Source organism: Dendrobates tinctorius, unplaced genomic scaffold, assembly GCF_039654945.1.
Source record: "Dendrobates tinctorius isolate UK_male_01 unplaced genomic scaffold, ASM3965494v1 ptg000250l, whole genome shotgun sequence".
Taxonomy (NCBI): domain Eukaryota; kingdom Metazoa; phylum Chordata; class Amphibia; order Anura; family Dendrobatidae; genus Dendrobates; species Dendrobates tinctorius.
In genome coordinates, this window is record NW_027361917.1 from 43,155,243 (window position 1) to 43,731,958 (window position 576,716).

At 43.8% G+C, this 576,716-nt stretch overlaps 2 protein-coding genes across 7 annotated transcripts in view; both read right to left on the reverse strand.

Annotated features, from left to right (window-relative positions):
• Positions 1-26,573: 26,573 nt before the first annotated feature.
• MTHFD1L (methylenetetrahydrofolate dehydrogenase (NADP+ dependent) 1 like) lies at positions 26,574-372,980 on the reverse strand. Of its 2 annotated transcripts, XM_073557652.1 has the most exons (28): positions 372,776-372,977; positions 367,343-367,427; positions 366,813-366,863; positions 362,313-362,366; positions 340,452-340,570; positions 339,760-339,860; positions 337,203-337,342; positions 324,121-324,214; positions 321,315-321,388; positions 321,135-321,232; positions 312,235-312,408; positions 304,561-304,697; positions 303,352-303,398; positions 301,761-301,868; positions 301,554-301,628; positions 288,675-288,777; positions 287,185-287,261; positions 275,078-275,218; positions 260,239-260,307; positions 220,564-220,675; positions 183,776-183,915; positions 177,435-177,476; positions 173,092-173,192; positions 163,134-163,311; positions 136,885-136,992; positions 130,138-130,290; positions 70,050-70,145; positions 26,574-28,801 (listed from the first exon to the last, which is right to left on the reverse strand). In XM_073557652.1, the coding sequence occupies exons 1-27, from the start codon at positions 372,934-372,936 to the stop codon at positions 70,056-70,058; spliced, it is 2,832 nt and encodes a 943-aa protein (XP_073413753.1). In that variant the 5' UTR covers positions 372,937-372,977; the 3' UTR covers positions 26,574-28,801; positions 70,050-70,055. The 2 variants fall into 2 exon arrangements, with proteins under 2 accessions (XP_073413753.1, XP_073413754.1); XM_073557653.1 differs by lacking the exons at positions 26,574-28,801; positions 70,050-70,145; positions 130,138-130,290; positions 136,885-136,992; positions 163,134-163,311 and adding an exon at positions 170,413-170,563 and having other exon boundaries at positions 372,776-372,980.
• A 19,970-nt stretch (positions 372,981-392,950) lies between these two features.
• Positions 392,951-576,716, reverse strand: part of PLEKHG1 (pleckstrin homology and RhoGEF domain containing G1) — a 335,313-nt gene continuing 151,547 nt past the window's right edge. For 2 of the 5 annotated variants that reach the window (XM_073557656.1, XM_073557654.1), the window contains 17 exons: positions 477,431-477,975; positions 445,820-445,920; positions 444,993-445,062; positions 439,258-439,304; positions 434,081-434,231; positions 432,269-432,400; positions 423,593-423,775; positions 421,516-421,611; positions 418,457-418,543; positions 415,914-415,947; positions 409,329-409,421; positions 406,332-406,370; positions 406,214-406,236; positions 404,471-404,683; positions 404,231-404,338; positions 398,212-399,856; positions 392,951-397,361 (listed from right to left, as the gene is read on the reverse strand). In XM_073557656.1, coding sequence (XP_073413757.1) covers positions 396,268-397,361; positions 398,212-399,856; positions 404,231-404,338; positions 404,471-404,683; positions 406,214-406,236; positions 406,332-406,370; positions 409,329-409,421; positions 415,914-415,947; positions 418,457-418,543; positions 421,516-421,611; positions 423,593-423,775; positions 432,269-432,400; positions 434,081-434,231; positions 439,258-439,304; positions 444,993-445,062; positions 445,820-445,920; positions 477,431-477,856 — 4,542 coding nt within the window. In that variant the 5' untranslated portion in view covers positions 477,857-477,975 and the 3' untranslated portion in view covers positions 392,951-396,267. Of the gene's footprint in view, positions 397,362-398,211; positions 399,857-404,230; positions 404,339-404,470; positions 404,684-406,213; positions 406,237-406,331; positions 406,371-409,328; positions 409,422-415,913; positions 415,948-418,456; positions 418,544-421,515; positions 421,612-423,592; positions 423,776-432,268; positions 432,401-434,080; positions 434,232-439,257; positions 439,305-444,992; positions 445,063-445,819; positions 445,921-477,430; positions 477,976-504,034; positions 504,547-526,865; positions 527,543-576,716 lie in introns of those variants that run through there. The other 3 variants (XM_073557658.1, XM_073557657.1, XM_073557655.1) reach the window with 3 other exon arrangements.

The following is a 576,716-nucleotide window of genomic DNA, read 5'->3' on the forward strand; positions in this document are numbered from 1 at the left end:
CATTGAGGTCTGATGAACTCCCTCTTCTGGTGAAGGAAGGTAGTGAGGCTGATTACCAAGCACCTGAGCTGGATGATGATTACTGGGTGACAGGAATTTCTGACTGGATATAAGGCAGCCAACGCCCTTCTGCCTTGCTGGTGAGCTCTCTGAGGGATTCTAGGAGACCAGTCTGATTCCTGCTCCTCAAAAGCTAAGTTCTCTGCTCTGTTTTTTGCATTTGTGTTTTGGTTTTGTTTTTCCAGATTTCTGCCATTCCCTGCTGGGGTGTGCTGAATTCTTTTTTTGCTGTGTCTTCAGAAAATACCTGAGTACTGATATAGTCTTTTTGAAGCCTAGCGTCTTCAGGGCTTTTTTCCCTATCAGCTGTTGGCTCTTTTGATAGGGTTTTGGCGGATTACAGACAGCAGCTTTTCTATCCTGTCCTTTGTAGTCAGCTTGGGCCCCATCGTTTGCTCAGCCTATCTTTCAATCTGTGTGAGTGTTTTTTCATCTTGCTTCACCGTCATTATATGTTGGGGGCTGCCTATTGCTTTGGGGTCTGCTCTGGGGCAGTTTAGATTTCCCTTTCTGTCTTTAGGCTATGTAGTTCTCCGGCTGTGATCGAGGGGTCTAGGGCACCGTAGGAACCCCCCACGGCTACTGCTAGTTGTTGTTGATAGGTTCAGGGGTCTGTAATCCGATAGCTGCCAACTTCTCTGGTTTTCTGGACTTAGCTAGTATTTCTGTTTTTGCCTCCTACGGTGACGCATTCCTAACAGGGAACCCGGCTAGGGAGCGAAGGGCGAATCCTGCCTGCTACTATCATAAATCGCTTGACCCAGCGGTGTTTGGCCAGGTCATGGTCAAAAAAGGCACTTAGGGCAGATACCTGTACCTTTAACGTACTCGGAGTAAGCCCTAGATCTAACCCCTTCTGTAGGAAGTCTAGTATTTGGGCAATATTTGGATGGGCGGGGTCAGGGACCTTCGGGAGGCACCAAGAGGAAAATCTTTTCCATATTTTCCCGTAGATTGCATTCGTTATCGGCTTTCTACTCTTTTGGAGGGTCCGGATTACCTCATCCGACAACCTTCCTTTGGCCTTCAGAATGTTGGCCTCAATAACCAGGCTGCTAGGGATAGCTTGGCTGGGTCCGGGTGTAGCAATGGACCCTGGAACAGGAGGTCGGTATTCTGGGGTAATATCAAGGGACCTTCCTGGGCCATGTCCAACAGAGCGCTGTACCAGTGTCACGCTCGCGCCTTGGCTGAATGGCGCGAGCCGGGGGTTGTGGCCCCACTGTGCCACAGACCAGACTGCCCTGGAAGGGGCGTGACTGCGACAGCTACCTTGGTCTTCACTGGAGCCTCTGATGGTGAAGTCAGGCTTGTGCGGCAGATAGCTGTCGGGTGCCACTCCAGGGTGGTGTCTGGCTGTGGCTGCTGATCCCACTTGGAGACAAGTCACTTGGACAGATGTGACTGACAGGCAGACTGAGACACAGGGCAAGAAGGTACGACAGATACAGGGCAAGCAGGCGTGGCTTGGAGACACTGGGCTAACAGGCACGGCTTGAGACACAGGACAGGCAGGCACGGCTTGAGATGCAGGACAGGCGGGCACGGGTTGAGACACAGGACAGGCGGGCACGGGTTGAGACACAGGACAGGTGGGCACGGCTTGAGACACAGGACAGGCGGGCACGGCTTGAGACACAGGACAGGCGGGCACGGCTTGAGACACAGGACAGGCGGGCACGGCTTGAGACACAGGACAGGCGGGCACGGCTTGAGAAGGAACAGGTAGGGACCTGTTCACACAGCAGGTGCAGGTATGGATGCAGGCAGGGGTGGTATATGAGAGAACAGGTTTGGACCTGTTCACACAGGAGGTGCAGGTATGGATATAGGCAGGAAGGAGTGGTATATGAGAGGACAGGTTTGGACCTGTTCACATAGGAGATGCAGGTATGGATATAGGCAGGAAGGAGTGGTATATGAGAGATCAGGTTTGGACCTGTTCACACAGGAGGTGCAGGTATGGATATAGGCAGGAAGGAGTGGTATATGAGAGGACAGGTTTGGACCTGTTCACATAGGAGATGCAGGTATGGATATAGGCAGGAAGGAGTGGTATATGAGAGAACAGGTTTGGACCTGTTCACACAGGAGGTGCAGGCAGGCAGAGCCGCAGGAGTGCGGAGCAGGCAGAGCCGCAGGAGTGCGGAGCAGGCAGAGCCGCAGGAGTGCGGAGCAGGCAGAGCGGCTAAGAAGCCGTGCAGACAGAGCTGCGAAGGTGCAGATGCACAGATAAAGCTGCGAGGGTGCAGATGCACAGATAAAGCTGCGAGGGTGCAGATGCACAGATAAAGCTGCGAAGGTGCAGATGCACAGATAAAGCTGCGAGGGTGCAGATGCACAGATAAAGCTGCGAGGGTGCAGATGCACAGATAAAGCTGCAAGGGTGCAGATGCACAGATAAAGCTGCGAGGGTGCAGATGCACAGATAAAGCTGCGAAGGTGCAGATGCACAGATAAAGCTGCGAGGGTGCAGATGCACAGACAGGAGGGACACAAGGAAAGACACGGCAGAGAAGGAACCACAAACAAGGAGACTGACAGACAGAGGTAAGACTGAGTTCAGACAGAGACACCGGGACAAAGACACAAGGACCAGGATATTCTGCCTCCTGGCAGGCGGACAGAGTACAGACAAGGTATAGGGAACAAGACTCAAGGGCCAGGATATTCTGCCTCCTGGCAGGCGGACAAGGTACAAAGCAAGACTAGAGTAATCCTCCAGAGAAGGAGACACACAGAACAGGGCCTGGCTTGCTCAGCAGCAAAATACTGAGTATAGACATTGCACAGGCCATGTTTCAGTGGGAGTGGTGAAACTAAATAGTCAAGGGCTCCAGGTGATAGGTCAGGGACCCATTAGCCAGGTGCACCCAGACTGCATAAGAACCAGAGAGTTCAGGCGCCGCCCCCCTATACACACAGTCTGGAAACATGGAGAGCAGAGGCACAGAGCTGGCAACAGACAGAAATCACAGCATGGCTTGAAGCAGAAAGTAAGTTGGTGTGCGGGGGATGGGAGGCCATGCAGTGATGCCAGCAAGGTTGTTACAGTACCCCCCCTTTACGGCCCCTCTTCCTCAAGCCTGCCAGAATGACCTGAAGAAGGAGTATGGGGCCACACACAGTCCAGGTTGACACAACATCCTTCAGGTAGGGTGGAGTATGTGTGCCATCAGGAATCCCAGATTGCCCGGTTTCTTGGTGCCTAAGGGAGTCAGTTTCCAACACAGATGGTATAAGGACTTGGATTTCTTCCTCCTGGGTAGCAGAAAGCAGGGACCTGGAAGCCTCAGACTTGACCCCTACATCAGCCGGCCAGCTGGAAACAGAAGAGACCTTCACTGAGTCCGACTTCAGCCTGATATCCCAAGTAAATTGGACCGCCTCCTTAGTATCTTCATTAGCCGGCCAACTAGAAGTTGAGGGTACCCACACTGGATCCATCCTTCGCCCGTTATCAGAAGAGAACTGGACCTGTTCCTCTGGGTTGGTAAAAAGCAGACGTACTAGAGCTTCTGCTCCAACTTCTTCATCCACCTGCCACATGGAATCTGAAGGCATCCGTACAGGATCCATCTTCTGCCCATGGCCTAAAGAAAAATTTTCAAGCGACAGGGATGCTTCTGGGAACTGGTCACAGGAGGTGTGTGGAGAGGGCGCCACTGCTTCCTTTTCTTCAGTGACATCAGCACACCATGACCCAATAGCCAGCAGAACAGATGGGGAAGGTAACACTGTAGCCTGACCTTGTAACATTGGAACTAGATACCCTTGGTGACTAGGTAGCTCCAAGTGCGGCACCACGCTGGGTCTTCGGACCAGAACGGGCAGTAGAGTATCCGGCTCAGAAGGACCGATGGGCAAACTGGTCAGCAGGTGTAAAATAAACTTTTCCAAATATAATGCTCCGATTTGGAGCTGTAGTTGTCCCTTCGACACTCGACTGTTCATAAGTAGGGCACGACCATCACCAAACACCGTCACCGGATTCAGGAGCTGTGGAACAGGATCCCTACACAGACTCCGCCTGGCTTGCAGCTTTAGCACATCTGCAGGGCCGAAGCTCCCACAAGGCACACGAACAGTCACCGGTCTTAGTGAGGAGGAGGGACTCTTACCAAGGGCAGCCTCTCCCACTGACCCAAGGTTTTGGAGCTTGCGCTCCTTCGGACAGAAGCCGTCCGGGTGTTCCACACAACCACAGCAATACTGTATGCCCATCTTACGACTGGTTTCAGGCTGCTGCTTTGCCAGCCCACTCTTAACAGTCTTCTTGGGTTCAAATCGAGTAGCTGCTTTAACAGGTGGAGGAACTAGAGGGTTTCGGACGGCGGTTGCGGTCTGACGAGGCGGTTTCTTCACTGGTTTCGCCCGTCTGGCGCGCCTCTCAGATCTGGAAAGGGAAGACTTGGCAGACGTAGCTGGACTGGCTACTTTAAAGGCTTTACGGAAGGCCACTAGGAAGGCCTCTAGGTCCGTGATGATAGGATCCCCTGCTTCCCAGAGGGGACAGATCCACATCAAAGCTTCTCCTGCTAAGTAGGACATTATATATCCCACTTTGACCCAATCAGAGGGGAAACAGGCTGAATTCCACTCAATGTACCGCAGGCACTGCTCCAGGAACCCTTGGCACTCCTTGGGATCTCCATAGAACCTTGGAGGATCTTCAGGGTCAAGCCTCTCATAAGCCAGGAGCTGGTTGTAGATGGCATTGGAGACAATGATGGGTTCAGAAGTCTCAACAATCGGAACCACACAGGGCTGAACAAATTCTTCCAGATGTTCATACTGGCAGAGAGAAAGTCCCTCATGCTCTGCAAGCAGAAGGACATGGGACTCAGCGGGGACCATGGCCTGTGCAAACTGTCACGCTCGCGCCTTGGCTGAATGGTGCGAGCCGGGGGTTGTGGCCCCACTGTGCCACAGACCAGACTACCCTGGAAGGGGCGTGACTGCGACAGCTACCTTGGTCTTCACTGGAGCCTCTGATGGTGAGGTCAGGCTTGTGCGGCAGATAGCTGTCGGGTGCCACTCCAGGGTGGTGTCTGGCTGTGGCTGCTGATCCCACTTGGAGACAAGTCACTTGGACAGATGTGACTGACAGGCAGACTGAGACACAGGGCAAGAAGGTACGACAGATACAGGGCAAGCAGGCGTGGCTTGGAGACACTGGGCTAACAGGCACGGCTTGAGACGCAGGACAGGCAGGCACGGCTTGAGACGCAGGACAGGCGGGCACGGCTTGAGACGCAGGACAGGCGGGCACGGCTTGAGACGCAGGACAGGCGGGCACGGCTTGAGACACAGGACAGGCGGGCACGGCTTGAGACACAGGACAGGCGGGCACGGCTTGAGACACAGGACAGGCGGGCACGGCTTGAGACACAGGACAGGCGGGCACGGCTTGAGAAGGAACAGGTAGGGACCTGTTCACACAGCAGGTGCAGGTATGGATGCAGGCAGGCAGGGGTGGTATATGAGAGAACAGGTTTGGACCTGTTCACACAGGAGGTGCAGGTATGGATATAGGCAGGAAGGAGTGGTATATGAGAGGACAGGTTTGGACCTGTTCACATAGGAGATGCAGGTATGGATATAGGCAGGAAGGAGTGGTATATGAGAGAACAGGTTTGGACCTGTTCACACAGGAGGTGCAGGTATGGATATAGGCAGGAAGGAGTGGTATATGAGAGAACAGGTTTGGACCTGTTCACACAGGAGGTGCAGGCAGAGCCGCAGGAGTGCGGAGCAGGCAAAGCCGCAGGAGTACGGAGCAGGCAGAGCCGCAGGAGTGCGGAGCAGGCAGAGCGGCTAAGAAGCCGTGCAGACAGAGCTGCGAAGGTGCAGATGCACAGATAAAGCTGCGAGGGTGCAGATGCACAGATAAAGCTGCGAGGGTGCAGATGCACAGATAAAGCTGTGAGGGTGCAGATGCACAGATAAAGCTGCGAGGGTGCAGATGCACAGATAAAGCTGCGAGGGTGCAGATGCACAGATAAAGCTGCGAGGGTGCAGATGCACAGATAAAGCTGCGAAGGTGCAGATGCACAGATAAAGCTGCGAGGGTGCAGATGCACAGACAGGAGGGACACAAGGAAAGACACGGCAGAGAAGGAACCACAAACAAGGAGACTGACAGACAGAGGTAAGACTGAGTTCAGACAGAGACACCGGGACAAAGACACAAGGACCAGGATATTCTGCCTCCTGGCAGGCGGACAGAGTACAGACAAGGTATAGGGAACAAGACTCAAGGGCCAGGATATTCTGCCTCCTGGCAGGCGGACAAGGTACAAAGCAAGACTAGAGTAATCCTCCAGAGAAGGAGACACACAGAACAGGGCCTGGCTTGCTCAGCAGCAAAATACTGAGTATAGACATTGCACAGGCCATGTTTCAGTGGGAGTGGTGAAACTAAATAGTCAAGGGCTCCAGGTGATAGGTCAGGGACCCATTAGCCAGGTGCACCCAGACTGCATAAGAACCAGAGAGTTCAGGCGCCGCCCCCCTATACACACAGTCTGGAAACATGGAGAGCAGAGGCACAGAGCTGGCAACAGACAGAAATCACAGCATAGTATTTTTTGGTATCATGACTGGAGGCGGACGTGGAGCCCTCATCCTCCCAAATCTCCTCCGACCCCGAGGAACGGATCTCTCCTGAGTCTGAGTCGGCTTCTATAGGTGCCCTTTTCCTCTTTTTTGGGGCAGGGTCCTGGGCCGGGGTTTGCGCTGCTATGGAGGTCTGAACCTCCTGTCTAATGAGAGTCTTAATGCTGTCAAACAGGGAGGGTTGCTCGGTACGCAGTATATTTTGCGTACATGGCTGGCATAACTTCTTTCTGTAATCAGAAGGGAACCTGGCACCACATATACCACACTTGCAGGGGTTTTTTAGGGGCCGAGGCTTTGTCTTCCTGCAAGAGAAGAGAAAGCTTACTCAGACCTGTGCCACCAGATCATCTGACAGGCAAGGGACCGGCCCTGCTACTCACTGTAGGAGGGGGAACGCTGGGCTCCGCAGATGCTGCAGTTGAGGGCTTTTCACCGTCCATTCTGCACACACACTCTGCGCTAACCTGGAGCTGCTGCACCCTTTTAAGGGTGATTGGGCGTTCATTCCTGGTGCTCCTCCCTGGGGAGGATATGCTCGACCCCCGCCGCCATTGTGGTCGTTTCCCAGGTCTCCCCGGGAGCGGGCGCGCGTTTCCCCTCTCTCAGGACGTCGGAGGCCGCAAACCGGAAGTGCGCGTCACTGCCACTTCCGGTCGACTGCCCGCCCCCTCTGACGTGCGTGCCCTACTGCAATGTGGAGCTGGGAGGAAGGAGCAAGCCAGGGAGCTGTGCAGGACCCCGGCAGGCACCTTACCGCCCCGCTTTACCCCGGAGGGCGCGGGAGGGGCGGCCATGTCCAGAGACACACCGCAGTGGAGACGGGAGCAACGCATGGATAAGAGGCGAACCCCCCGACGTCGGCTGCCAGCTCTGTGAGTATGTAGGGCTCCAATCGCTGGCCACGGCAGCCCCTTGTGACCTCTTCATGCCCCGATAGGGGACAGGAAAAACACTGAGGTAGCAGGAAGGGGAGGGTTATTTAACCTCTGTGTGTTCCTGTCCCCTATTAGGGCGGGGAGACAACCTCCAAGGTGGCTGTTGTGGAAGGTGACTAGAGAAAACAACTTTTCCAGCTTTGCGTCAATCTGGAGCTCAGGAGACTGTTTGGGATGAATTTTAAAAAGAGCTAGCAGCAGTAAGTTTTTAGCACAGATATACACTCACTGGCCACTTTATTAGGTACACCATGCTAGTAACGGGTTGGACCCCCTTTTGCCTTCAGAACTGCCTCAATTCTTCGTGGCAGAGATTCAACAAGGTGCTGGAAGCATTCCTCAGAGATTTTGGACCATATTGACATGATGGCATCACACAGTTGGCGCAGATTTGTCGGCTGCACATCCCTGATGCGAATCTCCCGTTCCACCACATCCCAAAGATGCTCTATTGGATTGAGATCTGGTGACTGAGGAGGCCATTTGAGTACAGTGAACTCATTGTCATGTTCAAGAAACCAATCTGAGATGATTCGAGCTTTATGACATGGCGCATTATCCTGCTGAAAGTAGCCATCAGATGTTGGGTACATTGTGGTCATAAAGGGATGGACATGGTCAGCAACAATACTCAGGTAGGCTGTGGCGTTGCAACGATGCTCAATTGGTACCAAGGGGCCCAAAGAGTGCCAAGAAAAAATTCCCCACACCATGACACCACCACCACCAGCCTGAACCGTTGATACAAGGCAGGATGGATCCATGCTTTCAGGTTGTTTACGCCAAATTCTGACCCTACCATCTGAATGTCGCAGCAGAATTCGAGACTCATCAGACCAGGCAAAGTTTTTCCAATCTTCTACTGTCCAATTTCGATGAGCTTGTGCAAATTGTAGCCTCAGTTTCCTGTTCTTAGCTGAGAGGAGTGGTACCCAGTGTGGTCTTCTGCTGCTGTAGCCCATCTGCCTCAAAGTTCGACGCACTGTGCGTTCAGAGATGCTCTTCTGCCTACCTTGGTTGTAACGGGTGGCAATTTGAGTCACTGTTGCCTTTCTATCAGCTCGAACCAGTCTGCCCATTCTCCTCTGACCTCTGGCATCAACAAGGCATTTCCGGCCACAGAACTGCCGCTCACTGGATTTTTTTTCTTTTTCGGACCATTCTCTGTAAACCCTAGAGATGGTTGTGCGTGAAAATCCCAGTAGATCAGCAGTTTCTGAAATACTCAGACCAGCCCTTCTGGCACCAACAATCATGCCACGTTCAAAGGCACTCAAATCACCTTTCTTCCCCATACTGATGCTCGGTTTGAACTGCAGGAGATTGTCTTGACCATGTCTACATGCCTAAATGCACTGAGTTGCCGCCATGTGATTGGCTGATTAGAAATTAAGTCTTAACACACAGTTGGACAGGTGTACCTAATAAAGTGGCCAGTGAGTGTATACAGTTGTGATCAAAAGTTTACATATCCGGCAGAATTTTTGCTTTCTTGGCCTTTATTCAGAAAATATGAATGATAACACCAAAACTTTTTCTCTGGGAAGAAGGGGAGGAAAAAACGGAAATGAAAAAAAAAGGAAATCGGCTGCGAGGTGAAGGGGTTAAGGAGTCATAAATAGCTTATTTTTTAAGAATCCTCTATTGAATTGCACATAGTTGATGTATATGGATAAATTAAGATTTTCAATTACTATTGCCTTTCAATTGGGATTATCAACGCAAGCAATGACTAGCCAGGTCTTTCCCCGGGAAGGAACAACCACGGGAAGGGCAGTCTCCAATGAAGGAAACCACCTATGCCAAAACATGGTATCTATCCACAGACAGCTGTTTCGGGGTATTGCCCCTCATCAGTGTGGAGTAGGAAACTAGCTAGTAGGAGCAATGCCTAGTAAAAGACGGTGAAAAATGAGGCTGAATGTAGATGGCATTGGAGACAATGATGGGTTCAGAAGTCTCAACAATCGGAACCACACAGGGCGGAACAAATTCTTCCAGATGCTCATACTGGCAGAGAGAAAGTCCCTCATGCTCTGCAAGCAGAAGGACATGGGACTCAGCGGGGACCATGGCCTGTGCAAACTGTCACGCTCGCGCCTTGGCTGAATGGCGCGAGCCGGGGGTTGTGGCCCCACTGTGCCACAGACCAGACTACCCTGGAAGGGGCATGACTGCGACAGCTACCTTGGTCTTCACTGGAGCCTCTGATGGTGAGGTCAGGCTTGTGCGGCAGATAGCTGTCGGGTGCCACTCCAGGGTGGTGTCTGGCTGTGGCTGCTGATCCCACTTGGAGACAAGTCACTTGGACAGATGTGACTGACAGGCAGACTGAGACACAGGGCAAGAAGGTACGACAGATACAGGGCAAGCAGGCGTGGCTTGGAGACACTGGGCTAACAGGCACGGCTTGAGACACAGGACAGGCAGGCACGGCTTGAGATGCAGGACAGGCGGGCACGGGTTGAGACACAGGACAGGCGGGCACGGGTTGAGACACAGGACAGGTGGGCACGGCTTGAGACACAGGACAGGCGGGCACGGCTTGAGACACGACAGGCGGGCACGGCTTGAGACACAGGACAGGCGGGCACGACTTGAGAAGGAACAGGTAGGGACCTGTTCACACAGCAGGTGCAGGTATGGATGCAGGCAGGCAGGGGTGGTATATGAGAGAACAGGTTTGGACCTGTTCACACAGGAGGTGCAGGTATGGATATAGGCAGGAAGGAGTGGTATATGAGAGGACAGGTTTGGACCTGTTCACATAGGAGATGCAGGTATGGATATAGGCAGGAAGGAGTGGTATATGAGAGATCAGGTTTGGACCTGTTCACACAGGAGGTGCAGGTATGGATATAGGCAGGAAGGAGTGGTATATGAGAGAACAGGTTTGGACCTGTTCACACAGGAGGTGCAGGCAGGCAGAGCCGCAGGAGTGCGGAGCAGGCAGAGCCGCAGGAGTGCGGAGCAGGCAGAGCCGCAGGAGTGCGGAGCAGGCAGAGCGGCTAAGAAGCCGTGCAGACAGAGCTGCGAAGGTGCAGATGCACAGATAAAGCTGCGAGGGTGCAGATGCACAGATAAAGCTGCGAGGGTGCAGATGCACGGATAAAGCTGCGAAGGTGCAGATGCACAGATAAAGCTGCGAGGGTGCAGATGCACAGATAAAGCTGCGAGGGTGCAGATGCACAGATAAAGCTGCGAGGGTGCAGATGCACAGATAAAGCTGCGAGGGTGCAGATGCACAGATAAAGCTGCGAAGGTGCAGATACACAGATAAAGCTGCGAGGGTGCAGATGCACAGACAGGAGGGACACAAGGAAAGACACGGCAGAGAAGGAACCACAAACAAGGAGACTGACAGACAGAGGTAAGACTGAGTTCAGACAGAGACACCGGGACAAAGACACAAGGACCAGGATATTCTGCCTCCTGGCAGGCGGACAGAGTACAGACAAGGTATAGGGAACAAGACTCAAGGGCCAGGATATTCTGCCTCCTGGCAGGCGGACAAGGTACAAAGCAAGACTAGAGTAATCCTCCAGAGAAGGAGACACACAGAACAGGGCCTGGCTTGCTCAGCAGCAAAATACTGAGTATAGACATTGCACAGGCCATGTTTCAGTGGGAGTGGTGAAACTAAATAGTCAAGGGCTCCAGGTGATAGGTCAGGGACCCATTAGCCAGGTGCACCCAGACTGCATAAGAACCAGAGAGTTCAGGCGCCGCCCCCCTATACACACAGTCTGGAAACATGGAGAGCAGAGGCACAGAGCTGGCAACAGACAGAAATCACAGCATGGCTTGAAGCAGAAAGTAAGTTGGTGTGCGGGGGATGGGAGGCCATGCAGTGATGCCAGCAAGGTTGTTGCAACCAGCTTCGCCCTGGCCACATCGGAGTCACCAGGATTGTCTTGACTCCGTCTGCTCTGATCTTTTGTAGGGCCTTTGCCAGAATCGGGATTGGTGGAAAGGCGTAGGCTAGTCCGAAGACCCATGGATGGGCAAATGCATCCATCCCCTTGGCTCCATACATGGGACTGAGGGAAAAATAAGTCGCAGCCTTTGTATTTTGTGCATTCGCGAACAGGTCGACTTCTGCATCCCCCCATCTTGAGGCTAGAGCCTGGAATACTTCTTGGTTCAGACACCATTCTCCTGGATGGACGTCCTTCCTGCTCAGGAAGTCTGCCTGGATGTTTTCCGACCCCTTCAGGTGCACCGCGGAGATGGATAACAGGTGCTTCTCTGCCCAGAGGAAGATCCTTGCTGCTACTCTCTTTAGGCTGGCGTACCTTGTGCCCCCCTGATGCCTGAGATATGCCACCGTGGTCATGTTGTCGGAGTATATCCGGACATGATGGTTCTTGACAAGGGCTTCTGCGGCCTTCAGTGACTCTTCCACTGCCGTCAGCTCCCTTAGGTTTGAAGATCCCGCTTTTATGTTCTGGGGCCATTGTCCCTGGAAGTACGGATCTTTGACCACGGCTCCCCAGCCCCTCAGGCTGGCATCGGTGCATAGTATTTTTAGAGGAAGCTGATCCCAGCTTACTCCTCGCCTCAGGTTTTGGTAGCTCAGGTACCAGTAGAGGGCCGATTTTACATATCCTGGAAGTAGAACCCTTTTTGACAGGTTGTTTGGATATTTCTTCATATTTGTCAGGACATATGACTGGAAGACTCGCATGTGAGCTTGTGCCCAGGACACCGCCTGAATGCACGCTGTCAGAGAGCCCAGGATGGACATGGCGTCCCTCAGCGTCGGCGCCCTTTGGTCTCTGAACCGGATTATTTTCTGCCGAAGGTCTTTTTGATGATCTTCGGGAAGAAAGGACGTCCTGTTCTCTGAATCCAAGAGGATCCCCAGGAATTTTTTCCTCGGGGAAGAACAGAGGGCTGACTTTTGGAGATTTGGTATCCACCCTAGAGTCTCGAGAATCTGTAGGGTCCTTGATACAATCTGGTTCAGCCGGTTTATTGATGGGGCGATGATAAGCAGGTCGTCCAGATACGGTATGATGCATATCCCCTGAAGCCGAATCAAGATGACTGCTTCTTTCATAATTTTCGTGAACACCCTTGGCGCTGGGGATACCCCAAACGGCAGGGCATTGAACTGAAGGTGGCTGGTTCCCCGGTCGTGGGTGACCACAAACCTCAGGAACTTTCGGTAGTCCGGATGAATGGGTACATGGTAATACGCATCCCTTAAGTCTATTGTCGCCATCTGCCAGCCTCGTCCGATAAGAGGAATCGCTGATCTTACTGACTCCATCTTGAATCGACGTTACCTGATGAAGTAGTTCAGGGGTTTTAGATTTATAATGAGCCTGTGCTTTCCTGAAGGTTTCTTTATCAGGAACAGGCGAGAATAATGTCCCCTGTCCTCCTCCTGAGGAGGTACATACGAGACCACTTGTTCCCGTAGCAGCTCTTCCAAATGAAGCTACAGAACCTTTTGCAGACTTGGGGAATGCGCTGGGGTAATCCTTAGGGCATGCGGGGGGGTGCTCGAACTCCAGTTTTAGCCCGAATTGTATAGTGTGCAGGACCCACTGGTTCGAGGTCGTGGCCTGCCATTGGGCGAAAAACTGAGTCGACCCCCTACCTGGTTGTCACTGCTTTTCTGGGGGCTGCTGCTGTTGGGGCACAAGGATGTTTCTTCCTTTACCCCCTTTCGGGTAGCTCCATCGACCCGTTTTGCCCTTCCCTCTAAACGCTCTCTGAGAAGTCTGTTCCCTTGAGGGACAAAAAAACCGCCTTTTTGTGGGTTTCTGTTCCGGCAGTGACCTCTTCTTGTCACCAGCCTTCTCAAGGATGTCATCGAGGACTGGCCCGAACACGTGGTGTCCCTGGAAGGAGATGGCACAAAGTTTTGTTTTGGAAGTGATGTCGCCTCCCCATGACTTCAGCCACAAGGCTCTCCTGGCCGAGTTTGAGAGAACTAGGGACCTTGCTGCCACCCGTACCGTTTCTCCCAAAGCGTCAGCTAAATAGCCTGTTGCCTTTTGGAGAATTGACAGGGAGTCTAAGATTTCCTCCCTTGAAGTGCCCCCCGACAGGTGGTCTTCCAACATTCGTAGCCAGAAAAACAACGATCTGGCTACGCAGGTGGATGCAATATTTGCTTTGGGCAAGTTTGTAGAGGCTTCCCAGGATTTTTTAAGATGGCTCTCTATTTTGCGATCAATCGGATCCTTCAATTGGGAGGCATCCTCAAAGGGCAAGGACATCTTCTTAGTGACTTTAGACACTTCGATGTCTATCTTAGGGATCTCCCAAATGGAACTATCTCCCTTTAGGGGGAACCGATTTTTTAGTTCAGAGGGCACCGTAAGTGCTTTCTCGGGGGAGGCCCACTCCTGAGTTATTAAATCCTGTATAACCTCATGAACTGGGAAACCCTTTCTACCTCTGGGTTTCAACCCTCCAAACATCTCATCCTGGACTGAGAGTCTAACCTCCTCCTCCTCCAATCCCATAGTATTTCTTATCATGGAAACTAACTCTTCCATATCCTCCGAGGAGAAATAGTATTTTTTGGTATCATGACTGGAGGCGGACGTGGAGCCCTCATCCTCCCAAATCTCCTCCGACCCCGAGGAACGGATCTCTCCTGAGTCTGAGTCGGCTTCTATAGGTGCCCTTTTCCTCTTTTTTGGGGCAGGGTCCTGGGCCGGGGTTTGCGCTGCTATGGAGGTCTGAACCTCCTGTATAATGAGAGTCTTAATGCTGTCAAACAGGGAGGGTTGCTCGGTACGCAGTATATTTTGCGTACATGGCTGGCATAACTTCTTTCTGTAATCAGAAGGGAACCTGGCACCACATATACCACACTTGCGGGGGGTTTTTAGGGGCCGAGGCTTTGTCTTCCTGCAAGAGAAGAGAAAGTTTACTCAGACCTGTGCCACCAGATCGTCTGACAGGCAAGGGACCGGCCCTGCTACTCACTGTAGGAGGGGGAACGCTGGGCTCCGCAGATGCTGCAGTTGAGGGCTTTTCACAGTCCATTCTGCACACACACTCTGCGCTAACCTGGAGCTGCTGCACCCTTTTAAGGGTGATTGGGCATTCATTCCTGGTGCTCCTCCCTGGGGAGGATATGCTCGACCCCCGCCGCCATTGTGGTCGTTTCCCAGGTCTCCCCGGGAGCGGGCGCGCGTTTCCCCTCTCTCAGGACGTCGGAGGCCGCAAACCGGAAGTGCGCATCACTGCCACTTCCGGTCGACTGCCCGCCCCCTCTGACGTGCGTGCCCTGCTGCAATGTGGCGCTGGGAGGAAGGAGGAAGCCGGGGAGCTATGCAGGACCCCGGCAGGCACCGTACCGCCCCACTTTACCCCGGAGGGCGCGGGAGGGGCGGCCATGTCCAGAGTCACACCGCAGTGGAGACGGGAGCAACGCATGGATAAGAGGCGAACCCCCCGACGTTGGCTGCCAGCTCTGTGAGTATGTAGGGCTCCAATCGCTGGCCACGGCAGCCCCTTGTGACCTCTTCATGCCCCGATAGGGGACAGGAAAAACACTGAGGTAGCAGGAAGGGGAGGGTTATTTAACCTCTGTGTGTTCCTGTCCCCTATTAGGGCGGGGAGACAACCTCCAAGGTGGCTGTTGTGGAAGGTGACTAGAGAAAACAACTTTTCCAGCTTTGCGTCAATCTGGAGCTCAGGAGACTGTTTGGGATGAATTTTAAAAAGAGCTAGCAGCAGTAAGTTTTTAGCACAGATATATACAGTTGTGATCAAAAGTTTACATATCCGGCAGAATTTTTGCTTTCTTGGCCTTTATTCAGAAAATATGAATGATAACACCAAAACTTTTTCTCTGGGAAGAAGGGGAGGAAAAAACGGAAATGAAAAAAAAAGGAAATCGGCTGCGAGGTGAAGGGGTTAAGGAGTCATAAATAGCTTATTTTTTAAGAATCCTCTATTGAATTGCACATAGTTGATGTATATGGATAAATTAAGATTTTCAATTACTATTGCATTTCAATTGGGATTATCAACGCAAGCAATGACTAGCCAGGTCTTTCCCCGGGAAGGAACAACCACGGGAAGGGCAGTCTCCAATGAAGGAAACCACCTATGCCAAAACATGGTATCTATCCACAGACAGCTGTTTCGGGGTATTGCCCCTCATCAGTGTGGAGTAGGAAACTGGCTAGTAGGAGCAATGCCTAGTAAAAGACGGTGAAAAATGAGGCTGAATGAACTCATGGAGATCAACATCCAACACCGCGGAGACAGTGTTGGAGTTTCCTACTCCACACTGATGAGGGGCAATACCCCGAAACAGTTGTCTGTGGATGGATACCATGTTTTGGCATAGGTGGTTTCCTTCATTAGAGACTGCCCTTCCCGTGGTTGTTCCTTCCCGGGGAAAGATCTGGCTAGTCCTTGCTTGCGTTGAGAAACATGTGATGGTGTCTCCGCGGCTTGTGTTTTGCATGTTTTTGCATATTTCCCATAAGTGATGGGAGCATTGCTCTAGAATCACTGCGTTGAGAAACATGTGATGGTGTCTCCGCAGTGTTGAATGTTGATCTCCATGAGTTCATTCATCCTCATTTTTCAATTGGGATTCGGCGTGGTGGGTCCAGGTTAACCTAATACAAATCTCAAACCTTTTATTTTTGTATATATGAAGAATACAATTGCATAAAAAATAATTTAGGATCACCTAGATAGAAGGTAAATTTGTATCATATCCAGGTTTTTCTTTATTCACCAAAAATTACAACATTTTAGCAAGCAAGAAACAAGTCAAATTACATTTACAAACCACAGAAAGAAAAAAAAATGATTAAAGGCAATGGGTCCCTTAGAACAGAGAATTTTTTGCTATGACAAGTTAGACCTATTATTGAAATTTACATCACATCTAATGTGACTCTTTATAAACCCTCACACGTGGTCACCTCAATGACTTGTAAAAACTGAATCCATAATGCTTTTCACTGGTCTCATTCTGACTAAAATCAGATTTTTTTTTCCACATCATTTTCAGTTATAAAAACATTGTATTTTTTTTTACCCTCAATACAGCACCACTCATTGAAATAGTGCAATTCTGCCCTAACAAACATACTTTACAAGTTTGCCCTAAAGAGATATTTAATTGGAATTTCACTTTATTAGGCTCTGTTCATATGTGTCGTCTCACACAAATTTTAGTCCATTTTTCTCCTCCCACCCACACACAATAGCCAACTGCTTTCCACCCTCACATACAGGGCCGCCATCAGGGAATTACTGCTCTTACTGGCATATGGGGTCCGATGAGCACCAGGCCCCCTCTGTTCTGCTCACCAGGCCTGCTCCTGTGTATAATGTCACTGGTGATCACTGTATTAGGGGGCCCTGAAATTCCTAGTGGCAGCCCTGCTAACATATGACCATTAATAACACGGCATGGCATGCAGCACTTCATTGACAGACTCTGCTTGTGGCTCATTGCTGCCATCTCCCCTGATGAACCCCATTTGGACTGGCAATATAGGGGGAAAGGTGTCAGGATGCGGCATCCGCCCTTTTGAGATAAGTGTGAATCTATTATTGTCTGTCATATTGGTGCCTTTTTAAGGATCCATTTTGCCTTTTGGGGTGATATGTTATTGTGTTTATGGGACCTGCATGTTCTATGAGTGTCTGACATTTGAGAAATTTTCTGCCTTTGTGTTCATTTGAAAGACAGGGCAATATCTATTAAAATCTCCCTGTTACTTGGTCATTAGACTCGGATTACCCCCTCTTCTTAGAATCATAGAATCGTAGAGTTGGAAGGGACCTCCTGGGCCATCTGGTCCAACCCCCTGCTCAAAGCAGGATTCGCTAAATCATCCCAGTCAGATGTCTGTCCAGCCTCTGTTTGAAGACTTCCATTGAAGGAGAACTCACCACTTCTCGTGGCAGCCTGTTACACTCATTGATCACTGTCAAAAAGTTTTTTCTAATATCCAATCTGTGTCTCCTCCCATTCAGTTTCATCCCATTGCTTCTAGTCTTTCCTTGTGCAAATAAGAATAAAGATGATCCTTCTACAATGTGACAGCCCTTTAGATATTTGTAGACAGCTATTAAGTCTCCTCTCAGTCTTCTCTTTTGCAAACTAAACATTCCCAAATCCTGCAACCTTTCCTCATAAGTCAGGGTTTGCAGACCGGTCACCATTCTGGTCGCTCTTTTCTGAACTTGCTCCAGTTTGTTGATGTCTTTTTTAAAATGTGGTGCCCAAAACTGGACACAATATTCCAGATGAGGTCTGACCAAAGAGGAGTAGAGGGCAATAATGACTTCACGTGATCTAGACTGTATGCTTCTGTTAATACATCCTAGAGTTGCATTTGCCTTTTTTGCTGCTGCATCACACTGTTGACTCATATTCAGTCTGTGATCTATTAGTATACCCAAGTCTTTTTCACATGTGCTGTTGCTTAGCCCCATTCCTTCCATTCTGTATATGCTTTTTTCATTTTTATTGCCCAGATTGTTATGAATGAGTCACCGTAGGAGGCAAAAACAGAAATGCTAACTAAGTCCAGAAAACCAGAGATGTTGGCAGCTATCGGATTGCAGACCCCTGAACCTATCAAGAACAACTAGCAGTAGCCGTGGGAGGTTCCTACGATGCCCTAGACCCCTCGATCACAGCCGGAGAACTGCCTAGCCTAAAGACAGAAAGGGAAATCTAAACTGCCCCAGAGCAGACCCCAAAGCAATAGGCAGCCCCCAACATATAATGACGGTGAAGCAAGAAGAAAAAACACTAACACAGCTAGAAAGATAGACTGAGCAAATGATGGGGCCCAAGCTAACTAGATAGGTCAGGATAGGAAAGCTGCGGTCTGCAATCCGCGAAAAACCCTATCAAAATAAGAGCCAACAGACTGACAGGGAAAAAGGCCCTGAAGACGCTAGGCTTCAAAAAGACTATGTCAGTACTCAGGTATTTTCTGAAGACAGAAAAAAAGACACAAAGGAATTCAGCTCACCCCAGCAGGGAATGGCAGAATCCAGAAAGGCAAGGCAAAATTAAACCAAAACACAAATGCAAAAAGCAAGGCAGAAAACCTAGCTTTTGAGGAGCAGGAATCAGACTGGTCTCCTAGAATTCCACAGAGAAATCACCAGCGAGGCAGAAGGGCGTCAGCTGCCTTATATCCAGTCAGAGATCCCCGTCGCCCAGTCATCCTCTCCCAGCTCAGGTGCTTGGTAATCAACCTCACTACCTTCCTTCACCAGAAGAGGGAGTTCATCAGACCTCAATGGTGAAGGGGAAAATGAACTCATAACACCAGATGTACTTTGCATTTTTCCCTGTTAAAAACCATTGTTAGTTGCTGCCCACTGCTCCAGTTTATTTATATCCTCTCTCTCTCTTCTCTAGTATAAGCTATCCCTCCTTTGTGTCATCAGCAAATTTAATCAGTTTACCCTCAATTCCTTCATCTAAATCGTTGATAAAGATGTTGAACAATACAGGGCCCAGGACAGAGCCCTGTGGTACCCCACTTGAGACATTCTTCCAACTGGATGTGCAGCCATTTACGAGCACTCTTTGGGTCCGATCACTAAGCCAGTTATGAATCCACCTAACAGTTGCCTTGTCCATTCCATACTTAGTCATTTTTTCAATAAGGATTGTAGAAGATACTTTGTCAAATGCTTTGCTGAAGTCAAGATATACTATATCTACAGCAATTCCTTGATCCACCCAATCAGTGATTCCGTCATAGAAGGAAATTAAGTTAGTCTGACTTGACTTATTAGTTACAAACCCATGCTGACTCTGTTTAATCACTTCATTCTTATCCAGGTACTGACATACATGTGGTTTAATAATTTGTTCAAAGATCTTTCCTGGTATAGAAGTCAGACTCACCGGCCTATAGTTGCCTGGGTCCACCTTCTTCCTCTTTTTGAAGATAGGAACAACATTTGCTCTTCTCCAGTCTTCTTGGACATCTCCTGTTCTCCAAAAATTTTCAAAGATTATGGAGGGGGGTTCACAAATTTCTTCTGCTATCTCCTTCAGTACTCTGGGGTGTAATTCATCTGGACCTGGAGACTTGAATTCATTTAGGTTAGCTAAGTGTTTCCTCATTATCTTTCTGTTTATAGATATCCTGGATTCTTCTATTCCCTTAATAGGACAGTGAAGAACAGTTGATGTTACATTTCCTTTCTGAGAGAAAACAGATGCAAAATAGGAATTTAAAAGTTCAGCCTTCTCAACATCCTGTCTTACCATTTCATCATTTTCATCCTGTAAAAATCCTATAGCATCTTTGACTTTTCTTTTACTTCTTATTACACTTATTAATGTCAATATAAAAGGAGACATCTAAATGAGCACCATTATTGCTCTCCTATACAGGCCTATGGTAGATATACGTATATGATCACTAATATTGCTCTAAAATACTGAGCCTCATTGTTTTCATGGCTCAGTATTGATTAGGCACCAAGGATCAGACAAAAAAGTTTTTTTTACACTCTAGCACTTTAACTAGGTGTTTGGTGGTGGCTTTGTTAAGGAGTCCTGGTAAAGGACAGGGAGGGTCAGTCAATGTGGAGCTGGGGCACCAATTTCTTTACCCATGGTGACAACCTCCACTGCTAGGAAGGGGTATTTATAGGGCAATGCACAATCTATCCTCCCTAGACTCTTCCTATTGTATTGTTTTTTATCTATTAGCTTAAAAACAAATTGTATTAATTTCGTTTTTTTGTCCCAGTGGATAGTTTCCATGGAACTAATGTTATAAGACCCTTTACCAACTCCTTTTTTAAGAAATAATTATGGTATTTGACTTCTAAATAATTGATTAAAGGTTATTTTTGAAAGGGTTTTTGTTTTCCTTCTCGGTTCTAAAAATTACCAAGACCCTACTCTATCTTTTTGTTTTTTTACTACTATAACGTTACAATAACAGCGTCAAACTGTATGGATGACACATTCAAGTCAGAAAATTTTTGAACATCAATATTTTAAAAGTGTAACTGATGTACTCCTAAACTCTTTGCACAAAGTGGAAAGCCAGGAAAAAATTATAAAGTAGGGTAATACAGTAATCCTCTTCAGGTGTGCGCTTCTTCTTCGCCTTCCTTGGGAGGCTGGTAAAACTGCCTCCTGGATCCCAATTCCTAGGTCCCTGGGCTGTAAGTACCCCAGCTTCAAGGAGTGCCGAAGCGCTTGCATCTAGAAATGGGCGACATCGCCCTGTCCCCTGCTCCGGCAAAGGATGTGGGGAACCTCAAGGATAGTGCGATATCTTGGGGGTGGTAGCCCTGTCTCAAGCCAGGCCCGTTCATTTCGCAAGAAGAGTTCATCCTGCTCCCCTCCTTCTCGAATCACACCCACCGCATACCATGATACAGGCTGTCTTTTTTACTTCAGTTTTTAAATAAAATTGCATTTTAAGTGTTCAAATAGTTTTCCCTTATTTTTTCATACTGTATTTTTAATTTTTTTTTATTTTGATCTTCTCAGATGCCTAAGGAAGGATCCTTGTGGGGCCGAACGCAGCCCGCATGTTTGAGACCCGTTTTAGATAAAGAAAATCTAGACAAAGAGTGCTGGAGTCCTGAGTTATTACGGTATGTAACATGTCAAAGCCACAGCTTTTACCACTAAAATGTTGCACGTTAAACACAAAACTAACAATTATACATAGAATAAAATTTAACTGAATCAAAAACCACATGCAAAAGTCCTGTAAGTCTGGTTTTCGTAAAGAAGAAATGTGATCTCGCGAGCATACAGAAGTCTGGTGTTTGTTCACCCAGCTTTGTGATTATTTCACTTCTGCCTGCCAACTCAGGAAGCCCACTAATCTACTTCACCACTCTCACTCAGAATATCTGGCAACTGTCCACACCTGGCCACAAAAACACCTGCTTATTCAGAAACCAGCAGCCCCTTAGTTTGGTTATAAATTGTAACAATCAGTCCTATTGTGATCATTAGTTTTTTTTGTACAAATCGCATGAAATAAAAATTCTAAATACTCATTACTAGTGACGAGTGAGCATGCTCGGGTGATCGCCAAGTATTTTGGCGTGCTTTGAGATTTAGTTTGTGTCACCGCAGCTGCATGAGTTGCAGTTGCTAGATAGGCTGAATAAATGTGGGGGTTACCGGTTTGTTAGGAATTCCCACATGTATTCAGCCTGTTTAGCAACTGCAACTCATGCAGCTGCGGTGACGCAAACTAAATCTCAGAGCACGCCAAAATACTCGGAGATCACCTGAGCATGCTCAGGGAAACCCGAGCCACGAGTATACTCGCTCATCACTATTCATTACTAATAGGCTCCATAAAATATGCAAAAACAAAAGTACTTAAAACCTAAAAATATTCTCATCATTAGGTTACGTTACCATTATGGCGCGATCATTTACCTCTGCTGAGGGACTAGTACCCTACATACTTTTTTTTTCTCCTAATGTCTCATATTACAAGATGAAAATGTATCAAGGCAAGATGTACAGATGAGGAAAATTAGAGGGCATGTGTCAATGGGCTCTAAATTAGAGGCACACTGCATTTTCCCATTTTTACGTATGTCAAGCTAGTGAGTATGAATCTATTGAAGCACTTTCTCCATTTGGTTATTATAAAATTTCAACCAATTAAGTGCATTTATTATAGGATGGAGGTCGTTTTTCTTCTATATCTCTATAGGGGTTTCATGGTGTACCCATTTAGCCTTTTGTCATTATTGTATTCAGTTATTTTATATATAATTGTGATTCAAGAAAGGAATCGTTGGAAGGGTGTCAATATCATATCCTGGGTAAAATATCGAAAAAAATAAGGCAGCACATCCAAATAAGTGAACAAAGTATGGCGATCCTTTATTTAATGATAATCCAAGATAAATTAAGACACCCTACCAACGATTCTTTTTGTCAATCACAATTATTGGAAATAATTCAGACATACAATCCAATGATAAAGATATATAAGCAAAATCATTTCATATAGGTGCAAACGGCTACCTCAGATCGACGTTTCTGAATAGGAATAAATGGTTAGACACTGCGGTGACGGAGTAAGATCCCCGCCTATCTATGGAACATTCAGGAGAATCCACATCAGTTAAGTTTCAGCTCCCTCCTTAACCCTTTCACCCCCGAGCAATTTTCCATTTTTGCTTTCTTATCCTCTTCTACCAAGGGTCATAACATAGTACATTGAAATTGCAAAAAAAAAGTGTGATTTCGCTTTTTTTTTTTTGGGGGGGGGGGGGGGGGGCGGCAGGGAAAATATAGGTTTTTAATATTTAAGTGGTGAAAAAAATTCTCAAATTTGTAAAGAAAAAAAAAAAAGCCACTTTGCTTTTCCAGAGACCCGTAACGTTTTCAATTTTCGTGATACAGTGCTGTTTCATTGTTTATTTTTGCACCCTGTATTGACACTTTATTTGATAAACATTTTGGGGTAGATACATTGTTTTGAATGCCCCACATTGCATTTTATTGCTACATTGGGTTTGCCATAGAATGCAAATTTTTTTTTAAATTGACTTATTGTTTTAAACTTTTTACGGGACTTGAAGCTACATAGTCTGATAGATAGGGGAGGTATAGCTAAAAATCACGATCTCCTATGAGCTGGCTTTCACGGGAAAGTAGTCACGACAATCTTCAGAAGACATTCGGCTGTCATGGCAACCCATCAGCGCCCCGTGGATGTCGTGTCCCCCTGAAAACATGTTAAATGCCATTGTCAGACATTAAATCATCCACCATTAGCCGGGAAAGATACAAAGTCAGGGACAAGATATATAACGTAAATGTACGCCAAATTTTGTGAAGAGGTTAAAGCCTTGGCTTGAGAAAGGTTTCAAAGAGAACAGTGAGAAATAGATATATATCAGATATACTGTGTGTATATAATATATCCCACATACAAGAGGAGCAGAAAGCTAAGTAAGTACACTACGCGTGCGATCTTGTAGCAATTGTTTATTCTGTGACATATTGCAAAACTAGCATTAAACACAACATTGACATTGCAACACCAAGAGTGAGTTCGTGGAATTGTGGAAATCACAGGATTGCTAGACCTGTTATTGATGTGCAGATAATGAAAAATTTGAACCATTTCCAAAACATTGATTTGTTCGGTAATCAAGAATGAGAACCACATGCATTCATACATGCACTTACACACCTTGGCATGATGTCAATGAGGTTATTAATGGTCATCTGAAGAATGTTCTGCCCCCACTGAATGCACTTGGGCACACAAATCACCATGATTCACTGATACAAACAGTAATTTCCAATTGCCGACCAATGAAGTCCCAGATGTGCTTGATGGGAGTCAAGTCCGGAAACATTCCTGGCCATATTAGCACAATGAGGTCACTCAGGTTGCTTACAACAACACAGCACCTGCGGCTTGGCATTGCTATTTTGAAAACCAGCTCCAGAGACACTTTGGAGAAATGGCCATACCACAACCAAATAATGTAATGTCGAGCTGTTAGTGTACCTTGAATGAAGACTATGAGGGTCCGGCTACCGTACATTATGCCACCCCACACCATAGATTCAGGATAAAGAGCATCAAAAACACATGTAGCAAATAAATGATAACCAATCAATGGATATATTTAGAGGTGAAAAGAGTTAATAAACCACCACATGTGTAAGTAGGATATATCAAGACCCATCATTGAGACTATAGATGCAGAAGAAAGAAAAACTAATACAAGAGTCCTTGATACACTAACAATATATCTTTATTAATTACAAAGAGATAAAAATGGATAGAAGTGGAAATAACCAGGTGAAAAGTGGATGCAGGCCACAGGAACAGTCAAAATATTGCAAAAAATATACGGTGTGTATATATATATATATATATATATATATATATATATATATATATATACACACACACACACACATACACGTATAATTGTAAGAAGAGTGTAAACACAAAAACACAGGTATAAAATCAAAGTGAAAAACAAAACAAATGATAAATAGCCTTATGTGATGATGTAGAAGCAGTCCACAGTATATAGTTAAATATTAAATAAAGTGCCAAAGTGTATGAAAATGACTAATGCCTGGATTGAAAGTATTGTATTTATGTCAAGATGTGTAATACACTCAGGTGTGTGGAGTGATACAGCTGGAATGACATGATATTCTAGGTAAAGTGCATGTGCATACAAATCTATGAGCTAATACATCTACACAAGAAGCCAAGTGGCATGTCAAAGCCCCATATGCAGATGTACAAAAATCCAAAAGGAAAAATATGTAGGAATTTCCATCATCTCTGTAATGATTGGCGCTGACTGTCCATGGATCCGTCCAACCCGACACACATTTCGGCATCTGCCTTCATCAGGAGTAGAACTGGTATGCTGTTCTTTCGTGAAACATCATGGCACTGCTCACATTGTCTCCAGACCTATCTCTGGCTACTGAATACAAGACAAAAGCACGACTCACTGAAGAGGACAGGCCTCCATTTCAGCCTGAATTGCAGTCTTGCTTACCACCATGACAGACTTTGAAAGTGGTGGCATGAGGTCAATGTAACACCTGCATGAGGGAACATCACAACGGTCCTACTCCTGGCATTATGGTGTGGGATGCCATAATAATGGCCACCAGTCTTTATTTGTGGTATATTAAAAGCTTGCCATTACATTGCTATGGTTAGGAAACTAGTACAATTACCATTTCTCCAAAGGACAAGTTTTTTCAACACAACAATGCCATCCTACATGTTACTCAGGCAACTGTGAGCAACCTGCATGGCCTAAATGTACCACCATGTCCTGTAGCATTTTTGGACTTTTCTTCCATCGAGCACATCTGGGGAATCAATGCTCAGCTATTTTCAAAAAACTATTTGTTTTTTTTTCATCATTTGCATATAAATTTGTCTATCCAGCTTGGCTTGTGATTTTGATAATTCCACTTTTCCTTTTTGGTATTGCAATTATGTTGATGAATAGGTCTCTCTATACACACATGGAAGAGACTTGTCAATCAACTAAAGCTATAAAATACCGGAGTGTGATCATTCTGACACTCCAAAGAAGACTAGAACGGTCCTGGATACCAGAGAAAATGGCGGCAAGTATATTAAAACACCAACTACAAAAATACACACACACATTCGGGAAAAAAGTTAATGGGAGGGCTTCTTAAAATAATTTGTCAGATGTATGACCGCCAGTCACGAGTTTACCATGACAGAGAGGAGCCATAAGACCCCAGCATCTGATATCGCCCTCAGGAGGTGTTCCTGTGTTTAGGCTCTCAGCTGTTCACGGTTAGTCACTCCCATCTCCTATGTAATCTGGGCCCTGGCTAGCACTCATTGTCAGAGTTAGCTTTTGCTGTATGGCTGGAGGTTGTTAGTGGTTATTACTGGAGAAGGCGGTTGGTGGACTGTTGCTAGGTTTTGAGTGTGTGATAATTCCCTTACTTCTACTACTTTGATTTAACCCCATCCTCCACTCACCGATGCATTCTTCTGTTATATGTGAGTATATTTGTATGTTTGGCATTTTTTTTACCCATTTATATTACCTTGTTAGTCTGGCTTTGAGTATTACGGTACACTACTACTTTTCGACTCTTCCCTGGGTGAAGCAAGGGTGCAAACTGAGGGCGGATTCAGAAGCTAAGGCAAGGAACATGAACCTGGCGCCTTCACCCTCAGAAGTAATCAGAGGAGCAGGGTGAGTTAGGGTGCTCCTAGCGTTGGGGACAGGGAAGGAGACCCTGGTCCCGGGACACCTAAGTGGTTCATAAATTTGGCACAAAAAAATGGCACAATTGTAAGAATGAATGAGGCACCAGTTTTTTGTTTCAACAGCAGTCCCAGATGACCATTCTTCCAAGACTAGCTTTGTTCTGGATTTGATTTTGTTTATTTTCCTATAAATTTAAATGCTCACAGAAACACTCAGAAAATATTTTATGTTGGAATCAATTTATTGTCCTGAGTATATTTAATACATTTCTTTTCACCAAACTAAATCCCAACAGAATTATGTAGCAAAATTGATACTTTTCTTTGGTAAATACAAAAATAAGGGAAATAAGGTTGCATAATCTGATGTACATCATTGCCTTTAATATCAAAACTCTTCATAAATTAAGATACCTGCAAACAGAATGTCTGTAAAGTAGGAACAAAAAAAACAGAACTTTCATATAAAAATGTTTAAAGAACTTGTACATATTTGTGAAAATACCATTTTGTTAAATATCAAGGAACAGAAATCTATATGGGCATGGTTATCCAAATATCTGATTATGACGAAAATGACAATTACGCAATAGCTTATAAATTACAAGACATTTTAGTATATACTGTACTTGGACAAGACATTTCCATATAGCCATATGCTGTAAATAAGGATCTGTTTGATTTTCTTCCAGAGATAGTCATCTTCTCGTCTACTGTGGAAGACATTTTTGCAGAAGTAACAAGACCTACAGCTGAGTGTTTACCGTACTTTAAATTTTAGATTTTAAGAAAAGCCATTAATATTATAACAATTATAACATTATAAGTATTGGCACTTAAAGTATGTCAGCAGAGAATTACTTTTCAAACCAAGTGCAGGCGCTTGATGAAGCCTTGACATGGCCAAAAATTTAACTGCACCTTCAAACCTACTTCTTTTTCTATCTAAATCCACTCTTTTCTGGCGCTACAATGCCAAAGCCATGAAAGAAGACAGAAGGAAATCAAGCAGGTGGGAAGCTGCACTTTAATGTTTGCCCACATCATGAAGCACTGCGCACCTGTGCTTGGTTTGAACATTCATTATGGCTAACAGAGTCCCAGGTTTAGAATCCTCATAGATTATACATTAGTAGCCTACTGAAAACGCATGTTGAAACAGTTTTGAAATTGTTAAAAGCTCTACTGTTAACTGCTAAAGGCTCACAAAAACCGCACAGCCCTTAAGACTAGTGTATTAATATTTAATTTTTGACACTGTCTTGGTATGGGTTTTAGGCCACTATGTTAGCCCATCTTTAGCATACAGTCTATAAATATGATATCCATGGAAAACCTATCTAAGGTTATATGCACATGGCATGTTTTCGACATCAGCTTACCAATTGAGGTTCTGAAACAAAAGACGTTTTAGGAAAACGCCTGAAATAAGATGGAATGAGCACATACCTTAAAAAAGTAAGTTATACTCAATCCACAGGACAAAGCAGAACTTGCTGATCACTTTCTGTACGATACCTGTTGCTACCTATGCACTGCCCTGACTAGGAAATATCAGAAATGGCCAAGTGCTATATTTTTTTTTCCCGGCTGCTCCACACACATTGAATGGAATGGAGGCTGAGCATCTGCCCCTCTGCTCCACTTAAGATGGGGCTCTGAGTTCCACAGCCCAGTTCTAAGCATCTATGGCGATCCCTGCGGTCAGGAACCCGGCAATCGAGAAATTATCCTCTATCCAAGGATAGGAACCAACTTGGTATTTTGGGAATAAAACTTTTAGTAAAGAAAAATGAACAGATTGCTAAGCCAAGAAAGTAATACTTTTCTGAAGTTTGACTTAATACTGTATATTTCATTGGCATAAATAGTGATGACTTTATATTCCTAATTGTATAGGCCAGGTGACAAATTCGGTGATATGTTCCAATACTACTAATTTACTACCTTTATTTACACAAACTTCCAGAATTCATAAGTGGATTTTTTTCTCTCTCGTGAATGTGGGGCAGTTTATAAGATCTGCGAAATATTCATATAAAATGTAAACAACATTTAGCAAAGATTTAAGAGGCTGCTTAACAAATCCCCCTAGTTTAATGTCAGATTATTTACCTTCAGACGCAAATAACAATATAGGTCATGTCCGGAGGGTGTGACCCCCTACATGTTAAAAGTCATCATCTCCACATAAAGATAAACCTGGTATGGTTCTACAAAGCAGTAAGCATGTAACTTGTATGGAAAGAGCCTTATACTCCAGTGGTAAGCAGGATAAGTAGCACTGTGCAGTCAGACCGGCTGTCCTTTGTCCCAGATATTTCAGATTTAACATTGCATTATTTAGAAAAGAGAAAGTCGACTCTTGGAGGGTCCAGTTGGCTGCTTGGAAATCAAGTAGTAAGCATTCTTGGGATTCAGAGAGATTCCAAACACAGGCATAGAGGAATTCTGTAGAGGGAAATAAAGTAGATACCCATTTTAATGTTTTTCCTCACAGTAGGCCTCTGAAATACAAAATCAATTCACTAGGAAAAGACAAAAGACCAACTGTTCAGCTAACATTAATGGCAGACAGACCAACATCAAATGAAAACAAAACAAAAACAGCCCACTTAGCTTGTAAAGGCCCCATCACACATAGCGATATCGCTAGCAATATCGCTGTAACGTCACTGGTTTTGTGACGCAGCAGCGATATTGCTAGCGATATCGCTATGTGTGATACTTACCTCCGACCGACTCCCTTGCTGATTATTGCCGATCGCGCGAGAACGGCCTGGGCCGCTTCTCGTCGTCAGCTTCCTGTGGCGCCGACGAGCGACGCGTGGACGCGGGCAGGGGGATGTCAGGATCGCCTCGTCTGACAGGTAAGCAGCGACACCCGACCGCAGCTCAATTATTAATCCTCAAATTAAAAAGCAATAGATCAAAAGTTTAACCATCAGAGGCTGATCTTTTCGAGCTTGGGTGCCAATTCTCATAAATCTTTGGGTGCCAACCTACGCAGTATTTCAGCCAGATAAATATTATACTGGCAATATTGTAAGCCTAGAGGGATAAATTGTTATACACATGATCTTTTACCCCCCTAGGTCTTCCTTAGGCCCTTTGTACATTTTTTTATGTTTTTCATGCACTGTGGCACTTTCACTCATGGGATATCTAAACTTTTTGTTTTAAAAACTTAGAAAAAAGTTATATTTTAGAAAGGGTTTATTCTGTAGTAAGCTGTTGTTGTTTTCACCCTTCGGTACATCAAATTATGTTAGAAGATGGGAATACTCCTTTAAGTTTTATTCCGCCTGCCACAAATGGCTTCCAGTCATAGACTGGGTGCAGGACGAGATTACAGTCATCACTCACTATGTAGTACACATGGCTATAACAACTCTCCAACACTTGACAGCTTGCACTTCACAGGTACGTAGGCTGCAGAGCAGGCGTTTGGTAAAGTGTTGAGCTTCCCCCCCCCGCCTATGACTGGGAGCCCATGGCTGCAGTGAAAATAAAACTTAATTATCCAATTAAATGGCTAATCAGGTTTTTTGAAAAAGTGTAATTTACCCACAGAATAACCCTATATCTGTAGGTAAATAAGATTCAAAAGGTGACCGATTCACCAAGAACTTCTCCTGCCCTATTTGGGGTTCAGGATGTTCATGGAAATAGATCTGTTGATGTATTTTATTCACATAATAGCTGAAAACTATTTTTTCCCCATATGGTAACATTTTTTCCTTGCGAAAGGCACTTGCTAAATTGCAGACACAATAGTCAAAATCCCATTCTGTATAATATGCTTTAGTTCAGTTCGTTCATGCACAAGGTTCTTACATTTCATGAATCCTTAGGGGAAATATATAGTGTCAGGACAGAATGAAGTAGCTGGCCCATGAGCATAGCAAGAGATTTTTGAGAGAACTCTACAATAAATATGCATTGTATCAAGCAGTTAAAAGGAAATCTGGTTCCACTTGAGCAGTCACAGAAGCCATGCATTATATGTTTAGCAGTTTGAACTTCTTTTATCTGCAAATGTAAAAAATTAGTTGAAGCTTGTTCTTGGCATCACCATAAAATGTATGCACAATTCAGGTCCTTATGAATTCTAAAGCCAAAACAGACAGTTTGGCTCCAGTAGAAGAATGTAAGAAATTTACTTTATACTTTAGGAATATATCCAATATATTATATGGGGTCAAATGTATAAATGTAGGCATTTTGTGGTACCTACTCTTTCTCTACCACTTATCCTTTACCTATGAGTTGATTTTAAAAAGTGCCTTTTTCATACACATGAAGATAAAACACGCCCAGTTCAGGGTGTTGCAGATCAAGTGTTCAAGTTTATTCTGCCATCATAATACAACGTTTTGACCCATCGTAGATCTTTATCAAGTATGACGCTTGATAAAGACCTAAAACAGGTTGAAAAGTTGCAATATGATGGCAGAATAGACTTGAACTCTTGACATGCAACACCCTGGACGGGACGCGGTGTATCTTCATGCTGCTAATTAGTGGGTTCCTTGGAACTTAGCATTCACTAAGTTGGACGCTCGTTCAGTCAGCCTTTTTCTTTAACTTAGAATTAAGTGATGGGCGAGCGCGCTTGGCAATGCTCTATACTTGATCGTCCATCAAGGTTCTTGATTGAGTACTGAGCAGTGACGAGTATAACATGGTGCTTAAGTGCCCGTTAGAAGGGGAGGGAGGGAGAGAGAGAAGTTGCCAAACACTTCCATTATGCTCGCTACTTGAGTCGAGCTTGTCCGAGCATCCGACGTGCTCTATACAAGTACAGAGTGCTCGATCAACAATACTAGAATCTCATCATTCTAGGCATTCCTAATACATTAGTGAAAGAATATGGCGGAGCACATCTAAACCTTGTTCTTCGTGCAGAAGAAAATGAGACGATGCAGGTAATCCTCCCCTAATAACTCATTTCACCATTAAAAAGGCAGAAACCAATGAGTACTCGATTTATATTTTTTAGTAACCCCAATGACAAGGATTTGTTTTATCCAATACTAGAGAAGCAATGGATCAATCGCTACCCACCAGGAGCAAAAGAAAAAAAAATGAACCAATTTTCTTGTGCGGTTTCTAAGAATGCTCTGTGGATATTACTGGACAATTTTGAATAAGGAAATGAATAAAGCATTAAAAGATCAATTATATTGTGCTCTTGTACATGGATGTAGTTACAAAAAGAGGCAAAACAAACAAAATACATGAGTGCAAGTAATATAATCAGCGCTATAACACCAGCCATACCTGATGTCTTAGTTCTTACAGATTTTCACTGGAAAAGAAAGCTATGCTATTCCCAACTCATCATCCCATATTTAATCCAGGAAAAACTTCTATTGTAAAAGAGAATTCCACTTTTACTCCTTACTCTCTAGGTAGAGGGTCTTGAGGACTGTATCAAAATTCCAAATCTTTCTATTCTCAACTGCTTGATTGGGTCCAAGACACAATCAATTATAAGGCTGACAAGGCTTTTTATACTGCCATTCAATAATAACTGAGGATTTTGATACTCCATACAGCACCTACACACAGGTCTGTGCTTGAATCCAGTTTTGCGGGAAGCTGGTGGAGAGCGGAGCTGCGAGGGAAAGAGCGAGCACAGATGGAGAGCGGGGCTGCAGAGGGAGAGAGCGGGGTTGTGGAGGGAGAGAATGGGGCTGTGGAAGGAGAGATCAGGATGGCATGTGGAGAGCGGGGCTGCGGAGGGAGAGAACGGGGCTGTGGAGGGAGAGATCAGGACGGCATGTAGAGAGCGGGGCTGCAGAGGGAGAGAGTGGGACGACAGGTGGAGAGCGGGGATGCAGAGGGAGAGAGCGGGACGGCAGGTGGAGAGCGGGGATGCAGAGGGAGAGAGCGGGACGGCAGGTGGAGAGCGGGGATGCAGAGGGAGAGAGCGGGACGGCAGGTAGAGAGCGGGGCTGCAGAAGGACACAGGGTGATGAAGGGTGGAGAGCGGGATGCAGGTGAAGAGCTGGGCTGCTGAGGGAGAGAGCGAGATGGCCAGTGGAGACAAGTGTTGTGGGGGAGAGAGCGGGGCTGCGGAGAGAGCGGGCCTGCGGAGGGAGAGAGCGGGCCTGCGGAGGGAGAGAGCGGGCCTGCGGAGGGAGAGAGCGGGCCTGCGGAGGGAGAGAGCGGGCCTGCAGAGGGAGAGAGCGGGCCTGCAGAGGGAGAGAGCGGGCCTGCAGAGGGAGAGAGCGGGCCTGCAGAGGGAGAGAGCGGGCCTGCAGAGGGAGAGGGGCTGTGGAGGGAGAGAGCAGGACGGCATGAGGAGAGCGGGGCTGCAGAGGGAGAGAGCGGGACGGCATGAGGAGAGCGGGGCTGCAGAGGGAGAGAGCGGGACGGCAGGTGGAGAGCAGGACTGCAGAGGGAGAGAGCGGGATGACAGGTGGAGAGCGGGGCTGCAGAAGAACAGAGGGTGATGAAGGGTGGAGAGCGGGGCCTGTTAAGGGAGAGAGCGAGAAGTGGGTGGAGAGCTGGGCTGCTGAGGGAGAGAGTGAAATTGCCAGTGGAGACAATTGTTGTGGAGGAAGAGAGCGAGGCTGCGGAGGGCGAGAGCGAGGCTGCGGAGGGCGAGGGCGAGGCTGCGGAGGGCGAGGGCGAGGCTGCGGAGGGCGAGGGCGAGGCTGCGGAGGGAGAGGGCGAGGCTGCGGAGGGAGAGGGCGAGGCTGCGGAGGGAGAGGGCGAGGCTGCGGAGGGAGAGGGCGAGGTGTTGTGAGCTCATTTTCTCGTTCACCTTTGATGTCCTATGAACTCCCTTGCTGGTGAAAGGAGGTGGTGAAACTGATTTGGATGGGAGAAACCTGTCATCTGAACAGGTGGATTGCGATTGGACATCCGGAATCTGAGTGGATATAAGGCTGCCGACACCCTTGTAAGGTTGCTGGTGATTTCTCTGCTCTGAGCTCTGGCCTCCAGTTCAGTTCCTGTCTTCTAAAAGCTAAGTTTTGCTCTGTTATTGTTCCATGAGATTTTGTCTGATTTGCTTAGTTTTGTGTTCAGCTAGTCCCGGCTGGGGCTTTGCTGAATTTCCATTTTGTCCCTGATCGGTTAAATCTCTTTTGCTCTGTCTTCAGAATATATCGGAGTGCTGATCTAGGGATTTTGAAGTCTAGTGCCTTCAGGGCCATTTTTCTTATCAGACTCATTGGGACTTTGTTGGTAGGGTTTTTGCGGATTGCAGCTAGCATCTTTTCTGTCCTTTCCTATCTAGTTCGTTGGGCCCTATCGTTTGCTCTGCCTGTCTTTCTGTCTGTGTTTGTGTTTTCATCTGTTTTTACCGACAATACATGTTGGGGGCTGTCTATCGCTTTGGGGTCTGCTCTGGGGCAGTTTAGATTTCCCCTTTCTTTCTTTAGGCTTATGTAGTTCTCCGGCTGTGACAAGGTGTCTAGGATCACCGTAGGAATACTCCACGGCTACTGTTAGTTGTGTGAATAGGATCAGGGGTCTGCAATCCGTTAGCTACCAACCTCTCCGGTTTTCTTGACTTAGCTTGCATTTTTGTTTTTTCCTTCTCCGGTGACTCATTCATAACAGCGAGGGGCTGCAGAGGGAGAGGGGCTGCAGAGGGAGAGGGAGAGGGGCTGCAGAGGGAGAGGGCGAGGGGCTGCGGAGGGAGAGGGCGAGGGGCTGTGGAGGGAGAGGGCGAGGGGCTGCGGTGGGAGAGGGCGAGGGGCTGCGGAGGGAGAGGGCGAGGGGCTGCGGAGGGAGAGGGGCTGCGGAGGGAGAGGGCAGGGCTGCGGAGGGAGACCGCGGGACGGCCAGTGAAGACAGGGGCTGCGGAGGGAGACAGCGGGATGGTGAGTGGAGAGCGGGGCTGCGGAGGGAGAGTGCGGGAAGGCCAGTGGAGAGCGGGGCTGCGGAGGGAGAGTGCGGGAAGGCCAGTGGAGAGTGGGGCTGTGGAGGGAGGAAGCGGGATGGCTAGTGGAGACAGGGGCTGTGGAGGGAGAGAGCGGGATGGCCAGTGGAGACAGGGGCTGCGGAGGGAGACTATGGGACAGTGATTAGAGAGTGGGGCTGCAGAAGGACAGAGCGTGACGGTGGATAAGAGCTGGGCTGCAGAGGGAGACAGCGGGGCTGCAGAGCTGCTGCTGAGGGAGATAGTGGGCCGGCCAGTGGAGACAGAAGCTGCAGAGGGAGAGTGCGGGACAGTGGATGGAGAGCGGAGCTGCTGAGGGAGAATGATGGACAGTGGGTGGAGAGCTGGGCTTCAGAGGGAGAGAGCGGGACGGCGAGTGGAGAGTGGGGTTGCGGAGGCAGAGATCGGACCGGGAGGGCAGTTAGTTACTACGACCAGGCAACACAATATATTATAACATATATATTATACACACACAGGGGAGGACATACTGCATGTGCAACTGATGCGGCTGCACAGGGGCCCGGAGGTGAAGGGGGACCCCTGCAGGGCAGCTAATAATGAGGGCAATCTGGCCAGTTTAGGAGGGGCCCTGGACAGATTGCCCTCATGAGCTCTGCTGCCTGCAAGAGAAAATGGCAGCAGAGCTTCAGTGATCCGTCCTACTTCTTGCCCGCGATTCCTGTCTCACACAGCAGTCAGTGGTGTGGCTTGATGATATCATCATTCAGCACCGCGGCTGTGCCAGTGAGAGGAAGGTGCCGGCGGTGATGCTGCGTCTGTAGGACAGCATGCGGAGAGGTGCTGTATGCGTGAGCAATTGTGTGTACAGGCGAGTGTGGTGTGTGTGTAGTGCTGCGTGGGAACGTGCATAGATGAATGGTGATGTGTGTGTCTGTATAGGTGGAGAGGGCAATGACGGGGAGAAGGCAATGATGGGGGTGGTAGAAAGGGCAATAATGGGGGTGGTGGGGAGGAAATGAAGGAGGTGGTGGAATGGGCAATGATGATGGTGGTGAAGGCAATGATGGAGGTGGTGGAAAGGACAACAATGATCGTGGTCGAAAGGTCAATAAAGGGGTGGTGGGGAGGAGGAAATGATGGAGGCGGTGGAATGGGCAATGATGGGGTGGTGGGGGAAACGACAATGATGGTGGTGGTGGAAAGGGCAATGATGGGGATGGTGGGGGAGGAGGAAATGGAGGTCGTGGAATGGGCAATGATGGAGGTGGTGGAAAGGACAATGATGGGGTGGTGGGGAAAAGGCAATGGTGGTGGTATAAAGGACAATAATGGTCGTGGTATAAAGACAGTAATGGGGGTGGTGGGGGAGGAAGAAATGATGGAGGTGGTGGGTTGGGCCATGATGGGGGTGGTGGGGGGAACAGGCAATGATGGTGGAAAGGGCAATGAGAGGGGTGGTAGGGGAGAAGGCAATGATGGAAGTGGTGGAATGGGCAATAATGGAGTGGTGGGGGAGAATTCAATGATGGAGGTGGTAAAGAGGGCAATGACGGGGTGGGGAAGAGGACAATGAGGGGTGTGGGGGATCTGGATGGAACTAGGAACAGGGGGAGTTGGATGAAGACGTTATTATCGCTTATTATGTCTAACACAGTCCCTTAGTATAAAGTGTACTCACTTATTATACATAGCACAGCCCCTTAGTATACAGAGTACTCAATTATGTATAGCACAGTCTATATATAGTGTACTCACTTATGTCTAACACAGTCCCTTAGTATATAGTGTACTTATATAGTGTACTTACTTATTCTGTATAACAGTTCCTTAGTATGTAGTGTACTCACTTATGTATAACATCATCCTTAGTTACTTAGTTTCCTCTTTTGCAATGTATAACACCGTCCCTTATTACGCATCATTCTCTCTAGTTATATATGATGCTGTCCCTTACTATATAGCTTCTGTTATGTACAGTGCAGTCTCTTACATGGTGTATTCGTTATTTTTGTTATTCACAGTGCCCTCTTGTATTATATAGTGCCCTCTTTTGTTGGATATAAAATGACTGCTGATGGAGGAGCCGGCAACCAGACTACCAGTCCATCAACTCCTCCATTAGAAAATAAGCTTTCCCATGCTCCATCAGGCAACATTGCATTATAAAGCTAACAAGACAGGACGGTATGTAATAAAAATCAGGACTCTATATAATCCAATATGTAAGGGACGGTGCTGTATATAACGAGAGGGCACTGAATAATAAGGGATGGCAATATACATAATAAAGGAGACTATGTAATTACATATATATATACACACACACACGTATATATCTTTGCGGCCATAAAAGGAGGGGGGCCCAGACGTTTCTTGCACAGGGGGCCTCAAGCTGTCAGTGTCCACGTGTGTGTGTGTGTGTGTGTGTGTGTGTGTGTGTGTGTGTGTGTGTGTGTGTGTGTGTATATATATATATATATATATATATATATATATATATATATATATATATATATATATATATATATATATATATATATATATATATATATAGACCGCAAAAAATCGATGTCGGAATTTTGTCCGTCTGGACCCCACAAAACGATTCCCCTTTCCAGATATTGAGAGAGCCAAAATTTGAGCTTGATCAAACGACGTTAACCCGTGCCGCTCGTCGCTCAAAGTTTGAAAAAATCCAAATTGAGGTATTTTAAGATTTAGGTATTTTGCATAGTCTGTTAGACTATAAAGAATGTGACAACAACATTGCAGAAATAGCCCTGACCAAATTTTCGAACCATTTGTGGTATTTGAATGCAGAGTTGGTGGGATTATCGTTTTTTGATCCCACCATTACAGACAATGAAAAGTTGTTAATGGCTAATAAATTGCTCAGTAGCACAGATGAACCATCAGAGCACGCTAGGGTTGTAAATCCAAAAGTTAGGAAAGAAAAATTAAAAGAGGTAGGAAGTAACCGACTTTAACGACCTTCTGACAAAAGATGAAGAACAAAAGCAATATGTCCTGCAAGTTGTAAGCAAATGCCGAGCATTATATTCTGACGTTTCAAAAACTACTTTAACAAAAGCTCTAGAATAGATTAGATAACTATGTAAAATTATCAACTCATGTAGGTTAGCGTGCTCTGATGGTACATCTGTGCTACTGAGCAATTTATTAGCCATTAACAACTTTTCATTGTCTGTAATGGTGGGATCAAAAAACGATAATCCCACCAACTCTGCATTCAAATACCACAAATGGTTCGAAAATTTGGTCAGGGCTATTTCTGCAATGTTGTTGTCACATTCTTTATAGTCTAACAGACTATGCAAAATACCTAAATCTTAAAATACCTCAATTTGGATTTTTTCAAACTTTGAGCGACGAGCGGCACAGGTTAGCGTCGTTTGATCGAGCTCAAATTTTGGCTCTCTCAATATCTGGAAAGGGGAATCGTTTTGTGGGGTCCAGACGAACAAGATTCTGACATTTTTTCCCCCCATATGAGATCCGGTCACCCTAATATATATATATATATATATATATATATATATATTAAATTGTCTGTCATCCACTTCCGTCTGCATGTCCCCGAATCCCACAATCCACCGCGCCGACCGGAAGTACGCCGACTGCCATATTGAAATACCCCAGTGATGGGTGTTCCAATATGGTGCCCGCTGGTGGTACCAGGACCACCAGCGGGACACCGACAGGACCCCCCCGCCGCCAGACCCGCTGCCGATGGACCCCCCCGCCGCTGCTTGCTAACCCACCTCCATCACAGCCGCCAGGAAAGACCGCGGCTTGCGGCCTGTGCACAGGCCACAAGCCGCGGTCTTTCCTGCCGGCTGGCTGCCGCCGCTGAACCCCCCCCACCGCCGCCTGTACACACACACACGTATTCACATACACACACATGTATTCACGTACACACACACACGTATTCACATACACCAACCTCGCCACATAAAAGTAGAAACACAAAAGTCGCCACTCAAGACTCGCCACGCTGTCCCAGAGCTGTTTAAAAGATGAAAAATGAGCTGTGATTGGTTGCTATCAGCAACAGTTTTCTTTGTAGTCAGTTGTGGTAACTGAGGCCTATTATTCTTAGCATTTCTATGGTGTTATCGTCCTTCTGTAAAGTTGGAAATAACACAATTTATTACCGTGCCAACACAGACCACCCTCTGACACAGACTGCAGGGGGAGCCCAGTATCACACAGGATAGGATTAGATACACAGCTCAGCAGTCAGTATCACACAGGAGAAGATTAGACACATGGCTCAGCAGGCAGTATCACACAGGATAGGATTAGATACACAGCTCAGAAGACAGCATCACACAGGATAGGATTAGATACGCAGCTCAGTATCACACAGATATATATATATATATATATTTTCGTCTTATGTCTGTGTCTGTAACCGAAATCCCGTGGCGCTGAATGGTGGCCACGACCAATCAGCGGCAGGCGCAGCGTATCTGTAAAAAATAGAATTAAAATAAAAAAAAGGTTATACTCGCCTTCCGACAGCCCGCGATCTCCTTTCCAAGCGCCCGGCCTCACGGTCCCAGTAATGCCTTGCGCCTTACACCGGAGATGACGTCACTCTCGCGAGAGCGCGACGTCATCAGTGGTGTTTCGCGCAAAGCATTATTGGGGGGTGAGGGGACCATGCATATCAGGATTGGGGGGAAGGGTACCATGCATATCAGGATTGGGGGGTGCATTATTGCATTATTATTAAAAGTTCATAAACTACATACATATTCTAGAATACCCGATGCGATAGAATCGGGCCACCATCTAGTATATATATATCTTGCGTATAAACAAAAAAGAAAAGCTAATTTTTTTAAAAAGATACATGTCAGGTGCCAAGTAAAAGTTTGGGAAAACTTATACATGCCACAGTAACATAACCAGATTTAAACAATGGTCATCTTCTGATGACAATCCTTTTTTTCTTAACTGCCATATTAACTACAATAAGCAAATGTTAATTGGTACTTTGTATATGGTTTTGTATATTTTGTATATATCTACCAGTCAATAAAAAAAGAAAGAACTGAAACTTAGCAAACCTAGGAAGGAAATTGTATGAATGCAATAAGCACATGATGCAATTAAATAAAGTTTAAGTTAATTACATTCCTTGTGACGGAGTCATGAGAACCCAGCAATGTTGTATAACAAAAAAAAAACATGAAATGTGGGATTTACAATTGCTGTTCATTGTTTCAGCTGTAAAAATAAGACTCAGGCTAGTTTCACACTTGCTTTTTTTTGCAGCGCGTTTTTCCCGCAAAAAAACGCATTAAAAAAACGCATACAAATGCTGCGTTTTTTTCCAGCATTTTAATGCGCATGCAGGAAAAAAACGCAGCGTTTTTGCGCGTTTGTATGCGTTTTTTGTGCGTATGCATTTTTTTACAGATTTTGGAAAAAACCCACAAAAAAGAAAAAACAACCATTCAACAACACACAAGACCAATGGGACTTCATTGTGGGTGTGGTATGTTAATATATATAGACCCTGTCTACAGTATTCTTCACATTTGCTTGATTCTTCTCGTGACCATGGATCTGCGCTGGAAGAGTTTTCACTTCAACTTGGATTTGGACATCGCGATGGCTCAGGCGTATGCAGTTGCTTGCCATGAACAAAGGAAGAGAGAGAGGCAGCGAAGACGGCGGCGTATGTGGATACATCCGATTGTTGAACTCCGGGAGAGCCGTGGGGCATACCACACCCTCTACAGCGAGCTACGTGCAAACCCGGAGAAATTTACTGATTATATCCGGATGTCCCACGAAAGTTTCATGGATTTGCTTGCTCGTGTCCAACAATCCATCCGGAGACAGGACACACAGCTCCGTCGTGCGATTCCTCCTGAGGAACGGCTACTGGTGACATTACGGTATGTTTTAAAAACAAAGGGGTGTGGTCTGATGTTTTTTTTGTAAATTTAGTATTCAAAACCTTGGGTAATTAGTTTTCGTGAATGTACTAATATTTTTTTTTATAGTTTTTAAAAATAATATACATAAATATTAATTTTACTTCTTTGTCTGTTCACAGATTCCTGGCGCCTGGAGAAACCCTATCCTCACTACACTTCCAGTACCGTATTGGAATCTCTACCTTGTCTGGAATTGTTGCTGACACCTGCCGGGCTCTCTGGAATGTTCTTTGCCCAGAATTTATGCCCCTGCCCACCGCTGAAAAGTGGATGGAAATTGCTGACAAATTCTGGACAGTATGCAATTTTCCCAACTGTTTGGGAGCTGTTGATGGGAAACACATACGGATCATCAAACCCCAAAGAACGGGATCTGAGTACTATAATTACAAAAAGTACTTTTCAATAGTACTCATTGCAATTGCGGATGCCGGATGTATGTTTGTAGCAGTGGACATTGGAGCATTTGGCCGTGGTAATGACTCGCAGGCTTTTAAAAACTCAGACATGGGCCGGAGGTTGTATGGCAACCAATTTAATTTCCCTATGCCACGGCCTCTTCCTCACACCGAAGCTCCGCCACTGCCCTTTGTAATGGTTGGCGATGAGGCTTTTCAAATGTGCGGAAACTTACTGAAACCCTACTCCAGCCGGGACTTGGACCACACCAAAAAAATTTTTAATTACAGGCTGACCAGGGCCAGAAGAACTGTCGAGTGTGCTTTTGGGATTCTTGTTTCCAGATGGCGAATTCTGGGCACGGCCATTAATCTTAAACTTGAAACAGTCGATGAGGTGGTGAAGGCCTGTGTGGTTCTACATAACTTTGTGATGGCTAAAGAGCACCCGACCTTTGAACTGGACGATGATGCTCCTAACCCATTGCCTGAATTCACTCAGCACACTCTCAGGTCATCCGTTGAAGTTGGCCAAATGAGGGACAAATTTGCGGCCTACTTTATTTCTGATGTAGGACGGGTGCACTGGCAAGATGAAATGGTGTAATGTTGTTGTTTATGGTAATAAAAATCCTTATTTGATACCATTACTGAGTGCACTATATTTTTTAAACTCCAATTAATTAAAAAACTTCCCATGTATAACTGAATTTTGTTATGTTCAGACACCTGGGCAGGTAAATACACATACGAGTTAAAATGCAGCATTGCTAGTCTGCGTGAAATATATTGGAATGAGCAAAGCTGCAGGCCATGAATCAGGAAACCATTTTTTTTCAAGAGAAAATTGTGCAACTAGTTTAAAACAAAGTATGTGATTTTCTCAAAACACAACCCTCAAAACCCAACCCCAATGAAAGTCCATGGGGAATACAAGTCAGCATTGAGTGGATGAATGTAATCTGCTCATGTAATCTGCTCCATTACAAGTTATTACACTAGGCCTTGGAATGACTATACTAGGCCGTGGTATTTCAAATATGAGTATAGTAGGCCTTGGGGCTAGTAGTATAGTAATATGTGAAATACCACGGCCTAGTATAGTCATAACAAGGCCTACTCGATTTTGGCCAACTAGTATCTTGTTTCACAAAAAACAAACGGGTGAAACTTGACAAGTTTCAACAGTTTGAAAATAGATTCTAGTTGGTAAAACTAGAGTTATTACACTAGGCCTTGGAATGACTATACTAGGCCGTGGTATTTCAAATATGAGTACAGTAGGCCTTGGGGCTAGTAGTATAGTAATATGTGAAATACCACGGCCTAGTATAGTCATACCAAGGCCTACTGTAATAACTCGATTTTTAACAACTAGCATCTTGTTTCACAAAAAACAAAGTGGTGAAACTAGAAAGAAACTTATTTTTTAGACAAGTTTCAACAGTTTGTTTTTCATGAAACCAGATTCTATTTGGTAAAACTAGAGTTATTACACTAGGCCTTGGAATGACTATACTAGGCCGTGGTATTTCAAATATGAGTACAGTAGGCCTTGGGGCTAGTAGTATAGTAATATGTGAAATACCACGGCCTAGTATAGTCATACCAAGGCCTACTGTAATAACTCGATTTTTAACAACTAGCATCTTGTTTCACAAAAAACAAAGTGGTGAAACTAGAAAGAAACTTATTTTTTAGACAAGTTTCAACAGTTTGTTTTTCATGAAACCAGATTCTATTTGGTAAAACTAGAGTTATTACACTAGGCCTTGGAATGACTATACTAGGCCGTGGTATTTCAAATATGAGTATAGTAGGCCTTGGGGCTAGTAGTATAGTAATATGTGAAATACCACGGCCTAGTATAGTCATACCAAGGCCTACTGTAATAACTCAATTTTTAACAACTAGCATCTTGTTTCACAAAAAACAAACTGGTGAAACTAGAAAGAAACTTATTTTTTAGACAAGTTTCAACAGTTTGTTTTTCATGAAACCAGATTCTATTTGGTAAAACTCGAGTTATTACACTAGGCCTTGGAATGACTATACTAGTCCATGTTATTTCACATATGACTATACTAGCCCTTGGGTTGGTTTTTAACATGTATTTACCCATCAGTGTGTGTGAGCGGCGCAAACAACATTAATGAAACTTATTAATGGTGAACCACAAATGTAAATTTATTTTTTATCACAAAAAAAAAACTAAAAATTATTTTTTACGGCGTTTGGGGGCAGATGGTTTCAATTTGGGGGTGTGCAGGGAATATGCAACACTTGCAGTTGAAGACGGTGTTTGAGGGGAAGGGGCAACAAAACTTGTGGGGGAAGGTAGTCCAGTTAAGGGAATTAAACTTGGAACACTTGTAGGAGAGGAAATCTGTTCAGGTACATTAGTTGTAATGGCATGTCGCCGTAGGCTTGTGTGCCTGGACCGACTTTGGCCCAATGCCCGCCTTGATTGATTTCGCCTTGAAGTAGGGGCAAATATGGAATGTAGGTCCCCCGTCTGCTGGTATGGCTGCTGCTGCAGGGGTGGCGGCTGCTGCTGCAGAGGTGGCGGCTGCTGCTGCAGAGGTGGCGGCTGCTGCTGCAGAGGTGGCGGCTGCTGCTGCAGAGGTGGCGGCTGCTGCTGCAGAGGTGGCGGCTGCTGCTGAGGTGGTTGCTGCTGCTGCTGAGGTGGTTGCTGCTGCTGCTGAGGTGGTTGCTGCTGCTGCTGAGGTGGTTGCTGCTGCTGCTGCTGAGGTGGCGGCTGCTGCTGAGGTGGCTGCTGCTGCTGAGGTGGCTGCTGCTGCTGAGGTGGCTGCTGCTGCTCTTTGTTGTCAGTGCTCGTCCTTGCAGGAGGACTGGTGGCGGCAGTGATGGCCCAGGTTTGCAGAGTGGTGGTGGCAGGGCTACTACATGTTGTTGTAGCGGCAGGGCTGTTCCATGTTTGCCTAGTGGTGGCTGAGCTCCACGCATGCATGGGATTGGCGGTGGTGCTCCAGACAGGAGCAGCGCTTGCCATGGTGGTGTCGGTGAAGTGACCAGCTGCACTCAGACTTGTGGTGGTGTAACGGTGGGTGTCCTGGCTTTGAATAGAGGTGTCCGTGCAGTGGTATGCAGCACAAGTCGGTAGTGAGGTGAAGCGAGTCAATGGTGGCACAGGTGGAAAGGACACCACTGACTGCTGACCGTACCGATTATGCTGCATAGCCTGCAAGAAAGCATTGTTGCAGGCCTGCAGCACATTCAGCTGTTGATCAGGACTAAGGTGTTCCGCCATGCCCTTTTCAATCTTACTAAAAAAATGGTGTGCTGGTCTGTTGAGGTCGGCCTCCAGACGGTCAAGGCGCTGTTCTACAGAATTGAAGCGGTGTTCAAAGTGGTTAAAACCACGTTCCATGAGTGCAAAACCGCTTTCAACTCTGTCGGACAGTGACTTGAGGCTGGAATTAAATGTCTCGCTCAAATGCATAAACTCGGGCAAGACATTCCTGTCCAAGGCCCTCTGCCGCTGGCGGGTAGTGCCCGCATAACCAGTGGCAGAGACCTGGGACAGGGGAACACCTGATGGCCCAGCTTCCTGGTCACCAGCTGTGTGTGTGGTTGACCTGCAAGGTGCTTCCTGGCTGTCGGATGGCTGGGACGGGTCAGAGGACGTCCGAGGAAGGACCGCTCCAGGGCCAGGTTGCAGGGTGCTGCTCCAGGTGCTGTGGAAGAAAGGAAAATCATTACTACCATGCCTTTACAAGAAGCATCAGCTGTGGATTAGAAAAACACAGATTAATAAAAATAAAAACCCAAAATGTATAATACTTACGATCTTGTGGCAAGGACCGGTCTTAGGAACTGCAACGCGTGATAGTGACGGTATCTAGTTCTGGTCCTTGACGCAGATCCACTGCGAACCTGGCCCTCAGCACGAACATCACTGTTGAAGCGGTCCTTGATCGAACGCCAACGTGTTCGGACTTTGTCCACTGTTGATAAAAAAAAACAGTGCCGTCAAGGACAACAGTCACTGCGGCACAATGTAGCAATACAATACTCAAAGCAGTCACTGTAGACCCCGATGACACTGTTGGGTTTCCTGCTAGAATACGCCTAGCACGAAACCCAACAGTGCCGTCAAGGACAACAGTCACTGCGGCACAATGTAGCAATACAATACTCAAAGCAGTCACTGTAGACCCCGATGACACTGTTGGGTTTCCTGCTAGAATACGCCTAGCACGAAACCCAACAGTGCCGTCAAGGACAACAGTCACTGCGGCACAATGTAGCAATACAATACTCAAAGCAGTCACTGTAGACCCCGATGACACTGTTGGGTTTCCTGCTAGAATACGCCTAGCACGAAACCCAACAGTGCCGTCAAGGACAACAGTCACTGCGGCACAATGTAGCAATACAATACTCAAAGCAGTCACTGTAGACCCCGATGACACTGTTGGGTTTCCTGCTAGAATACGCCTAGCACGAAACCCAACAGTGCCGTCAAGGACAACAGTCACTGCGGCACAATGTAGCAATACAATACTCAAAGCAGTCACTGTAGACCCCGATGACACTGTTGGGTTTCCTGCTAGAATACGCCTAGCACGAAACCCAACAGTGCCGTCAAGGACAACAGTCACTGCGGCACAATGTAGCAATACAATACTCAAAGCAGTCACTGTAGACCCCGATGACACTGTTGGGTTTCCTGCTAGAATACGCCTAGCACGAAACCCAACAGTGCCGTCAAGGACAACAGTCACTGCGGCACAATACAGAGCAGGGAAATACTCACTAAACGCCTTTTTGGAGGATGCTGTGGCGCTGTCCCAGCCATCCATCAACGCTGCGGCCACCTCATTCCATAGCCGCCGGGTCACCACATTGTCCTTGTACAGCCGGTCACGGCTGTCCCACAACGGCAAACGCTCCTGGACCAGGCTGATGAGCTGCTCATTATCCAGGTAGACGTCTTCATCCCGTTGTGGAACCTAGACAAAACACATTCATTAGAATAATCAAATTTAAATTGAATAAAAAGTTACAAAAAAAGAAACAAAAAAAGAGTAAAAATAGAAGATAAAAAATAAAGAACATTACAAATCATTTGATACTTACATTCCGTATCACCACCGGGACTTGGCTTCGCTGCTCCTGCTCTTCGCCCTCACTAGTGCCGTCCGCAGATGATGATGACGATGTCTTAAGAAAGTTGAAAAAAACGTAAGAGATTTGGAGAAGCAGCAGATATACTTACCAGATGCACGAAAATAATCACCTCACGGTCTGCTTGCGCCAATTCCTGCCGCGATGGGGAATACTCGGATTCTGAAGACATACTGCATGTAAAAATAATAAAAATCATTAGTACATACATAATTTAAAAGGACAGGCATATAATGTAATATACTCACATTCTTCGCTGATATAATGGGTTCTTGGTTGACTGTCTGCTCTTCAATCTGTCAGTGTAGTAGTGGCAGAGTTTTGGCAGGCACCTCCTTTATATAGACTTTTTTTTTTTGACTTTAGAAGATTCTAACTAGGATAAAAAGTGGACACCACCCAAAAAACGCAGCGCTAAAAAATCGCATACCTGCGCATGCCAGTGCGCACGTATGCGCATCCATAGGCTATAATGGCCATTTTTAGCGCAAAACGTGCGCATACGTGCGCATGCGCTTTTTTCCAGGGCCAAAAAATGCAACATGCAGCGTCTGGAAAATACCAACGCACACCCCAAAAAAACGCAGTGCATGAAAATCGCATACATGCGCTTACAAGCTCGCATGTATGCGCACCCATGTTAAATATAGGGGAAAAATCGCATGCGCACGTATGCGTTTTTTTCCAGCGCTAAAAAACGCAAATGTGAAACCAGCCTCACACTGGCAGCCATAGGTATAGGTCTCAATATGACATGAAATACTAAGTTACTTAATACTTTCTATATTGCTTTTGGATATGCTCTAGTGTTATAGCTGATCAGTGAATATTACTAATTTAAATTGAGATAAACAATAAAACAATTATCTTGTGGTGTGGTGCCATAGGAAACAAAATGTCACCACGACATGTTAGCCAGTTTAAGGATAGGCTTTTCATCATCTTGTGCTATTAAACCTCTATTATACTTCCACTACATTGATGATCTGTTAATAATTTGTAAAAGCTCAAAAGCCTTTTCTTGCCGAATAGTTTAGAAAGAGATGACAATTGATGCCGTATTAACGGATCTGTTACTCATTAACTCCAATGTTAAAAAAAAAAATGGATTCGGCAGAGATCAGTTAGTGTATAATGCAATACAAAGTTTTGTCAGCACAACTTTTTTCCTAATGGATTTCTGCTGGATCCCGTCTAACAGATTATTACTGGACATATGAACATAACCTAAAAGGTTTGCTCTTGTCTCAGTAATTCATTTGTGATCTCACCTGATGAAGGAGCCTATGTGCTCTGACTGCAAATATTTTTCTGGCTCGTCAAAAAAAGTATCACTTCTACAATAATTGTCTTTTTTGGGTATAAACGTACTTACATAGATAATATAAATTGTGTAAATCAACGATCAATCAAAAATAAAATTAACCAACTGAAGGCAGGATTCTAAAACTCCCCTAACATCATAGTAAAAAAAATGTAAACCCGAGATGGATCCAGTTTGTGTGACCTTCATCGCAGCAGCACAAAATGTGACTCTTATTAGTATTGTGCATGCACTTTTACACCACCCCCACTATCCCCATGTGCCTGTCAATGGAAGCAATGTCAAGACACTGCCTAGACACCTACAGTTGGCCATGATGTGGAGGTTAGAGTGACCCTCCAAGGATATGCATCCCTATAACAGACTAACATATCCTCGGTGTAAACCTGTTCTCATCTGTGACAAGAACAGGGCACAAATGGTGAAACTGACAATGCTGGTGTTTCTATTGAATGATAATCAAGATGCAATGTTGGGTTGAGTACTAGTGTCACAACAAGATTTTGGGCCCCTATGCCATCCTTAAGAAGTCCATTTTCAAAAATTTGGTCAGAGGCATGCAAACCAGTAGCTGGAGGTAATTTTGCAGGTCTCTGGAATTTTTTCTCCTGTTCCTTCCAACACAAGGTGCAAGTATAGGGCCCCCAGAGGCAGTCCATGCAAAATGGGCATTGTGGCTGCGTGGTCGGATGGTTCACAGGAATTTACATGAGTAAGGATCATTTCTGCAGCACCATGCTTATTAATATACACATTTGAGGTGCCCCCCTAATATATTTGGGTGGTTTATTGATACTTTTTACTATATACAATTTTATATGCTGCTATACATAATATCATTCGGGATTCTTATATCTCTAACCCCTGGGATGTAAACCTCTTAGGTATGAGATTTCATGATCCTCACACAGTCTGTGTTAACCTCGGATCTACTATTTACGAGTCCTTCATTTTTCAATTGTTTTGTCCTTATACTATAATTATTATAGATTTTTGTGACATTGTTATACTAATAAAATGTTTCTATACATCTTTTTAACAGATTCTTTGTACTCCTTGTCCTCCTGATTAATGTATTGGAGTATTAACAACCCCTTACTTGGCCGTGAGGCCTATAGTCACCTGTATGTGATAACTTTTGTTCTTATATATTGTGTGATTCACCGCGCTATACTGAGCAGATGTATAAATACAGTGTTCCCTTTATGGTGGATCAAAGATAAAATACTGAATATTTTATCATTGATCCACCATAAAGGGAACACTCTACTACTTCGAAGAGAATAGAAATGTTAAGATACAACCAGTGAGTATGGTGGACATACAAGGAGTAGTGTGACCTTTTGTATGTTTTATTGGTACTTTAATCTTATTATTGTTCCAATAGCATCATCAGCTATCAAAAACGAGATCACTACCATCAGATAACCTGCAAACTACTTGCCACGTAGACATCTCAACTTACACAGAATATTCTACATCAACTTCATTTTTAAGTACGTACGTATAACTGCTGTTAACTATTTTCCTCCTTCAGCTGCATCTGAGCCTTTATTTGGATAGGTAGCGCCCGTTTTTACTTTACTGTAATTGTTCTTATATATTCATTTAAATTATCATGCTGAGTGTATGGTTTAGGAGACTTTTGTCAGTGCAGCACTGACTGGTATAATGCATTGCAGTGCTAGTGGAATGCGTTATACCAGCAATCAGACAAGTAAAAATCCCATAAAGAAAAAAAAAACAAAAAACAAAAAAAACAAACAAATATTTTTACAAAGAATCCAAAAATAAAAATGAAAAAAGTATTAAACAAATTAATAGGTATATTTATGTAAGCAAACCAAAAATAAAAAAAAATTTGATATTGACGAGTCCAGAACGACCTGACCTATAAAACTGTCACACTATTTAATCTCTTCAAAAGCCTGGCAAAAAAACAATGCTTTATCATCATATCGTCAAAAAAGTGGAATAAAACGCGATGAAAAAGTAAAATGTAAATAAAAATAGTATCCCTAGAAAGGCATCTTGTTCCACAAAAAAGTGGCAACCCCACAGTTCCATCAAGGGAGATATGAAAAAGTTATAGCTCTCAGAATTTATCGATGCAAATTTTTTTTTTTTTACCCTATAAAATAGTTTTTATTATGTAAAAGCGCCAAAACATAAAAAAGCATAAAAAAACAAAAATAATACACGAATTCCTGTTTTTTGTTGATTTTGCCTCCAAAAATTGGAATGGAAAGCAATCAACAATGGTGCCAATAAAAAAAATCAACTCATCCAGCAAAAAACAAGCCATCACATGACAGGTTACAGAAATAGAAAAATTATAGCTCTCAAAATATGGCAATGCAAAAATGTTATTTTGCAAAAATAAAAAATATATAAATCTGGTATCTTTAATCGCACCGACCCGAAGAATAAAGTAGTCTAATCACTTAGAGGCCACAAGAAACTGTTAACGTTGTAAAAAATAAATAAAACCAAGTCTTCACCTGCTGTTGATTTGTTCATCATGCCTCCCAAAGATTACAGTAAGGTTTGGTGCACATTTATCCTGCTCTCTATGCGGAGCGCTTACACGGGTGTTTAGTGTACATATCGGAAATACATGATTCTGATAGAAACCCTGGCGGAAGATTCCCTATAATGAGCCAGATGGAGACACTGTGGATTCTGTCCAGCCTTTGATCAGGCGATGTCAAGTCTTTTTAAGTGCGCATTAAAGGGGAGCCAGCCACAGTTTTGTGCATTTCTGAAAAGGACAACGCTGAACAGAGGCCAGATGGAGTCCAGATTAACACTGCTGCCTCATTATAGTGAATGGACCCATCTGGTGTTTCATCTGAATCACGTCATTTGGAGATTTAGATGGAAACCCCGATGTAAATGCTCAGCGTATAGCGCAAGATAAATGTGATCCAAAATGTTATGTAAAATGTTCTCAATAAAACCTTCAACTCAATCCACCCTCTCTTCTGAGACCCACAGTGTGCATAAACCAAATTTAGCATCCACATGTTTGGCATTTCTATAGCAATGAGAGCCCACTTAATTTACGAGAGCATGAGCTGGGAATAATGTAATGGGTACTACAACGTACTGGGCACTATAACATACTGGGCAGTGAAATGTACGGCCACTACACTGGCAGATTTGCATTTTCACTCAGCTGCTTGTTTCTGGAAAACACCCATGGAATCAAAATTGTCAATACATCTGTAGATAATTTCCTGTGTAATGTAATATCCATAATGGGGTCACTACAAAGGGTCTTCAGGCACTAAGGGGCTCTGTATATGGAGTCCGCAAACCATTCTATGATAATTTGTTCTCAGAGTCAAATCTCGCTCCGGCCCTCCAGAGTCTCACCATGTGGCTAAGCAGTACTGAACTGATACATATGGCGTATTTCCACATTCAGCAGAAATTGTGTAACAAGTCTTGGTGCCACTTTTGCCCATTTCTCCTTGTGAAAATGTAAAAGTTAGGGGCTAAAACAACATTTTTATGGTAATTTTTTTTTTCTTCATTAGCAAAATGGTATAAAAGTCTGAGACACATCTGTGGTACCAATATATCTCAGAATCACTAGAATATGTTGAAGCATTCCAGAGTTATTACCACAAAGTGACACTAATCAGAATTGTAAAATTTGGCCTGGTCAGGAAGGTGAAAACAGGCTTGTGGTTGAAGGGGTTAAACGGCTTTTCTCAGTTACAATTGCTTTCAACGGATAGACTTACTCATGTTAAAAATATTAAACTGTTTTTATTTAGGTTCAGCACAGTTTCCATCACTGCTATCGTCTTTGTTGAGCGCACAGGTCCAGTCTTCTGTGCACAAGACCACTGCAGCCAATCACTTATTGACTGATGTGCGCTGTAATTGTGTCAACACTGCTGCAGCCTGACAAAGCGTTAAGGGGGTTTTACACATAGCGATATCGCTAGCAATATCGCTAAAACATCACAGATTTTGTGACATTATAACGATATTGCTAGCGATATCGCTATGTGTGATACTTACCTCCGACCGGCTCCCCCGCTGTCTGTCGCTCATCGCGCGAGATCGGGCGGCTCCATTTCTCGTCGGGCGCTTCCTGCTGTGTGAGACGAGCGACGCTGGACGCGGGCGGGCGGACGTCTGGATCGCTGTGTGTGAAAGGTAAGTATCGTCCGCTGCGTCACTGCTGCATCGCTGTGAGATCTTCCTGTGTGGAAGCTCACTAGCGATCATTTGGCGATGCACCAGCGATCCTGACCGGGTCATATCGCTGGTTGGATCGCTGGTGCATCGGTAAATGTAAAAGGGCCTTTAATCTTTACTTGGGTGACTAAAAGCAGAATATTGTTTAACACAGACAAAAGAAAACAATTATGGCTGAAATGTTTTGAGGTGTCTATATGCATTATGGGTATTAACAAACTTTATAATTTCTTTGATAAATTACATTGAGCATAAAATATGAAAAGGTATGTATAATTATTTATTATGCTCATAATATAAGATCCCAATCGGTATGTTTTGGGAATGTGGAAGGAAACCCACACAAACACGAGGAGAACATACAAACTCCTTGCAGATGTTGTCCTTGGTGGGATTGGAACTCAGGACCCCAGCGCTGCAAGGCTGCAGTACTAACCCATACTGATCCAAAACATGCAATGACTTGGTTTCCAAGCGTATACAAATAGATAATGTAACAGAATGCAATAAATTACCCACCGCCAGTGGTGTTATTCCATTAAAAAAAAAGTATAATTCTGCTTGTGTCAGTTCCAGCCTCCATTATTATTATTATAGCTTATTATTGATTCTGGACTTCCCATACATTAAGCACACAAACTGTCGTCACACATTTGTCGGTAGGGTTATAGGTTATATTTCTTTTTAGCTTAATGGAGTAAAGAGAAAAAAAATCTGTTTTTATAACTATTCTAGACAGGAAAGATTAGTGGAATTCAATATGCACTTTGCCAGTCCTTAAGATGGGAAAATGTTTTTACCTTTTGGAAACTTTCTCAGACTAGAAACAGTTATAAATGGCAAATAGCGACAAATCAGAATGGCGTGTGGGATGCAGAAGTCATTAGGTTTTATATCTCAAGTATCTCAGGCATGCAAGGCTATTAAATACTGTATAATAAGAGAGCATTATTAAAATACCTGCAACTATTCTGGATGAATGGGAAACAATTTCCAGAGACACAATCCAAAATCTTAGAAAATCCTTCCCAGAAGAGTGATCGCTTTCTGCTGCCCATGGGACGTTGACCTATGTATTTATACCTATTGATTTAGAATGGGATGTTATAAAATCCCTTATAGGTATAATTGTGCCAATTCCTTTGTAGATATAGTGTGCTTGGAAATTGTAACAAACTGCTAATTTTATTTATTGTACCAATTGGCTGACTATTTGCCTTTTTCTGGGAAATATAAGAATCCCATTGTGGTGACATCTTTATGCACAAGGGACAAGGCCAGTTGTCAATATTGGATGCTCTTGATTTACGGGCTCTCAGTTGGCACGGTATTGATGACCGGCATGGTTCAGTTGTGTAGATCACTGCATGGGCTCAGGATTACTTCCAGAAAATCAGAGTCTATGAACACAATTTACTGTGCAATTCACAAATGCAAGTCAAAATTCTATCAAGTCAAGAAAAAGCCATATATCAACACAATCCAGAAACGCTGCAGTTCTTGAGGCCAAAGCTCATTTAGAAAAAAAATAGCAAAAACAGAAAACTATTCTGTTGTCAGATAATCAAAAATTTAAATTCTTTATGAAAATCACAGACCATCCAGCTTGTTATCAGCACGCAGTTCCAGCATCGGTGATGGTATGGCGTTGCATTAGTGCCTATGACATGGGAGCTTACACATATTGAAATGCATTATCAATGCTAAGTGTTAAATAGGGGTATTATAATAACTTATGCTCCTATCCAGACAATATTTATTGAAGGCAAAACCTTAAATTTCAGTAACGCAATGCTAATCTACATACTACATTCGTGATTTTCAGTAACGAACTGGCCACCTGTAGACCAGACCTTTCACCAACACAAAATATTTGGCACAGTTTCTATGAAGAGGCAAGTTCTGGACTGGACCAAGAAAACGCAGTGGACGTGGTGTATATGGACTTTTCAAAAGCTTTTGATACGGTGCCACACAAAAGTTTTATACATTAAATGAGAACAATGAGGATAGGGGAAAATATGTGTAAGTGGGTTAAGAGCTGGCTCAGAGATAAGAAACAAAGGGTGGTTATTAATGGAGCACACTCGGACTGGGTCACGGTTAGCAGTGGGGTACCACAGGGGTCAGTATTGGGCCCGCTTCTTTTTAACATATTTATTAATGACCTTGTAGGGGGCATAGAGAGTAGAATTTCAATATTTGCAGATGACACTAAACTCTGCAGGGTAATCGATACAGATGAGGACAATTTTATATTACAGGAGGATTTATGCAAACTAGAAGCTTGGGCTGATAAATGGCAAATGAGCTTTAATGGGGATAAATGTAAGGTCATGCACTTGGGTAGAACAAATAAGTTGTATAATTATGTGCTTAATTGTAAAACACTGGGCAAAACTGTCACTGAAAAAGACCTGGGTGTATGCATGGATGACAAACTCACATTTAGTGGCCAGTGTCAGGTGGAGCACCCCGCGGGGCCTGGGGGTACTCGGTACCGGGCCCGACGACTTCCATGGGGGACGGTGTCACGGCGGCGGCGACCCGGTCCGTGGCGACCCGGTCCGTGGCCCAGAGGCGTCCAGTAATTAAATAGGGGAAAGTTGTGTGGTATTTATGTGGTAAAAATGAAAATAAAGTTATTAGATGGTGAAATACGTGACGCCACCTGTGGTATTCTAGTCAGAGGTGACCAGCGCTGCGGTGTTGCTTCTCTGGGATGTTGGGCGCAGCTATGATGTTGTAGCCCTCCACAGGTAGAGCTGTAGTCCCAGGGCAAAGATGTTAAATAGTAAAAAATGGCTGTGAACGTTGGGGTGCAGATAAGTGAGAGAAAGACACAGAGGTGCACTTTCTTTACCTTTTACTGGTAATAGGTTGCAGTCCGGAGTACCATATACAGGTGATGGAATGAGTCCGGCTCGCCTGGAGGCATTCATGGGATCCACCTTGCTAGGTGGGGATTTAGGACCTTCCTTTCTGCGCTATGTGTGTGGGTCTCCGCTGTATATAACTATGCTGCGACCCTCTATTCGTGATGGTTTCACTAACCTGTACGGCAGTCAGCGTGAGCCTATTCCACGGGTACCGTCCTTTTCACCATCAGCCCCAGGCTCCTTATCCCACGTGCCCTCAGGTGTTCAACGTGCACAGGAATTTACAATCCCTTGTACTTTCAGATTCAGCTATCAGGGCATACAGTTCCTGTCAGCCTAGAACTCTGATGTCCCTTTTCTCTTTATTAGCGCTTCACTCAGGGGTCTGCTTTATGCAGTATTTTAGCTTCCCTAGAGTCTCTCAGTCTCTGCTCTTGTCCTTTCCCTCTTCACAGATCAGCTCTGCCTATCGAGCTCCTCTCAGATTAGCTCCCTGTCTTCACCTGACAGGATCTTCTAGAAAGATCTCTTTACCTCACCTCCTCATGTTGTAACTGTCATCATTTCTCCTCACAGCTGCTTCGTTTCCATGACAACCCCCTCAGCTGATTTCTAGCTGACTCACCAACCCCCTCTGCTGGCCAGAATTTATAAGGCAGCTCCCTTTTCTGACCTGCAGCAGGAAATTGTGATTTTTAATCTATGCTGCCTGGCATGGGGGTCCCTTTCTGCCTCCAAGCATGACTTCACCTCTTAGAGGGAGGTAATGTCACTGTGAAAACCGGACTCTGCGGTGTCACATTCCCCCCCAGTTAAGTTCAGTACTCCTGGATTGAGAAAACATAACAAGAATTGTTAACAATTAATGCAAATTTACAAAGACTTACAAATGTAAAAATTATCAAAAACCAGACAAGAAAAAAGAAAACAATAGCACAGTTACTGCAGCGACCAGTCCTTACGCTGCTGTCCAGGAATTGTCTTTGTGCTTGTACCTGGAGTTTGGTTGGTAGGAACCGCCTTAACCCACTTTGTGTGTCGTCCCTGGGCGTGGCTACAGGGCACTCTGTAGATGGGCCTGTTTTTCGGCCACGCCGGCGGCTTATTTCCAAGGCCTTTTTGGAGTAACTATTTACAAATACAGTTCTGACCACACATAGCCCTGTGGCCCAATTGTCCTTTAACTGGTTATTGCGAATACTTAAAAAGGTTCTCACAGTAAGTCTCTGTAGGCTCTCATGCTTAACGGTTACTACTATACATTCTTATTTTTTTATTTACATTACGTAATCTCTGTAACGGGCAGGGATTTGACCTCTAGTACTACGAGTGGATCTACGCAGTATAGGTGTTTCTGATGACCTGACCTGTTCTCTGATGTCTACTGTTGGTGCATTAGTCACTACGCTATAAGTAGACTTGTGTAAGATAGGTATTCTAGACTGCCTTCTTTCTACTCCTAGACTCACCATGTGATTGTCAGATTCGCTGTTAGCAGGGGACAGATTTCCGCATTCCTCTGCAGATGTGGTATCTGTTACTAGAGCCATTTCATTTAGAGTCTCTACTTCATCTGGTGCAGTAGGCTGATGAAAGGTTAGGACTGGTACTACTATTGCCTGATTTACTTGTGTCCACATCCAAGGAAATTCTCCAAGTATAGTTTGAATATTTTCTTCCACCTCTACTATGGGCCGTGGAGTGTTTTAGACTTCTTTCTTGTCTTTCAATTGATCAGGGCACATCTTTAGATGATCTCTTGAGACTGCTTTGAAGGTTTCTCCTCCATCTTTGCTGATGATACATACTTTGGTGTTATTAAAGTCTGAAGGTATCACGGTGTATGGCTCTGCTTCCCACTGGTCATCTAGTTTGTGAACACGTCTTTCTTTTTAGTACTTGTTCCCCTGGTGTCAAGGGAAGTGCAGGGGTGTGTTGGTTGTAATTTCTTTCCTGTCTCTGTCTTGCTTGGGACAAACTTTTCTCCACACATTCTTGTACTTTGCAGTATTGTTGCTGCCGCTCTGTATTCCAGTCTGCATCTGGTGATGTTGCCTCAGGTGTTAAGACTCCCATGTCTAAATCAATAGGTAACTTGCCAGGTCTTGCTCTCATCAAGTAGGCCGGAGTGCAATTGGTGGAGTTTACCGGTATATGATTATATAGATCTACCAGATCTGGCAACTTCTCTGGCCACTGGTTTCGTTCTTCCAGAGGTAAGGTCTTCAATAAGTCAATGACCACCTTTTTCATCTTCTCACACATGCCATTTGTCTGTGGATGGTAAGGCGTCGTTCTGATTTTCTTGCAACCGTACATGTTACAGAACTCCTGGAACACTTCTGCCTCAAAGGCTGGACCTTGGTCAGTGAGCACTTGTTCAGGATATCCGTGCGATCGACAAAAGTGCTGCTGAAATGCCTTGGCTGCTGTCTTCGCTGTTTGGTCTTTAACAGGTACGACTACCAAGAACCTTGAGTAATGGTCCGCAATGGTCAAAGCATAGGTGTAGCCATTCCTACTCTGAGTTAACTTCACGTAATCCAAGGCTACCAGTTCAAGCGGCTGTTTTGTGATGATTGGCTGTAATGGGGCTCGCTGGCTGTTAGTCTTTTCTGCGCAGGTTGCATGGGTCACATTCTCGGCGCCACTTCTCAATGGAACTCCTCATGCCAACCCAGTAGAATCTTTCACGAAGTAGGATCTCCAACTTCTTCCAACCGAAGTGTCCTGCTCCATTGTGGTACGCCTCCAAGACCATTGGCGCATCCCTCTTCGGGACTACCACCTGCCAGACCAGTTTGTGTGTGCGCGAGTTGATGTTCCTCCGACACAGTTTACCCTCGTAGATGAACAGCTTGCCTCTCTACTTCCATAGTTGCTGTGCTTCCTGTGGGTCATCTGGACCAGGGTGTGCATCAGCTTCTGCCAGCCATTCCTTTACTAGGCGAACAGCTGGGTCACTGTCTTGTGTCTCTGACCACTCATGATGGGGTAATGGGTTCAACGTTACCTCTCGTACGATAAAGCGCTTATTCTTTACTCCTTGAGAACGCTGGGCTGCAATTGGACGGTGGAAGGCTGGTAACTTGATTTCTTCGAGTTCTTTTGGATCTTCTCCCCCGTCTGGTGAATTGGGCATCCTGGACAGCGCATCCACATTAGCGTTCTTATGTCCTGCTCTGTACTTGATGGTGAACTCGTAGTTGGACAGCCGGGCCATCCATCGCTGCTCAAGTGCCCCGAGCTTTGTCGTTTCAAGGTGGGTTAGCGGATTATTGTCCGTGTAGATGGTGAACTTTGCAGAAGCCAAGTAGTGCTTGAAGCGCTCTGTTACTGCCCAGACTATGGCGAGGAACTCCAGTTTAAAGGAACTGTAGTTGTCAGGGTTCCTCTCAGTGGGACGAAGCTTCCTGCTGGCGTAGGCAATCACTCTCTCTCTGCCTTTCTGCACTTGTGAAAGCACTGCTCCCAATCCCACGTTGCTGGCGTCAGTGTAAAGTACAAATGGTTGGTCATAGTCAGGGTAGGCCAGGATCTCATCTCCCATGAGGGCCAGTTTCAACTTTGTGAAGGACTCTTCTATCATTTTGTTCCACTTGAACGGAAGATTCTTGTTCTTGGCCTTCTTGGATTGGCCCACTAGAAGATCTTGCAGCGGTGCCGCTATCTTGGTGAAGTCCTTGATAAATCTTCGGTAGTAGCCTACTAACCCAAGAAATTGCCTCACTTCATGGATAGTGCTGGGTCTTTTCCAGTCCCGGATAATGGCGACTTTGTCAGGATCGGGTGCCACACCTTCCACGCTCACCAAATGGCCTAGGTACTGCACCTTGGGTTTCAAAAGGGGACATTTGGACGGTTTTATTTTCAGGCCAAAGTTTGACAGGGCTTCGAATACATCGGCTAGGTGCTTCAAATGGTCTTCGTAGGTTTTGGAGAAGACGATGATGTCATCCAGGTACAGCAGATCGGTTTCAAAGTTTTTATGTCCAAGGCAGCATTCCATTAACCGCTGAAATGTTCCTGGTGCATTGCTGAGCCTGAATAATAATAATAATTTTTATTTATATAGTGCCAACATATTCCGCAGCACTTTACAATTAAGCGGGGACATGTACAGACAATAAATTCAATACAAGTTAAGACAATTCAAACAGTGACATTAGGAGTGAGGTCCCTGCTCGCAAGCTTACAATCTACAAGGAAATGGGGGGACACAGTAGGTGAGAAGTGCTTGTTAATTCAGGTCTGGCAATTATAATAAATAGGGATTTTCATATAAAGCTGCATGATCCGTTCATCAGCCCGTGTGTTTAAGTGCAATAGACAAGTATCAAGTGCAGTTATCGTGTGCATGGAGGGTGTGGAGACAGATGAATAGTAGGGTGCAGATTCAGAATAATATTTGGAAGGAGGGAACAGGGCAAAGTTAGTTTGCTGAGTAGTTGATGTGGTAGGCTTGTTTGAAGAGATGGGTTTTCAAAGCGCGCTTGAATAGGTCAGGGCTAGGTATCAGTCTGATCGTCTGGGGAAGTGCATTCCAGAGAGCTGGAGCAGCACGAGAGAAGTCTTGGAGACGGAGGTGCGAGGTTCGGATTACGGGGGGTCATTTGTAGAACGGAGGGCACGTGTAGGGCGATAGACAGATGAGAGAGGAGATATAAGGCGGTGCAGAACAGTGGAGAGCTTTGTGGGTGAGAGATGAGTTTATACTGGACCCTGTAGCGAATAGGTAGCCAGTGTAATGACTGGCACAAGATGGAGGCATCGGTGAAGCGACTGGACAGAAATATGACCCTGGCTGCCGCGTTCAAGATGGATTGGAGAGGAGAAAGTTTGGTAAGAGGGAGACCGATCAGAAGAGAGTTGCAGTAGTCCAGACGAGAATGAATAAGAGCGACAGTAAGAGTCTTAGCAGTTTCAAAGGTGAGAAAAGGTCGGATTCTGGAGATGTTTTTAAGATGCAGGTGACAAGAGCGACTGAGTGATCAGATGTAGGGAGTAAAGGAAAGTTCAGTGTCGAATATGACCCCAAGACAGCGGGCATGCTGCTTGGGAGTTATGGTTGAACCCTCCAGGGTTATTTCGATGTTAGGTAGAGTGAGGTTAGTAGAGGGGAGAAACACAAGAAGTTCAGTTTTGGAGAGATTTAGTTTCAGATAGAGGGAGGACATGATGTTAGAGACAGCAGACAGACAATCCTTGGTATTTTGAATTAGGGTAGGGGTGATGTCAGGGGAAGAAGTGTATAATTGGGTGTCATCGGCATAGAGAGGATACTGGAACCCAAATCTGCTGATTGTTTGTCCAATAGGGGCAGTGTATAAAGAGAAGAGGAGGGGACCTAGGACTGAGCCCTGCGGGACCCCGATAGTAAGGGGACGAGGAGAGGAAGAGGAACTGGAAAAAGATACAGTGAAGGAGCGGTCAGAGAGGTAGGAGGAGAACCAGGAGAGGGCTGTGTCCTTGAGGCCTATAGAGCGGAGCATAGTGAGGAGGAGCTGGTGATCCACAGTGTCAAATGCAGCAGAGAGATCCAGGAGAATCAGCAGGGAGCAATGACCTTTCGATTTAGCTGTTATTAGATCATTAGAGACTTTAGTGAGGGCAGTTTCAGTAGAGTGTAAAGAGCGGAAACCAGATTGTAAGGGGTCGAGAAGAGAGTTATCCGAGAGGTAGCGGTTTAGACGGGAGTGGACTAAGCGTTCCAGGAGTTTAGAGATGAAGGAAAGGTTAGAGACAGGTCTGTAGTTAGCAGTGCAGTTCTGGTCCAGGGATGGCTTTTTAAGTAAAGGGGTTATGATGGCATGTTTAAATGAGGAGGGAAATATACCTGAAAAAAGAGAGAGGTTAAATATTTTAGTCAGGTGAGTGGTGACCACTGGTGAGAGAGACTACAGGAGCTGTGAAGGAATGGGGTCACTGTTGCAGGTTGTAGGCCGAGCAGAAGCGAGGAGCTTGGAAACTTCTTCTGAAAGAAGAATGGCACGTAGTTAACCTCGCAGAGGCCCAATGGTGTTGTAAACGCAGTCTTCTCTTTGTCTGCCTCTGCCACAGGAACCTGCCAATACCCACTGGTGAGATCTAAGGTAGAGAAATAATTAGCAGTTCTCAGTGCAGCTAGTGATTCCTCAATTCTAGGTAATGGGTACACGTCTTTATGTGTAATGCTGTTAATCCGCCTGTAGTCTACACACATTCTCATGGTACCGTCTTTCTTCTTAACGAGGACTAATGGAGCTGCCCAGGGGCTACAACTATCTGATTACCCCAGCCTCCATCTCTCGTAACATACTCTTGGCACATTGGTAGTGTGCTGGGGGTACAGGCCGGTGTCTCTCTTTAATGGGTGGATGATCACCAGTGGGGATATGATGTTGAACACCTTTTGCCTGCCCAAAATCTAGAGGATGCTTGCTGAAGACACGTTCAAATTTTCGAGCCACCCGTAAACCCCATGCTTTTGGTGTGAAGGGGTGGAGTCAGTGTCTACGTGTAGCTGCTGACACCAATCCTCCCGTTGCCCTTCGGAGCCATTCCCTTCCACCTTGTCAGACGGAAGCAAGGGTTCTAGTGTCTCGATTGCATTGTTACTGACAGTGAACAATTTAGCAAGGGTTGCATACCGGGGTCACTGGACCTCTCTCTCCCCACAATTTAAGATGCGTATTGGTACTCTCCCCTTGCGGACATCAACTACCCCTCTGACTGTCAGGATAGTGGGCCTACTACTTTTTGGCTTTCTGACAGGGGGTACACTTTGAACAAACTACATAGTCTTTCTTTAAAATCGCTCAGGGTGTGCGACTCCCCTGAGTACTGAGGTAACCAGGCTGCTCCTGGTATATATGGTATTGATAGCGGCATTATGGGGGCTGCAGCTGCGACCGCTGCTGAATCTTCACCCGCGTTGAGCATTTTCTTCATGTTTTTTTCACTCGCTCACTAACGTCAGAGAACGGGCAGGGGCTTCGCATCGTGCTTTATTTCTGGCTCTGTCCACAATTGCACGTCCCTCTCTGCTTGCACGCGCTGTATGACATAGTTATGGCGATTATTTGAAAGCTCAGTAAAGTCTTTAGCACACAATTTTATTAAGTCTATGGCACACAGTACCCAGCTTTGCTAGGCTTGCTAAATCCTGTTCGTGACGCCAGTTGCAGTACCCCCAGGCCCCGCAGGGTGCTCCACAGGCAGCTGCTGCAAAGGCAAATAAAATAATGGGATGCATTAAAAGAGGCATAGATGCTCATGAGGAGAACATTTTACCTCTATATAAGTCACTAGTGCGATCACACTTAGAATACTGCGTACAGTTCTGATCTCCGGTGTATAAGAAAGACATAGATGAACTAGAGCCGGTGCAGAGAAGAGCGACCAAGGTTATTAGGGAACTGGGGGGGTCTGCAATACCAAGATAGGTAATTACACTAGGGGGTTATTTAGTTTGGAAAAACGAAGGCTTAGGAGTGATCTTATTACAATGTATAAATATATGCGGGGACAGTGCAAAGATTTTCTAATGATCTTTTTACTCTTAGACCTGTGACTGGGACAAGGGGGCCTCCTCTACGTCTGGAGGAAAGAAGGTTTCAGCATAATCACAGACATGGATTCTTTACTGTAAGAGCAGTGAGACTATGGAACTCTCTGCCGTATCATGTTGTAATGAGTGATTCCCTACTAAAATTTAAGAAAGGACTGGATGCCTTTCTTGAAAAGTATAATGTTACAGGTTATATATACTAGTTTCCTTGATATTGCGTTGATCCAGGGAACTAGTCTGATTACCGTATGTGGAGTCGGGAAGTAATTTTTTTCCCCAATGTGAACCTTACTGTTTGCACATGGTTTTTTTTTTGCCTTCCTCTGGATCAACATGTTAAGGCAGGTTAGGTTAAGGCAGTAGTTCTCTGCGGCTCTCATGCCCAAGATTCCCAGCCCCGCAGTGTGAATAAATCATAAGCGACTGCGGGCGGGATCTCTGGCCGTGCGATATGAAGGCCGGGATGCGATATGAGAGCATGGGCACGTCGGGTAGCGCTAACTGCGCATGCCCACGAAACTATAGTACAGCGCAAGCGCCAGCATTTCAGAAGAACACTGAGGAGGCTGTGCCAAATACTGAAGACAGAAATGACTGATGGATGCGAGATGTCTGTCAGAGGGGGAAAGACCTGCGCCCCTGTCAAAATTCAGGTATTTTTGAATAATTTTAAAAACGATTATTTCTGCGGTGGAAGGGACGCTAAGTAAAAGAGCCACCTTGACAGAATGTAGCATTAGTGATGCACAAGGTGGCTCTTTTACTTAAAAACGCCTGGGGGGGGTCACAGGTTCCCTTTAATAACTATGTTACTATGTTGTTATGTACCCCACCAAAAAACAGCAGTGATGGTCCCGGACTGTTTAGTTTCAAGAATCCTACATAGACAAGAACGGGTCAATATTCCTCTTCCAAACCTCCAGCAATAGGTCTCCTCACTTCAAGATGCTTACAGACTGATTAACAGAAGAGGGGGTGCTACACAATTGTAGACATGGTCCTATCCAAACTTTAAGATATGTTGATGCCACCAATTTCTACAATCGTTAATTTAAAAAAATAAAATGGAAAAATGTCCAATCTTCAATTTCTGATCTGAGGTTTGTTGTGAATAAAATATGCATATAAGATTTTCAAATCATCGTAGTTTTGTTTTCTTTACATATTACACAGCTTCCCAACTTTTTTTGGAATTGCACATACCGTAAAAAAAACTAAAAACAAAGAAAGAAGTCTTCACACGTGACATGTGTGTCCTGTATAGCTACACGCATCTGTGGGTTTTATTAGATGGCATTACTTTGTTAAGTTGATTTGGCCAAAGCAGTGGACCCCTTTATGACATGCATATGCTCTAATAACAGAAAAGAAATTGGTTGTCCAAATGGCAGTCAACTTAACAGAATATCACGTGAGACTTTGCTTGCCTAGGGGATTGCAAACACAGCGACTGAGGCAACTCTATGATGTCCAATGAATACGCTAAGGGTTTAATCTACCAGGTAGTAAAGGAGTTTTACACCATATGAAAATCCATGTCCATCCAATTTCTCACACAGGAAGTGTTAAGCTGTAACAGTTAAGCTTTAAATTTAAGGACAAAATAATAAATTTTATGGAACTTTGTTCATTATTTATAATATACTAGAGGCCTTTCCAAAGCAAAGCTCATTTTTGCTGATTATGCCATGGACTTACGCTCTTACCATGTACAATAACCTTGAATTATTACAATGGTACAAACACTTTATCCTACTTCTGCAACTGTTAGACATTGCTGCAACATTCATCGAAGTGGCGCTGACAGCTGGAGGAGGTGGTGTCTCCCTCCAGGGTGGGTGCCATGCAATGCACGTAACTAAATTCTGCTAGTGCTTACAGGATGGAAAAGTGCAGACCGCACCCACTGGACATTGTGTGCACCGGCTCGCCAATAACAAACATTACTAGTTTCTCATTATCCTGGCTCCAGCAAATCTTCTGCAGATCAATAAGCAAGCCAGCGTGGCAGTGGTGCAAAGTGTCATATTTAAATCTCCAAAGCAAAGTTAGCTGCCAGTTCTTGTATTCATATTCCTACACTGGTTTGCGAACGTGGATTGACGTTGTTTGCGTTACATGGTTCTTGTTCCTGGATTTCACCTTTGGACCACCTGACCTCATGGAAATGAATTTGGCCATCCCCTTGACTATGCACTTGTCTCTAGTTAAGACATGCTCAGGTCTCTTCCCTAAACTTGCTTCACCATCCAGCAGTTACTCTCTGGTACCATTCTTTATTCATGGCTGTGTTTTTAGGCAAGACTGAGAAGAGCCCATTCCCTTGGCTGAGAAGCAACCCCACACATGAATGGTTTCAGGATGCTTGACAGTTGGCATGAGACAAGACTGATGGTAGCGCTCACCTCGTCTTCTCCGAATAAGCCGTTTTCCAGATGTCCCAAACAATCGAAAAGGGGATTCATCAGAGAAAATGACTTTACCCCAGTCCTCAGCAGTCCACTCCCTGTACCTCTTGCAGAATATCAGTCTGTCCATGATGTTTTTTCTGGAGAGAAGTGGCTTCTTTGCTGCCCTCCTTGAGACCAGGCCTTGCTCCAAGAGTCTCCGCCTCACAGTGCGTGCAGATGCACTCACACCTGCCTGCTGCCATTCCTGAGCAAGCTCTGCACTGCTGGTAGCCCGATCCCGCAGCTGAAACACTTTTAAGAGACGGTCCTGGCGCTTGCTGGTCTTTCTTGGGCGCCCTAGAGCCTTTTTGGCAACAAGGGAACCTCTCTCCTTGAAGTTCTTGATGATGCGATAGATTGTTGACTGAGGTGCAATCTTTCTAGCTGCGATACTCTTCCCTGTTAGGCCATTTTTATGCAGTGCAATGATGACTGCACGTGTTTCTTTAGAGATAACCATGGTTAACAGAAGAGAAACAATGATGCCAAGCACCAGCCTCCTTTTAAAGTGTCCAGTGGTGTCATTCTTACTTAATCATGATAGATTGCTCCATTAACACAGGTGTGGGTGTTGATGAGGGCAGGGCTGGAGATCAATCACTGAAACGATGTTAGGCTAGTTTCACACTAGCGCTTTTGAGCGCAGCGACGGCCTGCGCACGGCCGCCGCTAAGCCCTGCCCCCTGCCGCGCCTCCGCCAGTAGCTCCGTCCTTTTGACGGTGCGCCAACCTGCGCCAAACGCAACCCGCTGCAGTTTGGTTGCGCTCGGCGCACCGTCAAAAAGGCGCATGCGCCGCCAAACGCATACTGCGCACGGCCTGCGCCCCCAGTGATAAAGATAGGGGACGCAGGACGCATGCAGCGTCATGCGCCGGTAGGCGAAGCTACCGGTGGAGGCGCGGCAGGGGGCGGGGCTTAGCGGCAGCCGTGCGCAGGCCGTCGCTGCGATCAAAAGCGCTAGTGTGAAACTAGCCTTAGCTGGTCCTTTTAAGGCAGGGCTGCAATGATGTTGAAATGTGTTTTGGGGGGATAAAGTTCATTTTCTAGGCAAATATTGACTTTGCAAGTAATTGCTGTTAAGCTGATCACTCTTTATAACATTCTGGAGTATATGCAAATTGCCATTAGAAAAAATGAAGCAGTAGACTTTGTAAAAATTAATATTTGTCATTCTCAAAACTTTTGGCCATGACTGTAGTCCCTCACACCCTTAACCACTTTTGGGCAAGACGTTCCAGAAGACATTGCAAATGATATCTCCAGATTTATAATTTGCATGCGATGGCTTCTCTGTCTGGCCCTACTCTCCCATATACAGGAGCGCTCACTCGGCTGATTGCTATGAAATTCATGAAAAATATCTCTGGTGGTAGCCAATGTCGCCAAGAAGAAAAGTATGAACCAAGGGTGAGGTGGGGGGTGGGATCACCATACATATTTAAATGCCAGCCAAACTCATCGATATCAGCAGATTTGGTCTCTGTTACTCTAATGTATATGGGGGCTTAAGGTTGAATTCACACATTCGCATTATACATCCTGTGTTCAGACCACAATGAACAGGCCCAACCACAGGAAAAACAGGTGGTAGTGAGGTGGAAGTGAGGGCTTTTAACCTCTCTTGTGTTTCCTGTCCCTAGAGGATGAGTAAGACTACCTCCTATTGTACTATCATGAGAGACGTCCTGGGAAAATTGTTTTTTTTCCCCAAAAATGTAGTTTTCATTTTCACAAAGGTAACAGGAAAAAAGGGACCATATAATTTGTTGTGCAATTTCTCCTAAATAGAGGGATACCTCATACGTGGTCAGAAACTCTTGTCTGGGCACATGGCAGGGCTTGGAAGGGAAGGAGCGCTATTTGATTTTTGGAGTGCAAAATTGTCTGGAATAGATTGTGGAAGCCGTGACGCATTTGGAGAGTGGCCAAGGCTCCAAAACAGCAGATACCCCCATCAGTGACCCCATTTTGGAAACCAAACCTGCCCGAAGAATTCCTCTAGAGGTGTAGTGAGCATTTTAAACCCACAGATATTTCACAGAATTGTCATTGTATAACACTGGGCTGGGAAAATGATAAGCAACATTTTTTCCCACCGAAATGTTTGTTTTGTTTAGTTTGTTTTAATTTTCAAAAGGATTAATAGGAGACATTGCCTAACAAATTTTGTGATCTATTTTCTCCTGAGCATGACAATGCCCTAAATGTGATCAGAAACTACTTTTTAGGAACAGTGCAATGTTCAGAAGGAAGGAGCACCATATCGGAGTGCAGATTTGCCTGTAACGGTTTGTGGGTGCCATGTCACATTAGCAGAGCCTCTGAGGTGCCAGAAGAGCAGGACTCCCCCCATAAGTGACCAAATATTAGAAACACCTTTAATAAAATCATCTAGGGGTGCATTGAGCATATCGACACCATAAGCGTTTCACAAAATGTTATTCAATTATGTGGTGAAGCAAAAAAACTACATTTTTATCACTATAATGTGGTTTTGGCCCCAGATTTTACATTTTCACAGGGGAAAATGTTTAAAAATTACCATATAATTTGCTACACAATTTCTCGTAAACGTGGCAATACCCCATATGTGGCTGTTATTGTTTGACCACACAGGAAAATTTGTTCTCAAAGAGTAGAGTAGCGTTCACAGAATAGTTTGCAGACTCCAAGTACAGAGCCTTAAAGTGCCAGAAGAGCAGAATCCCCCCTCAATTAACCCAAATTTGGAAATTACACCTGTCTGGGAATTAATCTATGGGTGTAGTTATGATTTTGACTCTATGGGTGTTTTCCAGAAACAAGCTGCAATGGACATTGCAGAGTGAAAATGCAATCCTCTCACTGTAGTGCCTATACCGTGCAGTACCCAGTACATTATACATAGCTTGTGCTTCTGGAGACTTGTACCACGTAATTAAGCAGGCTCTCATCGTTACCGTAATGCCAAATATGTGGACGCACACTGCAATTTAGGCAAACAGGCTCAGGAGGAGGGGGCATTTGGATTTGTGAGAGCAGATTTCACTGGTTTTCTTTTTGCGGGAGCGAAGTCACTTTTCCAGTGCTTTTGTGCTACCAGCAAATTGAACAGCCCTTATATTTCTGTTAACAGATGACGGACATGAGCAAGTAATTGTTATTTGATTGTTTTGGATGCAGTACAGGGCTGTGGGTTTGGAGTCGTGAAGCCTGTGTCCAATTTTGATGGCGTCTGAGTTGGTATAAAATGGTCCAACTCCAAAAATATTTAATAAATTGGGTACAGCAGTACTGTACAATGCAGTATGTGCTGTAAATTTTTTCATAAGAATTTGGGAAAGTTATGAAATGTCCTATAAATGTCTGTTCTATTCCCGATGTAAGGAACTCGGCTTTTAGTTGATATGAATCTGTGCTGCACTTTACGTACATGCTCAGTAAAGAGGCTGTGCTGTGGAGTCGGAGACGGGAGTCAGGGAAATTGAGAAGTCAGAGGTTCGGCTTACTGACTCCGCAGGCCTGGTTGAGTAGAAGATTTTGTTGGTGGCTTTTTGGGGTACAGAACATTTTGGATCAACTGACATTTATCGTGTGCTCTATGTCAAGAACTCACATCAAAGTTTCCACATAAATCTTCAAAATACGTGAATCGGAGGAAACCCTCAAGGCATTCATTACTGGGGCAGCAGAGTTACTATTGGCTCAGTCTGGCGGTATCCGGCTTTTAAGAGGTTCACAAAAGTGAGGCAGACTGCACCTTTATGTACGCTTAAAAAAACACCACACCAGACGGCGTCCACAGTGGTCATCTACTTTATTATAGGGAATCTTCCGCTGGGGGTTCCATCTATCCTCAGGCATTGTCTGAGACTAAAGGTACTGTCACACTAAGCGATATCGCTAGCAATATCGCTATAACTTGTGACGTTATAGCGATATCGCTGTGTCTGATACTTACCAACGGCCCGCTCCCCCGCTGGTTATCGCTGATCGTGTGAGAACGTCCAGGACTGTTTTTCGTCGTCAGCTTCCTGCGGCGCTTCCTGTGGAGAGATGAGCGACGAGCGTGGAGCCTGGCGGGAGGACGCAGGATCGCCTAGTGTGACAGGTAAGTAGTGACCCCCGTCCCCACCGATGTCGCTGGTGAGATCTGCCTGTGTGGCAGCTCACTAGCGACCACTTAGCGATGTACCAGCGATCCTGACCGCGTCATATCGCTGGTCGGGATCGCTGGTACATCGCTAAGTGTGACAGAACCTTTAGAGAAACATATTAATATCTTTATATTCCGGTGACTTTGCAGCTATCAGACACTTAGGGTCACAATATGGGAATTTCTGAAAAGCAAAATACCTCTCATCCTTGCAGTACTAAAAGGTGTCGGAGCCATTCTAACTCCTACTTAAAAAATTCTGGGAATCATTTTATGCCACTGATGAGGACTAAAATATACAGGCATGTAAGTTCCAAGAATCTTCAAAGAAAATCTGAAGTGTATGTTTATTTATACTCTTCATGAATATATGTGTACTGTGCATAAACTTACAGGATAGCAAATAGCAGAATACTTAGGAGCAGGGCTGGATTGGCCATCTGGCAATTCTGGCAAATGCCAGAAGGGTGTGTTTGGTCATGGGCTGCCAAGTCGTTAGCGGAATTGGTGTTCTCAAGACACCCATTCTGTTAACAGTTGTGACGGAGCACAAAGTCGCCGACTCCGTCACTTATCCCTGCAGGCCACAGGTATCAGTAAAAATATTGGACTTGTAGCAAATCTTGCTTTCCTCCATCCAGGGTAATATTAGTAATATATCAACATCTGTTGCTTGGAGACAGGGACAACATAGGTTTGTGTGACTGCAAATGCCAGGGCTGAATTTCAGTCCCAGTCCTACCTGCTTAGGAGCACAAGTAAAAACACTCTCTGTATCCACCAGCTAAGTCACACCACTTGTCAAGTCTTTTTCAATGTGATCTTGTGAGAATTGCCATACCCCATAAGATTTGGCAGACCTAAAGACTAATATTAAACTTTCCTTTAACAAAAAGGTAAAGATTTGGATTTCCTAGACTATCGTGATCAAGCCTGCTCCAATATGATGAGAGTCTCGATCTTTCACCCTTAATTCTTAAAAAACAGGAGAAAAAAATGTACTTTTTTTTTTCAAAACTAAAAATACAGCATATGGAAAAAATTGTAAAGGTTATAGCAGCTGGCACTTAAGCGACATCTTATAAGCTAAGGATATAGTCAAAGGATAATTTCAGCCACATATGATGCCATTCCAGCCTGCTACTCACATTAAGATTTAGATCACGGTAAACACGTTAGCCCGTAAAAAGCAAGAAATCTCATTTAGTGTCCCATGAAACTGGTACTTAATGACAGAGTTTCACTACTGCGCCAATTTCCATTTCTAAGTACTTAGAAGTAATGAAGGCAGGATGCTATTTTGTGAAATAGTGCTTTGAATAATATGAATGGGATACAGAGGCGGTTACTCCATTCAGTTAAAGGAACAATATTCTTTAGAAAAGATTAGTGAAAAAATTAAGAATCCTCAAATCTACTTTTAACAGAAATATATTGAGCTATAAGGAGAATGACTGAATAATTTCCTACAGTTTACCAGAACACCAACATAAAGGATGTTTTACAATGTCTTACATATACGAGCCTATGGCTTGCATGGAGTCATGGGGAATTCAGGTGCCAATATACAGACCTTACCATGGTAACGAACCTTAGGCCTTTTGACGACTCTTCATCTTTGTTGGAATAAATGCTAAACCTGATGGCGTTACAATACTTAAGAAAGTAGAATGGGATTGAAAAAAATTCTGGCATTAAATTCATCCCTTAACACTTCTGAAATTAAAATGGATAACAAAAAAATAAATACTTTACCTCTGGCTAAAACAATCCTTTTACTTCTTCAGTGTCAGGATCAAGATCAATGTCGTAGAAACAAGGTCTTGTTGGTAGCCCTGGCATGGTACTCATCTGTGGGAAAAAGTAAAAAAAAAAAAAAAAAAAAGATTTTTTATTTCTACTGATCAGTAACATTGCCCGTACAATTCTATAGGTTCATATAGTATTCCTGTTTGCCTAATTTTATACAGAGGCAAATAAAGGTTTTTTTTGTTCTCTTATAACTCGGCAGAAGTGTGGTATGTCCTGCTGCATACAACAGCAGAGCATGGTTAATCATGAAGCAAAGGATAAGTGGAAAGGCTAAGGATGGGCGTGGAGTATGCAGTCAACCGGTCAAGTACGTGGGGGGAAAGGGCCTCGACTTAAAACAAGAACAGTGCTAACAATGGCAGAGATTGTGTTGTAGGTTTGTGGGTGAGAGGGTGCAAACATTTTGTATCAAAACCACAAGTTTCTCGGTTATATTTTTAATGGGCTATTTCACATATTGTCAAGTGATTACATTTCATACAGCAGCATCTACTAATATGTCATCACTGTATAAAATGGGAATACTGCTTTAAGGGTCCATAAGCAACCACAATAAGGGAACTTTCCCCACCACATCTTGAGACATGACTTTCGATTGTGCTTGAACCTGGACACACAACAGGTAACAGAAATGTAGATGGAGTTTGTTCAGTATTAATTGAATGATTTGTGAGAACACAATCAATTCAAAGTTCAGCTCACTTTTTTGACCTTAAAAAGGTTGGCTGCTACCTTAATAGGTTATCAATATCTGATAGGTGGGGGTGCGACATTTTGTAACCCCGCTGACCAGCTGTTGTAGTCGGCAGCCAGCTGCTCTTGGATGCTGCTGGAATAAACTATCAAAACTATAGCGCCCGCGGCCGAGCAGTACAGATCCACCCCAAATTCAATGGCTCACGGGGTGGATCTGTGGTACTCAGCCGCAGCCACTATAGAAATGACGGAGCTGCAGTATACTGGCAGCATCCGAGAATATCCAGCAGCTGCCAGCAACAGTGATCGTGTGTGTTGCACCTCATGATCTGATATTGATGGCCAATCCCTTTAAAATTAGAATTTGCCAAATAAACGTGCACACACACACACAACTCAAAAGGAAATTATATATGCACTGTAGAAAAAGAAAAATGCAATTTGTGTACAGTGTCTTACTTATAATCAATTTTCTTTTTCATGCAAAAAAAAAAAAAAAAAATAGACATTTCATACTTCACTTTTGATGAAAGGTGAGCAGGAGAAGCTGCGACAATTCATTATTCCTTGTGCTTCCTAATGGATTTGGTGCATCTTTTAGCGGCCTTGTGCAACTGCCGGAATTTGACTAGTCAGAGGTTGAGTACATTTGTATTGGAAATTTTAGATTTTTAGGTGGCACTTGGCCACACTCTTTTGACCAAGCTGGCGTAAAACTGACAAATAGAAAAATTTGTCTCAGTTATGAGTTGTCCAAAAATTTTGTGACGTATCAAGCACTTTTACATTAGAAAACATTTTGATGAATGGGGGGGGGGGGTCTAGGGGTCAAATCCACTAAGAAACAAAAAAAAAACCCCATAGTTTCTAAAAGTTTGTGAGGATGGTGTTTTTTTTGTTTATATATTGCAGGTTCCACCCTAAAAACAAAAAAACAGCAGCATGTGTTTTACATGGTGTACAGAAAATTGCTGTGTTTCCCTGAATGAGAATTCCCGTTTAACAAGTTTATTATAGCCCGCCAATGAAAAGAATAGATTGCAGATTTGACTATATAAAACAGAGATCGCAAAATAAAAATTGGGTCTGCAGCCACTTAGTGCACATGTTGCAGATTGTGCTGCGGATTTTTCAGCGTGGATTTTGCAAAATCCGCAGGTAAATCTGCAGGTCAAAAGACCTGCGGTTTATCTGCAGATTAGCCTGCGGCTTTGCCCTGATCATGGAGCAGGCGTAAAACTGCTGCAGAATCCGCACAAAGAATTGACATGCTGCGGATTAGAAACCACAGCAAATCCGCACGGAAAAATCAGCAGCATGTGCATGAATTTTTTTTGTTTTTCATAGATTTTAATGGTACTGTACACCGCAGCAGAAACTGCTGTGGATCCGCAGGGCCAAAACCGCAGCGTGTGCACATACCCTTAGAAAAATCCTGTTAGGGCTCGGGTTGTATTCTTAAATTGAGACTGGGGCTACACTGACATTGTCCTCGACAGATACAAAGTCTGCACACCGCACCCCTAAATACAGATCTGAACCACACCAAAAATACATATTTGGTTACTGAGCAAACCTACCAGTCATAATCTAAATTAATAAGTCAACACTGTGCCCCCCATTAACTATTAGCCACTTTTATCCCAGTTAATAAAAAAAAAAAGGGTTACCCACTGTGTTTCAGTATGCCCACTTGTTGGAGGATCCACCACACATGGTGAGCCCATAACACATGTGGTCTTTCCTACCTACCTACAATTCATTGTGACGGCGATGTGCTGCCAACCTCATGAGAGCAATCTGGTCATGGGCACCTTGAAGCCTTGGCCGACCATAAAGATGGCCCTCATTTCCTATGACCCACATCCAGGGATGGCTTATAATCCCATGCAGGCCACATGTTTTAGATCCCTGACATTGATTATGTTGTATATCCAAGTGACCCACAAGAACTTCAATCAAGCTTAATGGAACTCAATTTCACGGCAACACAATTATCTCAGATAATTTGATTAGACAAATCATGAGTGTCTGGCTGGATTTTGTGTTTGTTTGTAACCAACAATAAAATCTTTGTATTTTATACAAAACATACAACATACGGTATCCAGTTAGTACAATCCTTGAAAATGGCACAAACTAAGCCTATTCCTTCAGATTACTTTCTGCACTGACGGAAATGTCCCATCAGCACAAACGCTGTTCAACTGCTCCATTTGGGGATATAAAAGGACAGATGGGGTCTCAGTCCATTGATATAACATGGACGCCATTCATCTTAAGTACAGTCATGTAATTCTACATTTCCTCCGTAGCGAATCATTGCAGGAACATTGTGTGGTCAGGCTTGCCGTCTTGGAGAAATCTACAGTTTTCTGGAAACTCATGAGCTTGAATTTAGGTATGGCACATGATTTATATGAAAACCTCTTGGTTTGGCTATGGTGACAACGTCGGTAGAACAGACAGTGATATGTCAAAGTAGATAGGTCTCCTTTACCATGATGAGATTGGATCACACACACACTCAAATTCATGGTTTACATTAAAACCCCTTACAACAGAAGTCCAGTTTTGACATTCCCAACCAAAATCCATTTTTCGATTCTGATATGTGTAACTTTATGTGGAAATAATTTTACATAACTTCTTCCGACCCCAATGGTTCTGAAAATAGGTATTAGACCTACCGGTAATGATGTTTCCAGGAGTCCATCCTGACAGCACTATGGAGGACGTCCTCCTCCTCCTTACAGGGACAGGAAAGCACACGAGAGGTTAAAAGGCCATGTCCCACCCCCTTTCCCTCAGTGATTTGACAAGTACCACAAGGTGGATGATGCTAGTAACGGTTTAATGAAACAATCATATTACAGCATATGACATAACATAATACAACATAGTATAACATAACAGGGAGGGAACTACCCGTGCTGTCAGGATGGACTCCTGGAAACATTACCGGTAGGTCTAATACCTATTTTCCAGGACGTCCACCTGACAGCACTATGGAGAGTACCAAAGCACCTCCTCAGGGTGGGATTACTGCTTGGAGAACTTTTCTCCCGAATGCGGTTTGTTGGCCAGCTAACACATCTAGTTTGTAGTGTTTGCAGAATGTATTAAGACTAGCCCAGGTTGCCGCTCGACAAATTTGATCAACTGACGCCCCGCCCGCTCGGCCCATGAGGCCGATACCGCCCTTGTAGAGTGGGCTTTTAAGGAATCAGGCGGGCTGGCGCCTTCAGCCTGGTAAGCGTTCGAGATTACTGAGGTAATCCAACGCGCTATGGACGCCTTAGAGGCCTTCTTCCCTTTATTCCTACCACCAAAGAGAACGAACAGGTTCGGGTCGATACGCCAACTATTGGTGGCCTCTAGGTATTCTATAACTGCGCGCCTCACGTCTAGCGAGTGGAGCCGCCGCTCCTTCTCATTTCGGGGATTATCGCAGAAAGAGGGTAACACTACCTCCTGGTTCAGATTTCTTGTAGAGGCTACCTTCGGGGTAAATGCCGGGTCTAACCTTAGGATTATACTATCCTCTCTTATCTGGAGGTATGGATCCTTAGTGGAAAGGGCCTGGATCTCCCCTATTCTTTTGGCCGTGGTAATGGCTACTAGAAAGGCCGTTTTACGAGTGAGAGCAGGGATGGCTATCTTCTCACTAAGGGCGAAAGTGTCCGAGCAGAGGAACCGAAGTACCAGGCCCAGGTCCCATGGCGGGGTGAGCTGCCTAATCGTGGGGCGCAGGCGCTGTGTGGCTTTTATAAACCTTATCACCCAGGGATGTGCAGCTAACTGATAATCATAGAAGGCGCTCAAAGCTGAAACCTGGACCTTTAGAGTACTGGGCTTGAGGCCTTTATTAAAACCTGCCTGCAGGAACCCTAGTATGTTAGGGAGATCCGGGGTACCTGCCACGAGCCCGGATCTGCCACCCTCCAAACAGAATCTCTTCCATATCTTCCGATAAATTGCCGACGTCACCGGCTTCCTGCTGGCCTGTAGGGTGGATATGACCTGCTCCGACAATCCCTTTGCCTTCAGGATGTTCCTCTCAGGATCCAAGCCGATAGATGGAGTCTTGCTGGGTCCGGGTGGTGGATCGGGCCCTGGTGGATGATGTTCTCCCACAAGGGCAGCTCGACTGGATCTTCTACTGCCATGGCTCCCAGAAGGGAAAACCAGCTTCTCCTCGGCCAGTATGGCACTATCAATATCACTCTTGCGTGGTCCTCGCGTATCTTTCTGAGCACTGCCGGTATGAGGGCCAGTGGTGGGAACGCATAAGAGAGGGATTCTCCCCAAGTCTGACTCAGGGCGTCTACGCCCTCTGGATGGTCCATCGGATTTAGGGAGTAGAATCTGGGAACCTTCGAGTTCTTGCGGCTTGCGAAGAGATCTATACTGGGGTTCCCCCAGCGCTGACAAAGCTGGTTGAAGATCTCTATGTTCAATTCCCACTCTGTCGGGTGGATCTGTTGTCTGCTCAGGTAGTCCGCCACTTCGTTTTGGGAACCCTCTAGATGTACCGCGGTCACGGATCGAACTGTCCGTTCTGCCCACGTGAATATCTTTTCCGCCAGTGCCTGTAGTGGTTGATGCCTGGTTCCTCCTTGGTGTTTCAGGAATGCCACTGTCGTTGTATTGTCGGATAAAATGCGAACATGACGACTCTTTAGTACCGACCGGTTTCTCCGCAACGCTTCCCAGACCGCGAAGAGTTCCTTGAAATTGGAGGATCTGGCCTTGATGCTTGCTGGCCACTTCCCCTGGAAGATCTTCCCTTCTATGTGGGCTCCCAATCCCCACGCACTTGCGTCTGTGGTGACTACCACGTATGGAGAGGTTGTCCAATGCACGCCCACCTGAAGGTTCCTGGCCTGTAACCACCAGCGAAGGGACTCCTTTACTCGTCCTGAGAGTCTTAGGGGTTTGTCTAGCGACGCCTGACTCCTGTCCCACCTCGCGAGAATTTCTCTTTGTAACAACCGCGAGTGGAATTGGGCCCAACGGACACACTGGATGCAAGCCGTCATGAGGCCCAGGACCTCCATTGCTTCCCTTATGGAGCATTGACGCTTCAACAGACCTCTGGTTCTGGCCTGAATGGACTTCTGCTTCTGCTCGGGTAGCCAGGATATTCTGTCGGCTGAGTCTAGGAGGACTCCCAGGAATACCTTTCTGGTGTTTGGTGTGAGGTCCGACTTCTCCCAGTTGATCACCCAGCCCAGGAACTCCATCACAGTAGTTGTTCGGATCCTGTCTCGGATGAGCGCTTCTTTGGATCTTGCCACCAGTAAGAAGTCGTCCAGGTACGGCACAATCACAATACCCTGATCTCTCAGGTAGGCCACCACCTCTACCACCAGCTTTGTAAAGATCCTGGGAGCTGAGGCCAGCCCGAATGGAAGACCCTGGAACTGGAAATGGCAGGTCCGGGCTAGTGAACTGATCGCGAACCTTAGTAGGCTTTGGGATGAGGGATGAATAGGAACCTGATAATATGCCTTTTTTAGGTCTAGGGTGCACATAACTGCGTCCCTGTCTATCAGAGGAATTGCGGATCGGATTGATTCCATCCGGAACCTCCTGTATCTGACCCAAGCATTTAGTGGCTTCAGGTTTATGATGGTGCGGGCCTCGCCGGATTTCTTTGTAATTGCAAACAGGGAAGAGTAGTGACCTTTTCCTCTTTCTGATGGTGAAACTGGTATTATGACCCCTGAGTCTAACATGTCCTGAAGATCCGACCACATTGCGGAGTCCTCCTGGACGACAGTGGGGGCAATATATCTGTCGGGGGGAGGAGAATAGAGCTCTATCCTGTAACCTTCGCTGATGGTTCTGAGGACCCACTGATTGTTGGTGACTCGCGACCAGTTTGCTGCAAAGTGGCGAAGTCTCCCCCCAATGCCTATGGCGTCATTGTCTCCTCGACCTAGATGTCGATGCAAATGGGGGACCTCTGTTCTTCCCACTTTGGCTGAAGGAGCCTCTGTAGGAGCTTCTATTAGACCTCGCCCGGCCCCCAAACTCTGACTGTCCTCTGAAGAAGGAGCCTCTCCGAAAGGACTGGGACCGCCTGGGCTTTTCTTCCGGAAATCCCTTATTCTTATCAGACACCAGCTCAAGGATATTATCCAGGGCTGGACCAAACACCCTCAGACCCGAGAAAGGGATGGCACATAACTTGGCCTTAGAAGGGTTATCCCCCGACCAGGATCTAAGCCAGACTGCTCTCCGGGCCGCATTAGAGAGGGAGCTGTTTCTGGCCGCAAACCTAACTGATTCCGCAGACGTATCCGACAGGAACGCCGTGGCTGATTTCAAAAGAGGAAGAGATGCTAGTATCTCTGACCTCGGGGTCTTGTTGGTTAGGTTTTCCTCCAACTGCCCCAACCACAGGAACATAGACCTGGCCACCGAGGTGGCTGCTATGTTGGCTCTAATCAGGGCCGCCGACGTCTCCCATGTTCTTTTTAACAAGACGTCCGCCTTTCTATCCATTGGGTCTCGAAGACCGGATGAGTCCTCGGCTGGGATAGCCGATTTCTTCGTAACCTTGGCAACCGGGACGTCGATCTTAGGGACTTCTTCCCACGCCCGAGTTTCCTCGGGATCGAAGGGCAGTCTATTTTTAAAGCTTCGGGAGAGTGTCAACCGACGCTCTGCTTCCTTCCACTCCTCCTGGATCATTGCTTTGATGTGCTCGCTCACAGGGAACACCACCTGTTTGCGGGACACCAGTCCTCCAAACATTAAGTCCTGTCTGGACTGTGGCTTAGGGACTTCTTCCATCTGCATGGTATTTCTGACCGCGTGTACCAGCTCGTCCGTATCCTCCAGACTGAATAGGTACTTTCTGTTCTGTTCCTGACTATCCCCCAGGATCTCGCCTTCTTCCTCCTGATCTGAGTTCCGGAAATCGGATTCCTCGCTAGGGCTCGCCTCTGATACTGGGACTGGTTCCCACCTCGGACGCTTGCGACCTGGCCCAGGGCTGGGGGATCGACGCCGGGACGTAGAGGCCTGAATCTCTTCCCTTATCAGTGACCTCATTTCGGAAAGCAGAGATGGCTGTTCCTCGCCTATGACTCTGGAGGTACAGGGACCGCATAGGGTCTTGCTATAGGTGTCTGGCAGCTTTACTCTGCACACCGGACATCTGACTGATTTGGCGGTGGCTTTCGCCGGGTCCTTCCCCGAGGGGGACTCAGCCGGGGTTCCCTTTTCCTGATAATATAAGGGGCACCTCATCAGATCTGGGCTGTGGGGACGGGTGGGGAGGGTGGTCTGCGCTATGCGCACTTACCCCTCCACCAGATGCAGTGTTGCCTTCCATTCCCTGGCGTCCGATGCAGTCACACAGCCTGGAACCACCTGTGACGACTCTAGAGAACGCTTTGGTCCAGGAGCGCGCGCGCCCTGGATTTGAAACCGGCGTCTGACGTCACCGGATGTGACGCTGGTAAGCCGCGCCTCCACTTCCTGCCGGGCATCTGCGCGCGACCGCGCTCGGCGCGTGCAGGGAGCCGTTCCTGCTATGGTGCTCCGGCCTCCACTGCCCAGCGTCGGCGACGTCCTGCGGGTACTCGGCCCGCCGCCCCACTTCTGTCGGTGCCCGCATGGCCAGCCGCCTGCGGGGAGCCGACCCGTCCTGGAGCCGAGAGCCCCCCCACCGGGAGGAACGGCTCCCTCCAGGAGCGCCGTCCTGCTCCTGGCCTTTGGAGCCGAGGGACTCCCCACCGGGAAGTTTCGGCCCCGGGACCTCTTGACAGGGGAAGGATTGGACCGGCCGCACGATCCCCTGGGTCCCTCCGGTAAGCTCTCGCGTGTCCCTCCGTGCAGGGACAGGAAAAACACTGAGGGAAAGGGGGTGGGACATGGCCTTTTAACCTCTCGTGTGCTTTCCTGTCCCTGTAAGGAGGAGGAGGACGTCCTCCATAGTGCTGTCAGGTGGACGTCCTGGAAAATGATTATTTGTGACACATAATACTTTATATAGGTGGTAAGTGCTTAAAAGGTATTTTCATTTTTAAGGTAACTTAGAAGGCAATCAGCCAGTAGGATCTAACCTCTTAAGCCATCTATATGAGCATGTACGTCATAGAAAGTTGAACAAAATGATACCTGTGATCCTATGTATTTGTGAGATATCCACGATTTTCTTAAAATGTAAATGAGCTGTTAAGAACTATTTATACAGGCACAGAGCTCCCTGAGATTCTGTCTCCAGAGTGTATTTTACACAAAATGGGAAGTCACCAGCATAAAACATGTATTGACTGACAGTCTACTCTCCTCATCTACGTGACTCACACGTAACACCCTCTTCCATTTAAAATGAGCTCTGGAAACAGACTCGGGAAGATCTGCGTCCGGCCCATAGATCTTAACGGCTCATTTACATATTAAGAAAACCGTGAATTCCTCTAGAATAAGACTGGATAGCAGATATTGAGGTATAATTTTATTTATGTTTCTATGACCTACATGCCCTTATACAGCGGGTACGGAAAGTATTCAGACCCCTTTAAATTATAAATATTTAGGACGAATTTTTAATTTTTTTTTGACAATTTGCTACATTTTTTTCTAACCCAGGGACTACTTCACTTCTCTAGTTACTTTGAGGAGAACATATATTTTCTCCCAAACACAGCAATATTTCATATGTAATCGAAAACTGTTGTTTGGACACAAGGTAGGGCTTGGAATAGAAGCAGCACAAATTTGGCTGGAAGAAATTGTGGACCCCATACTGCAGGGCTCCAAAGAGGGCATTTGGCATTGGGAGTGAGGATTTTATTGGACTGGTTTTCGGAGGCCAAATCACCAGTCAGGGGGAAACACCTTCATTTTCATTATCAGATGACGGGGAGTAAGTTTTTATAGGCAACATTTTGGGGTACAACACACTTTTGGGATAATGAATTTTAAAAGGAAAAAAAAACAGCAATTCAGGAGATGTTTCTAGTGCTTTCTTATGCTGTTAATTAGTGAAAAGACAACTTTATTCTTCTGGTCAGTAAAATGACAAAGATTTATGGCCAGATTTAAGTTTATTTGATCTTATGCACATAAAACAAATTCTATAGTGTGAAAAACAGATGTTTTATCGCGCCATATTCTATGAGCTACAGTCATAGGTTGCTTTTCCGAAGAATGATGTGACATTTTCGATTATACCATTTTTCTTTGTGTAAGACTTTTGATCACTTTGCGCTTTACTTTTTTGCATGTCAAATAAATTATATACATTTCATTTCTTTGTTTATATTTTTATGCATAAAAATATATTTAGCTTTTTTACGGGCAAAACTTTTCCATGAGCTTTAATTTTTAATTACATTTTTACAAATTTTGTCACTTGAGCTTTCAATGGTCTGATCACTGCTCTAATACACTAAATTCTTGTTTATAGTAGGACCTAATAGGCCACCGTAGCGAATAAATGCTGAGACCATTGGTTGGTCTAGGATTGCCATTGCAACCATCAACATTGCACAATGAAATCATGGGGGTTTGGATCTAGAGGATGCCCCTGTGCCCTTCACCCATCTAGATGCTGCAATTGCTATTAACTGTAGCATCTACATCGTGGCCAATGGAGCAGAGTGTCAACTGTATTATACAGCCGACATCTGCCACTGACTGAGCAGACTCCGCTCTAGAGCACGCTTCACTCTTGTGCCACACATGTAAGGCTCATCAGAACTTCTTGCGTACAGTGGATATCACGAAAGGCAAAAATTCATTAAAAAAATATTGGCCTTATTCCCTCATTTTTAGGAAACGACTAGGCACTTACTACACAGATATATAGAGAACATAAGATTGCATGGAGGAAGCACCCAAACTCCCTCTGGTGGTGGCTACAGGCAGTGTGCATGCAAATTTTTTTATGCCTTGGCTGTATGTATGTATATATTACCTGAAGAGCCCGGCGCTGCCCGGGCATATTAACTAACTGTGGTTGGTTATAGCATATTATAATTATCCTCCATCCCATAGTCCCGTGCCCATATACCCATCACACATCCTCCATCCCATAGTCCCATGCCCATATACCCATCTCCCATCCTCCATCCCATAGTCCCATGCCCATATACCCATCATACATATTCGCCATCCCATAGTCGAGTGCCCATATACCCATCACACATCCTTCATCTCATAGTCCCATGCCCATATACCTATCATACATATCCTCCATCCCATAGTCCCGTGCCCATATACCCATCATACATATCCGCCATCCCATAGACCCGTGCCCATATACCCGTCATACATATCCTCCATCCCATAGTCCAGTGCCCATATACCCATCACACATCCTCCATCCCATAGTCAACCGTTATGACATCATAATGTGTGGCGGGGCTTGCAACCTATGATGACATCAGCGTCGCCATGGCAACCATTATGACATCATGAGGGGCGGGGCTTGATACACACTTTTTCCCCATTATGTAGATAGGGGCAAAATTGTTTGGTGAATTGGAACGCGCGGGGTTAAAATTTCATCTCACAACATAGCCTAGGACACTCTAGGGGTCCAGACGTGTGACTGTGCCAAATTTTGTGGCTGTAGCTGCGACGGTGCGGATGCCAATCCCAGACATACACACACTTGAGCATTATATATATATATATATATATATATATATATATATATATATATATATATATATATATACATACACATATATACACACACATACTAGATTATGGATTAGGATGCGATAGCATCACACCTCTTGCCATGTTAACCCTCAACACACACACACTCCTCTCACCTTTCACCATCTCCACTCACTCTTTCACTCCACATACGACCCCTTCTCTCACTCTGACTGCGTGAGTATGAGACGGAGTGAGAGAAAGGGTCGTATGTGGAGTGAAAGAGTGAGTGGAGATGGTGAAAGGTGAGAGGACTGTGTGTGTTGAGGGTTAACATGGAAAGAGGTGTGCGGTGACGTCACCGGTTACAACTGGACGGAAGTTGTTACAACCGGAAGTTGCTTAGGGCATTTATTATTATAGATACATACATATACACACATACTATATATATATATATACATATATACATATATACATACACACACAGTATATAAAATCGGTTGTGGCCAAAAGTATTGACACCCCTGCAATTCCGTCAGATAATGCTCAGTTTTTTCCTGAAAGTGATTGCAAACACAAATTCTTTGGTATTATTATCTTCATTTAATTTGTATTAAATGAAAAAACACAAAAAGAATTGTCTAAAGCCAAATTGGATATAATTCCACACGTAACATAAAAAAAAAAGGGTGGGCAAAAGTATTGGCACTGTTCGAAAAATCATGTGATGCTTCTCTAATTTGTGTAGTTAACAGCACCTGTAACTTACCTGTGGCACCTAACAGGTGTTGGCAATAACTAAATCACACTTGCAGCCAGCTGACATGGATTAAAGTTGACTCAACCTCTGTCCTGTGTCCTTGTGTGTACCACATTGAGCATGGAGAAAAGAAAGAAGACCAAAGAACTGTCTGAGGACTTGAGAAACCAAACTGTGAGGAAGCATGAGCAATCTCAAGGCTACAAGTCCATCTCCAAAGACCTGAATGTTTCTGTGTCTACCGTGCGCAGTGTCATCAAGAAGTTTAAAGCCCATGGCACTGTAGCTAACCTCCCTAGATGTGGACGGAAAAGAAAAATTGGCAAGAGATTTCAACGCAAGATTGTGCGGATGTTGGATAAAAAAACCTCGACTAACATCCAAACAAGTTCAAGCTGCCCTGCAGTCCGAGGGTACAACAGTGTCAACCCGTACTATCCGTCTGGCGTCTGAATGAAAAGGGACTGTATGGTAGGAGACCCAGGAAGACCCCACTTCTTACCCCGAGACATAAAAAAGCCAGGCTGGAGTTTGCCAAAACTTACCTGAAAAAGCCTAAACCGTTTTGGAAGAATGTTCTCTGGTCAGATGAGACAAAAGTAGAGCTTTATGGGCAAAGGCATCAACATAGAGTTTACAGGAGAAAAAAAAAGAAAAAGGTATTCAAAGAAAAGAACACGGTCCCTACAGTCAAACATGGCGGAGGTTCCCTGATGTTTTGGGGTTGCTTTGCTGCCTCTGGCACTGGACTGCTTGACCGTGTGCATGGCTTTATGAAGTCTGAAGACTACCAACAAATTTTGCAGCATAATGTTGGGCCCAGTGTGAGAAAGCTAGGTCTCCCTCAGAGGTAATGGGTCTTCCAGCAGGACAATGACCCAAAACACACTTCAAAAAGCACTAGAAAATGGTTTGAGAGAAAGCACTGGAGACTTCTAAGGTGGCCAGCAATGAGTCCAGACCTGAATCCCATAGAACACCTGTGGAGAGATCTAAAAATGGTAGTTTGGAGAAGGCACCCTTCAAATATCAGGGACCTGGAACAGTTTGCCAAAGAAGAATGGTCTAAAATTCCAGCAGAGCATTGTAAGAAACTCATTGATGGTTACCAGAAGCGGTTGGTCGCAGTTATTTTGGCTAAAGGTTGTGCAACCAAGTATTAAGCTTGAGTTTTGTGTGAAATGATCAATGTTTTGCTTTTTGCTTCACTCTCTTGTGTTTTTTCATTTAAGACAAATTAAATGAAGATAATAATACCAAAGAATTTGTGTTTGCAATCATTTTCAGGAAGAAACTGAGTATTATCTGACAGAATTGCAGGGGTGTCAATACTTTTGGCCACAACTGTGCGTGTGTGTATATACACTCACTGGCCACTTTATTAGGTACACCTGTCCAACTGTGTGTTAAGACTTAATTTCTAATCAGCCAATCACATGGCGGCAACTCAGTGCATTTAGGCATGTAGACATGGTCAAGACAATCTCCTGCAGTTCAAACCGAGCATCAGTATGGGGAAGAAAGGTGATTTGAGTGCCTTTGAACGTGGCATGATTGTTGGTGCCAGAAGGGCTGGTCTGAGTATTTCAGAAACTGCTGATCTACTGGGATTTTCACGCACAACCATCTCTAGGGTTTACAGAGAATGGTCCGAAAAAGAAAAAAAATCCAGTGAGCGGCAGTTCTGTGGCCGGAAATGCCTTGTTGATGCCAGAGGTCAGAGGAGAATGGGCAGACTGGTTCGAGCTGATAGAAAGGCAACAGTGACTCAAATTGCCACCCGTTACAACCAAGGTAGGCAGAAGAGCATCTCTGAACGCACAGTGCGTCGAACTTTGAGGCAGATGGGCTACAGCAGCAGAAGACCACACCGGGTACCACTCCTCTCAGCTAAGAACAGGAAACTGAGGCTACAATTTGCACAAGCTCATCGAAATTGGACAGTAGAAGATTGGAAAAACGTTGCCTGGTCTGATGAGTCTCGATTTCTGCTGCGACATTCGGATGGTAGGGTCAGAATTTGGCGTAAACAACATGAAAGCATGGATCCATCCTGCCTTGTATCAACGGTTCAGGCTGGTGGTGGTGGTGTCATGGTGTGGGGAATTTTTTCTTGGCACTCTTTGGGCCCCTTGGTACCAATTGAGCATCGTTGCAACGCCACAGCCTACCTGAGTATTGTTGCTGACCATGTCCATCCCTTTATGACCACAATGTACCCAACATCTGATGGCTACTTTCAGCAGGATAATGCGCCATGTCATAAAGCTCGAATCATCTCAGATTGGTTTCTTGAACATGACAATGAGTTCACTGTACTCAAATGGCCTCCTCAGTCACCAGATCTCAATCCAATAGAGCATCTTTGGGATGTGGTGGAACGGGAGATTCGCATCAGGGATGTGCAGCCGACAAATCTGCGCCAACTGTGTGATGCCATCATGTCAATATGGTCCAAAATCTCTGAGGAATGCTTCCAGCACCTTGTTGAATCTCTGCCACGAAGAATTGAGGCAGTTCTGAAGGCAAAAGGGGGTCCAACCCGTTACTAGCATGGTGTACCTAATAAAGTGGCCAGTGAGTGTATATATACACATACATATATATACATACACACACACACACATATACACACACACATATACACACGTACACACATATATTTCCCCTACAGTGCATATAAAAAGTCTTCACACCAGTTAAAATTTCAGCTTCTCATCTTGTACAAAAAAAAAAAAAAATACCACAAGGTGATTTCGGAATCAACCATTTTAAATTTTAAATCAACCATGCTCTGTATAATTCAATTAAAACTGAAATGTTTTTAGAAGGAGAAAGAAAAATATAGAACTAAAATAATGTGGCTGCATAAAAAGGCACACCCTTAAGCCAATACTTTGTTGAAGTAACATTTGAATTTATGACAGCTTTCAGTCTTTATGGGTAGGAGTCTATCAGCATGGAACAAATAAAATTATCAATCGTTGTCCACTCTCCCCTGCAGTGTAAATCTGGCAGGTTGTGAGGGAATCTCCTTTCTACAGCGCCCTCTTCAGGTTTACCAACAGATATTCTATTGGATTCCGGTCTGGGCTCAGGCTTGGCAATTCCAAAACTTGGATCATGTTCTGGTAAAGCTTTTATTTTGTTGACTTGGGAGTAACAGATTAGTTTTTGTTGTGCTGAAAAGGTGAATGTTATCTTCAGCTTTGTAGGAGAGGCCTGAAGATTATGTTGCAAAATTGACTGATATGTGGGAATGTTCATAATTCCCTCTGCCTTAAACTAAAGTACCAGTTCCTTCTGATGATAAAACAGCCCCAAATCATAATGCTGCCTCCACCACGATTCACTATGGGTATGGTGTTCTTTTGGCGATATGGCTTGTTGGCTTTGTGCTAAAACATACCTTTTTGAATAATTGACAACCCTGTCTCATCAGACTACAACACATTTTACTATATGCTTTTGGCAAACTTTACGTAGGTTTTGGCAAAACACAGCCATGCCTGGATATTTTTGTTTGCAAGAAAAGTGTTTAATCTATCCACCATACCCCACAAGGCAGAAAGATGAATACAGGCAATTGTCACTTTCACTAGACAACCAGTACTTGCCAGAAATTCCTTCAGCTGCTTTAATGTTGATGTAGGCCTCTTGACAGCCTCCAAGACTAATTTTCTTCTGGTCTTCATCAATTTTTGGAGGATGTCCATTTCTAGCTATTGACATTTGTGCCCAATCTAAACCACTTCTTGATGAAAGTCTTCAGAGCTCGTTGGTATATCTAATGCCTTGGAAATTTGTTTTTGCACCCTTCTCCTGACTGATAACTTTCAATGAGATCCCTTTGCTATGTTGTAAGCAATTTACAGATCATGGCTTTGCTGTTAAATGCAACTACAAAAATGTCAAGAAAAGCGTACCAGAACAGCTAAACTTTAAATATAGAGATAAAGCCGAATCACTTCCAATAATGATAGTTATGAACTAACTAATGTTTAACATGAGCTTAAATGTGATTTGCTAATTTTGAACACAACCACATCCCCAGGCCAGGCTCCACTAACCTGACACTGTAGTGCCTCTTGACATACCCAGCTCTACTACAACTGCTAGGCTCTGCTATCTCATACCCAAGTTATCAAGGTGTCTCCTGACATGTACAACTCTGCTACAACCACTGGGTTCTGCTTTTCTGTTATTGGATTTTGCTGTATGGTGTCAGAACTCTGCTTTGTCATTTCTGCTACATCACTTGAGGCTCCGTTGCCTTTCTGGACAGAAATGTCTATTTCGGACTCATCCACATTCTCACTGCATCCACTTCACCTACTGCCATCCCAGTCTGTCCCAGTTGTCTTTGCTCCTTTGGTTGAATTAGCTGCACTATCACCTACCATCTGTGCCGTGCATCCAAATCTATGGCTTCAAGAATCCACCTCACTAGGGGAGCCATCAGAGATATAGTAGAAGTAAAATCTAGCAGCACAGAATTTTATATTAAATGTTAAAAAATGAAAATTGTATCAAGCAACGATTTCAAAAAATAAAAAAAGTTTTTTTACCTGTTTAAAAATCCTTAAGAACAAAAGGGCAATCATTGCAGACTTCATTTCTACATGGTTCTGCAGTTTCTCAGCTATTCAAATGCATATAACCTCCCGAAAACTACATTTTTTGCTAACATCCCTAAACATCCAGACCAGATGTTACAGAAAGAAACATGCAGATGACTATCGTTCTTTTAGACAAGAATTTACAGAGGTAACTTAGGGAGCATCAATAGTCTCCATCTAAATATTTGCAATGTCTCTCCACTCGGCTGACACAGAATTCCAGATGCTGTAACAGTTGACAGATAAATCAAGGCACAGTTTGCTTCGTGCTGTAACAATGTGGAAGACTTTAGATTTATTTTACAAAAAGGTGTGACCTGAATTGAGTCAGATGGTGTGCCAAGTAAAACTAGGAAAAAAAAACCATGAAAAGTATCATTGTGTCCAAAAATATTTCATTTGTATCAAGTGTTTTACAGTAAAGAAATGTGAATGAGATCAGTGCGGAACATATATTCAATATCCAGTACAGACCTATGTCTTCCAAAGTTTGCTAGCAGTTTTTAGTAGGTATAGAGCAAACCATGCTAGGAGATACCCAGTCTATATTGAAATATACTGGAGTTTCAGCCTCACATGTCTAAGATTGAGTAAATAAACGGTAACTTCAGATATACAAATGACAGAATTAAGAAGCTGGGCGACACGTGCGTCGGGGCAGAGGGACGCTAATTTCCAGATTGTGATTGTTATGGTCAGGTAAACGCTTTTATTTTACTTAACGATTATTGTGGCAAATTAATCATTTGACCATTGTATATCTAGCTTGTATATTAATTGTGTTTCCGCATAGGAGATTTATTAAGGTTAACTGTGCTAGCAGCCATAGGCTTTAATAGCATCATGCTGAAGTTACCATTTACTTTCTCTCTCCCTCATTATATAATATACACTGCTCAAAAAAATAAAAGGAACACTTAAACAACAGAATATAACTCCAAGTACATAAAACATCTGTGAAATCAAACTGTCCACTTAGGAAACACTGATTGACAATCAATTTCACATACTGTTCTGCAAATGGAATAGACAACAGATGGAAATTATTGGCAATTATCAAGACACCCTCAATAAAGGAGTGGTTCTGCAGGTGGGGACCACAGACCATATCTCAGATCCCAATGCTTTCTGGCTGATGTTTTGGTCACTTTTGAATGTTGGTTGTGCTTTCACACTCGTGGTAGCATGAGACGGACTCTACAACCCACACAATTGGCTCAGGTAGTGCAGCTCATCCAGGATGGCACATCAATGCGAGCTGTGGAAAAAAGGTTTGCTGTGACTGTCAGCGTAGTGTTCAGAGGCTGGAGGCACTACCAGGAGACAGGCCAGTACACCAGGAGGGGCCGTAGGGCAACAACCCAGCAGCAGGACTGCTACCTCTGCCTTTATGCAAGGAGGAACAGGATGAGCAACTGCCAGAGCCCTGTAAAATGACCTCCAGCAGGCCACAAACAAACATGTGTCTGCACAAACGGTTAGAAACCGACTCCACGAGGATGGTTTGAGGGCCCAACGTCCACAGATGGGAGTTGTGCTCAAAGCCCAACACCGTTCAGGACGCTTGGCATTTGCCACAGAACACCAGGATTGGCAAATTCGCCACTGGCGCCCTGTGCTCTTCACAGATGAAAGCAGGTTCACACTGAGCACATGTGACAGACGTGAGAGTCTGGAGACGCCGTGGAGATCGATCCGCTGCCTGCAACATCCTTCAGCATGACCGGTTTGGCAGCAGATCAGTAATGGTGTGGGGTGGCCTTTCTTTGGAGGGCCGCACAGCCCTCCATATGCTTGCCAGAGGTAGCCTGACTGCCATTAGGTACCGAGATGAGATCCTCAGACCCCTTGTGAGACCATATGCTGGTGCGGTAGGCCTTGGGTTCCTCCTAATGCAGAACAATACCAGACCTCATGTGGCTGGAGTGTGTCAGCAGTTCCTGAAAGATGAAGGCATTGAAGCTATGGACTGGCCCGCCCATTCCCAAGACCTGAATCCGATTGAGCACATTTGGGACATCATGTCTCATTCCATCCACCAACGTCACGTTGCACCACAGACTGTCCAGGAGTTGGCGGATGCTTTAGTCCAGGTGTGGGAGGAGATCCTTCAGGAGACCATCCTCAACCTCATCAGGAGCATGCCCAGGCGTTGTAGGGAGGTCATACAGGCACGTGGAGGCCACACACAATACTGAGCCTCATTTTGACTTGTTTTAAGGACATTACATTCCACTTTAATTTTGTGCGCGACTCCAAATCCAGGCCTCCATTGGTTAATGAATTTGATTTCAATTGATGATTTTTGTGTGATTTTGTTGTTAGCACATTCAACTTTGAACAGAACAAGGTATTCAATGAGAATATTTCAGTCATTCAGATCTAGGATGTGTTATTTTAAGTGTTCCTTTTATTTTTTCAATATCCAGTACAGACCTAAGTCTTCCAAAGTTTCCTAGCAGTTTTTAGTAGGTGTATAGCAAACCATGCTAGGAGATACCAAGTCTTTATTGAAATATACTGGAGTTTCAGCCTCACATGTCTAGGATGGAGTAAGTAAGTGGTAACTTCAGATACACAAATTATTATTATTATGCATTTATATAGCGCCATTTATTCCATGGCGCTTTACATGTGAAAAGGGGAAATATAGACAAGCATAATAAACATGTGTAAGACAAGGGACACACAAGTACATAAGGAGAAGGGACCCTGCCCGCGAGGGCTCACAGTCTACAGGGATGGGTGAGGATACACTAGGAGAGGGTGAATGAAGAAGCTGGGCGAAACATACGTCGGGGCAGAGGGACGCTACCACCTGTAATTTCCCGATAGTGATTGTTACGGTCAGGTAAAGGCTTCTATTTTACTTATAACGATTTTGGTGGCAAATTAGTAATTTGACTGTTGTATATCTACCTTCAATATTAATTGTGTTTCCGCATAGGAGATTTATTAAGGTTAACTGTGCTAGCAGCCATAGGCTTCAATAGCATCAAGCTGCAGTTACCATTTATGTACGCTTTCCCTCATTATATATATATATATATATATATTATATTGCATAATTTGGAGATGTGCTTTGGGTCAGTGTCCTGTTGTAGGATGAAATTTGCTCCAATCAAGCACTGTCCACAGGGTATGGCATGGCGTTGCACAATGGAGTGATAGCCTTCCTTATTCACTATCCCTTTTACCTTGTACAAATCTCCCACTTTACCAGAACCAAAGCAAACTCAGACCATCACATTACCTCCACCATGCTTGACAGATGGTGTCAGGTACTCTTCAAGCATTTTTTCAGTTGTTCTGCATCTCACAAATGTTCTTCTGTGTGATCCAAACACCTCAAACTTGGATTCATCTCTCCATAACACTTTTTTACAATCTTCCTCTGTACAATGTCTGTGTTCTTTTGCCCATATTAATCTTTTCCTTTTATTAGCCAGTCTTAGATATGCCACTTTGCCCTGTAGGCCAGCATCCCGCAGTCACCTCTTCACTGTAGACGTTGACACTGGCGCTTTGCGTGTACTATTTAATGAAGCTGCCAGTTGAGGACTTGTGAGGCGTCGATTTCTCAAACTACAGACTCAAATGTACTTGTCTTGTTGCTCAGTTGTGCAGCTGGGCCTCCCACTTCTCTTTCTACTCTGGTTAGAGCCTGTTTGTGATCTCCTCTGAAGGGAGTAGTAAACACCGTTGTAGGAAATCTTCAGTTTCTTGGCATTTTCTCACTTGGAAGAGCCTTCATTTCTAAGAACAAGAACAGACTGTCGAGTTTCACATGAAACTTCTTTTTTCTGGACATTTTGAGAGTTTAATGGAACCAATAAATGTAATGCTGCAGATTCTCAACTAGCTCAAAGGAAGGTCAGGTTTATAGCTCCTTTAACCCTGCTGTTCTGTTTGGTCAAAAATGACCGTTTTAGAACTTTGATATTTTTTAAAAAAATTCATTATGCGGTTCTGAAACTTGTGGTTACTTCTATTTTCCTAATTTGAGGGGTTCTTTCTAAGGGTACTTTTTTTTGGTTTAGTTTTTGCGCCACCTTTGTTTTACACTTGTACTGTCCCGGTCAAAAATGACCGAATAGCATTTTATGCTAATTTCAGCCATTTTTTGAGTAAAACAAATGAGTTATAATTTCTTTTGAGACTACTTATTGCATCTACTATTGTTTATTAAGTAAACCGTTGCTTTAGGTGCAGATTTACACATGCTTTCAGTACAAACCATACGCATTGGCTTTCAGTACAGTTCTGTGCAATTTTTTTTTCTCTGTATGTTATTTACCCTGCTTTTCCTCTAAAAATAAATAAAAACTTTTTTTATTATTTTTACTATTTTTTTCAAAATGTTTGCACGCATTTTATACCATAGTTAATTTTAGTTATAGCTGTTATAGTAGTAGTTCTTTTAGTTAGATAGTTAAGCTCAAATTTGTAATTTCTGTGCAGAATTTAATAAGCCCTTGTAACACAAAATAAATAAAAAAAATTGAGTTTTTTACGTATTTTTTTTTTTTTTTTTTTTATAATGACCAACCATGTTCACATACAGTATAATAATGCAACAGGTATTCAAAAATTATTTTTTCAGTAGCTAAAACAGCATTTTAATAGGTCCGGTCAAAAATGACCAGAGCAGTACAAGTGTATAGTGGAAACGAACAGAATAGCAGGGTTAATCAGCCAAACTGTTTTCAGCTGTGCTAACATACTTGCACAAGGGTTTTCAAGGGTATTCTAACCATCCATTAGCCTTCTTACACAGTTAGCAAACACAAAGTACCATAAGAACACTGGAGTGATGGTTTATGGAAATGGGCCTCTATACACCTATGAAGATATTGCATTACAAACCAGACGTTTGCAGCTAGAATAGTCATTTACCACATTAACAATGTGTAGAGTGTATTTCTGAATCATTTAATGCTAGCTTCATTGGAAAAAACTCTGCTTTTCTTCCATAAATTAGGACATTTCTAAGTGACCGTAAACTTTTGAACGGTAGTGTATGTATATATATTATATACACACACACATATATACATCACTTCTTTATTGCCATCAGTGAATTTTCAAAGAGTGGCAAACTTTTTGAAGTGTGATCCTTACTTAGGGTAGTTACATACTATTAACCCCTTCACCCCCAAGGGTGGTTTGCACGTTCATGACCGGGCCAATTTTTACAATTGTGACCACTGTACCTTTATGAGGTCATAACTCTGGAACGCTTCCATGGATCCCGGTGATTCTGACGTGATTCTGACATTGTTTTCTCGTGACATATTGTACTTCATGTTAGTGGTAAAATTTCATTCAAATAACTTGCGTTTATTTGTGAGAAAAATGGAAATTTGGCGAAAATTTTGAAAATTTCGCAATTTTCCAACTTTGAATTTTTATGCCCTTAAATCACAGAGATACAGCACACAAAAAACTTGATAACATTTCCCACATGTTTACTTTACATCAGCACAATTTTGGAACCAAAATTTTTTTTTCTTAGGAAGTTATTAGGGTTAAAAGTTGACCAGCGATTTCTCATTTTTACAACACCATTTTATTTTTAGGACCACATCATATTTGAGGTCACTTTGAGGGGTCTATATGATAGAAAATACCCAAAAGTGACACCATTCTAAAAACTGCACCCCTTAAGGTGCTCAAAACCACATTCAAGAAGTTTATTAACCCTTTAGGTGCGTCACAGGAATTTTTTTGAATATTTAGAAAAAAAAAATGAACATCTAACTTTTTTTCACAAGAAAAATACTTCAGGTTCAATTTTTTTTATTTTACCAAGGGTAACAGGAGAAATTGGACTGCAAAAGTTATTGTGCAATTTGTCCTGAGTACGCTGATACCTGATATGTGGGGGGGGAACGACTGATTCGGCGCATGGCAGAGCTCAGAATGGAAGGAGCGCCGTTTGACTATTTCAATGCAAAATTGGCTGGAATTCAGATTGGACGCCATGTCACGTTTGGAGAGTCCCTGATGTACCTAAACAGTGGAAACCCCCTACAAGTGACCCCATTTTGGAAACTAGACCCCCCGAGGAACTTATCTAGATATGTGGTGAGAACTTTGAACCCACAAGGGCTTTACAGAAGTTTATAACGTACAGCGGTACAATTAAAAAAATCATATTTTTTCCACAAAAATGATCTTTTCACCCCAATTTTTATTTTCCCAAGGGTAAAAGGACCCTAAAAGTTATTGTGCAATTTGTCCTGAGTATGCTGATACCCCACATGTGGGGGTAAACCACTATTTGGGCGCATGGCAGAGCTCGGAAGGGAAGCAGCGCCATTTAATGTTTTTGGCTGGAATTGAGATCAGACATCATGTCGCGATTGGAAAACCCCTGATGTATCAAAACAGTGGAAACCCCCCACAAATAACACCATTTTGGAAACTAGACCCCCTAAGGAACTTATCTAGATGTGTGGTGAGAACTTTGAACCCCCCAGTGCTTCACAGAAGTTTATAACGCCCGGGCGTGAAAATAAAAAATTCGTATTTTTCCCACAAACATGATCTTTTAGTCACCATTTTTTTATTTTCCCCAAGGGTACCAGGAGAAATTGGACCCCAAAAGTTGTTGTCCAATTTGTCCTGAGTATGCTGATACCCCATATGTGGGAGAAAACTATTATATGGGCACACGTCGGGGCTCGGAAGGGAAGTAGTGACGTTTTGGAATGCAGACTTTGATGGAATGGTCTGCGGGTGTGATGTTGCCTTTGGAGAGCCCCTAATGTACCTAAACAGTGGAAACCCCCCACAAATGACCCCATTTTGGAAACGAGACCCCCTAAGGAACTTATCTAGATGTGTGGTGAGCACTTTGAACCCCCAAGGGCTTCACAGAAGTTTATAATGCCCGGGCATGAAAATAAAAAAAATCGTATTTTTTCCACAAACATGATCAATTAGTCCCCAATTATTTCATTTTCCCCAAGGGTAACAGGAGAAATTGGACCCCAAAAGTTATTGTCCAATTTGTCATGAGTACGCTGACACCCCATATGTGGGAGAAAACTACTGTATGGACATAAGTCGGGGCTCGGAAGGGAAGCAGTGACATTTTGGAATGCAGACTTTGAAGGAATGGTCTGCGGGTGTCATGTGCGTTTGGAGAGCCCCTGATGTACCTAAACTATTGAAACTCCCCACAAGTGACCCCGTTTTCGACACTAGGCCCCCCACGGAACTTATCTAGATGTGTGGTGAGCACTTTGAACCCCCAAGTGCTTCACAGAAGTTTATAACGCTCGGGCGTGAAAATAAAAAAATCATTTTTTTCCACAAAAATGATATTTTTGCCCCCAATTTTTTATTTTCCTAAGGGTAACAGGAGAAATTGGACCCCAAAAATTGTTTTGCAATTTGACCTGAGTAGGCTGATACCCTACATGTGGGAGTAAAACACTGTTTGGGCGCATGGCAGAGCTTGGAAGGGAAGGAGCACCATTTGACTTTTTCAACTCAGAATTGGCTGGAATGGAGATCAGACGCCATGTTGCATTTGGAGAGCCCCTGATGTGCCCAAACAGTGAAAACCCCCAATTCTAACTCCAACCCGAACCCCAACACACCCCTAACCCTAATCTCAGCCCTAACCCTAGCCCTAATGGAAAAATGGAAATAAATACTTTTTTTTATTTTATTATTTTTCCCTAACTAAGGGGGTGATAACGGGGGGGGGTTTGATTTACTATTTATGGCGGTTTTTATGTTTGGCGGCTGTCACACGCTAAGAGACGCTTTTTATTGTAAAAATAGTTTTTGCATCACCACATATTGAGAGCTCTAATTTTTCCGTATTTTGACCCACCGAGTCATGTGAGGTCTTATTTTTTGCGGGATGAGTTGACGTTTTTATTGGTACCATTTTCGGGCATGTGACATTTTTTGATCGCTTTTTATTCCGATTTTTGGGACGCAGAATGAACAAAAACCAGCGTTTCATGAATTTCTTTTGGGGGGGTGCGTTTACACCGTTCCGCGTGCGATCAAATTGATAAAGCGGTTTTATTCTTCGGGTCAGTACGGTTACAGCGATACCTCACTTAGGTCATTTTTTTATGTTTTGGCGCTTTTATGCAATGAAAACTATTTTATATAAAAAAAACGGATTACTTACCGGTAATACTCTTTTGTAGAGTCCACGACAGCACCCACTGAGAGAGGGGATCCGCCCCCGGAACAGGAAACCTACAGAGAGATAAATGGGGCGGTCCCCCTCGCTCCCTCAGTTTGTGTTACCGAGAACAACGGAGGAACCGCCATACATGTTTTAGGCAACTGTTTGGGCGATTCATCTATCTTACCCCTATGCAGTTTTAAGCTTACTAAGTTTAATCACATATCTAACTTAAATTATAATCTCCACCACCAAGGAGACCCATGTGTGAAAAAATTCTTACGGGAGGGAAGTGAGCGGGTGCTGTCGTGGACTCTACAAAAGAGTATTACCTGTAAGTAATCCGGTTTTTCCTCTTCGCCATGACAGCACCCACTGAGAGATTTTCAGAGATAATCACTTGGGCGGGCACACCGTGTTAAGGACTGATCTACCAAAAGTTAGATCCTCGGTAGAGGACAAATCTAGTCTATAGTGACTATAAAAGGTAGATGGAGAAGACCAGGTTGCAGCCTTACATATTTGTTCAATTGGGACGTTCGCCCTCTCGGCCCAGGAGGATGATATGGCTCTAGTAGAGTGCGCCTTAATCCCCAGTGGAGGGTCTTCTCCTTTTGTCAGATACGCCATTGTGATCGCATCTCTAATCCATCTGGATATCGTGCCTGATGCAACTGCAGACCCCTTCCTGCTGCCCTGGAATGAGACAAAAAGAGACCTACTCTGCCTCCAGGGACTGGTCCTATCAAGGTAGGCTAGCACGGCTCTTTTCACATCTAAGGTGTGATATTTCTCCTCGTCCTGTGTTGACGGGTTCTCATAGAATGAAGGTAGGCATATCTCTTGAGACCTATGAAATTTAGTTGCCCGTTTGGGCAGGTAGGACGGGTCCGTCTTTAAAATGAGACTGTCTCGTGTTGTTAACAGGAACGGTGGGTCTACTGACAGAGCATGAAGATCACTCACTCTCCTGGCCGATACTAAGGCCACCAGCATAGCCGTTTTCAATGAGAGGCACTTTACTGATGCTGAGCTTATGGGCTCAAATGGTGCCTGAGTGAAGGCATCCAAAACCAGAGTAAGGTTCCACGCTGGAAGTCGAGGCACATGCACCGGTTCTGCTCGTTGACAGGCCGAGATAAACCGAGTCACCCATCTATTTGCTGCCACGTTATAGTTAAACAGGGCTCCTAGGGCTGACACGTGGACCTTAAGAGTGCTTACTGAGAGTCTAAGTTCTCGGCCTCTTTGTAGAAACTCTAGAATGGCCGTAATGGGTACTTCACCAGCTAGTTTTGTTGGGTGAAAGGCCAGGAACTTCCTCCACACCTTAGCATATATTTTTGTCGTGGACTCCTTCCTGCTTTGTAGCAGGGTATTGATTAGGTTCTTTGAGAAACCCTTCTGCCTCAGTAGCTCCCTTTCAAATTCCAGGCCGCTAGGTGCAGGGCTTTGGCCTGTGGATGGTAGCAGGGTCCCTGCGAGAGAAGATTCTGGTGCAGCGGCAGGATCCACGGGTCGGTTACCGACATGGCTCTCAGCCATGAAAACCACGGTCTTTTTGGCCAAAACGGGGCTATCAAGATGACCCTCGCCCTCTCCTGTCTTATTTTCCTGACTACTGTTGGTAGTAGCACCATCGGAGGAAAGGCATAGGCTAGTTGGAATGCCCAGGGTGCTTGGAGGGCATCTAGAATATCTGGGTTGTCCGACCTGTAGAGAGAAGCAAACCTTTTTACGCGCCTGTTGGCTCTGGTTGCGAATAGGTCTATCTCCGGTCTGCCCCATTCTGACGCTATCATTTCGAAGACGTCTCTGCTGAGGACCCACTCTCCCTGGTATAGGGCCTGGCGACTGAGATAGTCTGCTCGGGAGTTGTCCACTCCTCTTATATGGAGCGCTGACAAGGAGAGAAGATGGACCTCGGCCATCTCCAGAATCTTTCCCGCGATAGACATCAGTGGCATTGACCGCGTGCCTCCTTGCCGGTTTATATAGGCCACTGCGGTGGTATTGTCTGTCTGGATCTTTACGTGGGCGCCTCTTAACTGCGGGAGGAAGTGAGATATCGCATAAAAAATCGCTGTTAGCTCCTTTACATTAGAGGAGGCCTCTATTTCATTCTCCCGCCACCAGCCTTGTACCATGTGCTCCTCTAGGTGGGCTCCCCAACCTAAGGGGCTGGCATCCGTGGTGAGTATCTTGGAGGGAGTCACCCACCACTGTACTCCCTTCGATAGATTGGAAGGAATTAACCACCATTTTAGGGATTCAACCACCTCGGGCGATAGGGATATCTTCCCTTCCAGCCGCCCCTGCAGTCTATCTCCTGCAGAATAGCCCACTGTAGTCCTCTAGAGTGGAACTGAGCCCATTGCACCGCTGGAATGCATGATATTAGTGACCCCAGCAGGGACATGCCCTGTCTCAATGATATTACGGGTCTTCCTGTAGCATTCTGTACTTTGTCGATTATGGCCATTACTTTGGCGTTTGGCAGAAAGCACTCCTCAGTTACGGAGTCTACTTGCAGGCCCAAAAACCTTTGACAGGTCACTGGCTCTAGTCTGGATTTCTCCCAGTTAATTAGCCAACCCAGTGTTTGTAGGGATGAGATAATCCTAGCTATTCTTGCTTCACACTGTGAAACAGAATTCCCCACTATGAGTAGGTCGTCTAAGTAAGGGACAACTAGGGTGTCATTCAGCCTTACATATGACATTACTTCCAGCATTAATTTGGTAAATACCCGAGGAGCCATGGATAGCCCGAATGGCATTGCCGCAAACTGGAAATGCTGAATCCGACCTCTGAACCAGACTGCTACCCGCAGGAACCTCTGGTGCCCTCGATATATGGGAAGATGGTAGTAGGCGTCCTTTAGGTCCAAGACCGCCATATAACACCTGGGAAACAAAAGCTTTATTGCAGACTTAATCGACTCCATTTTAAACGACCTTAGTCTTAGGTATTAAGTTTCTTTAAATTTATTATAGTCCTGTAAGAGCCATCTGGTTTTGGGACTAAGAATAGAGGAGAATAAAAGCCCATCCCTGTTTCGTCGTCTGGGACCTCCACTAGAACCTGTTTAGTTAGCAGTACCGCAATCTCCATCTCCAGAGCTTCCTGCTGAGATCGGGACTTCATAGAAGTCAATAAGAAGGAGTTCGGTGGATACCGAACAAATTCTAATTTTAGGCCTGATGATACAATACTTAGGGCCCACGGGTTTGATGTCACCTTCATCCATTGGCGGCTGAATCTTAATAGCCTGCCACCTACCGGTGTAACGGTTTTATCGGGATCTGTCTCCTCTGAAGGGACGTTTCCCGAATAGGTTGCCTCTTTGCTTGGGGTCCTTATTTCCCCAGCGGTCCTGGGGTCTAAAGTCTTTCTTTTTACCGAACGGCGGCTTCCTGTAGGCCCTCCTGTTGAACGGAACATACGGGTTAGGGAACCCCTTTTTCCTCTCCCCCGCTTTTGTCAAAATCTCATCCAGTTCTGTACCAAACAGGTACTTACCCTGGCAGGGTATAGCACATTCTAGTTTTTGTTTGTGTGTCTCCTTTCCACCCCTTCAACCATAAGGCCCGCCTGCCTGCATTGGTCAGTCCTGCCGCTCTAGCCGACAACCGGAGAGAATCCGCGGAGGAGTCGGAGAGGAAGGCCGCTGCTCCCTTAATGAGGGGCATAGAGGAAAGAAGCCTACTCCTAGCTACTCCATTCTTAATATTGTCCTCCAAGTCGTTCAGCCACACCAACATAGATCTTGCCGTACATGTGGCTGCTATTGCGGGCTTAAAGGCTGCCGTACAAGCTTCCCAAGATCTTTTGAGGAATGTATCGATCTTACGATCCGAAGAATCAGCCAAAGTTCCCGAATCCTCCACCGGCAAGGAGGATCTACGGGAGGTAGAGGCCACTGCCGCATCCACCTTGGGGGCTCTCGACCAGGCCGTTAACTCCTCATCGTCAAAGGGATACTTACGCTTTGACGTTAAGGGGAGGAAGGTCCTCTGACCTTGTTTCTCCCATTCCCTCTTAACTAGGTCTTTTACAGCTGGGACCACTGGGAATGCTCGGACCTTTTTACGGGAAATACCCGCAAACATTATGTCCTGAGGGGTTTTGGGGTCCTTACTCTCCGGCAACCCCATGGTATTTCGGACAGACTTCACGAGATTACTGACACTGTCCGTGGGGAAACACGTCTGATCTTCGTCCTCTGAGGAAAGGTATTCCTGGGACTTATCGGAATCTAGTTCTCCGGTATCTGACGGTGACCTAGACGCCAGCGAGACTCCTCCTTTAGATGAACGTATTTCTCTCACGGAGGAGTGACCCCATAGACTACTGGAACCGCCTAAGGCCCGTAGTTCCTCTCTTATCAGTGCCCGGATATCCTCCTTCTTCCGTGAGGATTCCTCCTGCAAGGCCTCCTCAACACATGATTGGCATAATCTCTTTGGGTGGCCATCCGGGAGGGGCTGAGAACATAAGGCACAATCTCTATGTTTCGCCTTCTCTGTTCTTTTATCCTAAAGGGGGTATGGACCAGAAAGAGAAGGCTATCAACTATCTAACCTGACCAAAAAACACTCACCCGTGAATTTCGTCAGCAACTACCGGCTGCGGTGTCCGGGACCCAGGCTGAGGCGAGGCATGGGACGACTTCTTTTCCTTACGTTTCTTCTCTAACGGCTCATCTTGCCTGGAAGGCCCAATGGATTCCTTCCTAGAGCTGCCACTTCTTCTGGTGCTATTGGTTCTCCTCGTAGCACTGCTCTGTCTACTGCCAAGTGGGGATACCACTAGCTGACCTAATGGGAGCGAAGCTGAGTCATCTAAGGACGACATGACTGCGCACTAGCGCTGTGTCTGTGGCTTCCTTTTAAAGCCTTTGCCATAGCTGCTCCTCCTTCTCTTTTTTTTTTTTTTTTTCTGTCCACCATTTTTTTTTTTTTTCTTTCTTTCTCCCCCTACTGCGCATGCGCAGGCGTTGTCCCGCGGTCTCTGCCTTCAGCCTGATCCCGGAAGTCCTCCTCCACTTCCGGGTTGCCTCTTCTGGAGCGCTGGGTCACCGCAAATAGTGATGCGGCCGGCGACACCGCGCGTCTGCGCGTCTGTGCCCCCTCTCCACGCACGGGGTCCTTCTCCTGTCAGGTATGACTCCCAGCAGCGCCGCTCAGCACACACCGCACAAGCCCTTCTGCCACACTGGGAGGGGGGGGGGCGCCGGTCTCAGTACGCCTGATGGCGTTTGTAATGCGTCCACCCCCTCGGGGGGGGGGGAATATAGCCATAACCCCAGTGAGCTTTGGCACCACTTTCGCCTCCAGCCTCACCTGCATTACGCCAGCTCTGGGGGGGGAATACACCTCTCCGCCCGACGCTGCCTCCGGTCCTGGGGCCCCTGCTGCTCATATTCTGCACGCAGGCGGCTACCAGACCAGGCATCCTCTTCTGCGGGTTCCCTTCCAGGAACAGGAAACCAAACTGAGGGAGCGAGGGGGACCGCCCCATTTATCTCTCTGTAGGTTTCCTGTTCCGGGGGCGGATCCCCTCTCTCAGTGGGTGCTGTCGTGGCGAAGAGGAAAATAATTATTTTTGCATCGCTTTATTCTGCGAGCTATAACTTTTTTATTTTTTCGCTGATGATGCTGTGTGGCGGCTCGTTTTTTTGCGGGATAAGATGACGTTTTCAGCGGTACCATGGATATTTATATGCGCCTTTTTGATCGCGCGTTATTACACTTTTTGTTTGGCGGTATGATAATAAATCATAATTTTTTGCTTCGTTTTTTATTTTTAATTTTTTAAGGGGTTCGCTAAAGGGGTTAACTAATGGGACAGTTTTATAGGGCTGGTCGTTACGGACGCAGCGATACCTAATATGTGTACTTTTATTGTTATTTTTTTTTATTTCTAAAAAATGGATTTATTTGGGGGAATATTTTTTATTTTTTTTTCTAATTTTTTGGCGATTTTTTTAAATTTATTTTAACACTTTTCTTTATTTTTTTTTTACTTTATTAAATAGTCCCAGGTGGGACATCACTGTCCTGTGACAGATCGCTGATCTGTCACATCACAGATCACTGTGACAGATCAGCGATCTGTCACAGGCACTGCAGAAGGCTTCCTCATGCCTGCGTTTTGCAGGCACTGAGGAAGCCAGCTTCCTGCAGGCCCCCGAAGGCCCCCGTCGCCATCTTGGATTCGGGGGCCTGCAGGAAAGGAGCTCCCGGCAGCAGCGCTGCACATTGCGCTGCCGTGGGGGGCTCAGGGAAGCACGGAGGGAGCCCCCTCCCTGCCGATGCTTCCCTATAACCCCCGGTACACCGCGATCGTGTTTGATCGCGGTGTGCAAGGGGTTAACGTGTCGGGGGGCGGTCCGTGACCGCCCCTGACACATTGTGCCGGGTGTCAGCTGTGATAATCAGCTGACACCCGGCCGCGATCAGCGGCGCTCACCACGTGGGCGCCGCTGATCGCGGTAGACGTACTATCCTGTCCATGGGCATAGGGGCCCGGGTCCCATGGACGGGATAGTACGTCTCATGTCAGGAAGGGGTTAAACAGCAGAAAAGAGCTGTCTGCAGACTGCAATGGTACAAATGATAAATTTAGAAGGATTTGGAGTGGATGGATTTTGTTTCAGGACTCACCTGATTTCCATAATTTGTTCCGCTGAATGTTTCAGTTACATAGGAATTTGCACATTAATATATACATGATTTTAAGGACTGCTTTATCCATAACCTTTATTTTTTTTTCCTTTTTCCCCCTCTTCCCTTGTCTTTCTTTCCCCTATGTCTGTCCTCTGCATAATATAGAGGATACTTCCTCTCTTGAATACGTTGTTGACGTTCGCCATATGGCTACGGTTATTGTCTACCATGGTATGTTTGATTTACTGATAGATGGTTGTGTTCTCATTTTTGAATACTAGATATTTTCTGTGATTCTATATATTATCTGTTTGCATATAATATATTCTTTGTTTGTAAAATGCTCAATAAAATAGATTGAACATAAACAGCAGAAAAGAAGGCAGCACCGCTTACCTGCCCAGACCTTGGAACAAATGCACTACAGGGTGCAGCCAACCCATATAGCAAGATGATGGCAACATAGGTGCAAAACACTAGATCAACAGCCACTCTCCACCTACCCATTCCTGGAGGGGGTGACTGCCCAGTATACACTTGCACAATAAAGATGTTCACACAAGGGTACTGCACAGTGTCTAGTTCACAGCCTATCGGTCATGCCCCTACTTTTCGATTAGGTGGTACACTCTGAATGCATCCCAGTGTGAACACCCCTCATATGAGACCAGATGTGTTTGAGCTTGGCTGCACCCCGAAAAATATAGTGCACAAAATATACAAAAATATCGACCAATATCTCACTATTTTTGTATATTTTGTGCACTATATTTCCACTATTCACTATTGATGACTAAAATATTTTTGTTTCTTAATTTTTTTTTTTGTTTGTTTTTAAAACCAATATTACAGTTCTCACATTGATCTGAAAGAAAAAAATCCTCATCTCTTGCCTACAGCAACTATTTACCACCGGACAATGCAATCCATTGTATCACATTCTATAAATTATAACTACAGGGGAATAGATTTTGACTGTTGAATTCTCATGTTTTTTTTCTTCCAGACAACATATTAAGAACTTGGTTACTCCATTAACAATCACTCGGGGACTGGGAAAAGACAGCCAAAAAACTGAGAAGTCACATAAATAAGACTTCCACATTATCCTGATTGATAAACCTTAGTAGCAAACTCGCGTTGTAAGATGAAGCCTCAGACAATCTGTTTGTAAGGCACACCATATGGGCTGCCCGGCTTAGAAAACACACTTTCATGTGTCCTAGTGGGGGATTCTTCATTAATAGTAGGAGGCTGCTCGGGACCAGAAGTGGAAAGATGGCACAGGGAGCTGTGTATTGGCAGTAAATGAGATGGGTTGCACCTTAATAGCTGATTGTAGGGAATCCAATATATATTATATATATATATATATATATATATACATACACACACACACACACACACACACACACACACTTTTATAATTTAAAAAAAATCTTTCATCACGAAACAGATGGGTTCAAGGAACTGTCTGGTTAAACCCTCGCTTCACAATGCTGTGCTGCGGTGTTTTATAAAACGCCCTGATGTTGGTTACGGTGCATCACATCTGCCCCAAAATCCTTCTCGGCTCCATCCTACCTCCTTCACCCGTCTCTGTATCTAGACTTACATGGACAATGATGTCACTTGGTGGGAGACCATGCACGTGGCTGGTGGTCACTGTTGCTTCGTTGCCCAATGTGTTAATGTCTCTGGGCGTCTTCGATGTTTTGTACACCAGCCCCCCATGCTGTGCTCACATACTGCGGCATCTTTTTTTTGCTACCATCATGGTAAAATTGAAGAATTTTTGCAACAATTTTAATGAATTTGCACCAAATGGTGTATCTTTTTGTCTTGATTCATGTGTGCACTTATTGGCAGGGGCTAGAATTAATTTATTTAGGGTGTGGTCTCAAGTCTGAATTAGATTTGACTTTTGGGCGTTCCCAATGCTACGAGGTTGAAAAACCTTGGCCTACAGCACTCTTGCCCTAAAGTAGTTAACAGAACCAGGGAAATACATACCACATTCTATATATGAATTAGAATAAAACTAAAGTTACTTGAAATCTGTCAGCAGGTTATTGCTACATTATCTGAGAGCAGCGTGACGCAGCGAATGAGAGCCTGAATCCAGCAGTGTATCACTTACTGAGCTGTGTGTTGATGTTTTAATAAAATCAGTGTTTTATCAGCAAAAGATCACTACAAGACTAGACGTCTCGTGCCTCCTAGTCAACTGCTCTATATAACTCACCACTGATTAGCAGCTTTCTGTCAATCTACACAGTGGTGTAAATGGGGTTTAAAGAGATCAGAATTCTAGATCTGCTAAAGAGAAAACAGCGACTGTATCAAACAGACAGCATGCAGATCAGCAAGTGACAAATTGCTGGAATCAGGGTCTCAGCCCCTACATGATGCTGTTATAAAATTGCAATAAAATCCTGGTGACCGATTCCCTTTAAAGAAATAGACCAATCAGTTGAGATTAAACAGAAATAAACGTTCACGACTGATGCTGAAGCACTGACGGAAATGGATCAGTTGTAAACCAGAATTTCAACACACACAAACCATTAGTGCATCTGATTGTATGGCTGCATTAATAATGCATATTGGTTATACATTAATCATGCTCCATAGCCTAGTGAGTACAAGCTAAGAATGGCAAAGGTGGCCAGATTGCTCATAGATTACTAATTATTACGATTGCATTCTCCCAAGAATGCGCTCATCTTTCCTAGCCTAAAAAAGCTGACAATCACCCAATACCATGCAGAACTTTTTAGGATGTTTCCTCCTTCAAGGACACATGTAATCAGAGGACACAAAGGCCAACATTGTAGCTGACTGCTAATTCTTCCAGCAGGATGAAACATTCTGCAATACTTCTGACACATTCCGCAAGAAATCTCTAAAAACATTGCACACATCGTTAACCCCTTAGCGACCGAGCCAACTTTCACCTTGAAGACCAGGCCAAATTTTACAATTCTGACCACTGTCACTTTATGTGATAATAACTCTGGAACGCTTCAACAGATCCCTGGGATTCTGAGATTGCTTCTTTGTGACATATTGTACTTCATGATAGTGGTAAAATTTGTTAAGAATGATGTGTATTTGTGAAAACATCAAAATTTTGAAAAAAAAAACAAAGCAATTTTCAAACTTTCAAGCTTTATTTTTAAACCAGTTCGTCATGCTGTACAAAATAAGTAATAAACAACGTTTCCCATAGGTCTACTTTACATCTGCGCTGTTTTTCAAATGTCATTCTATTTTGTTAGGATGTTAAAAGTTTAGTAGCATTTTTTCCTTTAGGGACCTATTAAGATTTAAATGGACTTTGATTGGCCTATATATTGGAAACTCCCCAAAAGTGATACCATTTTCAAAGCCGCACCTCTCAAATACTTCAAAACCGTTGTCAGGAAAAATTGTTTAAGGCCGGGATAACGCATGTGAGAAACCCGGACGAGTCTCGGATCTTAATACCCGGCACTCGGGAGCAGAGCGTGCGGCTGCATAGAAATACATGGGGCCGCACGCTCCGCTCCCAAGTGCCGGCGGCAGTGCCGAGTTTTAAGATGCGAGACTCGTCCGAGTTTCCTGCACGTGTGATCCCGGCCTAACCTTTCACGTGCGAAACATGAATTAATGCAAAGTGGAATGAATAAAAAATAATCTAATTTTACCTCTAAAATGTTGCTTTAACCCCAATTTTTCCCTTTTGCAAGAGGTAACACCATAAAGTGGACCCCACAGTTTGTTACCCACTTTCTTTCAAACGAAGTGATACCCCCCACATACAGTCAAAAAGTTCTGTTTGGACAAATGGCAGGACTCAGAGTGGAAGGAGCAATATTTGAATTTTGGAACACAAATTTAGCTAAAAGAGGTGCATGGCACTATGTCAATTATAGGGCACCTAAGATGCCTACACAGCAGAAACCCCCCCAAAAGTCATCCTATTTTGGTAACTACACACCTCGAGGATTTAATCCAGGAGTAGTCAGGCTTTTGAGCACACAGGTACAACAGAATTTGATAACATTAGCTCATCGTATTGAAAATATAGTTAAAATCGGCAAAAAAAAATTTTTTTTTAAACTTTTGAAAACACCCTAACTGCAAAGAAAAAACGAAAAAAAATTCTATCTAAAAAAAATTTAAACTAGCTAAAAGGATGACACGGATGATCAAGGGGGTGCAAAGTGATGTCCTAATTACTAATTATAGACTATCACAGTGATCAAAAGTCAGCAATAGGAAAAATCCTTACGGCTGCCAGCAGGTGGACCTCGGCGGTCGCACTGCGCATGCGCCCAACATTTTGCTACAGAAGATGGAGTAGTAGGGTCGGGCGATCACGGATCTGGTACTAAGCTACTGTTATGAATGAGTCACCGTAGGAGGCAAAAACAGAAATACTAGCTAAGTCCAGAAAACCAGAGAAGTTGGCAGCTATCGGATTGCAGACCCCTGAACCCATCAACAACAACTAGCAGTAGCCGTGGGGGGTTCCTACGGTGCCCTAGACCCCTCGATCACAGCCGGAGAACTAAATAGCCTAAAGACAGAAATGGAAATAAAAACTGCCCCAGAGCAGACCCAAAAGCAATAGGTAGCCCCCAACATATAATGACAGTGAAGCAAGATGAAAAACACTCACACAGATAGAAAGATAGGCTGAGCAAATGATGGGGCCCAAGCTAACTAAATAGGACAGGATAAAAAAGCTGCTGTCTGCAATCCGCCAAAACCCTATCAAAACAAGAGCCAACAGACTGATAGGGAAAAAAAGCCCTGAAGACGCTAGGCTTCAAAAAGACTATATCAATACTCAGGTATTTTCTGAAGACAGAGCAAAAGGAATTCAGCTCACCCCAGCCGGGAATGGCAGTAATCCAGAAAAACAAGGCAAAACAAAACCAAAACACAAATGCAAAAAGCAGAGCAGAAAACTTAGCTTTTGAGGAGCAGGAATCAGACTGGTCTCCTGGAATCCCTCAAAGAAATCACCAGCCAGGCAGAAGGGCGTCGGCTGCCTTATATCCAGTCAGCAATTCCAGTCACCCAGTCATCATCATCCTGCTCAGGTGCTTGGTAATCAGCCTCACTACCTTCCTTCACCAGAAGAGGGAGTTCATCAGACCTCAATGGTGAAGAGGAAAATGAACTCACAACAAGCTACTATGGAGGGGCCTGGGGACATTTTAAACATGATCAAACTTTAATTTAGGTGAATTTCAAAGAATAATGAAAAATGGCCCTGATTGCTTTCTCCAGGGTCAGGTAGCTGAAACTCCAGAGATGTTCTGACTCTGAGGGGGCACTATTACCTTATTCCCGATCGCAGTTTTAAAAATGCCAATGAGAGAATAAGGCCCCTTAGTGGCCGGTGTTATTGTGTATCGGCAGTTGTTAAGGGGTTAAATAGGCACAGTTTACAGGATTTCTTGCACAGTACAAGGAATGCCAATAATAGTCTTAAATAGAGTTGAGCGAAACAGGTCGGTCAGATTCAAAAGTCGCCGACTTTCGCCAATCTCGGGTTTCATGAAACGAAACCCGACCACAGTATGAAGTCGGCCATGCGGTCGGTGACCCATGCGCCAAAGTCGGGTTTCGCCGAATTCTTGCACGTGACTTTTTTCAGCCAATGAGAGAAGCGTAGCGAGAGAGAGAGAAGAGAGATTTTGCCGCCTCTAGGGTTAAAATTCATGCCAGGTGTGTTTACAGTCCTCCACTCACAGCCGACTTTTCTCCCTATTGGCTTGCATTGGGTTTCATGTTTCACGACTTTTCCCTATAGTCGGCCGATTTCGTTCGACTTGACTTTTGAGAAAGTCAGGTTTCATGAAACCCGACTCGACCCTAAAAAAGGCAGTTGCTCATCTCTAATCTTAAAGAGAACCTGTCTGCACAATTTTGTAACGTACAGACATGGCTGTCATAGAATACAGATTACAATATGATTGGGCCACGTGCACACGTATTTGGCGAGTTTTTACCTTAGTCCTTGTAAGCCAAAACCAATTTGTAAGGAATCCGTTAGAACTGATGCACAGTATACCTTAGTCTGCTTTTTGCATACATATAAGCTTTTATAATCGGAGCCATTGATTGTAACAATAAACTGCTTTCATTATCCAAAAATCTTCTATTTATTCTGTGCCTGTTGACCCATGAAATATTCTCACGTTTCAAAGATTGTTTTGCCAAGTCTACACGGCCTTAGCAGGTCTAACCACGTAAAGATGGCTTTTGATGTAGCACACACAGGACCCATAACTGTGGATCAGGCCACAGCTTCTGTTGCCCAACTCAAGGAAACAAAGCTTATACCCTTCAAGAAGAAATAAACCATTTTCCAGTGTCTTACTTCTGTGCAATGATGAGATGGCCAACATAAGGCGCGTAATCTGCAGCACCTGTAGCAAGTGCTGCAAGTTATACACACGGTAATCCATTTCCTCCACTTCATCCTCCCAGAACAGCCAGAAAAAAAATGAGGAATTAATAAAAAAAAGCAAACAGCACCTTTTGAGGAGGTGATGTTCCTAACCCAGCAGAAATAACCTAATCTTACACAAACACACCGGTTTCCAACCGGTGACCAATACGTCACCAATATCTTCATAAAATATGACCTCAGAACTTCTTTACAATTACATTTACAGAAACATTCAGTTTTGGGGCAAATTTACTGATGGTTTAGAGCAGTGTATATTAGGCAATTGCTATAATTGTAACTAAAGGGAATCTACGGTCATTCTACCTGCCCCAAAAATACACATCTTGGGGGGTGTAGGTTATTAAACACAAGTACATCTATGCCATTATTAAGTCCTTAAAGGCCCAGTGTTGGTAGTTACTTAGTAATCAGCGTTTGTACAGTATTACTATGCAAATGAGGCTGAAGAGCTAATGTAGATTTGAAGCTTCTGTCACTCCAGCTCTATTCCCTGTCCAGCTTCCTGCTTCTATGCTCTGACATTTTAATTATAGGAGCTGTCAGTCATGCATGAGGCAGCGGCGCTCCACAGGGAATGGAACTAGAGTGACAGGCTTCATATCGTCATTTATATCAATTCAAATGCAGATTTCTCAGTAACGGAGGAACAAAACGTCCATGTAAAGGTATTGTTGGACTTGTCTTAGAAATAGTTTCAGTGGATATACGTAGTTTGGGGGGAATTAAACCCTGCAGATAGATTCCCTTTAAAGGGAATCTGTCACCTATTTTTTCGTATATAAGATGTGGCCACCGCCATCAGGGGCTTATCTACAGCATTCTTTTCTTTGCTTCCCGTCGCGGCTCCGGCGCACTGCTCTGCCCTGTTGAGAGCAGAGCACAGTACTGCAGTGCGCAAGCGCCGGGAAAGTTCTGAGAGGTCCGGCGCCTGTGCACTGCAGTACTCTGCTCTGCCCTCAACAGGGCAGAGCAGTGCGCCGGAGCCGCGACGGGAAGCAAAGAAGAGGACGTCATCGTTAGAAGATGTGAGGCGCCGGACCGCGACACCCTCCGGCCCCGGACCACCCCTGGGTGAGTATAATATAACTTGTTTTTCTTTTCTTTCAGGTTACATCGGGGGCTTATCTACAGCATTACAGAATACTGTAAATAAGCCCCTGATGGCGGTGGCCGCATCTTATATACAAAAAAATAGGTGACAGATTCCCTTTAAAATGTAAAAAAAGTGGGCGATTTTAATATTTTGAAGTTAAAACTTAATATATTTTTTATTCCCCTTAGGTACATGAAACCTGCACTCCGTGTGATATTTTATTATAGTTAAGATTGTGGTCTTCAGATGAGCTTAACAGGAGTACAAAGATAGCAGCGACAGGGGATTCCAGAGGGCCCCCAACTGCTATGGTAACCCATCAGTGCAGTGATCACATTGCATGGGTGGGGCGATGGGAGTGAGCGTGCACGAGCATAGGCAGCGGTTAACAGATTGACCGCAGTATTTATCGGAACTCCGCTCTGGGCACTGCTGTTAGCCAATATCCGCCTGAGCCATCTCCATGCACGGCCATCACAGCAATGACTTTTTAATGTCATTTTGCATTAAATGGTTAAAATAAAACCTTTGTTCTGTTGTCAGGAAATCCACTTTAGACCTAGGCAAATGAGGCTAGAAGTGCTCTGGGGAGGTGGGGGGTGAAAGCACTTCCACTGCCCGTTTCACATAGCGACGCACCAGCGATCCCGACGATATGACCTGGTAGGGATCGCTGGTGCGTCGCTACATGGTCGCTAGTAAGCTGCCAAACAGGCAGATCTCTTCAATGATGTACCAGTGATCCTGACAACGATACGACCTGGTAAGGATCGCTGGTGCGTTGTCACACAGCAGCTATTCTGAACGATTCCTGCCTGCGTCCCTGACTTCTGCGTCGCCAACGAGGTCGCTCGTCAGCGTCAAACACAGCGATGCGCACTGGCCAGCGGAACACAGACGATGAAAAAAATGGCCCAGGACATTCAAGCATGATCAGCGATATCCAGCGGGGGGGGGGGGGGGGGGGGGTCGGTCGCCGCTGTGTGTCACATGTAGCGAGATCGTTGTTGCGTCACAAAATTGGTGACGCATCAGTGATCTCGCTGGCGATTTCGCTATGTGAGACGGGGCCTTAAAGCTTCTAGGTGCATTCAAAGTCTAACTCCGTCCTCCACTACATGATTGACATGCTGCGGCTGTGCTTACTAAAATGCCGAAGCCTTGGATGGCCTCTGTCCTGACAGGAGCACTTGAGACCAATTTGCATCACTTCTAAAACGGAATTAGTATGTAGTCCATACTTATGGACTTATGTAGTCCATGCTTATGGAAACCCATAAGCGTGCGCTTCTGCCCCCCCAAGAATGCACGTCTATAAAGGTGTTTTGAGGGATTACTTGGGTTCACAGTACATAGCCCCCCCAAGATCTGCAAGCAATTAAAGGGCAAAACTCTTTCAATCCCACATGGATCTCATACACATTCTGTCCTCAGGAGACATCCAGGACCTATTGCTTAACATAAGTTCTGCAAATGGCTTTGAGGATTTCATTCCTAGTACCCAACAGCGGTCAGCGTACTGTTGGCTATCACGTGAAGATTTGTGTGACTCAATATGGATTTATCCCCTCGGACCATGACTGATTCACTGTGTAATTGGCCACAATAGATCATGTTGGAGGCCACATAACATTCACCAAGATGTCTCCAGACTCTGTCATGTCTGTCACATGTTCTCAAGTATGAGAAATCAGAAACTGTACACGATTAAGCAAACACGCTGCACCTTTAAGAGAGATGCAGGGCGAAGAAAAAGTGAAAGTTGAGATGAAAATGAGAATGGCTTCACCCAAGCAAAACTTTCATCCCTTTGTAAAGTAACCACGGTGGTCTCTCGTTTTTGATTTCCAAGAAAAATGCAGATCTATCCTCATGTCAGACCCTCTGCAAATTGGAATAACTAGCTCCAGCTGTCAAATGGAACACGCTTCCTGATGAAAAATACCGAGCTGCACATATCATCCTTGGGCTGGAAATTAATCTACTGAAGTACATGTAATTAGATCTAATCAGTGAAACATGCACAATGGTTTAATGAATTCTGTTAGAGGAAAGAAAATAAAGTGTAAAGTCACTAGGAGTCTAAGATTAGGAAAGGAAACATTCCTGTGAGCATTTCACCAGCTGGGTGGAAGCAGGAAAGAGGAGAGAAGTCCGTGGCTATTTAAACAGTAGAAGCTGCCAATTCCCTTTAAATATAAAGTTTCTACCCTCAATGGAAAAGGTCCACGAATGGATCACAGTCCACAAGGGTATGAAGAAGCTAGCTTAGGCCATGATCACACGTTGCAGGTTTATGTGGCTTTTCATGCAAATCATAAAAAAGCCAGTGGGCCCCCCCTATTGTCCCACAAGTTCCCTGCTTATACAATACTGCTCGTTTTTTGGGACTGATGGACCTGTCAGAGCACGGCGCTCACCTTCTCCTTCTTGTTTCAAAGTCTGTAAGATTGACAAAATGTGCATTCTCAACCATTGCTCCATGGAGTCAGGGTCGTCTCTTTGGCAAAAGCCCACCACCTACTGATGAATAAGCAAAACGTGAACATACCCTAAATTGAAAAGTTGCTTGTTCCGCCAAGTAATTAGGAATTTTCACCATTACCGAAGAGGAGAATAACCCTTTAAGTTTTTTGAAGCTGCAATGAAGGATATACCGTAGTCCAGCTAACGGTAGCAACCCAAGTAGTGAACCGTCCAGACAAATATGGCCATTGATGGTGATTAGTTGTGCATGGCAAAGCGAGGACACCAAAGGTCCTTATATAATGGACCCGGTCAGAGCTAAGAATCTGTAAGAATCTGTAATAGGCAACATCATCTCATCTGTTTTACAGAATTAGATAAAACAGTGTACTCTTGAAGGAAAATTTTTCAGACGTTTTCTATAATTTGCCTGATAGAAATCAGAAAAAAAAATTCTATGGCTTCAATATCACGTCATAAGAGTGCTCAGTACCAGTTTTCATCAGGGATTGCAGGGAATCATTGGGGGTCCAAAAAGGCTTCACCACTTTACTTGTTAGAAAGATTACTTAACAATAAGAGCCTGTTCACACCAGGGCAGCCATACAATCTGTGCAGGCTTTTAGCCACCAAGGGGCCCGGTGTCAAAAGGCACACTGTCACAACCATGATGGCATACGTTCCTTACCCACAGTCTCCATTGCTCCCTAATAGATGACACTGAAATTTACAAGCATACTGGTAGAAGGGCACCCACAGGTTGTATTTTTGGACAGGGGTCCTCAATTCTTGTTCACCATTGGTTCACAGTTAGTTTTATTCATGTGAATTTTGGAGTAAATTCTGCTACTCAAGAACACTTCAAAATACTCAAAGCTTCCTATTGACTTAAATGGGAAAACATGCTGACATAATGGCCCTTTTGCAGCAGGATAACTCTTTAGGAGTTTCTGCAATAAGAAAAAAAAAATTACCATTAAAAAGGAAAAAAAAAAATACCCTTCCTCAATACTAATAGCACATTGTGAACCATCCTCACCAAGTTTTTTTTTTTTTTTTTTTTTTTTTACCCTTTTGCAACGAAGCCTCTAAAAATTTTTGGTGCAAACAACTACTTTCATAAAACACATGCTTAGTGAAAGGAAGTCCAACCTGTGAGCAATATAAGTGTTACATGGTCTGTCCGTATACACACACCTTTTTTCCATGGCCACAGAGACCTCAACACCATTAAGCAAGAGGCACCACTAACCAAATAACACCAAGGAGATCGCCAAATATGTCAGTGACAAATTTGTTGAGAAGTACAAATCAGGTTTGGGTTATAAAGAAATAACCAGGTGAAGATTGAAGTTTCTACGGAGGAAGGTGCTGTGGTCAGATGACACCAAAATTGAACTTTCAGTCCGCCAAGTTAAAAGCCATGTCTGGCACCAAACCAACAAAGCTCATCACCCCGAGAACACCATACCCACAATGAAACATGGTGGTGGCAGCAGCATCAAGCTGTGGTGATGTTTTCTGGTAGCAGGGACAAGAAAATGGTTGTAGTCAAGGAAAAGATGGATGGTGTGAAATACAGGGATATTCTGCTGCAAAACCTTTTTCAGTTTGTCAGCAATTTGATACTGGGACAAATATTCACCTTCCAACAAGACAACGACCCAATGCATACTGCTAAAGCAACACTTGAGTGATTTGAAGGGAAATGTGGAAATGTTTTGGAGATGCCTAGTCAAAGACAAGACCTTAATCCAATTGAGAATCTGTGGTCAGAGTTGAAGATTGCTGTTCAGCAGAGGAAACCATCCAACTTGAAGGAGCTGGAGCAGTTTTGCCTTGAGGAATGAGCAAAAATCCCAGTGGCAAGATGGGAAAGCTCATAGAGACTTATCCAAAGCGCCTTGCAACTGTAATTGCCACAAAAGGAGGCTCTACAAAGTACTGACTTTAAGGGGGGCTGAATAGTTATGCTCACTGAAGTTTTCAGTTATTTTGACCCATTTATTGTTTGCTTCACAATAAAAAGAAAGCCACATGTTCACAGTTGTAGGCATGTTCATTACATGAACTGCTGCAAATAGGAATCTGACAAATCTTCTCAGTAGCCTGTGCCTACAAGCACCTAGCTAGAAAGGAGGTTACTCCAGTTAGGAACACCAAATAGAATTTGACAGGCAGGCGTAGACATGATCCATCCTTGTTTCTACCCAGCTCTGCGAACTTTGGCAGAGGTGCCCAAAACTAGAAAATGTCAAAAGTTTCAACATTTTCAGCAAATTTGCATTGCACAAAAATGTAGCAACTTTTCAAAGTGTTTTATGTCAGTTTTTTGGCGTAAACACTGATGAATCAGGGCCATACTGCCTAAATCAACCACTTGAAGACACTGGGTACAGGGTAGGCCAGTGTGTGTGAAATAGACTGGCTATAAAGTTGGTACTTTTGAATACAGCCAATCTGGGGTATTAATATCACACAAATGAAAAGAACAGACTCTAGCCAGGTCATTTTACAAAATATCGGCCCCACTTGATCAAGAGTGGCCTAAACAACACCGGTCTTTATGATTTAGTATACTGGAGTCAGACACTCCCGATACATTAACTGGCAGACCCCTTAATGAATCAGGACCATCAGTCAAGTTTTTTGCACCTCACAACAAATCCTACTTCAGTCAGGGACTGGAGTAAGATTTGTGGAGTAAGGAATTCAGCCATTCATCATGAACTCACCAAGCAGGGGTTAACATGCCCTTATTCTGCTCCAGCTTTGACTACTTTGTTGGAGCTGGATGAAAATGTGAGAAGGCCATAAGTTGCAAAATGTTAGTGCAGCCTTGCAATGTACTAAAATTTTGTGACTGTTCAAAAATTTTTGCACACCAGAATTCTGGCATAAAATCTTAGATGAATCGGACCCTTAGACATTTTATTTTCATCTTCTATACTATGTGTACATTAGGGTGCACAGTAAAATATATTTTTTAACCTAGTGCTAAAGGAAGAGGCGTCCGCTCCCCTGTCATTTCTGCAGCAGTATATTCTTCTTAAGCCGACATTGAGCACCTTTCCCTCTTATTCATTCAGGGAATATGTGTATATGAGAACCTAGGTGCTCCCAAATGGGGTGTGTTTCGACACAGTTCAACACTGTTCAATCAGTACTGTGTCAGACAGAACAGGGACGCTCCTCTTTGAGGAAGGAATGGCAAATAGTACGGTAATTATTTCATTTCAAGCAGGTACACCTGAGGAACCGGTACAACAGAGTTAAGAAAAGATATGGTATTTCATGGAAAACACAACTATTTACTAAAACCGACATGTCCGGAATGCCGATAAGTCCTCGAAGTGTAATGTTATTCAATGCCAGGTAATAATCTGACTTTGAGTTTTGAATATTTGCGGATTTCTTTAGTTTATCAAACAATGTTGCAAAATCAAACTAAACTGTAACCAAAAACTCTTTGCTTGATGCTCGTTGAGTGGACGACTTCTTGGATGAGCGCCATAGCCTTCTGGCCATCAGAACCAGCAGTAGAGGTCATTCCTCCACCTTCATACGATCTGACTCTAGGTCAGGGTCACAGGGAGAGGAGATAAAAGCCACACAAGTGCTAATTAAATTCAACTCTTGTGTTATTGCCAATATGTTCAGATAAAGGTTGGTTTATTTTCCCTCGAAAACCATCCATGCTGTGTGCGAACCCAGGCCAAGCAAAACATGAAGAAAAACAAGCTTCAAGCAGACTGTAACAACACGTATAGGGGTGGCACCACTAGGTAAAACAAGGAAGGGAGACTTAAATCTCTGCAAGTTCCGCGTTGTTACACTTCTACCCGTGAACCATGTTACCGGCATACTGTTCTAAACAGTAAATAAGCAGATACTTTAGAATGGGCGCCATGTACTATATTCCAGTTACTACATCACATAGTAGAAATACAAATTACATTAACCCTTCCCGGTAAAGAGCAGGTCACCAATGTGCTGCAGGGAAGAACTTAGAGAATATCAGATAAGTCCTTTCTACTAAAAGCTTTGGCCATGGCCAACAAATGGGTTCAACTATCTGCAAGCAGTTTGTATGATCTCCCTGTGCTTTTGTGGGTTTCCATCTGGTTCTTCAGTTTCCTTCCACACTCCAAAGACATACTAAAGGGGATTTAGATTGTGAGCTCCAATGGGGACAGTGATGATGATGTCTGTAAAACGCTGAGGAATTAATGGCGCAATAAAAGCAATGCATAATAACCATAACCAGGGTTCTTGCGGGAGTTGAAATCAATCCAGAGTAGGGTAAAGGGTTAAATGTATCACTCACTTTAGCATGAGTGGTGATGGAAAAGGACCCCGAGAGTACTTGCATCTGTAATCATACCCCTTAGATTAGCCAGAGGAGAAAGAAAACAGAACATTCTCTATGGCATCATAATAATAATAATAATAAATTTTATTTTTATAGCGCCGACATATTCCGCAGCACTTTACATTTCAGAGGGGATTTGTACAGACAATAGACATTACAGCATAACAATAATCACATACAGTAGATTATAACAAATACCAAGAGGAGTGAGGGCCCTGCTCGCAAGCTTACAGTCTATGAGGAAAGAGGTAGACACGAAAGGTGGGTGGTAACAGTTGCCCTGATTGTATGGACCAGCCATAATGTTAAGTGTGTAACAGTACAGACACAGAGGGCTAATGGATGCATAAAGTATGTGGGAACATGATGCTGGGAACCTGGTTATGGTAAAATTTTTGGCTCTGCCACACAGGGATAGGTTAGGTTAATGTGTTGAGGCGATAGGCCAGTCTGAATAAATGCGTTTTCAGGACACGCTTAAAATTGTGGGGATTGGGGACTAATCGTATTGACCTGGGAAGTGCATTCCAAAGAATTGGCGCGGCACGTGTAAAGTCTTGGAGACGGGAGTGGGAGGTTCTGACTATTGAGGATACTAACCTCAGGTCATCAGCAGAACGGAGGGCGCGGGTAGGGTGGTATACTGAAACAAGGGAGGAGATGTAGGGTGGTGCTGAGCCATGGAGGGCTTTGTGGGTGAGGGTAATAAGTTTATACTGAATTCTGGAGTGGATGGGTAGCCAGTGTAATGACTGGCACAAGGTAGAGGCATCGGTGTAACGATTGGTGAGGAATATGATCCTGGCTGCAGCATTCAAGACAGATTGGAGAGGGGAGAGTTTTGTAAGAGGGAGACCGATTAGAAGAGAGTTACAATAGTCGAGACGAGAATGAATAAGAGAAACAGTAAGAGTTTTTGCAGAGTCAAAAGTAAGAAAAGGTCGAATTCTAGAAATGTTTTTGAGGTGCAGATGACAAGAGCGAGCCAGTGATCGAATGTGGGGGGCAAAGGAAAGCTCGGAATCAAGTATGACCCCAAGACAGCGGGCATGTTGCTGGGGAGTAATAGTGGAACCACAGACGGAAATGGCAATGTCGGGTGTAGGTACATTAGTAGCGGGAGGAAACACAAGGAGTTCAGTCTTTGACAGGTTCAGTTTCAGATATAGTGAGGACATGATATTAGACACAGCGTTTAGACAATCGCCAGTGTTTTCTAGAAAGGCTGGCGTGATGTCAGGAGAAGAAGCGTATAATTGGGTGTCATCAGCATAGAGATGGTACTGGAAACCAAATCTACTGATTGTTTGACCAATAGGGGCAGTGTACAAGGAGAAGAGGAGGGGGCCTAGAACCGATCCTTGAGGAACCCCAACAGTAAGGGGAAGGTGAGAGGAGGAGGAACCGGCAAAAGAAACAGTAAAGGAGCGGTCGGAGAGATAGGAGGAGAACCAGGAGAGAACGGTGTCCTTGAGGCCAATGGAATGGAGCATAGTGAGGAGGAGCTGATGATCCACAGTGTCGAATGCTGCAGAGAGATCCAAGAGAATTAGCATGGAGTAATGACCATTTGATTTAGCTGTTAGCAGATCATTAGAGACTTTAGTGAGGGCAGTTTCAGTGGAGTGTAAAGAGCGGAAACCGGATTGGAGAGGGTCGAGAACAGAGTTTTCTGAGAGATAGCGGATAAGACGGGAGTGGACCAGGCGTTCCAGGAGTTTAGAGATGAAGGGAAGATTAGAGACAGGTCTATAGTTAGCGGCACAGTTTTGGTCGAGGGATGGTTTTTTAAGTAGTGGATGTATGATGGCATGCTTAAATGAGGAGGGAAAAATACCAGAAGAGAGAGAGAGGTTAAATATTTTAGTTAGGTGAGGGGTGACAGCAGGGGAAAGGGACTGGAGGAGATGTGACGGAAATGGGTCACTGGTGCAGGTAGTTGGGCGAGAAGATGCAAGGAGCCTGCTTACTTCTTCTTCTGTGACTGGTTCAAAATCAGAGAGTGAGTTAGATGCAGTGGGGGAGGGAGGACAGTGCATGGTATGAGGGGATTTGGAGATAATTTCCTGTCGGATCTGGTCAATTTTTTCTTTGAAGTAATTGGCCAGATCGTCAGCTCGGAGCTCAGTGGTTGGGGCCTGTACTCTTGGATTGAGTAGAGAATGAAAAGTGTCAAAGAGACGTTTCGGGTTATTGGACAGTGAGATGATGAGGGTGTTGAAATAGGTTTGTTTGGAGAGGTGAAGGGCAGTGTTGTATGTTCTAAGCATAAACTTAAAATGGATGAAATCTTCGTGTAGATTGGATTTTCTCCACAGACGTTCGGCGCACCTGGAGCACCGCTGCAGGAAACGTGTTTGCACCGTGTGCCAGGGTTGTCGCCGTCTGCGTTGTGGTGTTCTATTTATAGGGGGTGCAAATTCATCCAGGGCACTTTGAAGTGTTTCATTGTAATGCTTCAATGCAGAATCAGGACATGAGAGGGAGGAGATAGGGGCCAATGAAGACTGCAAGTTCTTCAGAAGTTTCTGGGTGTTAATGGCCTGTGTGTTTCTATAAGTCTGGACAGTGGGGGTGACCTGAGCAGCCTGGCAGTTCTTGATAGAGAATGAAAGAAGATTGTGGTCAGAGAGCGGGAGAGGGGAGTTTGCAAAATCATCCACTGCACAAAGCCGAGAGAAGACCAAGTCGAGGGAGTTTCCGTCTTCATGCGTTGGAGAATTAGTAAGCTGCGAAAGGCCAAATGAGGAGGTTAGAGATAAAAGGTGAGTAGCAGATGGGGAGAGGGGAAGAGCAATGGGGATGTTGAAATCTCCCATGAGGAGGGTAGGGATGTCACAGGAGAGAAAATGTGGAAGCCAAGTGGCAAAATGATCCAGGAACTGATGGGAGGGGCCGGGAGGACGATATACCACCGCCACTCGCATGGAGAAGGGGGTGTAGAGTCTGACGGCATGGACCTCAAAAGAAGGGAAGACAAGTGAGGGTACTTGAGGGATAACCTGAAAGGTACATTTTGGTGATAGGAGCAGACCAACGCCTCCACCAGCTCTATTGTCTGATCTTGGGGTATGAGAGAAGTGTAGCCCCCCGTATGAAAGAGCAGCAGCAGCGGTAGTATCTGACTGCTGGATCCAGGTTTCAGTAAGAGCCAGAAGGTTAAGAGAATTAGAAAGGAAGAAGTCATGAATGAAGGAGAGTTTGTTACACACTGAGCGAGAATTCCAAAGTGCACAATTAAGAGAGACAGATGGCATGCAGGGAATATTAATAAGATTAGAGGGGTTTCTGAGTGTAGCAGTGGGGGGGTTTGACTTTCTATAACATGGGGGACCAGGGTTGGGAGCAATGTCTCCTGCAACTAGGAGAAGGAGGATAGAAAGAGTGAGCAGATGGTTAAGTGATTTGTGAGAGCGTCTCTGGTGTTGAATGGTGGGACTGGCTGGATCTGTGCAATTTAACAATGTGAAAAGAGCATGAGTGCTATACATAGGAGAGGAAAGGAGCGAGGGGCCAATATGGATGGAGTTTGGAGAGTTAATGCCAGGGCGGTGGATGTGTGTGAATGCAGCGGCCAGGATAAAAATTACACAAATGCATATGGTATATATTTGTTGTACTCCAAATGTACAGGGAGTAGATGTATATAAATGTCTTACCTGTCTCCTGCCTTGTCTAACTGCCATGTTATAACTGCCAGAAGTACTTTGATACATGTACTTCAATTACATGTGCATAAATGCCACCCCTGCATAAATGCTCCCCCTAGCTAGGTCTGAATATATAGGAGGTTACGGCTAAGTTTTTTTTTTTTTTTTTTTTTTGGGCTCTCTCTTCTCGTTAATCAATCACACTAAATTGAGACACCAGGACCCAATAAAATGTTGTGGTCAAATAAACACATGTCCAGCACTACATGGATCATAAAGCACTTTGAAAAGTTTCTTGACCTCACAACATAAGGGGACAAGCAGAGTAAGTTGAAATAACTATATACCAGATATAAGCTTGCAGAGTTGAAAACACATAGATAGCATTCAGGATTAACTGCTTGCTGACATTGAATGGAGACACCGCATCACCCCATTCTTGAGTATGTGCTCTCTGACACATAGTGGAGGGGGCAGTGTGAATAATGGGGTAAGGGGTGTTTTAAAATAAAATAATATAAGGGGATAAGCATCTGCTCCTGTACACTAATGTATGCCATTTACAGCATGTATAACTGAGGGAAAAAGTACAACTTACTTTGCTCCAATGCTATTTTTGTTTAAATTCACAGAAAAGTATATGGCGCTGGGAATAGCCTTGTATAACATAGGGCACATGGTTGTGTAGGAATCGAGAAATGGTGAACCGAAATCATAAGAGTGCACCCCAATATTAGTGGGTTCCCTTTAGAGTACAGTATAATATAACAATTGGCTCCGCCGCTCATTCTTGGCATTGCCTGTAACACATTATTCTCCGGGTATGCAGCTCCCAGCACTAAAATGCCATACAATCCATAGCAATCCTGAGCCATCAATTTATACATTCCTAAATCTGGAATATGTGTGCGCCTTACTTATCCTAACAATGTGTAAAACAATGTTCAAGGCAGCATAGGGAAGAAAAAAAAAAAAAAAAAAAGAACTGGTTTTTGCCCCCTTCCCCCCAGAAAGAATCTTGTCTGTCCAACTGCAAGCACCCATACAATGAAGTTAAAGTATCATTGTGTAATGATGTACCCTTGAAAAAAATGCTAAAAAGGGCTTGTCCTGGGCTGAAAAATGTAGAATTATCTATCCATAGGACGCCATTAATATGAGATCAGTGGAGATTGGACGCACACCACCACAATCAGCTGAAATCTGCGCCAGGGAGGAACACAGCAGCGCCCTACATTCATTTGTGGCCGCTGCCAGTACTGCACTTTATCTACCATTCACTTGAATGGGAAATAAATGCTGTGATCTGCTTCATAAATTGCCTACATTCAGCTGCTGCAGATCAGAGGATCAGGAGGTGGGGGTGTTAAAATGATGTTTTTACTGTCACCAGATGAGGGTACATACGACTGATTGCTTTTTATTTTATTTATTCAGGGAAGATAGCTATCCTAACAACTCCATTTTTTATGCTATTTTTTTTCCCGTTATGGTACGAGTTAAATAACTTTATACTTGGAGAGATCAGACATTTCCTGATGCCGCGATATCAACGTTTTTTTTTTTTTGATTGAAGTATTTAACTTTTCCATACTTTTGAGTCCCTTTAACCTCTGATTGCGTGATTATTTGCACAATTGAAGGCAGAACTTTAGTTTCGCAGTATACTCTCAATTTGACAATCTCAGGCTGGGCTTCATAAGAGCAACATGAAAGTGAAGGGGTCCCTAACTGCCACGGCAACACCATGGTTATGAGGTGGCTTGATGGACGTGTCAATATACATGCACTTGTAAAGAAAGCTTTTAATAAACCCCTCTTTATTGGGCTGTATTCAACTTTCTGTTTTTCGAATATTCTACAGACTTGTACATGTGGCTGTTGACATGTCCATGTTTTTGTAGATCGTGTGTGCGCAAAATAATCACCGAGATATGTTTTTGATTGGAGACATGGATAAAAATTGCCTGTTTAAGTCTCAGGTAAAATCACAGGCAGTACATGGATGTCATCCGTCCACAATCAATGTGTCTTCTGCTTTCAACATTGGAATGGGTAGGAAAAGCTGTGAAATTTCTAGAGATTTTTTTTCATATGGAAAAAAAACACTAATGAAATACTGATGGTAAAACTGAAACACTGCTGAAAATCGGATTTTTCTTTTTTGCACAAAAGATTAAAAAAAAAAAAATCATTGGTCCAATCCGACTAAGGCCCCATTCTGACTTCAGAGAACAATTTTACATTAATGCTCTTTATCCTGTAAATAAGGGATAATTATCATTTGCTGAAAATCACTCTTTAAAAGTGTGATAAAGCAGCAAATCTTGAAACATTGCATGGTAGCGTAGGCGCAAGTGAATCTGTCTCATTGGTGTCTCCATTCCCATGTGCGTTGATGAGATTAGTGCTCCCAAGTGCCGGTCTGCAGAAAGAGCCAGTCAGTAGGACCCATTACTGGCCTTCCACGTCTGAGTAGATAGATTGTGGATGTTATAGTGCTAGAGGTGTTTTGTGCCGAAGCAGTAAGAGACAGTGAGACATGCTGTGACAGAGCAGAGGTCTCTGTCTATAGTCCCCGAGGAGTACACAGATGGGTTGTGAGAGCCCAGGAAGAAACTGCAGCTTGAAGACAAGTGGGTCCCGAACAGCTGCCTAGCAAGACAGCAAGCCTTTGAGAGACTTGTCCTGGAGTGAGAAACCATCAGTCGCGTCACTTGGGCCTGACGAGTCAGACAGTTTCCAAGAGAGCAGCAGGTGGCTACATACATTAAAGACCCTCAAAAAAGCTTTAGCAAAAAGGACTGGTTGCCCATGGCCAAAGGCAGTAGACTCCAACTGTGACAGCATGTGCTGTGAAAGAAGGAGCAATTATGTCTAGAGGTGGCAGCAACAGGGAATCTCTAATAAGGCATTTTCCTCCTGCAAGTAGGAACGATAGGGAAGTAGTGAACAAGAGGCGCCACAGTCAAAGAGTGTAAAGACAACTAAACTGGACAGTGTTTAAACAAGGTAAGATGGCACTCTTAAATTAGAAAATTAGGTCTGGGGTCTTTAAAAATAAAGAGACAGTATCCTGATGGCCCTCAAGCGCTGCTGGTACTCAGGGTGTCTGAAACTACTATACCACTATGCGACTGCAGAATTCATCTAAGAGGCACTAAAGTATCTCTAGACAAGTAGCTGGTGCCACCCTGTGAATCAATACCTAGGTGGGGTATGCTATAGTAGGAAGAAGTCTCACTTAACTTGTCTGATCTTTTATCCGATAGCACCGGACCAATGTGATTCAATGGGGCAGTGCTGATGACCGATTTATTTTCCACTTACAAAAGCGGTCTGTGGAAAAAAAAAAAAAAAAATCACAGCATTCTGCAATTTCACTCCAGAATCAAAGACACTCACCAATTAAAGTCTATGTGTCGGATGACATCAGAGTGGAGTCCGATACCCACGGACTCACATAATGGAGAAGATGAAAATTTTGTTCTCCATCTTCTCCTCACAGTGTGTTATGGTTCTCTCATTCGACAGCGTCAGATCACACCACGCTCAAACTGAGTAAATTCAATTCCCAGTTTGGTTGGAGTGTCATTAGCATAATCAAACCAATTCCCTCGAATGAGTGTGACCCTGGCCTTGGACCTACAGTATAGAAGAACATGGGTTTTAGGAATGAGCAGTCAACCATCTTGGGACACAACCTGACCATTAGACCTCAACCAAAAACTATACAGATTTGCTACAACTGGTAACTGTTTTTTTTGCTCCAGATCTTTTGCCCACTACTTTGTAGACTAAAGCCGATGTGCTTGTTTATCAGTAACAGCTCTGTGCCCACATTGCAGAAATGCTGCGGAAATGTTCGCAGCATTTCCGCAACTCCCTGCCGCTGGTAAAACGCATGCGGAATTCGCATGCGTTCTCCTGCAAAAGACAAGCGTTTTTAGCTTGCAGAATGCTTGCGCTTTCCAAGCGATTTGAAGCATCGCTTGGAAAGGTGATTGACAGGTTGGTCACACTTGTCCAGCATAGTACTTAACAAGTATGACCAACTTTTTACTAGTGTTACTGCCTATGCGTCATCAGTAGTAAAAGATAGAATGTTAAAAATAATAAATAAAAAATATTGTTATTCTCACCTTCCGACAGCCCCCCGATGTCCTTAGCGGCGCTCCCGGTACGTTCCGGTCCCAGGGATGCATTGCGAGAATGACACCAGAAGACAACACGCTCGCGAGATCGCGACGTCATCTCAGGTGATTTGCACAATGCATTCCTGTGAACGGAAGATGTTGGCAGCATGGCTGAGGGCAGGAAGGACTCCGGGGGCCATCAGATGGCGAGCATATCCCTATTTTTTATTTTTATTCTATTTTTTACAGGAATATGGTACCCAGGGCATAGAGGACAGTCTCCTCTCCTCCAGACTCCGGGTACCATCCGCACATGAAGCGCTCACTTTACGCATGGTGGGCATAGCCACATGCGTAAAGTGAGCGTTTCAATGCAATCCTATGGTGGCGGAATCGCCGCGATTCTGCAGAAATAATGAACATGCTGCGGATTTTACCACTATGCGATTCCGCAGCAGGAGAATCCGCAGCATGGGCATAGCACTGCGGAATCCCATAGGATTGCATGGGATGCATTTTAATAGCGTTTTTAAGTGTTTCTGCTGCGGAAAAAAAGCTGCAAAAACGCAACGTGGGCACACAGCCTTTGATATTTATATTTGTACTAAAAAGTGTGATATTCCAAAAGGGGCATTGTGCCCCCTTCATGAGTCTGCACTGCTATATTAGGTACAGCCCATGACCAACAATGGTCTAATTTCAACTTTGAGGGTGTGTGCACACGTTGTGGATTCTGATTCGGATCCGCAGCTGATTTGGCCCTGCGGATCAGCAGCAGTTTCTGCTGTGTTGTACAGTACCTTTATTTTCTATGGAAAATGAAAACCGCAGTGCACATGCTGTGGATTTGCTGTGGTTTTAAATCCGCAGCATGTCACTTCTTTGTGCGGAATCCGCAGCAGAATCCGCAACGTGTGCACACACCCTTATACAAGGAAGTTCATTGCAGCTTTACCATTTTGATTCTTTTTACAGAAAGTGCTTGAAATGTAACACTGTTCCTATATGATGCAAAGCTCTTAAAGCGCTCAGTCATTTCCTAGAATGGGTGACGGATCTGGAGTCCTAAGCTTAGATACCCACCTCTAAGTTATGTTACAAGCTCTCACATGACTGACTTTTTGAAGATAAAATGGCAATATACAAGATTGTCATTTTCCTGAAACGTCACTACAATCCTACAGCCGATGTAATCTGATAGACCGGAACGTGTTCTGTACGTGACTAATGGCCAATGAATGTTCCATTACTGGTGACCAATCTGAAAAAGCTGCAGAGCAAACTCCTACACGGTCAGGAAAGTTTCACAACAGTGACAAGGTAGGAGACTTCACGCAATCTGCACGTCACCGTACTCATGAATGAAATCTTCCGGAACAAGCACAGGGAAAGCAATTTCCAAGGCCAAGAAGCACATGTGACAAGTCTTCCTGAATTCCAGGAACCTTTTTGTTCAGAAACTACTTCCCTTTTCAAATGCATCATTGTTCTTAAGGATGATCTAACAGAAACCCAGTCAGCCATCCCTCCTTGGTGTACGTGAGCCAGAAAGACCACAGAGTGATCTGGATGGGTGAGATAGCAGCAGAAGAGCTCGGGCGGAAATAAAGAGAATTCCCAGCTGGACACAAGCGCAGCTATGGGACCTTTCTATGTATAGACAATAGGAAATTAGGTCAGCGGGCCTTACAGATAGAATTAAGAGGAGATAATGGATGGGAAAAATGCTTCAACACAAAGTCATTTCTGTATTTTACTCCATCCATATATTTGGGTCACTTGTGACAGCAGACTAAAAACTGGCACAGGCCTAAGTGGGTTGTCCACTACTTAGACAACCCCTTCTCATTCCTCTTGTTTGCCCACATTAAAGACTTAAAAAAAAAAAAAAAAAATAAGCTTATACTCACCTCTCATGCTGACGTCGTTCCAGCAATGTCAGCACTTACGTTCCCGGACCCAACATGAGGTCGGTATGTCACACGAGTCCTGCACCCAATCAACGCTGCCGTCACCGTGCCAGTCAAACCTGACATCAAGAGGAAGTTAGAGAGCAAACAGAGCCTATTACTGTTGATTTTCAATACATCCAAAGGTGGGCACAGTGACACCCGTGGCTATAAATCTGTTAAATCAGCTGTCAATCTCTGACAGGAGAATTTAAAGGGAATCTGTCACCCCATTTTTCCCCTATCAGCTGCTGGCACCGCCATCAGGGGCTTATCTATAGCATTCTGTAATGCTGTAGATAAGCCCCCTGATGAAACCTGAAAAATAAGAAAAACACGTTAGATTATACTCACCCCGGCGTTCGGTCCGGTCCGATGGGTGTCGCTGTCCCGTCCGGCGCCTCCCATCTTCATACGATGATGACGTCCTCTTTGCTTCTCCCTCAGCTCCTGCGCAGGCGTAATTCTCTGCCCTGTTGAGGGCAGAGTAAAGTACTGCACTATGCAGGCGCCAGGAAAAGTCAGAGAGGTCTGGCGCCTGCGCACTGCAGTACTCTGCTCTGCCCTCAACAAGGCAGAGAAAGTACGCTTGCGCAGGAGCCGAGGGAGAAGAAAGAAGGAGGACATCATGGCTAGAAGATGGGAGGCGCCGAATGGGACGGCGACACCCATCGGACCAGACGCCGGGGTGAGTATAATCTAACGTGTTTTTCTTATCTTTTAGGTTACATCGGGGGCTTATCTACAGCATTACAGAATGCTGTAGATAAGCCACTGATGGCGGTGCCAGCAGCTGAAAGGGAAAAAATGGGGTGACAGATTCCCTTTAATACGCACTAACAGCAGGACGCGTTGTTGCACGCCGATATCCCGTGACATGTTTGCGGTGTGCCGATGGGATGTCAGGACATCCAGGGGGTCTGCTGATGACCCTCGTGCCTGTCATTCCGATCCTCCTGTGAAAGTCAGCCCATGCTGATGCACTGCTGTACCTAGCACAAGCGATCAGACGATCACATCTTCCCTAAGGGGATTATTAAATGAAGTAATGTTTTAGACATATGTAAAAATAATTTAAAAAAAATAAAAAAATAAAAACACAAAAGTTCAAATCCCCTCTTTTTGCCCCATTAAAAATAAAAAATACATATTTAGTATCACTGCATTCGTAAAAGTCCGATGTATCAAAATATAAAATAAATTAATCCAATCAGTAAACAGCGTAACGAGAAAAAAAAAGCCAAAAACAGTCAGAACTGCGTGGGGGTTTTTTTCGGCTGCCTCGAAAAATGACAAAAGTAGCGTTTTTTTCTGAACATAAGATGCACTTTTTTCCCAAAAATTTTTTGGGGAAAGTGGGGGGTGCGTCTTATGGTCGCAATATACTCACTCCTGTGCTGGGGGCGTCTGCAGTGGGGCTCTGTAGTGTGGTGGTGGTGGCGGGCTGTGCTCCGTTGCAGGGGCAGAGGCTCTGTGCCCCGTGGGGGGCTCCACCGGCATTTCCTCAAAGCCCGGAGGCCCCCGCACATCCGTTGCTGTCATGTTGCGGTGGCCTCCGGGAACATGAACGCCGGGAAGATGGCCGCCAGTCCAGGGACGCACATGCTTAGGTGCAGATCTCGTGAAAAATGAGGATGAATGAACTCATGGAGATCAACATCCAACACTGCGGAGACACCATCACATGTTTCTCAACGCAGTGATTCTAGAACAAAGCCCCCATCCCTTAGGGGAAATATGTAAAAATATGCAAAACACAAGCCGCGGAGACACCATCACATGTTTCTCAATGCAAGCAATGACTAGCCAGGTCTTTCCCCGGGAAGGAACAACCACGGGAAGGGCAGTCTCCAATGAAGGAAACAACCTATGCCAAAACATGGTATCCATCCACAGACAGCTGTTTCGGGGTATTGCCCCTCATCAGTGTGGAGTAGGAAACTGGCTAGTAGGAGCAATGTCTAGTAGAAGACTGTGAAAAATGAGGATGAATGAACTCATGGAGATCAACATCCAACACTGCGGAGACACCATCACATGTTTCTCAACGCAGTGATTCTAGAACAAAGCTCCCATCCCTTATGGGAAATATGTAAAAATATGCAAAACACAAGCCGTGGAGTAGGAAACTGGCCAGTAGGAGCAATGTCTAGTAGAAGACTGTGAAAAATGAGGATGAATGAACTCATGGAGATCAACATCCAACACTGCGGAGACACCATCACATGTTTCTCAACGCAGTGATTCTAGAACAAAGCTCCCATCCCTTATGGGAAATATGTAAAAATATGCAAAACACAAGCCGTGGAGTAGGAAACTGGCCAGTAGGAGCAATGTCTAGTAGAAGACTGTGAAAAATGAGGATGAATGAACTCGGTCTGTGGATGGATACCATGTTTTGGCATAGGTGGCTAGTCATTGCTTGCGTTGAGAAACATGTGATGGTGTCTCCGCGGCTTGTGTTTTGCATATTTCCCATAAGGGATGGGGGCTTTGTTCTAGAATCACTGCATTGAGAAACATGTGATGGTATCTCCGCAGTGTTGGATGTTATCTCCATGAGTTCATTCATCCTCATTTTTCACAGTCTTCTACTAGGCATTGCTCCTGCTGGCCAGTTTCCTACTCCACACTGATGAGGGGCAATACCCCGAAACAGCTGTCTGTGGATGGATACCATGTTTTGGCATAGGTGGTTTCCTTCATTGGAGACTGCCTTTCCCGTGGTTGTTCCTTCCCGGGGAAAGACCTGGCTAGTCATTGCTTGCGTTGAGAAACATGTGATGGTGTCTCCGCGGCTTGTGTTTTACATACAGGTGCAGATCTCGTCCCGAGATCTCGGGAGACGAGATTCAAATCTCGGCAACGAGATCTCAGGACGAGATCTGAACCTGAGCATGCGCCGACCCGGACCGGCGGCCATCTTCCCGGCATCCATGTTCCCGGAGTCCATGTTCCCGGAGGCCACCGCAACATGGCAGCAACAGATGTGCGGGGACCTCCGGGTTTTGAGGAAATGCTGGCGGTGCCACTGCTCCTGCACTGGAGACGCCGCCCCTGCACCGGAGCACAGTGCCCCAGCACAGCCCACCCCACCTGCCCCAGCACAACCCACCTGCCCAAGCACAGCCCAGCCCACCCCACCTGTCCCAACAGCACAGCACAACCCACCTGTCCCCAACAGCACAGCCCACCCCACCCCACCTGCCCCAGCACAGCCCACCCCACCTGCCCCAGCACAGCCCACCCCACCTGCGCCAGCACAGACCACCTGTCCCAGCAGACCACCTGCCCCAGCACAGGACAGCCCACCCCACCTGCCCCAGCACAGCCCACCTGCCCCAGCACAGCCCACCAGCCCCAGCACAGAGCCACCGCCACCGCACCAGCATGGACGACTGAACGACCCCTGTGCCCGATCCCTTCCCTGGTAAGCTGAATTCGGACTGTAAGACGGACCCCCATTTGACACATTATTATTTTTTTCCCCTATTTTCCTTCTGAAAATTTGGGGTGCGTCTTATGGTCCGGTGCGTCTTATAGTCCAAAAAATACGGATAAATTAAATTTTTTTTTTTCTTTTAACAAATTTCCAAATTTGTTTTCCCATCACTTAAATAAAAGCAAAACTAAAAAACCATATACGTTTGGTGTCTGTGAACTTGTACTAACTTGGTGAATCATACTGTCAGGTCAGTTTTACCATATAGTGAACATGGTAAATAAAAAGTTCCAAAACAACTGTGAAATTGCCCTTTTTTTTTCCCAATTTTGACGCACTTTAATTTTTTTCCCCTGTTTTCTAGTACACTATGTGGTTGAATGAATGGTGTCATCCAAGAGTACAACTCATCCAGGAAAAAAAAAAAAACAAGCCTTCATACGGCTATATTGACGGAAAAATACAAAATTTATGGTTGTTGGTAGAAAAAAAAAAATGGAAAAACTGAAAAGCGCCATGTCACATTTCTGTGACTGTAAATCAGGCATACAGAAGTTTAATTCATAAATGCCAACATAACATCATTGCTATGAAATCCTTCTGAGGTCTGTATAGTTATTCTTTCTCAGATGTCGCCATACACAGCTCAACATCTAAGCTCTGATAGATCTACAGAAGAGAAAACGCATTCTAGAATAGTTTACTGGGTGTAGCAGTTAAGTGATACATCACTGGAATCAGGGTCTCTGCCCCTACATCATTCCACTCCAATATTACATAGAAAAGACCTGCTGACAGATTCTTTTTAATACTCCCAATACACATCTTTGATGAAGCCAAAAATTTCATGTCTGCAGAATCTTGTACTCATAATGCAGTACACAGTTTTGGAAGCTTATAGTACACGCTACTTACAGTTCCCACTAATGGATATATGAATCCGGCACCGATACTAGCACGGACATCACTGATGGGTAGAATGAAGCCAGTGGGTACTCCTTTCTTATCAGGCTGGTGTGATAAAGACAGGTGTGTCTTGGCCATGCAAATTGGAAGTTTATCAAAACCCTGAGTAAACAGTGAAGATTAAATTAACATTTAAAGGTCCATAAAAATGTGCCCAATAAGTTGAGAACAAGAAACAACCCCAAAACTGCATTTTTATTCCAAGCATGAAACCCCTTTAACCCCTCTACCCCCAAGGGTGGTTTGCATGTTAATGACCAGGCCAATTTTCACAATTCTGACCCCTGTCCCTTTATGAGGTAATAACTCTGGAACGCTTCCATGCATCCCAGTGATTCTGACATTGTTTTCTCGTGATATATTGTACTTCATATTAGTGGTAAACTTTCTTTGATATGACTTGCATTTATTTGTGAAAAAAACAAAAATTTGGCAAAAATGTCGCTATTTTCCAAATTTGAATTTTCAAGCCCTTAAAATACAGAGATATGTCAAACAAAATACTTAATAAATAACATTTCCCACATGTTTACCCTACATCAGCATAATCTTGGAACCAATTATTTTTTTTTTGTTAGGAAGTTATAAGGGTTAAAAGTTGACAAGCGATTTCTCATTTTTACAAAACCATTTTTTTTTTTTTTTTAGGGACCACATTACATTTGAAGTCACTTTGAGGGGTCTATATGATAGAAAATACCCAAAAGTGACACCATTCTAAAAACTGCACCCCTCAAGGTGCTCAAAACCACATTCAAGAAGTTTATTAACTTTAGGTCCTTTACAGGAATTTTTGGAATGTTTAAAAAAAAAAAAAAAAAAAAAAAAAATAAAAAAATGAATATTTAACTTTTTTTCATAAAAAATTTACTTTAGCTCCAATTTGTTTTATTTTACCAAGGGTAACAGGAGAAATTGGACCCCAAAATTTGTAGTACAATTTGTCCTGAGTACACTGATACCCTATATATGAGGTAAACCACTGTTTGGGTGCATGGCAGAGCTCGGAAGGGAAGAAGCGGTTTAACGTTTCAATGCAAAATTGACTGGAATTGAGATCAGACACCATGTCGCGTTTGGAGAGCCTCTGATGTGCCTAAACAGTGGAAACACCTCAATTCTAACTTCAACCCTAATCTCAGCCCTAATCATAACCCTAACCACAAACCTAACCCTAACACACCCCTAACCCTAATCCCAACTTTAGCCCCAACCCTAACCATAGCCCCAACCCTAAATGGAAATAAATACATTTTTTTTATTTTATTAATTTTTCCTTAACTAAGGGGGTGATAAAGGGGGGTTTGATTTACTATTTATAATGGGTCTTTATAGCGAGTTTAAAAATAGTTTTTGCATCACCACTAGAGTTGAGCGATACCGTCCGATACTTCAAAGTATCGGATCGGAATGGATCGGCCGATCTTAAAAAAAAGTATCGGTATCGCCGATTCCGATACCGGAAGTCCCATTCAAGTCTATGGGAGTTCCGGTATCGGAATAAGAAAAACCCTGTTTTTGCCTTGTACAGCCTCTCTGGGGTCTGTACGGGCCTTTCGGGGGGCTGTGCCGGCCTGCCAGGGGGTCTGTGCCGGCCTGCCGGTGGTCTGTACAGGCTCCGGTGGGCTGTGCCGGCCTGCCGGGGGGCTGTGCCGGCCTGCCGGTGGTCTGTGCAGGCTTCGGGGGTCTGTGCAGGCATCGTCCGATGGGACTACAAGTCCCATCGGGCGATGCCTGCTACCATGACAGTGATTGACACATTAGCCAATGATGGGACAGTAGTAGTCCCATCATCCGGCTAATGTGTTGAATGTAAAAAAAAAAAAAAAAATATTACATGCTACATACATGCTACATACATACAACATGCATACTACATACATGCTACATTCATACTACATATATACTACATGCAACATACATACTACATATATACTACATGCAACATGCATACTACATATATACTACATATATACTACATGCAACATACATACTACATATATACTACATGCATGCAACATGCATACTACATATATACTACATGCTACATACATACTACATATATACTACATGCATGCTACATACATACTGCATGCTACATACATACTGCATGCTACATACATACTGCATGCTACATACATACTGCATGCTACATACATACTGCATGCTACATACATACTGCATGCTACATACATACTGCATGCTACATACATACTACATATATGCTACATACATACTACATATATACTACATGCATGCTACATACATACTGCATGCATGCTACATACATACTGCATGCTACATACATACTACATGCTACATACATACCACATATATACTACATACATACTACATGCATGCTACATACATACCACATACATACTACATACATACTACATGCATGCTACATACATAACACATATATACTACATGCATGCTACATACTACATGCTACATACATACTACATACATACTACATGCTACATGCATGCTACATACATACTACATGCTACATACATACTACATATATACTACATGCATGCTACATACATACTACATGCTACATACATACTACATATATACTACATGCATGCTACATACATACTACATACCACATACATACTACATACCACATACATACTACATATATACCACATACATACTACATATATACCACATACATACTACATATATACCACATACATACTACATATATACCACATACATACTACATATATACCACATACATACTACATATATACCACATACATACTACATATATACTACATGCATGCTACATACATACTGCATGCTACATGCATGCTACATACATACTACATACAATACATTCATACAATACATACATAGACATACAGTCCATATAACAGAGTAACATACTTACCAATACTTGTCACATTGTTCCCCGAAGCCATTGTCTTTTACGGAATAAATATTAACATAACAAACCACAAAAATACTCACCCACGATCCGAAGCAGTCCACGAGTGTGTCCCACGACGATCTTGGGTAGAGAACTGCAGCATCAGCTGATGCTGCCGTTCTCTACAGGCTGCAGGAATCCAATGACGGAAGGTAGGTATCCTTCCGCACTGTATTCCTCCACCACTTAAAAAAAAAAAGTCCCTAGTCTCACTTTATGCCATTGCTGTGTGGGAATTTCCCACGCAGCAATGGCATAAAGTGAGACTAGGGACTTTTTTTTTTTTAAGTGGCGGAGGAATACAGTGCGGAAGGATACCTACCTTCCGTCATTGGATTCCTGCAGCCCGTAGAGAACGGCAGCATCAGCTGATGCTGCAGTTCTCTACCCAAGATCGTCGTGGGACACACTCGTGGACTGCTTCGGATCGTGGGTGAGTATTTTTGTGGTTTGTTATGTTAATATTTATTCCGTAAAAGACAATGGCTTCGGGGAACAATGTGACAAGTATTGGTAAGTATGTTACTCTATGTTATATGTACTGTATGTCTATGTATGTATTGTATGTAGTATGTATGTAGTATATATGTGGTATGTATGTAGCATGTAGTATGTATGTAGTATGTATGTAGCATGCATGTAGCATGCAGTATGTATGTAGCATGCATGTAGTATATATGTAGTATGTATGTGGTATGTATGTGGTATGTAGTATGTATGTAGCATGCATGTAGTATGTATGTAGTATATATGTAGTATATATGTAGTATATATGTAGTATATATGTAGTATATATGTAGTATGTAGTATGTATGTAGCATGCATGTAGTATATATGTAGTATGTATGTAGCATGTAGTATGTATGTAGCATGCATGTAGTATGTATGTAGTATGTATGTAGTATGTATGTGGTATGTAGTATGTATGTAGCATGCATGTAGTATATATGTGTTATGTATGTAGCATGCATGTAGTATGTATGTAGTATGTATGTAGCATGCATGTAGTATGTATGTAGTATGTATGTAGTATGTATGTAGTATGTATGTAGCATGCATGTAGTATGTATGTAGTATATATGTGGTATGTATGTAGTATGTATGTAGCATGCAGTATGTATGTAGCATGCATGTAGTATATATGTAGTATGATTGTAGCATGTAGTATGTATGTAGCATGCATGTAGTATATATGTAGTATGTATGTAGCATGTAGTATGTATGTATGTAGCATGCATGTAGTATGTATGTAGTATTTTTTTTTTTTTTTTTTTTACATTTAACACATTAGCCGGATGATGGGACTACTACTGTCCCATCATTGGCTAATGTGTCAATCACTGTCATGGTAGCAGGCATCGCCAGATGGGACTTATAGTCCCATCGGACGATGCTTGCACAGACCCCCAGACATCAGCACAGCCCCCCAGCAGGCCGGCACAGCCCCCCGGCAGGCCGGTACAGACCCCCACAGGGTGCACAGACCACCGGCAGGCCGGCACAGCCCCCCGGCAGGCCGGTACAGACCCCGGGCAGTCCACACAGCCCCCCAGCAGGCCGGCAGAGACCCCCGGAAGGCCCGAAATGACGGCGCATCATGATGCGCACACACCGCGCATCATGATGACGTCATTTCGGCTGTCAATCAACTTTGAACTTCCGATTCCGACTTCCGATATTGAAAAAATATCGGAAGTCGGTATCGGAATTCCGATACAGCAAGTATCGGCCGATACCCGATACTTGCGGTATCGGAATGCTCAACACTAATCACCACATTTTGAGAGCTATAATTTTTCCATATTTTGGCCCACAGAGTCATGTGAGGTTTTTTTTTTTTTTTTTTGTGGGACGAGTTGACGTTTTTATTGGTACCATTTTCGGGCACATGACATTTTTTGATCGCTTTTTATTCTGATTTTTGGGAGGCAGAATGAACAAAAACAGTAATTCATTAGGGGGGAGGGGGCGTTTATACTGTTCCGCATGTGGTAAAGTTGATAAAGCGGTTTTATTCTTTGGGCCGGTACGATGACAGTGATACCTCATTTATATCTTTCTTTATGTTTTGGCACTTTTATACAATAAATACTATTTTACATAAAAAATAATTATTTTTGCATCCCTTTATTCTAAGAGCTATAACTTTATTTTTCCGATGGAGCTATACGGCAGCTCGTCTTTTGCGGGACAAGATGACTTTTTCAGTGGTACCAAGTTTATTTATATCCATCTTTTTGATCGCGTGTTATTCCACTTCTTGTTTGGCGGTATGATGATAAAGCATTGTTTCTTGCCTTTTTTTTTTTTAAATGGTGTTCACTAAAGGGGTTAACTACTGGGCCAGTATTGTAGGTTGGGTCGTTACGGACGCGGTGATACTAAATGTGTGTATTTTTATTGTCTAGATTTTTTTATTTAAATATTTATTTATTGATGGAATAAATATTGATTTTTAGAATTTTTTTTTATTATTTTATAAAATATTTTCACAATTATTTAAAAAAAAATTTTTTTAATTTAATTCTTACTTTTACACCTTTGTCCCACTATGGGACACTCATTTTGTGCAGGCTAATCGCTTCTATAGCATGCAGATCTGCATGCTATAGAAGCTGTCAGCACTGCAGCTTCTGTACACTGACCTGTGAGACTTCTTGACATGCACTGCGCATGACAGGAAGTTTCACAGCTCTGGAGACTCGGATGTCGTCATGACAACATTGGGCCTCCATGGCAGCGATCGGGACCCCGCGTCATGACGTGGCGTCTCCGATCCAAAGGCAGAGGGGCTGCCTGCTCCTGGAACGCTGCAATCATGTTTGATCGCAGTGTACCAGAGATTAAAGTGCCGGGTGTCAGCTGTGAGAATCAGTTGATAAGTGGCTGATAACATAAGACGTACTATTTTGTCCATGGTCATGGTCCATAGCCATAGGGACCCAGGGCACATGGACGGAATAGTATGTCAAAGGTCAGAAAGGGGTTAAAACAGTTTGTTGCTGCCAAAATATTAGTGTCATGGAAAGAAAAAGACACTTATGATTCCACTGCTCAGGGCGTCTTGGACACAGTTAGTGACTGCTCAGTCGTCTAATCTTGTGCAAGGGCGTGCTGAGCGGTCGATATTTTGATTGACAGCTCAGCTGTCCAATCTGAGACTAGTCGGTCGGTGCTCAGTCGTCTAATCTTGTGCAGGGGCGTGCTGAGCTGTTGGTATTTTGATTGACAGCTCAGCCGTCCAATCTGAGACTAGTCGGTGCTGTGGTTACTTCAGGTGTTCCTTGTCCTTAGTGACTATCCTGCTATTTAACGGAGATGTCAGTCATAGCTTTCAGCTCAGTGTGGTGTTTTCACTGTGCTTTGTGATCTGAACTCACACATCCTGATCTTTGTTGCCCGACCCTGGATTTGCCTATTGACTACCCGTTTGTATTACCCCTTTTGCCTTGACATACACTGACATTGGAATTCTGACTCTGGACTGTGATCTGACTACGCCTTTGTCTCTTCCCTCTGTTTATGACGTACCCTTTTAGCTCTTGACCTCGGACTCCTTGACTACCCTGGCTCACGGCTAGTCTGGGAGAATTGAGTCAGCATCACAGACATATTCACTTTAGCTGTTATTTACGGTTTATTCTTTGTTTTTCACTTATGCATCTCACTACACTAATATGCAAAAGTATTATGTATAGTAACAACAGACTTCTATGCTCCAGTGTGGGTTAACCACAATGGATAATTTCTTTTACCTGTTGTGTGTAGAGCTCAATCTTTGACTGCGCCTTTGGAGACAGTTCTATATCTGCAGCACCATACACCTTCTGGGCTATGGTTCTCATCTTTTCTACAATGGGGAGCTGAAAAACAGAAGCATATAAGAAGTGGTCAAGTTTGGCCAGGTGTCCTAGCTAAAATGACCTTAGTAGCAAGGCTAGCATTACCAAACAATTATATGTAACAAAACCTTGCAAAAGTTCACAGGTTTATTAGAAGCTGAGGAATCTGAAATACAGGGCTTGCTATGAGTGTCCAGAAATGGTGCTAAAAAATTGAAGTTGATAAACTAGGCAAGAGAGCAAAAGACCAAACAGAAGTTTCAATTCTTATTTAACAGTAAGCAACGTCGATATTGGAAAGTTAATTTAGTTACTGTGCATCAATAAGGCAAAAATCACCGAGATCTGGTCCATTTTTACAAATCAACCTTGAAGACCATACCAAAATGCTTGACATCAGCCAAGTGTAGATGGGGGCAAACACGGAGTATACTCTATTACAGCCTGCATTTCTACAAGAATTGGCCTGTGTCTGTTTTCAGAGTATGCAGAGGATGCCGCAGCAGAATTGCCCTTTGGTTAGCATTGTAAAACGGATCTAAGGTGTTGTAAAGGAAAATAAAATAATGAGTTGGTCTGTTCTGTGGAAGAGCCCATAAGGACTGATCTGCAGCACCATGAGAAAATGTTAAAACATGCCTTTTTCTGTACAATTTAAAACATGGCTGTTCAACAATTATGAGTAAGGGTTGCTAAACTGAAACTAGTAGTCTTATGGTTCCTTTATTTTTTTTTTATTGTACAGTATTAGTTATGTTTTAACATGTTTTCATTGGTTCCAGAGCCCAGTGCTCCTAGACCCTTGTAACATTTCTGACCTGGACACAAGCCTGGTGTGTTCCTACACTCCCTGCACCACACCCTAAGGCTGCGGATTTTGCTGCGGTTCCGCAGCGGTTTTGGCCGCTGCGGACCCGCAGCACTGCTGCGGTGTACAGTACCATGATTCCCTATGGGAATCAAAAACCGCAATGCAGACGGTGTGGAATTTTCCGCGCGGATTATCTGCGGTTTTCAATCTGCAGAAAGAATTGACATGTCAATTCTTTCTGCGGATTCTGCGGCGGTTTGCCATCTCCTCCATTGAGGAGATGAAAAACCGCAGAGCAATCCGCAGGTAAAACCGCAGAGCAATCCGCAGGTAAAACCGCAGGTCTTTTGACCTGCGGTTTCACCTGCGGATTTTACAAAATCCGCGCGGATGAATCCACACCTAATCCGCAGCGTGTGCACACAGCCTAAGCAAGGTCTACCAGGGGTTCCTATGTTTTCCCACTGAATTGTCCTCTGTGGAAGATGAGCGGATTCCTTTTTTGTTTCCCTTGGTATGTTCTATGCCTGGTATCTCATATCGGGTCACCATATTGGAGGAAAGAAGACCATGCAGCTAAGGCTTATTCCCCATTATTATTGTCAAAGCACTTCTGGAACACGATTAGGATTTTTTTTACCAACACTTTTTCACTTGTAGTAAAACTGCAACGTTCACGTGTAGTAAAATCTATGTAGTTTAAAATTACAATTGGAGTGGTAATAGTTTGTTATTAACAAAATAAAGAATGAACAAAAGACATATTTAAATCAAATTCAAGAACTACAGATATTCTGTGGATATAAGTCTTCACAAATCGCTGTGTCAGGCTTGATGTTGAGATCAGACCTCTGCGGGGGACCATAACATTGCTTCCATGATGCCTTATTCTTATTTACATTGAAGATTGTAGAACTCTCATGTCATTGGATGCATGTCCGGGGTTGTTTGGCTGCAAATTTATTCTGCAGCAGATCAGATGGATAAGAATGATGGATAAGTGTCTGCTTGTACTCCCTTGCAGTGGTCAGCCATGGAAACATTTGAAAGAAAAGTAAGCATGATCTGTCTTTAATCTGCTGCACTAAGCTTTCTTTGGCCAACTGCTGCATCTGTGGTCTTCAATGTTGCCCATTTCATGGTGTCGTCAATGCTGAGCGCTACAAGCAGATACTTATCCATCATGCAATAACATCAGAGGCATCAGATTGGATCCAAATTTATTCTGCACCAGGACAAGGGCTCCAAACATACAGCCAATGTCATTAAGAAATATCTTTAGCGTAAAGGAGAACAGGGAGTCCTGGAAGTGATATGGCTACCTCATCTTAACATCGAGTCTGTTTGGGACTACATGAAGAACTAAAACAATTTTTACAAGTTAGGAACAACCATCCTGAAAGGTTACAGCAACAATTTTTCTGTGTGCAAAAAGGGTGATTGATTCCATTTACATTTCTCTTCTGTCAATTAAAGATGACCTTTGACCACATTTTTCATGCTGAACTGGACACATGGTGTATCACTGGCTGCAGAGCAGAATACTTTTTTTTCTTAAAGGGAACCTGTCACCAGGTTTAGCCGATATGAGTTATAGCCACTGCCTTTCAGGGCTTATCTACAGCATTCTATAATGCTGTAGATAATATACATATAATGTGTAATATACATGAGGTTCTTAGTTTAACATTCTGACCAGACTGTATGAAGCCCACTCCATGTCACAGATGTTGCAGTGCTTGATGCATGGCGCCTCTTTCCAGGCTATAAAAAGATAGGGGCCACAGAGGCTCGCCGTGAAGTGGCAGTGGGCTTCATACAGTCTGATCAGAATGTTATACTAAGACCCTCATGTTCAGTGTTGTAAGCGGCATTAGATTAACGTATGATTTTTGGATGTGGGGTCCATATCTTTTTCTACAGTTCAGCATATTGCATGGTCTGTCCCCTCTATTCACTAGAATCAGCACTCCTTCCATTTCACACAGGCATTTTTTTTAATTAGCAGGAGACTGCTAGAGGGGTTCCACCTATTTTGGCTCTCAGTCTGAGGCCTCTTTCACACATCAGTATTATTGATCAGTATTTCATCAATATTTGTATGCCAAAACCAGGAATGTCTCCAAAATAAAGAACAGGAATCAGTCTTTCAATTATATTGTTTTCTCGGTAAGTTCCATTCCTGGCTTTGGCATACAAACACTGATGCAAAATACTGACCAAATACTGATGTGTGAATGAGCCTTGAGAGAGTGTGGAAGAAGGGTTTCTTGGCTCCTATCACTAGGTGTTAGTGCTGTGTGGCGGCCATTGTTGCTGTGATTTTGTAACTGTGAGGCAGTGTGGCTTGGAGTCATTGGGACTCTGTATAACGTATAATTTTTGGATGTGCGGTCCAAATCCTTTTCTACACAGTTTAGCATACATACACACACAGGTCTGTCTTTGGAGATCAGTGCTGGTAAAATGCATATATAAACCTACAAGCAATTTAAAAGTAAATTTATTGTGTCATTGTCCCTTAATGGGGCTGCATCTGCTGGAAAGCAGCGTAACTTTAGATATCTATAATGAAAACACACCTTTCTTGTACAAGGTCACGAAAAGTATTAACTGTACCAAATGCAGAGACAACATCTCACATGATTCCCCACATCTGCTGTGTGGGAAAGCAGCAGAGATTAGTAAGAGCCCCTTGTATTAGAAGCAAGGGAAGTTCATCCTGACATAACCGTCATGTGTGAGCTTCTCAAGCAATACTAAAATTAAATATTTAACCTTCAAACTGCCTCTGATATCGCCACGAGGAACATCTGCTCACTTTAGGTGGGCATTCATTAATGGGTACAACCGTGCAGCCATATATGGGGACTGGAAGCTAATAGGTCCTTTTAGAGCACATTTTTTGCCAGTAGGAGTAACAATAGTGAACCAGTTGTGAGATGATATCTCCCCAGTGTCTGCTGGCAGCTTTCACCATGTGCATCTTCCCATAACCAGACTTTTAAAATAGATGGCCTATCCTTAGGATGGGCGAACAATATTTAAGGATCCCATACTTGGCAACCACAGAGTTTTACACTGGTTTGTTCTTGACAAGCTCTACTATTTGTAGCAATTGTGCTTGGTATAGCAGTAGAACAAAAAGATTTGCAAAACTGCGATCCAGCAGCAGTGTTTTTTAGTCAATGGCTGCTGTTACAGAGCCCTGCGATCATCCTTCCTTATGCCGGCATCCCCTGTGCCATTCCTAAGTAGTAGATTCAGTGCTGTGCGCGCGTGACTTAATGCTGGATCCCTAAATCTTTCTATGCAACTCTATGTGGCAGCTTTTTCCTATTAAAGGAAAGTGGACACGTTGGAAAACGCCATTAACCTGCAGATATGGGTTATTCTTCGGATTAATATAGGTTCAAAGCTGCCCGATGCTGCACTGACAGCCCAGCTACCAAGAGAAAATTAACGATTCCTCCCAGCAGCCTCCGGCTTTCAGTGATAGAGACGCGGCTTCAGTCAACACTCCGCCCATAGTGAGCTGCATCTAGAACCACTTCCCCGGCACTGCCTGACAGCCGGCTCGGCAGTGAATCTGTGCAGACCCAGCTGCCAGCTGGCAGTCAGCACTGGTGTGCGCTCACAGTATAATGAGTGGTGACTGAAGCCGCGCCTCTGACTGAAAGCCCGAGTCTGCTGAGAGGAATAAAGTTAATTTTCTCATGGTAGCCAGGTTTTCAGTGCAGCTTTGGAACATTATTAACATCCAAACTAACCCCATTTCTGCAGGTTAATGGTATTTACGTTCCCTTTAATGTTTACATTGGAATTTACTTTACAGAGTATTCAAGAGCCCTTTCAAACGGCTGATTTGTGGTTGTGCAGAGTATGATCCCCACTTATCTAATAATCGCCTGTTTGAAGGACAAGCCTAGTTTAAAAGTCTGAATATGCATTTACCTACAATGCACCCAATGTGCTGTACCACACAAAGGCCACTCCATGGCAGTACTCAAGACAACAGTAATATTGTCATTAGGACCAGACTGAAACTATGCAAATGGTGATAAATTTGACTCAATTTATGTTCATAACAGTGTGTCGTAAAAATTAAAAAAAAAATCATTAAAAAAAAAAAAAAGTTTAGCTTAAAATCTTCATTTCTACAAGTTGTAGTAGGGGAAAAAAACAACGCAAAAAAACCCCCCCACTCCACAACTGTTACACAATTTTCCCCAATAAGAGGGTATATGTAATATTTGGGTGTAACATTTGTTTGAGCAAACAGCAGGACTCCAAAAATACCAAATGTTGAGCCTTTAATGTTTCAGAATAGTGGAAATCCCCAAGACGTGACGTAATTTTGCAAATGACAACCTAGAGAAACTCGGAGGTCAAGTGAATACCCAGACTCCACAGTTTTGCAGAAATTAGTTTGCATAAAGTAACCCCTTCCCAACATTGGATTTATTTGGGAAAGAATTCCCGCAAATACACACACCTGTATGTCCTGGTGATAGTGTGGGCACAGCAGCGGTGCTTGGCATGATCACAAGAGGGGCTCAGCTTAACCATTAGCCAAGCTCCACCAGCAAAACAGATTGTCCATGCCATCACCAAATCTGGCAGTTTTACCCGCTACATGCTGTGGTGAACAGATGCTGCATCTAGCTGGGTGTCACACAATGACATTCAGATCCATTAGGCTCAGTGGCCTGATAGACCAGTGATCAGACTATTTAGTGTTCAAATTCCATAGTGTGACTAAGTTTATAAAAAAAAAAAAAAGTTAAAATGTGATTTTTGCTCTTGAAGGCCTTTTTGAAGGTCATTAAGCTCATGTCGCTGTTCTCAAATCCTATCAACATGCACAACAAGACAGCAATTGAGGCTGGAATGGAGGTTTATCCTCTAACGATGAGTCCTATTTTGGCCTTTGATGCATTGATAGCCAGTGATTGGTCTAGAGACCACACCATGAAAAACACGGGTATTACATACCTGGTAATGTGTTTTTTCATGAGACATGACGGCACCACGAGAGAGGGGATCCGCCCAATGAGGACAGGAAACCTTCAAGATAAAAGGGGCAGCTCCTCTCTCCGCATCAGTTGTTTTACAGAGCATGAGAGGAACTCCGCAGGTTAGTGTACATATAAATAATACATCCTTTACACTACTAAATTTCTGACACCCAAGGGAGTGTATAATGCACCCAACTAATGATGTGATCAATAAGGAGAGAATATAAGGGTGCCGTAATGTCTCATGAAAAAACACATTACCAGGTATGTAATACCTGTGTTTTTCCATTCTACATGACAGCACCACGACAGAGTTACAGAGATTTGTATTTTCTTAGGGAGGGATCACTGCTTGTAACAATCTTCTCCCAAATATGAGATCAGAGGTAGCAAATAGGTCTAACCTATAATGTCTGACAAAGGTAGACGGAGCGGACCAAGTGGCCGCTTTACTGAATTGGTAAATGGGAGCGTCTGCTCTCTCCGTCCAGGAAGTCGTCACGGCCCTCGTGGAGTGGGCTTTTAGGCCTTCTGGAATAGCCCTGCCTGCACTGTTATCTGCTGGCATAATGACCTTTCTTACTCATCTAGCTATAGTTTGTCTAGAGGCTTTTAAGGCCCCCTGCTTTCTCCAAGGTCTCGTTACCTCCAAATACTGCAGGAGATATCTCCTCATATCTAGGCCATGAAGCCTCTCCTCCTTTTGGTCGTTAGGGTCAGGACAAAAGAGATGGTAAGGTTATCTCCTGAGCCCTATGGAATTTTGATATCACCTTGAGAAGGTATGCCGGATCTAATTTTTAACACAACAATATCATCTATGGCCCGAGTGTAGGGAGGGTCCTGTTGATAATGCGAGTAACTCCTCAACCTACTGGCCGACACGAGCGCCTTTAATAAGGCTGTTTAATGTTAGAATCCCCATCTAATGTTGTGTTTTTAAATGGCTCCAACGGACTCTGTCAAAGATGACAGGACTAAATTTAGATCCCAAGGAGGAGGAGTAGAGGACGGACAAAGTCAGCTCTAGTACACACCTGGATAAACCTGGCCACCCACCTATTGTTTGTCAGGTCGCAGCTGAATAAGGCTGACAGGGCTGAGACATGTACTTTGAGGGTACTGACAGCTAACCCCAATCCTAAACCTTTCTGCTGAAAATTCCAGTATTGCCAGTATCGGGACTTTCCCTTCCCGTATTAGGTCTGAGGTAGATAAGAATTTTCACATATCCTACAAAAAATTTTTTGTAGTCACTGGTTTTCAGCCACTGAGTAAGGTGGATATTAACGCTACTGAGAATCCCTTTTCCGCTAGTAGTGACCTTATAAATTTTAGGCTGTCAACTGCAGCCCAGATCTCTGAGGGACGCTGTGTTAGAGGGTCCTAGACCTCTGACACTGACATTACTCTCAGCCAATAGAACCATGGCCTCATCGGCCAAAAAAAGGGCTATCAAAATCACTCTAGCTCTGTCCTCCCTGATCTTCCTCAGAACCGCTGGTATGAGGCATATTGGAGGGAAGGCATACAGGAGACCTGATGTCCACTCTATCCTGAAGGTGTCTACTGACGATGGTCTGTCCGCTGGACTTAGGGAGCAGAATTTCTGAACCTTCCTGTTGGCTTTTTTGAGGCAGAGAGATCTATACTGGGTTTTTCCCACATGTGTCCTATCTGTTGAAAAACGGATTCTTTTTGGTACTATTTTCCTTGCCTGAAGTGGCTCCTGCTCAGACAGTCTGCCTTCAGGTTGTCTGTACCTCGGATATGCAGGGCCGATAATGAGAGGGACTGGTGTTCTGCCAGAGTCATGATCCGGCCTCAATGCTGTTTAGCGGAGGCCCTTTGACAAGAGCAGTCACCTTCAGCCTGAAAGGGCCGGTGATTATCTGCCTCAAGGACAGAGAACGGGTGTCTCCCTGGTGGTTTACCTATGCAATCACTGCTTAGTTGTCCTGATAGGACTCTCACATGGTGTCCACTTTAAGTGTGGCAACAATTCCTCTGGCGTTTTTTCGATTGTTAGGCGTTCTCAATGGTTCGTGGATAGATTCTTTTCCTCCTGGGCCCAGGAATCCTGGAGCCATAATGTGTCTAGGTGGGCTCCCCACCGCCAAGTACTAGTGTCCGCTGTGACCACCTTGGAGGCAGTGTGTGTGTGTGTGCCGGGTACTCCCCTCGGAGAGGACTATCTGTAACCACCACCTGAGTGACTGGAGTACAGAGTCCGGAAGGGTGAGCTTTTGTTCTAATCTTCCCTGCAGTTCACATATCTTTACAGTTCCTTTTTATGGAACTGGGCCCATTTCACTGTTGGTATGCCGGAGGGGAGGGACCCCAACACCAACATGGTCCTCCACAGAGCTAACTCTGGCTTTTTTTTATCTCCCCTGTCTTCCTCTGGGAGGTGATGCTCCTGCTCCACGGAGTTCACTGTTAACCTCAAAAATTTGTAGATCATTGCTGGTTCCAGTTTGGATTATTATTTATTTATTTTTTTTTTTGAGGTCCAGCTGCCATCCTAACATCTATAGCGTTTTCATCACTAATCTGACTTGATCTTGACAGTAAGGGCGATTTCTTCCTCATTATCGAGTAGTTGTCCCGATAGGGTATCATCAGACCATCTTTCCTTCTGAGGTGCGCTGTAATTTCTGCGATTTGCCTTTTTAAAACTTGAGGGCTATCACTACTGCACAGGGCAGGGCCCTGTATTGGAAGTGACACTACTGAGACCCATCCGGACTGTCACTGAGACGTATATGGCCTTATTGCCGGATCTGGTGATAACTGTTCATGAGATCTCGGAACTGTTATATAACATTCGAGGAAGGAGGAATTTTACTGCTCCTTATCGTCTCCACTGGGATTATCAGATACCTATTGAGGTCTTTTCAGAATTATAATTGACCTCCAGGAACTTATCTGGGCTTCTATAGAAATCTTTTCCAGGACATGTTTGTCTAGGAGTGAGGTTGTTTCCCCTTCCAGACTGTCTTTTTTGGAGAGGATTGCATATGTCCTCTTGGAAGCCACTGGTGGAACCTTAACTCTAGACCTGATCCCACAATTTGCCGCATCCAGGTGTTAGACTAGAACCTCTCCCAAGCTGGGAGGAAGTGCACCTGAGAATGCCTGTCACTGGAAGTGTTTTTTGGTGTCTTTGGAGGGTTTGCTAAAATAGATCCCTCTCCCACCTATGGACCTTTTGTCAGAGCTGTTTCTGTCTCGATCCTTATATTGCCATCTCCTGGATTTCCGGCCCTTCCGAAAGGAGTGCCGAAAGAGGCCTGAAGATGGCTGTCTTTTGGGAAAACTTTCTTTTTTGTTGTTGGTTTTCCCTCATACGTCATCCAATGTCTGACCAAAATAGGAAATTTCCTTCACACGGTAAAGGGCAGAGTTACATCTTTGCCTGGGTGTCCCCCAGCCAGCATTTAAGCCATCCTGCACAGCGTCCTACATTAGCTAAAGTTCTTTGTGCTTGCGGGCTGGTCTCCCCTTCCGGTCCCAGCCTCAAGCTGCATTGTGGACGCCACCTGACGTATGCAGTCACGCTCAGCCTAGAATGGCCGGTGACCTAATTTGCTGTATAGCCTTGCTGAATCCTGCTGAAGTTTCAGATAGGAACACTGCCGCTGCTCTTATGGCTGGGATTGCCTCTAGGATAGTCTCCCTGGGGATTCTTTGCTCTAGCTTATCTTCTATGTTATTGATCCATATCTTAAGGGATCTAACTACACCAGTGGCCGCGATGGCCGGTCTAAGTGTTTCAGCTGAGGTCTCCCAGGCTTGGTTTAAGACAATTATTTGTCTTTCTATCACAGGTTCTTTCAGGGAACCTAAATCCTTTAAGGAGCAGGGAGGACTTTCTGGCGACCTTTGATATTGCTACATCAGTTTCGAAGCCTCCTCCCAGGATGAGAATGCCTCTTCATCAAAAGGGTACCTCCTTCACAGGGAACTGATTATGGGACTTCTTCTCTGGTTTTTCCCATTCCCCTTTTAATGAGTCATTGCCAAAAATAGGGAAGACTTACATTTTTCCTCATACCAAGCTTGTCGAACAGAAGTTCTATGGCTTTTGCATCTACCAGCCCCACGGTAGGTCAGACTGCTTTAATAGGCTTGTCCGTACTGTATCCTCTACTAGGAACGTATCTTTCTCATCTGAGCTACCTTCTCAGTAGCGAGATTTAACAGAGGTCTCCTATGGTCTTCCTGAGACCAATGAGGGGTTGGTCTATCCCTTGCTTTGCTATCCATGTTTGTGGACTGCAAAGCCCTTCCTGATTGTAGACTTCTGACAATCAGGGATCTCCAGCTCTCAGCAGAGCGAGTGTCTCTTCCTCTACTGTTCTAACAGTACAGGTCTGACAGAACCCCTTATTCCTAAGGGACTTTTTTTTTTCCCATAAAGAATATTCCTTATTCCTAGTATTTAAATTACCCCTTTTTTAGGGACCTCCAATACTCTACCCCACCAGTGTATGTGAGAAGAGGGGAGAGAGGAGACGAGAGAGAGAGAGAGAGAGAGAGAGAGAGAGAGAGAGATAGAGAAAGAACAGACATTATCGTACTGGACTTTCTCGAAGCTCACTCACCACTCGGACGCTTCACAAGATGGGTACCGGATCTGGAGGCTGACCGGTCTGTACACATGACTCCCATCGGGACTGTGGACCCCTCCTTGTTAACACCATGACGATCCTCCTGTACGCTGTTGTGAACTCATTTTCTGGTCTACCAGTTGTGAGTTCTCCTTCCGGGCTCCCTCTGGTGGTAACAGGAGGTAGTGAGGTTGATTTATTTAGTAGAGATCTGCCACATGATGGTGAGGATAACGATTGGATCTCTGGAATCTCAGACTGGATTTAAGACAGCCGACGCCCTATTCTGGTGCTTCCTTCTGGCTTTTCAGGTCTTGGTTTTCAGCTCTTTTCCACTCATCTCAAGCTAAGTGTTTCTGCTAATGTTCACACTTGATTTTGTTGGTCTATTCAGTTTTTTGTGTGGTCAGCCAGCCCCGGCTGGGGCTATGCTGAATTTCCACTCATATTTATCTGTATTTGCCAATTTGCTTTTTGTCCCTTATTAGATTGGCCTCTTTTTTTGCTCTGTCTCAGAATATTTCAGAGTGCTGATATAGTGGGAGAAGTCTAGTGACTTCAGGGTTAATTTTGTTATCACAAGTGTTGGACATTATTTTTGTAGGGTTTTTTGGGCAGATTGCAGACAGTGTCTTTCCTTTCCTTTCTAGTTAGTTTGGGTCCCATCGTTTGCTCGCCTATTTTCCTGCAAGTGTTTGTGTTTTCATCTTGTTTCACCGTCAATACATGTGTGGGGGCTGTCTATTCCTTTGGGGTCTGCTCTGGGGCAGTTCGTTTTCCCCTTTTCTTGCTTTAGGCTTATTTAGTCCTTCGGCTGTGACGAGACGTCTAGATTCATCATAGGAACGCTCCACGGCTGCTGCTAGTTGTGTGATTAGGATCAGGGGTCTGCAATCTGCATAGTTACCAACCTCTCTGGTTTTCTGTAACTTAGCTGGTTTAGTTTTCCTCCTCGGTGACCCATTCATAACAGTACGCTGTCCGAGCGGCTTCCACTGTAGTTATGGCGCGTCTGGCTCCTCTCATCTGAGCGAGACCGCCACTAATGCATCTTCTGGCGCGGATGTAAGTGCTCTGGCAAAAAAGGCTCTCAATCTTAACAAGTTAGCTGCTGCCGCTTTCAGATGAGAACAGTCACATTCAACCTAGAATGGTTGGTGACCCCTGCCAGCACTTCTGGCAGCAATACCCCTTTTTTTTTTTAATCAACTGATCACATGGTTGATCCTGCACCTGCCGGTCACCTGCGCTTCCTGGGTGTTATCCACATGAGCACTACATCCGACTTGTTTGCACCCCCAGTACCACTACTGGTGTGTGCTGATCTCCTCCCCGTGCCTACCCCAGAGCGCGCCAGCCTTTCCCCCGGGTGCGCGCTCCCTTTCTACGCTCGGGGAGCCTTTCTGGCCAGTTCCTGGTGCGCGTCTCTGTCCTGCCACTATCGGGCGCGTCACTTCCGGTGCGCGCCCGGCTCCCGGCGTTCTTCTGATGCCCAGCTGCCATGACACCTGGCACCGCTGCCCCCTCCCTACCTGGACCTGCCCGGAGGGGGCGATAACGCTGCACCACCCCTGGCTACCAAGACGCCCGGTCACCTCCACCTCCTCCATACCTGTACTGGATTTTACCGGGAGGGAGAGATCACGCCGCTGGCCACCACTGATTCCTGCAGGTACTGCTTCTTCTTTATGGCCCAAATGGTGACCGGCGTCCTGGGCTCAACAGGGAGGGATTCCGAGAGGGTCCTCCGAGGAGTCTTACCTCTGCCAGGGCACCGATGTACCTCACAGGCTGCATGGTCACCACACGTCAACAGGGAGGGAGCACAAAAGTGGCCTCCATGAACTCCTATGGGGTATGTCGGCATCTGGGAAGGTACACCCAATGTGGTCTCCAAGGCATCAAACTTCACCCGGGCAATTGCCTCATGGGCTGTGGCCATGCACTCGCTCAGGGGGGGCATAGGAATATATGGCCCCCGAGGCGACTACCGGTACCTGGTGACGGGTGTAGCAGACCGGTGCCTGCCAGTAATCACCCGACCCAGGCATCCTCTTCTTCCTTCAAGAATCTTCAAGAGGTTTTCAGCTTGAGGGTTCTCCATCGAGGACAGGAAACCAACTGATGCGGAGAGAGGAGCCGCCCCTTTTATCTTGAAGGTTTCCTGTCCTCATTCGGCGGATCCCCTCTCTATGGTGCCGTCATGTAGAATGGAAAAAGTCTTCACAGCGGATTGTCACTTTATACCTACTGGCAGGATCATGATGTGGCATAATGTACAGCAAATGGACCTCGCCAGTCTTCATTTCAAGTGCACTAACAGGTAGGCATTAACGATTTGGTCGTGGAACCAGTAATACAGACATTTTTCCAAATTGTCCCCGGAAACAATTTTCAACACAATGCCAGTCTACATGTTGCTTGTACTATTGTGAACATCCTGCATGGCAGAAACATTACACCATGGCCTGCAGCATCTCCGGACTAGTCTCCCATTGAGCAAATCTGGGAAATCATTGCTTAGCAACTGCAAAGTGAGCTGCCACCAGTGGATTTTGATGATTTGCAAGTCCAAATGCATTCAGCGTAGCAGAACATTCCCCAGACAACCAGTATTAATCCAATTGATAGCAACCAAGGTAAGCATGCATACAGTATATTCATGCATGTGGCACTTATACTCTTTACTGAATAAAAAAAATTTTTTAAATTTCTCTGTCTTTTCATGATTTGCTTATCATTAACAGGTCTAGCCATCCTGTGATTTTAATAATTCCACAACTTTTGTTTCTGTGTATTGATGTTCATGTGTCATGTGCCCAATTCCTTTGGTATATCCCACCCCTTGTCATGTGCTATTGCAATTGGGTAAGCAATATTCACTCCCACCCACCACCAAAAAAGCAGCACAAAGTCCGGCAGGAACATGAGCAGTGCAGAGACACAGCAGTGGTCCGGTACAATAGGGGATGGTGGGGTTTAATTGATTAAGGCCACCACAGGTATGGTCAGTTTGTACAATATTGTGATGAAAGCCCCTTTTCTGTTGTTGCTGATCAGAGTATATTGTGCCGAACACACAGAAACACGCCTTGAGAATAAAGAAGTTCTAGCGGTTAAAATCATGCACAGAAAAGGAAAAGAAGGACACTAACATTTATCTATTTGGTGGTAAATGGCTTCTTCATTTTCAGATCTCATCTTTTTGCATGTAAAGATAAACCAGCTTATTCTCCAAGCAAAATTTATTGGAACAGATTTTGGAAGAAAAGTATAAACAACAAGAAGAGGTCTGCAGAATGTCCGCCACTTATCTGTTTTCTAACAAGTTCCCGTTATTCCATAGTAATACCATAAAAAGGAGTTTGCCATTCTTGAAATAAAGTGCACTAAACTGCTGAAACCATTTAAGGTCAGGAAGAGACCAAGCTTATTTTCACTATAGTCACAAGAAGAATAGCCTTCTGACCAGTCTAATTTAAACAATCGCCAAGCGGCTAATGCCCCCGAGACTCTGCATCCCCCTCTCAGCTTCTCAATGACAGTAATAATATTTACATCACCTGAACAGGAGTTTATACAGCTTACACAGTCCATACGGACCCTGCAGACACAACATGGAACCCATCAGCTGCTAATGTAATAAATCCACAGCGTTCTCAAAATTCTTCACAATCAAGAAATGGAACGTACTCTACCCCTAATGCTATAATGCTGCTAAGCAATCTAAATTAAAGGGTTCTACTACACTTCAAACTACACAAGCAAGGCAGAAAAAAATAATAATAGTAAGTCACTGAGATACATGCAAAATTAATCCTGAACTTTTTAAGTCATAACGAAACTGCCCAGTCCTCAGGTTCATCTGGGGTAAGAGGACAGAAGAGAAATGGAGGAACATAATTAGATGCAAGTTTATTCTCTTAGTTTTATTTTTTGATCCCAAAAGAATAGGCTGGCACATACTAGTAAGGGGCGTCACTGGCTGAGCCTGATCACTATTCTTACTGTGTGCTGCACAATGTAGAGAGCATCCATCGCTTCCTTTACTGCCAATGTAGGTAAGCAAATTTTTAAAGGAGCGTCAGCCCAAACCATTAACTAAACTACTTGTACAAGGCTGTATGGGACTGAGCTTCAATACAAAACATTATGTTGTACATATTTTTGTGGTTTAGTTGCCAAGAATTTTTTTTAATTTATTTTGTATGCATGTGAGTGGGCTTTGGTACACCCTTGGCATGTCCAAGGGCTCAATGTACAGATAAGTCCCCTCAATTTGCATAATAATCTGGATTGAGTTCAGGTAGCTCTCGATTCAACTGCTGTCAATCAGTGGCTCTGCACAGACACTGCAACCCTACTCTGTCATTGCCGGCTGCTGTCAGCAGATACTACTCGGTACTATACTGCAAACAGGAGCCATCGTTTGACTCCGAACCAAGTTGGAAACTATGGAGTCTCAGCTCTTAGATCAGGGATATCAAACTCAAATACACAGACGGCCAAAGTTAAAAAGCTTGAGGCTATGTGCCCACGTAGCGTTTTTGATGCAGAATATTCCGAGCGGAAACGCATACCCTCTTCCCGGGAAAACACATGCGTTTTATGACGCGCTTTTGTAAGCGTTTTTGACGCTTTTGTTAAGCGTTTTCTTATGCGTTTTTTGCAATACAATTGAATGTATGCAGAAACGCGTGCGTTTCCGCAAAATTAATGAACATGCTGCATTTTTTTCCACTAAGCGTTTCCGCAGCGGAAAAAAACGCACCATTAGCACAACATGTGCGTTTTCCATTATATTACATTGGATGCTTTTCTTAAGCGTTTCCGCAGCAGAAACGCATGTCTAAAAGCGCTGCAGAAACTCTTAAAAAACGCAACGTGGGCACACAGCCTGAAGAAAGTTGCATGCCAACATTGATATTTGTTAAAAAAAGTCTACAATTGAGGAAGTTTTTCCTTATCAAATAAAAAGATTAACATATTATATTATTCCACTATAATTCCAAAACTTATGTAACAGCAGTAATAAGCATATGGCCCAATTTAAATATGTAATAACAAAGGATAAAAAGCCTTGAATAAAACAAAGTATGATGCAAACAAAAGTGCTTCCAAACAGTATGATACCCCACAATGAACTCCTCCACACGCACAGCATGATGACCCTACTGTACCCCCCTCCCTCAGTTCCCTCCACAAAAAAGGGTGACCCCATCACAGTATGATTCTCCAACTGTAATCCCCACACAGCCCTCCATACAGTATAACGGGCACATGAAGTTCTCCATACAGGACAATGGCTCCACATAGTTCTCCATACAGTGTAATGGCCCCCACATAGTCCTACATAAAGTGTGGCCCCACACAGTGCTCCATGCAGTTTAAGGACCCCACACGATGCTCCACACTATAAAATGGCCCCACATAGTGCTCCATACTGTATAATGGCCTCACATAGTGCTCTATACTGTATAATGGCCCCACACAATGCTCCATACTGTATAATGGTTCCACACGATGCTCCATACTGTATAATGTGCCCACATAGTGCTCTATACAGTATAATGGCCTCACATTAAAAATAATAAATACCGTATATACTAGTGTATAAGCCGACCCGAGCATAAGCCGAGGCACCTAATTTTGCCACAAAAAACTTGGAAAACTTATTGACTCGAGTATAAGCCGGGTATGTCATCCCCATCCTTGTCTGTATGGCTCCTCATCCTTGCCTGCATGGCTCCTCAACCCCACCCTTGCCTGCATGGCTCCTTATCCCTGTCCTGGTATGCATGGTACATCATCCCTATCCTTTTATGTATGGCCCCCATGAGAAAAGCATAAAAAAAAACAAAACAACATCCTATTTAATTTCCCTGCGCACTCTCGCATCTTGTTTGTGCCAGCAGCATCTGCGGCTGAGCGATCACATGTCCACGCTCATTAAGGTAATGAATATTCACCTCTCTCCATGCCTATGGGAGTGGAGAGAGGTGGATATTCATTACCTTAATGAGCGGGCACACGTGACTGCCCGGCAGCTGCTGGAAGCAGGCAACTGCTGTTGACACTCTGCGCTATAAAAGAAATTAAAATTCACTGCAAGTGCAGTGAATATTCATTTCTCTTTAACAAAGGGGACAGGCTTTAGCTGCCGGTTCCTGCCTCCTGTTGCCCGCTGCTCCGCCGCTCCCCCTCCTCCAACGTGATCTGGGACAATGACTCATGTATAAGCAGAGGGGGGTGTTTTCAGCACAAAAAACTTGTCTTATACACGAATATATACGGTAACTACTCACTTCTGCCCGTTCCAACGCTGATCTGGTTTCTTCATATATCACAATCCTACCTGTGGGAACTAGCACCGCCAATCAAATGGCAGGTTGCGTGACCTGATGGGAAGGAGCGCATGCAGGGGAGAGGGGCCACAGTGCTAGTGATGAGGGAAATGGCAAGGGAACTAACGAGTGGTGGCGCCACTAGTCATGAGGAGATGACGTGCATGACCACCCGGAGGGCTCTGCGTGCCCCCTCTGGCACACATGCCATAGGTTTGCCGCCACTGTCTTAAATTAACCTCTCTCACTGGAGGAGATTGAGGATGCTTTAGGCTCCATGTCAAATAGTAAGTCACCTGGAGAGGATGTTATTCCAGTAGAAGTTTACAAAAAGTACAGTACATGTATTCATCCACAACTATTAGAGGTTTTTAATGATGCATTGCAGAGGTGTAGACTACCAACGTCAATGAACGAGGCTGTAATTGTGATTCCAAAAGAGGGATCCACTGCTTCCAGAATCTTATCATCCCATTTCAATACTCACAGTAGACATTAAGATAATGGCAAAATTGTTCCCCAACAAGCTTAATACAGTGATAATGTTCATAAATCTCCAGGATCAGGCCAGCTTTATGACAAATTTTTCAAAGAAGGTTAATATATGGAGAATATATCTAAATCTTCAACTTCTCATTAAGAGCCATACATATAAAGCAATAGCGTCCCTCGTCACAGTTAAGGCCTTCGATAGCATGGAGTGGGCTTTTCTGTGGAGTACGCTATCCCATATGGGATTTGGGGAGAAATTTCCTGGATTAAACTTCTTTATTCTGCACCTCAGGCCAAGATCCAAGTTAATAACCTTAAGCCTGCATCTTTTCCCTTACAGAGAGGCACGAGGCAGGGCTGTCCCCTTTCTCCATTGTTTGCCATTTCTAAAGAACTGCTCGCCACAGCTATCCGCCTCTCCTTAAATATTCAAAGCTTCTCATATGGGGAAAGTCAAGAAAAAATTGCTTTATATATGAGGATGATATTCTTTTTTTTCTAGACAATTGACCGACATCACTAACGGAAACTATGGTCATTATCAATAGTTATGGGTAGTTGTCAGGTCTTTCTATTAATTGGGGTAAATCAGCACTTATGATGGTAGGAACTAAGCTTTCAAATGAAATGGTAGAAGTGGGACAACTTAATGTGCTTCATTCATTTAAATATTTGGGTATAATAGTAAGTGAAGATACTACAGACCATGAATCCTTAAATATTGATCCCCTCTTGATTACATTTCAGACTAAAATAACGACCAGGTATAAACTACCTTTGTCGGTGATAGAAAGGGCCAACCTAATCAAAATGGTTCTCATGCCACAGTTACTTTACTTATTTCACAATGCAACAACATGTCTTCCCCTACATATTTTCTAGGAAGTAAAAAGAATTTTCAGGGACTTTATTTGGGAAAAAAAACACCCCAAGAATAAAACTAGAGACCCTGCAGAGTCCCAAGGAGGACAGGGGTCTGGCTATTCCAGACCCCCCTGATGTATTTTTTTCTCCTCATAATTGCAGTACCTGAGGGAATGAGACAGCCCGGAGCTTCCATGCTCTTCCGCTAGAATGATTGGACACGTACTGGGCATAAGGAACTTGGTGGAGACTTTGGAGGGAGGAGTTTTCAGAAGTTATGATCACTTGGGTATAACAATTAGAGGGATACACAAAATATGGTCTAAAGCTAAATAGACGAAGGACATAACAGGATACCCCAAACATTCACCTATATGGAACAATTCTAATTATCCAGAATTTGATAAATTGGATGGTTTTGGGAAGTGGCAGGAAAAGGGGCTCACCAGGATCACACAACTCATTAAACACAATACATTTAAGACCATTCAGGAACCTTAGAAAGAGCAGGGAATTCCAAGTAAAGGATTTTACTAATATTTGCAGTTAAGATATGCTTAGACACTGCAATCTAGAAAATTCCATCTCATTCAAAGTAGAAGAGCGCCTTTCTTGGACACAATGGTGGTGAAGGGATCGACGAGAGGTGCAAGTTCACTTCACTACAAGTGACTTATGGCACAGATCCTTAAGAAAAGAAGTTGCAATCTCAAAACTAAATGGGAAAAGGATGTGGGTTATATTAGTGAGGATATATGGAAAGTGATTTTACAGTCAGTACCTTTAGTATCCATGAGTGAAGCCCACAGACTTTCACAATATTACCTGATTCATGTGTATAACATCCCCTCACGTCTACATACCTATGGTTATAAAACAGACTAAAACTGTTATACTGTAGATGTGGGAAGAATCCTGACGCAGATCTATGTCATGTAATGTGGAACTGTTCTATAGTCTCATCCCAGAATTCTCCAAGTTTAGATCTCATATCTATTTGATATTTGGTATTTGAGATCCCTTCACATCCTATTGTCTGTTTACAGCTATGTAAATGGCCTACCAATTGAAGAGGCCCAACAGATATCCATTATTATTTGCTTGTTGAATCAAGCTAGAATACTTATTGCCCTTCATTGGAAAGATACAGAACCTCCCAGTGTGCGAGAATACATCCCCAGTATAAATTGTAAGCTTCGTCTAGAGAAATTCTTTGTCTCAGGTGATTGGTGATCTATCAAATTTGAAAAATTGTGGGCTCCGTGGCTGAATTTCCCAGGGTTGGCCCCTATAACATTAACATGGCTGAGAATGCTGGCGAATGCCCGCACTAGATAAAGAAGTCTTAGACTTCGTTAGTAAAGCATGAACGGACCCCCTGGATAATACTACCCATGACTGACTATAAGAGTGGTTCTTAATGGATAGGTAAGCTTAATTATGGTATAATATCCATTGTGTAGTGGAGTGATGAGTAGCGGTATCTAGGATAGTGTATGTTCATAAGGAAACTTTGGTACAGCACAATTATTTGCAGTAAAAGGAGAGAGAAAGAAGGTAAGAAACAATAACAATTATGTACTAACTAGATGTAGGCCCGATGCTATCGCATCGGGAGGGTGGTAATATGATGGGGCAGGCTTTGCAGCGTTGAGAATCTCCCCCCCCCCCATGTGCTCACCCACCTAGCCACTCTCTCTTTCCCCATGTGCTGACTTCTCCAGTCTGTGCGATCTTCTGTGACCTGTCTACCCCATGTTCTATCCCCCTTGTCTGCTGTCTCTCTCCTTCGTGTGATGTGTTCTCCCCTCATGTGCTGTCCCGTTCGAGCCATCTTCCCCCTGTACTCCATCTCTCTCACCCCTGTGTCTGACCGTGTACAGAACATACCACAGCTCCTGGGCAGGGGAGGAAGCAAAAGACAATACTGACATTACAGCAGGAGATACAGTTGTGGCCAAAAGTATTGACACCCCTGCAATTCTGTCAGATAATACTCCGTTTCTTCCTGAAAATGATTGCAAACACAAATTCTTTGGTATTGTTATCTTCATTTAATTTGTCTTAAATGAAAAAACACAAAAAGAATTGTCCTAAAGCCAAATTGGATATAATTCTACACCAAACATAAAAAAGAGGGTGGAAAAAATTCTTGGCACTGTTCGAAAAATCATGTGATGCTTCTCTAATTTGTGTAATTAACAGCACCTGTAACTTACCTGTGGCACCTAACAGGTGTTGGCAATAACCAAATCACACTTGCAGCCAGTTGACATGGATTAAAGTTGACTCAACCTCTGTCCTGTGTCCTTGTGTGTACCACATTGAGCATGGAGAAAAGAAAGAAGACCAAAGAACTGTCTGAGGACTTGAGAAACCAAATTGTGAGGAAGCATGAGCAATCTCAAGGCTACAAGTCCATCTCCAAAGACCTGAATGTTCCTGTGTCTACCGTGCGCAGTGTCGTCAAGAAGTTTAAAGCCCATGGCACTGTGGCTAACCTCCCTAGATGTGGACGGAAAAGAAAAATTGACAAGAGATTTCAACGCAAGATTGTGCGGATGTTGGATAAAGAACCTCGAATAACATCCAAAAAGTTCAAGCTGCCCTGCAGTCCGAGGGTACAACAGTGTCAACCTGTACTATCCATCGGCGTCTGAATGAAAAGGGACTGTAGGTAGGAGACCCAGGAAGACCCCACTTCTTACCCGGAGATTTAAAAAAGCCAGGCTGGAGTTTGCCAAAACTTACCTGAAAAAGCCTAAAACGTTTTGGAAGAATGTTCTCTGGTCAAATGAGACAAAAGTAGAGCTTTTTGGGCAAAGGCATCAACATAGAGTTTACAGGAGAAAAAAGAGGCATTCAAAGAAAAGAACACGGTCCCTACAGTCAAACATGGCAGAGGTTCCCTGATGTTTTGGGGTTGCTTTGCTGCCTCTGGCACTGGACTGCTTGACCGTGTGCATGGCATTATGAAGTCTGAAGACTACCAACAAATTTTGCAGCATAATGTAGGGCTTAGTGTGAGAAAGCTGGGTCTCCCTCAGAGGTCATGGGTCTGCCAGCAGGACAATGACCCAAAACACACTTCAAAAAGCACTAGAAAATGGTTTGAGAGAAAGCACTGGAGACTTCTAAGGTGGCCAGCAATGAGTCCAGACCTGAATCCCATAGGACACCTGTGGAGAGATCTAAAAATGGCAGTTTGGAGACGGCACCCTTCAAATATCAGGGACCTGGAGCAGTTTGCCAAAGAAGAATGCTCTAAAATTCCAAGAGAAGCATTGTAAGAAACTCATTGATGGTTACCGGAAGCGGTTGGTCGCAGTTATTTTGGCTAAAGGTTGTGCAACCAAGTATTAGGCTGAGGGTGCCAATACTTTTGTCTGGCCCATTTTTGGAGTTTTGTGTGAAATGATCAATGTTTTGCTTTTTGCTTCATTTTCTTTTGTGTTTTTTCATTTAAGACAAATTAAATGAAGATAATAATACCAAAGAATTTGTGATTGCAATCATTTTCAGGAAGAAACTGAGTAGTATCTGACAGAATTGCAGGGGTGTCAATACTTTTGGCCACAACAGTAGCAGAGGATACATTTTGTTAGGTAAAATATTGTTTAAAAACAGTTAGTGAAATATTTTAAATCACAAAATGAATCCTCTGTAATCCCCTGCTGTAATGTCAGTATTGCCTTTTGCTTCCTCCCCTGCCCAGGAGATGTGGTATGCTCCGTACATGGTCAGACGCAGACAATTTTTAAAATGAACTTTCGTTCGTGGGAAAACCTCTTTAATGTGACCAGCTTCCTCTGCCTATTTACAAGTCGTGCATCTGCCACCGGGATCAGCCAAATGATTCACTGTGCCTGTGCAGAATTCGCGCAGGCGCAGTGCGACAGTGTTCCGCTAGCGGTACCACGCAAGAGGCTGCATGAGTGTGAGTATGTGTGAGTGTTGCGTACGGCGTATAGAGTGTGTGTGTGTTGCGACGGTGTTCCGTTGATGGTACTGCGCAATAGGTTGGTACCAGCAGCAGTTTCCATACTGAGACACCCATCACTTGGGTGTCCCAATATGGCGGTCGGTGAACTTCCTCCACTTGGAATTCTGGGATACGGTAACATCTGGACAGAACAGGAAATGAAAACATTACAAGGCAATTATATAAATAGATATAACTTATTTTATATCTTATATTGTTAATATTGAATGTCTTAGAGAGGGTCGTGGGGAGGGGAGGAAACCGGATAGAAGTATTGCTCAAGACAAAGGGCATATGGACATTTCCTTGAAAGAACCTTGAGCATTTTAATGGACACTTCATTTTCTGAATCTGAGAGTTGGGAAGGATAGGGTGGACTGGGGTGGAATGGGGGCTGAAATTTTTGTTTATTGAACATTTTCTAAACAAAACTATCTGATTTAAAAAAAAAAAAAAAGAAGCAAGGCAAGCAATGTAGCAGAAACAATAATAGGCTTGCATTGGTCAGAGAGTGTGGGCGAAAGTCTATTGGAAATGTCAGGAACCAGGAAAAGTTGGATCGTGTCATGCTATGTGGATCTGTTATAAAGGTCCATTAAAAGGAGTCTTGCCATAAACAAAGAACACGTTTATTATTATTCCAAGATCTATTATTTCCACAATTGCATGCGATAAAAAAATGTTCCTGTGCTGAGATAATCTTATAAATGTGACCCTGCTGTGTGCTGTGTAATGGCCGTGTCTGACCGTACAGGGACTGGTCTGATCATACCACAGCTCCTGGGCAGGGGAGGAAGCACAACAGTTTACAGACAGGACAGTATTGCAGCTGCTGGTAAGGAAAAACAACATTTCCCTGCTTGTTTAAAACATATTTACCTCACAGAAACAATGATTAGTGAACCCATGTTGTCCTGTCTGGATAATCTTTTCTTTCCACTCCTGGCCAAGAGCTGTGGTATAATCAAACCATGTTCCTGCACGGTCAGAGACGACCATTACACAGTACATAATAGGGACACATTTATAAGATTATCTCAGCACAGGAACATTTATTTTAACACATCCAATTGTGGAACATATTTTTATTCTAAAATCTATTATTTAAAAACTTTGTTTGTGAGTCAACTCCTTTAAGTGAATGGAGTAGGCCTCACTAGGTATTGGTTTTTGGCGACTGCAACAAAAGGGGAGTACAGGCAGTGGTGCAAGTTGGTGCACCGCAAGTCCTTAGGGGAAAAGCTGAACTCAACTGTAAATCTGACAGCTCCATTTGTGACATTACCAATATTACACCTCCATATTTGAAGCGGTTGTATATAAATTCAAATTAATTTTACCAAAACTTGAGTCATGGAAGTGACTTGTCGGGGAGCAGAAAACCCTCCTGCCACAAGGGGGTGCTTTCCCCTGGTTCCTCCCTGTACCTTTACTGCAAAATCACACCCTTGAATAACTAATTACGTTTTTTTTTTTTGTAATTTCGAAGACCTCGAAAGTAAAGTTGCACAAGTATGTAACAGAGCACCAGCGTACATTCAAGGAGACATAGACGAGAAACATCCAGCGTGGGTTGTGCCATCCCAGGTGAGTACAATGAAACACCAGAACAGATAGCTGGCAAAAATTCCACAGTAAACCAAGGATAAAAAAGGTGTATCTGTTCTGGAGTTTTTCTTCCCGAATTATCAAAGGTCAACTTTCATTTGTACTCACCTCGGGTGGCACAACCCACACTTGATCTTTTTCATCTGTCTCTCCTTGATACTGCTGCAAGTCCAGCCTGATCCAAGCAAAGCTTCCCTCTTCTCCGGAGCCTGGACTTCCAGTTTGGTTAGCTGACACTTGCGTATGTTTCTATTCGACTTTACATTTAGGTTGCTAAATGCAATTGTCTGTTCAAGAAGGTCAAGAAAGTTTACGTAGGACCTTGTCACTAACCGTTTTGGCAAATTTCCCATGAATAACTATAGTTGGAGAACCTTTTTTAATCAATCTGCACTATACTTGATTAACCTTCCTGAATATTTACGAATAACCAGTCCACTTGTTACAAGGGATTGTGCAATATCAAAGTATAAAAGTAGGTGCAAGGGAGAACATTTCTCCTTATGAAAATTGGCAATTTGGTGTAATGTGATTTCTAGTAGTGATGAGCGAGTATACTCGTTGCCTGGGTTTTCCCGAGCACGCTCAGGTGTTCTCCGAGTATTTTGACGTGCTCGGAGATTTAGTTTTCCTCGTCTTATCTGCATGATTTGCGGCTGCTAGACAGGCTGAATACATGTGAGGAATGCCTGTTTGTAAGGCCGGTGTCACACTGCGTTATAGGCAGTCCGTTGACGGACTGCGTTACACCGTGGTATAACGCAGTCAGTTAACGCCGCCATTGTGCCCCATTGTCGGGCGCATGGCGAAGCATGCCGTAAAGCGGCACGCGTTCGCGATGTGCTATCATTAGCTGATGGAGCCTCGGACGCGGCCTGCAGCGTCTGAGGCTCCGTCACCGCTAGCGCAGATGAATCATCTGTGCTAGCACAGATGATTCATCTGTGATAGCGGGTATAGCATAACATGATCACGTTATGGTATACCGTTAGCAGCCTGTCAACGCTATGCGTTTAACGGGCTGCTAAAACATGATGTGAACCTGGCCTTAGGGAATTCCCACATGTATTCAGGTTGCCTAGCAGCTGTAAATCATGCAGCTACTTCGACAAAAACGAAATTTCCGAGCACCCCAAAATACTCGGAGGACACCCGAGCATGCTCAGGAAAAGCTGAGCAATGAGTATACTCCCTCATCACTAATTTCTAGGTCATGCAATGCCCCTATGGGAATTTAAATATGCAAATAGCCTATTCAGTGAGAAAGAGGGCAGGAACTCTAATATGTAGATATAGCAATCCTAAAAGTCAATATCAACCCTATACCCATGAGTTAGGATAAGAATCTATGGAGATACTTAAGCTGCAAACATGTGGCGAAACATTCACCTTTAAGACACCTGTCATCTACCCAATTCCGATAAACTGTTTTGCACTGATGAGGGGGAAAACACCAAGAAACATGTGTCTGCAAATGGAGTGTCTGGTTTGGCCTCCTATCTGAAGTCATGTATTTAAAGGGTCAATATTGACTTTTAGGATTGCCATTTCAAATAGACAGACCAAGAGTTTAAAGGCCCTGTCTCACATAGCGAAATCGTTAGCGAAATCGCTGAAACGTCACCGATTTTGTGACGCAACAGCGATCTCGCCAGCGATCTCATTACGTGTGAAACATAGCAGCGACCGGGCCCCCCGCTGTGATGTTGCTGATCGTGCTCGAATATCCTGGGCCATTTTCTGATCGCTGGTGTCCCGCTGGCCAGCATGCATTTTGTGTTTGACGTAGACGAGCGACCTCGTTGGCGACTCAGAACTCAGGGACGCAGGCGTGAGTCGTCAGAATAGCTGCTGTGTGACAAGGTCCCAACGACCACAGAGGTCGTTATACGGAGCGCTTCTGCGTCGTTGAGTAGATCTGCCTGTTTGACAGCTTACTAGCGACCATTTAGCGACGTACCAGCGATCCTTACCAGGTCATATCGTTGTTGGGATCCCTGGTGCATTGCGTAGTGTAACGGTACCTTAAGTCCTAACTACAGAGGCAATTTGATAAAAGTTGGAGGGGTGTCCTTTTACACTTTATCCACCAAACTAACATTTAACCAAAAGTGTAAGTAAAATGTTAAAGTCTATCTGCTATGTTTCTGTGTTAAAAATCTGAGAGGTTGTTTGCATGACAGTTGAGCCATAAAAGAGGAAGGTGAAAAGACAAATGCAAAAAACTCAATTTAAAATCTGGCGAAGAACTATCAGGGAAAAAAAGATTTTATGACTGTTGCATCCTATGATGTGGTATGTAGAAGATTGCTTTACACTGAAAAAAAGAAAATATTTCCATCTTAAACATTTTATCTTTAACATTATAAATCAGAACCTACCGACATCTGTTTCTTGAGATTCAGCATCTGAATGTGTAATTTCTCTTACCTCTAAGTCATACAGATATCTGAAATCATAATCTTGGTCTGCAGCCCCCTTCACGGCTTCAGCTAGTTCCACAGCTCCTTTGCCACCAAATGACCAGTGGTTACATGCAACCGCATCAAAAGCCCCAGAATCCTTGGCTATTTTGCAAACTAGGTCAATTTCAGCTTGAGTATCAGTTCTGCATGTTTAGGAGAAAAATAAAGCTCATTAGAAGAAATGCAAAAACAAGATAAGTTTTGAAAACAAAAAAGTCACACCTACATAAAATAACTTTGCAACTTCGTTATTTTTTGTCAATTCATTATTTCCAGAACCTTAACCCCAACCCTAGTCCAACACTAACCCTAGCTCTAACCCTAGCCCCAACTCTAACCATAACCCTAACTAGCTATAACCCCAACCATAACCCTAATGGAAAAAAAACACTTTTATTTTATTATTTTTACCTAACTAAGAGGGTGATAAAGGGGGGTTTGATTTACTATTTTTTTTATTTTGATCACCATGATAGAGTTCATTACAGTGATCAAAATTAACCAATAGGAGAAATCTCCTATTGTTGCCGGGTGCCGACCAGCAGATCTCAGCCTGCCATTTTCTTCCCAGAAGACGCCGACGGCCAACACAGGGGGATGCAGGAGGTTCCAGGGGACCCCATTTCTCTTTCCTCTGATGTGCTAGATCACATCAGAGGAAAGAGAAATTAAAATGGGAAAATTTGACTTTTTTATGACGCTGTGGGGCGCTATACACTTATTTCTCAGCGCCGTTAAATAAGTACCCTTAGCTGCCGCCGTTAAAAGGCGTATCAGTGGTTGCGAAGGGGTTAAAATATCCTTTTATTTTGTTAGGCTGTTAGAAGGTTTAAAATTGTAGCAGAAATTTTTCATTTTTTTTCAAGGAAACACGGGTATTACATACCTGGTAATGTGTTTTTTCATGAGACATGACGGCACCACGAGAGAGGGGATCCGCCCTACGAGGACAGGAAACCTTCAAGATAAAAGGGGCGGCTCCTCTCTCCGCATCAGTTGTTTTACAGAGCACGAGAGGAACTCCGCAGGTTAGTGCACACATAAATAATATCTATTTTACACTGCTAAATTTCCAACACCAAGGGAGTGTATAATACCAACCAAACACCCAACTAATGATGTGATCAAATAGGGCGGGAATATAAGGGTGCCGTCATGTCTCATGAAAAAACACATTACCAGGTATGTAATACCCGTGTTTTTCCATGGTACATGACGGCACCACGAGAGAGTTACAGAGATTTGTATTCTCTTTAGGGGGGGGATCACTGCCTGTAACACTCTTCTCCCAAATGTGAGATCAGAGGCAGCAGATAGGTCTAATCTGTAATGTCTGAAAAAGGTAGATGGAGAGGACCAAGTGGCCGCCTTACAGATTTGGTCGATGGAGGCGTCCGCTCTCTCCGCCCAGGACGTTGCCATGGCCCTCGTGGAGTGGGCTTTTAGGCCCTCTGGAACATCCCTGCCTGCACTACTATATGCTAGTATGATGGCCTCTCTCACCCATCTAGCTATAGTTTGCTTAGAGGCTTTAAGGCCCTTCCTTACCCCCTGATATGAGACAAATAAGGCCCTCTGTTTCCTCCATGGTTTTGTCACCTCTAAATACTGTAGGATACATCTCCTAACGTCTAAGCAATGTAATCTCTCTTCCTTTTTATTACCGGGGTTAGGACAAAAGGATGGCAAGATTATTTCCTGAGCTCTGTGGAATTTCGATACTACCTTAGGGAGGTATGCTGGATCTAATCTTAACACGACTCTATCGTCCATAACCTGGGTGTATGGTGGGTCTGCTGATAGTGCGTGTAAGTCCCCAACCCTACGTGCCGATGTGAGTGCCACTAACAAGGCTGTTTTTAAAGTTAACACTTTATCTGATGTTGTGTTTATTGGTTCAAATGGACTTTCCGTTAGGGTTGATAGGACTAAATTTAGATCCCAGGGAGGAGGTTTAGGAGATGGGACAGAGTCAGCTCTAGTACAGGCCCGGATAAATCTGGCGACCCATCTATCGCTTGCCAAGTCATAGTTGAATAATGCTGCCAGGGCTGAAACGTGTACTTTCAGGGTGCTGACCGCTAAGCCCAAGTCTAAACCTCTTTGTAGAAACTCTAGCACTGCCCTCACAGGTACTTCCCCGTCCTGTATTGGGCCTGAGGTGGACAAAAATTTTCTCCATATTCTCCCGTATATTTTTGTAGTCACTGGCTTTCTGCTACTGATTAGGGTGGTAATCAACCTTGCTGAAAAACCTTTCTTCTTTAACAGTGACCTTTCAAATTCCAGGCTGTCAAATGCAGCCTGGAATTCGGAGGATGATTGAAGGGACCCTGTGTTAGGAGATCGTGGTCCTCTGGGAGCACCCATGGATCTGTCACTGACATCACTCTCAACCAATAGAACCACGTCCTTTTTGGCCAAAAGGGAGCTATCATGATTACCCTGGCTTGGTCCTCCCTGATCTTTTTCAGGACTAATGGAATAAGGCATATCGGAGGGAAGGCGTACAGGAGACCTGATGTCCATTCTATTCTGAAGGCGTCTACCGCCAGTGGCATGTCTGCTGGCCTTAGGGAGCAGAATTTTTGAACTTTTCTGTTGGCTTTTGAGGCGAAGAGATCTATTATGGGTTTTCCCCACCTCTGCACAATTTGTTGAAAAATGGACTCTTTTAGGCACCATTCGCCTTGCTTTAAGTGGTTCCTGCTCAGAAAGTCCGCCTTCAGGTTGTCCGCGCCTCGGATATGCAGGGCCGATAATGAGAGAAACTGATGTTCCGCCAGAGTTAGGATTCTCCCTGCTATTTCCATTAACGACCGAGAACGGGTGCCCCCCTGATGGTTCACGTACGCGACTGCTGTACAATTGTCCGATAGGACTTTCACATGATGTCCTCTCAGGCGTGTAAGTAATCCTTCCAGCGCTCTTTCGATGGCTAGTAGCTCCCACTCGTTTGAGGATAGATCTTTTTCCCCCCGAGCCCAAGTATCTTGGAGCCATAGGGTGTCTAGATGGGCTCCCCAGCCCCAGGGACTGGCATCTGTCGTGACTACTCTGGAGGCTGCATATGTCCAGGGCACTCCCCTCGGAGAGGACTCTATCTGTAACCACCATTTTAGTGACTGGAGTACAGGATCCGGGATGGTGAGCTTCTGTTCTAACTGCCCTTGAAGCGTCAGATCGCTTTGTAACACGTACCACTGAAGCTCCCTTGTGTGAAATTGAGCACATTTTACTGCTGGTATGCAGGAGGTTAGGGACCCTAACACTGACATGGCTTTCCTCAGAGTCATTGTTGGCTTTCCTAATGTTGTTCTGATTAGGTTTTTGATTTTTTCTTCTTTCTCCTCTGGGAGGCGACACTCCTGTATTACCGAGTCTATTGTTAGGCCTAAAAAATTCTGGACCATCGTTGGCTCCAACCTGGATTTTTTGAAGTTCAGTTGCCAACCCAGAGTCTGAAGAGTCTCTATCACTACCTTGACTTGTTCCTGACAGTGAGCGAAATCCTTCCCCACTATCAAGAAGTCGTCCAGATATGGTATTACTAGAGCATCTTTTTCTCTGAGGTGTGCCGTGACCTCCGCAATTAATTTTGTGAAGACCCGGGGGGCTGTTGCTACCCCAAAGGGTAGCGCTTTGTACTGAAAGTGATGCCACTGAGATTTTATGTGGACTGCCACCCTGAGATATTTGCGGTCTTGTTGCCGGATCGGGACATGGTAGTAAGCATCCTTGAGATCCAGGACTGACATGTAACACCGAGGGAAGAGGAGCTTCACTGTAGACCTTATCGTCTCCATCTTGAATAATGGGACTACTAGATGCTTGTTGAGGCCTTTTAGATTTACAATTGTCCTCCAGGAATCGTCCGGTTTCTTTATGAGAAATAGGGGGGAGTAAAAGCCTTCCTTCTTTTCTTTTTCTGGAACTTCTTCCAGTACGAGTTTTTGTACAAGCGATAATACCTCCTCTTCCAAACTCTTTTGCCTTTCTTGAGATGATTGTACCGGAGTTTGAATGAATTTTTGTGGTGGCCAGTGGTGGAATTTTAACTCCAGACCTGACCCTACTATCTGTCGGATCCAGGTGCTGGATGAGATCCTTTCCCAGGCTGGGAGGAAGTGAGAGAGCCTTCCCCCCACCTGAGAAGGACCGTCACTGGGCGGGTTTTTTGGCTTCTCTAGGGGGCTTACTGAAATAGAAGCCTCTCCCTCCTCTGTATCGCTTGTCAGAATTGTTTCTGTCACGATCTTTAAATTGTTGCCTTCTGAATTTTCGGCCCCTCTGAAAGGAGCGCCGAAAGGCTTGGTTATTTTGGAAAATTCTTTTTTGTATCACTCGCTTTTTCCAATACTTCATCCAACGCCGGACCGAATAAGAAATTTCCTTCACATGGTAGAGAACAAAGTCTCATTTTTGCCTGGGTGTCCCCCGGCCAGCATTTAAGCCATACCGCACGCCGTCCTACATTGGTTAAGGCTGCTGACTTTGACGCTAGTCTGGCCGAATCTGCTGACGCCTCTGCGAGAAAGTCCGCCGCTGCTCTAATAGCCGGCAATGATTCCAGAATCGTTTCTCTGGGAACTCCTTGTTCTAATTGATCTTCCAAGTTGTCTGTCCATATCTTTAGGGACCTAGCTATGCAAGTGGCTGCGATGGCGGGCCTTAGTGCGCCCGCCGAGGTCTCCCAGGCTGCCTTAAGGCAATTATCTGCCTTTCGGTCCAGCGGCTCTTTTAGAAACCCCAGGTCCTCAAAGGGTAGGGAAGATTTTCTGGCGACCTTTGATATTGCTACATCAATTTTGGGGGCTCTATCCCAGGATGAGGATGCCTCTTCCTCAAAGGGGTACCTCCTCTTTAGGGAATTCGTTATCTGGGACTTCCTTTCTGGCTTTTCCCATTCGCGTTTTATGAGTGCTTTTAGTTGGTCATTCACAGGGAAGGTCTTACGCTTTTTCTTTTGCAGTCCACTGAACATGAGATCTTGGGCTGTCTTTTTTGTCCGCTCTTCTACTAGCCCCATGGTAGATCTAACTGCTTTAATGAGTTCATCCGTAGAGTCTACTGGAAACGTATCTTCCCCATCCGAGCTACTTCCTGAATACTGTGACTTATTTGAGTCGTCCTCTGACCCTGTAGAGTCTTGTTGAGAGACCCCTGAGGGGCTTGATCTCCTAGTTTTCCTCTCTGTATCTACAGCTTGTAATGCTCTTACTGATTTGGAAACTTCTGTCTGAATTATGGTCCTCAGACTATCCGAAAATGAGGGCGTTTCCTCTGCTATGGTCTGGTTAATGCACTCCTGGCATAACTTTTTGTTCCAGGCTGCTTCTACGGGACTTTTACATAAGGCACATTCTTTATTTTTTGATTTTCCTCTACATTTCTTAGGGACCTCCTATACTCCACCCCGCCAATGTATGTAAGAGGAGGAGGAGAGGGAAAGAGAGGAGAAAAGAGAAAGAGAACAGACATTAGATTACTGGACTTTCTCGAAGTTCACTCACCACTCGGACGCTTCATAGAACGGGTACCGGATCTGGAGGTTGGCTGGTCCTTTCACTGTCTCCCAACGAGACTATGGACCCCTCTTTCCTGCGGTGACGACCCGCCCGTGCACTGCCCGAGTGGCTCACACTACTGCTGTGGCTTGTCTTTGCTTTCTCCTCTGAGCACGACCGCCTCTCTTTTGCCTCCTGGCGTGGTTGCACATGCTCTGGCGAAGGGCTCTCCATTATGCTGCTTATGGCTGCAAGCAGTCACTTCCACTCAAAATTGGTGCTGTGACGCCTGCTTGCCTTTTCTGGCGATCTTAAATAGCACCCTTCTTTTTTTTAATTTTTTTTTTAGACCAACTGGTCTCGCACCTGCTGCGCTTGCTGTGTGGACGCGCGCGCGCGTGCCTCATGCCTCTGCACCCCCCCCGGGACCGTGCACACCTTCTCTTCTCCCAGGCCCCGCGGTGCTGTGTGCGCCGCTCTACTTCCGGGTCGCCGCAACCACTTCCGGGTCATCGGCCATTATGCGCGCTCCCAGGCACGCGCGCCTCCCGGTGCGGCCATACGAACCCAGGCCGGGTGAGCGCTTGTATTTCGGGACCCACCGACACCCTTTACCTGCACGGTGGACCCCTTCCTGACTTGCAGGTATACCTCATGCCTCGCTATTCTCTGCTTGTAGAATTACAGATCTCGGGCTGCGGGGTCCGGTGTCTGGTGTTCAACAGGGAGGGTACACAGTCTGTGGCCTCCGAGGAGCTCTCTGCCCGGGCACCGATGTGTCTCCTGGGCTGCATGGCCACTGTATGTCAACAGGGAGGGAACACTACCAGTGGCCTCCCTGGACCTCTGACATCTTGGAGGGTCCATCCGCCAAGGTACCCGCTTCACCTGGGCATCTGCCCTATCGGCTGTGGCCATGCCTTCGCTCAGGGGGGACATAGGCATATATGGCCCCCGAGGCGACTACCGGTACCCGGCGTCGGGTGTAGCAGACCCATGCCTGCCATTAATCACCCGACCCAGGCCCAGGCATCCTCTTCTTCGGAATCTTCAAAGAGGCTTTCATCTTGAGGGTTCCCCGTCGAGGACAGGAAACCAAATGATGCGGAGAGAGGAGCCGCCCCTTTTATCTTGAAGGTTTCCTGTCCTCGTAGGGCGGATCCCCTCTCTCGTGGTGCCGTCATGTACCATGAAAAAATATACAAAACGTGCGCTACTTTTTTATCGACCTATTCAGTTTTGAAGTGACTTTAGCGGACCTATATGTTGTAAAGTCTCCAAAAGTGAGACCGCTTTAACAGAGCCCCTCAACGTATTCAAAACTGCTGTAAGGTAGTCTATCATTTGGGAGCTTTTCAGGAATTAATACAAAGTGACATGACTGGAAGGAACAAATGTTATTTTCACCACCTAAATGTTGTTAACTTCTGAACAGGCTGCTATAGCCGGCAGACTAAGGCCGTTATTTGGCCATTGATTGCCATGGCAAACATCAGGCCCACACGATCAAGATCTGTGTGCTGATGGCGTTAAAGATGGAGGCCCCACACTCTTACCAATTTAAATGCCTTAATCACTATTGACAGCAGCACCTAAGGGGTTAAATAGCCATGGTTGGTGACAAAAACCAATTAAGACTGATACAGCAAGGTGTCAGCTATAGTGTACACCTGATGCATTTTCACCAGTGGGGGGATGCTATTGTCTGATATCAGTAAGGTGAGGTCAGCAAAAAAACGGTGGTCACAAAAGGGTTATTGTACAGCTTGTATAAAGTTACCAGGTTTTTACTACAGGTTACAAAAAAAAAAAAATAATAAGCCAACGTATCCATGTAGAATCAAGGTAAAGGATTTGAGACCTTGCAAAGCCATCTGTACCTTTCATTCTGTGAAAAGATAATGTAACAATATAGCACCATTCAAATAAGCACATTTTCATTAAATGCAGCATTCAGAATCTACAGACGGGCCTGCCTGGTGTTATTCCATCCTCAATACATTACTCGAAGGCTCATTAGCAATAGCTGTCACACTTCCATTAAGCCCCGGACTAGCCTGTGTAGGTAATATGAGCGATGTTGTCAGTGTCTTGGTTCTTCTGACATGTTCTTGGCGGCCATGAAAAGTTACACCCATCAACAGCTAAGCACCACTACAGTGTAATGATGGAAAGGGGTTAAATCCTCACCTACTGTATCCTCACCCATTCCTTGTAGACGGAGCCCTCGTGGGCAGGGTCCCCTTTGTTCTTATAGCAGGCGTTGACTCGTTTTATTCAAGCTTATTGTACTTGTTTTTTTTTATACCCCTTTTCATATTAAGTGCCATGCAATAAATGGCGCTATAATAATAATAAATAATAATAAAACTGTCCAAAGACGTAACGCAAGATAAAAAATAAACAAAAAAAAAAAAAAAATGTGTTTCACACCCATCTGGCTATACAACCTCAATTCCAAAAAGGTTGGTTAAAGGGAATCTGTCACCCATTTTTTGTGATGTGATGTAAAGATATCATTCAATTTAGTGTCACATAAGCAATATAGCAGTACTTTTGATACCCCCTGACTCCCCACCTTTGATGCATAAATACCGTTTTTATTCATCCCGCAGTGTATGTAAATCTCCGCGGTCCGGTCTGATGGGCGGTGCTTATTCTCCTTCTCTCCCCCCCTTCCTAGGCTTGCTGTATGTTTTGTGATCTGTGAATATCACAGATCCTGTAGAGTTGCCACGCGTGCGCATTGAAATGGCCTCTCGTGCGTGTGCAGTATGCTTTGCCCATCTGTGGGGAAAGCATAAAATCAGTATTGCGCATGCGCCGGCATTAAGCCTTTACATTCTATGGCCCAGAAGTATCGCAATACTTTCGGCCCATAGAACATAATGGCGTATGCCTGCGCATGCGCAATAATGATTTTATGCTTTGCCCACAGTTGGGCAAAGTATACTGTGCACGCGGGGGAGGACATTTGAATGCACACGCGTGCTAAATCTACGTGAACGCAGGAATAACCAGAAAGAAATGCGTAGCGCAAGATAGGAGGGGGGGGGGGGAATAAGCCCCGCCCATCGGACCGGACCTTGGAGATTTACATACACCGCAGGAGAGCTAAAAACGGTATTTATACATCAAAGGTGGGGAGTCAGTGGCTATCAAAAGTACTGCTATAATGCTTATGTGATGCTAAACTGAATGATATCTTTACATCACATAAAATGGGTGACAGTTTCCCTTTAATGTAAAGAGAACAGGAATGCAAGGATTTGGAATTTTTTTACTAACATTTATTTTTCAAAACAGAATACAGAACAGATATCAAAAGTTGACAATTTTCCCATTTTATTCGAAATAAATAAACTCCTTTAGAAACTGAAGGGAGGAACAAATCTGAAAAAAGTTGGGACAGGATTAACAAAAGGCTGAAAAATTACGTGGTACTAATGATAAACAGCCAGAGGGTCAATTTTCAACTAAGTCACATGACTAGCTATAAAAAGAGCATGATACAGAGGCAGAGTCTCTCAAATGCAAAGATGGTCAGCAGTTCACCAATCCGAACTGCTTTTAAAAATTGTGGAACAATTTCAGAAACCTGTTTCTCAAAGTAAAAGTGCAAAAACTTTGAATATCCCACCATCTACAGTGCATAATATCAAGAGGCAGATTCTGGAGAAATGCATGTATGCAGAGCTTAAGGGAGGACGTGCGCAGCCATACGCAGACCAGCCATACGCCAGTGTTAACTTAGCCTTACTTTGAAAGGACTGTACCCAAGTTTGATCTTTCTTGGAGACAACACAGTTTTAAATTCACTAACCTAGCGACAGGTTCCCTCTGGTACACATGAGCTGCACAGATTTATGCATACTTCGATTGTCACAATAACGTCTTGTAAATCCCAAACTTGCACTTGAGATTTGCAAGATGAAGATTTATTGTTTAGTTCTCAGTACTTAGTAGTAGGGGGGAGTTCCACGCGCCGAAACATTGGCCTACTTTCTAGAATTAATCTATATTCATCACCTACAGGGAGTCATTGAACAGGCCGATGTGTGGTACACTGCTTTAGCCTTGGGTGCAACTTCTTTTAACCAATATTTAATAATAATTAGTGATGAGCGGGTGCTAACCGAGTGTCTTCTGCATGTTCGAATAATATGATTGAGTGCCTGCATCTGCAGCTCTCACTGCTGTTCGACAGCAGCAACACTTGCATGGATTCCCTGTTTGTTAGGCCATCCCTGCATGTGTTGCAGCTGTCGAATAGCAACAAGACATGTAGGCGATGGGACTCGAACATGTTGATCGAGCACACTGAAGATGCTGTTAGCACCAGAGCATGCTCAGAAAACACCTTTTCCGAGCACGTTCGCTTATCACTAATGCAACATTTCAGACTGTACAACTTACTTGAAAGTATTTAATGCGACCACAACTGGAACACCAAAGTGCTGAGCGATTTGGATCTGCTTCTGTAAATTGCAGCAGCCATCCTGAACCAGCTGGAGATTCTGTAGGTAGACAAGAAAGATGAATTTCCTCTATATACACAGATCATGTGCCTGTTCTGGACAGCAAAAAAAGTCATTGTTTCTATGCCAAATGTGAATTATTAATTACTTGTGTTAAGCGTAGCTAATGCCTGAACATATGGCTAGGCTGAGGCTCTCAAGCATGCTGCATGAGACCTGCTACCAATCTGTTGCCAAATATCACATTGATATCATTACGCCAGTGCAATATTATACCACGCAAGTAATGGTGGATGACTTGTTCTAAGTCACAGCTCTGACTACAGTGGATTTCGAGGAAGGCAAAATAAGGACATTGGCAGAGTACACATTGTATAGAATTATACTTCACTGTATTCAACAAATTATGAGCAATAGTTTAATATCTTCGTACTTAGGGTTCAGGATGTGTTCGAAAAAAATCTCATGTCCAACTAAATTCTTAATACATATCTTAGATTGATATTATATGCTAAAAAGGGATGTCCACATCTGGAAAACCAAAACTTAATCACTTCAGTGCCTCATAAAATAATAATAAATATCTATACAGCGCCAAGAAATTCTGCAGCACTTTAGAATTAAGGGGGATATGTACAAACAATAAAGACGCTAGAGTGGGAAAGCAGGAGGCGAGGTCCTGGATGGTAGATGTGTGTCGGTAAAGCAGGAGGCGAGGTCCTGGATGGTAGATGTGTGTCGGTAAAGCAGGAGGCCAGGTCATGAATGGTAGATGTGTGACGGTAAAGCAGGAGGCAAGGTCCTGGATGGTAGATGTGTGTCGGTAAAGCAGGAGGCCAGGTCATGAATGGTAGATGTGTGTCGGTAAAGCAGGAGGCCAGGTCCTGGATGGTAGATGTGTGTCGGTAAAGCAGGAGGCGAGGTCCTGGATGGTAGAAGTGTGTCGGTAAAGCAGGAGGCGAGGTCCTGGATGGTAGATGTGTGTCGGTAAAGCAGGAGGCGAGGTCCTGGATGGTAGATGTGTGTCGGTAAAGCAGGAGGCGAGGTCCTGGATGGTAGATGTGTGTCGGTAAAGCAGGAGGCGAGGTCCTGGATGGTAGATGTGTGTCGGTAAAGCAGGAGGCGAGGTCCTGGATGGTAGATGTGTGTCGGTAAAGCAGGAGGCGAGGTCCTGGATGGTAGATGTGTGTCGGTAAAGCAGGAGGCGAGGTCCTGGATGGCAGATGTGTCGGTAACGTAAGCTGCACCAGTGACACTAGGTTAGGGAGAGGGCTTAATAGGATTGGATTTGGGGTTTCGTTTTTTTTAGAAACCAAAAGAATGTGGCTGGGAAGAGTGGAATTTATGATCAATCAGTGGTCTACAGGCCTAGTAACAGCAGCTGGGTTAACTGAGCAGTATGGAGGAAGGCAGAGTTGTTGGATAGTCTGCTTTGCGGAGAGGTGTGCTGGGGTCAAACAGAGGTGTTTGTTGGATGAACACGTTTAAAGGGAACCTGTCACCAGAAGTAACGCTATAAACCAGCAGTTAGTACCATTATTATACTGTCCACCGTCTGAACGTAGAATGCAGCGGGGAGAAAATGAAATTTATTCTCCCAACCAGCTCTACGTTTCAGTCATGGAGGCGGGGGGCGCCGCTGGTTCAGTGACCAGCCGCCTGACAGCTGAGCCCCAATGCAGAGCCAGAGACAGTAAGGTCCGAGGCGTGGTTACAGCAGCCGCTCTCTAAAATCAGAACTGTGATTGAACCAGCGGCACCGCCTCCATGACTTCAATCGAATGCTGCAGGGGAGTATAAATGTCATTTTCTTCCCACTGCATTCGGTTAAGTGCAGGGTCCGGGAAGGTTAATAATGCTATTAACCTGCAAATTAAGCCCATATCTGCAGGTTAATAGCATTATTTCTGGTGACAGGTTCCCTATAATACAAGTGTGAGCTGCTGTTTGGAATACCGAGGTTGGAGATACTGCTATATTTACAGTGGCTTGCGAAAGTATTCACCCCACTTGGCATTTTTTGTGTATTTTTCTACCTTGCAACCTGGAATTTCACAATTTTTTCTTTTATAGAGAGTTTGCTTCAGTTAGTGTAAAGAACAACCCTACAACTGTAAACATTTGGTTTTCTTTTTATTCTGAAGCAAACAATAAATAGGACAACATAAATTAAAACTTCAGTGTGCATATTCACCCCCTAAAGTCAGTACTTCGTAGAGCCTCCTTTAGCAGCAATTGCAGCTGCAAGTGGCTTTGGATAAGTCTCTGATCTTTCCACATCTTGCCCATTCCTTAAGGCAAAACTGCTCCAGCTCCTTCAAGTTAAATGGTTTCGTCTGGTGATCAGCAATCTTCAAGTCTCACCACAGATTCTCAATTGGTTTAAGGTCTTGGCTTTGACTAGGCCACTCCAGAACATTTACACGTTTCCTCTTAAACCACTTGAGTGTTGCTTTAGCAGTATGCTTTGGGTCACTGCATTTTTGGAAGTTGAACCTCCGTCCCAGTCTCAAATCACTGACAGACTGAAATAGGTTTTGCTACAGAATACCCTGTATTTTGTAACACATCCATCTTCCCCCTCCCCTCGACTTGGACCATTTTCCCTGTCCCTGCTGCCTAAAATCATCCCCACAGCAGGATGCTGCCACCACCATATTTCACTGTAGGCAGGGACGGACTGGACTGAAATTCAGCCCTGGCTTTTTAAATCAGAGAGGCCCATGCTGTCCTCGCCCCCAAACACCAGATGGGGAAATATTACAAATATTACCCTGCCTGGAGAAAATCAAGATTTATTACAAAACCAATGTTTCTAATAATGCCAATAATATTGCTATATAAGATTAAATAATATCAAAATAATACTGCAGTATTACAGATATATACCATCAAACCATAACCAAATATTACAAGCATATACATTTATAATACCACTATACTGATCATTAAAGGGGTTGAGATTAAAGTCGATTGTAACTTCAAAGTGCTGCCCATTGTGTTGGATTGTCAATGCAACCCTCTTCTCTCTCTCTTGACTGATAGCAACACCGCAGAAGAAATACTAGTCTAAAGGGGGTCAGATTCTTTGTAGGAATGCTCGGACCTGACACCTATAATGTGGTGGTGCACCATCTTGCTGGAAAAACTCAGGGAACGCGCCATCTTACGTGCATAAAGAGGGCAACACATAATCATGTAGCAATTTCAGATTTCCAGTGGCATTGAGGTTTCCACTGATGAAGAATGGCCCCACTATCTTTGTACCCCATATACCACACCATCAATTGTGGGTGTCAGGTCCGAGCATTCCTACATGAACAGTTTAGTGAAAAGTGGATTGGTTGTCGTGGGCCACTTGAATGGCCACCAAGGTCTCCCGATCAGACTCCCTTATACTTTTATCTTTGGGGTCAACTGAAGGCAATTGCTGTTGTGAAGATACTAGATGTGCAGCATCTGAAGCAACGGATATACTGGAAGCCGGTGCTAGTATTTCTTCTTCGGTGTTGCTATCAGTGTGTCAAGAGTGGGAGAAGAGGGTTGCATTGACAATCCAACACAATGGGCAGCACTTTGAAAACATTTTATAAGTGGTCATACACTTGTAAATAACTCATGAAAGAATAAAGTTACATTAAAACCAAGCACACCATTGTTTTTCTTGTGAAATTCTCAATAAGTTTGATGTGTCACATGACCCTCTTCCCATTGGAAAAAATAAAGTTGGATCCAAAATGGCCGACTTCAAAATGGCCACCATGGTCACAACCCATCTTGAAACGTTTCCACCCTCCCATATACTAGTGTGCCACAAGCAGGAAGTTGATATCACCAACCATTCCCATTTTATTTAGGTGTATCCATGAGAATGGCCCACCCTATAAATTGGCCATAGTGTTATTTGTGCACCTGCATAGTAATTGACTACTATAGATGTGCAGACCCATTTTGTGGCAATATGCACAACTGCCTGATTAAAAGAACTCTGACACACTAACACTGCGCAAAATCAACCATTCCTCGAGACTACAGATAGGCTACTCGTTTCCAAGAAAACTGGCTTGCACAATAATTCCTGAGAACGTGGCCACGTGACAATGGCAAATGATACTTTTCCATATACTTCACAGTAAGGCAAATTAAATTGCAATCCCTCAATATAATCCTATTAAAATAAATACTTTAATAGTGTCTTGGATTGTCTTTTAAGACCTGTCAGATGGCACAGGCCCCGAAAGGATAATAGATCCTTCACAACGTAACAAAAATATACATCACCTCCTCTGTGTATTCCTTTGCTAGAGGAGCCCCGGCAGTGACCTAAAACAAAATGACACCACATTGTAAGCTCACATTTAGAGATACCTATACAATAAAAAAAGCCAACGTACCATTTTTAAATATAAAGCCCATATGAATACGTTAACAAGGACTTTTTTCTTTTGGACCTCTAATACAATAGTAAGTCTGACAATATATCGTCTCACATTTTTTATTTCATTGGGGGCACATTTTTTGCTGTACACAGGTAACCATTATCACCACTTTATAGTTCACTTCTCAGCAAAAATTTCTTCAAGAGAAATGTGCTGTCTTCCAGGTGCAAAAATTAAAGATGTGTCTGACAGGATATCAGGACTCTTCAGACCTACAGATGACTACCCATTCCTGCTACTACATGTGGGGACAAATGACACCGCAAGAAACGACCTGGAAACCATCTGCAGAGACTTTGAAGACTTAGGCAAGAAAGTGAAAGAACTGGGAGCGCAGGTGGTCTTCTCTTCCATCCTCCCAGTGGATGGCCATGGAACAAGGAGGTGGAATAAGATTCTGCAGGTGAACAACTGGCTACGTCGATGGTGCCGTCAGCAACGATTTGGATTTCTGGATCACGGAGTGAACTACTTATACGATGGACTACTTGCTAGAGATGGGGTGCACCTTACGAAGACTGGAAAGCATGTATTTGGAAGTTGCCTTGCTACACTTGTAAGGAGAGCTTTAAACTAGAACAACATGGGAAGGGAAGCAAAAGACCAGAAAAAGCCATACACCTGACAAATGCTATTGAGAACTCTGCTATTAGAAGTGGAAAGGAAGAACAAAGACGAAAGAATCTAATTAATAAAAATATTGGAGAAAGAGAAACCAATCACAAACTAAAATGTTTCTATACTAATGCACAAAGCATGGGCAACAAACAAGGAGAACTGGAACTACTAACACAGGAAAAGAAATATGATGTCATTGGAATCACTGAAACTTGGTGGGACGATACACATGATTGGAATACAAGACTAGAAGGATACAACTTATTTGCAAGAAACAGACTTGATAAACGAGGAGGGGGTGTTGCATTGTATGTTAGAAACGCGTATATCTGCACAGAGATTGAAGCTTCAGAGACTGGGAGTTCTGTGGAAACTGTTTGGGTAAGAATACAAGGACAGAACAATGGAAAGGACACCATTGTAGGCATTTACTACAGGCCGCCTGTGCAAGCTGAAGATATGGATGAACTCTTTATGCATCAAATGGCCAAGTTCTCCAAAAAATATGACATAGTTGTCATGGGAGATTTCAACTATCCAGACATTTGTTGGGAATCTCTCTCAGGCAAAACTAACAGGTCAAGGAAATTCTTATCCTCTCTTGCTGACAACTTTATCTTCCAAAAGGTAGGGGAGAAAACAAGGGGAACTGCTACCTTGGATCTAATCCTTATAAACAGGGAGGAAATGGTTGAGGAGGTAAAAGTGGCTGGGACCCTAGGAGGTAGCGACCATGCTATTTTAGAATTTTGGATAACTAGAGGTGGAAGACCTGTGAAGACTCAGACGTCAAGGTTAGATTTCAGAAAGGCAGATTTTAAGGGATTCAGAAAGATAATTGGAGGGATCCAATGGCTGGATATCCTTAAAGACAAAAATGTCCAGGAAGGATGGGAAATCTTGAAAAATGAAATTCTCAAAGCACAGTTGTTAACAATTCCGAAAAGAGGGAAGAATAGGAAGCATTTAAGGAAACCAGGATGGGTGAACACAGAACTTAAGCACATGCTAAAAAGGAAGAAAAAAATGTTTATAAAATGGAAAGAGGGAGGCATATCTAAAGAAGAATATAATGCTGTCTGCAGAACCTGCAGGGCACAAATCAGATTAGCTAAAGCTGAAAATGAATTGAGGCTTGCAAGAGATGTCAAAAGCAATAATAAAGGATTTTGGGGATATGTCAAAAGTAAAAGAAAAGTCAAAGATGCTATAGGATTTTTACAGGATGAAAATGATGAAATGGTAAGACAGGATGTTGAGAAGGCTGAACTTTTAAATTCCTATTTTGCATCTGTTTTCTCTCAGAAAGGAAATGTAACACCAACTGTTATTCACTGTCCTATTAAGGGAATAGAAGAATCCAGGATATCTATAAACAGAAAGATAGTGAGGAAACACTTAGCTAACCTAAATGAATTCAAGTCTCCAGGTCCAGATGAATTACACCCCAGAGTACTGAAGGAGATAGCAGAAGAAATTTCTGAACCACTCTCCATAATCTTTGAAAATTCTTGGAGAACAGGAGAAGTGCCAGAAGACTGGAGAAGAGCAAATGTTGTTCCTATCTTCAAAAAGGGGAAGAAGGTGGACCCAGGCAACTATAGGCCGGTGAGTCTGACTTCTATACCAGGAAAGATCTTTGAACAAATTATTAAACAACATTTAAGTCAATACCTGGATAAGAATGAAGTGATCAAACAGAGTCAGCATGGGTTTGTAACTAATAAGTCATGTCAGACTAACTTAATTTCCTTCTATGACGGTATCACTGATTGGGTGGATCAAGGAAATGCTGTAGATATAGTATATCTTGACTTCAGCAAAGCATTTGACAAAGTCTCTCATACAATCCTTATTGAAAAAAATGACTAAGTATGGAATGGACAAGGCAACTGTTAGGTGGATTCATAACTGGCTTAGTGATCGGACCCAAAGAGTGGTCGTAAATGGCTGCACATCCAGTTGGAAGAATGTCTCAAGTGGGGTACCACAGGGCTCTGTCCTGGGCCCTGTATTGTTCAACATCTTTATCAACGATTTAGATGAAGGAATTGAGGGTAAACTGATTAAATTTGCTGATGACACAAAGCTAGGAGGGATAGCTAATACTAGAGAAGAGAGAGAGAGGATTCAAAAAGATTTAAATAAACTGGAGAAGTGGGCAGTAACTAACAGAATGGTTTTTAACAGGGAGAAATGCAAAGTACTACATCTGGGCAATAAAAAATGAAAAAAGCATATATAGAATGGGAGGAATAGGGCTAAGTGACAGCACATGTGAAAAAGACTTGGGTATACTAATAGATCACAGACTGAATATGAGTCAACAGTGTGATGCAGCAGCAAAAAAGGCAAATGCAGTTCTAGGATGTATTAACAGAAGCATACAGTCTAGATCACGTGAAGTCATTATTTCCCTCTACTCCTCTTTGGTCAGACCTCATCTGGAATATTGTGTCCAGTTTTGGGCACCACATTTTAAAAAAGACATCAACAAACTGGAGCAAGTTCAGAAAAGAGCGACCAGAATGGTGACCGGTCTGCAAACCCTGTCTTATGAGGAAAGGTTGCAGGATTTGGGAATGTTTAGTTTGCAAAAGAGAAGACTGAGAGGAGACTTAATTGCTGTCTACAAATATCTAAAGGGCTGTCACATTGTAGAAGGATCAACTTTATTCTCATTTGCACAAGGAAAGACTAGAAGCAATGGGATGAAACTGAATGGGAGGAGACACAGATTGGATATTAGAAAAAACTTTTTGACAGTGATCAATGAGTGTAACAGGCTGCCACGAGAAGTGGCGAGTTCTCCTTCAATGGAAGTCTTCAAACAGAGGCTGGACAGACATCTGACTGGGATGATTTAGCGAATCCTGCTTTGAGCAGGGGGTTGGACCAGATGGCCCAGGAGGTCCCTTCCAACTCTACGATTCTATGATTCTAAAATTACTGTAAATGACATTCAAGCAATACCAGTCAACTGGACAATCCAAACTATGGTAGTTAGAAAGGTTCTTTGACAGAAAGAAAAAAGTGTCACCCTGCTGGGATCCCCAGTGATCAGCTATAATGTGGAGAAGCCTGGCATAAATGTTTAACAGCGCCACCACAGGGGAAACTAAGTATTACACTATTCAAATCAATGGGCTTTTGTGTAATACAGAAGAGTAAAAGACAACCTTTATAATTGCTCCCCAGTATAGCCCCAAAAATATGCAGAATCAAGGACCTCAAGTCTATTAAATCAGCCTGCCCTAAGGCCTTATTCAGACATTAGTGAGCCTCGCACATGTTCTGTGATTCTCATTCTAGAACATGTACCCTCTATAGTGCCATTCACGTCAGGTCTTCTTTGCAGACCGTGTGTCTTCAAAAATATCACGGAGACATGTTCATTTTTTATTGGAGTCACGGAACAAAAATTACCCATAAAAGTCTACCAATGCGTGAAAATCACAGACAGAACACGGATGTCAATGTGCTGGCCATAAGTAACATTGTAATAAATAGAAACTTTGGAATTTGTTTATCTTATTATTTGTAATTTTCACTAACAAACATGATTGTAAAAATGGATACATGGACCAGACACTGATGTAACTCGGATCCAAGATACGGATGAAACGTGGACTTTTTTGCAGATGTGAAATACCACATACATCTGAATGAACCCTAAAAGGTATATAAAAATCAGTTATCTATACTAGACAACCCCTTCAAATATGGTCAAATTCTGGTCTCTTGCAGCTAATAGGGGTTGCTCACTGCAAATATATATACAGTATATTCCCTTCAGAATTTTATCACCTGCAACGTGGACTTTGCATGCAACTAGGGATGAGCGAATAGCTTTGGATAACTCCTTTTCCGAATAGCTATAGCGTATACCAAATAGCTGGACATCAACCTGGATACCTGGAGCGCTCCCGATGATCAGCTGTTTGGCACCGCAGCTGCATGTGTCACGGTTGTGTGACCGTCAAAACACATGCATGGAGAGTGTTTGTTGGGGACCCAGTAACTTCAAAATCAAAGCTCAGCAGGGAATATTAACCTCTTTACCCCCCCCCCCCCCCAGGGTGTTTTGGACGTTAATGACCTGTGCTGAGACAATCTTATAAATGTGCCCCTGCTGTGTACTGTGTAACGGCTGTGTCTGACCGTACAGGAGCATGGTCTGATCATACCACAGCTCCTGAACAGGGGAGAAACCAAAAGAGAGGATACAGACATTACAGCACAGAATTTTACGTAAAAAATTGTTTAAAAACGATCAGGGAAAAGTTTTACTCAATAAAAAAACAAAAAAAAAAAACCCAAACAAACAATCAGCTGTGATTCCATGCTATCCTGTCTCTACACACTCTTGTTTCCACCCCTGCCCAGGAGCTGTAGTATTATTATTATTTATTTATAAAGCACCATTGGTTTCATGGTGCTGTACATGAGAAGGTGTTACATACAAATTACATTTATCACTTACAATAAACAAACTAACAATCACAGACTGATATAGAGGGGGGAGAGAGGACCCTGCCCTTTCGGGCTTACATGCTACAGGATGGTGGGGAAGGAGACAGTAGGTTGGGGAGTCGCTACAGCTCCAGTGATGGTGAGGCGGTAGCTCCACTAGTGGTGAGGAGGCAGCAGGGATCATTGCAGGCTGTAGGCTTTCCTGAAGAGATGAGTATTCAGGTTCCATATGAAGGATCCGAGTGTGGTTGATAGCCGGACGTGTTGGGGCAGGGAATTCCATAGGATGGGGACTATTTGGGAGAAGTCTTGGAGGCGGTTGGGTGAGGAGCGAATAAGTGTGGAGGAGAGAAGGAGGTCTTGGGAGGACCGGAGATTACGTGAGGGAAGGTATCAGGAGATTAGTTCAGAGATGTATGGAGGAGACAGGTTGTAGATGGCCTTGTAGGTCAGTATTAGTAATTTGAATTGGATACGCTGAGGGAATGGGAGCCAGTGAAGAGATTTGCAGAGGGGAAAAGCAGAGGAGTAGCGAGGAGAGAGATGAGTTAGTCGCGTGGCAGAGTTGAGGATGGACTGGAGAGTTGTAAGGGTGTTAGCAGGGAGGCCACAGAAAAGGATGTTGCAATAGTCGAGGCGGGAGATGATGAGGGCATGCACAAGCATTTTAGTAGATTGAGGGTTGAGGAAGGGACGGATTCTAGAAATATTTTTGAGCTGTAGGCGACAGGAGGTGGAGAGAGCTTGGATGTGCGATTTTATGGACAGGGCAGAGTCAAGGGTTACTCCGAGGCAGGTAGCATGATCAGACCATGTCCCTGTACAGTCAGACATGGCCATTACCCAGCAGGGGCACATTTATAAGATTATCTCAGCACAGGAACATTATTTTTAAATACGATTCAATTGTGGAACTTATTAATATTCCAAGATCTATTGATTAAAATGTACTTTTGTTGGTGGGAAACCCACTTTAAGAAATGAACAGCAAGTTCATTATACCACTAACTATTTACTGACACTTTGTGAAATATTTTAATAAACCTCTTACAATCATACAGGGCAGGAAAAATTTTTTTGGAAACTACTTACATTGGGTCCTCCTCCATGCATCTTCAAAGCCCTAATGGTAGCCACAAGCACAACTGCATTGGGAACCAAGCCGGAGGCTCTGCATTTAATGTTAAAGAACTTCTCCATTCCAATGTCTGCACCAAAACCAGCTTCAGTCACTATAAGTGAAAAAAAGAGAAAAAACAAAAAAAAAAATTTTCATTACTCAGCCATTTGACAAACCATATTTTTAATTAATGTATTTATTTTTAACAAATCCCAGCTTTGTAGTCCTTCATTTCAGCATCGAAAAAAAGCTTATTTAAAAAGGGGCAGTCCCATCATGACGAGTTTTGCAAATGTGTTCACTTAGGCCTCTTTCACACTTCAGTTTTTTGCATCAGTTGAAATCCGCCAAAAAGTCAGACAAGCGGATCCGTTCTTAACTGATGTGAACGGATGGCACAGGATCCATTTTGAGACGGATCCTGAAAATGAGGAAATTTAAAGGAAATGCTGGCTGGGATGAGGAAATTTAAAGGAGAGAGAGAGAGAGAGAGAGAGAGAGAGAGAGAGAGAGAGAGAGAGAGACAGAGAGACATTTTTGTCCGGCACCCAGAAAGAATTTCGGGTTAAATGAGTGTCTGGAGGATCCGCCAGAGAAAAAAACGTTACAAGCTCCGTTTTGAAATCTTTGAGGATGGTGACGGACAGCAACCTTTGGCGGATCCTCAAAAAAAAACGGATGCAACGGACAGCAATCCGTCACAATCCGCCATTAATGCAAGTCAATGGGGAAAAAAACGGATCCTCAAAAAAACACATGCAATTCCACTACTTGTTAGTCAATCCTTGCACTTGTTGCCTGACAGCCGCGAGACATGCAGCCGCAAAGACACAAACATTTTTTGAGCACGCCAAAGACACACAGGCTAAAAATTATTCATAGTGAGAGGTAGGGACTAGTGATGAGTGAGTATACTCGTTGCATGATTTCGACTGCTAGACAGCTCGAATACATGTGTGGAATGCCTGTTAGGGAATTCCCACATGTATTCAGCCTGTCTACAAGTCGCAAATCATGCAGCTGAGACAACGAAAAGTAAACCTCCGAGCACCCCAAAATACTCGGGAGGACACCCGAGCATGCTCTGAAAAACACAAGCAATGAGTACACTCGCTCATCACTAGTAGGAACAGCAAATACCAAATTCAACTTATGAGTCATAGCAATACAGGAAAGGTTTTCACAAATGAAATTGTTAAAATTATGACGGCGTTTTTTAGTAACAGACAACCTGACAAGTACCGCTCCAAGAACGTCAACCGTTGGATGAAGGAAGGAAACAGGATACAGTTCTAAAGCTGCAAGGATGAAGGCAAGCACACTGCATAGGAAACGAAGCGGAGGAAAAATGAGAAGAAAACAATGCAGGGAGCCAAACTATTCTACTTGGAAACCTGCCTATAATCATATACACACCACACTCACTGCTATATTATTTCCTCTTTCCCAATTCAAGTGCCAAGGAAAATATCAACAAATGTGGCCCCGGGGGACATCTGAGGGTTCACTACAGTGTTGCAGAGTACTAGATCAAGGAAACCATTAAAAAAGGGCCATCATAAAAAACTATTAAATGAAAAGGCTTAAACAATCACCACGCTGACGGGTGTTAACACAGGACACAACGTAAACCAGCTATACAAAATTGGTTGCGATCAATTTTGACTATTACGGACTGTTGTGTCCTCCCCTCAATGACGGAGTGCAAATAGCAAAATTTGTAATGAAATCTCTCAAGAAGTACTAAGGCTACGCCATTACGGTGCCATATACAGCTCTGGCAAAAATTACGAGACCACTTCCAAATGTTCAGTCTGATTTTTCTCTTTATATGTATATTTTTGAGTAAAATGTAAATTGTTCTTTTAGTCTACAAACTTCTGACAACATGCCTCCGAATTTCCAAGCAATACATTTTGTATTTTTTTTTTTTTCCTGAAAAGGAGAAATGGTAAAAATTATAAAAAAAAAAAAAAAACCCAAGTGCTTTCAGACCTCAAATAATGCTAATAAAACAAGTTCATAATCATTTAGAAACAACAATACTAATGTTTTAACTCAGGAAGAGTTCAGAAATCAATATTTTGTGGAATAACCATGATTTTTAAAAACAGCTTTCATGCGTCTTGGCATGCTTTACACCAGCCTTTCACATTGCTTCTGGCGCAAAAATTTAAGCAGTTCTTCTTTGTTTCATAGCTTGTGACTATCCATCATCCTCTTGATTACATTCCAGAGGTTTTCAATGGGGTTCAGGTTTTGAGATTGGGCTGCTCATGACAGGGTTTGGATGTGGTGGTCTCTTAATTTTTTGCCAGAGCTGTATTTGCAAGAAGGGTTGATACAAATCGATGGCCATTTGCCCTACTAGGAGCAAAGAGACTATAAATTGAGATCACCCTCTCTGAACACCAGCTGGACCACCACTAAACAGCAGTTCCCACTCTGGAAGGCAGGATGTAGCTCGCTACAAGATGTCCACTCATTCAGATGGGTGCTGTGATCATATGTTCAACTACAGCTGGTTGGCAGTCAGTCTGATTTGCTCCCTGTAGTAAAGTTATTAATGCCAATTTCCCAGAGACTCCTTTAAAACAAGTAGCGCCAACCTGTTGACAGGTGGGCAGGAAAGCCCTGCATGTTAATACAGACACCGGAAAAAAGCGTTAAAAATCACAAGAACAGCTGTAAAATTATTGCAAAAATGTTTATTTTTACATGCATTATCCATCTATGAATCTATGAAGAGGTGAATAAACCTTTATTATAATGTTTTGAGTTACAGGCCATGCACCCCAACATTTACTTTCCATGAATATTTCCAAATATGACATCTAAAAAGTCTATCAAAATTCTGTACACGGCTGGGATTTCACGGGCATTAGGTCAGCTGCAGAGCAAAAGGCGAGGTGAAATTCATGATCACAAATCATTGTGGGCCATATTTGCTTGCCTTGCTCCAATAATTAGCACCAGGACACAGGGCTCAAGTGTGTGAACAATGCAAGGGGAAAAGGAAAGTGCGCACAGCTCGCTCCACTTCTCTGCCTCTAAACAAAAGTGTCTCCGTCCAGCTGGATATTTGCAAAGTCAGGAAAGAAAGCGCTTAAAACCTGCGAAAGATGGTGAACTCTGAAGCAATTCATTTCCAGAGAGGCGATAATGTGACGGTCATCATACAAGCACCAAGTTGTTTGCTGGAACATCAATTTAGAATGTAGACATGGGTCAGACAAATCTTTTCTGGGGCTTAAAGGGTTGACACCCACCATAGAGATAAGCAGATTGCTGCTTTGCTAGAGTATCTAGCTGTTGCAGTGCCCACTACAGATCAAATGTAGTATTACACTGGAGACAAGACCAAGCCCCCCAGAGTGAGAACAGCTGCTTGGTAGTGTAGCCCTCAGCCCAACCTTGTTCTCTTCTGTTGAGGTGTTAGGGTACCGTTACACGTAGCGACGCACCAACGATTCCAACAACGATACGATCTGGCTAAGATCGTTTGTGCATTGCTAGTAAGCAGTCATACAGGCCGATCTTCATAACGACGAATCAGCGATATCACTAACGACCACGGCGATCGTTGGTACCGTGTCACACACTGTCTATAATAGCGATTCAGACTTTAAATAGGCGTCCTTCAACGCTATCTATATGGGTTCGGAGTCGCCAACGAGGTCGCTCGTCGTTGATAAGGGGCGTCAAACAGCGATGCATGCTGGTCAGCGTGACGCCAGCGATCAAAAAATGATCCTGAACGTTCGTGCACGATCAGCGACATCGCAGCAGGGAGCCGGTCGTTTCCGCGTGTCACACTTAGCGAGATCGCTAGCGATGTCACTGTTGCGTCACAAAATCGTTGTCGCTTCAGCGATATTGCTAGCGATCTCACCGTGTGTAACGGGGGCTTTAGGATGGGGTTTTCATTAGACTTATCTACGTGCAAACTAATTTCAACCAATCTTCTTTCAATTCGACAAAAAAAAAAAACAACTCCCATTTCCTCAACTTTGATTTTCATTTATTTTAGTGTGCATTTAATTTTTAAGACATTTTTGCTTTTAGTTTTTGTTTTTTTTATCTGGCGCTTTGAGGTCTTTCTGGGACTAATCACGTTTCCCTTTTGTCACCTTCCTTTTTTGTTACCAAATTTTACGATTGATCGAGAACAAAACATTTTTTGCCCCATGTTGGTGTTGCAGCTGCATCTAGAGACCGTTACAGTGCCATCTCAAAAAAAAAAAAAAAACTCTGAAGAAATTATTTCAATCAGGTTTTCTTGCGCAGTTATTGAAGTCAAACCTTAATGTGCCAGTACATGTATAGCCAGCCTCAACTGTTTACATTCAACGCTGCACCCATAACTTCAAAGTAAAACAATGACAACTTGTATGTTCGGCCGAGCAACTAGCGGCAAACGACAAGTGATATCGGCTAACATGTACAATAAGCTCAGGTAGGGGGCAGATTCTCATGCACATCTGTACCCGGCCCATAGTCCTGAACAGCTCATTTACCGTATTTTTTGGATTGGAAGACTCCCGGACAATAAGACGCACCCCAAGTTTAGAGGGCAAAGATAGGAAAAGAAGAATTTTTAACCCATCCTCAGGATCATTTATGTCAGGGGTCCGTGGAGCGGGGTCATAGGAGGCAGGAGCAGGGTCGCAGCGATGCTGCGGATCATGGGCTAGCAGGAGGACGTTTACCGGCAGTGCGAAGCGAGAGTTAAGTCCCCACTGCGCACACTGATCTCGCGGCGGTCTTCAGTAATATTGCACCGGAGGAGGCACATGCACAGCTTGATATCTTGGCTCAATGATGAGAACTAAATCTGTACAAGCGCTAACAAGCACCATTTTCCTGAAGCCTACTCTGAGGTCAATGTGTGCCTCGTTCACCAGGACGCCCCCTCCTCCTAGCCCAGAGTCCACAGCATCGCCCCACTCCAGCCACCACCGGCTTCCTGCAACGGTGACCCTGCTCAACCAACGCCACCTCCCCGGTAAGCTACATTCAGACTATAAAACACCCCTCCATTTTCCTCCCAAATTTGGGAGAAAAAAAGTGAGTCTTATAGTCTGAAAAATACAGTATATAAGAAAAATGTGGATTTCTCTTGTATAAGGGAGCTTTCACACTGCTTTGTGTGTCTCAGTCGGGGTATACGTCTGGAATCCCCCCGCAAAACAGGACCCGGATGTATGCACCGACTGGGCCATAGACTAATGACAGAAGTGCTCTGCCGTGCACTTGCAATTTTGAGACTAGCCTCTGGCGAGATCTTAGACTGTGACTTCCTATTTTCAGGGACAGTTTTCAGCAAGGTTCCATCCATATTCTCAATAGAAGTAGGATGGGTAATACCTCTGTATACAGCTGATGACACAGGATCCACTAATCACAATAGGCGATGTGGCAGTGGACCCTGCTCCGCCTCCCTTTACAGTGACCCTTGCACACACTTATTAGATGCTTCAAAAGAAAAGATTGGGTTGAGGTCTGTTTATTACGGCTAATGTATATGTGAATTGCCTCAAAAACGGAAGTTATAGTCTAAAAAAGACCCATTGGTCAGTATGAAAATTGCAAGATATCTAATTATTCATTAAGAATGTAACATACAAAACATTTTTTTTTTTTATACACAAAAATCTGATAGGATGACACATTCCGATTCTCACACATACGTCAACTCCTTAAAAAGTCTTCAAAACAGGCAGTAAAAATTCCCTGTGAAGTGAATACCTAGCATACTTACAAGAAGCAACAACGACATGGTGGGGTAACGTTTTAAAGTCAGTTGATGAGACTTTGCGTGTTGAACCTGCTTTCTTACACATACTACATTGACCGTGATAAGAACCAGAAACATGGCCACAAAGGTTGATGTCAAAGCTTGACTTTTGTTTTCAGTAGACTTAAGGGGCGGTCATCTGGTGTCTGTCATACTAAAACATAGCAAAGCAGATGGGCAGACGCCCAATGTAAAGTCTGGATATATGAAATACAGTTTACGCCGCCTGTACATACCAGACATGCCACTTACTGGATTTAAAACTACAATATTTAACAAAGGAAAAAAAATGGAAGGGTTTATTAAGGAATTTATTTATTCACACATTCTTCTTTCGGCTGAGGAGCCATTTGCATACTTTCTATGGTATCACTTACATGTGAACCTGGCAGATTGTCAAAGTATAAAAAGGGTGGCCACTTAAAATCCTTGTCGGAAGCACCTCTGAAAAAAGCCTGTGGACGAATCCTTTATAGAAAGTTTGCCAAATTGCAACAGATCAAGTTATTCCTTTCAACAACATGGGTCAATGATAGAGATAATCGAGATTCCCCCCCACACACACACACAATAATTAGCCAGTGAAAGTCACAGGTTTGGCTGACATATGTTAAGACTTCAGGAGTAAAGCTGAACATATACAGTGGGGCAAAAAATATTTAGTCAGTCAGCAATAGTGCAAGTTCCACCACTTAAAAAGATGAGAGGCGTCTGTAATTTACATCATAGGTAGACCTCAACTATGGGAGACAAACCGAGAAAAAAAAAAATCCAGAAAATCACATTGTCTGTTTTTTTTTTTCATTTTATTTGCATATTATGGTGGAAAATAAGTATTTGGTCAGAAACAAGCAATCAAGATTTCTGGCTCTCACAGACCTGTAACTTCTTCTTTAAGAGTCTCCTCTTTCCTCCACTCATTACCTGTAGTAATGGCACCTGTTTAAACTTGTTATCAGTATAAAAAGACACCTGTGCACACCCTCAAACAGTCTGACTCCAAACTCCACTATGGTGAAGACCAAAGAGCTGTCAAAGGACACCAGAAACAAAATTGTAGCCCTGCACCAGGCTGGGAAGACTGAATCTGCAATAGCCAACCAGCTTGGAGTGAAGAAATCAACTGTGGGAGCAATAATTAGAAAATGGAAGACATACAAGACCACTGATAATCTCCCTCGATCTGGTGCTCCACGCAAAATCCCACCCCGTGGGGTCAGAATGATCACAAGAACGGTGAGCAAAAATCCCAGAACCACGCGGGGGGACCTAGTGAATGAACTGCAGAGAGCTGGGACCAATGTAACAAGGCCTACCATAAGTAACACACTACGCCACCATGGACTCAGATCCTGCAGTGCCAGACGTGTCCCACTGCTTAAGCCTGTACATGTCCGGGCCCGTCTGAAGTTTTTTTTAATCAGATAGTTTTTATTAAAAGTTTTAGAAATGACAGGCATGTACAACTTACAACATGTTGTCAAACATTCCCTTCCCCCATAACACCCCCCTCCCTTTGTCCGATGGCATATGGACTGGTACATAGCGAATAAACCCAATTCCATCACACAACCATATCATATGAGAAATGGTGAGCAACAACCGACAGGAGACCACCTCCAGGGCCCACCCATTAATCTAGGAGATTCGAGGCAGCCAGGCTGGGAACCTTCAACCATCCCTCCCATATTTTCCCGAAAATATGCGGCACACCCCTCCTAAGGTACACAAACTTTTCCCTATATAATATTTGGTTCAACCTATTAATGTATTCTTTTCTTGAGGGGATTTTGGCAGAAATCCAGTGATAAGCTATCAGCTTTCGGGCCACAAATAGCATTCTGGCCACAGCAATTTTAAGGTATTGATCCCCTCCCACCTCATCAACATAACCCAAAACACAAATCGTGGGGTCCCTGGGAATATCCTGTCCCGTGACCAAGTGTATAAGGCCAAGGACCACGATCCAGAATATTTGCAGGCAAGAGCATGTCCACATCATATGTAAAATGTCCGCATTGTCCATCGTGCACCTGGGGCATCTCGAATCCAATCGCAACCCTCTACTGAATAACCATTCGGGAGACCTGTATGTCCTATAGAGGATATATAGCTGAGACAGGCGGCCAGGCTCACTAAGAGATAATCTGGGAATCATCTGTAGAATCGAGTCCCACTGTTCCGCTGATATCGTACCCAGCTGTTGTTCCCACTTTGTCAGTGCGCCAATAGGATGCCTTGACAGGACCTGTCCAAGTAAGCCACCATACACCATTGAAATCAGTCACCTGGTGGACCCCTGCATACCAAGCCTATGGATAAGGACGTCGTGGTGTATGGTTAGGTCAACTTTTTTGCTCTGCACCATATATGCGTGACGCAGCTGCAAATATTGATAAAACAGAGCGTTGGAGGGGAAATTCCCGTCCCAATTGCTCGAAAGTTTTAAAAACCCCTCCCTCCACCAGATACGACACCCACCAAATGCCAATCCGCCTCCAGTGAGCAAAGCCTCTGAGCGTTTTCATACATGGCAAATGCGGATTGTCCCATATGGGGGAGTACTTTGTAAGACCGCGTATTCCTCTCAGCTGCCTCAGCTTATCCCATACCCTAACCATTAGAAGCACCGTAGGGAACCTGAATGCAAGGGATCGAAATCTACCCGACTCCAGGCTCGACACCAGTGATCCCCGTCCCACTAAGAATTGAAGGATCTTCTGACCTCCCACCAAATCCACCAACTCGCCCTCCATTCCTCCTGCTACATGCTGGCATTGGGAAGACAGAAAATAAAGCCATGGGTTGGGCAACGCAAGTCCCCCCTCATCTTTAGGTTTTTGCAAGTGTTCAAGTTTAATTCTCGTGCCTTGTTTCAGCCAGATGAGCTCTCTAAAAATCATATTAATTTTATGAAACCTGTTCTGGGGAAGCCAGACAGGGGAGTTATGAAGGACATACAAGAGTTGCGGCATAACTACCATCTTCAACAGATTCACTCTTCCCACAACAGAGAGGTGTAACTTTGCCCAGGCCTTAACCTTCTGTTTGATCCTGTCCAACAGCGGAACAAGATTTAGGCTCTCTTAGTCTGTCAGCTTATTGGATATTCTTATGCCCAAATATTGAAGGGACGTTGCAACAGGCACACCTACCACACTGCAGGAGCTTGAGTCCAGTGGGAGGAGCGCAGACTTCTCCCAGTTAATAACCAGACCCGAGACCTCCCCAAATGCCCCAAGAAGTGTCATCGTGTTTTGTAATGATCTGTCCGCGTCCGCTAAAAATAACAGGTCATCCGCATAGAGTGCTACCTTCTCCTCATGCTCCCCATACCGGAATCCCTCTATGCCAGCATCCAATCTTACCCTGGAGGCCAATGGCTCCACCGCGAGAGCAAACAGCAGCGGGGATAAAGGGCATCCCTGCCTTGTTCCTCTATGAAGTGAAAAAGGATTAGACAACTGACCATTAGCCCTCAGCCGAGCACTCGGCTCCGAGTACAAGAGCTTGACCCAGCCAATAAAGCCCGGGCCAAAGCCCATACATTGAAGCGTCGCCCATAAATAGTCCCACTCCACACTATCAAATGCCTTAGCGGCGTCTAGGGACAGAACCACCCTCTTCCCGGCATTATCAGCCCTCACCTGCATATTCAGATATAATCTCCTAATATTCATAGCAGTCGATTTGTTGGGCATAAACCCTGTCTGATCGGGGTGTATTAACACAGCTACTACCTTTGAGAGTCGAATGGCCAGGACCTTCGCTAAAAGTTTAATGTCTAGCGTCAACAGGGAGATGGGCCTATACGACGCGGGCAGAGTTGGGTCCTTATCCTTTTTCAACAGCACGGCAATGACAGCTTCTCGCATAGACGGTGGGAGAACACCCCGTTCCAAACTATCATTAAACACTGTCAATAGAGCAGGGAGCAACACCGTTCTATACCGTTTGTATACCTCAGCTGGCAACCCATCTACCCCAGGTGCCTTACCATTGGACATGGTTCCCAGAGCCTCCTCCAACTCGTCCAGACTTAGAGGTCTATCTAGAAAGTGTCTGTCCTCAGGAGTCAACCTTGGGAGATTGGCAGCCTCCAAAAAGGCAACAACATCCTCTGTCGGGGCCCTAGCATGTGAGGAATATAAGTCAGCATAAAAAGTCTCTAGAATTTTTAAAATCCCCGGTGCGTCAGTGAGTAGTCTCCCATTCACATCCTGAAGACCCGCTATAGTCGCAGACCCTCTCTGTGCCGATGTCACGACAGAAAGCAAATGCCCCACACTTTCCGCACTCTCAAAATATTGAGTAGATTGAAACAGCCGTTTTTGCGCCGCCGCCTCTAATGTCTGTTTGGTCACCTTTGACTGCGCCTCCCCCAATCGCTTCCGAGTGTCAGGTGTGCTCTGTGTTGCAAGGGCCCTTTCCGCATCCTCCAGTTCCCTGAATACAAGTTGTGATTTTGCCCTGGAGGCGGTCTTTATTTTAGAAATCTCTCGTATGTACATTCCCCTTAAGTACGCCTTTAAGGCCTCCCAGACGATCCCACTAGAAGCCGACTGTCATGATCCAGTGTTGGATCTGGCGGTATTAAAAGCACAAAGTGAACTTTTTTTACTTTGGTTGAGTTCAAAGGTGTTTTGACTGTCCCCGGTGGTGGTTAGCGGTATCGCACCATAGGTTTAGGTTAATGTTCACTTAATTAGGGATCAGGTGTGACTCCCTATAAAGGTGTGCTTAGGGGGTTCACTCACCGCTGGTGATATTTCTTTCTGAGTTGTTGGAGAGCCTGGTGGAAGGATGGAGTGGGATAGGAGTCCTGCGCAGTCAGCCAGAGAGGATGAGTGCCAGCTAATGGTGTCTGCAGGAAGGACTGGCATGGCTTGGTGGAGTCGCAGTTTGTGGTGTCGGCGGGAAGTGCGGGCATGGCTTGGAGGAGTGGCGACTTGGAAGAGAGTTGCACTCAGCATGCTCTACTTGGTTGCTGAGAACTGGACTCGAGCATGCTTGGATTCTTGGCAGAGGCTGGACTCATCTTGGGACTCTGTGTACTGGACTGCTGCAAGTGGTGATGGACTCTGCTCCCAGGCTGCACGATGGTGACGGATCCAGTTATGTGATGGATCAGGGTGGAGGAGAAGATGCACACAGGTGGTGGGCTCTGTTGCTAGGAGCGCACGCAACAGAGCAAAGATAAGTGGTGGTTTCCCTGTATTGTCTCTTTCCTCATGTGTGTTGTTAGTGCAGTGGTGGGATTAGTCTCCGCACCGACCTATTCCCTAGTGAGGGTTTAGGCTCAGGGCGAGCAAGGGCGTTAAGGTACGCATGCGGCGACAGGTGCGGAGCCTGTTTAGGGAATGTGAGGAGTGTAGGGACACTGGCTCAGGGGAGTGCAGGAGGTCTCCATTTCTCCATTCCCTATCGCAGGGCCCACCATTGTTAAAGTTACCCAGGTTCCCCCTTTATTATTTAAATGCGCCTTACTGGAGGCGGTGTTTCCAGATATATGTATGCATGGCGTGTAATACCTAAATCCGCCAAGTGGAGGCGGCGTATCCACCTGCACGCTTTATTATTTAAATTCGCCCCACTGGAGGCGGTGTATCCAGGGTCACGTGTGTTATGGGTTCGCCTTGCGACATCATCTGCGTCCTGACATACGTGACCATGACACCGAGCCTCTATTAAAACTAAGATATTCCTGCAACTCAGGGATAAAGCCGTTATTCTTATCGATTAGCTGCAGCCAAAACGGGTTGAGGCGCCAGAGAGGTCTATCATTCCTCCTGTCCCCCAAGCATGACTGAAACAGGCGAATGATCAGATAACGTTCGCGCCAAATATTTAACCTCTAAAGTTTTTCCCAGCATAAGATCATCACCCAGGGCCAGATCGATGAGAGAAGAGACAGGGAGGAGTGAGTAGAGGAGAAGCACGAGAATTGACGGACACCAGGGTTACGGCATCTCCACAAGTCGGTCAAAGCTATCTCCCACACGAGCACCACAAATGGCGTAAGATTACCTCCCAGCCTCAGAGGTTCATGGCTACCCCTGTCCCAATGTGAATCCAGAATATTATTAAAATCTCCCACCACCATATGCGGAACCCCCGGAAAATCTCTCAGAATGGCAAGAACTTTATAGATAACTCTACTGCTATAAGGCGGAGGTATATATATAGATATCAACACCAGTGGGGTGGAAAAGATTGTACAAGATAAAAGGACAAATTGCCCCTCTGTGTCCACCACCACCCGGTGGCACTTAAATTGAGTCCTGGAGTGAATCAATATACTAACCCCCCTAGAGTATTGGGAATGAGTAGAGTGAAAGCCCGCCTGTACCCATCTCTTATCCAGGATTCCCAGCGTCTGTGTGAGATGCGTCTCCTGCAAACAAACAACCGCCGGCTTCTGGTCCGTTATGAAGGAGAATATGGCCTGTCGTTTTACCGGCGACTTCAACCCCCTGATATTCCAACTAAGTATCTTAAAATCAGCCATTATCGTACCATAGCATATTGCCTACCATCTCCCCCCCGGCCGTACCATAGCCAATATTGAAATGTACAAGTATGCCAAAGGACATTTTGAACCCAATCCCTCCCCCCTCCCCCCAAAGAACACCCTCCAACAGTTCCTTGGGCTGAACCAAGGGTGCAACAAGTAAGGGTACTGTCGAACCCTTCCACCCCATTCAGCAGGCGCTTCAGTTCCTTTTCACTACCCGCATTTGACAGGATATAACCCCACAGCACTTTGCATTTTCCCTTATCCGTACTCAGACTAAGGCCCCATAAGGACCACAAATTCTTAAAAAAACAGCATATAACAGAGTAATATAAGACTAAATAAAAATATAACTTCTTAGGCAGTCCATTGCATCAGGACCGCAGACTTCAACCGCAAGACTCCATAACAACTGAGCAGGGCAAGAAACCATCAGCCACATTCCTGCTCCTTCCTCTCCTTCCTCAACTGTCGCTCGTTAAGGTCCAACCAGTCCACGGCTTCCCTGGGGTCCAGAAAAAAGTGGATTTTATTCCAGGCCTCAACACGCAATTTAGCCGGGAAAAACATGGAATACTTGACGCCACAGGCTCTCAGACGCTTCTTGATGTCTGTGAACTTCGCTCTCATCTTCTGCACCTCCGGCGAAAAGTCCGGGTAAAAGGAGACTGGATCCTTCTATTGTAAGGTCAGGGTGTTCTCTCGAGTATCTAAGGATAACGTCTCTATCCCTGTAATGGAGGATTTTAGCCAGCACAGGTCTTGGTGGATGACCAGGGAGGGGGGGCCGAGTCGGGACTCTGTGTGCTCTTTCCACTGCATATAGGTGTGTTAGATTGTCCACACCTACTGTTTCTTTAAGCCATGTTTCAATAAAGGCAGTAGGATTCTTTCCCTCACAGCGCTCTGGCATGCCCACAATACGAACATTATTCCGTCTGGATCTATTTTCAAGGTCGTCAGTTTTAGCCCAGACAGCTGCCATATCCTTCTTGAGCTCTGTACAATGCTGTCCTGAGTCAGAGGCCGAATTCTCCACAGCACCCATACGTTTTTCCAGCTGGCTTGTTCTGTCTCTAACACTGTGCAGTTCATGTCGCACAGTCTGCATGGACTCCTGCAGAAAGCCCAGTTGCGTCAGGACATGTGAGATCGCAGTCCCACAGTGCACTACTGCCAGCATTACATCTTTGTTGGTGGGCTCGTCTGGAACTTGTAATTGCAAGGCTGTGAGGTGCTGTTTATTTCTTTCCACCAGATCACTCCAGCTAGGCTCAGCTCCCTTCCCCCCTGCACTCTGGCATGGGCAGCCTCCTCCTCCTCCCCCATTCCCGGGCTCATGTCCTCTGCCACAGTCTCCTGGTCCATTTCAGAGTCCTGGAGAGACTCCTGTTCTGCCTCGGCCGTGCGGGCAAAGCGCTGCAGCCTGGCCGCCACTGCCCTGTTCCTAGCCGCGCTGTCTTCTGCGGCCTCCTCTAAGGCGCGCGCTGTGGCGGCGGCGCCATCTTGGCTCCCCGCTCCGTCCTCTCCTGCCACCCTTCTCTGACCTCTTTTCCCCATATCCTGGGGTGAAGCAGCGATCTCCGGTGCCCCGCGGTGTCTACCGACTCCGATGCAGCCTCCAGGGGTTATACTAGCCGTGCTGTGGGGACGGAACGGCTGAATTAATCAGGTATATGCGGGAGCTCAGCGGGCACACGTCTTCCTCACATGCCGCTCAGGCCACGCCCCCCGGGCCCGTCTGAAGTTTGCTAGAGAGCATTTGGATGATCCAGAGGAGTTTTGGGAGAATGTCCTATGGTCTGATGAAACCAAACTGGAACTGTTTGGTAGAAACACGACTTGTCGTGTTTGGAGGAAAAAGAATACTGAGTTGCATCCATCAAACACCATACCTACTGTAAAGCATGGTGGTGGAAACATCATGCTTTGGGGCTGTTTCTCTGCAAAGGGGCCAGGATGACTGATCCGGGTACATGAAAGAATGAATGGGGCCATGTATCGTGAGATTTTGAGTGCAAACCTCCTTCCATCAGCAAGGGCATTGAAGATGAAACGTGGCTGGGTCTTTCAACATGACAATGATCCAAAGCACACCGCCAGGGCAACGAAGGAGTGGCTTCGTAAGAAGCATTTCAAGGTCCTGGAGTGGCCTAGCCAGTCTCCAGATCTCAACCCTATAGAAAACCTTTGGAGGGAGTTGAAAGTCCGTGTTGCCAAGCGAAAAGCCAAAAACATCACTGCTCTAGAGGAGATCTGCATGGAGGAATGGGCCAACATACCAACAACAGTGTGTGGCAACCTTGTGAAGACTTACAGAAAACGTTTGACCTCTGTCATTGCCAACAAAGGATATATCACAAAGTATTGAGATGAAATTTTGTTTCTGACCAAATACTTATTTTCCACCATAATATGCAAATAAAATGAAAAAAAAAACAGACAATGTGATTTTCTGGATTTTTTTTTCTCAGTTTGTCTCCCATAGTTGAGGTCTACCTATGATGTAAATTACAGACGCCTCTCATCTTTTTAAGTGGTGGAACTTGCACTATTGCTGACTGACTAAATACTTTTTTGCCCCACTGTACATTACAAATAACTTGAGTATTCACCAACTACTGACTTCTCTCGCAAGAAGATCCCATTTTATCCTTGATCTTAGCAGACAAGGTCTTGGTTAGCCATGTGAGAAGAGCTCAATAGATCACGTTTAAGATTACAGTGAACGTAAAGGTTTATACACAGACAAATGTTGGGCGAACCAGGTATTGGCAGACTTGGTCCACAGTAATGTGTATGGGGGCCTCCTGATTGTCCACTCCCCACCCACCCCAACAGATGCTGGGGAAGCGGAGAATTCAGCATCTCCCATTTCGGGCTACAGCCTTATGGTCTCCGCGAAATAAGTTGCCACCAGCGGAGCCTGGCAGCAGCTCTCCTGTAGAAGAGACATGAGAGCTATATAAAGCAAGCACTCCTGTAGCTTCAAGAACACAGCGTCCAGGAGGACCAGGCTTGCGCTTTCCCTGCCAGACAGATAAGACTTAACTGCGCTCCAGCAGCACACTGACATTTGGCTTTACTGGGACATACAAAAAGCGCCCTCCAATCTAAGTACAGACAATCTTTGAGCACGTAACTGATGAAGGTCTGCACTGACCGAAACGTTTTGTTTGGTACTACAAATAAACTGTTCCATTTAAGCATTTGAGTGCCAGGTTGTCATTATACTATATATGGTTTGGGAACCTACCTCGGCACCACCACAGTTGTGCACACGGTGTTTTTTCCTGCAACCAAGTAGTGGACATCTGCCCCTTATTGATTAGAATAGGATGCAGACATGCAACAACCGGTCACGCCCACTATATAGTTGATGGAGCTGTGAAGCTTTGCCACTGAACATTTCTGCCGGCAAGAGCCGATTGGCAGGAGTGCTGGGTGTCACACCGCTACTGATCAGATATTGCTGACCTATTCCTTGGATAGGCCATCAATGTAAGAGTCTCGGACAACTCTGTTAAAATTAACTGTCTACACTACCTGGATGTAGCAGAAAGAGCGAGACTGCCACGAGATACCTGAAAAGACAGATGGTCAAATCCCACATGTGACTGCAAAATATCTCCAAGACCTTAACTGACCCCACAGGTCAAGGAAAGTCTGCACAGATATGATCAAAACCATAAAAAATACGGCACAGAACTTTTGTGTAGCGGTGATAGAAAAATGGAACTGGCGAGGCCTATTGATCAGAGATATGTCTAGAAGGGACAGAAGGAAGCATATCCTAAAAATGAACAATATAAGAAGCATGCTCTCGATCTCTGGGTGATTGATGGGAAAGGGGCAGCTGCTTTCTAGTCAAGAATTCTGCTCTCACTCCAAAAAAAGAAGATAAAATCAATGATTTGTAGAGCTCGCTTTGAATTTTATTTTTGAAAATTCAACAGATCATATTCCCAACACTTCGATCCTCGGGTCTTTGCCGGGTCACCTAAACAAGCAGCATAGTACCATATATTCCCATGAGCCTCTACAGGTGCCTACAAGGTTTCCTTATTTTTGGAATCGCAGTACCAAGACTCACTTAAGGCCCCATCTCACTAAGCGATCTCGGTAGCGAGATCGCTGCTGAGTCACAACTTTTGTGACGTAACAGCGATCTCACCAGCGAGATCGCTGTGTGTGACAGCGATCAGCGAGCGGCCCCCCTGCCGGTATCGCTGATCGCTGGAAGAAACCTCTGGACATTTCTTTTGTCGCTGATCTCCCGCTGGCCAGCACACATCGCTGTGTGTGACAGGCGGGAGACCAGCGATCAGGTGTAAAAAATAATAAAAAAAATAAATATAGTTATTCTCACCTTCCGACGTCCTGTTCAGCCATCCTGCTCTCTCCACGCTCCGGTCCCAGTGATCCTTTGCACGAATGACCGCGAGATGTCACGGTCTCGCGGGATAACAAAGTCTCGCGGTCATTCGTGCAAAGGATCACTGGGACCGGAGCGTGGAGAGAGGCAGGATGGCTGCGTGGGACGTCGGAAGGTGAGAATAACTATATTTTTTATTTTGATTCTATTTTTTACAGCGATGGCAAGCGATGTCGGGCGCTCGGCATCGCTGTGCTGATCGCTGGTGAAACGGTCTGTGTGACAGCTCACCAGCGATCACATAGCGACTTACCAGCGATCCTGACACCTTGATATCGGTGTCGGGATCGCTGGTAAGTCGCTTAGTGTGACGGGGCCATTGCACTTTTTGATATAAAACAACGTCAAAGTTAGAGAAAAGAGAAAACATTAAGCTTAGCGGACAATGTAGAAACCAAAGGTTGGTAACCATATCCAGATGGTCACAGCGTGGGGAGAAAGCAAATCTCATGACACGTCTAAAGCTTCATGCTACTAGTAGAATTAGCTGGAGTATGATGACCACAGATAACAGTTAGATGTATGACTAATGAAACCGGACGTCCATTATTTAAGTCCGCTGGCACATTCTCACATGAATTCCTGATAACTGCATGAGCCTAGGGAAACCGTGAAAAATAAACCTCATCCATATTTCTATTTTAAAAAATAAAATCAATATTTCGTCTGAAGTTTGAATATGAAGTACAGCACTCCAAATTCCGGAGGGTGCTCGGATGGAGTCCAACCCCGCAATATATACAGAAAAGAATCTGGCACTCCAAAATCAAAGAACAAAATCTTGTATTTATGTACAATCCAGACAGTCCAGTCGCTGTAAGACTATGTTCACACGTTGCTTTTTTGCTGCGTTTTTTTCTGCAGGCAAAACCTGCTCTCTTGGCAGTAAAGAAGCTGCTTACAAAAAGCTGGTTTTGCTGCGTTTTTATTGTCTCGTCCTTAGGTTTCTTGCACCAAAAACGCAGCAAAACGTGATACCTGCATTTTTTGCTGCGTTTTTTTGCACTTATTCATTTCTTTCTACGAGTGAAAAAATGCTGCAAAAACACTGAAAGAAGTGACGCGCTGCAGTTTGCAAAAACACAGCAGTTTTTCAATTCAGTCAGGAAAAAAAAAAAAAAAAATCAATGTATGTGCATAAAACTTCTGATATATCATTGCTTTTGCTTGTCCTGTAAAACAGGGTTCCCCAACTCCAGTCCTCAAGGCCCACCAACAGTTCATGTTTTCAGGATTTCCTTTGTATTGCTAAGGTGATAATTGCTTCACCTGTGCAATACAATGGAAATCCCAAAAACATGACCTGTTGGTGGGCCTTGAGGACTGGAGTTGGGGAACCCTGCTGTAAAAGGAGCTTAAAATTTGCATTAAAAAACGCAGCAAAAGCACAAAGTGTGAACATAGCCTAAGTAAAGCGCTCTATTTACAGCAACGCTGTCGCATTTCTGCTGCGTTTTCATTACCGTTAACTCCTGTGATAAAACACTCCAGGATCGCCTTTGCTGGGGTCAAAGGTCACGTGCGTTCAGCATGAAACTCAGGCGCACAGCCGGGGTCCGGGTATAACTGACACTGGGTCAGGTTTATTAAAGGTGAAAGCAATGCATAAAGAAAAAAAACAAAACAAATCCTTGCCTGTCCGTTTCTAACTAAACAAAGTACAACCTAACTACCAACTGGCGGGCTTCTCCCGTCCAGCCAAACTACACTTGCAGTGGGCACTGCTTTCACTCACGTGTGTCTCTCACACAGACAGGCTCTCTGTGTTCCCAGGCTGAGACACTCACAACCACCTGGCATCCTTTTATATACGCCTCCCATTATTCACTAGTAACCAGGTGCGATACTGACCAGACTAGGCCACATAGGAAAGGTATCTGGGCGAGATATACCTGCCCTCATCCACTATTCCCACATGATTCTCACATATACCCCCCCTCTGCTCAGACCACTCTGGTCGAGCAATGACACCCGCCAAACAGTGTACTCGGGACAGGGCATCTGCATTCCCCATCTGTACCCCTGGGTGGTGCTCCACCGTAAAAGTGTAGGCCTGCAGGGCAAGGAACCACCAGGTCACCCGGCTATTCCGTTCCTTGTTCAAGTGCATCCACTTGAGAGGGGCATGGTCAGTGATCAGCCTGAACTTTCGGCCCACCAGGTAATATTTGAGGGCCTCTAGAGCCCACTTAATGGCTAGGCACTCTATGACTGCATACTTTTGCTCATGTTTGTTCAGCTTCCTGGGTGTTCCACTCCGTCCCTCACTTGTGACAGTACAGCCCCGAGACCGGTATCAGAGGCATCCGTTTGTACCACAAACTCGCTGCAGAAGTCCAGAGTCACCAGCAGGGCTGTGGAGTCGGAGTCGGAATCGGAGTTAGTTTTGGTTGGAGTCGGAGTCGGTAGAAATGTACCGACTCAGACTCCAGCTTTAAAAAAAAATGTATTAATATTTCATAATTGAACTTTCATATGAATTTTATAAATGTTACTCAAATATATATGTTCTATCAAACTATGAACAACAGTGATAAGCAGTTCTGCTGGAGATAGAGACATTTCTTACTTCTTGTGTGTCACTGTTCTCCACTGCCCTTATCTAATCTTATACTTGGTTAACCGCATGCTGCCCCAACCCCCCTACTTACAATGTATGAAACTGAAAGTGAAAATGTGTTGCAAATTCTTAGTAGTAAAGCTCCTCCTCTAGACTAGATCATACTAGGTGTGCGTCTTCCAAGCATCTCACAGCTGCCTGCTACTCAGAAGAGGAAGACTGTAAGAAGTATTATCCTTTCAACAAACTTTGCATCAATTAACTGTGAGTACATGAGGAATAATAACAGTATTACTGACCACTATATCAGTTGTACGACCTGGCAATAATTTTGTACAATAGTTTTTAGGAAAAACAATTGTCATTTGGATTGTGAATGCAGAATTAAAAACCTGAGAATGTCAAAGAAGCATCACATTAAATCAGCTGTATTTGAACATTTCACCATCACTCAAGATAGAAAACATTATGTCTGTCAGTGTATGACAAATGATCCAGATGAAAACAAATGCTGTGAAGCCAAGATGAGTGCATATTCAGGCAAAGATAAAAATGCTCCTACCAGAGCTTCTAATCTAAAGAGACATTTACAGCGCTTTCATCCAGAAGTACTGAAAGCAGTGGATGAGAAAGACTGCATCCAAACCAATGAACCAGTGCCCAGCTCTTCCAGCCAAACAAAGGAGCAGAGAACTTTGCAGCCATCAGTTGCAAGATATTTTGTCAGTGACAAAGTTACTGTGACAATGACAGTAGATACATTTAAAAAACAGATCATAGAGCTTGTTGTAAAGGATAGTGTGCCTATTTCATTATTTTCACGACCAGCTTTTATGTGTCTGAATGGGGAAATGGCCCGCAAGCTTGGTGTTTCTCTGGAGAGAGAGTATTAGAAAATTAGTAATCGAAGAAGCTTTTAAACAAAAGGAAGAACTTAAAAAAACTCTCAAGGGACGCTTTCTGTTTCTTAAAATGGATGCCTGCACACGTCACAGAGTGAACTATTTTGCCATCAATGTCCGATTTGTTTGTGACAAAAATGAAATAGTTACCAAGACATTGGCAGTAAAAGACACCAAAGCTCATCACACCAGTGAGTTTCTCCAGGTCTTGGTGGAAAAGGTTCTGCAAGACTATGAACTTAAAAAAGAGCAAGTTCTTTCTGTCGTAACTGACAATGCTTCAAATATGATAAGTACTATTAAGCTAATGAATGAGAGTAATGATGGTGACCAGCAGCTAGAAGAACATTCTGGGTCCACAGACACAGAAATGTTTGAAATAGAGGAACACAGTATTGTAACTGAGGAGCAAACTGAAGTTGCTTCAGATGAACAGCAACATGATAGTTTAGATGATCTTGTTGAAACCGTGTCAATATGTTCTTTCATTCATCACATGCGCTGTGTTGTGCATACGCTACAGCTGGCTATAAGAGACAGTCTGCAAGAAGGACATGCTGCTGCACTGATTGGCAAGGTGAGAAAATTGGCTACTGTTGCCAGAATCCCTAAAGTTGACTCAATTTTGAAGAGACGTGCTGGAAAAGGGGCAATTATTGATCAAGCCACACGATGGGGCAGTACTTACTTAATGATTCAGCGCTTGGTTGAACTGAAAACCTTTCTTGTAGACATGGCTAACCCTCAACTGACGCTAAATGAAAGTCAGTGGAATCAGGTGACTGAGCTGGAAAAATTGCTAGAGCACCCATTTACAGTGACTAAAAAATTACAAGCAGAGGACTTAACTCCAGGTATTTTCTTAAAGGAGTGGAAGAACCTGATGTTTCGCCTGTCCCAAAGAGGAGGGTTAATTGCAAGTGGCATTGCTACATCAATGAAACGGAGAGAGGAGCTACTATTACAAAATAACATTCTTTTGGCAGCTGTTTATGTAGACCCAATGCATCGGATTCTTCTAGATGATCAACAGCTAAGTAAAGGAAAAGAAGCTCTGTTTGAAATAGCAGTAAGGATGAAAGGGTTGCAGAACAGTCAGGAGGAACAAGAAGAATTTGGTCGTCCTGCCACATCTTCACCCTCATCATCAACTGATGAAGAATTTAATTTCGAAAAATGTTTGGATAACCAGGACCGTGCAAAGCGTTCCCGGATAGAAGAAGAGCCATCCCCATCAAGGAACACAGCCAGTACATTTCAGCAGAATTTTTCATGTGCACTAAAAGAAATTGAGAAATTTGACCGTTCATCAAAAATAACAGTGCAACAAGCGATTCCTCTGTATCCTGACATTGTCAGAGATGTTGCCCGAGTGGTTACTGCTTTGCCACCAACACAAGTTAGTGTAGAGAGGTTGCTCTCTGCTCTCAAAATAATTAGATCAGATTTGAGGGCATCCATGAAGGAGGATCTGACAGAGGCAATACTTTTTCTGAGGACAAATTTATAGATTTCTTCTTATTAACTGCATAAAAGTGTTTATTGCATATTTACTTACAGTTTATAAAAGTTTATAAAAGTTATTTACTATCTTCTAATTGTATTCTAATAAATGTAGTTTTTGCTCTAAGTGGTCTGATTACTTATATGATGGTGAGAAACTGAATAAGCACGATGTTTAATATTTTACAACAGTAAATTTGTTGTTATGAATTGGCCATTTATGAAGGAGTCGGAGTCGGAGCCTGATAAAATCCAGGAGTCGGAGTCGCAACTGTGGCTTACCGACTCCACAGCCCTGGTCACCGGTACTGGTTGAGAGCAAAATGCCCGTTTTAGGCTATGGAAGGCTTCTTCAGCCGCTAAACTCCATTTAATCATGACGGAGTCTTTCCCTTTTGTAAGATCCGTCATGGGGGTAGCGATGGCTGCAAAATTGGGTATGAACCGGCGATAATAGCCGGCGATCCCCAGAAAGGCTTGCACCTGCTTCTTGTTGACACGTTGCGGCCAGTCCTGAACCGCCTGAATCTTATCGAGCTGGGGTTTAATAATACCCCTCCCAATTACATACCCCAAATACCGGGCTTCTTCTAGCCCGATGTGACATTTCTTGGGGTTCGCTGTTAGACCTGCCTCCCACAGGTCATCAATCACAGCTTGTACTTTCTGAAGAGGAGTCTCCCAGTCCAAGCTGTAAATGACAATGTCATCCAAATAGGCCAAAGCGTACTGCCTATGTGGCCTCAGGACTCGATCCATCAGTCTCTGGAAGGTCGCTGGTGCCCCGTGCAGTCCAAACGGCATATACACATACTGAAATAAACCTTCCGGCGTAGCAAATGCCGTCTTTTCTCTGGCAGCCTCCGCCAGAGGGATCTGCCAATACCCCTTTGTTAGGTCTAGGGTCGTAATATACCGGGCTTTTCCTAACCGATCTATTAACTCGTCGACCCTGGGCATAGGGTAGGCATCAAATTTTGAGACTGCATTCAGTTTCCTGAAGTCATTGCAGAACCGGATGGTGCCGTCCGGTTTAGGAATTAGCACAATCGGGCTGGACCAAGCACTGTGCGATTCCTCAATGACTCCTAACTCTAACATTGCCTTCACTTCTCAGGAAATGGCTTCACGGCGCGCTTCCGGGATTCGGTAGGGTTTTACGTGAACTGTGACACCAGGTTCCGTTACAATGTCATGTTTCATTAGCGTAGTCTGCCCGGGTTTTTCTGAGAAAAACTTTTGGTTGTGAAGTAGAAACGGCCTGACCTCAGTCTTTTGCCGCTCCGAGAGAGTCTCTGCAACCCGTACCTCCGGTACGGTATGCGAGCAGACGGGACGGGCCAGCTTCGCTGACAAGGCAGACCAATCTTTCCAGGGTTTTTATCAGATTTACATGATAAATCTGTTCAGGTTTCCATTTACCTGCCTGGTATACTTTGTAGTTTACTTCACCAACTCTTTCCTTAATCTCAAAAGGGGCCCTGCCACTTTGCCAGGAACTTACGGTCCACCGTGGGGACCAGGATTAACACCCTATCTCCGGGTGCAAACGTACGGGTCTTGGCGCCCCTATCAAATTCTATTTTGGGCTCCTTGAGCCTGCATCATGTGTTCTTTGACGATAGGCATAACAGCCGCAATACGGTCCTGCATTTGTGTGACGTGATCTATCACCGTTTTAAACGGAGTGACCTGACCCTCCCAGGTTTCTTTTGCAACGTCTAACAGTCCGTGAGGACGTACAATAACTCGAAAGGCGAGAATCCCGTGGAAGACTGGGGTACTTCCCTGATGGCAAAAAGCAAATACGGAAGTAAATAGTCCCAGTTCTTCCCATCCTTGTCCATCACCTTTCTCAGCATCTGCTTCAGAGTTTTATTGAACCGTTCGACCAACCCGTCTGTTTGAGGGTGATACACGGATGTGCGGAACGGTTCGATTTGTAACAATCGGCAGAGCTCCTTCATTACCCTGGACATAAAGAGGGTCCCCTGGTCGGTGAGTATCTGTTTTGGTATACCAACCCGACTAAACACATGCACCAGTTCCTTGGCAATCGGCTTGGTGCCCGTGTTACGCAAAGGGATGGCCTCCGGGTAACGAGTGGCATAATCCAAGATGACCAGGATATGTTGGTGTCCACGTGCAGACCGTAGAATGGGCCCAACTAAATCCATTCCAATCCTCTCAAATGGGACTTCAATAATAGGTAGGGGTACCAAAGGGCTACAGAAGGGGCTTAGGTGCAGAGGCTTGGCAGTCAGGACAAGACTCACAATATACACGAATATTGTGATGCATGCCTGGCCAAACAAAACAGTGTAATATCCTTTCGGTGGTTTTCTGGACTCCCAGGTGACCTCCCATCACATGTCCGTGGGCCAGGTCCAGCACCTGCCGCCGGTAGGGTTTTGGCACGACCAATAGTTCCACCGTGTCTTCCCCCTTTTTCTCTATCTGATAGAGTAAATCATTCTCCAGAACCATGTAAGGATATGCCAGCCTAGAGCCAGGTTCTACGGGTACCCCATTTATCACTTTTACATTTGTCCTAGCCTGAGAAAGGGTAGGATCCTTTATTTGCTCGCTTTGGAGGTCATCTTTCTGAACTTCTAAATCCGGCAAAACGGGGAGGTGGACGGCTGTCGGCCTCCTCCTCTTCCCCGGTCCCCTCAGTATCACCCGCCATGACTGAAAACGGGAACTGCAAGTCATTTCCAGCAGACTCTTCCCCCGAGTCTTCCGGGGAGACCTCTTCCAGGGGTTCGGGACCCACACGCGCCCTGGGAGAAGAATCATGTACACTATTACCCTGGGGTATCAACTGATTCTCCCACAATTGCCAGAAGTGGGGAAAATCCCGGCCCAGGATAACATCATGCAACAACGCCGGGACGAGTCCCACTTTATGTTGCACAGACCCATAGGAAGTAGTAATGCATATGACCGTGGTGAGGTACGAACAGGTGTCTCCATGCACACACGTTACAGAAAATTTGTCTGATGGTCCAGTCAGGACTGACACCAGACTGGCCTTCACCAGAGTCACCACACTTCCCAAGTCTAACAATGCCACCACATTTTTTCCATCAACAGTTAAATCACACAAGTGTTTCTCCACATCCTTTTGACCAGCATTCACACTCACTACCAGTGCAACCATAGACATTCGGTTTTTAGAGTCTGTGACGTCGCACTGCATGAGTTCAGTCGTGAGCGGACAGTTCGCAACCATGTGTCCCATCTCTTGGCAGTGGAAACACCTAACGGGCCCCTTGCTTAGACCATAGTTCGTTACTCTCGGCCTCGCAGTGCGGGCAGTCCCGTTTTCCTCCCCCACTGTCTTAGGGATTTTTCCTTCTCCCCTACTCCCTGGAACAGTCTTACTGGTTCCACGTGGAGATGATGAAGAACAAGGTGGGGTAGCGTCGTCTCGGAGTCCTTCCACCACGGAGTAACGTTCAACCAGATCCATCCTGTTGATCTGCCATCATAGGATTTCCATGGCTTACCCATTTCCTCAGGGCTGGCGGTAGGGCTCTCAGGTATTTGTCCATGACGACTCTCTAGATTATCTCTGGTGCTGTCAACACCTCGGGTTGTAGCCATTTCTTCGTCACGTGGATCAGGTAGAACATCTGTGACCACGCTGGTTTATCCGGCTGATAAGTCCATTGATGCACTCTCTGTGCACGGACAGCGGTCGTCACTCCCAGCCAGGCCAAGATCTCGGCTTTCAGTTTGTCAAAGTCCTGCGCGGCTTCAGGTTCTAAGTCATAATAAGCCTTTTGGGCTTCACCGGAAAGAAACGGGGCAATCAGGCCAGCCCATCGTGCCTTCGGCCATTTTTCTCGCACCGCCGTCCGTTCAAACGTGGTCAGGTATGCCTCGACGTCATCTTCGGTCGTCATCTTCTGCCAGTACCGACTCACGTGAATCACTCTCGACTCGTCTTCCAGGTTAACCTCAGGTAAGCTTGCCAAGCGCTGCGCCACCTGCTGGAGAAGCGAACGATCGGTAACTGTCATGTCCACCAACTCCATCAGCTGGGCCATCATCACCCGATTAGCTTCTTGCTGGACGGCGGTGGACTGTACCAGCGCTTTCACCACGTCCTCCATGCTCATGCTTCCCACGTGATGCCCGCGTTCTCCACCACAATGTGATAAAACACTCCGGGATCGCCTTTGCTGAGGTCAAAGGTCACGTGCGTTCAGCATGAAACTCAGGCGCACCCGGGGTCCGGGTATAACTGACACTGGGTCAGGTTTATTAACGGTGAAAGCAATGCATACAGAAAAAAAAAAAAAAAAAAAACATAAAACAAATCCTTGCCTGTCCGGCACTAACTAAACAAAGTACAACCTAACTACCAACTGGCGGGCTTCTCCTGTCCAGCCACACTACACTTGCAGTGGGCACTGCTTTCACTCACGTGTGTCTCTCACACAGACAGGCTCTCTGTATTCCCAGACTGAGACACTCACACAACCACCTGGCATCCTTTTATATCCACTTCCCATTATTCATTAGCAATCAGGTGCGATACTGACCAGACTAGGCCACAAAGGAAAGGTATCTGGGCGAGATATACCTGCCCTCATCCACTATTCCCACATGATTCTCACACCCCTGTTACTCCAGTCACCGTGTGCATGTTTGGGAAAGGTCTGATTGACCGAAACATCACATCTACTGTATATGCACAGTACTGGACTGTCTGGATTGTACATAAAAAATTCAAGATTTTTTGGGGGGATTTTAGGGTGCCAGATTCTTTTCTGTATCAAATATTACATATAAGAACAACAACTTGAGCTATTGCGACATGTATTCTGTATAAAAAAACACCCCCGTAAAGAAATTAAAGGTTGCGTTTACATAGTGAAAAATTGTAGCATTTCCAACAGCCATGGCTATTTTCTATTACTTCAAATTACTATACATTGGAGAACGCTACAAAACCAGAAAGTCTGTCCAATAATCCGGATGCCATTCGAAAGGATTAATGGAGGTGTCAACTATATGAAGTCTAAATGAACGGTCATTTACCTACAAAGATTATCGTATAAAGTCTGCACCAAAATACTTTTAAACTTAAGCACGTTGGATTTTACAAATCCAGTTCAAGAAGGGGGGGAATAAATAAAGAGCACGCTTTTCCTGCAGCTTTTTTTTTTTATTAGTTTGTCCTTAATTTGGCTTTAGTGAAAAGAAGAATCTCACATGCAAAAAGCAAAGGTTCTGTTTTCTTCTGATTTGTGTTGGGATTTCTACCATGGGGATCCTATGGGTTTTTTTCTTTTAAGGCGAGAAGCCATAGTAAGGCTGGAATCATACTGAACTATGCATGGGCACTTTTTCTTCAGAATTGTATTTTATATCTAGGGACTTAGTCATCAGTGATAAGTGCAGATTTTGTGCTAAAGGTAAACACACGGGTCGTCTACATTACACAACATATCCTGTGAATGTGTTCACACCTCGAAAAATGAGTGAGTATCAAGGAATTGGTGGAGCAGGGAGCTGGTATACCTTCACCACCATTCGGTTTTTACTTTGGTCCCATGTCTTTCCCAATGATTGCCATTTTCACTTTTCCCAGTGTTGCCTTATATTCGAGTGGTAAAGGATACTAGCAAACAGGCAATCCCCACATGTATTCAGGCTGTCCAGCAGCCACAAATCATGCAGATACAGCGACAAACTAAATCTCCGGGCACACCAAAATACTCGGAGATCACCCGAGCAACGAGTATACTCGCTCATCACTTTTCAGAGTATCCTTTACCACTCGAATATAAGGCGACACTGGGAAAAGTGAAAATGGCAATCATTGGGAAAGACATGGGACCAAAGTAAAAACTGAGTCACGAGAGGAGTGGTGGTGAAGGTAAACCAGCTCCCTGCTCCACCAATTCCATGATACTCATTTCTCAAGGTGTGAACACATTCATAGGATATGTTGTGTAATCGGGAAATCTCGAGTAACAAGTATACAGAATCATTTATGCTCGAAATGCTAAAAAACTGCTATAGATAATCAGCACATTGGGGTTGTTAAGAGCCCCTTCACACTTTGAATCTGACGCCAAAATTTTGCCACCCAATCTGAGAGCATCATAATGTACAGCCAAAGACCTTGATTCCAGTGATGTATCACTTACTAGGATGCTTAATGTAGTTTTGATAAAAATCACTTTTATCAGCAGTAGATTATCACTAGCAGAATAGTAAGCCTGCTGCCAAGTAGTCCTCTGTATTCATGAGATGTATATAACCGCAGCACTGATTGGCAGCTTTCCATGTATGCAGTGTACACAGAAAGCTGCCAATCAGTGGTGTGAACCGGGTTACACAGGGCTCAGCATTCAGAGAACATCTCCAGCAGATAGTGATTTTATTAAAACTGCAGAACGCAGCCAAGTGACCTGAGCACTGGAGTTAGGATCTCTGCCCCTACATCATGCTGCTCTCAGTAGCAAAAACCTGCTGACAGATTCCCTTTAAAGCCACAATGATCTGTTCATTCAGCTGTACTTAAGCAGCTCAGCCCCATTTTAGACCCCTGAAGAATGGACATCTACAAAATCTGGTACCAAATAGTGACTTCTGCTCTGTACTGTGAACTTTGTCTGACTCTCTTTGTATATGTAATAATATCCAAGCAAGACCATACTTGCTTTAGATAAAATCACATTTATATCTCGCAAATAAATTCCACATGTTTGGTAAAATAACCATCATTTGAGAACGGCAATGCTGATAAAATAACACGGAAATAATAGAACCATTTTAGCAAAGTGAATAAATAAAAAGGCTAATTTCCTGTCAAAAAAAGTAAAAATAAAATGTATGCCAACCCATGTATCCGATGCATGACGGACGGATACATGAAGTTCAACCCACTCACTTAAAAAACCCACAACAAGCAAGAACATGTAAGTAATCATACATAATCATACCATTACAAGCAATCCCAAATATAAGCTTATAGGTAAGCAAATGGATTATGTGGTTCTGTGCTTTGCAAGTGTCTCAAGTGGAGACACTAAATCAGGGGTGGGAGAATCTTTTTTTCTGCCAAGTGCCATTTGGATATTTATATATAAATTCTTCGGGGGCCGTACAAATTGTGTACTTACTCCGCCCACAAAGTACGGCCCGTCGTTGGCACTGGTGTTAGGACTGGAGATGGGCAAAACCGAACAGTAAAGTTCGTAGTCTGTACTGAACACCTACTGTTTGGGCACGATCCCCAAACACGGGCTTCACCAGGAGGTCTGTGTTACTGTTCGGGTTCAGCACCCTGAACATTGGGTGTTTCTCGAGCTGTCATGTGCATGAAAGCACAGCAAAAAATGCCTATGATCCGTGGTAAAATCAATACCGCCAGTCAAACAGTCGTGATGACAGCGCAAGCGAGCAGCTGTGATCGGAGGTAAAAAGTTTGTCAGCTTTGGCAAGGCTGGTTATCAAAAATAGAGATGCTCTCACGCCGTTTTTAATTATTTAAATAGTTTTAAAAAATGGCGTAGGTTCCCCCCCATTTTTTACCACCAGCCAAGTTTAAGCACAAAGCTGGGCGTTGTTATTCTCAGGCTGGTAAGGAACCATGGATATTGGCCCCCAAGCCTAAAAATTGCCTCAAGCAGCCGTCCCAGAAGAGACGCATCTAATAGATGCACCACTTTGCCCGACTGTTTATGTGTTGGCCTTATAGACGCCTCTCTATTACCAAGCCGTGGACTTGATGTCACCGGACAACACAATTATGAACCCCATTTGCCACCATCACAAGGCCAACACATAAAAAATGAACAAAATTAAAAGTAGACGCAAATTAATAACATAGAAAAAACACAAAAATTGAGCTTGGTTTGAGTTGATACATATGCAGCATATAAATGCATGTTGACATTGGCCATAAAACATAAAACCTGCAAAAGACAAAGTGAGCAAAAACCCTGCTGTAACTAAATAAGTAAAAGCAAAAGTGTATCTAAATACAGAATTTTTAGTAATACTGTTTTTGATCAAAAGTAGCATGAAAGCTATCCCACCACGACACGGTAACTCTGTTCGGGATAGTCCTACACTGTCTAATATTAAAAACCTTGCCTTATGTCAAAGTTGACCTCAATGTGTGAACAAGGGCAGACAAAAGGACTGGGTCCCAAACAGTAGACACCAGTCTGGGGAAGCCTTAAGGTACCGTCACATTTAGCGATGCACCAGAGATCCCGACAACGATACGACCCGGTCAGGATCGCTGGTGCATTGCTAAATGGTTGCTAGTGAGCTGCCAAACAGGCAGATCTCACCAGCGACATAGCAGCGGTCGGCGGTCGTTACTTACCTGTCAGACGCGGCAATGAAGACGTCCTCCCACCCGCGTCCATGCGTCGCTCGTTGGCGCCAGCAGGAAGCGGCCGACGAGAAACGGCCCAGGACGTTCTCATGCGATCAGCGATAACCAGCGGGGGAGCCAGTCGGAGGTAAGTGTCACACATAGCGATATCGCTAGCAATATCGCTGCTGCGTCAGAAAATCGGTGACGCTTTAGCGATATCGCTAGCGATCTCGCTTAGTGTGACAGGCCCTTAATATACAATTTCCAGCTCAGGAGAGGGAGGCCACACCCCAGCTTGCACAGAATGCAAAAAATACAGAGTTTTTATTATTTAGATGCACTTTTGCTTTTACTTATTTACTTACAGCAGGGTTTTTGCACACTTTGTCTTTTGCAGGTTTTATGTTGCAAATTTAATAACGTGAAAAACACCAAAAAGTTGACAAAACAAGGAAAAATGCAATAAGGAATCAGTTCATGGTCTGCAGAGTTAGAAAATTTTGGAAATTAAAGCATCATGTATAAAGACCACCACCGGACAACTAGAATACCCAAATGGTCATATAATTCAGATCCCTCACACCATGTTCCCACAAATAATGGAAACCTCAGGAAAAGTGAACTTAAGTTTAGAGATATTTTCAAGACATTTTTAAAGTAGTAACAAAAATTTTGGATACAGAATTACATTATATAGAATTGTGTGTTGCGATAGTGATAGACACAGCAGAATAGAAACAGGAAAAAATAAATTTAAAATGTAGGAAATCCCTACGTGTGGGAGATATCCTCCACTGATGTTTGGAGAAGTGGATGCCTACGTAAAGAACTAAGTAGTTTGGAGCCTAGCCAGACGTAAATGGTCCAGGGTATTTGTGGACATTGGCTAGACTGGACTCGGGGTGAGTTGATGTCCATATTGAAAATGGTGACTTATTATGGCATGTTCACACGGTGTGTTGGCAGTTTTTTGGGGGATGGAATTGTGTTTTACAGTACCAACAGAAGCATTGAGATTTCAGACGCGTCGTGCACAAGCAGCCTTTTTTTTCTGAATGAACTTGAGCAAAGCAGCGTTTCTGAACATCTGTAGCACGTCAATACTTTAAGCATTTTTTTTTTACTCATTGAAAGTAATGAGAAACTATAAAAACACTGTAAAAACATAGTATTATATTTGTCTGGCGTTTTTGTAGCTTGTGAACAAGACAAAATTTGTTGACATCTACAGTAGACATGAAAAGAAGCAAAGAAAGAAAAAAAAAATGCAACCATTTGCTTTGTTTTTACTGCCAAGTGTGAAGGTTTAGAATCCAGAAAAAAAAAATGCTGCAAAAACGCAACGTGTGAACAAACTGTTAAAAGGGGGTTGTCAGGGACTTTATTTTTCTTTACTATGTACCTAGGAACTAACAGACAGGTAGTTGCCAAACTACCTGCCAGTTCTGCCCGGGGCAGATCTCTGGCGGCACAGTGCGTGGTCACAGACAACTCTTACCAGAGACTCTGTGGCTTCTCCTTACAAGCATGTCGACAGTGCAGCAGCTTCTCTTCCGCTCTGCTTTGTTGATCAGAGTAACTGCTGGGTCATGCCGACAGGCAGCGAAGAGACAGCTGTCAACCAGCTTGATGGAGTAAGTCATGTCATATCGACAGAGTAGCCCGGAAGAAGGAGCTGCTCTGCTGACGTAAGCAGCAGAATCGCTAGCTGGAGTAGTCAATGACCGCTTTGAGCCAGTGCTGGGTAGAACACACAGGTAGTATTTCTGGTGGTCCCATCAAGAGAATCAAACCAAGAAGCTCAGGTCCTCAACTGCAGGCAAATTGTTAATTGTAAAGGCCCCGTTACACTAAACGATGTACCAGCGATCCCGACAATGATACGACCTTGTCAGGATCGCTGGTGCATCGCTACATGATCGATGGTGAGCTGCCAAACAGGCAGCTTCACCAGCGAACAGCACAAGCGAGGACGCTGGTCTCTTAGGTAAATACCAGGTTACTAAGCAGAGCACGTCACTTAGCTACCCGATGTGTACCTTAGAAACCTCCCGGCGCGAGCACGTAGGTTTCTAAGGTACACATCGGGTAACTAAGTGACGTGCGCCGCTTAGTAACCCGATATTTACCTTGGTTACCAGCTCCTGCTTAGAGTGCTGGGAGCGTTGCTGATCGTTGGCTCCCACTGCCACACGCAGCAATGCGCGCTGCCCAGCGGGAGAGCAACGATCAAAAAACGGCCGTGCACGATCAGCGATACCCGGCAAGGGGGGGGGCGGTCACTGATCCCCGTCACACACAGCGATCTCGCTATGTGTGACGGGGCCTTAAGACCCATAGTGGATGGTAGTGAAAGAATCAATGATGTATACTTATGGTCCAGTGGATATTCACCTCCTTAGGTTCTAGAGTTATTCTGGCAGTGACAGGAGGCTGAACACTGAATGAGATGTAAAATACTGAGAAGTATAGAGTTGGGAATGGGATAGAGACCACTGAGCAGATCCAACTGGATGGCCAAACCATTCTATTATTGGGCAGAGCGGTTCACGAGTGTTCATCCTCATCACTATATGAAAATCTGTGGGAGTCTGCCCTGGACCAGACCTTCCCAAAGACGACATTTATGCTGCCACACATTTTCAGCAGATGCAGTGCAAATTGAAGTCGGAAAGGGGCGTTTAGGGGAAGAAAAAAAAAAATAGTTTCGGGCACTTGGAAACCCCCTTTAAGAACACATCTGAGAATCTTATGCTTTAACGTGAAGCTAAATGAAGCAGAATATCCAGCTCAACGGCGTAGTGAAGAGCAAACTTTTATTCACCACGGACACATTACAGAGAGGATAAAACATCAGCATGACAGGTTACAAGTAGTCAGATCCACGCGTTTCTAGAGACCAAGCTCCCTTAATTCATGATTAAGGAAGCTTGGTCTCCAGAAACGCGTCGATTGCTTTTCACTACGCTGTTGAGCTGGACATTCTACTTCATTTGGATTCCTCGTGCCCTGACACAGAACGTCCGTGCCCCAGGCACTAACAAGATGCAGAAGCAGTGAGCTGGAAAATTTTTCCCCTGTTAACGTAAAGCTACATAGTGACAATCATGCTACTGAGGAGGGGTCATTTGGCAAGATGGGATTGGTCAGAGCACACAGCACGGTTCCATCTCCACATCAGGGGGTCCACCCAAATCAGAAAAAATTACCATTTACAACAATGAAAATGGAAGGAAAAGCCCTGAAAATGCAGCTTAGACATTTTGTGGATGATTCATGCTCGAAATCTTGAGAAATTGTACCCACCAAGTAATTTAGATTGTAGGGGAGGGAAGAAGAAAGTATCACCATTATTAATGCTTAGGCTCAATCATGTGTGAAGGAGGCCTTCGACAACCAAGGAAGCTGAAAGAGTTACTGAATGGCATGCCACAACCCCACCGGTGGTAAGCCTTCACCACAGTGTGTAAAGCGGTCTTTTGGTGCTGAAAGGCCATCACACAGTGTCAGCAATTTACATTCATAAGTATGATAGTACATTATAAACAAGGGGCCTACAGTTCAAAGCTACTCATAGAAGGAAAACAGAAATGTTCGGTATGAGTGGAATGTCTTCATTGACCGCTGTACTATATCTAAAATACAGATTTACACTTCTTTAAATTCCTCGATACACTCTGGGCATAGAGGGGAGTAGGCCCCAGCGATGAGGAGGGGAGTAGGGAAATCTTGCACATTCTGATTTTTAAAGAGAAAAAAATGAAGTCAATCTGCCATAATCCAAGAGATGAAAGAAAGGCAGAAATCTATTATGTCTCTAATGTACAGACACGTCATCTTTCTACAATCCTCAGTAGTAGCAAGGCTAGACTACTGACACCAGACCAGATAGCGCCCTGGGAATAGACCCACAGAGGGAAGCCTGTTGTCCTACGTCTGGGATCTACCTGCTAAACAGCGGGAAGCCATCTGGACAACTTGACAAATTGAAAGGTCACTTTCCTGCTTCGCCCCAACACCAAGGCGGTAGGCAATGAGGACGGCATTGTTTTGAAGACAGGATGTTTATATTATTGGACATAGCAGGAACAGAGGCAATAAGACGTAGAGCAATTTCTAGAAATGAAAGACCCCTGCTCTTATAGGATGGGAGGGGACATATTGAAGCATATGTTCTCTTGTCTCTCAGATGTTTCAAAACAAAAAGTCCTTTTCATCCTCCAAAATTGCAATATCATCAGGCCACCTTGGCTAAAAAGATCAAAGAGACAATTCCTCACATTGACCTAACCCCATTTAGCCTCCTGTTATGTCTGAGATGAACGTGTTAAAGCCCCAGACTAGATATACGTTCATTTCTAAGGGTGGCTTTACATGTAGCCATTTTTCGTATGATACACATTGCATGTAAACAAAAATATTTTTATTGCATTTTAAAGATCAATCATCTCTACACAGGTCTGTATCAGAATTTTGCAATGTGCACTTCCTCAGTTATTTCTCATAGATATGCATGAAAAAACAAAAACTGACAACTGGGTGTCACCATTACAAATGTCTAAAGGGTGTGTCCCTATGCATTCCAGCATTGTCAACAATGATTGGACAGTCTGGATGTGTAGGGACATACCCCATCTGGTAACACCTAGTTGAGTAATACAGTGGGGTAAATAAATATTTGATACACTGACAATTTTGCAAGTTTCAGTTCTGGGCCGATTCCTGACCTTCCTCAGAATCATCCTTACCCCATGAGGCGAGATCTTGCATGGAGCCACAAACAGAGGAACATTGACAGTCTTCTTGTGTTTCTTCCATTTTCTAATAAATTGCGCCAACAGTTGTTGCCTTCTCACCAAGCTGCTGGCCTACTCTCCATCCCAGCCTAGTGCAGGTCTACAATTTTGTGCCTGGTGTCCTTAGACAGTTCTTTGGTGTTAGCCATGGTGGAGAGGTTAGCGTGCAATTGTGTGTGGACAGGTGTCTTTTATAAAGGTAACGAGTTAGTGCAGAGTAGGGGGCTTCTTAAAGAAAAACTAAACAGGTCTGTGAGAGACAGACTTCTTGCTGATTGGTAGGTGATCAAATACTTTTAAAAATGATACAATATGATTTTCTGTTTTTTATTTTTAGATTCTGTCTCTCACAGTTGAAGTATACCTACAACACAAATTACAGACATCTCCATTCTTTGTAGGTGAGAACACTTGCACAATCGGCTGTGTATCAAATACTTATTTTCCCCACTATATATATAAATCTTTAGGAGGAATAATGGGTTCAGTCTTAAACTTTAGGTTAATTCTTCCATATTTTCACAATCTTTAATGAAAAAAAAAAAAGCCAAACATTCTGTTAGGTAGTAAAATTAATCTAGGAAATATTGGGCTTTGGCATGGCTTCTTTGATACAGAACACTAGCCATCAGTTTTCTCTTACAATCTTGGCACGGACACCACCGTCATAGACATACGTAAGATCTATGTATTCGTTAGACCAAAATTGGCCCAACCCTCCTATAATGACCAACAATATGTATGGAGACCTCCTGATTCTGACTTTCAGCAGCTGATTTGTTTTTGTTCTCACTGGAGATAAGTCACTCACAGTTATATCCCAGTTTAATAATAATGGTAGCAATACAGTCACCAGTCTCAGTCTTTTCCGGGCTTCAGATGTGCTCCTTTCTGACTTCATATCACTACATCTGTAACCTGCCAGATCACTGTGTAGAGCAGACATTACTTTTTCTGTAGCCCCATTCTGAGTCTCAGAGACTTTAACAGAGAACATTCGATAGTGACCTTGGCTGCACAGTAACCACCGTCACAAATGAAGTCAAGTGTTGCCGGAGCGCCGATGACGTTGGCAGAAGACAGTGACCGGTGAGTATGCTGATACCATCGTTACATGTATACACAATCTCCCTACCAAAAGGGAGCAAACAAAAAAAAAAAAAAGCACTGGAGTGGGGCTTGAAGTCACATCAACGATCACTTCCAAAAAAGTAGAGACAAGTTGTGAGTTAAGTAGTCACATTGAAAGCTTAAGGTTTTTTTTTTTATTAAAAGGGGTATTCACACTGTCTCTTGAACAGTTCAGAGCAACACAGTCTCCTTGCCTCCTGGTTGGCAGGGACTCCTCTGACTGACAGCTTTGGTGAACAGCAGAGCGGTAGCATTAGTAGAACTATAGCCTCAGAATAAGTTGTGCTAGAACACATTCAGTTCTCAGTGGTTTGTGCTGAGTCTACGATGTGATCACTACACTTACACAGAGATTAAACGGTGTTTGAATAAGCACTCAACTCTGGGCAGCGTGATTAGGAGACCTGCTTTGAAAGCCACGGGGCTAATGATTTTGAAAGATTTATAAAAGCAGCTCATAACAAGCTAAGAGGGAGGGAGGTCGACAGGTAAACATTGTATAGAAATCAATAGACCGAAGAGAGGTGGCAGGATTATTAAAAGTAAATCTCTTTAGTCAGTGGCTAAGCTTCATGGAAATGAGCTGTACACTATGAAAGATAAAAGTTGTTCTTTGAGGAGAATTACAGCAGATAGAAAAAGCTAGTCAATAGAGAACTTGCTTATTTTCTTGTTGTCTAAATCAATTCGCTTGAAAACACCTTTAATTCTCTCAAATAAATCATTGCCAATATTACGTATCCATTGTACACTAAACATAATTACTTACCCACAAAACCATCTTCACCTACAAGTTTCAATGCAATCTTGTCCGCCAGCACAGAAGAACTGCCATGGGCAATGTTAGCAAATGGTCCAGCATGGACAAAAACAGGAGATCCCTATAAGAAGCCAGAAAAATATTTATAACCTGAATACACAAATGTAACATGACTCAGTTTTATTGAATCACCATACTAATGCAGCTGCAAGTAAATCTCTAAAGAAAAACAAACTTTACATTATTCTTGGTATAGCGTTATTTTATTTTTCATTTATTATCATTCTAGATTTCAAACTTGGAATTTTCACACTGAAGTCAATAACCTGACAGATTTCACATATACAGGGTGGTCCAAAAGTAGGTGGACAGAAAAAAACATTTATATATATAATTATATTTACTAACACAAGCATAACATTGACAATTAAATTTTATTCTGAACAATAATACAAAAGCCCTTAAATTTTATTATCGCAGGTGCTCAAATTGTTTTCCATCACAATTTGCACAGCTTTGAAGTCTGCCTCTTACGCTTCGACAAGCATTTTTGCACAAGTCTCTTTGGGTAATAATTTCTTGAAATGCATCGCTTATGTAATTTTTCAAATCACTGAACTTTTTGGTTTTCGACTATAAACTTTGTCCTTGAGTACTCCCAAAAAGAAAAAATCCATTGGGGTCAATTCTGGTGAACGTGCCGGCCAATCAAGTGGGCATCTTCGGCCAATCCATTTATTAGAAAATGTTTCATTACCCGATTACACATACTGTCCACCTACTTTTGGACCACCCTGTATATGATGACACAACTTAGATGTTGGTCACTTTTTTTTTTTTTTTTAAACTGATTTGAGTGGTTGCGATACCCAGCACCTCTGCCAATCAGTTATTACCAGTACTGGACAGAGGTTCTTGAATAATGCGAGAATTCAGCAGCTCCATAAAAACTATAGCGGCAGCAGCAGCCAGGTACTAAAGATCCACCTCTTAATTATTTGAATGGGGGTGAATACAGTACAGTACCTGGCCTCAGTCAAAAAAAATGATTATTCTTCATTAATCCAGAGAAGGTTATTCACTTACATAACTCTTAATTTCCTAGAACAAAATGTTATACTAGTTACTTGAAGCCATCAAATGTTCCTGCTAAATCCAGCAACTATGATATTTATTTCACACATTTACAGCTCATATTAAAAAAAGGCTTGAGATTTCTGGAAGCTGATTTTTTTATTTTCTTAAGGAAAATGGAGAAATGTTCCTTCTCTTTTCATGGTATTTTACACGGAATTTTAATTCTTTCCCAGGTCGGCATCGCTCAGTCACCGCTCAGTGGCTACAGCCTTCATACTTGCGTTAGAACTGTTCCATCCATTTGACAGTACTATGAACGCTGCAACAGATTAGCAGCCGTTGATTGGTTTGGGAAATAAAGGTTGTTACTTTTGTTGTATGGGGCACTTAAAGGGGTATTCCCATCTCCAAGATCATATCCCAATATGTAGTAGGTACAATAATGATAATAATAGGAAATGCCTCCAATTATAAATGTAGTATAGTTTTTCTGATTCATCATGTTTCTTTTCTCATGTACAGGTATTGAAGGACCTTAAGTATCCATGGTTATGACCACCTATAGTGACAGTTAGTTGCTAGTGGTCGTAACCATGGATAACTAAAGTCCTGCAATGCCTGCACATGAGGAAAGAGACAGAGCGAACCAGAAAAACTACACATTTCTAATTTGAGGTATTTGCTAATATTATACCTACTACACATTGGGATAAGATCTTGGAGATGAGAATACCCCTTAAAGTAAAAAGTAATCAATGTTAGAGTGTTAGCGACTCCTGGAGTGGACCCTCTGGGTCGTGGCACCAACCCTCCCAGGGCGAGCTAGCCTAGTGAGGACCACCCCCTATACAGGGAGTGTCAGGAGCAAGCCCCAGGGGATACGATACCACGACTGCTGGCACCAGGCGTCCGGCTCACAGGAGATACGAGACTGTGTGACTGGAGGGTGCAGGATACTAGGGAACACAGGAGAATACACGGGAGTGCGCTGAATACGGGATAGTGCAAGGCGGGTACACGTGGGCACTTAAGGCGTGTAGCGAGTAACACATCCGGAGGTAGACAAAGCAGGACGCGTGCAAGGAGCACGACAGTACAGAATGAGGCAGCAGTCGTGCCAGGAGGTGTAACAGAACACAGGAATAGAGTGAAGGCCAGGAGGCACGACTGAGCGAGAAACAAGGGACAGGATACGAGAGGATGTGCCAGGAGGCACAACTGAGCATGAAGCAACAAGGGTTCAGAGCAAGTGCTAGGAGCACCACAGAAAAGCAGACAGAGCAGAGGACCTGAGAACAGCGCACAGCCAGGCTGGGACACAGCTGACCCAGCCAGGAAGCACAACAATAATCAGGCACCTCCCCTAGGGGGGAGGTCGTCTGATATAGCACATGACTACTACTGGTTCTGGGTCAGGACCTAGCCAGAAAGCACATGACCACTACAGGTTCCGGGTCAGGTCCTCCATTACCATAGAGAGGACCGAGCCCTATACAGCACTTACAGGAGCGCGCAAGCGCAAACGTGACATGGAGGAGGAGACCCGGGGACGAGAGCTGCGCGTGCGCACCCGACGGGGACCCCCGAGGGACCGCCGTACCGGAGGGAGTGACGTCGGGGCCGAAGCCCCGCCTCCTGGTGAGCGCGGCATAACCATCAATAGTCGACAACCCCCTTTAACCAATTTTAACTATGTGGCAGTCCAATACACAGGTCTGGGCTAAGAGAAGGACTGAAGAATGTGACCTACCTGATTGCATAGATATCACTGAATGAAATATCGCAGCTGCAAATCTTTATTCATTGCATAGTGGCATGCATTGAGAACAAGAAAACATAAAAATGTTCAATGTAAGTCAAAATTAATATCCCATGGAGGTCAGGATTGGGAAGCACTCTCAAAATCAAAGTGGAAAATCAAATTACAGGCTGATCCAACTACAATGCCTGGGCATGCTCCTGATGAGGCGTCGGATGGTCTCCTGAGGGATCTCTTCCAAGACCTAGACTAAAGCATCCGCCAACTCCTGGACAGTCTGTGGTGCGACGTGACGTTGGTGGATGGAGCGAGACATGATGTCCCAGATGGGCTCAATCGGATTCAGGTCTGGGGAACGGGCGGGCAAGTCCATAGCGTCAATGCCTTCGTCTTGCAGGAACTGCTGACACACTCCAGCCACATGAGGTCTGGCATTGTCCTGAATTAGGAGGAACCCAGGGCCAACCGCACCAGCATATGGTCTCACAAGGGGTCTGAGGATCTCATCTCAGTACCTAATGGCAGTCAGGCTACCTCTGGCGAGCACATGGAGGGCTGTGCGGCCCTCCAAAGAAATGCCACCCCATACCATTACTGACCCACTGCCAAAACGGTCATGCTGAAGAATGTTGCAGGCACGAGATCGCTCTCCACGGCGTCTCCAGACTCTGTCACATGTGCTCAGTGTGAACCTGCTTTCATCTGTGAAGAGCACAGTGCGCCATTGGCGAATTTGCCAATCCTGGTGTTCTGTGGCAAAAGCCAAGCGTTCTGCACGGTGTTGGGCTGTGAGCACAACCCCCATCTGTGGACGTCAGGCCCTCAGACCATACTCATGGAGTCGGTTTATAACCATTTGTGCAGACACATGCACATTTGTGGCCAGCTGGAGGTCATTTTGCAGGGCTCTGGCAGTGCTCCTTCTGTTCCTCCTTGAACAAAGGCAGAGGTAGCAGTCCTGCTGCTGGGTTGTTGTCCTCCTACGGCCCCCTCCACGTCTCCTGGTGTACTGGCCTGTCTCCTGGTAGCACCTCCAGCCTCTGGACACTACGCTAGGTCAGATGAGCATGATAAGTCAAGCCTATAGTGGTTATAAAAAGTAGAAGGCGTCGACCAAGTTGCGGCCTTACATATAGACTCGATTGCGACGTCTCCCCTCTGCGCCCACGAGGATGCCATAGCTCTGGCGGAATGTGCCCTGATACCCTCCGGAGGATCTTTATTTCTCGCGGAGTTTGCCAGACAGATCGCGTCCCTAATCCACAGAGACAGAGTACCCCTTGTGACTTCATATCCCTTCTTTGGCTCTGGAAAGAAATAAACAGAGCCCTACTCTTCCTCCAGCTGTTAGACTTCTTGATGTATTGTAACACTGCTCTTCTAACGTCTAGTGTATGGAATTTTTCTTCTGGAGTAGAATGGTTACTGTAAAATGAAGGGAGGTGGATCCCTTGCGACCTATAAAATATTCCCCGCTACTTTTGGCAGAAACGAGGGGTCTGGTTTTAATATCAACTGATCCTGGAATGTTTAACAGGAACGGAGGTTCTATTGAAAGTGTCTGTATGTCGATGACCCTTCCGGCTGAAGTTAGTGCCACTAGCAGTACCGTCTTAAGAGATAAGTGTTTAAGGGATATTGAGTCTAATGGATCAAAGGGGGAGCGCGTTAGGGCATCTAGTACCAGATTCAAGTCCCAGGGAGGCACTCTGGGTATGTGTACTGGTTCGCTCTGTTCACAGCCAGAGATGAGTCTGGCTATCCATCTATTGCCTGCCATGCTATAATTATAGAGGGCCCCTAGAGCAGACACTTGAACTTTTAGTGTGTTGACGGATAGCCCTAGATCTTTCCCCTTTTTGTAGAAATTCTAGAATGGGTGTTATCGGGATTTCTCTAGAGTCGGAAGCTGTGTGGAACTCTAGGAACTTCCTCCATACCCTGTTATAACTCTTTGTACTAGCCAATTTTCGACTCTGTAGGAGGGTATTGACTAGTTCCCCCGTGAACACTCTTGCTCTCAACATCTCCCTTCCAAGTTCCAGCCGTCAAGCGGAGATTGTCCACTTGAGGATGGAAGAATGGCTCCTGAGAGAGGAGCTTGTGGGCTGAGGGAGCACCCAAGGGTTTGTCACTGACATTGCTTGTAGGCACAAAAACCCCTGGCCTCCTGGGCCAAAATGGCGCTATTAAGATTATTCTCGCCTTTTCTGCCTTGATCTTCCTGATAACCTGCGGCAGTAGTATGATTGGGTGAAAGGCATATGCCAATCTGAACTGCCATGGGGCTTGGAGGGCATCCAGAATTTCCAGACAGTCTGCCACGTTCAGGGAGGCGAACCTTCGCCCCTGTCTGTTTTGTTTGGTGGCAAAGAGATCTATCTGGGAAAGACCCCACAGTGACACGACGTGTTTGAATATTTGCCGGCTCAGGCACCATTCTCCTTGCCATAACGTGTGGCGACTTAGGAAGTCTGCTTCTGAATTGTCTCTTCCTCTTATGTGGACAGCCGAGAGAGACAAATTGTTTTTCGGCTAAGAATAAAAATTTTCTTGCGGAAGACATTAAGCTGTTCGATCGAGTTCCGCCTTGCCTGTTCAGATATGCTACCACTGTGGTGTTGTCTGAAAGGATTCTCATGTGTTCTCCTTGTAGCTGTGGAAAGAAGTGATATAACGCATGACTAACCGCATTCAGATCTTTTAAGTTTGAGGAATCTGGTCTCTCGCTTATATCCCATTGGCCTTGGGAGAAGATCCCCCCATATGAGCCCCCCATCCTGTAGGGCTGGCATCAGTAGTAGTAGTAACTATACCGGAAGGTGTTATCACCCATGACACTCCTCTCGATAGATTATTGTCATCTAACCACCATACTAGGGAAGTTAGGACTGTTTGGGATAAGGTGATTTCCTTTGCCAAATTCCCTCGGATACAAGCCTCCTCTAGGACTATCTGTTGTTGCAGTTCCATGGTGTGGAACTGGGCCCACTGAACCGCTGGGATGCAGGAGGTAAGAGACCCCAAGAGGGACATTGCTTCCCTCAAGGACAGGCCTGGTTTGTCCATTGCTAATGTGATCTTTGTTTTGATCATTGCAATCTTTACCTGTGGTAGCAGACATTTTTGTAACGCATGACCTCGGACCTGTGAGCGCGGGTGGTCTCCCATTCGGGCCCAGGCCGCTTAGCGGCCGCCACCCGACGAACGCAATCACGCTCGGTCTAGAATGGCCGGCGGCCTAGTTGGAGACCTAGGAAGGACTGGACGGATTGTGGCTCGACTCTGGACTTCTTGAAGTTTATTATCCAACCTAGAGCCTGTAGGGATTAAGATTGCGTCAGCAACTCGTCTATTACATTGTCGAGTTGAGTTCCCTATTATTAAGAAGTCGTCCAGATAGGGTATTATCAAGCTGTGTTTCTGGCATAGGAAGGCCTTTACTTCCAGCATCACCTTTGTAAAGGCCCGTGGTGCAATGGAGAGGCCGAATGGAATAGCTGTGAACTGGAGATGGTGTATGGTGCCATCGAGGGACACCGCCACTCAGGTATTTCTGATACCTGTAGTGGATGGGAAGAGTATTATAAGCATCCTTTAGGTCTAGGTCCACCATCATACAATTGGGGAAGAGAAGTTTAATTGTAGACTTAATATACTCCATCTTAAATCGTTGATTTTTGACAAATGTATTTAGCTTTTTCAGGTTGATGATTGTCCTGAAAGAGCCATCTGGCTTAGGTACCAGAAAAAGAGGGGAGTAAAACCCCTCTCTCTTCCTGCCCTTTGGGCACATGGTCCAATACTTCTTTGTCCAACAAGCTTAGAATCTCAACTTCCAGGGCCTGCAGTTGGATTGGTGAGTTGAGAGATGCTATAATAACCGAGTTATGTGGGGTATGATGGAACTCTATCTTTAGCCCATTTCTAACAATGTCCAGGACCCAAGAACTGGCTGTGATTTTTCCCCATTCTCAGAGGAAAAAAATTTTAGTCTTCCTCCTACTGTAGGGACTAGCCCTTTAGTTTCTGTCTCTACGGGAGGATCTTGTCCTCCTTTATGGCCCAACGATTCTGGTTTTCCGTTGGCCTTCCTCTGCCAAATGGCCATCTCCTAAACGCCCTCCCTCACAAGGAATGGCACAGAGCTTTGCCTTGGATTGGGTATCGCCTCTCCGGCTTTTAAGCCATAGACTATGCCTGGCGTTATTAAGTAAGCCTGCTGTCCTGGATGCCAAACGTAATCAGAGTCAGCAGAAGCGTCCGCTATAAACGCAGCCGCGCCACGGATCATGGGAACAGCGGCTCGTAATCTGTTCCTTTTTGGTCTGTTTGCTGGTCTAGTTGATCAATCCAGATCAGCATAGAACGGCCCATGCAAATGCTGGCTATTGACGGCTTAAACGTGCCGGTAGCTGCCTCCCATGCCCTTTTCAGTGCGGCATTGGCCTTACGGTCGAGTGGATCTTTTAGTACACCCTGATTGTTTTGAGGTAGAGGCGACAACAGCGTCCACTTTCGGGACCTTAGACCCCGTTACCAACTCCTTGTCACTGAAGGGGTACCTTCTCCTTGAAGCCGAGGGGAGGTAACCTCTCCTGGTCCTGTTTCTCCCATTCTTTCTTAACCAGGCTTTTATGACTGGTATAACAGGGAAGGCTCTCCTCTTCCTATCAGTTAGTCCTGCAAACATTATTTGTTTGCAGCTCCCTTGTGTCTGTGCATCCCATGGTGTTTCTCACGGACTTAACTAAGTTGTCCATGTTCTCTAAGGGGAAACGCAAACACCCCTCCATACCTGAGGAGGATGACGATGTGGATATGTTAGAGCTATCAGAGATCACAGACTCGTCAGAGTCTGAGCTGGCCACAGTCGGTTTCTTAGTCTTAGTATGTGTAGGTGTACTACTAGACTGGGTTAAGGCCCGTAACTTCTGTGGCTGACGCTGAAGCCCGTTTCGCAGTCTCATTAATGCATTTTTTACATAGCCTTTTTTTTTTTTTTTTTCCCTGAGGGAGGAGATGTAGCGAAGAGGAGAAGAGGGAGAGAGGAAGGGAGAGGTATTTGTCAGCTTGATAGGCAGAGAGTCGTCCACTCACCCAGAGAAGCTGTAGGTACCGGCTCAGGAGGATGAGATGGGGGCTTGTTGGCGTGGCTTCTGTCCGAGGAACCTCTGCCAGAGTGGTCCTTGGATGCCACCGTGTCACCTGCAAAACATGCTTGCCTGCTAAACCCTTCGCAGCAGGGTTTTTTTTTTTGCTCCACCATTATTTTGCCGGTACTCCCTCCCCCCCGGGAGCACCTCCTCAGGGTAGGCGCAGCTAATTTGCGCATGCTCGGCCTGGTATACAGCCGCGCTGCTGAATATTGTCCCTTTTTCTTTTTTCCTTTTCTCCTTTTGCAGCTTCTGCGGGGAGGGGGCGGGGAGCGCTTCGCATGCTTATGCGCGGTCTCGCGATGCTTCCGAGACCGCGCGTGCACCTTGCCGCTGGGGATTCTCCGGTGACCCGGAAGTTCACCCTTACCACTTCCGGTATCGGCGCTGCATGTGCGTCCTCCCTCTGGGGACTGAAGCCATGGGAAAACGGAGGCTGCATCTGTTCCCTCCGGTTCCGCGCTCCCACACGGACCGGGACGGCCATCTCCGGACTCCGGTGGCATGTATATGCAGGAGAACCCCGGGCGGCCTCACCCGGACCCGTTGTTTCTGCCATCGCTGCTGCGGCTGTTCAGTCGAGGAGGGAGCCGGATTACAGCACTCCCCCGTCGCTGCTTCTGGACCGGAACCCCTGCCGTTCCCACAGAGACTGCACAGGCGGTTCCTTGGCCCAGGTATGTCTGTAGAGGAATCCTGCTGTCTTCCACCGGAACAGGAAACCAACTGAGGAGGAGAGGCGGACCGCCCTCTTTTATCTCTGTAGGTTTCCTGTTCCTATGGGCGGATCCCTCTCTCCAAGTGGGTGCTGTCGTGGCGAAGAGTAAAATAGGAATTTAAAAGTTTAGCCTTCTCAACACCATTTGATAATTTTCATCCTGTAAAAATCCTATAGCATCTTTGACTTTTTTTTTTACTTTTGACATATCACCCAAATCCTTTTTTTATTGCTTTTGACGTGTCTTTCAAGCCATAATTCATTGTCAGCTTTACTAATCTTATTCGTGCCCTGCAGGTTTTGCAGACAGCATTATATTCTTCTTTAGATATTCCTCCCTCTATTTATAAACATTTATTTCTTCTTTTTTAGCATGTGTTTAAGTTCTGTGTTCATCCATCCTGATTTCCTATTCTTCCCTCTTTTCAGAATTATTAACGATTGTGCTTTGAGAATCTCATTTTTCAAGATTTCCCATCCTTCCTGGACATTTTTGTCCTTAACCTCTTTACCCCCAAGGGTGGTTTGTAACTCTTGACTCTGCCCTGTCCTTCAAACCGCACATCCAAACTGTTGACACCTCCTGTCGCCTCCGACTCAAAAAATACATTTTTTGCCCTAGTTGGACCAGTTTCATCTGAAACAAATTTTGTTTCATGAAACCTGATCCGACCAAAGTCGCTCAACTCTAGTAATAACTCTGGAATGCTTCCATGGATCCTGGTGATTCTGACATTGCTTTCTCGTGACATATTGTACTTCATGATAGTGGTAAAAATTTCTTTGATTTGACGTGCGTTTGTGAAAAAAAAACAAATTTGGGAAAATTGTGAACATTTTGCAATTTTTCAACTTTGAATTTTCATGCCCTTAAATCAGAGAGATATGTCAAACAAAATACTTAAGTAATATTTCCCACATGTTTACTTTACATTAGCACAATTTTGGAACCAAAATTTTTTGTTGTTAGGAAGTTATAAGGGTTAAAAGTTGACCAGCGATTTCTCATTTTTCACCACCGTTTTTTGGGGGGACCTCATCACATTTGAAGTCCCTTTGAGGGGTCTATATGATTGAAAATACCCAAAAGTGACACCATTCTAAAAACTGCACCCCTCAAGGTGTTCAAAACTACATTCAAGAAGTTTATTAACCCTTCAGATGCTTCACAACATTTTTTGGAATGTTAAAAAAAAAAAAAAACGAACATTTTACTTTTTTCACAAAAAAAAAATTACTTCAGGTCCAATTTTTTCATTTTACCAAGGGTAGCAGGAGAAATTGGACCCCAAAAGTTGTACAATTTTTCTGAGTACGCCGATACCCTATATGTGGGGGTCAATCACTGTTTGGGCTCACAGCAGAGCTCAGAAGAGAAGGAGCATAGTTTGAATTTTCAATGCAGAATTGGCTGGAATTGAGATCGGACGCCATGTCGCGTTTGGAGAGTCCCTGATGTGCCTAAACAATGGAAAACCCCAATTCAAACTCCATCCCTAACCCCAACACACCCCTAACCCTAATACCAGCCCTAACCATAACCCTAGCCACAAACCTAACCCTAACACCCCCCTACCCCCTAATTCCAACCCTAATTCAAACCCTAACCCTATCTTTAGCCCCAACCCTAAATTTAACCCCAGCTCTAACCCTAACTTTAGCCGTCACCCTAACCCTAATGGGAAAATGGAAATAAACACTTTTTTTCTTTTATTATTTTTCCCTAAGGGGGTGATAAAGGGGGGTTTGACTGACTATAGCGGGTTTTTATGTTTAGCAGCTGTCACACGCTAAAAGATGCTTTTTATTGCAAAAAATTGTTTTTGCATCACTACATTTTGAGAGCTATACTTTTTCCATATTTTGACCCACAGAATCACGTGAGGTCTTGTTTTTTGCGGGACAAGCTGACATTTTTATTGGTACCATTGTTGGGCAAATAACATTTTTTGATCGCTTTTTATTATGATTTTTGGGAGGCAAAATTAACAAAAACCAGCAATTCATGAATTTTTTTTTTTTTTGGGGGGGGGGGGGGTGCGTTTATACAGTTCTGCGTGTGGCAAAATTGATAAAGCAGTTTTATTCTTTGGGTTAGTACGCTTACATAGACACCTCATTTATCTCTTTTTTTGTGTTTTGGCGCTTTTATACAATAAAAACTTATATAGAAAATAATTGCTTTTGCATCGCTTTATTCTGAGAGCTATAACTTAATTTTTTCGCTGATGATGCTGTATGGTGGCTCATTTCTTTGCGGCACAAGATGACGTTTTCAGTAGTACCATGTTTATTTATATACGTCTTTTTGATTGCGTGTTATTGCATTTTTTTTCGACGGTATGATAAAGCATTGTTTTTTGTCTTGTTTTTTATTTTTTTACGGTGTTCACTGAAGGGGTTAACTAGTGGGACAGTTTTATAGGGCGGGTCGTTACAGACGTGGCGATACTAAATATGTGTACTTTTATTGTTTTTTTATTTACATAAATAAATGTATTTATTGGGGAAATATATATATTTAGGAATTTAAAATTTTTTACACTGTATAATATTTTTTGCACAGCACTGTGTCAGATCAGCGATCTGACAGGCAGTGTAGGAGGCTTGGCCATCTTGGATCCGGGGGACTGCAGGGAGGAGGCCCTCGGAACAATGAGATCACATCGCGTTGTTCTGAGGGTCTCAGGGAAACACGCAGGGAGTCCCCTCCCGGCACGATGCTTCTGTATGCCACCGGAGCACTGCGATCATGTTTAATCACAGTGTTTCGGTGGGGGGGTTAAAGTGCCGGGAACAGTCCGTGACCGCTCCTGGCACTTACTGCCGGGTGTCAGCTGTGAGAATCAGCTGACACCCGGCCGCGATCTGCCGCGCACCCCCCGTGTGTGCGGCCAATCGCGATGGCATACTATCCTGTCCATGGTCAGAATATCATGGGTTTCATGGACGGGATAGTATGTCTAATGTCAGAAAGGGGTTAAGGATATCCAGCCATTTGATCCCTCCAATTCTCTTTCTGAGTCCCTTAAAATCTGCTTTTCTGAAATCTAACCTTGAAGTCTGAGTCTGCACAGGACTTCCTCCTTGTCACGCGGCGGCTGCCGCGCACTCCTCCCTTTGCCTCCTCCCGGCCGCAGCTTACCCGCTCGCCGGTGGCCTCCTCGCCTCGGCGCCGGCTGCCGCGGGCTTCTCCGCGGTCTCTCCCGGCATCTCTCCTCCGTCCGGCGATCGCCTCCGTCTGGTCTTCTGGACCGCGCCGGGTGCGCGCTCCCGCCCCTCCTCCTCGGCGGGCGCGCGCACACACTATGCCCGGGCACACGCGCGCCTCCTCCTCCCCCTCCTCCTGAGGACACGCATCTTCCTCTCCTCCACTAGGAGGTCACGACCCGGAAGGCCTCCTACTTCCCCTATATCAGGCCGCCTCTTCCTGCTGGCGGTGCCTGATTATCACTGCGCTTCCTTAGTGATTCTGGCCGCTCTCTATGTACGCCCCTGCGTCCTGTCCGTCCGTTGCTCATTCGCCTCTTCCATTATCCTCTCTCCTAGGCTCGGGAGGTCCGTGGTCGTGTCCCGTCCAGCCCTGTTCCCGCCTGTCCGGTGTCTCCAAGCCGGGCCCGCCTGTCCGGTGTCCCCAACTCGGATCTAACTGTCTGTCTGTCGATACATCCCCTGGGTACCAGCTGCCATGGTAATAGTTACCCGCGGGCTTGCCCCAAACACTCCCTGTATAGGGGGTGGTCCACCTGGTCAGCTCGCCCCCGGGAGGTTCGTTGCCATGGTCTAGCGGGTCCACCCCAGGAGTACCTCACACTCCTCTAGTTATCCAAAATTCTGAAATAGCATGGTCTCTGCCTCCTAAGGTCCCTGCCACTCTTACCTCCTCAACCATTTCTGCCCTGTTTATAAGGATTAGATCCTTATAAACAGATTAGATCTTTATAGTAATGATGGTGAGGATTTTATTCTTCCCATTGAGTTGACTTTTGTCCAACCCTTTGATGTTATTTGGATGTTGCTACTTCCTTGCCTCATCATGGTTACCGTATCCTTGTGGGATGCCGAGGTACTTGTAGCATGTCTGTACATCTGCTATGTGCCCTGCTAGTAATTCCACTCCATCAGTCTTGACTACCTTGCCTCTTTTTATTACAACCAGCTGCACTTCTCCAGTCCAAAGGACATCCCAATGTCTTCACTGTAGATCCTTGTCAGGTGGATCAGTGAATTCAATTGATGTCTCATTCGTTTTTCACATACAGCTTGAGGTCATCCATGTAGAGGAGGTGGCTGATGGTGCTTCCACTCTTGAACTTTTATCCATAGCCAGACTCTAATTATCGGACTGAGGGGGTACAAGCCTATACAGAACAGCAATGGGGACAGTCCATCACCTTGGTATATGCCGCATTTGATGGTAACTTAGAATCATAGAATCGTAGAGTTGGAAGGGACCTTCTGGGCTATCTGGTCCAACCCCCTGCTCAAAGCAGGATTCGCTAAATCATCCCAGTAAGATGTCTGTCCAGCCTCTGTTTGAAGACTTACATTGAAGGAGAACTCACCACTTCTCGTGGCAGCTTGTTCCACTCATTGATTACTCTGTCAAAAAGTTTTTTCTAATATCTAATCTGTGTCTCCTCCCAGTTGCCTTGAGTTGACTTTCAATGTTGTTCTCCATAGCCCCATTGAGTTTCTGAGAAAGGTTCTTAATTTCCTGTTGACACTGTAGAGAGCCAAGCATTCACAGATTCATGTGTGGCATTGAGTCATAGGCTTTCCTGTATTCAATCCAGGCTGTGCTGAGATTGGTCTGTCTCGATATTGAGTCTTGAGAAACTGCTCTATCTACTAGGAGCTGATGATTAGAGCCTCTGGTGTCGGTCCCAATGCCTTTCTGAGCTGGATTCATGTACTGGTTCATATGGTTCTGTAGCTGGGTGGCTATGATGCCTGACAGGAGTTTCCATGTTGTTGTAAGGCAGGTTATTGGGTGGTAGGTGGATGGAACTGTTCCTTTGTGAGGATCCTTCATGATCACCACTGTTCTTCCTTGTGTTAGCCAAGCTGGGTGGTGGCCAGCTTTTAGCAGTTGGTTCATCTGCTTTGCCATGCGGTCATGTACCATTGTTAATTTCTATAGCCAGTAGGTGTGGATCATGTCTGGGCCAGGTGCTGTCCATCTCTTCATGTTCTTAACCCACTGTTGGATGTCTGCTTCTGTAATGGTGACTGGTTCTTGCTCTAGGTGGTTGCTGTGTTTCATTCTTAGATCTTGCAGCCACATTACACTGGTGTTGTGGGTTTTTTTTTTTTTCCCTTCTCCCATATGTTCCTCCAGTATTGTTCAGTCTCTGCTATTGGTGCAGTTGCTGCCTTTGTGCTGTTACTCTATAGTTGGGAGTATGTCTTGGATGGTTCTTGGGAGAACAGGGCATTTATCTTCTTGGCCTCAGCTTCTCTAGTGCATCTCCGTAATCTTGCAGCGAGTGCTGGGAGCCTTTGTTTAGCAGGCTTTAGGGCTTCAGCTGGGGTCAGGCCTGTGTAGTTGTCCAGCTTGGTTGTAAAGAAATACAATACAATACAATACATATATTATAGTGGAGTTTGATTGAACAAACAAATGCACACCAACAGTGAATTTGTTGCTACAGCCAAGCGGTGATCAGTGATGCACATCATGGATAATGTGTGTTCAATTTGTGGTCAGGATTTTTATTATTTTTTTTTTTTCAATCCTGCAGTCGCTGCCACACATCACTGGTCACCTGAAGAGTTAGGCTGAGTTTTTTTCGCGTTTCCGTGGCGATTTTAACCGCGCGATTTTGCCGCAAAAAATAAGCATCCCATGCATTCCTATGGGATTCCGCAATGCTGTGGTTTTTACCGCGGCGGAATCGCTTCGCGGTAAAAACCGCAGCATGCTCATTAATTTTGCGGAATCGCGGCGATCCTGCACCCATAGGAATGCATTGTTCCGCTTACGTCCCGCACGTGGCTGTGCACACCATGCGGAAAGTAAGCAGAACATTTGCGGATGGTACCCACGGTCCGGAGGAGAGGAGACTGTCCTCCGGGCTTTGGGTACCATATCCCTGTAAAAAAATAGAATTTAAAATAAAAAACACCAAGGTTACTTACCGGTAGCCGGTTTTTCCGGAGTCCATGACGGCACACATGAGAGAGGGGATCCGCCCAGCCAGGACAGGAACCCTACTGAAGATAAAAGGGCGGTACCTCTCCCTCGCTTCAGTTGGTTTACAGAGCATGAGAGGCCCCCCGGGTTAGTACACATGGTAAAACTATCACCACATTATATCTAACTAAAAAAAACACCCAAACTATAGTGCACACCAAAGGAGTGAAAAGGGGGGGGAATATACAGGTGCCGTCATGGGCTCCGGAAAAAACGGCTACCGGTAAGTAACCTTGGTGTTTTCCCGTCTCCCATGACGGCACACATGAGAGACTTTTGTAGAATAAGACACCTTAGGGAGGGACCACCGCTTGCAGCACCCTTCTACCAAAGGTTAGGTCAGTAGAGGAAGACAGATCAAGTCGGTAGTGCTTAAAAAAGGTCGAAGGTGAGGACCAAGTAGCGGCTTTACAAATTTGTTCAATTGATACCTCAGCCTTCTCTGCCCAGGAGGTAGCCACGGCTCTGGTGGAGTGAGCCTTGATGCCTTCTGGAACCGGAGCGCCACTTGCGGAGTAGGATAACATAATGGCCTCCCTGATCCATCTGGCAATGGTACTCTTAGCTACCCCGTGCCCTTTTCTACTACCCTGAAAGGCTACAAAAAGGGACTGATCTTTCCTCCACTGACTAGTTACTGACATATATTGTAATAAGGCTCTTCTTACATCTAATGTATGGAACTTTTGCTCCCCAGGGTTTCTAGGATTGTTACAGAACGATGGCAAGGAGATCTCCTGAGTCCTGTGAAACTTTTGGACTACCTTGGGGAGATAGGCCGGGTCTGGTCTTAGAACCACTCGGTCCTCCAATATCTGTGTATATGGAGAACATATAGACAGAGCTTGAAGGTCGCTGACTCTTCGGGCTGATGTTAAGGCTACCAGTAAGACAGTTTTAAGTGTAAGTAGCTTTGGTGACAGCTCTAGTAGTGGTTCAAAGGGGTCTTTGGTTAAAGCCTCTAAGACTAGGTTGAGGTCCCAGGGTGGTATCTTTGGGATAATGACCGGCCTTGACCTGCCACAGGACTTTATGAATCGGGACACCCACCTATTGGCTGCCAAGTTGCAGTTATATAGGGCCCCCAAAGCTGAGACTTGAACTTTGAGTGTATTAGTGGCTAACCACAGTTGTAGCCCCGACTGTAAGAACTCTAGGATAGGTCCCACTGGCGCTACATCCCCCAAGGGTTCCCCCAGGAAGTCTAGGAACTTTTTCCACGTTCTACCGTAGATTTGGGATGTTATAGGTTTCCTACTTTTCAACAGGGTGGAGACTAACCCTGGAGAGAATCCCTGGCGACTCAGTAGTGCCCTCTCAAATTCCATGCTGCTAGATGGAAGCCCTTCACCTGAGAGTGGACCACTGGTCCCTGGGAAAGCAGGTCTGGAATCTCCGGTAGTATCCATGGATCTGTCACTGACATGAGCCTTCAGAAGGGAGAACCAAGGCCTTCTCGGCCAGAATGGAGCTATAAGAATTATTCTCGATCGATCCTCCCTGATTTTCCTGACCACTACTGGGATCATTGTTATCGGGGGAAATGCATAGGCCAGGATGAACTTCCAGGGTATTTGTAGGGCATCTACTGCGAAGGGGTTTTCCCTTGGGTTTAGTGAGCAGAACTTCCTGACCTTCCGGTTCTGTGCGGTAGCGAACAGGTCTATTTCTGGTTTGCCCCAGGCCTGAACTATTTGTTGGTAGACTTGGGGGTTTAGGGACCATTTCCCTTGTCTTAGATGCCTGCGACTCAGGAAGTCTGCTTGTATATTTTCTGCCCCCTTTATGTGCAGTGCTGTGATGGATAACAGATGTTGTTCTGCTAGCTGGAAGAGTAGATCTGATATTTGCATGAGGCCCCGAGATCTTGTTCCCCCTGATGATTGATGTAGGCTACTACTGCCTGATTGTCCTTCATGACCCGGGTGTGGCGGCCCCGAAGTAAGGGAAGGAAATGTTTCACGGCTTTTTCCACTGCCCATAGTTCTTTTACATTTGAACCGTGATCCCTTTCAAGCGAGGACCAGGTCCCCTGTATTGTGTGGGATCTCAGGTGTGCTCCCCATCCTGTGGCACTCGCGTCTGTCGTAATGTCCTCGACTGGTTTTTGCCAAGGGACACCGGCTGTTAGATTCTTCTCTACAGTGCACCAGAGCAGGGAATCTCTTACAGCCACTGAGAGACATAGTTTGCCTTCTAAATGCCCTTTTAATTGTTTCTGTGCTGACAGAACCTCCCACTGTAGTTGCCTTAAGTGGTACTGTGCCCATGCTACTGCGGGTATGCATGATGTCAGTGAGCCTAAAAGGGACATTGCGTTCCTCAGTGTCATATTTGGCCTTTGTATTGCCGTGCGAGCTAGGCCTCTTATCTTGGTCACTTTGCCCTCTGGTAGGAGGCAGCGTTGTTGCTCGGAGTCCAATATCAACCCTAGGAAGGATTGCTCTTTTACTGGGGTTATTCTTGACTTGGGGATGTTTACTATCCATCCTAGTCCTACTAGAATTCCTATCACTTCCTTCACTTGATGTGTGCAGTGGGCCTCCGACCTCCCTATTACCAGAAAGTCGTCTAAGTATGGGACGATCACTATGTCCCTGGATCGCAGAAAAGACATTACTTCGGCCATCACTTTGGGGAATACTCTGGGGGCTGTAGACAGGCCAAACGGAAGGGCTGCGTATTGGTAGTGTCTCACCTGCCCCTGGACATAGAGCGCTACTCTCAAATATCTCTGATACTCCCGATGGATTGGGATGTGATAGTAGGCATCTTTTAAGTCTATCACTGCCATGAGGCAATGCTGGAACAGAATCTTTGTGGCCGTGTTGATTGACTCCATTTTGAAGGAGCGATTGTCTATCCACTGATTGAGTCTCCTCAGGTTGACAATGGTTCTCCAAGAGCCGTCTGGTTTTTGTATTAAGAAGAGGGGGGAGTAGAACCCCCTTCCTTCTTCTTGCACTGGGACTTCCAGTAGGACTTGTTTTTTCACTAGTCCCAAGACTTCCGTCTCCAGGGCCAGCTGTTGCTCTTGGGCTTTCCTTCTGGGTGTTATTATGAAGGTATGCCTGGGCAGACAGATGAATTTTATTTTTAAACCGTCCCTGATTATATTTAGGACCCATGTACTGGGGGAGATATTTGCCCAGGCGGAAAGGAAGAGAGAAAGCCTTCCCCCTACTTCCGGTCCAATGTCATTCGGGAGATTTTTTGGAGGAAGTGGAGGGCCCTTTAAACATATAGCCCGATCCTCTTTTTTCTTTAAAGTCCCAGCTTTTTCTATCTCCCGGGGGACGACCCCTGTTAAATCTCCTTCTCCGAAAGGGCTGCTTCTTAGGTTCTCCCGGAAATCGGGGAAAGCTTTTCTTCCTATCCCCCGCATGTTCCAAAATCTCTTCTAGTTTTTTCCGAAGAGGAATTGGCCATCACATGGAATGGAACACAACTTATGCTTAGAGGGTAAATCTCCGGGACACCCTTTAAGCCACAGGGCTCGTCTTGCCACATTTGACAGGCTTGCTGCTCTAGCTGTCAATCTTGCGGAGTCTGCAGAGGAGTCTGCCAGGAAAGCCGCTGCTCCGTGCACCAGTGACAGATTAGCTAGAATTTCGTCTCTAGGAACTCTATCCTTGATCTGGTCCTCTATTTGTTGCAGCCAGACCATGAGGGCACGAGCGGTACAGGTACCGGCTATTGCTGGCTTCAATCCCCCTGCTGAAGCTTCCCAGATGTGCTTCAGAAACCCATCTGTTTTCTTATCAAGCGGGTCTTTCAACACGCCAGAATCTTCTAATTGTAGGGATACCTTTTTTGAGGATCTGGCTACAGCCCCATCAATTTTTGGGACTTTTTCCCAGGTTTCTGAGTCCTTCTGGTCAAAAGGGTACCTCCTCTTTGATGTGGAAGGTAAGCCCCCTGACCGCTCCATCTTTTTCCATTCCCTGTCAATTAGTGCTTTTATTTTATCATTTACAGGGAAGGTACGTTTCCGCTTTTCCTCCAGTCCTCCAAACATTACATCCTCTAATGACTTGGGAGTTTTTTCCTCTTTAAGGCCCATTGTAGCTCTGATGGCTTTCACCAGCTTTTCCACGTCCTCCGTTGGGAAACATGGACGGCCGCCTATATCGCTGTCCGAAGAGGATTCTGAGTACTGAATAGAGGTGGAGGGGGACAAAGATCTATCCCGCCCCTTCTGCCTTGGCGAGGCTTCTGAACCGGAGCTCCTTCTACGGTTTCTTTTCTTTTTAAGGGCTGCCTTTAGGGAACCTTTCACCTCCTGATGTATTAACTCCTTCAGACTAGTCACCAAATCAGGGGTCTCCTCCTGTATAGTCCTGTTTATACAGTCAGCGCAGAGATCTTTCTGCCACTGATCTGCCAGCAGGTTTTTACATAGGGCGCATTCTCTATTTTTGGTTTTGCTGCTGGCCTTTCTCGCCCCCTAGTGATCAAACAGAGAAAATGGAACCCCGTTACCATAAGGGTGATATTCATGTAGATCACTCACAACCGCTGTCAACCAGGGGTACCGATCTCGGAGGCTCCTCAGATGCACTCGTGACGTTTCTCCTGGACGTCCCAGAGTCATGCCGGTTGCGCTTATGACTGCCGCTCCCACCACTTGAGCGACTGCTCCTGGTATGCTGGCGGCTCGGCCTGGCATCTGGCGAGAGGTCTTGCTGCTGACACTGCTGCTGTCGCTGCTGCTGACGATGCTCGTCTTGCCCCACTTCCATCCTGAAGCCTTGGGCATGAGTGCGTCTTCTGTGGTCATCCCCCTTTTGTAAGGGGGATCCACTGCACTCTCCGCCTCCTCCGGTTACCCCCACAGCCCCTCCCCCCCCCTGCCATGCTGCCGGGATCTCTCTCCAACGGTCGGCGTTGCTTACCATGGGCGCCGCCATCTTGGATTGCCGGCGCCGCCTCCCGACGTCACGCGGGCACGCCCCTTTCCCAGCGTGCCCTGCGCGTGACGTCAGAGGAGCGCGACCCGGAAGCGGCCGCTCCCTCAACGCTCCTGCGCTGTTCCAGAATAGGGAACTCCTATGGACCGGCAGAGGGGGAGAGCGCGGCAGTCACGGCAGAGCCCCAGGACCCCAGCCGTGCTGCTCCTGCTCCCGCTCGGACGCTGAGCCCCGGAAGACCCGCGGACGGCGCTTCCTCAATCCCGATGCCCAGCGCTCAGGAGCCCAGCCTGATCTTCTACGCCAGCACGGGAGAGGGGCAGGTAAGTGTGACCTGCTGTCTTCAGTTCACACGGGTCCCTGTCAGGACAGGAAACCCAACTGAAGCGAGGGAGAGGTACCGCCCTTTTATCTTCAGTAGGGTTCCTGTCCTGGCTGGGCGGATCCCCTCTCTCATGTGTGCCGTCATGGGAGACGGGAAAATATTGTTATTCTTACCTTCCGGCGCCCCGCGCAGTCTTCCCGCCTCTCTCCACGCTCTCGTTCCCAGTAATCCTTTGCGAAAATGCCCGTGATGACGTCCGTTCTCGCGGGATCGCGAAGTCTCGCGGTCATTCGGGCGATGTCATCGCGAATTACCGCGAGACATCGCGATCCCGCGAGAACAGACGTCATCGCGGGCATTTTCGCAATTGATTACTGGGAACGGCTGTGCGGGACGTCGGAAGGTAATAACACCATTTTTTATTTTTTTTTTACATTTTATCTTTTACTACTGATGCTGCATAGGCGGCCTCAGTAGTAAAAAGTTGGTCACACTCGTCAAACACTGTTTGACGAGTGTGACCAACCTGTCAATCAGTTCTCCAAGCGATGCTCCAGATCGCTTGGAGAATGCTAGCATTTTGCAAGCTAAATACGCTTGCAAAATGCTATTTTTTCCGTGGGAAAATCGCGGGAATTTAAAATGAGATTTTCCCGCGGAATGGAATTCCGGAATTCTCGCGGTAATTTCCGGGAGAGTCCCGCTACGTGTGCACATAGCCTCAAACTCATGGAGTGTGGATCTGAATACTTTGCAGAATTCACTTATTTGTAAGGGGTCATGTTTTCACATATAGGCCCCTGAAAAGAATGGATTCCTAAATAAAAAGGTTTCGTGAATATCCTTGAAAAATTGTTGCTAAACTTTTAATCATCATTTAAACATCTGTAGAGATTCGCTCTGGTAGGTAATGGCAGGGCTGCAGTAACGAGGCAACACACAGGCTTAAAGTCTAATTTCAGTGGTTTAATGTCACTTGGCAGACAGCAGTTTAACAGAAAATAAGGGAAAACAAATGTACTGTACTCCAGCTTGGAGAACCACTGGTCCCAGACTCACCCCTGGCACGGGACGGGCTTAACTAAGCAGCTGCCAGGTTCTGCGGCATCCGCCAGGTGCCATTCCCAGGGTTGTTGAGAGTCTTGCTGCTATAGTCCTGCAGCACGGGGATCCTGTATACAAGTTCAGGCTAAGTCCAGCCAAGTTCCTGTAACTTCCAGACACACACTCTCCATGTGCCAAACACCAACCTCCATTACATAGCCCCTAGCCCCTCCCACAAGTGAGGTAGACATCACATGGGCTGATCACGTGACCATGACCTCATCGCAAGTCCTTTCTTTAGAGAAAAACCCGGCCAAACATTAATCTGCTGGGAGAAATGTATCTCCCATCCAGTAAAACACCCTTTACTGTACCACACATCCTAAAGTAAAGTAAAATTCAAAAGTTTCAAAATTACAACCATTTAAAAAAAAAAATTGACAAATTTCAGAAATATATAAAAAAAATAATATTGCAAAAAACAAAGACGTAAGTATACCACTATCAAAGTACAATGCGTCACAAATAAAAAAAAAAAAAAATCCACAAGTTGTTACTTTTGGAAAATGGAGCTTGGTGAGTAATACCAAAACTGGCTGCTATAGGAATTTTTTTTTTTTTTTTTTTTAAACCAAGTCTAAATTCCTACTGACACATTTTCTTCATATTTCCACTAAATCAATATATGAAGTGAACGCTAAATATCCTAGATTTTCCATTTGATGGCACATTCACTGTAATGTCATGTCCATCTGTCACCGCTACTTATTCATTCACAGTTATCTAAAAGAACGTATAAATGTGGTTAATCGTCACAACACTCAGCCGTCAACATCTGTGAAAACATGACCTATCCTTTCTTTACTGCAGTATAAAATGATACAGAACATTCTAGGAAAATTCCCATGTACGATCCCTTTTTCTGGCTATAGGGGCTGGAAAGAAAAGTAAAAGAAAAAACAGACCATGAGATAGGAAGCTGCTGGGATACAGACACTCTCTTCCTATCAGCACAAGTACAAAATGCCAGTGGAACAGACGTGATAACATTAAATCCTACAAAGATGAAAAGTCATAAGTAGCACTTAAAGGCTACAAACCCAAGAAACAAAAGCTGGACTGTTTCTAAAGTCCTTCAATATCACATCACACATAATAAAACACCACATATCCAACAGACTGTAACCTCAATAGAAAATGATTACTACCGTACTTTCCGGTAAATTGATGTTCCTGAAATCCATGACAGCACCTGAGAGAGAGTAGGATCCGCCCCTATCACTGGACAGGAAGCCAAGAGCACCAAATATAAAGGCAGCTCCCACTTCCTCCTTTCTTTCCAAGAAGTCAAGTAGGAGTCACCCAAATTGTAATCATTATTCTTGTTATAAATTATACATTCACTCAATTCATTGTGGGAAGAGAAGATTGAGAGCCACCAATCTTCTCTAGTTACCAGCAAGTAATTACTCATTTTTCCTTCACCCATGAGATGATGACCAAGGAATCCTCTGATTGGGAGAGAGCACAACTGTAACATCTTACACCTGAAGTTCCAAAGAATATCCTAGTTCAATGGATAGTGCTCCAGTAAGGAAGACTGAACGTTCTAGAGATCTTTGGTGCTCAAAAAAAAGAAAATTAAAAATTAAACACACACACACACACACACACACACACACACACACACACACACACACCCCGTCAAGAGTAAAAAAGGAACACAATAACCCCCCCCCCCCCCCCCCCCCGAGAGGATCTATATTTATAGACTTAACTTATATGGATGGTTGGTTATGTTGCTAGATATTCTGCACTTATTAAATCGCCTAGCCAACAAATAAAAGCATGTAGGAACCGGTAAGTTTTGCATGTTTTGGCTCAGCAACTGCACCTGCTTAAGATATTAGGTAACATCAAACCCAATAATGTTGACATTTTCCATTGAAGTAAGGCTCTCCCTAAGGCGGGGATCACACATGCGAGAAACTCGGACGAGCCTCGCATCTTAATAGCTGGCACTGCCACTGGCACTCGGGAGCGGAGCGTGCGGTTGCATAGAAATACATGCAGCCACACGCTCCGCTCCCGAGTGCCGACGGCAGCGCTGGGTATTAAGATGCGATGCTCGTCCGAGTTTCTCGCATGTGTGATCCCGGCCTAAGGCCAAGATCTGGAACATAAACTCTTCTGATGTCAATGATCACCTATTGGTTCAAAATATCTACCCAACTCTATGCTACCAAGTGGAGATTGAGCATCCCAAATTGCAAAAAGGGTTCCAGAAACCAGAAGAAATATTTAGTTCTTTATTATCAGACTAACCATTTCTTTTTTTTTTGTGTGTCCCTTAGTATGTAATATTAAGTCCTGCTAAAAAAATATTTAATACAAAACGGACAACTGTACAGTAGTTCGAAATTTCCATCTTGGAGAATTTCTGTTTACTCCATCCTAGACAAGTACCAAGGGCTGATACAACTAGAACAGGCAAAAAAAAATAAAAAATTCTGAGAGATCAGAGATATTCAATATAAAGAAGAACCACGAACAAACATTAAACATTAATTTGGGGATGATATAATTTATCCTATTCTCTATAATGGCATCAATTCTGCAGCTTAAATGGATTCTAATACTACAATCCAAACAAACATCGTTAGTTGAAAACAATTAAATGCAAAATAGATTATTTTTCAAGTGAAGTCAATAATAAAACAAAATGATAACCATCACCTCGGATATACCACTTTTTTTTTTCCCCCATAAGGAAGAGACTCCGTCAGAAAGATCTAAACCTCACATGGAATTGGTCAAAGCTCAAATGGTCTTAAACCAAGGTATTAGAACACAGTCCCCTCAACCATGTACCTTATGGACATACCATCCTTTTCTTGAGTAATAATCAGAACAATCTTACCTCATGTGAAGGCATTTGTCTAAACTAGCGAAAATGTTTCTCCGTCACAGGAGTCTGACTGGTAATGGAACATTTTAAGTCATCAATCGATTCCTCTCCTTATATGTTTACAGTATATCAGAGTTGCCGTTTTACACGCTAAAAGCGCAATGACTTAATATTTAACTAACTTATCACTTAGTTCAATCTACGAGTTTTAGGTCTTGGGTATAATGGGACACCAACTTAATTTCCAAGGAGTCAATAATCCGACTTCAACAAGGAGGATACACTGGTCTTGGAATACTGTCACCAGATGCGAAGTACCCATATCTATCATGTAATTCCAATTAGGAGGATAGTCACCAGCCCCATACTGGCGAGTCTAGCTCACACCGCCATTAGGAGGGTAGGCGTTATAGTGCCACTCAACTTGGCACAATCAAGTTAATCTTTCCACTCCATGCAGTGAGGGGAGATTGAGCGATCACTTAGCATTCACAAGGCCATTTGCGACTTCAACTAGTAGCCTTAACTGGACATACAGTGGTTTTATTCAGCTTAGATCAGCCATGTCCATCTTTCATCTCCATCGAAGAGAGTAAACTAAAGAGGATAATGTAGAGATTTATCGACTTAAACGCTTAGCAGTAGAGATGGGCGAACACCTGGATGTTCGGGTCCGGCCGAACAGTTACAAAAAGTTTGGGTACCAGAACTGTACCCGGACCCCTTCACTTGAATTGGGGCCCGAACATCCAGTGTTTGCCACGCTGTCATGTGCATGACAGCACGGCAGACACCGCTTCTGATCGGCAGTGAAATCATCCCCACCAGTCAGTCAGAGTCGTGGTTCCCACGCTGTCAAAAGACAGCGTGAGTGCTCAGCTGTGATCGGAGGTATAAAGTTTACCTCCGGTCACTGGTGTCAGCTGATAGGACTACTGATCCCATCATCCGCTACCTGCTGCAGCTAATAACAGTGAGAGCAGGAGCGGATGATGGGAGTATTCATCGGCAGCTACTGCACTGGAAATAATTAAAAAAAAAAAAAAAAAAAAAAAAAAAAAAGGCGTGGGTTCCCTCAGTTGTCAGCTTCAGCAAGGCTAGTTATCCTCACAGTTTTTTTATTTAAATAAATAATTTAAAAAACGCCGTGGATCCTCCCCATCTATTAGATGCACCAATTCTGGCGCTTTGCCCAGCTCTTCCCACTTGCCCTGTAGCGGTGGCAAGTGGGGTTAATATTTGTGGGGTTGATGTCACCTTTGTATTGTCAGGTGACATCAAGCCCACGGCTTAGTAATCCTATAGTCACTTTGTAAGAAAACACAGACACCAAGAAAAAGTTTTTCTCACGGTGCTAGCATGAGAAATTATTTCCAGCGCAGGATCAGCTGATGAATACTCCCATCCGCCGCTCCTGCTCTCACTGTTATTAGTGGCAGCAGGTGTCGGATGTTGGGATCAGTAGTCCCATCAGCTGACACCAGTGACCGGAGGTAAACTTTATACTTCCTATCACAGCTAAGCGCTCACGCTGTCTTGATAGCGTGGGAACCGTGGCCCTGACTGGTGAGGAGGATTTCACCGCTGATCAGAAGCGGCGTTTGCCACGCAGCCATGCACATGACAGCGCGACAAACACCCGGTGTTCAGGCAGCCGAACCCAAACAGTAAAACGGACTTCCTGATGATTAATCAGTAGGTGTTCGGTACGGATGCCGAACTTTACTGTTCAGATTCACTCATTTCTACTTAGCAGTCCATCTTATGACACTAGACCGGGAAGATCAACTGGACATACACTGGTTTTGTGTTCAGCTTAGCCATGCCTAAGCTTCAAATCCCACTAGAAGGATAACCTGTAACCTAAATGACTTTCCAACTTGAAATGCCAGCCAGTCCAAATTATTGCCCGAACATTAACTGGACTTGCAATGATTTTATTTGGCTTATCACAACCATGACCAACTCCAAATAAAAGGATAACTGGGGTGTAGATATTTTGCTAATCTAAAAGTCAACCAGTCCATTTTAAGAATCCCCACACTGGATTTACAATGGTTTCATTCTTATTAGCGCAACCATTTACACCTCCGACAAACTGTGACAGGGGACATAGATGTTAAATTAGATGTTAATTGTGGATCAGTTCAATATGCTATTCAAGTATGAGGGAATGACTCGAAGTCTGTTGGACTCACCAGTTGCCCTCAAGACTATTTTATTAAGGACCCTCCTTGTAGTTTAATAGAGTCATCACATACCGAAGGTATCATCTGGAAGCCAACCGGACCAATATCAGCAGTATTGCTAGTAAAGGGTAGTGAAGCTTTGAGAGTAGTGAAAACCGACCTACAAGCCCCAAGTTGGCAGGCTAACCAGGCAAAAGCCACAGCCCCCAAAGCTGTACAAAGCATACTCCACAGAAGGCCCCATTAAGTTACGCCATGATGCAGAGGCAGCCAAAGACCCCCTAGACCTGAGGTTGCAAGCTATTGAACAACTATGAAATGGCCGGAAAACCTTCAGGCAGACCAAACACAAGACATGAGATGACATGGAAAATATGAGACATGATGCCAGATAGGAGGTGGCAGGCCCTACACAAAAGACACAAAGCCAGACACTACTGAAATTCGACCACAGGATCTATTGACAAGACAGGCACTTTACCCAACTAGGCCACAGCACCTAAACGAGAAATGCAAGGATACAAAGCCACAAGCCAAGCTGCAGACCACATGCTAGGCTGCAGGAAGAGGAAGTAGGAGTGGTCTTATTATTTTGTGCTCTTGTCTTCTTGAACAGTGAAAGGGGCGGATCCCACTCTATCTCAGGTGCTTATAAAAAATAAGCTCTGGAGGCAGATACTCATGGAGATTTATGTTCAGCCCATAGATCTTAACTCATTTACACTACCGTTCAAAAGTTTGGTGTCACCCAGACAATTTTGTGTTTTCCATGAAAACTCATACTTTTATTGATCAAATGAGTTGCCAAATGAAATTAAAATCTAGTCCAGACATTGACAAGGTTCGAAAAAAAGATTTTTACTTGAAATAATAATTTTCTACTTCAAACTTTGCTTTCGTCAAAGAATGCTCCCTTTGCAGCAATTACAGCATTGCAGACCTTTGGCATTCTAGCAGTTAATTTGCTGAGGTAATCTGAAGAAATTTCACCCCATACTTCCAGAAGCCCCTCCCACAAGTTGGTTTCGCTTGATAGGCACTTTTTGCATACCATACGGTCAAGCTACTCCCACAACAGCTCAATGGGGTCGAGATCTGGTGACTGCGCTGGCCACTGTATTACAAATAGAATACCAGCTGCCTGCTTCTTCCCTAAATAGTTCTTGCATAAATTGGAGGTGTGCTTTGGGTCATTGTCCTGTTGTAGGATGAAACTGGCTCCAATCAAGCGCTGTCCACAGGGTATGGCATGGCGTTGCTAAATGGAGTGATAGCCTTCCTTATTCACTATCCCTTTTACCTTGTACAAATCTCCCACTTTACCAGCACCAAAGCAACCCCAGACCATCACATTACCTCCACCATGCTTGACTGATGGCATCAGGCACTCTTCCAGCATCTTTTCAGTTGTTCTGCATCTCGCAAAAGTTCTTCTGTGTGATCCAAACACCTCAAACTTGGATTCGTCTGTCCATAACACTTTTTTTTCCAATCTTCCTCTGTCCAATATCTGTGTTCTTTTGCCCATATTAATCTTTTTCTTTTATTAGCCAGTCTCAGATATGGCTTTATCTTTGCCACTCTGCCCTGAAGGCCAGCATCCCGGAGGTGTCTCTTCACTGTAGACGTTGACACTGGCATTTTACATGTTCTATTTAATGAAGCTGCCAGTTGAGGACCTGTGAGGCGTCGATTTCTCAAACTACAGACACTAATATACTTGTCTTGTTGCTCAGTTGTGCAGCGGGGCCTCCCACTTCTCTTTCTACTCTGATTAGAACCTGAGTGAAGTTGGCACCCCATGTTCTCAAAAGATGAATACAAATACACCATTTGTTTGTGCTGCGTTTGTGCTGGTTTGTGCCGCAAAAATGAACGTTTGCGCCGCTTTGGTTCCAGAGATATTGCGCGTTATATTTTTATGAAGCTCCGCCCACTTTCCACCCCATGTTCTTAAATTTTAAAAATGAATACACCATTTGTTTGTGCTGCGTTTGTGCTGGTTTGTGCCACAAAAATGAACGTTTGCGCCGCTTTGGTTCCAGAGATATTGCGCGTTATATTTTTATGAAGCTCCGCCCACTTTCCACCCCATGTTCTTAAATTTTAAAAATGAATACACCATTTGTTTGTGCTGCGTTTGTGCTGGTTTGTGCCGCAAAAATGAACGTTTGCGCCGCTTTGGTTCCAGAGATATTGCGCGTTATATTTTTATGAAGCTCCGCCCACTTTCCACCCCATGTTCTTAAATTTTAAAAATGAATACACCATTTGTTTGTGCTGCGTTTGTGCCACAAAAATGAACGTTTGCGCCGCTTTGGTTCCAGAGATATTGCGCGTTATATTTTTATGAAGCTCCGCCCACTTTCCACCCCATGTTCTTAAATTTTAAAAATGAATACACCATTTGTTTGTGCTGCGTTTGTGCTGGTTTGTGCCGCAAAAATGAACGTTTGCGCCGCTTTGGTTCCAGAGATATTGCGCGTTATATTTTTATGAAGCTCCACCCACTTTCCACCCCATGTTCTTAAATTTTAAAAATGAATACACCATTCGTTTGTGCTGCGTTTGTGCTGGTTTGCTCTGCAAAAAAAAAACGTTTGTGCCGCTTTGGTTTATTAACGTTTGTGCCGCTTTGGTTTACGAGATATTGTGCGCTCAATTTGCTGTAACTCCACCCACTTTCCACCCCATGTTCTCAAATTTTAAAAATAAATAAATACATCATTCGTTTGTGCTGTATCTCGCACTGAGTTTGTGCCTCAAATCACTGTAACTGATATATGGATAAAGGGAGATAAAAAGAAATGAAAAACACCGGCTAGCCATAGCAATTTGATAATAAAAAAATGTATAAATTGTTCCTTACTAGACCCCATACTTCATTTCGATTTCCTGCTTGTGATGCCCCTTCCCCACACACTGTAACTTGGGGAAAGGCCTAACAATTTGACTACTAGCTGAGAGACTCCCAGGGTAAATCAAGTGTACTTACTTATTTGAACTGAAAATGTGCTAAACTGTCTTGGTAGATTTCTGCAAAGCTATTACCTGAGCAAAGAAACTTTAGTTCAATCATGGAGTTGTACTTTTATCTGTCTACAACAGTGTTTCCCAAGCAGGGTGCCTGCAGGTGTTGCAAAACTACAACTCCCAGCATGACCGGACAGTCAAAGGCTGTCCGGGTATGCTGGGGGTTGTAGTTCTCCAACACATCAAGTTGTCTGTAATTACAGTAATGCTTTAACCCATTAAAAGAGTACTCTGCTGCAAAACTTATCCCCTATCCCACCCCCCGGGGGGGGGGGGTTTGGTACTGACCACTGGGACCCCCTGCAATCTCCTGCAGTGGCCCTCAGTGCTCCCCTGCATGGAGCAATCACCGCCCTGTGCAGAGTGACTGCCAACCACAGGGCTTTGCTGTGGCAGGCACGCCCCCACCATTTATTACTATGGGAGAGGCAGAGATACACAATACACTTTTCATCTGTAAAAGTAGAGAGAAGTGAGCATGCTAAGAATAGGATTATTTAATCTCGGTACAGTGATCCCTCAACACATACAATGGCCCCAACATACGATCGTTTCAACATATGAAGGACTCTGTTGAATGCAGCATCACCTGCTGCTCCAGTATGGTTTTAACATACGATGATTCACCTGGAACTAATTACCATTGTATGTTGAGGGACCACTGTATCTTAACTATTAAAAATTATGTAATCAATTATTTTCCATATAATACACTGCATGTAAAACTAATAAAAACATTTTTTGTTTTGATCAGATGCCCAGGAAGCCAGCCTGTGACTATGATGACATTATAAATGTCATCTGTTCTTCACATGAAAAAATTATTACAGGACAGGCAATAGCATTCCCCTCAGAAAAAGTATGGGTAGACTTGTGTCAAAAATTAAAATAACAAAATGTCACCAAAAAACCTTTACACGTTTGTAAAGACAAATCGGCACAATGTATGGGAAGCCCTTGGTCTGTACAAAGATGTTACAAATATCCCAAAACAACCTTCCAACAGTGAGAGCTCAGAAGGAACAGAGAGTCATTCATCAGTTCAGTGCTATGACATTCAGTTTGAGTTCAGTCTTTCATTTCAGAGCTGGATCAAAATTTGGCCTGAAAAAGTAATTTACAATGACAAATCTATGTATGCTGATAAAAGAGAATACACAATCTTAAAACCTGGTACATGGACTCACATATTGAATGAGGAGATCTGGAAAAATATCAAGTCATCGTGCACACTTAAATTCAGGAGGGCAAAGGTTTATCCAAATGTTGTATCTAACTACATAGATATAACAGGGTGCTGCACAGAGTGTGATGCACAACTATCCATAAAAGTTGAAGAAATACCAGAGATTGCTAAGCCAGTAGTGCTTAAGTGTATGATCTGCAATATTGATGACAGTCTCCACACAGGAAAATCAAAACGTAAATTATCAGGAGATTTAAGAAAAAGGTTGTCAAAAGAACTCTGGGAAGGACGAAAACAAGCACATGTATGGCGAGCAGCTGAGGCTTATAAAGTTATGGATGTTGGTGACCCTGAGCCTAGCCATCTACCAAATCTAGCAACGTTAAGAAAAGCCAAGCAAGAGATTGGCGAAAGAGAGTTAATGCACAAGGACCCAATTCTTTCATTACATCTCCTGAAATACAGTGTTCCTCAGACTGGAAGCATACACAACATTGGTCTAGATAAATTTTTTTGCCATTACTGGACCCAGTCTCAGATGCAAGTCTACCAAATAAAGTCAAAGAACTTGGGTTCCTATGTAAGTTTTGATGCAACAGGTTCAGTAGTGAGAAAACTAAAAAGACCTGTTGGCATTTCTGCACACATCTTTTTGTACCAAGGGGTTTTGTGTTCGAGTGGAGATCATATCCCAGTAGTGCAGATGCTTTCTGAGAGCCATACTGTTAATTCTATAGCACAATGGCTGACTGAATGGAAACAAGCAGGTGCTACTGTTCCAAAGGAAGCAGTTTGTGATTTCTCCCTCGCTTTGCTTGGAGCTCTAGTTAAGGCTTTCACTCCTTACCCCGACTTGAAGACATATATAAATCAGTGTTTTGGAGTGTTGACCAGGAATGTTGCATCAAAACTACCACCATGCTTTATTAGAATTGATGTTGCGCACTGTATCAAGCTTATTAGCCGATGGGAATGTCTGAGGCAAGCTGGAAACAGAGTAAGGGAATTCTATCTCAGAGCAATGGCACAACTTCTACAGTCTACATCACTTGATGATGCGAGAGAACTCATTCATTCAATTTCAGTTGTTGCTTTTAGTGAATCAGAAGGGAATGATGACAGAGGCACACCAGTTTTATCAGAGACTAGCAAAGTTCAACTGAAGAGACGGATTGCAGAGGGACGTGTTTTACCCACTGTCACTGAAGATGACTATGGAGTAGAGATGAAAGAACAAGAGGATGAGCCAATTCAACCATGCCAAACAGACCTGAAAATATGGGCAACAGAAATTTGTGAAAGGAGTAAGATGCTTGCAGCAAATCATGGTGACCGAGACAATTTACATTTCCTTCCAGAACTTGTTCCAAATCTTTTAAGAATGGCATGTTACCTTCCACTTTGGACAGCCATAATGGTTCCACACTTTAAAAGTGTGAACATGACAGCAAGTTCTGCAAATGTTGAGGCTGAATTTAAGAACATAAAAAATGGACTCTTTAAACATGAATGTCTCCCTATTAGAACCGACCGATTTGTAATTCGTCACCTTGAATTTATGGAAGGCAAAATGAGACTTTCCTCAGCTCCCATAAAGAAAACCGAAAGCAGTGAAAATATGAGCCAAGAGAATGGGCAAAAAAACAGCAACTGTGAGGAGGATTCACAAGTTCACATAAAATTAGGTGATGAAAGTAGCTTGCAGGAGCAGCCTGTTGAAAATTGGAAAGGTCTCAGTATTCCTCCAAAAAAGAGATTGTCCTACCTAACCCCATGTTCCGAGTTGCTGCACATGGACACAAAATTTAACCGAAAAAAAAAGGTGAGCATTTTGAAAAATGGTAACCATCTAGCTAAAAAACCAATACAAGTAAACAAAAAGCTTATAAGTATCATTAATACCTGTGCATTTGATTCATTTTGCCAGTGTCTTTGTTGTGCATTCTGGGACAGTGGATTATTTTGCAATTATGTCATCAAAGAAAACACCGTTGAAATTTTTGAATTGGTGCAGACAATTGTGACAAAGGGAGTTGGAAAGGAAGTTTATGCAATGAGGGCTAAAATACTGTCTGGAATATTTGAATATGTTCAGCTGAAGTCAGGTGTGAGGCAGGTCAATGCTGAATGTAATGTTGCACACATAATCTCAATGACAATGAGACAGGTACCAAGTGTAATAATTAAAACACAGTGTTCTTCTGTGTACTGCAATAGAAATATAGCTAATTCAAGAGCAATCCCTCTTCTGCCAATCAATATACATATTTTAGAAACTAATGGACTTAGAATCATAGAATCGTAGAGTTGGAAGGGACCTCCTGGGCCATCTGGTCCAACCCCCTGCTCAAAGCAGGATTCGCTAAATCATCCCAGTTAGATGTCTGTCCAGCCTCTGTTTGAAGACTTCCATTGAAGGAGAACTCACCACTTCTCGTGGCAGCCTGTTCCACTCATTGATCACTCTGTCAAAAAGTTTTTTCTAATATCTAATCTGTGTCTCCTCCCATTCAGCTTCATCCCATTGCTTCTAGTCTTTCCTTGTGCAAATGAGAATAAAGTTGATCCTTCTACAATGTGACAGCCCTTTAGATATTTGTAGACAGCTATTAAGTCTCCTCTCAGTCTTCTCTTTTGCAAACTAAACATTCCCAAATCCTGCAACCTTTCCTCATAAGACAGGGTTTGCAGACCGGTCACCATTCTGGTCGCTCTTTTCTGAACTTGCTCCAGTTTGTTGATGTCTTTTTTAAAATGTGGTGCCCAAAATTGGACACAATATTCCAGATGAGGTCTGACCAAAGAGGAGTAGAGGGAAATAATTACTTCACGTGATCTAGACTGTATGCTTCTGTTAATACATCCTAGAATTGCATTTGCCTTTTTTGCTGCTGCATCACACTGTTGACTCATATTCAGTCTGTGATCTATTAGTATACCCAAGTCTTTTTCACATGTGCTGTCACTTAGCCCTATTCCTCCCATTCTATATATGCTTTTTTCATTTTTATTGCCCAGATGTAGTACTTTGCATTTCTCCCTGTTAAAAACCATTCTGTTAGTTGCTGCCCACTTCTCCAGTTTATTTAAATCTTTTTGAATCCTCTCTCTCTCTTCTCTAGTATTAGCTATCCCTCCTAGCTTTGTGTCATCAGCAAATTTAATCAGTTTACCCTCAATTCCTTCATCTAAATCGTTGATAAAGATGTTGAACAATACAGGGCCCAGGACAGAGCCCTGTGGTACCCCACTTGAGACATTCTTCCAACTGGATGTGCAGCCATTTACGACCACTCTTTGGGTCCGATCACTAAGCCAGTTATGAATCCACCTAACAGTTGCCTTGTCCATTCCATACTTAGTCATTTTTTCAATAAGGATTGTATGAGAGACTTTGTCAAATGCTTTGCTGAAGTCAAGATATACTATATCTACAGCATTTCCTTGATCCACCCAATCAGTAATACCATCATAGAAGGAAATTAAATTAGTCTGACATGACTTATTAGTTACAAACCCATGCTGACTCTGTTTAATCACTTCATTCTTATCCAGGTATTGACATACATGTTGTTTAATAATTTGTTCAAAGATCTTTCCTGGTATAGAAGTCAGACTCACCGGCCTATAGTTGCCTGGGTCCACCTTCTTCCCCTTTTTGAAGATAGGAACAACATTTGCTCTTCTCCAGTCTTCTGGCACTTCTCCTGTTCTCCAAGAATTTTCAAAGATTATGGAGAGGGGTTCAAAAATTTCTTCTGCTATCTCCTTCAGTACTCTGGGGTGTAATTCATCTGGACCTGGAGACTTGAATACATTTAGGTTAGCTAAGTGTTTCCTCACTATCTTTCTGTTTATAGATATCCTGGATTCTTCTATTCCCTTAATAGGACAGTGAATAACAGTTGATGTTACATTTCCTTTCTGAGAGAAAACAGATGCAAAATAGGAATTTAAAAGTTCAGCCTTCTCAACATCCTGTCTTACCATTTCATCATTTTCATCCTGTAAAAATCCTATAGCATCTTTGACTTTTCTTTTACTTTTGACATATCCCCAAAATCCTTTATTATTGCTTTTGACATCTCTTGCAAGCCTCAATTCATTTTCAGCTTTAGATAATCTGATTTGTGCCTTGCAGGTTCTGCAGACAGCATTATATTCTTCTTTAGATATGCCTCCTTCTTTCCATTTTATAAACATTTTTTGCTTCCTTTTTAGCATGTGCTTAAGTTCTGTGTTCATCCATCCTGGTTTCCTTAAATGCTTCCTATTCTTCCCTCTTTTCGGAATTGTTAACAACTGTGCTTTGAGAATTTCATTTTTCAAGATTTCCCATCCTTCCTGGACATTTTTGTCTTTAAGGATATCCAGCCATTGGATCCCTCCAATTCTCTTTCTGAATCCCTTAAAATCTGCCTTTCTGAAATCTAACCTTGACGTCTGAGTCTTCACAGGTCTTCCGCCTCTAGTTATCCAAAATTCTAAAATAGCATGGTCGCTACCTCCTAGGGTCCCAGCCACTTTTACCTCCTCAACCATTTCCTCCCTGTTTATAAGGATTAGATCCAAGGTAGCAGTTCCCCTTGTTTTCTCCTTTACCTTTTGGAAGATAAAGTTGTCAGCAAGAGAGGATAAGAATTTCCTTGACCTGTTAGTTTTGCCTGAGAGAGATTCCCAACAAATGTCTGGATAGTTGAAATCTCCCATGACAACTATGTCATATTTTTTGGAGAACTTGGCCATTTGATGCATAAAGAGTTCATCCATATCTTCAGCTTGCACAGGCGGCCTGTAGTAAATCCCTACAATGGTGTCCTTTCCATTGTTCTGTCCTTGTATTCTTACCCAAACAGTTTCCACAGAACTCCCAGTCTCTGAAGCTTCAATCTCTGTGCAGATATACGCATTTCTAACATACAATGCGACACCCCCTCCTCGTTTATCAAGTCTGTTTCTTGCAAATAAGTTGTATCCTTCTAGTCTTGTATTCCAATCATGTGTATTGTCCCACCAAGTTTCAGTGATTCCAATGACATCATATTTCTTTTCCTGTGTTAGTAGTTCCAATTCTCCTTGTTTGTTGCCCATGCTTTGTGCATTAGTATAGAAACATTTTAGTTTGTGATTGGTTTCTCTTTCTCCAATATTTTTTTTAATTAGATTCTTTCGTCTTTGTTCTTCCTTTCCACTTCTAATAGCAGAGTTCTCAGTAGCATTTGTCAGGTGTATGGCTTTTTCTGGTCTTTTGCTTCCCTTCCCATGTTGTTCTAGTTTAAAGCTCTCCTTACAAGTGTAGCAAGGCGACTTCCAAATACCTGCTTTCCAGTCTTCGTAAGGTGCACCCCATCTCTAGCAAGTAGTCCATCGTATAAGTAGTTCACTCCGTGATCCAGAAATCCAAATCGTTGCTGACGGCACCATCGACGTAGCCAGTTGTTCACCTGCAGAATCTTATTCCACCTCCTTGTTCCATGGCCATCCACTGGGAGGATGGAAGAGAAGACCACCTGCGCTCCCAGTTCTTTCACTTTCTTGCCTAAGTCTTTCTTGCCTAAGACTTAGTAAACTTCAGCTAGCATTGGAAGATGGGCTACACCTAAATGTTTCAAAATGTCTAAAGCCATTAAAGTCACCTCAAGAGTGTCCAGATGGCTTGAAAATTCAGGATGCATCTTCATTGAAATTCCTTTGCAGTGGTTCGGTCACGCACAGCTGCACCACTGGACAAGTACTTTGTATTGAAATAAGTGCAGAAACACAGTATACACTGTCCGAAATACCTGTGAACATACATCTGGACAGTCATTCATTTGTGCTACGAGGGGTTGTTGCCTTCATTCCAGGAACTGGCAATATGTCTCTTGGTCATTATGTTGCCTATTGTAGAAGAAAATTTAATGGCTGGGAGAAATATGATGACCTGTGTGACTTTATTACAACAGCCTCTGCAAAGACCAAGATACAACCCCATGTTGTAATATTTACAAAGGAGGAGTGAATATGTGGAGAATCTGTCTCATCATGAGTCCCGTGGCAAGTCACAGGCTCCAAGATTGTTGTGGAAAGTTTAAAAGTATCCTGGCACCAAACAAAGTGTTAGTAATGCTTTCCTCTAAGGTTGTTTTGGTGCTTAAAGTGTATGTTTAAAATAACCTAAAATATGCCTTACCAATATTTTTTTATTCTGTTAACATTTTGTTAATGTGGATTTCCCATTATGATTAAACCGTTTCATGGTTCTTTAAACAGTTCTGCTGTCTACAAAGTTTCATCTGTTATTGGTAATTCCATTTTTATCTGTGTTTGAGTTGCAAAGATTTATTAAGCTCTGAAGGTCCTGTTTAGTTGGACAGCTATATTAAAATAACAATACTTTTGTTTTGAGCCAGACACAAAATCATGGTCTACCACGGTTTTGAGTCCAGCAAGAAAACCACATATGGAGCAAAAATGAGCCAACTAGGGTCACTTGCGGACACCAGCCAGATCATAGAAATGAATGGAGCGTATGCCCAGTATGCCCAAATGTAATGTTAACCCAGCCATATTCACACTGCAATCCAAAGCCATCACACACAAAGTGGTGATGTCTACGGTCATTGCATATTTATGCAAAGATTTTCATAGAAGATGACAGTCACTTTACATAAACTGGCCAACGTCAAAAGTAATCACAATCTTTTTTTTCCCTGGAATTCTTTTTATAGTGCAACGTAATTTGGCTAAACAATGTGTTAGGCCTGCTGGGTAATATAAAAAAAAGAAACAAAACCCCTCAGCAGGCCCAGATGGAACTATGGGAGCCACTGGGTCCTAAAACCCTCCCTGCAAGGTGACGTCAGCAGGGAGAGGACAGCCAACACTCACGTGACAAAAATAACCAATAAGACTGCAGCTGAAAAGTCAGACACACCTCTGGCTGAGAAACCACAACAGAAAATATATACAATAATTTAATAACGTTGAGACCAGGTGCGGACCACTGGTGCCCCCGCCGATCTAGATTCCCTACGCTGCAACCCTAACTAGACCGTCAGACTTCACACCCGCAAGGGCGATCCACCCGACCACCATCTCCCTAGTCTCACTCCTGTCTCCAACCTGACTAGGGTGGGGGCCCTAGGGTTACAGCTGGTAGTGGCAGAATGTAAATAGGGCACCAGCAGTCCACAGATGTTCTTACCTGGTCCGTAGAAGAAACTGCAGAAGCAAACAATATCTCGGAAACCAAAGCGGCGCAAACGTTCATTTTTGCGGCACAAACCAGCACAAACGCAGCACAAACAAATGGTGTATTCATTTTTAAAATTTAAGAACATGGGGTGGAAAGTGGGCGGAGCTTCATAAAAATATAACGCGCAATATCTCTGGAACCAAAGCGGCGCAAACGTTCATTTTTGCGGCACAAACCAGCACAAACGCAGCACAAACAAATGGTGTATTTTTATTCATCTTTTGAGAACATGGGGTGCCAACTTCACACAGGTCTGATTAGAGCCTGTTGGTGCTCTCCTCTGAAGGGAGTAGTACACACTGTTGTAGGAAATCTTCAGTTTCTCAGCAATTTCTCGCATGGAATAGCCTTTATTTCTAAGAACAAGAATAGACTGTCGAGTTTCACATGAAAGTTTTTTTTTCTGGCCATTTTGAGAGTTTAATGGAACCAACAAATGTAATGCTCCAGATTCTCAACCAGCTCAAAGGAAGGTCAGGTTCATAGATTTTCAAGTCAGCCAAACTGTTTTCAGCTGTGCTAATGTACTTGCACAAGGGTTTTCAACGGTATTCTAACCATTAGCCTTCTTACACAGTTAGCAAACACAAAGTACCAAAAGAACACTGGAGTGATGGTGGTTGGAAATGGGCCTATATACACCTATGAAGATATTGCATTACAAACCAGACGTTTGCAGCTAGAAAAGTCATTTACCACATTAACAATGTATAGAGGGTATTTCTGAATCATTTAATGTTAGCTTCATTTGAAAAAAACTGCTTTTCTTTCAAAAATAAGGAAATTTCTAAGTGACCCTAAACTTTGGAACGGTAGTGTATATATCAAGAAAAATGTGGAAACTCTTGTGATAAAGTCATTTGCAGAGTACTAGAGGGGAGATGTGTGTCACTGAAGTTATTCACTTCAGTGACATGAACCTAGGAAAATGCTCCAGCACACTAAGTGCTGAGAGTGGTTAACCAGTCATGTTAAGGGCTAGCATTAATGAACAGTGAAGAGTGGGTGAGAGGCTGTTCACCATATCTCCAACTCTGGGGTTGGAGCGGTGATTTTGTGATAAGGAAAGCTGAACTTTTTTAATGTTTGTTTCCTGAGAGGACGGATCCCTCCAGCAACACGAACTGTGCTATATTTTATGTTTTGTTTTCCAGTTAGGCCAGAAAGGCAAAGTTAATTTTTCTAAGGCTGCACTGGTTTATGCAGTACGTTTAATAAACCAGTGGAAAATTTAAATGCAGCGTTCCTGAGTCTACGTCTATGTGCAACCAAGTGAGCCGATCTACCACATTGGAATAAAAAAATAAGATTGCAGGTATCAAAGTATCATTTTAATCAACTTTATATGACCTGTGTTCCCATATAGACAGCATAGGAGGAATGATCCAACTGACAGATTACTTTTAAAGAGTAATATTTTTATGTGCATAATTGAAATAAAAATGAACACAAATTTGTACTATACCTTAAGCATAGAAATTTGCGTCTTTCAACTCCTGGATTGATCTTTCATTCTCACTTCATGTATAAAGTGTGTTCAGTGAAGACATTTTCTTATCACCGAGATAGGAGATGACAGTTGGGGCTTGTAAAATTTTATGGATGGGGAGGAGCTAGAGGCAGATATTGACATTTTAGAGAAGGCGCTCCTGAAATTACAGTTCTACATAGAACTATGAGCATCAACAGTCGCCACCATCTCCGTAATGTGAAAAGCTGTATTCACTGAAGACATATTTACCTGAGATTTTGCTAACAAAATATAATATTTAACAGTTTATTTTCATGTGTACTATAGATTAATGAAAAAAATAATATAGTTAACGTTTAGTACAGATCTTAGTAATGACAATCACCTCCTTTCTCCATTACGCTGACACTTTAGATAAAGCAACAAAACTGCTGAAAAAACACAAAAACTTGCTTGTATGCAAGGAATCAGTTACCTCCAATGTTTGCATCAGAGTTGGCTTTATGGCATCTTTCATCAGAACGGTCAAAGCACCTGTAATGCCCTAAGAACAAAGGAAAAAAAATATTGAAATCAACAGAGCATTGGATCCCAAGTTAATTTTCAAGGTGATGGCAAATTAATAGCTTGATTTTGGGGCAACCTGGTTGTTCATCAGTAAATAAAGCAGCATATATAGACTATATTGCTATATACATCTATAAATGGGCACATCCGCTTTTAATTGTATTGTACATCATGATGCTATCACTACAAACAAGCCATAGCAGCTTGATAACTAACAGGCACATTGAACACGATTGAGGGGAAGTCGATACCCCCCTCCTCGCTATTGATAATAATGCTGATCTGTTAGAACCTACATTTGAATTCCACTTTATTGATGAAATCCTTTCTGAAATTACTGACCTAATTGTACGATACTATAAAATGCATGGAGGTCAGTGCCGGTGAATGTTTAGCAGTCAACTTTATAGATTTTCAAATTGCAGAATGCCATTTTGGCTATCCCTGTAAATGTAGAGGAAATAGTAGAGCAAAGGTAGAGTTAGAAACCTTGCAATTTCATGGTCAGGGCTGGTAAATAACCAAGGCGTTGTCCACCGTTTGGACAACCCCTTCATGAAGGGAACCCATCACCATGAAAATGCAGTCCAATCTGTAGGCACCATGTTACAGAGCAGGGGGGGGGTAGAGTAGCTTATCCCCTTTCTGCCAGCTGACGGGATAGTACGTCAGCTGGCAGTACCCCCGCTTTAATGAGGGCTCCGTTGTATCAAAGCCGGGACATGTCAGCTGTTTTGAACAGCTGACATGTGCCTGCAATAGGTGCGAGCGGAATCGCGACCCGCCCGCCCCTATTAACTAGTTAAATGCCGCTGTCAAACGCTGACAGCGGGATTTAACAAGCGCTTCCGGCTGCGTGGCCAGAAATACGCGCATCACTGACCCCCGTCACGTGATCGGGGGTCATTGGTATGTTGTCATAACCAGAGGTCTCCTCGAGACCTCTATGGTTGTTGATGACTGATTGTTATGAGCGCCACCCTGTGGTCGGTGCTCACAGCAATGCTGTAATTCTGCTACATAGAGATGATCTGTCCATCACCTCTATGTAGCAGAGGCGATCGAGTAGTGGCAGCTTCTAGCCTCCCATGGAGACTATTGAAGCAGGACAAAAGTAAAAAAAAAAAAGATTTTATAAATATGGAAAAGAAAAAAAGAAAAAAAAAACAGAAAAAAACAAAGGTCAAATCACCCCCCCTTTAGCACCATTAAAAAAAAAAAAACAACAAAAAAAAACAAATCAAACCTACACATTTGGTATCGCCGCATTCAGAATAATCCGATCAATTAAAGGAAAAGATTAACCCGATCACTAAACGGCGTAGCCACAAAAAAAAAAAAAAAAAAAAAAATAGAAATGCCAGAATTACGTTTTATTGGTCACTGCGACATTGCATTAAAATGCAATAATGGGTAATCAAATGTTCATATCTGCACAAAAATGGTATCATTAAAAATGTCAGCTCGGCAAGCAAAAAATACCGTATTTTTCGCTTTATAAGACGCACCCCCAAATGTGGTGAAGGAATAGAGAATTTTTTAATAAATGGGGTCCGTCTTATAATGCCAGTGTCCGTCTAACAAATCATATAGGGTATATGTCCCTCATAGCCCCCCATCCTAAAATTAGCCCCCTTAATCTGGATATGGCCATCTTATATTGAATATAGCCCCCTTGTGCTGGCACACGGGCCCCCTGTGGCTGGCACACGGTCCCCCTGTGGCTGAAACACGGCCCCCTGTGGCTGAAACACTGGCCCCCTGTGGCTGGCACACTGGCCCCCTGTGGCTGGCACACTGGCCCCCTGTGGCTGGCACACTGGCCCCCTGTGGCTGGCACACTGGCCCCCTGTGGCTGGCACACTGGCCCCCTGTGGCTGGCACACTGGCCCCCTGTGGCTGGCACACTGGCCCCCTGTGGCTGGCACACTGGCCCCCTGTGGCTGACACACTGGCCCCCTGTGGCTGACACACTGGCCCCCTGTGGCTGACACACTGGCCCCCTGTGGCTGACACACTGGCCCCCTGTGGCTGACACACTGGCCCCCTGTGTTAGATATCGCCTCCATGCTGCTGCTTTTAGTAAAATAAACTCTTTCCTTACCTTCTCAGCGCTGTCCCTCCTCGTGTCTCCCTCAGTGTGGTTGAGCTCCTCATCCACTTCCTGGTTCTCAGTGCCGGTCATGTGATCAGCACAGCAGAGTGATATCATCTCTGCGTGCCTGATGACAGCGGCAGCCGAGACACTGGGAGATCAGCGCTGGAGGAGGTAAGGAAAGAGTTTTTTATTTTACTATGGGCAGCAGCATGGGGGCGATATCTAACACAGGGGATCATGTGCAATCAAAGGAGGGCGCAGCCAGCTATAATATGCGCCTCTCCCCCAGCCAGTCACCGTGGTGCGGTTTCAGCACCATGGTGATGGACAGCGGCAGTATATACACCCCCCTCCCCCGTATATTCGGATTATAAGACGCACCCCCTACTTTCCCCCAAAATTTGGGGGAACAAAAGTGCGTCTTATAAAGCGAAAAATACGGTAAGCCCTCATCCAACCCGAGATCACAAAAAAAATGGAGATGCTACGGGTCTCTTAAAATTGTGCTTTTTTTTCTTCTTTTTTTTTTTTTTTTTTTTAAGCAAACTTTGGATTTTTTTTTCACCACTTAGATTAGAGAGAACCTGAACATGTTTGGTGTCTCTGAACTCGTAATGACGTGGAGAATCATAATGGCAGGTCAGTTTTAGCATATAGTGAACCTAGCAAAAAAGTCAATCAAAAAACAAGTGTGGAATTGCACTTTTTTTGCAATTTCATCGCACTTGGAATTTGTTTCCCATTTTCAAGTACACGACATGGTAAAACCAACGGTGTCGTTGAAAAGTACAACTCGTCCTGCAAAAAATAAGCCCTCACACTGCCATATTGACAGAAAAATAAAGTAAAACAGTTATGGCTCTGGAAAGAAAAAGGAGCGAAAAACGAAAACACAAAACCGAAAAAAGCTCCGGTCATTAAGGGGTTAACATAGTTTTGCAAGTGATAATTTGATATAACCTGCCTTTTATTCATTAGTCCTCTGCTCTGGCTGGGATTTTCTGTCCATTGGCCAGCCCCATCAGTGAGTATATGCAAAAACCCACCCTTCTGCACCGGCACAGCGTCGTACCAGTGATGTCAGCGCCAGGTCTCCCGGTGCTCGCATGTAAGTAGTTATACATGTTACGAGAGAACTCCAGCCTATTACCAGAAGTGGCTATTGAGAGTGCTCATACTTGTCCAAGGGAAGTGTAAGCTGAAGCTCATTAGCAGCCGCTGATTGTTCTGCCATGGGAGCGCTGCAGACTGTCACCCATGCTTTATGGGCCGACCTTGCTGGAACGGTGCAGAATTGTAGTATAAGTAACATGGGAGTGCTTCAGCATTTAGGAAGTCAATATCCAAGCAGTGGACAACCCCCTTTAAACCAGATGTGCCATGATTTTTAAACTAGAAATGACAATGTCTCTTTTGCTCCCAGTTTACACTAATGAATTACACAGCTTTACCTGAGAACAAGTAAAAGTAGAAAACGCAAAATAAAAAATTCCTGTGACTCTAATGACAAATACATCAGGAATTCTTGTGTGGTATGAATAATCCTCATTTAAATATTCCTTTTCACCTGCTTGTTTTCCCTCCATCTCTTCTCTTTTCAGGCCCTATGAAGCAAGAGCTGTCAAACAGGTGTGAAAGTGTACCAAAAGATTGTTTGGCGCTTTACGGCAGAACCAGTGGAACTTAGTTTGAACAGTCATTCTCTGCTGACAGAGTTCCCTTAAAGCTCTTAAATACAATGGAATAACGTCAACTGAAACAGCCAAGATTGGCTGACAGACTAATAATTTGGGGGCCTCTGGACTCTCCCACAGGATGGAGACTGATACGGCAGGTCCGATTTTTGATTGACAATCCTTATGTTCTCCCTGAGAGAAGTCACCGCCAGATGAGTGTCGCAGCGGCTTTTACTGAACACAGGGGCTCTCGCTGAGCCAAGGGTTCCCGTGTGGTAGGTAGTTGGCACAAATCATCGTTGGCTGAGCAATTATTCGGCTGAAGGACATTACTGATTTTAGCAGCTTCAGAAGAGTTTTGCTCAATTCAGAAGCTTGCCATTTGAAAACAGGAAGTGATGAGGGAAAAATTAATTTTTCATATAGGGTTTTCAATGTCAAAGGCAAGCATAAAGTACTGTACATTGTGTGGAGATTAGGCAAGTGGCAGGAAAAATGGGCCGAATGTTGTCAGAGACCAATGCAGAAGTTCAGCTTATCCTGTTCTTTATTGCAGGTGTACAGAATACATTGGTCTTGATTCATCAAAGTGTTTCTGCCAGAAATCTGATGTAAAACACTTTGAAAAATGGGCAGGACAGTCCATGGCAATATCAGTTTGCCAATTCACGATAAGCTATGGTGTATCTTACATCACAAGTCTTCCTCCAATCCCTCACTGGAGTATGGTTTGTGGCAAGGCGTACACACAGAGGCGCATGCCACTTTTAAGACGCAACCGATTCAGTAAGAATAGTGATGAGCGAGTATACTCGCCCGGATTTTCCCGAGCATGCTCGGGTGTCCTCCAAGTACTTTGTCGTGCTCGGAGATTTAGTTTTCTTCGTCTCAGCTGCATTATCTGCGACTGCTAGACAGCTTGAATACATCTGTCTAGCAGCCGCAAATCATGCAGATGACGACGAAAACTAAATCTCCGAGCATGCCAAAATCCTCGGAGACCACCCGAGCATGCTCGGGAAAACCTGAGCAATGAGTATACTCGCTCATCACTAATTAAGAAGTATTTGCCTTTTATGAATCAGGCACTTCCGACTCAAACACCCTGCCTTATAAAGACTGGTGTAAACAACGATGGTCTTGACGATTCAGGGCCCAAAGTTATTACAAAAGGCATAAAACACAAAATTAACCCCTTCTCAGCGCCAACTAGACTTCAGCTTTTTTTGACTATACAGATGTCCTAAAACCAACCAAAAATCACTAAAAGCAAACATGCATTACATCCCATCAATAGTACAACCTTAAGACCAGCAGTCCTCAGTCACAGTCTCTTGAACCTTCTGCGTCTTCAGAAAGTTTCTCTCCAACTGATGTGTGAACACTGCCCTAGCCTGTAAACCCAGTCATTAGCAGGTCTATCCTCTGGACTGACTGCTAGAGGCTATAGAGAAAAAGAAGCCATGAAGGTAGGACAGGTCCTGCTACCCAAAAAGTCCATCATCCCTTAAAAACACAGGACTGAAAACAGTAATTACCAGAGCTCTTTGCTGGAGCCATCCAGCTTTTTTGGATCTTTTATCCATCACCCAGTCTTTGTCTATGAGACATACACTTCCTGGAACCTAGTATACAAGGCAGAGGTGTCTTGGCCTCCCGACCATTTGTTCCATCGCCCTATACATGTGTTATGTACAAGTTTTTTTAAAAACATGCCTCACTACATGCATTATGTGCAAAGTTTTTCCTTAAACTAGTGGAAACTCCTAAATTTACGAAACAGAGAATAGAGTCCCTCCAGTTAGTAGCAAACTATTTATATTGGGCAATAAAAACCACAAAACTCCATTGTTATACTGGAAACACGTCGCAGTAAAATTAGGGGATCTGCGGTGAATAACACGCCAATAAAGCCCACAAAGCTAAGGAATTGTAACAAGTATAGTGTGGTTTATTTGCGCTGATTATTCACAGTGGTTAGCTAATACTTCTCCCATTCTGCCAATAAAAAAGACCACATAAAGCGAGAATTAAGAAGGTATTAAAATATATTGAAGCGTTATGAGTTGCACATGGCACAGCCGCCATTACACCGAAAGGAAATCCTCTGCATTCAAGCAAAGATCGTGCTTCATTAAACAGACTTGGTCATACTTAGTTCATATATCAAATGTCCGCTCAACGGCTAATCTATGTCAGATCCACTTAGTGTAATTGATACAACAAGGTGGCAGCCGTCAATCACATTCAGGGTTAACAAACAGAACTCCCAGCAGATCTATACATTCACTGTTTATTAGGAGGAAAAGAATTTGGCAAGAAATAAATTCGCTGGAACCAGATATTTCCTGCCGTGCATTTCATGCTTTTCAGAAAACGAGAGTTCGGTACATTTTTGTATCCAATACTTTTGGAAAATACAAAGATCTATACATTAATGCTCCAAAATGTGTACCATTATTCACCCGACTGTCATGTGTAAATCTAAATATAACAAATGGAAACAAGAGAAGCCTAAACAACAAGAAACAAGTATTACAAAATGGTTATCTGCCGAGCTTTAATGATGTAACAAGGTTTCGGTATTCTTTGTGACAGGAGCTTCACATCGCCAGGCAGACAGGTTTTGATAACATTCGAATTCTTTTGCACCGGTGAATTCATTTGCACCATTGGGGTAAACTGAATTACTTTTGCAAAGCAAGACTAAAATGCAAAAAAAATATACAGTGCCTTGCGAAAGTATTCGCCCCTGGAACTTTTCAACCTTTTCCCACATATCATGCTTCAAAACATAAAGATTTCAAATGTAAATTTTTGGTGAAGAATCAACAACAAGTTGTGTATCCTGCGTGTGCGCACTGAAGCTGTGTGTAGCTTGTCACGGCGCATGCGCAGGGTGCTGTTCGCCATGGCGCAAGCGCGGCTCCCAGACTGACATTGTGCAAGCGCAGAATTTTCCAAAGCAGATTTGAGTGACGTCTGTGAAACCCCGGGATCAAATTGCGTGGGCTGCGACAACCGTGACTTCATGAACTGAGGACCCCATACATATTAGACCAACGCTAGCCAAACCTGCTCATATAGTCCCAAATGACAGTATAATGTCAAAGCAGTGGACCCTTGTCCGATGGTTACATGGCAACATGGACCTGTTTTTATTTGGGTTGGGTAGTTTAAGGGTTAATGCTGTCTCTAAGTTTCTTCTTTCAGGTTCTGAGGAATTGTTTTATTAATTGGCTGGTTATTAACCAATAAGAAATCGAGTTGTGTGAATTGACCTGGTAACGGGCTTTGATTGGTCTGCCTTTTCAGCGGGAGTAAAGGACTATATATACTGGAACCTGAGGTGATTTCATCACTTTTCAACTTTGAAGTTAAGAAGATGGACGCTCTGCTAGCACAGCTGTTATCTCGTGTGAGGGAAGAAGGAGGGGAGTCATGGTTACGTGACTGCTTATCTCAGCCTGTGTTATCACATACCTCAGCAGCTGCGGGGGTTTCTGTGGAGAATGCCCCCGATGTGATTGTTCCTGCAGCTGAAGCCATGGAGAGTGGTGAAAGCAGGAGTGGATCCAGGAGGCGGAGGCCAAGAGAAGCTTATTCCCCACCGCCCCCTACCCCTCGCAGACACCGCGCTGCAGTGAGGAAGTCCCCTGTGGAGGCTCAGCGGGCCAGGGCCCCATCTGGAAGCAGAATTGACAGGAGGAGAGGATCTCTTTCTCCATCACGGGCCTCTGGCGCCATCTTGTGTTCGGCCAGGGAATTGCAACCTCAGGAGAGGTTTATTGAGAGGAGAAGAGATGATTGTGTTCTGCCACAGGCTGAAGCACAAGCCCAGGTTCTGCAAGTACCCGCGGGAAGAGGAGATGTTGGAGTTGATTGTCGCTACGCCCGAGCTCATTCTAGCCAGAGGATCAGAAGCCCCGGATCTGGCTGCGGTGTGGATGCCTCATGATCTTCAGGCCGAGGTTCAGCCTCCACCTAGGTGCCGGACCTCTTTGACTTCACAGGATCCGAACATGGAACGACCTGCTGCTGGTGGTGAGATTGACGCTTTTTCTTCTCTTAATGCAGATAGGGATTCTCCTGCTTTTGTTCAGGACTTAGTTAATAGGGTTGTGGCGGAAGTTAGAAGTTCAATGGGGGTTAATTCTCAGATGTTACCCTCAGCTGTCGGAGCTGTGGGAGTGGATGAATCCCTTTACCGCGAGGCTATGACCTGCGATGTCTCCCCTTTGACTGTCTCAGTCAGACAGTCAAAGATAAAATATGGAATAAGGAATATGTTGACATTTTCTCATTGCTGCCTGGTGGGAAGGATTATAGCTCTCGGCTTGAGAGGAAAGAAGCAGACGGCGATGAGAAGAAGAAAACTTTTAAATCTTTTCATATGTGGCTTCAGGCCTTCAATATTTTTGCCGCTGTTTTAGGGGAAAAACATCCCTCGCTATGCAGTGGGCTGTTTCAGCACTCAGACTCTATCTTGGAGGCTTACAAAAGCTTTGGAGGGGTCGCATGGCTTCATTATGACGAAGCGTTTCGTCAGAAAATGGCCGTGCACCCCTCGCTGGCGTGGGGTACTAAGGATGTGGGCCTTTGGCTCAACCTTATGCTGCCTCAGAGGTCCGCAGGACCTAAACAGCAAAGCAGCTTGCCTTTGAAAAAGGGTTTCTGCTTTGCTTTTAATGACTCTATGTGTAAGTGGCAGGCAAACTGTCGATTTCGCCACGAGTGCTCCTTTTGCGGCGGCAGTCATCCCGCCGCAAAATGTTTTAAGAAGGCAAATCAGCTGTCTCAGCAGCCACAAGGTGGTGGGAGGGACTCAATTTTCAAGAGCTCGGACGCCTGTGAAGGTACTAAATATGGTCCCTTGGTTGGACCGTTACCCCGACCGCAAGAAGGCCGAGTTAATCAGTAATGGTTTTTTGTACCTGGTTTTTCTGGTATTGGTTGTACGGTCTCAGGTAATTTGTCTTCAGTGCGTTCATTTTCCTCTGAGGTTCGGGCTCATATTGAAAAGGAGTTGTCTTTGGATCGGATCGCGGGGCCGTTTTTAGAGCCTCCATTTTCGGGTTTTCGGGTATCCCCTTTGGGTGCCGTACCCAAGAGGGATTCGCATGCGGTAAGAGTTATTCATCATCTTTCTTATCCAAAAGGATCGTCATTAAATGATCAAGTCGATCCGTCGGAGTTTCCGGTTTCATACACGCCGTTTGATGTAGCAGTGGACGCTCTGCGTCGGTTTGGCCGTTTCACTCTTTTGGCTAAGGCGGACATCAAGTCGGCTTTTCGTCTTCTCCCGGTCAGTCCAGAGGGTTTTAATTCACTGGGTTTTTCGTTCGACAATTTGTTTTATTTTGATAAATGCCTCCCGATGGGATTCTCGCTCTCTTGTTTTTACTTCGAATCTTTTTCGACGTTTTTGGAATGGGCGACTTTTGAAGAAGCGAATTGCGGGTTTATTTTACATTATTTGGATGATTTTTTGTTTTTCGGTACGGAGTTTTCGGGAGATTGCTTTAAACTGCTGGATACTTTTCAGCGTTTAATGGAGTTTTTTGGTGTTCCTCTGGCGCCTGAGAAAACCGTTGGTCCTTGTACGTGTCTGGAATTCTTAGGTGTGATTTTAGATACTTCCGCGATGGAATTGAGGCTTCCTCAGGTCAAAGTTCAAAAACTGGTTTCCCTGATTGATTCCTTGCTGCTTAGGAAAAAAGCTACTTTGAGAGAATTCCAATCTCTTTTGGGATCTTTGAATTTTGCCCTGAGGATCTTGCCAATGGCTAGAGCATTTTCCCGTCGGCTGTATGACAGTATTAAGGGAGTCCATGGTGCAGGCGATCAAATTCGGTTAACAGCGGAGCTTCGTTCGGATCTTGGTGTTTGGAGGAAATTCCTTGTGTCCTTTAATGGGATTAGTGTAATGCAGGAGGATTTTGTGGACTCCGACGCATTGTCGGTTTTTATTCGTTCTTTTCCTTCCTCTGGTTTTGTGATCTGTTTTTGTTCCACGTGGGACTCATGGTCGTGGCCGTCGGAATGGGTGTCTTCTGGGATTGTTTCTGGCTCTGCTCTTCTGGAAGTGTTCGCAGTATTGGTATTGTTGACGCGGTGGGGTGAATGTTTAGCTAATAAACGTGTCCGGGTGAGGCTGGAGTTGGTTGGTTCGGTCTTTGCGATTAACACTTTGGCTACTAAATGCAGTTTCATGGCTAGGGTTTTGAGGGAGTTGGTTTTGACCTGTCTTTTGCATAACATTTGGTTAAAGGCTTCTTTGCATCAGGAGCAAGGTCAATTTTTGGTGGTTTTGTCTCACGACAGCGTTTGGAAGACTTTCTGTGTCAACATCCAAGGATGGAGCGAGAAAGTGTCCCTTGCCCGCAATCCTTGTGGGGTGTGATGGGGATATCATCCAGTCACTGATACGTAATTCTCTGGCTCCTTCGACTTGGTGTTCTTATTCAGCATCTTGGTCTGATTGGAAGATGTTCTGTTCAGTAAATAATTGTCATTGTTTGTCCTACGACGCTAGTTTAACCCTAGCCTTCTTGCAAGAAAAGGTAAAGTTTGGTGTCAGTTCTTCCGGTCTCCATCGGATTTTGGCTGGGATCTCCTTTTTCATGCAACTTTACGGTCGGACGTCTTTACATGGGCTTTTTCCGGTGCGCCAATTTCTAAAGGGTTTAAGGAAAGCGAATTTTCGTCCGGACTGTAGACGGCCTATATCAGTGGACCTGCTGATGCGGTTATGGGACACTTTGCCCAAGGTCTGTTTCGATTCATTCGAAACTTGCTTATTCCGGACGTGCTTCGTTTTTGCATTTTTTGGCGCGTTTCGGGTTTGCGAGCTGGTCGCCTTGAACAAGGTTTCGCCGTCAGGTTTACAGGTCTCTGACGTTACCGTTTATTTTTCGTCGGTCATTATTCGGCTCCGTCGTTCCAAAACAGATCAACTGGGTAAAGGCGTGTCGATTCGGCTTGGGGCCGTTCCAGATTCTCCGCTTTGCCCTATGGCAAACTTGTTACGTTGGTTTTCTTTCCGCCCTAAAGTCAATGGCCCATTATTTTTGCACGGCTCTTTGGAGCCGGTCACGAAATTCCAATTTGGTGTTTTACTTAAGAAATGTTTGCTATTTTTGGGTCTGGGACACCTAAGTATTACCCCACATTCTTTTAGGATCGGGGCCGCAACTGAAGCGGCCCGTCTTGGGCTGTCAGAAGACAGGATTAAACGTCTGGGAAGGTGGGAATCTAATAGAGCAGAATTGTATATTCGTCCTTACCTGGCATTCACGGTTTAATTTTTGTTCTTTTGTTATAGGTCCAAGGACTATATGGATAGTAGGACATTCTTACGTTCATTGGGCTCATCGTAGAGAAAGTTTTCGGCCTTATACAAACAATTTGTGTTTCGATCCGGCTACCGTCCGTATTTTTTGGCATGGCGTTCGTGGCTTGCGCTGGGGGGATCTGTGCCAGCTTATTAGAGAGCTCTCATCCTCCTGTCCTCTTCCCGATCTGTTGATTGTTCATCTCTCGGTGAACGACTTGGGTAAGATCCGGACTTGGGATTTGTTTTGGTTAATGCAGAGGGATATGAATTTACTCCGTTCTATGTTTCCCGGGACTTTTCTAGTTTTTTCCGAAGTCGTTCCCAGTTTGATCTGGAATGGTGGCCCGTTAGGTTTTGTGAACGGTATCAGGAAGAGGAGTAACAGGAGGATGGAAAGATTCATGTCTAGTCTAGGTTTTTTCTCTTTTCGCCATTTGGATTTGGAAGGCTTTTTGCCGGGCCTATATCGTCCGGATGGTGTTCATCTGGGGGACATAGGCCTCGATATCTTTAATTTGGGCCTCCAGACGGTTGTGGAGCAGTGGCTGGTTGTTTTGGGAGTGGTCAGCCATTCGTGATGTCTGCCCGTTTGGGTACGATTGCTCCTTTCAAGGAGCGAATTTTGGTTATCGGATTAATAAAGGAATTATTTATTAAAGAATTAATTATTTGGTGGATTTTGGTTTTTCCCATGGATTTCAGTAACCCTCAATAAAGTTTACATGGCCACTTTTCTCCACATATGTCTGGATGTCTCAATTATTTATTATAGAGTATTTAAGTTTGTTGGGTCCTATGTTGCCATGTCAAAGCAGTGGACCCTTGTCCGATGGTTACATGGCAACATGGACCTGTTTTTATTTGGGTTGGGTAGTTTAAGGGTTAATGCTGTCTCTAAGTTTCTTCTTTCAGGTTCTGAGGAATTTTTTTATTAATTGGCTGGTTATTAACCAATAAGAAATCGAGTTGTGTGAATTGACCTGGTAACGGGCTTTGATTGGTCTGCCTTTTCGGCGGGAGTAAAGGACTATATATACTGGAACCTGAGGTGATTTCATCACTTTTCAACTTTGAAGTTAAGAAGATGCCCGCCCGCCCTCCCCAATTTTATGTAATTCTCTCTTTTTCCGTCATGAAAACTTTATTAGAGTTGGGTACGATTGCTCTTTTCAAGGAGCGAATTTTGGTTATCGGATTAATAAAGGAATTATTTATGGAATTATTTATTAAAGAATTAATTATTTGGTGGATTTTGGTTTTTCCCATGGATTTCAGTAACCCTTAATAAAGTTTACATGGCCACTTTTCTCCACATATGTCTGGATGTCTCAATTATTTATTATAGAGTATTTAAGTTTGTTGGGTCCTATGTTGCCATGTGTACTGAGGGGGATGGGGCGAATATCCCAAGGCACATCATATTGGACCCATGTTTATTGAGTTCTTGGTGTGATAAGCCACCACCAGAAGAGTATGGTAGTGGCATGCTGAGGCCATGTGCACACGTTGAGTATTTGGTGAGTTTTTTACCTCAGTATCTGCAAGCCAAAATCAGGAGAGGAGCAATCAGAGGAAAGGTATAATAAAAACACGTCACCACTTCTGCGTTTATGACCCACTCCTGGATTTGACGTACAAATACTGAGGTAAAAAAATTAAACAGTGAAGGCAATTATATTTCTTGTTAAATTTTTCAACATTTATTTCTAGGTTTCGGATAATGCTAAGAGAATAGGAGACAGTAAACCAAAATGTTTTCTCCCATTATATTCAGTTCAGTGACGTAATCTATATGTGGACAAGTGGAACAATACTTCTATTTTCACACACGCTTTCAATAAACAAGTAGATAAAGAAACAAGGTGCTTTTATCAAGTACCCCAGGGTGCGTTTACAATAGCGGACTTGCAACCATATAATAGTCCGAAAACATCTGTAATAGATGTACAGTGTGAAGAAGCTGCCGTTCTCGGCTTTTACACAGGAGGACGCGGTGCCCAGAATTAGGTTTTTTCGTGCAGTCCAAAAAAAAAATCATTTCACCTGACATATGAGCATTTTGGTCTTCGGTCGGCAGCCTGGTTAGGCCTCTTTCACACTTCAGTTTTTTGCATCAGTCAAAATCCGCCAAAAGGACGGATGGCGGAACCGTTTTAGTACTGATGACAACGGATGCCACCTGTCCTTTTTTTTTTTTGACGGATCCGACAAATTAAGAATTTTAAAGGAATCGCAGCCTGAAAAAAGACAGAGCGAGAGAAAAGGAGAGAGAGAGAGCGCGAGAGAAAAGGTGAGAGAGAGAGAGAGAGCGAGAGCGAGAGCAAGAGAAAAGGAGAGAGCGAGAGCAAGAGAAAAGGAGAGAGCGAGAGCAAGAGAAAAGGAGAGAGCGAGAGCAAGAGAAAAGGAGAGAGCGAGAGCAAGAGAAAAGGAGAGAGCGAGAGAAAGAAAGGGAAAGAGCGAGAGAAAGAAAGGGAAAGAGCGAGAGAGCGAGAGAAAAGGAGAGAGCGAGAGAGAAAAGGAGAGAGCGAGAGAGAGAAAAGGAGAGAGCGAGAGCATTTTTTCTTTTTTGTCCGGCACCCAGAAAGAATTTCGGGTTAAATTAGTGTCTGGAGGATCCGCCAGAGAAAAAAACGTTGCAAGCTCCGTTTTGAAATCTTTGAGGATGGTGACGGACAGCAACTTTTGGCGGATCCGGAAAAAAAACGGATGCAACGGACGGCAATCCGTCACAATCCGCCAATAATGGAAGTCAATGGGGAAAAAAAAAAAAGGATCCTCAAAAGAAAATTGAGGATCCGTTTTTTTCAGAACCTGGTGGATTGTGACGGATTGTAAAAAACTGAAGTGTGAAAGAGGCCTTAGACTGCACAATTATCAGTAATCGAGCATTCCTAGGAACACTCGTTCACCAGAATCGTGCTGTGCAACTGGACCTTTGGTAATTGATAAACCCTAACTAAAAGAGAGGTAAAAAGAATGAAAAGGAAAACCAGAGATCAATCGAGGAGGACTGCATGAGACACAAGAAAATCCATGATGAAGGCTTCACATATGTGTGCATTAAGAGACTATGCACCTAGATCAGTCTCTTACGCGCTCCTATCTAATAGGGAGCCTGTGTTGTAGAATCGCATTACGTTTTCCAGCTGCAAGGGCTGCAGCCAGGCCGCTGGCCATCTACAAGCGTGTTCTGCTAAGCAATGTAATTACAAGGGGAGGCGCACATCATTGGACAATAGCATTCCTAAACTGCATAGATTTCTTAGCACCAGTCTTCATTACAAGGCTTTCTCAGAAGCTGGAAAATGATCATACCCAAGGGCAAATTAAATTTCCCAAATGAGCTTTGCACGACAAATAAGCCTCCTTACCTTGTCATGCCAGAGCCGGCATGTCACTCTACACAAGGAGAAACGTTACCCCTTAGATCTCATACCCAAGGGTTAATAATGCATGAATAAGTGAATATGGCACATTAACAGAGCTTATGACAGCAAATCTTCCACGGTCTTACTTCCCCTTCCTAGTCCCAAAATTTTCCCCCAGTCATCTCAACATAAACTTAATTAGCAAAGTACAATGCAATATTATAATGTATAACTACAGCATGAAGCATTTAGCAGCGAATAACCCTTACCAGGTCTTCGGCTGTCACCGGCTGCCCTTTTTTGTCACTGGCTACCACCATCTTGCCAAATCTTTCCTTCATATCATGCAAGTTGTTTGTTAAGGCAAGTATAGCCATGATTTCACTTGCCACAGCAATGTCAAACTGGGTCTGGAAACAAATATTTCAAATAATATCAGATAATCCATGTCACTCATAAAACCACCCATAAAATGAAGCCGTGACGACTGCGCCATCAATAGTGATCATTTACATGTAACTTCATACATAAAATGCCTTTCTAATAAAGCTAAATTTACGTTTAAATCATGATTTAAAGCAACAATTTTAAGAAATGATACCCGGCAAAGAATTATAATCTGCAGCATTGCCACAATAACCACTATACAGAATGCGTTGCTGGGAAAGCGTAGACCACAGAAACTTTGGCTACACAGTCAATAACACATCATAGCCATTTGGTATTACTTAAGCAATTAAAAGGATTATTCCTAAAAAAAAAAAAAAAAAAAAAAAAAAAAAAACACACACACCATGATAGCACACCTTAGAGGGATCCGCCCCGCCAGGACAGGAACCTACTGAAATATAAGGGGCGGCACCTCTCCCCCGCTTCAGTTGGTTACAGAGCATGAGAGGACTTCCCGCTTAGTTACATGTTTATCCAACACCACATCACACAAGTACACCCTACTAACGTGCACACCCATACGGTGAAAGGGGGGGGGGGGGGGATATACGGGTGCTGTCAAGGGTTTCGGAAAAACCGGCTACCGATAAGTAACCATGGTGGTTTTCCCTTCACCCATGACAGCACACCTGAGAGATTTTTGGAGACTTCGTAACACCTTAGGGAGGGATCACGGCTTGCAGCACCCTTCTACCAAAGGTTAAGTCAGCAGAGGAGGATAGATTTAATCTATAGTGTCTAAACAAGGTTGATGGTGAGACCCAGGTAGCGGCCTTACAAGTTTGGTCTATTGATACCTCTGCCTTTTCGGCCCAGGAGGTCGCCACGGCTCAAGTGGAATGAGCCTTGATGCCTTCAGGAATTGGAATGCCACTAGCTGAGTAGGCTACACTAATGGGCCTCCCTAATCCAACTGGCAATGGTCCCCTTTGACACTCCGTAACCTTTTCTGGCACCCTGGAAGGCTACAAATAGGGACTGGGTCCTCCTCCACTGGCTAGTCACTGACATATATTCTAGCAGGGCCCTTTTAACATCCAGTTTGTGGAATTTCTCCTCCCCTGGGTTTTTTGGATTCTCACAGAAGGAGGGGGGACAATTTCCTGGCTCCGATGGAAATCTGATACTACTTTAGGTAGATATGCGGGGTCTGTTTTTAACACAACCCTGTCCTGGTACACCTGGGTATAAGTTGAATTCACCGAGAGGGCCTGCAAGTCACTTACTCTACGGGCCACTAATATAATTTTATTTTTTTATTATTTATTTATATAGCACCATTGGTTCCATGGTCCGGTACATGAGAAGGGGTTACATACAGATTACAGATATCACTTACAGCAAACAAACTAACAATCACAGACTGATATAGAGGGGAGAGAGGACCCTGCCCTTTCGGGCTTACATGCTACAGGATGGTGGGGAAGGAGACAGTAGGTTGGGGGGTTACAGCAGTTCCAGTGATGGTGAGGCGGTAGCTCCAGTAGTGGTGAGGAGGCAGCGGGGATCACTGCAGGCTTTCCTGAAGAGGTGGGTTTTCAGGTTCCGTCTGAAGGATCCGAGTGTGGTTGATAGCCGGACGTGTTGGGGCAGGGAATTCCAAAGAATGGGGGCTATTCGGGAGAAGTCTTGGAGGCGGTTGGGTGAGGAGCGAATAAGTGTAGAGGAGAGAAGGAGGTCTTGGGAGGACCGGAGATTCCTTGAGGGAAGGTATCTGGAGATTAGTTCAGAGATGTATGGAGGAGACAGGTTGTAGATGGCCTTGTAGGTCAGTATTAGTAATTTGAACTGGATACGCTGAGGGAATGGGAGCCAGTGAAGAGATTTACCGAGGGGAGAAGTGGAGGAGTAGCGAGGAGAGAGATGAATTGCTCTTGAGGCCCCCCAGGGTCCCTGGACCGCCTGACCCCTTAGGTGCGCTCCCCCGCCTGCGGAACTCGCATCTGTCAGAATTATGTTGGTCACTGGTCTGTCCCATAGTATCCCTGACTGTCAGGTTTGTCCTGTCTAACCACCATATGAGAGAGTTTTTGACCTCGAAGGAAAGCTCCAACCTTCCTTCTAAACGCCCTCTCAGCGATTTTTGGGCTGACAGAATTTCTCCCTGAAGCTGTCGGGTGTGGAATTGTGCCCACCTGACCGCTGGGATACACGCTGTCAAGGTGCCTAGCAAGGACATCGCGCTTCTCAGGGTCATGTGAGGTTGGTCTAGGGCAACCAATTTCATATTTCTCACCTTTTCCATCTTGGCCACTGGCAACAGACAACTTTGTTGTTCTGAGTCCAGGATGAACCCTAGAAAAATCTCTTTAGGGGTTGTAGCTTTGATTTTTTGATGTTTACCATCCACCCCAGAATTTGTAGGGTGTCTGTTACTCTTTCCACATGCGCCGTGAGCTGCCCACTATTAGGAAGTCGTCCAAATAGGGTATTATGACTGTGTTGTGGATTCAGAGGAAGGCTGTCATCTCCGCTATGATTTTGGTAAACACTCTCGGGGCTATGGATATGCCGAACGGAAGGGCTCTGAATTGAAAAGGTCTGAGCTTGCCCTGGATGTAGAGCGCCACTCTTAAGTATCTTTGATAACCTGGGTGAATCGGCATGTGATAGTATGCATCCTTTAGATCTACTACGGCCATAAAACAATTGTGGTGTAGCAGTTTTATGACTGTAGTTACCGACTCCATTTTGAAGGTCTGATTTTTTTATCCACTGATTGAGACCTCTGAGGTTTATGATTGTCCTGAATGACTGGTCCGGTTTTTTTTATTGGGAAGAGGGGTGAGTAGAATCCCGTTCTCTCCTGTCCGCTCGGGACCTTGGACAGAACGTGCTTGTCTAGCAGACTTAAGATTTCTGACTCCAGGGCCAATTGTTCTTCTATCCCCTTCCTGATGGGGGTCACAACAAATGATGCTCTCGGCCGCTGAAAAAACAGGATTTTGAGGCCTTCTCTTATGATCTTTAAGATCCAGGCATTGGAAAAGATACTTTCCCAGGCCTGGGAAAAAAGCATCAGTCTTCCCCCTACCGGAATGCTGGAGTCATTGTGGGGATTTTTTGGAGGATGAGGTGGCTCCTCCGAACATGAATCCGGACCCCTTCCTTTTGTCCTCCCATTTTCTCCTTTCCCCCGGAGGACGGCCCCTGTTGAATTTTGACGGCCTTCTCTGCTCTGCTGGAAACCTGGGGAAGCCCTTCTTTCTTTTTTTTTTTTAAATTCGTTTATTAAACCATAAACAGTTTTACAGTACACACATTTAGTACAAGATGTTAAGCTTGATACAAAATATATATGTTCAAATAGCATGTAGACGTGAGACATAATGCGTGCATCAATTGTGTGTAAATAAAGCAAACATAATATCAATTCAATCACAGTAGTATTGTGTTAATGCACCAGTAGTAAAACCTGCCTGGCTTCTAAACCCTACCTACATCTACCAAAACAAACAAACTATTCCGCAGCCTACTTGTATATAATGAGCGGTTTACTGTGCGATATCTCCGCTCTGCAAAGTAAGGTGAGAGGAGTTCCACCTCTCCCAAATCTTTTTGCATTTACCCGGGTACCCTCTATTTTGGTACAGTGTACGTTCATATGGGATAATCGAATTTACTAGAGTGATCCAGGACCCAAGAGAGGGAGGTGAATTCCCCATCCACCGTAGTGCTAGTATCTTCCGTGCCATGAACAGTGTCTCCCGTAGAAAAATCCCAACATAATGACCCCATGTCTCCTCATCCCACACTCCAAACAGACAGATCAGTGGCTCAAGAGGAACTGGGGTTTGTACCAAGGATGTTAATAATGATGTCACCCCTCTCCAATATTGCACAACAACAGGACAACACCAGATCATATGAATAAAGTCTGCATCCATTGAATGACACCTCAAAGATTCCGATGACGGGTATCGGCCCATCTTAAAGAGTCGAATTGGGGTCAAATATTATTGATTAATAATATACAGTTGTATCATCTTGTTGTTGGCAGACAGACACCCAAATTGGTGACTCCAGGATTTCTTCCCATTCCTCACTTTGTGTATCAGGGATGAGCCCCTCCCATTTCTTCTTAACGGAATCTAAGGCACATTCTGTCCTCACTGACAACATATATGTATATAGAGAGGAGATGAGACCTTGAGGGCCTTGTGACTTGAGGATCCCTATCAAGGGTAGAGATGAAATGGCATCACTTATATTTAGACTTCTCACATGCGATTGAAAAGCTGACAGTTGTAAATAACGGAAGAACTGGGATCTCAGAACACCTCGATCAGCCTGTAATTGCTCAAAGGACACCAAAGTACCATGATCGTATTGATCACCTATCGTAGAGACACTGTATTGAACCCAGAACTCGGTGGATGAATGTTCACGTAGCACCGGGAGGTAGTTATTATTCCACAGAGGCATTTTAGCTATAGTATCCCCAAATCTAACCACCCCCTTAATCTGTCTCCATATCGATCGAGCCAGATGGAGCAGAGGCAACAGTCTCAGGACATTTATTTTCCTCATTTCCAAAAAAACCCAGTGGGCAACCAGTTCCTGCAGCATGAAGTAGATGACTCTCAGAATTCAGGAGGTGACCTCCAGGCATCCATGTACTTATAGCCTTGGCCTGTCCAGCTAGATAATATAAAAAGAAATCTGGTAACGCCGCCCCTCCTCCCTTCTTGGGCCTCTTCAGAGTGGTTAGCTTGAGTTTAGGCCTGGCTTTCCCCCAAATAAAGGATGAGGTTTGGGAATTTAGATTAGCAAAAAAGGATTTGGGCACCACTACCGCACTATATTGAAGAAAGTAGCTAAGCTTGGAGAGTAATATCATTTTAATTAAATTAATACGTCCGGCTACAGACAGTGGAAGTTTACCCCAAATCACAAATTTACATTTAACCATCTGCAGCAATGGTTGTATATTGAGTTGTAAATCAAATTTATTACCCTTAGAGATATAAACACCCAAATATTTCAAACTGGTTACAATGGGCAGTAAGGAGAGAGTTTCAAGTCGTGGCATTGGAGCATGGGAAAGAGGCATCAAAGCAGATTTCTCTCAATTTATGTATGGGCCAGAATATTTACTAAATTTATTTATGGTAGTGATCACTCTTGTTAGGGTCTCCTCTGCTTTGTCCATAAATATCACAATATCATCAGCATATAGGCCTATGGTGTCCGTCCGACCTGCTATTTCTATACCAGCAATATCAGGGGAGGATCTTATACGAATTGCCAGCGCCTCAATAGCAAGAGCAAAAATGGCGGGGGAAAGAGGACACCCCTGACGAGTTCCCCCATGCAGTGAGAACGATTCAGATATGGAGTTATTTACGATGACCCGGGCCTTGGGCTTCATGTATAAGACATTGACCCCACTTTTGGAATCTATCTCCATACCCGTACCTCTGCAAACACGCACGGAGAAAAGGCCATTCAAGCGAGTCAAAGGCCTTGGCCGCATCCAGTGATGCCAACGCCCATTCATTATCCGGTACCAGAGAGCTATATAGGACCACTGACTGGACACGTCTGATATTCATGGAAGTGCTCTTACGCGGCATAAAACCTGTCTGATCAGGGTGTACAAGATCTAATATAACTGAATTTACTCTTTTGGCCAAAATTTTTGTAAAAATTTTATAATCCCCATTTACTAGTGATATAGGCCTGTAAGATCCACAATCTAAAGGGTCTTTCCCCTCCTTTTTAAGAACTATTATATTGGCCTCATAAATGGACTCTGGCATGCATCCCCCCTCCCAAATCCTACGAAACACTGTCAACAAAAGGGGCGCCAGTATATCTTGATATTTCCTATATAACTCCACAAGAAACCCATCCGGCCCAGGGGCCTTCCCGAAGGCCATGTCTTTTATGGCATCCTCAACCTCCTCCAGAGTAAACTCAGCATCCATAAAGGCCTGTTGGGTAGGATTCAGCGTGGGAAACTATGTCTATGTCTAACAGATAATTTAAACACTCCAGACCATCCACATCCGTCTTAGAATTGTACAATGAACCATAATAATCAGAAAAGCATTTTAGTATCTCCTCTGTTGAGGAAACCAACGTACCACCTGAATCACGGATTTGTAGAATTGTGTTAGTTGCATTATGCTGTCGTACTAAGTAAGCCAGAAACTTACTCATCTGATTCCCCATTTCAAAATTAGACTGCCAGGCAAAAAATAATTTACGCTTCGTCTTGGTGTCAGTGTATTGAGCATATAACCTTTGAGCGGTCAGCCATTCTACCCTATTACTGTTAGTTTGATCCGATATATAGGCTGCCTCCGAGTCCTTCAGACGTCGCTCCATCTCGCCATCCTCCTCCGATGTCACCCGCTTAATGTGAGAAATCGTAGAGGATAGACAGTCCCGTAGATAGGCTTTGAGAGCATCCCAAAATACATTATTTCAGGGTGGGACGAGACAAAGCAACGTAACTGATCTATCGTTCTATAAGGGGGTGTTATCAACTTCAGCCAAAAAGGATTCAGCTTCCATGCTATCCTATTAGTCAATGGCCCATATTTAAGCTTGAGAATAATTGAACTATGATCCGAAATCCCCCTGCCTCCATGTTTAATATCATCCATACACGCCGCCAGACTGCTGGACCCAAAAACGTAAGTATACTCCCTTGTCTCTGGATGGCGTATTCTCCATAGATCTAGCCACCCACTACCCGCCATGAATTGTGACAGTTGGGATGTGCCCGGGGGGGACCCCACCCTGTATTCCATCGCCCAGTCTCAATTTATCAAGATGGTTGTTCATGACCAAATTAAAATCTCCCATACAAATGACATGTGCGTCTGGGTAATTTAAAGCAAAGCTCAATGCCTTTTGAACAATTGATATATTGGTCGGAGGGGGATTGTAAATACAAAGAATGACATTTCTGAGAGTTAATTAGCGCGTGTACGAACACAAATCGTCCCTCGGGGTCTCTCCGGGCCTCCCCGACCTCCCACTGAACATCCTTATGAATTAACAGAGAAACTCCCCTTGAGTAGCTGGTGTAAAAAGCATGTATAAACCATTGCACCCACGGTTTCTGTACCCACCGAACTGTATCTCTAGTCAGGTGCGCCTCCACCAGAGCCACAATGGGAGGACGGTAATGTCTGATTTGTGAGAACACCTTAATTTTCTTTCGAGGCGTTTTTATGCCTCTTACATTCCAGGTCATACAAATCAGCTCAGACCCCATTCCCATCTACCTGAATATGGTGCATAATGGTGCCCGAACCAGGTGCAGAGAGCCCACACAGATAACAGAATTTGGCGTCGGCTGCGGCCTTCATCTAAACAACTATAAAAACTAAAGCTTTTGAAAAAGAAAAAGCAAAACAGGAACATAGTAACATAGGCGTACAGTCTTACGCCCCCATCAAAAGATAAACAAGGGGATACCATCACTGAGTACAGTGTCCGGTATAGGTGGCATCTGGGAACTCGCCGGGAGAGCTCCAATTAGACCGTTAATTGAGAAAATCCGATGTAACAGCCGCCACACTAGGACTCCCTCGCAGGGGATCCGGCAAGGGACCGCAGCCACTCAATTGCCTCCGCCGGATCTGTAAAAAATACGGAGGAACCCTCATGAACAACTCGGAGCCGGGCCGGATATATCAGCGAGCATACAATGTTCCTGTGAATTCCTGAGAATTCGTCCCCCAGGGAGGTCTTAAGCCAATCCTCCAGAAACTACTCAGGATGCTGACCTTCCGAGCACTCAGGTAGTCCAACAATACGGATATTATTCTGGCGCATTCTGTTCTCCAAATCATCCACTTTCTGCTTCCAAGCATTCATAGAGCCCGCTACCTTCGTTAATTTAGTCTCCATAGGTGCAATGGTATCTTCCACCTTAGACACCCTCGTCTCCACCTCCGTAATGCGCCCCTTCATGGCCTGCATATCCTGACGGAGTCTCCCCACCTCCGTGTAAACATCCTCAATTTTCTCCGTCAGGGATGTCCTGGTCAGTGAGATAGCCTGCATCAACTGCTCAGATGCCTGTTTAAGGGTCAGTTCTTCCTGTTCCATCTCCTCCTCGCCCCCAGACTGGCGATTTTTGCGCTGAACTTGAGAGGATGTGCTCCTATTATGCCGCACACTTTCAGCGGGGTCAGGTCTAGCAAACTCCTTCAATTTTTCCGCCACTCCCAACCCTGTAAGTCGGCTCATGATTGTCTGCGGTGTGTTCTGTTGAAACTTGTAATCCAGGTATTACCCACTACAGATGGGAATCACAGAGGGCTGGCAACAGTTAAATATGGCTTAGGCTACAGAGAAATGCCTGAGGAATTATATGGACGGCAGCCAGGCACAATTCAAATGATCTTTATGTCCCGGGCGGGGGGGGGTCGCGCAGAGGCAGCTGCAGTAGGGGAGGGTGCACAGGGCCTCCCTTAATGATGGCACCAGTGAGCGGGTAAGCAGAGAGGGATACCACGCGGGGCCCATTTTTCCAGGGCACTCACCGCGCGCTCCCTCAGGTTGTCAGCCGGTTTTCTTCACTGCCCGGCGGCGCTGCAGCTCTCAGCAGCTGAGCCGCGCGCCCAAGATGGCCGCCGCCTCGTGGGGGAACCAGCCGCCCGCCTCTTTCTCCCCCGCCGTCCGCTCCCAAAAGCAGTCTCCCGACCTGCCACGGAGTGCCCAGGGGGTCCCGGCGTCCAAGGGGGTCCAGCCAGCCGCAAGTAAGTCGCCAGGAGAGGGTCTAGGGATCAGGATTCGTCAGGATTAAGAGGAGTTCCCTTCACCAGCGTCCTCTCCTATTCACGGCATAGCCACGACCCCCGGAAGCCCTTCTTTCTGTCACTGGCTTTTTCCAAGATGTCATCCAGATTTTTCCCAAATAAAAAATGACCATCACATGGGAGAGAGCACAACTTGGCTTTAGACTGTAGATCCCCTGGACAGCCTTTAAGCCATAATGCGCGCCTTGCGGCGTTTGATATCCCTGCTGCTCTAGCTGTCAGTCTCATGGAATCAGCGGAGGTGTCGGCTAAAAAAGCTGCCGCTCCGTGCAGAAGGTACATGTCCGCCAGAATTTTTTCCCTCGAGACCTTTGAAGCAAGTTTCTCTTCCAGCTGCTGTAGCTAAATCATTAAGGAATGTGCTGTGCAGGTGCCGGCTATTTCTGGTTTTAGTCCTCCTGCTGCTGCTTCCCACATATGCCTTAAGTAGGCTTTTTTATCTAGCGGGTCTCTAAGTGCAGTACTCCTGAATCTTCCAGGGGCAGGGCCGATTTTTTGGATGACCTGGACACCGCTGCATCAATCTTTGGGACCTTATCCCATATCTCCGTGTCCTTACGTTCAAAGTGGTACCTCCTTTTAGAGGAGGAGGGAAGTGCTCCTGATCTCTCAGGCTTCTTCCATTCTCTTTCAATGAGTGCTTGGACTTTCTCATTGACTGGAAAGGTATGTTTCTTCCTTTCCTGTAGACCCCCGAACATGACATCTTCCAGGGACTTGGCTGTTTTTTCCTCCTGTAGGCCCATTGTTACTCTGATGGCCTTGAGGAGAGCATCCGTATCCTCTACTGGAAAACACGACTTGCCACCAGTGTCGCTATCCGAGGAGGAGGATGGGTGTTTGGCCTGAGATAGGGCCGAGGAAGAGTCTGAGAAAGAGCTAGGGGAGTCTTTTCTACTCTTTTTATTTAACAGTACTTTAAGTGAGCCTTCCACCTCTGACCTGATGACCGATCTGAGGTTGATTGCAAAGCTCGGCGCCTCCTCAGCCATGGTTTGCCAGATGCAGTTGGCACAAAGGTCCTTCTGCCAATCTCTCGCTAGGGGGCTTCTACATATGGCACAATCTCTATTGTTCCTCTTGTTCCCTGCTTTTTTGGGCTTTTCCTAAGGAATTTAACACACAAGAAGGACCCTATTAACACCATACTAACATTCACGGAGATCACTCACCACCTGAAAAGTAAGGTACCGGACTCTGAGGCTGTGGTGGAGCACGTGACCTGTGCTCTCTGGACATCGGAGTCTCCCGACCTGTGGCTCGGGCAACTGCTGCTTTTGCCGCTTAAACGGCTGCCATGTTTGCGAGCCAAGGTTTGTGATGGAGGCGGAGACGGCGACCGTTCCTGCTCTGACCCCATGGTTTACCTGGCCGCACTGACGTTCTCCTCCTTTTAAGTAGGTCCGGCCCGGAGAGCGTTTTTTTCCCCCTCTCCCTGCAACCGCACCAGGCGCCATATTGCCGTCGCACTTCTGACGTCAGTTGGCGCGCTCCCAGGATGCCCTGCGCCGCTGACGTCAGTGGCCGGAAAACGCCCCCGGCTCTCCCACGCTATGCGCGGTGGCACGGTGGAGCGCCCCGAAGCATAGAGGCCGCCAACCGCACCCGCACGAACCCGGAGCCCCAAGGAGACCCCGGGGACTGCGCTCCCATGAAACAGACGGCCGGCACTACAGGTAAGATGACCTGTTCTTCCCGCGCCGGGATGGCCCTGGGTCTCTTCATCCATAACAGGCACTGCCGCTGTCAGTCTGAGATTCCTTTCCTAGGACAGGAACCCAACTGAAGCGGGGGGAGAGGTGCCGCACCTTATATTTCTGTAGGTTCCTGTCCTGGTGGGGGGGATCCCTCTCAGGTGTGCTGTCATGGGTGAAGGGAAAACACAAGTTATTCACTACTCGTTGGATAGGGGATAACTTGTTGATGGCTGGTACCACTAGGTTGTGGCATCCCTGGTTTGACCCCCAATAACCAGGGATACGGAATAACTTGTTTGCTTAGGAATGACCATTAAACAATTGCAGGTGTCACAACCTGTCCAGTAGGGGTAAAGCAATCTTTCATCATGGCATCAAACGATTTGACACATACTGGACTGTCCCTGATTGATAAGTCATAAAAGGAGTTTTCCTGTATTAGAAAAGTTTGCTATATAGGAAATAAAACCCCAAACTGTGCTTTACTCATTGTCCTCGGGTCCAGTGCATTAGTCTTGGTCACGCTCTGTCTGCAGTTTTGATGTCACCAACAGTGCTGCGGTCAATCACTGAGCTCAGCGGTGTGACATCCACTTCGGCAGAGCCACCGAGATAAATAATTGGCTGCAGTGCTGTCGACAAGACGTCTGTGCTGCAAACAACCAAGAGAAACCAGGGCAGCGACTCCAGGCAGGACCGTGGGAGGGAGAGTAAAGCACAATTTGTTTTTGTTTTGTTTTTTTTAAATTGCGCCTGGGAACTGGCGACTTTAAATGTAGGACAGCACAGGATGGTACATGGTTCAGTGGTTAGAACTGGCAACCAATGAGGGCTCAAATCCCAAAAAAGAACAACATAAACATGGGGTTTGCATGCTCTCCCTATACATCGGTGGGTTTCCACCCCCAATCAAACATCCTGGAAGATTGTGAGCCCAAATACGGCAGAAACTATGTACATTCCGAACTGACTACTGCTGTACAGCGCTGCGTAATATGTGGGCACTGTATAAGAAATATATTAAGTTGTAAGGCAACATCTTTGGCCCAGCTAGTTCATACTTCGCAGGTAGCAGTATGCTTTTAGATGTTTTCAGATAACATTAAAAGTCTTAAAGCAGCAGAAATAAGTGGGCAAAGTAAATACTCCAGGATTAAAGGAAAGGTTTAATACCCCCGAGTAATTAAGAATCCAATCCCAGGAAATTCTGGTTGAAATAATTTTACCACATTTTATATCCTTCCAAATTATAAGTAGATTCTGGTTTACTCTGCTGCCCTAATTATAGTGCGATCTTTACACATCATTCTTGAGGTTTTGCGTAGAAGAGAACAGAAACCCCACACACAAATGGACAGCTAAAATTAAATGTACCAGCACCACAGAAATGTCTCTACAAACATGACATTCACAACTCATTCAGAAAAACACTTGGGACTGTCTTACCTGGCGGGAACATCCTTTCTCGGTGCTCGCTTCTCCCACGGTGATCCTTCGTAGGAATCGATCATTCGTGTCCACCACTAAGGAGTGGAGAACAAAACATTTGGAGGGGAAATAAAATGACCGTGCACAAGGCATAGGCTTAGATATGACCACAGTTAGGGTGATCAATGAGTCGAACAGACTGCCACGAGAGGTGGCGAGTTCTCCTTCAATGGAAGTCTTCAAACAGAAGCTGGACAGACATCTGTCTGGAATGATTTAGTGAATCCTTCTTTGAGCAGGGGGTTGGACCAGATGCCCCAGGAGGTCCCTTCCAACTCTACCATTCTATGATTCTGTGACATCTCATTAAGGAGGACATGTACGTTTTTCGGACTAGCACATTTTGATATAACCTTGTCATTACAATGGTGGAGGAGCTTTTCTTAGAATGGGGTGCCATGCCTCTCTTTTTCCCGGTATTTACAAGTTGATAACTGGGCATGGCAATTCCTCTTTTCAATGGAGTGTTGGGTGGAGGAGTGACAGATCTCATTTACAATTATGATAATTTTAATGCTGTGCATCTATTCCTGTCAGAAAGGCTGGTGGCACAAATTGCTCGAGGCATGTTCCAGTGATTAGAGCCTGACCATTGAACATGGAAAATTTGCTATAGCAGAAGTTACAAGCATGCCTGGCTCACTGTTCTTGGCTTCTTTGGAATATAGATGCTATTAATGCTTTATTTCTTTGACCGTTTCCGGTAGCTTTTCCTAAATTTTATTCTATCCATCACAAAATCCTAATTTATTCATCAAGAGAGGTGAGGGCTTATACGTGAACATGGCAGACCACTCAAACTAATCAGATTCAACATTCATTACGAATCCAAGAGAGCAGAAGCCATGATGAAAAAAAAGAAAATAATCTAATCTTAATACCGAAGGGGTATCAATATAAATGCAGTGGAAAAGCATAGCAAGGGGGTAGGATATCAATATTAGATCAATGGGGTTTCACCTCTACCAATCAGTGCTTTCAGTACCAGCCAGGTGTTTGCAGTTGCAGAGAACAGCACAGCTCCATCAAGCTGTGGGGTACTGCAGATTAGCTAATCATTAAGTCTACAGCACCCGGCAGGCAGAGCCATGCCGCACTAGACTGAGCTGCTTATCTCTGCAACTGCTAGCATCTGACCACTGCCTGCACTGAACAGCTGACCAGTGAAGGTGCTGAGTGTCACAGCCCCACCGATCTGATACCCTATCAAGATAAAAGTTGTGAAACAACTTTATAAACATCACAACATACAAAATTTAAAAAATATATTTTTATTATATTGCATGTTCTTATCTTGAACCAATAGTTCGAGTCAGACCCCCAGAATCTCTCAAAACACTATACCGAAGTGCTCATTTCAGCAAACCAAACAGCAAAGCTCTTGCATTACTTTACAAGTTCATCGACTTTTGAAACTACATTTTTAAATTATCCATCCAATGCTTTACCTCTCTGCCAGGTTATAGTAGAAGGGTCAATGTCCAGGCGCACAAATCTGCTGATCTCATCAAGAGTCAACAGTCCAGGGTCCGTGTTCTTGATTCCTATTCTCTAAATAGAAAGCAAAATATATGATGCAATATGGATACTAAAACGCTATGCTTTCTCGTATTGTGCAGCGTAGATCACTTATTTGCAAGTGGTCGAGCATTGACATTATGATAAATAGACTATGGTTAAAACAGATGTGTATATTCAATCTCCACCTACGCAGCCTAATAGAAAACAAGGGCGGGGGCGCAGACATAGGGCTTCACCTGGTATAAATCAATTAAAATATAAAAGTACTCTGGAGTACTCACCCTTTATGGGTTGTGTTCAGACACAACCACTCAACGTTTGTTGCAGTCATATAGCTGCTGCAGAGCTCGTGCAGGTGGACAGCGTCCACTAGGTATCATAAGTTGAGGATCCAAGAAAAGCACTTCTGAGCATCCGCGCTGCTTTAGCTGTTTCTGTAGTACATATAATAAAGAACTTGAAAGATTTATATGGATTTCTGAAGAATTCTTATCACTAAAGCAGCGCGGATGCTCAGAAGTGCTTTTCTTGGATCCTCAACTTATGACACCTACGCAGCCTGACAGAGCAGCTTGTCCTGAGCAGTGTGAGATCTTAGCAATGGCAGAGAGGAGGGACACTGAAGAACTGTCAATAAAGTTAAGTGGGTGGAGATTAAATATAAATTTACATAAAAGATTACACAGCTATTGTAACATGGCTTTTAAAAGTACATCAGTTCTCAATGATCAATTTAATAATGTATGCAAATTACATTTAGAAATCTGATGATTGATCCATTTTAAATCAGGAAGTCAGCTTATGGCTAGAGATGAGCGAACGTGAACTGTTAAATTCAGGGTTCATACCGGATACCTAGTGTACTCTGAATATGGACTTCTCCTGAAAGTCAGTTATACAGTTTTGGAGAGAGGGAGAGAAATTTTCCCCATTGATTTCTATGGGGGTAGTGTTCAGTTTGAAGTTCGAGTATAGTTCTGGTACCCGAACTGAACTTTGGACTAAAGATCAGTCGAACCAGACGATCCCAAACTTCCATATGTCAGTTCATCCACACTTATGATGCATTAAGAATGGATACGTTCAAAAAATAGGGCATACAAACAAGATATTGGGTGAAGGACATACATTACAGTAGATCATAAGGGCATACTAAAGCCAACTAATTTTGAAACTCAAAACAGTGTGCACGCAAGTCTGTGGATTCACACTGTGCCTCATATAATGCCACAGATGTTACAAACATTAAAGATTCGGAAAAAATAAAAATAGCATGCCAACATTTGCATGTTGGACTGCATTTTTTGTTTGACTATCTTATTCATTCCCCTTATTGCATGTTCAGGATTTCTGGGCAAATCCGTACATGTCAGATGTGGCTTTTTTTACATCTAAGAGTAAATTTTCAAAGAGTTAATGTAGTCAGTGTGTCTCTTCTACATTATTTGGGGGAAGTGGATGGCGTCTTAAACAAGAAAAAGACGGACTGTTTTTCAGCAGTGTGGCATCTGCTTTTTGCAAGAACCTATTCTTTCATTCACTCCCTACTTTCGATCACTGGCTCGCTCTTGTCATCTACACCTCAAAAACATTTCTAGAATGTGACATTTTATTACTTTCGATTGCAAAAACTCTTACTGTAGCTCTTATTCTCATCCGTTCTATTGTAACCCTCTACTAACTTGTCTCCCTCTTGCTTATCTTTCCCCTCTCCAATCCTTCTTGAATGCAGCAGCCAGGATCATATTCCTGACCAACCGTTACACTGATGCCTCTACCATGAGCCAGTCATTAAACTGGTTACCCATCCACTCCAGAATTCAATATAAACTTATAACGCTCACCCATAAAGCGCTCCACAGTTTGGCACCAGCCTATAACTCCTCCCTTGTCTCATTCCCATGCCCTCCATTCTGCTACTGACCTAAGATTAACATCCTCAATAATTCGATCCTCCCACTAGAATCTCCAAGACGTCTTGCGTGCTGCGGCAATTCTTTGAAATGCAATACCCAGGACAATTCAATTAATCCCCAATACCCACTATTTTAAGCGTGCCCTAAAAACGTATTTCTTCAAACTGGCCTACAGCCTCAACATATTTAACTATCCCTGTGTCGTCCATTCAATTTTTTTTTTCAGAACCAGGTTCCGCGTATCATCTGTTCTCACACCCTTTATATATTTAATAGCCCTCTGTGTCTGTACTTTATACACATACTGGTTGGTTACCGGTTCATGCCGCATTACATGAACACCCCATCTATTACACTGATGGCTGGAATGTACAATGAAAGCTATTGTTACCAACCGCCTTTCGTGTCCCTCCTATTTCCTCATAGATTGTAAGCTTGTAAGCAGGGCCCTCATTCCTCTTGGTATCTGTTGATTTATGTGATTGTTATTCTCTAATGTCTTTATTCTCTGTACAAGTCCCCTCTAAAAAGTAAAGTGCTGCGGAATATGTTGGCGCTATAGAAATAAAATTATTATTATTAGTATGTCATTGCATGTGAGGGTGATCAGACTGCCACGAGAGGTGTTGAGTTCTGCTTCAATGGAAGTCTTCAAACAGAGGCTGGACAGACATCTGTCTTAGATGGTTTAGTGAATCCTGCATTGAGCAGGGGGTTGGACCAGATGACCCTGGAGGTCTCTTCAGACTCTACCATTCTATGCATGGGAAAGTTTGATCTCTGATCAAAGATGGAGTTTTTTGTATTTATTTCTCACAGATACACCACTTTAAAACAGATTTACAAAACTCCAAAAAGGGAAAAAAAAAAACAATTCTTAAAAAAAAATTTGATTATGCTTGAAAAACAATGTTTTTGACTGAAAGGAAAAGACGCAGTGTGAACATCCCCTTAAATGATTCATTGGAAAAAACAGCAAACTAATCCATATTTCTTTTGCAACATAATTTTTAGGGTTGAATGCAGAACTAAAGGTTAAACACAAAATATGTAGCGTGAATTAATCCCACAAAGAAGTTGATTAAGGTACAGGAAAAGTAAAAGTCTTGTGTATTTCTAGTATTCCCAAATCTCCAAGTTCACAGGGTAAGATCAACAAATCAGCGCACAGTTCATTGAGAGAGGCAGAAGGACTTTCCGACATACCGCACACATGGAGCGAGTTTTGGACTGCGCCCGCTAAGGATTAGAAAGCGTGGTACTTCAGAAAGAAAGCATCAACTTCCAGCCTGGCGATGATTAATATTTTTCTCACTAGAAAATTCTTCCTAACGCATTATGTCCCTCCTTATTTGATGCATTCCATATGTAAAAACACTTACTCTTAAAATATTAGACATCCAGAAATCAAAGACCTGAATTTCCATTATTTAAAGGACATATGGTTCAGATAAAGGAAAAAAAATAAACCAAGGTGAAATGGAAGACAACTTCCTGGATGATTTGGAGGAACAATATCTTGAAATGCCCAAGTACTGTAAATATATTTTCATGTTCCTGACCCTTTCGCCAATAATCCCATATACAACCCACACACCAGAGCAACAGTTTTCTCTTTATATTGAATGTTATAGAGTCTTCCACAGACGCCATCTCAATAGGTACAAAGTGGCACCAGTCGCCCATGTACACACACTAACTCGACGGAGGTCAAGTGAATGGGAGCATCTAAGCATGTTTGATGTATGTGCCAGGACACTGGGGAGCGGACCTAAAAAAAAAAAAAAAATCCACTGACTGAGTGGGAAAAGGGAACACAAGTATCTCTTTAAAGGGAGTCTGTTACCAGGTTTTTGCCACTTAATCTGACAACCGAATGACATAAGGGCAGAGACCCTGATTCCAGAAATGTGTCACTTACTGGACTGCTTGCTGTAGTTTTGATAAATTCCTGCTGATAAAACCGTGATTTTTCACTAGAGGACTTGTAAACCTGCTACCATGTAGCCCTTCATATTCATGAGCTCTATGTAACCTTGCTCACACCACTGATTGACCACTTTCTGCTTATGCACAGTGTACACAGAAAGCTGCCAATCAGAGGAGTGGGCGGGGTTATTCAGAGCTGCGTATTTAAAGAACTAGCAGAGCTGTAGCAGATAAAAGAAGGATATAATCAAAACAGCAGCAAGCAGCCCAGTAAGTGATACATCAATGAAATCAGCTGTCTGTACATCATGCTGCTATCAGTTTAGGTGGTAAACACCAAGATTACTTACCGGTAGCCGTTTTTTCCGGAACCCGGGATCCGCCTGGTCAGGACAGGAACCCTACTGAAAATAAAATGGCGGTACCTCTCCCTCGCTTCAGTTGGTTTACAGAGCATCAGAGGCCTCCCTGGTTAGTACACTTGTTAAAACTATCACCACATTATATTAAGTAAAAAACACCCAACTATAGTGCACACCAAAGGAGTGATAAGGGTGGGGAATATACGGGTGCCGTCATGCATTCCGGAAAAAAACGCTACTGGTAAGTAACCTTGGTGTTTTCCCTTCCCCCATGACGGCACACCTGAGAGCCTTCTGTAGAATGAAATATCTTAGGGAGGGACCACCGCCTGTAGTACCATTCTACCAAAGGTTAAGTCAGCAGAGGAGAATAGATCTAGCCGGTAGTGTTTGAAAAAGATCGAAGGTGAGGACCACGCAGCAGCTTTACAAATCTAATCAATCGATACCTCAGCCTTCTCTGCCCAGGAAGTAGTCACGGCTCTGGTGGAGTGAGCCTTGAAGCCTTCAGGAACCAGAGCGCCACTTGCAGAGTAGGATAAACTAATAGCCTCCCTGATCCATCTGGCAATAGTACTTTTGGCTACCCAGTACCCTTTTCTACTACCCTGGAAGGCTACAAATAGGGACCATCTTTCCTCTACTGACTAGTCATGGACATGTATTGTAGCATGGACCTCCTCACGTCTAACGTATGGAACTTTTGTTCCCCAAGCTTCTTAGGATTATTACAGAACGATGGTAAGGCGATCTCCTGAGTCCTATGGAACTTAAAGGGGTTGTCTGGGCTTTTCACATAATCTCAGTACATATCTGGGCTGCAGAATTATGACAATAAGTAATTTACTTTCTGTCACTAGTTTGCATGGGGTTTTCTAGATATTCTGAAAAGAAAGTCCAAGGGGGGGGGGGTGTGTTATGGCACTGAAATGAGAACTAGTCGTAACCTCCTACTTTACTCCAATCATGCCCTCTATAGCAACAACCCCACCCTCCATAGCAACAGGCCCTCCCCGTCCACATGAAGCAGCCCTCATCACACAGTAACGAATTCTTCCCCTCCAGCACCCTCAGTGCAGAGAGCTGCTCCTCCCCCAGACACAAGCTGAACAGTGATCTATGGAAAGTGAAACCAGTGAGGAGTGAAAATCGTCCTGTATTCTGGGACACTCCATGATTACAATACATAACTCGTTATCAGTAATTCCTTCCCTCATTGTCCCAGGCTGCTGGCAGCAGTGAGAACAGACTGTGTGATGGCCAGTGATGGGGGTCTGCAGCTTCTAATCTGCACAAGGGATGGCAGTCACTGATGTAATCTGTTGTGTGACAAAGCCTCTGCTGTGTGAATGAGACAGCTCTGTGTCACTGATGTCTTCACACAGCAGCAGATTTGGTGCAGTGTATGTGTGAGCACTGTGTCTCTAATGACACAAATACTGATGGGAGCAGCCTGTCCAATTAGCAGCTGTAACAGTGTGAAGTGTTGGGGGGGGTGTATGTATGTATGTGTGTATTGTGCTGCTTTCACAAATACAGGATCACTGCTGTGTTCTTTCCAATGCTGGAATGATGATAAAGATGAGTGCTGGTGCAGTTTACTGCCAGCCAATGAGTGGGCAGTGGGTGGTGCTGGTCACTGGAGCTTGCTGGGAGTTTGGTGGAGCTTCGCACATACACTGCACCAAATCTGCTGCTGTGTGAAGACATCAGTGACACAGAGCTGTCTCATTCACACAGCAGAGGCTTTGTCACAGAACAGATTACATCAGTGACTGCCATCCCCTGTGCAGATTAGAAGCTGCAGACCCCCATCACACAGTCTGTTCTTACTGCTGCCAGCAGCCTGGGACAGTGAGGGAAGGAATTACTGATAATGAGTTATGTATTGTAATCATGGAGTGGCCCAGAATACGGGACGATTTTCCCTCCTCCTCACTACTTTCACTTTCCATAGATAACTGTTCAGTGTGTGTCTGGGGGAGGAGCAGCTCTCTGCACTGAGGCTGCTGGAGGGGAAGAATTCTGTGTGATGAGGGCTGCTTCATGTGGACGGGGAGGGCCTGTAGCTATGGACGGTGGGGTTGTTGCTACAGAGGGCATGTTTGGGGTAGAGTAGGAGGTTACGAACAGTTCTCATTTCAATGCCATAACACCCCCCCCTTGGACGTTCTGCTCAGAATATCTAAAAAACCGTGCAAACTAGTGACAGAAAGTAAATTACTTATTGTCATAATTCTGCAGCCCAGATATGTACTGAGATTATGTGAAAAGCCTGGACAACCCCTTTAAGGACTACCTTGGGGAGATAGGCCGGATCTGGCCATAGAACCACTGTCATCAAAAATCTGATTATATGGAGGGCATATACACAGGGCCTGTAGGTCGCTCACTCTACGGGCCGATGTTAAGGCTACCAGCAACACTGTTTTAAGGGTGAGTAACTTTGGTGATAACTCCTGCAATGGCTCAAAGGGGTCTCTGGTTAAAGCCTCCAAGACTAGATTCAGGTCCCAGGGAGGGATCTTCGGGATAATGACCGGCCTAGATCTACTTCAAGACAATGAACCGGGACACCCACCTATTGGATGCTAGGTTGCAGTTATATAGGGCCACCAGGGCTGAAACTTGAACCTGGAGGGTGCTAGTTGCTAATCCGAGTTGCAGCCCCACCTGTAGAAGTTTTAAGATAAGTTACACCGGAGCTACATCCCCTAAGGGTACCCCCAGGAATTTTAGGAACTTTTTCCATGTTCTAAAGTAGATTCTGGATGTGATAGTCTCCATCCTGTTGAAGAGTAGGAAACCTAACCCTGTTGAGAATCCCTGTCGACTCAGTAGTGCCCTCTCAAATTTCAGGCTTCCATATGGAAGCCCTTCACCTGAGAGTGGCACACTGGTCCCTGGGTAAGCAGGTCCAGAACCTATGACAAGATCCATGGATCTGTAACTGACATCTACCTTAGAAGGGAGAACCATGGCCTCCTCGGCCAAAACGGAGCTATGAGAATTACTCTCGCTTCATCCTCTCTGATTTTCCGGACTACTGTTGGAATCATGGTTATCGCAGGGAGAACTTCCAGGGTATTTGTAGGGCATCTACTGCAAATGGATGTTCCCTTGGATTTAGGGAGCAGAACTTCCTGACTTTTCTTATTGTGTGAGGTGGCAAACAGTTCTCTCTCTGGTTTGTCCCAAGCTTGCACTATTTGTTGGAAAACCTGAGGGTTTAAGGATCATTCCCCCAGTCTCAAGTGTCTGCAACTCAGGAAGTCTGTTTGTATATTTTCGACGCCCCTTATATGTAGTGCCGTGAGAGATAACAGGTGTTGTTCTGCCAACTGGAATAGTAGATTTGACACCTCCATGAGGCCACAGGACCTCGTCCCCCCTGGTGGTTAATGTAAGCCACCACTGCTCGATTGTCCATCATGACCCGAGTATGACGGCCCCGAAGCAAGGGGAGAAAATGTCTCAAGGCCTTTTCCACTGCTCACAGTTCTTTCATATTTGAGCCGTGATTCCTTTCTAGCGCGGACCAGGTTCCTTGTACTGAGTGGGATCTCAGGTGTGCCCCCCAACCTGTACCACTTGCGTCGGTTGTGATAATGTCCTCTACTGTTTTTTGTCATAGGACCCCCGCTGTCAGATGCTCCTCTACAGTCAACCAGATTAGGGAATCTTACGACCAAGGAAAGATATATTTCTCCTTCTAAATGTCCTTTCAATGATTTCTGTGCTGACAGATCTTCCCACTGCAGCTGTCTTAAGTGAAATTGTGCCCACCCTACAGCTGGTATACATGATGTTAACGAGCCTAGTAGGGACATTATGTTCCTCAGTGTCATTGCTGACTGTTGTATTGCTGTATGAGCCGAGCCCCTTATCTTGATCACTTTGCTCTCTGGTAGGAGGCAGAGTTGTCGCTCGGAGTCCAGTATTAACCCTAGGAGGGATTGCAAATTTATTGGCGCCAATTTTGACTTGGGGATATTTACTATCCATCCTAACTCTACTAGAGTTGATGTCACTTCTCTGACTTGATGTGTGCAGTGGGCCTCCGACCTCCCTACCACCAGGTAGTCGTCCAGGTATGGGACGATCTATGTCCCGGGATCAATGGTATGACATTACTTCAGCCATCACTTTGGTGAAGTCCCTGGGAGCTGTAGACAGGCCGAATGGAAGGGCTGTATACTGATAATGTTTTACCTGACCTTGGACATAAAGTGCTACCCTCAGGTACTTCAGTCTATGTTTGGACGGTAAATCCCCCGGACACCCTTTAAGCCATAGGGCTCGTCTTGCCGCATTGGTCAAGCCTGCGCTCTGGCTGTTAATCTTGCAGAGTCTGCTGAGGCATCTGTTAAAAAGCTGCTGCTCCATGCACTAATGTCATATTTGCTAGGATATTGTCTCTTGGAACTTTATCCCTTAGCTGATCTATCTGCTGTAGCCAGACTGTGAGGGCACAGGCAGTACATGTCCCAGCTATTGCTGATTTTAATCCCCCTGCGGACGCTTTCCAGATGTGTCTTAAGAAGCCATCTGCCTTTTTATCAAGCGGGTCCTTCAGCATGCCCGAGTCTTCTAATGGTAGGGATAATTTTTTTTGAAGACCTAGCCACGGCACCATCGATTTTAGGGATTTTTTCCCAAGTTTCGGAATCTTTTTCCTCAAATAGGTACCTCCTCTTTGATGCAGAAGGTAAAGTACCCGACCTCTCTGGCTTTTTCCATTCCTTGTCAATTAATGCCTTTAATTTTCTCATTGACAGGGAACATGCGTTTACTTTTTTCCTCCGAACATAACATCCTCTAATGACCTAGGTGTTCTTTCCTCCTTAAGGCCCATTGTCGACCTGACTGCTTTGACCAGTCTCTTTACATCTTCAGTTGGCAAACATGGTCGGCCCCCTATATCGCTGTCCGAGGAGGATTCTGAGGACTGAGGAGAGAAGGCGGAGGGAGACAGGGATCTTTCCTGACCTTCCTGCCCTAGAGAGGTCTCTGAATCAGTAGTCACCTTGCAGCTTCTTTTTCCCCACTTTAAGGGCTGCCTTTAACGAGCCTTTTACTTCCTCCTGTATTATAGCCCTAAGGGTAGTGGCGAAGTCAGGGGTCTCATCCTGTATGGTCTTATTGATACAGTCAGGACAGATATCTTTCTGCCACTGAACTGCCAGCGGGTTTTTGCATAGGGTACATTCTCTGTTCTTTGTTTTGCTGCCAGACTTCCTCGACCCCTAGTGATCAAGTAGAAATATGGACCCTGTCACCATAAGGGTGACATTCACGTAGCTCACTCACCACCGCTGTCAGTCAAGGGTACCGGTTTCGGAGGCTGATCAGATGCGCGCACAACGTCCCTTCTGGATGTCGAGAGGTCTTGCCGGTCAGGACGACTGCTGCTCCTACCACTCGAGCGGCTACTCCTCCTGGTATGCTGGTGGCTCGGCAAGGCATCTGGTGAGAGCTCCTGCTGCTGTAATGGCGGCTGCTGCGGCTTTGCTGCCCCACTTCCATGGTGAAGCTCTGGGCAGGAGTGTGTCTTCTGTGATCATCCCTCTTTATAAGGGATCCACTGCACTCCCCGCCTCCTCCGATGCCCATCGATTCCCCCCCCCCCCCCGCGATAGTTTTCTCCGGCCGGCGTTTTCTCCATGGGCGCCATCTTGGATCTGATGCCCGCCCCAACGTCACGCGGGCACACCCATTCCCAGCGTGCCTTGCGTGTGACGTCAGACGCGCGGGACTCGGAAGCGGCCGCCCCTCCTGGACGCCGGCAGAGGGAGCCACGGAAGTGCCCCGGACTCCTGACCGTGCTGCACCCACGCCCACTCGGATGCTGAGGCCCCCCCCATGACCAGCGGACGGCGATCCATCCCCCCCCCCCCCGAGGCCCAGCGCACAGGCCCTGCCTGTTCTTCCACACCGGGACGGGAGTGGGCAGGTAAAAAGCTTCTTCACCACCGTCTTCAGCACAAGGGTCCCTGTCAGGACAGGAAACCTAACTGAAGCAAGGGAGAGGTACCACCCTTTTAATTTCAGTAGGGTTCCTGTTCTGACCGGGCGGATCCCCCTCTCTCAGGTGTGCCGTCAGGGGTTCCGGAAGGGAAAAAACCTGGTGACAGATGATAGATTCCCTCTATAAATGTTATCACTTTGCCAACTGCTTTAGGGTGTCATTGCTTCCCCAAATTTATTTATGCCTAAGCATTACATGCACTGTGAAAGCACATATGACAGAAGGGGAGAAAGCAGAGACATTTTCATGTATAATTTTACTCAAGCTGCCACCATTTTGCTAATTGCAGAATATGAATGAAGATTGCCCAAACTTACAGTAGGAAATGCAACTCTGAAACACAAATTCCTGTTCTATTAGATTTCATCTGTACAGATTAGGCAGAGAAGAACATTCAATTCTTAGTTAGGTCCCTTCCCAAGGAAAACAGACATGAAATCTAGGAAGGCTGGCATCTTACATTCATGAGATCACTCAGGTCTGGGTATACGCCCTTAAGTTGTCGCTAGTGCGCAAAGTGACCTTGATACAAACCATTGGTAAGATTATTATTATAGAAAATGTAGATATATAAACACGATAATGGGATAAGCAGTGACATCCAAAATACACACAAGAAGAGTATTAACAACTACAATATACATTTCTTACAAACATTTGTCACAAATCATGTCAGTGAGGTCATTGTTCAGGGATAATTGAAACCAGATCACAAAATTTGCTTTCCCGAGTCCCTGGTTCAATCCTCCTGCCATTTCGGCATGTAACACACCCATGTCTCATTGTAAAATCTAGAATCCCATATGAACTCATACATTAGTAACTGAGCTATTGCCGCCTAGTGGCCTTATATAGGTTGGTTTTGGGTTTTTTTTTGCATTTTAGCAAGCTGTATATTAATTTCCCTAAAATGATCTAGTCGCTTTGAGGAACCATTAAATATTCAAAATAAAAAAAGTCAAAATGATCTCAATTATTTTAGCGCATCATTTTAGTACAGAAACGTGTGTCCAAAAGGATCTGGAAAGGAAAAAAGGTCAAGTTCTACTTCTGCCATGCTATACGGAATAAAAGCAAAGTCTGCTCTAAAAATGTTTAATTAAAGCCAAGTATCAAGAACTTTCTATTACACCATTACATTTCAAAATGTGAAGGATGGACAGATTTCACCAACTGCAGCTTGGCCCAAATGGGAACATCCCACCCTCACGTGGACATTATCTGTGTCACCACTGAAAATTCAGTGTCCAGTGTACATTTGCAATACAGGGTGTACAAGTGTTGATCTTTAAAAGCCAAAAAAGAACAATTATTGGGACATCTTGGAATGTGTTCACCAGTATGGTTTTCAAAATGTCATTGATGGCCAGATTATCGACAGTAGCATGGTCCCAGAGATTCACAGGTTCTTCTGTATGGCATTATGCCTCAGAACAACCCTAGATGAAAGGGTTCACACTCCACTTTCTGGTGCATCATAGAGGGGTATGAAGGGGGCTTAGCTAATATTAGACCCACACAGCCCCTTCAACACCCTCAATGATGCACCAGAAAGGACATTGAGCCTGAATCTCTCCCTAGAACAGAGACCTAAAGACACCGTTAGAAATAGTAGAGTATGCATAATTTCTATGGGAAATGCAAAACTTTCTGCTGTGTAATTTAAATTTTTGGAGGCTTTAGTCTTCTTTAGTGGCTTAGCTATTAGTTTAGTGTAGGGATCCTTGACGCGGATTGCGAGCTTGCGTATTTTGGCCAAATTATCAACCAATATCTCACTATTTTCGTGTATTTTGTGCACTGTATTTTTTTGGGGTGCAGCCAAGCCCAAACACATCTGGTCTCGTATGAGGGGTGTTCACACCTAGGATGCATCGAGGGTGTGCTGGCCAGCCCGCCTAATCGAATAGTAGGGGCGTGACTAATAGGCTGTGAACCAGGCACTGTGCAGTACCCTTATGTGAACAGCGCCCTATGCGGGCCGTCATTGTGCAAATGTATACTAAGCAGTCACCCCCTCCAGGAATGGGTAGGCGGAGAGTGGCTAATTTAGTATTTTGCACCAGTGTTGTTAACATCTTGCTACATGGGCTGGCTGCACCCTGAAGTGCATTTGTTCTAAGATCTGGGCAGGTAAGCGGTGCTGCCTTTTTTTCTGCCGTGTAATTTGAATTTTTGGAGGCTTTAGTCTTCTTTTGAGGCTTTGCTATTAGTTTTTTGAAATCCAAAACTTGCCAAGTGTTTTATAGGGTTGGTGTGACTCTCTGAAAAAGGGTTTTAGAGAGGAAATGCTGGGCCTCTGGTGAGGTCTATGGAAAATTTAATAACTTGCGTACAATTGTAGCAGACGTAAAAAACTGCAAACCTCAGCTCGGCAGTCGAAAAAAAAAAAAAGTCAAAACACTTTTCTTTTAGACATAAAAGATGGCTGCTTGTGCCCCCACTTCGGAGACGAGCAATTATACAGCTTAGATGATAAAAAAAAAAAAGAAGTCAGAGAAACACATTTATTTAAAAATCTATAGTGATTGGTATTGCCATTTAACAGTTACATCCTTTAATAATGCTTACCCTTAACCTAGCAATCTGGACTGGCGAAAACTTCCTTACTCCATTAATGAAAGGAACAAGGCGGTTATATAAAGCCTGAAAAACAAGATTTCACTGATGGATGAATTGTTAATGTCACACAAAAATCAAGTTGGATAAAAAAACACTTGAATCTTGGCTGTGCCCCAGTGAATATGGGTCCCATCTCCCACAGTAAATAACACTCACCTTGTCTGACTGGGTGTTCTCATGCAGGATCCTTGCATCTATGGCAGCTGCCAGCAAATTATTGGCTGCTGTGATCGCATGGATGTCACCGGTTAAGTGCAAGTTAAACTGCAATTAAGAAAGACAGGCATTGCACATACACTCCATTCTATTCATACCTTTTTTATTTCTTTATGGGCAGCTGCGACATGTGTACTCTAGGCTGACCACCAGTCAAAAATATGTCCCACTGTATGAACAGGTTAGGCTATGACATCACACCTAGACACGTCCCCTCGTCATCAAACTCAGCCATACCCGTTGCTCTGAATGTTCTCCCATGTAGATAAAGCTATATTTACCACTTTAAATAAAAAGACCAGTGATACAGTCAATTCTAAAACTCCCCTGAATTACACTGACTATATGTAAAGTGTGCAGATTCTCCTATGGATTCTAAGAAATTTATACTGATCTCATTAGCTCCTGTTTTTAAGAGCTGATGGGGAGAAACCTATCACAAGCAGGAGGCAAGGGAGACCGCCTGAAGTTGTATCATACAGAATACATAAACTGAAATTCAAGTTAGAGAACCACAGATTTATGTAGCTGCTTTATCACTTACTGCACTTAGATTTGACTCAGACCTGAGCAAGTGCAGCGTGTCCAGACCCAGCCCACTCTCAGCCAGAGGTGTTAAGGCAAGCCTGCGGCATCCAGAGGGGGAGAGGGGAAGGATTATTTTGAGCTGTATTCCCACTATTACTTGATCCCAGCAATGCAGATTGGCTAGCAAGCAGCTGCCCTGATATCATGTCTCACAATGATCCTTCCAAACTTCTTTCTGTAGGATGAAGGCTCTTTGCTCACAAAGAAACGGATGTATTGAGTAGTTTATACAGATGCTCCTTGTTTAAGGTGTTCTGTCTCACAGCATTTGTAAAAAAAAAGTTGGCTTAGACTTCCTTACTTCCTTTATCGTTACGTTATATTTGATATGACTAGTAATTGGTCAAGTATAAAAATGTATATATATCACCAAAAAGCATATTTAAAAAATGATATATTTATAGTTACTACCATATGCAATGTGGGCAATATATATGAATATTGCATAAGTATTCAGACTCATTCTCATGCTAGGAGTAAATTGCCATTTCAGAGATTAGATTTAAAATTAAAAAAAAAAATCCAAAATGAGGTGTTTTTTTTTTTTTAATTAACTTAAATTCTTAAAATTGACAAGCAAGTTCTGCACAATTTTGAATAATTCATAATTGGGTGTTCAAATCAGTGAGTAAAAACTTAAATCAGGAATTATTCCAAAACTCTTCAGCCAGATGAAGCCATTCTGTTCTTGAATTGCATCCATATTGCTGTGCTCCTATGAACAGGTACCCTCATTCAGGTAATTAAAAAAAGAAACTAAACTAAAGCATTAAATACACTTATAATTGTAGATACCGTATGTGGACCTCCCAGTGCAAAAAATATTCTTAACATGACGCCTTTGTTCAAAAGAAATACATATAAAAGAAAAAAAAGTTCCCAACCCATGTATGCAAAGATGAACTTATGGATGCAATAACATTAATATTGTTTTAGTCCATACCTCTTCCATAGGAATAACTTGTGCGTATCCACCCCCTGCTGCTCCACCTAAAACATGGACAGGGTCACTTATAGTGTGTGAAGGGTTCTCATGCTTGAACATTTCTGAGAAAGAATACTTGGAAAATGTATGGTTTATTTCACAGCAAACGGTATAAACGAGCCTAGCAAGGGATTCCATGGAAAAGTGGAGGAACTAGATTAGCTCAAAGACAACAATATCGTTGACCTGTGCAAGTAATACAATCATTCCTATACACAAACCGGAACGTAACCAGTTGGTAAGCCTTACGTTCCTTACACTAAGGAGGAATAAAGAAATTCCAATCTGTCTTTTGGGATTTTGTAGTCACCGTAAATTTCCCGTATGATCGTAAATCTACATGTTAATGCTGGTCAGTAAAGTTGCTCAAAGCCCTTTATGACATGGATGGCTTTCGGGCAGGATGTGGAGGACATACACTATTTGTAGACACAGACATCAGTTTCTCATGGTACTAGAATACACGAGAACTTGTACAGCTGCACAGAAATCCTCTAAACAGTGACCAATCCCAGGTCTTACAGAAGCACATATATATAAAAAATGAGTCAAGTGGTTACCATATACCCAAAGGGCTCATCAAAAACTTTTTTCTGAAGTAAAAAAGAGTTTACTACCATGGGTGGCTCTAAAACAGTACATATATTTTCTAAATAAGAGGCAACGTAAAGACTAAGTGCTGAAGGCTACACATGGGGAACTCTTCCTGACATATTTTTCCTATACAGAGGATCATTCCAAAAAAATAAAATATGGAATTTGTCTTTTTTATAATGGATCCTATGGAGGACAGATGCCTATGCGTTCATCTACACTGTAATCACTGTAGGGGGTACAGATTCTGAGCGCCTCATGAGGTCTCAAAAAAATGACAATACTCACAAAATTTGCCCAAAACCAATAGTCTGAATTTAACTTTTTTTGAGCAACTAAACAATTGGAAACTGGTGATAATGAGGTAGTCCTGCCATGTTCTCATCTAATGAAACTGATGGGAACCAAATGTCTGTTCTTTTACATACATTAAAAACATTCAATGAGGAGTGGACCCAAACCATGGCACCTTCAAATCTCAATGTTGTAGGAACTCAAGTGGGAACAGATTTTTTGTGTTCTTATTATACTAGTTGCAAGTGGACACAAGAGGATAATAAAGTTGAAGCTCACCTTTGACTCCAAAAGTGGGTCCTTGTGAGGGCTGTCTCAGACATGCAAAGGAATTGATATTTTTATGAGCAGTCAGGGCCTGCACTAGCCCAATGGTAACGGTACTTTTTCCTTCCCCAAGAGGCGTCGGTGTTATTCTGTTGGTTAAAATCAAAGGAAGACCGGAAGAAATTATTTTCTATATTGAAAACATGTCAACACCGCTACTGATGTCAATGAGGCGGCTGTAAAGAGGACCTGCTCAGGTCACACATCTTGCATTTAAGCACAAAGCCATTATGGCAAGAGATCCATAAGCTACTGTACATTGAATTTGGAGAGGGATTTTCCTGTGACCATATAAAAAAAAAAAAAAAACATGCCTTTTGAAATAAACTGTCAGACTTTGGCAGTTCTGTCTTCAGCTATACTTCAGATACCCTGGAATATCTTGCTTTATCGCAAGACCTGAATATTCCTTTACAAGGCATGACAATCCTACGTACTTCAAAAGCTTCATAAATAGGACTAGAGAAAAAAAAAATCCAGCAAGATACCATACCTGGTGAAGGTAACAGACAATTTAGAAAGCTATACAATTATGCATAAAGATGTGATTTGTAATAGCTAAATGTCATGATCCAGACCGGGATTGAGTCCTGTCTTTCCATGCTCCTGATCTGGTCATTTCAGGGGTTAACTTTTCTCAGTCTCAGTCTGGTTTCAGGTTTGCCATTTAGCTCCGCTGCATCCTGCAGACGGTGTCAGCTATAGTTCTGTCTTTGGTGTGTGTATCTGACTCTGGTATACCCTGGTTAATCCTGCTGTGATCCCTGACTTGCCCCGTGTCTGTTTATTCCGTCGGCCTGTCCTCACTCAGTGTTTCCCTGTAAGTTTGTTGACTCCCTGGTTTTGACTCGGCTTGCATTTGGACCTGCTTCTATCTTTTGTCTTATCAGCTTCCGACCGTTGCTGACCCCCTGGCTTGTTTCTGACCACGTGTTCTGCTGTGACCTCTGGTACTTCTGCTCCTGACTGTTGTTGACTCGGTTTGTCTGACCACTCTTGCCACCTGGTGGGGCTTGTGCTGCTTCTCAATGTTGCTACGCTGTGTGTGCAACCTCTCTTCCCTCACCAGTACCCCCTGGTGGAGGTTGCACACTGTCCATACACTAAGGGTCTAGGCAGTCCTCATGTTCTATCACATCACTGCATCAAAAAGCAGCTACAGAAGATCATGCAGCTGCAGGAACTGGAAAGCCAGCTGTCAGACACAGCCAGACTCCACTAGATAGTCATTGTGTACAATCATGAACTTATAGTTGTAAAAACCTTAATATTGTTTTAGCTCATACTTCTACCAAAGGAATAATTTTCATAGATCCATAGAGAAGGCAGGGGGGGTTTCATACCATCGAAAAACAAACATTGTTTACACAGTATAGGAAGCAAAGATATCTCTTCCATCTCTGGACCAAAAAGTAATGTGATTGCTGGGTGCAGAGGGAACAGGAGCTGCTGGGTCGTGGGAGACCCAATTACCTGTCCTTCTGCCAGGAAGCTGAAATTGTCCTGTAACTGGGTCGAATACACCAGCCTCAGTTACAAGGAAAATCAGATTAAATAAGGGAAAAAAAAAAAAAAAAAGTAATTAAGAGTTTAAATGCCCCCAATGGCTTATTATGACATCATGAGGGGCACAGTATGTGAAATAAATAAAAATCATTAAATGAAGTGCTGAAGCCAATTCAAATCACTGTTACTGGCTCCATCCATGTAAAAAAATATAGAAATCCAATATATAAAAATAATTGTTACGGAAATGGGAACTGTTGTGAACACTTGTCACCTGACTTCTGAGTTTGGGCTCCCTCTGGTGGTTGCTGCGGGTAATGGAGCTGGTCAGGTTGACAGAAGTCAATCACCTGAAGAGGATGACTGGAGGTCAGGGGTTACAGACTGGGAAGATTTAAGTGTGGAAGCTTCCCTCAGTTGCTGCTGGCGATTTGGTTTTCTTCCTGTGCATTTTGAAGTCCACTTGCCCCCTGCTTGGTCCTGCATCGTTCAGATAAGTTATTTGTTTGCTGGAATCTTTTAGCATTTGATCCAGTTTGATGTGACTGCTTTCAAAAGCGATCAGGATCGTGGTGGCACATTATGGATTATCTTCTCTGCGGACAGGTGAGGAATATTTGTGGATTATTATTTTATTTTTGTTGCAGGAGACATTGGCTTTGGTGAATTAGGCATTCGGAAAGTATGGCTTAATTAAGAATATTAAAGGAGTCTGTGTCATTATTTCAAAAAAGAAACAAAAAACAGGGCGCATCCACTGTGTGAAACCTTTAAAACAAAATTGTAATGGTGAGGCAAGGAGAGACTCACCTGATAGGGTTGTGAAACGTCGGTCACAACACCTACAAACACATGAAACAGCTGCTGCAGTCTGCACAGGGTCCAAGGACTTGTAAGTGAAGATGGCTTTAAGGTGCAATGATACACTGCGCTGCTGTAGGTATAATTCAAGGAAACTTATTGGTGCCTACGCATTTCCTGAGCTGTCCCAGCTCACTTCATCAGGGCATGATCATCATGCCCTGATGAAGTGAGCTGGGACAGCTCAGGAAACGCGTAGGCACCAATAAGTTTCCTTGAATTATACCTACAGCAGCGCAGTGTATCATTGCACCTTAAAGCCATCTTCATTATTTCAAATAAAGGACTTTATTCTGGGTTTCTGAATTTTTATAGAATTTCACTATGGAGTTACTAATGCATAGGTGTCTTATAGATGCCTCTCCATTACTAACCTGTGGGCTTGATGTCACCTGACAATACAAAGGTGACTTCAACCCCACAAATATGAACCCCACTTGCCAACACTACAGGGCAAGTGGGAAGAACGAGGCCAAGCGCCAGATCTGGCGCATCTTATAGATGTGCTTTTTCTGGGGCAGCTGAAAGCTGATGTCTTTAGTCTAGGAGGGGCCAAAATCCATGGTCCCTTCCTAGGCTATTAATATCAGCTCACAGCTGTCTGCATAGCCTTTGCTGCTTATTAATTATAGGTGTCCCCCATTTTAATAGCCAGTAAAGGCTATGTATACAGCTGTGAGCTGATATTACTAGCCTGGGAAGCTCCATCGGTATTACCCCCTTCATAGGCTATAAACATCTGCCCCAGCCTGCTGGTTATTAAAATTACGCAAGAGGTCTCAATTTTTTTCCCCCATTTTTTTTCCTTTAAAATTAACAGTTGCTGTCTGGTTACAGCCTATGTACATTGGTTCTGTTAACGCTCCTACATAAGCTGGTGACAATGTGTGTAGGTTTGTGTGTGTTTATGTTTACTTATCGGCTTAGTAATGAGGGTGTGGGGCTGACACCTTTCCTTTCTAAGCCAAGAGTACATGTCAATGATAGCTGCTGCCCTAATCCCATTACCCTGATGCCACCTTGCATCAGCATGAAAAAGGTGGTGTTGAGCCAAGAAATTACATCAGAAAACATTTTTTAAAAATATCTTTACTTAGCTCAAAAAGCCTTCATTGATGAAAAAAAAAATGCACTAAATCGCGGCAAAAACACCCATTTTTGCTGCAGTGTTTTTGCTGCCAAGAGATTCAGAAACCTTGCAGAAATTTCTACAAGAAAATACTCAACGTGCGCACACAGCCTTAGAGTGGACCCACTTGAAGACTCAAAAACATCTTTGGGCTTGGCAGTGTGTCCTGAATTTTTATAACAAAAACTGGAGTTGAAAGGCTATGTGCACACGTTGAGTATTTGACTGTAGAACTATACACAACGTTTCTGCATCTAAGAGTTTGTTGGCAGCAAAAATGCAATGGAAACTACGCTCATTTTTGGTGCGTTTTTGTACAGCATAGAATGCTTTTTGAAGCTAAATAACGATATTTAAAAAAGAAGAAAAAAAAAAGTTGTGATGCAATTTCCAGGGTAATAAGATAAGGGATTGGTGTCAGCATATGTGGCAAGTCCTAGGTTTAGTAATGAAGAAGTGTCAGCCAGACACCATCATAACTAAATTTGTAAATAAAGAGTCAAATAAAGCACATACACCAATAAAACACTATTTGAACTAAAACCAGCACATTCTTTAACCATGTAAATTAACCAAATATTCTCACCCCAGGGGTAATGGTAATCCAAGGGTTAAAAGCGATTTTATCAGCCTATGTAGGAATGTTCACAGAATGAATTTAAGGATGTAACCAAAAAAAAAATTTTTGACTTCGGCTCCCCCTATAAATTCTTACCAGCAAAGCAGCTGCGAGCTGATATTAATAGCATTGGAAAGGGTCATGGGTATTGGCCCCCTCCCAGACTAAGAACATAAGCTTTCAGCTGTCCCAGAAACAGCACACCAATAAGATCCACCAAATTTGGTGCTTAGCCTTGCTCTTCCCACTTGCTCTTATGTGGTGCCAAGTGGGATGATAGATGGTCAGCCTAGTATTGGCAGTTGATATGAAGCCCAGTAGTTCATAATGGAGAGACACTCCCATTACTAACCCCATATTCAAATTGTAAATAACACCCAGAATAAAGTCCATTAATTGAAATAAATGACCAAGCTGTTTTACATATTTAAAAATAAAAAAATTATACTCACCTTAACACTTAGTCCCCAGTGCCCTTGCCCCCTAAAAAAAACCAAAAAACTCACCTGTAAAGGGGGTTTTACACTAAGCGATATCGCTAGCAATATCGCTAAAACGTCACTGGTTTTGTGACGTTATAGCGATATTGCTAGCGATATCGCTATGTGTGATACTTACCAGCGACCGGCTCCCCCGCTGTCCATCGCTGATCGCGCGAGAATGTCCGGGTCCATTTCTCGTCGGGCGCTTCCTGCTGAGACTTCCTGCTGTGACGACGAGCGACGCGTGGAGGCGGGCGGGAGGACGCAGGATCGCTGTGTGTGAATGGTAAGTATCGTGCGCTGCGTCGCTGCTGCATCGCTGTGAGATCTTTCTGTATGAAAGCTCACTAGCGATCATTTAGCGATGCACCAGCGATCCTGACCGGGTCGGATCGCTGGTCGGATCGCTGGTGCATCGCTAAATGTAAAAGGGCCTTAAGAAGTGAATCATAGAATCATAGAATCGTAGAGTTGGAAGGGACCTCCTGGGCCATCTGGTCCAACCCCCTGCTCAAAGCAGGATTCGCTAAATCATCCCAGTTAGATGTCTGTCCAGCCTTTGTTTGAAGACTTCCATTGAATGAGAACTCACCACTTCTCGTGGCAGCCTGTTCCACTCATTGATCACTCTAACTGTCAAAAAGTTTTTTCTAATATCTAATCTGTGTCTCCTCCCATTCAGCTTCATCCCATTGCTTCTAGTCTTTCCTTGTGCAAATGAGAATAAAGTTGATCCTTCTACAATGTGACAGCCCTTTAGATATTTGTAGACAGCTATTAAGTCTCCTCTCAGTCTTCTCTTTTGCAAACTAAACATTCCCAAATCCTGCAACCTTTCCTCATAAGACAGGGTTTGCAGACCGGTCACCATTCTGGTCGCTCTTTTCTGAACTTGCTCCAGTTTGTTGATGTCTTTTTTAAAATGTGGTGCCCAAAATTGGACACAATATTCCAGATGAGGTCTGACCAAAGAGGAGTAGAGGGAAATAATTACTTCACGTGATCTAGACTGTATGCTTCTGTTAATACATCCTAGAATTGCATTTGCCTTTTTTGCTGCTGCATCACACTGTTGACTCATATTCAGTCTGTGATCTATTAGTATACCCAAGTCTTTTTCACATGTGCTGTCACTTAGCCCTATTCCTCCCATTCTATATATGCTTTTTTCATTTTTATTGCCCAGATGTAGTACTTTGCATTTCTCCCTGTTAAAAACCATTCTGTTAGTTGCTGCCCACTTCTCCAGTTTATTTAAATCTTTTTGAATCCTCTCTCTCTCTTCTCTAGTATTAGCTATCCCTCCTAGCTTTGTGTCATCAGCAAATTTAATCAGTTTACCCTCAATTCCTTCATCTAAATCGTTGATAAAGATGTTGAACAATACAGGGCCCAGGACAGAGCCCTGTGGTACCCCACTTGAGACATTCTTCCAACTGGATGTGCAGCCATTTACGACCACTCTTTGGGTCCGATCACTAAGCCAGTTATGAATCCACCTAACAGTTGCCTTGTCCATTCCATACTTAGTCATTTTTTCAATAAGGATTGTATGAGAGACTTTGTCAAATGCTTTGCTGAAGTCAAGATATACTATATCTACAGCATTTCCTTGATCCATAATGTCCTACGATCATCCTGATGACTTTGAGAGGATTCACTGATGTGACTCATCTCAAGACCAGCAGGCTCTCAATGATATAGGAGGTAATCACTACGGTGGCTGTGCATAGTGCTGAGCTGCAGTGAGAAAGTTCCCCGGAGTTCATCACCTGATCAACCCCGATGGACTAACCCACACAACCGCTGCTGCGTGAGAACGTTCTCACAAAGCAGTGGTGCTGTAAATGAGATCACCGGGGCTCATCTGCTGATGAACTCCGTTGAACTTTCAGTGTGCTGCTGGCTGCCGTGTAGAGCAGTCGAATCAGCAGTCTACAAGTGATCCAAATGTTCGTGGGACAGTATGAATTATGGTGGATAGGTGAGGGATATGGTGGTGTATTATTTTTTTTCCAGGTGACATAGGCATCACGGATTAGGCGTTAAGGTGAGTATACGGTATTTTTTTATTTTTTAAAAGGAGACAAGGGCTTCAGTAATGGTTGTATTTTAAGTGAGCTGGTGACTACGCCCATCAGCGGCGCCTGCTCTCACATTAAGCTGCTGAAAACGATGACCTCAGTGTCCACAAATTATCTACTCAAAAGGTGAACGAGCTTTTTATCTCATTCGGATGTGGAATGTTGGTATCACACCAATGATTGAGAACACGCATTCTTATGAACTTAAATATTGTCCAGTGACTGTTCCAAAATATATACATACATTATATACATATATACACACACACACACACACACACACACACACACATATACCTCTCTCATCTCCACAAATCTTCCTATATTAAAATGTGCCCTTTAAATATTTAAAATAGTAGTTACAAATACTATTTACAAATTTAAAAAAAAAAAAAAAAAAAGAAGTTTGTATCCTTGTGGATATTGCCAGCAGAGACTTTAGTGCAACCTGTAGTATCAGTCCGTAAGTCAATATCGACACTGTAACGAGCCTCACCACATGACTCAGGATATGCTTGTAATGCAATGTAGTATACCCATTTGTTTCACGCCAATATTCAACGGATTAGATTGTGCCCTTGGGGGGGGCCTGATATGCTTACATAGATGTCAGACCGGAGGCCATTGTTCGGCCAATTACATGCATGGGGACAGTGAAAGCACAGAGGTCAATCACCTAGATGTGGAAACTATTGGGGATGTAAGGAGAGGTGTTTGAACAATCAGGATCAGTGCTAGTACAGACTACAGCCATCACAGCAGTATATCAGCTGCATCTGACAGTTCTGACCATCATATAGGATTACGCGGATAAAGAAGGAGAAAAAAAAATAAACCAGTAAATGCATATATTACAATGGGAAATCGTATGTCACCCAGTTGCTACAGGTTTACTAAGGAACCATCTATATAATGCATTGATACATTGTGAAAAAAAATTCTTACCCAGCAACCAAGACATATTTTCCATTTGGCTGCTCTTTTAACCTCTCCAGAAGAGACAGACGTACTTTGGCTTTCGTACGGCCATACATTTCAATTTCATCTGTAAGCAATCCAATCTCCTTGGCAAGCACATCAACAGATTTTGGATGCTGTCCACGGGAAATCTCAATATCACTGGAAACATTAACAGATAAGCCATCTTCAGCCATTACAAGACACATATGATGTTATATTAATACACTTACACTTGATAAGACATGCACATTACAAATAGTGTCTGCAGTATTTATGAGTACTGTGGTATCCATCCCTCCTCCCGCCATACTCACTAATGTCCCATGCCTGTCACAATACAAGCTTGCCATTACATATGAGGAAAAAAGAAGACAGTGAGGATATGAGAGGCACACCACGTTTCTTAATATCCTATTACTCTACAGACCCCCATACCTAGAATTTTAATGCACTATCCCTTAAAAGAGTTCAAGAAAAAAAAAAAAAAAAAAAAAGATTTTTGTGTACTCACCGTAAAATCTCTTTCTCTTAGCCTTTAATTGGGGGACACAGCTCCCACCCTGTTGCCCTTGCGGGCCGTTGTTACGGTTGGGTTCTCATTGTTTGAGCTGGGTTCTCATATTGTTTGAGCTCATTTATAGTAGCCTTCTTACAGGCATGGTTATGTTTCTGGTATATTCCTCCTAATGCTTTTGCACAAAACTGGAGAAGACTGACGCCGTCCAGGGGTGTATACTGCAGAGGAGGAGCCAAAGTTAATCTTTTTCAGATTATGCATAGTGTCGCCTCCTAGTGGACAGCAGCATAACACCCACGGTTCTGTGTCCCCCAATTAAAGGCTAAGAGAAAGAGATTTTACGGTGAGTACACGAAAATCTCCTTTTTTTTTTTTTTTTGTACTCACCGTAAAATCTCTCTTAGCCTTTAATTGGGGGACACAGAACCGTGGGTGTTATGCTGCTGTCCACTAGGAGGCGACACTATGCATAATCTGAAAAAAATTAACTTTGGCTCCTCCTCTGCAGTATACACCCCTGGACGGCGTCAGTCTTCTCCAGTTTTGTGCAAAAGCATTAGGAGGAATATACCAGAAACATAACCATGCCTGTAAGAAGGCTACTATAAATGAGCTCAAACAATATGAGAACCCAGCTCAAACAATGAGAACTCAACCGTAACAACGGCCCGCAAGGGCAACAGGGTGGGAGCTGTGTCCCCCAATTAAAGGCTAAGAGAAAGAGATTTTACGGTGAGTACACAAAAATCTCCTTTACTCTGTCGCCTAATTGGGGGACACAGAACCGTGGGACGTCCCATAGCAGTCCCTGGGTGGGAAGCAGTGGACAAATATTGTACTGACAGTTCCCTAAATTTGGGGTACTGCCGCCTGCAGGACCCGTCTACCCAGGCTCGCATCTGCTGAGGACTGGGTATGCACCCTGTAGTGTTTTGTAAATGTGTGCAGGCTAATCCAAGTGGCTGCCTTACACACTTGATGCGCCGAGGCTTGATGCCGAATGGCCCAAGAGGCCCCTACCGCCAGCGTAGAGTGTGCCGTGATACCGGCCGGAAGAGGAGAATTGTTAAGGCGGTAAGCCTCTTGAATGGTGGACTTGATCCACCTAGCAAGGGTGGCTTTGGAAGCCGGTAGGCCCTTGCGAACGCCTTCTGGAAAAAGGAAAAGTGAACTAGACTTCCGGAAGGGAGCAGTCACGTAAATACACAATGCCCTGACAAGGTCAAGCGTATGCCGAGCCTTCTCCACTCTATGAACAGGAACCGGGCAAATATATGGTAGTGAGATTTCCTCATTGAGGTGGAAGGTGGACACAACCTTCGGAAGGAAGGATGGAACTGTACGGAGAACCACCTTGTCCTGATGAAAAACCAGGAAGGGTTGTCTGCAGGAAAGAGCTGAAAGTTCGGACACCCTGCGTAGCGAGGTGATTGCCACCAGGAAAACCACTTTCTGTGATAGAAAGCGGAGTGAGACCTCCTTAAGGGGTTCAAAAGGAGGTGTCTGTAGTGCTGTCAAGACCAGGTTGAGGTCCCACGTCTCCAACGGATGTTTGTAGGGGGGAACCAATCGGGAAACCCCTTGGAGAAAAGTCTTCACTTGTGGCTTGTTAGCAATACGCCTCTGAAAGAGCACTGAAAGCGCTGACACCTGGCTCTTAAGCGAGCCCAGGGATAGCCCGGCATCCAGGCCTGACTGAAGGAAACCGAGGACCTTTGGAAGAGAGTAGGGGAGTGGGATGTGCCCACGAGATTCGCACCATGTGAAGAAAGCCTTCCAGGTACAATAGTAAATCTTGGCTGAAGTTGGCTTTCGAGCCCTGATCATTGTTTTAACAACGTCCGGTGAAAAACCTGCTTGGGTCAAAACCCAGGTCTCAATGGCCACGCCGTCAAATTGAGAGCCCCTGAGTTCTGGTGGAAGAACGGGCCTTGTGACAGAAGGTCGGGACGTGTGGGGAGACGCCAGGGAGCGTCTGCTGTGAGTTGCACGACGTCGGCGTACCATGTACGCCTGGGCCAGTCTGGAGCGATCAGGATGGTGGGAACACCCTCTTGTTTGATCTTCCTCAGGAAACTGGAAATCAGGGGGAGGGGTGGAAAAATGTACAGAAGCTGGAACTGGGTCCAGTCCTGAACCAGGGCATCTGCTCTGAGCGACCGTGGATCGCGCGTCCTGGCTATGAAATTGGGAACCTTGGCATTGAGATGGGATGCCATCAGATCCACGTCCGGGGTCCCCCAACGATGGCAGATCTGACGGAAAACTTCGGGATGGAGAGACCACTCCTCCGAGTCCATTCCTTGACGGCTGAGATAGTCGGCTTCCCAGTTGTCCACACCCGGAATGTGGACCGCAGAGAGTACCGTCCTCGCATGCTCCGCCCAGTGTAGGATACGTGTTACTTCGTTCATCGCCTGGATGCTGCGGGTGCCGCCTTGATGGTTCACGTATGCCACCGCCGTGGCATTGTCCGACTGCACTCTGATATGAGAGTCTGCTAGCAAGTGATGGAAGGCTTTCAATGCCAGGAAGTTGGCCCGAATTTCCAGGATGTTGATGGGCATGGTCGCTTCCATTGGTGACCACTTGCCTTGCGCTCTGTGATGTAGGTGTACCGTGCCCCAACCCGTAAGGCTTGCGTCGGTGGTCAAAACCTTCCAGTGACCGGAGAGAAAGGATTTTCCCCTTGCAATCGAGGTTGGCTGGAGCCACCAGTGCAGGGACCTCATGGTTTTTGCTGATAACCGGAACTCCCTGTCGAGGGAGAACGGATTCCTGTCCCAGGACTTGAGGATGGCCAGTTGAAGGGGTCTGAGGTAAAACTGGGCAAATGGTACCGCCTCCATTGCCGCTGCCATCCTGCCCAGTACCCTCATGGCATACCGGAGAGATCAAGGAAACCTGCGGAGGGGAGTGTGAACACCCAAACGGAGGGCCAGTGCCTTGTCCCTGGGGAGGATCACCAGACCCCTGGAGGTGTCGAATAGCATCCCCAGGAAGGTCAGAGACTGACTCGGGGTAGTCGAGGACTTCTGTAAATTGACTAACCATCCCAGGCGACTCAGAGTGTCGATCGTGATTGAGACGTTGACCTCGCAGTCCTTAAAGGTGGGGGCCCTGATGAGAAGGTCGTCCAAGTATGGAACGACTACTATGCCTCTGGAGTGCAGAATGTCCATGGTAGCTGCCATGTAAATGTTCTGGGAGCCGTGGCGAGACCGAACGGGAGGGCCACAAACTGGAAATGGTCTTGGTTGATTGCGAATCTGAGAAATCTCTGATGGGCGGGAGCAATCGGTATATGCAGGCATGCGTCCTGTATGTCTATGGAGGCGAGATATTCTCCTTTCTCCATGGACGCAACGATTGACCGGAGGGATTCCATGCGAAAGTGACAAACTCGAACATACTTGTTGAGTTACTTGAGGTCTAGCATGGGTCGGACGATGCCTCCCTTCTTGGGCACCACGAACAGGTTGGAGTAGAACCCTCAGAAGCGCTCGTCTGCTGGAACCGGTATTATGACTCCTGCTTGCAGGAGGGATGAAACCGCTTGATGGAAGGCTCAAGCTTTGAGTGGAGGTTTTGGAGGGACAGAGAGAAAAAACCTGTGCGGTGGGCTGGTAGTAAACTCGATCTTGTATCCTGAAGACACTATTTCCTTGATCCACCTGTCTTCTGTAATAGGCAGCCAGACCTGCTGAAAGAGTAGCAGTCGTCCGCCTACAAGTGGGGTGTTTTCCGGAGGGCATGAGTCATGATGAAGGAAAAGTCTGAGCTTTTCCACCTTTGGATTTTGCCTGGCTTGCCTTTGACTGCCAGTTTCTGTCCGGCCTCTGTGCCGCCCGTGTGTTGTCCCTGCGAGGGGAACGGTTACGATTTTGTGCCGGGCGCGAGACGGACCAGCCTGAAGAATTCCGAAAGGATCGGAAACGAGATTGATTACGTCTTTAAACGTGCGTTTTGGTTTTAGCTGAGGGAGGGAAGTACTTTTACCCATGGTAGCATTGGATATCATTGTATCCAGCTTTTCACCGAAAAGACGGCCACTGAAGTACGGGAGATTTGTTAGGGACTTTTTTGAGGCCGCATCCGCCTTCCATTCTCTTAGCCAGAGAATACGCCGGATTGTGATGGCGCTTGATGCTATTCCCGCTACCCCTCTTGCAGAATCCAACGCTGCATGGACATGTAATCTGCCACTACTGCACTTTGCACCGCCTGGTCCGCCAGCTGAGGATTTGAAGCTTGGAGGCCCTGTTGTAATAGATTAGCCCAGGCCATAATGGCCTTGGCTGCCCAAACTGAAGCAAATGCGGGAGCCAGAGAGGCACCTGCCGCCTCGAAGACTGAACGAGCCATGCGTTCTACCTGTCTGTCTGCTGCGTCCTTGAGGGTTGAGCTGTCCGGCAGCGAGAGAAGCGTTTGTGCTGCCAGCATAGAGACTGGAGGATCCACTTCAGGCGGATCTGTCCAATCCTTAGTGTCCTTCTGTGGGAAGGGGTACTTTGCCTCCAAGTATTTGCGATTGGCAAATTTTTTCTCAAGCTGCGAAAAATGCTTAGAAAGTATTTTTTGAAATTCCGGGTGATTAGGAAAGACCTTAGATGGTTGCTGAACACTTTCAAAGGAAATCTTGTGTTCTGGTACTTCAGGGGTTGGATCAGAAATGTCCAGCACCCGAAGGATGGAAGAGATTATAAACTCAACTAGCGCAGTATTGCTAGGGGGACAAGGGAGCAGAGCATTCTCTGTTTCGCTATCTGAGTTGGAGTCACATCTGCCCTCTGAGTCTTGTGCATCGCTAAGGAGCTCCCTAGCGGGCGAACTAGGGCGGAGGTGTTCTGTGGTCTGGGATCGTTGTGGAGATCCACATTGTCTTTCTCTATCAGGGGACGGTCTCGGTGACCTGTAGAAACTGTGCCTCTCCCTGGAGGGGGACGACCTAGTGCTATGTGAGGACGCAGATGAACGCAACCTGTGGGTCCGCTTACGTCTCGAACTGTTGGAAGCAGCCTGTTCCTGAGACCGGACGTCCCTTTGCTGGGTAACGTTCATAGCCGAGACATGACCCTGCAGAGCCTGCAGTAGTGTGGAGGTCAGGTTATCTATAGACTTTGTCATAGACTGCGACATCTGAGTCGCCCATTCCGGAAGCGTTCGTAGGGACTTCTTGGGGTTCTGATCCTGTTTTTTGAGTACAGTCCCGGCAGTGCGGGTACGTGCTGCCGCTGGGGAGAGTGGCTTTGCAGGTTGTGCAGACTGCGTAAAAGCAGTCTTGCCTGGTCCTTTTCCTTGAGCCCGACATAGTACCTATTCGCAGAGGCCCTACAGGTGTATCTACGCAGAGGAAAGGAGGAGTAGGGGAGCGTTATAGATTACAGGAACTCACAGCTGAGTACAAAGAACCCAGCTGTGATCTTACCCCACCGATGCTCCCCCTAGGTCCAGCGCTGATAAATCCCACGTCTTGTGCCCCCCAGAGACCGCTGTGCTGCCTTCAGTTTCTTCAGGTGCAGCAAGATGGCCACCGGATTCTGAGGTGGAGGGGGAAGGGGGCGGAGAGCTGAAAAGGGTGCGCGGAGCTATGTAAAAGTGCGCCCTTCCTGTCTCGATCCGCCCCTTCTATGACACTGCAGTGTCATTTTTCGTCATCTGGGGGGCGGGGAATAAGGCGGCGACTTCGGCTAGGCCGAAGCCACGGCCTAAATTTGATAGCTCATGCCCAGAAGGGCTCCAGGATGGCGCGGTTGTCCGGGGGAGGGTCGGATTCCAACCAGACCCCCCCGGATTGAACGGTAGGCTAGCGGTGGGGACATGAGCGCCACCTAGGCCCTGTGGGGGGTCCCTTTGAGGCGCTATGCAGCTGGTGCTGCCGCAGAGACAGGGGCGCAGGGAGCCCTCCCTCTGACAAGTACCATGCCTGCCTGCACCTCCCCCGGTCCAAACAGGAGCCCGGTTACTGATTTAACCAAACATGGATTTGATTTTTCTACACATAATTTAATGGTCATAAATGTGGAACATTACCATTAAGGTTTTTATCACCAGGACAGATGAAGGCAGGGATGTCTGTCTAACTTACAGCCTAGGATGGCTAAGGATGCTGCCAAACACAGATTCCAATGACAATACGCTCCGAACAGGCCGCTGCATAATTAGGGTTATTCATGGGACTGTTTTACTTATCCGTAGTGGTGGCGAACACAAATAGATCTGAAAGCAAAAAATTTAAACTGCCCAACTATCAGCTTTTGCATCTCTGCCATCAGGGTCAGGAGGCCCCCCATTCACTTTAGATGGTTTTTCCACCAGTTTTGAAAACTGCAATCATAACTTATGAGCTGAAATGTCTTTTTATAAAGACGACACCATTACAAAGCTCATTTGGATCACAAACACAAGTGGATGTATCCTCATTTGAAAAGAAAAACTAAAAATATAGCTCTTGATTAAGCAGCTTTCGCACACAATTCTGGTATAAAGCTGCTTGAAATGTTGAATAAAAAAGGTTAGAAAAGGACAAAAAGAGCAATAATTATAGGGCTTTTGGTATTTAACACAAGTCTCGACCACCACCACCCACTATTCAATAAGAGGGTGGAGATCAGGCATCACTGGGCGTGACCAAGCGCACCTTACAAATTCATCAAGTGGCGTAAAATACCACAAATGTATACAAGCCCCTACCTGATGCACAATCTGGAAATGAGGAATGGCAGATGAAAGATGCCACACATTTATATAAGAGGTGCACGCATTTTAGCGAATTTGATGCATCTTGCTCCAGCACTCCCTTCAGTAAGAAGGTCAGTCTAAACTTCAGTCTTAAAGAATTGGGTCCCTGAAGTGCCCAAGAACTAAAATATCTCAGTTTTGTTCACCTTTCAACTCCTTACTATTCTTTTATGTTAAGAAATATAAAAAGAAATCTCTGTATCCGAAGAGATCAGGTCCCCGCTCTTCCTCCTCACTGCACCCTTGTTTGGCTGGAAGACAACTGGCTACAGCAGACCCTCACAGTTTTTGTTAATCTGTATTAGGAGGACAGGATTGTCAAAAAGTTCTGTAGACAGTACAAAAAGTATGGTCAAGATCATCTTAAACAATCCAAATCTCCAAATGAAAACTATGCATTGGAGAATTAAGATCACGCATAAGTTAGGATTGCAGAAAGGGACCTCAAACTTTGCTTAAAGCAAATGTGGCTCGGAATAAAACCCATGGGGGCAAATATCAAGAAGGGAGTTAGTGTAACATGCAGCAGTCATCTTGTTACTGATATATTCATTAATGTGAACCTGTCAGCTGATACATGCCCAATCCATGGGGAACATGCATCAGGCACTGACTGTAGGATCTCAGCCAGGTATATTTGACTCTGGAGCGCTGTAGGAAAAAACTCCTTTAAGGCTGTGTGCCCACGTTGCGTTTTTTTAAGCATTTTTGAAGCGTTTGAGCCGGATCAGACGCTTCAGAAACGTTTAAAAGAAGCTTCCCATTAAATTGCATGCATTTTTGTTTTTTTTGTGCCAATGCATGCATTTTTAAACGCTCAGAAAACACTTAGCGGCTAAAAACGCAGCATGCTCATTTTCCGCATAGCTGCGTGTTTTTAGCTATTTCCAATGTTCCCAGAAACCGCGCGGAAAAAACCCCATCAAAAACGTGCAATTTTTGTGCAAAAATCGTGCAAAAATAACACACGAAAGTAAAACGCGCGGTTTCTGGGAAGAAGTCCGGTTTTCTGAGCATTTAAAAACGCTAACGTGGGCACATAGCCTAAAAGCTGCAGATTACTGAGCAGCGACGGCGTCTAGTTAGGCGGATCCCCAGTGGCTTCTACCTGGATCGATAGGTCTCTGCTTACATACATGTATTGCCCGGTTCCGCTAGTCTCCAGCACGACTCATTTACAATAGGTTTTCTCTGAAATACTGCAGCTTTTCAGAGTCAATTATACCTGGCTGAGATCATAAGGTCAATGCCCGATACATACTGCATGTGGTTCAAGCACCACGTATGAAATGTCAGGTTGTCTTTAAGAACATTTAAAAAGGGAAATTCTCACAACTTCTGCCATGTTGAACATTAACAATATCAGATGGGTCTGAAACAAGCAGTTCCTGAAAAAAATAGCTTTTGATTAATTTTAATTAGTAGGGGGCTCCATTTGTCCAGCCTAATGTAACTGGTCAGAAGATCCAAATATGGAAATACCCACTTCACATGTTCATGACACAGACACATTGATTACAGTCCTGATCAGGAAATGCAAAAAATGTCTGCAGCTCTATGGAACCAGACTTTGATCCTACGGACTAGAATTAGGCTACATAGGATAATGCACAGAATATTTGCACACCTGGGCACAGGTGACAGCGGCTGCAGCCTTAAACAATGCAGATTCCATTTCTTGTACTTCTGAGCTTCAGACCATCTTTTACTGCTTTCTGCTAGATTCTGCGGAGAGAGGAAAAACTAGATTACATCTTTAAACATGAGAAGCCATACGGTACAAGAATTCATGTCTGGGCATGCAGACCTTCAGCCTCAGTGCTGCCGCCAGCGGTCCCACAGCTTGTCCAGGTAATCCATCATTAGACTGTTCAGAACCACCTGAAAAAAAATTGACAAGAAAAGACCCTAAATACAATATAATTAAAAATATATAAGGACAGAGATACCGATAGATTTATGTAGCCTTTCTATCTATCGACATATATACATACACACACACACTGTGCCGACCCAATAAGATCTTAAAAGACCTGTGCAGTGCATTTTAAAATATCAATATATTCATTTTTTGCTGATTTTCCCCTGTAGTTGCTATATTATCCCCAGCTGAAAGACTTGGGTCCTGAGGAGGAAGTAGGGTAAGTGCTTCCTAATCTATATATACACACAGGGCAAGTTCAGCGCTGTGCATACATAAATAGAGAAGATAAACATGGTAACAAGTCATGTTAATCTTCTCTGAGACATTTGGCTGTGTGTGACAGCAACTTGCCACCCCCACAGTAACTAGATCTAGTGCTCCTAGCTTAGACTGGATTGACGCTTTAGAACGCCATTGCAGGGATAAGAATGGACTGCCCAGACGTTTAAAGTCTATGGCAGTCCAGAAACTTGGTATTGATAACGTATCCTTACACAGGTAATATCAGATTGGTGGTGGTGGGAAGTGACACATAGCACCCCATGAATCAGATGTTGCAGATGTTAGCTGGTCTAAAAGCTCCTAGAAATAGTGTACATTGCTGGAAACGCTAAACAGCACTTCGATAACTTTTGGGAAAAGAAGATTGATCATAACACAGGACTGGTCATGGCTTCCAAAGTAGCAATCACTCATATTTCCTAGAGTTTGAAACGGCCAATGGATCTGGTCTAGTCTACCATGATCCAGCCCCTTGCCCCAAAGTTTTACATAAAGAACGTAGTAAAGGTGTTGCAGACAATGACCCTGTGTTAGAAGCTTGTTTAATCACTCAAAGTCCAAACTACTAAAACCAATAAAGTTTACAGGAAATGGGCTGATTTTGCAAAATTAAATCCAGTCACCACCTACGTTACCTTGCCTTCATTTATGAAAGCTACTTTAGCAGACCAGATGCTCTTTATTTTAGGAGGGGTAATGTGTTAAAATTCCAGCACCAACAACTTACTCTGATTAGTAGTCCGCACGCTGAACGTTTAGTCCCAGTGCGCCCCACTAATCATAGCAATGCTGGAATTTGAAACAACATCATTTAGGTATTCCTAGAAATTGCAGGGAGCAGTCATACCCGTGAGAGGAAGGGGGCACTGCCATACAGCTAGATTACACGGCAGCATTTCCCTCGCTCACTATTTCACCTATAGGTCTAATACAAATATATCAAGTTGTGTTTAGTTTGGAGGAAAAGATTGTTGTAATAGAAGTAATAGAAGTAAAAGGCCCTAATAAAAACAAATGGCTATACAGTATAAAGAGGTGCACTTGTAAATGGATATTTGACCATGGAACACTGCGCTCCCAATAACCTCAATAAATTGGCTGGATATAGAATTTCGGCGTCTCATCAGATACATAACATTTTTGTATAGAGGGCGCATAAATGCACAGCTTTTATTTACTTTCTACAGTGCAGAAAACATATGCACTCAATTTTGTTCCAGTTATGCGTCTCCGGTACTCTGCTGGTTTTTGGTTTACCTGACATCCCATATACGCCATGTTAGCTGCAGCCAATCAAGTAAAAACAAATAGGCTGGTTTATTTCAGAAGTATTGTCCAAGGGAACCAGTCTTTAGGTTCAAGCCGCCCAAACCACATGCAGCATAAATAAGAGCATGAATCAGAGCCGGACTGCACAATGACAGCCAGGTCTGTTTTCCTCCCTTTCAGAGAAAAAATAACCGGCAAAGCCAGCCAGGGACTATAGGGTTAGAGGCCCAGGGGCGTAACAACTGGTTGGAGGGCCAGTCAACACCAGCAGAAACTTCAGCTGAATGTGCGCCTGAGGATGTGCATCCAGTTGAAATGTACTGCAGAGCAGATTAATCGGGTCCGTTCATGGCAATACAAGCTGCCGGCCAGAAGATGGCAGCTGACATTGGCACGCACATGGCAATGACGTCATGTGCTCCCTGCGTTCGCACACTGAAGTCAGCTTCAGAAGAGGACGCTGCGCGGCGAGGGGATCGAAAAGCATGGGAGTATAACGGCTTATTTTTATTCTATGCATTAAAGGACAGTGGCAGAGCGGGGGACATAAAGCAGGATAGGGGAGATATGTGTATATTAGGATGGGGCCCAGGATAAGGTGCATATAAAAGAATGGGGGATATATACAGTATATACCAGCATGGGGCCCAGGCAGGATAAAGGGACATTTATACCAGGATGCAGGAGATATATATCCAAGGATGAGAGTGGTGGCCCCGGTCCAAATCTTGCACTGGGACCCATCTGACTCTAGTTAAGCCACATGCGAGACCCGACTAGTCTAATAACGTCCCCAGGCTGGCTTCTCCTTGCCATCTTTTGCCTGCAGACTGCTCTTTGAAGGGAAACCAATGCTGGAAATCAACAGTAAGAAAGGCAGGACATGCAAAGCTATAGAGCGGAGCAGTACACCGAGCCTCTTGGCCATGCCTGGGGAGCACCAAGCACCCCTCTTAGTCTGTTTGAACATTACTGTTTTAATTGCTGCTGCCATTCTGCAGAAACTGAAGGTGTAATTTTTATAGAGGTTAGACCCCCTACAATCCTATATTCTCAGTTTATACCGTCAGTTTGGGCTGACAGGCTCTCTACAAATGGCCGGGAGGACAGTAAAAATAAGATCCATAGTGCCACCCACCTGAGAAGATAACAATGGCTCCTGGCTTTATCCAGCTGACTGGAACCTGCTGAGGTTTAGCACTTCCAATAACAACGATTTCAGCAGCACTCAGCTAAAAGGGAAAAATAAATAATTATATAATATATTAGAATTCAGACATGTGAACTAGCACAAACTCTCATAGGTAGGAGAGCCATCAGTGGAAAAACACAGATAGCACTTATAGGAGAAGAAACGACGGTTGTTAACTCCTTTTTTGGGTGGGTTTATAGAAAGAAACTTGCTGGGAAGCAGGCCTGCCCTCACCTTCCTGCCGTAGCCTTCACTGCAGCCCTCACTTGAGGTTTTGGGAAGGTTCATTACTTTGTTCAGTGCAAGGAAAACTGAGGAAGAAGGCCTTAGAGAAAGTTATTAAGGATTGCTAGAATCCAGGTGGTGCCATTAGAGGGGTCACACAGCCTTCACGTGGTTTGTCGTAGACCACCAGTATAGTCAGGGTAACCAATGCCTAGATAGTGTTCAGAGTAGCGGGGATGTGAGAGGTTTTACATTTATTTTGTACATCATCCATACAGAACAGGAGAAGCTCTGTGTGTCCCGGACTGCACTGACCCCATATTGCTGACTACTATGCAGTCAATCTTCCACAAAAATGTATGGGGAGCTACTACCTACAGCCATCTACAAAGATGCAGCCACATTTTAGATCTCACCATCAAATCAAAAGCCGGCCACACTGAACTAGTGGGTAAGAGTTACCACCATCATTAATCCATTACTAAAAAGTATTATACAAGGAGGAGGACCATCAACAAATCGTGAGGAAAAAAAATGGATGAATTTTCCTCATCTTTTTATACAATATACTTCTACTATGTAATTTGTATTAAAAGATAAGACTTAATGAATAGAAAAGAAGTTCCGATCACAAAGCACGGATTTCCTTTCTCTTGTTTTGATTCTATGTTGTGACCACTATCCAAAATGGAGGCAGCTAAATAAAGTTATGTTGAGCAGCAGAAGGAGATGGACATGACTGGTTGGCCACACTGCTGCTACAGCTGGAAAAGTATTTAATAGGAGCTGTAAGGGTGTGTGCACACGCTGCGGATTTTTGCTAAATCCGCAGGTCAAAGGACATGCGGTTTATCTGCGGATTAGCCTGCTGTTTTCCCCTGTGGTTTGACACCTCCACAGCCCTGTCCCGGCTCAGTCAGCGCTCCCCGTCACCAACCGCGCTATCCCCCCTCTCCCCTGCAGCTTCCCGGCCTAAATTTAGCTCCCGGCTTCTACTGCGGCCTACTACAGCGCTAGGCCACGGCCCCTGCAGGCCGACCAATCACACGTGCTGCAGCTCCGCTCTAGCTCCACCAACTCTGGCCGAACAATCTGCGCAGCTCTCTCTCCTGGTCCCGGCGTCACCGTGCGTGGTGCAAGGAGAGCGGGAGAGCGGAGCCGTGGAGGAAGAGAGCGGGAGAGCGGAGCCGTGGAGGAAGAGAGCGGGGCTGTGGAGGAAGAGAGCGGGGCTGTGGAGGAAGAGAGCGGGGCTGTGGAGGAAGAGAGCGGGGCTGTGAAGGAAGAGAGCGGGGCTGTGAAGGAAGAGAGCGTGATGGCGGGTGGAGAGCGGGGCTGAGGAAGGACAGAGCGTGACGGCGGGTGGAGAACAGGGCTGAGGAAGGACAGAGCGTGATGGCGGGTGGAGAACGGGGCTCTTAAGGAAGAGAGCGGGACCCACAGTTAGGTACTATGCCAAAGCAGCGCCGGGCTCTTCAGCTACTGTACTGTACACCGCAGCAAAAACTGCTGCGGACCTGCAGGGCCAAAACCACTGTGGATCCACAGCAGAATCCGCAGCGTGTGCACACACCCTTATATGTGTTTCAGATTTGTACTGCACCCACTCATTTTGGGAAAATAGACTACACATGGTAGAATAATCTATTTACCTGGTAGTATATTTCAACTTTTTTTCTTAGAGATAGAGAGATATATATATATATATATATGTTCAGTACGCAATTGAAACATGTAATACGGCTACTATTGCGTACTACCACAGCAGGGAACGACTACTTTTCCAGCAGCAGCAGTTTGGTCAACCAGAACCGTCCATCTCCTACTCCACAATACATTTGCAGATGAAGATTTCCTTCTAACTGTAGCAGCTATATACTATGGGCATACAATGGGGTTGTGACATTCACAACCTGATCCGGTGAGCGCCCCATCACCTCTCCCCCATACTGTCTCATCCTATCATACTGTGTGCCTGTCTCAGTTTTTTTTCTCAAACATAGCTAGGTTTCACTTTTGCCTCAATGAAAATGGTAAATTTGTGTACAAATCTGTAGTCTGTGCATAGGCGCACTGGCTCATTGAGACCAGCCAAGTCAGTGCTGAAAAAACAGCAGGGGCAGGACAGGAAAAAAAGAACAAAGTTAGTTCCAAGGGATTCTGCTGCCTCCATGTGGCGCTATGAAGAAACTACACCTCTGCAAGATGACATCCAATGCATGAAAAAAAAAAGTAGTCTTCTAGGTCAGGGTTCCCCAACTCCAGTCCTCAAGGCCCACCAACAGGTCATGTTTTCAGGATTTCCTTAGTGTTGCTCAGGTGATAATTGCATCACCTGTACAATACAAGGGAAAACCTGAAAACATGACCTGTTGGTGGGCCTTGAGGACTGGAGTTGGGGAACCCTGGGTTCTAGTTGATGGACTTCAACAGGCTGGTCAGTATGCTTAATTTAAGGGGATGGTTTTCCTAAAGAGGTTTTTTTAAGTGGTGAGGTTTCACTATAAACACTTTTTAGACAAGGGTTGAACAAGTAAACAAGTAAAGTCTACCCTAAGGCCCACGGGATCCCTCTCCATATATTACAGAGCAGTATACATTACTTACAGCTTTGGACCCCAAAATCCCAAACTGCAAAATGCAGCTGATCAATCCATAAAGCGGTTTATCCAGCCTTTTAAAGCCTTTTTTATCCCTTTGGGCTCATTCACACTACTGTATATTTGGTCCATTTGCTGTCTGTGGAAAAACGGACAACACCTGGAGCAATGTTATTTAATGGGGCAGCGCAGATGAGAATGTTTTTCCCTGATCAAATCTGCATGTCAAAAAAAGGAAACAAATGATAGCAAGAACTAGTTTCTTCAGCCAATCAGGTGAGACTCGCCCTTTCAAGTCTATGGGTGCATGAGGTAAAAAAAAAAAAAAAAAAAAAAAAACACACACACACACAAGAAAGGCCACCATACAGAGACACCGTATTTGATTTTTACGGATACATCGCAATTCTGTAACATATAAATGGTCTTGTAAATGGATAATACCTGCTGCTGTAAAAATGAAAAAATCATCCTATTTTTCAGGATGAAACTCTGGATGTTTTTTAGAAGCTTGTGTGAAGCTACCCTCAGGAGAAGCCATCAATATCAGACCAGTAGTCACACAACCCTCAGGAGAAGCCATCAATATCAGACCAGTAGACTGTAGTCACACAACCCTCAGGAGAAGCCATCAATATCAGACAGGTAGTCACACTACCCTCAGGAGAAGCCATCAATATCAGACCAGTAGTCACACAACCCTCAGGAGAAGCCATCAATATCAGACCAGTAGTCACACAACCCTCAGGAGAAGCCATCAATATCAGACCAGTAATCAATATCAGACCAGTAGTCACACTACCCTCAGGAGAAGCCATCAATATCAGACAGGTAGTCACACTACCCTCAGGAGAAGCCATCAATATCAGACAGGTAGTCACACAACCCTCAGGAGAAGCCATCAATATCAGACAGGTAGTCACACTACCCTCAGGAGAAGCCATCAATATCAGACCAGTAGTCACACAACCCTCAGGAGAAGCCATCAATATCAGACCAGTAGTCACACAACCCTCAGGAGAAGCCATCAATATCAGACCAGTAATCAATATCAGACCAGTAGTCACACTACCCTCAGGAGAAGCCATCAATATCAGACAGGTAGTCACACTACCCTCAGGAGAAGCCATCAATATCAGACAGGTAGTCACACTACCCTCAGGAGAAGCCATCAATATCAGACCAGTAGTCACACAACCCTCAGGAGAAGCCATCAATATCAGACCAGTAATCAATATCAGACCAGTAGTCACACTACCCTCAGGAGAAGCCATCAATATCAGACCAGTAATCAATATCAGACCAGTAGTCACACTACCCTCAGGAGAAGCCATCAATTTCAGACCACTAGACTGTAGTCACACTACCCTCAGGAGAAGCCATCAATATCAGACAGGTAGTCACACAACCCTCAGGAAAAACCATCAATATCAGACAGGTAGTCACACTACCCTCAGGAGAAGCCATCAATATCAGACCAGTAGTCACACTACCCTCAGGAGAAGCCATCAATATCAGACCAGTAGTCGCACTACTCTCAGGAGAAGCCATCAATATCAGACAGGTAGTCACAACACTCAGGAGAAGCCATCAATATCAGACCAGTAGTCACACTACCCTCAGGAGAAGCCATCAATATCAGACCAGTAGACTGTAGTCACACTACCCTCAGGAGAAGCCATCAATATCAGACCAGTAGACTGTAGTCACACTACCCTCAGGAGAAGCCATCAATATCAGACAGGTAGTCACACTATCCTCAGGAGAAGCCATCAATATCAGACCAGTAGTCACACTACCCTCAGGAGAAGTCATCAATATCAGACCAGTAATCAATATCAGACCAGTAGTCACACAACCCTCAGGAGAAGCCATCAATATCAGACCAGTAATCAATATCAGACCAGTAGTCACACTACCCTCAGGAGAAGCCATCAATATCAGACAGGTAGTCACACAACCCTCAGGAGAAGCCATCAATATCAGACAGGTAGTCACACTACCCTCAGGAGAAGCCATCAATATCAGACAGGTAGTCACACTACCCTCAGGAGAAGCCATCAATATCAGACAGGTAGTCACACAACCCTCAGGAGAAGCCATCAATATCAGACAGGTAGTCACACTACCCTCAGGAGAAGCCATCAATATCAGACCAGTAGTCACACAACCCTCAGGAGAAACCATCAATATCAGACCAGTAATCAATATCAGACCAGTAGTCACACTACCCTCAGGAGAAGCCATCAATATCAGACAGGTAGTCACACAACCCTCAGGAGAAGCCATCAATATCAGACCAGTAATCAATATCAGACCAGTAGTCACACTACCCTCAGGAGAAGCCATCAATATCAGACAGGTAGTCACACTACCCTCAGGAGAAGCCATCAATATCAGACCAGTAGTCACACAACCCTCAGGAGAAGCCATCAATATCAGACAGGTAGTCACACTACCCTCAGGAGAAGCCATCAATATCAGACCAGTAGTCACACAACCCTCAGGAGAAGCCATCAATATCAGACCAGTAATCAATATCAGACCAGTAGTCACACTACCCTCAGGAGAAGCCATCAATATCAGACCAGTAATCAATATCAGACCAGTAGTCACACTACCCTCAGGAGAAGCCATCAATATCGGACAGGTAGTCACACTACCCTCAGGAGAAGCCATCAATTTCAGACCACTAGACTGTAGTCACACTACCCTCAGGAGAAGCCGTCAATATCAGACAGGTAGTCACACTACCCTCAGGAGAAGCCATCAATATCAGACCAGTAGTCACACTACCCTCAGGAGAAGCCATCAATATCAGACAGGTAGTCACACTACTCTCAGGAGAAGCCATCAATATCAGACAGGTAGTCACACTACTCTCAGGAGAAGCCATCAATATCAGACCAGTCGACTGTAGTCACACTACCCTCAGGAGAAGCCATCAATATCAGACCAGTAGTCACACTACCCTCAGGAGAAGCCATCAATATCAGACAGGTAGTCACAACACTCAGGAGAAGCCATCAATATCAGACCAGTAGTCACACAACCCTCAGGAGAAGCCATCAATATCAGACCAGTCGACTGTAGTCACACTACCCTCAGGAGAAGCCATCAATATCAGACCAGTAGACTGTAGTCACACTACCCTCAGGAGAAGCCATCAATATCAGACAGGTAGTCACACTATCCTCAGGAGAAGCCATCAATATCAGACCAGTAGTCACACTACCCTCAGGAGAAGCCATCAATATCAGACCAGTAATCAATATCAGACCAGTAGTCACACTACCCTCAGGAGAAGTCATCAATATCAGACCAGTAATCAATATCAGACCAGTAGTCACACAACCCTCAGGAGAAGCCATCAATATCAGACCAGTAATCAATATCAGACCAGTAGTCACACTACCCTCAGGAGAAGCCATCAATATCAGACAGGTAGTCACACAACCCTCAGGAGAAGCCATCAATATCAGACCATTAATCAATATCAGACCAGTAGTCACACTACCCTCAGGAGAAGCCATCAATATCAGACAGGTAGTCACACTACCCTCAGGAGAAGCCATCAATATCAGACAGGTAGTCACACTACCCTCAGGAGAAGCCATCAATATCAGACCAGTAGTCACACAACCCTCAGGAGAAGCCATCAATATCAGACAGGTAGTCACACTACCCTCAGGAGAAGCCATCAATATCAGACCAGTAGTCACACAACCCTCAGGAGAAGCCATCAATATCAGACCAGTAATCAATATCAGACCAGTAGTCACACTACCCTCAGGAGAAGCCATCAATATCGGACAGGTAGTCACACTACCCTCAGGAGAAGCCATCAGTTTCAGACCAGTAGTCACACAACCCTCAGGAGAAGCCATCAATATCAGACCAGTAATCAATATCAGACCAGTAGTCACACTACCCTCAGGAGAAGCCATCAATATCAGACCAGTAGTCACACAACCCTCAGGAGAAGCCATCAATATCAGACCAGTAATCAATATCAGACCAGTAGTCACACTACCCTCAGGAGAAGCCATCAATATCAGACAGGTAGTCACACTACCCTCAGGAGAAGCCATCAATATCAGACAGGTAGTCATACTACCCTCAGGAGAAGCCATCAATATCAGACCAGTAGTCACACAACCCTCAGGAGAAGCCATCAATATCAGACCAGTAATCAATATCAGACCAGTAGTCACACTACCCTCAGGAGAAGCCATCAATATCAGACAGGTAGTCACACTATCCTCAGGAGAAGCCATCAATATCAGACCAGTAGTCACACAACCCTCAGGAGAAGCCATCAATATCAGACCAGTAGACTGTAGTCACACAACCCTCAGGAGAAGCCATCAATATCAGACCAGTAGACTGTAGTCACACTACCCTCAGGAGAAGCCATCAATATCAGACCAGTAGTCACACTACCCTCAGGAGAAGCCATCAATATCAGACCAGTAGTCACACTATCCTCAGGAGAAGCCATCAATATCAGACCAGTAGTCACACTATCCTCAGGAGAAGCCATCAATATCAGACCAGTAGTCACACTATCCTCAGGAGAAGCCATCAATATCAGACCAGTAGTCACACTGCCCTCAGGAGAAGCCATCAATATCAGACCAGTAGACTGTAGTCACACTACCCTCAGGAGAAGCCATCAATATCAGACCAGTAGTCACACTACCCTCAGGAGAAGCCATCAATATCAGACCAGTAGTCACACTACCCTCAGGAGAAGCCATCAATATCAGACAGGTAGTCACACAACCCTCAGGAAAAACCATCAATATCAGACAGGTAGTCACACTACCCTCAGGAGAAGCCATCAATATCAGACAGGTAGTCACACTATCCTCAGGAGAAGCCATCAATATCAGACCAGTAGTCACACTACCCTCAGGAGAAGCCATCAATATCAGACCAGTAATCAATATCAGACCAGTAGTCACACTACCCTCAGGAGAAGTCATCAATATCAGACCAGTAATCAATATCAGACCAGTAGTCACACAACCCTCAGGAGAAGCCATCAATATCAGACCAGTAATCAATATCAGACCAGTAGTCACACTACCCTCAGGAGAAGCCATCAATATCAGACAGGTAGTCACACTACCCTCAGGAGAAGCCATCACTATCAGACAGGTAGTCACACAACCCTCAGGAGAAGCCATCAATATCAGACCATTAATCAATATCAGACCAGTAGTCACACTACCCTCAGGAGAAGCCATCAATATCAGACAGGTAGTCACACTACCCTCAGGAGAAGCCATCAATATCAGACAGGTAGTCACACTACCCTCAGGAGAAGCCATCAATATCAGACAGGTAGTCCACACTACCCTCAGGAGAAGCCATCAATATCAGACCAGTAGTCACACAACCCTCAGGAGAAGCCATCAATATCAGACAGGTAGTCACACTACCCTCAGGAGAAGCCATCAATATCAGACCAGTAGTCACACAACCCTCAGGAGAAGCCATCAATATCAGACCAGTAGTCACACTACCCTCAGGAGAAGCCATCAATATCGGACAGGTAGTCACACTACCCTCAGGAGAAGCCATCAGTTTCAGACCAGTAGTCACACAACCCTCAGGAGAAGCCATCAATATCAGACCAGTAATCAATATCAGACCAGTAGTCACACTACCCTCAGGAGAAGCCATCAATATCAGACCAGTAGTCACACAACCCTCAGGAGAAGCCATCAATATCAGACCAGTAGTCACACTATCCTCAGGAGAAGCCATCAATATCAGACCAGTAGTCACACTACCCTCAGGAGAAGCCATCAATATCAGACCAGTAGTCACACAACCCTCAGGAGAAGCCATCAATATCAGACCAGTAGTCACACTATCCTCAGGAGAAGCCATCAATATCAGACCAGTAGTCACACTACCCTCAGGAGAAGCCATCAATATCAGACCAGTAGTCACACTACCCTCAGGAGAAGCCATCAATATCAGACCAGTAGTCACACTACCCTCAGGAGAAGCCATCAATATCAGACCAGTAGTCACACAACCCTCAGGAGAAGCCATCAATATCAGACCAGTAGTCACACTATCCTCAGGAGAAGCCATCAATATCAGACCAGTAGTCACACAACCCTCAGGAGAAGCCATCAATATCAGACCAGTCGACTGTAGTCACACTACCCTCAGGAGAAGCCATCAATATCAGACCAGTAGACTGTAGTCACACTACCCTCAGGAGAAGCCATCAATATCAGACAGGTAGTCACACTATCCTCAGGAGAAGCCATCAATATCAGACCAGTAGTCACACTACCCTCAGGAGAAGCCATCAATATCAGACCAGTAATCAATATCAGACCAGTAGTCACACTACCCTCAGGAGAAGTCATCAATATCAGACCAGTAATCAATATCAGACCAGTAGTCACACAACCCTCAGGAGAAGCCATCAATATCAGACCAGTAATCAATATCAGACCAGTAGTCACACTACCCTCAGGAGAAGCCATCAATATCAGACAGGTAGTCACACTACCCTCAGGAGAAGCCATCAATATCAGACAGGTAGTCACACAACCCTCAGGAGAAGCCATCAATATCAGACCATTAATCAATATCAGACCAGTAGTCACACTACCCTCAGGAGAAGCCATCAATATCAGACAGGTAGTCACACTACCCTCAGGAGAAGCCATCAATATCAGACAGGTAGTCACACTACCCTCAGGAGAAGCCATCAATATCAGACAGGTAGTCCACACTACCCTCAGGAGAAGCCATCAATATCAGACCAGTAGTCACACAACCCTCAGGAGAAGCCATCAATATCAGACAGGTAGTCACACTACCCTCAGGAGAAGCCATCAATATCAGACCAGTAGTCACACAACCCTCAGGAGAAGCCATCAATATCAGACCAGTAATCAATATCAGACCAGTAGTCACACTACCCTCAGGAGAAGCCATCAATATCGGACAGGTAGTCACACTACCCTCAGGAGAAGCCATCAGTTTCAGACCAGTAGTCACACAACCCTCAGGAGAAGCCATCAATATCAGACCAGTAATCAATATCAGACCAGTAGTCACACTACCCTCAGGAGAAGCCATCAATATCAGACCAGTAGTCACACAACCCTCAGGAGAAGCCATCAATATCAGACCAGTAATCAATATCAGACCAGTAGTCACACTACCCTCAGGAGAAGCCATCAATATCAGACAGGTAGTCACACTACCCTCAGGAGAAGCCATCAATATCAGACAGGTAGTCACACTACCCTCAGGAGAAGCCATCAATATCAGACCAGTAGTCACACAACCCTCAGGAGAAGCCATCAATATCAGACCAGTAATCAATATCAGACCAGTAGTCACACAACCCTCAGGAGAAGCCATCAATATCAGACCAGTAATCAATATCAGACCAGTAGTCACACTACCCTCAGGAGAAGCCATCAATATCAGACAGGTAGTCACACTATCCTCAGGAGAAGCCATCAATATCAGACCAGTAGTCACACTACCCTCAGGAGAAGCCATCAATATCAGACCAGTAATCAATATCAGACCAGTAGTCACACTACCCTCAGGAGAAGTCATCAATATCAGACCAGTAATCAATATCAGACCAGTAGTCACACAACCCTCAGGAGAAGCCATCAATATCAGACCAGTAATCAATATCAGACCAGTAGTCACACTACCCTCAGGAGAAGCCATCAATATCAGACAGGTAGTCACACTACCCTCAGGAGAAGCCATCAATATCAGACAGGTAGTCACACAACCCTCAGGAGAAGCCATCAATATCAGACCATTAATCAATATCAGACCAGTAGTCACACTACCCTCAGGAGAAGCCATCAATATCAGACAGGTAGTCACACTACCCTCAGGAGAAGCCATCAATATCAGACAGGTAGTCACACTACCCGCAGGAGAAGCCATCAATATCAGACAGGTAGTCCACACTACCCTCAGGAGAAGCCATCAATATCAGACCAGTAGTCACACAACCCTCAGGAGAAGCCATCAATATCAGACAGGTAGTCACACTACCCTCAGGAGAAGCCATCAATATCAGACCAGTAGTCACACAACCCTCAGGAGAAGCCATCAATATCAGACCAGTAATCAATATCAGACCAGTAGTCACACTACCCTCAGGAGAAGCCATCAATATCGGACAGGTAGTCACACTACCCTCAGGAGAAGCCATCAGTTTCAGACCAGTAGTCACACAACCCTCAGGAGAAGCCATCAATATCAGACCAGTAATCAATATCAGACCAGTAGTCACACTACCCTCAGGAGAAGCCATCAATATCAGACCAGTAGTCACACAACCCTCAGGAGAAGCCATCAATATCAGACCAGTAATCAATATCAGACCAGTAGTCACACTACCCTCAGGAGAAGCCATCAATATCAGACAGGTAGTCACACTACCCTCAGGAGAAGCCATCAATATCAGACAGGTAGTCACACTACCCTCAGGAGAAGCCATCAATATCAGACCAGTAGTCACACAACCCTCAGGAGAAGCCATCAATATCAGACAGGTAGTCACACTACCCTCAGGAGAAGCCATCAATATCAGACAGGTAGTCACACTACCCTCAGGAGAAGCCATCAATATCAGACCAGTAGACTGTAGTCACACAACCCTCAGGAGAAGCCATCAATATCAGACCAGTAGGCTGTAGTCACACTACCCTCAGGAGAAGCCATCAATATCAGACCAGTAGTCACACTATCCTCAGGAGAAGCCATCAATATCAGACCAGTAGTCACACTATCCTCAGGAGAAGCCATCAATATCAGACCAGTAGTCACACTACCCTCAGGAGAAGCCATCAATATCAGACCAGTAGTCACACTATCCTCAGGAGAAGCCATCAATATCAGACCAGTAGTCACACTATCCTCAGGAGAAGCCATCAATATCAGACAGGTAGTCACACTACCCTCAGGAGAAGCCATCAATATCAGACCAGTAGTCACACAACCCTCAGGAGAAGCCATCAATATCAGACCAGTAATCAATATCAGACCAGTAGTCACACTACCCTCAGGAGAAGCCATCAATATCAGACAGGTAGTCACACTATCCTCAGGAGAAGCCATCAATATCAGACCAGTAGTCACACAACCCTCAGGAGAAGCCATCAATATCAGACAGGTAGTCACACTACCCTCAGGAGAAGCCATCAATATCAGACCAGTAGTCACACAACCCTCAGGAGAAGCCATCAATATCAGACCAGTAATCAATATCAGACCAGTAGTCACACTACCCTCAGGAGAAGCCATCAATATCAGACCAGTAGTCACACAACCCTCAGGAGAAGCCATCAATATCAGACCAGTAATCAATATCAGACCAGTAGTCACACTACCCTCAGGAGAAGCCATCAATATCAGACAGGTAGTCACACTACCCTCAGGAGAAGCCATCAATATCAGACAGGTAGTCACACTACCCTCAGGAGAAGCCATCAATATCAGACCAGTAGACTGTAGTCACACTATCCTCAGGAGAAGCCATCAATATCAGACCAGTAGTCACACTACCCTCAGGAGAAGCCATCAATATCAGACCAGTAGTCACACTACCCTCAGGAGAAGCCATCAATATCAGACCAGTAGTCACACTATCCTCAGGAGAAGCCATCAATATCAGACCAGTAGTCACACTATCCTCAGGAGAAGCCATCAATATCAGACCAGTAGTCACACTATCCTCAGGAGAAGCCATCAATATCAGACCAGTAGTCACACTGCCCTCAGGAGAAGCCATCAATATCAGACCAGTAGATCCGATTATTGGCAATCTCCCTATTTAAACAGCTGATAGGAGTAGGGTCAGATAGTTGACCACTCACCAAATACTTCCAGCCATAAATTTTCATAGGCCAGATAGCCGGTTTCACACTATACATAAATATGGCACATAATTAGTTTGTGCCATAAACGTGATTAATGGAAATACTGTAGACCTGTAGCAACTTCCGACAATCCCAAGAGCAATGCTTGTAATATGAAGTGGATATACGTGAACAGCTGACCCCGCTAATATTTTCTGGGGTGTTTCAGTGAACCGTGTTGCACCTATGTGAAACCCCTCCATAGAGTGTTGGCTTTTGTATCAGGAATGGTGAATGAAGGAAACTGTGTGCTGCCGTTCTCCATCTCTACCTTGTTCTGCAGCTGCCGGGACTGCCAGGAGCTGACCAAGGACACGGCACCTTTCTTCTGGAGCAGACACTGCAGGGGGGCCTCCAGGGAACCATCTGCTCCAACAATTAGCACATTTTTCCCCTCTAATGAATTCTGAGCTACAACATAAAAACAGAACAGTCACAGGCGAGTACAATGTTACACAGACCGCAAAGCCATGGCCGCATGGGAATGAGAGCATCACAGCTACATCATAATGAACAGATATGGGGGTTACAGCGTTAAGAATATAAAAAGGATCTAGAAAGGTGATACATGTTCTTTGTGCATTTTAAAACATTAACTCTTAACTCATTATCTCTTATCTCATTTATAACATTGACTCTAAACCCTACTTTGTCCGGGCTTGGGGAACTAGACTGCAGTCACATAGCTGCATGTCCGCAGTGTCGGACTGGGGTGCCAAGGGCCCACCCGTAGCCAACTCCAGGACCCCACTTTTCAGCTACATGTAAATATGACATTGTCCTTAATCACAAATATATGCAACAATGAACCGGATAGACTGATAAATGAATAAGATGCCGCCTTTGGCTGACCATAGTCACTCAAGTATATTGTGCAAACTGCTCATATAAGAGGGTGGTGGCCCACTCCTGCTCAGGGACCCGCCGGAGGATTCTACAGTTCTCCTGTGGGCTAGTCCAAGCCTGCATGTTCACACATAGCGCTAGATACCAAGTGGGCGGGGGAAATGCATCGAAACATATCAAACGAAACAGATAAATGTTTGATATCAATATAGTATTGGTATCCAGTAATAAGTACAGATATGCAGCAGATTCAGCCCTAATCAAAGTTATAAGAGTTACAATAACTAAATATAGGACTGTAATTGAGTCATTCTACATGTTGGCCGTATCCTGCGATTCATGAATGAACGCTGCAATAATTTAGGAATATTGCAACAAATTAGAAACACTGCGGTGGTTCTGCTCCTGTTGGGAACACTGCTGTTCAATACATTGCTGAATAAACTTGCATAAAGCTCTGAAATTGTAACATTTTAATATATGTCCAATAAAGATGTATTTTAGCCATTTAGTCCACTTAAAGCAACACATCAGCATTTTTGTTTTTTATTTTTCAGCGCTGAAGTGGAGATATAAATGCAAGTGACCTGCCCAAGTCAAACTCTGTCTCTGACGTCTTCCCCGTTTTTCGGCACCATCTTGTGACAGTAACTTCTGACTGGCCGAAAGTCAGAATCTACGTCACACGGTCTCAGTGCAGGTCTATGAGAGCCTGAATGAGGCTGGAATGAGGCTCTCAGACCATGGGCGTACCCACCGTGGGGCTGGCAGATGCCCCCTCTTAGAAGCAGAGGCGCACACCTATCATGATGAGGCAACCTGTTTTTCCTGCCACCGACCCTTGAAATCTTCAGACATGGTGGCTTTACAGGTGCACGCGCTCGCACAAGCATCAGTGAGTCAGTGGCCGGGTGACCTGCACATAGAGGTTAAGGACGTTCTTTGTGGGCGGAGAGAGAGCGCTCTGCTCTCCCAGTCTCCTGCCCCTGGCTGCAGTGCGCCACTGAACTTATCAGGTCATGCATCCGGAGGACTTCCTAGTACCCGCGCGTTCCTGAGGCAATCGCTGTTATTCTATTCAGTCAGTAACATCACGCCGGGTCTGGGTGAGTGAGTGCTGGCTGGGCTGATGTATATACAGGGGCTGGCTGTGGATGATGTATACACAGGGGCTGGTGGCTGGCTGTGGCTTGGCTAATGTATATACAGGGGCTGGCTGTGGCTGGGCTGATTTATATACAGGGGCTGGGGCTGGCTGTGCTGATGTATATACAGGTGGTGCTGGGCTCAGTGGGCTGTGCTGATGTATATGCAGGTGGTGCTGGGCTCAGTGGGCTGGTGATTTATATACAGGTGCTGCTGGGCTCAGTGGGCTGGTGATTTATATACAGGTGCTGCTGGGCTCAATGGGCTGGTGATTTATATACAGGTGCTGCTGGGCTCAGTGGGCTGGTGATTTATATACAGGTGCTGCTGGGCTCAGTGGGCTGGTGATGTATATACAGCTGACGGGCTCAGTGGGCTGGTGATGATGTATATACAGCTGACGAGCTCAGTGGGCTGGTGATTTATATACAGGTGCTGGGCTCAGTGGGCTGGTGATGATGTGTATACAGGTATGGGGCTCATTATACTGTATGGAGCAGTTTCATTCACCTTTTTTGTTCTAAAATTTTACAACCTGAACGACCATGGCTTGCCCCCGCCCCCTAGTTTTGATCCTGGAACTTTTATTGAGAAGCGACCCCTGCGCCGCTCCATGAAACACTGGAGCTGGTGACAGGTCACTTTTTCACAGATACAGATGGGAGCCACACTGGAAAATGATGAAGAGACCAGGTTCAATGGAAATTACAGTTAAAGCACGACTCCAGCAGTGCAAGAAAAAGACAAAACGCTGGAGTGGCGCTTTAAGTCAGTGATCTCTGCTTATAATTAGTAGACTTCTAAGTATACATAGTCCTTCTATAGTCATCGCTTACCCATTTGTTCTATTAGCTCAATAATACCAGCGGCAGTGGGCGAGATGAAGCCATCCTGGGCATTGCTACGAATCATCTTTCCCAAATTGACATCAGTGACGCTTAAAATATAAAAAAATACATATAGAAATATTAAATTAATACTATTCACATGCTCTGATCACACAAACTGGTGAGACGTTCTGAACGCATAAGCATTTACTTTCAATGTGTCACCCGAATCCTTTTACTACTTTTTGCACTTATGCAATTACAGCTACATGAATACAGGCATGGTTACATCACGTTTTATCCACGCGTCAGTGGATCTGTCGGGGTGGACATCTGAAGCCCTGAAACTGGATTTGGAGGTTTGATCTCACAAGGGCACTGCCGGTAATGACGCAGACAAGGTCACTTTGTACTCTGTCGGACATAATTTTTGCAGTATTCATCCAATTGAGGCGAGTGCCAAATCACACTTTACCACAATTTGGTGCTTGCCTTAAATAGGTGAATACTCGCTGCTGAAAACAATGTCCGACAGAGCACAGAGTGACTCCATCTGCATCATTAAAGTCAAAGGCCCTGTCAAAGAATCTGAATCAAGTTTTTTTCCCCAGGGCTTCAGACCCAAGCGGCGACGGAGCCACTGATAAAAGGTGTTGTGAACATAGCCGCACGCACACATTCAGAAGTACAAGACATGTTACCCATCCACGTCTTTGTCCGGCTGCACTGCATTAAGCACTTTGATGCTGGGTTCTGCCAAATGTAGAACCAGTCCATGAACTTTTGGATCTTCATTAAGTTTCCGGATTTCATCAATAATCTAGAAATTAAATAAAATCTGAATTAAGTTTAACCTTGTTGTTAGCGGGTGAAATCAACAAAGCGTAATACAGAGCTTATGCTCACACACAGTTTTCACATCAGATTTTTGCTTGTTTGTTTTACTAAACTACATAAAAAAAAAAAAACAAAACAACACAAACACACACACACACACACTGCGTGTGCATTGTATGTTTGGAAAGCTCCCAGCAAAGAAAAAAAAAAAATAAAAAATCAAGACAGACGCTTCATGCTGTCAGACATAGATTACATCTGAGTGTCCACCTGCAGTAGGTGCCCGAAAATGATGCATGGCAGAGCACGTGTTAACTATTGACACCATTATAGTCAATGGCCCCGTCCGCGCATGCGTCCGAATCTCGTCTTGTAGGGGCTTGGATGTAAGCCCCAACAACGCCTTCTAACTAGCGCACAATGGCAACAAAATCAAAATAAGCACACCCCTGCAAAAGGAACAAGGCCATACAGAAAGAAAAATTGAATTACAAGTTCCAACAAAAAAAATTAAATCTCACTATGAAACCAAGTTCACATGAGTGTATAATATACGGTATATACACACACACACACACACACACACACACACACACACACACACACACACACACACACTATAATATCTTACATGCACTGCTATTATGAGGTCTAGCCACAGATTCTCAAATGATGTTCAGATCAGGGGACAGTGAGGGCCATTATAAAACCTTAAAGGGAACCTGTCAGGGCGTTTTTCACTAAAAGCCACCTTCAGCAGCACTAAGGCGCTGCATTCTGTGAAGGTGGCTCTTGTGTTTCTGACCCCCTTTAATGCCAAAATATAGACTTTTATAAATCGTTCCTCATACCTGCATCCTGTCACAGAGTTATGGAGTGTTGCCGCCTCCCAGCTGTCCATCAACCCCCCTCAACAGTGTCCCTGCACCACCGCCTCCTTTTGTACTTGCCGCTGTTACATGTTGTCGGGCACCTGCGCTGTGACAACAGTACTTGGGCATGTGCAGTGCGCGCTGCCCGGGAACTGCCATCAAGCTATCACGCCTGCGTGTTTCTGCGTCCCAAGATTCCCAGCCCCGCAGTGCGACTACTTCATAACACACTGCGGGGCGGGATCTGGGTACTCAGGAACACGCAGGCGCGATAGCCTGATTTCAGTTCCCGGGCAGCGCGCACTGCGCATGCTCGAGAACTGTTGTCACAGCGCAGGCGCCCGACAACATGTAAAGGCGGCAATTACAAAAGAAGGAGGCAGTGCAGGGACGCTGTGGAGGGGGGGGGGGGGGTTGATGGACAGCTGGGAGGCGGCGACACTCCATACCTCTGTGACAGGATGCAGGTATGAGGAACGTTTTAGAAAAGTCTATATTTTGGCGTTAATGGGGTTCAGAAACACAAGAGCCACCTTCACAGAATGCAGCCTTAGTGCTGTTGAAGGTGGTGACAGGTTCCCTGTAAGCTTGCACCTTTTGAGCTTGTCTATTGTGAATTTTGATGTGTGTTTAGGATCATTATCCAACTGTAGAAGCCATCCTCTTTTCAACTACAGGTTTGTTTGTTTTACAGATGGTGTTCTGTTTGCATCAAGAATTTATTGAAATTTAATTGAACCCATTCTTCACTCTACCCGTGAATGTTCTCCAACCCCAAAGCATGATTGATCCACCCCTAGGTTTAATGGTTGGTACGATGCTCTTTTCTATTTTTTCTCCACACATACCTTTGATCATTGTGGCCAAAGAGTACTATTTTAACCCCTTTACCCTCAAGAGTGGTTTGCACATTCATGACCGGGCCATTTTTTACAATTCTGACCCCTGTCCCTTTATGAGGTAATAACTCTGGAACGCTTCCATGGATCCCGGTGATTCTGTTTTCTCGTGACATATTGTACTTCATGTTAGTGGTAAAATTTCATTCATATAACTTGCGTTTGTGAAAAAAACAGAAATTTGGCGAAAATTTCGCAATTTTCCAACTTTTAATTTTTATGCCCTTAAATCACAGAGATATGCCACTCAAAAAACTTAATAACTAACATTTCCAACATGTTTATTTTACATCAGCACAATTTTGGAACCCAAATTTTTTTGTTAGGAAGTTATAAGGGTTAAAAGTTGACCAGCGATTTCTCATTTTTGCAACACCATTTTATTTTTACGGACCACATCACATTTGAAGTCACTTTGAGGGGTCTATATGATAGAAAATACCCAAAAGTGACACCATTCTAAAAACTGCACCCCTCAAGGTGCTCAAAACCACATTTAAGAAGTTTATTAACCCTTCAGGCGCTTCACAGGAATTTTTTGATTGTAAAAAAAAATGTAAAAAAAAAAAAAAAAAAAAATAATAATGAACATTTACAGTAACTTTTTTTCACAAAAAATTACTTCAGGTCCAATTTTTTTTTATTTTACCAAGGGTAACAGGAGAAATTGGACTGCAAAAGTTATTGTGCAATTTGTCCTGAGTACGCCGATACCTGATATGTGGGGGGGAAACCACTGTTTCGGCACATGGCAGAGCTCAGAATGGAAGGAGCGCCGTTTGACATTTTCAATGCAAAATTGGCTGGAATTCAGATCGGACGCCATGTCAGTTTGGAGAGCCCCTGATGTGCCTGAACAGTGGAAACCCCCCACAAGTGACCCCATTTTAGAAACTAGACCCTCAAAGGAACTTATCTAGATATGTGGTGAGAACTTTGAACCCCCAAGGGCTTCACAGAAGTTTATAACATACAGCCGTACAATTAAAAAATCATTTTTTTTTCCACAAAAATGATCTTTTCACTCCCAATTTTTATTTTCCCCAAGGGTAACAGGACCCCAAAAGTTATTGTCCAATTTGTCCTAAGTACGCCGATACCTCATATGTGGGAGAAAACTACTGTATGGGGAAAAAGTCAGGGCTCGGAAGCAGCGTCGGACTGGAACACCTTGGGCCCACCAGAGAAAATCATTCTTGGGGCCCACTATGTAGCTGAATAGATAAAAAATACCAGACCACCAATTGTGCGGTAAAACACACTAATATCCGGGTATAATATAAGGTTGTACATGTCTTAATTATGTAGCAGGAGTTGGGGTAGCCCCCTCATAGAATATAAAGCAGCCCCCTCATAGAATATAATGTAGACCCCTCATAGAATATAATGCAGCCATCTCATAGAATATAATGCAGCCATCTCATAGAATATAATACTGCCCCCCTCATAGGGTATAATGATAGGGTATAATGCACCCCCTCATAGGGTATAATACTGCCCCCCTCATAGGATATAATACTGCCCCCCTCATAGGGTATAATGATAGGGTATAATGCACCCCCTCATAGGGTATAATGCACCCCCTCATAGGGTATAATACTGCCCCCCTCATAGGGTATAATGATAGGGTATAATACTGCCCCCCTCATAGGGTATAATACTGCCCCCCTCATAGGGTATAATAATGCCCCCCTCATAGGGTATAATAATGCCCCCCTCATAGGGTATAATAATGCCCCCCTCATAGGGTATAATAATGCCCCCCTCATAGGGTATAATAATGCCCCCCTCATAGGGTATAATAATGCCCCCCTCATAGGGTATAATACTGCCCCCCTCATAGGGTATAATACTGCCCCCCTCATAGGGTATAATACTGCCCCCCTCATAGGGTATAATACACCCCCTCATAGGGTATAATACTGCCCCCCTCATAGGGTATAATACTGCCCCCCTCATAGGGTATAATGATAGGGTATAATGCACCCCCTCATAGGGTATAATACTGCCCCCCTCATAGGGTATAATACTGCCCCCCTCATAGGGTATAATGATAGGGTATAATGCACCCCCTCATAGGGTATAATACTGCCCCCCTCATAGGGTATAATACTGCCCCCCTCATAGGGTATAATACTGCCCCCCTCATAGGGAATAATGCACCCCCTCATAGGGTATAATGCTGCCCCCTCATAGGGTATAATACTGCCACCTCATAGGGTATAATACTGCCCCCCTCATAGGGTATAATACTGCCCCCCTCATAGGGTATAATACTGCCCCCCTCATAGGGTATAATACTGCCCCCCTCATAGGGTATAATACTGCCCTCCTCATAGGGTATAATGCTGCCTCCTCATAGGGTATAATGCTGCCTCCTCATAGGGTATAATGCTGCCTCCTCATAGGGTATAATGTTGCCCCCTCATAGGGTATAATGTTGCCCCCTCATAGGGTATAATGTTGCCCCCTCATAGGGTATAATACTGCCCCCCTCATAGGGAATAATGCTGCCTCCTCATAGGGTATAATGCTATATAGATATATAGAGTTAGATAGATATAGATAGAAAGACAGATGTAGAAATAGATAGATATAGAGATAGATAGTAGATAATGGATAGAAAGTAGATAATGGATAGATATAGATAGAAAGATTCATAGAGATAGATAGAGATAGATAGAAAGAAATATAGATAGATAGATCGATAGGTAGATAGATATAGAGATAGATAGAAAATAGATAATGGATAGATAGATAGATAGATAGCTATAGATAGAAAGATATAGAGATATATAGATAGAGATAGATAATAGATAGAGATAGATAATAGACAGATATACAGAAATAATAATAATAATAATAATAATAATAATAATAATAATAATATTATAGACATATATAGATAGATATAGAGATAAATATATATATAGATAGATGGCTATAAATAAAAATAGATATAGAGATATATATAGAGATAGATAGATATAGAGATAATAGATATAGAGATAGATAGATATAGAGACAGATAGATAGAGATATATATAGAGATAATAGCTAGATATAGAGATATGTATAGAGATAGATAGATATAGAGTTAGAAAGATAGATATAGATAGATAGATAGATGGATAGATAGATATAGATAATAGAGATAATAGACATAATAGATAGATAAGGAGATAGATATAGAGATAGATGGATAGATCAATAGATAAATAGATAAAGAGAGAGATATAGAGATAGATATAGAGATATGGTGTTAGATAGATATGGATATAGAGATAGATATGGATATAGAGATAACAGATAGATATAGAGATAGATATAGAGATAATATATAGATAGATATAGAGATAATATATAGATAGCTATAGAGAGAGAGAGAGATGTAGAGATAGATATAGAGAGAAACAGATATAGAGATAGATATAGAGATAGATAGGTAGATAGATATAGAGATAATAGATATAGAGATAGATAGATATAGATATAAAGATAGATAGAGATAGAGAGAGCGGTAGATATAGAGAGATAGATACAGAGATCGATAAATAGATAGAGAGATAGATATAGATAATAGATAGAGATAGATAGATAAAGATAGATAAATATAGAGATAACAGATAGATATAGAGATAGAGTAAGACAGAAAGATATAGAGATAGGTAGATATAGATAATAGAGATAGCTAGATAGATAGACATAATAGATAGATATAGATATAGAGATAGATGTAGAGATAGAAAGATAGATATAGAGATAGAGCGATAGATAGAGATAGATAGAGATAAATAGATAGATATAGAAAGATAGATATACAGAGAGATAGATATAGAGATAGAGATAAATAGATAGATATAGAGAGATATAGAGAGAAATAGATATAGAGATAATAGATATATATATAGAGATAGATATAGATATAGAGAGAGATAGATACAGAGAAAAGATATAGAGATAAATAGATAAAGATAGATATATAGATAGAAAGATAGATATAGAGATAGAGCGATAGATAGATATACAGAGAGATAGATATATATATATAGATAGATAGCTATAGAGAGAGATATAGAGATAGATATAGAGAGAAATAGATATAGAGATAGATAGAGCTAGATATAGATATAAAGATAGATATAGAGATAGAGCGATAGATAGCGAGAGATATAGATATAGAGATAGATAGATACAGAGAAAAGATATAGAGATAGATAACGGATAGATAAATAGATAGGTATAGAGATAGATAGATATAGATATTAGATAGATATATATATATATATATAGATAAAGATAGCTATAGATGGTAGCTAGATAGATAATATAGAGATAATAGATATAGAGATAGATAGAGTAAGATAGATATAGAGATAGACAGATAGACATAATAGATAGATATAGAGATATATATAGAAAGATATAGAGATAGATAGATATAGATAGATGTAGAGATAGAAAGATAGATATAAAGATAGAGCGATAGAGATAGATATAGAAATAGATAGATATAGATAATAGATAGAGATAGAAAGATAGATAGATATAAGAGAGATAGAGAGAGAGATATATAGAGATATAGAGATAGATAGAGAGAGAGAGAGAGACAGACAGATAGAGAGAGATATAAAAAAAAAAAAAAAAAAAAAAAAACACAATACTCACCTCCAGCGTCGGACTGGAACACCTTGGGCCCACCAGAGAAAATCATTCTTGGGGCCCACTATGTAGCTGAATAGATAAAAAATACCAGACCACCAATTGTGCGGTAAAACACACTAATATCCGGGTATAATATAAGGTTGTACATGTCTTAATTATGTAGCAGGAGTTGGGGTAGCCCCCTCATAGAATATAAAGCAGCCCCCTCATAGAATATAATGTAGACCCCTCATAGAATATAATGCAGCCATCTCATAGAATATAATGCAGCCATCTCATAGAATATAATACTGCCCCCCTCATAGGGTATAATGATAGGGTATAATGCACCCCCTCATAGGGTATAATACTGCCCCCCTCATAGGGTATAATACTGCCCCCCTCATAGGGTATAATACTGCCCCCCTCATAGGGTATAATACTGCCCCCCTCATAGGGTATAATGCTGCCCCCCTCATAGGGTATAATACTGCCCCCCTCATAGGGTATAATGATAGGGTATAATGCACCCCCTCATAGGGTATAATACTGCCCCCCTCATAGGGTATAATACTGCCCCCCTCATAGGGTATAATACTGCCCCCCTCATAGGGTATAATACTGCCCCCCTCATAGGGTATAATGCTGCCTCCTCATAGGGTATAATGCTGCCCCCTCATAGGGTATAATACTGCCCCCTCATAGGGTATAATGCTGCCCCCTCATAGGGTATAATGCTGCCCCCCTCATAGGGAATAATGCTATATAGATATATAGAGTTAGATATAGATAGAAAGACAGATGTAGAAATAGATAGATATAGAGATAGATAGTAGATAATGGATAGAAAGTAGATAATGGATAGATATAGATAGAAAGATTCATAGAGATAGATAGAGATAGATATAAAGATAGATATAGAAAGAAATATAGATAGATAGATAGAAAATAGATAATGGATAGATAGATAGCTATAGATAGAAAGATATAGAGATATATAGATAGAGATAGATAATAGATAGAGATAGATAGACAGAGATATACAGATATAATAATAATAATATTATTATTATAGACATATATAGATAGATATAGAGACAGATAGATATAGAGACAGATAGATATAGAGACAGATAGATATAGAGACAGATAGATATAGAGACAGATAGATATCGAGTTAGAAAGATAGCTAGATAGATAGATGGATAGATAGATATAGATAATAGAGATAATAGATATAATAGATAGATAAGGAGATAGATATAGAGATAGATGGATAGATCAATAGATAGATAAAGAGAGAGATAGAGATAGATAATGAGATATAGAGATAGATATAGAGATATGGTGTTAGATAGATATAGAGATAGATATGGATATAGAGATAACAGATAGATATAGAGATAGATAGATAGATATAGAGATAATATATAGATAGATAGATATAGAGATAATATATAGATAGCTATAGAGAGAGAGATGTAGAGATAGATATAGAGATAATAGATATAGAGATAGATATAGATATAAAGATAGATAGAGATAGAGAGAGCGGTAGATATAGAGAGAGATAGATATAGAGAGAGATAGATACAGAGATCGATAAATAGATAGAGAGATAGATATAGATAATAGATAGAGATAGATAGATAAAGATAGATAATAAATATAGAGATAACAGATAGATATAGAGATAGAGTAAGACAGAAAGATATAGAGATAGGTAGATATAGATAATAGAGATAGCTAGATATAGATATAGAGATAGATAGAAAGACAGATATAGAGATAGATGTAGAAATAGAAAGATATAGAGATAGAGCGATAGATAGAGATAAATAGATAGATAGAGAAAGATAGATATAGAGATAGAAAGATAGATATACAGAGAGATAGATATAGAGATAGAGATAAATAGATAGATATAGAGAGAGATATAGAGAGAAATAGATATAGAGATAATAGATATATATATATATATATATATATATATATATAGATAGATAGATATAGAGAGAGATAGATACAGAGAAAAGATATAGAGATAAATAGATAGAGAAAGATAGATAGATATACAGAGATATATATATATATATATATATATATATATAGATTGCTAGCTATAGAGAGAGATATAGAGATAGATATAGAGAGAAATAGATATAGATATAGAGATAGATAGAGATAGAGATAGATATATAGATATAGATATAGAGATAGATATAGAGATAGATAGCGAGAGAAATAGATATAGAGATAGATAGATACAGAGAAAAGATATAGAGATAGATAACGGATAGATAAATAGATAGATAGGTACAGAGATAGATATAGATATTAGATAGAGATATATATAGATAAAGATAGATAGATATAGATGGTAGCTAGATAGATAATATAGAGATAATAGATATAGAGATGGAGTAAGATAGATAGATATAGAGATAGACAGATAGACATAATAGATAGATATAGAGATATATATAGAAAGATATAGAGATAGATAGATATAGAGATAGAAAGATAGATATAAAGATAGAGCGATAGAGATAGATATAGAAATAGATAGATATAGATAATAGATAGAGATAGATAATAGATAGAGATAGAAAGAGAGATAAATAGAGATAGATAGATAGAGAGAGAGAGACACAGATAGAGAGAGCGAGAGAGATATAAAAAAAAAAAAAAAAAAAAAAAAAAAAACCACACACAATACTCACCTCTCCTCCTCGCTCCCACGCTGATTCCGGCAGCCGGCTTCAGTGTCAGGAGCTGCCCCCTCTGCCAGACACACAGCGGGTGCGCGATGTAGTGACGTCATCGCGCACTGGCTGTGAGTCAGTAGCAGAGAGGACTGAGGGCGGCGCCGGCCCTGATTTACAGCTGTAGTCTGCAGAGCAGCTTACTGGGCTGGGGGCGGGGCCTCTGGGGGGTGGAGACCTGAAATGATATTCACTGCTTGGCAGTGAATATTCATTTCTCTTTAGCAGCGGGGACAGGAGCTCCTGCCTCCTGACACCCGCTGCTGCTCCGCTGGCACGGGCCCCCATAGCAGCTGCATGGTGTGCGACACACCACTGGCTGGGGGCCCCTGGAGCAGCGGGGGCCCTAGGCAACTGCTGGCCCTGTATGCCAGCAGGTGCCAGGGCCCACCAGATGCCAGGGCCCACCGGAGAATCCACCGGTTCTCCGGTGGGCCAGTCCGACGCTGCTCGGAAGGGAAGTAGTGACATTTTGGAATGCAGACTTTGATGGAATGGTCTGCGGGTGTCATGTTGCCTTTGGAGAGCCCCTAATGTACCTAAACAGTGGAAACCCCCCATAAGTGACCCTATTTTGGAAACTAGACCCCCTAAGGAACTTATCTAGATGTGTGGTGAGCACTTTGAACCCCCAAGGGCTTCACAGAAGTTTATAATGCCCGGGCATGAAAATAAAAAAAATTCTTATTTTTTCCACAAACATGATCATTTAGTCCCCATTTTTTTTTTTTTTTTATTTTCCCAAGGGTAACAGGAGAAATTGGACCCCAAAAGTTTTTGTCCAATTTGTCCTCAGTACGCTGATACCTCATATGTGGGAGAAAACTACTGTATGGGCACACGTCAGGGCTTGGAAGGGAAGTAGTGACTTTTGGAATGCAGATTTTGATGGAATGGTCTGCGGGTGTCATGTCGCGTTTGGAGAGCCCCTGATGTGCCTAAACAGTGGAAACCCCACACAAGTGACCCCATTTTGGAAACTAGACCCCCAAAGGAACTTATCTAGATGTGTGGTGAGCACTTTGAACCCCCCCCCCAAGTGCTTCACAGAAGCTTATAATGCCCGGGCATTAAAATAAAATCATTTTTTTTCTACAAAAATGATATATTTTGGCCCCCAATTTTTTATTTTCCCAAGGGTAACAGGAGAAATTGGACCCCAGAAATTGTTTTGCAATTTGTCCTGAGTAGGCTGATACCCCATATGTGGGGGTAAAATACTGTTTGGGCGCACGGCAGAGCCTGGAAGGGAAGGAGCACCAATTGAATTTTTCAAAGCAGAATTGGCTGGAATTGAGATCAGACGCCATGTTTCGTTTGGAGAACCCCTGATGTGCCCAAACAGTGGAAACCCCCCATTCTAACTTCAACCCTAACCCCAACACACCCCTAACCCTAATCTCAGCCCTAACCCTACCCCTAACAGAAAAATGGAAATAAATACATTTTTTTAAATGTTATCATTTTTCCCCTAACTAAGGGGGTGATAACAGGGGGGGGGGTGTTTGATTTACTATTTTTAGCGGGTTTTTATGTTTGGCAGCGGTCACACGCTTTTTATTATAAAAATACTTTTTGCATCACCACATTTTGAGAGCTATAATTTTTCCATATTTTGACCCACCGAGTCATGCAAGGTCTTATTTTTTGCGGGACAAGTTGACGTTTTTATTGGTACCATTTTCGGGCACATGACATTTTTTGATCGCTTTTTATTCCGATTTTTGGGACGCAAAATGAACAAAAACCAGCATATTTCATGAATTTCTTTTGGGGGGGGGGTGAGTTTACACCGTTCCGCGTTTGGTAAGATTGATAAATCGGTTTTATTCTTCGGGTCAGTACAATTACAGCGATACCTCATTTATGTTTTTTTTTTTATGTTTTGGCACTTTTATGCAATAAAAACAGTTTTATATAAAAAATTATTTTTGCATTGCTTTATTCTGCGAGCTATAACGTTTTCATTTTTTCACTGATGACGCTGTATGGCGGCTCGTTTTTTGCGGGACAAGACGTTTTCAGCGGTACCATGGCTATTTATATCTGTCTTTTTGATCGCGCGTTATTGCACTTTTTGTTAGGCGGTACGATGATAAAGCATTGCTCTTTGCTTTGTTTTTTATTTTTATTTTTTAAGGCGTTCGCTAAAGGGGTTAACTAATGGGACAGTTTTATAGGGCGGATCGTTACGGACGTGGCGATACTAAATGTGTACTTTTATTGTTTTTTTATTTCCAAAAAATGAATTAGGGAATTTTTTCTCTTTAGCGATTTTTTTTTATAAATTTTTTAACTTTTTTTTTTTTTTTTTTTTTTTTTTTACTTTATTACATTGTCCCAGGGGGGTACATCACTGTAATATGTCAGATCGCTGATCTGACACTTCACACAGTGCTGTGTCAGATCAGCGATTTGACAGGCGCTGCAGAGGCTTCCTCGTGCCTGCTCTCTGCAGGCACTAAGGAAGCCGCCTCCCTGCAGGCTCCCACAGCCATATTGGATCCGGGGACCTGCAGGGAAGTAGGCCCCCAGAGCAGCGCAGAATATCGCGCTGCACTGGGGGTCTCAGGGAGGCATGGAGGGAGCCCCCTCCCTGCCAATGCTTCTGTAAACCCCTGGTACACTGCGATCATGTTTGATCGCAGTGTGCCAGGGGTTAACGTGACCCGACAGTGCTGGGTGTCAGCTGTGATAATGAACTGACACCCGGCCGCGATCAGCGGTGCCCCCCCCGGAGCGCCGCTGATAGCAATGACGTACTATCCTGTCCCCGGTCATAGGGGCCCAGGTACCGTGGACAGGATAGTGCATCAGATGTCGGAAAGGGGTTAACTTCATCGGTCCACAGGACTTGTTTTCAAAATGCATCAGGCTTGTTTAGATGTTCTTCTGCATACTTCTGATGCTTAATTTTATGTTGAGGATGCAGGAGAGGTTTTCTTCTGATGACTCTTCCATGAAGGCCATATTTGTGCAGGTGTCTCTGAACAGTAGAACAACGTACCACATCTCCAAAGTTTGCTACATTTTTCTGAATGTCTTTTGCAGTGAAGCGCAGATTCTGCATTGCCTTTCTAGCAATCCTACAAGCAGCTCTCACTAAAATTTTGCTTGGTCTTCCAGACCTTATCTTGACTTCCAATGTTCCTGTTAGCCATCTTTATAGTCTTCTCCTACTTTGTGGGCTTCCACCATTTTCAGAGTGCTAGGCAGCTACTCAGAAGAACCCATGGCTGCTGTATTTTGTCACAAGGTTAGAGGAGGCTGGGTTTTTATAAAGCTGGGAAATTTGCATCACCTGGCCTTTCCTAATGATGATAGAGAACAAGCCATAACCCTGACAGGCTACTAACGACTGCAACCTTGGTCAAAAGTTATCTAAGCACACAAATCTTCAAGGATGTCCAAACTTTTGGATAGATTCATTTTCCTCTTTGTCATTTTTAAAATGTAAAAGATGAAAAGATTATATATTTTATATTAACTTGCCTAAAATACAAAGGAAATGTGTCAAAATTAACTTTAGGCCTTTTATAGGATCTTTAAATCTTCAACTGACCAGGGGTGCCTAAACTCTTACATGTCACTGTAGTTGTTATAATGGACACCTTCTATCCATAGATACTATGTACAGTCGTGGCTGAAAGAGTTGGCACCCTTGAAATTGTTCCAGAAAATGAAGTATTTTTCCCAAACAATTATTGCCACCATACATGTTTTGTTATGCACGTTTATTTCCTTTGTGTGTATTGGAACAACACACAAAAAAAAAAAAAAAAGGCAAATTAGAAATAATTTCACACAAACCCCCAAAAATGGTCAAGACAAGCTTGTTGGCACCCTCAACCTAATATTTGGTCGCACACCCTTTGGAATAAATAACTGCAATCACTTTCTATAATCATCAACAAGCTTCTTACCGGAATTTTGAACCACTCTTTTGCAAACAGCCCCAGGTCTCTCATATTTGAAGGTGCCTTCTCACAATAGCAATTTTAAGATCTCTCCCACAGGTGTTAAATGGGATTTAGATCCAGACTCATTGTTTGTCACTTCAGAACTCTCCAGTGCTTTGTTTCCATCCATTTATGAGTGCATCTTGAAGTATGTTTAGGCTCAGTGTCCTGCTGGAAGACCCATGACTCAGGATACAAATCCAGCTTTCTGACACTAGGCACTACACTGCGACCCAAAATTCTTTGGTCATCTTCAGATTTCATGATGCCTTACACACAGTCAAGGTACCAAGACCCAGAGGCAGGAAAACAACCCTAAAACATCTTTGAATCTCCACCAAATTTGACTGTAGGTACTGTGTTATTTTCTGTGTAGGCCTCATTCCATTTTCAGTAAGCAGTAGAAAGATGCACTTTACCAAAAAGCTCTATCTTGGTCTCCTCTATCCACAAGATGCTTTCCCAGAAGGATTTTGGCACACTGCCGTCTAGCTGTTTTATGTCTCTGTGTCAACAGTGGTGTCCTGCTGGGTCTCCTGCCATAGTGTTTAATTTCATTCAAATATTGACGGATAGATTGCACTTACACTAATGCACGCTAAACCTGCAGGACAGTTTGAATTTCTTTGGAACTTGATTGGAGCTGCTTATTCACCATCAGGACTATCCAGAGTTAACTTATCCATTTTTCTGTGCCGTCCACATCCAGGTAACTTAGCTACAGTGCCGTGGGTTGTAAACTTTTCCATAATGTTGCGCACCGTGGACAGACTTATAAACTTGAGAATGTTGATATTTGTTACAATTTTGATTCTCAGGTCCTCAGTCAGCTCTCTTCTTCTCTTTCTGTTCTCCATTCTTAGTGTGGCACACACAGACACACAAAGCAAAGATTGAGTCAACTTCTCCCCTTTTTATCTGGTGTCAGGTATGATCTTCATATTGCCCAAACCTGTTAGTTGCCACAGGCGAGTTTGAATGAGCAACACATGCTTGAAAAAGTTTTTTACCCACAATTTTGGAAAGGTGTCACCAATTTTGTCAGGCACATTTTTGGGGTTTTGTGTGAACTGATGCCTAATTTGCCTTTTTTTCTTTTTTATTGACTTGTTCCAATACATACAAAAGGAAATAAAATGTGTATAACAAAACATGTGTAATTGCAATAATTTTCTGAGAGAAATACTTAATTTTCTGGAATAATTTCAAGGGTGTCAACACTTCCGGCCAAGACTGTTATACTGTATAACTGGGTCTTTATGTATTCGGTCTAACTAGAGGAAATGTGTGTTTCCACAGCAACCAGCGTTCAGCTTTCATTTTTTAAGCAGCTTGGGTAAAATGAAAACTGTAATATGATTGGTTCCCACAGGAAATAAGCCACATTTTCGAGCCAGGATATGACATAGGTAGAAAATATATATAAAAACACATAGAATCAGAGAATGGAGAACTAGAGATTGTAAGGGTAAAAAATGACATTCATTGCTATTACAAACTATACACAGCAACCTGCCTCCTCTTGTCAACTCGGACCCCATGGCCACTAGCAGATCACAAGGCTTTTAAAGAAGAAATTAATGTTATCTGTGCATGGGGAAAGTATGAAGCCTTAATGGGAACCTGTCAGCAGTTTTGGCTATATAAGACGCGGCCACTGCCTTTCAGGGTTTATCTACAGCATTCTATAATGCTGTAGATAGGCCCGCAATCCACTCTGAAAGAGAATAGTAAATTTTATTATACTCACCCAGGGGGCGGTCCGGTCCGATGGGTGTCGCAGGTCCGGTGCCTCCCATCTTATTGCGATGCCGCCTTCCTGTTGCTTCATGGCTCCCCGGCATTGCGCTCCTGCGCAGATGTACTTATCTGACCTGTTGAGGGCAGAGCAAAGTACTGCAGTGCGCAGGCACCGGACCTCTCTGACCGTTCCCGTTGCCTGCACACTGCGGTACTTTACTCTGTCCTCAACAAGGCAGATAAGTACGCCTGCACAGGAGCACAATGCCAGGGAGCCATGACGCAAGTAGGAGGGCACGGGACCTGTGTGGCAGGTTCATGTTAAGAAAAGGCAGGTGGTTATGGGTACTTTACAGTTGTAACTGAAGAACTGCCCACTTAACACTGTACAAACAAAGTCACAATTGTGGGGGAGCTGGAGCCAGAAAGTTATGTAAGGAATTAGCCATTGATGCTCTGAAGGCATGGTTGGGTTACTTTAGAGAGGATATCCGACCGCACGGAGTTTGAAAAAAAAAAAAAAAAAAAAATTCTAAAAGCTAATCGTTTTAAACAAATAAGACAGCTATTTAATACCCAACACATCATTTTACAATATGAGCCAAAGAAAATCCCCTTTATATATCCACTAGTGCTACCCGCAATCATCCCACCTATAACTTTCCTAAGGGATCACAGCCGCCACCCACTGTAACCCCAGGAAACCAGAACTTGGAAGGCCACAGGGTTTTTAATTTGGAGTAACAAATTAATCAAATAATTACTCAACCATGAAATAAAATCCTGAAATTTACAAATGAACAGCTAAAACTAATGTTCACCGAGCATTTAACTAGGCAAGCACCCAGCAATAAACACCGCAAGAGAAAAGCAAGCAAATCGTTATTAGGAAGAGGGGGAACTGCTTTCCTGGGATTTCCAGATAACTAGTGTTACAATACAGCAAAAATGTAAATAGAATGTGTATGGATGGCCACTGAAAGTCTACCTCCGTGAATCAACCGCCTCTTGCCTTAAAAAAGGAGTGGTGAATGAGACTGCAGAGGAACCCAAACAAAATAACTTAATGAAAAATGGGGAGAAGGGAGCAATAAAATATACCAAACAAAGTGTTTGGCAACGTAATCCCATAAGCCCTTTTCCATGTTAGGTAAAAAATGAGCTTATCATGGGATCACAACCACCACCCACCAAAACCCAGAAGATCACACATTAGAATTTGTAGGTAAACGGCCACTGTTTATTTTGGGATAACTATATAAATCAAATAATTAAACCATGTCTTAAAGTCCAGACATAAATACGGTAAAATCATTACTCAAAGGATTAAAACCATATCTACACAGAATTTAGCTGGGTAACCACCCGCAAGCCTAACCGTCCTAAGGTTGGGGAGGCCCCCCCTACAAACATCACCTTTTCAACTAAATTCGGATATCAATATTAAAATTATTGCTTTACATCTGATAGTTGAACCAAATCGGATCTATATAGAACACTCACAACTCCTTTTATATCCACATGCCTGAAAGATACCACCAATAGTATTCAAAAAGGTAACTATACCCCTGTTTAAAAGCTTCCCAATTTTATCCAAGAAGTTGAAAGGACATGAGGCCCATGATAACCATGGAGCACTCTCTGAAAAGCATTACACACTAATAAGGAAACAGCTATCGAGATTCAAATAGGTCACCTTGAAATTGGACAGAAATAAAGGAATCTATGACCCACATCATGGCCTCTCGCATGGACAATCAAGATATCTGGAATCTGCCATTTACCAATTAGTCTAACTTCACCTAACCGATTCCACTACAACCCTCCAAGTCCCAATCAATAAAGCACAAGGTGGTCCACTGCAATGTTTATTGCCCACATCGATTTAAACCTTTCAAAGAAATCATTTTGCAAATACTATATGTTGACATATTTGCCTCTGTGTGTCACTATCGCTGCTCGCTCATTCTCAATCACGTGATCCCCACCTGCAGCCGACGCTGACATACGGTGAAGTCATGTCAACTTTTTGACTCTGGAAGTTGACCTTGCATCACCGTGGCGTGAGCCAATCTCACCATTCACCCTGATGACTGGGCTCCAGCTTGCGCTACAGAAGCTTTCCCTCTCTCCTCTGCTTTCATTGGCATATCACCACAAGCACGCCCTGATACTGTGCTGTGAAACACCGACCAAAGCCCCGATCGGGGGTCACGCAATGGTGACTGAGCAAGTAGTTATAGCGACACTCAGAGGCAGATATGTCAACCTAAAGGTATTTGCAAAAAGACTTACTTTAAAGGTTTAAATTGATGTACATACTATACATTGTTGTGGACCACCTCTTTAATAGTTGTAAACTCACCAACCCGAAAGGAACCAAAAAGACTGAGGCAAGAGCTGCTCCAAACAAGTAAAATTCATAAGAGGAGCAAGCTAGCTTTATAACAAATACCAGTGGATTCATAACAAAAGAACTAATAGGCCTGTGGTCATCCCTTTTATAAACATTTAAAAAGGACCCATTTAACATCAGGAAAAAAAAAAAAAAAAACAACAACAACTATAAATTGATCCAAAATGAAAGCCATTTCTGGAAACCGGAAGCACAAGTCAACAGCTTTGAAACATAGCTGACAAGTTTTTACCAACAAACCACATACAAAATACAGTAACTTCTGCATTAATATTATGACTATTCTAATTTAAAATCACAAAAGTTATAGATGTTGTCCACTATTTTATCACTGATGATCTATCCTTAGGATAGATCATCAATGTCTGATCGGTCAGGGTTTGATAACCGGCACCACCACTGATCAGCTGTTCTTTTGGAAGACAGATAATTTTATAGCATAAACCGCACCTGTTGTCAGCAGTTCAACATTTTTTTTCTTTTTTAAAATTGATCAAACCAAAGACAGACAATAATCTAAGATTTCTAGTAACCCCACCAAACACCCAAGACTTGCACCAACAGCTGCCTCTGTATAAGAGCCTAAGGCATTGGCATCACTACTTTCTGACTGCCACAAAGAATTTGTAACACTGCATCAAAAATTCAAGATCCTCCGAGGGGTTAGTAATATATATCCGAGAATACGGAACCTTTTTAGCCTCACAGTTTTCCAGCTAATATCCTACCTACGGGAATCACATGTGCTGCAAAAACAAACATAACTGATGGTGTGAGCATGTCCTTTAACACCACCAACATCCTGTTTAACACACAAATCATTGTCAACTTTCCTCCCAGCAGTCTAAATCTCTCATTTTAACTGTATCAAGGAAAAACCTGTCTTGTTAGCTCTTACAGGCACACCCAAAAACTACAGTCAAGTGCGTCTCCAATAAAGGCCATGTTACCACAATCAGTATATGGTGAGCTTTTGAGGCATCAGATTTTCTGCACCACTTTTGAACCTTGAGTAAATTAAGTAATTTGCATTTTTTCAGTGTTTTTTTACATGCATTTTTATCGCAGTTTGTCGCTTGTTGCTAGGTCATGTTTTAACCCCTTAGTGACAGAGCCATTTTGCAGCTTAATGACCAGGCCATTTTTTACAATTCTGACTACTGTCCCTTTATGAGGTTATAACTCTGGAACGCTTTAACGGATCCCGCTGATTCTGACAGTTTTTTCGTGACATATTGCACTTCATGTTAGTGGTAAAAAATTTTCAATATGACTTGGGTTTATTTACGAAAAAAACAGAAATATGGCAAAACTTTGTAAAATTTTGCAATTTTCCAACTTTAAGTTTTTATGCTCTTAAATCAGAGAGAGGTCACACAAATTTCTTAATAAATAACATTTCCCATATGTCTATTTTACATCAGCACAATTTTAGAAACAAATTTTTTTTTGTTAGGAAGTTATAAGAGTTAAAAGTTGACCAGCAATTTCTCATTTTTAGAACAAAATTTACAAAGTTTTTTTTTTTTTTTTTATATATAGGGACCACATCATATTTAAAGCCATTCTGAGGGGTGTACATGACAGAAAATACCCAAAAGTGACACCATTCTAAAAACTAGACCCCTTATGGTGCCCAAAAGCACATTCAAGAAGTTTATTAACCCTTTACATGCTTCACAGGAACTGAAGCAATGTGGAAGGAAAAAATTAACATTTAACTTTTATTTGCAAAAAATTTACTTCAGAACCAATTTTTTTTTATTTTCACAAGTGTTAAGAGAAAATGAACCACAAAATTCGTTGTGCAATTTCTCCTGAATACGCCGATACCCCATATGTGGGGGTAAAGAGCTCGCAAGGGAAGGAGTGCCATTTGACTTTTTCATGCAGAATTGCCTGGAATTGAGATTGGACGCCATGTTGCATTCGGAGAGCACCTGATGTGCCTAAACAGTGGAAACCCCCAACAATTGACCCCATTTTGGAAACTACACCCCTTAAAGAACTTATCTAGATGTGTGGTGAGCACTTTGAACCTCCAAGTGCTTCACAGAAGTTTATAATGTAGAGCCATGAAAATAAAAAATCATTTTTTTTCCTCAAAAATGAATTTTTAGCCCCCCATTTTTTTTATTTTCCCCAAGGGTAACAGAAGAAATTGGACCACAAAAGTTGTTGTGCAATTTATGATTACACTGATACCCCATATGTGTGGGGGGGGGGGGGGAAACCACTGTTTGGGCGCATGGGAGAGCTGGGAAGGGAAGGAGTGCCATTTTGGAATGCAGACTTTCATAGAATGTTCTGCGGGCGTCATGTTGCGTTTGCAGAGCCCCTGATGTGCCTAAACAGTAGAAACCCCCCCAAGTGACCCCATTTTGGAAACTAGACCCCCAAAGGAGATTATCTAGATGTGTGGAGAGCATTTTGGACCCCCAAGTACTTTACAGAAGTTTATAACGCAGAGCACTGAAAATAAAAAAATCTTTTTTTTCCACAAAAGTGATTTTTTTAGCCCCCAATTTTTTTTTATTTTCATTTTCCCAAGGGTAACAGGAGAAATTAGACCCCCAAAGTTGGTAAATAGTGGAAACCCCTTAATTCTTGCTCCAACCCTAACCCCAACACACCCCTAACCCCAATTCTAACCCTAATTCCAACCTTAAACCGAACGGTAAATTAAAATAAATATATTTTTCTTATTTAATTATATCTCCATAACTAAGGGGGGGGGTTTATTTACCTTTTTTTATTTTGATCACTGTGATAGTTTATCACGATGATCAAAATGAATGAACGGAATTTGCCGACTGGCAGATTCAGCGGGCGCACTGCGCATGCGCCCGCCATTTTCTTCCGAAACAAGACAGCAGCGCCCACCGGAGGAGGCAGGAGGGCCCAAGGACAACTTTGGAATTTTTTTCACTAGTTACATAAAAAAGATTAAAAACACATGTGACATGCACAAATGTGAACAAGTCTGTGGGACAATGTTCACACCACCCACTGACCGAAACACAAACAAAAAGCACAGAATAACAAATGTGCAGAAATACCTTGCAGTAAGACATATGACAATAGTCAGCAAGTGCTGATAAAAGGTAACAACAAATACAGGGTATTTAGTCCATACTTTTTTTGCAAAAAAATGTATGCCAAGCTGCTCCACCTCGTCAAGGTAACACGTATTGAAGCAGTCCCTATCTAATGTATTTGAAACCTGAACATATGAACAGTGTCTAAATGAGCAGGTCTTAATCCTGCTCATTTAGACACTGTTCATATGTTCAGGTGTGAACATATGTGAAGACAGACATCACACGTTCCGGAAACACGGAAGTATGAAGGGGCCCTTAGGGTTTTTTATTTTTTTTGCATCTATTTTGTAAGCCAAAAGCAGAAGCTGAATGTATAAACAAAAGAAAAAAAAATACAGATCTTTCAATTATTCTTTATGGAGTTTAATGCACAGCTCTGGTTTGGTCTCAAAACACTGATGCAAAAAAAAAAAAAAAAAAAGAAAAAAAACCACCACACGGCCGGGGTTTAGGAGCGGCCCTGCGCCTCAGTACACTAGTCTGAAAGTAGCCCAAGAATTACCTTCATTAAAAATAATTAAAAAAAAAAAAAAACCCACAGGAGACAAAATCTTGACAAATGTAAAAGGTTTTATTTTCCTTTTCAGATAATATACAGTACTAAGGCTGGTTTCACACTTGCGTTTTTTTGCGCTGTTTATTTCCCTATACTTTAACATGGGTGCGCATACACATGCGTTTGTACGCGCATGCGTTTTTTTGTAGTGTACGCTCGGGAGTACAAAATGCATCCTGTTGCATTTTTTGTGCGTCCGACTTGCCCCAAAAAAACGCATGCGCACGCAATGCGTTTTTTTTTTTTTTTATAGCAAAACACCCATTATAGTCTATGCGCACGTATGCGCAAAAAAAAGCATGCGTTTTAAAAAAAACGCACCAAAACCCGCAAAAAAACCGCACAAACGCATGATGCGTTTTTTTCATGCGTTTGTGTGCGCAAAAAACACGCAGCAAAAAAAACCCAAGTGTGAAAGTAGCCCAACACTACTGTTAACAATAAGAAGTGCACAGTGAATGCACAGTTTTACAATGCAATATACAGACTCTCACACATTAGGTGGTATTGCCCTTTTAAGACAAAATTTAGTCACACCTCCACGTGTGATGAACGAACATGTTGCACCATCACTAGCATAGTGGAAGAGCAAAAACAAGCACATGCTAAAACACTGACGTAGCAAGAAGAGGAAGCGAGCAAGACCAAGCATTTAACAAAGCAAAAGCTGATCGATCTCCATACATACAAGATTACCATGCTGCATGCCATTCTTTGGCTTCATATTTACTAAGACTAAAAAAAATAATTATAATATAAATTTTAATGCTGACCTCCTCATCATTGCACTCCTTTGGTAAACGTATGTGAAGGACATCCACGCCAAGCTGTAAACAATGAGAAGAAATGTGCCAGGTATTGGTGGTTTTAGCGTTTCAATTAAACATTTTAAAATCGGATGGTCTCAAAATAACTACAACCTTAAAATAAGTTTTCAAAGTTATTCTTTAAAATGAGGGCCACAAGTCACAACTGAAACTGGCTGCAAACTTATTTAAACTTCTTGAAAAAAAAAAATAATTTTTTAAGAAGGTACAAATTAAAAGAAGAATTTGACACAAATCAAAAACTGGTTAAAGACACTGAAAATCCACCCCACAAAACAAAACACCAACATACACTGCACTGTTATAATAATGAATTAGGCTTCCAGTGCCTTTCACACTTGGAGATGGGTGGGTCCAGTTACCTACTGAACACCCAGGATGGAGCCTGTGTGTTTGTGCACGGGCGGCAGTGCTGGCTAGTCTGAGCCAGATTGTGGAGGTTGTTTGGCACATAGTCTGTGTGCTGGGAGGGGGAAGGCCTCCTGTGATTGTGGCCCCAGACCAAGCCTGAGCGCTGGACATTACCTCTGCCTGTGTGCTCACAGGCTGAGGGAGCAGAGTCCTGCCAGGACCTGCGTGAGGTCAATGTCATGTGACCTAGCCATGTGAGCTAGAGGACTGTGCTATGGACACTGATGCTGTGTTTTGCCTGCTCTAATGGCAGTTTTCCTTTTAGTTGGTGCTTCCAGATTTTATGAAGCAAATAAACCCATGGACTTTGAAAGGAACGTGCCTCCTGTCTTTCTCCTATTGCACCTGAATGAGTACAATCCCTACAGCCCCCATAAAATAAAGCCTATACTCACCTCCCATGCTGTTGCTTTCCTGCAGTGTCAGTACTCGTAGTTTCAGGGTGTGTGCACACGCTGCGGAATGCTCTGCGGATTTGTCCGCACGGATTTAGTAAAATCCGCAGGTAAATCAACAGGTCAGAAGACCTGCGGTTTATCATCTCTACTATGGAGCAGATGGCAAACTGCAGTGGTATCCGCAGAAAGAATTGACATGTTATTGCTTTCTGTGGATATTTTCCATAGGTTATCATGCTACTGCAGGGCCAAAACCACTGCGGATCTGCAGCGTGTGCACACACCCTCAGTGCTCCAGTCCGTTTTTGTGACATGTGACGCCCAATCAGCGCTAGCGTCGCTGTCTCCGCCTTCGGACAAAATTGAACATGAGAAGGTAGTCCCGCTGCAGCTGATCTTGGACTTACTCTTCCTGCTCTATTCGACAGGAGGCAGGGACAGTTGTCAGCGATGATTGGGGGCCGGCGTCACAAGAAGATCACGGGAGCCCTAGGATAGCGAATTCCGACTCCGCGGGAACTGCGCCAGCATGGGTCGTGAGTATTAGAGTTATTTTATGAAGGCCAAGCGAGGGGTATGAGAAGAAGTTGTCCAAGTAGTTGTCAACTTATTTAACATGATTTGCAACTCTGCACTTTCATTAATTCATATTGTTATGTTACTTTCAAGAATTATTTGTGTTATTTTTTTCTGTTCTTTTTTGACACACAAGTTGCTACTCCACAACACAATGTTCCTGGGTGTGCGCCTTTGTATCCAAGTCATTACTTTTTTATCATGACTTTTTTTGTAATTTGGTTTATAGTCATTTAACAAAATTGCATTTTTTTTTTTTTTTTTTTTTAATACTTTTCCCAAGTACAATGATGTGACAGTCTCTTTGTAGGAATTGTGTTCTGTATTGCGTTTTTTCCTTATCTATGTGGTTACTTAATTGTATGAGGCCCATGACGCTCTGTTTTTGACGTTACAGTTTTTGTTAGGATGATTGTATCGGTAGTGGTTGTGCCTGGTACAGGTCACTTGAATGTGACTGAGCTGTTGTGAGCCCAATGTAGCTGGACCTGGAATTGAAGCTGTATCTAACCAAAGTGAAATGGCACTTGATTAAGGGTGCATTCATACATCTGTGTGAAGGTCTGTGTGCCGCCCAAATATTTAGTTATATTTCTTTAATGAGACAATACAATGGCCAAGTACATCATGGGTGGGGAACCTCTGTCCTTTTCTCTGGACCCTAGTCAGATTCCTAGGATCCACAGTGCTCGGATTGGGGATCAGTTCTTTAATTGCTCAAGACACTGTGCTGCACACTATGGTCCATGAAATTAAGTATTACGTGCTGCGTCAGGAAGTACTTTCTGGGTGGAGTCTGTGCCCTCTGCCCTCCAGTCCCAACGAAAACAGCCCCGGCTACTCCTGTGATGTATATACTGCAGCACTGTCTCCAATGTGATGCATATAGAGCAGTCTCTGGGTCTCCTATGTGATGTACATATACAGACTCACCCTCCACTTCTTGAGTTCTATAAATGCATCGTGAATAGCGATTTCCTACTGTTAGGAGACATCTAGTTTAATACACATCTGTGTACAGAACTTACTGCTGCAAGTTCTTTTCAAGATTCATATCGCAAAGAGTAGAGTGTTCTAGAACGATGCAAACCAGGAAAAACAGTTGAGAGTATTATTTATTCCATGGCGCTTTACGTAATCGCTACCACCTAACATCACAGCCTCACCAAATAGAGGGAGTTCTAGCCATCACATTAGGAGTGGGTTAATCAATGGTCTGACCAAATATAGCAGGATAAATTTCAAGTTGACAATTTTCTATGAATGTCGAAGGATAGTCTAAATATCCACATGGCCGTTGGCAGAAAGTAGTTCCCCCACTGCTGAACTACATCGTATTCTAATCCTCAACTTGGATCAGAGTAGGACAGGCTCTTAGTTTCACCAATCTCATTTTCAGATCCGTCAATTTCACAGATGGGTGAATGCATCTGTGAGACTAAGGCCCTGATTCATCAAGACTGACGTTGTTCACAATGATCTTGAGCATGTGTGCTGGAGTCAGACACATCCGATTCATTAAAAGGCGCACGCCTCCCAAAGAATCAGGAAAGTCTGACAAGCGGTGAATACCTCAGTGTGCCTCACCGCAAATCCTATTAGTTTTGCAACTTTTTAAAGCATCTTACTGGAGGTAAAAGCTTTGATGAATCAGGCTCCAAGGGTTTAAGTTGCTGTCTAATAAAATATAGGACAGCACTCGAACATTTCATGCAGATGTGTGAATGCACCATTAGTGTCATTGCCCCTTCATTCAGTCAAATCCCCAAGTTTGGAAATGTATTACCTAGCCTAAGGGCCCCGTCACACATAGCGATCTCGCTAGCGAGATTGCTGCTGAGTCACAAGTTTTGTGTGACAGCGATCAGCGACCGGCCCCCCTGCCGGTATCGCTGATCGCTCTTGGAAAGCCCTGGACATTTCTTTGATCGCTGGTCTCCTGCTGGCCAGCACGCATCGCTGCGCGTGACAGGCGGGAGACCAGCGATCTTGCTGGTAACTAAGGTAAACGCAGGGATTCTAAGCACCGTGCGGTGCCTAGAAACCCTCTGTGTACCTTAGTTACCAGCGCGCTGATGCAGGGAGCTGGTAACTAAGGTACCCATCGGGTTTCTAAGTGACACACACCCCTTAGAAACCCGATGTGTACCTTAGTTTCCAGCTCCCTGCATCAGCGCGCTGGTAACTAAAGTACACAGCGACACTGCGCGCTCGGCGTTGCTGTGCTGATCTCTGGTGAAGCTGTCTGTTTGACAGCTCACCAGCGATCACATAGCGACTCACCAGCCATCCTGACACGTTGATATCGTTGTCGGGATCGCTGGTGAGTCGCTATGTGTCACGGGGCCCTTAGAAAGCAAACTAAAAAAACCTACAAGAAGCAAAATAAACAAAAACCCTGCTATAACTAAACAAGTAAAAAGCAGGTGCGTTTAAATTACACAGGGTTCTTAGTAATCCGATTTTTGATAAAAAAAAAAAAAAAACAAACACATGAAAGTCATCTCACCAACGCCATGGTGACCCTGATCGAGACGGTCGTACACTGTCTAATCTTAAAACCTTACCGGGTGTCAAAGTTCACCTCAGTGTGTGAATAAGAAAAAAGGACCAGGTCCCGAACCAAGGACACCAGCCTGGGGAAGCTTTTGAATGTAATTTACAGCTCAACAGGTTTTAATATTAGACAGTGTAGGACCGTCTCGATCAAGTGAACATGCGTTTATATGCTGCATGTATACCAACTTTAACTAAGCTCAATTTTTGTGTGTTTTTTTTTTTTTTAAGAAAGCAAACTGTAAAATCCACGATCGTAGCATCTAGTGATCAGTACATTTCTAATTGGTCATGTAGTAGGAATTTTAGGATGTATTCATACTACAGCAGAGCAGAACGATTTGCAAGGTCCTGGTCCAGCGGCCACGTTGGCAGTCCAGGACTACTGGATCAGAGCAGACATGTCAGGCTACGACTACTAATCCGAAGAGCCCCCAGCAGAGAAGAACACAGACCAAAGCTTTGCTGCCATATATGTGTAACCCCAAAATGCAAACCATCTCACCTCTTGTGCAAAGTGTCTGGTTGTCTGCAATGTCACATCATCTTTGTTTGCCTGCACATGACAAGTAAATTCAAAATGTGAATATCTTATATTAGCAAAGGGTACGACATTGGCAGCATTGGAGGATTATAATATTTATTTGAAACTAATAAAAGTTATATTTCATTCATACAATCGTTTTCCCCCTTCCCCACTTGTCTGGAAAAATAGGATTATCTGTCAGCAGCTGGGATTAAAAAGAAGAATAAAATACATACAGTATATATTATTTTGTGCTATAGTAACACAAAAGGTCTTTGTGGCAGAAATAGATTAGATGCATCCTTTTTATTTCCCCTAATTTCAAGAATCCCTATAGAACAGCCTGGTAGTTTAGTTCTGCACTCCTGAATGATCCCTACTGATGTCAAGGCAGATCCATGGTGTCCGCACGCGGGGTGCGGGCCGAGCTTTATTAGCAAAATCACATCTCCATGCGAGTTATTAAAAGAAAACCATCTGTAGAGCTGCACATCACATGCTCTACTTACTTGAATGATGGCCAGAACTGGCTTGAAGGCGGCATTTTCATTCTGCAAGGTCCTGAATGTGTCTTTTGATACTTGTATTATGTTCCTGCAGAGACAGAAGCAGAACATCACCCATCTGACCAGCAGAGAATTTACACAGATCAGTTTGCACTCACATGTAGCAGCAATGCTGGAAACCTGCGGCGACCCTCACCTTCCTACCTGCAGGTAAACAGCGGTGTTACCCACAGAGCCACACTGCCATGACAGTCAGCTGTGCAGCTCCTGCAAAACTAAGCGATTGACTAAAATGCCCTGATGGAAACACGCTAGCACCATCTCATACTCCCATGTGGGTCTGCACCTGAGAACAGGCCATGTAGAAATGACATTTGCATCTTAAAGAATCATAGAATGGTAGAGTTGGAAGGGACCTCCTGGGCCATCTGGTCCAACCCCCTGTTCAAAGCAGGATTCACTAAACTATCCGACAGATATCTGTCCAGCCTCTGTATGAAGACTTCTATTGAAGGAGAACTCACCACTTCTCGTGGCAGCTTGTTCCACTCATTGATCACTAACTGTCAAAAAGTTTTTTCTAATATCTAATCTGTGTCTCCTCCCATTCAGTTTCATCCCATTGCTTCTAGTCTTTCCTTGTGCAAATGAGAATAAAGATGATTCTTCTACAATGTGACAGCCCTTGAGATATTTGTAGACAGCTATTAAGTCTCCTCTCAGTCTTCTCTTTTGCAAGCTAAACATTCCCAAATCCTGTAACCGTCCCTTGTAGGACATATGTTACAGTCTGCAAAAGAGGCGGCGCTGGGTGAGGATTAGACCATGAACAGAGGATTCAGACCCACCACAGCTCTTAAGCCTCTTCTGCATATCAATTAAACATGGATTACTCAGTAACAAAGGAACGGACTGGCTGTGTAAAGGTGTTGCTGGACTTGTCTTTGAAAGAAATACATGCACATTTAGTTTGTGTTAGGGTGTGTTTCCACGGTCAGGAAACGCTGCGTGTTTGACGCTGTGTACAGCTGCAGCGTCAAACCCGCAGCGTCCAGATGTTACAGCATAGTGGAGGGGATTTCATGAAATCCCATCTCCACTATGTGTTAAAAGACGCAGGCGGCAGACCCACGTAAACGGACATGTGGTGCGTCTTTCCAGACAGCAACATTTTCCCATAGACTATCATTAGATGCGATAAAACCGCATTTAATGATTAGTCACTTGCGTAATAACTGCGGGAACGCAGCTTACTACGCAATGTCTACTAATTTACATAGTGTCTTAACTGCACCCAGCCAGAAGTCCGCATCCACTGCAGTTCTCGCGATAACTTAGCTTATCACGAGAACTGCCGTGCACGTGACCGGTGTTTTCTCCGGTCACACTAGGCTTAGTTCTCACGGTCAGCTGACCGCGAGAGCTAGAGTGTAGATGATCGTCGGAGATCTCCAGTGAGCATCTACAAGGTCTATGTCTGAATGTCAGGCATTCAGATGTAGTAGAGCTGGACTCGTCGTGGGACACTCGCATAATGGACTACATCGGACAAGTACTATTTATGTTTTGTTTTTTTTTTCCAGGAGATCTTGGGATTCGGGGAATTAGGCGTGTTACAGAACACCCCCAGCACCCCAAATAGGAGATGCATGTATGATAGGTGTAATGTGAGATGTATGCCCTTAATGCAGCAACCGACCGGCTGCGACCCCCTGGGCAGAGGTAAACGAGATATCCCACTTCTGACCTCCCCTCACCTTTGTAAATCCCACGGCTATTGTAATGTACGTCTGGCATCTTAAATGGAGCCTGTTATCTACTGGCCCAACACATATTGATTGTCCTGCCCTCTGTATGTATATAGATTCTGAGCATACATCTCACATTACACCTATCATACATGCATCTCCTATTCGGGGTGCTGGAGGGTTCTGTAACAAGACGTATAATAAAATGGCAAAACTGTGTTGCGTATTATTTCATTAATATACTTTTTTCTGGCTTTTTTTAACCCTTTCATACTATAAGATTAATAATGGATAGGCGTTTTATTTGCGCCTCTCTGTTATTAACTGGGCTTAATATCACCTTACAATCAAAGGTGACATTAACTTCTTATTACCCCAAATGCCACCACTACACGGCAGTGGGAAGAGAGAGGCCAAGTGCCGGAATTGGCGCATCTCACAGATGCGCCATTTCTGGGGTGGCTGAGGGCTGGTGTTTGTAGCCGAGGGAGTGGCCAATATCCATGGCCCCTTCCTAGGCTATGAATATCAGCCCGCAGCTGTCTGCGTAGCCTTTCTGGCTATATAGTATTATAGGGGGACCCCACGTCATTTTTTTTTTTTTTTTTTTTTTTTTTGGGGGGGGGGGGGGCACGGGAGCCCACGCCATTAAAAAAAAAAAAAAGAAAAGGACATTACATATTAGGCTGGGGTCAGACATGTGAGGAACTCGCATGAGTCTCTCACGTCAATACTCGGCACTGCCACCGGTACTCGGACAGGAGCGTGCAGCTGCAGTACCGGGTATTGAGGTGCGAGACTCATACGAGTTTCTCGTAAAGTGTGACCCCGACTTAACAGATTTTTTTTTCTATCTATACATAGATAGTTCTATACATAGATAGCTAGATCTATACGTCTATCTGTGTGTGTAATGGAGTGTGGGTTGGACAAATGTTAAAGAGGAGGTTGGACCAGAAATGACATCACAAATCTTTTTTTGTTAAATAGCATATCTTTATTTAGCACACATAAAAAATGCAGGTGACCTGCCAGTGACCTTAGGTGCAGATTTCACCTGCATGAAATCCTGACCGTGGAAACACACCCTAAGGCTATGTGCCCACGTAGCGTTTTATTCCGGACACTAAAAACCGGACTCCTTCCCAGAAATCGCACGTTTTTTTCCGCGATTTTGCCGCAATTTTCGTGTGCGATATTCAAGCACTTTCCAAGCGATTTGAAGCATCGCTTGGAAAGTGATTGACAGGTTGGTCACACTCGTCAAACATAGTGTTTGACGAGTTTGACCAGATTTTTACTATTGAGGCTGCCTATGCGGCATCAATAGTAAAACATAGAATGTTAAAATGCTACAAAAAAAATCGGGGTATATTTACCTTCCGACGTCCCGCGCTGCATTCCCAGGCCTCAGCGTTCCCAGTAATGCCTTGCGAGACCTGTGATGATGTTGGTCTCGCGTTGCTATAGCGATCTCACGAGACCACGTCATCACAGGACCTTGCCGCAAGGCATTACTGGGAACGCTGAGGCCTGGGAATGCAGCGCGAGACGTCGGAAGGTAAATGTACCCCGATTTTTTTATTTTTTATTCTTTTTTTTACAGGGGTATGGTGCCCAGGGTCTGGAGGACAGTCTCCTCTCCTCCACACCGTGGGTACCAACCGCACGAGACGCTTAACTTCGCGCATGGTGGGCATAGCCACATGCGGGAAGTAAGCGATTCTCATGCATTCCTATGGGTGCGGAATCGCGGCAATTCTTTGCGATTCTGCACAAAAGAATGAGCATGCTGCGATTTCTTCCGCGATGCGATTCCGCCGCGGAAAAAAGCACAGCATTAGCACAGCATGTGCGGAATGCCATAGGAATGCATGGGGGGGGCGTTCTGTATGCGATTTTTAAACGTTTTCGCGCCAAAAATCACGGCAAAAACGCTTAAAAATTGCTACGTGGGCACACAGCCTTAGGGCTCATACTCACTTGCGAGAGACTCGCATGATTCTCGTGCAAGTCTCTTGCATGAAAACCTGGCACTGCCGTCGGCACTCGGACCGGAGCATGCGGCTACATGTATTTCTATGTAGCCGCACGCTACGGTCTGAGTGCCGGGTTTTCATGCAAGAGACTCGCAAGAGAATCGTGCGAGTCTCTCGCAAGTGAGTATGAGCCCTTAAACTGGCTGCCTGGAGATGATCTAATTACCGTGGGAAAGTTTCTGACTTTTTTCCCATGGTAATTAGATCATCTACAGGCAGCCATTGAGGCTGCGCAGAGCTGAATCAATTCATTTTGTAGTAGATTACAGTGAGGCTGGTCGCATTAGCACCGGTCCTCATTGTAAACTATTTAACCCCTTCTGATGGATTGCAGCGTGGGAAATCACTAAACGGCGGAGAGGTAAGGATATTGGTGATTTTTTTATGTTATTTTTGTTGCAGGTCATGGTTTTTGGGGGATTACTACACTAAAAAAAATTGGTCAAAAACTTGGTGTTTTTTTTTTCATTAAAAGACTTTGTAATTAATGTCTGTGTGTGTTTTTTAGCCCTTTCTTAGTATAGGGTTAACAATGTCTTATTGACACCTCTCCATTATTAATCGGCTTAATGTCACCTTACAATTGAATGGTGACATTAACCCTTTGTTATATTAACCCATTCGCCACTGCTACAGGGCAATGGGAATAGAGAGGATAAGTGCCAGAATTGGCACATCTTATAGATGCGCCATTTCTGGGGTGTCTGGGGGCAGATTTTTGTAGCCGGGGGGGGGGGGGCAAAAACAATGGTCCCTCTCATGGCTATTAAAATCTGCCCTCACTCACCTGCTTTACCTCTCTGGTTGACAAATTACAGCGGGAGCCCAAGCATTTTTTTTTTTTTTTACAAAAAATTAACCCCTTAAATTAACACTTACACCTCCCAAATTTTGCACACGAACCCTCATCTACTTATTAGTCAGGGACATATAAAAAAAACCATGAAATGGAATGGTTTACTGTATGTGAACCATGTCGGGTTGGGGAATGATTTGACAGAAGCCGGCAATTGAATTAGCGGCTATTCTGCTATGTAGAACGCTATGAAATATAAATATATATATATGTGTCTCAATGACACACACACATTATATAAATATATTCTATGTGTATTCTTTCGTTTGGATTTGAAAACCTGTCGTAGGGCTCCATTATATGTCCATTCTGCAAGTCTGTGAGAAAAAAAACGGTATACAGATCACATACGGATGCTGACATGAGAAAAATACACACCCTGACAACGGATGACATACGGAGCACTATAGGGACCATTTATGCGTATTACGGACGTACAATACGGTCCGCATCTTTCTACCTTGTGTGTGACTCCAGCCTTAACATTCTGTGAGCAAGAAACTGCTGAACCAACATCAGCATCGTGCGGACACGGAGCATCGCCAGCTGATAAAGCATGCTGGGAGTTGTAGTGGTCAGCCGCTCACAGCTAGTTACTGCCTTCACATTATAAACTACAACTCCCATAAGTCTCTGCGAGCTGCAGCTAAAAGGGCATTGCTACTTCCTAAAAAGTGACATCTCCCCCCTCCAGTCCATTCATCAGATGGTAACTCCCGCAGCATGACACAGGACTGCTCTGCAGGAGCCCACCCACACACTGCACGGCCGCTCACACACGCACTGTCCATACCCGGCCACGGTCCCGTGTAGCTCCTGTGCGCTCCTCCACGCCGTGGCTGAGGATGGACGGACGCCAGTGACTGCCCAACCCGGGTATATGTTGCTTAGGATCCCAGGCAGGCGGCTGTACACACTGCGGAGAAGCGGCCAACGCATGGTGACAGGCGGCATGTGACGGAGAGCACCGACCGGCACTTATTACTAAGGGAGCGCACGAGGGGAGGACCCTCCCACAGTGGGCGTGGCTTCAGGGTCTCTTAAAAGGGCAATGCTGCCCGCCCAGTGTGTGTGTACTGTGTAGTGACACTGTCACAGAGGGATCCCGGCTGGCTGGGAGGAGGGCTATATACACTTTGTTGGGAATGGCCATGTCGTGTTTGGAGAGCCCCTGATGTGCCTAATGAGTAGAGCCCGCACCTTAGCTTTCCTCATGGCTCTGTAGAAATCAGCTCCTATCCCACCAAATTCCCCCGCCTTTGTGCTCGGTGTACCCAATGACACAGTCAGGTCTGTGGACCTGTGTAGCGGTACCTCCAGGGGTGGGATTCAGCGGTTCTCCCCGGTTCGGTGGAACTGGTTGTTAAAAAAGCAGCCGATTCCCCGAACCGGGGAGATCCAGAGCCGCGATCCCATCCTCTGATGTTGCTGCCGGCGCTGCCTGCAGACAAGGAGCAGAGGAGCACTCTTGCTCTGCTTCCTGCCGGATACCGCGCACGCATTGATACTTGACGTGCTGCTCTGTCTGCTGACTACTGGACAGAGCAGCACACCCCGGCGGCCCCCGCTGCCCGTGCACTGATTCCTGCGGCGCAGTGCGGCTATAATTGGCGGGTATCTAGACGCTGGAGCTCGCTGGACTGGACTCAGGAGTTACCCACCGCTGCGGCTGCCCAGTGAGCTGAGCGCCTGAGCCTGGACAGGAGGACACGTCTGTGTGCCCGCCGCCCGCCTGCCTCACAGCGGGATTATTTACTTCAATCTTCAGTTCAACTTCAGCCTGTGGTACACACAGGTCAACACCAGATCAGTTGTATATGTGCAGTGCTGCTGCTTATTGGGGACCTGTGCTGTGCAGTGCTGCCTATTAGGGACCTGTGTGCCTGCCTATTGGGGGCCTGTGCTGTGCTGCCTACTAGGGACCTGTCCCTGCATATTGGGGACCTGTGCTGCCTATTGGGGACCTGTGCAGCACTGTGCTGCCTATTGGGGAACAATGCTGCCTATTGGGGACCTGTGTTGCCTATTGGGGACGTGTGCTGCCTATAGGGAACAATACTGCCTATTGGGGACCTGTGCTGCCTATTGGGGACGTGTGCTGTCTATAGGGAACAATGCTGCCTTTTGGGGACCTGTGCCTGCCTATTAGGGAACAATGCTGCCTATTGGGGACCTGTGCTGCCTATTAGGGAACGATGCTGCATATTGGGGACCTGTGCCTGCCTATTGGGGACCTGTGCCTGCCTATTGGGGACCTGTGCTGCCTATTGGGGACGTGTGGTGCCTATAAGGAACAACGCTGCCTTTTGGGGACCTGTGCTGCCTATTGGGGACGTGTGCTGCCTATAGGGAACAATACTGCGTATTGGGGACCTGTGCCTGCCTATTAGGGAACAATGCTGCCTATTGGGGACCTGTGCTGCCTATTAGGGAACAATGCTGCCTATTGGGAACCTGTGCTGCCTATTAGGGAACAATGCTGCCTGTTGGGGACCTGTGCTGCCTATTAGGGAACAGTGCTGCCTGTTGGGGACCTGTGCTGCCTATTGGGGACCTGTGCTGCCTATTAGGGAACAATGCTGCCTATTGGGGACCTGTGCCTGCCTATTGGGGATTTGGCACTTTGTAGTTCTGATGTGATTTTATAAGTACTATACATTAATAAATTATTATTACTCTGTCGATTATACTTGTGGTTGTGATATTTTCATGAACCATTCTTTTTGTGGTGTTCTAGTTGTGGAAATATGCCAATTTAACCCTGCAATTAAAATCATCATTGTTTGACATAGATGGGACTTGAGTAACACCAGTTTGCAGGAAGGGTATGGTGAATTTTACTTTTAATTTCCATTAGGACGCAGACATGTAGTGCACAGCCTGGCCAGCCGGACAGTCAAGTGAGACAGCTGCATAGAAATATATGCAGCTGTCACACTCGGGTCAGGAGAGCCGCTGGCCAGAATGTGCACTGTTCTGATCTCATTCCAATTTATTTTTTTTCAACTGTTTGACTGCGCCCCTACTTGTATATGTTTGAGGAAAAGGTGTGTGTAAATGGGCGTGGCTTAAAATGGGGGTGGTTTTCCTACACACAAACACAAAACCTGTTGTTAAAAATTTGAATCCCACCACTGGGTACCTCATAGTCATGGGGGTGATATGAAAGTTATCTACGCTGAGGTGGTAACCTTGATCCTTCAGTGGGTGCTCCTAAGCCCACACAATTTTTTCCTCTCACTCCCAGGACCGGGGGAGTCAGGGGTTGGACTGTAGTCCGGTGGGTGCACCCTGAATAACTCTCGCACAGTTTGTAGAGTTTACTTCCACACCTGGGCAGATGTCAGAATGTAAGCCTCCCCTTCACACTTATCAGGAGCTCATCCGCAGATGTTCCTTTGGGGAACGTGCACCTCAGCAAACTTACATGAAAAAGAACCTCCAAAAGAGCATTTTTAGCTCATAATTCTAACTACAGAAATTATGCCTCATTAAATCTCAATCGATAGAGACAACTCTCACTAAACCTAAGAAAAACAAGAGAATGCTGGAGTCCAAGTCTATCTTAAACAGTGCAAAATTTTATTATCAATCGATCGGCATATGTAGAGAAACAAGGCAATCATGGCAATACAATAGACAATAAGTAAATAACCCGGAGCCAAAAAAGAACTTAGGCTATGTGCACACGCTGCGGATTCTGCTGCAATTCTGCAGCGTTTTTGGCCCTGAGGATCCACAGCAGTTCTGCAGACATGGTACAGTACCATGTTATCCTATGGGTTTTCAAAACCGCTGTGCCCACGCTGCGTTTTTTTCCGTGCGGTTTTGCTGCGGTTTACAAACCGCAGCATGTCAATTCTTTCTGTGGATTCTGCAGCGGTTTGGCACCTGTTCCATTGTCCAGGTGTCAAACCACAGGGGAAAACCGCAGGTCACTTTCCCTGCGGATCAGCGCGGAAAAACCCGCAGGTGAATCCGCAGCGTGTGCACATAGCCGAACAAGCCAGCAACCAATAAATTGGTGTAAAAACACACAGGCCCATAACAAGGGAAATAAATTAGTGCAGGTGGAAACTACTTGGGAATATGCTGAGGATGATCAGTCCTATAAAATATTGCACTTAACCCTGACAGTGCAGATCAATGGTACCGTGGAGGTGAATATAGCCCTCACTGATTCAAAGTCCAGTGTAATGCGCTGTAATCTATAAGTATAGTTATATTAGCTAGGGCAATAGACATCACCACAGGACCGATGCTTACACAGTAATGTGCAGAGTAATCAAAGCAAAAAACCACTAGTTCCATGTATTATATATATATTGCACAGAGCCCATTGAAAAAGGGAAGGAAAATATCATCATGTAAACATACTCATCATGTCCTGGTGTGAATGATGCGCTGATTTGTGTACCCCAACGCGCGTTTCGCTGTATAAATACCGCTTCCTCGGGGGGCGTGGCCAGGAATGTAAAGTAACCCAGTTAAATATCCGGCTAGAAGCGGTCACCTGGTAAAAAGGGGCCAATCAGGAGGCGAGTGCCAAGCATGCGTCCTGCCGGTGAATGGGAGCTCTCATGTGAGGCTGTTACAGCATGCGCTGACGTCACCTGAGCGTGATCTCCCCACATGATGTCAGCTTACTGCAGTTTCAACCTCGTGTACTTTCGCCGCCCACATGTGAAGTCAGTTCACTACGTTTTCCTCCTCTGTGTACTAGTTATTACCCGGGTGACGGTCTGGCGCCTTCCCTTTTTCAATGGGCTCTGTGCAATATATATATAATACATGGAACTAGTGGGTTTTTTTGCTTTGATTACTCTGCACGTTACTGTGTAAGCATCGGTCCTGTGGTGATGTCTATTGCCCTAGCTAATATAACTATACTTATAGATTACAGCGTATTACACTGGACTTTGAGTCAGTGAGGGCTATATTCACCGCCACGGTACCATTGATCTGCACTGTTTAAGATAGACTTGGACTCCAGCATTCTCTTGTTTTTCTTACCTCAGCAAACTTGTTGCTGAAGTGATCAATGACCGGCCGAACTTTGAAAAGCTGGTGAAAGCTGGGGTCGTTTCGGGGAGGACACCGTACAGTATCATTGTAATGCAATAATTTGTGGTTGGCCTTGAAACATTTACGGGTCATAGCCATGTGGAACAGGGGAGTGTTGTATAAAACATGAACCCTCCAATATTGACAAACTTCTGGCTTCTTCACTATTCCCATGTTCCTCTCCTGGGTGACCATATGACAAATTCTTCCTCTTCATAACCAACAGCTGCAGGAGGAAATATCTCAGATACACTTTGCTTCTCTTCTACTTAGTCAGGATCCCTTGGGCTGGTGGGTAGTGAACTATCCACTCTAGGGAACAAAATGAGTGGTTCTTCCTCCCCACAATCTGGAACCGTGGGAGCGGGCGTTTCAGTAACACTTGTCACTTTCTCCCATCCGTCGGGAACTTGTGGCAGGTAAGGTCGGTGAACTACTCGGGTAGGCGTCCCTTCTTCCCCTTCGGGTTGATCCTTGTAGACAGGATATTTGGATCCAATTTGGAGTTCCACCAGATTCATCACCGCACTACTGAGCAGCGCAGTCATCTCACCGAAGACAGTCGACTTTCTCCCTTCTCGGCGTCTGGCCCTGTCTGGGGCTCCTCTCTTATCGCCGTACCATTTCTCCCAGGGGCGGCGTTCTCTCCAATTAGCAGATCCTTCAGAGGGATGAGCAGATCTTTGCCATCGGCCGTCTTGGGTAGGGCAACTTCTGGACAGATGTCCCAGTCTTCCACATGTCCAACACCCTCTTCTGCGCCTGTCTGGTGGGCGCTTTGGTTGGGATCACTGTCCTCTACGGGAAGCATACCTCCTCTGCTTTTGCTCTCTACCCCACGATATGGGGTTCAATTCTGGAGCTGCTGCTGAAGCTTTCTGCATGCTCCGCGCCTCTCCTCTAATTTCATCCATCTTTTGCAGAGCGTTACCTAGGGGTATGGCGTTGAACTTCAAGGTGACAGCAAGGACTTCCTTCAGGCTCCCAATTTCTTTCCATATTTTCTGTATTCCCTGCCGTAATTTGCGGGACCACTTCAGCTCTTCCTGATTCGGGGTGGATACCTCGCAGCTCCAGACCATTCCTGTCAAGGCTGCAACCCTCTGCTCCTGCTCCCTTTTGCGCGCTTTTGCCCCCATCTCTGAAAAAGTCATGTACGGGTTAGCTCGCAGGCGCTCATGCAAAGCTTGCTTAAGCAGAGCATCTCTACAGCCTGTTACTAGCTGGTCTCGCAGCACTATGTCTGCCACCTCTGTGCCCGTAAACTGCATCCTGCCGACTACGCCATGTTGTAAGCAGATACGCGGGATGCAGTGATGGACAGGAGGCAGAGCAATGGTTAACAGTTTTATTTAAGAGGGGAATACGCCACGCAGCGAGGTGAAGGGTTACACAGTGGATAAAAGTATAAATGGCAAAGGATATGGTAAGGTGAAGAATAACGGTTCTAGTAATGGCAGCTTTGATGAGTCAATGATTCCTAAGTCCATGAAATGGATAGTGCCGACAGCAGTTGGCGCGGTATCTTTTCTAGGAAGGTCCTGTGGGCATCAATGCCCCATCTTCTGGTGGCAGTGGTCGGTCTCCGGTACCTTCCACTGTGCCTAGTCCATAAACTGCGGTGGCTGACAGGGGTACGGGCCACAGTTCTGTAAGAGCCCAATGTGGCTCCATAACTATATTCACTGGTGAAGTCAGGTCACAAGTGTCTGGGTAAATAGTCGCTGGCAACGTCAGGGCCCAAGTGTCAGGCCCGTATGTGGTCACTCTTATGTGGCACGTGTATGGTACTCACGGACAAGGAGCGTACGGCACCTTGTTCTCTGGTCCCTACTGGGGGAGCTGCACTTTCCTTCTCATTGGCGCGCAGCTTCTCTCTGGTGGTCACCGGCACACTGCACCTTCTCTCTGTAGTCACCGGGCACACCCTGCCCGTTTCTCTCCCTCTCTGGTTCCCGCTGCTGGCGGCAGGAGATGGCGGACGCTGGCCTGCACGACGCTGGCACTCCCCGGAAGGAGCACTCTTCTCCCTGGCTGCTACTGGACACACAGCTCCCCTCAGCGCAGCGGTCCATCCTTCTCGTCTGCTCGGCTCCAGTCTCTTCTATGTGGCCTGTCGCAGTACCAATACTCTAGGGTAAGGGAAGGGGAATCAGAGCGTGCCTCTCACCACTCTGCACTCCATTGGCGCCAAACTGCCTCGCTGTGCACGCTTTCTCTTTTCTCCGACCCCCTCGGTCAGCAGGAAGGTCCACCTCCCCCAGGCAACAGGGGAAGGTCCGTCTCACTAAAGCTTCCCCCAGGAAACAGGAGATGCAGCCTTTTCAGTTCTGGACCCGGCCTGCAGGTATCCGCTGTCTCATTGTCCCCCTTACAGTTGCACTAAAGGACAGGGGGAGTCAAGTGCCAGGATTGACTCCCTAGGTGTTTGAAGGTTATTATAAAGTGGAAGTGGGTCTCTACTGGGCTAGGTCCCAGCGGGACAACTTGGCTTAGGCAGCATACAGCTGGGTGCCACTGAGCCGGTGCGGTGCGGCTTGGGGTGGTGTGGAGGAACTGTTGTTGCAGCACCTTGGAATGGTGTTGAACATTCAATTACCTCCCTTTGTTTTGATGGTTAGTTTAAGACTGTTATTGCATTTTATTGAATAAGCAAGGCTTCTGTGGTCTTTACAGTACAACGTAACGCGCAGTGTGTTATGTTTTTATTTATTTGTTAAGGGGATGGGTTGCAAATGGATAAATGGGCATATAGTCACACATTTCGAAGTCATGTGTACATTGGTGCTAGTACTGTAAGCACAGGCTTGTCGACTCTTTTTTTTGTATGTGCAGAGAGTGTTGCTTCATTGCTGCAGCCTAGGTGACTCACTGTTGTAAATAGAAGGCAGAAGAGGGATGGGGTAGGTACTGGATGTAAAACAAGGCAGATAGGGCTCCATGCTGCAGGAAAAGCAAAGAGTGCCTATATAAGCAGCCTGTCAACCCTGCAGAATATAGGCGTTGGTGGACGTAGTCTCATTCCTTCTCAGATAGTAGCTATGATGTCAACAGTCCAGATTTTCCTGGACAGTCCATAAAATAGGACACTTTTTTCCCCCCACCCATAAAAAATGTAATGCGTCTGATTTTTTGAAGCCTGAAAAACATATTCAAATTATTGAGCATAATTTTCATTTTGTAATTCATAGTGAATTCAGATAATGTTTTCATATCAAAATAATGGATGTTAGACATATATAGTCTCACTGTACTTTATATGGCTTACCAATGTGGCCATAAGAAATACTGGCTCTTAGAGATGAGCGACTTTGCCTTTTTTCGGGTCGAGTCAGGTTTCATGAAACCCGACTTTCTCAAAAGTCAGGTCGAACGAAATCAGCCGATTATCGTGAAAAGTCGACTGAAACAAGAAACCCAATGCAAGTGAATGGGGAACCAAGGTCGGCAGGGAGTGGAGGACAGGAAACACACCTACAGTGCCTATTTTAATGCCAAAAACATCAATTCTTATTACTTAAGCTTGTCAACCTTAATTTACTTTATAATAATAGTTAGGCATTGAAAACTGAGGGTTATTTGGCTAAAGTTGTGGGGGGGGGTAGGGCTGGCTCCAGATTTTCGTGGGCCCTGGGCCAAAGTGTCACTGGGCTCCTTTAACACATGCCACAATTCATGATCCTCTGATACGGCAGAGAAATAGCGGTATAGTACAATGAAAAATACTTCACTTCTTACATCTCATGACTGATATCCATTTTAAATTCTCCAATAGCTCCAAAAATGGACAGTATATTACTCCATACAGTATTATGGCCACTGCATAGTGCGCTATACAGAGTAATGAGGCCCATATATTTTTCCATACAGAATCATTGGTCCCATATAATGTTTGAAACAGTATATGAAGAGCTCCACATAATGTTACAGTATATGTTGGTCCCCATGGAAGAAGCTCCACTGTGTTACGGGCCCAAATAATGCTTCATATATAATGGGCCCCATTTCTAATGCTCCAGTGCATAATGGGCTCTGTAAATGCTGCTCCAGTGTCTGATGTCCACCTTTGGAATGCTCCAGTGTATGGTGGGTCACATATATCATTCTCCAGAGTATAGTGCGCCCCAAAAATAGCTGTCCCAACACTGAAAACAATTAAATAAGTCTCCTCACTAGGGAATCCCTGTACTAGTCTGGACTCCTCATCGTCCCCATCTTCCATCTCACTGCACTTGGACTGTTTAGGCAGAGGGCGTACAGATGAGATGTCATCGTGCTCTCTGACCAGAATGTCACTGTCAGGAAACGCGGAAGACGTCACGGCGGTGGAGCAGGAAGAGGTAAGTATTTCAACTTTGCAAGTGCTGTGATCCTGAACAAGCAGGGGGGCCCACTCGTTGGCAACGGCACTGGCACAGGGCCCCTCGTAGTACGGCGGTGTGTCTGACGGCGGGGTGACGGCGGGTGGGCCCTCCCACCGGCAGAGACACTTTTGCATACTATGAGGGTGCCAGTGCCATCGCCCATAAGTATGCCCCCCCACCTGCTCAAGGAACCTGCACTTTCATCTGCACCTTCCTCTTTGTCACCGTGTAAGGTGGTATAGTATGCAGGAAGGGGAACCTGAGTTTCATCAGGGTCAGATTCTGGCTGTGTAGAGTGCGAGGGGAATGGAGTGGTCTGGGTCACTGTACCAGCAGAATCATCTAGCAGTGGCTGGGCATCAGTGCACTTGTGGTGCCCCCAGGAGTACGGTCACCACAGTGGCATTACCTTCCTCCTAGGGAGTGTGATGTCATGCTTGGGAGCAACGAAGGATCTCTCTAGCAGTTAAACGAACACACAACACAGTTCCCACTCCAGGCCAGCACGGAGACCTCTGAACCTGACTGCTGAGGAGCTGCTCTCTGTGGTCGGGAGGAGGTAAGTAAGGGCAGTCTGTGAAGGGAAGGGGAAGTGTGTGGACGTGAGAAGGGGAGCTGGAGGTTGAGCAGAGTTAAGGCTCACTCCTAGCTGGAGCGCATGGTCGGGATTCCGGTCTCCGAGTCTGTAGGGACACTGACAGTCCTGCAGCAGAAACCGGAGAAAGTAGCATCTGTAAATGCTCTGTTCCCAACTAAGGCTCAGAGGCCCCAGCAGCGACGTGTGTGAGCCAGAAGGAAAAGGCTATGGCTGCCTGCCATACGAGAAAGTTCCAAAAGAGAGTCAACAGGGGGGAACTTCAGTGAACTCAGTACTGCGAGTACCTCAGATAAGCGCTAGAACGGAGGGCCACACTACCTATCTGCAGAGAGAGAATTCCAAATTTGCTTCCAGGCTGACCAACTCCTCCATCTGTACTCTGGGTCTTGGACGGCACTTACCAAGTACAGGTAAAGGAACTGCACGACTGTGTCTGTCATCTTTCTCCTGCGCCTGGCGCATGGCTCTGCTACATCCTGCACTGCACACCATCTACCAACTCTTTCATCTGCCCTGCGACTACGGCCCTACCTGTGCAGGGCTTCTACATCTTAGCTGCACCACAACATCTGTCCCAGAGAAGCGACACTGCAGTGCGGGTCAATCTGATCAGAAACCACAGGTGGCTTCACGTATCATTCACCTATAACCGTTATTCACCCCTTTGCATGGACGCCCAGGGCCACGGAACGGGTCATCACCACCAATGTGACACATCCCTCTGAGACACCGGCCCGGTACCGATTAACCCCACTGCCCTGGCTGGCCACCCACACTCCATGTCAGATTCATCTTGGCCTGGGGAATTCACGATTTGACTTGATAACCCAGGCATGGTATGATAGAAAGAGCTGCAAGGACTAATGTGAAGTGTGGCCTGCTGCATCATTCACTCTTGGTGGGGGTGAAGGACACAAGGAAAGGGGTTCTTCCTGACCAGGAGCCAGCACTTGACAACTCAGTGCTTGCATTTTTTGAAACTTCAGAAGAGGAGGGCATATTTGCTGGAGTCTGTTTCGGCAATGTAAGCCAAAACCAGTTCCTGATGCTCCGGCTTTAAAAGCAGTTAACCTACTCCCAGAAAAGGTAGCCTTCCAGGCATTCCGGAGCCAGACCATGACGCAGGCTCAACACCTCCTGCCTTATCTGCTATTGTACTTTTGCCACTAACAGCAGATGCACCACCACCATCAGCACCAGCTGGCCCCCCCACGCCCACGTCCGTGGCCTCTTCCACCAAACTTCAAAATGTTGCAGAACATGAACCCAAAATAGCATCAGATATATGGTACTGTATCAGAAGTGTAGAGCTCTATACAGTCAAAGGATGATTGTCAATCTCCCTATATATACCATCAGTCACACAGAGACGCTCACAGGCACAGTATGGATTAGACAAGAATATAAAAAGTAGAAAAAGTGTACAGTATCATCAGATAGCAGGTATATATAGTATAGTTTAAACATTCTAAATCTCCGTAGATATTTCAGGAGGCAGACACAGACGCTCTCAGGCTCAGTATGGATTACAACACAATATAAAAAGCCATAAAACGGTAATGGATCTGAAGAGTACAGCTGTACATAGTGTAGGGGTCATTGTAGTCAATCTCAGTATTTATTTCCACAGTCAGAAAATAACTCTTCCTTGGTCAGTTTGGATTAGACCAGAATATAAAAAGCAGTAAATGGGTAATGTATCACAAGCGTAGAGCTGTATACACTAGTGTTGGGGTAATTTTTAAATGTACATCTAAATTGCAGGAGTAACCCACAGACTGTCACACGCTCAGGATGGATCACACCACAATATAACAAGAAGATCTGCAAGAAATAATCACACATGTGGGACGATGTTCCAGGTGTCAATGATACACTTAGAGTGGTGGGTGGAGAACTTCCTGGCAGAAAGGGTACAGTATCACCAGATACCAGGTATATATAGCATAGATTAAACATTAAAAATGTACGTCTATATATTCAGGAGTAGTGTTGAGCCACCCCGCTATTGTTCCAGTTCGTTTTGGTTCGTCGAATGTTCATCGAACACCATTGAAAACAATGGCAGGCAAACACAAACACATACAAACACATAGAAAACAATTACAAAACACCTTAAAAGGTGTCCCAAAGCAGACAAAATGCTCAGAATACAAAAATAACATATGGAAAACGGCAGCTACATATAGAAAAGCGGTGGAGGAGTAAAAGGAGGAGGAGACACAGATATAGGCATGTCATGCCCTTATGAAGTCAAGAAAGGCTGGAATAAAAATGTAAAATACCAAAAAACAGTAAAAATCTGAAATCGAAGACGATCATATACCGTCAGACTTCCCACCATAAATGAGGCCAACTGCTGATCGGGCGGCGTTATTCCCACGAACCTCCGAACAGCGTCCATGAAGGCAAAGTGTTTGGTTTCCGCGGGCAGTGTGGTTGCAAAGCTGAACCTTAAAGGAATGTCCAGAAGGGCACCACCAGGAGTGGAGCCTGCGGCTTAATTCGACTCCACCCGGGAAACCTCAACCATGCCAGCTACAGAAGAGACTGACAGATTGCAAGCTTTGTTGATTCTGTGGGTGGTGGTGCATGTCCGTTTTTAGTTGGGCTAGCGATTTGTCAGCTTAATTCCGTTAACGAACGAGACTCCGGCATGCCCCCCGCGGTACGCGTCAAGCTTACTAGAGGGACACGCGAGGCTCTGGCACACGAGATCGATCAATAACAGGCCTGTCATGCCCTTACATGTCCGGGGCTGCATGCGCTCTACACTGAAAGGTCCAGCGTGTGTCGCTTACAGGTGCAGATAACACGCTGAACCCCGTTAGTGATGGTGATCTGGGATTACAATTCTTGCCCGCGAATGAGGATTTCCCAGTAAGTGCAGGTCAACCGGAATTCCGGAATTAGGCCTAACCGGCATTCCAGAAAAAATTAAGTGTCCAAACCACAGGTGCTGTAGCTTGCTTAACAGCTGGGCTCCTATGCTGAGTAGCATGCAGTTCTTACATAAACAGGCGGCATAGCTTGGTTCACTGGTGGGCTCCTCTGCTGAGCAGCAGACAGTGCTACAAGGTCCAAAAGGATTTTCTGGACAAGATGCAGTAAAAAATAATTAGAAAAACACGGTGTAGCTCCTTGACAGGTGTACTACACCGCTTGCTACCACACACCGCTACTATGCCATGAAACAGTCTATTAACATAGAAAACCATTATTAATGTGAAAATGAAGTTACGCTTTTGGTGAACGAACCGTTCTTGAACGGAACCTCGAACAGCCGAATTTTAAGCAAAGTGTTCGAGTTCGAGGAACGGCTCGAACAGCGCCCAAAACAGCTCGAATTTTAACTTGGCGAACAGGTCGACTCGAACACCGCTCATCTCTAATCAGGAGGCAGACTCAGACGTTCTCAGGCCAGTATGGATTCGACAAGATTGTACAAAGTTGAGAAAGGGTACAGTATCACCGTATAACAGGTATATATAGCATAGTTTACACATGAAAAACCTATGTCTATATATCAGGAGGCAGACTCAGAGGGTCTCAGGCCCAGTATGGATTTGACGTGATTGTACAAAGTTGAGAAAGGGTACAGTATCACCGGATAACAGGTATATATAGCATAGTTTACACATGAAAAACCTATGTCTATATATCAAGAGGCAGACTCAGACGGTCTCAGGCCCAGTATGGATTCGACGTGATTGTAGAAAGTTGAGAAAGGGTACAGTATCACTGGATAGCAGGTATATACAGCATAGTTTAAACATTAAAAATCTGCGTGTATATTTCCGGAGTCCGACAAAGACACTCAGAGCCTCAGTATGGATTAGACGAGAATCTAAAAAGTAGAAAAAGGGTTATGTATTCGAAGCGTACACCAGTATACACTGTTGGGGTATTTTTCAATCTTCATATATATTTCAGTCTCAGTAAGACAGTCCAGACTCTCCGCAAGAGGAAACGAGATGGATACAAGTACAGACGGAAAGTCGACTGATTGCAGAAATTTTAGAATTACTAATCACGGTAAAAACTCCCGGGAGAATTCTCAGAGGCGATGCTGACCCTCAATTACTTTGTCTGTGGAGACAGCAAAAACAGTTCTTGTGAAGAAAGGTTTGCTGTATCGCAGTACCGTGGAACCCATCACCATTACTCATCTCCATCAAATTGTGATCACAGGGACAGATGTAGACATTGTCCTCACTGCCTATCATAATCTGTCAGGTACCTTTGGAGTGCAAAAGACACAAGCCACAGGCAGTAGGTGATTCTATTGGACTGGCATGAGAGGACACATTTAAAAATGTGGGCAGGAATGTCACACGTCTGGGAGTCAGAAAACCATGAAAGCTGATGATAAACCACCACTGCATCTCATTGTGAGTCGACGTCCATAACAAATGGAAGCCATTGATCATCTGAAGATAGAGCCCAGTTGGACAGGGCATAGCTACATCTTAACCATCATCTATCATTTCATCAAATTTGTATTGGCAGTCCCAGTGAAGTATTTAACAAGCCAGACTACACAGTGGTGGAGCAGGGATAGGTAACTATTGCAAGTGCTGGTGCCCTGAGCAAGCAGGGTGGGCCCACTCGTGGGCGGCGGTACTGGCACAGGGCCCCTCATAGTACGCCAGTGTGTCTGACGGTGGGTGTGCACCCCCACCGTCAAAGACACTTGATTCTACTATGAGGGACCTTGTGCCAGTGCCGTTGCCAAAGAGTGTGCCCACCCACCTGTCCAGGGTAACGGCACTCGCACGGATGCGTGCGCCAGGTGGTGACCCCGGCCCTGTGGGGGGAGGCAGCCCAGTTAGGGAGGTGGAAAAAATGGCATATGTTGATGTTGGACATTCAGCAGCTGCAAATGGAGTAATTGGAGAAGTCCGCGGAAGGAGGAGGACAAAAGCAAGCCATTTTTCTGGCAACTTACGTGTCAGCAGGGGAGGGTGGGACAAAATCCTTTGAAACCCATGCATGGTTCATTTTAATGAAGGTTAGATCATCAACATTTTGGGTCGACAGACAGGTCCTTTTTTATGTCAGGATTGATCCAGCAGCACTGAAAACTCGTTCAGATAACACACTAGCAGCAGGGCAAGCAAGCTCCTATAAGGCATATTGTGCCAATTCAGGCCAAGTGTCAAGTTTACTGGCCCAATATTCAAAGGGGAATGACCGGTTAGGGAGAACATCGATATGGGAGGAGAAGTAGTTTGTTAACATAGTTGACAACTGCTGTCTCCTGTCACTTTCGATCGATGCAGTATTACCAGTCGTGTGAGTGGTACTTGAAAAATCAGTCCACAACATGGTCATGAAACCCCTGTGTCCAACGCCACTTCGGCTGTTTGCACCACGAACACCTCTTCCATGTTGCCCCCTACGGCTCGTTGGAAAAACAACACCGCCACTGTGTGCTGGGAATGCCTCAAACGGTTTACCAGAGATGCTTGTTTGTTAGCCAATATTAGCTCTAGGTTCTCCTGTGGCATGATGTTTTGGAATTTGCCTTTATAGCGTGGATCCAGGATGCTGGCCAACCAGTAGTCGTCATCGTTCATCATTTTGGCAATGCGGGGGTCCCTTTTTAGGATCTGCAAGGCATAATCAGACATGTGGGCCAAAGTTCCAGGTGTCAATGATGCACTGCGAGTGCTGGGTGGAGGAGCACTTTCTGGCAAATCCACATCCCTCCAGGCACGCACAAACCCTGTACCTGACCTTGCCACACCAACATTTTTTCTTGCCCCCTGAGAAACATCCTCCTGCTCTTCCTCCACCTCGTCCACGAGACTTCCCTGAGCAGACAATGGCTGACTGTCATCAAGGCTTCCCTCTTCCTCCTCGGCTGCAGATGCCTGCTCCTTAATGTGCGTCAAAGTTTGCATGAGCAGACGCATAAGTGGGATGCTCATGCTTATGATGGTGTCGTCTACGCTTACCAGCCGTGTGCATTCCTTCCTCAAAACACTGAAGGACTTTACAGAGGTCTTTCAGCTTCAACCACTGCACACCAGACAACTCCATGTCTGCCTGCAAACTGCCTGCCCGTGTATCCTTCCACAAATGAATTACAGCCTGCCTCTGTTCGCACAGCCTCTGAACCATGTGCAGGGTGGAGTTCCACCTTGTTGCAACGTCGATAATTAGGCGATGCTTGGGAAGGTGGAGCAATCGCTCCAGCTTCTGCATACGACTGGAGTGTACAGGCGACCGGCGGATGTGCGAGCACAGTCTTCGCACCTTATGGAGCAGGGGTTTTTAACTCCGGATAATTATTGAGGAAGCACTGCACCACCCGGTTCAAGGTGTTAGCCAGGCAAGGTATGTGTCCGAGTTTTGAAAGGGCTATGGCTGCCACAAAATTCCAGCCGTTATCACTAACTACCTTGCCTGCCTCAAGATGTAGACTGCCCAGCCATGACTCAGTTTGTCGCTGCAAGTAGTCGGCCAGTACCTCTGTTGTTGCCCAAACACATCATCTTCAACACAGCCTGCTGACGCTTACCACTAGCTCTTCGATAGTGGGACAACTCGTGTGCAACACTGGCAGCTGCGGATGGAGTGCTCGTGTGACTGCGCTCTGTGGACGAGCTTTCACTTCTGGAGGAGGGGGGTCGAACGCCTACAGCCAACTGTTTCCTATACCGTGGGCTAATCAGCACTGACCCACCGCCGCTGTCCCCTGTGGACCCTGCATCCACCACATTAACCCAGTGCGCAGTGATGGACACGTAACGGCCCTGGCCATGCCTACTGGACCATGAATCTGTTGTGAGGTGCACCTTTCCACTCACTGATTGCTTGAGTGCAATGGCAATGCGGTCTTTCACATGCACGTGGAGGGCTGGGATGGCTTTTCGCGAAAAGAAGTGCCGACTGCGTAGGCCATGAGCTCGTGGAAAGCTTTGCTTTCAACCAACCAGTAGGGCATCATCTCTAACGAGATTAGTTTGGCAATGTGGGCGTTCAAAGCCAGTGTACGCGGATGAGAGGATGAGTACTTTCTTGTCCAAATCAGAGTCTCTGGTAGGGTGAGCTGGAATTGAGAGCTGCATATGGTGGAACTAGTGGTGGACATGGCGGACTGAGAGAGGGTTGGTGATAGTGATGGTGTTGGTGGTGTTGCTGATGGCCTAGATTCAGTCTTTAGCAGCAATAACATTGTGATTCCATGACTGCTTTGCCCTTGCGATGACACCTCGACATTTGCTGCTGGTGTGCTAACCGGTGGGCTTACAGTGGGGGAAGTGATGTAGCATTGCTGACTACCTTCATTTGGAGCAGGTGCACATGTGGTACGTAAGGTTTGGTAGTCCGTCCACGCTTGCAAGTGCATGGTGGTTAAATGTCGAAGCATGCAACTGGTATTCAAATTTCTCCGATTTTTCCCTCGGCTAAAGGTCTTTGCGCACTTCTTACAGATAACTTTTGCCTGATCATTAGGATTTTGTTCAAAAAAGAGCCACACTGCACTCTTCCTACTATGGAAGACATTTTGAGACCTTGCACGCTGTGCTAATTTGACCGTCTGGCCAAGCTGTCCTGCAACTCTTTTGGTTTTTGTAACACGTTTTTAGACTGCTACGGTCATGCCAGATAACAGCTGTTGCAATGTCGCTGCCCGCTGCAGATCCTCCTCCCCCTCTTCTGAGCTATTGGCAGCAGCACCCTCTTCCCCCAATGGATGCCAATCAGGGTCAACAACTGGGTCATCCATCACCTCCTCTTCAATTTCATGTGCACCTTCCTCTGTGTCACCGTGTAAGGTGGTATAGTATGCGGGAAGGGGCACCTGAGTTTCATCAGGGTCTGATTCTGCCTCAGTACACTGCGAGGACAATGTAGTGCTCTGAGTGAATGTACCAGCAGAAAAATCTAGCAGTGGCTGTGCATCAGTGCACTCCATGTCAGATTCATCTTGGACTGGGGAATTCACGGTTTGACTTGCTAACCCAGGCATGGTATGTGAAAAGAGCTGCATGGAGTAATCGGTAGTGTGGCCTGCCACATCCTTCACCTTTGGAAAGGTGTTGTCCCTGACCAGGAGCCTCCACTGACGACTCAGTGCTTTTATTTTTTGAAACTTCAGAAGAGGAGGCGAGAGAGCTGGAGGCTGTGTCAGCAATGTAAGCCAAAACTTGTTCCTGAAGCTCCGGCTATAAAAGTGGTTTACCTACTCCCAGAAGAGAGAGCCTTCGAGACCTTGTGGAGCCAGACGATGACGCAGGCTCAACACCTCCTGCCTTAGGTGCTATTGTGCTTTTGCCACTACCAACAGATGCAACACCACCACCACCATCGGGACCAGCTGGCAACCTCTGCCCACTTCCATGGCGTCTTCCACCATACTTCCTCATTTTTGTGAAAATGTACCTAAAATACCACCAGCTATATGGTACTGTAAAACAAGGTAGAAGGTGTATCTACCATTGGTGAGAATTTGAATTTCACTATAGATTTGAGGACGCAGAACTATTGTCTCAGGCCCAGGAGAGATTACACCTCAATGTAACAGGCTGAAATTGGATGGTGTATGACAAGGTGGAGGGTGTCTATAGGATTGGTGAGAATTTGAATCTCACTATAGATTTGAGGACGCAGAACTATTGTTTCAGGCCCAGGAGAGATTACATCTCAATGTAACAGGCTGAAATTGGATGGTGTATGACAAGGTGGAGGGTGTCTATAGGATTGGTGAGAATTTGAATCTCACTATAGATTTGAGGACGCAGAACTATTGTCTCAGGCCCAGGAGAGATTACATCTCAATGTAACAGGCTGAAATTGGATGGTGTATGACAAGGTGAAGGGTGTGTATAGGATTGGTAAGATTTTGAATCTCACTATAGATTTGAGGACGCAGAACTATTGTCTCAGGCCCAGGAGAGATTACACCTCAATGTAACAGGCTGAAATTGGATGGTGTATGACAAGGTGGAGGGTGTCTATAGGATTGGTGAGAATTTGGATCTCACTAGAGATTTGAGGATGCTGAACTATTGTCTCAGGTCCAGTAGAGATTACACCTCAATGTAACAGGCTGAAATTGGACGGTGTATGACAAGGTGGAGGGTGTCTAGAGGATTGGTGAGAATTTGGATCTCACTAGAGATTTGAGGACGCTTGCAATGATGCTCTCAGTCCAAGTATGGATGCAGGCAGCCTAATAGCAGGACTGCTGCACACAAAAGGGTGGAAAAATGAACACTTGGTAACTGTGCAAAAAATAATTTTTGCTTTTAAAAAAGCAGTTTGCACAGCAGTGTGCAAACAGCAATGCAGCTATCAGGGAGCCTTATAAGGCAGCCTAATAACCAACAGAGCTGATGCACAAAAATAGAGCCTCCCCTGTCACTGCACACAAAGTGTTGTGTTGTAAGTGGAAATTGCTTACAGCAGAAGCAGTTTTTTGGTTCTTCTTCCCTGCCTAACACTCTCCCTTATTCTGAATCAGCAGCAGCAACCTCTCCCTAATGCTAATATCGGCAGAAGTAAGATGGCGGTCGTCGTGCACGCCCTTTTATAGCCCCTGTGACGCCACACAAAGCCAGCCAATCACTTGCATGCCCTTCTCAAAGATGGTGGTGACCGATGCCTATGTCATCGCGTTGCCCACAGTGTGCGTCCTCCATCATTGGCTGAAAAAGGGCGCTGGAAGCATCTTTTGAAACGCGACTTTGGCGCTCTGGTCGCCGACCTTGTGGCCAACCTCACGCTATGGTCGGGTTTCGTTTCATGAAACCCGACTTCAGCGAAAGTCGCCGACTTTTGAATATGACCGACCCGTTTCGCTCAACTCTATTGGCTCTTAGATTATTTTTTCAAAAGCTGAAAAAATAAATAAGTTTGGCAACTCTCGCTTAGGCGGTGATCAGCACTGACTTAACTAGACTAGGGCTGTGTGATGCTGGTGTATGTGTGCCACCTAACCAGAACGGGTGGTCACACAGCCACTGAACTGTACAGCAGCGTCATGTGCACCTCTTCTCCACATATCCCATGCCATAGTTTGGGATGGCTGGAGGATGTAGGAACATGCTCCAGATGCCTTCACTTTATCCTGACTGAGTAAGCTGTCCCCACAGTGCATTCTCACAATTTGCTGCACACACTAATCCCTCAAAGTGCATTTGCCCGTTTGACATTCGCACAATATGATGCCCATTGATACATCAACCTCACACAATGTCAGCCCAGTACGTTCTCCCCCACACAGTATGATGCTACCAAAGTAGATTTCCCACACACACGTCCCCCTCCCTTTGCGATATGCAGCCACAGTGCAACCCCTGCACACACAATATGATGCCCCAACAAGTTTATTCCTCCCAGTAGTATAGCACATCAAGTAACCCAACACATGAAGTCCCCCCACATACAGTATGATGCCTCCATAGTGCATTCCCTCCCTACAAAGTAATGTACTCACAGTGCATTCCACCCATGCAGTACAATACCCTTATGGTTCATTCAATTAATGTCTCCCACTGTACCCCATAGTGCACCCAGTGTGGTACCTGCACAAATGAAAATGCCCCATAAAGTGCCCCTACCATTAAGATACCCTTGCAGTGCCCCTCTTCCCCACCTTCAACAGTACACTAGCTTAAAAATAAAATACCACCAGAGCCTTGTCCCATGATGAGATGCTGTTGCATCTGTCATGTGGCTCGGCACAGCTGTAGGTGTGATCGAGTTTCACAATTGCAACTGCTGAGCCAAGACTCCGATGCACAGGCTCAATGATGATGACTCCCTGGTTCAACATCAAACTCAACTGTGCCATGAGGACGCAAAGATGCTCCCAACTCATGAGCCTCATAAACAACTGCTTGGTGGTAACGCCACAGAGGAATGATGGAGTACAAACACGGCCATGTAAATTATTACTTCTGCTGATCATAATAAACAATGAAGGCAATAGTCTTGAAACACTGGTTTTATTTTTACTAAGCATCATAAAATCCACATATTACAGATACAGCATGCTTCCAAATAAATTTTAAATCGAACTTTAACAAAACAAATGGATTTGAAATGTTCTAAATGTACAGACGTTTCCCTTATAACATACAAAAACATAAAAAGTGCACCAGAGAGAATGAAAAAAGGCTCATCCATAGGACAAGATGTTAATTAAGGTCAACTTCAAACATGAAGCCAAAACAAGCAAACATATATATACAGATTCTGACCTATGTATCTATACAGAATAGTGCAGGCACTACATTTATTCTAGAGACCCACCACAGCATATCTTAATCTTCTACCATGTACAGTAAGACTACATTAGTCCATTTAGGAATAGTGAAAATCTACAGCTAACTATAATACAAGTGCACAGAAATCATGTATATTGCTACTATCACTTAACACTTATTGCCTGAAAAGCCATTTTCCTTCACAATGACTTTTCCTACAGTCCATAAAGCCTTTTCCAATTAATGCAATTGTCTAATGGGCTTAAATTTGCTGATCCCCCTAAAGCAAACAGGATCTATGTAATGTAATAGAAAGTTTTGAAAGCGAATTTTTAACATGTAAAGAACTTACCAATGAATTCAGAAATAATGAAAGGCTATGTGCTAACAAAATCTCATAAACTCAGTCTCTCTTACCTGGTCACCATTTTATGCCCATGTGCTTTGTTTTTCAAATACCATAAAATGGGTTTCATTAATTTTTTATTTATTTTTGGGGGGAGCAAAAACTTCATTGAGTTTCTGTCATTTTTTCTTAATAAAGCTTAATAGTGTTTTGGTTTTCAATATTCCTGGTATGGACATGGAAATTTATCAAAACATTAGCAGGTGATTGTGGAAGCCATGTAAGATTACCCTCAGTTTTTGTATTCCCTATATTTTTGAGGTTTATGGTACTTGTAAGCTAGAATTGTACAAGTTTTGTAAAGCTATCCTCAGAACAAATGGTTTTTAAAGAGAACCGGTCATTTGCTAAAAAAAAAAAAAAAACTTAAGGGATTCTGTCACTCCGATGGGTGTCACCGTCCGGTCCTGCAGTGCGCAGGCGCCGCGAGAGGTCCGGCGCCTGCGCACTGCAGTATTTTGCTCTGCCCTCAACAGGGCACAGCAGTGCGCCTGCACCAGAGCCACGACAAGCAGCAAAGAAGAGGACGTCACCGTTAGAAGATGGGAGGCGCTGGACCGCCCCCTGATGAGTATAATCTAACTCCTTTTTCTTCGCTTTCAGGTTACATTGGGGGCTTATCTACAGCATTACAGAATGCTGTAGGTAAGCCCCTGATGTCGGTGTCGGCAGCTCATAGTCGAAAAATGGGGTGACATATTCTCTTTAAAGTTACATAACTTGTAAAAATCCCTGAGCTCTTCTGATTCTGCCACTTTCTTCTGTTTAATGCAGCGTCTCTCCATTGTAGAGATATTCACGTTTGTTTCTTCTGGAGCACATTGTGAAATCTCACTTTGCAGTACAACTGGGCACTTTTTCATAGCCTTCTCTGGGACATGTGCTTTCACCTGTCACTCACAGATGCTGCCAATCACCGCTCATCAACTGATCTAGCAGTCTATCAATCTCAGACGCTGCTGGAGTGTGATTGACAACCTCAGTACACGGCCCCAGAGAAGACGGTGTAGAAACACCCATTTGGAGTGCAAGCAGAGATTTCACATAGTGTGCTTCAAAAGCAACAAAAGTGAATATCTCTGTAAAGGATCGACACAGCACAAAACGGAAAACAGTGGCAGAATCAGTGCAGCTCAGGAATGTTAACGTATTCAACACAATTTTTTTGAGCAAGTTACAGGTCTCTCTTGAATCTAAAAATTTAATAAGTTAAGCTTTGACATGACCATATATAACATAAGTGGCAACTCATTCCATGAAATGACCAAAATTGGATAATATATGCATGATTGCTCTGTTAACGAGTACAGAAATTACATTAGCAATTACCTTACATACTGTGTGGCCAGTGTTCAGATATTTACAGGTCATTGTACAAAAGAATAGTAATAAAACAGTATTGACCCTTTTGTGATATGCCAGCATGAACAAAATGTATGGAATGTATGGATCTTATATCACAGTGCACAAACATGCAGAACCAAGACACATTCAGGATTTAATAATCCCTGCAATACGGAAGGCCACAGTACGATATATTGTACAATGTACTATGCGCTACATAGTTGCGTAAGCATGTAGATTATTATAGTGTTAAAAGGTAATGTTACTACACAATAGTGAGGTGCAGTTTGTCATGGAGGTTTTCACATCTCTGTCAGGAGCTTCCATAGCAGATTGTATCAAAATTGCAGAACGAAATAGCCAGCTATTTGTTTGGGAGAATGACAGACACCATGAGGAAAGTCACTCTGTTGTGCATCTTGTGATAGATCGGACGTGTTATCAATTTAATTGTTCTACTCCTATAACCAATGTGAACATAGCCTAACAGGTATACTATGCTAGCCAAAAAGGTCATAGCTGGCAAAGCTCAGGAGCTAATATTTTCATTGATGTCTCAAACAAGTATACCACTTTTGTCAGCAAAGAGTTGGTGGGCATCTCTCAGTTGATAACCATCAAGGGCCTTGTAGCTTAGGTCTGCATGCACTACTATCTCTAAGCTAAAAAAAACAGTATAAAGCCCCAATACATCAGGAGTCCTTGTTCCCAAACTACCACCTTCCAGACATGTATCGTCTTCTGATAAAAATGCCAGAAAATGCTAAAGAGGAAAACAACCTAATACAATGAAATGTATAATATTTTGTATACTTTGTTACATTATTAAAATCGGAAGCTTTTGTTGGTGAACATGGCCTCGTCAACATTTCTTGTCATTCTGTACAAGTGGATGAGAACATCTAGCCATAAATAAGAAATTGTATTATCAACTTGGCCAACAGGTTACATAACTATAGATCATCAGTTTGTGTTTGCTGATGAATTAGACTTCTGAAACCCAAATTCTGTCGTTTATTGTGCTTATTGTAATCCTTATGCAAGTCAGTTACTTGTACAAGTAGGTGCATAAATCACATTACTGTTACTAGTATATAAATTAGAAACCTATTCATTCTAGCCATTTAGGAGAAGGCGTACAGTACAGATATATAGAACTCGATGTCAAATGTAAACAAAACAATGCAACAAATGCCTACCATTAACAGTACAGTACAGTACAGTGAATGACATTATGCCGAAATACAGACGCTACAGTACTTTTTCTAAAATAAGAAAATAATATGTTCAAGCAAAACTACTTGAGCTAAGGCATTGGAATTTTTCCCTAAGAGACTGGACAATATTCTGCTGGTTGGAAGATGGTGCCCTCCACAGATAGTCATTAAGTTTACCAACTTCATCATAACCTGCTACATCGGCATCAGGTGTTTGTTTTTCACTTAGAGACTTTACTGGTGTAGTGGGCATGCTAAAGGAATATGGTGTACTGGTGCTACATGGAGTTTGAACATGTTCAGAATGGCTACGCAAATTAAGTTTTATAGGCTGGTTGGAAGCCAACTCCAGCCCATCTTCCTCATCTTCAGACTTGATCTCTACATAGTCATCATCATCATCTCCAGCACCATCACTGTCTTTAAAATTTGCAAAATAGTTAAGAGTGGCAATTTGAGCATTTAGAGAAGAGAGCTTGTTCAACACCAAGATCTTCTGAGAGTCTTGTAAAGTCATATCTGAATCTTCCTCTGAATGTCTTTTTTCCTCCATAAAACTGCCACCAAAGTCATAAATATCTGATGATCTCTCAGGCTTTGAGTTACGCTGAGACTGTGGTGAAGTTGGGGTTTTAGTTGGTTTGACTGGCTCTTTTGACCTGTGGATGAACATTGAGGAAGAGGACTGTGAGCGAATATATGGCTGAGTTTTTTCAAAGGCCACTTGTCTTCCTAAGGAATGATAAGCTTGTTGCGGAGAGGCATTTTCATCATGTTCTTGACCAATTGTACTCCACCTCTGTAGATGTAGGCTTGATGGACTAGATTTAATCAAGGATGGAACAGAGCACGCAGAAATTATGTTTCTTTGTTGGCATTTGAGCCTATTTGCTGAAGTATCAGACTTAGCTTTGAAGTCTTTTATGTCAGGCCAGGTAAAAAAATCTCCCGCATCTCCATTGAGGTGTGCAGAATGCAAACTTGTGTTACTTTGCAGCAAAGATTCACTCTGTGGAGCATCTTGGTGAACTTGTTGGTGCTTATGTTCTGGCCTGAGTACAGGTGAGTCTCTTGGACTAGTGTTTACTTCCTTAGGAGTTTTTGCTGGTGATTCACGGAAAATAATCTGGTCATACAGCTGAGAGTATTCTGCAATTCTTGCTCCTGTAAATAACAAAAATATTCAATTTGTAAGTCATGTATACAATTTCAAGGTATTATGCAGGCCTTACATTTATGGATCTTCATTGACGATCCAAGATGATACAAAAAAAAATGATACAAACATGATCTTATTTTTACTCACATAATTGGCTAAGGAACATTATCTGTACTAAAATATCTGTTCCTGTAAAGGTTCATTCAGACATCCTTGCAAATCAGTCCGATCTCGCCAATGCACGGACTTGCGACGGCTCTCTAGACCCGAGTGTTATAGCCTTCTAGAAATACATTATGCTCTTGTGGTCTGGTTGTGAGACCATGGCCAGTCCGAACACTGCAGTCTGACATCAGATCAGATCTATTTGAACAGCTGTTTGAAAGATCCCTTCTAATCATGATCAATTGCCATGCAGAATTTATTGAATAAAGGGCATGTCACACTAAGAGATATCGCTAGCAATATCGCTATAACTAGTGACGTTACAGCGATATTGCTAGCGATATCGCTGTGTCTTATACTTACCAGCGACCGGCTCCCCCGCTGGTTATCGCTGATCGCGCGAGAACGTTCAGGACTGTTTCTCGTCGTCAGCTTCCTGCGGCGCTTCCTGCTGTGAGGACGAGCGACGCGTGGAGCCGGGCGGGAGGACGCAGGATCGCCTGGTGTGACAGGTAAGTAGCGATCCCCGTCCCCAGCGATGTCGCTAGTGAGATCTGCCTATGTGGCAGCTCACTAGCGACCACTTAGCGATGTACCAGCGATCCTGACCGCGTCATATCGCTGGTCGGGATCGCTGGTACATCGCTAAGTGTGACAGTACCTTAAGGATCCCTTTGAAAGTTATCTTACCTATTGCTGTCCCTCCTTGTTTCTTCTCTTCCATTATAGCTGCAAGGTCTTTTGATTTCAGTTTGTGTGATTTACAAGGATGTTCTTGTTCTGGACTTTTAATTTTTAGCATTTGATTGGCTCGCTTTATCTTTTGACTGTATTGTCTAGCCATCAGGAACACCTTATTTTTGGATTTTTCAATGTTGTCCAATCCCTGAGCATTCATAGAATCTGCGTAAGATAAAGTACTTTGAGATGAAAAGAAAGGGGAGTCCATGAGTGTCATTTCACTGGTAAGGGATGTTCTCTTCAAACTTAGCAATGAGCTGCTAGGGGAGGTTGGAGGTCTTGGCTCCTCTTTACAGACACTTGGACTGTTGTTCATTATTATCCTTGGCAGAGTTGAATTATCTGGTAAACATACAGGTGATATTGAAAATTTTGATTCTTTGCTAAAATGAGACCTGCTGACTATATGTCTTTTTTCCCGGACATCATCTTTACTCACTGGAAAGGAAGCCAACAATTTGTCACTTTTCTTTTCCTCATTCTTTTTTATGTAATTTTCCAAGTCATTCCAGATCTCATCTACTTCTTCAGATAACTTGTCAGCAGCAGTTTTGTGAGAAGCTGAACTTGAATTTGAGGAAGTGTTGCATAGATGAATATAGTCATCTCCTAATGGAACTCTGTGGTCCAAGGATTCATCCTCACTGAACTGAAGGCTTTCTTCAGAAACAAAATGATCTAGATGGCCAAAACACTGAAAATCTCCATCTAAGCCCAAAAAATTGTTTCTCTTTGAAGGTGAATTCTTTCTTATATGCTCTAGAGATTGTTCTGGAATGTGTATGGAGTCATAAACATTTTCTTCTATTATTCGAAGCTCTTGAGAACTAGTATTAGGGGTTCCTCGTTTCAATATTGCTCTCTCTCTGTTTGGCACTGGAGTACTATTAGTCTTTTCATGTCCTTTAGATGTCCAAACATTAGTATTGACCTTACTTTGATGGTCTGCATCACGCTTGGGATTATTTTGCATGTAATCAGATTCATCTCTTCTTGTGAGGCCCATCTGTTTAAGATAATCATAACTGATGTTATCATAGACGTGTTCAATATCATCAATTGTCAACTCCTCTGAGGAACCATGGGAGGAAGACTTTTGTTCAGGTTTATTTAAGATTTCACGAGAAGTAAGCTGGTGTCTAGTGTTATTCTGTCTACTTTTCAAATTACAAGAGCATGATTTATTTTCTCCTACACTGCTGGCTCTCCTGACAATTTTGCAGTATGAGTTATTAGCACTATCATCTTGCATTAGACCCAAGTGCCAACTACATGGCCGACTGGATGCACCTCTTTCTTCTTGTGACCTTGAGGACTCTAGTTTGGAACAGTCATTCATCATAAACATTTGATAATCATCATCATCATCATCCTCATTGTCATGAGGTGTTCTCCTAGATGGAAACAGGGCTTGTCTAATTTGGTGATCTGTCCAGATATTTCGCAGAGCTGTAGTACTCCCAAGGATATTCATTATTATAGAGTTAGTATGTGACACGCTTTGCTGTCTCTCCAAGGGATGAACTGCAGAAGTTGAAGACAGCTGGTCTCTGCTCAGCTGTGACGACTCTTCATCTGATTGGTCTTTTGAACTCTAAGATCAAAATACAAAATTAATAATTCATGAAAATATGAATACAGAAAATCCATTAGTAACTTTAAAAATTGCTTTGTAATTAGTATTGCATGTTTTCTCATTACTTTGAATAAATGTGGATTACATATTCAGATCTACACAACAAAGTGGTGGTCTATATTACATTTGCGTCTCTCTAAGTGTGGCCAAGCCAAGAACTTTTTTTAATTTACCAAATGGCTGCAATGAAACAAAGAGTGAAAAATTTAAAGGGGTCTGAATACTTTCCCTACTCACTGTATATTAAAAGAATAGATCATACCAAGATGTACCTTTGTGACACTTAGAGGGGGTTTCTCACATACAAAATACATTTTAATCAATCGATCTTGGAATAAGAAAACATTTCACAATTGGATGTATATTAAAAAAAAGTTCTGATGCTGAGATAATCTTATAAATGTGACCATGAAATATGCTATTATTTGCGGTGCCTGACCAGCTCCTGGTCAGGGAAGAAAGGATAAGTCACTTATGATAACTGAGTATTCAGTCTGAACAGCAGTTGCTCGCAATGGCTACTTTCTCAGGTACAACATTTCTCTGCCTGTTTATCACAGGAGCAAGACTTTCTGCCACATCTCCAGCTTTCTGAGTGTATAAAAAATCAAGTTAGTGATGAAGCAGCTGACATGTCCCAGGAAAGATGTGGGCTCAGCGCCGGAGCCCACATCAAAGGGAGGGAGTCAGACATTGGCGTACTATTACGCCTGATGTCAGAAAGGGGTTAAAAACACATCTCTTTAAACAAGCCAATCACCTCAACTCAGTAACCAAACTCTTCCCTGTTCCTTCCTTCTAAACATTATTCAGAATCTGCTCCCCCCTATTCATTTGTCTCTACACTCTCCATGCACATAACTGCACTTGATAATTGCACTTAAACACACTGGCTGATGACCAGATCATGCAGCTTTATATGAAAATTCCTTTTATTACAATTGCTGGATCTGAAATATCAAGCACTTTTCACCAATTGTGTCCCCCTTATTTCCTGGTAGATTGTAAGCTTGTGTGCAGGGCCCTCACTCCGTAAGTAACTGTTTACAATTCTTACCTTGTATTGAATTTATTGTCTGTATATGTCCCTGCTTAAGTGTAAAGTGCTGTGGAATATGTTGACGCTATATAAAATAAAATTATTGTTATTATTATCATAGAACAGACCACTAAGTATATATGTTCCTGTATACTTCCAATTGTGGAAACTTGTTATTTCAAGACCTGGTTTTCTGAAACACATTTTCAGGGGAACAACTTGACGATGAGTAATACAAGTGGTAAATCACTGGAGATCAATGCGGGAGTGCAACCACAACTGGCAGTCTGGTTGTGTGGGCACTTCACTACACCTTTGTAAGATTATTATTATTTATTTATATAGCACCATTAATTCCATGGTGCTGTACAGGAGAAGGGGGTTACATACAAAGTTATAGATATCGTTAACATTAAACAAATTTACAATGACAGACTGGTGCAGAGGAGAGTGGACCCTGTCCTTGCGGACTTACATTCTACAGGATAGTGGGGAAGAGACAGAAGGTCAGGGGTGCAGCAGCTCTGGTGGTGATGAGGCGACAACTCAGGTGGTGGTGAGGCGGCAGAATGGTTATTTCCTGAAAAGATGTTTTTTTTTAGGTTCCGTTTGAAGGATACGAGGGTGGTAGATAACCGGATGTGTTGAGGCATGGAGTTCCAGAGGATGGGGGATATTCGGGAGAAATCTTGGAGTCGGTTGTGTGAGGAACGAATAAGAATGGAGGAGAGAAGGAGGTCTTGGGATTATCGAAGATTACGTGAGGGAAGATATTGGGAGATTAGTTCAGAGATATAGGGAGGGGACAGGTTGTGGATGGCTTTGTAGGTCAGTGTTAGTAGTTTGAACTGGATTCGTTGGGGAATTGGGAGCCAGTGGAGGGATTTGCAGAGGGGAGAGACAGGGGAGTAGCGAGGAGAGAGGTGGATTAGTCGGGCAGCAGAGTTGAGGACAGACTGGAGTGGTGCAAGGGAGTTAGCAGGGAGGCCACAGAGGAGAGTGTTGCAGTAGTCAAGGCAGGAGATGATGAGGGCATGTACAAGAGTTTTAGTAGATTGAGGGCTGAGGAAGGGACGGATTCTGGAAATATTTTTGAGTTGGAGGCGACAAGAGGTGGCAAGAGTTTGGACGTGTGGTTTGAAGGACAGGGCATAGTCGAGAGTTACTCCGAGGCAGCGGATTTCAGGCGCGGGAGAGAGCGTTATGCCATTTACCATAATAGATAGATCGAGTAGGGAAGATACGTGAGATGGAGGAAAGATAATGAGTGCAGTTTTGTCTACATTGACTTTTGAAAGCGAGAGGTGAAAAAGGAGGATATGGCTGATAGACACTCTGGGATTCTGGACAGCAGAGAGGTGACATCTGGGCCAGAGCGGTAGATCTGAGTGTCGTCTGCATACAGGTAGTACTGGTAGCCATGGAACTTTATGAGTTGTCCTAGGCCAAGGGTATAGAAGGAAAAAAAGTAGGGACCCCAGGACTGAGCCTTGGGGGACTCCAACAGAGAGAGGGCGGGATGAGGAGGTAGTGTGGGAGTGGGAAACGCTAAATGTGCAGTTAGAAAGGCATGAGGAAGTCCAGGACAGGGCAAGGACTTTGATGCCAAGGGAAGAAAGAATTTGTAGCAGTAGGCAGTGGTCGACTGTGTCGAAGGCAGAGGACAGGTCGAGGATGAGGAGGATGGAGAACTGTCTGTCAGCTTTGGCTTTGAGTAAGTCATTAGTAATTTTGGTCAGGGCAGTTTCAGTGGAGTGGTGGGGGCTGAAGCCAGATTGTAGGATGTCAAGGAGGGAGTTAGATGAGCGGTGGGAGGAAAGTTGAGCATGGACATGCTGTTCAAGGAGTTTGGAAGCTAACGGGAACAGTGATATGGGGCAATAGCTGGGCATAGCAGTTGGGTCAAGGTTTGTTTTTTTGAGGATGGGTGTGATGGTGGCATGTTTGAAGGCAGAGGGGAAGGTACTAGAAGATAGTGAAAGTTTGAAGAGATGGGTTAGGGCTGGGATGAGCATGTTAGTGAGGTTGGGGAGCAGATGCACAAGTGGTGAGGTGTGATTTGGAAAGGAGATGAGTAAGCTCTCCTTCAGTGATGTTGGAGAGGGAGGTTATTAGGGAAGGGCAGTGGTCTGGTATGTGGAGTGGTTGGGGTGGTGGAACAGTAAACATTTGCCTTGTTTGGTCGATCTTGTTTTTGAAGTAGGTGGCAAAGTCCTCGGCAGAGATGAGGGGAGTTCGAAGTGGCAGTGGTGGGCGGAGGAGAGAGTTAAATGTGCTGAACAGTTGGTTTGAGTTGTGGGATAATGAAGATACAAGGTTTGTGAAATAGTTCTGTTTAGCAGAGGTGAGGGCTGATTTGAAGGCAAGTGTAGCTTGTTTGAGAGCAGTGAAGTCATCTGGTAGACATGTTTTCTTCCAACGCCGCTCCGCTACCCTGGAAGCTTGTCAAAGTTTTTTGGTGAGGTTGTTGTGCCAGAGTTGCCTATTGATTCATTGCACTTTGCCATGCATGAGGGGCGACTGAGTCTATGGCTGATGTGAGGGTGGCGTTGTAGAAAGCGGTGGCGGTGTCCGTATCGTGGAGTGAAGATATAGAGGACAGAGGTAGAAGAGAGTCTGAGAGTGTCTAGGTGTGCAAGGTTTCTGCGAGGATGTGCTAGTGGCTGGACATGGGGGGGCAGGTGAGGAGGACAAGGATGAGAAGATGAGCAGATGGTGGTCAGATAGGGGGAAGGGAGAGGTTGTGAGATTGGGTAGGGAACAGAGGCGGGTGAAGATGAGGTCTAATGTATGTTCATCTGTGTGGGTGGCTGTGGAGGACCAATGAGTAAGTCCAAAGGATGAGGTAAGTGACAAGAGTTTGGAGACTGCTGGCTGGTGGGTGTCAATCAGTATGTTGAAGTCCCCATGATGATGGTGGGGATGTCAGCAGAGAGAAAGTGGAGGAGCCATGTGGAGAATTGGTTGACGAAGGAAGTGGCTGAGCCCGGTGGTTGGTTTATGACAGCCATTTGGAGATTAGAGGGAGAGTAGATACGGGCAGAGTGAACCTCGAAAGAAGGGAGGATAAGAGAGGGTGGGGGGTGGATAGGGTTAAAGGAGCAGTTTTTTGAAAGAAGGAAACCCACTCCTCCGCCACGTCTGTTGCCAGGGCAAGGAGTGTGGGTAAAGTGGAGGCCACCGTAACTCAGTACGGCAGGGGGGCTGTGTCAGGGGGTGTCAGCCAGGTCTCAGTGAGGTTGATCAGGTTGATTTTCAAGTACGAGATTTCTTATACAATAAATAACACTTACCTGACTGTCACATAAACTGAGGTTAATACTTCTACGTTTCTCAACATTTTCTGAGGCCTGGCTATTCAATCTCTTTCTTCCACCTTTAACCTTTTGCTGAGAACCATGCTGTGAATATGGAATTTATATGTAATTATAGATGTGATTAATGAAAACATTGTAACCAAAGGTATTTTATCTCACAATGTATACACATGTAGTTGAAATACTCATAATTGAATTTAAAATAGATGTACAGACCTGTTCAGAATCTTCCTCATCATCAGCGTCAGTCTGTTCACCAGGCCGGAGATGCAATTTTTTGCCGTTATAGGGATGCTGAAAAAAATCCTGTGAGCTGCTCATATCAGTGCTGTGAGACAGTGCCGCATTTCCCATTTCAGGGCTCAGGAGCACATCCGTTGATCCTAGTTTAGCTGCTTGACAAAGTAAATTGCCCTGCATGCTAATACGCTGAAATATAGAAACACAAAAATATTCTTAGATACGGTGCATTTCCATCTAAAATAATTTTAATATAAATGAAATTAACATAAAAACCATCTCTAAATACTATTTATGGTCCCTTATTGACATCTGGCTGGTAGAACGCTCAGATTTAAAGGGCACACTAAAGGGGGTTTTACACTAAGCAATATCGCTAGCAATATCGCTAAAACGTCACTGGTTTTGTGACGCAGCAGCGATATTGCTAGCGATATCGCTATGTGTGATACTTACCAGCGACCGGCTCCCCCGCTGTCCATCGCTGATCGCGCGAGAATGTCCGGCTCCATTTCTCGTCGGGCGCTTCCTGCTGAGACTTCCTGCTGTGACGTCCAGCGACGCGTGGAGGCGGGCGGGAGGACGCAGGATCGCTGCGTGTGAATGGTAAGTATCGTGCGCTGCGTCGCTGCTGCATCGCTGTGAGATCTTTCTGTATGAAAGCTCACTAGCGATCATTTAGCGATGCACCAGCGATCCTGACCGGGTCGGATCGCTGGTTGGATCGCTGGTGCATCGCTAAATGTAAAAGGGCCTTAACAAATCACTGATAAGTTGATCAAGAGCCTGGTGTTTGTTTAGGCTCTACAACCCCATTCTGGCCTCCAAGCAATGTTTGCAAACAGTTTTTGTGATCTGGAACAATTTTTATTCAAATTTCCGACACAGTTTATGGAACTAATTGGAAGCTTGAGAAAGGTAGCAAAGTCCTCCAAACTTTTGCATGTGTGTGATCATCCAAGCTCCTTGTGGTATCTCTGGAGATTTGAAGATTTTCTCGAGTGGGTTGGGGTGTATGGAGCCGAAGTGATCAGAAGAGTGATCAAAACGTCGAATGACATTCGTAAATCCATCAGCCCACTATGCAAAAAATAAGCTTTCACACAGCTTCATCGATGTAAAAAAAAACCATTATGGGTCTTGGAAAATTACAACAGAAATCAAAATTACTTCTCTTTTTCCAAATTTTTGAATTTTGTTTCACGACTTAAATGAAAAAAAACAAATATATACAAGTTTGGTATCATTAATTATATGGACCTGGTGAATCATATTTCATAGTCATTATTACTGTACATTGAACGCTGAAAAAACAAAACCTATGGCAGAATTGTATTTTTTTCACTATTTCATCCTGTCACCAGGTGTTTGCTACCCTATGTCAGAGCAGCATGATACAGAGACTCTGACCCCGCTGCCAGATTCCTTTTCCGTAAACTGTGAAATGAATGGTATCATCCTTAACTACAACACAGCCTGAAAAAAAATACAAAAAGTTATGCCTCTTGAAAGAAGGAGAGGAAAAACCAAAAGCATGTAAATGGACCTCTGATGCATGGACTGGCACAATGGTATAGAACAAGTGGCCTATACTGTCTCTGTGTGCCAAATGTGAATATTAACAAAATGGCTGTTGGTTTTCCACAATGAAAAAAAAATGTTTAGCATTAAATATACCGCACTGCTTGGTTTTGTTTTTGCCAATAATTGGTAAATTACCTTCTGAACTTCAGGGCTCACATCTGAAAAATATAAAATATAAATTAGACAAAGTCAAGGAAATCAAATATATGACAACTATGTTTCCTTATGTATATACACGTACTTCTGAACTTACCATTAGGTTTCATGACTTTATGGATATTAGATGACGGTTCTGAAAAACAAACGTGAAAGCAACATTAAATATTTTCTTCTACACAAATAATTCTACATTGAGCTTAAGGCCCCATCACACTAAGCGATCTCGCTACCAAAATCACTGATTTTGTGACACGCCAGCGAGATCGCTGTGTGTCATGGGGATGAGCGACCGTCCCCCCTGCCGGTTATCGCTGATCGTGCTCGAGCGGCCTGGGCCGTTTTTTGATTGCTGGTCTCCCGCTGGCCAGCACGCATCGCTGCGTGTGGCAGCGAGAGACCAGCGATCAGCGACGCTGGACGCTGGTTGCTAATGTAAACGTCAGGTATCCAGGAGCCGCGGCTCCTGGATACCCGCTGTTTACCTTGGAAACCGGCGTACACGCTGGTTTCCAAGGTAAACGTCGGGTATCCAGGAGTTGCGCGGCTCCTAGATACCCGATGTTTACCTTGGAAACCAGCGTGTACGCCGGTTACCAAGGTAAACATCGGGTATCCAGGAGTCGCTCGGCTCCTGGATATCCGACGTTTACATTAGAAACCAGCGTCCAGCGTCGCTGGTCCTGATCGCTGGGGCTGTCTATGTGACAGCTCACCAGCGAGCAGCCTAACGATGTCCCAGCGATCCCATCATGTCGGATCGTTGGTGGGATCGCTGGGACATCGTTTAGTGTGACGGGGGCTTTAGAAGAAGACATTCCTCCTCTCCTGGCTGCCTAATTTCCTGTGTATCAAACAATCTTTACTTTTAAATGAATAACTTAATGGATTACCCATCATAGCAGACAATTGCAAAGGTACTCATCAAAAAAGTTCATCATGAAGGCCTAAAAAACATGTTCAACATTGATTGGTTTATCTGGATATGAAATATTGGATTTGTCAAGGACATACCGTGACATAGGGACCAGCAAACTGGTTTCACAAACTCACTGGTTAGAGGCACTTCACCATCGTATTAACCAGTACAGGTTTTTTCCTTGCTAGCAGTGCAAGGGTTAATCTGTTCAGTTGAAGCTCCTGGAGCTTTCCAACTTGGTTTTGATTACATTTTCGGGAATCTTTCCAACATGCAGTTTAAGGAGCCATAAAACATTTTTTCATTGGATATACAAATAATTTTGTTTTCATGATATTTGAGGCCTAATTTTCTGTTATTTTCATATTCTTATTTTTTGGAAGTATCTGAAGGAAAATAAAGGAAATACAGGTATATTTTTATTTTTTTTATAATTACAAAGGACTCTTAAAATACATTTAAATTGTACATATGTTTTTTTCTTCCAATAGGGGTAGGGCTAGAAATAGCCATTTGGAATGGCAGCAGTTGTCACTGGTTTACTGCGACAGAGAGGAGCAAAAAGAATACAGTGTCTGATTTCTCTTACTCCTGCACTGATTAGAAGCACTTCACCTTCTTATTAAATCGTGTAAGTTTATTTTAGCAGTGCAGGGGTTAATCTGTTCAGTCGAGAGCTCCTTGAACATTTCCTGCATTAAGACTCAGCAGTGCGCTGTTAGCCATTTCCATCTCCGATATAATCTGGGCCCTGGCTAGCACTCATTGTCAGAGATAGCTTTTACTGCATGACTGGAGGTTGTTGTTAGTGGCTACTGGAGGTGTTTGGTGGTTTTATCTGTGACTTTTGCTAGGTTTTGAGTATGTGATAATTCCTTTTGTCTTCTCCTACATTGGTTTAATTCCATCCTCTATGCTCTGGTGCATTCCTCTGTTCTTTATGTGTGAGTATATATTTGTAGGTTTGGTATTTTTCATTACCTTGTTAGTCTGGTTGGTGTACTATGGTACACTACTACTCCTTTTCCCTGGGTGGGGGAAGGGTACAGACCAAGAGCAGATTCAGGAGCTAAGGCAAGGTATGTAGCCCAATGTCTTCACCATCAGAAGTAATCCAGAGAGCAGGGTGAGCTAGGGCACCCCTAGCGCTAAGGAAAGGGAAGGAGCCCATGGTCCCGGGACACTTAACAACAGAGTCATGACAGCAGTTTTTTATTTCTTTATTTTTTCCTGCCTCAATTTATCTACCTTTCATTTATTTCACACAGTGTGTATCCCATAAGGTCATAAAATACATTAGAGGAGGAGTGGTGGTATTTAAACATTGAAGTACTAGGTCCCGAGGAAGATAAGCATCCTACACTATATACACAGCAGTCGGGAAAGCAGAGATGGTAACACTTTCTGCCTTCTCTATCACTCCATTCAAAATAAAATAATAAAAAAATCAAATATACACATATTTGGTATCTCCGCGTTCAGAATCTGCCCATATATCAATATCAAAAAAGAAATAACCCAATTGCTAAACGGTGTAATGAGAAAAAAAGTAAAAACGCCAGAATTATGTATTTTTGGTTGCCACAACATTGCATTAAAATGCAATAATGGGCGATCAAAAGATCGTATCTGCACCAAAATGGTATCATTAAAAACACCAGCCCTCACCCAACCCCAGATCACGAAAAATTAAGACGCTATTGTAAACAGAAATTGGCGCAATTTTTTTTTGTAAGTGCCAGCTAGGTAACGTTAACACATACATGCATGTGCAGATCAATTCACATGTTCATACAACTAAAATAGCTTGCACATAAACCAGCTCTGCTTTGTAGATCACGTTCTAATCATATGGACATTTGACCTCTGTAGCCTATCACTGGTCACAGTGCCACATAAGTCAATGATGAAACTACAAATTGCTTGCAGCAGTCAAAGGCCCTTCCTACAGGAAAAGGAAGCAAGACGACTAGAGGACCATGCACTACTAGGAGAAAAGCTACTATTAAACATAAAAAAGGTGGTAAAACCTCTTTAAGACACCATACTGTTACTGTGAGGTCTTAAGGAATTTTGACACTACCTTAAATTACTTTTTAAGCTTTTTCTTCAACACATCCAAATTATTCTTGAAACCGACTTAAAAAGAACATATATAGTATGCTTAGCACTTACCAGACTTCCTCCGGACTCTGCTTGAGACAAGCTCTTCTTTTACATTTGATGTTTTTCTCTCTCCTTCTGGATTGTAAGAAAATCCCGGATGATCTAAGAATGAACAGCAGATTTTTATTGTTGTAAAACTATATGCAAACAAGATGGAAGCTTAAAAAGGACAGATCACATCTTGGGAAACTGCAATAGGAGTAAAAGACAACCAAATATAATCCTTTTCAAGCACTGAGTAAATAAATATTATATGATTAATATAACCATCTGAACAGCTGTGGGAGGCTTCCTGCTTAAGAACTTAAATATACCAAACTGTAGAGGGATATTGAAAGTGTGCAGCATGTAAACACAGGGTAGATCGGTACTTCCCTCTTATTTTATGTGGGATGAAATTATATAAGAAACAATGCTTCATGGTTCCAAGCAGCTGTGTCCTCTTTTAGCAGAAGAACCCTTAAGAAACAGATATGCTTTCCTGTATATGAACCCTTTAGAAGCAGCTATGTTTTCCTATGATATCTGAGCTACAGAATATACAGAGGATTTACAGTGGTGCTTGAAAGTTTTTAAAACCTTCAGAATTTTCCATATTTGTAGATACAGTGGGGAAAAAAAGTATTTAGTCAGTCAGCAATAGTGCAAGTTCCACCACTTAAAAAGATGAGAGGCGTCTGTAATTTACATCATAGGTAGACCTCAACTATGGGAGACAAACTGAGAAAAAAAAATCCAGAAAATCACATTGTCTGTTTTTTTTTCATTTTATTTGCATATTATGGTGGAAAATAAGTATTTGGTCAGAAACAAAATTTCATCTCAATACTTTGTGATATATCCTTTGTTGGCAATGACAGAGGTCAAACGTTTTCTGTAAGTCTTCACAAGGTTGCCACACACTGTTGTTGGTATGTTGGCCCATTCCTCCATGCAGATCTCCTCTAGAGCAGTGATGTTTTTGGCTTTTCGCTTGGCAACACGGACTTTCAACTCCCTCCAAAGGTTTTCTATAGGGTTGAGATATGGAGACTGGCTAGGCCACTCCAGGACCTTGAAATGCTTCTTACGAAGCCACTCCTTCATTTCCCTGGCGGTGTGCTTTGGATCATTGTCATGTTGAAAGACCCAGCCACGTTTCATCTTCAATGCCCTTGCTGATGGAAGGAGGTTTGCACTCAAAATCTCACGATACATGGCCCCATTCATTCTTTCATGTACCCGGATCAGTCGTCCTGGCCCCTTTGCAGTGAAACAGCCCCAAAGCATGATGTTTCCACCACCATGCTTTACAGTAGGTATGGTGCTTGATGGATGCAACTCAGTATTCTTTTTCTCCAAACACGACAAGTTGTGTTTCTACCAAACAGTTCCAGTTTGGTTTCATCAGACCATAGGACATTCTCCCAAAACTCCTCTGGATCATCCAAATGCTCTTTAGCAAACTTCAGACGGGCCCGGACATGTACAGGCTTAAGCAGTGGGACACGTCTGGCACTGCAGGATCTGAGTCCATGGTGGCGTAGTGTGTTACTTATGGTAGGCCTTGTTACATTGGTCCCAGCTCTCTGCAGTTCATTCACTAGGTCCCCCCGCGTGGTTCTGGGATTTTTGTTCACCGTTCTTGTGATCATTCTGACCCCACGGGGTGGGATTTTGCGTGGAGCACCAGATCGAGGGAGATTATCAGTGGTCTTGTATGTCTTCCATTTTCTAATTATTGCTCCCACAGTTGATTTCTTCACTCCAAGCTGGTTGGCTATTGCAGATTCAGTCTTCCCAGCCTGGTGCAGGGCTACAATTTTGTTTCTGGTGTCCTTTGACAGCTCTTTGGTCTTCACCATAGTGGAGTTTGGAGTCAGACTGTTTGAGGGTGTGCACAGGTGTCTTTTTATACTGATAACAAGTTTAAACAGGTGCCATTACTACAGGTAATGAGTGGAGGAAAGAGGAGACTCTTAAAGAAGAAGTTACAGGTCTGTGAGAGCCAGAAATCTTGATTGCTTGTTTCTGACCAAATACTTATTTTCCACCATAATATGCAAATAAAATGAAAAAAAAACAGACAATGTGATTTTCTGGATTTTTTTTTCTCAGTTTGTCTCCCATAGTTGAGGTCTACCTATGATGTAAATTACAGACGCCTCTCATCTTTTTAAGTGGTGGAACTTGCACTATTGCTGACTGACTAAATACTTTTTTTCCCCACTGTAAATTTGACCTAAAACTACATCAAGTTTAATCACAAGTCCAAAAACTTGATGAAAATAACTGAATCAAACAAATTAATTAATAACATTAGGAATATCACATGTCTGATAGTGGCAAAAGTATATGAGGATTAGCAAATAATTTTAAGATTAAATTATAGGCTGGTGTTTTCAATCACGTGTGACGGAGTGACCAGTTTTATTTAAGGAAATAGAGTCTGACCTTCTTTACACATTTGGAGAAGTTTACCATGACCTAGATTTTTGATGACCTCGTAATAAAAGAGTTGTTGATTCTCATCAGGTGGAAAGGGTTACAATATTATCCCTCATTAATTTGTGCTCCACCAATCCAGAGTCAGACAAAATGTGTACAAGTGAAGGAAGTTGAGACCAATAATATCCTCCCCATGAGTGGTTGAACAACTGAAATCACTCCAAAAGCAGCACATGCAATAGTCTGCAAAGTCACAAAAGAACAATTAGCAAAAAAATTCTTTCACATTAATGAATGTTAATGTTCATGAGTCCACTATTAGGAGAACACTGAACAACAAGTGTGCATGGCAGGATTGCAAGAAGAAAGACACTGCTCTCCAAAAAGAACATTGGTGCTTGTCTGCAGTCTGCTGCAGATCACCTAGATAAGCCAGAAGGCTGTTAGAACAAGGATCTGTGCATATGATCTGTGGCACTTGGTGATGGTAGCTTCTTTTAGGTTGGGCCTTTTTAACTGAATCTGGTGGGCCAGGACAGCTTGCCATCATTAAAGGAACAATGAATTCTGAATTTTATCAACAAATGCTAATATCCTGATAATGGAATGATATCTTGACCTCATAACGTGTCATACCTCAACAACCCAAAGCACATAAGTGGTTTTACAAAAATAGAAAAAATGGTTAAAGAAAGAAAGCAAAGGTTTTGGAATAGCCAAGCAAAAATCTTGACCTTAATCCTATAGAAATGTTTTGGTAGGACCTGAAGTAAGCAGTCCAAAGGACAAAACCCACCAAAATACAAGTTGAAGATGTTTTGTATGGAGAAGAGGATAAAATTCCTCCAAGTCGATGTTCTGGCTTAGTCAACTTATACAGAAAATGTTTAGATGCAGCTTTTGTGGCACAATGGTGATGTAGGGGGTGTGCTGGGGGATAATTTGTGCCCTGTATCCCTGTGCGTACCTTCTGAATAAAACTGGGTACATTTTGCATATGTGTCATGTAATGTGATAACGTTTTACTGTATTTTAATGTGTTGAACAATGTACCCGTGTTCATACATTGTGCAAGTTATATATATCTTTATGTGTTAGGGATAGAGATAGGGAAATATAGTGGTAGAGTCAGGTTTAGCATTGAGTAAGGGTTACTGTTAGTAGGGGTAATATAGGATTTAGGACAGTGGGGGCACTATAGAGTAGGAGTTTAGATTGAGCTAAGATAAGAAATAGATAAACCAATAGGATGTTAGCTAGTGGGAGGAAAAATAGCGGCTAGGCTTATGGGAAACTTCCCTTGACGTCCAGGACCTACGATCTAAGAAGGATTGGCAGCGGCATCCTTTACTTTCGCCTAGTTTCGGGAAAATGGATGGGGAGCACCAGGAACAAGCTAGACCGGCTACTCAGGAAGCTGCGGTACCGAAGGATACAGTACGGGACTACGTGTTGTCAGAAAAGGCCAGGGACAGCTCAGGGAAAGGAGTGTCCGTAACATGTTAAGATTGCTGTGCGGTGTCTGTATCAAAGCTGGACGAGCGAAGTAAAGTTGTTATGTTTGAATTGAACTTGGACTTTGAGAATCTCTGTGTGTTGCTGAAGAAAGTGGGAACTCTGCTGCCTGAGGAGAACTCCGATCCACAGGTGGGCAAATTGCCCCACACACACAACACAGACAAGAAGGGACACTTTATTAATGCATCGGGGCGCGGCGCCGGGGTGTGTTGGAACAGCAGCCCCTCGCTATGACTACCACCTTGCCAACCGTTACAGTGTCACACCAGATACTGAAAGCAAAGGTTCACATGATTTTGCCATTCACACACGTGATATTGGATCATTTTCATCAACAACAAAAATGGCTTTAACATTTTTGACTCATTTGTTTCCTTTAGTACTTTTAGAATGTGTGAAAATCTCACGTAGTTTTAGGTCAAAATTATGCAAAATTATGGGAAAATTCAGAAGGGTTCACAAACTTTCAAGCAACACTGTGTTACTTGTCTGAAATAATGACAAAACGTTCAGGCTCCTTGTGTGCAGTGAGTACATTTTTTTCCCGATTTGCATTTCAGATTTACTGTCCAGTGAGATGCATTAGTGGATCCAGTCACCAGGTTTGTGAGTCAGTTTAGGAGAACTTAAGACATAAATAAGGGAACTGATTCTCCCATTGCATCCTATGGATCAGTGACTATGGCTTGATAGAATAAATTAAATGTTCTCCCCATGTCCTCCAGATCTGAGCACAAGGCCAAGAAATTTATGATAAATTAGCAACTGGGTCCATTTGTGTGTGTTCCTGCAGTCTGGCATTGTTAGACCATAGTCACACAACAATATTTGCTGCACATCAAGATGGCCCTAAAGATGTGTCAATAAATCCATCCCGAAGGCCATAGAAGGGTTGTTTTGTTTTTTTATACATGCTAGTGAAATGGAGGGACACCATGATGTGGTGATAGGGGACACAGTGGGGACATCAGACTATGTGTGGGCATAATACTGCAGGGAAATGGGACTGTGGGGGGTATTATTCTGTGTGGATGGGAGACCATGGGGCATTACAGTATACTTGGTTTGGGGTAGGATTGTTGGGACAACATACTGTCTGGAATTAATGTGGAGGCATGATATCGTGTATGGGAAACACTGTGGGGATATCATGTTCTGTGCTCATCATATTGTATTGTTTCACCACTTTGGGAGTATCATACCCTAAAAGAAGGCAGTGTGCGCGCGTGGAAGCTTTTGAGCGTCATACTGCATGGAGGCCATAAAAGGGGTATGAATCTGTATGGGAACACTAAAGAGTTTTATTAGGGTAAAAATGCTTATCTGGCAATACAAAAAACACTGGGCAGAGTTGGAAGTATGGATTAGCTGTAAAAAAAAAAAAAACCACTGCCTGATGCAAAAGGTGCCCCTTGTCTCATACTTCAGAGATGGGAGTTACGGTAGAGTTATTGCCGCTTTGAATTGCATTGATTTCAAACAATCACTGAAATAAACAGAATCTAGAGAGGTCACTAAAGGGTTAATCTCAAAATCACAACTTATCTTCTATTTGCAGGACTGGGAATAACTTGCTGATCACTGGGACCCACAGCTATCCTGAGATCTGGGTTTTCAAAGCTAGAGAATGGGGCTCTGCAACCCTGTCTTGAATGGAGCAAAGGTGCTTGTCCTCTGCTCCTTTCATTGCCAATGGGACTCTCAGAAATAGCTGAATACAGGGCTCACTTTTTCCAGCAGTCCCATAGACAAGGAATAAAGTGGAGGTCAAACATGTGTCCTTCCACTCCATTCAAGAGAGCCACCATCTCGGTATTGATGGGGGTCCCAGAAGTCAGATCCCAAGCAATCAGGAAGTTGTCCCAGATTCTGTGGATTGGGAATAATTTGGGATTTTGGGAATGACTATGCTAAGATTCACTTTTAAGTATTAAAGAGTTTGTCAGTAGAATCAACTCTCCTAAGCGATCTATATGGGCATAAGAGGCTGAATAAAATACCTTGATATCTCCGATCAAATCTTATTCCAGAGAAATCCATGTTTTTCTTATATGTAAATGAGCTGTTAAGAGCTATGGGCGGAATACTGATCTGCATAAGTATCTGCCTCCAGAGATTATTATAAATCAAAGGACATGTTACCAGTGTGAGACATGTAACCAAGACAGGAAGACAGGACAGGATATCTGAACTTTGTCTCATTACAAAACACATTAGCTGCAGCTCTCACAACTCTGCTGTATTGCAACATTGGCTGCCTGTGAGATGGAAGCTGAAGCGGAGAGGAACCTGCAGATGTGTCAGGTATAATCACACACAGCTCTGCAGTGAGATCAGGAGAGCAGAGAGCGGCCATTACACATCACAATGATAATGCTCCCTTCTATGTATAATAATCTCTGGAGGCAGATTCTCATGCAGATCAGCCTACAGCCCATAGTCTGGAACAGCTCATTTACATACAAGAAAAACGTGGCTTTGTCTGGAATAAGACATCAGATTGCAAATATCAAGGTATCATTTTATTCATGGACCTACATGTCCATATAGACGACTCAGTAGCGTTGATCCCATTACAGAATCCCTTTAAATTGTCCCCAACATTCATAAAAATATAAGTAAAAATCTAATCAACATAAAAGAACTTACGGATAGCATCCATTTCTAAAATTGCTTGTTTTGCCTACAAATAAAAAATATGAAATATTTCACTCAAATAGTAGGAAAAAGTATAAATCCATACATTAAAAATATAATAGCAGGTAACGGATAAGTCAATTGAATTATATGCCATTTCTATAACTATAAATATTTTAATTATTGATTTTAATACAAGAGCTTTGTACTTGCCACTTTCCCTGCAAATTGTGCAATGAACAGATAGTATGGCTGTAGAGGTGTGATCAGTGTTTAGCATTAGAAACAGTCTTCATCAGCCAAGCAACATGTAAGTATTATACAGTAATAATATTCTTTCGGGTAAACTCAGCTTTTATGGCTAAAATGTTTGTGTGATCTGACAGTTTTGATCAATGTCCCTTTTTTTTACCATACTAAGAACAAAACTGTTTCTACCTCTAGGTGGCAGTAACATACAGCGGTCGTCACAGTGTCGGAGACGTAGCACTAGCGGTATAGTCTATTATTTTAGGTAATTGTTCCAAAGTCTAAACTATAATTCCGTGTCCCACTGACTCAGTAATATTTTAGAACGATGAAAAGAACACAAAATGGTTTTTAGATTAGCATTTTAAAGCTAAGAATTATGTATTAGAAAGGTCATGCAGGTTTCACTGCGGACAGCACATAATCCCTCTGTCGCTTTGGCAGTGATTTCTAAAACCTGGTCTTAATTACTAAAAGAAAAGTAAAAGCTGCTGGGTTGAGGAGAGAGAGCTGCAATATACTGACTTTCAAGTTTTGAAATATTTTTTCAATATTTTTTATTATTACAGGTAAATGTCTGTTCACATGTCCGTACTGATGTGTTAGGAACAGACAAGCCGAATAAAGCCCCTGTTACATTTAGCGATGCACCAGCGATCCCGACAACGATACAACCCGGTCAGGATCGCTAAATGGTCGCTAGTGAGCTGCCAAACAGGCAGATCTCACCAGCGATGCCTCAGCGGTCGGCGGTCGTCACTTACCTGTCAGACGCGGCGATGATGACCGTCTTCCGCCCGCGTCCATGGCTCGCTCGTCGGCGCCAGCAGGAAGCCGACGATGAGAAATGGACCAGGCCGATCTCGCGCGATCAGCGATAGCCAGCGGGGGGGGCCAGTTGGAGATGAGTGTCACATGTAGTGAGATCACTACCGATATCGCTGCTGCATCACAAAATCGGTGACGCTTTAGCGATATCGCTATGGGTAAAGCCCCCTTAAGTGATCTGTTGCATCAGTTGGGCAAATGACAGCAGGGGGGGGGGGTCATTGATTATTATAGGGTCTGCTTGGTGTCAGTTAATAGAACTAAAAAAGTGCTTCCTGCAGCCTTCTAAAAAAAAACAATCCAGACAGATCCCATATAAGAATAGGAATAATAAAAATAAGAATCATAAGAATAAATGGGTTCGCTTTCCTCCCATTTGCATAACTGATGCACCGGATCACTTATTCCGTTTTCCGGTTCTCAGAACAGACATGTGAACGGAGGCCAAAAAGATTTGCATTACCTGATTTGAGCCATACACACATGCAGGGTTTCCAACCTTCGAGAAATTCCTTGGCAGTCTATAAATATAACACTTTTTTCACCTGTTTATAAATTTTCATTTGATGCGTCTGTGATACTTTTGATGCTGGAGAAACTTGTCCAGATTATCACGGTAATTATTTTACATTTCACAGTGAATGCAGCGAATGTGTCGGGCTGCAGACATAGCACTTATAATCGAAATGGTTTATTATGGTCTTTCATTGTGTCCGAAAAAAATTTAACCTGTGATTTTTTTCATAAACCGTCCAGAAAAAGATATCATGTTGGCAACCCTGCATGCATGCTCAATAGCCTGCCCATCTTTATGGGTGCCATTTTTTGTTTACAAGGAGGTAACATCCTGCGCTAGGTCACAGGTTTGTGCCAACCTTGCAGAACCATCAACACGCTACAATAATGGCACTCTGGCAAGGAAATATACAGTGGGTACAAAAAGTATTCAGACCCCTTTAAATTTTTAATGCTCCTGTGGGAAATGAAATTATTTAATTCTACAAATTATTTCAAAGTCATGCACCTCATTATATTTCAGCATACTGCTGATTAGAACTAGTGTACAAATCGCACACAATGTCACTCTTGATGAATCGGGGCCCAGGAGTATGCTCGACTCTTTTCAAACTCCTACTGCAATTTTTTTTGTGCCATTTTGGCTATTAGGAGGATGGATTCATTGTGTAACGTATTCCCCTTTAATAAGAAATGCATTTTAAGGTGATAAATCCATTTTATTACAGATTTTTATATGAAAATACTGAATCCGTTAATAGAAATCTAACAAACCTCCAAAACATCATCCTCCCCTGTAACAGAGGAGACAGGGCAAATCCTGTGAAATGAGCATTTGCTAATAATTATATTCGATGGAAGCAGGGTCTGTACTGGAGCTACCACAGGTTTCATCATCCCGGTGTAAGCATGTAATTTGGGGGAATATCACTATATATTTTTCTCAGTTCAGGTCCATTTACCTTAGCTGGTATTTTTGCTGGATGATTTTCTAAAATTAATCTCTTCAAGTGTAGAATCCACAGTCGTTTATCCTGCTGAGATTTGGCCTGAAAAATTATAGCAAAATGTATATGAAATAATGGAAAAATGTGGTTGGTAGTACTTAAACCTACTATCCAATCACTATTGAAGAATTTTACTATGGTCTATAAATCTTTTCCAATATAGTTTTCTGGTTCATTTCTGTAAGTTATTGTTTAGATACCCCTTACTACTAAGAAAAGCCTGACAAATGGTTCATAGGACCCTCTGTCTATAATTGGCCATGACCACCATCTAGATTCCTACTATAATCCTGAAGAAGTCATGATGGGAAATCACACATCAAAGCATGTCTGTATGAAATGTTTTGTGGTAATCTCAGCATTCTCGCCAAGTCTGATTTATGAGGCTATCGGTGATGATCCAGAATAGTGGAGAGGAACTGAATGTATTTTTTTTAGTGGTTTATAATGTGGTTCTCTGGAAAATAGAACATGTGGCATACCCTTATAGAATGGACTATCAATTAATCTGTGTAGGCCCAACCTCCAGGACATTTGCCAATCAGAACAATGAATAAGATAAGTTGCAGTGCCAGGCATTGCCGATAAACACGAGAGTCACGAACAATTAAGGCACTGGCAAATGTCTTGTCTTACTTGCCAACAGTCCCGATTTTCCCAGTACAGCCCTATAAACCAGGCCATAAGGTGTGGGGATTTGAAAAATAACTAACAAAGGGGGCATTTTGAATGCGTTCCTGTATGTTAGAGGAGTAGCGTAAAAGCCTAAATTTGTCAAATTTTATGCTAGCAAGTATTGTTTTTCTGGAATCTTATAGCCAATCTCCACCATGGTCTCCAATACCATGTCCCATAGCAGTCCATGCTAGACAGCTATTCAATCATTGTACCCTACATGTACACATGATCTTTTATGTATTATGATCCCAGAGCATTGAATATTTTCTGATGCGTTAGGATTCCTATGCCGTGCCTCTGCAGTGCCTGCTCCCACCACTGCGCCACCAATCACTCCTGGTTATTCCCACTGCGCCACCAATCATTCCTGGTCTTTCCCACAGGATCTTTTGGAAGCAGTTCCTATGATCATATCGGACAATTCACTTCCCTCTGCAACATTGCCTAGCAGTGATCATTTCTAGCCGGTGACCACCGAAACTCTACCTTAAAAGGGCGATATGTGATAAAGGCCTTTGGTAGGCCGAAACGTCAGCTGTTGCTTCATCACCGTCAAAATAAATAAAAAATTCACTTTTAGCATATTCCACGTGTGCAGTGATTTTACATTGAACTCATGTCTATGGGGCTACTGGCTCCTTTTCACTAGCACCGAAAACTCAACTCTCCAGTCGAGTGCTAACCATCCCTAATATCTACCAAAAGGGAGGGAGCACCGTTTGACTTTTTGAACACAAAATTGTCTGGAATCAATTACGGGTGCCATGTCGTGTTTGGACAACACGACCCTAACCCCAACGCTAAACCTAGCCCCAACCCTAACTGCAAAGAATGTAAAAGAACACTTTTTTTATTTTATTACTTTTACCCAACTAAGGTGGTGACAAAAGGAGGTTTGATTTACTATTTTTTTTATTTTAACCACTGTGATAGGGTATATTACAGTGATCAAAATTAACCAATAGGAAAAATCTCCTATTGTTGCTGGGTGCCGGCCGGTAGATATTGACAGGTGCACTGCACATGCACCCGCCATTTTCTTCCAGGAGGGCCGGGGAATGGAGCCGAAGGGTTTGTGGGTAGCAGAGGTACCGGGGGGAGGCTAGATCATATCAAAGGAGAGAGAAATGAATGGGAAATCAGACTTTTTTTTTTTCTTTGCGATCACAAGACTGGGGACAGTAAAAACCAACCTGAATCATGTTCTCCCGGGTTTCGGCTACCCCCAGAAGTTGAGACCCCGGAGATTTTCCAATGCTGGGGGGCACTATAACTTTATTTCTCAGCGCTGTTAAAAAAGTGGTACTGAGAAATAAGTACCCTTAACTGCTGCCATTAAAAGGCGTATCGGTGGTCGTTAAGGGGTTAATGTGCTACATATCTTAAAGGAACAGGAAGGCAAAACTAATCTCTCTTTGAATTCCTACATCATACAATGTCACTTCGTGGCCACTTATAACTATGCTTTTGAATGACAAAACAAATGAGAATCCTGCCTGCTTAGATAAATGGAACAATTGGTCTTAACACACACATTCAACCAAAAGATCATTGAACAAAAAAAAAAAAGAAAAAAAAAAAAGAAAAAACAACACATGGGATAATGAATTTACAGTCATTTGAATTGAAGTAGAAAAGAAAATTATTAATTGCTATTGGTTGCAATTGGAAATATCAAGACTAGAAAATAAGTGCTGGTAATTTTTCAACAGGATTGAGAAATCTTCAAATTCAAAACTTGCATATGACTTATGTAAACATACTAGTAATAACTTAATAACGTGAATCATCCTTTCATACTTAAAAGAAAACCTGTCATGTTTATAAAAAAAAAAAAAGCTATTAACCTGCAGATATGGGGTTAATCTGCAGAGTAATAGCGTTCTGATGCTCCCGGGTACCCACACTAAAAGCCCCGCTGCCAGAAGAAAATAAACGTCATTTCACCTGGCAGCCTCGGGCTTCCGGTCATTGGGTGGGCCCGTATAGTTACAATCACCACTCCGTGAATTGTGAGCTAGGGCTGTAGTGTATATACATCGTCTATATATTTCTGGCTGGCTGTGGCCTCCACTTGGGGGAGCTCATTTGCTTACTGCATACTGGGTTATAATGGCTTCAGTGTATATGTAACAGCATGCAGCAAGCCCCCTGCAGCGGTGGCTCCAAAAAGATATTTATCCTAAATCTGTAGCGGCAAGTCAGAGCTTTGAATCATTTTCATGGGAAAATGATGGCTATGAAAAATGTTAATACATTTTTTATTACTTTTCTTGATTGCCATTTTACAGTTTTCCAACAAACATGTCACTTCTGATTACAAAATAATTAAGTACCTGCACCGTGTGTTGGAGTTTTGGGTTCTTGTAATGAAAGACACTAAAGCTTAGAGGTTCCTTTGGAATCACTTCTACCAGCATTAGATTGCAACACTGCAAGAGACAAGACAGATAAGTGCAGATTTTAGATGCTATTCATTAATGGCATTTCCTGTTCAAACCTTTCATTCATGTTACTTGTCGGCACTAGCAGGAGATCATCTGAAAAGCTTTCTAAATAGAAATGATGAAGTCAATAACAGTTTCAAGTGGTCAACAGCAAAAACGCACCACTCATTGTATAGTAGTACAAGAAGAAGACATTCACCAAGTGCTGTCCTGTTGTGCTCTATGAATACGCTCTGCACTCACTAAGATGTAGCCAAACTCACTGATGCATACTACTCCGTGAAGAGGCCATACTCACCGACATATAGGACTCCATAAAAATGCTGCACTCTGTGACATACACTACTCCATGAAGATGTTGTACTCACAGATGTATTCTACTCCTTGAGGATGCCGAACTTCCCAACGTATATGCTACTTCATGAAGAAACTGCACTCACTGATGTATACTACACCATGAAGACACAGCAGTCACTGATGTATACTACTCTGAGAAGAGTCCGCACTAACTGATGTATACTTCTCAAAGAAGGGTCAGCACTCACTGATGTACGCTACACTGAGAAGAGTCCACACTAACTCATGTATACTTCTCGGAGAAGGGTCAGCACTCACTGATGTAGACTACTCCGAGAAGAGTCCGCACTCACTGATGTATACTACTCCGAGAAGACACTGTACTCACTGATGTATACTACACCGAAAAGAGTCTGCAATCACTGATGTATACTACTCCGAGAAGAGTCCGCACTCACTGATGTATACTACTCCAAGAAGACACTGTATTCACTGATGAAGACTACGCCGAGAAGAGGCTGCACTCACTAATGTATACTACTTCAAGAAGAGTCTGCACTCACTGATGTATACTACTCCGAGAAGACACTGTACTCACTGATGTAGACTACTCCGAGAAGAGGCTGCACTCACTGATGTAGACTACTCCAAGAAGAGTCTGAACTCACTGATGTATACTACTCCGAGAAGAGGCTGCACTCACACATGTATACTACTCCAAGAAGAGACCGCACTCACTCATGTATACTACTCCGAGAAGAGACCGCACTCACTGATGTATACTACTCCGAGAAGAGTCCGCACTCACTGATGTATACTACTCTGAGAAGAGACCGCACTCACTGATGTATACTACTCCGAGAAGACACTGTACACATTGATGAAGACTACTCTGAGAAGAAGCTGCATTCACTAATGTATACTAGTTCAATAAGAGTCTGCACTCACTGATGTATACTACTCCGAGAAGAGTCCACACTCACTGATGTATACTATTCCAAGAAGAGACCGCACTCACTAATGTATACTACTCCGAGAAGAGTCCACACTCACTGATGTATACTACTCCGAGAAGACACTGTACTCACTGATGAGGACTATTCCGAGAAGAGGCTGGACTCACTAGTGTATACTACTTCAAGAAGAGTCCGCACACACTGATGTATACTACTCCGAAAAGAGGTTGCACTCACTGATGTATACTACACCATGAAGACACAGCACTCACTTGTATACTGTAGTACTTCATGAAGACACTAGACCCAGGTACCTACAGTTGATGGGTCTAGTGTCTTCATGAACATTAATCGGTCATGTTGTAAACCTCAGTCTTTCTTCTTGGTGTAACTATTGTGTTCCAATATATCCGTTTTATGACCAAATATCTCAATTACTAAATATGTGTCACACATGAACCTATTTCTCTTGTAAGAGAAGATTCAAGAAGAATTCTGAGTAAGAATAGTAGTTTTTTCTGCCATATTAAATTCACCAGATTCTCTAACACAAGCTTCTGTCATGTCCTCTTTACTAATAGTTGTTTTCAAGCGTGTCACGAAAAGCTTCATGTGATCACTGAGTCACAGCTTGGCTGTCAGAGGGTCACAAAGGAAACCTTGTTACAATGAATGAGATATGGCACGGCCAGCACTTCTGAGCTGTGACCTACCAGGATATGGGCTTTGTATGTGTAAGAGTCTTCTCTTTTCTTTGTGATGAGGAGCAGCCTGTCAAACAGAAACAAAGTGCGCTCGTTCTTGGCTCGTTGAAAACGAAATGTGCCCTCCAAAACTAGCTCTCCATAACTTGTCAAGTCTAGTCCTTTCCAGTTAGTGAGCAGGCTCTGGATCTCCTAAGAGTGATATCAAGTGACATTTTAGAAATCAGAAGTCTTACATTATGTTTCATCATCTTTGTCTTACTGTAATATATAAAGCTGTAAAACTCAAGACATAAAATATTACACAACCATGTGCATTTATGAAAGCTTTTAAAACGTATTAAAACCTGATCCACACTAATTTAAGAAGAGGATATACAGTATATATTTTATCATTGACAACCTTTGCATTAGAACAGGGAGAGTCATAAGAATCAGACCCTCATTTACTTTATAAGAAATAATCCTGTCATGTTGATTGTGCTGTGGGCTTCTTGTTATAAAGCAGAAGCAGCTGAGCAGATGGATATTCAACAAATGTTGTATTTTATTCATTTGGATCACTAAATATTTTGAGCTTAGGAGTCCAACGTGTCTTCTGAATCAGAGACTGACAGCGCTCGGTTCGTTGTATGGGCACCAGGGTTGTCAACCGTCCAGAAATTCTAGGACAGTCCATAAAATACGGCACTTTTTTGCCCTGTCTGTAGAAAAAAATGTAATGTGTCTGATTTTTTTGAAGCTAAAAAAAACTTCTACAGATTATTCTGACTGTAACTATAATTTTCGAGCTTACAATGAATGCAGCTAATGTCTTCATATTAGAATTATGGGCTGGGGACATGTATCACTTATAATCTAAATTATGTGTGTCCATAAAAATATTGTCTGTCCAGGATTTTTAGAGAACCTGTCTGGAAAAAATAAAAAGTAAAATTGGCAATTCTGGTGAACACACACTGGACTCCTAAGCGCACTAGCGTGGTTTGAAGCAAAATCTACACAGTAATGAGCATGTACAGTAAGTGCAGCCTGAACAGCCAAAGCAGGTTTAGGGTTATAATGTACATTGTTGTACAAGCTACATTGTATTTTTTATAGGGAAAATATTTTCTATATTGTTCCAATATTTGGGTCCGAGTTTGCATAGAAAATTTGATTTACAGCATTACAATGCAACTATACTTTACTGTTGAATAAAAAATGGTTACGCTCTGAATTGTTAAGCTCAGCTATAGTTATATATATTGTAGAAATTGAGCATATATCTAATGTCTTGGGATGCTGAGTATTTTTTTTTATGTTTTACATTTGGATTGACTACTCATATACAAACTTCTCAATATTGAAATTGCAACATCAAGAGTGAAAAGTCATGGCGTTATGGAAATCACAAGATCAATAGACAGGTTAATGAAATGCAAATTTTCAAACATACTTGATTTATTCTGCCTTGGGTATCAGCGCCATGCGAAGAAATGTATACATTTACACTAATTGGGGTTATTAGAGGAACACAAGTCTGAAGATGATGCATGCCTTGTGAAGGCCTCTTGCCCATGTGGTCTCGTCAGATTCGATTAATGTTGAGTATCCCATCTGAATTGCAAGCGAAGATAGATGCCACATAAAAAAGCCTAAGACGTCAAACAGTGTCTTCATGAACCATCGGAAGCTGTATGCACAACACTCGCCTTGGAGCAAGACCTCTAGCTACAAGTGTTCTACTGACCTCACACTGCCACTATCATGATGCAGAGCAAAACGGCAATGGAGGATGAAATGGCGGTTTTTCCACTGCAGTGCCGAGTCCCATTTTTGCTTTGCTCGCAATGTAGGCAACACCATGAAGAGGCCTTCACTATGGAAAATGTCTTAGGAGCAGTTTTTCCAACACAACACCTAGGTCACATATTGGTGGTGGTGGTATGATGAGCAGCCTGCATGACCTAAAAGTGTTGTTATGGCCTGCAGCATCTTCAGACTTGCATCCCATCAAGAACATCTAGTAATTGGTCAGCAATTGTTAAGGGAGCTACCAGCAGCGGATCTTGATGATTTGTGTGTCCATGTGCATTCATGGCTGAACATTTCTCAGACGACCACTACTAATCTCACTGATTGCAGGCAAGAAGTGTAAGTGCATGTATTTCTGAATAAATCGAGATGTTGTTGAAAATTAGCTTTCCATTTTATTCATCATTTGTATATCATTTACTTGTCTATGCAGCCTGTGATTTTCAGAATTCCACAACTTTTCCTTCGGAATGTTGAAATTTTAATGTTGAAGGGTGTAGGATATTTATATATATATATATATATATATATATATACACACATACACACACACATACAGCGTCGGACTGGCCCACCAGAGAACCGGAAGATTCTCCGGTGGGCCCTGGCACCTGCAGGCATACAGGGCCAGCAGTTGCCTAGGGCCCCCGCTGCTCCAGGGGCCCCCAGCCAGTGGTGTGTCGCACACCATGCAGCTGCTATGGGGGCCCCTGCCAGCGGAGCAGCAGCGGGTGTCAGGAGGCAGGAGCCCCTGTCCCCGCTGCTAAAGAGAAATGAATATTCACTGCGAAGCCGTGAATATCATTTCAGGTCTCCACACCCCCAGAGGCCCCGCCCCCAGCCAGTAAGCCGCTCTGCATCAGGGCCGGCGCCGCCCTCAGTCCTCTCTGCTCCTGACTCACAGCCAGTGCGCGATGACGTCACTACATCGCGCACCCGCTGTGTGTCTGGCAGAGGGGGCAGCTCCTGACACTGAAGCCGGGATCAGCGTGGGAGCGAGGAGGAGAGGTGAGTATTGTGTTTTGGTTTTTTTTTTTATATCTCTCTCGCTCTCTCTATCTCTATCTATCTATCTCTATATCTCTATATATCTCTATATATCTCTCTCTCTATCTCTCTTATATCTATCTTTCTATCTCTATCTATCTATCTATTATCTATATCTATCTCTATCTATCGCTCTATCTTTATATCTATCTTTCTATCTCTACATCTATCTCTATATCTATCTATCTCTATATCTATCTATCTCTATATCTTTCTATATATATCTCTATATCTATCTATTATGTCTATCTATCTATCTATCTCTATATCTATTATCTCTATATTTATTATCTATCTAGCTACCATCTATATCTATCTATCTTTATCTATATATATCTCTATCTAATATCTATATCTATCTATCTCTATACCTATCTATCTATTTATCTATCCGTTATCTATCTCTATATCTTTTCTCTGTATCTATCTATCTCTATATCTCTCGCTATCTATCGCTCTATCTCTATATCTATCTCTATATCTATCTTTATATCTATATATCTATCTCTATATCTATCTCTATTTCTCTCTATATCTATCTCTATAGCTATCTATCTATATATCTCTATCTATCTCTATATCAATCTCTCTGTATATCTATCTATCTTTCTATCTCTATATCTATATATCTATATCTATTTATCTCTATATCTTTTCTCTGTATCTATCTATCTCTATATCTATATCTCTCGCTATCTATCGCTCTATCTCTATATCTATCTCTATATCTATCTTTATATCTATCTCTATATCTATCTCTATTTCTCTCTATATCTATCTCTATAGCTATCTATCTATATATCTCTATCTATCTCTATATCTATCTCTCTGTATATCTATCTATCTTTCTATCTCTATATCTATATATCTATCTATCTTTCTCTATCTATTTATCTCTATATCTTTTCTATGTATCTATCTCTCTCTATATCTATATCTATCCATCTCTCTATATATCTATTATCTCTATATCTATATCTATTTCTCTCTATATCTCTCTCTATATCTATCTATTTATCTCTATCTCTATCTCTCTGTATATCTATCTATCTTTCTATCTCTATATCTATCTCTATATCTATCTATCTCTATCTATTATATATCTATATCTATCGCTCTATCTCTATATCTATCTTTCTATCTCTACATCTATCTCTATATCTATCTTTCTATCTATCTTTCTATCTATATCTATTATGTCTATCTATCTAGCTATCTCTATTATCTATATCTACCTATCTCCATATCTTTCTATCTTACTCTCTCTCTATATCTATCTGTTATCTCTATATTTATTATCTATCTTTATCTATCTCTATCTATTATCTATATCTATCTCTCTATCTATTTATCGATCTCTGTATCTATCTCTCTCTATATCTATCTCTCTCTCTATCTACCGCTCTCTCTGTCTCTATCTATCTTTATATCTATCTATCTCTATATCTATCTATTATCTCTATATCTATCTACCTATCTATCTCTATATCTATCTCTATATCTATATCTGTTTCTCTCTATATCTATCTCTATATCTCTCTATAGCTATCTATATATTATCTCTATATCTATCTATCTATATATTATCTCTATATCTATCTATCTCTATATCTATCTCTATATCTGTTATCTCTATATCCATATCTATCTCTATATCCATATCTATCTCTATATCTATCTTTCTATCTAACACTATATCTCTATATCTATCTCTATATCTCATTATCTATCTCTATCTCTATCTCCATCTCTCTCTCTCTTTATCTATCTATTGATCTATCCATCTATCTATATCTATCTCTATATCTATCTATTATATCTATCTATTATCTCTATTATCTATATCTATCTATCATCTATCTCTATCTATCTAGCTTTCTAACTCTATATCTATCTCTATACATATCTTTATATCTAGCTATTATCTCTATATCTATCTCTATATCTATCTTTCTATATCTATCTGTCTCTATATCTATCTCTATATCTATCTATCTATCTCTATATCTATTATCTCTATATCTATCTATATATATATCTCTATATCTATTTTTATTTATAGCCATCTATCTATATATATTTATCTCTATATCTATCTATATATGTCTTTATTATTATTATTATTATTATTATTATTATTATTATTATTATATCTGTATATCTATCTATTATCTATCTCTATCTATATATCTATCTATCTCTATATCTTTCTATCTATAGCTATCTCTATATCTATCTATCTATCCATTATCTATTTTCTATCTATCTCTATATCTATCTACCTATCGATCTATCTATCTATATTTCTTTCTATATCTATCTTTATATCTATCTCTATCTATCTCTATCTATCTCTATCTATCTCTATGAATCTTTCTATCTATATCTATCCATTATCTACTTTCTATCCATTATCTACTATCTATCTCTATATCTATTTCTACATCTATCTTTCTATCTATATCTATCTAACTCTATATCTATATATCTATATAGCATTATACCCTATGATGGGGCAGCGTTATACCCTATGAGGGGGGCAGTATTATACCCTATGAGGGGGCAGCATTATACCCTATGAGGGGGCAGCATTATACCCTATGAGGGGGCAGCATTATACCCTATGAGGAGGGCAGCATTATACCCTATGAGGGGGCAGCATTATACCCTATGAGGGGGCAGCATTATACCCTATGAGGAGGCAGCATTATACCCTATGAGGGGGTGCATTATTCCCTATGAGGGGGGCAGTATTATACCCTATGAGGGGGCAGCATTATACCCTATGAGGGGGCAGCGTTATACCCTATGAGGGGGGAAGCATTATACCCTATGAGGGGGCAGCATTATACCCTATGAGGGGGCAGCATTATACCCTATGAGGAGGCAGCATTATACCCTATGAGGGGGTGCATTATTCCCTATGAGGGGGCAGTATTATACCCTATGAGGGGGGCAGTATTATACCCTATGAGGGGGCAGAATTATTCCCTATGAGGGGGTGCATTATACCCTATGACCTATGAGGGGGGCAGTATTATACCCTATGAGGGGGGCAGTATTATACCCTATGAGGGGGTGCATTATACCCTATGAGGGGGTGCATTATACCCTATGAGGGGGCAGCATTATACCCTATGAGGGGGTGCATTATACCCTATGAGGAGGCAGCATTATACCCTATGAGGGGGGCAGTATTATACCCTATGAGGGGGCAGCATTATACCCTATGAGGGGACAGCATTATACCCTATGAGGAGGCAGCATTATACCCTATGAGGAGGCAGCATTATACCCTATGAGGAGGGCAGCATTATACCCTATGAGGAGGCAGCATTATACCCTATGAGGGGGCAGCATTATACCCTATGAGGAGGCAGCATTATACCCTATGAGGGGGTGCATTATTCCCTTTGAGGGGGGCAGTATTATACCCTATGAGGGGGGCAGTATTATACCCTATGAGGGGGGCAGTATTATACCCTATGAGGGGTACATTATTCCCTATGAGGGGGTGCATTATACCCTATGACCTATGAGGGGGGCAGTATTATACCCTATGAGGGGGGCAGTATTATACCCTATGAGGGGTGCATTATACCCTATGAGGGGGTGCATTATACCCTATGAGGGGGGCAGTATTATACCCTATGAGGGGGGCAGTATTATACCCTATGAGGGGGGCAGTATTATACCCTATGAGGGGGGCAGTATTATACCCTATGAGGGGGCAGCATTATTCCCTATAAGGGGGTACATTATTCCCTATGAGGGGGTGCATTATACCCTATGACCTATGAGGGGGGCAGTATTATACCCTATGAGGGGGTGCATTATACCCTATGAGGGGGTGCATTATACCCTATGAGGGGGTGCATTATACCCTATGAGGGGGGCAGTATTATACCCTATGAGGGGGGCAGTATTATATTCTATGAGATGGCTGCATTATACTATGTGAGGGAGCTGCTTTATATTCTATGAGGGGGCTACCCCAACTCCTGCTACATAATTAAGACATGTACAACCTTATATTATACCCGGATATTAGCGTGTTTTACCGCATAATTGGTGGTCTGGTATTTAACTCTATGCAGCTACATAGCGGGCCCCAAGAATGATTTTCTCTGGTGGGCCCAAGGTGTTCCAGTCCGACGCTGTATATATATATATATATATATATATATATATATATATATATATATATATATATATATATACACACACACACAAAAAAATATAAATATATATATAAGAAATAGTATGGTTTCTCCAGCGATCAGTCCAATGGTGGGGTCAAATATAACTTTTATTTTTCCATTAAAAAGGTTCTATGCTTCTTCAGTAACATTTTTGCAAATAGTTAATCCCTTGTGGACGACATGTTTCGACACTAAATGTGTCTTCCTCCAGGTCCAACAGGTGTTGGACCTGGAGGAAGACACATTTAGTGTCGAAACATGTCGTCCACAAGGGATTAACTATTTGCAAAAATGTTACTGAAGAAACATAGAACCTTTTTAATGGAAAAATAAAATTTATATTTTACCCCACCATTGGACTGATCGCTGGAGAAACCATACTATTTCTTTTACATGCAAGGATTTATCCCAATCCATTTTCCGTGCGAACTACTACCACAGGCTGGGCTTATTCCTAGTTTTCTTCAAAGCGGTGAGCTGGCTGTGCCGAAATATATATATATATATATGTAATGTTACAAATAAATGTTACATTTTATATGAGTACAGGAGCCAAGTGCAAAATCTCTAAGGGAAATTGAAAACAGTGTTAATTAAAATATGCTGATATAATCACTGCTGATAAAAATCTCCGAGTGTCTAAAACACATGAACCTAAAAATCCGCCAAAACAGAGCAAAACGCTATATAGCCAATGTTTTAGTCATTACAGGGACATATGTAATATGTCTTGATTCACTCATTATATATAGATGTGATGGTTGTTCAGTACTACTTGTCCTTTGCTGCCATCCCCTAGCCATTGTTATTATACTGTATGTTCTCAATTCTCATGTAATCTCCCATCATGCCTGTATCTCTGTGTAACTCCTCTTGCCTTTTTCCTCACATCCTTTCTTTCTGGTCAGGTTCATCTTGGCAGTAGCATGTATCAGCTTCAGAGAGGATTCTCTTGTTATCTATGTCCTCCATCCTCATCTATTCGTCTTACCTAGACATCTCAACTTCATTATTTTTCAAGGTACAGCCAATTATCTATCTAAAAGTTCATCCACTGCATCTTCTTTCCCGGATCATCCACCTACAGCTGATCGGACTAAGGAGGAGGGGATAGCGAGTAACCTATCTGCCGTTGCTTGTACACAGACCTGCGCTCACATCTCTCAGACACACCCCACCAATGTGCATCGGAGTCACGTAAGGCCGATTCTCACTAATTACTGCGACACTTCTATCAAAATAAAACCAAGCCCTTGTACAGCTAAATTGATGGAGAAAAATTAACAAAAAACTGCTTCTGAAGTGCGAGAATAAAATGATGGGGAAAAAGAAAAAAAAAAGTCATTGAAATTCAACAATAAAGAAATTAAAAAGTAACAAAAAAAACAATCTGCGCTCAAGACCCCCGAAATGCTGGGTTTAAAGGCCTTTCTATAAAGTTATTACTATGAATGATGGAAACCTAATAGATTGCTTTCTGTTGGATGGGTTACTGCACAATTCACCTCTATGATCAAACATCTTCCATATCCAGAAAATAGGTTGCATTGGGAGAAGTCAGTTATGTATCATCTCCGCGAAAAGGCTACGTCTTGTATACAGAAATAAATTACCTAATTACTCGGATAGTCTTATGTACCTGAAGTCTGATGTCATGTTCATGTTTCCTTTTCATGTCATTAATATGCCATGCCACTCGCTGCATCGTGTCAATTGCATCAAGGACAACATCATACCCCTCTGTATCCTTGTACAGGTGGTTGGATATCTCCTACAACATTGAAGAAATAGCGGCTCAATACATTCTTTTGCATTTTAATATGGTCTTTTATAATATATTTGTATTAAATTATATTTCATTGTATATTATACAAGTGCCATTATTGACAACAGAATCACTAAGGGTATGTGCACACGCAGTGAAAGCGGTTTTGGCTCTGCAGAAACGCAGCAGATTCTGCTGCGTCGTACAGTACCTTTATTTCCAATGCAAAAAAAAAAAAAAAGCTGTGCACATGCTGCGTTTTTTTCCGCGCGGTTTTGCTGCAGTTTTCAAAGCGCAGCATGTCAATTGTTTGGTGCAGAAACGCTGCAGTTTTACACCTCATCCATTATGGAGGTGTAAAACCGCAGGGCAAAACCTCGTCCTGCGGATGTACCTGCGGTTTTCTCTACAATATCCACAGAGCCAAAAAACTACGTGTGCACATAGCCTTAAAGGGTTATCGGAACTGGAAAACCTACAGTGAAAATGTAGCGGGACACTTTGCCAACTCAAATAAGTTTGCGACCAAATAGCATAATGTCAAGGAGAATCTACATAAGGAAGAAACTATTTGTTGAGCTTTTCCCTTGGTCTGTAGTACTATGGCATATTTTAACCCTTTGGTATGACTGCCCCCATAGATACAACAGGTTTATTCTTATGATCTGGGATTTTCTTCTATTGTTATGTCCAGCCATATAATTGCTGTCTAGAAAGTCATTTTTGTGTGTATTAATCCTTCATATATTTCATACTGTAAGGTAACAGCACCACCTGCTGGCCCTTTAATGCATAGATTCTAGTTTACTTTGCAATATATTGTGGGATTGTTCCTGTTACATCATAGTCTTGTTTATGACACTGTGACGGGAACAGCAGCCATTATTCCTCCACGTGTCTTAGGAGAAACTACACCATTCATGTTCTTGATGCTTCTTAAACAGCCTGCTCTAAGCATATTGGTAAGCACTATCAAGGTGTTATAATCCTGTGTTTATAACGTTGTTGTATTAAATAGGTAATCATCAGCTATGTATTACCTCATGTTACCTATGTATTACCTCCTGGTACCTATGTATTACCTCATGTTACTGTGTATTGCAGACTATCTGTATTTTATGCTCTGTGCAGTTATATATTCTGAAATGCTCCTGTTATTGCATCCTATAGTTTTACCCTTTCCTGTCACATCTGCAATCAATAAAAGAAGGTTACAATTTTACAGCCTCTTTTCTTAAAGAAGACAGGGGGTTTAGCTACATGTCTCATTGCACACCCTGCTAACGTGTATGAGGACAGTATATCTATAATACAAATAAATGGATAAAATTACAATGAAAGTCTGGATCTTAAATATTTACTAGTCAGTGTTATTTCTGGCAATACTTATAATAGGTTTCAATTTTCTTGCTTTATACTTTGCACAAAAGTTAATTCTTTAAGCCAAATGATTGAAATTGTTTAGAGTATTGATGGCAGAATCTCCTACACCTTTTAGCAATAATAATAAGCAAACAATGACTTGCCTTTGGTCATCAAACCCATAAGCTTTTGTAATCAAGACCATGACTTTCACTGCCGGTCACACCTAGTAACTGATCGTAAGCCAAGCTGTCTTACACTCTCGGTCTCAGTTTTGGTTTTGCAAAAATATCTAGAAATCATCCAATAACCGTGAACACTTACATGCAGTAGTAGATGGTACTTAAGGATTCTTTGAACAGGTTTCAGAAGGTAAGAGCCCAGAGGAAGACTGTGCTGTAGGACTTCTTGTCTTTCTCTGAAGAATTTTGCAAGGACTTTGTTTCTCATGCATTCGGTTAGAACGGCTACAGACCTGCAAATTAATAGCAGATGGTTCAGGTATACAGGAGTTATGTCAGCCATCAATACCAACTACATGATGTGCAGAAGGTCAAGAGCTATTACTATGCTTTCTGATAAATTACATTATAATTGATCGGATACAAAATGCCCTATGTATAAGGATATAGATCAGCCATAGATATGATAATTCTCTCTGGCTCTCAACAATTATTTCCTTACGTAAGAAGCAGGGATTGGATTTTTTTCACCATGGACCATCCTAAGATATGTCAAGTAGTAGCTTATGGAAAATTCCTACAAACCCAATATGGTCGTAGCAACCCTATATCTTTAGAAGCTGAGCCATCTAGCAGTAGCCCCCATTGAATAACACAGAACATGTCAAGGGGATCCCATCTACAAATGTCCAGTGCTATGTGTAGTGTCATTGAATACAGACCATTGATGGACGGATCTGGGCAAATGCCCTTCCATCAGTGGCTATGTTTAGGACTGGCGCACCATAAAGAAGACTGCACTAACAATGAATGGCACTTCACAGAGGATGACTTGGGACAAAGCTGCTAATAACAGTACTTTAGTAAGTGGCACAGAAAACCATTTACAGCACAATTGTGAAATTCATATGAAATTGGCCAGCCGTGTTCATTTTCCAGTATCAACAAGTAAAACCCCTCATATAATTTAGTTAGCTGTATGACAATGATGGTTCGGCTAGCAGCTACAGTATATCACAAGAGTATGTACACCCCTCACATTTTTGTAATTTGTTTTAATATCTTTGAATGGGACACCAGTGAAGATATGACACTTTGATGCGTGTGATGTGTGTGGGGAGCAGATGTGTTAAATTTGTTATCATCACTCTCATACTGCTCACTGAAAGCTCAACAAGGCACCTTATGGCAAAGAACTCTCTGAGCATCTGAAAAAAAAAGAATTGTTGCTGTACATAGAGGTTCCACTCAGAACTGGCCTTGGCATGGTCGACCAAAGAAGTTAACTGCATGTGCTCAGAGTTATATCCAAAGGTTGTCTTTTCAAAATAGACAAATGAATACTGCCAGCATTACTGCAGAGGTTAAAGGGGTGGTCGGGTCTGCCTGTCAGTGCTCAGACCATACACCCCACAATGCATCAAATTCGTCTGCGTGGATGCCATCCCAGATGGAAGCCTCTTCTAAACAGGATGCACAAGAAAGCCTGCAAACAGTTGGCTGAAGACAAGCAGATTAAAGACATGGATTACTGGAACCATATCCTGTGGTCTGATGAGATCAAGATAAACTTTTTTGTTTTTGGTTCAGATGGTGTCAAGCGTGTGTGGAGGCAACCATGTCGGAAGTACAAAGACAAGTGTGTCCTGCCTACAGTCAAGCATGGTGGTGGGAGTGTCATGGTTTTGGGCTGCATGAGTGCTGCCAGCTGTGGGGAACTACAGTTCATTGAGGGAACCTTAAATTACAACATGTACTGTGATATACTGAACCAGAGCATGATCCCCTCCCTTTGAAAACTGCACAGCAGGGCAGTATTCCAACATGATAACAACCCCAAACAAACCTCCAGGAAGACCACTGTCTGGCTAAAGAAACTGAGAGTAAAGATGCTGGATAGGCCAAGCATATTTCCAAACCTAAACCCTATTGAACATCTGTGAAGTATCCTCAAAACAGAAGGTGGAAGAGTGCAAGGTCTCTAACATCCACCAGCTCCGTGATGTCATCATGGAGTAGTGGAAGAGGATACCAGTGGCAACCTGTAAAGCTCTAGTGAACCCCATGCCCAAGAGAGTTAAGTTAGTACATGAAAATAATGGTGGCCAACAAAATATTGACACTTTGAGCACAATGTGGACATTCACAGTTAGGGTACTCACTTTTTTTGCTAGCAGTTTAGATTTTAATGGCTGTGTGTTGAATTATTACACCGTTATACATGCTGTAAACTGACTACTTTACATTGTATCGTATTGTATTGTGTCATATCTTCAGTGTTGTCCCACAAAAAGATATAAAAGATTTTCAAAAATGTGAGGGGTTTACTCACTTTTGTGATATACTGTATCATGCCAGACTCCCCATACACAGGAGCGATCACTTTGCCGATCTCGCTTGGGTTCCCTTTGAGAGAGCCGCTGCCAGACATCTTTGTCGGTGGAAAATCTATTAGAGGACAAAGGAGTCCGCAGCCTGAAATCAGATATGTCGGATCTCCACCGACAGTATCTATTTGGACCCAGTAGACATTGTTCAGTCAGCCGCACAGTATTGTGTTTCAGGGTCACAAAGAGAATCTGTCACTAGGTTTTTGTCAGCTAATCAAAGAGCAGCATAATGTAGGGGCAGAGATCTCGATTTCAGGGATGTGTCACTTACTGGAATGCTTTATGAAGTTTTGAGAATCTGCTGATGAAAATTACTGTTTTAACTAGTGGCCTAGTAAATCTGCTGTAGTCCTCCATAGTCATGAGCTCTGTATACAGTTGTGCTCAAAAATTTACATTCCTCAGCAGAATTTTTGCTTTTGTGGCCTATTTTCAGAGAATATGAATGAATGATAACACCAAAACTTTTTCTCCATTCATGGTTAGTGGTTGGGTGAAGCCATTTATTGTCAAACTACTGTGTTTTCTCTTTTTAAATCATAATGACAACCAAAACATCCAAATGACCCTGATCAAAAGTTCACATATCCTGGTGATTTTGACCTGATAACATGCCTAGAAGTTGACACAAATGGGTTTGAATGGCTACAAAAGGTAACATCCTCACCTGTCACCTGTTTGCCTGAAATCAGTGTGTGTGCATAAAAGCTGAGTGAGTTTCTGGGATCCAGACAGACTCTTGCATCTTTCATCCAGCCACTGACATTTCTGGATTGTGAGTCATGGGAAAAGCAAAATAATTTTCAATTGATCTATGGGAAAAGGTAGTTGAACTGTATAAAACAAGAAAGGGATACAAAAAGATATCCAAGGAATTGATAATGCCAGTCAGCAGTGTTCAAACTGTGATTAACAAATGGAAAATCAGGGGCTCTATAAAAACAAAACCATGGTCAGGTAGACAAACAAAAATTTCATCCACAACTGCCAGGAACTTTGATCGGGATGAAAAGAAAAACCCACAAGTAACATCAGCTGAAATACTGGACTATCTGAAAACTAGCGGTGTGGCTGTTTCAAGATGCACAATAAGGAGACATTTGAAGAAATATGGGCTGCATGGTCGAGTTGCCAGAAAAAAACCATTACTACACAAATGCCACAAAGTATCTTGCCTACAATGTGCAAAACAGCACAGAGACAAGCCGCAAAACTTCTGGAACAAGGTAATTTGGAGTGATGAAATGAAGATTGAACTTTTTGGCCACAACCATAAACGTTACATTTGGAGAAAGGTCAACAAGGCCTATAATGAAAGGAACATCGTTCCTACTATAAAGCATGGAGGTGGCTCGCTGATGTTTTGGGGATTTGTGAGCTACATAGGCACAGGAAACTTGGTCAAAGTTGAAGGAAAGATGAATGCGAGTTATCAGCAAATACCTGAGGCAAATGTGCAATCATCAGCCTGGAGGCTGCGCATGGGACATACTTAGACATTCCAACATGACAACAATCCAAAACACAAGGTCAAGTCGACCTATCATTGGCTACAGCAGAACAAAGTGAAGGTTCTGGAGTGGGTATCTTAGTCTCCTGACCTCAATATCATTGAACCTCATCCCCAACTACCACAAAAGACTTCAAGCTGTCATTGATGTTAGAGGGGCAATACACGGTATTAAGAAATGGGGTATGTGGACTTTTGATCAGGGTCATTTTGCTTTCTTCTGGTGACTCGACAATGTTATCAGGCTAAAATCACCAGAGTATGTAAACTTTTGATCAGAGTCATTTGGATGTTTTGGGTTGTCATTATGATTGAAAGAGAGAAAATACAGTAGTTTGACAATAAATGGCTTCACCCAACCACTAACCATGAGTGGAGAAAAGTTTTGGTGTTATCATTCATATGCTCTGGAAAAAAAGGCCAAGAAAGCAAAAATTCTGCTGGGGTATGTGAACTTTTGAGCACAACTGTAACCCTGCCCCCACCACTGATTGGTAGCTTTCTGCCTATTCATAGCATACACTAGCATACACCAGAAAACTTCCAATCAGTGGTGTGGGCGAGGTTATACAGAGCTCAGCAGAGAATTGGTAGATCTGCAACAGATAAAACAGTTTTTAATCAAAACTGCAGCAAGCAATAAGTTAAAGGGAACCTGTCACATGGAATATATGCTATTAACCTGCAGATATGGGGTTAATCCACAGGTTAATAGCGTTCTGAACCTGCCCAAGGACTGCATTTGGAATTCTGCTGCCAGGAGGAAAAGAATGTTATTCCTCCAGGTAGCGTTCATTCAGTCATGGGACAGATGCTGACATGGTTTCAATCACTGCTCTGGGTATATAGAGCAGAGACTGTAACCATGCCCCCCTGCACTGATTCACAACAGCTCAGCATTATGGCCACCTGTCAGTTAGTGCAGGGTTAAATCAGCAGTTCTCTATACACAGGGTGGTGATTGCACCCGCATCGGCGCCACCCCCATGACTGATATCTGAACCCTGCCAGAAGGATTAAAGCTAAATACTTCCCAGCAGCGAGGGTCTAAGTGCTGGCGTGAAGCAGGCTAACCTGCAGATTAACCACATATCTGCAGGTTAATAGAGTTTTTTTTTACCTGACAGTTTCCCTTTAAGTGATACATCATTGGAATTGGGGTCTCTGCTCCTTCATCATTCTGCTCTCAGATGGGGTAGCAAAAACCTGGTGACAAAGACCCTTTACGATTAAAGAATATCCACACAAGGAATGTTGGCCAAACCTGACTTTCCTCACATAGCAGATCTTGGGAGTGAGAAGGATTGAGCAGTTGGATTTCAAAAAATTATAGATGACAGCTATCCAAATGCATGGCTTGTTTTATTTTCTTGTAACCAAATTTTCAGCATACATACATTCAATATAATGAAGACATACCTCGGATAGTTTGTGCAATATTGTGTGTAGATGTGAAATTCTTCACTCTGAAAAAACAATTATATAATCATTAATAGTTCAAATTAATTAGTAGAAGTTGTTAGTTTAAATGGGCTTTCAATAATAGGTATCCCACAAAGGCCCATATCAGATCAATCAGAGTTGGATTCTAAAGGGCCTGTCACACTAAGCGATATCGCTAGAAATATCGCTATAACGTCACTGGTTTTTGTGACGTTATAGCGATATTGCTAGTGATATCGCTATGTCTGATAATTACCTCCGACCGCTCCCCCGCTGGTTATCGCTGATCGCGCAAGAACGTCCTGGACAGTTTCTCGTCGTCAGCTTCCTGCTGGGCTTCCTGCTGTGGAGACGAGCGACGCGTGGACGCGGGCGGGAGGACGTCAGGATCGCCTCGTCTGACAGGTAAGTAGCGACCCCCGACCCCTGCGATGTCGCTGGTGAGATCTGCCTGTGTGACAGCTCACTAGCGACCACTTAGCGATGCACCAGCGATCCTGACTGCGTCATATCGCTGGTCGGGATCGCTGGTGCATCACTAAGTGTGACAGTACCTTTAGGCCCTGTTCACATGTCCAGTTGTCATCTGTTTGTAATGGTGGCAATGCTAAAAGAACCAAAAACAAACAAAAATCGACATCTATTGTAACTCAAGAGTAAACGTAAGCACACTTTGGTTTCCATTTACCATCCATTTTTGTCTTGTTTGTAATCGTTTGGAACACTCACTTGGCAGCGGATTCACGGCACATAGGAACACTTTCCACTTAAATAGTCTGTATGATTTATTATACAGCATAAACCATAAAACACAACAGTCTTACATCAGACAGGTCAGTGTTCATATTAGGGCTCCGCTCTCTCAGACCTGTGGCCACACAGGCTGTGCCATGTCCAGTAAACAGGCTCTATAGCCTCAACACAGTTATTTCCCCCCTGTCCAGGGTTACCTCTTGGGAGCTCCTGCTCCAGATGCCTCCATAGTCTGAACCCAGTCTCTTTCTTACCTCGGTCAATATCACTCACGTTTGTCAGGGAAGCCGCCGAACTGGGATCACCATCCCAGACAACGCCTTGCTCACTAGCCCGCCTAACAGTTTCAGATCCTCAGGCGGGCGGTAGCTTCCCAATGCAGAGCCGTCACTGACTCTGGAAACATGGCCTCTCTGTGTGCTGTTCAGGACTTCTGTCCCCACTTGGAAAAATCCAACACACAGGCCACCAGGTCCAAAGCCTCCATGTGCTCTTCAGGGAGGTAGCACACCTTCCAACACATAGGCCTTCCAGGACATTCCACATGAACCAATTATGTCCATACACTCTCCCCATGTGACCAAACCTCAGGCACATTATATGGTCCATAACCACACCCACAGGTGAGATATGGATCACATAGTTATGACCTCACTAAAGGTCCTATTTCACACAGCCACACACACAGGCTTTATCCTGGGCGTTCAGACACACGCCCCTGGGTGGATTTGTAGGTGACTGGTCCCACCCATCTCACCATTTTCCCTATTACAATGAAGGAACGCCTGCATGCAGGTCCCATACAGCGCCCCCAAGCTGTCACACGGGTCACTGCATCACAGTTACGTTTTTACTAGAGGCGTTTACCAGAGTACTTTAAATGTTCTGGGCATGTGCAGTACTTAAAATAAGGATCAATTAATGAATGATATAACATATGACCAACCATTATGATCCAGTTCCTAAAGACTTTAATGTGAAAAAAATGTATCACGTTGCCATTTATTTTTTTGACTGTTAAAAAAAACTTGGGCAGACTATTTTTGATCAAACTAAAAAATGGATTACAGCTAAAATGGAATCAAACTGAAAATATGTTAGGACGTTTGCATTCCTTTTCATATAAATGGATCTTATACTGAAATAAAACAGTTTTCGTCCTTACAAAATGGATCGCAAAACGGAAATTACTACTGGACATGTGATCATACCTTTAGTTCTGAGACCAAGCAAAACTAAAGAGAGAGTAGGTTTACAAAACATTAGTGCTTTTTTTTACCGATAGTCATGCATGTACAATGTGTACTATTAGAATACAAAAGTACATTATAGGGGTATTTACTCTGCAAGATAATCATGAATGAGCGTGGTTAAAAATGCTCATTTCACAAATATCTTGCCAATTCTCTCAATAATTCGAACTGCAGGGCATCCTTTCAATGAAATTGTACAACATCTTCCAGATAAGGTCGTACCAATGCTTTGTAAAGTATCAAGCAAGTTCATGCCTCTATTAATATCCTGATGGCTTTAGCAGCCACCTATTGACATTGCATGCTATTTAGTCTGTGAACTACAAGTACCCCAAGATCCTTCTCTACAAGTGACTCTCCTTGTTTTACTCCCACTAGAAAATATGGTGCCTTCATTTCCCTTATACATTACTTTAGATTTATCCACATTGACCCTCATCTGCTAAGTGAATGCCCAAACACTCAGTTTGTTCAAGTCAGTTCGTAACTTCTGAACTAGACTATATATACTCTTCAACACTGAAATTGCAACACTAAAAAGGAAACATCTTGGAATTGTGTGATTGTACGGTCATAAACTTGAAGATTTGACATGTTCAGGGCCTTTGGAGTCCGAGTGTTATCTCTTGGGTTTTCTGCAATTTTTCTGAATATTGCACAGTCAGACCTTGGGTTGAATATGGTGAAACATCCACTTTGAGAAGATTTTTAACTGATTTGAATGTTTTCCAAGTATGAATAAACTTTCTCTTATAACCCTTCCAAGATTAATGGGCAGCATAAATTTCTTCTCTCACATTATTGCTGAAGTCTTCCCTTCTTGGCATTGTGTTAAGTCACATCGGAATGCTCAATATCAGCAAAATGACAAAACTTATGCTTGTACAGAAGTGGTCATACTTGCTGATGAACAAATAATAAAGGTCATTTGATTAACAGCACCTGGTTCCTAGTTACTCTCTTAATTCCTAGGAAAACTGTAAGGGTGCATTTAATTTTTCACACAGTTTCTACATTTTTGTCTAGTTTTTGTAAAAAAATAAAATAAATAAGGACACGGTATAATTTGTCTTTTTTTGTGTCTGAGGTTTTATTTTTCAATTTTTAAGACATTCTATGGACCATTTTTTAACTACCCACTTATACGTAAAACCACAGAATTATCAAAGGGTATAATTTTTCTCATGACTGTATATAAGCGGATTGCTATAAATATTGTATGTATATGCTGGCAACATTGTGCAATAGTTTATACTGTAATCTATAACTTTCTTAAGCAATTTTAAAGTCTTGCTAGCTAAGGGAGTGCTATAAGCACTATTCAAACACACATTATATACATTTGTATCATTATATAGAACACTGAATAAAATATGATAAATGAGAAAAGAACAAATATGATTATGTCATTTAAAGTTCATTGCATTGGGTAACAGGAGTTTTAAAGGTAAGAAACACAAATGAAATACTTTAGGTGTGGTTCACTAAAGAAAGAGAAAAATACATGGGATTCTAATGATATCAGGCATGGAAGGGCAATATTTCTACAAAATATAATTCGAATGCTAAAAAGGAATATACCTCATCACGAAAGTGAAGTAAAAGGGCTGTTTAGTTAAAAAAACAACAACAAAACATTTTTAGATACCAAATTGGGGAATTATTGAGTCCTGTTCAGAATCTATATCAATTTGACCAGATTAGAGACTTGGTGCAAAGGGTCTTCATGCTCTCCTTGGAGGACCATGCCCATTGTCTTTGGAGAACCTAACCTGCTTACAACCACTGATTTGATTGAGGACAATTACTGCTGGGTTTGATCACAACTTACAGCTGAACCTTAGGGGTCCCAGTAGGGGTTCACTTTTAGATCAACGTAATGTCAACAGAACTTTCTAGCAAGGAAGGATTGTCCAAAGTAGAGTTCACCTGTAATACGCCTTTCAAGTGGCTGGAATAATTTCTACTAAGCTACATATATTATTTAGGGTTCTTACTCTAGAAAGTAAAGCCCCTGATTTTGTGACGCAACAGCGATCTCGCCAGCGATCTCGCTACATGTGACATGCAGTGGCAACCGGCCCCCCTGCTGGATATCGCTGATCATGCTGGAATGTCCTGGGCCATTTTTTCATCATCGGCGTCCCACTGGCCAGCGCACATCGCTGTGTTTGACCCGACGAGCGACCTAGTTGGCAACACAGAACTCAGGGATGCAGGCTGGAATCGTTCAGAAAAGCTGCTGTGTGACAAGGTACCAACGACCGCTGAGGATCGCTGGATGGTTGCCACGTCACTGAAAGATCTGCCTGTTTGGCAGCTCACTAGCGACCATTTAGCGACGCACCAGCAATCCTTACCAGGTCGTATAGTTGTCGGGATAGCTGGTGCGTCGCTAAGTGAAATGGGACCCTTACTTTCATAAGTTCTTCAAGAAGTTATAAACCATAATATGTGATATTTTAATTGGCATCCGCTATGTCACTATATAAATTACATAGAGAAAGGAGGGGTGCATCTATAGATTGTCACTCATGGTTTACGTTAAACATTACGATGAGAGGCATCTGATCGGCTACTACAGCTATTTTATAACTTACTTAGGAAGCTTGAAGAGAACATGTGCATTTACAGAAACCCTCGGCCCCCCCCCCCAAAAAAAAAGTGCATCTTAGACTAATTTTTGATGTTTTAGACAGGTATGCTTTAGGTTTAGTTGTCCTCCATACTGTCTCAAACACACACATTCATAGGCAATATAGAGAAATAAAAATAATTAAATATATGCCACATTTCACAAATATTAGCCGGAATTCTAAAGTTAAGATTTTCCCGAGAAAATCCTATATTGCACACTGATGACTATGCATACCAACAAGCTGAGCCAATTTTCTAGGTGTGTCTCTTGTATCGCTAAGGGATTATTCAGACACCAGTAATTTTCATTGTATGCAAAAAATGGTCCAAGATTTATCAGATTCTGAATACTAAAAAAGGGCTTTTCTCAAGCTTTTCCTATCAATCAGTCCGTGGAAAATGGACAGCACAAACACTAAAAGCATCCGAGTGCTGTCCGAATTTTTCACTGACCTATAGGCTTGCATTGTCGAGTTTGAATCGAGACTTAGATCAAAATCGGACATGTCTCCGTGGTTTCGTAGGGACTACTTTGACCCCAGAAATACTTAAACATGTGAACAGCTCCACAGACTAAAATAGATCTGAGTTTTATCTGTGAAAAACATGGATAGAATGTATATGAGAAAAACTGACATCTGAGTGAACCCTAAATAAGTAAAATACTCGAATTCTACACACAGGCAATTTCTCTACAAGGCAAAGAAAAGCTTTACGTGTTGAACGTATGTCTATCTGCCTATGTTCACATCATGCCACTGTCACACCAATATGCTGTAAAGAAAATCGTCTGGAATATTGTAATAGAGTCTGCTATTCCACAAAGAAATGCAGTAATAATGTATGCTTAGCAGTATACTACTATTTGTTACAATGAGACCGTATGCCTATATAGTGGAATACGATGAAGACTACAGTGAATGAACTGATTAATAAAATATTTATCTTATTATTTTAAACCATCCATCTTTAACTCAAGGCACAACCATGAGGTTACTGGCTACAGACAGACAAATTAGAGCCACTTGTGACTTCCTAGCTGTATATGAGAGACAGTGTGAAAATTACCTTGGAAACAAAACATTCTGCAATTGCAACTGGGTCATTGTCACAGTTTTCAAGCTCTTGGAGAAGTTCACTGAGGAATAAAAAATACAAAGGATTATTTTTATTTTTAATTTTTTAAAAGCAATGTAAAGTAGCTAATTGTTAAAGCGGACCTGTTGTTATTTCAGATGACTTTTCATAATAAGTTGTCATGTGTGTCTACAGGTCTCCTCTTTAGTAATCCCTACTAGTTGCTAGTGTGTAGAGCATAGCCATCATGATGTCTTCCATGCATCAGCAGCATGGGGTAATTATACGGCAGTACTGAACAGTATTGCTGTGGTTCCAGCACAGGGGTGAGATAAAACATCAGTGCTGGATTCACTTCTGTTTGTGAAGCTCTACTTCTTCCTCACATCTCCCTGGGCTTGAATAGGCAGCTCTAATCCGATCCCTCACTGTGTCTGCACTCCAGTTTAGTGTTGAGCGTGATAGATCTAAGCTGTATTTAAGGCTGAATGAGGAGTTCAGCAGGCAAGGGGAGGAGAAGTGGCTCATAAATAGAGAAAGAAACATTTTACATTTCTCATATATGCTTGTACTATTGACTTGTGTAAAAGTTGTTAAAACAACTATAGACTTTTTTTTTCCAAAGTAGAACTCATTTCAATGCTTTTGGCGTGGACCAAATATCCGAGCTTAGGGTACGTATAAAAGGAGGAGAAGTGGCAAAAAAACCTTAAGGCATCCATTTCATACATTTATTTTGCTTCAAATAATTTATATAAGGAAATAAATAAAACTTTGATCCCATATAAAGCGAATACATTTCTATTTTCTCAACACACCTGTTGAAATTGTAGATATCACAAATATTTCCAAATAGGGCCGATCGCTCTTCTGCTCCTAAGGAAAGTCTTGTCTGGTCAGAGATGCAGGTGAGATAATCCTGAAAAAAAAAAAAGTAATTAAAATGGGAAATAGCAAAGTTATGGCAGCAGCCAATAGATCCATTACATGGCATGTCATGCGAGACAAAAATATAAAACATTTATACTTTCCACCAATCAAGCAGCTGAAATCAAATGGCAGGCGTTGCTCCAGCTTCCCCTAGATAGTATTATTGATCAAAATACAGGAGTCCATAAGTAATAGTTTATCAAATGCCAAGCAATTAGTGTCAAGGTGTTCAGCGTTCAGGCACAGGGGTGGCTACGGCACGATTTCAGTCACCGCTCTGTGTACAGTGAGTGATGGCTGTAAACGCTGTTCATCAGCGGTGGTGGGTGCGGTTACAGCCGCCACTGTCTATACAAAGAGCAGTGGCTGATCCTGTGCCGCCTCTATAACGGGACACCAAATGCTGCCGGGGGTAATAAAGTTCACTTCCTCCTGGCAGCGGGGCTCTAAGTGCGAGCGCCAGGCAGGTTCAGAACTATATTAAAACAGCAGATTAACCCTACATCTGCAGGTTAATAGTGTTTTTTCATGTGACAGGTTCCCTATAAATGCCACAAATTGACTAGTGTATATGCAACTTGCTTGCTTTATGGTAAGTTATGAACTCAGACGGGGGTCACTATAAATGACTCCAGATAAATATTTAGAAAGTATGCACATAATAATTTTTTTATTTCTATAGCACCGACATATTCCGCAGCACTTTACATTTCAAAGGGGACTTGTACGAACGATAGACATTACAGCATAACAATAAACACATAGATCATAACAGATACCAAGAGGAATGACGGCCCTGCTCGCAAGCTTACAATCTAGGAGGAAATAACGTAGACATGAAAGGTGGGTGGTAACAGTTGCCTTCATTGTTCGGACCAGCCATAATGTTAAGTGTGCAATAGTACAGGCACAGAGGGCTAATAGATGCATAAAGCATGTGGGAACATGATGCGAGGAACCTGGTTATGGGAAAACTTTTGACTGTGCCACACAGGGATAGTTAGGTTAATGTGTTGAGGCAGTAGGCCAGTCTGAATAAATGCATTTTTAGGGCACGCTTAAAATTGTAGGGATTGGGGACTGCATTCCAAAGACTTGGTGCAGCACGTGTATAGTCTTGGAGATGGGAGTGGGAGGTTCTGATTATTGAGGATGCTAACCTCAGGTCATCAGCAGAACGGAGGGCACGGGTAGGGTGGTAGACTGAGACGAGGGAGGAGATGTAGGGTGGTGCTGAGCCGTGGAGTTCTTTGTGGGTGAGGGTAATAAGTTTGTACTGGATTCTGGAGTGGATGGTTAGCCAATGTAATGACTGGCACAAAGTAGAGGCATCGGTGTAGCGATTGGCAAGGAATATGATCCTGGCTGCAGCATTCAAGACAGATTGGAGAGGGGAGAGTTTGGTAAGAGGGAGACCAATTAGAAGAGATTTACAATAGTCCGGACGAGACTGAATAAGAGAAACAGTAAGAGTTTTTGAGGAGTCGAAAGTAAGAAAAGGTCGACTTCTAGAAATGTTTTTGAGGTGCAGATAACAAGAGCGAGCCAGTGATCGGATGTGGGGGGTGAATGAAAGCTCGGAGTCAAGTATGACCCCAAGACAGCGGGCATGTTGCTGGGGAGTAATAGTGGAACCACACACAGAAATGGCAATGTCGGGCATAGGTGCATTAGTGGAGGGAGGAAACACAAGGAGATCAGTCATTGACAGGTTCAGTTTCAGGTATAGTGAGGACATGATGTTAGACACAGCGTTTAGACAATCGCTGGTGTTTTCTAAAAAGGCAGGTGTGATGTCAGGAGAAGAAGCATATAATTGGGTGTCATCAGCATAGAGATGGTACTGGAAACCAAATCTACTGATTGTTTGACCAATAGGGGCAGTATACAAAGAGAAGAGGAGGGGGCCTAGAACCGATCCTTGAGGAACCCCAACAGTAAGCGGAAGATGTGGGGAGGAGGAGCCAGCAAAAGATAAAGTAAAGGAGCAGTCAGAGAGATAGGAGGAAAACCAGGAGAGAACGGTGTCCTTGATGCCGATGGAGCGGAGCATAGTGAGGAGGAGCTGGTGATCCACAGTGTCGAATGCTGCAGAGAGATCCAAGACAATTAGCATGGAGTAATGACCATTAGATTAAGGCTTTTTTCACATTTCCGTTTTTCAACGTCAGTCAAAATCCGCCAGTTTGTGAAAAAACGGATACGCCCCTTTTTTGTCGGATCCGCTTTTTTCCCCCCATAGACTTGCATTAGTGGCGGATGTTGACTGATGGTCATCCGTTGGATCTGTTTTTTGACGGATCCGTGAGAATTTAAGTGGTTCCCGGGCGGACCAGACGGACCCTGAAACGTTTATTTGGTTTGACGGTCCGCTATTTTTAAGTGCACATGCCTGGATGCTTTGCTACGGGAAACATTTTAACCCTGAAATACCGTCCTGGAAGCGGCAAAATTCTCTCTCTCTCCCTCTCCTTTTCCAGGCCGCGGTCGCTTTAAATTACAGTACTTTGCATCTTCCGCGGATCCGTCCAAAAAAGTGGTTCGCTGACATCCGTTTGTCACTAATCGGAGGCGGATCAGTTGTTTTTTTTACCTTTGGTGGATTTCAGCTGACCGCCGACAACGGAAATGTGAAACTGGCCTTAGCTGTTAGTAGATCATTAGAGACTTTAGTGAGGGCAGTTTCAGTAGAGTGTAAAGAGCAGAAACCGGATTGGAGAGGGTCGAGAAGAGTTATCAGAGATAGCAGATAACATTCTTATCACTGTCCACATCAATAACGGCTAATAGGATATTTGTAAACTCATAAGAAATAGACCACTGCATTAAATGATGGGCTCAAATGTTATCATGACAAAGGCTCATCTCCAAATATGCCAGAGCCTGGAATATCCTTTTTTACTCTGATGGGCAAGTCTGATCCTATAAGTAGTTATCTTCTAAGAGAATAAACAAAATGCTATAAGAAGCTAAACTAAAACAAATTTTACCCTTAACAGCTAAATGGCTGTAAAGATGCCCATACACCACTAGTCTAAGGTTAAAGGGGTTGTCTGGTTGTAGGGTCCAAGTCTGCAATCATTCTATAAGGCTGCAGATTTGTGAATCCTCACATTGCACACACTGCTGGTGGAGTTGGGTCCCCCTCCCAGGGCCGTGGGGTACTTGGTACCAGGCCCGATGAGCTTCAATGGGAGATGTCACGGCAGCTGGGACCCGGCCCGTGGCCCTGGGCGCCCATTGTAAAAAGGGGGTTATGTTCAGTGTGCTTATGATGATTAGAATGAATGAGTCGTGACGCCACCTGTGGTGTTCGCCAATGAAGGTGTTAAGCCAACGCTGCAGACAGATCCTCTGGGACAGATGTTGTGGTGCAGCAATGATGTTATAGCCCTCCACAGGCAGGGCTTTAGTCCCAGGGCAGAGTAGGTGAAGTGACACTTAGATGGTGTAGTGTCGGGCGCAGGGGATGTAGCAGTGCCGGGCAGGTTGACGCAGGAATAAGTGGAGGACACCAGGGCATGTAGTTCCAAAGCTTTACTCACAGTCTGTTGTGGCACAAGAGCCCGCATCCATGCCGTGTCCTCTGGGTTAGGAGCTCAGCTAACTTGCAGGCAAGATGAAGCACTCCTTTCCAACACTCCGCCAACTTATGTGCCTTTTCTGAACGTCTCCCTCTTAGCGCCTTTAGTGAAGTACTCACAGTACTGAGTTACACTGGAGTTCCTCCTGTCAGATGTTCCTATGAACTCTACTTGTATGGCAGACAGCTGTAGCCTGCTTCGGGGACTCCTTACTACCTAGTCCCGGCTCACTATCGATGCTGTTGTGCCCCCAAGTCTGGTGTGGGAATAAAGTGGTCACAACTTCTATTCCTCCGGTGTCTGCTGCAGGACCATTAGTATCCATACAACCTCGGGGACCAGACCCCGGCCTTGCGCTTAGAACTTGGGAAGGGTTCTCCTCTAACCCTAATCCTTAGTTATCTTCTTCTCCTCACGTTCTGTACTAATCCTTTCCTTCTTATGGAGACTCAGGCTTTCTATCAAAGTTCCTTTCCTGTGCCAGCGGACCCAGGTCACTGAGGTCGGCTGCAGCACTTCCTTCATCCATCCCACTCAGGAGATCTTCTCTCCTCCTCTGACTCTGTCAGACTGACTAACTCCTAAACTCTTCCCGCTCTTTTAGTGCAGACTAAACTCCACCCGCCTCCCAGCACGCTTCGTGTTCCAAGCAGGGAGCCACCAAAGGGTGCTTTGCTACACTACTATGTTGTGTGGGATGCAGGTGTTGGAGCGTGGTCAGGTGTTTCCACCTTACCTGAATGGTGGGGTACCACACCTCAGGAGGAGGTGCAGTACCTCTGTGGCGACTGAACCCTCAGGGGCACCACAGAGTGATTTGCATACATATGGTTACGTGCCCACTAGATGGGATGGGCACATGACCGCCTGCTCCCAGAGCCGCAGGATTCTCACAGTGTGCAGTGAGTGCGACGTGAAGATTCACAAGTCTTCAATCACAGTGTGACTGCAGACATTTAGCTTAAGACTAGACAACCCATTTAATGAAAATGGACAACTTTAAGCTTAGTTCATCAAGTGAAATTTAGTAGCAAATGACATGTTACCAGGGTCGGCGTCAGCAGCTGGCGCACCCGGGCAAGTGCTGGGGCCCTGAGCAGGCGGGGGGCCCACTCACCATCAGGGACACCACTGCACTATGGGGGCCAGGTGCCAGCGCCCTTGAATGGGCCTCTCTGCTGGCTCAGGGCCCCTGTAGTTGCAATACTTACCTATCCCTGTTCCTCCGCTGCGGCGTCTTCCGCGTCTTCTGGCTCTGTGACGTTTCAGGTAAAATCAAGTACACAAACTAACAGACTGGTACATAGGGGGAGAAGACCCTGCTGTCACCGGCTTACAATCTTATTATGAAACTGCTTTTATAATTATTACTATCTGCTAGAAACATTTTTCTTTGACCAAGGAAACAGAAATGTAACGTCTATGTGTGGGAAACCAAAAACAAGGCATTTTCCACCAGCAAGTCACTGGGTGCTCATTTGGAAACACAGTATACACTGACACCTGTGAGACTCTGCCTCGAGCAACTATCTTTTCAAGATCCCAAGTCTGGATCTGAATTATGTATGCAAAGTTAGTTAAAAGAAATTCCCGAGGGGAAAAAGTCCTAAAGATGACCTTGCTTGTATCAGACGCTTCTCTGAAGAACATACCGGTTCATAACGAGATTATAAGTGAATGGAGAGACAAATGACATATTCCAATATACAATGTAAAATCAGAGCGCAGTGAAATAGATATTTAGGATTCAGTTTCACTTACACAAATAAACCAAGTCTGGAGGTCCGATAACTTGTATTATTTAGCACTGTCAAGTTTCAGACTGTGCAGCGCTTTCATGTCATATTTTATTTATATAACTTAAGACATCTGTAATATGTTTGATAGGTTTTATACTAACACATTATATAATTCACAGTCATTATGTAGATTTGTAACTACACACTGATCTATTTCCTGTATAGTTACATACTAAGAACATTTTCAGTTGTGTTGAAGGTTTCATACTAAAGGGAATCAAGCTATTATTGTTCAACATCTCATGAAGACAACTTCTCCCTTAAGCTTGCTATACACATTGGATGGCTGTCTCCGAACAGTGCTTCAGTAGATTGTCGGACAACAATTTCAGCCAACTCTCCCATAGGGCACATTCAGACATCCATACAAAATGGGCTGATATTGGACTGCAATGCAAGGATTGGCCGCGGGTCTCCTGACTTAAGAGCGACAGCTTCCTATATTACTAAGAAGCAGTCACGCTCGGGTCAATAGACCCGAGGCCACGCTCGGGTTAGGAGACCCGCGGCCACTCAGTGCATTGTAGTCTGAATTCACACCGATTTGCACAGTCATCTGAATAAGCTCATACACAGAAGTGCCTGCTTGGCTGACTGTTCTCTAGGAGAAAGTCATTGGCTGACCTGTCTGGGGAAGAATAGGCCATTGTATTCTCTAAGGATCCACTGTCAGATTCCTCTGGCGGTGGTTTATTTCCAAAATAAAAAAAGATCAACAGTCCTAAAAAAGGGATATGCCAGATCCTTCAAGCCCCTGACATCCTCTGTCAGGGGACAGTAGGAGGGCTCCCATAAACACTAGACAGTAGGACGAGTTTACCGATATTGGCGAGTTCAGCGGACTTTATTTTTTTATGTTTTTATTCCAGCATTGAAGTGGTGCCACTAATGCAAGTTCCCTGACCCCAAGTAATATATTTACCAGGAGCTGTTTCCAGCTGTTCACAGTACAACTCTGATCCCAATCCGCCATCTTGTGTCTGCAACCTCTGACTGACCGGACGTCAGAGGTAACGGTCAAAAGCTCTCAATGTAAGTTTATGAAAGTCTCATTCTGATTCTCATAGACTTACGCTGAGATGGGACTTACAGCTAGTAAACACTGCAGGGATAAGGTAGGTCATAAACTGCACAACTGGTCAGAGAGGCGGTGGTAACAAATGAAGGTGGCAGCTCGTAAGTATAAGACGAAGAGCAGTAAAATTACATTAGTGCTGAAATAAAAATAAAACCTAGAATGATGCTTTGAACCTTAAGGCTTTCATGCAGGTTAACTGTGCAGTACAGAGCTATCCATTTGAGCAAAGGAGTGGTCATTTTTGACTGAGGAGAACTGGGTTGACATCTAGGTTGGCTAAAGGTTCTTCAGTAGGTATGGGCTATTCATCAATTGGGAGGGTGCACGTGTGATGGGGTAAAGAATGGTTAGATGTCTGGAGAAGTTTTAAAACTAGAATCTTTGATTGGGGAGTTTTACAAAATAAAGGGAGTAGATAGAGCAAGTTGAGAATGGGAAACAGTATGGCTGAATGAGGATTTGGAAAAGCTAAATTCAGTCCACTAAGAAGAGCTTAGGGTGCACTTACATTAGCTGACTTTAAGGTATTAAACAACTACTGACCAGTAAATATTTACCAGTTTTCTAAAAGCCTTTATCGATTGATTGGCAGCCGGTTTAGACTGCATGATTATCGTGAAACCAGCATTCCTAGGAATGATCGGTTCACGATAATCACGCAATATAAATGCACCTTTAGTATTGTAGACTAGAGTCCTGTCCTAATAAATGGGAATACTGAATAAAAATTGGGAATTTTTTGAAGTATATTACAAGAATTCTGCAGTAATATCTCTCTGGTAACAAAATGTCCAAAAGCAAAAAGAAAGGATTATGGTCAAATAAGACAGAAATGGCTACAATAAGAAAAAAAACCCAGAAGGCCTTTAAAAGTTTGAAGGCTGAGAAGTTAGAAATATCAATCTAGGCATACCAAGATCTCACAAGGAAAAATAAAACAGAAAATCAAGCTAGCAAAGTTAGCAACAGAAAAACATATCACCAATAAATAAAAAAAACTTTATAAATACAGTGCCTTGCAAAAGTATTCGGCCCCCTGGAACTTTTCAACTTTTTCCCACAATCTCATGCTTCGAACATAAAGATACCAAATGTTAATTTTTGGGTGACGAATCAACAAGTGGAACACAATTGTGAAGTTGAATGAAATTTATTGGTTATTTTACATTTTTGTGGAAATTAAAAAACTGAAACGTGGGGTGTGCAATATTATTCGGCCTCTTTAACTTAATACTTTGTTGCGCCTTTTGCTGCAATTACAGCTGCAAGTCGCTTGGGGTATGTCTCTATCAGTTTTGTACATCGAGAGACTGAAATTCTTGCCCATTCTTCCTTGGCAAACAGCTCGAGCTGTGAGGTTTGATGGAGATCATTTGTGAACAGCAGTTTTCAGCTCTTTCCACAGATTCTTGATTGGATTCAGGTCTGGACTTTGACTTGGCCATTCTAACACCTGGATACGTTTATTTGTGAACCATTCAATTGTAGAGTTTGCTTTATGTTTGGGATCATTGACTTGTTGGAAGACAAATCTCCATCCCAGTCTCAGGTCTTTTGCAGACTCCAACAGGTTTTCTTCAAGAATGGTCCTGTATTTGACTCCATCCATCTTCCCATCAATTTTAACCATCTTCCCTGTCCCTGCTGAGGAAAACAGGCCCAAACCATGATGCTGTCACCACCATGTTTGACAGTGGGGATGATGGTGTGTTCAGGGTGATGAGCTGTGTTGCCTTTACACCAAACATATCGTTTGGCATTGTTGTCAAAAAGTTAGTTTATGGTTACATCTGACCAGAGCACCTTCTTCCACATGTTTGGTGTGTCTCCCTGGTGGCTTGCAGTAAACTTTAAATGACACTTTTTATGGATATCTTTGAGAAATGGCTTACTTCTTGCCACTCTTCCATAAAGGTCAGATTTGTGTAGGGTACGACTGATTGTTGTCCTATGGACAGACTGTCCCACCTCAGCTGTAGATCTCTCCAGTTCATCCAGAGTGATCATGGGCCTCTTGGCTGCATCTCTGATCAGTCTTCTCCTTGTTTGAGATGAAAGTTTAGAGGGACGGCCGGGTCTTGGTAGATTTGCAGTGGTATGATGCTCCTTACACTTCAATATGATCGCTTGCACAGTGCTCCTTGGGATGTTTAAAGTTATGGAAATCATTTTGTATCCAAATCCAGCTTTAAACTTCTCCACAACAATCTCACAGACCTGCCTGTTATGTTCCTTGGTCTTCATGATGCTCTCTGTGCTTCAAACAGAACCCTGAGACTATCACAGAGCAGGTGCATTTATACGGAGACTTGACTACACGCAGGTGGATTATATTTATCATCCTTAGGGTACCGTCATATTTAGCGATGCAACAGCGATCCCGACAACGATACGACCCGGTCAGGATCTCTGGTGCATCGCTAAATGGTCGCTAGTGAGCTGCCAAACAGGCAGATCTCACCAGCGATGCAGCAGCGGTCGTTACTTACCTGTCAGACGCGGGGATGAAGACGTCCTCCCGCCTGCGTCCACGCGTCGCTCGTCGGCGCCAGCAGGAAGCCCATCAGGAAGCGGCTGATGAGAAACGGCCCAGGATGTTCTCGCGCGATCAGCAATAGCCAGTGGGGGAGCCAGTCTGAGGTATCACACATAGCGATATCGCTAGCAATATCGCTGCTGCGTCACAAAATCAGTGACGCTTAAGCGATATCGCTAGCGATCTCGCTTAGTGTGACGGGGCCTTTAGTCATTTAGGACAACATTGGATCATTCAGAGATCCACAACGAACTTCTGGAGTGAGTTTCCTGCACTGAAAGTAAAGGGGCCGAATAATATTGGACGCCCCACTTTTCAGTTTTTGTATTTCCAAAAATATATAAAATAACCAATAAATTTCATTCAACTTCACAATTGTGTTCCACTTGTTGTTGATTCTTTACCAAAAATTTACATTTGGTATCTTTATGTTTGAAGCATGATATGCGGGAAAAGGTTGAAAAGTTCCAGGGGGGCGAATACTTTCGCAAGGCACTGTATATTCATTCCAAAAAGGAAAAGAAAACTATAGTACTGATCACTTAAAAGAGGACCTTAGTAATAGTAAAGACAAAGAAATGTTGAGATATTAAACATGTACCTTTCAAATTTGATCAACAATAAACCACTTGGGCCAAATATTCAGGAAGACAGTAATATGAGTTCATGACCAAAATATCACTACCTTCACACAAAAAGAAGATGGCTGCTTCTGAGCACATTAAATATTGAAAATTCACATGTGCAAGATAGGATTTGTAAGAGGGTCAGCGCTAGGAGATTGGAGAATTACTAATGTGGTACCGATAATCAAGAAGAGTAAGAAGGTGGACCCGTGTCCGGTAAGTTTCAGATCAGTGTTGTGAAAATTTTTTAGAGGGCATTATAAAGGCCCTGTCACACTTAGCGATGTACCAGCGATCCCGACCAGAGATATGACGCGGTCAGGATCGCTGGTACATCGCTAAGTGGTCGCTAGTGAGCTGCCACACAGGCAGATCTCACTAGCGACATCGCTGGGGACGGGGGTCGCTACTTACCTGTCACACTAGGCGATCCTGCGTCCTCCCACCCGGCTCCACGCTCGTCGCTCGTCGCCACAGCAGGAAGCGCCGCAGGAAGCTGACGACGAGAAACGGTCCTGGACATTCTCGCTCGATCAGCGATAACCAGCGGGGGAGCGGGTTGTAGGTAAGTATCAGACACAGCGATATCGCTAGCAATATCGCTATAACGTCACAAGTTATAGCGATATTGCTAGCGATATCGCTTAGTGTGACATGCCCTTAAGAGTTAAAATTGAAACATAAATTGAAGAGAGTAATATAATAACTGACAAACATCACGGATTCACGAAAGGGAAGTCACGTTTAACCAACATGTTGGGTTTCTGGGAGGGTCTACGTACAAAACTGGATGCTGGCATTGCGGCTCATGTGATATCTGGACTTTGCATAAGCATTTGATGCTGTACCACACAACAGACTTGTACTTAAGCTTCAGAATCAGGGACCAGAAGCAACTATATGGAGATGGGAAAAAAAAACTGATTATCCCGATGGATAGTTGATAAGTTAGAATTGTAGGAAAATGCATTTCTTTTAAAAATAGTAAGAAACAGACTTTCATGTGCAACTCTAGGAAATGTGATAGATACATTTGGTGCTGAAATCTGAAGCAGCTGTCAGTATTTAACACTATGGAGACTCAAATGAACATAAAAATAATCCCTTCTTTCAGTTATGAGTCTAATGTTGCCCCAGCACCACCTGTTTTCTGCTTTTACCTCTGCAAGTAACACCTCAAGGCAAACAGTGACATGAGTTTTCCTAAATGTCTCTAAAACATAAATAACACTTGAATGTGTTGTCTTAAATGACCTCTAAGTACAAAAGAGGAGATGGTGAGAAAATCGTTATCAGCATGACCACCGAGGTTAAAGATTTAGAGTTTTCAAAATCTAAGAAGAGAAACCAATTAGAAAACAATGCACCATGTATTTAAGGATCCATTTCACTCTACAGGAAGTATTACATGCTGTGACATAGGATATTACACGTCTTTGTCATGGTGCTTTCTCATGTAACCAACTCATCATTTTTGTTTCTTACTGAAGAAATTTAACTCTCAATTGGCAATGCATAGGGTGGCCTTGCTAGAGCGAAACCACAGGCCTTAACCGACGGCTGACTTGTAGATGAACCATATTAAGTGAGCTCAACAAGTATTCCTCATGGTCTTTCACAGACATGGTCACATGTGGGTTACTCATGAAAAATCTAAGATCACTAAAACATGGAGTCCAAAGCCCCCATTCCGGAAAAGTATGACCGTAGAAGTCGTCTACTGCTCCATTCAATGTATATGGGACTGAAGGAGATGCGCATAATAAAGCATAAGGCTAGCGTCACTCCATTCACACTTCTCCGAAATGGAAGATCAGGCTGGTTCTAGTCATTGGTGGTACTTCTCGCAATCAGTATGTTTTTCTTTTCCTTCTTTTTGGGCAGGGAGGCTTTAGTTTTAAGGAGTTATTAATAGGAACATGATATAAGACTGATAGTAAACCAACTGAGCTTAAAAATGTTGGCTAAGGGTCATCACCAGTGATTTTTCTTTGAACTGGACATTATGTTTATATAGCTTCCCATAGCTGGGTGTCCATTAAGGCCCCTTTACATTTAGCGATGCACCAGCGATCCCGACCACGATACGACCCGGTCAGAATCGCTGGTGCATCGCTAAATGGTCGCTAGTGAGCTGCCACACAGGCAGATCTCACAGCGATGTAGCAACGCAGCAGCGGTTGTTACTTACCTTTCAGACACGGCAATCCTGACGTCCTCCCACCCGCGTCCACGCGTCGCTCGTCAGCGCCAGCAGGAAGGGCCCGACGAGAAATGGAGCTGCGCAATCAGCGACAGACAGCGGGGGAGCCAATCAGAGGTAAGCATCACACATCGCGATATCGCTAGCAATATCGCTGCTGCGTCACAAAATCGGTGATGCTTTAGCGATATTGCTAGCGATATCGCTATGTGTAAAGCCTCCTTTAGTTTCAGTCTCGGTCCTGCTCAGCCCATATTCACATTTACATAATTTGACATATGATAAAGTTTTAATACTAGGACCATCCTGAATAGGGTCACCTTGATGTGGCGGGAGGTCTTAAGTTTTTATTTATTTTTTTAATTAAAATTATGTTAACTAAGTATCCTATGTTATTTCCATGCACTATTGCTTTTTATTTATTTACTGTAGGGTTTTGCTCATTTTGCCTTTATCCTTGGTTTTGTCTGTTTAGTGGCCAGTGTGAAAATGTGCCTACACGTTGCATGCATACCAACTTATATTCCAGTTCATGTCTATAGGTTTCTGTTTCTGGTTTTTGCACTCTGTGAAAACAAGGGCATGGCCTTCCTTTTCTTTGAACTGGACATTAGGTTTATATAGCTGGGTGTCCATTAATCGGGGTCTCAGTCCTGTTTGGCCCTTATTCACATTAACATCATTTCACATATATATATATTTTATACTAGAGGTTAGGATCATCCCGAATAGGGTTGCCCTGATGTGGCGGGATGGCTTGCTTTTTTCTCAATCGAAATTATGTTAACTAAGTACCCTATATTATTTTCATGCACCATTGCTATTTATTTACTGCAGGGTATTTGCTCATTTTGTTTTTCTCTTAGGTTTTGTTTATAATACAGGATAAGGCTACCTTCACCACATTCAAAGTTCTCCGAATTGGAGAATCAGGGTGGTTCTAGTCATTGGTGGTGGTCCTTGCAATTAGCATGTTATTTTTAGGGAAGGGGGGCTGGGAGGCTTTAGTTTTAATCACTCATTAATAAGAACATGATAGAAGACTGGGAGTAAACTAATTGAGCTTAAAAATATTCACTACAGGTTATCAGTGATGGAAAACTATGTGATATGATTAGTCCAATTAAAGCATATAGTAAAATTAGGTCACTAGTACGATGTGCAAATAATGGCTGACCTGCAATACCACAAACTGGCAACTGACAAGAGTGGTGCTGTGTCTAGAACAAAAGCAGACCTCTTTAGTTGGGTTCAACAGTTTTAGATGATACATTGATATATCTGAACACAGGCAGTCCGCTTGACTGTATATGCGGTCAAATTTAGGAATTTAAAAAGGGTTCTCCGGACATACACTGAGGACTCATCTTTTAGAAAGGTCACCAATATCAGATTAGTGGGAATCTAACATCCGGCACCTCAACCGATCAACTGATAATGTCCCCGAAGGCGCCCAGAAGTAAAACATTATACTTAGCTTTGCTGCGAAGTTGGACAACTATGAAGACATTAATAATTTGTCATAATATTCATGTATAATATATAAAGAGGTGTCCAGAGCCTGGAAATAATTCCTGGACCTTTTATTGAAATTGTAACGTGTCTTGCAATAGCTTAAACCAAGCTCTACGTTTCCTTTTGAACTTTCAAAAAGGTGAATCAAAGTATCAGTACCAAGTAGTCAATGGAAAAAATAACCTGTTAGATCATAGTTTCGCCAGACACTGTATAAACTTCACGCTTTCTGCTTAAGCAGGTGTACAAGGCACACCAAGAATAAACAGGCTTACAAAGGACAATGACTTCACGCTGGTCTTTCCTTCATTTTTTTTACTGTATGGCTGTCTGGACTGTTTACCCATTAAAGTGTAACAAAGGTGGTAAGAAATTAGGTAGCAGTGCAGACTACATCCTTCTAAACCTTACCACAATTATCAAAGGAAAAGCAGCACAAAATTACACTCAACAGCCAGATAAATTATAGTTATCTCTTTTATGTGAGGGCAACTGATTATCTTTGCCTTTTTTGATAAAACTGTGAGACAAAGAATGCTGTTCTGTGCATCCAGCAATCTTCAGTAAACCAAAATCTGAACAAATCAAACCACCAGTGCACTTTTTTGTGACGACTCCAAAAATGGTTTGTTATCCAGTATGAATTTAAAGGGAACTGGTTATGTGAAAAAAACCACTCTACGGGGTTACTCTGCAGGTTGGTTAACAGCATTCTAAAGCCATGTGTTTTCTGCACTGAGAGGACGGAGGAAACATGCTTTATTTCTCCTGCCAGTCTACGGCTTTCAGTCATTGAGGCACTACCACCACAGTTTTAGTCACTGCTCAGTACATAGTGAGCGGCGGCTGTAACCATCCCTGGCACTGAACGCCACCAGGCTCAGCAATGTATCTGTGCAGAGCCAGCTGTCCGTCTTAGGACTGTCTTAGTTACCGCCGCCTCTTACTATGTACAGAGAGATGACTGAAGCTACGCCGGCCACACCTCTATGACTGAAAGCTGGAGGCTGCTGGGAGGAATAAAGTTAATTTCCTCCCACCAGTTGGGCTTTCAGTGTGGCAACCATACAGTTTTAGAATGCTTTTAACCTGCAGATTAGCCCCATATTGGCAGGTTAATAGCGCTTTTTTGATATGACAGGTTCACTTTAAAGAAAGTCTAAACAAGGACATGTTAGATGTTGGTAGGTTATCTGGATTTTGAAACCCATTTCCCAACTGCAACATAATTGTAGAAATAAAAAAAGACTGACTGTACAATGAAATATTATACATTGATATACTGCTGATAAACAAAATTTATAAAATTTAACATGAGGTTTTTAGTTAATGATTTGATCAAAATGAATAAAGCCCACTGCCACTTCACGGCAGGCATCTCAGTGGGTCCCTATCCTTAAAGGTGCAGTGCTATGCAGTGACATGCCAGCTGGGTGAGCAACACAGATGCCCCCCAGAATCCATGCTGCCAGGCAAAGCCCCTCATGGCTCCAGGGGACATCAGCCCACTGGCACAGCCTCTTTGCCAACGGTTGTGGCTTTGTTCAGCTTTTGTTGACAGCTTTGAGCAGAATTCTGGAGATATGTCTTATGTGGAAAAGGCCAGTTGTAAGATCACTGAGTCACATGCATGTACAGTAAGTGCTGCCAACAAAAACACCAGGAAATGAATGGACAACATCAATTGTTCAAATTCAGGACTTCACTTACAGCATTTCAAAAGTTGTGATCAGTGGGAAGTGGGATTTGTAAACATGGCAGCGATCACTGGACAGGTGAGCAAAACTCTGACTTGTGATCATATCATTCGGGCCGGCAAAAAAAGGATGTAAACAGGGGATATGCTGAAAAACATGATAAAGTAGTGAAACAGAATGATCATATTAGTGACTAATAAATGAGCGTGTTTTCTCCCACCGATGACATGCCATGATCGTCATATGAAACAAAGTTGGACGCATTTTCATTTTTCCTTTATCAATGGTCACTCAACCACCAAACTTCTTTTATCTAATGTGTATGGCCAACTTTAAGGTCAATTGAGGATAACAGTTGGTAACATGTTTGCAGGTCGGACTATGGACTGGAATATTATACCCGTTTAATCACAAAAATGGTGTGGTCACAAATGTGTATTCAAAACAAGGGAACATTCTTACAAAGTTTTGCTCTGTTTTTAAGCAATCAACTAAAGTTCCATACGAGTCTGAAAGGCCCGCTTTCATTTGCAATTCACATGAGCCATTTTAGACTCCAGACGAACAGCCAGAATAACTTTATAGGACTCGGGTTCAATAGTGTAACAAAAGCTCCTAAAAGGGCCTCACAGAGTATACGTGTAACATTACCCCAGCTCACACTAGGTGGTTATTTTCACTACTTGTAATGGAAATCCTATAAAAACATAATATTTTGACTGTGGTTGTCCAACACTTTCATGTTATCTTCTCTAATTCGGAAGTTCAATTTCTGGATATCCAAGAGGTCTTCAATCTTTGATATTAACTGTCTTGGTTGAAAATACATAAACAAACAATGAGGGATTAAAGAAGTTTTTTCCATATAACACAAAGTTATATTTCCTTGAAGTTTTAAATATTAACCCATTCACGTATTCCATTTTTTTTCTCCCTTTCTTCCCAGAGCCATAATCGTTTGAGGGCTTGTTTTTTGCGGGACCAAATGTAATTTTGAATGACACCATTCATTCGACAACATTGTTTACTCGAAAACAGGAAAAAAAATTCCAATTGTGATGAAATTGTGAAAAAAAGCATTTCTGACATTGTTTTTACAGTGTACATTTTGTGTTAAGAGTGACCAGGCAACACAATTCTCTCATCGATACGATTACGGCAATGCCAAAACATGTCCAGTATATTTATTTTTTTTAATGGTGAAAGAAAAATCTTAAAGTTTTCAAAAAAAATGTTTTGGAGTGGTGTCGCAATTTTTTGAGACCAGTAACATTTTTACGATGGAGCTGTATGATAGGTTAGTTTTGCGGGGCTAGACAACATTTTTATTGGTACCATTTTGGGATAGATGTGATTTTAGATCACTTGTTGCAACATTTTTTGTGAAATTGTGGCAATCAAAAAAACATAAGTTTGGCATTCTTCAACTTTTCCATTTACAGTGTTTACCGATGTGTATTTTTTCAATTTTTTAAATATCTTTAATTTCATTGGGGGAAGGGGGTAATTTGTATGTTTATTTTTTTCTTCTTTTTTTATTTACGTAGGGGGCTTGAAGATGAGCTCATCTGATCACTTGCGCTATATGTGGCGAAGCATCAGCATATAGCAGAAATCACTGTGTCTTTTGAAGCTCTCTGCCACAGGCAGGGTTTCAAAAGTGTTCCATAATGACAAGCACAGGGGTCTTCAACTGACCCCCGGCTGTCATGACAACCCAGACCAGTAAGCCACCATACACTTTGGATAGAGGTTGTCCAAATTATGGTTCGCTGGCCGCAGTCTTGCCCAACTTTTCCATATACACAAATTTCAAGTTTATTATCAAACAATACTAGCAAAAAGGCAGAGATGCTTACCTGCCCAGGCTTCCAAACAAATGCACTATCAGGATGCAGTGGACCCTTGTAGTTAAGATGGCGGCAAAACATGTGCAGAAATACTGATGAGGCAACCGCTCACAACCTAAATGTATTTTCAAGCCACATTAGTTCAGAAAAATGTGTAACTTTTTTCATAATTTTGAGACATCATTGTCATTAAGTAATGGACAGGTATAGCTGGCGGCTTAGTAAACCACGGTCTTAAAAAAAATTGCACAAATTTTAGCAGAAATTATGCCAGATCAAGTTTGCCACAAATTATTTAAAACTGTTTAAGATTGGTACATGACATTTTGGGTGGTGCCATTATGGAGGCACTGTGAATGCTACTAACCACACAAATTAGATCGTATATGACATGCCAAGTAGTGCATTATGGTGTGAATAGGTAGCAATAAAAATGTCAATACTATATGAGCACATTGGTGACTTTAGTCATCTGTTATCCTCTGCCTTGAAAAGTATTAAGACTCCAACAAGGCGCCTTGTGATCATTAAAGTCAAGATTATGCCACCTATGTGATGTGTAACCTAGAATCTGCACCTTATGATACATGCAAATAAATGATAGTTTGCTCCCAAAGAGCCATGAATTCAACATTTTACAACAGATTCCTTCACAGTACAGTAAAAATCTTCAAGTCAATGGCTTAAGCCCCCGTTACACATAGCGATATCGCTAGCAATATCGCTGTAACGTCACCGATTTTGTGACATAGCAGCGATATTGCTAGCGATATCACTATGTGTGATACTTACCTCCGACCAGCTCCCCCGCTGCTCATCTCTGGTCGCGCGAGAACGTCCTGGACCATTTCTCGTCGGGCGCTTCCTGCTGGGCTTCCTTTGGCGCCGACGAGCGACGCGTGGACGCGGGCGGGAGGACGTCAGGATCGCCGCGTCTGACAGGTAAGTAGCGACCCCCGACCCCTGCGATGTCGCTGGTGAGATCTGCCTGAGTGGCATCTCACTAGCGACCACTTAGCGATGCACCAGCGATCCATATCGTTGTCGGGATCGCTGGTGCATCGCTAAGTTTAACGGTACCCTTAGAGAGATTCTCAGGACATTAATGACATGACTCCCTTTAATCTTTGAGGATATACAGAATAACAGATACCAGCTGGAAAATAAACAGCATGGTACAGTAGGCTATCACACAAATAAAAGCAGTCATCACTACAGAATTTCTCCAGTTCACTGAAGCATTAATTTAGTTGGTGAAACCATCAGGGAAGATCTTTATCTCCCACTCATCCAGCTGCAGAGATGGACACAGCTCCTATAAAGTGAAAACACCAGGTCAACAAAGTCATTAAAAGTTCTACATTAGATTTCATTCACACGCCTGTACATGGCCCTCTGTGCGAACCCCATATTCATCAGAAAAAGTAAGACTGGATATCATTCACAGGATGCAGAAAAGATTTTCCTAAATGGTTTATTAGAGAAACGTTTTCCTACTTTCCCATCATTGGAGAAGATCAAACTAAACATATGGCTGTCCCAGACAGCAAAACAGTCAACTAAGTGAAACTTAAACACCAGTACTAGAAATAAATTATCACGAAGCCAGAACTATGACCACTATTAAGGCACTATTCATCTACTGGCCATCTCCAGTTTGAGGCACTATTGAATGGGTAGATCAGTTCTTCATCTTACATTGGGGTTAAGATCTCATCCTGAATGTTGCATATATGGATCAGATGTGGACCCATTTAATCCTCCGTTTCTTTATACTTCAAATGTAGAAACCTGTAACTAACAACGAATTTCATACTAGGTCTTAACTATTTACCTTAATATTCTAACCACCTCTCTAATGTACGTCAAAAATAAAATTCTCACTGTTCCTGCTCTACCCTAAAGTTCTGAAAATGTTTTTTTTTTTTTTTCCTCTTACTTCCAATGATTTGCTTGAGTCCCCCAGCATGCACTGGGTTTTCACAAATATATAGTTATCAGTGAACTGGAACTGCTGTAACTCCCATTGCTTCCTTTTCAGACCTGAAATGTGTAAATCAGGGGCGGTGCTGCAGTCTTTTACCACAGCTTTTTTTTGCCGCTATTAATGTCTGGTTTCAGTAACGGTGAAGGACAAGTGACCACAACTTCTATCACACCATCTGAAAACTATGTGCAGCACAGTGGCTCAGAGGTTAGCACTGTTGCTTTACAGCGCTAGGGTTTTCAGTTCAAATCCCATCACAGACAACATCTACAGGGAGTTTGTATGTCTTCCCGTGTTTGCGTGGGTTTCCTCCAGGTACTTTGGCTTCCTCCCATACTCCAAAGACACACTACTAAGGTTTAGCACATACATCCGGAGGAAATCAGAGAGTAACATCTCTTATTTCCCCTGGATGTATGTGATATGTTCAAAAGAAGGAAGAGTGAAGCCAGCATTAATTCTTTATTGTCACATAATCCCTGCAGCGGCGCAGCCAACCGGTTCCGACACTGCTGGAACATAACAGGAACCAGAGGTGGTCAGTATGAGTGTTGAGCAGTGGACAACACCTTTATAAAAAAAAAGTGTTAGGCTAATGGTATAACATGATTCAACTAAAAATTGGATGTCATAAATGGCAGGCAAGTCTTTTTATGCATATATCTAATGTGCTTATGCCTCAGGAAGTGACATTCTTGCATATATTTGGTTCAAATGCATTAAAAAAACATAGTCTGCCATTTACCACACAGTGGGTGAATACTAGATGTATGCAACATTAGACCATGCAATTAGGCAAAAGAAAATTATCTTATTTTGCCTAAATTGGTACAAGTAGATTTTCTGTTTCCTATACAGTATGGTGACACATAAGAACAATAGGTCTTGATTCATCAAGTTCTTCACTAAGGATATTGATGTCCTGCCAACTCCACACCGCTCCGGGTTATAGACGTGTAAGATTTCCATGACCCCTGCCCTTTGGAAAATTTTTCATTTTACAAATGTTTCCCACCACACTGAAAAAGTCTAGTTCAAAATCACAGTCCAATAAAGCAGTCTTCATCTTGTCCACCTCTGACCCACACAGTGACCCTTCACCTGAACAGCTGGTTCATTTTTATGGACAGTTAGTAGAATTACTTTTTACTGTCAATTATTTTAAACTTGCAATTTCACCTTTCTAGATAGGAATCCTAAATGTGAAAAGCCGTGACCACTGTGGCAACTAATTATTTTACTGCCCCAATGTATCTAAAATGAAAAGTAACGTAGTTTTGCAATAAGTAGGGATTAAAAATAATTTTAATTTTTTTTCATAGGCAAGAGGTGGAAGGTGGTAGTATCATTGCAGGATCAGACTGCACAGGTTTTGCTGAGACTCATAGGTTTGCGTAAGTGCTGTTGAAATAATTCACAGAACAGTTTTAATTAGGATATGTTGCAAAGTTGTTACTACCATTTTTACTTTGGATGGATTTGAGAAATAAAAGTTGCAAAAATCATTTAAAATTCATGAACAGTGAATGGATTGTGATCAGCAATTTGTTAATAAAAAGCTACTGCCACAATCACTTAATTTACAAGTGCAACAATTTGGGGGTCAAAGAAAGAATATGTACAAATTCCTGGTATCTGTTATTTAGTAAGACTATGTTCTGTCAATAGGGGAATACATTTCATTCAGAGTGCACACAACTAATTATCAGGATTAATGGGATTAACTGGGTCCTAGTAGTAAGATTAATGCTTCTTAAAACTTGATGATGGGAACTGGCCTTGAATTTTTGCAGTGTGGGGAAGTTGCATATGATGGTGCACATGAGAAGGTCACAGGTAACAGAATGTGTTATATTAATAACTTTTTTATTCTCTAAATTGCTTTTAGCTTGGGAGATATCAGAATATGACAGCAGATAGTTTGAAGCTTTAATTAAACTAGTCGATTAATAGCAATGAACGTGTGAAGAAAAAGCAAGTCGGCACTGCCAATACTACTGCCGATGTGAGACTGTCATGTCCATACTGCTCATGGAGGCTGAACCCCAAGATCTCGGGTGCTGGTCAAGAAAACACAATGTGTGAATCCAATGAGATGAAAGAATAGTATAGCACTCACCGATCCAGGTGAAAATGTCCGCTTTATTTGGCAATCCACATTAAAACTTCATGGCCGGGAGGCTGGAGGAAGGAGTGAGCAATGTCTGACGACGGCCGTTTTGTGCTTACTAACTATAACTCCTTCCTCCAGCCTCTCGGCCATGAAATTTTAATGTGGATTGCCAAATAAAGCAGACTTTTTCACCTGGATCGGTGAGTGCTATGCTATTCTGTCCTCTCGTTAGTCGATTATTAGTATTTTTTATTTTAAAGCACAATTAATTCCAAAGTGCTGTACATGTTAAGAGGGATTACATACATACAGTATATAAAATAGTCCAATAAACATGTCCTAACAATGACAGAACTTGTGCAGAGAAAGAGAGGACCCTGCTTTCATGGATTTACAATTTGTAAATTATTGGGGAAGGATTTAGTATGTTAAGTGATTGGAACAGCTCAAGTGGAAATTAGGGGAGAACAGGATGATTGCAAGTTATAGACTTTCCTGAAGAAATGGGTTCTCAGGTTGGGTCTGAAGTGTTCAATTGGGGACTATAATTGGATGTGTTGAGGTAGTAAGTTTCAGCGCATACGTGCTAGCTCAGGAAAAATCTGATCAGGGCATTACTGCCCATATTACTGTATGGGGCTCGGTGATGAGAATAAAAAAATGAGGGCCCGAACACGCTGGCAGCCCGGTCTGCGCTTGGGCCCCCCCTCTCCTTGCTTCATCATCGGGCCCTTGTACATTTTGTTCAAGGTTTCCAAACGCCAGATGTATAACAACACTGTGGTATTTTTAAAGATACACATTGCAGTGTTATTAATGCATCCAGTGAAGGAAAATGGGCATTGTACCTTTAAACTGCGGCGGCCGGTCCAGGTGCATCATGGTCCTGACGTCACATGCTGCTCCACTTGCTCATTCCAGAGCAGAGCAGCGTGCGGTGTGCCACATGGGTGGGGGCGGATGGCGGACGGACAGGACGAGGAGGTGGTGGGCGGGTGAGCAGGGTGAGTCACTCTGTCGGTGGTGAGAAGAGGCTCACCGTGGCTGATGAGAGAAGGCAAGTGGTAACTGGAGGCTCGCATTCAACAGGACCCAGGGCTCCTGAGCCCTGTTGGACACGGGCCCCCCCCTAGTCACCACTAGCCTCCCCCCTGTTATTGCCTGGGGCCCTTACACTGTTACTGCCCAGGGGCCCTCACACTGTTACTGCCCGCGGGCCCTCACACTGTTACTGCCCGGGGGCCCTCACACTCCTATTGCATGGGGGCCCTCATACTGTTATTTCACAGGGGCCCTGAGTCCAACAGGGCCCAGGAGAGGCTAGTGCGGACAGGAGGCCGCGTCCAACAGGGTCCATGGAGAGGCTAGTGGGGGACTGAGGGCCGCATCTAACAGGGTCCAGGGAGAGGTTTAGTGGGGACTGGGAGCCGCGTAACTGTCCAACAGGGCACAGGGGGAGGCTATTGGGACTGGGGGCCGCGACCAACAGGGTCCAGGGGGAGGCTAGTGGGGACTGGGGATCGCATGACCATCCAAAAGGGCACAGAGTGAGGCTAGTGGGGACAGGGCCCACTAGACTCCCCCTGGGCACTGTTGGAAGAAGGCCCCCAGTCCCCACTAGCCTCCCCCTGTGACCTGTTGGATGGTCACACGGACCCCAGTCCCCACTAGCTTCCCCCTGGACTCTGTTGGACGCAGCCCCCAGTCCCCACTAGCCTCCCCCTGGGCCTGTTAGCGAGGGCCCCCAGTCTCCACTAGCCTCCCCCTGGAGCGTGGTGGAGGCATAACTAGGGTGGAGACGGAACGGGGGGTGGAGCCTGGATGCAGTCTCAAGGGGGCCCCGAAAATTTTGCCAGTATGGGGTCCCAATATTCCTAGTGGCATCCCTCAATCTGTGAGTTAGCTGGGTGCAAGGGCAGAAAAAAAAAGGAGAACTAGTGATAATCAGAAATTACGTGTGGGGATATATTGTTGAATTATATCAGCTGTATGGTGGGAAGGGTGGGGCAGATTATGGATGACCCTCTAGGTCTTTGTTAATATTTTCAAATGAATTCTCCTCGTAATTGGAAGCCATTGAATAGAAGGGTACAGATATGGACCATAATATGTGTACTGGCCTCTGGTCTCCTGACCTAAACTTAACAGCCTCTTATATACCCAGGAGGCTGTTGAGTTCAGGTCAATATCCTGAGGCCAGACCATACATCTGACCCATGAATGTTGGATGTCTGAAACCATCCTAAAAGGTGCCCATACACTTTAGATAACATTCAGCCTGGTCATCAGCTATTCCTCCTGATTTCTCCTAGCAAAGTAAGCAGCTACAAGACATGTTTAGGGGCAGTTTATCTCCTACTGCAACAAATCAATAGGACATTGAAATCCAACATGGCCAATCCTTTTCCCGAGACATCATCTGTCAAGGGAGACGTTGAAGACCCCATACAATTAGATAACCACCAAATCTAACTGATATTGTTCATCTTTATTCTAATATGTAAGAGTAGACCAAGTCTATTTACTTAGGTCTATAGAACAATTTAAATGGACAGGTAACTTACATAGAGATCAATGTACGCTTCACATCTATAGTACACAGAACTAGTCTACATACTTGAAAATTATAACAGTGACTTTAAGATGATGGTCATTTAAATAGAATAAGAAATACAGGTGACCAATATAAACTGTCTATTAAATCAAGCACTGTACTCATTGCAGTCATGTTTTGGGATATTTTAGGGATTAATCTGTAATTGAAGTCAGTGAATGTGTATTACAGTCTAGCTTTCCTTGTTTATCTGCATGTCATCTGATTGAAGATTACCAGATCCCTTGTACCTTCACATGGGGCAATTTGCCTGTTGCATACCAGCTGCTCCGGTCATATATCCATGAGCAACAAATGGTGTGGGGGTCCCATTTAGGTTTTGCGTCCAGCATCAAAAGTAAAACATTCACAGTTTTCCTTCCCTGATGTTAATATCACAAGAAAGAAATGTCTACAAAGAGTGGGGGTCATTTATAAAAACAAGCAAAAATCTATTAAGTTTATAATCCATACATTGTGCCTATGCCAAATTTATACCAGAAGTAATTTTTTTATGAGCTAGAGACAATTTGAGCAAGAATATTTTTGAGTCCACCATGTGTGTACAACAATATGGAAGTATTGTGTATAGATCTGCACTTGTAGCTTTACATGTTAAGATTTCTGATCGTGCAAAGTGCTTGAATGGCCAAAACACAGCTTGGGAACATACCAATGGGTGAAATTAGTAGGTGCTAAGAGCTCTGCAACCTCCTCAGGTAATCTAGCTGGTCATACAGAAAAACTTATATTGGAAAACTTCAGTTCTCTCAACTCACTAAAACACGACCCAAAATTTGGCTTCACGGTGTGTGTGTGCGTGTCAGCAAATCCAGGATCGTGAAATTAGAGAATTTCATTTTACGAAACTTCCCTCCTAAATAGTCAATGATCAACTGAGAGTGGTATTATTGAAAAATGGGATTGATTAAGAAACCACAGCAATTTACAAAGTAGGGATTGTTGAGGTGCATGATGCATAAGAATTACCAACATTCTGCTGGTTCAGTATCTGCAGAGTTACAAACCTTACCTAGCTTCAAAGCATATGTTTCCATGGCCAAGCAGCTGCATATGTAAGTCTTACATCTCCAATCACAAAGTCTAGTGTGGGATGGAATGGTATACAGTCAAATGTAAAAGTTTGGGCACCCCTATTAATGTTAACCTTTTTTCTTTATAACAATTTTGTTTTTTGCAACAGCTATTTCAGTTACATATATCTAATAACTGATGGACTCAGTTATATTTCTGGATTCAAATGAGGTTTATTGTACTAACAGAAAATGTGCAATCTGCATTTATACAAAATTTGACCGGTGCAAAAGTATGGGCACCCTTATCATTTTCTTGATTTGAACACTCCTAACTACTTTTTACTGACTTCCTGAAGCACTAAATTGGTTTTGTAACCTCATTTAGCTTTGAACTTCATAGCCAGGTGTATCAAATGATGAGAAAAGGTATTTAAAGTGGCCACTTGCAAGTAGTTCTCCTATTTGATTCTCCTATGAAGAGTGGCATCATGGGCTCCTCAAAACAACTCTCAAATTATCTGAAAACAAAGATTATTCAACATAGCTTTTCAGGGGAAGGATACAAAAGTTGTCTCAGAGATTTATCCTGTCAGTTTCCACTGTGAGGAACATAGTAAGGAAATGGAAGAACACAGGTACAGTTCTTGTTAAGCTCAGAAGTGGCAGGCCAAGAAAAATATCAGAAAGGCAGAGAAGAAGAATGGTGAGAACAGTCAAGGACAATCCACAGACCACCTCCAAAGACCTGCAGCATCATCTTGCTGCAGATGGTGTCACTGTGCATCGGTCAACAATACAGCGCACTTTGCACAAGGAGAAGCTGTATGGGAGAGTGATGCGAAAGAAGCCGTTTCTGCAAGCACGCCACAAACAGAGTCGCCTGAGGTATGCAAAAGCACATTTGGACAAGCCAGTTACATTTTGTAAGAAGGTCCTGTGGACTGATGAAACAAAGATTGAGTTGTTTGGTCATACAAAAAGGTGTTATGCATGGAGGCTAAAAAACACAGCATTCCAAGAAAAACACTTGCTACCCACAGTAAAATTTGGTGGAGGTTCCATCATGCTTTGGGGCTGTGTGGCCAATGCCAGCACCGGGAATCTTGTTAAAGTTGAGGGTCGCATGAATTCAACTCAGTATCAGCAGATTCTTGACAATAATGTGCAAGAATCAGTGACGAAGTTGAAGTTACGCAGGGGATTGATATTTCAGCAAGACAATGATCCAAATCTACTCAGGCATTCATGCAGAGGAACAATTGCAATGTTCTGGAATGGCCATCCCAGTCCCCAGACCTGAATATCACTGAACATCTGTGGGATGATTTGAAGCGGGCTGTCCATGCTCGGCGACCATCAAACTTAACTGAACTGGAATTGTTTTGTAAACAGGAATGGTCACAAATACCATCATCCAGGAACTCATTAATAGCTACAGGAAGCGACTAGAGGCTGTTATTTTTGCAAAAGGAGGATTTACAAAATATTAATGTCACTTTTATGTTGAGGTGCCCATACTTTTGCACTGGACAAATTTTGTTAAAATGCAGATTGCACATTTTCTGTTAGTACAATAAACCTCATTTGAATCCAGAAATATAACTGAGTCCATCAGTTATTAGATATATGAAACTGAAATAGCTGTTGCAAAAACCAAAATTGTTATAAAGAAAAAAGGTTAACATTAATAGGGGTGCCCAAACTTTTACATATGACTGTACAAGCATATTGACACTGGACACTGGAGTGGTGGAAACCAGCTCTGCAAAGTGACAATTCATGCTTCTCTACCTGTGATAAGTCTGTGTTTGGCGAATGGTAGGAGAATATTACCTGCGAAACTGCAATGTGCAAACTGTAAAGTTTAGTGGAAGAGGGATAATGCTATAGCGTTTTTCAGAGGTTTTCAAGACCTCTTAATTCCAGAGAAGCAAAATCCTAAAGGCCCTTTTACATTTAGCGATGCACCAGCGATCCAACCAGCGATCCGACCCGGTCAGGATCGCTGGTGCATCGCTAAATGATCGCTAGTGAGCTTTCAACCAGAAAGATCTCACAGCGAAGCAGCAGCGACGCAGCGCACGATACTTACCATTCACACACAGCGATCCTGCGTCCTCCCGCCCGCCTCCACGCGTCGCTGGACGTCACAGCAGGAAGTCTCAGCAGGAAGCGCCCGACGAGAAATGGAGCCGGACATTCTCGCGCGATCAGCGATGAGCAGCGGGGGAGCCGGTCGCTGGTAAGTATCACACATAGCGATATCGCTAGTAATATCGCTATAACGTCACAAAACCAGTGACGTTTTAGCGATATTGCTAGCGATATTGCTTAGTGTAAAACCCCCTTAACTCTACAGCATCCCAAGACATTTTAGACAACCGTATGCTTCCAATTTTGTGGCAACAGCTTGGGGAAGGCTCTTTACTGTTCCCCTTGACTATACCCAGTGCACAAAGCAAGGTCCATAATCACTTGGTAGGGCAAGTTTGGTGTGGAATAACTTGACTGGTCCACTGGCCCATAAATACTTCATTACTATTGAACACTTTTAGGATGAACTAGAATTAAGATTACAAACCATTTTCTATCGTCCAACAAAAATGTCTAACTTCATAAATGCTCTTCTGGTTTAAAGCAAACCAGTCACCAGGTTTGGCCGATACTAGTTACGGCCATCACCTTTCAGGTCTTATATACAGCATTCTATAGCGCTGTTTATCTGCCCCCAACCAGACCTCTAAAGCTGGAGTCACACATAGCGACTTACCAGCGATCCCGACAACGATATCAACGTGTCAGGATCGCTGGTAAGTCGCTATGTGATCGCTGGTGAGCTGTCAAACAGACAGCTTCACCAGCGTTCAGCACAGCGACGCCGCTCTCGTGGCGTCGCTGTGCACGTTAGCGCTGATGCCATGGATCCATGTAAAAAATAGAATTAAAATAAAAAATATTGTTATTCTCACCTTCCGACGTCCCGCGCAGCATTCCCGCCTCTCTCCACGCTCCGGTCTCAGTAATCCTTTACGAGAATTACCGCGATGACGTCTGTTCTCGCGAGATCGCGAAGTCTCGCGGTCATTCTTGCAAAGGCTTACTGGGACCGGAGCGTGGAGAGAGGCGGGAATGCTGTGAGGGACGCCGGAAGGTGAGAATAATATTTTTTTTTTTTTATTTTACACCTGATCGCTGGTCTCCCGCTTGTCATACGCAGCGATGCGTGCTGGCCAGCGGGAGATCAGCGATGAAAGAAATGTCCAGAGGTTTCTTACAGCGATCAGCAATACCGGCATGGGGGCCGGTCGCTGATCTCTGTCACACACAGCGATCTCGCTGGTGAGATCGCTGTTGTGTCACAAAACTTGTGACTCAGCAGCAATCTCGCTAGCGAGATCGCTATGTGTGACTGGGCCTTAAGAGAAGAAAAATAACTTTTATTATACTCACCTGCGGGTCGGTCTGGTCCAACGGGTGTCTCTCTTCTTGGTCCGGCGCCTCTCATCTTCTTACGATGCCGCCCTCCTGCTTGCTTCATGTGGATGATGCGTTCCTGCATCATCCACACAGTCTGCTCGTCATCGTGCTCCGGCACAGGTGTACTTATTGAAGGCAGAGCAAAGTCCTGCAGTACTCAGGTGCAGGGCTTCTCTGACCTTTCCCGGCACCTGCGCACTGCAGTACTTTGCTCTTCCCTCAACAGGACAGAGAAGTACGCCTGCGCAGGAGCGCGGTGCCGAGGAGACTGTGTGGATGATGCAGGGACACATCATCCACATGAAGCAAGCAGAAGGATGGAATCGCAAGAAGATGGGAGGCGCCGGACCAAGTGGAGCCACACTCCTCGGACCGGATCGCCCTGCAGGAGAGTATAATAAAAGTTATTTATCAGTTCTTCCAGGTCGGGTTGGGGGCAGATATACAGCAATATAGAATGCTGTACATCAGCCCTGAAAGGCGGTGGCAGCTTCCCATATCGGCCAAACCAGGTGACAGGTTCCCTTTAAATGTGCAAAAATTCCCACAGACACTCCAAAATATTGTAGAAAGCCTTCCAGGAAGAGTGGTAGCTGTTTTAACTGCAAGGTGGGAACAACGTTATTTCAAGGTCTATGGATTTAGAGGTCATAAAAACTACTATAGATGTAATGTATAGGGGTTACAAAACTTTTATCAATATAGTGTACTTTTGCTTGAAAGTAGGACCAACATTTAAAAAATTAATCCCATGAATTCCAAATAGTTCATATAACATGAGGGCACCACATAAGGCCCTGCTGTTGTTCTCTAAAAGGATCATTAATCTTACTATTAAATTCTGCCTTCTTGTGCTGTTGGTCAGAGTGACACACAGCCACTAACGGTATAGCAATTATCACCATATGAAAACATTTTTCATCCTGTTATTCAGTTCAATCAGACCACCCTTGTGTTCCACAGAAGAAGAGAGTAAAATTTAACACATCAAATCATACACAAAACGCTTTCAAGTTTATCTATGGCTCCAATGTCCTCAGTGTTTGGCAAAATACCAAAAAAATGTTTGATATTGGGGAAATGGGGAAAAAAATGACAGATGGTAGGATAATGCTGACATCTACACAATCACTATACACATTACATTTTGCCTGCATGTACAAAACTAAACAAGTGAAGTAATAATGATTCACTTATGCAAATCCTAGAGCATTGAGATATGAGATAAACCCATAAATGGACCAAAATAGAAGAGATTTGATCGGGGAATCATTTACTAGAAATTACGCTGTCTACCTCATTGGTCCAACAATGACTACTTTAGCAGCCCTTATAAATCACCCCTAGTGAACATACAAAATTGGTACTAAACTCTACAAAGATTTTAATGGTACTTCCACTGGAATAGTCACATAGCTATCTAAATAGCCAAATGGAATAACGCTACAAAGTTTTTATCCCTGAATTGCAGTGGCCAATAACACTTTATTTAGTCACCTAGCATTTCACATATACCTATTAATATCCTTGGAAGTGAGGTCATCGTTGCAGTGAGCCTTACATGATGAAGTTGATTTCTTTCCACGGCATTGTTCAATATTTGTACAACTCATAACCTTGTCATGAGTCACAATTTTAATATCTGCACAAGAAACCCAGAAACTTTCAGTACCGGAGACCTATAAATTTCAAACTGGTATCATGAAAGTGGAAAAGGGGCCAAACAGAGAAATTATTGAACATGGCGTAATGTTAATGATTCAAAGAATATTTGCCCAGACAAGTGCAAACACATCTGTGAAAGCATTTTCTAGAAACAGTGAAGGATTCATTTCCATTTTTATTTCCCTGTGGGGTCTAGAAGAACATAAAATGCTATGGTGCCAATATACTTTCAATAGCTGTTGCTCACTCATCTGACAGCTATTTCTCCCGACCTTCACTTACGCGTGCATGTTTGAGTGAGTCAATAGGGGAATGTAGTAATTGGCTATCAGACCCCTCTGGTAGTGGCTTCCATCAAAACAAAAGGATTGGGCATTAAAATTCACCCTGCTTGATCCTTCTTCTCTTCATCATGAAGTCATCTGTTAAGGGACATCTGGATCCCCACATTCACAGAAGTTATTCAGCCAGGCCTGGGTTCTGATTTGGCCCTAGTTTGAAAAGCTTTGCTTTTATGTGTATGGGCACCTTTAAAGGGAGTCTGTCACCCCATTTTTGGCCTATAAGCTGCGGCCACAGCCATCAGGGGCTTATATACAGCATTCTGTAATGCTGTTAAGCCCCCGATGTAACCTGAAAGATAAGAAAAAGAGTTAGATTATACTCACCCTGGCGTTCGGTCCGGTCCGATGGGTGTCGCCGTCCCGTCCAGCGCCTCCCATCTTCATACGATGCTGTCCTCCTTCTTGCTTCTCCCTCGGCTCCTGCGCACGCATACTTTATCTGCCCTGTTGAGGGTAGAGTAGAGTACTGCAGTGCGCAGGCGCGGGACCTCTCTGACCTTTCCCGGCGCCTGCACACTGCAGTACTTTACTCTGTCCTCAACAGGGCAGATAAAGTACGCCTGCGCAGGAGCTGAGGGAGAAGCAAGAGGAGGACATCATTGTATGAAGATGGGAGGCACTGGACCGGACCGCGACACCCACTGCACCCGCCCCTGCCCCCCGGTGAGTATAATCTAACTTGTTTTTCTTATCTTTCAGGTTTCATCGTGGGCTTATCTACAGCATTACAGAATGCTGTAGATAAGCCCCTGATGGCGGTGGCTGCAGCTTATTGGGCTAAAATGGGGTGACAGATTCCCTTTAACCTCAGGAAACCTTTTCAGGCGGGCAGCAATAGAGACATATGCCACTGAAAACCCCACTTTACATTCCATGTAACTGCAGAGTTATGAATCCCCCCAGAGCATGCACTCTGTGTGCTGTGGGGATTCACCGTTTTCAGAACCAGGACTGGAGAGTATGTATGCATTATACTTACTCTCGGCCAGAGCCTGTCTAGTGGGCGTGGCCTTGCTCCATACATTTGTATTGACCGAGGCCACGCCCCGAATAGTGAAGCGGCTGTCCACTGGGCATGGTCGACTAGAAGGTATGGCCTCAGTACATACAATTGTATGCAGCAAGGTGCGTCTACTGAACAGGCTCTTACCGGGAGTGTGTATAACTCATACCCTCCAGTCCCAACTCAAAAATCTTCAAATCACCGCAGTGCACAGTGCATGTGTTGGGGGAATTCATAAGTCTGTAGTCACACAGAGTGACTGCAGACCTTTCGATTTGGACCGGACAACCCCTTTACAGTCACTTTGGCACACTATAATGTGTTATATCAAAGCATTATTTAAGCTTAAGAACATTTTTATGATAATTTTAGCAGAAATTATATTGCCTTACCTCAACAATGCTTTTCAAGTCTTGTACATATGTCCTCTCTGTCTGGAGGATTTCTTGGACTACTCTATCAACATACATGAGCTTTGGGCTGGTGGACTCCACATCTTCAGCTTTTGGATAGTTTTTTACAGATAATTTGGACTCTTTCCATGGTGTAGTCCTTTTATCAGAGTATATTTCCCTATGACTTTCATGGTCCTGCTGTTCTCTGGTGTGATTAATCCGAATGTCATCATTTGACAACTGTCGGGAAGGAACAAGCTCCAGCTTTATGGCACCAACTTCCTTATCCTGGTGAAATAAACCCATATGGCTGTTTGATGACAAGGTCATTCGACTCCCAAATGAACAGTGACTATCCCGAGAAGAGGCAGATGAGGAAGTTGAACCGAAGCTAACTGGTCTATCGCTGTCGGAGAGCTCCATGTTTTTGGTTTCACAATAACGGAAATGTCTGTTTGTCCGATGCAGATCTACCCCTCTTGTTCTGGGACTTGGAGGTTCTGTAACAGACGTTAAATGATCAAGTGGTAAGTGGCAGTCATCTGTGAAATAAAACAAAAATTTAATTTATATTAAAATCCTTCATGAAATACAGGGAGTTACATTTTTTATTCTCATCGAAATGCACTTTATTCTTTGAGAAACCAGAAAGGTCCCAAATCTCACCTCCATTACTAGATCAAGCAGATATGATTATGCCAGAAATGTTCTCCATACTAGAGTAATGGTTCCCTAATTTTTTTAAGCCAAACACCCCCTTTCAAATATACAGTACCTTCAAGTGATCATAGCAGCTTCACACATTACACTCCTGGTATACAAAATATTTTCAAGCTAGACTGTACATTACATTCAATTTTTCAGGAGAATGTAAGAACAAGGAGTTGGTTTTCTCCCATCAGATAACTGCTCCTTCACCCAAATTCCACTGCCACCCTTCCTTGCTCTCCCTTCTTTTGAGTTACACTGTGCACATCTACTCCCCCTCCAATCTTCAAATGACAGTCATTTACTGCCCCCCAAGGACAGCCACCACCTTTTTTGACCACTTCACCACCTCTCCACATCACTTACTTTACGCTGACATCCTGACTATTATGATGGGTGACTTCAAGAGCCCCATTGATGCTTCCAACTCGGCTGTCTCTAAGGTTCTATCTCTCACTTCCTCCTTCGGCCTTGCTCAATGCTCTTCCACAGCCACTCACAAAAAGGGCCACACACTGGGCCTCATCTTCACCCACCTCTGTTCTCTATCTAACCTCTGTATCTGACCTCTCCCTCTATCTGATCACAATCTACTTACGTGCTCTTCCCTCTCCTCTCCAGGTGCACAATCCCCTCTGCACAAAAGACCTTGATCTACACTCACTCTCTGGATCCCTTCTCCCACTTGCAAACATAAGTGTTCCTTATACAATGCAGATGCTGCTGCTGCCGCTTTATATAACATCACAACAGCTGCAGCTCTCGAATTGGTCACCCCCTCACACATACCAAAGCTTGCACAATCAACAGGCAACCTTAGCACCAGCCTGACTAAAGAACAGAGGCGGGCTTCCAGGGTTACTGAGCGAAGATGGAAAACATCCCACTTCAATAAGCACTTCATCATAGCATTCAAACAGTCCCTCAAAACTTTCAAATCCACATTCACTGTAGAAAAACAAACCTACTTCTCATCACCTCCCTCTCTCACAACCCTAAACAGATATTCAATACTTCAATTCTCTCCTTCATCCCCCAGCACCTCCCCCCTCTCCTCATCTCAGCTGAAGACTTTGCCTCACTTTTCAAGTAGAAGGTCGCTAATATCAAAGAAAGCTTTAGCCTACAACCCCCACAGCCCCTTACCAAAACTACTCAGCCCTCCTCCAAAACCAGCTTCTCCCTCATTATAGAAGATCAACTTTCCTCTCTACTCTCAAGATCACATCTCACCATCTGTGCACTCGACCCGATCCCATCCCCCCTCATCGCAAACCTCACCACCGTCTTCATCCCAACCCTAACCCATCTCTTCAACCTGTCACTAATAACTGGAGTTTTCCCCTCATGCTTCAAACATGCCTTGATCACAACAATGCTCAAAAAGCCCTCCCTTGACTCATCCTCTGTGTCTAGCTATCACAGCCTATCACTTCTTCCCTAGAACTCAAACTACTGGAACACCACATCCATCTTGAGCTGTCCTCTCACCTTTCCTCCTGCTCTCTCCTTGACTGCTTACAATCTGGCTTCCGACCGCATCACTCCACTGAAACTACGGTATGCTGACTAAAGTCACCAAAGATCTACTAACTGCCACATTCAATCAACGGTACTCTGTCCTCTGGGACCTGTCCTCTGCTTTTGACACAGTGGACCATTCCCTCTTACTACAGATTCTGTCATCTCTTGGCATCACAGACTTGGTTCTATCTTGTATCTCATCATACCTAACAGATGGGATATTCTGCATCTCCCACTCACACACCACCTCCTCATCTTGCCCTCTATCAGTGTTCCCAAAAGTTCAGTTCTAGGGCCCCTGCTCAGTTTAAACTTCCAGTCTGGAACAGCTCATAGAGCTCATCTTCCGCCTCAAGTACTGCAACCTCCTGCACTGTGGTCTCCCTTCAAAGGGTACCGTTACACTAAGCGATGCATCAGCAATCCCAACCAAGATACGACCTAGTAAGGATCGCTGGTGCGTCGCTAAATGGTCGCTAGTAAGCAGTCAAACAGTCAGATTTACCCAACGATGCAGCAACGATCCAGCGATCTGTATAATGACCTCGGCGGTCATTGGGACCTTGTCAAACAGCAGCAATTCTGACAACTCCCGCCTGTGTCCATGATTTCTGAGTCGCTAACGAGGTTGCTCATCGGTGTCAAACACAGCAATGCACGCTGGCCAGCGGGACACCAGCGATCAAAAAATGGCCCAGGACATTCGAGCACGATCAGCGCCATCGCAGCAGGGGCCTGGTCTCCGCTACGTATCACATGTAGCGAGATCGCTGGCGAGGTCGCTGTTGCGTCACAAAATCGGTGATGTTTCAGCGATCTCGCTAACGATCTCGCCAAGTGAGACGGGGCCTTAACACTCTTGCACCCTTCAAATCTATCTAAACTCTTCTGCCTGACTAATCCACCCGTCCCCCTGGCTATTCCCTGGCCTCTCCCCTCTGTCAATCCCTGCACTGATTCTCCATTGCCCGGAAACTCCAGTTCAAGACTCTAACCATGGCATACAAAGCCTTCCACAACCTGTCTCCTCCATACATCTGTGACCTAGTCTCCCGGTACTTACCTGCATGCAACCTCCTCATAAAATCTCATTCTCTACTCCCCTCTTCCCACAATCACATACAATCTCTTGTGCATCCCCCTAATCTGGGACTCTCTATCATAATATATCAGACTCTCGCCTACCATGGAAACATTGAAAAATAACCTGAAGACCTACCTCTTCTGACAAGCTAGCAACCTGCAATAACCATTGTTCCAGCAAACTGCTGCTCGAGCAGCTGTACCCTTCACCTAATGCATTGTCACCCATCCCTTGTAGACTGAGTCCTCATGGGCAGGGTCCTCTCTCCTGTACCAGTCAGGGTCCCGTTTCACATAGCTACGCACCAGCGATCCCGACAACGATACGACCTGGTAGGGATCAATGGTGCATCACTACATGGTCACTAGTAAGCTGCCAAACAGGCAGATCTCTTCAACGATGCACCAGCGATCCCAACAACGATACGACCTGGTAAGGATCGCTGGTGCCTTGTCACACAGCAGCTATTCTGAACGATTCCACCCTGCGTCCCTGAGTTCTGCGTCGCCAACGAGGTCGCTCGTCGGTGTCAAACACAGTGATGCATGCTGGCCAGTGGGACGCTGACGATGAAAAAATGGCCCAGGACATTCGAGCACGATCAGTGATATCCAGCGGGGGGGGACCGGTCGCAGCTATGTGTCACATGTAGCGAGATGGCTGGCGAGGTCGCTGTTGCATCACAAAATAGGTGACGCATCAGCGATCTCGCTATGTGAGACGGGGCCTTCGCTGACTTGTATTGTTTAAGATTATTGTACTACTAATAATAATACATTTTATTTCTATAATGCCGACATATTCCGCAGCACTTTACATTTCAGAGGGAACTTGTACAGACAATAGACATTACAGCATAACAATAATCACACAGATCATAACAGATACCAAGAGCAATGAGGGCCCTGCTCACAAGCTTACAGTACGCCTTTTCACATGTAAAGTGCCATGAAATAAATGGCGCAATAATAATAATAATAATGCATTGCGATGAACAGTACAAAATATACAACATGTCATTCTCATACAAACATGTGAATACCATTAACTCGATCTATAGCTTGTTTAAAGACCTAACAAAAGACAATGTAATCTCTATTTAAACAAGGAAAATGAGCTTATTTAGTCAAGTAAAACAAAATCTATGTTTTATCTGGCGATTGATAAGAGGCTACACACTGTACACATACCAATAAGTGACACATTACATTTTACTGAAATGGACACTGGGAACCATCAGTAGAGTTGCAATAAGATAGCATAAACTATTCATCTAGATGGAGGACAAATATTTGTTACAAGACATTGATTAAAGCGAGTGGACAGTAAAATGACATAATTGCTATTTAAGAAGCACTCAGTATCCTTGTGGAGGACTGCTCCTACTCCACCTACTGAATAGCACAAAGATGGCCATTATACTCTTTCTTCTATGTCTACATTTATAGTACAGAAAGAGATTGTACTGTCCACACTCAACTAAAAACTGCTACATGAATTGAACTGCCTGAGGTCACCTACCAGAAACCCTACAGCTGACATTGTTTGTTCATTACATGATACCCTTTGGCAATTGTTTTCATGGGGTCATGTCATGGAAATTTGTTAAATGAAAGTCAAAACTAGGATGCCTGTAGCTTTGTTTGGGAAAACCCGTTGTTATATGCATTAATGGGGGCCAAGTTATAATTTATAGAATTAAAAAGGACATATCACCAGGTCAAAAGAGGTCATTTTTTATTTTATCTTATCCCCAGTGCTTCAACTAAGTATTCAACTTTTTTCTTTATTTTTATGAAATCTGACATATAGTTTCAAATATATGAACCTTTTTAGTTAGTGATAATTTTTATGGTCTTTACAAAAGGACATGACTCTCAGGCTTCTCTGGGGCATTGCTTGGTAATAATGAAGGCAGCCTAAGGACACACCACAGAGAAGCCTAGGATCAAAGACTCCTCAGTAAAGACCATAAAAATTCTTGGGAACCTCATGTCGGATTAAGAGAAGCAGCAGGAATAAAATAAGAGCAATAACTTGCTAATTTTGACCTGGTGACAGGTCCTCATTAAAGATTTGTATGCTGTTGGTCTAGTAAGGCTTTGTGCATTAGGAGCAACAATTCAAAAAATTATGCCAAAACTTTGTATAACTGAAAACCCAATACTTTTGTAATTGATCACTTTTTACATTTACCCTCATCAATTGCTACAATTCTTGGTACTTGGAAACAAGACTCCCCTCTCACTGAGGCTAATGTATTCTCCATACAATGGAATACAAAATAAAGCCTGAAAGAATTGAGTCATAATTGACACATTTATTCTTCATTTATCTGCAGGGCGAATCTGCTGTAAAAAGCGACACAAAATCACCATGTGTTACATTCAAGCTTTTGCTGAACGATAGGTATGATTGTGGATATGTTTTGAACTTGTAGGGCATTTCCCCTGCTAGTCTGCATGTAACACATTTCAAAAGTATCACAGAATTGGTTAGCGCATCTACCCTTTGGACTTCCCTCCCCCTTTATGACTCCATTGGTTATTATTTTAGCCCTTAAACGGTTATATATTTATTGTGTTTACTTATTTATCGCCATCATATCCGACAGCACTTTACAGTCCCAAAGGGAGCTCACAATCTATATTCCCTATCAGAGTGTCTTTGGAATGTGGGAGGAAACTGAAGAACCTGGAGGAAACCCACACAAACACGGGGAGAACATACAAACTCCTTGCAGATGTTGTCCTTGGTAGGATCTGAACCCAGGACTCCAGTGCTGCAAGGCTGCAGTGCTAACTTGTAGAAATGAGAATCTTTGCAGTTTACTGCTTCTTAAAAATCTTCTCCATTCTGAAAAATACATAGATTTTTAATTCTATTATTTATGACACATTACCTAGACTACAAGCCACATCTGAAGTCTATTACTGATGGTGGCTATCCTATGGCTTTTACTTTTATAGACCATTTGAAAAATGAAAGCCTTTTAAGACGTGCAGTCTGATTGGACCTCCACTTTTTTCTTGCTCTAGTTTTGATAAACCTTTCCTTCTGTACATTACTAGATCAACCTCTGCCCCCATTTTGCTTTCACTCGCCACATACAGACTGTATGAAAATATAGCAAGACGTCTGTTAGTTTGGGACAAACAATGGCATAATGAGCTGTTTAGACACATTCCCAAGGAAATGTCATGTGTCCCTAAAATAAGTGTCATTATTGTTTCATTCTTCCATGAATTTAGTTACACTTCCCACCCTTAGCAGGCTACACCCTTTGCTAGAATATACCGTATCGCTTAACAGAAAGCCTCTTGAACGATGCCACAATTACACAGTTGTATGCTTTGGGGGTGCATTCATGCCTGTATGATTTATTCTGCACCTTGAGTCAGCCCATACCAAACAGGTGAACTTGCTCATATCTTCTAAGTCAGGCAAGACCAGTAGAAAGGCAAAAATCTACACGGCCTGACAGAGCCAAGTTTTCAGGAATAACACAATATGCAGCTTTGTGTGGAACCCGGTAATGGGATTCCCCGTCTTTTTATTCTGGACAGTGGAAAATGGGATTAGAACTTCAGATGAAGCGGAAAGTATTCTTTTGACTTTTCTGTACAAGAAAATTCAGATGAGTCCTGTACTGTATGTATAAGAACAAAATAATTCAATAGTGTTTAGAATTGTACATTATTCAGTTATTTATCTATTGTTCACCACAGCAGGTGTAAATCAATGCAACGGTCATGACTGACATTGTAGCAACGCTTGATCTTTGGACAATCTTTCCAAAAGCCAAGCTATTCTTGATAGCATTAATCTTCACTTTGGAAGTTAGTTTTCTTTCATACTTTTTGTTTGCATACATTCCATACAACTTTCTCCTTTTTTTTTTTAAAGGCTCATGCGTAGTGTACGGTGGCTTACAGAGTCACTATGGTTTTGTATTATAGATCTCGATTCATTATTTACATTTTTTAAGTTACTTTACTTTTCTGGCTTGTGGTATACACTGACCTTGGCAGAACGTATTACAAATGATCTGGATATGTCGTCTGAATGGGCAAAAACTTGGCAAATGAGATTTAATGTTAATAAATGTAGAGTAGTGAGCGAACATGCTCGGATAACACCCTAATATGCTCAGATAAGATGCTATCTCAGTATCTTGGGCATGCTTGTATGTTATGTTCAAGTCCCCGTGGCTGCATGGTTTGCCGCTGTTAGACAGCCTGAGCACATGCCGGGATTGCCTGTTTGTTAGGTAATCCTCACATGTATTCAGGCTGTCTAACAGCCATAAATAATGCAGCCACGGGGACTTGAACATAATATACAAGCATGCCCAAGATACTCGGATAACACCTGAGCATGCTCGGATGAGGCGTTATCTGAGCACGTTCGCCCATCAATAGTGTAGAGTAATGCACCTGGGACGGAGTAATCCTATTGCTGAATATACATTAAATGGGACCATACTCAGGACTACAGAACAGGAGAAGGACTTAGGTATTCTGGTTACAAGTAACTTGAGCAGTAGTACTCAATGTCAAGCAGCAACTGCAAAAGCAAACAAGACTGTAGGGTGTATAAAAAAGAGATAAAATTCCATCATCCAAACATATTACCCCTTTATAAATCACTTGTAAGACCACATCTAGAATATGGGATCCAGTTTTAAATAGGGTATTCAGAAGCTTGAGCCAGTTCAAAGGTGGGTGACTAGATTATTATAAGGGATGGAAGGCCTCTCATATAATGAGAAGCTGGAAAAGTTGGGCTTGTTTAGCTTAGAAAAAAGTCTCAAAGGAGATCTCATTTATATTTATATGTACATGTGTGGTCAATAGAAAGGACTAGTACATGACGTATTCCTTCCAAAAAAAATATACAAAAGGACCAGGGCGCACTCATTACGGGTGGAAGAAAGGCGATTCCGGCAGCTAAATAGGAAAGGATTCTTTACTGCTAGAGCAGTCAGACTGTGGAATGCCGACCACAAGAGGTAGTAATGGCAGACACTAAATCAGCTTTTAAAATAGAGTTGTATGATTTCCTCAGTACACATAACATGGTGGGCTATAAATAAATTTAGTGTCAAAAAATGTTTAATTGGTGGAGAAAGGTTGAACTTGATGGACCTAGGTTTTTTAACCTATGTAACTACATATCAGCTGATATTTATTGCGCCAAATTCATCAAAATGTCAAAAAGTGGTTCATGAATTTTGCACCAAAAAGGTCTTTTTTCTAATCATGAATTTTTTTTGCATCTATTTCAAAATGTCACAAAAATTAGGATTTTTGCTTTACTTTCCGAAAATCACCCCAGGTGGGTATAGGAGTAGAGTTGAAACAGATTTTGCAACTTTTTAAAAAGTTGCATATAAAGAATCAGCCGAAACATCTGGAATCTTGAATCTCCACCCACACTGTCGTGCGATCCCCGTTCAAGTTATACTACCATATGACTCTTACCTAGTACTAATTTTATATCTGCCCAAAAAGTAATGCTTCTATGGGAGAAGACTTTCATAATATATAATCCAATAGAATATTTTAACAACCGTGCATGCAAAAATTGAGGTAGAGTTGGGTCCATAGAAGACAGACCTTGTATAGAGAAGTAATTCAGTTGTATGCAGGAGGAACATAATCACTTCCATTTTTTATACCATCACCTACATGCAGGATTGGACTGGTCTTCCATAGGATCATCCAATGGATCTAGTTTCTGGCAGGATATCAGGGTGCTGCCAAAAAAGTGCAGATGAAGTGAAAAAACAGACTAACCCATCTGAAGCCACTGGAGGAATTGAGAAGAGTTGTCAAGTCTCCAGCACGATGCTGGACTCGGAGAAAGTAAAGCCCTGTCACCATCTGCATCCCCAGACTAAAGCCCAGCATCATGACACATGAACATCACAAAACTATCTAATCTAATAACTGGAACACTCTCTATGGCCACAATGGTGTCACGTTATGCAGAGGTATTCCTGAACAGCGGGACATAATGTGCGAGTCCCAAACAAAAACCATTGTGGGAGTCTTGCTCATGAACATTTGAAGGCCTACAATAAAGTTCAAGCCACTAATGGATATTGGAGTGTCAATCACAAATGCCCCCATGGGTAGGGTCTGGTCCCATGTCTGACTATAAGCTTTGTAAATCAAATGCTGTATCAATACATGGGGCACAGATAAAATTACAAAGGCTATCTGGCATAGAAGGATAGTGAGTTAAAAGCACAAAAAAGAAGAATCCCAACCAAACCATTTATCATAACTTTTTGTGCATTCTTGGCCGTTAAAAACAAAAAATAGTTAAAATTAAATGCTATTAATTGTTATAATTAAATTCCATTAGACTTGAGGATTAGAAAAAAAGGAAGCGTTAATGTCATTTAGATAAAGGCTTTCTGTTTCTTATCAAAGGTTTACACATGGCCAAACAGCGTTGTACATAGAAGAGGGAGAGGGTTTGACTGTATCTCACCACAGAGGAATGTTCTTGTACAGTGAAGGAATCAATCCCAGCCCACATCATAAAGCTCCTCTTAGTACAGCGGCCTGCTGTGATCTAGCAGGCTACAGCAAGCGCTATGGACAAATCAAACCTTGCCTCCATCTGTGCCAGAATTACCTCATTTGGCTCTCTGGTAAATTGAGAGTCCTCAGCGAGCTCAACCTGTTCAAGATTGGGACAGAATATAACATGAGTCAGCTTTTACTAAGGAGAATGGCAACACAATAGGTTTGAAAGAAACCTGATTTACAAACCAGCTTTCCACATCTCCTAATACTATCTCACCCCCTCCCCTTAACGTGAGGAACTTCAGACTTCAGCAAGGATAAGAGCCTTAAATGAAACATGACATCATTCAATTCAGCGCAGAACAATAGACATCACTGTGGGTCTCCTAAGGCTACTTTCACACATCAGGTTTTCGGCGTCAGGCGCGATCCGGCGTCGTGCCGGAATGCCGGATCCGGCAAATGTTTTGTAAAACCTGATGTGCCGGATCCGGTTTTCTGCCGGATCCGTCTTGTTCTTGACAGACAAAACCGGATCCGTCTCATCCGGTTCATCCGTTTTTCTATCCGTTTTTTCGACGGATTACGCCGGATCCGGTTTTTAAAATTGACCCTTGTGGCCCCTCAAGGCAGAGTACACTGGCAGGATGACAGAGTGTGAAAGATTTGTGCCCTAACCAAACTTGTGTACCTTCTGGACCAACAGTATATACCTTTGCCAACCAAAGTTGGCTATCTTGTCATGGTCTACTATTTTTAGCTTTAGGCCACAGGTGTGTACCTGGTTGTGTTTTATGCAAAGTATTTCACCTTTTAACAAAAGTTGTGTACATTGTTAGGAAATCACCAACAATAAACACAACTTTTTAGGTGAAATACTTTGCTTCAAACACAACCAGGAACACAACTGTGGCAAAAAGCTAAAATTTACCCACAGTTATATACCTGGTTTTGAATACCTTTTTACCTTTGAAATACCCTGTTATTTAACCTTTTTTTTAAACATAGTTCGCCGCAGAAGGAAAAGACAGACAACCATTGTGAAACGATAATTTAACTTTTATTTAAAAATTTTTTTTTTTTTGTAAAATGTTTTTAAAGTGCAAAAAACTTTTTTAATAAAGGTTTTAAACCCAATGGGCATTTTTATTAAAAAACACACATTACAAGTCTGTGTATTGTGGGGTGGAAATACTGCTGGAGGGGCTGCGGGACACTTCGACACTGGGTGTGTGGAGAGAGGACTGGGATCGTGGTGGGGAAGGAACAGTTAGAGGTGAAGGTGTGGAAAAAACTACAGAATGGGTGGACATGTGGGAAGCAGAAGAGGTGGTGGGTGGTGGAGTGGAGGGTTGGGCAGGGACTGTAGGAGCAGATGATGTTGATGGAAAGTTGTATGGGGAAGGAGTTTGGTACGGGGAAGGAGTTTGGTACGGGGAAGGAGTTTGGTACGGGGAAGGAGTTTGGTACGGGGCAGGTTGCTGGAAGTGGGGAGATGACTGGTACTGGGGAGGTTGCTGGTACTGGGGAGGTTGCTGGTACTGGGCAGGTTGCTGGTACTGGGCAGGTTGCTGGTATGTAGTAGGAGGGGGAGGATGAAAAGTGGCTGGAGGGGGTGCAGATGTAATAGGAGGGGGAGGATGGAAAGTGGCTGGAGGGGGTGCAGGTGGAGGAACTACAGTGGTGGGAGGTGGAGGTTGGGAGGTAACCTGCTGTAGAGCACCGTGGCACGAATGCATTACATGCATCTGCTGGGCAGGAGAGAGCGTTTCCATGCGCTCCACAACAGACCTGAAAAAGGTGTGGTTTGGCGAAGATCTTGCTTCTGAATGCATGGTTTGCAGAAGTGTCTTCACCTCCAGAATGCTGGAGTTGATCTGCTGAAAGCCTGCGGAGATTTGCTCTGACAAGACTTTGAGACAGTTCTGGAAAGATGCATTCAGATGCAATAACTCTTGCGCATAACTCTTTTCCTGACCCCTCTGCCGCTGCCGCCCAGTACCCGCAGGTGTACTAGAGGCAGCAGGGGCAGAAGGGTGGGGTAAAGGGAAAGCGATCTCCTCACCAGCAGCTTCATGTAATGTAGGCGGCCACGATGCTCCTGTGCTGGTGGATGGGACAGATGGGTCGAATGTGTGGGAAGGCAGGGAAGGTGCAGATGTACCGGGGCGGTCGAAGTGTCCCTCGGTGCCGGTCTCCTCAGGGATCGCCTCAGAAGGGTCCAATCGTGCAGGCTCCCGAGTGCTGCTCACCGTGCTGTGGAATAAAGAGAAAAAAAAACAATTAAAATACTGACATGGTATGGCCCTGGCTGAAAAAAAAAAGTTACATCTTTTTCACATGTGGTGTGTAATATTTACCTTCTGGTGAGCATTGTTTCCCGGAGGAACGACAGGGCTTGTGCGTACTTGTACTTGCTCCTGCGTCCTCCAGATCCACTCGGGGCCCGCATCTCTTTATTGAACTCCTTCTTGAAACGATCCCTCACAGACCGCCACCGATTCACAATTCTGTTCCCTGAAACGAGAAAGGAGTGGTTAGTATACAACATCAGTGTTTCACAAACTCCAGTCCTCATGGTCCCCAGGGGTCATGTTTTCAGGATTTCAATAGTAAATAGAAATCCTGAACACATGATCCGTGGGGACCACGAGGACTGGAGTTCGGGAAACACTGGTTTACATCAAGCAACCGTTACTGTATATACTTACGCTCTTTAATCTGGTCCCGAGCTTCGAGGTCCTCCCAGCGGCCCACAAGGAGAGAACAGATTTCCTCCCAGAGTCGTCGGGTAATGATCAGGTCAGCGTGGCGGCGGTCAGCCATATTCCAGAGCGGCTCCCTTTCTCTGACGAGATCGATGAGGCGGTCCACATCAATCCCTCCATCCTCACCGTCAGAGTCGGGAGCACGCTGTGAAGGCTGTTAAAGAAAAAGACAAAAATAACATAATTAGCCTCCACAAAAGAAATGAAATAAAAAGTGCCAAAAAACAAAGCAAAAATATTTATACTTACACGCTGGTGACCGCCGCGTTGCTGTCGCCGACGACCCTGGGAGGCACTGCGAGGACCTCTTGGCCGAGCACCAGATTGGGAAGACTAGAGAAGAAAACAAAAAATGTTATGAGTTTGGATGTAGGCATTTGTTTGCTGTGTGTGGTCTGCAGAACATTGTTTTCTATGTGTTGTGTGTAGTGTGATGTTGTGTTTCTGCGTTTGATGCAAAAAACTTACGAATTGTGAGCCCACTCCAAGCGTCTGTCCACCCCTTCCTTCTTCTTCTGGGAGCTCCTCTTCATCTTGTGATTCCTGTTTTGAAATAAAAGGCAATGAATAGACATATATTACAGAGATGATGGATTTTGGAAATAAAAACTTACCGTCAAACGCGGACGATGCGAGGGAGGGCTCCCAGAAGAAGATGTGCTGTCCTGTTGATGGCCAGACTCAATGGCTGTGGGTATTGCTGCTGCCAGTGATGCCATTTCTGCTGCTGCTGCTGCTGCTGCATCTCTTTGGCGGCTGTTGAATAAAGAGAAACAAAGGGCCAATGAATATCTTGATATTCCATGGCCCTAGTTTGGAGGAATGGGGGATTTGATAATTACCGTCTCTCATCTGCTTCTGGACTCCCCTCCCGTTCAGCATGCTGCTCCATTTGGGGTGTTGCTGATGGTGCTGCTGCTGCATCTCTTTGGCGGCTGTTGAATAAAGAGAAACAAAGGGCCAATGAATATCTTGATATTCCATGGCCCTAGTTTGGAGGAATGGGGGATTTGATAATTACCGTCTCTCATCTGCTTCTGGACTCCCCTCCCGTTCAGCATGCTGCTCCATTTGGGGTGTTGCTGATGGTGCTGCTGCTGCAGATGTCTGCTGCCTTCTCCTGCGCCTGGTTGCTGTCTTGGGTGGCATGTTGGGTGTGGCTGAGGGTCCCATTGTCTTGCTTTTATATATCTCCTGTGGGCAGAGCTACTGAGCATGCTCAGACCAAAAAAACCGGATCCGGCCACCGGATCCGGCTTTCGCCGGATCCGGCGCATTGCGGCGCTCATAGGCTTTCATTGTGTGAAAAAGCCGGACGCGCCGGATCCGGCGTGTCCGGCTTTTTCGCCGGAGACAAAAAACGTTACAGTAGACGTTTTTTCCAGACGCCGGATCGCGACACATTGCCGGATCCGGCGAAAACCGGATGAAACGCATGGCCATCCGGCGCGATCCGACGCAAATGCAAGTCAATGGGGGGGAAACCGGATCCGGCATTGCATTTCGCCGGATCCGGTTTCTGTCAAAAGCGCCGGATCGCGCCTGACGGCGAAAACCTGATGTGTGAAAGAGGCCTTAAAGAATACACTTCACTGAACACCACCCTTCCAGATTCCTTCCTGCAGAAGGCTGCGCTCCAAAATCTTAGGCAATTTAAGTTCCCCAGCTTCATTTTACAGTGAGTGATAAGAAGCTTTCAGACATTAGGAATGTCTACTACACCTGGGCCATGAGCAATGGTCATTATTAACAATGCCACTCTGTAACTGCAACGTGCCGGCGGCGTCTAATCAGCAGCTATTACATTACAGTATATTTCATTTTTTACTGTTAACCCGTTATTTTAGTTCCCATTTACATGGACCGACTTAAACGACCACCGATCAAAAAATATTTACCGATCGACGATCGTTTAATAGCCTGTTTACAAAGGCAGGACGTAGTTTACATGACGGCGATAGCTTACATGTCATGTAACTCGTTCAAAGAAAAGTCCAGCAATATATTTACATAGCAAGTCCGCTCCCTCCGTTACTAAGAGATTAGGGTTTGAATGGTTATGCAAATAAGGCTCAGTGCTACTGTAGATCTGAAGCCTCTGTCACTCCAGCTCTATTCTCTGCCCAGCACCACATCCTCCTGATTGACTGATGGCTTTTTAGCCTGAAGTCACACAGTATAACCTGTCAGGCAAGCAGGTGGTGGCAGCACTGGGCAGGGAATAGAGGAGGAGTGACGGAGGCTTCAGATCTACCATCAATGGAGGAACGTACTGGTCATGTAAAGGTATTGCTCAACTTGTCTATGAAAAAGAGCTATATAAGTATATATATGTTTGTGGTGTGAAATCCTGGTGACAGATTCCCTTTAATAAGTTCTCAGTACTTAACCTGTTTTTTTTTTAATGTTGGATCTTTGTATTATTGTAGTTTTGGAATGGAGGGCAGTTATCCATTTTTTAAGTCTAGGTGTAGCATAATCACTGTACAATGCACCATTCTATGATATATGGAGCCTCATTTATCATATCTATCCACAAATCTTTGTTGCCCATAGCAACCACAGTACAGCTTTAATTTCAGAAGTCGTCGGGGACCCGCATGTCCAAATAATCTCCCATGCGCCTCAGTTCCCAGCAGCTATTAAACTATGCTTTTATTTGAAATGCCGCAGTATTTCAGAGAAAACCTATATGGCTGGAATCATGCAGCCAGCGTCTGATATGTGCTGTCCGTGGACAAGGTAGCGCGTTTCAGCATGTATCAGCTGTCTGGTTCCCTTTAATAAGAGATCTGCTCAGCCACCCCCCCAGTGTAGAGAGTGGCGGCTGTAACCATGCACTCGGCCCTGACTGACAGCCGGCCCTAATGCTGAAGTGCTGTCAGTCAGTGAGGGGGGCGCGGTTACAGCCGCCACTCTCTATGCACTGAACCATGACTGATCCCGCACCAGCACCACCCCCGTGACTGCACACTGCTGGAAGGAATACATTTCATTTACTCCTGGCAGCGGGGCTCTAAGTGCCAGGCAGGTTTCAGAATACTATTAACCAGCAGATTAACCCCATAAATGCACGCTAATAGCGTTTTTTCATGTAAGAGAGTCTCTAAACCATATGTTAGATGCCAACAATACAATAAAAAGATCAAAATGTCATATGTAATTCAAAATGGTGCGAAAAAAAAAAAAAAAAATGTACAGCAAACACGCAGGGCCTCACCGAGGAGCATAAAAGGAAGGTTCTGTATTTATTTTAAAAATATTTTAATAAAAAAGTATAACTTTGGTTTCATCATTATTGTACTGACTTGGAGACTCATATAGCCAGGTCATTTTTACCGCACAACGAACAACTTAAAGGCAAAGAAAACAAACAAAAAGAATGTCAAAACTGAGGCTTTTTTTCTTCACCATTTCAATTTGTGCCAGTTTTTAGGATATTGTATGGTAAAAAGAATGGCGTCATTGAAAACTACATCTCATCCCACGTCTCAAATGGCAATGGAAAAATTAATGAAAACAAAAATTCTGGCATTTGGAAGTAGGGGAGGGAAAAAGGGAAAGAACCAAAACACAAAATAAATGACCAGATACTTAAAGAGTTAATTATCAGATAATATCTATTTGTATAAGGGTTGGTGCAGATGACCTTTTTTTTCTGGTCAGACTCTGATCCATTGGATTGAACTTGGACCATTGTTATTTTATGGGGTCATGCACATGTCAGGTTTTCTGTCCAGAAGGGGACTGTCTGAGGAAAGAAAAAAAAAATTGCAGCATGCTCAATTTGCATCAGATATTTAGATCGCACTTGGCCATGCAAGTCAATGAGTCGGTTGGAGACATCAGACTGCACTTGGGATGGCATCTGCGTGCATCCAATTTTCATTGACTGGCACAGTGGAGAAATTGGAGAATTTTTTTCCCTCCCATCTTCTCCTTATCCTAGAAAATCAAATCCCACTATGATCAGAGTGCGATTAGTATGACCCTTGCCTAAGAAAGAAAAATTAACTGCATGTCAGCCAGAATAAATTCAAGTTCTTCTTGACGTCACTGGTGGCCATGAGTAGACTGCAACATGGTTTACGAGTCTACGACTGCTTTCGTGCACCCTGCAATACTTTAGGGGACAGATTCAAAGTCTGAACCCAAATTCTTCTTATTTAGTGTCGTTTATATGGTGTGCTGTATTGTCCAGTGCTTTATTCATATTCGTTGAGAAAGACATCATTACTGATCAGAATAAAATGAATCATTCAGGAGTCACAAAAAATAAAATTCCTGGTTCTTGTTGCCTAACCAAGGTCACCTTGACGTCACGTACCGCCTGGACTCGGTTCTGCAGCTTTCTCTGCAATGCAGCACTTGCTTGTTGCAGGAGATTTCGTATACACATGCAACGGCAAAGCAAGAAGAGCTGATCTATTAAAACTAACCCACATCATCCGTCGATCATCCATTCCTTCGGGTCATGATGTTAGAAGGTCTCTGTCTGCACTTAGTGATGACCATATGCTAATTCCGTAACCCCAAGCCTCCAAATAAAAGCTCTCAAAATAAGCACAAACAATTGCCTTTTGCTATAGGAACGGCTCATAAAACAGTCTGCAACAATCTGGACATGAAGGGTTTATAAGGACAAGTATTCATCTACCAGCGGTGAACAAGTGGCGCTACGTCACCTCCCATTGAGCATCTCCAGCTCTGAAGTCTGTCTAGTCCCTGTTTTTAGAGAAAACTGCCTCTTCCAGCTATGAGCTTTATACCCATCCCTGCCATTGACTACAGCTGCAAACTCCCACATTCAAAACATGTATGTTCGCTTAATGGACTTGGAATTGCTTTGGGTTGCGCACTTATGAGCCAGCGGTAAGCAAATTATTTTGCACGTTCAACTCCGACAAAGATATCTCTGAAAGATACTATATACGTGGCAATGAAAACCCCACTACAGGATCATCTGCTGTGTAATGGCCTGACATTATGATATGGCCGATGAGGAAAGCTGCAGAATAACCCTTACAAAAACACAGGTGGTCTCGATTCCAATACTATGATGTGTAATAATAAAGCCGTGGCATAGGGGATGTTAATTGGCAGATAGATTTTGGGCATAATGGCTGCAGAGAATCTTTAGAGGCTTGGGCATCAATAAGCCACCAATATGGTAGGTTCCAAGAGTTCCAAATCTTTCAAGGCCAATCATCTGATTTACGGCAGGTGCAAATGAGTGTAATCTCCTCCCGAGTCCAAAACGTGGGATTGCACTCAGACCTATGTTATTCCACAGGGCCATGAACATGTCCAATTTTTACCTTGGATAAAGTCAGTCCGAGGAAAAAAAAAACGGCAGCATACCTGAGTTTGAACGGATGTTCGGATCGCACGCGGCCATGCAATTCAATAAATGTGTGGAAAACATCAGCCTGCACTCGGATGACAACTGAGTGCAGTCAGATTTCCAGGAATTGATAGAAGGAAGAAGATGGAGACATTTTTTTTCTTTGTCTTGTACCCATCAGAGAGAATCGGTTCACACTCTGATCACAGTGTTTAGAGAATGATTTGCAGAATCAGCCCGATTCGGATGAGAGAATCTACGCTCATCTGCCCTTATACTATTGTACAGGCGAGTATACACAGATTACTGTTGGCTTAAGCCGCATATTGCCCAACGTGGCATTAAACAATTAATCAGCTACAGGCTAGCCGACAGGTGGTTGTTTAACAGCCTGTTTATCCAGGCCGACCGCATTTACAATGTGAACAGGAAGATCAGTAATAGGTTGTTCTGGGTGCATAGGCCGCCATTGTGCTCAGCAGCGCAGATCCTGGTTACAAGGACAATGTGCTGCTGTGAACAGGATTTTTTAAGCAAGCCAAAAGGTCATTTCACCCAACAAATGAGCTTATTGATCAGTCATTGGACGGTCCGAAGCCGGTTTACGTTACAAGTAGAGATGAGCGGATTGCTTCACTCAACCCCGGTCCAGCTCAGTGCTCTCTGGCCGTGGACAGGAATGGTGCAAATTTCCGGAGCTTCCAGGTTCCACCGCACAGAGTTTGATTCACTGGCCTGGCGTGGTGTCTTCTGTGTGGCTAATTCTAAGATAAGCCCTGGAGGTAAGGAAATTCTTGCCGCTCCTGTCTGTGGCCAGTGTCGTGACCTGGACTGTGGACCAAGGTTGCGTAAAGTGATCCGCTCATCTCCATCTGCAAATTTATCTGAAAACAAGAATTCCCAATAACGTTGCACTATAAAGTGCACCCAAAGTGTAATATCAGTGCAATTTTATTATTATTATTATTATTATTATTATTATTATTATTATTTATTGTTATAGCGCCATTTATTCCATGGCGCTTTACATGTGAGGAGGGTATACATAAAAACAAGTACAATAATCTTAAACAATACAAGTCATAACTGGTACAGGAGGAGAGAGGACCCTGCCCGCGAGGGCTCACAATCTTCAAGGGATGGGTGATAATACAGTAGGCGAGGGTAGAGCTGGTCGTGCAGCGGTTTGGTCGATCGGTGGTTACTGCAGGTTATAGGCTTGTCGGAAGAGGTGGGTCTTCAGGCTCTTTTTGAAGGTTTCGATGGTAGGTGAGAGTCTGATATGTTGTGGTAGAGAGTTCCAGAGTAGGGGTGATGCGCGAGAGAAATCTTGTATGCGATTGTGGGAAGAGGAGATAAGAGGGGAGTAGAGAAGGAGATCTTGTGAGGATCGGAGGTTGCGTGCAGGAAAGTACCGGGAGACGAGGTCACAGATGTATGGAGGAGACAAGTTGTGGATGGCTTTGTATGTCATGGTTAGGGTTTTGTCATCATTTTTGTCATCAATTTTGTCATCATTAATGATCTATTCCAAACAACAAGGAGCGAAACCTATAATATCATAGACTTGCAAGCTGGAAGCCCCACTGACAAGGAGATGGGTGAAAATGTGACATCTGATGTGTGAAAATTGTATAAAGCATGAGCAGATAAACAAGGCCATTTGTGAGAGGTCAAAGTTCAATATGTAGCTACAGAACAAAGTACTTACACTGGAGGACCTTAAAAGGGGCCTGCTTTTCACTGACACCTAATGTGGCAAGGTGGCTAGAGAGGGTCAAGAAGGAGTCAAACAAAATTCATGGTCTAACAAAAAAAAGACAAATTCTCAAGCAGTGGGGATGGGGGGGCCACATATGAGTTATTAGAGTCCTATTGACATTATAGAAGAGCCACAAATGACATATAACGGTAATTTTGTGATACATGAAATGCATAACTGTAGTATTCAGGTGCTGGGATGCAGTAACACAAATGCTGCAGAGCAGGGGTTAACTATATTTAATTAGTCAACAGTAGGGAAACTCCGCAGGGAGATAGCAGGGTAAAAGGGTACAAAATTAAACTGAATAAACTGTTGTTTAACTAAACTGTCTCTGGCTAACAATTTCACTTATCGTGATTCCGCAGTCTGTCACTCGCTGAAGGTTCCGTGGGTCGCAGAATGCGGTCTCCGGTTTTGCCCGCTGAGCCCCTTGTCCATATATTTGTGGAGTAAGAGTGTAGAGCTCCCCCCAAGATTCCTCTCGGCGCGGATCTCCTTGAGCAGCCGCTGTGACCTGAAGGGCTGCACTGCAATGCTTCACCCTGTGTACGCCTCTCTGGACATCAACCGACGTTCATACTGCGATGCTCTGTCAATCGCATGCTCCCCTGCGCACCCGCCTGTTTCGATGAGTCCCTCACTATGCCACCCTTTCTCTTCACACCGCGGCCTGTCGCTCACCTCACAGCGATTGCGGTCTGTACCTCCTAGGCATTCTAGCGGGAAGACCGCTTCAGTTGCCACGCAACCCATTTGACCTCAAACCGACTGGCCACGCCCCCTTCACCCTGGTTACTGGCTCACTCCGGCTGCAATCCCCCCAGGAACAGGAGGTTCAACCCCAGCAGTTTTGGAACCGAGGCTTCAGCAGCCCGGTCCTCCCTTCTACATCGCCACAAGTGTGTATATCGTAATGCAGACTATAAACCTCTATGATGCCACCGTTTTACCTATGCCTATTGACTACAGCTTCCGGACTCCTCTCTCTATAGACACTGACATTACTGAGAAATGTTAGGAGGGGTGTTGAGCTCCTGCTCATATGGAGCCAAGGAATAAAACACAATTGTGTTGCAAAAAACGTATCAACTAAATACCCTGTTTTTGTTATCTTTTTACTAGCAATTGCTGTTTACTGTTATATATATATATTTTTTACACGTTTGTTATACTGTGTTTTTTCTGTGTTTCAGTCTTTGAGTGGTGTGAACACTGTCCTACCAACTTGTTCACTTTGTGCATGGCTCATGTGATTAATTACTGTAGTTTAATTTGCATTTCGGGGTGACAGACCCCCTTCAAAAGAAACGTGTCATTAGAGAATGACTTATCGTTTGAATGGGTCATATAATAAAGATGACCAGATATAGTCCAAAAGTCAGCTAGGTATTCGGCCATCACTTTTATCTGACTATTCGGATCTATAACAGATCGGTTTCAAACTGACATCTTGTAAAAGAATTAGCCTAAAAAAGTCATAAACCTATATTAGAAAACATGTTCAGAAAAATAAGACTTTACTTTGATCTAAATTCCCAAATCTATTTTGTTGGTTGATATCCCACTAAACCTGATCGTGATGACCAGTTCTGTAAGCTTATCACGTCTGCTCTTATAATAAAGGACAGATTAAGTGAACAGCCAGGGATTTATATGGGACTAATAGAAGTAACTGAAAATATGCAGTCCATCTTTATTATATCCTTTATTGTGGATAGGTATTTCTGAATCTGTACAAATTGGAAGGAAAAAAAATAAAAATAAAATTTGCTGTGGTTTTTCTTTCCGCATTCTGAATACAATGGCCTGGTCTCGATGAATGATCCTGGTAGAGATAGAGCCTCTTGCCTCTATAAGGAAATCTGTCTTCAAGTTTTTGCTACCTAATCTGAGAGCAGCATAATGTTTGAAAAGAGACCCTGATTCCATTATTTTATCACTTAGTTTACTGGGTGCAGCAGTTTTGACACATTCTTACATGTAACATGAAGCAGAGCTCAGGAAGCTGCCCCCGCCCACACCACAGCAATGATAAGGCCCTGGTGATAAAACCTTCAGTGTAAGTAAACAACAGCACACAGCCTGATATGTGACACACCATTGAATTATGTGTTTTAATCCCTAACTCATGCTGTTCTCAGATTACATAGCAAAAACCTGCTGACAGATTCTCTTTATTAAATCAAGTGCATTTTAAAAGAGGCGTGCACCTCCATGCAATTCGTCACAAGTCTTACTTCAGTTACAAACTACAGTAAGATTTATGCCACAAGGTACGCTACAACTTGTTATGAGCTAGATGAGAGGACATTGCCATGCCCCAACCATATCGTCCCACCACCATTTTAGAGGAGCTGGTTAAAACGGACATGAAAATGTCAAAAGCAGCAAAATTGACAAAAGTGGTGCAAATGTGGCACCCCTGAGGGTTCAGTCGCCACAGAGGTACTACACCACACCCAGAGGTGTGGTATCCCACTTCCCAGGTAAGGTGGAGGCACCTGACAGTACTCTAACACCTGCACCCAACACACACCCTATAGCAGCAGGGCATTTGGATGTACCCTACGGGAGGATGATCTCAACTCTGCCTGGGTGGTAAAGGGTGTTGGGAGGTGGGTGGAGCTAGTAGGATGAGAGCAGGAGAATAGAGCTTAGTGAGGAGTCCGCCCTGAGGGGAGGAAGTGGAAGGACATGTGTGAAGCAGCCCCTGGTGAAAGGAGCTGCTGGGATGGGAAAGACAGAAGGAAGTTCCCTGAAGAGGGAAGGGATCCTAGAGGCACGGGCAGCGACCATACTGTCCGTGGGGCTCGTTCCACGCTAGCTAATGTTGGGTGAAGGGATCAGGTTGCAGTATAGGGACTGGCCCTAAAACTAGTGGAGTGGACAACGGACTCAGCTAGATAAAACAGAGGCTCCAAGCATTGCAAGTTCTGCAGCCAAATACGCAATTATTCGCTGAAAAGGCAGACACATAGGATCCAGGGACCTAGAGGTTATTCCCGCCAAGATCCGAGTCTGCTGGCTTGGGACACTGCTTGTGAAGGTGCTGGAAGGAGGGAGGAAATCAGCACAGGGAGATTGCCTGGAAAGGAACACACTGAAGGGAGTTCTGGAAAGGTGTTTTCCATCTGCCTGGAATTTTGCTGGACCCCTGACCTGGAGGATGCAGCACCAAGCGGGAATTCGCGTACACAAGAACTGTGAGTAAAGCTTTGGAACTGCACCCAGCTGTGTTCTCTAATTCTTTCTGCAACACCTATTCAGCACTGCTACATCTACCACTACCAAATACAACATCTTTTCCATTACCACTGCCCTGGAACAAAAGCTCTGCCTGTGGAGAGCTATTCCAACTCTGCTGCATCCACACCATCCTTCCCAGAGGATCTGCACTGCAGCGCTGGTCACCTCTGACCAGAAACCACAGGCGGCGTCACAAACTTATCTACACATAGACTTTATCCCTCATCACTTCTTATTTTGTCATGGACACACAGGGCCACGGACCGGGTCACCACTGTTGTGAGGGGGTGCTCCACAAACACTTATGAATTTGGGCCACAGTGTCAGGATTAGGCCTTATAAACCCCAATATGACATGTATTGTATGTGTCCAGTTTCAGATCTAATTTTCCAATAGCAGCAGACAGTGGAAAGAGCTAAAAACTGCTGTTCCCAAACGATCTCCATCAAACCTCACTGAGCTCGAGCTGCTTGCCAAGGAAGAAAGGGCAAGAATTTCAGTCTCTCGATATACAAAACTGATAGAGACATACCCCAAGTGACTTGCAGCTGTAATCGCAGCAAAAGGTGGCGCAACAAAGGAAGTTAAATGGGCAGAATAATATTGCACGCCCCACTTTTCAGTTTTTGAATTTCCACAAAAATTTAAAATAACCAATAAATTTCGTTCAACTTCACAATTGTGTTCCACTTGTTGTTGATTCTTCACCAAAAATTTTAATTTAGTAACTTTATGTTTGAAGCATGATATGTGGGAAAAGGTTGAAAAGTTCCAGGGGGCCGAATACTTTCGCAAGGCACTGTACATGCAAATATTGCATTACCCTCATTCAAAAATGTGCTCATGTTTCTATGTAATGATACCCTTGGGAGTTTGTTAAATGAAAGGGAAAATGTTGCCTTTGTCTGTGTTGTGCCAAATATTGCTTGTATAGGGTGGTTAAAGGCCCACTCGGGGATTCATCTGTTCCCCAGTGTGCCAGTCCAAGCCCGACCACTGGAGCGAATCAGTAAGCTGAGCATCTCTTGCAATCTACGTTGGTCCTAGTCAATAGGCTGAATAATCCTATCCATGGAAAACCCCTTTATTTAATACAAGAACAGGAGCATCATGAGTCCAATGTACCCAACAAGCAAAAGCTTTGTTCTGCTCACTTCAGTACATATAACATTGTTTCAGCTGACCTCAGGTACCGGAGTAATGGCTAAGCTTTCCTTATTCCCATCCAAAGAAGCAGTTCGCTTTTGACCCTGTAAATCAAAAACTAGACAAAAACAAAAGACCTAACTCATGAAGTTGATTTTTTCATAATACTTACAATAAATCACCTTCAAATTTGGCACGTTTGTTTTTTTTTCTAGTTTAACAAGCTACACCAAAGTGGGTGGAGATGGGGCGAGAAAGGAAGCATTCAAGCCAGCTCGATAAATTCATTCATCAAAATTAGCGGCGTAACTTACTCCAGAAATGTGACTCCAGTCCCTGACTAGAGTAAAATTTCTGGCGGGAGGTATGTAAACACACACTGATAACAAGAGCCAAAATCATTAGTATGTAGTATGCGCCTAATAATGAATGAGGTGCATATTATTCCTGCTCTCCCATTATGGAAAAGGCTAGTCTTAATAAAATCGGGCTCCGATCACAGACAGACAGTCCTAAATCGGAACAAAATCAGAAATTAGTGCACGGACTGGCCGGCGACTCTCCAGTCTGAGCGTGACAGCTTCATGTGTTTCTATGCAAGTACGCAACTGTCATGCTCCGGTTGGGAGAGCAACCAGCCAGTCCGTGCACTACAATCCATCTCGCTCCGATTTATACGGCTAACTGCGCCCTCATAGTGGCTTACTGGCACCACACCCCTAGCGCCTTATCCGAATCTATGCCCCGTCAGATACAAAGCATAAGACATATACTTGGATTCTTATAATCATATCTCATAACCATGGGAGTAGATGTAAAATGACAAAACCAGACAGCATCAGTCTATTGTGTGACAGTACACAATTTCTTCTGGAAACGCAGGGGTGAATGGAGAATGTTGACAACTTGCGCAACATTTTAAAGCACTGCTAAATTGTGAATAATTAAGATAAGTGGAAAACAATTCCCATGACATTATAGATGTAATGCTGCATGAGGGCCATGGTACTCTATGAATAGGACAGTGTTCATATAGACAGATAAGAATCAAAACAGCAGCAGAGTGCAGCCCCTGCAAAGCACAAGACCACCAACCGGGCATGGGTGGAAAAAACAACCCACCCTTTAACACTCAAATCATAAAGTGTCTAAACAAAAGCTATCAAAGTAAAGTCACAGGCTATAAATAGGGGAGAAATACTGAGCGGTGGAACAGGGGTGAAAAGCAAGCAATAAAGTGATTAACAGGAGGCAAAACCTGGCACCATCATAGCAGACCACTATAAAACAGCGATATAAAGAGGTGTCAGCCAGGACAAGTGGCAGGAGGGTGTTGGACAGAAACAAGTGGCAAGCTGGCAAAAAAGGTTACCTCTTTGTGAGTATGTTCACATGTGGATTTTGCTGCTGATTTTGTAGTCAATTTGCATTTTGATGTTTGAATTCTCCACCTTGCAGACACCGCATGAAAATTGGTGAAAACTCATCTGAGACACAGAAAATGCACAATGTGAACATGGTTTAAAAAGAAAAAAAAAAAAAAAAACAGCTTTTTTGTTCATTTTAGAAAACCACACATTATAATAGAATCATAGGGACAGCACGATGGGTTCAAATCGCACCAAGGACAGCAAATGCAAAGAGTTTGTATGTTCTCCCCATGTTTGCGTGGGTTTCCTCCGGGTTCTCCGGTTTCCTCCCATACTCCAAAGACATACTGATTGGGAATTTAGATTGTGAGCCCCAACGGGGAGAGTGATGATCATATCATAATGTCTGTAAAGTACTGTGGAATATGGTGCTAGATCAGAGAGCAAAAGATATAACACATTATTGCAAACCCTTAAGTACTAAATGCTGCACCATAGGTACTAGTGGCCATAGCCCAGTACTATGCACTATATAGTTTACTATTTCAGTAGGCTCTATAGAGTCTTTCTACATCACTGAAAAATAAGGACCAGTGAGCAAATTGTACAACCGGGCAATAGAAATGCAAATGAACATGAACATTCCTGCAAATGTCTCTAATTAATACACTGCAGGAGGCGATGATGGCTCCGAAGCCACACGATCCTTGAATGCGTTCGCAAATAATTACTCATTTGCTACAAAAGATCATTGCGGCTAATCTTTAAAACGATGACAATTATGCCCAACAGGCGCCAGACCACGGTCTAGAAGAGAGAGCAAAATCTCAGTTTATATCCAAAAATAAGAAGTGTAACTACAAGGCGGATCTATTCCCATTAAACTTGCTCTTTTTTTTGTTTAAAATAGGATGAGGCAGAAGCGAGCTAACAAAGGGTCCAAACCGTCCATACTGTAACAGAGGTCGAGAGCAAAAGTTGTCCAATTTTAACCCAAACATAAAAGAATAACTAACTAGAACAGATACAAAGAACAATAAAAAGAAAAAAGAAAAATGGAACGTGCAAAAACGAGGTCGCCCTCCTACAATAAAGTCACTACTCACCTGTAGGCATTTTGGTGTCAGATCAGAAATGGGATCCGCTCACAAGGGACTATCCCGGTATTGTGTCTATTGGTTCATATCACTATGTCGTTCAGCCATAGGTGCGTTATAGTAAAAACGGAGTCAATTTTAACATTCCACGAGGATTTTAGAAAAGCTCAACTGTCTTCTCAGCTTTCTTCAAACCAACATAGGCAAATCCCCCTGGAGGAACTCTCCACAAGATAAGCAGAAACCATATGAGTGGTAAAAAGATACTCAACCTGTTTGAGATTGGAAAAGTGAATGCTCAGGCCTCCCCTCCCCCGGCCTATCCCTCCCACCGCTAAGAAAAGCTGCCAGTTCCCAATCCGTCTCTCTCGCCCAGCGCAGACATATTTGCAGCTGCCCAGGAACTTTTCCTAAGAGATGAACAATGCGGCACATTGAGCTGTGAGATGCAAAGTGCAGCGAAGGCTTGAAGGCCTAGCCAATGGTGTTATGCCTGTCAGCCCGGGCCTATGACAACAGCCATTAGGCGACATGCTCACTTTTCAAACCATAATCTCTGTGGAAACCTCTCTCTACCATTGTTCCGGCACAAAGCGACACATGTTAGAAAGGGAAAGGGTTCACTTGATTGTCCTGCCTTTTTCTATTCCACTCGCTCTAAAAAAAAAAAGGAATTCCATTTTAATGGTTAAAAAATGCGCTTCGCCCCAAAAGGTAAATGAGGCTCGTTAACATAATGCAGATTGATAATCGATTAATTCCCTGTGAATTATTAGCTTGGTTTTATTAGACAGTTAACATACAGTAAGCGTCAGTAAAAGCACTTAGGTCCTGCTCTTAAACGCTCTTTGTGGAAGCAATCAGGGATAATGGCCTGGGGTTTAATGTCTGTAAAGGACGCACTGACTGCTGGGTCCTCAGCTGTGAAGTGCTTTAGGCTGGAATCACACATGCCGTTTGCAATGCAGTTTTTTTTTTTTTCACCAAAAGCCAAAAATGAATTTAAAAAGAAATGACAAATATTAAGGAAAATACTTGTATGTAGAGTTGAGCGACTTTGGTCGGATCGGGTTTCATGAAACAAAATTTGTTTCAGATGAAACTGGTCCAACTAGGGCAAAAAAAGTCGGAGTTTCGTCCGAAACCCGACCCCAATGCAAGTCAATGGGAAATAAAAGTTGGCATTCAGTGGATGAATGTCGGACCAGTTTCATCTGAAACAAATTTTGTTTCATGAAACCCGATCCGACCAAAGTCGCTCAACTCTACTTGTATGTTGTATGTCCTTTTTATTCTGGATTCTCTTCTGGCTTCATAAAACTGCATTAAAATGTGTGAATAGTAATGAAAAAACCGCTATGGATATTGCTGCACATCCACTGCAAAACCTGAATGAAGCCATGAACACCGCAGATTATCTGGGCTGTCCCCTGAGGAAGCCATATTTGGATGGTGATACACATGGGACGGCTTGCTCTCTACACTCAGCCGTTGGGGTCTCTTTTATGACTAGTTTAATGTTTCTAGCTCCAGGATGGAGTAATATATTGTCAATATGGTAATCGCTCCTCCGTGTTCACTGCTCTTGGAATGATTTATATTTTCCTGCATTGTTATCACCCATTTATTCATTACTTCATCCTGCATGGTGGTTGCACTTGGTATTTATTGAACATGCTGCTATCTATACTTACTATAGTATATAATGATTGCATCTCATATAATATTTCAGTAGTTAGGTGTATAGGGAAGCGTCTGGCCTCAAATAAAATATTTTTAGGGGCCGAGACATAGAGCTTCATGCAGTTTTTAAAATGTTTTTAGTTTCTGTTACGGTAATTTGTTTTTTTTTCTGTTTGTATTAGGTTTCCTCATATATATGCTTTTTCTCTTTAACCCCTCTGCGCTGAAGCCCATTTTCATTTTTGCATTTCTGTTTTTTGCTCCCCTTCATCCCAGAGCCATAACTTTTATACTTTTCAGTCAATATGGCTATGTGAGGGCTATGCCAAATATGTGTATGTGTGATTTTTTTTATTGCTTTATTTTGAATGGGGCGAAAGGGGGATGATTTGAGCTTTTGTATTTCTTTTATTTTTGTAATATTTTTAGAAACTTTTTTTTTTTTTTTTTTTTTACTTTTAGCATGCTTCAATAGCCATGGGAGGCTAGAAGCTGCCATAGCCTGATCGGCTCTGCTACATACAGGCGATGCTCAGATCGCCTCTATGTAGCTGAATTACTGCATTGCTACGAGCGCCGACCACAGAGTGGCGCTCATAGCAATCCAGTATCAACAACCAGAGAGGTCTCTAGGAGACCTCTGGTTGTCATGCCGACGCACTGATGACCCCCGATCATGTGACGGGGGTCAGCGGTGCGCGTATTTCCGGCCCGACGGCCGGAAGCGCTTGTTAAATGCCGCTGTCAGAGTTTGACAGTGGCATTTAACTAGCTAATAGCCATGGACCGATCGCAATTCCACCTGTGGCTATTGCGGGCACATGTCAGCTGTTCAAAACAGCTGACATGTCCCGGCTTTGAGGTGGGCTCACCGCCGGAGCCCACTTCAAAGGGGGAGATGCGACATGCACCGCACTAGTACGGCAAATGTCGCAAAGGGGTTAAAGCACCACTTTAGTGGTTTTTATCAGCACGTGAGTGGTGCTTTTAACCCAAGCTCCCTGCCCCCAGTCTTATACTCACTCTCCGGCATTTTCACTGTTACCGCAGTTCATTTGCTGTACACTGCGATAACTTTACTGATGTCAGTGCTCGTCACGGTAGTCAAGTTCACACGCTACTCTCAGTGTGTTCCTGCGGCCACTCTGAGCGATCTCATTATTCACGTCACCACTCAACATACCTTCTGGTGGTAGAATAATTACGCTTGAATAACAACACCAGCCTGCAACTGTCTGCTTTCCCTCAGCTGGTTATTAAAAGTAAAGGGGACCCCATGCCATTTTTTTCATTTAAGTTTAGATTTATTAGCTAAATACATGCACAGTAAACTAGACACTACACTAATTATATATGTCACTGACTTTCTATCTATTCTGATACGTCACACTGTGAATTTACTGTGCGTGGATGAAATGTCGGGTTTCCTATGAGATGTGTGCGTAAAAATCAGACTGCACACAGTCCGTGTGTCTGGCGATTTATTTATATTTTGTTTCTCACACCCATTGATTTGCATTGCGAGTCTCATCTGATCTAAGTGGCAACTCGCAGCATGCTGCAATTATTTTTCTCAGTCCGATCCGCGCTGAGGAAAAATATTGCAGATGAACAGTGAACAACATTACTCAGAGTGCAATCCGATTTTTTTTTTTATTTGGATTGCACTTATCTGATTTATACACAGAAGAATATGAGCCCTTAGGCTATGTTCCCACAATGAGCTTTTGGTGAGTTTTTTAATGTTGTAAATTTTCTGAATTTCTGCACCCGTTAAGTAAAATAGGTTACTTACAATTTTTTTGAAAATCCACAGCATAAAAAAACTTATCAAAAACTCATTGTGGGAATGTAGCCTTATGTGTGAATCATCCCCATAGAAATGCAATAGATGCAAAAATCTGCAGGTAAAAAAAAAAAAAAAAAATGCTGCATTTCAGTTGCAGGTAAAAATGCATGCAGTCCGCAAATGATATTTTGTCAAAGTCAAATACAGAAACTATAAAAAAAAGAAAACAGCTTTATTTAAAACCTGACCCACCAAAGAGAGACAAGAACCACTGGGTCAAAATCCTGATAAAAACATGTAAAAAAACCGCAATGTAAAAATGTGAGTAACCTAATTTACCTAATAGGTGGAGAAAATCTTCACCATCAAACACTCATCAAATACTCATCATGGGAACGTAGCCTTATCAGAGACATCCGCTTCTTTCTCCACCAGGACTGATCATTCATTGTCAAAATGCTCCATACAGGAAAAGGTGTGAATACAGATTTTCCCATTACTGAGATAGGAGATTGCAGATAATAATAATAATCTTTATTTTTATATAGCGCTAACATATTCCGCAGCACTTTACAGTTTGCACACACATTATCATCACTGTCCCCGATGGGGCTCACAATCTAAATTCCCTATCAGTATGTCTTTGGAGTTGGTGCTCAAAGTTCTATGTCTAGGCGATTTGGTGGCTCTTTTTCAGGCACTCTAAAACCAAAATTATGAAATAAAAGCAACAAAACCAGCAGAAAAACATGCCAAACAAACACAGGTAAAATATATATTTTTTTTGTATTCCTTTTATGACAAAAAAAGTTAGAAAAAATATGTGAGTTATTGTGCTCTTATAAGACAATGTTAAATATGTTACACAGTATGATATTTTTCAACATAATTTGCTATTTCCCTCTTAAAACAAGAAAAATTCAGCGTCCATCTCACCTGCTTGATATTTATTGAGCATGTCACTGGTTTCCCTGGTGCAGATCTAGCAGTTCTCTGAATGCTGAGCTATGTATAAACCACCCGCACTGATTGGCAGCTCTTCTCTACACTGTGTATAGGCAGAAAACTGACAATCAATCAATTTTGGGGATGGGGTTATACAGAGCTCATGAATATGGAGGACTACAAGGCAGCAAATTTACTAGACATCCAGTGATAAACTGCTTATAAAACAGTGATTTTATCAAAATTGCAGCAGGCAGCCCAGTTAATAACACCGTTGGAATCAAGGTCCCTGCCCCTAAATTATTCTGCTTTCAGATTAGGTGGCAAAAAGTTGGTGAAAGATTCCCTTTAGGAGACAGACATATATGAATTATATCAATTTATGATTTTAAAATTGTTCTCATTTCTGTGAAGTATTTAGCACAATAAATGAGTAAGTAGAAAAAAATGGTTAAAAAGGTGTCCATGCGGAGTTGGATTTGCAATCTGGGTAATTGAAATATTTGTCTAAGTGATAATAATATTTGGATAAAGACGTTCCAAGGTCGAGCTTCACTTTAATGTCAAATGACGGAATGTTGCAGGAAAGTTATTGCGCTACATTCTTATATTGTAACACACAGCAAAAGAAGCTTATGCTCCACTGAGCCAGCTCTTAGACCATATGGTGCCTTCCATTACACTGCAAGAATGTTTTGCCTTATGTCATTTAGCTGAATAAGCCTTATATAAACATACTGGAGAGGTGAGCGGCGGAGTCAGCCTTCATTTGGTGGCAGCACTCAGAGCACATGCTCTATGTCACATAAGCTCTAAGATAACGTGACCACCCGCTACCCCACCTTTTAAGTACGCCACTCACAAATAGCACATTTTATACTTGTCATCTGAAAGCATGACTGAAATAATACATAGTATGAGCGTGAGGCTATGTTCACATATGGCGTTTTTTTGGGGGTTTTTGCGGCGGTTTTAACCGCGCGATTTTGCCGTGAAAATGTGAAAAATAAGCATCCCATGCATTCCTATGGGATTCCGCAATGCTGTGCTAATGCTGCGGTTTTTTCCACGGCGGAATCGCTTTGTGGTAAAAAATGCAGCATGCTCATTAATTTAGCGGAATCGCGGCGATCCCGCACCCATAGGAATGCATTGTTCTGCTTTCCGCATGTGGCTGTGCACACCATGCGAAAAGTAAGCAGAACATTTGCGGATGGTACCCACGGTCCGGAGGGCTTTGGGTACCATATCCCTGTAAAAAATAGAATTTAAAATAAAAAATATTGTTATTCTCATCTTCCGACGTCCCGCGAAGCCTTCCTGCCTCTCTCCACGCTCCCGGTCCCAGTAATCCTTTGCGAGCGATGATATCAGTTCTCGCGGGATCGCAAAGTCTTGCGGTCATTCGCACGACGTCATTGCGAATGACCGTGAGACGTCGCGATCCCGCGAGAACGATCGTCATCGTGGTAATTCTCGCAAAGGATTACTGGGACCGGGAGCGTGGAGAGAGGCGGGAAGGCTGCGTGGGACGCCGGAAGGTAAGAATAACAATATTTTTTAAAATTATTTTTTACATCCTATCTTTTACTATTGATGCCACATAGGCAGCCTCAATAGTAAAAAGTTGGTTACACTCGTCAAACACTATGTTTGACGAGTGTGACCAACTGGTCAATCAGTTCTCCAAGCGATGCTACAGATCACTTGGAAAACGCCAGCAATTCTGCAAGCTAATTACGCTTGCAAAATGCTAGTTTTTCCGCGGGAAAATCGCAGGAATTTAAAATGCGATTTTCCCGCGGAATGGAATTCCGCTACGTGTGAACGTCGCCTTATAGTCATAACGTGTTCTCAATGAGAAGTGCTAAGAAACACACATTCAGGCTACGTTCACACGTAGCGGAACTCTCCCGTAGAAATTACCGTGGCAAAATCGCGTGGTTAAAACCGCAGCAAAAACGCGAAAAAAACGCCACGTGTGAACATAGCCTAAATCACCCATGGTTCACTGATGGAACATCAAGGCAATGTGTGACAATTAGGATGGACAACTAGGATTTTTTTTTTAGACTGTCCATAAATCTGGCCATGCTCTTCAGGTATGATGGAACTAGCAGATGGACAATGAGACATCTTAGGCAAGGTTAGCACACATACAGTTCTCTCCTCTGAGCTCTGTGTCGGGGTTTTGGCTGGAAACCCCAAGGAACAAGATTCTAACAGTAGCCCCGATGGAGCCATTGACTTTTATGGGACCCATACAGTCATCCTGGACACCGTGTTTCAATTTTGGTAGATATCATCTTTTTCAGACGTACAAAACAAATATGGTCTACCACATTTTTCTGCATGTCTGAAAAAACAATCACTGTTTGAATGAAGGCCAGTGTCCGAAGTGACTAAAATCAGTGACCAGTTCTGTCAGGGTTTTCGTCAGGATTATGTCTTCTAATGGCTTCTGTGGAAAATATCAACACTACAGACAAAACCTGGCTTTGACCTAGTGTAGGAAGGAAATTCTTTATCAAGGTAATGTAAGATGAGTGGAGTCATCTTCCTGTGGGATGCCCCTTCTGCTCCAAAAAAGATTTACTGTCTGCATCTATCAAATGACAAGACTCCCTGTCTTAGTGGCATCACAGTCTTGTCAACTAATAGACCAAATCTATGTGATTGTATTGAAGCAACAGAAGGCTCAGAAGAAGTGATAGAAGATGACTCCTTGTCATGGACCAAGATGGGAGGGTGTGATCTGGAGAATAGATTGAAAACAAGTAAAATTAACCATCTCCATAGAGCTAAAGGCTCTGTTAGATTGGTAAATTGGAGGTTTTAGTTGGGAACATTACCTTTAAAGTCGCCACACATAAGGCACTATTAAATAACATTAGAGCCATACGACTGAAATGTGTGTAAAATTTTGATCAGATCCCTCATAATAATTTCCCTATAAAATGATCCTCGGCTTTCTATTTGTAGAGGTCAATAAAAAAAATGTCTTCTAAGAAAATCCTCAGTTACCAGCATTTTACTTCGTGTTTTCAGTCATGTGAACAAACAAGGTGACAGCTGTATAGTTTCTGCCAGAAGTAGGACTGAATCCTAATAGTGGGATGCAGGGAAGACCCTCCAAATCTAAAGCCTCCCTGCTTCCTTTTTTATGAGATATGGAAGACACTATGGCTCTCCCAAATGATTGTGAGAAATAGATCTCCCATGGTGAAGATTTTTCTAATCTCTTACAGTTGGTGATTGTCCACATGTCAGTACCCAAGTTCCCAACTATAAATTACTATTATGCTATCAATATAATAGTGTTAGAATAGCTCTTGGAAGCCACTATATGATCAGGTAAAGATCTGTATTTCTCCTTTAGGTTGACTGCACCCTTTCTCCTCTTTGTTGGTTTGTTCAACTCCACTTGACATCATTATTAACTTGGTAAGGATGTATTCACCTGCTTCTATCAAAATGTATGACCCCTTGTCTTGTCATAAAGGCATCTAGCCTGGGACAATGAATCTAGAGCTTAACAAGATGGCACTCTTTTTTTTATTCATTAAATGTGTGTGTGTATAAATGTATGTAATGTAGTGTGAGGATATTACGTTACTCATCTACCCCTGCTCTCTCCGGTGTCCAGCGCCATTCTTCTCCTCTTCTCAGTGACGTCTAGACACTGGAGAGAGCACCAGCAGGTGATTTAAATAACCGCTTTTTGCATTTTCTTCATTGTGTTAGAAATGCATAGAATTTAGTGTCCTGGAAAATGATGTTGAGATGCCCTCATGCTTTTCTGCTCCATATATTATTGCTTTTTTGTTGCAGCCAAATTTCACTTTAGAGTTAATAATGATGGCAGCAGATGTTAATTAAATGCGAGGTGTACAATAATGCTCTGCTATGATATTATTTGGGTTATCAGCTAGTAGGCTGCTGCAGCCAGTCCATATGTAGAAGTCAAGCGTGATGCCACACTGCCCCTGATAAAGAAGGAACTCAGGCTACAAAAACAACGTGATAGTGTGACATTTGTTAGGGAGTGATACAACTGAATAGAGAACATTGTCTGAGGTCACGTGCACATGTTGAGTATTTGGTGAGGGTTTTTTTTACTTCAGTTTCTGTAAGCAAAAACCAGTAGAGGAACAATCAGAGGAAAATTATAATAGAAACATGTCACCACTTCTGTATTTATCCTGGGTTTGGCTTACAAAACCGGAGGTAAAAAATCTCACAAAAATACTCAACGTGTGCACATGGCCTAACTAAGATGAACAACTAATAAAGCACCAAGTCCTGATGGTGAAATTGCCAGGCAGGGTAGACGTTTCCAACTTGTCTAATGGGTTGTGAGCTACATTTTTGAGTGCCAAACAAGAAAATCAGAACAGAGTACATTCTAATAGCAAATCAGTTAAAGTCCTCTGACTTTATGTATAGGACTTGGGAAATACCCATATGGACACTCCTCAGTATCATTATATACAAGAAAACATGGATTAAAAGTCCAATTATTTTGTGCAAAAACATATAAATTTTTTATTAATCAGAAAAGGACATAAACATGATAAAATTTGTATCCAGACAAGGCAGTTTATATGGAGGGGGATGGATAAACAGACATGTGGGTCACTCAGTTTGTATCACATAGAGAGGTGGAAGGAGCAGTCATGAGAAGTATAGGTATATCCCATTTCACAAAGTGCTAGTGCTTCAAATAGCCTAAGTGCATTAGTGCAGAGCCAGAAAAATAGTCAAGTTCTACCCAAAAGTGCAGGATCCATAAGGTGCTCTAAAGCAGTACATTGCACCACTTCCTGACTGCCTCCAGAATAAGGAATAGCTCATACCGACAGTTCCACAGAGAGACAGCACAAGGGCTGCTCTGATACCATGATTAAACCTCTTAGCTGAAACATGTTGTTTGTTCATCCCAGGTTGTGGTGATCAGGATCCATGTCTGTTGTAATGTACTACTGTACCGAATAAAAGTTTTTAAATTTTTTTTTTTTTTACAAAAAAAGATAACTTTCCTTCTTGATTTCATCGCTGGAGGTTTCTTCCCCCACCTTTTCCTATTTCGCCAAAGTCCAAGACTGAGACGGATCTGAGCAATGTTACTTCATCCGGCAAGGTGCTGCAACATATGGTGAGCTGACGTTTTTCCCCACTTTTTTCCCTCTTTTGTTTTCCCTTTATAAAAGACTCCTGTCCACAGACTCAATTAATCACTCAGACTCTAACCTTGACAACATGGGTAAGACCAAAGAACTTTATAAGGATGTCAGGGACAAGCTCATAGACCTGCACAAAGCTGGAATGAGCTACAAAACCATACGTAAGATGCTGGGTGAGAAGGAGACAACTGTAGGAGCAATAGTAAGAAAATGGAAGAAATACAAAATGACTGTCAATCAACATCTATCTGGGGGACAATGCAAAATGATGAAAGTGAGAGCTCAGCCTAAAACTACATGGGGGAACTTGTTAATGATCTGAAGGCAGCTGTGACCACAGTCACCAAGAAAACTATTGGTAACACATTACGCCGTAAAAAATTAAAATCCTGCAGTGCCTGCAAGGTCCCCCTGCTCAAGAAGGGACATGTGCAGGCCTGTCTGAGGTTTGCCAGTGAAGACCTGGATGATTCCGTGAGTAATTAGGAGAAGGTGCTGTGGTCAGATGAGACAAAAATTGAGCTCTTTGGCAGTAACTCAACTCGGTGTGTTTGGAGGAAGAGATATGCTGCCTATGATCCAAAGAACACCATCCCCACTGTCAAGCATCGAGGTGGAAACATTATGTTTTGGGGGTGTTTCTCTGCTAAGGGCACAAGGCTACTTCACCGCATCAATGGGAGAATGGATGGAGTCATGTACTGTAAAATCCTGAATGACAACCTCCTTCCCTCCACTAGGACATTAAAAATGGGTCTTGACTGGGTCTTCCAGCAAAACAATGACCCTAAACATACAGCCAAGGCAACAAAAGAGTGACTCAAAAAGAAGCACATTAAGGTAATGGAGTAGCTTAGCCGGTCTTCAGACCTTAATCCCATAGAAAAGTTATGGAGGGAGTTGAAGCTCCGAGTTGCCACGTGACATCTTCAAAATCTTAATGATTTAGAGACGATCTGCAAAGAGGAGTGGACCAAAAATGCTCCTGAAATGCGTGCAAACCTCATCATCAACTACAAAAAATGTCTGACTGCTGTGTTTTGCCACCAAGTATTTAAGTCTTCTTTGCCAGAGGTATCAAATACTTATTTCTCACTGCAAAATGCAAATAAATTTATATAATTTATGTAATGAGATTTTCTGGATTTTATTTTTGATATTCTGTTTCTAAATGATAAAATTAACCTACCCTTAAAATTATAGACTGTTCATGTCTTTGTCAGTGGGCAAACTTACAAAATCAGCAAAGGATCAAATACTTATTTTCCCCACTGAAGGTTTGCACCTTGTAATAATCAGGAGAGTAGCTCCAACAAGTTGAAAGCATTAAATGTGTACAGCAGCTTTTGCAACCATAAAGATCTTTGCTCACTGTAATTGGCAAGCTTGTGCCTCATGTTAACTTCTACACTCTTCCCTCACTACTCTGCTTTAAGTGTTCGCTTTCAGTATCTACATGCATAACCAGCTACTACCCAACTTGCTTACTAAAAGCCTCCACGGAGGATACATACATAGAAGCCACTGAATATCTTGTCTGTGGATAAACAAGTCTTTAAAAGTATGCTGTCAGAGACTATGTTGCTGTAGTAAAACATATGGCACATACAGCTCTACAGTTGTTTAACTAAGTAATAGTATTTTGTATATGCAGACCCGTAATGACTGTCCAAGCTCATTAGACACATATACGGTACATGCAACGAAAGGGCACCTGAAGGGATAAAAGGACTCACGTCTTGTACATTCATTATCATGGGAAAGGCAGCTTAAAAAATGTGAAGAACTTAACACCCTTTTGGCAGCAAGGCAGTTGTCCTATATAAACAGATCTACCAGAAGGCTGGCCATTGTGCAGACTGATGAGTCTAACAGCTGAGATATTGGGTACAATGTAAATACACATGTCAGAGTATAAACCATATACTAAACCTAAAAAAAATTGATGCAATTAAGGTGCAGGAATAACATTTTAGGGAGCAATGTATAATCTTTTTCACTTTTTCTTTAATTTTGTTACATTTCTTGTTCTAAGGCCATCATACGTATTAAACTAAAGTCGTCCGAACCCGTCAAGAGTGACAGGTTTAATGGACGGTCTTATGTGTATGGGCGGTGCCGATCAACTGATGGTCAGGGGAGATTTCTCTGACGGCAGTGAGTGTGGACTCATTGCACAACTGGCCAGGCTTACCCTATGTGGCTACCTGGTCCTCACTAGAGCCTAGGATGGTGAGATTAGGCATTGACCGTTAGGGTAATCACCAGGTGCCACTACAGGGCAGTACCCAGATTTGAAGCAGCTAATCAAAGGGTCAGAGGCGCAGATGCGAAGTACAGAGGACATAAACAGAAAAGAGGTCAGGAAGTCCAAGGTTGGGGCGGGAATCATAGGTTCAGAACATGAAGCTGGGGTCAGGAGTGGTGAGGTCAGGCAAAATGAGTGCACAAGTCAGGTCAGTAATGGGAGAGTCAAAAACAGGAATGCACTAAGATAGGGTACTAGGAAGGAACTGCAGCTAGGAACCTCAGGTCAGGCCAGGTGTAGATGGAGGAGCTGCCTAATATATCCCCTGCTGGCACTGGATGGGCCAGGGAAGCAAAAAACCGCAGGATACAGCAGAGATAAATTTCTGCAGAGTCTGGCTGTGCTGTGCCTCCCTATAGCCAGGTAGAGGCAGAAGGAAAGGGCGGCACAGTGGCTCAGTGGTTAGCACTGCAACCTTGCAGCGCTGGAGTTCTGGGTTCAAATTCCACCAAGGACAACATCTGCAAGAAGTTTGTATGTTCTCCCTGTGTTTGCGTGGGTTTCCTCCCACATTCCAAAGACATACTGATAGGGAATTTAGATACCTGTCACCAGGAATTTCTCATGTATTTAGAACAGCAATGATGTAGGACCAGAGACCCTGATACCAGCAATGCATCACTTAGTAGACTGCTTGTTGGGCCACGTGCACATGTTGAGCATTTGGGGAGTTTTTACCTCCGTATTTGTAAACCAAAACCAGGAGTAGAACAATGAAAAAAGTTATAATAAAAAAAGAAAAGTTATAATAGAAAAGTGATAATAGAAACACGTCACCACTTCTGGTTTTAGCTTATAAACACTGAGAAAAAAAAACTCACCAAAAATTCAACATGTTCACGTGGCCTTGTAGTTTCAATAAAATCAGTGTTTTATCAGAAGGATAGTTGCCTTGTTAAATGTAGTCCTCCTGCTCCCTATAACTTTGCCCCATCAGTGATCAGTACCTTTCTGCCAATGCACAATGTAAACAGAAAGCTAAAAAAATCTGTGTGATATGGGTGTAGTTATACAGGGCTCAGGATTCAGAGAACTGCTATATCTGCAGAAGAGAAAACAGAGATTTTATGAAAACTTCATCAAGCAGCCCAGTAAGTGACACATCGCTGGAATCAGGACATCACGTTGCTCTCGGATTACATAGCAATAACCTGGAGACAGACCCCTTTAACTCAGTAAGAGAGGGTTTATGAAGCAGCTTAACATAAGGTATATGGTTGATAATTTGGGGTTAAACCTGGGCAATAACAATGAAAGGTAATAAAACCCTAAAAAGTATAGTACAATAGTGTGAGGAGGAGGACTCCCAGACAGTGAATGGGCAGGTACCCAGGGGACCGCCATCAGGGTTCCTGAGGGAACGATATTGGGAGGACAGTAAAAGGAAAGACTCGACTGAAGTTGTCAGGGAAACAGGGGGCGGGGCAAGCTTAAAAGGAGCAGGGGGCGCGCTGAAGTGGCAGTTGACAGAGAGCAGGACAACAGACAGGAAGCCGTGTGAGACAGAGAGGACCGAGGGAGCGGACGGTGTGTTGTGGAGAGACCGAAAGGGGCCTGTGAAAGGAAAGCTGTGGACTCACCGACTAGTGACACTTGAGAGACTTGCACTGGCGGCCGCTCCCCGCGTACGGTCACATACAGCCACTCCCACTGCTTCCCACCCTGTTGTGACAAGGCGGCTACCTCAGGTGATAGCTGCGATGACAGACCCTTCCTTTGCAGCGGTCAGGACACTGCCCCCCTGCCTTCTCCCACAGCTGCGGCCCTGTCATCACCGGCCCCAGGGGGCGTCACCTCGCTACAGGCGGCAGTAGAGGCCCCCGTCCGGTTTGCTAAAGGACCCTGAGCAGAGGTTGGTGAACGGTTATATTTAGAGACTGCGTCATTACCGCGCCCCCATCAGCACCATTTCTTCAGGGCCTGTTGCGCCCCACTGGCACCTTTCTTCAGGGCCTGTTGCACCCCACCGGCATTGTTTCTTCAGGGCCTGTTGCGCCCCATCGGCACCGTTTCCTCAGGGCCTGTTGTGCCCCACCGGCGTTGTTTCTTTAGGGCCTGTTGCGCCCCACCGGTACAGTTTCTTCAGGGCCTGATGAGCCCAAACCTTCCTGGAAGATCGAGGCGTCAAGGTCGCCGCATCAACGACCTCTAAGCGGCCGCATCTGCAATCCCGAGCGACACATGGAAGGATAAGTGGACTTTAGAAAATAAGTGTTATAGTTTGGCCATAGTCTGGCCTCCGTCACCCGGACTAGCCGGGTTACTCGCAGTTACGCAAAAAGTACTGTTTAGTTCATTGAGTCCATGAGAGGACAGATTGCTTGTTCCCCCGTTTCGTCTGTTCAGTATAGCCCTAGTGGCTTCAATTTATAAAAGTTTATTATACAAGTCATACCCTGTCTCGTGTCTTGTCACTGCATCCTGAGAACCTGCTTGAACCCTACAATAGCTTTGGAGGATACATATAATATTTCTATTACGAATATTGTTAAAAATGCACTGCAATGAATGAAGTAAGATGAAAATCGAGAACTCAGCGGCACCGCTCTATGCGTTGCAGCATCCACCTTATTGGTTAATATAATTAAATGCTCTACTTAGTAAATTAGATTTCCTGTAAAGGCACTCTGCTTGAGTAAGATCTGAAGTAATTGTCTCTTAGGCTCCAGCAACTCCATCTATTCAGGGAGACAGAGCAAGCAATCAGCGAGCACAGTGGGAGGTTTATAGTATAACTGCAGGCGCCTGTCATTGCCACTTTATGCATCATAAAAGGAAAACAAAAACAGTTTGTTACAACTATTGCTCACGTCTTATTATTGATCATCAGAAACCCAGAAGAGTCATCATTCACAGAAGAAAAAGTAGAAAAGAGGCTATGGCAAAAACGAGTAATTGCTTACAAAGAACTAATAAAAAAAGGCATGCGAGGAGGAATAAATAGTTGGCCTTAAATATTTCTAGCAGACAAAAATAAATCCCATTGCTATGAAAACAAGTATTAACTTTAAGGTTAGGGACTTCAGCAGAAATGGATGCAGACACCAGAGAGTTAATGTGCACAAATGGTATATAGACCACTTATTCTCCCACAAGTGTTATACATTTGGTACATCTTGGGTTGTCCACAGTCATAAACTGAAACCTTGATTTTCACTATAAGGCCGGGGTCACACTCGCGAGTGCAATGCGAGAAACTTGCGCAAGTCTCTTGCCTCATTACCCGGCACTGCCGCCAGCGGTTTGGACCGGAGCGTTTAGCTGCATAGAAATACATGCAGCCACACACACACCGGTCCCGAGTGCCGGTGGCATTGCTGGGTATTGAGGCGAGAGACTCGCGCAAGTTTCTCGCATTGCACTCGCGAGTGTGACCCCGGCCTAATTGTGGCTATTTTCTAGTCTAGCGTATGGTAGGACCATAACTGGCCCATCAACTAATCCTCTCCCACCTTTTATAAAAGTAGCAAGAGCGATGTAAAATATAAAATCACAAATGTTTCACAAAACAGGTATAGAACAAAATGTGCACTTTTTTTTTAATAACAAACCCCTCCCCCCAGAAATATCTTAATAAATAGCTTAAATGATTTCCGCCATAGTTTTGAGGCTATGAATGTTCTTAAGGGATTGTCCATGACTGGATAACCCCTAAATCTATCCTCACCTCACAGATTAGCATTTCTCCTCTGTTCTGAGCTCTATTTCCACTCTTGATCTCCTGACAAAAACAATATTATGCGCCCGCTGCAGCTAATCAACTGTTGCCGATTGACTGCAGCCTTCATATTTCCGTCCATGAAGGAGAAACATTAGAGTGAAAAATCACATTAAACCTATCAGCATTTTCTTTTGTAAGTTAATTTATATTTTTTGACAGAAAGCTTTAAGCTGAATATTCCATATGATATTAAAAGTAATTTACTGCTAAAATCCATATGTTATTGTGCTTTTGAATATTTTGCATGTTAAAGATTTTGGTTGTTTCACTAAGATGTCAATCATGCTAATAAGTCAGTACCGCCATCATTCAGCCGTTTATATAGTTCAGTGCTAAATTTGACTTATTTTATTTCCCATGCATTTTCCTTTACCTATAATTGTATATTATAAGACAAAAGTTACACATCCAATAACAAATAGCCAAAGGCATAAAATAACTTCTTTCTTCTGCTAATAAAACATTTGTTATTTACTTTTCTTAATAGCCAGTGCCAAATTTTGATATAAGAGTGCAAATTAAAAATGCAGCAGGGGGTTGTGATGAAACTGCAGAGGCGGTGAAACGCGCGTCAAGGTCTGGTTACACACCATTTATCCTACTCATCATGGCAACAGGTAATGGATCCTAGGATCTGTTGATATTACTCCATTTTGGTAATGGGGGTTAACTCACTGTGACTATTAGTTCACTGCAACTATACATATTTTTGCGCATATATCTTTGACTGTGCGGCCTCAAATCCACCTATGAGCATCTACACTCACTGGCCACTTTATTAGGTACACCTGTCCAACTGTGTGTTAAGACTTAATTTCTAATCAGCCAATCACATGGCGGCAACTCAGTGCATTTAGGCATGTAGACATGGTCAAGACAATCTCCTGCAGTTCAAACCGAGCATCAGTATGGGGAAGAAAGGTGATTTGAGTGCCTTTGAACGTGGCATGATTGTTGGTGCCAGAAGGGCTGGTCTGAGAATTTCAGAAACTGCTGATCTACTGGGATTTTCACGCACAACCATCTCTAGGGTTTACAGAGAATGGTCCGAAAAAGAAAAAAAATCCAGTGAGCGGCAGTTCTGTGGCCGGAAATGCCATGTTGATGCCAGAGGTCAGAGGAGAATGGGCAGACTGGTTCGAGCTGATAGAAAGGCAACAGTGACTCAAATTGCCACCCGTTACAACCAAGGTAGGCAGAAGAGCATCTCTGAACGCACAGTGCGTCGAACTTTGAGACAGATGGGCTACAGCAGCAGAAGACCACACTGGGTACCACTCCTCTCAGCTAAGAACAGGAAACTGAGGCTACAATTTGCACAAGCTCATCGAAATTGGACAGTAGAAGATTGGAAAAACGTTGCCTGGTCTGATGAGTCTCGATTTCTGCTGCGACATTCGGATGGTAGGGTCAGAATTTGGCGTAAACAACATGAAAGCATGGATCCATCCTGCCTTGTATCAACGGTTCAGGCTGGTGGTGGTGGTGTCATGGTGTGGGGAATTTTTTCTGGGCACTCTTTGGGCCCCTTGGTACCAATTGAGCATCGTTGCAACGCCACAGCCTACCTGAGTATTGTTGCTGACCATGTCCATCCCTTTATGACCACAATGTACCCAACATCTGATGGCTACTTTCAGCAGGATAATGCGCCATGTCATAAAGCTCGAATCATCTCAGATTGATTTCTTGAACATGACAATGAGTTTACTGTACTCAAATGGCCTCCTCAGTCACCAGATCTCAATCCAATAGAGCATCTTTGGGATGTGGTGGAACGGGAGATTCGCATCAGGGATGTGCAGCCGACAAATCTGCGCCAACTGTGTGATGCCATCATGTCAATATGGTCCAAAATCTCTGAGGAATGCTTCCAGCACCTTGTTGAATCTCTGCCACGAAGAATTGAGGCAGTTCTGAAGGCAAAAGGGGGTCCAACCCCTTACTAGCATGGTGTACCTAATAAAGTGGCCAGTGAGTGTATATCAGCAACAACATTAAACATTATCTAGTTATTGATAAGGACTACAACCTTTTTATTATAACTTTATGCTGATATCCATGTTCATGGTGCTATTTGAGAATTAATTTCAGTACGATATAAAGGTCTGACCTCTTAGTATTTCTGTCACTGTCTACATGTTCCATGTATGATAAAGAGTACCAGGCCTGTCATTTTAAAACTATATTTTGTATATTAACTTTTATTAGCATTATGTAATAAAATGTTGTATATTTTAATAAAGACATTGCATATTCGGCTTTCTATGTTTTGATGATTCAATTATGAGCAATTGTGGTCATCAACACTACTTTGTTAACACCAGACATGTGGTGTTAACAAAGTTTGGTATAAATATATGACATCTTGGCATTTGAAGGGATAAAGTTACGCAAAGAAAATATCCAATGAATCCAGATAATAATCCAGAGTAATGAACCAAACCAGTGTGGAACTTAGTGTTTGCCGCATCGGTTTTTTTGCCTTCCTCTGGATCAACATGTTAGGCTATAGGTTGAAGTAGATGGACTTAAAGTCTCCCTTCAACCTTAAATACTATGTTACAATGTTACCATTCAGCCAACGGGGCATGTTGCACCAACCACAAAACCATACTTTTTTTTTTATATGCATCTTCCCTAGCAAACTGTTCCATTCTGATGAAGGTCCGGATACAGGACTGAAACATTAATGTTAATAATATTCTGTATTGGATTGCATAAATAGTTGCTTCACTTGATCCCTTCGATCGCCAAGTTTTCATATCTTTATCAACATGGATTGAAACCCTCAAGCACCAGTTCATCAACATGGAGGGATGTATATTACACTTATTAACTAAGTTTGTTATGTTTGTTGTAAATTTAAACATAAAAACATGGCTCATCAAAATGTTTCCCCAATATATTGGCACCTTCAGGGGCACATAACTTCCAAACTCTCAGGAGCTGCAAAACCTTTTTAGTCCTTCTATGCCAATGTCATCAGAAAGAGATCTATTCAACAGGCACATTACCCAACACAAGTCTACATGCCTCTGCACTTTTTTACAAGCTGGTAAAACTACAAGTGTGCCAGATAGATGCAATGACATTTATGCTTACAGTCACAGACTCAAAAGAAACAATCTAATGGCTCAAAAACAGTCTTTTCAATATCTGGATAACACTTGGTCATACACCTAGATCCTGTGTTTGTCCAACCCAAAATAATGTAGGCTCATATACCTAGAATAATAAATCCTGACATCCTAAACTTTTGAAACTGTCATAAAATAATAATAATAATAATAATAATCTTTATTTATATAGCGCCAACATATTCCGCAGCGCTTTACAGTTGAACAGTTTCAAACACAACAGTCATAAGTAACAACGTTAACAATACAATAATTAAAGCGAAATAAGACGACCCTGCTTGTGGAGCTTACAATCTACAATGAGGTGGGGGAGATACAAAGCATAGGTTTGTATTTACAATGATGTATTTACAATGACGGTCCAGCCATCTTCAGGGGGTGGGGGTTAGATGGAGATCGTGAATGGGCTACACACACACAAACATAACATGACTTTGATTACTGAATGTGATAGGCCGCTCTGAACAAATGCGTTTTGAGCGAGCGCCTAAAACTATGCAAATTGTGGATGATCCTAATATCTTGGGGTAGAGCATTCCAGAGGATTGGCGCAGCACGGGAGAAGTCTTGGAGTCAGGAGTGGGAGGTACGGATTAGGGCAGAGGTTAGTCGAAAGTCATTTGCAGAGCGCAGCGGTCGGTTAGGCCGATAGACAGAAATGAGGGAGGAGATGTAAGGGGGTGCCACACTGTGGAGAGCTTTGTGGGTGAGAACAAGTACTTTGAATTGTACCCTGTAATGAATTGGCAGCCAGTGTAACGACTGGCGAAGAGCGGACGCGTCTGAGTAACGATTAGCCAGATGGACAACCCTGGCTGCTGCATTAAGGATAGACTGGAGAGGGGAGAGTCGAGTGAGAGGGAGGCCAATTAATAGAGCATTACAGTAGTCCAGGCGGGAGTGGATCAGGGAGACAGTGAGAGTTTTTGTTGTTTCCATGGTGAGAAAAGGGCGGATTCTAGAGATGTTCTTTAGGTGTAAGCGGCATGAGCGGGCAAGAGATTGTATATGGGAGGTGAAGGAGAGATCGGTGTCGAACATAACACCCAGACAGCGTGCCTGCTGTCGGGGTGTTATTATGGTGCCACCCACAGAGAGGGAAATGTCAGATTTAGGGAGGTTAGTAGATGGTGGGAGCAGAAGAAGTTCAGTTTTGGAGAGGTTGAGTTTCAGATAGAGAGCAGACATGATGTTGGAGACTGCAGACAGACAGTCAGTGGCGTTCTGTAGTACAGCGGAGGTAAGGTCAGGGGATGATGTGTACAGTTGTGTGTCATCAGCATAAAGATGGTACTGAAAGCCAAATCTGCTGATGGTCTGTCCAATTGGGGCCGTATAGAGAGAGAAGAGAAGGGGGCCAAGGACTGAGCCCTGAGGTACCCCAACAGTGAGAGGAAGAGGAGATGAAGTGGAGCCAGAAAACAGAACACTGAAGGAGCGGTCGGAAAGATAGGAGGAGAACCAGGAAAGAGCAGTGTCCTTAATGCCTAGTGACTGGAGCCTAGAGAGTAGGAGAGGATGGTCAACAGTGTCGAAAGCTGCAGAAAGGTCGAGAAGAATGAGCAGAGAGTGGTCACCATTACGTTTTGCTGTCAGAAGGTCATTGGTCACTTTGATGAGTGTAGTTTCTGTAGAATGTAGGGGGCGGAAACCGGACTGTGAAGGGTCTAGGAGGGAGTGAATGGAGAGGTAACGGGTAAGGCGTGAGTATATCAGGCGCTCCAAGAGTTTAGAGATGAAGGGGAGATTGGAGACTGGTCTGTAGTTGTTTGTGCAGGATGGGTCGAGGGTGGGTTTCTTTAGTAATGGAGTAATGATAGAGTGTTTGAAGGAGGAGGGGAAAATGCCAGAGGAGAGGGAGAGATTAAAGATTGTAGTTAGGTGAGTTGTGACGACTGGGGAGAGAGACTGGAGGAGATGTGAGGGAATGGGGTCGGTTGTGCATGTAGTCGGACGAGAAGAGGAGAGGAGCCTGGAGACTTCTTCTTCTGTGATGGGATCGAATGTGGAGAGTGAGCCAGGGGGAATGCAGGGAGGGATGGGAGTCACTGAATTTGGTGATTGGGAGCGGATTTCCTGACGGATATTGTCTATTTTCTCTATAAAGTGGGAGGCAAGGTCATCAGCGCAAATGTCTGTGATAGGGGCTTGTGCTTTTGGCCTGAGGAGGGAGTGAAAGGTGTCAAAAAGTTTCTTGGGGTTGTTGGATAGTGAGGAGATCAGGGTGGTGAAGTAGGTCTGTTTGGCGAGGTGAAGGGCAGAGTTATATGTCCTTAACATAAATTTGAAGTGTATGAAGTCTTCTGGTGTGCGTGTTTTCCTCCATAAGCGTTCAGCACACCTAGAGCATCGCTGGAGAAATCGGGTTTGCGATGTGAGCCAGGGCTGTTTCACTCTGTGTTTGGAGGTTCTGAGGGTGAGGGGGGCTACTTGGTCAAGGGTGCTTCTAAGAGTGTCATTGAAGTGATGTACAGCCAGATCAGGACAGGACAAAGAAGAGATTGGGGACAGTGATGAGTGTAGGGAGTCTGAAAGTGTATGAGGGTTAATGGCTTGTAGATTTCTGACTGAATGGTAGGTAGGAGGGTGCTGGGGTGAGCGAGGATTTGCGAGTGTAAAGGAGAGAATGTTGTGGTCAGAGAGGGGAAGCGGTGAGTTATCTATGTAGGAGATTGAGCAGAGCCGGGCGAAAACCAGGTCCAGGGTGTTACCGTCTTTGTGTGTTTCAGAGGTTGAGAGCTGAGAGAGGCCTAGAGAAGTGGTTAGTGATAGAAGCTGGGATGCAGATGTGGAAGTGGGGCTGTTAATGGGGATGTTGAAGTCTCCCAGGATAAGGGTTGGTAGTTCTGAGGACATGAAGTGCGGCAGCCAGGCAGAGAAATGGTCCAGGAAGTGGGTGGGTGAGCCTGGGGGCCGGTATATGACCGCTACTCTGAGGGAGAGGGGACGAAAGAGCCTGATGGTGTGGACTTCAAAAGAAGGGAATGAGAGTGATGGAACTGGGGGGATGACCTGGAAAGTGCATTGTGGGGACAGGAGTATGCCGACTCCACCACCAGGTCTGTTTGTCGGTCTCGGGGAATGGGAGAATTGTAAGCCACCATGGGAAATGGCAGCAGGAGAGACAGTGTCAGAATCCTGAATCCAGGTTTCCGTGAGGGCCAACAGATTCAGAGAGTTTTTCAGAAAGTAATTGTGTAAGAAAGGAAGCTTGTTGCATACAGACCGTGGATTCCAAAGGGCACAATTGAAAGAAGGAGATGAAGGAGTGCAAATAATATTAGTAAGATTATTAAGGTTTCGATGTGAGGTAGGGTAGGGGTTGAGGTTGGGGGATGGTGGACCGGGGTTGGGGGATATGTCCCCTGAAATCAGTAGGAGCAGGAAGATAAAGAGCAAGTAGTTTTTGGAATTGTATGAAGATTTTTTGTGCAGTGTGTTTGGGCAAGATGGGATGAGGTTTTTTAAGAAGGTGAGAAGTGCATGGGAGCTGTACATGGGAGAAGGAAAGAGAGAGGAGCTGATGTATATGAGTTGTGATGGAGGGGGGATTGGTCGGTGAAAGTGGATTGCAAGAGAACATAGGAGGATAGGAATAAAGCACATGGTTAAAAGGGACAGCAGAGTGTGGGTTACCTGACTCCTGTCCTGACTAACTGCCATGTAATAACTGCTGTATCCCGACGCTTATCTTCGTGACGCTTTGCTTCTGTGATGCGTGCACCCCCACATGCGTGCACCCCTAAGAATGGTTCACATTTATAGTCCAGACTGCTGGGTCAGAAGAGATGGATTGTGGGAACTGGTTGAGGATAATTTGGCAGCTGGGCTCAGCACACCAGGGTTGTTGTTTTTTTTTGGGATGATCAAAGACATTCAGCCAGGCAACATCTATTTTAACACCTCCACCAGATAAGATCTACACTGATCCCAGTCATGGAAATGCAACAGTGAGTTTTAAGTACAATGCACCAAATGATTTATAACAATGAATTAGCAGACACATTAAAATATGTTTCTAGATGGTAAAGCAGCAGATGACAGCAGACAGCAAGCAGAGGGAATTTTTACCATTAGAGTCTATTGCAGCAGATGAGACAGCAATCAGAGGTGGGAAGTTGTACCATTTGAATATGTTGTAGAAGACAGCAAGCAGAGGGAATTTTTACCATTAGAGTCTATTGCAGCAGATGAGACAGCAATCAGAGGTGGGAAGTTGTACCATTTGAATATGTTGTAGAAGACAGCAAGCAAAGGGAATTTTTACCTGTATGAAGAGAGAAGATGGATTTTAGTTCTGTGCCATGTAATAACTGCTGTATCCCGACGCTTATCTTCGTGACGCTTTGCTTCTGTGATGCGTGCACCCCCACATGATATATAGAAAATTCCCACTGAATAGGAAATGTTATAGTATTCTATGTTAACTACTGACATGGCTTGAGTCAGCCAGAGTAAGGCTGGTTTCACATTAGCGCTTTTGTGCACAGCGCATCGTGCGCAATAGAAACGCATGCAAAAAACGCATCATGCGTTTTTGCATGCGTTTGCGTTTTTTAGGCGCATTCGTTCTTCATGGGTTAACCCAGTGTCTACACATTTTTACGACAAAAACGCATTTTCATCAAAACTCAGGCGTACGCATTTCCATGCGCACGCCTGTGTTCCCATAGACTGTAATGCTTTTTTTGTCGCATTCCGTGCGCAAGCGTTTTTTGACAAATTTTGGCGCACCCAAAAATGCAACATGTTGCGTCTGGAGTGCAAAGGCGCACACGACTAAAAAACGCATGCGCACAAAAACGCATACGGACGTGTGCAAAAGCAAGACCATGCGCCCCCATGTTAAAGATAGGGGCGCATGACGCATGCGCATGGATGCACCGCAAACTCTGCGCACAAGAACGCTAATGTGTAACCAGCCTAAGAATGACTGATTATAAGAAAATTTTCAATCTGGAAATCTTCATTTTCATGAAACTGTATAATGGTTGGTTGCTGCCAAACTACAGTGTGCAGTCCTACAGCTGAAACCATCGTGACCATCTTGCAAACATGCACAAAATATGGCTGAATCTCCATTTTTTCACAGATGACCTTTAGTGATTATGGTAGCATAAACCCCATAACTTTTTAATGAGATAAAACTTGTCTTTACAAATACTGTTATCTTTTTAACTTTGAACATAAAGGAAAAAACTTCTTAAGGATTTATGAGAACTATAAAACTAATGGCACACTAAATCAATTGATGTGTCTGTAAATTATTACAAGGTTAACAAATCGACCTTCCTCAAAGAGACAAATCATCAGTAACTCGATTATTTAATAACTTATACTGTAAGGGTATAAAAATATCTCAAGAATAAGCCTCACGTCTATGTAGTCTTAATATATACATTGGTTTATAGAATATTCTGGTTGATTTATTTAAAGCGCAGCAGAAACCTAACAGTAGAGTAATAAAGTTAAGTTGGACCCTAATTTACTAATTTTTGTGGTATTTGCCCACATATTGTATATTGGTTGTGGTTGACATGGCGAGACAACCCTTTCAATAATAATGTGACTCCAGATAAAATTGTAACCACAATAATTAGCTGGCAAGTTGGCGCCTGCTTCACACTGCTTTTGCCTATTACTTTGTTGGCATATTTTTCATTCAGTGTTCAGCATTACATTTTGATCACGTGTTCATAATATCTTTCATGGTTCCATGCCAGTTGTGCTACTTTATTAATGATGACAGCCATGAACAAAAGTGTAACGAGGTGAATTTCTTTCATTATTTGCAGCCTCTGTTTTAAAACAGATGCATCAAATATCATTAATAAGATGTGATTTGCCGACGACGTGCACTTGGTAGCACGCAGAAGACTCAATGCCAGCTTACTATACCAATCAGGAAATGTTTCTTTAGATTAGGTGATTATGTCTGAAATCATGCTGAATTTATGATTCCTTGGGTTTGGACTAACACATGACAGATTTAATTAATCCAAACGAGAGCTGGAAGTTATCAAAATCAAGTGCTGAGTTAAGGATTGACATGTGGATAGCAGTAAATGCAACATCACAATTTTTTTTTCTTAAAGAATATTTAATAGTTCAAAAATTAAAGATCTGTGACATATTGGAATCTGATGGGTACCTACACTGTGTGAATTCACACTAGTCTGGATGTGCCAGTCAGTTTTTTGTCTTTTGTATGTTAGCTTACCGAGCACTCCGCACTACAGCAGGTCCCTACTTACCCATAAATGCAGGCATTGCTGACAGAGGTGTCCATATTCACCCAGGAATTCAGACATCAGCCTGAGAGAGGTATTCACACAGTGTAGGTACCCATCAGATTTTGAGGCCACCTTGATGTTGGTTGATGGGCAGATATAATTTGGCCAAGTTATATGCTAAGCGTCTCATATTTTTTCTTAATACTCCATAGCTGTATTGCTGTTCAATTTTCATATATTCTATATTGACATGCTTTAGCATGATAGAGCGCAACCTTATTTTGTGTATTGTATATGGAGGTAGCTCCTCCTGGTATGCACCTATTCACACTTGTCTTTTGCTTTAGCGATCTCGCTAGCGATCTCGCTTAGTGTGATGGGGCCTTTAGACATTAAACAGATAATGTATGAACCATTTGATCTCTGAACCACTGACTTTACAGCAGTGCGTTATCTCCTTTGTGACATTGAAAATTTGTTTATCTTGTGTAATTACTGGTCTTACAATTACACATCAAAACACAGCATATGTGAAATGTACATATTGTAAATTAGTCACCTGGATTGCCATTTCCCATGTTTGCAGATATAGCTTGCTTACAGAAATTAGAGCAGACTTAGTCATTTACAGTATGTTAATATGACTTTGAAGAGCATGCTTTGCTTAAGTTACAGATACAGCAACAAAAACGGATAATCTTTTGATTGTTTACTCAAATGATACATTTTACCATTTACATTAAATACCACTATGTGTATCCATCCTTTCAACAATTGTGTGTTAACCCCTTCATGGCATATGATGTATATTTATGTCACTGCCTTTGAGGCGGGCTCACAAGATGAGCTTGCATCTTTTTCTGCACATGACATCTGAGTTAATCAGTTGCCATGTGCCTTTAACAGCTGCGTGTGGATCAGAGCTCCACCCTTGGCTGTTAACCTGTTAAATCTGCTGTGAATCATTGACAGCAGGATTTAACACGTACCGACCGGAAGCGTGTCATAAATTCTGCCTATCAGTGCCCCCGTCATGTGATTGCGGGGTGCCGATAGGTTGTCAAGACAGCCGGGGGTATGCAGATGACCCCTGTACCTGTCATTACAACACTCCTGTGAACAGCAGCTCGCTGCCGGCTCTCATAGGAGATCATCATTTCTGCTATACATAGCAAGGCTGAAGCACTCCCATGTATAGCACAAGCTATCGGATGATCACAGCTTCAAGTCTCCTAACGGGAGTATTGAAGACCGTAAAAAGGGAAATAAAAGTTTTTATCATCTTAATATATAGAAATCATCATACTGTATGAGACTGTCTACTTACAATTGCTCATTTTGTCTTTCTACCCAGCTAGTTCTTCTGTTCTCCGTTATGATGATTGAAATATATTCAGAGGATAGGAACTTTGATGGGAATGCTTCTTTAAAGCCAGTGTTGTTTTTGTTAGTTTATCATTGCCATTGCTAACTTATGGCAGAAATGTGAATTTTTTTACTGGTTGACTTAAATGAGAAGTGCATCTATGATGAAAACCATAAGCAATAAATGGCTTGTAATTTCGTATACTTTTTTGCAATATTGTTTATGTAGCGCAGTTCATGGAATTATTCACAGGAAATGAATGAACTTAAATGTTCTTGGCATGCTCTGATCCTGCCTCGGTTTCCCCAGTTTGATTGTAGAGTGACATAATGTGACAGCGTGCCACAATGTCTTCCTATGTGGCATCATGATCTGAGTCATGGAGGAAGCCCTGGAGACTTGGAGCGTACGAAGAGAAGGTGCAAAACAGGGAAATCCACAACAATATATTCCATTAATGGAATGCTTGTACAATATATTTTTTCCCACATCACAGCACCATTTGTGAACACGGCCTTTAACAGGCAAAATTAAGACCATAGCTTCATTACCCAATGGCTGCTATACATTACATGGTTACTAACATTAACATCAAACCACCTAAACACACAACAGCTTACCTGTAAGATCACTAGCTGTCTTCTACAGATGGGCTTACTCCCTGACAGTCTTTCCTGGTGATGCAAGAAAATGTAAGATCTCCTTTATATTACACTTGTTCACATGTAGGACTCTGTTTCTGTACAATTTTTTTTCTGCCTTTACAGCCTGTGATTAAATAACTGTACCTTGTAGAAGAACAAGAAAGCAAGGAGTGGCCCATCCGCAGTGTCTAGGTGAAATGACCTATTGTGGCAAGTGAGCAGTACAATGGCAATATTTACAATGCATGAGCTCATTTTTTTACATTATTTAATTATTAATAATTGCTATGTTTATTCATGGATCTTGGTTTATGATTTTTGAGTTTCTGAGTTTTAGAGTTAGCGTGAATGTACATGCCAATGTAGGTTTTCATTCACCCTAGATAGGACCAAAAATATGTGCTGATTAATTTGCTAATACATTTCTATCCTGGTCGTAACTCTATTTTTGTGATATATATACTGTATCTCTAAAACCTCTCAATAGACATAGACTAAAATGATAAATGCCAAGCTGCTTGCATCTGATGCTAACAAGAAGAAACTTGGGAGCTTGCTGTGTATTGTTTTATTATTTTTATTACAGGAGTTGTTCAGAATTTTTTTAAGTAACATAACATCAGTAACACACTAACATGTAAAGTTGCATTTACATTTTCTGATAATTATGAATGAGCGTTCTTAGGGATGCTCATTTGCAAATTATCAGCTTGGCTGCCAACAACAAACAAACGAGCGAAAATCATTGTTTTCATTCTCAGCAGCACATCAATCCATGTCAATAGGACATGTACTGGTGAAAATGATATTCTATGCTCACAAAACGAACATGTCAATGATAGTTCTGTGTGCATGGAAATAGGGTGGCCTGTTGCTGATGCTACTGGGCTATGTAAATGTAGCCTAACAAACTACCGTAAAAAAATAAAAAAAATAACCTTTTTTTCCCCGCAGTGCTCCTTAAGGGGTCCCTACAAGTTTCTATTTACTCACTAATGATATTTAACTACTCTCTAAAGCTGGAGTCACACATATCGTTGTCGGGATCGCTGGTAAGTCGCTATCAACGTGCAGGATCGCTGGTAAGTCGCTATGTGATCGCTGGTGAGCTGTCAAACAGACAGCTTCACCAGCGATCAGCACAGCGATGCGCTCGTTAGCGCTGATGCCATATCCCTGTAAAAAAATAGAATTAAAATAAAAAATATTGTTATTTTCACCTTCCGACGTCCCGCGCAGCCATCCTGCCTCTCTCCACGCTCCGGTCCCAGTAATCCTTTGCGAGAATGACCGCGAGAATATCTCGGTCTCGCGGCAGTGCGACGTTTCGCGGTCATTCATGCAAAAGATCACTGGGACCGGAGCGTGGAGAGAGGCGGGATGGCTGCGCGGGACGTCGGAAGGTGAGAATAACAATATTTTTTAAATTATTTTTTACAGCTGATCGCTGGTCTCCCGCCTGTCACACGCAGCGATGCGTGCTGGCCAGCGGGAGACCAGTGACAAAAAATATGTCCAGAGATTTCTTGCAGCGATCAGCGATACCGGCAGGGGGGCCGGTCGCTGATCGCTGTCACACACAGCGATCTCGCTGGTGAGATCGCTGTTGTGTCACAAAAGTTGTGACTCAGCAGCGATCTCGCTAGCGAGATTGCTATGTGTGACTCCCGCTTAAGGCTAGGTTCACATTAGCGTATTAACATACCGGGGCTCTGCGGAGGGCTGCGTACTTTATCCCTGAAGCTCTGCCCACTTCCGCACGTCTTCCGTTTGGGTCCGCTTACTTTTGCATGCGTCCTGCGTACTTCTCTTTAACATTGGGTACATAGGACACGCGGATGTATGCGGATGCGTTGTTTTGACGACCGCACGGGAACACAACAAGTTGCGCTTTGACCAGATGGCGGGCGCGTCAAAATGACGCATCCGCATACATCCGCATGTCCTGCGTACCCAATGTTTAAGATAGGTACGAAGGATGCATGCAGATGTAGGCGGACCTAAACAGAAGTGCGGAAGTGGGCGGAGCTTCAGGGAAGAAGTATGCAGCCCTCTGCAGAGCACCGGTACGCTAATGTGAAACCAGCCTGAGAGATGCAAAGGTGGTAAAAGTGGTGAACAGGGGAATAATAAAGGTGGTCTAGAGAAGAATATGCATAGCTAAAAATGTGGGAACCTGAAAGATTTGAAGATCTCCATGAAAATTAATATGTGATCATGACTGCACTTTTGTCAGGATCCCCAAATGTATGAGTGTAAGGTGTCTTTAAAAAATTAGAACCGATTTACAGTATGTAGGTCACAAGGAAGTCACTGTAAAATCAGTGCCAAAATCTGCAGACATAAATATCATAAAATTAATAGATTAGAGTTTTAATTGAGTTGGGAAATTTTCTTATCTTTTATTCTATAAAACAAATGGAAAGGCTATTTCATCCATAAATCACATGGGGTATCTCAATGGCGCCACATATTCAAGGTCTATGGGACAATGAAACTTATCTGGGCTAAATGAAGCATAGATTGGTTTGGTGCCATCTACATTTCAGGTAGAATATAGAGCAATTTTTTATTAATTATTTAGCAATTTATTTCTACAGTACCTTAAAATGCATGTATTTCTTCACCTTAGTTATGTCATGTGATCTCATTGTGAGATGCCTGCATGATGAAATTGCATGAACTGTACCACTGAAGTTTTGCACAAATCAAAAACTCATATCACAGTCACTGATGATGATTAGACAGAACCTGTGATTTAATCCCCTGTTACACAATGCGATATTGCTAGCAATATCGCTGTAAAGTCACCGATTTTGTGACGTTACAGCGATATTACTAGCGATATCGCTGCATGTGATACTTACCTCCGACCGGCTCCCCCGCTAGTTATCGCTGATCGCGCGAGAAGCTGCTGGACCATTCCTCGTCGTCCACTTCCTGCGGCGCTTCCTGCTGTGACGACGAGCGACGCGTGGAGCCGGGCGGGAGGACGCAGGATCGCCGCGTCTGACAGGTAAGTAGCGATCCCCGTCCCCAGCGATGTCGCTGGTGAGATCTGCCTGTGTGGCAGCTCACTAGCGACCACCTAGCGATGCACCAGCGATCCTGACCGCGTCATATCGCTGGTCGGGATCGCTGGTGAGTCGCTAGGTGTAACGGTACCCTTAGCTATAATGCAGAAGAGGACAGCTCATCCTCCCTGACTGTATTCTGATAATATAGGAGAATATAGAGGAAAGGATAATCACTGTGTAATTTCAGCAGGCAGAGATAAATTCTTGTAATCAAGATGGGGTTTGAACAAACGCAAAGAGACTGAACTGTAGAGAAAAAAGTACATCATATATAGAAAACAGTCCCACCCACTGTTCCAAAATGTGATAGACAAATACTTGGGGTGCATAAATGGAAGGATTTTCTTAGCTCTACCTAGACTGACATGTTAATTTCAAAGTACAGCTCCAATCATATACCCATTATTGAACGCCATTATACATAATGAGCGTTACATTGAGTCAACTATTATTGGAAAAAGTGTACTGCGTGCATACAAGGCAAGTGTATTAATTCCATTAAATATACATGATACAGGGAAGATGTATATCTTTGTACCGTGTTAGCCAGTAGATAGAAAAATATTCAGGATTGAGAGTCCTCAGTAGTTGATACCTTTTAATGGCTAACTGAAAAGATGGTAACACATTGCAAGCTTTCGAGACTACTCAGGTCTCTTCATCAGGCTAGACTAATACAAAATCTGAAGAGTCACATATTTATGCACAATACAGCCTAGAAAAAATGCAATAGATAAGCCAAGTGACGTGAAGCAGAACTATCAATATGGGAGAGGGAGAAACATAAATATAAACATTGGACCAGTTCATAGATAAGGAGTCCGGATGTTTTATGGTCCTCTGATTGGGGTCTAGTTCTGTGTTGTGATGCCCCCACATGGTTTTAAAAGGAAATTCCTTAATTGATGTAAAAAGACATAAATCCATGCGACACATTCATTCCAGCACTGAGAGTGTCAAAGTTCGTCATAAATTTGTACTCCCAAACTCGTCTCTCTCTCTGAGAATTGAAGTTACCTTTCAATACCAGTAATTTCATATCCACGCTGCTGTGATCAGGGATACAGAAATGTTTTGCCACAGGTAGATCCATTCTTTTTTCTCTTATTGTGTGACGATGAGCATTCATCCTTGTTCTAAGCTTTTGCCCTGTCTCCCCCACATACATACCCCCAGTTGGACATTTAGTACAAATAATTAAGTACACCACATTAGATGTAATGCAGCTGAAAGTACCTGCGATCTTGTAGTCCTGATGTGAGTTGGGGATCTTTATCTTGTCCTTGGTCATTATAAATGGACAGGTTTTACATTTTTTCTGGTTGCAAGGAAAGGTTCCTGCAGTTGTTGTAGAGGACAGGGAGCTTCTGACAATGATGCTTCTTAAATTTGGGGGCTGCCTAAAACACAGCAGTGGGGGGTCTGGAAAAATGGATTTCAATCGGGCATCTTTTTGTAGTAAATGTTGTAATTTTCGTGCAGCTCCCCTTAGCACCTCCAGATTTGGGTTGTAGGTGACTACTAGAGTCACTCGGTTATTTTCTTCTTTAGCTTTGTAATTTAGCAGGTGATTCCTTGACAATCTGGTGGCTCTTGTAATTTGGTTTTCAATTGTTCTTGGATGGTAACCCTGATTCAAAAAGGTCTTTTTGAGGCAACCAAGGTGTTTGTCTCTGTCCATGGGGTTGGAACATATACGATTGTATCTGATGGCTTGGCTATAGATAATAGAGTTCTTTATGTGTTTTGGATGGAAACTGTCCCATTTAAGGTATGTTGGACGGTCGATTGGCTTCTGATACAGGGATGTCTCTATTTCATTGTTTTTTAGCTTAATGATGGTGTCCAAAAAATTAATCTCAGTACTGGAGTAGTTGAGTGTTAAATTGATGGTGGGATGAAATTGATTAAACTGTTCGTGGAACGTCTTTAGCTGTTGCTCAGACTCCGTCCAGATGATTAAAATATCATCAATGAAGCGGTAGTAGGCCAGGGGCCTGATGGGGCATGAGGACAAAAAGTTGCTTTCAAGCTTTGCCATGAAAAGATTTGCATACTGTGGAGCCATTTTACTTCCCATAGCTGTGCCAGTCTCCTGTAGATAGATCCTGTTGTCAAATTCAAAGTAATTGTGGGTGAGGATGAATTTTATAAGTTTCACCACAGCATCAGCATCAGTCCCTGTGTTTTCCATGAAGAATTTGCAGGCATTTAAACCATCTTGGTGTGGAATATTAGAGTACAAAGATTCCACATCCATGGTGGCCAGGATGGTTCCTTCTGGTAGAGGACCTATTGCTGCTAGTTTATTCAATAGGTCAGTTGTGTCCTGAATGTAGCTGGATGTATGCTTCACCAGTGGTTTAAGAATACCCTCTACCCATCCAGATACCTGCTCAGTGAGGGTGCCCACACATGAAATAATTGGTCTTCCTGGATTTCCAGATTTGTGGATTTTGGGAAGCATGTAGAATGTCCCTATTCTTGGAGTCTCTGGTATCAGGTCATCGCCAGCTCTTATGGACTGGTCAGGCAGACAAGAAACCAACTTGTTTAGTTCCTTGTAATAGTCCTGTGTAGGATCCGACTCCAATTTTCTATAGTAGCGTGTGTCCATAAGTTGCCTGTTTGCTTCCTTCATGTAGTCTGACGTATTCATCATGACTATTGCACCTCCCTTGTCAGCAGGTTTAATGATGATTTCTTTGTTGGTTTTTAAAGACTGTATGGCCTTTCTCTCCTGGGCACTGATGTTGGATGCTTGTCTCCTGTTAGTGTCTATGATTGTGGATTTTATCAAATGTCTGAAGGAGTCTATATATTTATCCAAATGAGGGTTGCGTCCAGGTGGAGGTGTCCAGTCTGACCTTTTCCTAGTTGTTACGATCCCTTTTCCTTCGGTCTGAGTGTTTTCTGAATCTTCTGTATCATTGAAATATTCCCTCAGGCGCAGTCTCCTGAAATACTGTTCCATATCACTGCAGAGTTCAGTTTTATCTAGGGCCTTAGTGGGACAAAATGAGAGTCCTCTAGAAAGCACGGCCAGTTCCACTTTGTTGGGTTTATAATCTGAGAGATTGATGACACAGTTAGATGCTTTTGTGTCTGGAATGGACTGGTTGTCCAAGTTGTCAGGTTTTGGATTTGTTTTGTATCTGTTTGTATAGAGTCCTGAATTGAGACGCAGTCTGTGCAGTTTCTTTTCCTTGTTATGAACCAGAAAGGTCCGTAGTTTGTTTTTTTATTAAATATAATTTTATTATTTAATATTTTATTTAATATTAAATATTAAATGTAGTTTAATTTTTTTATTAAATATACAGACACGGCCACATGTCAGAAATATTTTTAGCAGCTTCAGAGAATATAAAACATAGGATTTTGCTGTTATCACACGGAATGAAATAGTAATAAAATGATCTAAAATACAGACTTTGTAAGACAGAATTAATGAATTATGCTTATCTAGGTTTCAGAAAAACTTCTACCTTAATTATAACATTCCTGAAAGATGTAAATGCTTGGATTCTGTGGAAAGGAGGGCATGCCAGTAAATTTATTACATTTACTCAGATTTCTCATCTCCTGTAACAAGTACTTAGAGCAGATCTGGTTTCTAAATATGTTTGAAGAGGTGTAGCTGACTAGAATATTTAACACTTACTGGCCACGCGCCAGGGAAATGCCATAGAGACCATTGTATTCCGCTGTGTCTGCACTCCACAGACAATGCACAGTAGACATATCCACACTTAAATCTGAAGTTTCACTTAGTAAAAATAGTTTCATCCAGAAACATTCAACAAAATATAACTTGATATAAAAGGCCTAACTTTCTACTTCTAATTAGTGTTGAGCATTCCGATACCGCAAGTATCGGGTATCGGCCGATACTTGCTGTATCGGAATTCCGATACCGACTTCCGATATTTTTTCAATATCGGAATTCGGCATCGGAATCGGAAGTTCAGTTGATTGACGGCCTGACGTCATCATGATGCGCGGTGTGTGCGCATCATGATGCGCCGTCATTTCGGGCCTTCCGGGGGTCTCTGCCGGCCTGCCGGGGGGCTGTGCCGGCCTGCCGGGGGGCTGTGTGGACTGCCCGGGGTCTGTACCGGCCTGCCGGGGGGCTGTGCCGGCCTGCCGGTGGTCTGTGCACCCTGTGGGGGTCTGTACCGGCCTGCCGGGGGGCTGTGCCGGCCTGCCGGGGGGCTGTGCTGATGTCCGGGGGTCTGTGCAAGCATCGTCCGATGGGACTACAAGTCCCATCGGGCGATGCCTGCTACCATGACAGTGATTGACACATTAGCCAATGATGGGACAGTAGTAGTCCCATCATCCGGCTAATGTGTTAAATGTTAAAAAAAAAAAAAAAAAATACTACATGCATGCTACATACATACTACATGCATGCTACATATATACTACATACATACTACATACATGCTACATACATACTACATATATACTACATACATACTACATACATGCTACATACATACTGCATGCTACATACATACTACATACATACTACATGCATACTACATATATACTACATACATACTACATACATGCTGCATGCTACATATATACTACATGCTACATACATACTACATGCATGCTACATACATACTACATATATACTACATGCATGCTACATACATACTACATACTACATATATACTACATACATACTACATATATACTACATACATACTGCATGCTACATACATGCTACATACATACTACATACATACTACATACATACTACATGCATGCTACATGCATGCTACATACATACTACATGCATGCTACATACATACCACATACATACTACATGCTACATACATACCACATATATACTACATACATACAATACATTCATACAATACATACATAGACATACAGTACATATAACATAGAGTAACATACTTACCAATACTTGTCACATTGTTCCCCGAAGCCATTGTCTATTCCGGGATAAATATTAACATAACAAACCACAAAAATACTCACCCACGATCCGAAGCAGTCCACGAGTGTGTCCCACGACGATCTTGGGTAGAGAACTGCAGCATCAGATGATGCTGCCGTTCTCTACGGGCTGCAGGAATCCAATGACGGAAGGTAGGTATCCTTCCGCACTGTATTCCTCCGCCACTTAAAAAAAAAAAAGTCCCTAGTCTCACTTTATGCCATTGCTGTGTGGGAAATTCCCACACAGCAATGGCATAAAGTGAGACTAGGGACTTTTTTTTTTTTAAGTGGCGGAGGAATACAGTGCGGAAGGATACCTACCTTCCGTCATTGGATTCCTGCAGCCCGTAGAGAACGGCAGCATCATCTGATGCTGCAGTTCTCTACCCAAGATCGTCGTGGGACACACTCGTGGACTGCTTCGGATCGTGGGTGAGTATTTTTGTGGTTTGTTATGTTAATATTTATCCCGGAATAGACAATGGCTTCGGGGAACAATGTGACAAGTATTGGTAAGTATGTTACTCTATGTTATATGTACTGTATGTCTATGTATGTATTGTATGAATGTATTGTATGTATGTAGTATATATGTGGTATGTATGTAGCATGTAGTATGTATGTGGTATGTATGTAGCATGCATGTAGTATGTATGTAGCATGCATGTAGTATGTATGTAGTATGTATGTAGTATATATGTAGTATGTAGTATGAATGTAGTATATATGTAGTATGTATGTAGCATGTAGTATGTAGCATGCATGTAGTATATATGTAGTATGTATGTAGCATGCATGTAGTATATATGTAGTATGTAGCATGTAGTATGTATGTAGCATGCATGTAGTATGTAGCATGTAGTATGTATGTAGCATGTAGTATGTATGTGGTATGTATGTAGCATGCATGTAGTATGTATGTAGCATGCATGTAGTATGTATGTAGTATGTATGTAGTATGTATGTAGTATATATGTAGTATGTAGTATGAATGTAGTATATATGTAGTATGTATGTAGCATGTAGTATGTAGCATGCATGTAGTATATATGTAGTATGTATGTAGTATGTATGTAGCATGCATGTAGTATATATGTAGTATGTAGCATGTAGTATGTATGTAGCATGCATGTAGTATGTAGCATGTAGTATGTATGTAGCATGCATGTAGTATATATGTAGTATGTATGTAGTATGTATGTAGCATGCATGTAGTATGTATGTAGCATGTAGTATGTAGCATGCATGTAGTATATATGTAGTATGTAGCATGTAGTATGTATGTAGCATGCATGTAGTATATATGTGTTATGTATGTAGCATGTAGCATGCATGTAGTATGTATGTAGTATATATGTGGTATGTATGTAGCATGCAGTATGTATGTAGCATGCATGTAGTATATATGTAGTATGTATGTTGCATGTAGTATTTATGTAGTATGAATGTAGCATGTATGTAGTATGTAGTATGAATGTAGCATGTATGTAGTATGCATGTTGTATGTATGTAGCATGTAATTTTTTTTTTTTTTTTTTTTTTTTTTACATTTAACACATTAGCCGGATGATGGGACTACTACTGTCCCATCATTGGCTAATGTGTCAATCACTGTCATGGTAGCAGGCATCGCCCGATGGGACTTGTAGTCCCATCGGACGATGCCTGCACAGACCCCCGGAGCCTGCACAGACCACCGGCAGGCCGGCACAGCCCCCCGGCAGGCCGGCACAGCCCCCCGGAGCCTGCACAGCCCCCCGGCAGGCCGGCACAGCCCCCCGGCAGGCCGGCACAGCCCCCCGGAGCCTGCACAGCCCCCCGGCAGGCCGGCACAGCCCCCCGGAGCCTGCACAGACCACCGGCAGGCCGGCACAGACCACCGGAGCCTGCACAGACCCCCTGGCAGGCCGGCACAGCCCCCCGAAAGGCCCGTACAGACCCCAGAGAGGCTGTACAAGGGCAGGAAAGGGTTTTTCTTATTCCGATACCGGAAGTCCCATAGACTTGAATGGGACTTCCGGTATCGGAATCGGCGATACCGATACTTTTTTTAAAGATCGGCCGATACCATCCGATACGATACTTTGAAGTATCGGACGGTATCGCTCAACTCTACTTCTAATATAAGTTTTTATTCAACAGGCATGCCATATGTTTTGTGGAGCATTGCTTGTGTTGCTTTTTAGCTTTTGTAGACCTAGAGGTATGAGATTCATCTCCAGTGGAGCCAAGCAAATATTAATATAAAAGTAAATTGGCAAAGTATTTCTACACTAGTAGCGCTGTTGTTGATTAATTTATTGGAGAGTTCAAACATTTTGGCAACTACAACAGTCAGATAACACATCCATTAACACCTTAGGAGATTGTACTATTGTTTTTCATAGACAAAGACACCACTAGTGAGCTTTTACTGCACACTCTTTTGCCATTGAGTTTATTGCATATGCACAGTTTACAGCAAATTCCTAAACTACCCTTAACGGGGTATTCCCATCTCCAAGATCCTATCCCAATATGTAGTAGGTGCAATAATAATATTAGCAAACACCTCAATTAGAAATGTCGTATAGTTCTTTTGATTCGCTACTGTAAAGCCCCCGTCACACATAGCAACGCACCAGCGATCCCGATAACGATATGACCTGGTCAGGATCGCTGGTGTGTCACTACATGATAGCTGGTGAGCTGTCAAACAGGCAGATCTCACCAGTGATCAGGATCAGCGACGACGCGGGTAACAAGCGCATGCGTCGCTTAGTTACCCTCTGTGTACCTTGGATATCAACGTGTTTGCGCTCGGAGCTGGTATCCAAGGTACACAGCGGGTAACTAAGCGACACGCACACTTAGTTACCTGCTGTTTACCTTGGATACCAGCTCCCAGCGTCTGCTTACAGCGCTGGAAGCTCGCTGATCGATGGTCACCCGCTGCCACACACAATGCGTGCTGGCCAGCGGGAGACCAACGATCAAAAAATGGCCCAGGACATTCCTGCACGATTGCTGATACGTGTCACACACAGCGAGATCGCTGGTGAGATTGCTGTTGCGTCACAAAACTTGTGACTCAGCAGCGATGTCGTTAGCTATCTCGCTATGTGTGAAGGGGGCTTTATGTTATTTAGCATTTTATGGTGGTATGTTGTTGGATTTGAATTATATTATATTGACTCCAAGGATGTTGTTCTTGGATACTGCATTTTATTTGAGCACTTTATGGTGAATAAACATGCACTTATCTCTTGAGAATCTATTGATCAAAATTAACAATTATCTGTTTTGTTTGAGATCAGTCATCCAAGATTGTATAAGGAAATCCATAGAAATAAGATCACTGCTTGTGCTTGATCCTACGGGGCCATCTAATACCAATAGTTGGCTTACACTTCAGATAGCAAGGAAGTGCTATAAAACCAATACATACAGCCAAGTGAGCAGAAATCCTCACTATCTGTCATGGTATCTCTTACTAAGGTCAAATTTGGAGATGGAGTGATCATCATCTAGGCTCTAGGTTTCTGGCAACCAAACAAAAATCCCATCCTTATATCCTATGGGTCTCATTAAAGAAAGCCACATAGTATTCTTGTTTTTTAGAATTTGGCTGCTAATGTAAGGATCTATTTAAATTATTTTATGGATCTCAATCTGAAGGAATACAAGAATATCTGAAAATACATAATATTGAAACCATATGAACCAACAACGACTATTGTGACATATACAAATGCACTATTGAGGTGAAATCTAATGTCTCGACTTGAACTACTGAAACTTTATAGGATTGAAAATTGCTGTTTTAAATTTCTAATATTTTTCCTAAGAAAAACCAAATTTAAACAAACTCAATTTGTTATGTGTAGAAGTCAAAAGGTGTCAACAGTTTTGTATCACGAAATGTACACAGTGAATATTGATGCAAGTTTCGCTAGGAAAGAAATCTCTAAGGACTTCCTTGTTGACTTAGTTTCACTGGTGAATTCTGATTAAGAGGTTGCTCAGCTCAACTGCTACAGACAAACAAAGTAGAGCTAATTTTTTCTTGTCATTGTTTGTACATGCTCTACGGAATCAATCAATAATATTTTAACCACCTGCCATAAAACTATCAAATTACAGAGTCTTCTGTAGAATAGATGATGTCAGATCGTCTTGGAGCTGTTTGTTGACTTCTGAGAAGCATATTAGCTCACCGGGATGATAAAGGCCCTTTTACATTTAGCGATGCACCAGCGATCCGACCAGCGATCCGACCCGGTCAGGATCGCTGGTGCATCGCTAAATGATCGCTAGTGAGCTTTCATACAGAAAGACCTCACAGCGATGCAGCAGCGACGCAGCGCACGATACTTACCATTCACACACAGCGATCCAGACGTCCTCCCGCCCGCGTCCAGCGTCGCTCGTCGTCACAGCAGGAAGTCTCAGCAGGAAGCGCCCGACGAGAAATGGAGCCGAACATTCTCGCGCGATCAGCGATAACCAGCGGGGGAGCCGGTCGCTGGTAAGTATCACACATAGCGATATCGCTAGCAATATCGCTATAACGTCACAAAACCAGTGACGTTTTAGCGATATTGCTAGCGATATCGCTTAGTGTAAAACCCCCTTAACTCTTTGTTATCAATCTAAAAAAGTTGGCTGCAGCACAGGCTACACCTGTACATGACTCATAATCACCAATAGGCCATACGTAAGCGGAGTATCCGACAGAAATCAAAGAAGTTATCTAGTTATGTGCGTATATATATATATATATATATATATATATATATATATATAGTAGTTTTCAGCGTAAGTACACTTAAACTGTGAAAGGCAGGATCTGTAAATAAGACAAAAATTACTCATTGCAAGATGTTTAAATAATTAAAATTAAATTGCATTTTATTGCATGAAATAAGTATTTGATCACCTACCAAACCGCAACAACACACTACTCTGTTATGGATTAAAGTCCTGCAGGGTATGCAAGGTCCCCCTGCTCATGCCAGTACATGTCCAAACCCATTTGAAGTTCACCAATGACCATCTGGATGATCCAGAGGAGGCATGGAATTTGATCGTGTTCATATTAGACCAAAGTAGAACTTTTTGGCATCAACTCTATGTGCTGTGTTAGGAGGAAGAAGAAGAAGGAGTACAACCCCAAGAACACCTTCCCAACCATAAATCATGGTGGGGGAAATATCATACTTTGGGGGTGCTTTCTGCAAAGGGGACAGGATGACTATATTGTATTGAAGGGATGATGGATAAGGTCATTTATTGCGAGAGTTTGGCCAACCTCCTTCCCTGAGTAAGAGCATTGAAGATGGGTCGAGGCTGGGTCTTCCATCATGACAATGACCTGAAAAACACAGCCAGGACAACAGGTGGCTCTGTAAGAAGCATTTCAAGGTCCTGTTGTGGCCTAGCCAGTCTCCAAATCTGAACCCAATGGAAAATCATTGGAGGGATCTGATACTCGATGTTGCCCATTGACAGCCTCAAAACCTGAAAGATCTGGTCAACATCTGTATGGAAGTGTGGACAAACATCTGTATGGAAGAGTGCAGTGTGCAAACTTGTTCAAGAACTACAGGAAGCATCTGACTTCTGTCATTGCAAACAAAGGTTTCTGTACCAAATATCAAGTTATGTTTTTCTATTGCATGAAATACTTATTTCATGCAATAAAATGTAAATTAATTATGTAAAAATCACACAATGTGATTTTCTGGATTCTTTCTTTCACAGTTGAAAGTTTACCTATGATAAAAATTACAGACCTGTCCATGTTAGGGACGACGGAACGCACTAAATATTAAATAACAGAAAGTGCGTTCACCGCCCAGGCTCCACAGTGCAGAGGTGTTAAACTGCTGCTATATAATGGCAGACGCACTATATGGCGGTATAGCACACGCGGGTTATACGTCACCCAATGTGCGCTGGCGAGCTCTATTAATCTTACAGAGACACCTAAGGTATAAACATAAATGCCGAGCCTGTTGACCTCACAGGTGTCAGTGGTGTGCACACACGGTATACAGTCACAGGACTAGGCCCAAGACTCAGGATCAATGTCCGTCTAGACCTACCGTGCATGTGGTGTCACTACCGCGGACACCAACAAGTGCTGCTGACTGCAGCGCGGCGACCGACCCAGCCGCCACACGACAATGCCCAAGAGGGGGCGCACTGTCGGACGCTAGTGCTGTAAGATGTGAACTGTGGCCTGTAGCGCTCCACTGACTGGCGCTGACTCTATGACTAAGTCCCTTTCCACACATGTAATATCAAAGGGAGGGGATCTGGCTCAGGAACTGGTGTAGGAAGGAAGAGTTCCTGCAGAACTGGGCCGACTTCTTAGTTGGCTACAGGTTCTACGCTAGGGATGGGCTGCACCTCAATGGGGAGGGTGCAGCTGTGCTGGGGGAGAAAATGGCTAGAAGGTTGGAGGAGTGTTTAGGGACGGGGGGGAGGGTATTCCTTTTATAGGAGGGGAAGACAGTGCAGATAGAGACCAGGGCACAAATAATGACATTGGGAGTGGGGGTGGCATGGGGGGTGGGGTTAGAACAGTTAATAATTTAAGAAAGAATAGAGGTACAGAGAGATACATAAAGTGCATGTATACTAATGCCAGAAGCCTCGCAAACAAAATGGAGGAATTGGAGTTAATGTTGTTGGAACATAATTATGACATGGTGGGGATATCTGAGACATGGCTGAATGAGAGCCATGACTGGGCGATTAATTTACAGGGGTATAGTCAGTTCAGAAATGACCATACAAATAAGCGAGGGGGAGGCATGTGTTTATATGTAAAATCATCCTTAATACCCATCCTTCGTGATAATATATATGAATCTAATGAAAATGTAGAGTCCCTGTGGGTAGAGATAAGGGGAGGGGGGAAAAAATAATAAATTACTGATAGGGGTTTGTTATAAGTCTCCAAAAATAATGGAAGCAACAGAGAATATCCTCATAAAGCAAATAGATGAAGCTGCGACTCAAGGAGAAGTCATTATTATGGGGGACTTCAACTACCCTGAAATCCTGAAATACAATGGGAACCGAAACGTGCAGTTCCAGCAAAGGTAATAGCTTTTTGACTACTATGAGAGACAATTACCTTTCACAACTGGTTCAGGACCCAACAAGAGGGGGGGCACTGCTAGACCTAATATTAACCAACAGGCCAGACCGCATATCAAATATAAGGGTTGAGGGTCACTTGGGTAATAGTGATCACAAATTAATAAGTTTTCATGTATCTGTCATGTCGGACGCTGTTCACACCACAGCATCCGGCAGGCAGAGGTAGTTCCACCTCCAGCCACTATAGCCTTAGTGGCGCCGGTTTGATCTTCAGGCTCTCGGGGGTTAATCCTGCTGGAGACCAGGTTGGAAGGTTAGTCACGCCCATGGTCTTTAAATAGTCATACTGGCATATGGGCGTCGCCGATTATAGCTTGTGTTTCATACCAAGTGGTTCCGGTCTGGAGTGGAGGTGTTCAAGAGAGAGAGATTCATATCTGGTGTCGTATGATCCGTCGTTATCCTTTCTCCTTCCCATATTTGTGTTTAGTTGTGCCCTGTTCACATTACTGTTTATTCCTGTGTGTGTGCGGCGCAGTGCAGTTTAAGTTCTCCCTGTCTGTCATTATTTGTGTGGGAACTTTGGTGGTGTGACTCCTCACTGGGTGGAGGGTGGAGGGTTAAGTGCAGGGCTGAGCAGGAGATAAGGAAAGGTCGGAGGCTCAGGCATTTGCACCTTCAGCAAAAACCCTGGGTTGAGGGTCAGACAGGGTTTCCCCTAGTAAAAGGGACACCACAGGGGCCCCGGGTATTTCAGCTTTAGTTGAACTAAGCCCCCGTGACATTATAATCGGCCCACATTTTTTCAGGAGTCCATGGATCCATTAGATTCCATAACCCGCCAGTTGGCGGCGCTGTCCATACAGGTCTCCGAGTTGAAAGGGGCAGTTCAGCAGCAGGGCCTGGTAGTAGCAAAGGTGCAAACGGCATCTGCAGGTATCGGTGCAGAGCCGAAGTTTCCGCTGCCAGAACGATTTTCAGGCGATCGCAGCAAATTTGTCGTATTTCGGGAGGCCTGCAAATTATACTTCCGCATGCGGCCAATATCCTCAGGTAATGAGGCCCAGCGAGTAGGGCTGGTGTTATCATTACTGAGTGGTGACCCCCAAGCATGGGCATTTTCCTTACCAGCTGACTCTGCTACATTTCATTCGGTCGATAATGTTTTTTCTGCCCTCGGGCTCATTTACGATGACCCTGACCGACTGGCTCTAGCGGAATCTAAAATCCGCGCCCTCCGCCAGGGGGAGCGCTTGGCAGAAGACTATTGTTCGGAATTTCGCCGCTGGGCTGTAGACACACAGTGGAATGACCCAGCACTGCGGAGCCAGTTTATTCATGGGGTATCAGGGAGGGTGAAACAAGCCCTCCTGATGTATGAGACTCCGGCATCATTGGAGTCTGCCATGAGTTTGGTGATACGTATTGATCGCCGTTTTCGTCAGGGGGCACAGGAGACGCTACCTCTGGGGGAAAACAGAGGTGCAGGTGTGGTTGAAGTAGATGAGTCCCCTGAACCTATGCAGATTGCTGGCGTGGCACAGGTTCAGCCTCGCGCTCCGGGATTCCGGAAGCCCGGAGCATGTTTCTACTGTGGTAAAGGAGGTCATTATGTTAACGTTTGCCCGGTACTACCTAAGAGGGTCACACCGGCGGAAAACTGTTAAGCTCAGAGGGTATGGAGGAGACCCAACTGAGCGTATGCATATCCTCCATGATGGTATCTCAATGTATGCTCCCTGCCAAGGTTATTATCGCCGGCAGAGAGCTACCTATATCAGTGTTTGTGGATAGCGGTTCCGCCACCAATCTCATAGATGAGGAGTTTGCACACACCGCCGGGTTTAAGATCGAAAAACTTCCTCACCCCATACAGGTGGTGACCATTAATGCTGTTCCCCTCCCTCAAGGGGAGATTACTGAGTTTGTGGCAGAGGTGAAACTCCACATTGGGGTCCTACATTCTGAGTCGGTTACATGTAGGGTCCTCCGTAATCTCCCAGCTCAAATGGTCCTGGGTTTTCCATGGCTGTCCAGGCACAACCCGGTAATTGATTGGAAAACTCAGGACATAGTACAATGGAGTGGTTTCTGCCAAGACAATTGCTTGGCCACATGTGTGTCCGCCGTGACGCCCAGCCTGCCGGAGGCTTTGCAGGATTTCGCGGATGTTTTCTCTGAGAAGGGTTGCTCAGAACTGCCTCCACATAGAGCCTATGACTGTGCTATTAGGTTAAAACCCGGGGCCAAATTACCTAAGGCCAGGATGTTTAATATTTCTGGTCCTGAGAGACAAGCTCTGAAAGACTACATCGCGGAGAGTCTGAGCAAAGGTCACATCCGGCCTTCGTCCTCGCCTGTAGCCGCGGGGTTTTTCTTCATTAAGAAGAAAGATGGGGGGTTACGCCCGTGTCTGGATTTCCGAGAGTTAAACCAGATTACTATCCGTGATCCCTACCCAATGCCGTTGATCCCGGATTTGTTCAACCAGGTAGCGGGGGCGAAATGGTTTTCCAAGCTGGACCTCAGGGGGGCGTATAACCTCATAAGGGTCCGTCAGGGGGATGAGTGGAAGACGGCGTTTAACACTCCTGAGGGTCATTTTGAGAGTCTGGTTATGCCGTTTGGGTTGACCACCGCGCCTGCCGTTTTCCAACATTTTATTAATGATGTATTTGCTCATGTCCTGGGGAGATTTGTGATTGTATACCTGGATGATATCCTCATTTATTCTAGCGATCGGGACACTCATTTGGAGCATGTTAGGCAGGTGTTACAGTTGCTCCGGGAGAACCAGCTCTATGCTAAGCTGGAAAAATGTTTATTTTTTGTCCAGGAGTTGCCCTTTTTGGGATATATTGTGTCCGCAGCCGGTTTTAAAATGGACACCGCTAAGGTGCAAGCGGTGTTGCAATGGGAGAGGCCGGAGAGTCTGAAAGCACTCCAGCGGTTCCTTGGGTTTGCGAATTATTATAGGAAATTTATAAAACACTTTTCGACTGTCGCCAAACCGCTCACGGACATGACAAAGAAGGGTGCCGATCTGGCGAACTGGCCTGAGGTGGCTATACGTGCATTTGAGCGTCTGAAGAATAGTTTTGCTTCAGCCCCCATTCTGGTGCAACCAGACGTTTCTAAACCTTTTGTGGTAGAGGTTGATGCGTCGGAGGTGGGTGTGGGGGCAGTACTGTCTCAAGGCTCGTCCTTGAGCGAGATGCATCCATGCGCCTACTTCTCCAAGAAGCTGTCGCCGGCCGAACGGAATTATGATATCGGCAACAGGGAGTTGTTGGCCATCAAACTGGCTTTTGAGGAATGGCGACACTTCTTGGAGGGGGCGGCTCACCAGGTCACAGTTATCACCGACCATAAGAATCTGCTCTACCTGGAGTCGGCCAAGCGTCTGTCTCCTAGGCAGGCTCGCTGGGCATTGTTTTTTACTCGTTTCAATTTTCTTGTGACGTACCGTCCCGGGGCTAAAAACACCAAGGCGGATGCTTTGTCTAGGTGTTTTCCGGGGGGAGAACCTCGGGAAGAGCCGGTACCCATCCTCCAGAAAGGGGTAGTGGTCTCGGCTCTCACGACTGAGGTAGAGGCGGAGATTGCCAAGGCCCAAGAGGAGGTACCACCAGGACTTCCCGCCAACAAATCATTTGTACCCCTGCATCTTCGGCCTAAGGTGTTGAAGGAACACCACGATTCGGTACTGGCTGGTCACCCAGGGGTGAAGGGCACCTTAGAGCTGGTATCGCGTCGTTTCTGGTGGCCCAAAATCCGGCAGGACGTGGTCTCGTATGTGGCAGCTTGCATCACGTGCGCTAGGGCTAAGTCACCCCGAACCCGTCCTGCTGGCACGCTACAGCCTCTGGGGGTACCCAATAGGCCATGGACAGAAATCTCCATGGATTTTATCACTGACTTGCCAGCCTCGGCAGGGAACACGGTCATCCTGGTGGTGGTTGACCGTTTTTCAAAGATGGCGCATTTTGTGGCGTTGTCCTCTTTGCCCAATGCTAAGACGTTGGCTCAGGTATTTGTGAAGGAGGTGGTCAGACTCCACGGAGTACCGTCTGACATAGTATCTGATAGGGGTACGCAATTTGTGGCGAGGTTTTGGAAAGCTTTTTGCTCTAGGTTGGGGATCAAGTTGTCACATTCATCGGCGTTTCATCCACAGTCTAATGGACAAACTGAGCGCATGAACCAAAATCTAGAACAGTATTTACGATGCTTTGTGTCCGACAACCAGGAGGAGTGGTCTACTTTCCTTCCTCTGGCCGAATTCGCATTAAATAATCACCGCCAAGAGTCATCAGGAGAGTCTCCATTCTTTTGTGTGTACGGTCAACATCCTCAGTTTTGTACCTTACGTCAGGGTGACTCCGGGGGTGTCCCGGAGGAGGATCAGCTAGGAGCCCAATTGTCATCAGTCTGGAGGCGGGTGAAACAGCGTTTGTTGAGCATGAGTGCCAGGTACAAACGGGTGGCTGACAGTAGACGCGTGCCAGGTCCGGACCTGTGTGTGGGTGAATGGGTGTGGTTAGCTACGAAGAACATAAAACTCAAAATCCCATCTTTAAAACTGGGTCCAAGGTTTATTGGGCCTTTTAGGATTTCTGCCATCATTAACCCAGTGGCTTATCGGTTGGAACTTCCTGCGGTGTACAGAATACATAACGTTTTTCACAGGGCTTTATTGAAAAAGGTGGTAGGCTTGGTGGACACGACGCCGATGCCACCTCCAGTCATGGTGGATGGCGAGTTAGAGTTTGAGGTCGCCAAGGTGGTGGACTCTCGAGTAGTACGCCGTACTCTTCAGTATTTGGTGCACTGGCGGGGGTATGGTCCAGAGGAGAGGTCTTGGGTTCCAGCCTCAGACATACATGCGGATCGGCTGGTCAGTTCTTTTCACCGTCGTCATCCGGACAAGCCGGGTCCTATGAGTCTTGAGGGCCCTGGGGTCCCTCGTAGAAGACGGGGTACTGTCATGTCGGACGCTGTTCACACCACAGCATCCGGCAGGCAGAGGTAGTTCCACCTCCAGCCACTATAGCCTTAGTGGCGCCGGTTTGATCTTCAGGCTCTCGGGGGTTAATCCTGCTGGAGACCAGGTTGGAAGGTTAGTCACGCCCACGGTCTTTAAATAGTCATACTGGCATATGGGCGTCGCCGATTATAGCTTGTGTTTCATACCAAGTGGTTCCGGTCTGGAGTGGAGGTGTTCAAGAGAGAGAGATTCATATCTGGTGTCGTATGATCCGTCGTTATCCTTTCTCCTTCCCATATTTGTGTTTAGTTGTGCCCTGTTCACATTACTGTTTATTCCTGTGTGTGTGCGGCGCAGTGCAGTTTAAGTTCTCCCTGTCTGTCATTATTTGTGTGGGAACTTTGGTGGTGTGACTCCTCACTGGGTGGAGGGTTAAGTGCAGGGCTGAGCAGGAGATAAGGAAAGGTCGGAGGCTCAGGCATTTGCACCTTCAGCAAAAACCCTGGGTTGGGGGTCAGACAGGGTTTCCCCTAGTAAAAGGGACACCACAGGGGCCCCGGGTATTTCAGCCTTAGTTGAACTAAGCCCCCGTGACATTATCCTTTGATAAGATGTGTAGTAGAGGGGTTACAAGGACACTAAACTTCAGGAAGGCAAATTTCCAACGGATGAGAGATGATCTTGGTGCAATTAACTGGGACGATATCCTGAGACATAAAAATACACAAAGAAAATGGGAGACGTTTATTAGCATCCTGAATAGGACCTGTGCACATTAAATACCATATGGGAATAAACATGCGAGAAATAGGAGGAAACCACTATGGCTAAATAGATCTGTAAGGGGCACAATAAGAGATAAAAATAAAGCATTTAGAGAATTAAAGCAAGTAGGTAGTGATGAGGCATTAACTAAATACAGAAGATTAAATAAATTCTGTAAAAAGCAAATTAAGACAGCAAAGATTGAGACAGAGAGACTCATTGCCAAGAGAAAGTAAAAATAATCCCAAAATATTCTTTAACTACATAAATAGTAAGAAACTAAAAAATGATAGTGTTGGCCCACTTAAAAATAGTCTGGGTGAAATGGTGGATGAGGATGAGGAAAAAGCCAATATGCAAAATGACTTTTTTACACAAGAAAATACCATGACGGATAACATGATCAGGGATAAAAATTCTCCGTTAAATGTCACCTGCTTAACCCAGCAGGAAGTACGGCGGCGTCTAAAAATCACTAAAATTGACAAATCCCCAGGCCCGGATGGGATACACCCCCGAGTACTGCAGGAATTATGTACAGTCATAGATAGACCATTATTTTTAATATTTAAAGATTCCATAATAACAGGGTCTGTACCACAGGACTGGCGTATAGCAAATGTGGTGCCAATATTCAAAAAGGGGACAAAAACTGAACTTGGAAATTAAAGGCCAGTAAGTTTAACCTCAACTGTGGGTAAAATCCTGGAGGGTTTTCTAAGAGATACTATACTGGAGTATCTGGAGAAGAATAACTTTATGACCCAATATCAACATGGGTTTACAAGGGACCGTTCCTGTCAGACTAATCTGATAAGCTTTTATGAAGAGGTAAGTTCCGGACTGGACCAAGGGAATGCAGTGGACGTGGTGTACATGGACTTTTCCAAAGCTTTTGATACGGTGCCACACAAAAGGTTGATACATAAAATGAGAACAATGGGGATAGGGGAAAATATGTGTAGGTGGGTTAAGAGCTGGCTCAGGGATAGGAAACAAAGGTTGGTTATTAATGGAGCACACTCGGACTGGGTCACGGTTAGCAGTGGGGTACCACAGGGGTCAGTTTTGGGCCCGCTTCTTTTTAACATATTTATTAATGACCTTGTAGGGGGCATAGAGAGTAGAATTTCAATATTTGCAGATGACACTAAACTCTGCAGAGTAATCTATACAGAGGAGGACAATTTTATATTACAGGAGGATTTATGTAAACTAGAAGCTTGGGCTGATAAATGGCAAATGAGCTTTAATGGGGATAAATGTAAGGTCATGCACTTTGGTAGAACGAACAAGATGTATAATTATGTGCTTAATTGTAAAACATTGGGCAAAACAGTCACTGAAAAAGACCTGGGTGTATGGTGGACGACAAACTCACATTTAGTGGCCAGTGTCAGGCAGCTGCTGCAAAGGCAAATAAAATAATGGGATGCATTAAAAGAGGCATAGATGCTCATGAGGAGAACATCATTTTACCTCTATGTAAGTCACTAGTGCGACCACACTTAGAATACTGTGTACAGTTCTGGTCTCCGGTGTATAAGAAAGACATAGCTGAACTGGAGCGGGTGCAGAGAAGAGCGACCAAGGTTATTAGGGAACTAGGGGGTCTGCAATACCAAGACAGGTTATTACACTTGGGGTTATTTAGTTTGGAGAATCGAAGGCTTAGGGGTGATCTTATTACAATGTGTAAATATTTGCGGGGACAATACCAAGTCCTTTCTAATGATCTTTTTACTCTTAGACCTGTGATGGGGACAAGGGGGCATCCTCTACGTCTGGAGGAAAGAAGGTTTAAGCATACTCACAGACGCGGATTCTTTACTGTAAGAGCAGTGAGACTATGGAACTCTCTGCCATAAGATGTTGTAATGAGTGATTCCCTACTAAAATTTAAGAAGGGACTGGATGCCTTTCTTGAAAAGTATAATATTACAGGGTATATACACTAGTTTCCTTAATATTGCGTTGATCCAGGGAGCTAGTCTGATTGCCGTATGTGGAGTCGGGAAGGAATTTTTTCCCCCAATGTGATGCTTACTGTTTGCCACATGGGTTTTTTTTGCCTTCCTCTGGATCAACATGTTAGGATAGGATATGGGTTGAACTAGATGGACTTAAAGTCTCCCTTCAACCTTAATAACTATGTTACTATGTTAATGAGTCATTCGCACGCACATGCATTCATCATCATTCACAGAGATAGCAATTAGAGTCTATACTAGCGCATGGCCGAGCGGCCATGCTGGCCTTTTATAGCCGTGTGGTTCCGGGACCTTCCAGATCTCTGAGATGGACCAGTCAGATCCGGAGAAGGACCTGAGCACGTGACTCCCGATCTCCAATGAGAGACTGTCTTGTGAGCATGCCCAGTAGCGCGATGAGAGGACTTAGCCTCTGGAGTGGCTTGCTGCAGGACAGCCTGCGTTGCTATTGCTGACCCAGAGGTGGCAGCAACAACCAGTCCTACAGAGCTGGTCTGAGCAGAGCATCTGGGACGCCTAGATTGCTGTGCAGACTCCTGAGCGGTCGGTGGAGAATGGAAGACCGCGGGATGCAAGGCTCTGGATTCCCGCTGTTGAGCTGCAGGAATCCGGCGCCTAACACTCCATTCTTTGTAGGTGAGAAAACTTGCAAAATTAGCAATTTAATATATGTGTATATATATGTGTATATATATATATATATACACACATACACACACACACACACACATATACACAGTATATACACTGCTCAAAAAAATAAAGGGAACACAAACAACATAATATAACACCAAGTGAATCAAACTTCTGTGAAATCAAACTGTCCACTTAGGAAGCAACACTGATTGACAATCAATTTCACATGCTGTTGTGCGAATGGAATAGACAACAGATGGAAATTATTGGCAATTATCAAGACACCCTCAATAAAGGAGTGGTTCTGCAGGTGACCACAGACCACATCTCAGTACCAATGCTTTCTGGCTGATGTTTTGGCCACTTTTGAATGTTGGCTGGGCTTTCACACTCGTGGTAGCATAAGACGGACTCTACAACCTACACAAGTGGTTCAGGTAGTGCAGCTCATCCAGGATGGCACATCAATGCGAGCTGTGGCAAGAAGGTTTGCTGTGTCTGTCAGGGTAGTGTCCAGAGGCTGGAGGCGCTACCAGGAGACAGGCCAGTACACCAGGAGACGTGGGGGGGGCCGTAGGAGGGCACAAACCTAGCAGCAGGACCGCTACCTCAGCCTATGTGCAAGGAGGAACAGGAGGAGCACTGCCAGAGCCCTGCAAAATGACCTCCAGCAGGCCACAAATGTGCATGTGTCTGCACAAACAGTCAGAAACCGACTCTATGTGTATGGTCTGAGTGCCTGACGTCCACAAATGGGGTAAAATAAAAAAGAGCAGGCTAAAAATTCATTTTTGAGGAAAAAAAGTGATTTTTTATTTTCACGGCTCTACATTATAAACTTCTGTGAAGCGCTTGAAGGTTAAAAGTGCTCACCACACATCTAGATAAGTTCCTTAAAGGGTCTAGTTTCCAAAATGGGGTCAATTGTTGGGGGTTTCCAATTTTTTTTTAAACATTCCAAAAATTCCTGTGAAGCACCTGAAGGGTTAATACATTTCTTGAATGTGGTTGTGAGTACCTTGAGGGGTGCAGTTTTTAGAATGGTATCACTTTTGGGTAATTTCTATCATATAGACCTCTCAAAGTGACTTCAAATGTGATGTGGTCTCTAAAAAATTGGTTTGGTAAAATTTATTGACAAAATGAGAAATCGCTGGTCAAACTTTTAACCCTTATAACTTCCTAAAAAAAAAAAAAATTTGGCTCCAAAATTGTACTGATGTAAAGTAGACATGTGGGAAATGTTATTTATTAACTATTTTGTGCGATATACCTCTCTAATTTAAGGGATATAACAATTAAAATTTGGAAAATTGCGAAATTTTCAAAATTTTTGCAAAATTTCCGTTTTTTTTCACAAAAAAATGCAAGTCATATTGAAGAAAATTTACTGCTGTCATAAAGTACAATATGTTACGAGAAAACATTCTCAGAATCAGCAGGATCCGTTGATGCGTTCCAGAGTTATTACCTCAAAGGGACAATAGTCAGAATTGTAAAAATTGGTCAGGTCAGAAAGGTGAAAACAGGCTGGGTCGCGAAGGGGTCAAAAAGTTTACCTCCAGTGACTGTCGTTAGCTGATGGGACTGCTACTCCCATCAGCCAATGGCTGCTGCCGCTAATAGCAGTGAGAGCAGGAGCAGCAGTCTTCAGCCGATACCTGCGCTCTAAATAAATAATAATAATTAAAAAAAAAACACAGCATGGGTTCCCCTGTATATTTGATAACCAGCCAGGCAAAGCTGATTATCAAGAATAGAGGGTTCCCACAATGTTTTTTTAAATTCTTAAAATAATTTAAAAAAACGACGTGGGTTCCCCTCCATTTTTGAAAACCAGCGCTAAAGCAGACAGCTGGTGGCTGGTATTCTCAGGCTGGTAACAGGCCATTGATATTGCCTCCCTCAACCCAAAAATGTCACGCACAGTGTAGGAAAGACTAAGTGCAACACAAACAGGTAAGGGAAAGGGAATCTAACAGTAGGGAAAGGGGGAGTGGAGACCTCTAGACAGATCTATCCTCACCCTGTCTGCCCTATCATTTCTATATAGGTTCTGCATCTATCGCTGAGCAGGATACCTAATCTCTGTCTGACCCTGGTGATTAAGCCCTGCACCAGGAAGAACAGGATGAGCGCTAGTCAATCTCCACTACCGCCAAAGACAGCTAGGATACACAAAACAAGGGAACACTTAGCTTGAGTAGACTCAGAGAGAAACAGCAACATCCTCCAAACTCCAATGACAATGCTAGCTGACTGCTGCAGCTCCAAGCCTCAACAGGGAAGGGCAAAATATCACTCACAACTCATGGGAGTTATAAACACCCAGCTCCAGGTGTGTCCATTAGAGCCAGGGGAGGTGGTCACTGGGTCCTAGCATCAGAAGGACCAGGCAAAAATCTGCAAGACAAACTGCGGATACCCTCTGCAGCCAGAAGCAGTGCAACGGTCTGCAACCTCTGACACATCTGTGGCAAAAAATAGCAGCCAGCAGCCACCCAGAAAAGGCACATTTATTAGATGTACCAATTCTGGCACTTTACCAGGCTCTTCCCACTTTCCCTGTGGTGGTGGGGTTCATATTTGTGGGGTTAATGTCACCTTTGTGTTGTCTGGTGATATCAAGCCCACGGCTTCGTAATGGAGAGGGGTCTATAAAAAACTCTTATCCATTACTAATCCTATAGTTATGTTGTAAATAAACACACAGCAAGCATAAAGTCCATTATTTGAAATTAAAACAAAACACACTTTTCCATTTTTATTTAAAAATAACAAACACAGTTATACTCACAGCAGCAGTGACGTCATTGAGGTTACCGCAGGTCACTGAGGATGAGTTCCCAGCCGGGCTTTATTGTGGTGAGCTCAGCACTGTGAGAAAAAGCCAATGATTTTACAGCAGATCACAGTGAGAAACTAACTCACTGTTCTGAACTGCGGTAAACTCATTGGCTTTTTCTCACAATGCTGAGCTCACCGCAGTTCCGCTCAGCTGGGAATGCAGCCTCAATGACCTGTGATAACCTCAATATCACAGCTACTCACTGATGCTGCAATCACAGCAGCTCATTCATTAGTGATTCTCTCCATGGAATAGGCATTAGGTGAGTATAAAGGTGTCTGCTATTTTAAACAAAAATGGAAAAGTGTGTTTTGCTGTTATTTCAAATAAAGGACTTTATACTTGCTATGTGATTAATTAGAATACAACTATAGGATTTGAAATGGATAAGTGTTTAAAGATAAAGTGCGAGAATTGGGGCATCTAATAGATATGCCTTTTCTGGGAGGCTAAGGGATGCTATTTTCAGGCTGGGGGGGGGCTGTTATGAATGGGTCACTGAGGAGGATAGCAGGCCCAGGCTAAGCCACAGAAAACCAGAGAAGTTGGTAGCTAAGCGGATTGCAGACCCCTGATCCTGTCCACACAACTAGCAGTAGCCATGGAGCGTACCTACGATGATCCTAGATGCCTCGGCACAGCCGGAGAGCTAACTAAGCCTAAAGCAAGAAAGGGGAAATCTAAACTGCCCCGGAGCAGACCCCAAAGGAATAGATAGCCCCCAAACATATATTGTCGGTGAGACAAGATGAAAACACAAACGCAGGCAGAAAAATAGACGGGGCCCACACTGACTAGCCAGGACAGGAAAGGAAAGACACTGTCTGCAATCAGGCAAAAAACCCTGCAAAAGTCCAACTCATCTGATGCAAAAAAACACTGAAGTCGCATGACTTCGCCCCCACTATATCAGCACTCTGGTATATTCTGAAAGCAAAGCAAAAAGAGACCAATATAACAGGGGACAAAAAAAAACTGGCACAAGCAGTAACCTATGGGCGGTGATTCAGCACAGCCCCAGCCGGAGCTGGCTGACCCACACAAAGCAGAGATAGACAAAACCAGATCAAATGCAAACAAAGTAGCAAATTAACCACTTAACTGAACATGCAGGGACAGAGCAGGAGACATCAGCCCTCAGGAGGCACAGGAAGTAAATCACCAGCAGGGATATGTTAGGCATCGGGTTCCTGCAGCTGCACAGCGGGAATCCAGAGCCTTGCATCCAGCGGTCTCCCATTCTCCTCTGACCGCTCAGGAGTCTGCACAGCAATCTCGGTGTCTCAGACGCTCTGTTCAGACCAGTGTTGTGAGTTCATTTTCCCCTTCACCATTGAGGTCTGATTAACTCCCTCTTCTGGTGAAGGAAGGTAGTGAGGCTGATTACCAAGCACCTGTGCAGGATGATGATGACTGGGTGACTGGAATTGCTGACTGGATATAAGGCAGCCGACGCCCTTCTGCCTTGCGGGTGATTTCTCTGAGGGATTCTAGGAGACCAGTCTGATTCCTGCTCCTCAAAAGCTAAGTTTTCTGCTCTGCTTTTTGCATTTGTGTTTTGGTTTTGTTTTGCCTTGTTTTTCTGGATTTCTGCCATTCCCTGCTGGGTGAGCTGAATTCCTTTTTGTCTGTCTTCAGAAAATACCTGAGTACTGATATAGTCTTTTTGAAGCCTAGCGTCTTCAGGGCTTTTTTCCCTATGAGTCTGTTGGCCCTTGTTTTGATAGGGTTTTGGGCGGATTGCAGACAGCAGCTTTTCTATCCTGTCCTATTTAGTTAGCTTGGGCCCCATCATTTGCTCAGCCTATCTTTCTATCTGTGTGAGTGTTTTTTCATCTTGCTTCACCGTCATTATATGTTGGGGGCTGCCTATTGCTTTGGGGTCTGCTCTGGGGCAGTTTAGATTTCCCTTTCTGTCTTTAGGCTATTTAGTTCTCCGGCTGTGATCGAGGGGTCTAGGGCACCGTAGGAACCCCCCACGGCTACTGCTAGTTGTTGTTGTTAGGTTCAGGGGTCTGCAATCTGATAGCTGCCAACTTCTCTGGTTTTCTGGACTTAGCTAGTATTTCTGTTTTTGCCTCCTACGGTGACTCATTCATAACAGACCAGCTCTGTAGGACTGGATGTTGCTGCCACCTCAGGGTCAGCAATAGCAGCGCAGGCTCTCCTGCAGCAAGCCACTCCAGTGGCTAAGTCCTCTCGTCGCACTACTGGGCATGCTCACGAGACGATCTCCCATTGGAGATCGGGAGTCACGTGCTCAGGTCCTTCTCCTGATCTGATTGGTCCATCCCAGAGATCTGGAAGGTCCCGCACAGCTATAAAAGGTCCGCATGGCCACTCGGCCATGCGCTAGTGTAGTCTCTAATTGCTACTGTGTGAATGATGATGGATGCATGAACCTACGAATGAGTCATTAAGATCTCCTCCCTCTGATATTACGTGTGTGGATAGGGACTTAGCCTTAGAGTCAGCGCCAGTCAGTGGCATGCTACAAGCCACAGTGCTCATCTCCACAGAGCGCCCCTCCTGGGCATTGTCGTATAGCGGCTGAGTCAGTTGCCGCGCTGCGGTCAGCAGCACGCACGGTAGGTCTAGACGGACACCGACGCTGTGTCTTGGGTCCGAGTCCTGTGACCATATACCGTGCGTGCACACCGCTGAGACCTGTGAGGTCAACAGGCTTGGCATTAATGTTTATGCCTTAAGGCGACTGTGAATATAACAGAGTACTCCCAGTGCACACCGGGTGACGTTCAACCCGTGTGCGATATACCGCCATATTGTGCGTCTGCCATTATATAGCAGCAGTTTAACACCTCTGCACGGTGGACCCGGGCGGTGAACGCACTTTCTATTATTTTATATTTAGTGCGTTCCGCCGTCCCTAACAGGATAGAAGGAGTCAGCTGTCTTAAATCCCAATCTGAAACCCCAGATCTCCCATCGTCTTCCTCATTATCAGGTGGCAAGCCTCTGTCAATCAGATCAGCTCCACTACCTTCAGTAATCACCAGAGGGAAGCCAGAGAGAGAATTTACAACAGGGGGCAATGTCAATGGCCCCTTACCAGCCTGAGAATACCAGCCCCCAGCTATCTGCTTTAGCAAAGCTGATTGTCAAAAATGAGGGAGCCCAGAAGGAGAACTCGCAACCCCTCTGTCAATCTGACCAGCTCCACTACCTTCAGTAATCACCAGAGGGAAGCCAGAGAGATAATTCACAACTGGGGCAATGTCAATGGCCCCTTACCAGCCTGAGAATACCAGCCCCCAGCCATCTGCTTTAGCAAAGCTGGTTGTCAAAAACAGGGGGGTCCAGAAGCCAGTTTTTTAAATGATTTGTTTAAATAATTAAAAAAACAGAATGGAGAGTCCTCTATTCTTGATAACCAGACTTGAAGCTGACAGCTGAGGGCTGCAGCCCGCAGCTATCAGCTTTGCCTGGCTGGTTATCAAAATTAGAGAGGTACCCACGCCATTTTTTTATTATTTATTTAGAGCACAGGCAGCGGCTGATGAATACTCTTATCAGTCGCTCTTTCTCTCGCTGCTATTAGCAGCAACAGCCATCGGCTGATGGTAGTAGTAGTTCAATCAGCTGACGCCAGTGACCAGAAGTAAACTTTTTACCTCCAATCGCAGCTGTGGGCTCATGATGTCATTTGACAGCGTAGGAACCACGGCTCTCTGACCAGCTGTAATGATTTACCGTACCGCCAGTCACCGTCACAGCAGCCGGGTCACACTGACATCTGACAGTGTGTCTCCACAGCGCTCTGACCGATGATAACAATCTTACCGGTGGCAAAGTCACAGCCTCAGTGGAAGCTCGATCATTTACCGAATTTTGCAGACAATGCTCGGGTATCTGAGCACAAATCCGAATGTGCAACGTTCGTGCCGACTTTGAGATTACCAAACATTTGCCGAACAATTCGCTCATCTCTAGTGTTGACCAATAAAGGACAGTTCATGGCTGGTGGTGGATTACTGTGTTATCTAAAGTGATGAAGGTCTTGATGAGTGACTGGAATACTTCGATTGTATTTTGAGCAAAGGCTGATTTAACCACAATTACTATCAGGAATCTTTGCTATCCAGAAACTGATATTGACCAATGGTTTCCCAACAGCTTAAGAAACTATTCTAGTTTTTCTTTACTAGCTTCATAGCTTATTAAGACATTGAATCATGTCTAGGGTTATTGCAATAAGGATTACCGAGTAAACAGTCACACACGGGACTTGTTGTTTGAATGGGCCCAATCCACCAGTATTACAAATAGCACGTGTTACAAGGGGCCTTTGTTACAGATTCACAGGTTATGCCTTTGACCAGATCTGAGAAAGTAGATGTAGTAAAGCCATGGTGGATATTTTTTGTATTTAATCATTGTGATGAATGAACATAGTGACCCATGTTTGTGGTTAAGGAAAATAAAGCTTCAAAAAGCATAAGTTACTTTTTATGCAGGATAACAATTGAATTTTGTTATTATTATTATTAATAAAATAATCATATTTTAAATATTGTTTAATAAAGAAGTTTTAGCAGAACGTGCTGTTCTCCATGTAGTACATACCACACCCTTTTGAAGTGCTTTTAAATGTTGCTTCTAACATAAAGAAGAAAGTTTCTCAGACATTTCCTTCAGTGCCCTGAAAAGACCAGGTTTAAAGTATTTACTTTGTGGGCACTTATGGGACAATGGTTTCTTTAATCATCAAAATTTAAACAGCTTTTAGGAATCAGGAAACTTAACATTGTATTTTGATGGTAGGCAAGTGACTTAAAGTGAGTGTCCATCAAACTAACTACATTTTAATCAATATAGTTTTGAATAAAAATAAGTTCCTCTCCCCCTCAAAATAAATGTTCCTGTGCTTAGATAATCTTATAAATGTGCCCCTGCTGTGTACTGTGTAATGGCCGTGTCTGACCGTACAGGAACATGGTCTGATCATACCACATCTCCTGGGCAGGGGAAGAAGGGAAAGAGTATAAATACTTTACAGATTGGGATCACAGCTGCTACTTTCTGTGAGGTAAAACGTTTCCATAACTGTTTAAAAACAACAACTGCTGATTAATTTAAATATACATCTGTATAGAGGATTTATAGTCCTTCTAATACTGAGCTCTAATATCACCTGCTTCTCTTTAAACATCCATAGAGTGACATGATTAAAGTTTTGCAGTCCCTCCTACAGAGCTCACTGTATACAGTTTTATACATTGAATTTCTCAATATAATTGTATGCAATAAGCTCTAAAGAGCCCTCTAGTGGTGGCTGGAAATAGACAATGTCTTTATCATAAGAAAAACTTTCATTATTTTTTATCCACTAAACTTCTGCAAATTTTAATGTAGTGTAGTGTCAGTACATTAATAAATGCCCGGACTGCCGTCTTTGCTGGTATCTAACACTGTTCCGCTCCTCTACGGAGTCATATAATGGCAATTCAGACTCTCCGGATCACAGTACGCTCTATGCGTGAAATGGAAGTCTGTTTTATGGTTTAAATCTAAGAGTCTCGGTCTGACGCTCTATTGTGTTAGGCTGTGTGCTCATATTGCTTTCTTTAAGCGTTTCCGCAGCGCTTTTAGAAAGGCGCGTTTCTGCTGCGGAAACGCTTAAGAAAAGCATCCCATTTAATCATAATTGAATCCGCACATGACTCCGCTAATGGTGCATTTTTTTCTGCTGCAGAAACGCTTAGCAAAAAAAACCGCAGCATGTTCATTAATTTTGTGGAAACGCGTGCGTTTCCGCATACATACAATAGTATTGCAAAAACGCATGCTAAAACGCTTAACAAAAGCGTCAAAAACGCTTACAAAAGTGCTTCATAAAACGCATGCGTTTTCCCGGGAAGAGGGTGTGCGTTTCCGCTCAGGAATATTCTGCTTCAAACATGCAACATAACCTTACAGTGTAAAAGCCACTTTTGGGTCATACAGAGTGCAATGAGATCCAGAGAGTCTGAATTACCATCAAATGACTCAGAAGAGAAGTAGAACAGTGATGGATCTGTAAAAAATGGCAATCGGTGAGTACATTAATGCATTACACTACACTAACATTTACACAGGTTTCAGGAATACAAAAATTAATGGGATTGTTTTTATAACAGTGCAAGGGGATTCATCATATTTAATGATATAAATATATATATATATATATATATATATATATATATATATATATATACACACACACACACACACCGTATATACTCGTGTATAAGCCGACACCGCTAATTTTGTCACAAAAAGCTGGGAAAACTTATTGACTCGTGTATAAGCCTAGGGTGCACAGTGAGTGGCCCCAGTTATGCTGCACAGTGAGTGGCCCCAGATAATGCTGCATAGTGAGTGGCCCCAGATAATGCTGCACAGTGAGTGTGGCCCCATATAATGCTGCACAGTGAGTGTGGCCCCAGGTAATGCTGCACAGTGAGTGTGGCCCCAGGTAATGCTGCACAGTGAGTGTGGCCCCAGTTATGCTGCACAGTGAGTGTGGCCCCAGTTATGCTGCACAGTGAGTGTCCCTAGTTATGCTGCACAGTGAGTGTCCCTAGTTATGCTGCACAGTGAGTGGCCCCAGTTATGCTGCACAGTGACTGGCCCCAGTTATGCTGCACAGTGAGTGGCCCCAGTTATGCTGCACAGTGAGTGGCCCCAGTTATGCTGCACAGTGAGTGGCCCCAGTTATGCTGCACAGTGAGTGGCCCCAGTTATGCTGCACAGTGTGTGGCCCCACCATGTTGCTGCTGCTGCCTCTGTTACAAACCCCCCCCAAAAAACTGTATACTCACCTCCGTCGCTGCCCCCTGCTCATCAGCGTTGTGGGCTCTGCAGTGACTGTGCAGCCAGAGGGAGCGATTGTGCCCTCTGACCTGAATGTCACTGCAGAGGACGCAAGACAGCAGAGTGACGCGCAGGGACAGGTGAATATGCCTCCCCCCTTTCATACTCACCTCCGTCCTGGCGCTTGTCTCTGCAGCGCAGCCCCCCTGCTTGTTCCATGTTCTCGGCGCTGCTCTTCCTGCTTCAGCGGTCACGTGGTACCGCTCATTAAACTCATGTATATGCGCATATTCATGAGTTTAATGAGCGATACCACGTGACCGCTGAAGCAGGAAGAACAAGGGGCACTGAGAACATGGAACAAGCAGGGGGGCTGCAGAGAGGGTGAGAATGATCTCTGACACCCCCGTTCCCCCTCCCCCACCGATCCCCCCCAGTATATGACTCATGTATAAGCCAAGAGGGGGACTTTCAGCTCAAAAAAAGGGCTGAAAATCTCGGCTTATACACGAGTATATACGGTATATATACAGCTCTGGTAAAAATTAAGAGACCACTGCACAGTTTTATAAAAATCAGCTTCTCTACATGTCTGACAGCCATTCCATTCCAGTGTCAGTTGAATTCCAACCAGAGTACACCGCATTCTACTTAATGTGCTTCTGATTAGGTGATCACCTGAACCAAATCTTATTTAACAAAGGAAAGAATAGACAAACTCAAGGATAGGTACACCACCTAGGGTATTAATACACATGTAATGTCATGGCAGTGTACACATGGAAACCAATGGTGGACAACTCGGAAGATTAGAATAAAAAACAGCGAAAAAAACGAAATAATGTCCAATAATAGCTAATTTTACTCAAGTGAATCTAAATGAATATAAAAAAGGGGGCAGGAAATCAATGCCAAAAGGGGAACAACACAGGGGACATAGAAATACAATGATAAAGTGAAGTAAATACTAGGGCATGTAAAGATAAACTAAATTAAGTAAATTATGTATCTTACATGAGGCATACACAACGTGCCATTGCAAAAAGTGCAAAATAATGCTCAACAATATAAATGTATATGTAAAAAGACTTGATAAAAATGAATAAAGTGCCAATGCAATCAATATAGTAACTGTGCAGCAATTATTAAATCGCAAAATCTCAATGAATTCAGTGCAATAATGTGAGCAAAAAATACATTAATTAGTCACATAGAGGTTAAAAGGTAGAAAGGAGTGAAGCGTTTAGTGCAATACCTCATGTGGCGATGGAGTCCCCCGGGATGCGCCCACCCTGATGCGCGTTTCGACGTTGCCTTTGTCAGGGAGTATGTATACAAACACACACACACATATATTAGCTGAAGAGCCCGGCGCTGCCCGGGCATAGTAACTAACTGTGGTTAGTTATAACAAATTATAATTATCCTCCATCCCATAGTCCCGTGCCCATATACCCATCATACATATCCACCATCCCATAGGCCTGTGCCCATATACCCATCATACATATCCTCCATCCCATAGTCGAGTGCCCATATACCCATCACACATCCTTAATCCCATAGTCCCATGCCCATATACCCATCACACATCCTCCATCCTATAGTCCCATGCCCATATATCCATCATACATATTCACCATCCCATAGTCCAGTGCCCATATACCCATCACACATCCTTCATCTCATAGTCCCATGCCCATATACCCATCATACATATCCTCCATCCCATAGTCCTGTGCCCATATACCCATCATACATATCCGCCATCCCATAGTCCCGTGCCCATATACCCATCATACATATCCTCCATCCCATAGTCCAGTGCCCATATACCCATCACACATCCTCCATCCCATAGTCCCGTGCCCATATACCCGTCATACATATCCTCCATCCCATAGTCCAGTGCCCATATACCCATCACACATCCTCCATCCCATAGTCCCGTGCCCATATACCCATCATACATATCCTCCATCCCATAGTCCAGTGCCCATATACCCATCACACATCCTCCATCCCATAGTCAACCATTATGACATCATAATGAGCGGCGGGGCTTGCAACCTATGATGACATAAGCGTCGCCATGGCAACCATTGTGGCATCATGAGGGGCGGGGCTTGATACGCACACACTGTTTCCCCAGAATGTAGATAGGGGCATTATGACATCATAATGAGGGGCGGGGCTTGAGGCGCACACACTTTTTCCCCAGTATGTAGATAGGGGCAAAATTGTTTGGTGAATTGGAACGCACAGGGTTAAAATTTCGCCTCACAACATAGCTTAGGATGCTCTCGGGGTCCAGACGTGTGACTGTGCCAAATTTTGTGGCTGTAGCTGCGATGGTGCGGATGCCTATCCCGGACATACACACACGCACACACATACATACACACTTTGAGCTTTATATATTAGATATATATATTTTTAGTTTTTTACTTTTTTACTATTTTTCCATCCTTTCCATAAGACCTTTAGAATAGTGGTAATGATGACTTTGCTGCAATATATTAATCAGCACCAACAACTTAATCAGCACAACTCTGCTTGCTGCCACATTTAATAATATAAGTCCATAGCCAGTTTTTCACTTTTTCATAAGCACATTTTCCATTCCAACACTAAGCCTTATTGAATAGCACTTGGCCTCACCACTAAGACTTTCCCATAAACAATGAATGTAACTCCATCTAGATTGTAAATGAATCAGCCCTTCCCATACTATTCACCTTTTCATGGTCTCCTTTAGTGTGGGGTCCCCTCCAAGGTGGAATTTCCCCACTTGACTCTAGAATGCTGATTGTTCCTCCTTATCCTTTCTCTGTAATACGTGTCAGGCTATTTAGCATGTGTAAACCCTTACCTTTGCATATGTATATTTAAGTACTTGTGGTGAAAGCTAAGGCCAGTGTGGGAAAGTGCCACTAGAAGGCTACAAAAGAGAGCAGAGCACTTCACAGTAACCAATGACATCTCTAAACTTCTATTCATCACATTCAGCCTGAATAGTACATTTTATGCACATGTAAAAGCAACTTTATACAGGTGGAATCATTTTGATACATTCTGTTCTCCTTAAAAGGCTATGTGAAACTTTTTTTTTGCTCCAATCATTCTTAGGGCATGTTCCCACGATCAGTAAACGCTGCAGGTTGGACGCTGCGTACATCCACAGCGTCCACAAGGCAGCGGCCAGATGTTACAGCACTGTGGAGGGGATTTAATAAAATCCCATCTCCACTATGCGTCCCTGCGTAGATGCACATGCGACGCTCCTTTCCAGACCACAGCATGTCTATTTATCTTGCGGAGACGCTTAGTGTCCGCAAGATACAGTCACCCATATAATGTACAGGACAACGGTGGTTCTGCACGGTTCAATGAACACATGCAGAATCACCGGCGTTCAAAAGCCAGCATCACTTATGACAGATCGGACATATGCTGCTTCCAAAGCGTTGCCGGTTTCCGTCGGTGGAAACATACCCTTAGGGTCCATTTACACTGGCCAGCTGCAGATCGTCGGTTGTTTATTAGCCTGTTTACACTGGCAGATCACGTTTCAGTTTGTAATAGATCATTTAGTGCACATAGGCTACCATAGTTCTCTGCAGCACAGGCCACATTTACACAGGATGATGTGCTGCCGAGAACAATGATCTCGTGTGTAAATTTAGTGTAAACCAAAAGATCATTTCTCCCAACGAACAAGCATTTTTTGCTGATCGGCAGCCTGTTTAGAAGAGGTTAACAATAATAATGTAATGTAAGTGGACTTTTAGTGAAAAATATCAGATCTTTCCATGTTCACAGCTCCTATGCATTGTGCTGTTCCCCAGATATAATTACTATTCAGCTGTTAGGTTTGTATATTTTACAGTATAAGTTTTGTATTGCTTCATCAGTTAGGTGTATTACTATTGTTAGACATATTGCTATGCGCCATCTGCTGGCCAATATTTGTTACTCATTATAGCTGTGATTCTAATTTGGTATTCATGTGGGTGTGTCTTCACTGTAGTTCATGGGTCACTTGCTCTGCAGTCATTTTCTTTTCTTCATGCTGTGAGACAAGACACACTAATTTACTGTGCTTGTGCAGGCATCAATTTCTGACTACCACCAAACACCAGCAAACAACTACAACCTGTGCCAGCGACTTCAGAGAAAGTTGCTGCATTGTACCCACAAGTATTATGCTGTATCCAGGTTCTAATAAACCAAGATTTTAATTGTACCAACGCTGTGGTTCTGCAGTCAAGTCTGCGGACGCTGAGTATACAAATGGTCCCGCCAGCTCCTGTTGTGAGCTCATTTTTGGGTTTGCCTCTGGCTTCAGGTGAGGGTTATGGAGCTGGCTGTGCTGACAGAGGAGTAGTGAGTTCTCTATCTGGACTCCCTCTGTTGGTGAAGGGAGGTAATGAAGCTGATCTAAATGGCAGAGACCGGCCACCTGAGGAAGAGGACTGCGACTGGACGTCAGGAGTTTCTGATTGAATTTAAGGCAGCCGACTCCCTAGTTTCTTGCTGGTGATTTTTCCTGACTGTGGCTCCTGGTTTCCAGTTTGGTTCCTGCCTTCCTAAGGCTAAGTTTTCTCTGCTATTGTTCATATGAGTTTTTGTCTGGTTTACTTAGTTTTTGTGTTCAGCCAGCCCTGGCTGGGACTGGGCTGAATCCCCATTTTTGTCTCTGATCAGTTGATCTCTTTTGCTCTGTCTTCAAAATATACCTGAGTGCTGATATAGTGATTTGAAGTCTAGCGACTTCAGGGCCTTTTTCTATCAGACGTGTTGGACATTCTTTTTGGCAGGGTTTTTTGCGTGATTGCAGACAGCAGCTTTTCTTTCCTGTCCTTTCTAGTTAGCGAGGTGTTGTGAGTTCATTTTCCTCTTCGTCACTGAGGTCTGGTGAACTCCCTATTCTGGTGAAGGAAGGTAATGAGCCTGATTATCAGGCACCTGAACCTGATGAGGATGACTGGCTGAGTGGAGTCACGGACTGGATATAAGGCTGCCGACGCCCTTCTGCCCTGCGGGTGATTTCTCTGTGGACTTCTAGGACACCAGTCTGATTCCTGCTCCTCTAAGCTAAGTTTTTCTGCTTTGCCTGTTTGCATTAGTGCTTTGTTTTTGTTTTCCTTGCTTTTCTGGATTCTGCCATTCCCTGCTGGGGTGAGCTGAATCTCCTTTTGCCTGTAGCTCTGTCTTCAGAATATTCCTGAGTACTGACATAGCTTTTTTGAAGCCTAGCGTCTTCAGGGCCTTTTTCACTGTCAGTCTGTTGGCTCTTATTTTCATAGGGTTTTTCATGGATTGCAGACAGCAGCCTTCCTGTCCTTTTCTATCTAGCTAGATTGGGCCCTGTCTTTGCTCAGTCTATCGTTCTGCCTGTGTTAGTGTTTTCATCTTGCTTCACCGTCATTATATGTTGGGGGCTGCCTATTGCTTTGGGGTCTGCTCTGGGGCAGTTTAGTTTTCCCCTTTCTTTCTTTAGGCCTAGCTATTTCTCCGGCTGTGATCGAGGGGTCTAGGGCATCATAGGAACCCCCCACGGCTACTGCTAGTTGTGTTGATAGGTTCAGGGGTCTGCAATCCGATAGCTGCCAACTTCTCTGGTTTTCTGGACTTAGCTAGCATTTCTGTTTTTGCCTCCTACGGTGACTCAATCATAACAGCGAGGGCCCCATCGTTTGCTCAGCCTATCTTTCTACCTGTGTCTTCATCTTGTTTCACCGACAATACATGTTGGGGGCTGTCTATTGCTTTGGGGTCTGCTCTGGGGCAGTTTAGATTTTCCCTTTCTTTCTTTAGGCTTATTTAGTTCTCCGGCCGTGATGAGGCGTCTAGGACCACCGTAGGCATGCTCCACAGCTACTGCTAGTTGTTGTGGATAGGATCAGGGGTCTGCAATCCGCTAGTTACCAACCTCTCCGGTTTTCTGGGCTTAGCTTGCTTTTTGTTTTTTCCTCCTCGGTGACTCATTCATAACAAGTTCCCCATCTAGGACAACGGAAGTACGGATTCTCACAGCCCCTTTATCAGCCAGCTAAACCTCCATTCGCCTTATGCGGAGACAGAACATGCATATCTACAGCATGTATCTACAGCGTGGGCCTTTTATATGGATACACCTAGGTGGGCCATGGTTACACCTAAATAAAATGGGAATGGTTGATGATATCATTTTGAAGTCGGCCATTTTGGATCCAACTTTATAAATGGCCCACCCTGTAGATCAGGAATGCACAATCTTTATTTCTCTGAGGGCCACACTGTCAGGTTAAAGTTAAGCCAACCCCATAGGACACAAAAAAGCAGTGGAAATTGTCTTATAAGGCAATCATAAAAAAGGGAATAAATTAATAAAAAAACAAGATTATCTTATATGACACTTCTGTCCATCTAGTTGTAGGATGAGGGTCTTCTTTTTTATGCACAAACCAAGATGGAAGAAGTCATGTAAGCATCCTGCAGCATGTATGAGATTCTGAAATAGCCAAGTATTTCACGTTCCCCATCATGTTATGATGAAGATAGCCACATTCATGCATAGCTGGTGTTCTACCTCATCCACTTGTCATTGGAGTGCCACACAGAGGACAGGCACCTCCATTTTCGAAGATATATGGAGGTCCCAAAGATGACCACAGAGTGAACAATTACTGTCTACTGAACATTATTTTCAAGCTTCATGTTACTCGGCTCTGACATAGCAAAAAGTTGTGAGCAAAGACCAGACAATGACAACCATGTTTGTTACCAGATTGTTGAGGGCTCTACAAAATGGCATAGTGGGCCACATGTGACCCCCAGCCAGCACGTTGTGAACCCCTAATCTGGATTATTACAGATTGCAGACAAACCCTGTGTGTCCTGTAATCCTATGCTGCTTTCTCTTTTACTGTATGTGGGTACAAAAAGAAGGAGCAGTAGTAGTGGATTAACACATCATTGCAGAATTAACTTGTAGAATTTTTTTTGCAATTTGCACTTATGGGCATACATTGCTCTTCAAATGAGCTGTGTACGTAGAGTAAAGGCCCCGTCACACATAGCGATCTCGCTAGCGAGATCGCTGCTGAGTCACAACTTTTATGATACAACAGCGATCTTACCAGCGAGATCGCTGTGTGTGACAGCGATCAGCGACCGGCCCCCCTTCCGGTATCGCTGATCGCTGCAAGAAACCTCTGGACATTTTTTTCGTCGCTGATCTCCCGCTGGCCAGCATGCATCGCTGCGTGTGACAGGCGGGAGACCAGCGATCAGCTTTAAAATAATTAAAAAAATAAAAATTTTTGTTATTCTCACCTTCCGGCGTCCCGCGCAGTCTTCCCGCCTCTCTCCACACTCCCGGTCCCAGTAATCCTTTGCAAGAATGACCGCGAGACTTTGCGATCCCGCGAGAACGGACGTCATCGCGGTAATTCTAGCAAAGGATCACTGGGACCGGGAGCGTGGAGAGAGGCGGGAATGCTGCGCGGGACGTCGGAAGGTGAGAATAACAATATTTTTTATTTTAATTCTATTTTTGACATGAATATGGCATCAGCGCTAACGAACACAGTGATGCCACGCGCTCGGCATCGCTGTGCTAATCGCTGGTGAAGCAGTCTGTTTGACAGCTCACCAGCGATCACATAACGACTTACCAGCGATCCAGACACGTTGATATCATTGTTGGGATCGCTGGTAAGTTGCTATGTGTGACTCCAGCTTAAGGCTTTTGCGGTTTTTTTGTGTGCCTCTTTGCTGCATTATTTGGTGCAAATTATACGTGTCTTTTGTCTACAGCACATGCTTAATAACATAAGTTTTATTCAAGAAAAACGCAGCAAAATCAAAAGCTTGCACTTTGTCACTGATTTCTTTGAGTGAAAAAAAAAACGCTACAAAAATGTTGAAGAAAACACAAAGAATTTACATACTGCAGATTTAAAAAATGCTGCAGTTCTCCAATCAGGAAAAAAACACACAAGATTTTTGAAATCTCACAGCTTTTGCTGGTACTGTAAAACGCAGCTAATAATATTAAAAAAGCTGCAAAAAACGTAAAATGTGAACATAGCCTAAAGTTTTTTTAATGCATTTTTAGCGAAATTACTAAATGGTAGCATTTAAACTTTAAGGTAGAAAAACAATCTGCTGCAAGAATGAAATGTAGGCCAGGTAAGATCTTGGTTATGTATATTAGTTTTTCTTTCATGTTATTGGTTATCTATACTAGGAGTATATGGCATCATTAAGTAAAAGGATAAAAAGAGAGCTAGATGAGCTTTTTCATAGATATTTAATATCAAACATTGCATGACCAAACCAGAGGATCATGTAATGAGTCTAGACCTAATAATATCCAGGTCCAGTAGAAACTATTAGTCTATAATGATTACATGTTCTGCGTCTGCAATAATGACAAAGTTTATCATGTACCGGTAATTAAAAGTTGGCCAGTCCTGTATAGTTTGAGGGGAACCCTTAAAATACCGTAAGTTTCTTTGGTTGACTCAAGGAACCTGAATCCAATGGTTAAGCACCTGGTTAAATTGAAGAAATATAATTAGGGGACTTTGTGAGAATATTATAGGGTATTGGGAAAAAAAAGTTTTAAATAACTTTTTAGACTAGATACACTTAAAATCCTGCAAGGTCGTAATAGATAAAAAAAATCCATATTGGTGCATTGTAGAGGACATCGGCAGAATCATCGTTGCCTATAAATGTTGCCTATAAATCTGAATATTTCGAATGTGACTGATGTTACGGCTCATGCTCCCAGTCGTATTACGGCTCCAGTGTATATGGCTGCCATAGAGGCACGTGGTGTCTCAATTGCATCTCTCATACAGATTGCTTGCTGTCTACTTTATTTTCGACTGCCACACTATATTTTGTCCAAATGATATATGTTATGGTTGCCATGGCTTAAAAAAAAGAAACAAAACTAACAAGATCGTTAAATTTACAGCACCTGTAAATTGAGATGTCAGTATGCTGTAATTTACACATGCGGACGGACTCCTGCCCAACATCTTAAAAATAATTTAGGCAGTCATGTGGGAGGAATATAAGTAGTCGGGAAAATGTTCTCATGTCACAAGTCCTATGAGTGTCCCAGCAGAAAGTGAGCTTCCATCTTTTCCCATATACTCTTTAAGGCCGGGGTTCATACTTGTGAGAAACTCGCATGGGTCTAGCGTCTCAATAACCGGCACGGCCGCCGGCACTGGGGACCGGAGTGTGCGGCTGCATGTATTTCTATGCAGCAGCACACTTCGGTCCCGAGTACCGGCGGCAATGCCGGGTATTAAGATGCGAGACTCGTGCGAATTTCTCGCAAGTGTGACCCAGGCCTAAATCTAAAAAACAGCATCTTTTATAAATTTCTTACCTTTTTCCACTTATTTTCTAGTCCATTCTCAGATGGAAACCATTAACCACTTTGGTAAGTGCTGCCAGCAGGTTTTATACTATATACTCTGCTCTGGCGGCCTGGAGCCATCCACATAAATATACAATATGTGACTGGCAAAAGATTTCCCTGACAAAATAAAATGATTGCTAATACTGAAAGGTACTCGACCTTCATGGTAGATCCGTGAATTAGCAATAAATAAAACAATGCAACTATAGACAACTTCTTTATTCCTCAAAATTTACAATGGATAAATGGATGGAACTTGGCCAGAAAATGACCAAGCACCGTAAATGTATGGTGCTTGTTCCTATGTTTTAATCCTGCTCTACTGAAAATTTATTGCTGGGGGTTAAAGCTCCTGTTCTTGCAATCTAGCAGGAACAGGTCTGCTCCCCATCTGTCAGACACAGTTGGGAACCATGTGGAGAAGACAGAAGCAATTTATTACCGTTTCTGTCTTCTCCTTTGCCAAATACATTGACTATTATTTTTCTGCCGATGCTTCTGTAGGACCTGACGACCACTTGCTCACCGTGTCTGTGCAAACAGAGCTGCTGGTTACTAGCAAAGCCACATTTGGTTCCCAGCACAGCAGGAAGATGTTGTTTTTCCCTCTAACTGGAGCTCCTATGGATGCCCAGGTTACAGTGGAAAAAAATATCATATGGAGACAGAGAGCATGGTTGGCATATGGTGATATACATAAATGCATTAAATATGATCAGATTTTAAGGGTATTTTTTTATCTTCTATACATTGAGAAATTTAAGGTGGGTTTACATTAACAACCGGCGGCACTAAATGAACGCGGAGCAACAGAGGCAGAACAAACTCTCAAAGCATACTAAATTATCCATAACACATTGTTTAGTACTCATAAGCTGCCATTGTCATCGGCAGCGCGAGTCCTGTTAACACAAGATGATGCACTGCTCAGAAAGATGATCTTTTGTGCCGCACAAAAGATCATTTCACCAGATGAACAAGCGTTTTGCTTGTTCATCTGGTGATCAGAAGCCTAGTTACACCGTCAGATGATCTTGAAAAAAGTGTTCCAAGGAAAACGTCTTCACAATAATCTTTCAGTGCACATGCACCTTTAGCCTTTAGGACATCTATATTAATACGCACAATAGGAGCTAATTTACTTTGAATGCCTTTTTAGCCTGGATATAAGTGAAATATATCTAAAGCCCCCCGTCACACATAGCGATCTTGCTAGCGAGATCGCTGCGGAGTCACAAGTTTTGTGACGCAACAGCGATCTCACCAGCGAGATCGCTGTGTGTGGCACTTACCAGCGACCGGCCCCCCTGCCGGTTATCGCTGATTGTCCTGGAATAGCCAGGAAATTTTTTTGATCGCTGGCGGGAGACCAGCGATCAGCGAGCTGGTAACTAAGGTAAACGCAGGGTTTCTAAGCGGCGCGCAGTGCTTAGAAACCCGATGTGTACCTTGGTTACCAGCTCCCTGCACCAGCGCGCTGGTAACTAAGGTACACAGTGGGTAACTAAGTAAGGTGCGTCGCTCGTTACCCCCGTGTCGCTGGTGCTGATCGCTGGTGAAGCTGCCTGTTTGGCAGCTCACCAGCGATCATGTAGTGACACACCAGCGATCCTGACAAGGTAATATCGTTGTCGGGATCGCTGGTGTGACGGGGCCCTAACACTAGTTTGTTAGTTTTTTGCAACACCCTTCAGATTGCAATTTGGGAACACGGAGAGGTGGGAAATTGATCTGAACAATGGCTTGTGGAAGGGAACGCTCAGCAGGAGTCTGAGAATAACATCTTGAAACTTTGGAAAGTTACTTGAAGATCAGAGCAAACATTTGTATAGAATAGCTCAGCAGGACCATTGGAAAGATTAAACTTCGATATTACAATAAGTGAAATCTGGTGATATACTGTCCAGTGCACTGTTCCTAGACAGTACATTTTAGAATTAAAATAAAAAACAGAGCTTCTCTTTTCTATAGTTATTTTATAAGGTCATTCCCTAAACAAGAGAAAAGTTTTAAAAATATGGCTTAACCATTTTTCTAATTCTAAACTACTACAAACTTCACAATCCAATATCAGATTGGAGTACATTGAGGTCAATACTGAGCCAGTTATTTTTTTTTTTCTAAAAAGCTACTGAAAAATAAAAATTGTAAATTTGAATGTGTATTTGTTACTGCTAGTTTGCAATACACTACTGTATAAAATGCTCTTTTTACATGTATTTGTTGATTTTAGAGGGTTAAATATTTGTTTAAGGGTAAGTTCACACTAGGTGTTTTTTTCAGCGCTTTTTTGATGCATTTTTTAATGCAAATTTTCAGCTGCTTTTTACCGTACCAGCTATGTCTATGAGATTCCAGAAATCTCATTCACACACCTTGTTATTTTTGTCATCAGTATTTTGTGCTTTGCATGTTTTTTTGCACAATGGAGCATATCACTTCTTTCATGCTTTTTTCAGTGTTTTTCACCCATTGACATGAATGAGTGGTGAAAAAAACGCTGAAAATCTGCAGCAAAAACGCAGGTATCAGGTTTTGCTGCGTTTTTTTGGGCGATAACCTGATTCTTTAGAATAGGACATTTTTTTCACTGCATTTTATCAGCATGCACAAGAGACAAATCTAACATGCTAAAAACACAGCAAAAAAAGCACAAAAAAGCAGCAAAAAATGCAAGAAAAGCCAAGCAAAACCTGCTTTTTTCTGCAGCTTCTTTCCTGCCAAGAGATCAGGTTTTGCTGCAGAAAAAAATGCTGAAAAAATGGCTAGTGTAAACTTACTATAATAGACTGACATGAAAAATGGAGATTGTGGGATTATTCAATTAACAGTATAAGCACCACTAACGAAAGCAGCCAATCCTTTGTAAATAAGGATGAATGGAGCAGTTCTGACAGTCATGATACCCTTCCTGCCTACAGGGAATGTTGGGGACATAAAGGAAGGTGGCCTAACAAGCACCTCATTTTTTGATCACTGAGTGTTGATTTGAGCATTTCCATGCTGATTTCTACTTTGTGGTCTTCTTTTGTATTATCATTAAAAGAACACAGTAAAGTA

Bases quoted from the DNA above. Each gene is read 5' to 3' on its own strand.
- MTHFD1L (XM_073557652.1), bottom strand. From the start codon at position 372,936: ATGCCGCCTGTCACCATGCGTTGGCCGCTTCTCCGCAGTGTGTACAGC. The intron at 275,219-287,184 runs GTAAGACAGTCC...ATTTGTTTCCAG, and splicing joins AGAAAGGATGTTCCCGCCAG to ACCCAGTTTGACATTGCTGT. The intron at 220,676-260,238 runs GTAACTGATTCC...GGCTTCTTATAG, and splicing joins CTCTGATGCAAACATTGGAG to GGATCTCCTGTTTTTGTCCA.